At 47.2% G+C, this 576,716-nt stretch overlaps 5 protein-coding genes and 1 long non-coding RNA gene across 10 annotated transcripts in view; 2 read left to right on the plus strand and 4 right to left on the minus strand.

Moving 5' to 3' along the window:
* Positions 1-47,419: 47,419 nt before the first annotated feature.
* On the minus strand, positions 47,420-70,948 carry FECH (ferrochelatase). Its single transcript, XM_088476527.1, has 11 exons — positions 70,779-70,948; positions 66,893-67,004; positions 65,196-65,315; positions 63,651-63,799; positions 60,349-60,483; positions 58,872-58,978; positions 58,646-58,744; positions 51,874-51,981; positions 49,526-49,690; positions 48,171-48,230; positions 47,420-47,753 (listed from the first exon to the last, which is right to left on the minus strand). The coding sequence occupies exons 1-11, from the start codon at positions 70,846-70,848 to the stop codon at positions 47,619-47,621; spliced, it is 1,260 nt and encodes a 419-aa protein (XP_088332653.1). The 5' UTR covers positions 70,849-70,948; the 3' UTR covers positions 47,420-47,618.
* A 7,678-nt stretch (positions 70,949-78,626) lies between these two features.
* On the minus strand, positions 78,627-107,462 carry NARS1 (asparaginyl-tRNA synthetase 1). Its single transcript, XM_088476454.1, has 15 exons — positions 107,025-107,462; positions 95,701-95,783; positions 93,687-93,752; positions 92,697-92,789; positions 92,513-92,602; positions 91,584-91,662; positions 89,427-89,497; positions 89,208-89,294; positions 88,366-88,587; positions 87,581-87,780; positions 85,743-85,878; positions 84,939-85,052; positions 82,947-83,078; positions 81,524-81,655; positions 78,627-79,315 (listed from the first exon to the last, which is right to left on the minus strand). The coding sequence occupies exons 1-15, from the start codon at positions 107,236-107,238 to the stop codon at positions 79,184-79,186; spliced, it is 1,851 nt and encodes a 616-aa protein (XP_088332580.1). The 5' UTR covers positions 107,239-107,462; the 3' UTR covers positions 78,627-79,183.
* A 6,838-nt stretch (positions 107,463-114,300) lies between these two features.
* LOC148519499 (phospholipid-transporting ATPase IC-like) lies at positions 114,301-194,708 on the minus strand. Its single transcript, XM_088476456.1, has 28 exons — positions 194,689-194,708; positions 184,423-184,590; positions 183,512-183,609; positions 179,738-179,851; positions 179,543-179,641; positions 177,876-177,937; positions 176,258-176,330; positions 173,783-173,853; positions 172,376-172,458; positions 170,379-170,537; positions 168,278-168,366; positions 166,394-166,590; positions 157,949-158,157; positions 154,857-154,894; positions 153,361-153,517; positions 153,086-153,277; positions 152,359-152,471; positions 150,029-150,193; positions 148,031-148,142; positions 143,832-143,907; positions 138,052-138,160; positions 136,565-136,853; positions 134,850-135,073; positions 132,040-132,123; positions 129,156-129,401; positions 125,711-125,849; positions 122,474-122,604; positions 114,301-117,155 (listed from the first exon to the last, which is right to left on the minus strand). Exons 1-28 carry the CDS (start codon positions 194,705-194,707, stop codon positions 116,925-116,927), a joined length of 3,747 nt encoding a protein of 1,248 aa, XP_088332582.1. The 5' UTR covers position 194,708; the 3' UTR covers positions 114,301-116,924.
* A 128-nt stretch (positions 194,709-194,836) lies between these two features.
* On the plus strand, positions 194,837-318,459 carry LOC148519500 (uncharacterized). Its single transcript, XR_015878928.1, has 4 exons — positions 194,837-194,874; positions 231,798-231,866; positions 240,976-241,075; positions 317,600-318,459. It is a non-coding gene; the product is annotated as an uncharacterized LOC148519500 (long non-coding RNA).
* On the minus strand, positions 215,935-315,284 carry LOC148519501 (phospholipid-transporting ATPase IC-like). 2 transcript variants are annotated; one of them, XM_088476458.1, is made up of 29 exons: positions 314,908-315,284; positions 310,713-310,851; positions 276,815-277,004; positions 254,789-254,886; positions 253,816-253,929; positions 252,138-252,236; positions 246,127-246,188; positions 245,845-245,917; positions 243,898-243,968; positions 243,492-243,574; positions 240,275-240,433; positions 240,053-240,141; positions 238,665-238,861; positions 235,509-235,717; positions 233,366-233,409; positions 232,844-233,000; positions 232,511-232,702; positions 229,553-229,665; positions 228,331-228,495; positions 228,122-228,233; positions 227,742-227,817; positions 226,691-226,823; positions 225,464-225,752; positions 224,899-225,122; positions 222,615-222,698; positions 220,989-221,234; positions 219,616-219,754; positions 218,990-219,120; positions 215,935-216,868 (listed from the first exon to the last, which is right to left on the minus strand). In XM_088476458.1, the coding sequence occupies exons 3-29, from the start codon at positions 276,987-276,989 to the stop codon at positions 216,638-216,640; spliced, it is 3,765 nt and encodes a 1,254-aa protein (XP_088332584.1). In that variant the 5' UTR covers positions 276,990-277,004; positions 310,713-310,851; positions 314,908-315,284; the 3' UTR covers positions 215,935-216,637. The 2 variants fall into 2 exon arrangements, with proteins under 2 accessions (XP_088332584.1, XP_088332583.1); XM_088476457.1 differs by lacking the exon at positions 310,713-310,851 and having other exon boundaries at positions 215,936-216,868; positions 314,908-315,283.
* Positions 318,460-567,744: 249,285 nt separating the features above from the next.
* The window catches only part of NEDD4L (NEDD4 like E3 ubiquitin protein ligase), a 438,826-nt gene continuing 429,854 nt past the window's right edge, over positions 567,745-576,716 (plus strand). For all 4 annotated transcript variants that reach the window (XM_088476471.1, XM_088476472.1, XM_088476473.1 and 1 more), the window contains exon 1: positions 567,745-568,478. In XM_088476471.1, the coding sequence (XP_088332597.1) occupies positions 568,434-568,478 (45 nt within the window). In that variant the 5' untranslated portion in view covers positions 567,745-568,433. The remainder of the gene's footprint in view (positions 568,479-576,716) is intronic.

Consider the following 576,716-nt stretch of genomic DNA (forward strand, 5'->3'; position numbering starts at 1 on the left):
GAGCGGGGTTACAGGTAATTTTTTTTTAATGTGTGTATGGGGGCCTGCTAATGGTAGGCCTGCTAATGGAGGGGCCTGCTAATGGGGGACCTACTACTGGGGGGGCCTACTACTGGGGGCCCTGCTAATGGGGGCATACTACTGGGGGCATACTACTACTGGGGGCACTGCATAGGGGGCCCTGCTACTAAGGGGACTGCATAGGGGGCACCACTACTGGGGGCATTGTGTAAGGGACACCACTACTGGGGGCATTGTGTAAGGGACACTATTGCTGTGGGCATTGTATAAGTGACACTACTACTGTGGGCATTGTATAAGGGGCATTACTACTGTGGGCTTTGTGTATAAGGGTCACTACTGTGGGCATTGTGTAAAAGGGGCACTACTGTGTGTCGTAACATAAATAAGAGACACTACTTTATGGTGTAATGTGAATCAGGGACACTATGGGCGTTTGTTTGTTTTTTTGGTGCGTCCTTCTGGACGCTCGCATAGCTGTGGGTTACCACCCACAGCTTATGCGAGCGTCCATGATGATGGTGGGCTTGCGAAGAGACCCTGCGGTAGGGTCTCGCTGCCGCAAGCCCTGGAGTGATTTTGGCTTCCCCGTCGCTCGCCGGCTCTCGCGCATGCGCATGACGGAGCAGCCTCCGTCGTGCGCATGCGCATTTGGGTACCATTGACCCGCTTGCGAGCGTCCTGCGCGCGCGAGCGGGTCTGAATGAGACCCTATGTGCGGTGTAATGTGAATAAGATTGTGCACTGTGACTCCTTGGGCCGTAGCCCACTTTGTAAATAAGTACTGTGATTCTGCTGGCCGTACCCCACTGGGTGGGTGCACTACTTTTCATTTCGCCACTGCTATGTGGCAATGTGTCATAGATGTGCTTTATACTGTGGTGTCTGTGTCGTTGTACTGCTGCTCTGTCGCTTAGTAACCAGACAGCGCACTGCAATCTTTGGCCAATAATGTTGAAAACAATATTATAAGCTGTGAGGTGTTCTAAATTGACTGGAAATTAATGTTTTTAAGGCAAATAATACTCTATGAAGAAAAATGACCAATTTATGTGAAAAAAATCCAAATCCAAAGCCAGTCACCGCAGTTTGGCAAATCCAAATCCAAAGGCGGACGACGAATTAGAACCAAATCCAAATCCGGCAAAAATGGACGCACATCCCTAGTATATATATATATATATATATATATATATATATATGGGCCCCCAAACGTTTGTTGCCCAGGAGCCCCCACAGACCTTAATCCGGCCCTGGTTCTGACACACAATGTTGCTCAAAACCCCTTTTGATATTGCCGATGTGTTCTCTGACTCTTACTTTTAGACTCTTAGTTGTGCGCCCTACATACTGTAGGGGACATGGACATTCAAGAACATATATTACATTCTTGCTGTCACAAGTTGGTGTATGGCGTACTCTGTATTCTTGTTGAGTTTTGTTACTAATTATGCTCTCTACTGGGGTGGTGCTTCGGTAACCCTGGTCTCTACATTGTTGACAGCGGCCACAATAGTAGAAACCTGTCTTTATTGTTTTACCATCTATTGTGGATTGTCTCACAGATTGGTTATTTTTCAAATGATTTCTAACTAACTTTTGTTTGAGGTCTGGCGCCTTCCTGTATACTACATCAGGGTTTATCAGGTAAGATAGTTGTTCATTTGTTGTCCAAATGTAAAATAGGCCAATGTTTTTTCAATATGTTTTTGACTTTGCGGGCTGAGTTGGTGTAGTTGGTAATAAAGTATATTTTGTTTATATTATATTTTGTTATTTGCCACGTCTCCCTGGTTATTTTTCTCTTTATAAGTCACTAGTTGTTCCCTAGGTCTTTTCTTTATGTTCTCATACGCTTCGGGTTTCATCATAATGTTTGTCTTTGAATTAATCTATTAATTATTGTCCCTGTCTTTCATAGTCTTTAATATTGGAGCAGTTCCTGCGAATGCGTGTAAATTGGCTTAGTGGAATACTGCGGATCCAACTGGGATGATGGTTACTCTCTGCGAGGATATAGCTATTTACATCTACTTTTTTGTAGTGTGTAGAATGGATGATGGTGCTGACAGACTGAAATGCTGGTATTTGCAACATAAAACAAGTGAGAGCCAGATAGCCAATAAGATGCCATATTTTAGATCCAAACGGAACCGAGTAGAGCCAAACCGCTCATCTCTAATATATAGTGACAAAAACACTGAAGAGTTTGTCAAGGGGAAATATATATGCCCCAGGTTTTTAGCTTCTGTCGGGTGGACCATCTGTGAGAGGCTGATAAGGGGTGTGTCAGTTTCTATAGTTAGTCTCTGCCTGCCTGGGGAACAGGTCAGAGGCCTGTTGAGAGACAATGTGATTACTGAATGCAAGTGCTGTGCTAAAGACTTCTGTTTTGAGGGAAGCATGTTAGGCCCCGCTACTCTGAGAGAGGGGATCATTTTGTTTTAATTAGAGCCAGGTAGGACAGGATTTACTTTTATGTTATGTTTAATTTTGCTAATAAAACTAGGGGGTCTATTTACTAAAAGTCCACTTAACGTGGAGTTATAGCTGCTCCGGCTTCGCCTGCTGGCACTGCGAAGCAGGAGCTGGCTACCGCCAGTATTACTAAAAATAGACCCGCCGTGGAGGCTGATCGTTAAGTCACCCCCTCGGCGGTGTAAGCAGCACAGTAATCACACAGTGGACTCACCATCACCAGGTCTCCGTAGTCCCGAGCAGCAGAAAGCAGAGAGGAGGTTTTTTTTTGTTTTGTTGTTTTTCAACAAACTTTATTTAAAAACGGCCAACCTGACACAGCTCAAGTCCTGCTTCTCCAGTGTGGAGAAGCAGATACCGGCAGCTCCAGGAGGTGGTGTCAGCGCTGGAGATGTCAGCAGACGGTAAGTGACCTCTCCTCTTAGTAATACCTGGGACACTTAGCGCTGCCATAGGTGTTTATGGCAGCGCTAAGTGCCCCAGGTGCAATGAGATGTTGTAGCCGGCACTTAGTGCTGGCAGGCTGCAGGCAGAGAAAATCCCTTTAGTACATACTGAGAAGCGCTATGTACAGGGATTTTCTCTGCCTTTAGCGTTTTTCCCCCTTTTCTCCCCTTAGTAAATAGACCCCTAGGTTTGGGTACTTGTACAAAGGCCCTGTATATAAACACACACACACACACACGTACAATGCACTGGGACATTAGACAATGAATCAAGATTGTGCCTATGTTCATTTGGGGCAGTATTCTCATCTCACCATGTTCTTCACAGAAACCATTCTCTATTTCTGATTAGTGATGACCATCGACGGCTCTGCTATGGATGGTTAATAGTTTTTCACCATCAACTATGCGCATGCACAGACGGAGCCCCACACATACATATAGCGGGGCCATCGATGTTGAAAACACTCACTATCGCCATCAGACCATCGATGGTTGCTAACCATCAATGATCTATATTTCTGATTCATTTTTATACATTCAAATTCAAATTTGAGCTCTACATAATGGCTTTTTCTTTGCCCAGAAATGTACTATGCACACACTGGAATATGCCTAACAACAATTTGTATTAGTTCTACATACAACAAGAAAATAGTATCAACAACAAACAGTGCTGCATACTAATATTCCCATTTTCAATTCCCCGCAATGTGTGGCTGTGATGTTTGGCTGTACAGACCATGATAGAACACCATACCCCAACATCATCATCTTTCCTGCACATCTCTATGGGGTGCAATGGGAAATTGGTAATGTTTGTGGTTGGGAAGTGCCAGGCACCTTGTGCATACCTCCTCGCTTTGGGTGGGACGGTCCTGCTTTCAGAGACTGCACTGCCATCCCACCAGGGTGAGGAGAATTGGGGGCGGTGCGCCAGAGCCTCCTCTTCCATGCACGCCTGTGTCCTCCTCCCAGCTCTGCCTCCCCTTCCTCCAGCCTACACAGGATGATTGGTCATCAATTACCCTTCTTTTCAACTGATCAGTGAGTTGCTTTTCCCCCAGCTGGTGCCCACTCCCTTCATAACCCAGGGCACATGCCACTGCAGCCAGCCCCTAGGTCCCCTTTGGAGCTAGTGCGCACTAGGGAAGTGCCTAGGTCACCTATGCCTAGGGCCCGTAATTATAGCGGTTAGCCTCCCTTAACTGGCCACACTTGTCACCTCTTAAAGAAGTTCCCCCCTGAAAAGTAGGGCACCTCAACTCACTTCTAAGGGGTGGTGCCCCACAAGCTCCTCCCACGTCAACTGTGGCTGCTGAGAAGAAATTGCTTTCCCATCAACTCATCCATAATAGAAACAAGGGGCGTGATTCAGCAAGGACCGCAATTGCAAAGCTGCACGCAGGCTATAGATATATGATGTATGCACGCAGGCTATAGATATGATGTATGCATGCAGGCTATAGATATATGATGTATGCACGCAGGCTATAGATATATGATGTATGCACTCAGGCTATAGATATGATGTATGCATGCAGGCTATAGATATATGATGTATGCACGCAGGCTATAGATATATGATGTATGCATGCAGGCTATAGATATAGCATGCAGGCTATATGATGTATGCACTCAGGCTATAGATATGATGTATGCACTCAGGCAATAGATATGATGTATGCATGCAGGCTATAGATATGATGTATGCATGCAGGCTATAGATATGATGTATGCATGCAGGCTATAGATATATGATGTATGCACGCAGGCTATAGATATGATGTATGCATGCAGGCTATAGATATATGATGTATGCACTCAGGCAATAGATATGATGTATGCATGCAGGCTATAGATATATGATGTATGCACTCAGGCAATAGATATGATGTATGCATGCAGGCTATAGATATATGATGTATGCACGCAGGCTATAGATATATGATGTATGCACGCAGGCTATAGATATATGATGTATGCACTCAGGTTATAGATATGATGTATGCATGCAGGCTATAGATATAGCATGCAGGCTATATGATGTATGCACTCAGGCTATAGATATGATGTATGCACGCAGGCTATAGATATATGATGTATGCACGCAGGCTATAGATATGATGTATGCACGCAGGCTATAGATATATGATGTATGCACGCAGGCTATAGATATATGATGTATGCACGCAGGCTATAGATATGATGTATGCACGCAGGCTATAGATATATGATGTATGCACGCAGGCTATAGATATATGATGTATGCACGCAGGCAGCTTTGCAATTGCGATCATTGCAATTGTGGTAATGCAGTAGGAGGCATCACGCCTCCTCCTCAGGAAACTGAGGGCATCGCTGCCCCCTCCCGCCCACAAACGGCAGCAGACTGTCAATCACTGTTTGCACAGTTTGCGTGTGGCCTCGCAGACCCGTTCTGCACATGCGCAGAACGGATCTGGTGCCTGCTCAGATTCCTCCCAAACATTGGGAATCTGCGTTCAGTAGTGCACTGCTGAATCAGGCCCAAGGTCAGCAGGACAATGAATGAAAAACATAACATAGCAATGCAGAAAAACAACAATAGCCCACACAGAAAATAACCAAAACTGGGGCAGGTGGGCGGGCTCTCCAAACAGGAAAAGAGAGAGAGCCCCTAGCTTATTTATCATCCACTCAGGCTCTGATTAAGGGTGCCGGCCACCCTAGGATTGTACCCATACATGCCTACCCTCCCGGTTTTGCGGGAGGCTCCCGATTTTTTGGGTAACCCCCCGCACCCCCGGAAGGGTAGGCATTTCTCCCGCATTCTGCCCACTTCCTAGTGAAGTGGGCAGAATTAGGAGAATACCCGCGGCAATCGCGGGTCTCCGTGAAGGGGGCGGGGCTTAAGCTGTGATTCTGCATGAATCACAGCATTTGGCCCCGCCCCCTATGTAAATTGTGCCCAATCGCGGCAATTTTACGGCGACGGGGCGGGGCTTAATGACGCGAATCGTCAAGCCCCGCCCCCGTCGGCCCCCTGCTGCATCTCTTACCCGGGCATCTCCCGGGAAGAGAATGTTAAAGGTAGGCAACCCTGCTTGTACCCCCGCAGCACTCCCTCTCCCTCCAAAGTTTACTTTTGTATTCAATACCCAATCAGGGCCTTATCCATGCAGAGTTTGTGTTAATCCTGTGTTTACAAGGGTTTCCTCCAGGTGCTCCGATTTCCTCCCACACCCCAAACAAAAATACTGGTAGGTTCATTGGTTGCTGAATAAAAAGTTAGGGAAATTAGACTGTAACCTCCAATTGAGCAGGGGCTGATGCTTCATTGTAACTAACAACCCCATATAAAATAATTCATATAATTAACACCTTTACAACATAGTTACCAACATTCTGGCAGACCCCTCCGAAATGCGATCGCAGCCTAACATAAGGGCGCCCACTTCCCCTTACTCACATCTGTGTATTTTGTCAAAATCGCAAAACAATCGGTAATAACTAGTAACATCGGACGTAGACGCACTCTTGCACAAGCCCTGACCTTACTCAGGAATTGCTAACAGCCACACACGCTATGAGACCTCAGTCTGCGTATGGTATCGCAGTGGATAATTTATGCACGCCCCTGCAACATCGTTGAAATGCACTGGCACGCCTGCATTCGCCCAGCCACCCCGCCCATCACCACCCACAAATGGTACTTCCTGTCAATCACTCTGCCATGGGTCTGCGTACACACTGCGATCTCCTCGATCGCAGTGTCTGGTTCGCACACTGCGATGCATATGCAGTAGGCAACAATTGGCCGATTGTGTGCGTCTTAGCACTTGCGATACGTAATGAATCAGGTCCTATATGCTGACTGTTCTACCCGTGGACCCACGCGCCATGGGATCGCAGCTACCTACATCTCCGGTTTCCTCGCTAGAGGTATCATTTAAAGACCTCTACCACCCACAGATAATATGCTGCCATTTTGAACTACTTCAGGTGATTCTGACGACAGCCATTTTGTGGCCAGTGACATCTCACTCATATTATGCCATTTAGGAAAGGGGCATAGAGGCCAGAGCGGCAGCTCCTTTACTCCTAGTTGTGCAAATAGGGCCTGATTCAGCAAGGATCGCAACTGCAACTACGCACGGAATCGGGCGATTGTTGCATTCTGCGCATGCATCGCAGTGCGCGAACCAGCCACTGTGATCACAGTGGCTACGCAGACCCATGCAGAGTGATTGACAGGAAGTGCCATTTGTGGCAGGTGACGGGGTTGGCAAAATGCAGGCGTGCCAGTTTGAACGCCGTTGCAGGGGCGTGCATAAATTATCCACTGCGATGCCTTACGCAGCCTGAGTACTCACAGTGGGCTCTATTTACTACAATCCGCATATTGCGGATTGTAGTGTGATATTACCGAGTGAATTCGCATTGCGAATTCAGGTAATATCACAGGGATTTACTATAAATCCCTTGCAGGGACAGAGCTTGCGATAAAGCTCTGTCCCTGAGGATCCCATCCGCACTCTAGTCGCGGTATTTTCGGAAAAAATACCGCGACTAAGAGCACGCGCATGCGCCGACCGACCACCGCTACTACCCCCCACCGACGCTAAGCCCCGCCCCCGCGATCGCGGACCCCCGCGACCCCCCCTCCCTTCATTACACTTACCTGCATCCTCCTGGCCTCCGGTGGTCTTCTCCGGGCTTCCCGATCAGGTGATCTCCCATACTGCACTGGGGCCCGATCACCTGATGACCGGGCCCCAGTGCACTGTGGGAGACCAGCTGACCGGAGAGGAGCCATCTCCGGAGGCCCGATCACCGGTCCCTGGATTCAGGTAAGTGAAAAAAAAAATGTTTAATTTTTTTTTTCTTTTTTTTACAGCAATCAGCTTGCGGTCTGCTTAGACCACATAGCTGATTACTGGTACCGGCTCCCGGCTCTGCTCTCCCCGTTAGAGCAGAGTGGGAGCCCGGTAACCAGGGGAGACCCTGTATAACGCCACCTCCAGGTGGCGTTATTATCACAGGGCTTCCCCCGGTATTTTTTTACAATTTATTTTTAGTAACTTGCACACAGATCACATTTCCCATTACAATTATGGGAAATGCGATCTGCTTTACTAAAAATAAGTGATACTGGGGGTTGGAGTAGAATTTTACTAATTCTACTCCAATTGCCCTGTAATAAATACAGGTGAAACTAAAATAATGTGAAAAGGGTGTGAAAACACCCTTTTTCACTTTATTTTAGTAAAAATAATGTTAATAAATAGAGCCCAGTATGAGCTGAAATGAGCAATTTCTTAGTAAGGTCAGAGCTTGTGCAAGTGTGCGTGAGGATGCGATGGTACTCCATGGTATTGATCAGTGGCGGCTCCAGAGGTGGGGCTACAGCACAGTAACTGACACCCCAAATATTGCCAAACATCACAGGCCGGGACTCCTGGCAGTTGGTGTGGTTCCCCTATTTGAATATTTGGACTGTGCTGCCGCCCCGCCTCTGGAGCCACCACTGGTACTGATGGTTTTGCAGTCTTGCTAAACATTACGGATATGTGTAAGATAAGGCGGGCGTCCTTATGTTGTGCTGCGACGGCATAGCGATTGCAATAGATTAGCATACTATCGCAGTGAGACCAGTGGTGTAAGTTCATCCCAGATGCCCGGAGGCAAGTTATAATTTGGTGCCCCCCGTCACACTTGCTGACACTGTAATGTAGCAATTTACATGCAGACAGGCTATAGATAGACAAAGGCAGCAGCTGATTGTGTGACATGGAGATCTCCACTAGTGTATGGTGGCTTCTCAGGTGCCGGGAAGGGATGCAATGTATTGGGTGTCTATGACGGTACACTCCGGGTACATAGTTACAACCCAAAGTGGTGTGAACATGTTGTGGACAATGGAGGAGGTGCCCCCTTCAGAGCTGGAGCCCGGCGGCAGGCGCTTCCATTGTCTCCCATAGTTCTGCCCCTGAGTGAGACTGCGTGCGTAATCACTACTGAAATCTCAGTTGCGATCCTTGCTGAATCAGGCCCATAGTTTAAGGGCCCCAAAGTGCACACGACGGCTCAGATGTGACCCGGATAATGAGTATTCAAATCATTTAGGGGGTCTATGTACTAAGCCTTGGAGAGAGATACCAACCAATCAGCTCCTAACTGTCACTTTACAGGCTGTGTTTGAAAAATGACAGTCAGGAGCTGATTGGTTGGTCAGGGCCGAAACTAGGATATCTGTCATCCGGTGCAAGGCAGTAATTTTGCGCCCCCTCCCTTCCCACCTGGATTTTGCCCTTGCTCCTCCATAAGGCAGTGCACTAGTTAGACGTCCCTGGTATAGTGACTTACGTCATTCCACACACCATAATGCCCATTACACATTATGGGGCCTATTCATGATGTTAATTATCAGGGTCCGAACCTACAGGTCACGCATTCACACAAGAGCCCCTACGTCCAGGGGTACCGAGAGGGGGGGGAGCGGGTACAGATTACCCGGGCCTGGGCTTCCTGAGGGGCCCGGCGGGGCCCGGGTCCGACGCCGCCCCCCCTCCCTCACAGCAGCCCAGCACACGTGCTGAGCAGCAGCCACAGCAGTCTCCTATGCCTGTGCGGGGGAGCGATCACACTGATCGCGCCCCCCCTGGCTTTGCGCCGGGCTGAGGGGGCTCAGAGTGCCCCCTGCAAATCTTTTTTATTTATTTTTTCGGCAAGGGGGCGTGGCCATGCCGCCGAGATTAGGCCACGCCCCCTATTACCGGGGCCCGCCTTGGCTCTTGGCGGCCCTGCCTACGTCTGGCAGAAGGAGCCGGATAGGGGTGGAGGGATCCGAAAGGATCCCTTCTCGCAAGCCGGACCCTCTTCCCATAGGGAAGAGCGGGCGGCGAAGAACAAGCGGGGGTATTCGCCATCTGAAGATGGCGAATGCCCCCACTGTCAAGCTCCGAAAATATAATATTTTCGGAGCTTGATGAATTCTGTCCATATACTAGTGTATGGGGACAGCGGGCCATTCCAGGAGAGAGAGGTAAGCAGGAGATATCTGTGATACTAGTGTATGGGGACAGCGGGCCATTCCGGGAGAGGAAGGTAAGTAGGAGATATCTGTGATACTAGTTTATGGGGACAGCGGGCCATTCCGGGAGAGGAAGGTAAGCAGGAGATATCTGTGATATTAGTTTATGGGGACAGCGGGCCATTCCGGGAGAGGAAGGTAAGTATGAGATATCTGTGATACTAGTTTATGGGGACAGCGGGACATTCCAGGAGAGGAAGGGAAGCAGGAGATATCTGTGATACTAGTGTATGGGGACAGCGGGACATTCCGGGAGAGGAAGGTAAGCAGGAGATATCTGTGATACTAGTGTATGAGGACAGCGGGCCATTCCGGGAGAGGAAGGTAAGTAGGAGATATCTGTGATACTAGTTTATGGGGACAGCGGGACATTCCAGGAGAGGAAGGGAAGTAGGAGATATCTGTGATACTAGAGTATGAGGACATCAGGCCATTCCGGGAGAGGAAGGTAAGTAGGAGATATCTGTGATACTAGTGTTTGAGGAATGCGGGCCATTCCGGGAGAGAGAGGTAAGCAGGAGATATCTGTGATACTAGTGTATGCGGACAGCAGGCCATTCCGGGAGAGGAAGGTAAGTATGAGATATCTGTGATACTAGTTTATGGGGACAGTGGGCCATTCCGGGAGAGGAAGGTAAGCAGGAGATATCTGTGATATTAGTTTATGGGGACAGCGGGCCATTCCGGGAGAGGAAGGTAAGTATGAGATATCTGTGATACTAGTTTATGGGGACAGCGGGACATTCCAGGAGAGGAAGGGAAGTAGGAGATATCTGTGATACTAGTGTATGGGGACAGCGGGACATTCCGGGAGAGGAAAGTAAGCAGGAGATATCTGTGATACTAGTGTATGTGGACAGCGGGCCATTCCGGGAGAGGAAGGTAAGTAGGAGATATCTGTGATACTAGAGTATGAGGACAGCAGGCCATTCCGGGAGAGGAAGGTAAGCAGGAGATATCTGTGATACTAGTGTATGGGGACAGCGGGCCATTCCGGGAGAGAGAGGTAAGCAGGAGATATCTGTGATACTAGTGTATGCGGACAGCGGGCCATTCCGGGAGAGGAAGGTAAGCAGGAGATATCTGTGATATTAGTTTATGGGGACAGCGGGCCATTCCGGGAGAGGAAGGTAAGTATGAGATATCTGTGATACTAGTTTATGGGGACAGCGGGACATTCCAGGAGAGGAAGGGAAGTAGGAGACATCTGTGATACTAGAGTATGAGGACAGCAGGCCATTCCGGGAGAGGAAGGTAAGCAGGAGATATCGGTGATACTAGTGTATGGGGACAGCGGGCCATTCCGGGAGAGAGAGGTAAGCAGGAGATATCTGTGATACTAGTGTATGCGGACAGCGGGCCATTCCGGGAGAGGAAGGTAAGTATGAGATATCTGTGATACTAGTTTATGGGGACAGTGGGCCATTCCGGGAGAGAGAGGTAAGCAGGAGATATCTGTGATACTAGTGTATGGGGACAGCGGGCCATTCCGGGAGAGAGAGGTAAGCAGGAGATATCTGTGATACTAGTGTATGCGGACAGCGGGCCATTCCGGGAGAGGAAGGTAAGCAGGAGATATCTGTGATATTAGTTTATGGGGACAGCAGGCCATTCCGGGAGAGGAAGGTAAGTATGAGATATCTGTGATACTAGTTTATGGGGACAGCGGGACATTCCAGGAGAGGAAGGGAAGTAGGAGACATCTGTGATACTAGAGTATGAGGACAGCAGGCTATTCCGGGAGAGGAAGGTAAGCAGGAGATATCTGTGATACTAGTGTATGGGGACAGCGGGCCATTCCGGGAGAGAGAGGTAAGCAGGAGATATCTGTGATACTAGTGTATGCGGACAGCGGGCCATTCCGGGAGAGGAAGGTAAGTATGAGATATCTGTGATACTAGTTTATGGGGACAGTGGGCCATTCCGGGAGAGGAAGGTAAGCAAGAGATATCTGTGATATTAGTTTATGGGGACAGCGGGCCATTCCGGGAGAGGAAGGTAAGTATGAGATATCTGTGATACTAGTTTATGGGGACAGCGGGACATTCCGGGAGAGGAAGGTAAGCAGGAGATATCTGTGATACTAGTGTATGGGGACAGCGGGACATTCCGGGAGAGGAAGGTAAGCAGGAGATATCTGTGATACTAGTGTATGTGAACAGCGGGCCATTCCTCTAGAGGAAGGTAAGTAGGAGATATCTGTGATACTAGTTTATGGGGACAGCGGGACATTCCAGGAGAGGAAGGGAAGTAGGAGATATCTGTGATACTAGTGTATGGGGACAGCGGGACATTCCGGGAGAGGAAGGTAAGCAGGAGATATCTGTGATACTAGTGTATGGGGACAGCGGGCCATTCCGCCAGAGGAAGGTAAGTAGGAGATATCTGTGATACTAGTGTATGGGAACAGCGAGCCATTCCTCCAGAGGAAGGTAAGTAGGAGATATCTGTGATACTAGTGTATGGGAACAGCGGGAGAGGAAGGTAAGTATGAGATATCTGTGATACTAGTTTATGGGGACAGCGGGACATTCCTCTAGAGGAAGGTAAGTAGGAGATATCTGTGATACTAGTTTATGGGGACAGCGGGACATTCCAGGAGAGGAAGGGAAGTAGGAGATATCTGTGATACTAGTGTATGGGGACAGCGGGACATTCCGGGAGAGGAAGGTAAGCAGGAGATATCTGTGATACTAGTGTATGGGGACAGCGGGCCATTCCGCCAGAGGAAGGTAAGTAGGAGATATCTGTGATACTAGTGTATGGGAACAGCGAGCCATTCCTCCAGAGGAAGGTAAGTAGGAGATATCTGTGATACTAGTGTATGGGAACAGCGGGCCATTCCGCCAGAGGAAGGTAAGTAGGAGATATCTGTCATACTAGTGTATGGGGACAGCGGGCCATTCCACAAACAGAAGGTAAGTAGGAGATATCTGTGATATCTCCTGCTTCACCTTCTTAATGAATGGCCCGAATACTTAAATGTCACAATTGCAGGTGAAAATGTGCTTTTTCACCTGCTTTTGTGACAATTAAGTGATGATGAATAGGCCCCGCAGCCATACACTGTAATGACTATTACCAAAGTGCCACTTACATATTTGCCCCTGACACCATTTCATGCCCTACAAGGCTTCTAATTACTTTTAAATTACCTGCTCGTTGTCAGGGGTTTTATGCTCATTACCAGGGGTTTCACGCTCGTTGCCAGGGGTTTCACGCTCGTTGCCAGGGGTTTCATGCTAGTTGCCACGGGTCTCCTGCTCGTTGCCAAAAGTCTCATGCTCGTTGCCAGGGGTTTCATGCTCGTTGCCAGCGGTTTCATGCTTGTTGTCAGGTGTTCCATGCTCTTTGCCAGGGGTTTCATGCTCATTGTCAGGGGTTTCACGCTTGTTGCCAGGGGTTTTATGCTCGTTGCCAGGGGTTTCACGCTCATTGCCAGGGGTTTCACGCTCATTGCCAGGGGTTTCACGGGAAAAGATGCAGCTTTCTGCATCTTCTCCCAGCAGCACCAGCGTTCCTGGCACTCCCGGGAACGCTATGTGCTGTGCTCTGGCCTAACAGACACTAGTGGTCCAGTAGGACCTCTACATACCTCCCAATATGACCCTCTCCAGCAGTGGCGGATCTAGACTTTACTTTTAGGGGGGGCGGTTTAAGAATGAATACTGACTCCTTCCCTCTCTACTCATTACTTCTCCCACTACAGTCCTGCTCTCTCCCATTATCAGTCCCAACTCTTTTGGGCCCTGTACCTCCCTTCTGTTGTAAGGTAGTTTTAAACTGGCGCTTTTCACTCCCTGCTTAAAGTACAGTGTGCAGATGCTCCTTAATCAAACTAATTATTGCAGTATAATATTGAGGACGTCACACTGGCACTTTAATCAATTAAGTGGTTTGCAAAACGCAGATGGCAATATTTTTTGGGGAAAAAAACGCTCAAAACAAACGGTTCTTAAAATGAAATATATTATAGTTGAGCAGCCCTGCCACTTAGATTCATGTTAGGAGGCATGTGCCGATGGGGTCAACTGCAGCAGTATTATTATAATTAGCATTACCTGCAGCATGGTGCCCACATGTTAGGGTGTCAGCAGGGAGACTTGTAGGTGGTGCGTCATCATCTGCAGCATGGTGCCCACATGGCAGGGTGTCAGGAGGAAATGTGTGGGTGCATCATTATCTGCAAGCTGTCCCCACACATCTCATTGTAAATTACTGCTTACCCCCGGACATGTGGGCACCATGCTGCAGATAAGGATTCACCCACACGTCTCCCTGCTGACACCCTGACATGTAATATGCAGTATGGTGCCCACATGTCAGGGGGTAAGCAGTAAATTACAGGGAGATGTGAGGGGACAGTATTATTATTACTACCTGTAGCATGGTGACTTGTCAGGGATTCCCACGCTGGCTTCCTCCAGCAGCAGCCATCTTTATAAAGGGTGCAAATCCCTCATGGGATTTGTAGTTTATCTTTTACTACTCGGAGTCTAAGCAGTAAAAGATAGACTTCAAATCCCATGCTACTTCTCTTCCTCTGGCCGGTCGGGTGCCTGGGTTGACATCTGACTTGTCTCAGCTGCCCTGACAGTATGAGGCCGGCGCGGCCAGGTCCTGGCTAACGCCAGCAGCGCAGTGCTTCTCACCCTGGTCTCTGCTGCCTGGATAAGTAAGTAAGTGGGCGGGCTAGGGCTGTGTGTTACGGGGGTAATCGCCCTGATCACCCCCCCCCCTCTCCCCAGATCCACCACTGCTCTCCAGGAGGGACACAATGCTCTGGTCCTGGGTTTCCCTGGTAATTTATGATTGGTGGAGGCTCCAGGGGTGGGGCTGCAGCACAGTCCAAAATTCAAATAGGGGAGTCACACCAACTGCCAGTGAGTCCCAGCCAGTGATGTTTGGCAGCGTGTGACATGACAGTTGGTGTGTCTCCCCTACTTGAATTTTTAACTGCGCTGCAGCCCCACCTCTTACCAGGGAAGTCCAGGACCAGAGCATTGTGTCCCTCCTGGAGAGGGTTATGTTGGGAGGTATGATCTAGCATCTGTCTCCTCCTAAGCGCTGGCCATTTTTTGAGTGCGGTTTTCAGCAGATTCCATGCGGCCTCCTGGTCGCTAGCTAAGCTGTGGGTTACCATCGGGGCTTGCGACGAGACCCTAAGGTTGGGTCTTGGCAACCGCATGCCCCAGGGAGCTTCCTGCTCAGATCGAGCAGGAAGCTCCCCACTGACATCACTGATGATGTCAGTGCGTCCGCCCACAAAACGGCAGACGTTCCTCCATTTGTGAAACCACCCCCCAGCCTCGCCTACAAAACGGGGCGAGCTGTCGATCAACATCGACAGCCGCCCCTTGTGTAGACAGCTCCGGAGCGAGAGAGTTTCTTGCTCCGAGGCTTGCGCACGCGCAGTGCGGCTGCTGCGCGTGCGCAGGGCTAACCATCGAGCCGGTTGCGAGCGCATCGGTGCTTGCGACAGGGTCTGAATGAGACCTTTTATCTCCATCCACTTTATCTCTCTCCAAGGCTTAGTACATAGAGCCTGATTCAGATCTGAACGCTATGCCGATTTTCACACAGTTGAGCAATTATCGGTGGTCTGCGCATGCGTTACACCCGCATTGCGCATGTGCGGCAAGCTAATTGCGATCAAGATTGCTGTGAGGATTCACTTACAATTGATTGACAGGATGAGACCGTTTTGTGGGTGTTAAGGGGAGTTCCGGCCAAAATGCGGGCATATCGGGACCATTTCCTGGGCATGTACTAGCCAGCGTCTGCGATAGCGCACGCAAAGAACAAAGCTCCCATGTCTCAGTTACCGCGCCCATTCTGAGGGACCATAGAGTCACTTAAAGACTCCATTACTAAAGGGACAAGCAGAATGCATATTGCAGTATGTTTGGTTTTTGTCAGTATCCAGTTTTTGTGTAGGTTTATAGATTTTGTCTTACAGAAACATTCGGTATTTTATAGTAATATTTTGTGAGATATTTAAAAGGTTTATAGGTTCGTACTACCTTGTATTGGTACTAGAAAGCACATAATTATTTAATTTTTTTTTTTAAAATAAAATTCATTGGTCTGTTTGTTTGTTGGTTTGTTTGTCTGTCTGTCTGTCCATTTATGCATTCGGACAACCCTGCACTGATTGGGATGAAACCAACGCGAGGTGGTCCAGTTGGATCCTGGGTTAGGGCCCAGGTCGGACCTCCTGTTGGTGTACGCCTGGCAGAACTTTGACCCAGGGAAGCTGGGAAGAACTTTGACCCAGGGAAGCTGGGAAGAACTTTGACCCAGGGAGCCTATTCGGGGCCTTCCAGTGGATGGATTTATATGACATTGCATAATTTGGGTGAAATTTTCACAGAGTGGTAACATTTGATCACAGAAGACATACTAGGGAGTTGAGATCCCAGTCGGACCTCACCTTGGTTATGCTGGGCAGAACTTTGACCCAGGGAGCCTGTTCTGGGCCTTCCACTAGATGGATTTGGATGAAAATTTCACAGAGGGTGGGAATTGGTCTGGGAAGCCTAATGGCGTGGTTGGGGTCCCGGTCGGACTTCACTACAGAGTGCGCCAGGCAGAACATTTACCCAGGGAGCCTGTTCTGGGCCTTCCACTGGATGTATTTGGATGACATCACATAATAAATATGTAATAACTTGAAGATTTAAACCTGGGCAACTCCAGGTACTTTAGCTAGTTAGTGATAAAGCCACCAGCAAGTCTAAAACCGTATTTAGTGTATAGTGAACTGTCTGTGGGAGATGGAGAGAGTCGAGTTTGATGTTGTAAAAGAACTGGTCCTGATGGGGTGCTAATGTGATTGGTCCTGATGGGGTGCTAATGGTACTGGTCCTGATGGGGTGCTAATGGTACTGGTCCTGATGGGGTGCTAATGGTACTGGTCCTGATGGGGTGCTAATGTGACTGGTCCTGATGGAGTGCAAGTTCAAGGCAGCAAATATGTAACAGATAGTAACCAACATTGGCGCTACCCAACTCGCAGAAGTTACTATGGCAAGGGTTCTCATCAACAGTGGCCTTACAGAAGACATTACTATCCCTTGTACCTTTGGAGTAAGCTACATAGACACAGATCACAGATCTCAGGTTGTCAGTAGTTAGAGATCAAGAACTTGACGTACCTGTAGTTGATGTTATTGATGCTAATGTTCATAGGAGTACCAGAGGTAAACCACCTGCCTGATACAGCCAGTAGTGCAAAGCCGATATTCATGTTTATTGTTCTTCATGATGCAAAGACACAGCTAAGCTTAGCTAGAGACTTTGACGGACTATTTCCACAAAACACTTTTGTGATTTTTCCTTGGGTGACGACTTGCATCTTTTGGAAGGGACTACTCATTGTAAAGATACCAGTTGTACTAATGCTGGGCACACATCAGGTGATGTGTACCCAGCTCGACATCGTGGGCAACTGGACCCAGCATTTGGCAAGTGCATACACACTTGCCTATGCCAGGTCCGACGGGGGGAGGCATAGTTAGCGCCATCCCTCCTCGACCCCGCAGTAGGAACAATGGGCGATGTCGCTAGCGACCCGCGGGAGTACACACAAGACAATGTACCCGATATTTTGCTCCAATCCACGGGATTGGACGACGTTTCGTCTTGTGTGTACCCAGCTCAATACTGGCTCAATAAGCGGTCAGACGCCAGGCGCGCGGGTGAGTAGTGGACTGAGTATTCTTCCCAGGGTCTGCTAGGGACCTTGTCGCTATCGCATTCATAAGCGCAGCCATGTTGGTCTGGGTCATCTGATCGGGCCCCTTCAATGGTAGTCTTGTGGTCACTCAGCTGATCTCTGCATCCAATGACCAGCTACCTAAGGGTATTTAAGTCCGGCTTCGTGAACAGGAAATTGCCTGTGCAACTTTTCTTCTCTAGTGACTATTTGCTGAGGCTGCGTCCTAGGCTCCACACTATACTTTAGTGTTCTCTATCAGAAATCGTTCATTGTGTTACCCATCGCTATTCAGCGTATGGATACCCAGTCACCTATCCTTTGCTATACAGCATCAGGATCACCAGAGCTGTTACCCATCGCTATTCAGTGTCTGGATACCAAGTTAGCTATCCTTTGCTATACAGCATCAAGATCAACAGAGCTGTTACCCATCGCTATTCAGCGTCTGGATACCCAGTCACCTATCCTTTGCTATAAAGCGTCAGGAACACCGGAGCTGTTACCCATTGCTTTTCAGCAACTGGCTACCCAGTTACCTATCCTTAGCTATGCGGCGTCAGGATCACCGCAGCTGTTACCCATCGCTTTTCAGCGCCTGGATACCTAGTTACCTATCCTTAGCTTTACAGCGTCAGGATCATTGGAGCTGTTACCCATCACTATTCAGCAACTGGCTACCCAGTTACCTATCCTTAGCTATGCGGCGTCAGGATCACCGCAGCTGTTACCCATCGCTTTTCAGCGCCTGGATACCTAGTTACCTATCCTTAGCTTTACAGCGTCAGGATCATTGGAGCTGTTACCCATCACTATTCAGCGCCTGGTTACCCAGTTACCTATCCTTAGCTATACAGCGTCAGTATCATTGGAGCTGTTACCCATCACTATTCAGCGTCTGGTTACCCAGTTACCTATCCTTAGCTATACAGCGTCAGTATCATTGGAGCTGTTACCCATCACTATTCAGCGCCTGGATACCTAGTTACCTATCCTTAGCTATACAGCGTCAGGATCATTGAAGCTGTTACCCATCACTACTCAGCGTCTGGTTACCCAGTTACCTATCCTTAGCTATACAGCGTCAGTATCATTGGAGCTGTTACCCATCACTATTCAGCGTCTGGTTACCCAGTTACCTATCCTTAGCTATACAGCGTCAGGATCATTGGAGCTGTTACCCATCACTATTCAGCGTCTGGTTACCCAGTTACCTATCCTTAGCTATACAGCGTCAGTATCATTGGAGCTGTTACCCATCACTATTTAGCATCTAGATTCACAGTACAGCTACTCGTGACAAACAGTATATGGATCTCCGCAGTTGTCCCCATCGCTAATCAGTGTCTGATTCATCATAGCAGATACTCCTCCAGTACTCTCCTAATTCTGTCCCTTGTTTTCTCGCTTCTCTCAGATAACTACTCTGGGGGCCGTGACCTGTTCACTTGGTACAGCGAAACCCATATCCTGCTTGGAGGGGTCACTGGTGAATACCATCAAGTGGATTAGACTACGCGCCTCAGAGTAGGTCTCATCAACATCTGAGAGTAGCCTATGAGGAAGACTTACAAATTGCCTCCTCGTCTATTACCATCAACTCACCCAAGCCCACCGGCCACTGCACCCGCAACCGAGGTCAATGAACACTGGCAACAATATTCCGCATTATCCTGACATCCCGATGCAGTGTTACCACCTCACTCTATTAAAGGCAGCTGAGGACCCTCTCACATCTTTAGGACAGAGGACCCGATTCAGACCCGCTCGCTAGATGCGTTCGCACGCACCCAGCGTTTGCAAATCTGGCAAAGGCAGGCGATCGCACAGCAAGGCATTAGCACGCCCACTATGTCTTGGCGTGCGATCGCTTTGTGTATGCAGACACCCACCAGCCTGTCCTAAGACGCCCACTTGCGCACGTCATCTCCAGGAAGTGTATGCAACCATCGGTACATAGAGTACCATCGGATGTGATCGCAGCGCTTGTGGCTGACTATACCATACCGCAAGAACTGCGAGCGCTTCAGTGTAAAAACCAGCCAGGTGATGTGTACTATGACGCTGCCTCTTAATTATGCACGCCTCTGAAACGGCGTTAAGGCAGCTCAGGCACGCCTGCGTTCGCACCTCCACTCCCCCGTTTCTAGTGGCCAGCCCTTGTCACCACCCACAAACGGCTTCTCCTGTCACTCACTCTGCTGGGCAGTCTATGCGCAGCGAGCGAACGCTTCCCGATCTCTTGCACTGGTTCAAGAATGCGAAAATCATCCGGCTACGAGCAAACGCATCCTAGCGAGCTGGTCTGAATCAGGTCCAGATGCAGAGCAAATAGCTTATACTACAGTCAGTTGAGCCAGCCGGGAGACTTGCCCTCTTTTCCGGGTGGTCGGGAACGACACTCGTATTTCGGGAGGGTAGGCAAGTATGCCGAAGATCAATTCTCCTGCATTCTGCTTTTAAGACTGCTGTACGTTGTACTGAATCAGCCATCTGCAGAGTAGCGGTCTGGAGGCAGGCTAAGTAGTCCAAACTCAATATATGTAAGAAAGAAACAGACTGGGATATATATTATATGCATGGTACAAAGAGTCACACACCCAGGAGGTCTGTATACTTACCAGCAGTAATAACAAACAACTTCACAGTTAGTCATCATGGAAGGGTCTGGGACAAAAAAATCCAAATACTGAAAACAAATAATCAAAATCTATATGAAAGAAACACTCCAGGCAGGGCGAAACTTAATACAGAGCCAAACTTTTATTAAAGTAACTCTGAAATGTAATAAAATATCCTTTTCCAGAGTTCTTAGTGAAAATGTTCTACCGCTGAGCTCATCTCGGTTAAATGAGTTAGGTGATAACATACGTTTCGACAAACCTAACTTAACTTTTTGCGACTTTTGAATTCAACTGCAACATGCGAGCTAATTAAACTTTATCACCTCGAACATCGGGCCGCCACCAACAAATGGTAAAAAAACCATTCCATCGGAACAAAAATATTGATGGCTAGTAACCATCAGATTCCGATGTCCATCCGTATGCAGTACCCGCAGGCGGACTCCGGTCACCACTCCTCCACCGTGATGTGCTTCCTCTCCAGCGTGATGTTCCCGCTCAGCCACGCGCCTTCGGTGAACAGGAGGCACCTCCCATGGAAGTCAGTGCTGTTCTTGGACAGGGGCATAATAGCGAAGAAACTCAACAGGAAGCCCAGGAAGTCCAGGGTACATTGTGCAAAGAGGAGATTGCTCATCACCATGTTCAGCAGCCGGGGAGGGGTGTACATGGGGCCTGCGAAAATATGCACAAGTGCCCCAGCCCCGGGGACATGCTGCTGATAAGGTATGCAGTCGGGAAGCCAGCGGACCTAATCCCGACAGCCGGCTTCACGACTGCTTAATCCCGGCGAGGGTCTAAATCTAGACGCCTGTCATTTTACCGACGCCGGGAGACCGGCGTCCAGCATCCCGATCGAAGTGATGACGGGCGCTGAGCGTGGACAGGCGTGGGGGTGGGGAGGGTTAGGCACCCCCCCTGGGAGGTTAGGGTTAGGCTAGGGGGAGGGAGGGTTAGGCACCCCCGGGTGGGACTTAGGGTTAGGCACCCCCCTGGGGGACTTAGGTATAGGCAGCGGAGAAGGGGGGGTTAGGTTTAGGCACTTAGAGGGAGATTAGGGTTAGGCACTGGGGGAGGAAGGTTAGGGGGTAGAATAGGTTAGTGAATACTTACCTTTAGGACGATCGGATTTTCATCCTTGTCGGGCTGCCGCTGTCGGGATTTGAACCACCGGCCAGGGTTCCGGCGGTAAATCATACCGATTCCGCTGATACTGCTTATGGTACCTGCAATACAAATCTCTCATCCATGATCCTCCTGCCATTCCCAGCACATCCCAGTGGTCGTGCCCCAGCCAGCTGCAGGGCAGCAGCAGTTGGGGTTGTGGTGACAATGGTGATATACAGGGGGCAGAAGTGAGATGCAGGGGACTGTGGTGACATGGTGTAGGTTGTTATGAGATGCAGGGGCTGTGGTGACATGGTGTAGGTTGTTATGAGATGCAGGGGCTGTGGTGACATGGTGTAGGTTGTTATGAGATATAGGGGACTGTGGTGACATATGGTGTAGGTTGTTATGAGATGCAGGGGACTGTGGTGACATGGTGTAGGTTGTTATGAGATGCAGGGGACTGTGGTGACATGGTGTAGGATGTTATGAGATGCAGGGGGCTGTGGTGACATGGTGTAGGTTGGTATGAGATGCAGGGGGCTGTGGTGACATGGTGTAGGTTGGTATGAGATGTAAGGGGCTGTGGTATCATGGTGTAGGTTGTTATGAGATGCAGGGGGCTGTGGTGACATGGCGTAGGTTGTTATGAGATGCAGGGGGCTGTGGTGACATGGTGTAGGTTGTTATGAGATGCAGGGGGCTGTGGTGACATGGTGTAGGATGTTATGAGATGCAGGGGGCTGTGGTGACATGGTGTAGGTTGGTATGAGATGCAGGGGGCTGTGGTGACATGGTGTAGGTTGGTATGAGATGCAAGGGGCTGTGGTAACATGGAGTAGGTTGTTATGAGATGCAGGGGGCTGTGGTGACATGGTGTAGGTTGTTATGAGATGCAGGGGGCTGTGGTGACATGGTGTAGGTTGTTATGAGATGCAGGGGACTGTGGTGACATGGTGTAGGATGTTATGAGATGCAGGGGGCTGTGGTGACATGGTGTAGGTTGGTATGAGATGCAGGGGGCTGTGGTGACATGGTGTAGGTTGGTATGAGATGTAAGGGGCTGTGGTAACATGGTGTAGGTTGTTATGAGATGCAGGGGGCTGTGGTGACATGGTGTAGGTTGTTATGAGATGCAGGGGGCTGTGGTGACATGGTGTAGGATGTTATGAGATGCAGGGGGCTGTGGTGACATGGTGTAGGTTGGTATGAGATGCAGGGGGCTGTGGTGACATGGTGTAGGTTGGTATGAGATGTAAGGGGCTGTGGTAACATGGTGTAGGTTGTTATGAGATGCAGGGGGCTGTGGTGACATGGTGTAGGTTGTTATGAGATGCAGGGGGCTGTGGTGACATGGTGTAGGTTGTTATGAGATGCAGGGGACTGTGGTGACATGGTGTAGGATGTTATGAGATGCAGGGGGCTGTGGTGACATGGTGTAGGTTGTTATGAGATGCAGGGGGCTGTGGTGACATGGTGTAGGTTGGTATGAGATGCAGGGGGCTGTGGTGACATGGTGTAGGTTGGTATGAGATGTAAGGGGCTGTGGTAACATGGTGTAGGTTGTTATGAGATGCAGGGGGCTGTGGTGACATGGTGTAGGTTGTTATGAGATGCAGGGGGCTGTGGTGACATGGTGTAGGTTGTTATGAGATGCAGGGGACTGTGGTGACATGGTGTAGGATGTTATGAGATGCAGGGGGCTGTGGTGACATGGTGTAGGTTGGTATGAGATGCAGGGGGCTGTGGTGACATGGTGTAGGTTGGTATGAGATGTAAGGGGCTGTGGTAACATGGTGTAGGTTGTTATGAGATGCAGGGGGCTGTGGTGACATGGTGTAGGTTGTTATGAGATGCAGGGGGCTGTGGTGACATGGTGTAGGATGTTATGAGATGCAGGGGGCTGTGGTGACATGGTGTAGGTTGGTATGAGATGCAGGGGGCTGTGGTGACATGGTGTAGGTTGGTATGAGATGTAAGGGGCTGTGGTAACATGGTGTAGGTTGTTATGAGATGCAGGGGGCTGTGGTGACATGGTGTAGGTTGTTATGAGATGCAGGGGGCTGTGGTGACATGGTGTAGGTTGTTATGAGATGCAGGGGACTGTGGTGACATGGTGTAGGATGTTATGAGATGCAGGGGGCTGTGGTGACATGGTGTAGGTTGGTATGAGATGCAGGGGGCTGTGGTGACATGGTGTAGGTTGGTATGAGATGTAAGGGGCTGTGGTAACATGGTGTAGGTTGTTATGAGATGCAGGGGGCTGTGGTGACATGGTGTAGGTTGTTATGAGATGCAGGGGGCTGTGGTGACATGGTGTAGGTTGGTATGAGATGCAGGGGGCTGTGGTGACATGGTGTAGGTTGGTATGAGATGTAAGGGGCTGTGGTAACATGGTGTAGGTTGTTATGAGATGCAGGGGGCTGTGGTGACATGGTGTAGGTTGTTATGAGATGCAGGGGGCTGTGGTGACATGGTGTAGGTTGTTATGAGATGCAGGGGACTGTGGTGACATGGTGTAGGATGTTATGAGATGCAGGGGGCTGTGGTGACATGGTGTAGGTTGGTATGAGATGCAGGGGGCTGTGGTGACATGGTGTAGGTTGGTATGAGATGTAAGGGGCTGTGGTAACATGGTGTAGGTTGTTATGAGATGCAGGGGGCTGTGGTGACATGGTGTAGGTTGTTATGAGATGCAGGGGGCTGTGGTGACATGGTGTAGGTTGTTATGAGATGCAGGGGGCTGTGGTGACATGGTGTAGGTTGTTATGAGATGCAGGGGACTGTGGTGACATGGTGTAGGTTGTTATGAGATGCAGGGGACTGTGGTGACATGGTGTAGGATGTTATGAGATGCAGGGGGCTGTGGTGACATGGTGTAGGTTGTTATGAGATGCAGGGGGCTGTGGTGACATATGGCGTAGGTTGTTATGAGATGCAGGAGGCTGTGGTGACATATGGCGTAGGTTGTTATGAAATACAGGATGCTGTGGTGACATGGTGTAGGTTGTTATGAGATGCAGGGGGCTGTGGTGACATGATGTAGGTTGTTATGAGATTCAGGGGGCTGTGGTGACATGGTGTAGGTTGTTATGAGATGCAGGGGACTGTGGTGACATGGTGTAGGATGTTATGAGATGCAGGGGGCTGTGGTGACATGGTGTAGGTTGTTATGAGATGCAGGGGGCTGTGGTGACATGGTGTAGGTTGTTATGAGATGCAGGGGGCTGTGGTGACATGGTGTAGGTTGTTATGAGATGCAGGGGACTGTGGTGACATGGTGTAGGTTGTTATGAGATGCAGGGGACTGTGGTGACATGGTGTAGGATGTTATGAGATGCAGGGGGCTGTGGTGACATGGTGTAGGTTGTTATGAGATGCAGGGGGCTGTGGTGACATATGGTGTAGGTTGTTATGAGATGCAGGAGGCTGTGGTGACATATGGCGTAGGTTGTTATGAAATACAGGGTGCTGTGGTGACATGGTGTAGGTTGTTATGAGATGCAGGGGGCTGTGGTGACATGACGTAGGTTGTTATGAGATGCAGGGGGCTGTGGTGACATGGTGTAGGTTGTTATGAGATGCAGGGGGCTGTGGTGACATGGTGTAGGTTGTTATGAGATGCAGGGGGCTGTGGTGACATGGTGTAGGTTGTTATGAGATGCAGGGGACTGTGGTGACATGGTGTAGGTTGTTATGAGATGCAGGGGACTGTGGTGACATGGTGTAGGATGTTATGAGATGCAGGGGGCTGTGGTGACATGGTGTAGGTTGTTATGAGATGCAGGGGGCTGTGGTGACATATGGCGTAGGTTGTTATGAGATGCAGGAGGCTGTGGTGACATATGGCGTAGGTTGTTATGAAATACAGGATGCTGTGGTGACATGGTGTAGGTTGTTATGAGATGCAGGGGGCTGTGGTGACATGATGTAGGTTGTTATGAGATTCAGGGGGCTGTGGTGACATGGTGTAGGTTGTTATGAGATGCAGGGGACTGTGGTGACATGGTGTAGGATGTTATGAGATGCAGGGGGCTGTGGTGACATTGTGTAGGTTGTTATGAGATGCAGGGGGCTGTGGTGACATGGTGTAGGTTGTTATGAGATGCAGGGGGCTGTGGTGACATGGTGTAGGTTGTTATGAGATGCAGGGGACTGTGGTGACATGGTGTAGGTTGTTATGAGATGCAGGGGACTGTGGTGACATGGTGTAGGATGTTATGAGATGCAGGGGGCTGTGGTGACATGGTGTAGGTTGTTATGAGATGCAGGGGGCTGTGGTGACATATGGTGTAGGTTGTTATGAGATGCAGGAGGCTGTGGTGACATATGGCGTAGGTTGTTATGAAATACAGGGTGCTGTGGTGACATGGTGTAGGTTGTTATGAGATGCAGGGGGCTGTGGTGACATGACGTAGGTTGTTATGAGATGCAGGGGGCTGTGGTGACATGGTGTAGGTTGTTATGAGATGCAGGGGGCTGTGGTGACATATGGCGTAGGTTGTTATGAGATGCAGGGGACTGTGGTGACATGGTGTAGGATGTTATGAGATGCAGGGGGCTATGGTGACATGGTGTAGGTTGTTATGAGATGCAGGGGGCTGTGGTGACATGGTGTAGGTTGTTATGAGATGCAGGGGGCTGTGGTGACATGGTGTAGGTTGTTATGAGATGCAGGGGACTGTGGTGACATGGTGTAGGTTGTTATGAGATGCAGGGGACTGTGGTGACATGGTGTAGGATGTTATGAGATGCAGGGGGCTGTGGTGACATGGTGTAGGTTGTTATGAGATGCAGGGGACTGTGGTGACATGGTGTAGGATGTTATGAGATGCAGGGGGCTGTGGTGACATGGTGTAGGTTGTTATGAGATGCAGGGGGCTGTGGTGACATGGTGTAGGTTGTTATGAGATGCAGGAGGCTGTGGTGACATATGGCGTAGGTTGTTATGAAATACAGGGTGCTGTGGTGAGATATGGCGTAGGTTGTTATGAGGTGCTGGGGGTTGTGGTAAGATCCAGGGGACTGTGGTGACATATGGCGTAGGTTGTTATGAGATGCAGGGGGCTGTGGTGACATGACGTAGGTTGTTATGAGATGCAGGGGGCTGTGGTGACATGGTGTAGGTTGTTATGAGATGCAGGAGGCTGTGGTGACATATGGCGTAGGTTGTTATGAAATACAGGGTGCTGTGGTGACATGGTGTAGGTTGTTATGAGATGCAGGGGACTGTGGTGACATGGTGTAGGATGTTATGAGATGCAGGGGGCTGTGGTGACATGGTGTAGGTTGTTATGAGATGCAGGGGGCTGTGGTGACATGGTGTAGGTTGTTATGAGATGCAGGAGGCTGTGGTGACATATGGCGTAGGTTGTTATGAAATACAGGGTGCTGTGGTGAGATATGGCGTAGGTTGTTATGAGGTGCTGGGGGTTGTGGTAAGATTCAGGGGACTGTGGTGACATATGGCGTAGGTTGTTATGAGATGCAGGGGGCTGTGGTGACATGACGTAGGTTGTTATGAGATGCAGGGGGCTGTGGTGACATGGTGTAGGTTGTTATGAGATGCAGGAGGCTGTGGTGACATATGGCGTAGGTTGTTATGAAATACAGGGTGCTGTGGTGAGATATGGCGTAGGTTGTTATGAGATGCTGGGGGTTGTGGTAAGATCCAGGGGACTGTGGTGACATATGGCGTAGGTTGTTATGAGATGCAGGGGGCTGTGGTGACATGACGTAGGTTGTTATGAGATGCAGGGGGCTGTGGTGACATGGTGTAGGTTGTTATGAGATGCAGGAGGCTGTGGTGACATATGGCGTAGGTTGTTATGAAATACAGGGTGCTGTGGTGACATGGTGTAGGTTGTTATGAGATGCAGGGGACTGTGGTGACATGGTGTAGGATGTTATGAGATGCAGGGGGCTGTGGTGACATGGTGTAGGTTGTTATGAGATGCAGGGGGCTGTGGTGACATGGTGTAGGTTGTTATGAGATGCAGGAGGCTGTGGTGACATATGGCGTAGGTTGTTATGAAATACAGGGTGCTGTGGTGAGATATGGCGTAGGTTGTTATGAGGTGCTGGGGGTTGTGGTAAGATCCAGGGGACTGTGGTGACATATGGCGTAGGTTGTTATGAGATGCAGGGGGCTGTGGTGACATGACGTAGGTTGTTATGAGATGCAGGGGGCTGTGGTGACATGGTGTAGGTTGTTATGAGATGCAGGAGGCTGTGGTGACATATGGCGTAGGTTGTTATGAAATACAGGGTGCTGTGGTGAGATATGGCGTAGGTTGTTATGAGGTGCTGGGGGTTGTGGTAAGATCCAGGGGACTGTGGTGACATATGGCGTAGGTTGTTATGAGATGCAGGGGGCTGTGGTGACATATGGCGTAGGTTGTTATGAGATGCAGGGGGCTGTGGTGACATGGTGTAAGTTGTTATGAGATGCAGGGGACTGTGGTGACATATGGCGTAGGTTGTTATGAGATGCAGGGGGCTGTGGTGACATGGTGAAGGTTGTTATGAGATGCAGGAGGCTGTGGTGACATATGGCGTAGGTTGTTATGAAATACAGGGTGCTGTGGTGACATGGTGTAGGTTGTTATGAGATGCAGGGGACTGTGGTGACATGGTGTAGGATGTTATGAGATGCAGGGGGCTGTGGTGACATGGTGTAGGTTGTTATGAGATGCAGGGGGCTGTGGTGACATGGTGTAGGTTGTTATGAGATGCAGGAGGCTGTGGTGACATATGGCGTAGGTTGTTATGAGATGCAGGGGGCTGTGGTGACATGGTGTAGGTTGTTATGAGATGCAGGAGGCTGTGGTGACATATGGCGTAGGTTGTTATGAAATACAGGGTGCTGTGGTGAGATATGGCGTAGGTTGTTATGAGGTGCTGGGGGTTGTGGTAAGATCCAGGGGACTGTGGTGACATATGGCGTAGGTTGTTATGAGATTCAGGGGGCTGTGGTGACATGACGTAGGTTGTTATGAGATACAGGGTGCTGTGGTGACATGGTGTAGGTTGTTATGAGATGCAGGGGACTGTGGTGACATGGTGTAGGATGTTATGAGATGCAGGGGGCTGTGGTGACATGGTGTAGGTTGTTATGAGATGCAGGGGGCTGTGGTGACATGGTGTAGGTTGTTATGAGATGCAGGAGGCTGTGGTGACATATGGCGTAGGTTGTTATGAAATACAGGGTGCTGTGGTGAGATATGGCGTAGGTTGTTATGAGGTGCTGGGGGTTGTGGTAAGATCCAGGGGACTGTGGTGACATATGGCGTAGGTTGTTATGAGATGCAGGGGGCTGTGGTGACATGACGTAGGTTGTTATGAGATGCAGGGGGCTGTGGTGACATGGTGTAGGTTGTTATGAGATGCAGGAGGCTGTGGTGACATATGGCGTAGGTTGTTATGAAATACAGGGTGCTGTGGTGAGATATGGCGTAGGTTGTTATGAGGTGCTGGGGGTTGTGGTAAGATCCAGGGGACTGTGGTGACATATGGCGTAGGTTGTTATGAGATGCAGGGGGCTGTGGTGACATGACGTAGGTTGTTATGAGATGCAGGGGGCTGTGGTGACATGGTGTAGGTTGTTATGAGATGCAGGAGGCTGTGGTGACATATGGCGTAGGTTGTTATGAAATACAGGGTGCTGTGGTGACATGGTGTAGGTTGTTATGAGATGCAGGGGACTGTGGTGACATGGTGTAGGATGTTATGAGATGCAGGGGGCTGTGGTGACATGGTGTAGGTTGTTATGAGATGCAGGGGGCTGTGGTGACATGGTGTAGGTTGTTATGAGATGCAGGAGGCTGTGGTGACATATGGCGTAGGTTGTTATGAAATACAGGGTGCTGTGGTGAGATATGGCGTAGGTTGTTATGAGGTGCTGGGGGTTGTGGTAAGATCCAGGGGACTGTGGTGACATATGGCGTAGGTTGTTATGAGATGCAGGGGGCTGTGGTGACATGACGTAGGTTGTTATGAGATGCAGGGGGCTGTGGTGACATGGTGTAGGTTGTTATGAGATGCAGGAGGCTGTGGTGACATATGGCGTAGGTTGTTATGAAATACAGGGTGCTGTGGTGAGATATGGCGTAGGTTGTTATGAGGTGCTGGGGGTTGTGGTAAGATCCAGGGGACTGTGGTGACATATGGCGTAGGTTGTTATGAGATGCAGGGGGCTGTGGTGACATATGGCGTAGGTTGTTATGAGATGCAGGGGGCTGTGGTGACATGGTGTAAGTTGTTATGAGATGCAGGGGACTGTGGTGACATATGGCGTAGGTTGTTATGAGATGCAGGGGGCTGTGGTGACATGGTGTAGGTTGTTATGAGATGCAGGAGGCTGTGGTGACATATGGCGTAGGTTGTTATGAAATACAGGGTGCTGTGGTGACATGGTGTAGGTTGTTATGAGATGCAGGGGACTGTGGTGACATGGTGTAGGATGTTATGAGATGCAGGGGGCTGTGGTGACATGGTGTAGGTTGTTATGAGATGCAGGGGGCTGTGGTGACATGGTGTAGGTTGTTATGAGATGCAGGAGGCTGTGCTGACATATGGCGTAGGTTGTTATGAAATACAGGGTGCTGTGGTGAGATATGGCGTAGGTTGTTATGAGGTGCTGGGGGTTGTGGTAAGATCCAGGGGACTGTGGTGACATATGGCGTAGGTTGTTATGAGATGCAGGGGGCTGTGGTGACATGACGTAGGTTGTTATGAGATGCAGGGGGCTGTGGTGACATGGTGTAGGTTGTTATGAGATGCAGGAGGCTGTGGTGACATATGGCGTAGGTTGTTATGAAATACAGGGTGCTGTGGTGAGATATGGCGTAGGTTTTTATGAGGTGCTGGGGGTTGTGGTAAGATCCAGGGGACTGTGGTGACATATGGCGTAGGTTGTTATGAGATGCAGGGGGCTGTGGTGACATATGGCGTAGGTTGTTATGAGATGCAGGGGGCTGTGGTGACATGGTGTAAGTTGTTATGAGATGCAGGGGACTGTGGTGACATATGGCGTAGGTTGTTATGAGATGCAGGGGGCTGTGGTGACATGGTGTAGGATGTTATGAGATGCAGGGGGCTGTGGTGACATGGTGTAGGTTGTTATGAGATGCAGGGGGCTGTGGTGACATGGTGTAGGTTGTTATGAGATGCAGGGGGCTGTGGTGACATATGGCGTAGGTTATGAAATACAGGGGGCTGTGGTGAGATATGGCGTAGGTTGCTATGAGGTGCTGGGGGTTGTGGTAAGATCCAGGGGACTGTGGTGACATATGGCGTAGGTTGTTATGAGATGCAGGGGACTGCGGTGACATATGGCGTAGGTTGTTATGAGATGCAGGGGACTGTGGTGACATATGGCGTAGGTTGTTATGAGATGCAGGGGGCTGTGGTGACATATGGCGTAGGTTGTTATGAGATGCAGGGGACTGTGGTGACATATGGCGTAGGTTGTTATGAGGTGCTGGGGGTTGTGGTAAGATCCAGGGGACTGTGGTGATATATGGCGTAAGTTGTTATGAGATGCTAGGGGCTGTGGTGAGATGACATATCTCCCGTGTGAAGGCGGGGTGGGTCGCTAGTTTAATATATATGCAATTTTTTTTTAAGTTTTAGCAAGTTGTAGAGTCTGTACAACAGTATTACCGAGCACCCCATAGTGTAGAACACACATCAACCATTTAATGGTGTGCAACAAAAAGTTTTACAAAGGTAATGACCAAAGTAACATTTCAGTTCTGGTCTGAGAAATAATCAATCAAGTACTTGATTTTACACATAACAATTAATACGCTTAGCAGCAGATAATAGATAGCCAAGCTAATTAAAAGCCATAGTTTGAACAAAAAAAGTCAGGTTGCCGAAATAGTATTTTAGACGGAGCATTTTGAATCCCCGGCGTCCTTCCACCGAGACGTAAGCGCATCCCCTAGACTGTTGTTATTTATTTTCTAGAGTAGATAATCTTTTGTAATTCATAATTGATCACCTGGAAAACAACTTCATAGTTATGTCAATAGTCAGCAGAATTCTCCAATGCGTATAATTGTTTAGCACAATAGATAATCCATGCAATTCATAACTTAGCTAATTAAATACAGCTGTGTATTCAATGAACACTGCTTAGGAATTCAGACGGTTAGTCAGTCTACTTCAGGCCTCTAATACTTTTAATGCACTGCGACCGGCTAGACAGACTAATTCATTGCTGGACTGAGGAACCCACAGAGTGGTCGGCGGCAACAGTCCCCAGGGAATGCCAGCAGTACTCTGGCAAGTCATGATACCTTTCAGCGAACTAGTGTAGGCTCTGAAGTATAGAATTTTCTGAATCTAATCTGGCTGTGTAAGGGTTAAAGCTTGTTTATTTGCAGGTGTGCTTGTTGTATTGCTTTTCTGCTCATATCAAGCAAGAAAACAAACGAAAAAAGATGGAAGGAAAGATGTAGGGAACCCTTCGCACCTGCAGAACTCTTCACCTCATCCAGCAACAGTCCCAACTTTTCACAGGTAGGTCCTGCTGACTCGGGTGGGGGAAGTACAAAAACGATGGCTGATGTCTGTATGGAGGATACGTGTATATGTTTTGGCATATGTGAGCTTTGCTAACACGATTAATAAAAAGAAACATATTTTATAATATATATATATATGTGGCACCCCACCAACACCCTGTGTTCCTACCCACACTGATGTGCCTCTATGAAAATGTAAAATATTAATGTGACTCCTGCCATTGTCTAATATAGGGCATGATTTAACTGGTTTCATTAAGGTTCAGGGACTGTTTGCACTGCCCCCTCAGTGGTGGTGGATGTTATTGGACCAGTGAGTACTGTAGCAGGCTCAAGGATTTGAACTAGAGGAAAATGGCAGTTGGTGTGTGCAGTTGGTGTGAGCAGTTGGTGTGTGCAGTTGGTGTGAGCAGTTGGTGTGAGCAGTTGGTGTGGGCAGTTGGTGTGAGCAGTTGGTGTGGGCAGTTGGTGAGGTAGCTGGACAGGAGAAGGGGCTGTGCTGCCTTGATGCTTACCTGAGGGCTGCAGCAGTACTCCGGGACGAGCAGCGGAGGTCTTTGAGGCGGGGAACATCCAATGGGACTAAGCTGTGTCATCCGGGGAGGCTCCTGAGAACAATCAGCCTAAGAGGGGTGTGTCGGATGACCCCTAAGGGAGTGCCTCAGCGGAGCTGCGGAAATATAGAGAGACTGAGCTTGTAAAGGAGCCGGAGGTTGAGAGCTGATACTGGAGGGGTTAAGAAAAGATGCTGCAACCTCCCAAATAGACAGTCAGTGACATTAGCAGTGGCGCCGAGAGGGGGGGGGGGGAGCGGGTACAGATTACCCGGGCCCGGGCTTCCTGAGGGGCCCGGCGGGGGCCCGGGTCCGGCTCCGCTCCCCCCCTCACAGCAGTCCAGCACACTGTAGCTGGAGCAGTTTTAAGAACTGTTCTTCATATCCCGGGCAACAAAGGGTGCACCCTATTACTATTTCAGCGCTGAACTAGCAGTATATGAGACATGTAAAGTGCAGTAGTGTGAGGAAAATTTTTTCCTAAAAAGGTGTATAGAAAAGTAACACAAGTTTGCAATAGTATTCTTGTTGTAACCTTATCCGTTTATCATACTCACGTGAGGTTTTTTGTATATATTTTAGAGACGTTAAGGGAATTGCAAAATTAGTCATTTGTTAATTGCCACTAGAGCATACTTACCCATTTATAGTTTGCAGGTTCGAAGTCCAGAGTTCGCTAGTGATCTGCAGGTTCCTGAAAAATAAAATAAACAAGAGTGTTAATGTATGTGTTACTGTCTATTGAAATGCATTGTTGATATATGAATATTGCCAAGTGTTTCTTTGTTCTTGCAAAGTATAATAAACATAAGAAAGGAATCACTATTGCCAGCTTTACTGTTATACTATGTTGTATGATTACATTGTGAATAAACTCATAGTATACGGTATCACATATATATATTTTCCATAGACAAAAAACCTTACGGTTTCACATGTCCCAGGGCTTCTTGGACATGATCTGAAATTTCACAAAACCAATGAATTTCTGCCCCTCAAACTTAAAAGAGCAATGACATTATGATCATTAAGGCTGGCACCTTAATGGACGTTTTCCTTGCACAATACAGATATGGTATACCATCACACCCTGTTGTTAACTGCAGATTCAGCACTCTCACAGAGTGAGATTGATGTCACTCACAAAATGGTGGAGGTGTTAATTCACAGAATTGTGTGATCATTGGAATACACACATGCAGTCTATGCAACTGAGGTCTGAGCAGTTATGTGGCACACACATCCCACTCAGTGCCCACTCTTTTCCTATTCTTTCACCACAACAATCCCACTGGGTTCCAATATCCTTCTTACCTGTGGCGTAACTAGGGCAGGGCCCTCGGGGCTCATGCCCTGGGTGTCGTGGGACTGGCGGTGCAGAGGGGGGGCGCCGCCGGCCACGGTACAGGCCCGTCCTAGTTAGCCAGTGTAGTGCAGACCGCAGTGATATGGTCTCACTACACATTTACACACACACTGGCTTCAATGTGTGTATTTCAGCAGCTAATGAGAGTCAGACGGACTCTCATTGGCTGCTGCACCCACTGCCAGAGCCAGGCTGGAGCTCACCCATGAGCTCCGCCATCCAGCTCCTGCAGTGGGTGATGGGAGAGACATCATGATGTCTCTCCCATAGGACCAAGCGGGAGGACAGAGACAGAGGAGCCAAACAGGAGGACAGGAGGGGATTCTGGGGGCCTGCATAAGGGGGACCACTACTAAGGGGACACTGAGTAAGGGGCACTAATTGGGGCCTGTATAAGGGGGTTAACTACTGGGGGCACTGGGCACTAATGGGGGCCTACATAAGGGGTACAACTACTGGTGGGGCACTGTGTAAGGGTCACTAATGGAGGCCTGCATAGAGGGGATCACTACTGGGGGCACTAATGGGGGCCTGTATGAGGGTGACCACTACTGGGGGGGCACTGTGTAAGGGGCAATAAGAGGGACCTGCATAAAGGGGATCACTACTGGGGGCACTGGGCACTAATGGGGGCCTGCATAAGGGTGACCACTACTGGGGGCATTGCATACTGGGAGTACGCTATAAGGGGCACTAATGGGTGCCTGCATAAGGGGAACCACTACTTGGGGCACTGCATAAAGGTCTGTATAAGGGGCACTGCATTAAGGTGCATATAGAATGGAAAGGAATGTTCCCAGAGTGCAGAGAAAGGGGTGTGTGTCATGTTGACATGCCCCATTTTTCAATGCGTACGCCCCTTGTGGCATGTGGTTACGCCCATTTTTCAGAACGCGCGTCGAAGGTGTGTGCTTATGGAGGGGGCTCCTCTTTTCAACTTGCCCTGGGCTCCAAATACCCTAGTTACGCCATTGCTTCTTACTCCATACATCCATCTCATTCAAAATACACATTCAGGGGGCCATTCAGACCCGCTCGCGAGCGCAGGATGCTCGCAAGCGGGTCGATGTTACCCCAATGCGCATGCGCGAGACCCGGACAGCGACAGCCAAGCTGTCGCTCCGGGTCTCGCACCAAAGGGGACGTGCTGTCGATGGTGACTGACAGCACACCCCCTTTGGTGGGCGTGCCGGGGGCGTGGCTGCCAGACGGAGGCGTTCCCATGGGAACGCCTACCGTCTGGGTCCGGCCCCACTGACATCACTAGTGATGTCAGTGGGAGTGATTTTGGCTCTGATAGAGCCAAGATCACTCCAGGGCTTGCGGTCACCGAGATCCTACCGCAGGGTCTCGTCGCAAGCCCGATGGTCGCGATGGTCTTGACCATCGCAACCATCTTTTTGGCCGCTCACATATGCTGTGGGTGGTCAGGAGGCCGCTCCATTTTTAGGTAGGAGGGCACTGATTCAGAGCGAGCGCTCTGGTCAGAGCGTCCGGCTCTGAATCAGGCCCTCAGCTCCCTAATTCTAAAACTATCATACTCTGTCTATGCATGTACACTATCTGCTCCTCCATTGTGCTCTATCTTCCCCAATCCCTAAATCTGTGCGGTCTCCTATCTGTGATAGTTCTTTATTCCCTCATCCGCACCAATCTGTCTTTCCCATCTGCATCCGTCTTTCTGCATCCGTACCACTCTGTTTCCTTCCATCTGCACCACTACCTTCCCCCCAGCCACACCACTCTGTCTTCCCCTCATCTGTGCCAGTCTTTCTTCCTCCATCTGCTCCACTCTGTCATCCCCCCCTCCGCACCAATCTGTCTTCACCAATCCCTACTGATGTGTGTTCTCCCATTGTGCTAGTCTGTATTCCCTCATCTGTAACAATCTGTCTTTACCCATCTGCATTGCTCTGTCTTCCCGCGTCCATGCCACACTGTACCCCCCATCCACGTCGCTGTTTTCCCAAACCATGCCACTCTATCTCCCCCGCATCTGCACCACTGTTTTCCACCCATCTGCATCACTTTGTCTCCCCCCCCCAACTGCACCACTGTTTTCCACCATCTGCATCACTTTGGCTCCCCCTCATTTGTGCTGCTTAATCTTCCACCCCTCTCCATATTTTCTGTATCCCCATCCACACCGCTCTGTCTCTTCCCCATCCACCCCACTCTTATCCCATCTGTGCAGCTCTATCTTCTGCTCAGACCTCAGTTGCATAGACTGCATGTGTGTATTCCAATGAGCACACAATTCTGTGAATTATCAGCTCCACCATTTTGTGAGTGACAGCAATCTCACTCTGTGAGAGTGCTGAATCTGCAGGGTCCCCTGTATGAGGCACAACCAGCACTGGGCTTTTCAGAACCAGTCCTGGTTGCCAAAATACAGAGGACAAATGATGTAGGGGTCTCTTGTATTAAGCGCAACCAGCACTGGGCTCTGAGCCGGTCCTGGAAATACAGGGGAAAAATGTGTAGGGTTCCCCTGTAAATTCCAGTACCAGCACCAAACTTTTTCTAGCGGGGGCACAATGCAACAGCCAGGGGAGCCCATTCACTGGGTCCCCCAGCTGAAGCATCACTCCTAAACGCTAGTCAGCCCAGGTCATAAAGGGGTCCCCCTCTCCAGGGCATCTCAGTCCTGATAGCCGGAGCTATCCTCGGCACCTCTGGCCAGTGGGTGCCGGGTTGATAGTGTAGTGTGGTGTATATAAAAGTTAAAATATTGTCTTTTGCAGTAGGACTACAGGTCCCAGAAAGCTTCCCCCGCATGCTGGTACTTGTAGAACCACAAGTACAAGCAAGTGGGAGATTAAGGGCCCACTGGTACCTAAAGTACCCCTGTATAAGCAATATTAAAATAAAACAAGAACACCGATTGTTTTAATATTTTATTTTCCTGCACCTTCACCTGGAGGGTGGCAGTCTTTAAGCTCTTTTACATGGCTGCCACCTCCCCCAGGACTTCCATGGCGTCTTCACCTGAAGGGCGCCGCCCAACCAGGACTTCCCCGGCATCTTCTTTCTTCGGCAGCTCTTCTTTGCTGCCTCCCCATGGTCAGACTGCCATATAGTTGCCTCGCGCTGGCTTATATAAGCCAGCCAAGGGGGTGGGCGATGACGTCGCGAGCTGTGATTGGCTCGCAGTGGCCATCTTTACATTTAAAAAATGGCGCTGAGGCGCCATTTTTGGAATTGGCATGGAAGTAACCTTAAGTTACTTTTGCGTTTCTCACTATTGAAGTCAATGGTGAGAATAACTCATTGGCTGAGAGGCGAAAGGCTCACCTCTCTCAGCCAATGAGTGCTCCGCACTGGGATTTTTGTAGTGAAATCCTGCTGCAAAGCCGTCTTTCGGGTAGTACTGTCCAGAGAGGACAGTACTAAGTTCGTAGGTCCGGGTATTTGCGGACTTTTTTTTTTGCCAAGCCCAGGGATGCCCACATGGAACAAAGCGGACGTGATCCACGCATATGAGGAGGTGAGTTTGGATTTTTTATTACAGGTACCCTATGGATTCCTACTGGAGAAGTGGACATGATCATTTCAGAGATACTAGGTGAGTATGGGAGATAGTGTGTGTATGTTTTAATAAAATGTTACTTTCTACGGTGTATGTGTCTTGTGTTTATTTTAATATTTCTTTTGCTGTGGAACTACAGGTACTAGCATGCCTGTAATACCCCGCATGCTGGTACTTGTTGTGGTTCTCCAAGTACCAGCATGTGGGGGAGGCTTGCTGGGTCCTGCAGTTCCACAGCAAAAGACAATATTTTTACTATCAACAAATGCACCACACTACACAATAAACCCACAACACACCACCCATGGGTGCTGGGGATAGCCTCGGGCTATCAGCCTGGGGTGCCCTGGAGGGGGACCCCTTTATTTGGGGGGTCCCCAGGGATACCGGCCTGGGCTGACTAGCGGTCAGGGGTGATGCTTCGTCTGGGGGACCCGGTGGTTGTGCTTTATATGGGGGTCCCCTACATCATTTGTCTCCTGTATTTATCACAACCAGTACTGGGTCTCCAAAGCCCGAGCTGGTTGTCCTTTTGGGGGGCGGACACGCATATTTTTTTTCACACAGGTTTTAATTTTTATCAAACACCGAAGCAAAGACGGATCTCACTGATCGTGTCCATGCTTCTGTGTTTTATTTATACACAGATGCAGGCATCACGGATCTTCGTGATCTAAACGTGCATCTGTGTGCCGCTAACTCCCGCTACCTCCCCCGGGTCCTGCAGCCCACACCACCACCAGCCGCACCGCTGCTAACGCCCACACCGCTGCCGCTAACGCCCGCTACCACCCCCGGGTCCTGCAACCCGCGCTGCCACAGCTAACGCCCTCTACTTCCCCGGGTCCCAGCCGCATCTAATACCAGCTTCCTTCCCCGAGTCCCACCGCCGCTACCGCCTGCAAAGGACAGCCGTCTTGGTGCACCCACATGAAGCCACTTTGAGTACACCCCCCTGCTCGAGGAACCTACTGAGGCTACGCAACAAGTTGAAGCTTTGTATCTGTATAATGGTGCAATTGTGAGGTTATAGTTTAAAAAGTGTAACTTTCTCAAATACCTGAACCCCAAAAGCACCTACCCTGGCACAATAGCTACCTAATAAAACACACCCCAAGTCTCAATTCGCCCTGTACCCTGACTTATGCCTTCCCAAAAATCCCCCATAGAGAACAGCACAAAAGTGGTCCTAACTGAGAGTGTCAGAAATAGCTAAGTTAGAACTTTAGATTTACTCCCAAATCCTCATTTTTTATTTTTTTGCCCTCAAATTTGGCATGCAGTACCGAGCAACAGTTCAACCCGTCCATGACAAATTTCAGCTTGGTAACTCCAATAGCTTTTTAGGTGTAGCCCCTTAAACACCACCCCCCCCCCCTCCCTCGGGAGTTCTCTATGGGAGAATGGAGGTTTTTTTTTATATTCAGCCTTAATATAGGGGCACGGTCATGCGGTGGTGCGCGCCAGGCAAAGACGATGGAAGCCCTGGCGGGATGGTGCCCACCAGGCGAAGATGATGGAAGCCCTGGCGGGTTGGTGCCCACCAGACAAAGACGCTGGAAGCCCTGGCAGGTTGGCGTCCACAAGGCGAAGACGAAGGAAGCCCTGGGATGGAGGCGGCCCTGTAAAAGAGTTTAAAGGTCGCCGCCCCCCAGGTGAAGGTGCAACATAACAAATTATTAAAACATTTGGTGCAATGTTTTTATTTTAATATTTATTTTACAGGTGTACTATACGTACCAGAGGGCACTTAATGCCCCGCTTGCTGGTACTTGTGGTTCTCCAAGTACCAGCATGCGGGAGAGGCTTGCTGGGACCTGTAGTTAACCTGCAAAAGACAATACTTGAATTCTTTATTTACACTACACTATACACAATCTACCTGGCACCCTCCGCCCAGTGGTGCTGGAGATAGCCCCGGGCTATCAGCCTGGGGTGCCCTAGAGAAGGGAACCCTTTTATTGGGGGGTTCCCCAGCTCCCCAGGGATCCTCGGCCTGGGCTGACTAGCGGTCAGGGGTAATGCTTTGGCCGGGGGACCCAGTGAAAGGGTTCCCCTGGCTGTGGCATTACTCTCCAGCTAGAAAAAGTTTGGTGCCGGTTCTGGAGAATACAGGGGAACCCTATGCATTTTTTTTCCCCTGTATTTCCAGGACCAGGACCGGCTTAGAGCTCAGTGCTGGTTGTGCTCAATGCAGGGGACCCTCTATGTCATTTGTCCCCTGTATTTTCACAACCACAACCGTCAGTGAAAATACTGGGGCTGGTTGTGCTTTGGGGGGGGGGGGGAGGGGCATGTCATTTTTTTACATTTATTTTACACATATTCAAATTTTATTTATTTTTTTAAATACATTTTTGTTGAATTTTTGTAAACAGTTACAACCAAATATTACAGTGCTGTAGCAATTTTACAGTCACTACTTTGGCATTAATTATTGTGCAATAAAATATATATTTTCAAGGAAGGCAAAGACGTGGTCTCTCATTAGGTTGACATTTAGATCAGAATTTTAAGTTGTACTGTATATACGAAAATAGTTTCTGAAGTAGTTGAACGCGATCACTTTGTATTTGATTTTCATCAGAACATGTCACAAAGAGCACATATTCAATTTTTAACAGAGATGCATGGATGGATATCACTGATACATTGTCTTATTGATTTTAGTTTCTCAGATGCATGCCCAGTCCTTGTGTTGCCCGCTGATGCCTGCAGCCTGGCCCCGCATCTGTCTCTTCCTCTGCACCCCCAAAACACCTGCTGTGTGCTGGCCCTCCTCCACCCGCACTAGTGTACCATTTTGTTGCCCTTCTCCCCTGGAGGTGGCCCGGTTTGCTTCTCCACACCCTGAGAAATTCCATAGACATTACAGTTTCACATATAAATCATTAATGCTTCTTAGACATGATCTGAAATTTTACAAAACCTATATATACTGTATATATTCATAGTCCAAGGAATAGATGGCACGGGAGATTGCAATATTCATATTAGTTGTTTTAGTTGCAGCAGCAACGTTTTGGATCTAGTTTGATCCTTTCTCAAACTACACACCATACTTGCCGACATACTAAATCCCCTCACCGGGAGAAGCCTCGGCAGGAGATTCTGTGACATCTTCGGGGGGCGGGGCTGGACTGCATACATCATTAGGCACCGCCCCACAGCCGAGAAAAGGCTGCGATTCTCGGGTCTGCAAGCAGGGGGCGGGAATAAATGACGCGCCCCGCCCCCTACTCACGGACCCGAAAATTTCCCGTAAAATCTCCCCATCCTGCCCACTTCACTAGTAAGTGGGCGGGATGCGGGAGATATGCCTACTCTTCCGGGGGTGCGGGGAGTTACCTGAGCCTCCCGCAACTTCCAGGAGAATATATACATATGCCAGTGCTGGTCCCTACCTCTGGAGCTCTCTCCCTCTCTCTATCAGACTATCCGCCTCTCTACAAATCTTCAAAAAGGCTTTCAAAACCCATTACTTCATCAAAACCTTCCAGCTCTCATCCTACCCCAGTTACATGCTTCTTCTTCATTGGCTACCCCTTCTGCGTCACCCGTCAGTATGCCCCTCCCCTTTAGAATGTAAGGTCTGACTAGCAGGGCCCTCTTCCCTCATGTGATTCTATTTCCCTTACTCATATGATCGTCTACTAACTCCCAATAAGGGCACCTAACACTTGGTTGCTGATGCCCTGTTGCTTATTTGGGTATTATGATCGCTAATGTAGCAATGTTTAGAAACTTTGTCCTTGTCCTGCATTGTATTGTACTGTAAGTCGCTATTTTTTGTTCACTTATTTGTTTATGTACTTGGTGAGGTGCTGTGGAACACTTCTGGTACCAAATAAATAAAGGATTTTATACATATTATATATAGCACATACACAATGACAATGTTTATTAACGTTCCATAATAACATCAAAGACTGTTTGCACGATAACAGGGCTTTCTATAATAAGAACAATTGATTTATTGAAAACGTCAACACACTGTGGTCCTGCTGACCATTAGATAAATGAATTGTTCTGTATATAGAAAGTCCTACTTGTGCAAACTGTCTCTGCTAGAAATCTATTTAAGAAAAAAAAAAAATGTTTCCCGGATTCTCCATCTTTCCCAGGAGAAGCATTTTTACACTGTGCACCCCTTCCTCGCTGGTGAAATATGGTCCCTGGTATAAGGGAAGAGAGAGAGACGATCACTATGCCCGTCCTCACGTGATTTGTGTTAAGGCCAATAGCTGGTCACCTAACCATGGATGAGTCCTCAATGTAAGGGGAGACTCCTGTGAAAATGTTTTCTTGGAGCCTTTATAATTTGGTCAGTGGAAAAGTTGATGATTCTTCTACTTTAATAAAAGAAAATAATTTCAATTAATATAATGAAGAGAGACCTCTATGTGTAATGTGCTAGGAATGGGATTGAAATCCTGACAGCATCAGGTAAATCACTCAACCCTCCCCTCTCCTCCCCCCCCACCCCCTAACCCTCCCTTAGGGGTACCTAACCCTAACCTCCCCCAGTGCCTAACCCTAACCTGCCCCCAGGGGTGCCTAAACCTAACCCTCCCACCGGTGGCGCCCAACTCTAACCCCCCCTTCCCCTAGACTAACCCTACGCAGGGGGTACCTAACCCTATGTTTTAAAACCCTTAATAAAAGGTATTTCACTATATGTGATATTCTCTCCTCTTTTTCATATTGATGAACATGGTACAATGAGGACAAATTGAGGAAGAGTTTAAAGTTGGATTCACAGCGGGGATGATACACTGATTATTGACTGCATGACTATTTGATTACTGTTTAATCTGGAGAAAGCGCCTGGACTTTATTTATAATTTGTCATTTGTTGGTGTTGAAGAGGTGGTAACCTCTTCTATAAGTCTGGTGGGCCGCATTCATATTAGAGCGGGGAGTTTCATTTTTCCTTTTTAAATCAGCTCCGGTGATTTTTCTAACAGAGTCTGTACAATGACAGTTAGGTGCTGATTGGTTAGTCCTTTATCTCTTTTAAAGCTTTGAGAAACCCACCCCAGTTTGTTAACCATAATGTACTGTATACATAGTCAACCACTATTACCCTACATATGTATTTAGTGCCAACTTTCATAGTCCATAAACAACTTCTGCGCTGCTTCTGGTTGTAGTATTGTGGTGGCAGGAGAGTTTCTTGTTTTACTTAACGATTTCTTTACTGACGGACACATGCAAATGTGACTTTATACCATGCTTACTGATCCATACTTGCCATCCATGCTCACACACACATACTATTATAAGCTAGCCACATATGTACAGTACTTATCTATACTTCATTGTGGAACTAAGGGCTCTATTTATCAACGAACCTAAAGACCAGCGGCATATTTTGTTTAGTATCGCAGTGATACTAACGAATATATGCAACTTGTAATCAACAATACTTACCTCTCCCGCGAGGTCCGGTAAGGTCCAGCCAACTATCTCCCTTCTCAGCGGCGTCTTCACTACTGCTGCTGGTAGCCTAATCGCTGCCAGAAACGGGTTCCCGGCGAGGACTCAGCCGTACCTGGAAGACTCCGCTGACACCGTAAAAGGCTGCTGCACGGTCCTCATTGCTGGCAATAGGGACAGCATCGCTCTCGCCATCTAAAGATGGCGTAAGCGATACAGTGACAAACAGAGGTAATCTTAGATGCCGAAATGTTGGACCAGTCTGCGTGCGAGATCGCCCTCCGTGTATAGTACATTCACAAAGGGGCCTTAATAAATGCAAACAAACTTGTATTGTACACAAAGGTACTTACATAAAAGTAGCCATAGCCGACATTTCTGTCTACATCCACAGTGGTCTGATTCTGAGTCGCACGAAATTCCAAATGCAGCATTGCGGCATGCATACGCAGCTCAGAGCATTTACAGGCGGTTCCATGTCAGCCACATCTTGCCCGTTTCTGGCATAGGACTGAATAGGGGTTACTGTGTGGCAACTGGGCACATGTTGTGGACGTGTATAGAGAGTTGTCGGCTATCCCGAGTTGAAGGTATGAAGAGATCGGTCCTATTTCTGTCGAATCTCTTGCGTCAGGATGGGGCTGGTGTGAATGTGGTTAGAGAGGACGGCTGCTCTTGTAAGAGGAGGGCTGGGGGCAGCACGATTGCATAGAAGTGTCCCACTGAGAATACAGGCGGATGCTGGAAGCAGACAGAGCTGTGACCGCAGTACATGCCAGTCAGAACTTATACCAAAGTATTTCTGAGTTTGAAGAGTCTTGCACAACAGTCAGTCTCACAACAAGCATTGAGACTGTAGGGGGGAAATGTACTAAGCTATGGAGAGTGATAAAGTACCAAACATAGTTTGTAAAGTGACAGGAGCTGATTGGTTGGTACTTTATCTCTCTCCAAGGCTTAGTACATCTCCCTTAGGGGCCCATTTATTAATGATGACATTTTGCAATTCGATCAGGGCATGCAGTACCGCCCCTGATCGCATTGCAAAATGCGATCCTATCTGCCGGATGTATTATCCGGGACATGCAGGGAGACGGGTTCCGAAAAGAGCCCGTCCCTGCGATGTCTCCGGAGGGCAGTCGGGGCTTCTGCGCATGCGCAGTCCCGCGGACTGCACATGAGCGGCGCCCATTGCCGGCGGAGGGATCGGGCAGATCCCTCCGCCGGCTGATATGCGGTAAGTCCCCATAGGCTACAGCGGCTCACGCTATCTTCAGATAGCGTTAGCTGCTGGGGCCAATATCGGGAATGCTTCGCCTTCGCCAATATCGGGAATCAGGGCCTTAATCCCATAAACAACATTTCCACTGCAATTCAGCCCTGCCACAAAAGGACCAGCTGACATCCTGTCAGTGATTCTCTCGTTAACACAGGTGAGAGTGTTGATGACGACAAGACTGGGGATCACTCTGTCATGCTGATTGAGTTAGAATATCAGAGTGGAAGCTTTAAAAAGGAGGGTGGAGCTTGAAATCATTGCTCTTCCTGTTAACCATGGTTACCTGCAAGGAAACACGTGCAGTCATCATTGCTTTGCACAAAAAGGGCTTCATAGGCAAGGATATTGCTGCTAGTAAGATTGAACCTATATCAACCATTTTTATCGGATCATCAACAACTTCAAGGAGAGAGGTTCAATAGTGAAGAAGGCTTCAGGGCGCCCATGAACATCCAGCAAGAGCCAGGACTGTTTCCTAAAGTTGATTCAGCTGCGGGATCGGGGCACCACCAGTGCAGAGCTTGCTCAGGAATGGCAGCAGGCAGGTGTGAGTGCATCTTCACGCACAGTGAGGCGAAGACTTTTTGAGGATGGCTTGGTGTCAAGAAGGGCAGCAAAGAAGCCACTTCTCTCCAGGAAAAACATCAGGGACAGACTGATATTCTGCAAAAGGTACAGGGATTGGACTGCTGAGGATTGGGGTAAAGTTATTTTTTTCCCTGATGAATTCCCTTTCATATTGTTTGGGGCATCTGGGAAAAAGTTTGTCCGGAGAAGGAAAGGCGAGCGCTACCATCAGTCCTGTGTCATGCCATCAGTAAAGCATCCCGAGACCATTCATGTGTGGGGTTGCTTCCTAGCCATGGGAGTGGTTTCACTCACAATTTTGCCTAAGAACATAGCCATGAATAAAGAGTGATACCAAAACATCCTCCAAGAGCAACTTCTCCCAACCATCCAAGAACAGTTTGGTTATGAACAATGCCTTTTCCAGCATGATGGAGCACCTTGCCATAAGGCAAAAGTGATAACTAAGTTGCTCGGGGAAAACAACATCAAAATTTTGGGTCCATGGCCAGGAAACTCACCCAGACCTTAATCCCATTGAGAACTTGTGGTCAATCCACAAGAGGCGGGTGGACAAACAAAAACCCACTAATTCTGACAAACTCCAAGCATTGATTAGGTAAGAATGGGCGGCCATCAGTCAGTATGTGGCCCAGAAGTTGAATGACAGCATGCTAGGGCGAATTGCAGAGGTCTTGAAAAAGAAGGGTCAACACTGCAAATATTGACTCTTTGCATAAACTTAATGTAATTGTCAATAAAAGCCTTTGACACTTATGAAATGCTTGTAATTATACTTCAGTATACCATAGTAACATCTGACAAAAAGGTCTAAAAACACTGATGCAGCAAACTTTGTGAAAACCAATATTTGTGTCATTCTCAAAACTTTTGGCCATGGCTGTATAGTTCTTAAAATCTATGTTTAAAGAAATCTAAAATTATGGATAACCAGGGGGATAGTACCCATTTAAATAATTGTAGGATAAAATTTAATTGTCTCAGCTTACCCGGCGACTACGCCAACATAGAAAAAGGCAGCCTGGATGTCCATAATGCTTTTGCTGGGTGTGCTCTATGGAAAACGGCAGCATCTTGACAGATTATATACTGTTACTTTAACATTTAAAAATTGTTTCACAACACCTGAACATCCCATGAAAACATCTGTGAGACTGAAATAAGTAAGTACCAAATATTTCACAGCCAGGAGGTTCAATCCGATTGTATTTAATAAATGTATCAATATACAGTGCAGCAATAAGTCACATATGATATATTGTTCTGTGTAACAGATTACACTGCTTCCGCTGGCCTGTTTTGCATATGATGTGATTGGCTTAAAATGAATCCATTCTGTTTCTAACTTATTTATGTGTCAAAGCACCGTTTGACTTCACATCTGTGATAAAGTGGCTGTTGGACTACAACTCCCAGCAATGCTTCATGCTGCCTGAGCTAGACTAAAAGTACATTATATGGCTTGATCCAGAAGAGTTATTGAAGGGGGAAGTATATACGTTTTTTATTGTAGGCTGATTACAGACGTTTTTGACCGTATAACAGTTTCATCAGGGGGTGACTGCCAGCAGAAGCAGGAAGGCAACTGTTGGGGCAGCACTAAGAAAGTGTGGGGTGTTTAAATCACAATATAAAGTAATATTCTGGAGGAAGACTTAGTTGCCTCTTAGTTACCTCTCCATTCTTTCCCATAACTTCCTTGGCTAAAGCGTAGACGTACTATCAGTCAGATTACTAAAGATCAGCGGTTTTGACCAATGAATTTCAAAGGTCAATTGTAAATAATGCTAAACAAGCCTGGTTCAGAATGAATTACTATTGAACTTTGAAATCCATCAGTCAAAACTGCCAATCAACCAACGGATAGTAAATCTACCCCTAAATTTGTAACACATGACGTAAACATCAAAGTCATTTAGGCACATTTCCAGCCCTCCTCTAGAGTGTAACCAAATGTAAAAACCTCTTTTCCTAAAGCGCCATTATCCTTTCCCACAATGAGGAAGAACAAAATAGGTGAAGTTACGGTCGGTAACACCAACACTTATGGCCGCATAGCAATTTCCAGATGAAATGTATAAAAGCAACCACAACATTATTCAGTTACACAATGAAAAAAAAATAAAGGAGATTTTATATATATATATTATATTTTTACACATATACGAGGTCTGTATAAAAACTTTGATGAATGGTCTGATATATCTATATGCAACGCTTGCAACAAGGTCGCTGATGCGCGCTGATACGCATGGACATGTCTTTGCCCGAGGCCGCCACCACACTGCCATTGCATTCATTTCAACAGAGTGTCCAGAGCTGTGTGCGTCCAACAGCAATGGAGCGACAAAGTTCTGCTTCAAATTGGGTAAATCAGCGACAGAGACGCACAAAACGTTTGAGAAAGTGTACGGGCAGGATGCGGGGAGTAGAAAATGTGTGTACGATTGGTTTGCACACTTTCACAGTGGCAAGGAATCGGTGGAAGACGAGCTCCATTGCTGTTTGACGCACACTGCTCGGGACACACTGTTGAAATGAATGCAATGGCAGGGCGGTGGTGGCTGCGGGCAAACCCCGACTGGGGACAGGTCCAGACATGTCCATGCATGCCAGCGAGCATGAGCGACCTTGTTGCAAGTATTGCATACAGATATATCAGACCATTCACCAAACTTTTTAGACAGATCTCGTATGTATGTATGTATGTATATAATTTTTAATAAAAAGAACAATGCATGAATTATGTAGATTGGAGATAAAAACAAAAAACTGTATAAAAGAAAAAACAAAACAAAACAAAACAAAAAAACAGCATTTGAAAATAACAGATCTTCTCCGTAGAGCTTCCGATACATCTCGCTCACAACTGCTGACTCGTAAAGAACGCTTTGGCCTCTCCACAGACAGGATTAACGCACATCGGGCACCGTAGAGTTAACTGTTTAGAACAGATCTCATTGGACTTCATATGGGACAGGACTAAGTCGGCAAGAGCCTGGAGAACGTAGAGAAGGGGGTGGGAGGAATAAAAAGGCTGAATTGAACAAAAGAAATCCAATAAAAACAACCAGACATTGTTGCACATGAAAAAGATATTGGCGACGACCAAACACAGCAAAACTAAGGCAACATTCTAACTTTTCCCTCATTGATTCCACCGTGCTGTTCTCCATTCCAAACACCGCTGGGAAGCGAATGTACAAAAAGGAAACCTTGTGACTCTGATACACCGGCTGCCTCTTCTAATTCTTCAAGGTGGATACAGCCTCCATGCAAATCTGTGTTTATCCTAGCTAGCCTTCTCCCCACTTAAAAAGAATGGATTTTTGCATTGTAGTAGCAGCAGCCAGAAGAACCGATAATCACCAGCCTGCAGTCAATAACATTAAACCTAGTTTAACAATACTTATACCTTGGAGAACAATGGATTTCCGTTAAGCGACTCAGATCTTCTGATGTTCTCAACACCGCACTGGAAGAGAAAGAGAGAGGAATGACTCTTCCAGCAATCGTTTCATATACCGCTGAGCACTTATTAAATGGATTATTTATTTACGTAAAATGTTACAACAATGCAAGCAAATGTATATCTAATTGTCAAACGCAATCAATGTCCCCGGCTGATTCTGGGGAGTTTACTTTCTATTCACAAAACAGAACTTGTCAGAAACTTCAGGAGGAGTGTGGGGGGGGGTGGGGGGGTGGGGGGGGGTGGGGGGGTGATGAAATCCGGCCTTGGTTCTACAGTCGTGCTATGCAATTAGGAGGTCTATTCATGAAAGCTTGAAGAGAGATAAAGTGCTAACCAATCAGCTCCTAACTTCCATTTTTCAAACACAGCCTGCAAACTGACAGTTAGGAGTAGAATGGTTGGTACTTTATCTCTCCAAATTTTACCCCTCTCCAAGCATTCATGAATAGCCCCTTCAGATGGACAGGGGCACTAGGTGACAACCAAATAGGAAAAATAGAGACCAATTTGCAGTAGAACATTCATACTGCGACACAAACAGGTCACTTCTGCCATGAGACATTGTTTCGGTAACGTTTCAAGGATTATTAATTCACCCTATTATTCCTGCCAGTTACAAAGCCGAAGAACCTCTATGGAGCTGCTGAAGACATCATTACACCTTCACAGAAATCAATGCGGCAGGTTCCAGCTATTGGAGGAGCTTTACCAGCGAGTATCTGTGGAGCTCTTGGACTAGAGCTTTTTAGAACGGATCTAGACATAGACGCCGGTCATTTATCCCACGCCGTGATAAAGCAGCCGGGAGGCCGGCTGTCGATATTAAGGCAGCCGGTTTCCCGACTGCATAGCTTTAGAACCACTCAGATTGCTATATAAAGGATGTGAACCCCTCTTTTACCCCATGGGTCCAGATCTGAAGCTCATGCAGATAGACAAAAGGTGCCGCATACAGAGATACAACACTGCTTGGTCATCCGTATAAAAGCAGTGCGATACATATCGGATATTTACTAGTAGAGGAGAGAACTCTGCCCCAGCACTTAAGATGCAAACTGGAGATCAGTAAATTAATGCAATTCATGAAATCAACAAGATTGACCTGCACTCAGCGTTAGAAGAGCACATCGCTGGGCCACTTAGCTAAACGGCAGATGTCTGATAATGCCCTGGAGCATCCTAGCCCCCTGCCCCCTAGCTCTGCTCTAAAGAGATGGGGGTGGGCCTTGGAGGGGCAACGGTAGTTCTGCCACTGCCGTGCACTACACACATTGCATCGGCTCAGCTGACGTTACCTCATTGGCAAGATGCTGGGCGTATTCTATATCCAACTCGTAGAGGGTCTCGATATGATCACTGGTGAAGGCAATGGGAACCAGCAGAATATTCTTCTTCCCTCTCTCGCAAAGACCTTTAATCGTTTCGTCAGTATGAGGACCCAACCATGGCATAGGTCCCACCTGAAATGAAGCAGCGAAAAAAGCTGTATGATGTCACAAGAGGCAAAGTGAGAACGGACTGGAGCAACACGGACCCCTGGCTGCGATAATGATGCTGCGTTGAGTAGATGTAGATAAAACTCATCCGGGATCAATCACGAATGCGGACAGAGCGCAGATGCCGTTTTGGAGACATCAAGCACCTATTCTTGTGTAAATGCTCCCGGTTTTATGGTAAGTGCACGGATTGCACGTCATGGTGGCAAACATCTCTACCATCTGATGGACGGGGCGGAGTGCGCTCATGATTATGTCCTGAGTCTGAGTTGGGAGCAAAGCATAAAGAGCAAGAAAGTTTGCACTTTGGTAAAACCATGATGCACTGCAGCTGGGGCAGATGTAAGATGTGCAGAGAGATTTAGGTGTGAGAGACAGGGGCGTATCTATAATGGATGCAGGTTGCGTGGGGCACACGGGCCCCGGTAGCCCACACCGCACACCCATTTATTCAATACTTACCTCTCCGGAGTCCCGCGTCGTCAGTAGCAGCACTATACAAAACGCTTGGAAAATGGCCACCTCCCATTTTCCCAGCGTTTGGCACTTGCGCAGTAGGGAAAACCGCCGGGAAAATGGCTGCAATGCCATTTCCCCGGTGACCGCCCCCGGCACGCCCACCAAAGGGGGCGTGCTGTCAATCAACATCGACAGCACGCCCCCTTTGATCAGACACAACGAGCGAAGGAAAGTCCTTCGCTCGTCGCGTCTGGCGCATGCGCACGACGGAGCTCCCGCCGTCGTGCGCATGCTCAGTGCACACCATCGACCCACTTGCGAGCGGACAGCCGCTTGCGAGTGGGTCTGAATCAGGCCCTAAATGCACTGTGAGCTCACATACTTCAAATTAAGGGTGGAGATGTATCAAAGTTTCAAAAGAGTGGTGAAGTTGCCCATAGCAACCAATCAGCTACTAGCTGTGCCATTTTATGGTGGATTTCTTGTTACTAGGAATACGCCCCATCACCATTTACCCTTCTTTGCTTCCCCAGTACTATTCGGTCATATGCACAGATAGTTTTCAGTTCATACAATTACACCAGTAGAATAGTAAAATCTGCAGAGGTAGAATGGAAGGGCGCCTGCTGGTCACATGCGGTATTGCAGGAGCATAGTCAAAACTGCTTATTTTGATGTGAATCCAGAGACATCCCTTACATTCAGAGGGCTTAATTTACTAAGCGGAGAATTCTAAACCCCAGCAGTTTGATGGCGGTTTTGCTATCCACAGATTTACTAAGGCCAAAACCGCTGCAAAACCGCCGTCAAAACTAAATTTTAGAATAGAATAAAACAGGGCTGTCATTTAGAAACCGCAGCCAAAACACCACAAAACCCCCCGGGGTTTAGAACCCGCCGCTTAGTAAATTTTGGCCAGAGTATCAATCTGTTAATACCTTCCATGTAATAGCAGCAAATGCAATGAATGAAACTTGCGGATAAGATTTTTCCAGCACATTATCAGGGGCAGAGGTTACATCATGGATCAAAAACCATTCTTTACTAGATGTATGTATGGCTGGTGAGTAATAATTAGTGTAGGGTCTTAGTGATAATTGCGATAAGCCACTCCGGATGAATAAGACCCTCTGTGAAAGTATTCAGCTTTGTAGATTAGAATCTCGTGACTCAAATGCAGGAAACCACAGGAGTAACGGTAATGTACAAAGAGCCTATTTTTCAGGGTATCCAGGTGGTGGCAAGTTCCACGGTTATAATGTCGACAGTCGGAACAGGGACACTGGGCCGATTCAGAAGTGGACGCATTGTTAATGTTGGACGCAGGGAAGCGATTTTTGGCCACTGCAAATGCGTCACAGCAGCACTGGTCACGTGCGGTGACTGATTAGACAGGTGGTTGCAGTGAGGATTTATTTGCAGCGTGAGTGACAGGTAGTGACCATTTGGGGGAGGTAACAGGGTTGTCTGCAAAAGTACAGTTTTCCAGGTGTTTCCTAGCCAGCCACTGTGAATTCGTTCGCAGTTGGACTGGCCCCGGCATCTTTTTATTGTGTTCCTATATGTTCCCAGTTGAAGTGTGTACTTTTAAACAGTCTTAATTAATACCTCCTTTATATTGCAAGTAACCATAATGAAGCAAAGTGGAGCTGCAGCTGACAGTCACTTGTGTCGGACGGGCCACGTACCTTGGATTGCCATACAAGTCTGTAAGGGTTTGAGAAATTCAGTTTCTCCATGACTTTCTGTACCGTGGCTCCGACTTCCTGTGGGTACGGATCTCCTCGGTTTACCACCTATAAAGACACAAATAAAAGTAACAGAGCGGTAGGAGGTGAAGTGACCCGTTCTCGCTGATAATAGGGTGGTTCTGCTTTCTGCCAGTGACCACAATGGCGTCCAACCCAAAGGAAATGACGGAGCAGGGGACACCACACTGTAAGTGGCTGCACAGAGAGGCCAGTCAACAATGGCTACTTTATTGTTGGAGGCAAATATTGCTTCTGTTTTACAGTAACACAGTGATGTCATCATCCCAAAGTGCAGTCACTTTCCCCACTGACAGTGATGTCATCATCCCAAAGCGCAGGCACTTTCCCAACTAACACAGTAATGTCACATCCCAAAGCGCAGTCACTTTCCCAACTAACACAGTAATGTCACATCCCAAAGCAAAATCACTTTCCCAACTAACACAGTAATGTCACATGCCAAAGCACAGTCACTTTCCCCACTAACACAGTAATGTCATCATCCCAAAGTGCAGTCACTTTCCCCACTAACACAGTAATGTCACATCCCAAAGCGCAGTCACTTTCCCAACTAACACAGTAATGTCACATCCCAAAGCAGTCACTTTCCCCACTAACACAGTAATGTCACATCCCAAAGCGCAGGCACTTTCCCCACTAACACAGTAATGTCACATCCCAAACCGCAGTCACTTTCCCCACTAACACAGTAATGTCACATCACAAACCACAGTCACTTTCCCCACTAACACAGTAATGTCACATCCCAAAGCGCAGTCAGTGGGGAAAGTGACTGTGGTTTGTGATGTGACATTACTGTGTTAGTGGGGAAAGTGACTGCGCTTTGGGATGTGACATTACTGTGTTAGTGGGGAAAGTGCCTGTGCTTTGGGATGTGACATTACTGTGTTAGTGGGGAAAGTGACTGTGGTTTGGGATGTGACATTACTGTGTTAGTGGGGAAAGTGACTACGCTTTGGGATGTGACATTACTGTGTTAGTGGGGAAAGTGATTTTGCTTTGGGATGTGACATTACAGTGTTAGTGGGGAAAGTGACTGTGATTTGGGATGTGACATTACAGTGTTAGTGGGGAAAGTGACTGTGGTTTGTGATGTGACATTACTGAGTTAGTGGGGAAAGTGACTGCGCTTTGGGATGTGACATTACTGTGTTACTTTCCCCACTAACACAGTAATGTCACATCCCAAAGCGCAGTCACTTTCCCCACTAACACAGTAATGTCACATCCCAAAGCGCAGTCACTTTCCCCACTAACACAGTAATGTCACATCCCAAAGCACAGGCACTTTCTCCACTAACACAGTAATGTCACATCCCAAAGCGCAGTCACTTTCCCCACTAACACAGTAATGTCACATCCCAAAGCACAGTCACTTTCCCCACTAACACAGTAATGTCACATCCCAAAGCGCAGTCACTTTCCCCACTAACACAGTAATGTCACATCCCAAAGCACAGTCACTTTCCCCACTAACACAGTAATGTCACATCCCAAAGCGCAGTCACTTTCCCCACTAACACAGTAATGTCACATCCCAAAGCACAGGCACTTTCCCCACTAACACAGTAATGTCACAAAGCGCAGTCACTTTCCCAACTAACACAGTAATGTCACATCCCAAAGCAGTCACTTTCCCCACTAACACAGTAATGTCACATCCCAAAGCGCAGGCACTTTCCCCACTAACACAGTAATGTCACATCCCAAACCGCAGTCACTTTCCCCACTAACACAGTAATGTCACATCACAAACCACAGTCACTTTCCCCACTAGCACAGTAATGTCACATCCCAAAGTGCAGGCACTTTCCCCACTAACACAGTAATGTCACATCCCAAAGCGCAGTCAGTGGGGAAAGTGACTGTGGTTTGTGATGTGACATTACTGTGTTAGTGGGGAAAGTGACTGCGCTTTGGGATGTGACATTACTGTGTTAGTGGGGAAAGTGCCTGTGCTTTGGGATGTGACATTACTGTGTTAGTGGGGAAAGTGACTGTGGTTTGGGATGTGACATTACTGTGTTAGTGGGGAAAGTGACTACGCTTTGGGATGTGACATTACTATGTTAGTGGGGAAAGTGACTGCGATTTGGGATGTGACATTACTGTGTTAGTGGGGAAAGTACCTGCACTTTGGGATGATGACATTACTGTGTTAGTGGGGAAAGTGACTGTGCTTTGGGAAGTGACAATACTGTTCGTGGGGAAAGTGACTGCGCTTTGGGATGATGACATTACAGTGTTAGTGGGGAAAGTGACTGTGATTTGGGATGTGACATTACAGCGTTAGTGGGGAAAGTGACTGTGGTTTGTGATGTGACATTACTGAGTTAGTGGGGAAAGTGACTGCGCTTTGGGATGTGACATTACTGTGTTACTTTCCCCACTAACACAGTAATGTCACATCCCAAATCGCAGTCACTTTCCCCACTAACACAGTAATGTCACATCCCAAAGCGCAGTCACTTTCCCCACTAACACAGTAATGTCACATCCAAAGGGAAAGGCACTTTCCCCACTAACACAGTAATGTCACATCCCAAAGCGCAGTCACTTTCCCCACTAACACAGTAATGTCACATCCCAAAGCACAGTCACTTTCCCCACTAACACAGTAATGTCACATCCCAAAGCGCAGTCACTTTCCCCACTAACACAGTAATATCATCATCCCAAAGCGCAGTCACTTTCCCCACTAACACAGTAATGTCACATCCCAAAACGCAGTCACTTTCCCCACTAACACAGTAATGTCACATCCCAAAGCGCAGTCACTTTCCCCACTAACACAGTAATGTCACATCCCAAAGCGCAGTCACTTTCCCCACTAACACAGTAATGTCACATCCCAAAGCACAGTCACTTTCCCCACTAACACAGTAATGTCACATCCCAAAGCAGTCACTTTCCCCACTAACACAGTAATGTCATCATCCCAAAGCACAGTCACTTTCCCCACTAACACAGTAATGTCACATCCCAAAGCGCAGTCACTTTCCCCACTAACACAGTAATGTCACATCCCAAAGCGCAGTCACTTTCCCCACTAACACAGTAATGTCACATCCCAAAGCGCAGTCACTTTCCCCACTAACACAGTAATGTCACATCCCAAAGCACAGTCACTTTCCCCACTAACACAGTAATGTCACATCCCAAAATGCAGGCACTTTCCCCACTAACACAATAATGTCATCATCCCAAACCACAGGCACTTTCCCCACTAACACAGTAATGTCACATCACAAAGCGCAGTCACTTTCCCCACTAACACAGTAATGTCACATCACAAAGCGCGGGTACTTGCTCCCCAGACCTCATATATTGTAAACGCATTTGTGCAGGGCCATCTTTACCTTCTGTTTCACGTCATTGAATTGAATTTGCTTGTAACATGATCCTTTTAATGTACATCACAGCTTAAAAGTTCAGCATATTAAATAATAATAAACCCAGAAATGTAAAAAATTTACCAACTCCTCCTCATACAGACATATGGCAGCCAAACTTCCAAAAACTGCAATTTACGGATTTTTACCGCAATACACATGACTCGTCTGCAGCCGATACTTATATCTGTTGCTGACCGCCGCCACAGCAGTCCCGATAGAATTTATGGAAAGCTATGTGTCGGTATGCAGCAAGCAAAACTATCCAAAGCTTTTGCACGATAGGCAACACCGTCTATAGAGGATGCTGCCTATAGAAGCCTATGGGTTTCTTTTTTACGAAGAAATCGCAACCCCCTGACTACTGTGCTTTCCAATGGATGCTCATGCCCAGAAAGACTCTCGGGTCCTAAACCCAGAACTCAGAATTTCATCAGGACAGCTCTATATCTATATTAATGAGCTGTGCCGGGAGGAGGGTTAAATGCCGGCATGCATGCGATAGGGGGCGGGATGCATCGCAGAGTGGGCCTGATTCTGCAAGGATTGTGATTGCAAAGCTGCACGCAGGCTATAGATATATGATGTATGCACGCAGGCTATAGATATATGATGTATGCACGCAGACTATAGATACAGTATATGACGTATGCACGCAGGCTATAGATATATGATGTATGCACACAGGCTATAGATATATGATGTATGCACGCAGACTATAGATACAGTATATGACGTATGCATGCAGGCTATAGATATATGATGTATGCACACAGGCTATAGATATATGATGTATGCACGCAGGCTATAGATATATGATGTATGCACGCAGACTATAGATACAGTATATGACGTATGCACGCAGGCTATAGATATATGATGTATGCACACAGGCTATAGATATATGATGTATGCACGCAGGCAGCTTTGCAATTGTGATCCTGGTAGATATGTTAATGCAGCAGGAGGCATCACGTCCCCAGTGCATTACTTATCCGAGCTGCGTTGTCCAACAAAGCATCGGATAATCTGCGTAACATTGTCCGGCTGCGGTGACCCGTGGGGTCCCGCAGCCAGCCGCCACAGTTTAGAGGAAGAGGCCAGGAAATCTCAGTCAGCCGACGGAGATTCTGGCTTCTTCCCTCCCCCGCAACGGTGGCGAAACGCCTCAGTTTCGGGAAACAGAGGGCATCGCCGCCCTCTCCCCGCACACAAACGGCAGCAGACTGTCAATCACTGACAGTCTCCGAGCGAGTTAGCAGGACTTATTCTGCACACTCGCAGAATGGTTCCTGCGCCGATTCCCAAACATCGGGAATCTGCGTTCAGCGGTGCACTAGCGTACAATGCTGAATCAGGCCCAGTATATGCAATACTTGATACATCCCGTCCATAGACAAAGAGCACAGAATGAAACTATAAAGCAATTTAGTAACAGCAGCGGGAAGGCATGCGCACGCCAATACATTCTAGTGATCTGAAGAAATCCCACTTCAGTTTGATTAGACAAACACTAGGATCTCGCCGCTATTGTAAACATATAGAGGCAATTTATTTTAAAAGGTCCACAGATAACATTTTAGAAGTTACATATTTAAAATACAGTCTAAACCAGTACAATAAACAAAAACTCCACATTTGCCTTGTGACAGGTTCAAATAAAAATACAAAAATAAATATGTGACACAGCCACAAGGTGGCGATAGGATTACTTCATATATAAAACCTAAAAGTTTATGGTTAGCTGCTCATGTTTAGTTTCTAAGGGACCCATTTATTAGGGCGTTATATTAGCGCCCATGATCGCATTGCAGGATGTGATCATACTGCCCGGATCCGATGTAACAAAAAGCACCCGCAGGCACAGGCAGGGCCGTAGAGAGGCAGCCCGGGCCCCATTATGGGGGAGCGTGAGCTAATCGCTGTGAGCCCCTCAGCCCTGTGCAGATCCAGGGGAAGGGGGGCGCGATCAGTGTGATTGTTCTCCCCACAGGCAGAGGAGACTCAGCGGCAGTGAGCAGTCTTGCTGATCTCCCAATGCAGCCCAGCACACAGCAGCGTGTGCTAGCCTGCTGACAGGTAAGAAGGAAGGGGGTTGACGTCGGACCCAGGCCCCTTCAACAAGCCCGGGCAATTAGTAAACAACCCCCACCCCTCTCTCTCAGCGCCCCTGGGGAGCCCATCCATGCGATGTGCTGGGAGTTTCAAGCTGTTGTCTTTTAAAATGTACGTAAGTATATTATATGGGATGCTGTCAGAATGCTGACCGCTGGGATTCCGACGGTCACAATTCCAACGCCGGAATCCCGAAGGCAAGTACTGGGGTTAGGGTAAGGGGTTAGGGTTAGGCAATAAGGGGAGTGTTACAGGGACGTGCAGTCAGGGTAGGCAGAGCCTCCCCCATCATAATCCAGATTTTTGATATAAAGACGATTAGAATAATACAAAGAAGGTATTTAGAACTTATAAACATCTTGCGTATTGTAATAATTTTTTAGTTAAAACTGGGCAAAATCTGCAGAGCTCACAAAAATTGCAGGGAGAGACGAGAGGTGAGGCAACAAGAGCTCAGCCTCCCCTCTCAGATATTGCTTGCAGAGCTGGGGGCGGGGCCACACCACTGACAGTAATACTGCACAGACAGCCAAAAGAAGCATGCCTCATAGATAACCCTTTTGATTATTTTTTCAGTGACTATGTGGGAAGCCAAGACACTTGGGTAATATATATATATATATACACACACACACACACTTTGGGCCTGATGCAAATATGGACGCAATGCCAATTTTAATGCAGATCGAGCGATTGTTGGCTAATGCGCATGTGCGAACGCCGCACACACAGCGGTTGCATTGCGAATATGCATGCACAGTGCACCCACTCTCAAAATGAGTGACAGGCAGTCAGCGTTTGGGGGAGAGGGGCGGGGGGGGGGTGGCTAGGGAAACGCAGGCGTCTGACCGTTTAAAAGCCATTCCATGGGCATGCATCTCTTTAGCAGCACGAGAAATCTCTGCGTGTCAGGAGAGCTGCAGTGTTTGCGCCCTGTGACCTATCGCATATGAAACATGGCTGCCTGCTGTGCGTCGATGTTACCGATGTTTACGCTGCTGCACGTTGTCGTACGGATGAGAAGGCAGCAGCGGGCGCCCCTATGCTGGGATGTGCTTTGGGAGGCGTAAGCAACTGCGATCCGTGAGAGCGTGCAGCTGCGTTTGCATTACCGTCCGTCTCTGAATTAGGCCCTTTCTGCCTAGTCCTAGTAAACAGTGCCAGTAAATGTTACTACTTACCGCCATGGGCAGGGAATGTGCAGAGAACAGGATGACAACATCGCCCCTCTTCTCTTCCGGAAACATATTCAGTTCTTTCTGGATGTGGTCGGCAAAACACTGAAATCCAACAAAATCGCCAGGTATAAAATTAATATATCAACTGAGCGGATTGCTGGGTGATCAGATACCAATAACAGGAGCCAATAAGATAAATAGCGGGAACTGCGATCAGGGTCCTTATTACCTGGACAAGGAGAGGGTGCGTCGGCCATCGGTCAATAACGCTCCACTTCATATTGGATTTAACGCCTTTGGATTTATAGTATCGGTAAATCGCGTTCAAGCTGCTTCCTGACCAGAGACAGACAGGAGCGTTCATTTAGGAATGAGGACAGCAAAGACACAGCCTACAGTGAGGCATGAAAACAGGGACAAACTTTTTTTATTTTAATGCTGCCACTTCCACACAGTAGCCCCCTGCTGGGGGTCCCACCTCTGAATACCAGGATGATCTGATACACTAGCTGTAAACAGAATACAGTACAAAGAATCCACTGACCAATTGTAAGACATCTTCCCTTCTTAAGCCTAGACTCCCTCACCCCCGCCCCTCTATTGCACTAAGGGCCTCATTCACTACAGATCGCTATAGCGATGGCGGCTGCGATTACGCACACAGGTCTGCCGCAAAAATATGCTAATGAATGTAATCGCAAAGCCGTCGCACAGCCAGCATAGAGACGCCCACTACCGCTATTTCACATCCGTAATACCTTGCAGTCCTGAGTATACATCGGTAACATCGGCCCCTCATGCACAATTACAACAGATCTGACCTTACTCAGAAATTGCTAACCTCGTCGCACGCAGTGAGTACACAAGCTGCGTATGCTGTCGCAGTGGCCAATTTTTGCACGCCCAAGTAACAGCGTTCAAACGGACAGGCACACCTGCGTTTATAGGAAAATATCCCCCATCACCACCCCAAAACACTGCCGCCCCATCCCTCAGTCTGCGATGGCTTTGTATCTGCGTAGTTGATCGCAATGCGAACTCACGCAATGTGATGCCTACGCATGCGCAGTACGCACCATCGGCCGATTTGCGTGCGCAGTCACGATCCGTAATAAATCAGGCCCTAAGACCATAGTTTAACAGCAGACGTCCCAGCAGGTTGCAAGCAATGGGATCCCGTTGAACAGAGGAAATGGCCAACAAGACCCATTTGGTCAAAGGTTCGATTTCAATCTGGGCCACATTGCTGTGGAGTTTGTATGTTCTCCCCATGTTTGCATGTGTGTACAAGTGGTAGGAAACAGAGTGTAAGCTTGGCAGGGACAGGCACCGATATGAATGATTAAATAATCTTTATAAAGTTCTGCCTAATATGTGTGCACTATATAATTATTAATTTTTTATTTATTTATTCATTTATTTTTTAAATAAATGAGGGTTTACTATAGCCAGACACCATTCCTACACTTCCTCCGGGTGTAACAACGAACAATAGTTAATTATTTCAGTCTTAAATTGGAGATGTATCAAATCTTGGAGAGAGATAAAGTTGCCCAAATCAACCAATCAGCTGCTAGCCATCATTTATCTATCCCAGGCTATAAAATGACAGTTAGAAGCTGATTGGTTGCTATGGGCTCCACTTTCTCTCTCTCTCTCTAAGGTGCGATATATCTCCCCCCATAGACTTCGCGTCCAGTACTCACCGGTGGTAGAACAGCTATACTGAGGGTACTGCGTGAAGGCGATGGCTCTCTCTACGCCGTCTCTTTCCATTTCATCGATTGCCGCCTCTGTAAGCGGATGGACGTACCGGAAACCGATGTAATATTTATGAGGCGCTGTTGGAAGATGGGATGGGTTATGTAAATCATCTTTTAAAAAAACTGCTCCATAGAAGTATTAGAATAAAATAAAAAACACAAAAAGTTTTTGCTGGAGAACGTCTTTAATGGCAAATGGATTATAGTTTTACTATAAAAAGATATAAACTATTGGTACGGTTATTGATTTTAGAGGCAATGGCAATACTGATCATACAGGACAGCAGAACGCACATTTACCAGCTACTGCGATTTATATAAAGCAAGTAACGGGCTAGAGAGGGCCTTTAATGATGTACAGTGACCTATGCAGCCAAAACAAACTTGTGATCGGAACACATACAGACCTAGATCAAACCACGGGCAGTAACGGATACTCACAATGTCCTGTATCAGCCGAGATAGAAGGAACTACGGGACTATTTCAGGTTACACAGTCCCTGGTCTCTTATCTAATCTTCACAGTGGTATCTGCAGCGGTTCCTCCCTATTACTGCACACAACCCTCCCTAACCTACGGTATCTCACCCGGCAGCTTCTCGTACTGGTGACAGTCAGAGGGGGGGAAACGGTTTCTACTGACTACAGACAGTTACTTCTGTGCTAAGAGTCCTGTAATTGTGCACAAAATTACAAACTAATCAAAATAATACACAAGTTTTACTATGCACCAACGTTACAGCAGACTGTATGCAGACGTGGGGGAACCCATCCTGCATTCTGGACTTAGGGCCCGATTCATTACCGATCGCAACTGCGATTACGCACACGATCGGATGATTGTTGCGTGTACGAACACACCACTGCGATCGCAATGACGACGCAGACCCATCGCAGAGTGATTGACAGGAAGTACCGATTGAGGGTGGTGACAGAAAAGGGGGGGGGGTCGGCGAAACGCAGGCGGTTTGAACGCAGGGGCGTGCATATATTAGCCACTGCAATGCCCTACACACTCGATGTTACCGATGGTTTTGCAGACTTGCTAAGTATTACGGATGTGTGTAAGGTGGGCCTCCTTATGTTAGGCTGCATATGGCATTGCGATTGCAATCATTAGCATATCTTCGCAGTCAGACTGCGTGCTTAATAGCTATTGCGATCCTTACTGAGGGCGGGATGTACTAACACTGTGCGATCAGTACCGCAAAGGTAGCTCTTCCAATAAGAGCTGTCCTTTGCGATCAGCGCTGCGCCCTGGACTTCCGGGTTTATGACCCGGGAGTCCACCTGCGCATGCGCAGAGTGACGCGGCGGCCGCGGGGCATGCTGGGAGGGATCCGATTGGATGCCTCATACCAGCGCGATGCAGTAGAAGCCCATAGGCTTCTATAGGGTAACACCAGCAAAAAGCTCCACGTCGGAGCCCTGGCAGCCACCCAATAGTACATATGGAAAACGGGGGTTTTATCGCATTTTCCATTTATTACATCCCGACCTGAATCAGGCCCTTCGTTTCTCTGGGGCACAGCTCTTAGCGTCCCGTTTTTGAAGCCGGGATCTGGCATGTAAGTTGCGGCATACAGGAGTCATGTATAGGAAGTACAGTGTAGATGGCAGGACAACGCTCAGGTGGAATCTCTGCATTTGCCATTCAGCACATAGGAGTATATTTACCAAATTATAGTCAATAACAATTAAAAAACAAAAAAAACAAAACAAACATTAATGTGTTTTGGGGGGTAAATCACACATTTACTAACACACAATTTTTTATTTATTTATTTTCTAAGTATTAGTAAATATGCCCCAGAAACACAACTTGTAAATCGATCAAAATCAATTCAAATAGACCCTTAGTAAATATACCCCTTAGGGTGGGTACACATTAGGATGATATCTGCACGATTTGTCATTTCCAGGCAATTTGCAACAACAAATCATTCAGCGTGTATGCACAATTGCTCGCTCCCGCGGGTCGTACACGATACCTTTGGATTGGCCGTACTGCAAGGCCGATCAGAAGTTATCCTGTATGAGGAGGTGCAGTTTCATGAAGGACGGAACGAGATTTCGTTCCGTCATTCATTAAATTGCACAGTGGGTACAGGAAATCACGGATGGTCCTGGACGAAGGGAATTCCCCATCGTTCTGATGTGCACCAACCCCTTAGTGTTATTCTATGTTGTATCCTGTGCAGAAGGAGCCTGGGATGGCTAGGATAAAAAATAAACACTTACACATCGGGTTCTAGGCGCTATTTAAAATTACTGAAATGGAAACTCTTTAATATAAACCAAAAATAAAGTTATTTTTTTAATGAAAATTGTATTTAATATTCAAATATATATATATATATATATATATATATATATATATATATATATATATATATATATATATATATATATATATATATATATATATATATAGACATATATATATATATATATATCATTTTTTTCCCCAACATTTATTTTGGAACCGAATTGAGAGCTACTTATTGTAAACAGAAAGTGAAGTCATGAAACCAAAATACTTGTTCGGCTTACAGGAAGTTTCCACGTTCAGATAACTTTAGGGCGCGATGCGCTAGTAGTATGGCTTCCTCCAGGGCCGTAACTAGGGTAGAGTGACCAGTGCCATGGCACAGGGCACCGCAGGGCAGGGGGCGCTGTTTGGGCCTGTCAATTTTCCCGTTTATCGCCATTCTCACTTGGAGCTTCCTCTTCTTTTATCCCCAGCATCTCCTGGCTGCCCAAGGAGTACCCCTATCTCTTCCCTGGCCCTTCCCCATGAGGCCATGGCCCTTTTTCAGATGCACGAACTTATATCCCAATTTAAACATGAGAGGGGGGGGGGGGGGGCGCGCCAATGCGCTTTTGCACAGGGCACCAAAAAGTTTAGTTATGGCTCTGGCACCTTTCTCCTTTGTATAGATTAATGTTTCTATTGGTGAAAACCACATACTCTAATCAAAGGGCAACTATGTACTATGGGCCTCATTTACAGCATAGCAGTGCAAGGAGGAGGGGGGGTTACGCCTCCCCTGTACTCGCGAGTCCCTACAGATCATTTGTACCAGATCCCCACCTTCTGTGCCCCTGGGTGTGTACTCCTTGTATCTATATGGTTTGTCAAGGTAAAAATGTTCTCCCAATGACAATTTGTGCAATAATCCATAGCACCACGTAATGAAAATATATGAAGGAAGCAGTGTACAGAATAGATCTACACATTGTACCTGTGGCCGGGGAGAGTTCATCCAGAGCTTTCACCATGCCTTCACCTTGCTGGGCTGTCCACTTCTTTATGGGGGATCCTCCCCCAATTTTCCTGTATTGTTCTTGAATTTTTGGGGTGCGACGTTTGGCAATAAAAGGCCCAAGTTTACTATGGGTAAAACAAATATTTAATTATACACAAAACAGTCATTGTATTTCCAAATAGGTGACAAATATATAACAAAACGTTACAATGTGCATATTTGTGGCTTACAGTACAATACACGTGCATTTCTACAGGATGCGGCCATCAGGTCGGCAGTGACATGGTCACCGTCGGCAGCAGTATGCCGGCTCCACGTTGCCGACAAGGTTAAAATGCTACTTAGAGCATCTTTACAGTGTCGCCAGTAGAACTTGAAAACTGCCGCTAAAGCGATCTTGCTGAAGTCGCTGCCCTCTGATAAACTCAACCGATTACCTTTGGCCCGAGAGATCCCAGTGTCAGGGAAAGAGCATTATGGAAGAGGCAATAAACAGTTCTTGGTAGTAAATGAGTCTAAATAGCCCTTATTCCTGTTTATTCAGCCAGAAGCGTAGGGAGAAAGCACAAGAGATAATATATTCTGTCATCCGGGGTATCCAGTCAACATTCAGAAGGTCCACATGGTCATTAGGGAATCGGTATTTAATGCCGGCAGCTGAATAGCCGCCGGATGAAATACCGACAGCGGAACCCCGACGGACCCAATTCCCGACTGGGGCAGGTAAGTAACCTAACCCTCCACTCTCCACCCTAACCCTCCCCTCTCCACCCTAACCCTCCCTTAGTTTTGCCTAATCCTAACCTCCCCCCAGTTAGTGCCTAAACCTAACCCTCCCCGTACCAAAAACCTAACCCTCCCAGGGGGGTGCCTAACCCTAACCCACCCCTAGAGGTGCCTAACCCTAACCACCCCTTTCCCTATCCTAACCCTCCTGGGAGTCCCTAAACCTAACACCCTCCCCCGCAGCTAGACGCCAAGTTGCCCGGCTTACCTTCGTTCGGTATGTCCGGTATCAGTATTTTGTAGTGGGGCTAATGATAGGCGTAGGGATTTTGACACCTATCTTTAGTCTCCTGTCGAGCGGTTAGTGATGGGATATCGGCAGGCGGAATAGCGCCCGCCGGTATCCTGACTGCATCCCTGTCATTAGGTTGTCCACCATATGTAGACATGTATTTAGGTCAACCTGGTTAAATGGTCGACACATTCAATATATGAACACAAAAATGTTGACATATGGTTTTCTTGATGATTTTTTAGGGTGAGGTTCAGAGTTAGGGTTAGGCTAATATATCCAAAAGACCAGATGGTACTTCCAGCGATCGTCATATTAGGCAAGTTATGTCCTGGCATGACAGTGGCAAGTCGTCGTGGCATTAAGTGTATGCCAGTCGCTTTCTCAACCCCCAGATTGGAAGTGGGGATAATAGGTGCGTCCTAATATGGATTCAAACCTTACAGATGACATTTCCCGTAAAAAAACCGTAGGAACGCCCGCAAATTATCAGCACTTTATACCTTTGTGCCGGAAGAGTCATGAGATCTTTGTCCAAAAATAGCCGGAGGAGAAAATCGTGGACGTCATCTACAGTCTCAGGACCCCCCATGTTCAGCATAAGGATCCCAGTTTTGGGTTTCCTGGATAAGAGGAAGGGTCCAGCATTTAGAGGACGTTACAAGCATTGTGCAAATAATCAACTCGGACACGTATGTAATCACTTACTGCGCAGTTATGCTTCTGTAAAAGAAACATACTGTGTTTTGATTATATTCTGAATACGGCGTGTAGCATACAGTATTTTCCCTTATGACCTATGTACAGTATGAACGAATGCATAGTGACTTTTCTGTTTTCATGGTGTAGTAATTAAATGTGCCCATACATCTGCGACGGATTGTCACGATGAAGCAACGGAATCGGTAAAATCCAACTTGTTGGATTTCTGTGATCCTGCGATGCCGGGTTGCAGCATCGCGGCAATCCGTCGCTGATGTATAAGGCCCTTTACCAAGTAGCACTTTTTTTTTATCACCAGCTGTTGTCAGCTCCAAACTCTGGGAGTTACTGCCCTGTGATTTGAAAAACATAAAAAAAAAAAACCTTCATTTTAGGCTAAACCAGACGGCAAACCTTTAGTTTTATCACTTACATTACCTACCAACTTCACCTACCCAGCAATTCTCTGGGGAAGGGGCACAAATAAACTATTTTGGTCCCCGCACCAAGGGACGCCTGGTCCAATTTGAAAAAGCACTGGACCCCTGCTGGTACCTTTATCTGTTGGGTACAAAGAGTAAAATTTTAAAATATAGTGGCTGATCTTGTAGTCAGTATGCACTGCTGCATACTTGCAGTGGTAGCGCCACAAAAGCGGCCACTACTTGTTGGAACCCTTAAATTAAATATAAAAAAGTGCCCCAACAGGAACATAAAAAATACATGATGCCCTCATTAGCAATATCATTCACTGTAGAGACCCCTTAAGAGGTTAAATTAAATGCAGCGCCCCCTTGTAAACATAAACAATAATTGCTGAATTTATAATTAAAATGTTTCCCTAATATTTACTTACCTGCAATCTTCAGGTTTTATTGATCCCATGTAATCCATATGTCAAATCGAATAAATAAAAACAGAATTGAAACAACAAACCACACACGAGCTCTCACTGCTCAGCCAGTCATGGATAAGAGGCAGCTCCTGATTAGCTGCCCGGCTAGTAAGTACAGGAGGCGGGCTCATTGGAGATTAACTCATTTTCCGCCGGGAGGAGCTCACATGTGGTTTGTTGTTCAAATAGGGTTTTACTTTATTCCACATATGGTTTACATATGAGTAAGTACCGAAGACTGCAGGTAAGTATTTATTAAGAAACAGCTTTAATTAGAAATTATGAGGGCCCTTTGGGTTTTATTTTTTAATGACGGCAGCAAGAATAGTTGATATATTTATACCAGAGAGGGCATTACAATGAATGCTATAATTAATAGAGGCACTATGTATTATTTATGTCACTTCTGGGGGAATGTTATTTATTTATTTTTTTAACATGGGGGCCAACCCTTACAGGTCATTGGTACCAGGGGCGCCCCAATTCATCACTCCAGGCATCCCAATATTGTAGGTGTCCCTGATAACATTATGGCAGGGGATGCCGAGCTCCTCCTGGTACAGACAGGCTCCCCGCCCATGATACATGCGTGTAGATAAGTACCTCTTATCAGGGTGGGCACGAGCTTTCACTTCACTGCGCGGAGTTGCGGCACTTGCCGCAGTCGAGTGCCGACAAAGCTTCATGGAAGACGCCGCTGTCTCAGTCTTCAGAGCTGCACAAATAAAACTCATTATCATCAAAGGATAAATCAGAGAATGTCTTATGTATTCCATGTGTAGGGCACTAAAAGAACGGAGCCCATTATTACAGGTTTGTTCCAGTCTTATAATGTTTTTCCCTATTAGCAATTATTTGTAATCCTTGCTGGAAATGCCTTCTATATACAGCCTTATATTATATATATGCCTTCTATATACACTGTATACGGGACATAAAATGGGGATTATGAACAAATCAGTGCAACCGCCCACTGTGCCCCATAGACCAGTAAGGGTGCCACAATTTACCCAAATAAAGGTGAAATGATATAAAAAAAATTAAGTGACTTAGATGATGTCGGGACTCCATAACATAATATATACAACAGTGGAAAATATATATTTTTTTTTAAATCTGTGAATATATACCAGTTCCATACAATTTATTCTAAGCCCACAACTTGCTGCCCTCCTGAGAACGTATTATAGGAAAATAAAACATATATAGGGGGAGAATCAGAAACTAGTGTGCGAATACATCACGCATAATCCCATTAAAATATATTCACAGATTGTTCTGGTTTACCCCATTTTAAAAATATGGCCTAGTAGTGGAATCACAGCAAAAACTAATTCACTTAACTTTTTATTGTACATAGCCCTTTCCTGTCCTTCCGCTAAATCACCTTGTAGATGTTATCAGATATGATCAGGGGAAATCAAACCTTTAAAATAGATTTTTCGCGTGTGAACTATTTTACATTTGCACTAGTTAAAAACTGCCTGCCTCCTCGGGGACTGCCTGCCTCCTCGGGGACTGCCTGCCTCCTCGGGGCTATTTAAGAAGCGGTGAATTTGGTTCCATGAAAAAAAAAAAGTGTACAAAAAAAAAAAAATCACCACCAGTGGTCCAAGAAATCAGACTGTAAAGGCCCCCATACACATGTGAGGTGACAGGGGATCCGTCGTCCCACATATCGGGCGGTCCGCACACACGGTGCGGTCGGGTGGCCGACCTCCCTATATGCCGGGCTCCCTCACCTGCATAGCAATCCACTGGATCGCACATCGCATCCCCTGATTGATTGGTCCTACAGAAAGATCAGGGGGTGTGATGTATGACCCCACGGGAGCGTGCTCGGCCCGACATCAGGGCCATACACTGTGCGATATAGCAGGCAAATTGCACCAATCAGTCGGATCGCCTGCTTTATCGCCCCGTGTATGGGGGCCTTTAGATCAGTTTCCAATACAGACAAAGGGAAAACGTCAAAAAAGGAAAAATGAGGAGAGGCCAGAGCAATGATGGGCAGCAGCTCCGCAAGTGGACCCTGCGTAGGTGCGAGCAGAAATGAGCGTTAACTGCTGCCTCAGAGCTGCTCGCGGTTGATCACAGTTTTGTAATTTAATAGTTCTGGGCACTAAACCCACTACAACAGACTGGGCTACACAAGGGTAACTGAGTCTGCCCCGATGAGAAAAGTGCGCCCGGTGGGGTGTATTGGGTTGCCCAAATACAAAAAAAAATTATTACTAAATACATTTTTTTTTTTTAAAGTACATTTACAAGCAAAATAAATATATTGAAACAAAATTAAATAATATTATTATTAAAACCACAACACACACCTCTTGGAAGTTGTACTGCATCTTATGCTGGGCATACACAGCCAGATAAAATGTCTGTCAGACCAACAGACACTTTATCTGGCCGGCTGCCAGCCGCAGATGTCGCCAGCATACACTGTGAGGGAAATCTCACAGTGTATCAGCCCGACATCCGCGCTCCGCCCCCGGGGGAGGAGACATTTCCCTGTTCCTTCCTTAGGAAGGAACACAGCAAATGTCTGTCTGTCGGCCGCGCTGGGCATACACTGCCCGATGCGGCCGACAGTTACCGGGTAAATATCGCATCGGACGGGCATGCTGGACAATCCTGCATGCCCGACCAAGCAATATTTAGCCCTGGGTCGCCCGCACACACGCTACAATTATCGGGGCGATCCGCCGATATCAGGCGGATCGCCCCGATAATTGTAGCGTGTATGGCCAGCATTACAATTATACATGCCTACTCTTTCAAAATGTCCGGGAGACTTATGAATTGCTGGAAGCCTCTGGGGCTCCTGAGAAAGCAGGCTACCCTCTTGTGAAGTGGGCGGCGTAGAGCCAAGGTGACTGGGCAGGGGATTCGCATCCCTAAGCAGTGCCTAATGATCATGTGAATGACCACCCCCGCGCTGCAAGATGATGCGAGTGGTGTCACTGAGCAGCAGGGGGCGGAGCCAGTAAGATGCAGATCGCACCACCAATTCTCCACAAATACGGCTCTGAAAAGCTCTGCGGAATATGTGTGCACCATATAAATAACTGGTAACAAATAAATAACAATGGCTAAGTTATGATCTATTTACTATGTAACCAATCTCCACATCTTCTAGGGTCCCAGATGCCTCCTCCCTCCCCCTCCCAGCAGATGTTTTGCACACCTGTCTATACTCGACTTCTCCCCGGCAGGATATCACTGGGGGTGGGGTGCCGTTGCCCTGGGAATCTCGTGTCCTGGGTTTCCGCTGCTCAATGCCACAGTTTGGAGCCATTGAGAGGTGGGGCACCACTACATATTTTAAAGACCCTTTAAAGACCCTTGACTGCCCACTACTGGGGAACTGGGTGGGAAGCGGGAGGCTGGACTACGCTCCTGGGAGAGCTCCCCGATATACTGCAGTCTCCCAGACATTCCGGGGACAGTAGGCAAATATGATCCATTGTAACATGGAACAATTTTCTTCATGTAATTTCAACCAAACTAAAGTTTCTTTATTTTAGAGGAGTTCATTTTATTCAACAGGCGTTAACCGCCGAATGCTACCAGATGTACTGCGAACACCCGCCCATATCTCTAGTCACACATGTGCAAAATACAAACAGTCAGCGGCACCCAGAACAAGATAAGTGACAGTGAGCAGCTGGCCACACAATGGCATTTTATTCCCCAACTAAATAAGAATATAATTAAACAGCATTAGGCAAATAAGCCCTAAACCAGTCTGGATGTAGTAGGCTCCTTTCTACCTTTACAGGCACCAGGCTGCAGCTGACAGTCACATGATGTGACCATTATGTAAGGTCTCTGTGTGCACATTGTGTAACAGGCAGCACCTCTCTCCTATACCCAGCTATCCATACACAGGGTGGCAGCTGGTAATGCCACCACCCTGAGGATAGGGTAAAGGGCATAGCATACCCGTTACACAAGACAACAGCAGCAGCAGAGTGGTGACAAGTGCCAGACAGCGCCCCCTGCAGGCTCTATCAGTACTCAGAAGATCACATGTGCTGTTACAGTAACACAGTTTACTACTTTACACAGCTACACTCTGCAGCCTGACGTGATCCCACCTGTCCCCTACAAAGATTGTAGCAATATGCAAATATGGAGGTTTGCAGGGGAGAAGATGACATCATTCTGCAAATGACTGACGTGTGCATGCAGGGTAGGGGTATGATAAAATATATGCAGCAGGGGAATGATCATATATATGCAGCAGGGGTATGATCATATATACATGCAGCTGGGTGCAGGATTTGCAGGTTCCCAGAGCTGCTGATGAGGGGTGAGATTGATTATCAGCTCTCAGGGTCAGGGAGAGAGGATGCGGAGTGTATACAGGCAGCACGCACATAAGGACACATCTTGGCCCCAGCCCACCCACTCATCACATGCCTGCCCCCTCCTCACAGAGTAAACACGCCCGGTGTGACCAGGAAGCAGACAATCCACTTACTGTGACCCAGCAGCAGCAGCCGGTGTGCAGATCTCAGGGCAGCCATGTTGGGGAGATGCAGCAGCTGCATTCCCTTAGTCCCTGAGCCTGGGTATAGTGTAACACACAAGCCCAGCACACACACCCATCTGTGGGAAGGTCACATACATATATGTACATGGTGGGCTGGCTGAGAGCTGGGAGCCTCCCACTCAGGACACATCCACCCCACTCACTGGCTGCTTCCTCTGACACTGGCTGCTACTGAGGCTTAGTACAGAAAAGTTACATGTTGTGTTTGTTGGGGATCAGTGGTTTCCCACCACCAGGATACCCTCTGGCAGCCCATTTGCGTTATATGTACCCTCAGTATTTGCAAAGCAGCACACTTCTAACGAATGTAATTACATGTTTTGGTGCAGCTATATATTAAGGCAATAGATGTGCTGGAAGTTTTTATTTTAGTCCTTTATGCATGGGCAGAGTTTTGTACCTAGCTCCACCAAATTTGGCATGGTGATATAGTTTGACCAGGATTAGGTCTTTGGCTATGTTTGAAGTTCGTCAGGGCCATGGAGGTCTACATAGTGCCCACCAAGTTTTGAGCAAGTTCGCTCAGGATGTCTTCCAGTGCCTAAAATTGCTCTGACTGAAGGCACAGGCTGATATGTACCAGTATGGGGCAGGCAGAGCTCCAACAGAAGAGCAGTGAGTCAGAGGATCAACTGTCACACTGCACCTGCACTGACAGTTACCAATTTCCTCCAAGCACATTTTCATATGCCATGGTCTCCAATGTTGGTCTGCATTGTAAAAAATGAAGGCTGCCAATGTACTTTAAGGCCCATTCTTCAACCTGGGCAAGGCCAGGTATCCCACCTAGTATAATATAAAAATGTACAAAAATAAACTATAGTCCACCTATAGTATAAACCTTTCTGTTTTATCGGTGTCCTTACCGTGATGCCTAGGATGCAGTGCCGATGAAAGGTTTCTCGGCACCCTAGGCAAAACTGCAGCCTACTGAACCCCCCACCACCACCAATAACCACTTTCCAGCCTATCAGGTGAAAGTGAGGAGGCGTCATCTGAGTTCCACAGTCGCCACCTGCATTTAGTACACCAAGAATGTTTCTCTCAGAGACATCCTTAATATTATGACGGGCAACTCTGTGGCGTTCCCCAGATCCCGGCGACCATAGGCAGCTGCCTAAAGGTACTGGGTGCTAGCATACCTTCCAACCGTCTCGATCAGTGGGACAGTCCCGCTTTTCAGGAACCGAAACGATGTCCGACCTGAGGTAAATGCAGATGCGTCTTTATGCTAATGCCACCACGGCAATTTCCGAGATATCCACTTGCAGCGGTGCACCATCGGTTGCATCATCCAAACTAGCACAAGCCCTTTGGCGGCATCAGGATTTTGACCGCCAGGATCCCGTGCCCATCCTGTTTTTAACAAGCTTCATGCAACATATTATCTGCACTTTCCGACCACTTGCTATATTGTGTACGAGCTATGTGCTGAAGCCAAGCCCCCTGTGGCACTCCTGGCGTATCTGCCTCTGTCACTTGCATGAGGAAGGAGGCACATTTGCTACCTCTGCAGTTACTTGCGTTTAGCCCTTAAAAGCTTTGGTCTGGTTATCATTTGTGGGTGACCCAGCACCATTTTTATTTTGCAATCTTGCAATTTTTAACACAAAATCCTGCACAGACCACAAAGATCTATGCAGTGCTTTCTACAAACATGCCTGCCTGAAGCAGGTCATTTATTTAGGTGGGCACTTGGTTTTCTGTTCTTCTAGGGCTTGATTCAGAGGTGATGCTGCTGCGTTCGCTGTTGCTTTTGTTGCCGGAGTCGCAGCTGCGATAATATGCAAATATTATTTTCAGGCTTCCCTGGTGTACAAGCGTGCGTCTGACAGTGCAAGTACTGAGATGCCCACTTTCAGCGTCACTGCACGCTGTAATACCCCCAGAGATTCTTTAGACGCCACTATCGTGCGCACAGCAACACTTGCATCAGCCGAATGACAGGGGCGGTGTCTACATCTGACCATGTCCTCTGTGGCTGTTCCTTTTGGAACATAGCCACTTTAAATGACACACCAGCGACACTCCCATAACCATCTGGTTGGTAATCTGCTGGGTAACTACTAAATTGCAAAACCACTTCTTATTAACCTTACCCCCAGGAACCCAAATTCACAACAGGTTCTGCACAAAATCTCTAATACAGATCTATTATGTACAGTATCTTGAAGATGCAGAAATTAAGTGGGATCGCGACAGGGTTAGGGTACAGACACCTGTCGGTCGGTATCCTAACTCTCCCCCTCCCCGCATCCTAAACCTAACCCTCCGCTAGTGCCTAACCCTATCCCCCTACTTACCTTCGAGATGCCAGGATTCTGACAGGTATCAGGATTCCAGCGCCGGTATTCTAAGTACCGACATCACCACTGTCAGGATACTGAATATATCCTAAAAACTAAATGACAATTCATCAAGTTCTAAAGCTCCTTACATAAATAATTCCGTACATGCATTTACATAAAACTACCACCAGGTACATGAGTTTGGAGCAAGCAGTCCTGAGGCAAATCCATCAGCATTACATTATGATTGCAGGCCGATAAATGTACTGGACCTGTATGTTGTCTGTAAGTCACGTGAAGTAATCGTCCTGATTCAGAAGTGGACGCAGCGCAGATGTGTGCACGTTTGAGTGATTATTTGCTACTGCACATAGGCAGAGTATTCTGAAAACGCCTACAGCGCTTACTATACCCTGTGTACGCACACATGCGCTGTTTCGTACAGGACCGATGGCATTAGAAATGGCGTGGCAAAAACCATGATCGTGTTATGAGTGTCACAGGTGGGTCAGTAAAAGCTTCTGCGTTCTCAGACAAAGAGGCCATGTTTATACGGATTTCAGAAGGAGATGTTGCGTCTGCCATAGGCTGGTGCCAGTGTCAATGGTGAACACAATGCTGTACAGATGGTGGAGTGTTTAGAACCGCCAGCAGAGTTGCAGCATCGATGGGCATTGAAAGTGGGCAGTACAGGGCTTGCACATTCCGGCGGACGATAGTACACAAGCGGAGCGCTGAAACTAGAATTTGCATATTATCGCCGCTGTGATTCCGCAAATATATTTAGCTGTATTGGCATTAGCGCCCACCTCTGAACCATGCCCATTGTGTCCTGTAAGAGACTACCAGATTCTGCAACAATTCTCCTGTTCTCACCCATCAGCTCTGCGTAGGATGGCGTTTTCTGAAAGCCACACTTCAGCTTGCCCTGGATGTAACGCCAGCACACAGTAGTCAGTCATATGCGTTTTATAAAACATTGGGCCTGATTCAGACCCACTCGCGAGCGGCTGTCCGCTCGCAAGTGGGTCGATGTTATGCACTGAGCATGCGCACGACGGAGGGAGCTCCGTCGTGCGCATGCGCCAGACGCGACGAGCGAAGGAAAGTCCTTCGCTCGTTGTGTCTGATCAAAGGGGGCGTGCTGTCGATGTTGATTGACAGCACGCCCCCTTTGGTGGGCGTGCCGGGGGCGTGCCTCCCTGACGGGGGCGTTCCCACGGGAACGCCTCTCGTCAGAAGCCGGCCCACTGACATCACTAGTGATGTCAGTGGGAGTGATTTTGGCTCTGATAGAGCCAAAATCACTCCGGAACTTGCGGTTGAAAACCTCAACCGCAGGCTCCGGCTCGCAGTTTCGATGGTCACGACCATCGCGGCCATCACAATGCACGCTCGTATAGGCTGTGGGTGGTGACCCACAGCTATACGAGCGTCCAGGAGGACGCTCCATTTTCATGGAGGGCGGCCCTCATTCAGAGCGTGCGCTCTGCTCAGAGCGTACGGCTCTGAATGAGGGCCATTGTTTGCTACTAAGTATTTTAAATACATTTGTGGAACTGAATTATTAACAGATTATACCTGACTTCCTATCTGTAATCCTATGAACGGACCCTGTGGGAGCAGTGGCGTAAATTCATCCCAGACGCTCGGAGGCAAGTAATAATTTGGTGCCCCTCCCCCCATCACAGCCACTGACACTGTAATGTAGCAATGCACATGCAGACAGGCTATAGCTAGACAAAGGCAGCAGCTGATGGTCTGACATGGAGCTCTCCACTAGTGTATGGTGGCTTCTCAGGTGACGGGAAGGGTTGCCTTGTATTGGGCGGCCGTGATGGTACACTACGGGTGCATAGTATCAGCCCTGAGTAGGATGAATATGTTGTGGACAATGGAGGAGGTGCCCCATCAGAGCTGGAGCCCAGCGGCAGGCGCCTCCATTGTCTCCCATAGTTCTGCCCGAGTGGGAGGCTGTTCTCACTACTGGCCAGAAGAATGTATGGACTCAATGTGACGACTGATCATACTCAATATATGACCAGGATGGATCACATGATGAGTGGGACTGGCAGAAAATGCTGATATATAACGATGACCTATATCTGTGTGTGGTCATAATTGTGCACTATGGATCCGCCTGTGTATGGACCTTACTAAGGACAGGACAATATATTGTATTCCATCTACGATCTAACGATTCTGAACTATGTAGCAGTTTCAGGCAGCATGTAGCCCCTGTAGCCCCCCAGCGGTTATGGAACTACATGTTACCGAAATCCATTCTCGCATCACCTTCCCCTCTATTACTGTAACATCTGTCCCACCCTCACACCCACCTATATTGCTCACACCTACCCTACATAGGCTAACACACCCACCCTTACTCCCGGAATGGGATTGAAATACCGACGGCTGAAAACCGGTGGTAAGTATCCTAACCCTCCCCTCCACCCCCCCCCCCCCCATAATTTCCTTTAGGGGTGCCTAACTCCCCCTCCACACACGCTAAACCTAACCCTCCCGGGGGGCATTAGTATATGCAGACAGGTGTCTTGCAGGGGGCAGGGCTGGTGCACATGCCCGCTGACAGGGATGCTGGCTTCGTTCTGCAGTGGATGGATGGGGGCGTACTATAATGTACTTACTTCTGAGCACGCAATGCAGCCCACTAAGGTGCACATCCACATCCGGACCCGTTACCTGGGAGAGACCAATCATGTACGGCTCAACACCACCATAGGACCTGGCGATGGAGTGACTTTAATAATGATTTCATTAGTAGTGAATAGGTTCTGTAGTTTCTTATCAAACAGCAACAACTGACCGCTAAGAGGCTGCCCAACGTTTTCGCTGCCGTGAAGCAGATAGATTAGCAGTCAGATTGTTTCTGAAAAACTCAGCTTAAAATAATCGCTGAAAAAGCTAAAAACATAACACCGTACAGTGAGGGAATCTCCGAAAAGCTGTCACACCCAGCTCAGCTTTGAAGATCGCACACACTGCACAACTAATGATTAGACAACGCTGACTATTTCATAGAACACAGCGACCCGGCACCCTAGCAGACACAGGCGTCCCAGCAGATGTCCACCCAAGATGTTTCGTTTTACCGATGAGCTGCCCCCACCTCTCACAACATCAAATATACACTGCAAGCAAAATGGGAGCAGTCTGCATCAGGCCCTAATGGAGAACGATGTGGTCTCCCATTCAGTGTTTTAGGTGACCTATTAAAGTTTGGAACTCTGGGCCATTACTCAGACCCGGACGCTATGGTGCGCTTGCTCGCTTTGAGCGATTTTTCACAATATGCGCATGAGTCGCAATGCGCGTGCGCGAACCAGTCATTGCGATGGGAAAGTACTCACCCGTAGCCGGGCCACTATTTTGATTGACAGATAGTGGCGTTTGTGGGTGGTAACAGGGGAAGGTGCTTGTAAACGGGGGTGTGGCTGTGCGAACGCAGGCGGGCCCGACCGTCAGAACGGCGTTTAATGGGCGTGCATCATTAGCAAAGTAGTGTCATTACACACGTGACTGGGTTGTATCTTAGCCTGAATTGCTCACAATGTTGTGGTGGGAAAAGGCTACCACAAGCGCTGCGAGCAGCTCTGATGGCTCTCGATGTTCCCGATTAATCCTACAACTGCCGGAGATGACGTGTGTTGCGAGCGGCAAAGAGGCGTCTTTATACAGGTGCGAGCGCATAGTGCGGCCGCTCGCTATTACTTAGTGGGCGGCTTTACGCGACGCAGTGCGAGCACATGATTTAAATAGCCGGCTCCTTTTAGCCAGCGAGCGGCCGCAAATAGCATCCGGGTCTGAATCAGGCCCTCTGTCTATTGTCAGCGCCAACCCTGAATAAGCCCTGGACTACTGCAGCAGTGTGCCCTGTGTAAGATGTCAGCTTCTAGCTTGTACCATACATACATTGGGCATAAAGAAAGTACTGGAGGTTTTTTAAAGGGTGTAAAATGGCTGTTTGCACAATCACTGAGAGACAGATTGCTCATTTTTATATATATTGTTCGATTCGTGAATAATGGAGCATACACACGGTCAGATTTGTCAGATGAACGACTGAACGATTTTACCAAAGTTTTGAATGATTTGAACGATTTTTGACTGCATTAAAATGAATGGAATCGTCCAAGTCTGACTGCAAACCCATCAGATGTCAGATATCGTTATCTGACAAACGGGAACGCGCATCGTTCATCGTCCAGGTATGTCAGATATGAACGATTTTCCTTCAGATATGAACGACTGAACGATTTTTAAATCGTTATCTTTCATATCTGAAGGAAAAATCTGATCGTGTGTATGCACCATAAGGCGTCTTTTCTTTTAATCGGGGTGTACTTTGACTTTCTATATATTCTAATTTCCATCACATATATTTATGCTTTATTTCACATACTGTAACTCATACTGTTAGATTACTCTGGCATTTAGAGAATCATTTTGATTGTACAACAGGGCAGGCAGCCCAGGGTTGTACTGAGATTACGGTCACTATCTGGATTAATTGATGTTACTCAGTGTGATAGCCCACTTGGACTTACTTTGTCTTTTTTCTCTATGTTTGTGTGTTATAAGTGTACTGTAGGTCAAAACCGGATGTAGTTGGCATCCCGATGGCGGAATCCCGGCTCCAGCGTACCGACCGCCGGGCATGTAGACGGTACGCGCTGGGGTTAGGGCTAGGCACTAGGGGGAGGGTTAGGTTTAGGCTGCGGGGGAGGGGAGGGAGGGTTAGGTTTACGGATAAGGGTACTTACCGGCCGGTGTTTGTATTTTAACCCACTTGGGATTCTCAGACCCCGGCATCCCGTACTCAACCCGGTAAAACAACTACAGGTTGAGTCTCCCATATCCAAATATTCCGAAATACGGAATATTTTTAGCATGACTGAGAAAGTGAAACCTTTTGCTTTTTGATGGTTCAATGTACACAAACTTTATTTAAAGCACAGATTAAAAATATAGTATAAAATTACCTTCAGGCTGTGTGTATAAGGTGTAAATGAAACACAAATTAATTTCATGTATGTACACAAACTTTTTCTGATGCACAACATTTTTAAAAATATAGTATAAAATTACTTGTGTATAAGGTGTATATAAAACATAAATGCATTCTGGGTTTAGATATGTGTCCCATTCCAAAGATATTTCATTATTTTATGCAAATATTCCAAAATACGGAATATTCCGTTATCCAAAATACCCCTGGTCCCAAGCATTTTGGATATGGGAGACTCAACCTGTAGTACATTAAATGTAATGTCATACACCTTGTATTATGCTGTGATGTACTGTGTGCTTTAGATGCATTGGTCACACCTGTGTATGTATCCGTTTAGCTTCTGGGAGCATCCCGCCTGTTTATATACTCTCTGATATCTTCATTAGTCTGGACACATAATACCCGATACCAGTGCCATGAGAACATATCCCCCTGTACATAAACCAAGAAATAAAGTCCAGTTTCACAAGTTTATTATGATCAGTCCCAGGCATTTTACAGATACAGTAAGTAATGGGCACGTGCCCCATTGGAAGGTCTCCGTGTTGCTCTGTGGGACAGACAAAGATGAGGATTGTGTAATAATTATAAAATGGCGAATTAGCCCCTTTAATCGTGTTCAGATTGTTCATACAATTAGCTGTGTTTACTGGCTGCCCCGCCATGTACAGATGTAAGAGGCAAACAAGCCTTGTGGTCCGTTAGGAACATCCATAGTAACCGGAATATTGTCACAGAGAGTACGGAATTATTATGGAATACAGGTATGTGTCACATGTATGAATGGGTTCAGAGAACAAATCACCTTTCTAGATAACCTGTTCTATCTTAGAAGAATGAATGTTAGACAGAATCACTTGAAACTGGTGACGTTACAAATTACGAACACATCAATAGAGAAAGTGTCCGGATAAAAGCAGCAGCAGCAGCAGGCAAGTCGGTGACTATGTCTCCTCAACCACGTCATTCTTACCGATTGGTGGCGGAGGACTGTGGCATTGGGTGGGGAGAGGTTAGGGTTTACAGCGCTGGACGAATCGCGGATACAGACATACGTCTCGGATGTGGTGCCTGTTCAGGATCCAGGTAAGGAATCTCTCCAAACCTAAACCGTAGCCCCCATGCGGACAGGTGCCGAATTTACGCTGGAGCAAGAGAGAAAAATAAGGTTATTATAATTCTACCCATAGAGCTGGAAAATATAACTATGTTGGAGAATAAAAAAAAAATAATATAGAATATGCAAATTGCCCAGCACTCTGCAAACCCTAATCAGGGTATATACCTTGCTCTAGGTGCCTTCAAAAGGTAGAGATCACTCCCCTTAATGCAGTCAACAATGGATCAGCGGAACTCAAGAGTCTTTACAAGTTAGTGAAAAACAGGTGGCTTTATTTCGAACTAAATAACGAAATAAAGACACCTGTTACTCATTAACTTTTAAAGACTCCTGAGTGCCGCTGATCAATTCTTGATATATATATATATATATATATTTATTTATTTATTAGGGATGTGCAGGCTCGGTACTACTCGGTTCCATTCGGTTTTTTTTCCCGAATCTTATTGGCTATCCAAAACTCGTGACAGCTGAAACCCAATAAGATTCGGGAAAAAAAACTGAATGGAACCGAGTAGTACCGAGCCTGCACATCCCTAATAAATAAATAATATATATATATATATATATATATATATATATAAAACAGAAAAACTTTTGCTATCGGCGCTAACAATAATATACTGCAAATTTATGTGTGTGCAGCAAATAAAACAAAGGGGATTTTGTCATGATTTGATCACAGCATTTAAGCCTGCAGCCCAGCATCAAGGGACCCCATTTTTCTGCAGGTCCCTAACACTAGCATATATGCCTAGCACATCATTACATTGCAGTTAAATGTACTCACCTCCTAGATACAGAGGGACACATCTATACAGGGCTGGCTGTTAGCCACACCCAACTAGGCTTTTTATAGCCTTAATTGAAAGCTGCCATGATAGCACAAGGCAAAATTTTGAAACAAAACAGAAAAGAAATATGCCCGCGTTCTGTTTTATAGATGTGTCCCTCTGTATCTAGGAGGTGAGTACATTTAACTGCAATGTAATGATGTGCTAGGCATATATGCTAGTGTTAGGGACCTGCAGAACAATGGGGTCCCTTGATGCTGGGCTGCAGGCTTAAATGCTTTGATCAAATCTTGACAAAATCCCCTTTGCTTTATTGGCTGCACACACAGAAATTTGCAGTATATTATTGTTAGTGCCGATAGCAAAAGTCTTTCTGTTTTGTACACATATATGGCATTAATATTGCCATGCTGCTGGTACTGTTTATGATATGGGTAAAATATATATATATATATATATATATATATATATATATATATATATATATATATATATATATATATACATACATACACATATATACATACACACACATACATACACACACATACATACACACACACACACAGAAGCTGTTGGCCGCAAATCCTCTGCAATGACTGGAAATTCCACGCATTCAGGCAGCACTAATCACGAGCTGGGAAGGATTAATGTCTGATAATAGGACAGCACTTGTTTTGTGCGAGGACCCAATTTCTTATTCATTTGTATGGTATCAGCTAAACAATACAATTTTATGTCAACAATAAAATAATTATTCATTTACAACTAAACCCACAATTACATGTAGAAAACACTCTTAGGGGTTAATCCAATTAGGTACGAATTGCGAGTTGCCGTTTTCCCTGTGAATTTGCATAGTGAATTAATTTTGCAATCTAATTAGCAACTCGCACTGAACCAGTCAAACTAAATTCGCATTTTTCCATTCGCACCTCCCTGACGGTGAGAGATCGAAAGGAAAATCTTTATTTTAAAGGTCAAAATGTGGGGACACTGTGCTGAACCCCTTGGACACCCCCTAATGACTAATTAGGGATTTGGAAGTTTCCAATTAGCTTAATTAGTCCAATAATTGCATGTAATTTTTTGGTGTAAAAAATGGCCTCAAATTACCCCAAAATCAACTTTCATTTACATACTTATATAGCGCACACATATTCCGCAGCGCTTTACAGAGAATGTTTCAGTCATTCACATCAATCCCTGCAGCACGGGAGCTTACACTCTATATTCCCTATCACATGCACACAAACACACACGCTAGGGTTATTTTTTTCTCAGAAGCCATTTAACCTATCAGTATATATTTTTGGGATTGTAGGAGGAAACCAGAGCACCCGGAGGAAACCCATACAAGCACATACAAACTCCACACAGCTATGGCCTTGGGAATGGAACTCACAACCTCAGCTCTGTGAGACAGACAGTTGTCATACCTGATCTGTATACCAGTAATAGGGTGTAGAATCTATGCCCTCTCTCTTGTATCCTTCCAGCAGCTCCTCGCTGTCCCAGATACGCATGGAGCCTCCGACTATCTCGCCCACGTTAGGCATGAGCACGTCCACCTGCCAAAGTGACCAGACAATGTGAGAAAGACCTATCTAGAAGAAACAGGAGGTAAGATGAGGGAATCATCACATTGTAGGGGGAACTGGCTGAGGGGAAGGAGATGGGCGCCTATTGCTGGGACATCAGCTCTATACAGCACTGATTAGCCCTTTCACACAAGGTGATGAATATAAGCTTCTCTGGTGGCGCCATTCTGCAGATCTTGGTTTCTAAAGGTCTCCAGATAGACTGTAGAGGGAAGGGGTGAGGGATCCTACTCATCGAAGAGCCCCCTCCCTTTCTCCTGATTGTGGCTTAGACGTATTGGAGCACTTCCGTACAGTCAGGGTAAATCTCAGGTGATGTCACTACGGTTTTCCTCCTGGTAGCAGAGACTGAAGGTGTAGCTGGAAATCGCTCCAGTTGTTTATTTTATAAGATAAAGGGACGTATGCAAGTCCCCGATGACTTGTAGAAAATCTCTCGTGATAATTCAGGATATTTACTAATCATATTTGCCTCCCTTGATATAAAGTATTACAGGTGAATAATTTACACAGAAAGAAATAAAAACAACACTACATATTTTTTGGTACTCCTATATGAGTGTGTGTCTGGTACGCTTTGTGCGATCTCTCTGCAAAATGAAAGAAAAAAAAAAATCTGCAAAAATGTATTTTCTTTTCTTTTCCCTATGTTAGTCTGGCTTTATATAGCTAATGGGTGTAAAATAAAAAGCTATGTCGACATCTTATGAAAGACTATGTCTATAAGTCCCCAAAACACAATACAAATGTTTGGCTCTCGTCCCTCATTCAAGGCTAGAGGTCTACACACCTCTGTGGCCAATTTCATGGATTCGCTCTGTGTCAGTGTCCCCGGGAACCTATATAATGACCTGGTAAGGTCGGTCCCTTCTCCTACATGTATGCTCAGTGGGAGCCGGGGGTGCGAGCCGCTCCAACTGCAGCTTGACGGGACAGACCTTAGCGCCAGGATGTGCTCTGTGCCGGGATGGGTAAGTATATTGTGGCGATGGGGTGGCACAGAACTAATGAGTGGAACAGCAAGTGGTCTGAGGCGACCCGGCATATGCCACCACCTTTTACTAGTTACTTTACAATCTTTTTAATGTAACACCTCTCCCACCCCCAATTTAATGGGGCCCTCTGCTGGCCAGTATCCGCATCTCTCCCAGGGCTAGAAAATGTTCCCTGCTGTAAATTAGCGGGCCCTGCTGAAATGAAAAAAAACAGGACAATTTATGTAAGGTGGATAATCCGTGTAAGCAGCGTAGGCTGGACTCACGGATTCGGTGAGACGTCTGTCCTCGGCACAGCGCTGCATGTAGAAAGACTTAATCTCGGCTGGGAAGCGGCAGAGCAAGATCGGTTCATTGATGGCGTCTGTCATCAGTCTCTCCGGGGCTTCTGGGATATCCTGGTGAAAAAAAAGGAGAACAGAAATCCCATCAGTATCGTCATACCCATCTCAGGTGTCCGCAACCCGCAGTCACAACAAGCAGCTGTAGTTACGCGTTTCACGTATGAAAGCCGAAGGTCACATCAGGGCAGAATTGTTTATGTTTAATACCACGACAGAATAGCTCACGTACACATGTCCTCACTAGCTTGTCCCAAATACAAAGTATTTTGGGGTGCGGCTGCAGTGCAAAAAACAGAGAAGCTATGCGGTGCCAAAGATGTTAAAATGCAAACTACAAAGCTCGCGATCTGTAGCACGACATCTAGGAAGCGCCAAGCATCTCGCGCAACAACGCTAGGTGTTTAAAAACACATCTGTATGTGCACTAGGCACAAAGATAACCGTATGGCTGATCTGCCTGGACTATAAATTCTCCGGCTTTGCCATTAACAGCCTCTGTCATTCACAAGGTCATAAACGTCTACATGGACGTCTGTGAGACTTCTCACATAATTCTGACATTTATTTGTAGTGGTGTGTACAGAAAAGGTTAAATGCATGGTAACCACTGATAGCTGTATTATTATAACTTATTTCTAAAAACCCAAATAGTCTGACATTGAGAAATTGCTTGTTGTGACTCCATCTTGTGGGAAGAAATGAGAACTGCAACTGCCATTGAGTCAATGGTCTGACCTTGACCACCAACTATTACTCAATAAGAGTCATTAATGGAAAGGCAAAAATGATGCTGTGTGAGGCCATGGTCATTTTGTTTTTTGCATGTGTGCACCCAATTATACAAGGAAGGGCACAGATTTGCTATGCCAAGGTGGCTATTATCAGTGACAGACAGGATTTTGTACCTTCGACGGGGAGAGTCTGAATAGTGTTTGACACCCGTTTGCAGATTAGGTGCATTAATGTGCGTCAATCTGCACCCACATGCCAATATAATATCTTCTTACTGGGACAAGATTATGTAAATGACATTGAAAGGACAGGAAGAGGGAGCAAAGCATGTAGTATCTTAGGAGACAAGCTAAACCATGTTAGGGCACTAAGAAGAGATCAAGGTTTAAGCCAGTGGTTCCCAAACTCTGTCCTCAAGGCACCCTAACAGTCCAGGTTTTCAGGATATCCATACTTAAGCACAGGTGACTTAAATAGTACCTCAGTCAGTTTGAGTATACCATCTATGCACAAGCATGGATATCCCAAAAACCTGGACTGCTAGGATGCCTTGAGGATCGAGCTCAGGAACCCCTGGTTTAAAGCTGTTCCCCTTCCTCATACACCCTCATTATTGATGGTGCCCTCTGCAGCCCAATTCCCCCCCCCACCCCGTTGTTGCTCATTATGGACCGGATTAGATGGTCCTCTCTATACAGACGCAAACAATGCGTTTTACCCAACAGCCCATGCGCAGAAGAGAATTTAGGATGCATTGCCAACATTCGGCCGATTCGGAGTCAGATGGATATTTGCCGGATCTCGCTTTATGTGAAATGGGCGTTACTGTGTCCATGTGAATGGGCGCGTGAGATCCACCCCGTGGAAGTGTAGCTAGAGCTCAGCGCTATTCTGGGCCACGCATACAGGGAAGGGAAGCCGGTCTCTGACGGATCCCTTACACCCAGCATGGGACTGGCGAACATGCCGATACTAATGTGGGCAATTGCAGCTGTGGACGTGAAAAGCAGCAGCTTCCCTGATTGTAGCCGTATGTAAACTCACACCAGCAGTACGGAATCTAACATTAGCGTAAAGTAATACATCGGACTTCACGCAAACACAGCCACATTGCATCCTACTCAGAATCCGGAACCCTGACGTGACACTACCTATACTCCCACGGCATGCAGAACATCTCACCTCCCCAAACTCATAGTAAGTCCCGTCATCCTTCTTCACGTCATGTTCCTTTAGCCAGGCGATGGCCTCGGAGTAGTTCATTCTTCTGAAGGGACGTTTAGGTGGCTGGAACTCCTGCAGCAAAACGTTGGGAGGTTTAACATTGCAGGAGAAGAGACAATTGTGTATTACAGATCACTGCAGCTCCCCTCTATCGTCACACTGGGGGTTTATTACACAGCAAGACTGGGAGGATGCAGCCGCTGCCAGCACCAGGCCAAACAATAGAACATAAAGAATTAAAAGTCAAATAAATAAGCCAGGCTATTACTATGCTATAATGCTAATAACAGATCTTCGTATCTTCACAGGACATCAGAAACGTAACAGGAATTAGAAGCCAACTATAAGGAACAATAACTTTGTAGTGTTCATAGTACTATAGTACATAGTATAATAATACTAGGGACAGAAATAGTTCAGAGGCTCAAGTCAGATAAACAGACACAGATCAGAAACGTGGAGGTTTGGGGCACACACATGACTGATCCTAGTCAGCTGTTGGGTAAGGAAGCAACAGGGTCTACGGACTTCTACGGACACAAGACATTGAGCGAATAGAAGTCTTGGATGGTGCGTGTTCCACAGGTATATGTGTACATACCAAGAGGTAAAGAGAAAACGAAATGAAAAGCAGAGAATAATTACTATACATGAGAGAAATAAATAAAAGATATCGACTGCAACCCATCAGGGATGGCAAATCGGTTGTGTAATTTGGGGAAAGGACTTTATCAGACAACCTCGTGAAGCCACAGAACATACCGGGTGCAGTTCCTTGACCAGTGCGGCCACCGGTGACTTTAGCACTCTGTCCACCACATCGCAGACCAATTCTTCCAGGCGGTTCAGCAAATCCTCGAAGGTGATAAAGGGACATTCTGCCTCTATGTGAGTATATCTAAAGCGCAAGAGCGCAACAAAAAACACAGAGCCAGATCAGCAGGAAATCTACAAAAAAGTCCACTCTCTATGCCATTATATAGGAAGCGGTATGAAAAAATCCTAATCCCGACGCTGGAAGACCGGCGGTTCTAATCCCGACAGGTAACTATTTTAGTATTAACTAACCTAACTCCCCCCCCAGCCCTACCTTAGGGGTGCCTAACCCTAACCCCCACTGTATGTGCCTAAACATAAGTCTCCCGGGGGGTGTATAACCCTAACCTCCCCACGGGGGTGCCTAACCCTAACCCCCCCTTCCCCTAGCCTAACGCTGTGGGCCTGATTCAGAGCTGAACGCTCTGACCAGAGCACTCACTCTGAATCAGGGCCCTCCTCCATGAAAATGGAGCGGCCTCCTGGCCGCTCGCATAGCTGTTGGTGACCACCCACAGCATATGCGAGCGGTTGCGACGGAGACCCTGCGCTAGAGTCTCCCTGCCACAAGCCCTGGAGTGATTTTGGCTCTATCAGAGCCAAAATCACTCCCAGGCTTCAGACGGTAGGCGTTCCCAAGGGAACGCCTCCGTCTGGCAGGCACGCCCACCAAAGGGGGCGTGCTGTCAATCAACATCGACAGCACGCCCCCTTTGGTGCGAGACCCGGAGCGATGGAAAACCCGTTGCTCGCCGGGTCTCGCGCATGCGCACGACGGAGCTCCCTCCGTCGTGCGCATGTGCAGTGGGGAACATCGACGCGCTTGCGAGCGTACTGCCGCTCACGAGCGGGTCTGAATGACCCCCTAAGTCCCCCTGGGAGCCCCTAACCCTCCTCCCCAAAGGCTGTCTGCGCCCGGCTTACCTTCGATCGGGATGCCGGGCGTCGGGCTCCCGAAGTAAGTACAAAGACAGGCGTCGGGATTTCGCCGCCTGTCATTAGACCCTTGCCGGAATTAGACAGTCGGCATCCCGACTGCATACCATCTTATAACCGTACTGTGGGCCTGATTCAGAGCCGGACGCTATTTGCGGTCGTTCGTTCTAAAAAAAAAGGGGTGGCTATTCAAATGAACCGTTCGCTCATTGCGGTCTGTTCACGCCTATAAATCTGAACGAGCGAACAAAACTTGCGGTCGAAATTTTGAAAAATACGCCCCCTGGCCGCTCGCATCATACCTCATGTCCGCTATTTATTAGATTAATCGAGAACATCGAACAGCGTATGAACTGCTCGCTATTCTTGTGGTTGGTTTTTCCTACCACAATCTTGCGAGTTCTGACTATAAAACCACCAAGTGACGTGGTCAATGACGCTGCTGTTTTAATTATGCACACCCATAAAATGCCCGTTTTGACCTTTAAGCACGCCTGCGTTCTGAATTCCACTCCCCGTTTACAAGCACCTTCCCGTTACCACCCACATACGCCTCCTCCTGTCACTCAAAATAGCAGGCATTCGCTATATAGCGAACTAACGATTTTCGGCCGCACTGACTGGTTCGCGCATGCGTACTAAAAACCGTACGCATGCGCAGATGGGCGAACATCGCTCGGAAAGAGCGTACTGCCGCTTACGAGTGGCTCTGAATCAGCCCCTGTGTTCGTTATATACTAAATATATTTCATCTGCAGAAACTAGACGCTGCTGGGTCATACAGTAAAACAGCTAAAGGAACAGAAAGCCACATTAGTTCTACTGACATCTCTATGCAGTGTCCTTACTCTGCCAAATGCCGCCGTGTTCTCGACTGCTCGGCCCGATAGGACTGTGCGATGGAGAACGTGTCTCCCAGGGCCGGGATGCAGGTCTCCAGGTAGAGCTGGGAGGACTGCGTGAGATACGCCTCCTCCCCAAAGTAGTCCAGCTTGAAGAGAGTGGATCCACCTTCCACTTGTGTTTGAACCAAGGTCGGAGGAGTCACCTGTGAAACAGGATATTGGTTTTGTTATATCGGACGCAAGGACACAAAAGGTGGACAACACAATATATTACAATGATCTTCCCAAGATTAAAGAGGGCAAGTTCACAAAAGAGCAGAACATGATTAATCCAAGAGCAGACGAATGTATTGTCAGTAGAGTAGCGACTGTGTACTGGTTCCATAGATATGAAGCCGCCTTTGTGTTTGTATCATGACTCAGAGACGTCACTATTTCATAGCGAACATGATTGATAGGTTAAAATTGGTGCCTCCACAGTGTCGATGGCAGATACATTAGCCAGAATGTCGACATATGAATGTTGACAGTCGGTGTGTCGACAGTTAGTGTTGACATACCAGTTTTATTATAATTAGGCCTAACCCTAAATAGAACACTAAAATGTACTGTTGACATTCTAGCTGTGTAGAGTGTCACCAGTTGTGGATGTCGACATTCTGGTGCCGACATTCTGACCCAATACCCTAGGCGGCACTAGTATCTTTCATTGCAATCTAATTCAATGCTTGAGACCCGCAGAGGCTCTTGTACCAGAGACAGGCTCGTGGGCGAATCATGGCGCCTACCTCATAGTATCCGCAGTCAAAGAAATGGTTTCGGAAGCAGTTGACGACCGTGGAGCGGACTTTGAAGATCTTGGACATGTTCTCCCCCCTGATCATCATGTGACGGTTGTTCAGCTGAACGTCCACATCCGACTCTTCATTTATCACGTTATCGGCGCCGCCAGCGGGGGCCAGGCCGACAAGCTCCCAGTAATCGCAGCACAGCTCGTGCCCACCCGGGGCCTGTGACAATTACAGATCATATGGCAGGAGCGGTAAATGCAGAACTACAGAGCAAGATCAGCGACATTCTATTGCTGCAGTCACTGCATCTGATCGCATAGGTTCAATAAAAAGTTTTTAAATTAAAAAATAAATCAAATAAAAAAAGCATTTTTTTTAAAGTGCATCGGTTACTAGAGGGACACTGGGTTCTTATTTATAAAAAAGAAGGTGACAACATCCCAGTATGTTAAAATGGTGGAAACAATTGTGTCCTCGAGCATTCAGTCATTCTGAGTTAACCATCTGTGCTCAAGCATGGATATCCTTAAAACCTGGACCTTTCGTGTGTCCTAAGGACCGAGTTTAAGAAGCACCGCTCTATAAAACGATTTCTTCCTGTGCCTCTGTATAACCCTTATTACATTTGGAAGTTCCCCTCACATCCTCCCTCTCTCCGGCAAAGCTTACATACTGCAGTCCATCACATACTCCTGGTACCATGCACCAGATTAGCAGCCCTTCTACGCACTGCGTAATTTATTCAGGAGATCTGGCCTCCGGAACTGAACACTGTCCAATTTTGAAAACGCCATTTATGCCCCCACGCTAGCAGATTATACCCAGATTTAAATCGGTACCTGTTTCCCTTCTGGCACCAGGTTCAGGGTTCCGTATACAGCGACGGTGCTTTCTGTAGAGAGGACGAGCCCATTGTAACACTGGCACTGTCAATGCAAACAGAAGAATCACTGTCACAATGACATACACTGAGCTTTGCTGCTGTAACACTTTATGATCAGGCCGGCTCAATGTATAGCACAGAACCTATTTTGGCCATTCTACGCCAGGAAACTCACCAGGTTATCGTTCAGGACACACTGGAGGTATCCAGTCCCATCTCTTAGCACTATAAACATTAAGGTTTTTCCTGAAAAATATAAATAAATATACAGCATCACTAGAGCATATATATATATATATATATATATATATATATATATATATATTAGGGGTGAGCGGGTTCGGTTTTACTCTGATCTTTTTATTGGCTATCGCCGAACACGTGTTTTGGATAGCGAATGAAATCGAGCCAAAATTGCGGTAAAGTGGCGATAAGAACCGAGTAAAACCGAACCCGCTCACCCCTAATATATATACCCTGCTTTCTATTATCACATGAAGTTCCCGACTTCCCTTTAGCTTCTTCTTCTGTGCAGGTAACGCACATTCCCCTGTTACCCACCCGGCTGACCATGATGTGTGATATCAGATGCATAAACTGCATGGAGCACAGAGTTTGTGTCACTTTATATTATCTAGGCAATTTACTCAGCAAAATTCTTATTAATATGTTGATTACATAAAGATTTACGCGCTATTGTGGTTTAAATCCAGACCTATGTTTTCATCGGCTTATTTATTAGCGCAGGATCTCACTGGGTATAAACCACACTAAGCTACGCTCTGCAATTACAGATCCCTAAATGAAGACCTGTCATGACTGAGACTTGTCCAGTCAGAGACCTGTGATTACCAAGACCTGTCCAGAGACCTGTGATTACCGAGACCTGTGATTACTAAAGGCTCATACACACTGGACGATTTTTATGAACGTTAACGTTATTGTCCAGTGTGTATGCGATGAATGATGTACGCTCCTGCGAGTCGTTAACGATATCCCCAGTTGTCTGTACATGTAGCCCAATCTAGGGATATCGTTAACGATGCCATGCTGCCGAATGCAGCATGGCCCCACTCCACCCTCACCACGCTCGTTGCCAGCACTGGCAAGTGTGTATGCACTTGCCGATGCCGGCACCCCCGACAGATCCGTCACTGACGAGGTCGCTCTGTACACACATCATCTAGTGTGTACGGGGCTTAAGACCTGTCCAGAGACCTGTGATTACTAAGACCGGTACAGAGACCTGTGATTACTAAGACCGGTACAGAGACCTGTCCAGAGACCTGTGATTACTAAGACCTGTCCAGATACCTGTGATTACTAAGACCGGTACAGAGACCTGTCCAGAGACCTGTGATTACTAAGAGCGGTACAGAGACCTGTGATTACTAAGAGCGGTACAGAGACCTGTCCAGAGACCTGTGATTACTAAGAGCGGTACAGAGACCTGTGATTACTAAGAGCGGTACAGAGACCTGTCCAGTGACCTGTGATTACTAAGAGCGGTACAGAGACCTGTGATTACTAAGAGCGGTACAGAGACCTGTGATTACTAAGAGCGGTACAGAGACCTGTCCAGAGACCTGTGATTACTAAGAGCGGTACAGAGACCTGTGATTACTAAGAGCGGTACAGAGACCTGTCCAGAGACCTGTGATTACTAAGAGCGGTACAGAGACCTGTCCAGAGACCTGTGATTACTAAGAGCATATTAATGCGAGTAATAACCTACCAGCTGTCAGCGAGAATAATGGAAATTTTTGGCCAAAGAGCAGAGGTGCAACTACTGCTGGAGCAGCCTTTGTGACCCTATAACACGCCACCTCCCCTCCGAAGGACCTCGCACTACTTACCTGGGCACACTGAAGAACACTTTGGGCTTTCCTTGTGCATGTTCACAAGAGCAAACCTGGGAATTGCGGAGCGGGTGGTTACATACCATGGGCCACTCTGAGGACCAGCAAGTGCATGTTACACCCCTGCTAATGGCGTCTGATTTCTGAGGCAAGGAGCAGGGGTAAAGCTTTACTGCTCCCTCCACGAGACCGGCTACTGTGATATACTGGGAGTAAGCTGCCTAAATCAATAGGCCCGCACGAAATGTATAAAAATAAACGTTATAAAATAGAATACACATTATATTACTTTGATTAAAGTAAAACGAAGTGAGGCTAACCATTTTAATTTAACAAGCGATGTCGTGCTAGTGAGCTGTAAATGGAGTTAAACCCTCCTGACACAATAATGATACTGAAATAATAACAGCAGCCCTCGGTATAAGTGAGACCTAAACCTTTCCTGAAGGGCATCAATTAAATAGACGTCTTACCTTGTCTACGCAGCCTATGAACCCAGCCAAACACTTTGACTCGCTGGCCGCGGTGAGCTTCCAACGCCCGAATCTTGGCCTTTACAAGAAGAAACAAAATATTATCAGACAAACTCTGCTTTCACATGTATAATTATAATAACATTATCACGTGTATAATAAAACTATGTTTGCAGTGCTCGCTCTCCAGAGATATACTGATATAATAAGTGACTTCTGACAATGTGAACCCTAGTGATTGTGTGGTAGTGAATATAGATTGTAAGCTCCTCTGGGACAGGAACGGATGTGAATGATTATATATTCTTTACAAAACGCTGTATAATACATTAGTGATATGTGAAATGTTGTACTCCTGATAAGGCGTACCTGCCTTATTCTGATTTACGAATAGGACAATATCCTTCTCTGTAGGATTCAAAAGTTATTCGTTATTATTATTAGCATTTAATGTATTTATTAGACGCCTCAAATATCCGCAGCACTGTACAGAGCAAAGGTACAAAACAGGGAAGACAAGTTCTCAAAAAATTTAACAAGCAGGTAGCTAAGTGCAGATAAGAATTGTGGGTAAAAGTACACAAACATAAAAATAATGCAAACCAATTAGGGGCGTAGGGGGCAAATTGCTGTTGGAACGGCATTGAACGGCTGGCAACGGCACAGCAATTCTCACCCCCTGCTGCCTAAATTCATCCCGGGACTCGACAAATTTTGCTCCAAGCCCAATGGGGCTACGAACAGACACTTATGAGCCTGGAGATACCGTAAGTGCGGCATACAGCCACACTCACGGGTGCAAGAAACATATGAGCCTGGAGATACCGTAAGTCAGCATACAGCCACACTCACGGGTGCAAGAATCTCGCACCTAATTGGATTGACTCCCAAAGCTTACAGCTTCTAATTTATTTATATAGAAGTCTTACAGTTATTGGTTCTGGGAGATTGGGGTCATTTTGGATCACTACTTTCTTGGCCTCCTCCAGATTCTTCTCCCGTCTAAGGTTGTCCTCAGCCTGTTTGGAGAAGAATAAAATGGTCAGCGAGCAGGACACAACAGAAGACGGAAGACCTGGGCTGGAGACACTCCGAGTGATCGCTCCTTCTCACCTCTCTCTTTTCTTTGGCCTCGTTCTTCATCTGCTCCCGGTTCCAAAGCTTCTTGACGTTCTTCAGCTGGGTCTTTGAGATCACTTCCCACCTCTACAAGACAAACATGAACGATGCACAAGTTTAATAAGAGCAGCCGTACCTAAACCCGACGTACTAATTATAAGACACGAGTGGAATGGGCTTTTTATCAAGAAACAGAAGGGAGGCAGTGCCAACTTGTGTTCTACATTTACAGCTCAAAGGCAGCTTTGCAGCAATGTTTCTACCTCTGGGAACTGAATCTGCAGCATCAACAGAGTCGGGGGAACAGATTTCACTTTTTATTGCAGGAATTTGCACCAGTTCAATTCTCTCAGTGCTGCAGAAATCACCGGAGCTTCAGATTTAGGGCAGTATCCAATTAGCCCCGAAGTCCGTTCGAGGTTGCCACTTATCGGGGCTTTTTTCGGGACGTGATGTGTCCCGATAAAAATCCATGAGAAGTGCAGTATTTTCGCCCCTGAATTGGCAAAAGCTGGGTCAGGTCAGTCATTGGCGACATGGCGTCATCAGCCAGATATTGCCTGGTTTCACCGATGCCTGTTAGTGCAGTGGAAACACCCGATAGAACGTACCTTCAGACCGCACTTACCAACACGTCTGATAATAATACAATCATGTTTCAATTGATTTCTTAGCAGGTCGTGGGGTGGTTTTGTGATCTGGACAACTGGCTGATGCCGTTACCACAGGGTATGTAGCCAGACTTTGCCAAATTCTCCCTTCGGCATTGTCTCCCACTTACAGCTGTATAACGCTTTGCTCTAGGGAGCCCAAATGTAAATTCACTAGTCCGGATAAAAACTCAATGCCATAGTTTAAAGAAAAAATTCAAGTGCTTAAATTATTTGAAGTTTCAAATGATAGATATTTAGCTTTACTAAGAGTAAGCGCAGTTATTAACATTATCATCATGCAAACACAATTATTATACAGGATGCACATAACCTCATTCTCTTTCTGGGAATCCACGTAGAAGACTGGAAATGGCTCTTTTCCTACAGTCAGCATTGCCTGAAACATGGAAGAGACAACGTTTGTGATGTGTGACAATAACATCAGTACTGGGGGACCACGGTGCCAGAATGTTATAGTCACACAGCATGACCTAAACAAGACTGCTGTACAACCTTTATGCAGAGATTCAACAATTATTAAAAGTATAGATGATATAATTAGAAGTAGATATATTCTCATTTCTGTCAATAGCAACAGGCTGTGGTTCTTATGCCGGGTACACACTAGACGATATGTCGTCCAATCCGTGGATCAGGCGACATATTGGGCACACCGGCCAGTGTGTACACCCCTATGTTGCTGACGATGTGAGCTCCAGCGTGCAGGTGCGACGGGCGATATCGTCAGCGGGGGCCATGCAGCTGGCTGCAGCATGGCCTCTGCCTACGTTCCGTTGCTCCCAGCATCGGCAAGGGTGTATGCACTTGCCGGGTCCCTGCCGCTAGCAACATCGCGCTGGGCACACACTTAGGACTTCATTCAGAGTCGGTCGAAGCGTCCGCACGGTCGTACGCAGCCGATGTTCGCTAAACTGCGCATGCGTATAGTTCGCAATGCGCGTGCGCAAACTAGCGGCTACGTTCAGAAATTTCTCTCTCCTTGAACACCGCCAGGTCGGTAGTTTGAGTGACAGATTGCGGCGTTTGTGGGTGGTAACAGGGGAAGGTGCTTGAAAACGGGAGAGTGGAGATCCGAACGCAGGCGTGCCTCATTACGCGAACGGCGTTTTATGGGAGTGCATAATTAACAAAGTAGCGTCATGGCACACGTGACATGGGAGGTTTTACACTGACATGATCGTAGAGCTTAAGAGAAGGTATGGTCAACCTTAAGCTCTACGACCAGTTCCGATGGCTTTCGATGCTCGCGATTAATCCTTATGTAGCTGGAGATGACGTGCTATGCGTACGACATGTGGGCGTATTTTTAGCGATCCGACCGCATCCACCCCTTGGTCGGCCAGCTAATGATCCGACCTTAGGGACGCAACATGCGTGTGCATCATTAGCATATCCGGCCCCTTTTTCTGTACGACCGTGCGGCCGCTTCGACCGACTCTGAATGAGGTCCTTAGTGTGTACCCAGCTTTATTCCCGGACATAAAGAGCCACGGAATCTAAAGTAGCTGCGTGCACATGTGTGTGCTCCCCCTAGGATTTTGGACGCCAGGCGCACGGATGCGGGAGCAGCAGCGCCCGAAAAGGGGGGGGGTGCCCGGCCAGTGAAGCAGGCACGGCCTCGATGACGTTGCTCTGTTGGGGCGTTGCGGCTCCGCCGACATCACTAAGGGGGGTGTGCTCAGCCAGCATCTATTCACAGAGAAGGGAGAGCTTGGGGGCAGCCCGGCATGTCCGTAAGTGCTGGCTCGCCTTGAAGAGTGATGGAAAGGGGGCGTGTCTTAAAGACACGCCCCCTTTTCTTGAGACCATGCCCCCTTTTCGGACACACACACTCCGAAGTGCCCTTTCTCTAGGTCTGGCGCCCTGCCCAGCGCCGGACCTAGAGTAAACACTAAATATGTTTTCGTCTTAAGGGTGTAGTATGTAATGTTACATGCTGACATAGCATTTCGTCAGTGTTAGAGCCCCTACCATCACCTAACAACAGCCTAACATGTACTGTCGACATTTCGACATTCTAGTGCTGACATAATGACTACATACACAGATTTAGCACTTTCAATTTACAATACACAGGGTCTTGCAAAGGTGCTGGAGGGGGGAAAAAACAAAAGACAAAAACACAGCAATATCGCACAACAGACAGAAAAACTTCTATAGATCTTGGAGTTAGCCAGGAGTCAGCCAGCAGCTTCGCTATAACATATAATAAGAGAGCTTATATATATTTCATACATCAAATAGAAACAGGGAGAAATGCACAGCCAGATAAGGTTACAATAAAACTGGCCAACTGACTACAGAGCCAACAACTCGAAAATTACCTTTAGGACGGTTTTAAATGGTTTTTCCTTGGTTCCATCCCCAGTGACGTCATCACCCTCCCGATCGGAAACATACATTTCTTCTGTGGAGGAGAGAACAGTCTGCGGTTACTGGCAGGAAAGTACAATGGTGGCTGCACTGGCAGCTGTTAGGCTCTCCCTGCCACATGTGTGCCCTGTACGCAATCATACAGCACTACCTACTAGATTTCAGGGACTTCCCAATTACTTGGTAGACCTTTAATCCAAAGCCTGACGCATTGCATTGATGCAGAGTTAAATGCAAGTCCTTTTGCCATGTCTTTGCTCCGTGTAAGCGCTGGAACCAATTATACATCGCTAAAGGCTACAAGTCATACGCAAATTGAACCAATCTCTTGCAACTGAAGAGGCGTAACAGGGATTTTTCCCACAGGCAAAGTTTGCAGAGGTCATGTTAACGGGCGATGGGTACTGGATGCCGGCGCTCTGGATCCCGGCGGTGGCATCTCGACAGGGTTTGCATGCCGACACTTGTTGGTCAGTACAGTATGCTAAACTTCTCCCTCTCCCTACCCTAAGCTTCCCTGGTGCCTAACCCTAAGCTCCCCCTCCTCTATACCCAACCCTCTCCCCTTAGCGCCTAACCCTAACCCTTCCCCTAGTGTTTAAACCTAACCCTCCCCCCAACCACGCTACTTATCTTGGGTATCCTGACTGCCGGGATGCTCAGCGTATCCAGTTAACGGAATTACAGGCTATATAGGGCGGGTAATTACACCTGTATTTACACCAGGGTGGTACAAGTGTGCACTAGTAATGGTGACATATGAAACCAAGCGTAGGGAGAGCCCAGATCTGGCAGCCCAAACATGTATATCTCAGCATAAGGGAGAATATACGCATTGGGTTCCGAGCACGCAATACAGGGGCAATTAAGTCTGACTTGCGTTCAACACTGCCCCAGACCCTAGGTGGTTAGATAATGGGTTACACAGGGCAGGGCGCGCTGGGCAAATAAGCGTATGAAGTACAAGAAACGGTTTTCCTTAACCAATGAGAAGGAAACTAAAAAAAAAATAATACAATTTGTGACACTGAGGTTGATGCTGAATTTGGAGCAAAACTAAGCAAATAACAGCGCACCGGGGTAAAACCACACTGCACCGCAGATGGGGCAGATATAAAAGGTGCAGAAGGATTTATAATAGAGAGAGACGTGTCCGAACTCAAATCTAAATTGCAGTGTAATAGAGCATACACACGGTCAGATGCGCCAGATGAACGATTTGAACTACGAAGGATTTTTGACGGCATTAAAATGACTGAAATCGTCCAAAACTGACTGCAAAACACATCAGATGTCAGATATCGCCATCTGACCATCGGGAACGCGCATCATTCAAACATGTCAGATTTTCCTTCAGATATAAACAATATTTGAAATCGTTATCGTTCAGAAAAATCTGACCGTGTGTATGCACCATAAAAGTACAGCTGCTCAGCATGAGTGGGCTACATGCAAAAGCAGCCAGTATTTACCCTGCATGCAAACAGAATGTATTTTCCCCCCTTGCTTTGCAGCATGGTTTGGTCCAGGTGCAGAGTTACCTGCTTTATTCGCTTTGCCTCCAACTCAGAATCAGCCCCTCTGTGGCCGGGCAGGGCCGCAACTAGGGGGGGGGGGGGGGGGGCTGGAGGTGCACGTGCGCCGCTACACCCGGAGTCAGTGACCTCCAGCCCGGCGCCGCTGGGAAACTCTAAGGTGGGCGCCCGCTGAGATGTTATTACCAGCAGGCGCCCGGCTCCTTCTCTGCAGCACCGTGCTAGCCGGAGGCTGGAGTTCTCTCCTGAACTCCAGCTTCCGGTTCTCCCCACAGGCACTATAGGAGATACGTAATGACATCTCTCCCATAAGGTAAGGTAAGTATTTCTTTTTTTTGTGTGTGTGTAAGCGGCACTACGGGGGCATTACCAGGGGGACTACAGAAGCATTAGCAGGGAGCACTACGGGGGCATTACCAGGGGGCACTACGGGGGCATTACCAGGGGGCACTACGGGGGCATTACTAAATGGGCACTACAGGGGCATAACTAGGGGTATTACTACATGGGCACTACAGGGGCATTACTATATAGGGACTACAGGGGCATTACTATGGGGGCATTACCATATGGGCACTACAGGGGCATTACTATAGGAACATTACCATATGGCCACTAGTCCAGGGGCATTACCTCAGCGGGCATTACTATAGGTGCACTACTGAAGGGGCATTACTATGGGGGCACTGCAGCGGGGGAATTACCAGGGGGAGGGAGGCGCCAAATTACTGTCTTGACCCGGGTGACAAAAACGCTAGTTTCGGCCCTGGCGGCCGGTGTCACTCTCTAGTACCCTGGACAAAGTGGATAAAGCATTGATTCCACAAGATGTGAAGTTTGCTCTAAGTTTGAGGGGTTTAATTACATATTGTTACTAGGTAGTGTAGCTTGATCTCCCTAACGTAATTAGTTCCGGCAAGGTTGGAAACAGGTTCATCCAGAGGTTCCCAAACTCGGTCCTCGTTAAAACCCGGTCCTAACGGTCCGGGTTTTAATGGCAAAAATAAAGATAGCGTGCCGCGCTTGAAATTTGTATGCAGCAGCTCAGTAATAAATGTTAAATTAAAAAGCACTACAGCCTTGCGGCTGTGGACTGAGCGCTAGACTAAAGCCACCAAAAAAAAAAAATGAATAGTACAAAAAAAACATAAAAATAAATAAAAAAGTTTTTTTAAAAGCAGGGGTGGGGGAAAGGGAAATCATGCAGGGCAAGACATTGCCCTGCAGAGGAAAAAAGCTGCTGTCGAAACTGGATTATTGGCTGAGACAAGATCAGTTTAAAATTGAAGCGTGCACAACGCCATCTTGCGAATGGCAGCTAGACTCCATTTTAGAACCAAGAATCTGCAAGACGCCATTTTGCGACCAGCGTCACTTTAAGTTACAACTCAGGAGCTAAGAACAGATGACAATGTTTTTGATAATCTACCAAGGGCAACTAGAATAACAGCCTCTTGAGAAAAAGTAAATAGAATAGACAATGAGTGTTTTTACATACAAATTGGGAATCCCTGTATGCAGACAAAGTATAGTTGTGGCAATTGTAATATAATCCAGGCATTGATCTACACAATTGGATTTGTCTGAATCCTAAACAGGTTTTAGCCCCACACCCAGACAGGATGGCCCCAACTTCACAGCTTGGGGTGGTAACACAGTTGCATTCACACAAGAGTCTGGGAGAACAAAAGAGCTTTTCCTTTGAACACAGGAAAGGTGGGGGCCTGCTGACAGAGAGGGCATGTGGAACTATCATGCTCAGCAATCCACACTGCTAGATGTTCACTTTGTGTATGAGAAATTATGCACTTAAATCTCACTCATTAATAACTAGCGTCCTTATATCAAACCCCGAATACTCACACATTACATATTCACACATAAGGTTTAATAAGCTTTAAAGTATATGATTTAAGTTGGTTCAGTTAGTTTAAATGCTGAGAAATAAAGATATATGATAACTAAGGTTTTATATATACTAGGAAAGTCATGTTTGGTTTCGTACTGATGCGTACTCTTTCAACAGAATTCCGGTACTATCGGTGTGAAGATCGCATCATGCATTCTCAACTTATGGACCGCAGAGACTACAAGCAACAAAATGTATATTTCATGAACAACTGTTAGGATGCAGCATGAGGGCGGGGGGGGGGGGGAAAGACCCCCAGCTGTTAGAAGCAGGGAGAGTCTATTTGAACCAGCCTGTTAAATGCTCTGTAACAGATGCTTCTCCCCTGGGAACCAATGACATCAGCAACAAACTTCTCTATTGTCCTGTCTATTCTGGGGGGGTATAAATATCTGTGCTCAAACGCTGGGCTTTTAGACTTCTTGCTGAATGCTGACTGAGGGGTTTCTTGCTGATGCCTAACATCTAGTACCGGAAGCGCTGCGTATGTATACTGTACTTGGGTCTGTATAATTCCTTTGCGCCTAAATTGTGTCTGGATCAATTGCGTGTAACTGACTGTACTTTTACTTGAATAATACTTGTGCCTTGGAACCACAGATTCCAGGTCTAAATCTTTATTTACTGTATGACTGCGTACGCAAATTAGCGTCATCCTTAGAAGGTATAGGCAGGATATTAGAAGGTATAGGAAGGTGTGTATAGAGGTTCATTTTAATATTGTCACTGTCCTTGCCCAGTATAGGATAAGTTAGGGATAGCACTTCCACAACACCGGACCATACCGGTAATTGGCCCCCCCAACCAGTCCCTAAGAGGCTATAACCATTGTGATCATATGACCCATTGTTTTTAATTCTCTGGCTTCTCACTTTTTCTATTCTCATCCCCAGTCGTAACTCTTCCCCGTCCTTATATCTACCTTTTGTTACTTCAATTCTTTTTACTTGATTTCCCTTTCCCCCAGCCCCGTTTTTAAAAACATTTTTTTTTTTCTTGGTGGCTTTAGTTTAGCGCTCAGTCCACATCCGCAAGGCTGTGGTCCAGGTTTTAAGGATATCCATGGTTGAGCAAAGATGGTTAAATCAAAAGACTGAGGTACCAATTAAGTCACCTGCGTCCAAGCATGGTTATCCTTAAAACCTGGACTGTTATGACGCGTTTCCACTAGCCGATAAAATGAACGATTGAACGATAACGATATCGTTAACTATATCGGCCAGTGGATATGCCGTCAACGACCACTGCCGACGTTGCTCATCGCCAGTACTTGCAGGGCAACCTGACGATATTGTCAAGTTCGGGGATGACGTCCCTGAACAATATATCGTTCAGTGTGGGTGCTCAATGTCGTACATTATTACATGATCGATACATTATTACACTTAAGAAGCTGAAAGAAGCCATCTGCAAACAAAGGTCAACAATTCCACTGTCAAATGTCATCTTACACCACGACAATGTCAGACCTCACACTTCGATGGCAACATCTGCACCCATTGCCAAAACGGGGTGGGAATAATGCCACATCCACCATGCAGTCCTGATTTGGCCCCTTCTGACTTTCATCTGTTTGGCCCTCTCAAATACTGTCTCCGGGGTCAACATTGTTGAAGACATAGAGGTTGTTAAAAACGCCCTACGTTCCTGGGTCAAACACCAAACACTGGAATTTTTCCAAAGTGGATTCACAGCTTGGGTTGAAAGGTGGAGAAAATGTTTGAGGGCAGATGGTGAATTTTTTGAGCAGAGTCATTCTGTTACTAAGACTTCAAAGTATTTTACTGCAAATTTTCAAATCTGTATCTATAACAAAATTTGAGTTGTGAGCATGTAGGCCAGTGATTCCCAACCTCGGTCCTCAAGGCACACTAACAGTCCTCGTTTTAGTGATATCCATGCTTTAGCACAGATGGTTACATCAAAATAACTAAAGGTACTAATTAAGTCACCTGTGCTTAACTATGGCTATCCTTAAAACCTCGACTGTTAGTGTGCCTTGAGGACCGTGGTTGGGAACCCCTGATTTAGGTATTACTTTTTGAACAACCCTTGTATTATAAGATACATTGTATAGTGTGTACACAGCTTTACTGCGCTAGTCACAGAGTTCCCTCCACCCGTCTTTGGGAGGCAGGCCGTGGTTTGGATGGCGGGAACATTGCAGAAAGTTTAGACGGGCCGTGTAGCTGTGCACTCAGCGCGCGTTGCCGACACAATTATATCTGTGTCTAGCCAGCAAGCGGGCAATAACCCGCAGTCTTCAAAATGTATCAGGGTCCAACCAGCAAGTGGGCAATATCTGCAAGAGTCTTCAAACTATATCAACATTTTTCATTACTGCAAAGTATTACACTGCCCCCTCTCTTAAAACTACCCAGATCTCAGCATTTTCTGGATGGAGAACACTGAGTCCGTACATTGGGGTAATGACAAACAGCACACAATAATCTCATCATCTTATATTAGGTAGGGAGTACAGAAAAAAGAAGATTGCCCTCCAGCACACTGCAGATAATCAAAAATACTTGAATCCTACATGATAATAGAAATTCAGAGATATTGGTTTACATACATTTGCAAATATATGAATAAGCGCTGGGCCGTCGGCAAGGCTCTTCTATACCAGCGTCCCTAAAATTAAGGGGTTCACGTCCGAGAAGCAAGGCACCCCAAAAAATTCCAGCCAAGGACCACCCCCAGGGCATCACACGAAAAGGGGAAAAAAGGTGATAGTGAAGTGTACAAGCACCTGTAGTATATTAAGCTGATTGAGCAACTACCATATTTTTTGCTTGCAGTTTGGAGGCATGAAAGGAGTCAGCATTAGGAGGAGGTGCTGATCCTTTTAGTGCCATGTGGAGGTTTTTTGGGGTACCTCCAAGGTAAGTTAGCTCTCAGTTCATACATGTACTGTTATCATGCAGTACATCAATTTGTTATTATATGATCCAGAGTGGGTGCTGCTATTATGTAGCAATAATTATTTTGGGGTGAGCGTTTGGGAGTGGGGCTCCCGGGATTGTTCTGGCTGGACCTTGCTCATGGCATCACCACTTAATTCACATAGAATATTTTTTCACTTTTCTATGTGTTTGTGTATTATTTATGTCATTTTAATTCTTTTACATCTCATTAACACTTATTGATTTATCTTTACACACCTATCCTTTAACACTTCACTATCACCTTTTTTCCCCTTTTCGTGTGATGCCCTGGGGGTGGTCCTTGGCTGGAATTTTTTGGGGTGCCTTGCTTCTCGGACGTGAACCCCTTAATTTTAGGGACGCTGGTATAGAGGAGCCTTGACGACGGCCCAGCGCTTATTCATATATTTGCAAATGTATGTAAACCAATACCTCTGAACTTCTATTATCATGTAGGATTCAAGTATTTTTGATTTATCTGCAGTGTGCTGGAGGGCAATTTTCTTTTTTCTGTGTTCAGTGTAAACCCCGCCCTTTACAAGCACCTGTAGTATATTAAGCTGATTGAGCAACTACCATATTTTTTGCTATTAGGTAGGGAGTGTTAGGAGGAGGGGTGGGTTTTGAGGGGTAAGGTTTGAAATCCAGGGGGCTGGATGCCAGTCTGATGGAGCATGGGGGAATTCCAGTAGCTGGTAGCAGTGAGGGAAAAATCCTGAAAGCAGGAGTGGGACTATGTGATGAGGAGAGGCAAAGTGGGTGGGAGGGAGTGTGAGTGGAGAGGAGGCTGGAGATGTAGGTGAGGGAGAGGAGGCTGGAGATGTAGGTGAGGGAGAGGAGGCTGGAGATGTAGGTGAGGGAGAGGAGGCTGGAGATGTAGACAAGAGGAGAGGAGGCTGGAGATGTAGGTGAGGGAGAGGAGGCTGGAGATGTAGACAAGAGGAGAGGAGTTGGATTCTGTAGTGGACAGGAAGCCAGTGTAGAGACTGGCAGAGGAGGGGAGTACAGTAAGTGACGAGAGAGGAAAATTAGGCATTTGTTACTTTATGAACCAATATTTCTAGTTCTTCCCATTACAGAAAGGGCTCATATACAAACAGGGTTAGGATATTAATGACACACCTCAGGTGTCTGTGACTCGGACAGGTATACGGAGGCTTCGCTATCTCATTCAGGGGATATCTGACAAATTTACTGGAGGCAGATAAAAATGATATTGTTCAGTGTGTGAACCAATGTGAAGTTTACGCTCTTTGCCACACTCTGGCATGGGTGAGGTATGTCCTGACAAGCCTCCCACAGAGATGTACTAACTTTGATTAATAGTGATGTAAGAAGGTGCAATAGAAGATAACTTTTATACAGCCGATTATACAGGTATTAGCACCACCCGTGTTTTCTATAATTATATCGGTGCATTATACAGATTTGTCACAGACTATTGCTGAGTTACAATCATGCACGGTGCAGAAACGCTCCATGTCCATCACACCCCCTTACCTGGCTTTTATTCTTTCTGCTCTTCTAACTTATTACCTTCTGGGTGTGACGGCTGGGAGCTGTAATTCTAGGGGAGGCAGTCAGGAAGCCCACAGTCGCAATGACGGCCGTCGGCTTCCCGACTGTCAAATCCCGGCAAGTGTCTAATGACAGGCATCGAAATCTCGACACCAGTCATTAGACCTACGCCGGGAGCCCGACACCCAGCTTACCGATCGAGGGGGGAGATTACGGGCTCCCGTGGGGGGACTTAGGGTTAGGCACCCTCCCGGGAGGTTGGGGTTAGGCACTTGGGGGGAGGTTAGGGTTAGGCATCCCTAAGGGAGGGTTAGGGGGTAAAATTAGGTTAGTTAGTACTTACCTTTTTAGCTTCGGGATCTTGACCGCTGCCGGGTTCCGCTGTCGGGATTTGAACCGCCAGTCAAGCGGCCGGCGGTAAATCATACTGATTCCAATTCTAGCAAGTCTATCTCGTTAAAGAGGAACAGAAACTAAAACACACTGTGATTATGTAGTAGAACAGGCTGAATCGCACTCTCTGACTTCCTTTGTACATCAGGAAAACGGCAATTATTTAGAAAATCATTTACAGATTACATAGAGAATACTTCTATGTTGCTGTTAATCTGTCCTACATCCCTGGGCACAAATTAGGAAATCAAACTATAAAGTCAGGCTTTTATATACCTGTCTTGTGAAAAAGGTGGAAAAAAAAGTTTGCTTAATATCATCATAATCATGTATATTTTCTTTATTTCAAATATATACAGCACAATGAAGGCCACATTCAGCTTGACTATGCAAAGATGGTAGAACGGAGCTTTCAAAGAAATTGACTTTCTTACATTTAGGTACAGATTAAACTATGGGCCTCATTCAGCCAGGATCGCTATGTACTCGAGGCTGCAATCGTGCACTCGGTTCTGCTGGGAAAGTATGCGATCGCAAATTACTCGCCTGGACAACATGCAGGCGCCCACTTCCCCTCTCGCACATCCGTAATACCTTGCAATCCAGCCAAAACATCGGTAACATCGGAGCCACTTGCACATTTAAGGCAGGTCTGACCCTACCACAAAATTGCTAACTGTCCTGCATGCAGTGATAGTTCAGGCTGCGTAGTCCATCGCAGTGGCTAATCTATGCAAGCCCCTGCAACGGCGTCCAAACGCACTGGCACGCCTGTGTTTCTCTGACCACCCCCTCGTCACCTCCCCCAAACAGTACTTCCAGTCAGTACTCACTGTGATCGCAGTCCCGATCGCAGTGAGGCATTCGCACATGCGCAGAACGCAACAATCACCCGTCTGCGTACGCTTTAGCAGTTGCAATCCTTGCTGAATCAGGCTCCAAGCCCCTTACATTTCCGGTTAGATCGGTAGAGAAAACTTCATTCATTTTTGTAGTTTCAGCAAAATAAGTGACGTTTCATAGCAGAAATACACTGTGGAGATGCTTCTCGTGTGGCTCCTGCACAACCCGACGACGTATTGAATCTCCATCTTAGGAGCGTATTCAATTTTCTGCAATGTGCGTCTGCACTCGCGACAGTAGAATACGGTACCCCCAACATTGCTTAATTTCCTAAGCACCTCTATGGAATGTGAAAGTGGGATTGTTGGTGGTTGCACAAACCGCTAGAGAAGTCGGCTTTTGGACTTTCCTGCAGCTCAGAGTTGTAGTGGAAAGCACCTATGACACAGCACTGGGTACAGTGGACCTCATTCAGAGTCGGTCGTTGCGGCCGCACGGTCGTACGGGAAAAGGGTCCGGATATGCAAATGATTCCCTCGCAAGTTGCGTCCCTAAGATCGGATCGGTAGCTGGCCGACCAAGGGGAGGAAGCGGCCGGAAGACAAAAAAATACGCCCCCTTCTCGTACGCATTACACGTCATCTCCGGGCATATAAGGATTAATCGAGACCATCGAGAACCATCGGAACTGGTCGTAGAGCTTAAGGCTGACCGTACCCTCTCTTAAGCTCTACGATCATGTCAGTGTAAAAACCTCCCATGTCACATGTGCCATGACGCTACTTTGTTAATTATGCACTCCCATAAAACGCCGTTCGCATAATTAGGCACGCCTGCGTTCGGATCTCCACTCCCCCGTTTTCAAGCACCTTCCCCTGTTACCACCCACAAACGCCTCATTCTGTCACTCAAACTACCGACCTGGCTGTGTTCAAGGAGAGAGAAATTTGTGATCGTAGCAGCTAGTTTGCGCACGCGCATTGCGAACTTTACGCATGCGCAGTTTAGCGAACATCGGTGGCGTACGACCGTGCGCCCGCTACGACCGAATCTGAATGAGGTCCAGTATCTCTTTGCCTATTTGTACTTACCAATAGATAACCAATATTGTTGTAATCTGACACAAAGTGTATTGAAAAGGGAAGTGTGAAACCTACATTTTTATTTTACAAAGCTTTATTTATAGATCACCACCCGATCACTACATAAGTGTAACCTCGGTCAATACGGCCAATTATCAGAAAACATGGTAGTGCACAGAGCAAGGTTATCACTGGGAAATACAATCCATATAGCTGCAACTACCACGATTCTCCCAATGACTTTATACTGTACTAATCAGTTGTTGATAATATCGAAACGCTGGGTACAAGAGCAAAGCTAAAGCTACACGCAACAGCTTGGCAATTCACTAATAGTTTTGCCCTAAGCTTACATTATGATTAATTGCAGAAAAAAAAAAAAGTACATAAAAGTAACATATGCACAAAAAACAACAACACAAACAATACACAATGGGTGACTCCCAGTATTTTGAAGTGGCAAAAACATAGCAGACTAACAATGAACTCGCAGCGCGCCGGTGTCACACGCGTTTCGTCCTTTATATGACCTATACTGCTCAGGGAAAATCTACCCTAGAAGCTACAGCCAGGTCAATGCGGGAGAAAAAAGGCTGATTGCCAAATTGCAATAGCCCCAGAGGACGGAGGACAGAGTGGCGAGATGATCTGCAGGCCATATAGAGGGACGGAGATGGAACAAGGGTGGGGGCATCGTGCAATTAGTCGGGTTGAAGTCTGTAAACATTGGAAGAACCCATTAGGCGCATGTATGGTTATACTAGGGCTAGGTGACCCAACACATGGCTTACAGTCAGAGATACACTGAGACACTGCAATGGCCTAATACATATATAACAATTGTGCTTATGGATGTGTGGCATAGCTATCAGGCTGCAGGACAGGCAGAGACACGGTACATACACGTTATGTGTTACACAGTACACATGTTAGACATCATACAGTGTATGTAATGGCAGCCCTGCAGGCACTGACTATTTCCAACCAGCGATATAAATGCTGTTTATGCCCCTGACACATGCATACAGGCCCATTGTGCACAGAGCAGCCCCCAGTCCCATCTCTCACCGATCCTGAGCTGCGCTGTCCCTGCACTGATCTCCTCCATGTCAGTCACACACACTGCTGTCTGCTGCTGCTGATGGCAGCCGGTTGCATCAGATCGGCTTCCTGCCGCCGAGTGCGCAGGCGCAGCAGGCTGGACCCGCACCTCTGACGTCACGGCACGGCCGGCGCTGTCTCCAGCAAATAGTGTCGCCTTTGTAGAGATGTTGTCGGCCATTTTGTCGGATGGCTTATATGAGTTATGATCCGTAAACTGTGCAATAGAAGCCGGGATGACTGTGTGGGCCGGCAGATATAGAGACGAGAACACACACTCACATTGCTAGGGACACCCGGACAGAGGATTCCAGCAAGATGCAAAACACAGGACAAAAGTGCGGGTTTTTACAAGTGGAGATTTTGCCCATAGCAACCAATCAGATTCTAGGGTGTAAATTTACTAAGATGTCAGACCCTCCAACATGACCTGTTCCATTAGGTACAAAATGCTCTGCTCCTGGACTTCCCACTTAATGTATGATTGCAGTCACCTGTGCTGAAACACCTGTCTCATCAATTACCTAGTTCAACACAGGTGACTGCAATCATACATTAGGTGGGAAGTCCAGGAGCAGAGTGTTTTGTACCTAATGGAACGGGTCATGTTGGAGGGTCTGTGATGTGAGTTCTATTAAGAAGTGATGTTGCCCATAGCAACCAATCAGATTCCAGGTATCATCGTCTAGAACAGGGGTCAGGGAACTTTTTTACCTTTTACCCCAAAATATATTTAGATACGCCGACGTTATCCCCTTGATTTGAAAGGAAGGAAATCATATAGTAGTGCCCCCATATAATGCCCCTGTAGTAGTGCCCCCATATAATGCACCTGTAGTAGTGCCCCCATAGTTATGCACCTGCAGTAGTGCCCCCATATAATGCTCCTGTAGTGCCGCTTGTACAAAAAAAAAACTCCTTAATCCCTGCATCCGCCGCTGTCCTGTCCGCCCGGCTGCTTCTCGGAACTATGGGAGAGACGTCATGACGTCTCTCCCATAGTGCGCATGGAGAGAGGCGGAAGCTGGAGTTCAGAAGAGAACGCGGCGCTGCAGGGAAGGAGCTGGCGCCCGCTGGTAATATCTCAGTGGGCGTCCGGCTTAGAGCCTCCCTGCGGCACAGCCGGGCATGCATATGAATCATACTATATTATAGATGATTCATATGCATGCCCGGCTGTCCGTCCATTGCCCCCAGCAATTAAATTTTTACCCCATGTGGGCTAATTTACCCCTGTTCCCTGACCACTGTTCTAGAAGGTGCTAGATAAGTGAGAAGTAAAATCTGATTGGTTGCTATGGGCAGCCTGGTTGGCGAAGTAGGGGGGGGGGGGGTGTTGCACGGGCCAATTGAGTGGCGCTGTGGTGTCATTGTGGCCCTGTCCCTTCTATGCAATGGCGTGATTACCAGCATTGTAAAGCAGGCAAAGTACTTATGATGATGGGATCCCGTGCGAATCGCGTCATCAAGCTGCTCTGACAGCCCTGGGGCAGCCTCCGGGAGATTTTACTACTTGTCTGGGTGTCCGGGAGAGCCATTCCAGATTCAGGAACCTCCCGGGTGTTTTGGGAGAGTAGGCAAGTATGGGGGTAAAGGTGCCTACACTCTTGGCGATGTGCTCACGATCCGACATTGTGTCAGATTTCCCCTTGAACTCTCCCCAGCAGCTCCCCGGCAGTCGTGGGCACAATTTGGTGTTAAAAACTGTCCAATGTGACAAACGATCTATCGTGCCTCCTAACTATTCCAGCGCATCGTGACTGAGATTGTCAGATCTGCCCTACAGCACGGCAGATCTGAAGATGCGATGTACGACCTGCAGGGGACGCGCATCGTGATCGTGAGTGGACACTCACGATTTGGGCATATTTTACACGATTTGTTGTCATGATGCGTCCGAATTGGGCAAATCGTGTAAATTATCGCTAAGTGTGTAGGCACCTTAACTCTGACTACACTCCCACGAAACTGTTCTCTTCCACGCATAAGCCCGGTTGCCTCTACAAAACGCCCACTTCACAGACGACTGAAACGTCCAAGATTCATCCGACTTTTCCGAAGAGATGCAAAAATGCATTTGTTTGCAGTGGCGCACGCGCAGTTTGCTGAAATCCACTAGAAGCGACCGCATTTGGACTTGTGTGTCTCAGAATCAGGCACGTAGGGCACATCTTAGTGGAGACTTGACAATATGAAGGGTTTTTACAGTAAGAAAGCTTCTGATGCTCTCAGCATTTTACTTTCTTACATCAGGGAATCAAAATGGATTTTTTTCCACTGCACAACAAAAAAAATACTTTATAATGTAGATAAATAATACAAAAAACCTCTAATGCTTTTTCCTTCTTAGGCTGGGTACACCCCAGGGCGACTTGTCAGCCTATCCAGCGATCTGCATACCGAGTGGCCAGCGCTTATTTTACAACTGGTCAGGCAATTATATTGACCGCCCTGTTGAGATATCTGTGTCGGCTGGTCCCTGCAGCAAGTGTACAGGCATTTGGTGGGTCGCCCGATGTGGACAGATGCTATACGTCTGTGAACGATGTAGTTCACAGACATATCGTCTGTACACACCAGCCAATGCACTATGCAATATATCGTTAGTGGGCAGATTGTACAACATTTAAAGCCGTATTCAACTTGAGCCGAGCCGCGATACTTTTTCGCGGCCCAGACTTTTCGCTTACTTCGCTTGTTTTGTAGGCGGAAAAGTATCGTTTTACCCCGTATTCAATTTGAAACTACGCAAAAACAGGACCTGGCAAAACTTGACCAGGCGGAAAGTATTGCCAGATTTGGGGAAATCAGACTGTCACCCCCCAAAAGATGCTCTGACATGGGGGTTCACTATGGTACCTCCCGATTTGGCTTGCTGAAGGTATTTGGTGTTTTTAAACGGGCTCAATAGCTGCTAAATAGCGTTTTTGTACAAGTGGTGAAGAATAGTATTCTGGAGTATTTTTTCCAGAAAATAACTTATCCCAGCAAATTTGGGGTACTTGAAAATGGGGGTCAGCATATTTAAAAGTTGCTAAAGTGAAGTTGAAAAAATCGTGTAAAATCCACCTGCCGCAAGCACCTGCAATGATGAAAACACTTGGGGACCCCACCAGAGTCAAGTTCGCTAGTTTTTAACTTTGTCCCCCAACATTTTTTTTATTCGCCCCCTTTTTCAAAGTCATTTTTTGGGGTGTCCTTAAGTGTTTTTAAAATTTCTTTTGACACAGTTTACCTTTGGGGGACTGTCTGAAGGCTGCACGGGAGTTCCTGCAACGTTGCACTCCAAAACCCCAATTCTGCACTTTTTTCCGCCTGCTATTCATAGGCGAAACTTTTTTGCCTAGTACATTTCATTGACTTTCTGCCTAGGTGGAAAGTCCTTCAAATTGAATACGGTGTAAAAGCAAAACAGGTGAAAATGACGTCATCGGTGAAAAAGTATCGCGGATCCGAACTTTTCGCCTCAAATTGAATACGGGCCATAGTGTGTACACAGCAGTACTTTATTACAAATTAAAAATAAATAATTGATACATCAGAATTTTCCCATTTTGATAAGGTACCCCCCTAAGCAAACTCCACTGGAATCAGTTGTCTTCGAAGGCATATAATTCATTGGAACAGTTTATTTTGACAAAGGTTTTCTGATCGAGACGCGTTGGTGGTTTAACTGTGAACACTGCTGTGTTTTCCACTGGACATAGCTGCAGCTAATGTGAAAAGGCCTGCATACACCCTGGGGATTGCATCTATATCTGCCTGGTTGGCGTAATGGCTAGCATCGCTGCTTCCCAGCACTGAGATCATGAGTCCAATACCTGGAGTTTGTATGTTTTCCTTGTGTTTGCGTTGGTTTCCTCTGGGTATTCTGGTTTCTTTCCACACTCTAAAAAACATACTGGTAGTTTAAATGGCTTCTGACAAAAAACAATCCTAGTGTTCATGTGATAGGTTATATAGATTGTAAGCTCAGCTGGGGCAGAGACTCATGTGAATGACTAAAATATTCTCTGCAAAGCGCTGTGGAATATAAGAGCGCTATATAAATAACATACATAAATAAAAATATCTGTATATGAAATGTTAATTCCCATAAATGTCTTGTAGGTATATATGCAGCGCCCCAGAAACGTATGGATATGGGGTTTGGGTACGTGATCCCGGCGCTGATAATGCCGGCGGTCAGAATCACCTGCAGCCGGTTTGCGTCTCGGTAAGCACCGCATCGGCTGCGGCGGTCAGAATCCCAGTAGTGTAATCCCGACAGTGGAAATCCCGACGCATACAGGTAAGTATTCTAACCCTAACCCACATTTCTCGCAGCGTTACCCTAACCCCCCCTCCCGTCCAATCCTTAACCCTAATACCGTAGGGATCGCAGACGTTGGGATTCTGGAGCCAGGACTCTGATTACTGTCGGGTTTCCGGCGCCGGGATTGTGAACGCCGGTATTGTGTGCGCCGGGATGCCGGCTACATCCTGTTTATGGTTTAATGTTTTATATCATTTTCACTTATTTAAAAAATTTTTTTCTTTATATAAGCAAATATTAAGTAAGAAATCATCAGGAGAACCCTGAACCTCTGTGAGCTGGGTCTGGCAGAGAAGGGTTGGCAATATATTCCCGAATCCTACCTGTGAGGGGGAGAAAGTACAAATCCTGAAAGCGCCTCCATCATCTCTGACTGGTGAGCACAATACAAAAGGGGGGACAAACACGATTGGTCCTTATATAATGACTTTGATGCCTAATGAACCGTTAATTCTTGCATTAGTGTATGTGTGTGATTATAATATAGCGTGTAAATCTTTTTTGGTAGAATATCAAACATAACTAACTCATTTATAGTATTCAGGAGAAGTGTCTGACTTAAGGTGCATACACACGAGACAATATCTTTGAACGATAACGATATCGTTCAACAATATATCGTTCCGTGTGTATGCAACTACCAAGGATGCGCGCTCCCGCTGGACGATAACAATATCGTCCATCGCCCATGCATGCAGGCCAACCTGGACGATAACGTTCATTTTCCATATGGGAGAACGATCGTTGGTCATTGATGATATATTTAGTGTGTGGATAAACAATATCGTTCATCCAGCACACCCTGAATTTCAAGGGAGATCGTTCAGCGGTATCATTCGCTGAACTGATTGTCCCGTGTGTACCCAGCATTAGATACAATAACAATAGCCTCAGTGTTATAACGAGTCCTCTCACTTAGGGTGTGATTCAGAGGCGGGCGCTATTACAGCCACGGTTTTGTCTTTTTAAGCAACTGCATCTTTATGCTAACGCCGCAGCCGATGCGGTGCTTACCGAGACGCAAACCAGCTGCAGTGCTAATCCGTCGATATGTGTTTAAAAACGCACCATCAGACGCATCGGTTGCACCATCGAATTCACCATCGGATATAACACCTACCCTATGGCAGATGTCTGAACATGGTCGCCGCGGTAACTGACTAACTTCCTGACATCTCGAGAGACACAAATATGGTTCACCTCAGCGGTATATGTCCCAGAGTTGGTAGAGGGCAAGTGTGAGTTGAAAGCACAATGGCATTCAGTGAGCCTGTACCCACTGAGTGGGTGAGCAGACAGGATCAGAGTCGCCAGTGGGGAAAAGGGAGATGGGAACAAGGAGCACTGGTGTCAGAGTTATTTGCCAGGAGGAGAAAAGAATGGAAGAGGAAGCTGTCCACAAGAGCTTACAGTCTATGAGGGAGGAATGTAACGAGGGTGACCTGGGAGCAGTGGCGTAACTAGGGGGGGTATCAGGCAGGCTGCGTGCCCTGGGCGCCGTGGGACTGGCGGTGCAGGGGGGCGCCGCCGGCCATGGTCCGGCCCGCCCTAGTTAGCCACCAGTGTAGCGCCGACCGCAGTGATTTCGGTTAGCACTACACATTTACACAAGACCTGCGCTAGGCTTCCAGCGCCGGTCCTGTGCTGCACAGCTAAGCCCGTTCCCTCCCCCTGAGCGCTTGCCCAATAGCGCTAGGAGGCGGGCTCAGGCTGTGCATAACACACGCATCGCCGCCAGCGCTGGCGGCGATGCGTGTGTTAAACAGGAGCCAATGAGAGTCAGATAGACTCATTGACTGCTGCAGCACCCACTGCAAGAGCCGGGCTTCCGTCCGGCTCCTGCAGTGGGTAATGGGACAGACGTCATGACATCATGACGTCTCTCCCATAATGCTGAGCGCGCCAGCCCGGGAGGACTGGCGAGTGGCGGCGGGAGCGGTGTCGCGGTCTGGAGCAGCAGCGTGGATTCAGGTAAGTATATTTTTATATATATATTTTTTAAACCTGTCTGCACTACTGGGGGCACAACGGGGGAGGGGGGTGTCTACTACTGGGGGGACCTCTACTGGGGGTGGGGGCACAACGGGGGAAGGGTGGCTACTACTGGGGGCACCATTATTGGGAGGACCTCTACTGGGGGGGGCTACTACTGGGGGCACTTAATTGGGAGGGGGAACCTCTACTGGGGACTACTACTTGGGGGGGGGAACTACCACTGGGGGCATTACAAAAGGGGCCTACTACTAGAGGCACTGCATGGGGGGGACTACTGCTGGGGGCACTATATAAAGGGCACTGCGAAGGGGGGGACTAGCATTGTGGGGACTGCTACTGGGGGCACTGCATAAGGGGGAACACTACATGGGGCACTGCATTTGGGGGGGCACTACTGGGGGTACTGAGTAAGGGGAACTAATTGGGGGCTGTATAAGAGGGACCACTACTGGGGATACTGTATAAGGGGCACTACTATGGGCCTGCATAAGAGGGACCACAACTGCATACTGGGGGTACTGTATAAGGGGTACTACTGGGATTAAGGTGCATATGAGTAGGAATGTTCAGCGTGAAAATAAAGGGGTGTGTCATGTTGACACGCCCCATTTTTAAGTGACCACGCCCATTTTTTGCCGGGGTGGGGCTCCCTCTTCAAATTTGCCCTGGGCTCCAAATACCCTAGTTACACCACTGCCTGGGAGAGAGGGTAGGTGGGTGGTCACAGGAGCGGAGCAGCGAGTTATGGGCACTGGTGTGGAGGCTGGCAGAAAGTTTCATAGTTCCAGAATAGAGGTGCTGTTTCTGATTGGCCGATTGCAGATCCACTGATCCAGCTGATATTGCTGAAAACATTAGTGGTTGTTGTATTGTATCCACTTTACTACGTATTTGTTTTCTCTATACAAACGGCTGCAGTAAAGACAACTCCCATTTAGAGCTAAACAATGTATATGAAATGATTTTAATTATTTGTTACTAATATGGTAGATGAATCTTTTGCTTTTATTAATAAAACATTACAGTGTATCTGACTGCGTTATACAGCACTTTCACTCGCGTGAGTCTTTTCCTATGTACAACGACGGGAAATGTGCATTCACCTCTGAATGAGCCCCTTACTAGGCTCACGAGCAGCCCCCAACTGTCCCCTTCCCCATACTGCAAACAATGCATCCTAAAACAATAATAAAAAAAACTTTTAAAAAATGTCTAAAAAAATATGGCATCTTAGAAAGCACAAAGTTCAAACAATCACAGTCCTGTACATGGACGTTAGTTACTGGGGTGATACTTGTGGTGGATACAGCAGTTTGGTTGCATTGGAGGTAGGACACACAAAGTAATCCCATCTTCTGTCAATATAGGCCCTCATTCAGAGCCGCTCGCTAGCGGCCGTACGCTCGTTCCGAGCGATGTTCGCACATCGCGCATGCGTACGGTTTTTAGTACGCATGCGCGAACCAGTCAGTGCGGCCGAAAATCGTTTGTACGCTATATAGCGAGTGCCTGCTATTTTGAGTGACAGAATGAGGCGTATGTGGGTGGTAACAGGGGAAGGTGCTTGTAAACGGGGGAGTGGAATTCGAACGCAGGCGTGCTTAAAGGTCAAAACGGGCGTTTTAAGGGAGTGCATAATTAATACAGCAGCGTCATTGACCACGTCACTTGGTTTTTTTAAACTCAGAACTGCTCGCAAAATAGCGGTTGAAAAAACCAACCACAAGAATAGCGAGCAGTTCATACGCTGTTCGATGTACTCGATTAATCTAATAAATAGCGGACATGACGTATGGTGCGAGCGGCCAGGGGGCGTTTTTAACAAATAAACGAGCGTATGTTTTGCACGCTCGTTCAGACTTAGAGGTGTGAACAGACTGCAATTTGCGAACGGATCATTTGAATAGCCACCCCTTGTTTTTGAACGAACGACCGCAAATAGCGAACGGCTCTGAATCAGGCCCATAGTCTGGTTGTAACAGGTCCTCTGCATGCAACTGGGTGGTGGAAAATCTGGACTGGCTATCCAGCAGGGATTGCAGCCTGGCCGGGTATAGCATGGAGCATGGAAGCTGAAGTACGCGGAGCCACATTTTCTCTTGGATGGCTTTTGCATGTTACATCCGCAGACACATTATTAATCTCATTGTTCTGTCATTTTTATCCACCAATGGACATCTCTACCACACTAGGGGCCCGATTCAGAGCCGCTCGCAAGTGGCCCGATGTTAATGAACTGCGCATGCGCGAGCCCCGCTGAGCGACTGAAGTTCAGTCGCTACGGGGCTCACAACAAGACGGGGCCGCTGTTGATGGTGATTGACAACTTGCCCCGTTTTGTGGGCGGGTAGGGGGGGTGGCTGCACAAACGCAGGCGTTCCTAAGGGCGGCGTTTCTAGGGCGGACTAACTGACATCACTAGTGATGTCAGTAGTGGATTTGCTGCACTATTAGAACAGGAAGTCCACTCGGCCTTGCGGCAGCTAGACCCTACCCCAGGGTCTTGTCGCGAGCCAGATGGTCGCGAGTATCGCGACGGTCTCCTGGCCGCTCGCACAAGCTATGGGTGGACTCCCACAGCTTTGCGAGTGGCCGGAGAAAGCAAAAATATATAAACGCCCACATTCCCTGCGAGCGGCCACCAACAGCGAGCGGTTCTGAATCAGAGCCAAGGCCCAACAGGATGAGCCTGTTCCAAACAGTTCCGTGAGTGACACTTTTCCAAAGCGTTGTACCAGTCATTTCTGCAGGAAGTCCTCAGTGACTTTTTTCTCTGCCCACACAGGAAGAACCAACTAGCGTATATAAAATTGTGCCATTGTCCCTATGATTGGATCAATAGTGTCCTCCATTGTAGGGATTCTTTGCTCTGCCTCGCCCACACTCTCTCCCCGGCTTCTCTGCCTCTGCATTAGGTTGATTAGTGGGAGTGAGGAATTCAGGGCTTCACCAGAGCCATCTTTGCTGTAAGCCCCGGGCATATTTCCCAAGCCTGGCTGCGGCAGAGTTGGCCCCCGCTTTGCCCATCTCACAGCCAGCAGGGCTCCCGGGACCCTTAGCAGGGACAGGGTGACGGTTACCGCACTGTAGTGTTTTCAGGATAATGGTGACACAAGCTCTCAGCGCGTGCGCCCGCTCGCCCACTCCGCCAGGCGTCACCCCATTGCCATGATTTATTCATTTCATTATTGATTGATGCTACATTCATTTATTTCTCTCCTTTGGTAATATGATTCCACATACATTTCTACAGCTCTGTTCATTTGTCATTCACATCAGTCTGATTGTACGTCAGTATTGTTGGCTCAGGGTGCAGTAATAACGGAATAATGTAAATAGGAGCCTTCGGGAAATAGAAAGTTTTGACCTAGATGTGATGTCACGCTCCAAAGCGTAATATACCCGTTATTTATCTTTTAGGATCATTTAGTAATGAAAGGCTAATAGGTCTACTTAAATATTGTGGTCGCCGAAGACCATGTAAACACAAGGACTTGTCCTCCTTTCTTTCGCCCATTTCTGCGAATAGTCTTTCACAATCTTTCTTATTCTCCTGATCAGCGGTTCCTACCACCTCCATTATTCCCTGTAATATTCCGGTCTAAAGAACCGTTCATTGGTGCCTTCCTGTTACGTATGCTGCGTCCGCTGGAGATGAGATCACCGTATCCCCTCTGGTGGGAGAATGCATACGCTGAGCGTCGGAGAGACGTGCCGCGTTGGAGAGCGCCGACCGCTTCTTGTGCTGCAGGTTCTTTGTATTTGTATTTTTCGGGATTTTTCAGTACCTTAAGAGAAGAAAAAAAAAGGTGTCATATTAGCGCCCAAGCAAAAGTCTTGTTTGATGGCTGTTCACCATTTTACAGTGGGCCTGATTCAGTACGGATCACAAGAGCCATCGCGTCTGGGGTTACGCACGCAGTCTCACTGCGACGATATGCTAAACCATTGCGATCGCTATTCTGTCGCAGCGCAACATAAGGACTCCCACCTTACCTTACACACATCCGTAATACTTAGCAAGACTGCGAAACCATCGGTAACATGGAGTACCATCGTAGCCTCACGCTCACTTCCACAAGCTCTGACCTTACTCAGGAATTGCTAACCTCATTGCACGTAGTGAAAGCCTGAGCTGCGTATGGCATCGCAGTGGATAATTTATGCATGCCCCTGTAACGGCGTTCAAATGCACTGGTATGCCTGCGTTTCGCAGACCCCCCCCCCCCGGTCACCTCCCACAAACGCTCCTGTCAATCAGTCTGCGATGGGTCTGCATAGTAGCTGCGAACGCAGTCCCGATTGCAGTGGCTGGTTTGCGCAAGCACACTGTGATGCATACGCATGTACAATCGGCCGATAGGGTGCGTAATCACAGCTGTGATCCTTTCTGAGTCAGGCCCTGTGTTAGAAACAGATTCAACGACTGGGAATAAACATTTTGTGGTACAGGAAGAAAAAATGTAAACTGCGCAGTCAACGTGGAAAAGAGTTTACCGTGTGTGCGTGTAGCATGTAGAGAATAGAGTACTTGCCATACATGTTACAAATGTTGCATGTAGGAAATACTTAGACCTACCTCCCTTTCGTAGTGAGCTGTAGGACACAAGGCCTTATATTATAGTACACAGTGCCGTATCTACATGGGCCCCTGGGTCCAGGGGGGCTCCGCACCGAACACCCTGCACCCATATTATTTTAAACTCACCTGTCCGTGTGGTCGGGTGGCGACGCTGCTCAGAACACCGGAAAAATGGCCGCCGCGGCCATGTTTCCGGTGTTCTGCGCATGCGCAGTAGACTCCAGGCACACTTTATTGCCCGGAGTCTACTAATGCTCCGGTGGCTGGCCACTGGGGAGAGAGGAGGGGGCCCCGCACGGGGAGTGCACACAGGCCCCCTCCTCTCTTAAGACGCCCCTGAGAGTACATGTGTTACTAATAAGAGCATGGAGTATTTAAGGACCCCGATTAGCTAAATGTTTTGCTTGTACATCTATAGTTTGTCTTTTTGGGTAATTCCCTGTTGCCGACTTGGCTTGTCTTGGACTTCCCTGTTCCCTGGTTGCCACTGCAGCTATGGGGGCACTGTGGTGCTCCAAGGTGAGAGATACCTGGCACTGCTGGGCCAACTAAGTCCCCCATTATGGCCCCAACTCTGCTCACAAAAGCCTACCCCTGTCCCACAACCCCAGATCTGTGCATGCTCACAAGAGGCCTACACAAAAGGGCAGAACAAAAGTCCAGGAGGCTATCACTGCACCATCATTAGACCATTATACAAAATTTGACATGAGACCCAGCAATGCAATGACCCAGGGCAGTTTGTACGGAGTACTGGACTTGCCAAAGAGGTGCAGCCATGTCCCAAACATGATGTGCCGATGTTGCCTTCAGCTCTGCGCCGCCATGAGCATCTATGAATGGGTTTCACAATGTGGTTTGCCCCCCCTCCTCACAAACACATACATACACACACACACACTCACCGCCTCCCCCATACCATGGCCATACCCCCTTCTCACACAGTGGAAAACGCAGGATTTCTAATGCCTGATTTTAGAACAAGTGTGGCCAGTCCTTGAAGAGGGCATAATTAGCACTTATCCAGCTTTAATAAGCATCATTCAAAGTGTATTTCATAATTCCAGCATATGCAGGACCAGCAATCACAGTAAGCCATTAGATGCGGCAGTAGGGCCATCCTGTCTGAGCTGAATGTTTTTATTTCAGATGTGGGCACCATTCCAGAGCATTGCAGCAAGTCCGGGAGTCTGGGGGAGCAGCAAAAGAACCTAGCACTGCCCTGAACTTACAGTCAGGTGCATAAATATTGGGACATTGACAGAATTTTCATATTTTGGCCTCTATTCACCACCACAATGGCTTTGAAATGAAACAAACAAGATGTGCTTTAACTGCAGACTTTCAGATTTAATTTGAGGGTAATTACATCCAAATCGGGTGAACGGTGTAGGAATTACAACGGTTTCTATATGTGCCTCCCACTTTTTAAGGGGCCAAAAGTAATGGGACAACCAACTCAAAAGTTATTTCATGGACAGGTGTGGGCTATTCCCTTGTTATTTCATTATCAATTAAGCAGGTAAAAGGTCTGGAGTTGATTCTAGATATGAAATTTGCATTTGGAATCAGTTGCTGTCGACTCTCAATATGAGATCCAAAGAGCTGTCACTATCAGTGAAGCAAGCCATCATTAGGCTGAAAAATCAAAACAAACCCATCAGAGAGATAGCAAAAACATTAGGTGTGGCCAAATCAACTGTTTGGAACATTCTTGAAAAGAAAGAACGCACTGGAGAGCTCAGCAACACCAAAAGACCCGGAAGACCACGGAAAACAAATGTGGTGGAGACAGAAGAATTATTTCCCTGGTGAAGAAAAACCCCTTCACAACAGTTTGCCAAATCAAGAACACTCTCCAGGATGTAGGTGTATATGTGTCAAAGTCAACAATCAAGAGAAGACTTCCCAAGAGTGAATATAGAGGGTTCACTTCAAGATGTAAACCATTGGTGAGCCACAAAAACAGGAAGACCAGATTAGAGTTTGCCAAACAACATCTAAAAAAGCCATTACATTTCTAGAAAAACATCCTATGGACAGATGAGACAAAGATCAACTTGTACCAGAGTGATGGGAAGAGAAGAGTATGGAGAAGGAAAGGAACTGCTCATAATCCAAAACATACCACCTCATCAGTGAAGCATGGTGGTGGTAGTGTCATGGCGTGGGCATGTATGGCTGCCAATGGAACTGGTTCCCTTGTATTTATTGATGATGTGACTGCTGACAAAAGCAGCAGAATGAATTCTGAAGTGTTTCAGGCAATATTATATGCTCATATTCAGTCAAATGCTTCAGAACTCATTGGACAGCACTTCACAGTGCAGATGGACAATGACCCAAAGCATACTGTAAAAGCAACCAAAGAGTTTTTTAAGGCTAAAAAGTGGAATGTTATGCAATGGCCAAGTCAATCCCCTGACCTGAATCCGATTGAGCATGCATTTCACTTGATGAAGACAAAACTGAAGGGAAAATGCCCCAAGAACAAGCAGGAACTGAAGACATTTGCAGTAGAGGCCTGGCAGAGCATCACCAGGGATGAAACCCAGCGTCTGGTGATGTCTATGCGTTCCAGACTTCAGGCTGTAATTGCCTGCAAAGGATTTGCAACAAAGTATTAAAAAGTGAAAGTTAGATTTAGGATTGTTTAGTTTGTCCCATTACTTTTGGCCCCTTAAAAAGTGGGAGGCACATATAGAAACCGTTGTAATTCCTACACCGTTCACCTGATTTGGATGTAATTACCCTCAAATTAAATCTGAAAGTCTGCAGTTAAAGCACATCTTGTTTGTTTCATGTCAAAGCCATTGTGGTGGTGAATAGAGGCCAAAATATGAAAATTCTGTCAATGTCCCATTAATTATGCACCTGACTGTATATGTACATATTGGTCTTATCATTCACTCGATACTATATTATATGGTATTAATAATTAATCCTATTGATTGTCTGTAGCAGTGCACCCCTAACAGTGCGTGTTTTCCAGATCTCCTAGTTAGTGCACAGGTTTATTTATTACTGGCTGACACATGATAAAAGATCCACAGGTGGTGCTAATTATAAAATGTTTGATACTGAGTAGCACTAGTAAAATTATATATTTCTATTTCTATTGTCATGGTGTGGGCTAGGGGGGGCAACCAGGCACAGAACCCCCAGGCAACCAGAACCCCCCCCCCTCCCACTGCGTTTGCCTATGTCACTAGAGCCTAATAAGCATCATGGCTGCCCGGGAGGAGTATATGGAACTTGAAGTGCATTTCCTTAGAAAAAAAATAACTACGATTTTGCTGACCTTTATCGGATGGCGCCCTCTATGGCACCGAATACCCTCCCCCCACCTATATCACGAACATTGGGCCTGATTCGGCATAGATCGCAATTGCAACTGCGTACGCAGCTCTGCCAATGGTTGCGTACTGTGCATGCAGCGCTGTTCGCGTGTGCTGCTATCGCACTGCGATTACGGACGCACATTGGAATCCATCACTGTAGAGTGACAGGCCGTTAGCGTTTGGGGGTGGTGACGGGGGAGTGGTCGGAGAAACGCAGGCGTGCCTGTCCGTTGGAACGCCATTGCATGGGCATGCATAAATTAGCCACTGCAATTGCCTACGCAGCCTGTGTATTCACTGCGTGCAACGAGACTAGCAATTTCTGAGATAGGTCAGAGCTGCTGTCATTGTGCGTGAGGGGCCGATGTACTTCGATGTTACTGATGTATACGCAGGAGTGCGAGGTATTACGGATGTGAGAAAGTGGTAGTGGGCGTCTCTATGCTGGCTGAGCGGTGGCAGACATTAGCATATTTTCGCAGCTGCATTGCGTGCAATTACAGAGCTGCAATCACAATTGTGTTCTGTGCTGAGCGCCTGATTCAGAGCCGGACGCTCTGACCAGAGCGCTCGCTCTGAATCAGGGCCCTCCTACCTGAAAATGGAGCGGCCTCATGGACGCTCGCATAGTTGTGGGTTACCACCCACAGCTATAGCGAGCGTCCATGATGATGGTCGCGATGGTCAAGACCATCGCGACCATCGGGCTTGCGACGAGACCCTGCGGTAGTCTCGGTGACCGCAAGCCCTGGAGTGATTTTGGCTCTATCAGAGGCAAAATCACTCCCACTGACATCACTACCGATGTCAGTGGGGCCGGACTCAGACGGTAGGCGTTCCCATGGGAACGCCTCCGTCTGGCAGCCACGCCCCCGGCACGCCCACCAAAGGGGGCGTGCTGTCAGTCACCATCGACAGCACGCCCCCTTTGGTGCGAGACCCATAACGACGGCTTGGCCGTCGTTATTCGGGTCTCGCGCATGCGCACGACGGAGCTCCCTCCGTCGTGCGCATGAGCAATTCGGCACCATCGACCCGCTTACGAGCCTCCTGCGCTCGCGAGCGGGTCTGAATCAGCCCCTGAATCAGGCCCTTTGTTCTCTTTATTAGAGAAGATAGAAAATAGTGTTGATTCCGTAAATATATTTACAGTCATATATGTAAACCATTAATGGGCACTTACTTTGTCACTTTCGGACGGAGAAATTATCTTCATCAGAAACTTCAGTGCCAAGTCAGGAAGCAGACAAATACCAGCGGTTAAAATGATGGTTAACCAGATATACGGTTGTCTTAAGGCATTTGTAATAGTTCCTGGTGCAGAATACAGGAAAGTGTGTTATTATTACGCCAGTATAAAAGTCCTTTTATCCAACTTCAGCTAAGAAAATAAAAGGAAAATAAACATTTTGTGCGTGATTTATAGTTGAACGCAAAACTATTTCCATAAACTTACTGTCATTGTGCATGTGGACAACGTGCGCCCATAATTTCAGCATATCCTATATTTGTACCTAATTGCACTTGGAGAGTTGGGTCGGGTCATACCTTAAGATAAGTGCAGTATAAAATACAGCTACAGAAATATAAGGGTGTGCATTTTGCATATTAGTTTTACAATGATGACATTGAAATAACAAAGGAGTAGGTATAGGACAAGGTAAACTACAGTAAGTGCAACACCAAGGGTTGGTTGGTGGATGAAAGATCGTCAGTAAAGAGCTCAAAATGCAATAGGTCGTAATGTACAAAAGGTCGACACACACAAAAGGTTGACATGGATGTAGGTCGATATGAGAATGGTCAACGCTTTAAAGAAAACATTGTTAGTATTAGGGGAGGGACACTTAGGGTTAGGCACACACTTAGGGTTAGGCACTTGGAGGGACAGTTAGGGTTAGGCACTTGGAGGGACACTTCTGGTTAGGCACTTGGAGGGACACTTAGGGTTAGGCACTTGGAGGGACACTTAGGGTTAGGCACTTGGAGGGACACTTAGGGTTAGGCACTTGGAGGGACACTTAGGGTTAGGCACACACTTAGGGTTAGGCACTTGGAGGGACACTTCGGGTTAGGCACTTGGAGGGACACTTCGGGTTAGGCACTTGGAGGGACACTTCGGGTTAGGCACTTGGAGGGACACCTCGGGTTAGGCACTTATACTGACGATTAGGCACTAGGAGGGACGGTTAGGATTAGGCATTTACCACAGGGTTATGGTTAGGATAGTTAAGGTTAGGCACTTACCCCGACAGTTAGGGTCAGGCATTGGAATGGGTGGTTAGGGTTAGACACTTACCAGAGGGTTATGGTTAAGCACTAGGAGGGATAGTTAGAGTTCGGCACTTACCAGAGGGTTATGGTTAAGCACTAGGAGGGATGGTTAGGGTTAGGCAATTACCCTGATAGTTAGGGTTAGGCACTAGGAGGGATGGTTAGATAATTACCCCGACAGGGTTAGGCACTAGGGGGGACAGTTAGGGTTAGGCTCTAGGAGGTATAGTTAGGGTTAAGCACTGGGAGGGGCAGTTAGGGTTATGCACTTACCAGAGGATTATGGTTAGGCACTAGGAGGGATGGTTAGGGTTAGGCAATTACCCCGACAGTTAGGGTTAGGCACTAGGAGGGATGGTTAGGGTTAGGCAATTTACCCCGATAGGGTTAGGCACTAGGAGGGATTGTAAGGGTTAGTCAATTACTCCGACAGTTAGGGTTAGGCATTAGGAAGACAGTTTAGGTTTAGGCACCAAGGGGAGGATTAGGGTGAAGATTAGGGTTAGAAAACCAAAAAAAAATGTTGACCATTCACATATTGACCTTTTGTACCTGTCGACCTACATCCAAGTCATCCTTTTTTTGCCCCTGTTGACCTATTCATTGTGGACCATCTGGGGTCGACCTACTGCTTGTCGACCTTTTTACTGTCGATAAAATAATCCACACCTCAAGGGTTACGCTATTCTTTGTACTGTAGAGTTCTCCTGGGCTCTGCCGGGCAGAGGGGTGATATGCCATCCTTTTCTTGTCCTTGTGAGAGCCTTCAGATGGTGGGCTTAGAGGGGAGATTGTCGCAGCAGTGCGTCTCTCCCTACACAAGTCTAGTACGTTTGTCCACTTCTTATTTTATTTATGGTCTGTACAAACTGTCTATATAGGTTTTCTTCCTATTATAAATCTTATTTATTTCACTCAATCTGTAACTTTCTGTCGTATAAAGCCCTGTCTATGTTCATGTTGAGTTTTCTACCACTGTGACTGTCAGGTAGGAAACCCGGCTGACTTACTAAACTCCAGAACGGTTTTCAAAACTAAGAGAAGTGGAGTCTGCTTTGTCGAGACTGCTGCAAGAGTTTTCCCCAATAAGTGGTTCCTTGGGTGTGATTATTATTATTATTATTATAAATATGGCAGTATACATAGAATGATCTTCTGACTAACGTTCCGACATTCATGGTAGCACAAAGGGTACTTTCTCCAATGACCTCTATCCCAGACCTTACATTGAACTGTTTGGATGTGTACTTGCTGGAGACTCATGGCTGGCAGGGCCAAGTATCTCCTGTGGTTTTAGACATGGGCCTCCCAACGTTCCACTAAATGGGGCGAATGATTCAGTTAGAAGAAACTATTTTGGGTTTGGTCATTTTCCTTAAAGCACATAAAAAGCGACTTTAAACCAAACTGCTGCTGTTTAGTTGCTTGTTAGACCTTGATAAATAAAGGGATGTATCATAAATGTTCAACCTTACCATTAGGGCCCAATTCATTACGGATCGCTATTGCGATCGCAGCTGCGATGGCGCACGAAGACCCACTGCGAAAGTATGCTAACGTTTGCAATCGCAATGCAGTCGCAGCTCAACATAAGGACGCCCCCTTACTCACATCCGTCATACATTGCAAGTCTGCAAAACCATCGGTAACATCGAGTACCATCGGAGCCTCACGCACAATTACACCAGGTCTGACCTTACTCAGGAATTGCTAACCTCATCGCACGCAGTGAAAGCCCAAGCTGCGTATACCATCACAGTGGATAATTTAGGCATGCCCCTGGAACAGCGTTTAAACGCACTGACACACCTGCGCTTCGTCGACCCCCCCCCCGTCACCACCCCCAAAGGGTCACTACCTGTCAGTCACTCCGCGATGGGTCTACGTGGACACTGTGATCTCTATGTTACCGATTATTTCGCTATGTACCCCAAGTATACGGATGTGAGTAAGGGGAAGTGGGCGTCCTTATGTCAGGCTGCGATCGCAATGCGAATGCAAACATTTACATATCACCGCGTGTATTAGCAGAATAGCGATCCTGCTGACTCAGGCCCTCTGTTGTGTGTCCACTTCTTGTCCAATCAAATCACTTCCCCCTTCTGTTGTCCAGACTGCCCCCTATGTATGAGAGTACCATACATACCTGATATATTTAACAAGGAAGTAAAGAGGAAATGTATTCCGCTACTTTGCAAGTCATATGTAATTGAAAAGTAAAGTACAATGGTTCCAAACACTGCAAAGGTGTATAAGAATGTCCAGTAGGACATATTTATCCCAATCTGCATAGAGAGATAGAGGAGAAAATATAACAGTTAACCTGAACTTTTTTTTTCAAAGCAATATCACAAATACAGGATACAAGACACTAATGAGCTCTTAAGTTGGGCACACACTGGCCCTGATTCAGACCAAGTCGCTCTGACAGAGCGCTCGCTCTGAATCAGGGCTGGGCTTTTTTTTTTTTAGAACGGCCTCCTGGCCGCTGGCATAGCTGTGGGTAGTCACCCACAGCTACAGCGAGCAGCCATGATGATGGTCGCGATGGTCAAGACCATCGCGACCATCGGGCTTGCGACGAGACCCTTGTGGTAGGGTCTCGTGGCCGCAAGCCCTAGAGAGCTTTCGGCTTTAACAGAGCCGGAAGCTCTCCACTGACATCACTTGTGATGTCAGTGGGGCCGCCCCCAAACGACAGGCGTTCTCATGGGAACGACTCCGTTTGGGCAGCCACCCCCCCCGGCCCGCCCACCAAAGGGGTTGCGAGTCCCGGAGCAACGGATTGCCCGTCGCTATCTGGGTCTCGCGCATGCGCACGACGTAGCCGGCTCCGTCGTGCGCATGTGCTCTGCGCCACCATCGACCCGGTTGCGAGCGCTCAGCGCTTGCGACCGGGTCTGAATCAGGCCCACTATACGAAATATCGTCCGATATCTTGTCCGCGACAGATTGGAACCACCATCGTATAGTGTGCAAGCTGAAAAGCCATCCAATTCATGGTACAATGAATTGGGTGGCCACATAATCCCATAGGATGTGCTGAACATTAGATGGGACGATGCGGAATATATGTAAGGATATAGGTGTGTGACAACAAAACTAAGTCATGAAAGTTCATTCTAACACTTATCACCTATGCTGATGAACATTCATGACTTACTTTTGTTGTCACACACAGTGGCGTAACTAAGGGGGGGTCGAGCAGGGCGTGTGCCCTGGGCGCCGTAGGACCGGCGGTGCGGTTGCGCCACCGGCCACGGTACCGGCCCGCCCTAGTTAGGCAGTGTAGCGCCGACCACAGTGTGTGCGGTCAGCTCTATACATTTACACAGGACCAGCGCCGGTCCTGTGCTGCACAGCCGAGCCCCTTCCCTCCCCCATGGCACTTACCCAATAGCACCAGGAGGAGGGTGGGAGGCGGGCTCAGGCTGTGCAGTTTACACACACATCGCCACCGGCGCTGCGGCGATGTATGTGTTAACCAGCAGCCGACGAGAGTCAGACAGACTCTCATTGACTGCTGCAGCGCCCACTGCAAGAGCCGGCTCCCTTCCGGCTCCGGCCGTGGGTAATGGGAGAGACGTCATGACGTATCTCCTACAATGCAGAGTGCGCCTTCCCGGGAGGACTGACGTGCGGCGGCGGGAGCAGTGGCCGGAGCCGGAGCGTGGATTCAGGTGAGTGTATTTTTTTCTCTTTTTATTACTCGTGTGTCTGCACATCGGGGGGGCTACTACTGGGGGCACCATTACTGGGGGGGACCTCTACTGGGGACAACAACTGGGGGGGCTACTACTGGGGGCACTGCATCGGGAGGGGGAACCTCTACTGGGGACTACTACTGGGGAGGGGGGGAACTACTACTGGGGGCGCTATATAAGGGGCTTATTACTAGGGGACCACTACTGGGGGCACTAAATAGGGAGGACCACTACAGGGGGCACTGTATAAGGGCACTGGATAGGGGGGAATCACTGCTGAGGGCCTGCATATGGGGGACCACTACTGGGGGCACTGCATGGGAGGGGGGACTACTGCTGGGGGCACTATATAAGGGGCTTACTACTAGGGACACTGCACTGGGGGACCACTACTGGGGGCACTAAATAGGGAGGACCACTACAGGAGGCACTGGATAGGGGGATCACTGCTGGATGCCTGCATAAGGGGGACCACTACTGGGGACGCTGCATGCGGGGGGGGGGGGACAACTGCTGGGGGCACTATATAAGGGGCACTGCATAAGGGGGACCACTACTGGGGGCACTTCATAGGGGGGGCACTACATGAGGCACTGCATAAGGGGAACTAATGAGGGGCTGCATAAGGGGGACCACTACTGGGGACACTGAATAAGGGGAACTAATGAGGGGCTGCATAAGGGGGACCACTACTGGGGGTACTGTATAAGGGGAACTAATTGGGGGCTGCATAAGGGGGTCCACTACTGGGGGTACTGTATAAGGAGAACTAATTGGGGGCTGCATAAGGGGGTCCACTACTGGGGGTACTGTTTAAGGGGCACTACTGGGGTTAAGGTGCATATGGAAAGGAATGTTCAGAGTGACGATAAAGGGGTGTGTGTCATGTTGACGCCCCATTTTTAAGTGACAACGCCCATTTTTCGCTGCGCGCGCACATAGGGGGGGGGCTCCATTTTTACATTTGCCCTGGGCTCCAAATACCCTAGTTACGCCACTGGTCACACACCTACTGCAAATAGCCTGATTGAATACATATAACCCAGACTCTTTTGGGTATCAGAAGGGAATTTATTTGATACTTTGCATAACCCTCGATATTTAATACTTGTTTTAATGATATTTTCTTTAATATACCCACATGTTGAACACGTTGGGAATATTTTAAAGAGGTGGTATCCAATAAAATTTGTGTTTTAATAAATATACTCATCATATTGTTTGAATTACTATGTTTAAGTGTGCCCCAAAAAGCTATTTTTTGTCTTCTCCTTGCTATCTGGCAAGAATAGAAAAAATAAAAAGTTTACATACTTAAAATTTGGGAGCACCACCAACCAAGAGCTGTACCATATGTATTGTGTCAGAACAGCTAAAATGTTGGGATCTATTATATAAATTATGTCCTATTTGATCTTGTGCGGAATCAAGTTGTATATACAGTTAAGAGATAATCAGCTGTCTTGTCGATTCGTTCCAGGGTGATAAGGGATTTAAGTTACCGCTTTGCCGGACAGTCACTGCTGATTTGCGCATTCACAGTAGAACGGACAGGCCAGACTTTTATAACTAAAAACCTTTGGAAAAAAAATGCTTTATTGAATCAATAAAGACATTTTTCATTCATTTTCTTCTGTTATCACCATCCTGAGAATTGATGTGCTACAAGTATCACCACAAATGCTTGTAAAATAGACTTTCCCGTGCAAAGCCAGCGAATCTTTACACCCACAGGGGTTACCACTGGCGGTCAAGCTGTGTTCTTGCCATTTAATATAAAATTTGTTTTATTGATACTTAGTAAACATATTCCACCAATACATTTATATGTACAAATTTTGTTCTAATAATCAGGAAAAAATATAAATATCTTTGGAATGGACTTACCTGCAAATTAACAATAATAACGAGCGCAGTCGCCGTTATGAAAGCAAAGGTCTGATAGTCGGAATTCACCAAGCCATCCTGCGTCGTCATTTTATAGAAAGCTCCGTACGGGATGAAGAAAATGACGAGGGATGTCAGCGTGCCGTGCAACAGGCTTAGGAAGAATTTGGTGAAGTTGAACAATTGGCCTTTCTGGCCGGGAATGTAGAGGCAGGGACACTGCATGCTCAGCTTGTCACTGACGTCCTATTGTACAAAGAGTAGACACATTGATCACCTGCAGAAATATATATGCCCTAAACATCTGCATGTGACTTCATGTGGTCAGCGCTGTTGAGATGGAATCGGTACGACATAAGCCCGGCGGATGAAATACCAACGCCAGAAGTCTGGCAGATGAAGATCCCCATGGCGCCTGGTAAGTATCCTAGCCCCCCCCCCCCTCTATCCCTAACCCCTTAGGAGTGCCTAACCCAAACCCTCCCCCTAGTGCCTAACCCTAACCTCCCCCCGGGGTGCCTAAACCTAACACCCGCTCCCTAAACCTAACCCTCCCAGGGGGGGGTGCCTAGCCCTAACTTCCCCCCGGGGGGGTCCTGACCCTAACCCCCTCCCCCCCTCTTCCCTTAGCCTAATCCTAACCCTCCCGGGGGGGTGACTAACCCTAAGTCCCCCTGGGAATCCCTAAACCTAACCACCCCCCACGGCTAATAGGTCACGATTCCCAGCTTACCTACGTTCGGTGTGCCGGGCGTCGGGATTTTGACGTGGGGCTGATGATAGGCGTCGGTATTTAGACGCATATCATTAGTCCCATGCCGGGATTTCATAGTCGGGAAGCCGGCGGTGAACATTTCCACCGCCGGCTTCCTGATTCAAATCGGTATGACATACCGCCAGACCTAAGCCCGGCGGACAGCGGCGGGCTGGGCCGGGGGGCAGGGTGCAGTCTGTGTCACTGTGACACAGACTGCACCGCCGGACGGAGTTCGGTCACCGTTACACTGACAAACACACAGCCGCCGGCTCCGGCAGCTGTGTGTTTGTTGTAAGCAGCAGCCAATGAGAGTCTGTCAGACTCTCATTAGCTGCTGCTGCTGCGCCCACTGCAGGAGCCGCTCTATCTTCCGGCTCCCGCAGTGGGTAATGGGAGAGGCGTCATGATGTCATAAGACGTCTCTCCCATAATGCAGAGCGGCCCGGCCCGGGAGGACAGACGGAGGAGCAGATGGCGGCGTCCGGAGCGGGGATTCAGGTAAGTGGTTTTTTTTTATTTAGTTTTTTTATATTATGTGTCGGGGGGGGGGGGGGGGTCTACAATGAGGTCTGGCACTACAATGAGGAGACCGCTACTGGGGGGCACTACAAAGGGGGGGACTACTACTACTGGGGGCACTACAAGGGGGGTGGGGGACTACTACTACTGGGGACACTACAAGGGGGGGGACTACTACTACAGGGGACACTACAAGGGGGGGGACTACTACTGAGGGCACTACAAGGGGGGGGACTACTACTACTGAGGGCACTACAAGGGGGGGACTACTACTACTGGGGGCACTACAAGGGGGGGACTACTACTACTGGGGGCACTACAAGGGGGGGCTACTACTGGGGGCACTACAAGGGGGTACTACTACTGGGGGCACTACAGGGGGGGGGACTACTACTAGGGGCACTGCATAGGGGGGAGGAGACTACTACTAGGGGCACTACATAGGGGGAGGGGACTACCACTGGGGGCACTGCATCGAGGGACCACTGCTGGGGGCTCTGTATAAAGGGCAATACTGGGGGTACTGCATAGGGGGGAGACTACAACTCGGGCCACTATTTAAGGGGCATTGCATAAGGGTTACCACTATTGGGGGCACTGCATGGGGGGTGGACTGCTACTGGGGGCACTATATTAGGGCACTGCATAGGGGGTACCACTATTGGGGGCACTATATAAGGGGCTTACTACTGGGGGCACAAGGGGCACTGCACAGAGGGGACCACTACTGGGAGCACTATATAAGGGGCTTACTACTGGGGGCACAAGGGGCACTGCATAGGGGGGATCACAACTGGGGGCACTACTGGAGGCCTGCATAAGGGTGTTCTCTCCTGTGGCACACGGGGGCACTGCATATGGGCACTACAACAGGGGGCTGCCCCTAATCTTTTACCTTACATTAATCCCATATGGACCCGCCTCCTCCCTGAAACACTTGAGGGGGGCGGCGCCGTAGCATGCACGTTCTTCGGGCACCCTGGCTACACGCTACTCCTCTGCCAGGGCCGCCTGCATGCATTTGCTCCCCAGGCTAAAAGTTGCCAGCCAGCCCCTGCCGGCGGATGAAAAACTGACGCCGGAAGTCTTGCAGATGAAGATCCCAACGGCGCCTGGTAAGTATCCTAACCCACCCCTCTCCCCCCCTAACCCTAACCCTCCCTTAGGAGTGCCTAATCCTAACCTCCACCCCTAGTGCCTAACCTCCCCCGGGGGTGCCTAAACCTAACCTCCCTTCCCACGGCTAACAGGTCCCGACGCCCGGCTTACCTACGTTCGGTAAGCCGGGCGTCGGGATTTCGGCGTGGGGCTGACGATAGGCGTCAGTATTTAGATGCATATCATTAGTCCCATGCCGGTATTTCATAGTCGGGAAATGCCGACCGCCGGCTTCCTGACTACATACCGTTGAGATGCGTGGTTGCTATGTAAACTGCTGGTCAGAAGGATATTTGCATTATCCCACTTGGAGTATGCAATCTACAATATAATTCTACATTCACACAAATGCAATACACCGCTAATATCCGGAGGGGGAGGGGGGGGGATGTTACAGTTATGATCTGCATTATAAAGTCTATGGATGTATGTTTTTTTTGTATACTATACCTGATCCATCAGTCCAACCACAATTACAGGAAGACTGGAGTATAGAAGGTTGTAGAGGGTCATGAATGTCGTGTCATATACCGTCTGAAATTGAAGTTGGAAAAGAAAAAATCGAAACAGATTGAAATGTATGTATTTTTTTTTTTAAAATAAGAATGTTTTAAACATCACGTGTTCACATATAGGGCTGATTCAGAGGTGAATGCAGTTGCAGCCGCTAACGTGTATGTTTGCAAAGTCGCGACGGCGATCATATGTAAATGCTATTTTCAGCCTTCGCCTCGTGTACTAGCATTCACCTAAATGTGCAAGCACTGAAACGCCCAATTTCACGCTGCAGGTGATGCAAGACACTCCACCATCGGTGCATCGTCACGTACACTATGGACACTTGCATCTGACCTATGGCGGGTGCCAGGTCTCTGTCTGACCATGGCCTCTGTGGCTGCGGCTCTGCGTCTGAGAAGCCAGCTGCTTTCATTGACACGCCCACAACACTACCATAACATGCCCACAACACTACCATAACACGCCCACGCAACAGATTGTCTTGCATTCACTTCAGGCCACCTTCCAATCACCAGCCGTGTACGTCCATGGTTTTTGACCGTCATCTCTGATACCAGCGGCCCCTGTATGCAGCAGCGCATTAGTGTGTACACTCGGCTGCGCCATTGGGATTTTCTGAATATTTTGTGCACGTGAACATCGCAGTTAGCGTGCACTTAATCAGTGGCCCATGGCGGGTGCAAATATTTTGTGGTTTCAGCCAGGACTGCCATGAAAAAAAACTTTAGACAAAAGGGGGTGTGGCCATGACATGTTGGGCTTTTCCGGCCCGTCCATAGATGATGCGCTGCTGAAGGGGGTGTGGCCACATCACATCGGGGAATGGCTGATGTGCTTTGGCATTTCCGGGACTGGGGTTTTTAACCCATCCCCCCTGGATTCAGCTAATATTCATGGGAACCTGTGACATCACTGAAGAATGACCAATAATCACGAGGCATGATAATAGTAATAAAACTTATGAGGTGCAAATTCCGAGTCAATATACTTGAACTTTCGTAACAAAAAATATAGTTTTTAGGTCCCAGACAAATAATGAGCAATTAAAGAGCCAGGAAATATGTAAATCTGTCGATCTCAATAAAAACGACTGCTACGGGTTATGCGCCATCATTAGTTTCTTGGCTTTAGGGTTTTGTCTAAGGCTGAAGTAAAGTTGTTGCCACTGAAGTAAAGTTGTTAAAAATTGTTTATAGCAACTTTGTTTTATACAGTGGTGCTTTATTATCTTCTGTTTGACGGGAGCCTCTCATCACTACTATAGGGGACCCTGCTACTTCCGCTGTTTACATTCAGTTAGCGCAGTGGTCGGGGAACAGGGGTAAATTACCCCACATGGGGTAAAAATGAAATTCCTGGGGGTAATGGACGGACAGCCAGGCATGCATATGAATCATTCTATAATTCATATGCATGCCCGGCTGTGCCGCAGGGAGGCTCTAAGCCGGACGCCCGCTGAGATGTCATTACCAGCGGGCGCCTGGCTCCTTCTCTGCAGCGCCGCGTTAGCCGGAGGCTGGAGTTCTCTTTTGAACTCCAGCTTCCGCCTCTCTCCATGCGCACTATGGGAGAGATGTCATGACGTTTCTCCCTTAGCTCCGAGGAGCAGCTGGGTGGACAGGACGGTGGCGGATGCAGGAGCGGAGATTAAGGTAAGTGGGATTTTTTTTTTGTACAAGCGGCACTACAGGGGCATTATATGGGGGCACTACAGGGGCACTACTACAGGGGCATTATATGGGGGCACTACTACAGGGGCACTATATGGGGGTACTACTACAGGGGCACTACTACAGGGGCATTATATGGGGGCACTACTTCAGGGGCATAACTATGGGGGCACTACTACAGGGGCATTATATGGGGGCACTACTACAGGGGCATAACTATGGGGGCACTACTACAGGGGCATTATATGGGGGCACTACTACAGGGGCACTATATGGGGGTACTACTACAGGGGCACTACTACAGGGGCATTATATGGGGGCACTACTTCAGGGGCATAACTATGGGGGCACTACTACAGGGGCATTATATGGGGGCACTACTTCAGGGGCATAACTATGGGGGCACTACTACAGGGGCATTATATGGGGGCACTACTACAGGGGCATAACTATGGGGGCACTACTACAGGGGCATAACTATGGGGGCACTACTGCAGGGGCATTATATGGGGGCACTACTATATGATTTCCTTTCAAATCAAGGGGGTAACATCGGTGTATCTAAAAATATTTTGGGGTAAAAGGTAAAAAAGTTCCCTGAGTTAGTGGCTTCCTGACACCCTCCGTGTACAAGGGGGCAGGTTACTGCCTCCCATAGGAGATACTTATTTCCTGCCCCAGAGACCATCCCGAAGATCTGATTGGCTAATACATAAATAGGCAAAATACGGACAAGCAGGAGATGAAATTGGAATGGACAACTACACCTTAAAAATAGGTATTTCAATTATTTTCATAGACTGAAGCTACTGACAAGGCAAGTAAGATCCAGCCAGCTCAAATCAATAGAAGTGATCGCCTTTATCATCGAAGACACTTGAGAGGAAAACTAGTTATTAGAGGCCGTATTATTAAATCTCATGTGACTTCTTTGTAGTGAAGGAAACCACCACTTCCTCTATAACTGGATAACACATATTTGGATTACATATTATATATCGTCATTTTAAACTTATTTTTTACATCGTCGATCATCAGAATGGCTTAGTAGAAATCCCTTCTCCAACCTACCTGGCCTGAATAGCCGTTGAAGAAGGCGTACCAGAAGTGCACCAGTGTATAGGCAAAGTTCTTGTAGAAGAAGTAACTGAGGAACTTGCACATGCGGATGTACGACCAGCGGCCATGGACCAGAATGAGCCTTTGGAGGAAGCGGAATTGGGCGAAGGAGTAGTCGCTGGACATGACCGCTTGCATCCCTTCCTGTCCACTTATACCAACACCTATATGGGCAGCTGAAAAAAATACACAAAGACAATCTCACTACTGTGCAAAGCAACCATGGCAGGACCGAGGATCGAATCCATCACCTTAATAAGTTCCTCATTTATCATAAAGGCAATAAGTCTAATGTTTAAATGGAGTAATGCCTCTCACCAAGGGCGCCTGACCCATGCACAGAGGACAGCGCAGTGCCAGAATATTTGGCATATTTTGCGCACGCGCTATGTTTCTGCAGATTTCTTTTGATATATACAGTATATGGTGCCGGCTTCGTATTTCTATTGATTTCGTTAGGATGTGGTGTCGTATTTGAGAAAAAATTAACAGTAGTACAGTACCGGCAGCCAACTGGTCAAATTGGTGTTGGGGCTCCTCTCCACATGCTCTAAGCATCAAAGTGTTCATCAATAGTTGCGGCATCTCCTCCTGGACTGTTTGGCCGCAGTCCGGCATGGTATATGGATGTAAGCACAAGTCATCCCCACTTCTGTTAAACTTACATTAGTTGTTTTTTTTTCTCATTCCCTGAGTTCATTTTTCTTCACAGATGACAGATAATGACTTGACATACATGCTGTATAGGGAAAGAGCCCCCTCTCGAACGCTACTGCCCCTATGCTCAGGCCTTCTGTGCCTAACCCTAAACCTTGCCAACACTATGGTGAGATCTGCAATTTGCAGCAAGTTGCATAGATGCCGTACTACTGTATACTTAGACAATTCTGCATACAATTGTGTAAAAATTTAAGTAGCTACGAGCTATCATATTTTGGTTGGTGTATGCAGTTCCCGGTGTTCGATACTTAATGTTGCAGTTTGATATATGTAAAATATGCATATTTCAAATTCAACAGTTCTGTATCATGACCTTGTCCAACTAGGTTCTGGTGATGCACCTCTAGCCTTCCTGGCCTCCTATTTGCTCAGAGGAGGCCTCATATCTGTTCTCAGAAGACCACCTTCAGGAGGCTGACTCAGAATTGCCTGGGTCGGGCATGTTCTTTAAGACAGTGGATGGGCAGAACAATTTGATTAGGGATGTCCATCGGTAGGCTACCCATCAATAGTCACCATCAATGGTACCATTGGTGGATGACATTGATGGTATGAAACCATCAACTGAACCATCGATTGTTTCATCCACCAAGGGTCAACCCCGTTTTAATACTGGCCGGGCAGCAGGACAATCAGGGAGTGGAGGAGGGGCTTCCCAGGTGTGTCGGGGGCAGAGCTAAGCTACGTGTCCTGGCACATGGAGGGGGGGAAAAAAAACATGATTTGGCGCTGTCCATCCATGGCGGTGACCCATTGGATAACCGCCATCGATGGCAAAACCGTCAGCTATCAGTGGTTAATAATCAATGTTTGTTAATCATCGATGGTCGATGGCCATTCCTAAATTGGATTGTGGAACGTTTCCTGACTTTGATGCCCATTTCCATGCCAGGACTAAACTTGAAATAACAATGAACATTTTGCAGGTAATCCAGTAACTTTCTTACTTTTTATCATGCTGACATCATTAGCGCCATCTCCGATGGACAAGGTGACAGCCTTCTTGTATTTCTTCACCAAGTCTACGACCATGGCCTTCTGCTTGGGAGTCACTCTGCAGCAGATGACGGAATTGCACTCGCACGCCAGGTCTACGAATGTCCTCTGCTGCTGTTCTTTCAAGACATGGATTTTGTTCTTCTCCTGCTGGTCCTGCTGCCTCTGTTCTGCCGTCTTGGGGAATTTCAGCTTCAGGCGTCGTCTTTTCTTTTTTTTCTTTTCAAGCAAGATTTCATTCTGTTTGGTAAACCGTTCAGATATAGTAAAACAGATACAATAGTTGCTGAATAAACAGGAATGATATAAGATACAGTGTATGGAAAAGTGATGCTAATTATAGGTGATCATGGTCCCACTAACACACATAGTGGTACACACTAACTCTCCTTCTCGATTCACAACTTCACCGCTGCTGCCTGCCGGGACCAGTGCACATATATATATATAGGACTCTATTTAGCAATAATTGCAATACTGGCTCAAATATTTTCGGACAATATTGTTGTGATAATCATCAATTTTAACTCTTTCCCAACTATGCAGCAAGAAACTTATCGGGGACAGCGGTTGCGTTAAAACACTATCTCTGCGAAGTCTTGTATCTGAAAAGACTGTGGACCTCATTCATAGCCGCTCGCAAAATGCAAGCGCTCGCTCTGAATGAGGGCGGCCGCTTCTAACTTCAGAGCCGGCCTCCTGGCCGCTCGCTAGGCTGTGGGTGACCACCCACACGGTGACTTTGATAATTGTAATAAGTGCTACTAATATATACACTAACCTGCTAAATCTCTCCAAGGCTGACGATCTAATGCAGTAGGAGACTACCCTAGGCTATTAACCACTCCAAACGTCACATAAAGTTCTTATGTACACAGTTGAGAACAAATAATAATTTCTAATTGCAGGCTTTTGGTTTATCATGTTTTTTGTCTGTGGCCACAGATTTAGGGGTCTATTTAATATTCATCGTGGTACTGCCACGATTATTATGAATCCAACTTGCAGGAGATATTTAAATTTTTTTATGAAAATATCCTCACTATGTACAAAGGGGAACTCACAGGGACAGTGGTTGTGGTAACCAATGTCCTTGCGAGTTACTGTATATCCCCGGCATTTAGGAGAAAACTTTCACAGAATTGAAAGACTTCTCCGGGGGAAGCAGTGTCAACTTCTGGGGTCGGCAGGGGGCTGCGGAGGATAGATCAAAACATCTCTCTCCTGCTTACACCATCGGAGCCTGTGTCCCTGCATGTCCCCGATAATACATCCGGACTAAATTATCGCATCTCACAATGCGATCATGGGCGGTACTGACATGCCCTGCTCGCATTACAAATGCGAATATTAATAAACACTGACAATCGCGCATTAGTAGATCTCCTCTTTATTGTGCGCAGTTTTGTTTTCATTTACACTCGCCGCGTTTACTCACCAGCCATGAACCGGTTATGATTAGTGTTCGGTTTTTGTTAGACTGAGAGTTCGCGTCATTGCGCAGCTGCTCGCGGTTCCGGAGATCTTGTCTCCTCTGTATTAAGGTGCTGTAAGAGGAAACACAGGTCGGAACAGGTTTGGGTCAGCGATGAGGCGCGAGTGAGTATGTCGGGATTTATTTGCTTGCAGACGTAATTCTCTCTCACCGAGAGAACATTATACATAATATTGAGAAAAACATCCTGGAACTAGCCTGGAATACCATTGGTATACACCTAGGAACATTGCTATTGCTCATAATAAATAATATTAATAAGTATATATAAGTGTGCAGGTATTGCCAAGTCTCTTTATAAGTTCTACACAGGAGCGTATCTATAATGGATGCAGGGTGTGAGGGAAACACGGGCCCATGGGTCCAGGGGGGCCCCGCACCGCACACCCTGCACCCATAATATTACTTACCTCTCCGGAGTCCCACGTCGGCGCGGGGGTCCGGCGCTGTAAAACAACTGGAAAATGGCTGCCGCGGTCATTTTTCTGCCATTTGCGCATGCGTAGTACAGGGAAAATGGCCGCCGTGGCCATTTTCCTGGTGACCTGTGCATACATTGTAGACTCTGGGCACACTCTCAGCTCAGTGCGCTGCCGGGCAGAGAGGAGGGGACCCGTGTCGGAGACTGTACACGGGCCCCCTCCTCTCTAGAAACGCCCCTGGTTCTACAAGCTGAAATTGACTGCATGGGCCGTATGGTGACCCAGTGGTTAGCATTGTTGCTGCACAGTACTGGGGCCATGTGTGTAATGCAGACCAGGGCCCTGTCTGAGTGGGTTTGTTTCCCCTGGTTACACTTGAAGTGTTCAATTATGTATTTATTACCAGTTAAGTACATACGGCCTGATTCTGCAGGGTTCGCACTCACCCGCTAGCTGTCAATATATGCTAATGAATGCAATCGCACGGCAACCGCAGCGCTATACCAAGGCGCCGATCACTGTATAAAGCCGCCCACTTCCCATGATATGCATCCGCAAGTCAGTGAAAACATCGGTAACATCGGAACCATTCACACAGTTGTGGTTGATCTGACCCTACCTCGCAAACTGCTAAACTTCCTGTCGCCATCCAGACCTCTGCCAGTGTATTTAATCGCAGCGGATTAATTATGCATGCCCCTGTAACGGCGTTCAAACGCACAGGTATGCCTGTGTTCCTTCGACCACCCCAAAACGGTCACTTCCTGTCAAACACTATGAGATGGGACTGCGTACTCGCTGCGATCGCTTCCTGATCGAGGCAGCCTGTTTGCGCACCGCAATGCATGCGCAGAAAGCAGCCTTGCGAACCAACCTGAATAAGGCCCATAGTGCACACATATTATGTAGTTACCTTCCAGAATGTCTCTGGCGTGCGGGAGGAAACCCGTGCAAGCGCGTGGAGCACTTACAACTCCACACATATAGGCCCTCATTCAGAGGCGGTCGCAAGAAGCGACCGCTCGCTCTGAATGAGGGCGGCCTCTTGGATTTTCTAGTGCGGCCTCCTGGTCGTTAGCTAAGCTGTGGGTTAACACCCACAGCTTTAGCGACCGACCAGGGTGATGGTCGCGATGGTCAAGACCATCGCGACCATCAGGGCTTGCGACCAGACCCTAAGGTTGGGTCTCGGCAACCGCAAGCCCCAGGGAGCTCCCTGCTCTGATCGAGCAGGAAGCTCCCCACTGACATCACTGCTGATGTCAGTGCGGCCGCCCACAAAATGGCGTTGGGAACGCCTCAGTTTGTGTAGCCACCCCCCCCCGCCCCACCTACAAAACAGGGCGAGCTGTCGATCGCCATCGACAGCCGCCCCTTTTGTAGAGAGCTCCGGAGCGAGAGAATTTCTCTCTCGCACCGGGGCTTGCGCACGCGCAGTGCGGCCTCTGCGCATGCGCAGGGCAAAAACATTGACCCGGTTGCGAGCGCTCAGCGCTTGCGACCGGGTCTGAATGAGGGCCATAGTTTCTTGGGCAGGAATTGATCTCAGGGCTGAGGCAGTAATGCTAAACTCTACACCTGCTGTGCTGTTATATTGTGTTAGGCTAACACAACTCTAATGCCAGTGTGCCATATTAATTATATAAGCACAGAGAAGTGTACACCTGGGACCTGAATCAGACCCGGTCGCTAAGTTGCGCTCGCTCGCTCTCAGTGATTTTCGCCCGTCTGCGCATGCGTATAATTCGCAGTGTGCAAGCCAGACTTTGCAATCTGTTTTTGGTTGCTCGTAAGCCACTATCAGGTCGCTACTTGAAGTGACAGATAGCGCCGTTTGTGGGTGGTAAGAAGGGAAGGTGCTTGTAAACGGGGGAGTGGTGCTGCGGACGCAGGTGTGCGAGGATGCCAAAACGCCGTTTAAAGGGCGTGCATAATTAGCAAAGTAGCGTCATTGGGCATGTCACCTGCATGTATTTCAGGCCGCACTGATCGCAGTGCTTGCGGCGGGTTAAGGCAATCTCAAGGGCTGCGAGCAGCTCCGATGGCTCTCGATGGTCCCGATTAATCCTACATTTCCCGGAGATGACGAGTGTTGCGAGTGGCAAGGGGGCGTTTTTAGACACTTGCGAGCGCACTTGGCCGTAGCTCGCTAAAACATAGTGGGCGTCCTTACACGACGCAGTGTGAGCACTTCATTTAAATTTCCGGCATCTTTTTGCTAGCGAGCGGCTGCAACTTGTGAGCGGGTCTGAATGAGCTCCCTAGGGTGGAAGTTGTGTGCCTAGGGAGACCCACTTTTGGTTGACCACTGGTGACTTAGGGCCTGATTCAGACCCACTCGTGAGCGGCTGTCCGCTCGCAAGTGGGTCGATGGTCTGCACTGAGCATGCGCACGACGGAGGGAGCTCCGTCGTGCGCATGTGCCAGACGCGACGAGCGAAGGACTTTCCTTCGCTCGTTGTGTCTGATCAAAGGGGGCGTGCTGTCGATGTTGATTGACAGCACGCCCCCTTTGGTGGGCGTGCCAGGGGCGTGCCTCCCTGACGGGGGCGTTCCCAAGGGAACGCCTACCGTCAGAAGCCGGCCCACTGACATCACTAGTGATGAAAGTGGGAGTGATTTTGGCTCTGATAGAGCCAAAATCACTCCGGGCCTTGCGGTTGAAAACCTCAACCGCAGGCTCCGGCTCGCAGTGGCGATGGTCGCGATGGTCACGACCATCGCGGCCATCAAACTGCACGCTCGTATAGGCTGTGGGTGGTGACCCACAGCTATAGGAGCGTCCAGGAGGACGCTCCATAATTATGGAGGGCGGCCCTCATTCAGAGCGTGCGCTCTGCTCAGAGCGTACGGCTCTGAATGAGGGCCTTAATTAGTACCTTAGTCAATTTGATTTAACCACCTGTGCTCAACCATGGATATCTCTAAAACCTGAACTGTTGGGGTCCTTGAGGACCGCGTTTGGGAACCTCTGGTGTAGGAGTTGGAGTTGAAAGTTTATAACATCTATTTTTAGAGTTACGTTACATCTGATGTGTGCTTTTGTTGCCGCACTCCTTAGGGTGCAGGTACTCGGTGTTCAGCAGTTTTGCTCAGTGATGCTTTTACAGGTGTTACCTGGAACACTGGGTCTCATTCAGACGGGTCGATGCAAGCGGGTCGATGTTACCCAAATGCGCATGCGCACGACGGAGGCGCCTCGGGGTAGCCGTCGTTATGGGTCCCGCACCAAAGGGGGCGTGCTGTCGATGGTGATTGACAGCACGCCCCCTTTGGTGGGCGTGCCAGGGGCGTGGCTGCCCAGCCGGAGGCGTTCCCATGGGAACGCCTACCGTCTGGGGCCGGCCCCACTGACATCACTAGTGATATCAGTGGGAGTGATTTTGGCTCTGATAGAGCCAAAATCACTCCAGGGCTTGCGGCAACGAGACCCTACCGCAAGCCCGATGGTCGCGATGGTCTTGACCATCATCATGGACGCTCGCATAAGCTGTGGGTGGTAACCCACAGCTATGCGAGCGTCCAAGAGGCCGCCTCGCAAACAAAACAACCATGCCCTGATTCAGAGAGGGCGCTCGTTCAGAGCGTCCGGCTCTGAATCAAGCCCACTTTTTCTTATTTTCCTTTTTAATTAATGTAGCAAATAAAAATGTAACAGCAGCTATAATATATTATACCCCTGCAATGCGGAAACATTTCACACTAGACAGGAGTTTCTTAAGGGTGTAAAGCAGTCATTTAGCCTTCAGGAGGTACCAAGCTTACTAACAAGCCTAACAATGACACATATTTAAGACGATGCATAGTTAAGGCCCGGTTCAGACACGCTCGCTAGGCTGCGTTCGTATGCAGCCTGCCAATGTCTGCAATGTACGCATGCATCACAGGGCGCACATGCGCGAACTAGTGAATCTGATCGGGAAGCGTCCGCTCGCTTGCGCATAGCCAGCTCGCTAGCTAGACAAGACGTTTGTGGGTGGTGATGGGATGGTCCATGAAAACGAGGGAGTGGTGGTGCGAACGCAGGCGTGTCTGAGCTCCTTAATGCCGTTTTAGAGGCGTGCATAATTAAGACGCAGCATCATAGTACATGTCACATGGTTGATTTACACACTGAAGCACTCGCAGTGCTTGTGGTAGGGCATGGTCAACCACAAGTGCTGCGTTCGTTTCCGATGGTACTCAATGTTACCGATGGCTGCATACACATCCTGGAGATGACATGCATAAGTGGGCGTCTTAAGACCCCGCGATGGCACGCCAAGACATAGTGGGCGTGCTAATGCCTTGTCGTGCGATCGCGGATTTGCATACATTCTCTGCATGCGAACGCATCTAGCGAGCAGGTCTGAATAGAGCTCTGAGTATGGTGGAAGTAGAGTCAGAATCAACTCGGTCGCACCTCACTTGCAGCTCACAGGGCAGAAGTGGGTCGCAGCTATGCAAAGTTGGTTGAGGACATGTTGACGGAATTGAGGGTTATGCTGAGTTGGACGTAATTTCAGATGGATCTTTGTGCCAAAGATAAGGCTGGAGCGAGTAATGATGTCGGTTATACACCCAAGTGTAGGGAAAGCAGCAGGTCTGCGCCCGGAATGGCTGCCTTGCGTTCAGCTCAGCCCCGCATTGTGCCTAGGTCAGGTTCTACATCTAACAAAAAAAAAACAAATGGCAGCTGCTCAATCAATCTGGCAGTATTATCCAGGTGCATGAAAGGAAGGGGTCATACCAAGTAGAAAAGGGGGGAGGGTTAACCACCTCTTGTTCCTCAGCACACTGAATTATACTAGTTCTACACCTCTCAGCACCAGTTATGTGTACAACACATGCTAATACTCAGTGTTGGGGGTAACAGCACAGACAGTGTAATGGTTAGCATTACTGCCTCACAGCACTGGGGTTACGGTTTCAATTCCCACCATGGCCCTAACTGTGTGGAGTTTGTATATTCTCCCTGTGCTTGCGTGGGTTTCCCTCTGGGTACTCCGGTTTCCTCCCACACTCCAAAAATATACTGGTAGGTTAATTGGCTCCCAACACAAATTAGCCCTAGTGTGTATGTGTGTGAGCATGTGATAGGGAATATAGAGTGTAAGCTCCACTGGGGCAGGGACTGATGTGAATGGACAAATACTCTCTGTAAAGCGCTACGGAATATGTGTGCGCTATATAAATAACTGATAATAATAAGGTGCATTGCTATATGCTGTATAGAATCTGTGAAGCCAGGACAGAGGCCAATTGTCTGCTTCAGCCAGCTGCATAGTGTTACTGATTTACAGAACACATTTAGGTACTTACTTGATTTCCTCTCCGTAGGTGATAATTGATTCGTTTGTTAAGAGCTTACAAGCGAAGCCGATGTTTTCAGCGGTCTCTAAAATGCAGACAAATATTTTCATGATTTCTTATCAGGCATTAGTCAGGAGATATAACATTTCATTTCATACGGATTCCAGTAATCCAGTATAACATGAGCACGTATCACTATCACATGCCTAAATAATGCTTGTTCTGAGGATTACTAATATAAGTGTTTTTTTTAGTGTCCAAAAACCATAACTGAATGGAAGTTATGTCAGCCTAACCCTAACCTCACCCCGGGGGTGCCTAACCCTAACCCCCCCTTCCCCTAGCCTGAACCTAACCTTCCCTGGGGGTGCCTAACCCTAACCTCACCACAGGGGTACCTAACCCTAACCTCACCCTGGGGGTGCCTAACCCTAACCTCCCCCCGGGGGTGCCTAACCCTAACCTCACCCCAGGGGTGCCTAACCCTAACCCCCCCTTCCCCTAGCCTAAACCTAACTCTCCTGGGGGGGTGCCTAATTCCCCCCCGGGAGCCCCTAACCTAACCCTCCCCCCCCCCCCCCGCCCAGCGGCCGATTTACCTTCGTTCAGTATGCTGGGCATCGGTCTTCCAGCGTACGGATAATGACAGGCGTCGAGTTTTCGACGCCTGTCATTAGTACCACGCCGGGATTAGAGAGTCAGGAAGCCGGCGGTCGGGATTTAGACCGTCGGCTTCCTGGATACATCCCACCTGACGATGCGGCTGACGACCCTACGAGAGTGCGCACTGCATGACATAGTGGGTACACACATCGATTTTAACGATTTGCCGTTCCGATCCGTCAAAATTGGGCAAATCGTTTAAAAAAAAAAATTGTTAACTGTGTACCCAGCTTATAGGTGGCTTTGAGACTTTTGTATATGTATATACATAGAAATCTTATGGTGCTTACACACGGGACGATCGTCAGCGATAACAATATCGCTGAACAATCGTCCCCTTAAAAATCCTGGTGTGCTGGATGAACGCTATCGTTCATCCAAACACCAAATGCATGCATGGCCGATGGCCGATATCGCTATCATCCATGTGGGAACGCGCATCGTTGGTCGGGACTTAAAAATTAAGGATAAAACTATGAACGTTATCGTAGCTTGTGTACGCGCCATTACTGTCTTGTTTAGTAAATATTGGCATTATACCATTTATGCAGATTCAGTTTTTTGTTATATTTGCAATTTCTACATGTACAGTTTATCTAAATAACATGTCATTTATATGTAATTGAGTTTTGTTTTCACCGCTCCCAGAGCGCCCTTTTAATTTTAGTACTGTTACATTACATTTTAAAATTTTAACATACTGGTCATACAAATTTTATTTTTATTCTCATTATTACCATTCAACTATTGTTTTATTACATTTTATTTATACACTCTACAGTATATAACTATACCTAGCGCCATGACACATATACACGTTGCTTTTCTGGTGTATTAATGGTAACTACTTAATATATGTCATGAAGGCATTAAAGCCCAGTTCTAAAGGCACATGTACTGTAACGCAGATAATTATGAAGTTCCCCAGTTGTTAGTGCATATTTCCTGCTTTCTATGGCTAGTATTGTCTATGGGTCTGATTCAGCTTGGAACGCAGTTGCTAATATGCTCACAATTGGCCGATTGTTGTGTTCTGTGATCCGTAGTGAATCAGGTCTAATCTCCACCCAAAGGCCATATATAAGGCGTGATTCACAACGGATCGCAATACAGCGCATGCACGCAGTTTTACTATGAATATATGCTAATCCATAGCGATCGCAATGCCTCCGCACCACTACATAAGGACGCCCGCTTCACCTACTACACGCACATCCGTAATGTTTAGCAAGACTGCGAAAATATTGGTACAGTTGAGTACCATCGCACCCATACACACAGGGCCTGATTCAGACCCGCTCGCGAGCGCTATGCGCTCACAAGCGGGTCGATGGTGGCCCAGTGCGCAAACCGTCGCTCCGGGTCTCGTACCAAAGGGGGCGTGCTGTCGATGTTGATTGACAGCACGCCCCCTTTGGTGGGCGGGCCGGGGGCGTGGCTGCCTAGACGGAGGCGTTCCCATGGGAACGCCTACCGTCCGGGGCCGGCCCCACTGACATCACAAGTGATGTCAGTGGGAGTGCTTTCGGCTCTGTTAGAGCCAAAAGCACTCTGGGGCTTGCAGCATCGAGACCCTACCGCAAGGGTCTCGTCACAAGCCCGATGGTCGCAATGGTCTTGACCATTGCGACCATCATCATGGCAGTTTGCACAGCTATGCGAGCGGCCAAGAGGCTGCAACGAAAAAAAAAAAATGCCCTGATTCAGAGCGAGCGCTCGTTCAGAGCGTCCGGCTCTGAATCAGGCCCACAGTTCAGGCAGGTCAGACCTCACTCAGGAATTGCTTACCTCAGCGCACGCTATGAGGCCTCAGGCTGCGTATGGTATCGCAGTGGATAATTTATGCACGCCCCTGCAACGGCGTTGAAACGCACTGACACGCCACCCGCAAATGGCACTTGTCAATCATTCTGAGATGAGTCTGCGCAGTCACCGCAATCGCAGTCCTGATCGCAGTGGCTAGTTGGCGAACGCGCACTGCGATGCATACGCAGAACGCAACTATCGTCCGATCGCGTGCGTATTAGTAACTACGATCCATGCTGAATCTTGCCCTTAATCAACAATGACTTCCTGCTAATAGGAGTACTGTACGTTTTGTGAGAACACTCCTGCCAGTGTAAGGGTGGGTACACTACACACTATACGCCAGGGCTTGACAAATTTTTCTAAAACTTAGGAGCCAGGATGAAAGTGTAGGAGCCAGACCCCCCCCTTCCCCCGGGAAGCATTAATGAGCAGCTACGCCACTGACAACCAAACCCCATGGCCACACCACTAACGGGGTGCCCCAGTAGTAATCCCCCCTCTGCAGTGCCCCCAGTAGTGGTTCCCTTATGTAGTGCCCCTTTAATCAGTGCCCCCCCATATGCATTGCCCCCAGTAGTAGTCCCCCCTATGCAGTGACCCCCCCATAGTGTCCCCTGTAGCGGCCACCCCAATATGCAGTGCCCCCACAGTAGCAGGGGTTGCTGAAAACCTGGTCGCCAGGCAGCCAAAGCTGGTAGCCACGGTGACCTGGCTCCTGGGATTTGTCAAGCCCTGCTATACGCAGATAACAATATATCATACACATCATATAGTGTGTACGTCCGATCTATCCGTAACGACGGTCGTTCATTGCAACATCCCATTTGCTGTTCTGCACGGCAGATGGGACAATGCAATGTACAACACGGTGCTATCACATGCAGCACGTAATGCAGGAGATCCCAACTATGGTCTTCAAGGCACACTAACAGTGCAGGTTTTACGGATAGCCATAATTAAGCACAGGTGTCTTACTTAGTACCTCAGTTATTCTGATTTAACAATCTGTGCTGAAGCATGGATATTACTAAAACCTGGACTGTTAGTGTGCCTGGAGGTCAGAGGTTGGGAAACGCCGATTGTAATGACACATTGCGCTGCCGTACATCGGATCGTGCAGTGTGTTCGGTGAGAGCAATGTATTGTTACATCGCATCGCACCGTCGCTAGGTAACACATCGTATAGTGTGTACCCAGCTTTACAGCTTTACACCAATCTTCTGTACACACTGATAAAAAGGGGAGGTGCAAACAGCGATCATTGGGCCTGATTCAGCAAGGATCGCTGCTGCAATCGCGCACGCAGGTCTGCTGCGAAAGTATGCTAATGCTTACAATGGCAAAGCACTCGCACAGACAACATGCAGACGCCGGCTTACCCTCTCTCACATCCGTAATACCTTGCAAAGCTCCTCAAACATCGGAAACATCGAGTACCATCGACCCCTCACGCAGAATTACAGCAGCCTTGACTTTACCTCTAAATTACCAAACTTGTTGCACGCAGTGAGTACTCAAGCTGCGTATGCGATCGCAGAGGCTAATATATGCACGACCACGCAACGGCGTTCAAACGGACAGGCACGGCTGCGTTTCAGTTATTTGTTACAAATGACTCCTGTGAAGCGGCTGGGAATTGGCTGTGTAATGTACAGGGTGATGCATAGTATTCCGCACAACAAAGTCCTCTCCATCTGTATCCTACATTATGGCATACACATCTGCGACACTCTTACCTTTTTTGTCACCGGTTAGGACCCAGATCTTTATGTCTGCTTTAGCCAGCGTGGAGATTGTCTGGGGCACTCCGTCCTGTAACTTGTCTTCTATAGCTGTGGCTCCCAGTAACTATCAATGCATAAAATAAATGCATAAATCCATGCAAAACCAGGACTCCAAGTGATTCCAAAAGCGGGGACCATTATAGAATAGGCGGGGGGTTTTACCAAGGCCTGTTGGTATACATGTATACAGCTGCAGAGATGTCAGCAAATTGGTTGCGAATAGCAAGCAAATATTGGATGCAATTCTGTATTTCCCTACATAGCAGATCAGTGCACATCCCAATGTCCATACTGACCTGCATTTACTACAGGTCCTGTTGGTAGTACTCTATCAGATGGGCAGGGGGAGTGGTGTTGTGTTCATGTCATTGTGGCCCCGCCCCTCATGCTATTTTACAGCGGAGGGCGGGGCTTCACATGGTCATGGTCCCACCTCCTGCTGTTCAAAGCTGCAACTGGCTGAATTTTACAGCAAGGGGCCGGGGTGCGTTTCATATCATCACCCCCCCGGCCAACTGGAGTGGGCGGCAGAGGGAGATGGGCCATCTCTGTTTTGAGGAGCCCCCCTAAGTTCAGGGAGAGTTGGCATGCATGCTACAAGTCATCTGTATCAGCGTGTATGTGCATGGAGCAGGTGGAAAAGTACACCTCCAAATCGGCATAATTACTAGTACGAATGTGATCACGCGCTCCTTCACACCACCGTTCTCACACGCTCCTTCACGCCGCCGTTCTCACGCGGTCCTTCACGCCGCCGTTCTTACGCGCTCCTTTACGCCCCCGTTTTCACGCGCTCCTTCACGCCCCCGTTCTCACGCGCTCCTTCACGCCCCCGTTCTCACGCGCTCCTTCACGCCCCCGTTCTCGCGCGCTCCTTCACGCCCCCGTTCTCGCGCGCTCCTTCACGCCGCCGTTCTCGCGCGCTCCTTCACGCCGCCGTTCTCACGCGCTCCTTCACGCCGCCGTTCTCACGCGCTCCTTCACGCCGCCGTTCTCACGCGCTCCTTCACGCCGCCGTTCTCACGAGCTCCTTCACGCCGCTGTTCTCACGAGCTCCTTCACGCCGCCGTTCTCACGCGCTCCTTCACGCCACCATCCTCACGCGCTCCTTCACGCCACCATCCTCACGCGCTCCTTCACGCCACCGTTCTCACACGCTCCTTCACGCCGCCGTTCTCACACGCTCCTTCACACCGCCGTTCTCACGCGCTCCTTCACGCCGCCGTTCTCACGAGCTCCTTCACGCCACCGTTCTCACGCGCTCCTTCACGCCAACGTTCTCACACGCTCCTTCACCTTGCCGTTCTCACACGCTCCTTCACGCCGCCGTTCTCACGCGCTCCTTCACGCCGCCGTTCTCACGAGCTCCTTCACGCCACTGTTCTCACGCGCTCCTTCACGCCACCGTTCTCACGCGCTCCTTCACGCCACCATCCTCACGCGCTCCTTCACGCCACCGTTCTCACGCGCTCCTTCACGCCGCCGTTCTCACGCGCTCCTTCACGCCGCCGTTCTCACAAGCTCCTTCACGCCGCCGTTCTCACGCGCTCCTTCATGCCACCGTTCTCACGCGCTCCTTCACACCGCCGTTCTCACGCGCTCCTTCACGCCGCCGTTCTCACGCGCTCCTTCATGCCACCGTTCTCACGCGCTCCTTCACGCCACCGTTCTCACGCGCTCCTTCACGCCGCCGTTCTCACACGCTCCTTCACGCCGCCGTTCTCACACGCTCCTTCACACCGCCGTTCTCACGTGCTCCTTCACGCCACCGTTCTTCCCCACCGGGCAATAGGTTCGTTGTCTTCTTACTCTACACATCCCACTCTACATTCAGGCATGGCTCTTTTTGCCTTGCTCCCAACTCAGTATCAGCCCCATAAAATATATATTCCATAGAAGATGTGGTGACGGAGGGAGAGTATTACATAACGTTGTCCTTATGTCACCTACCACTAGGTTGGTCTCAATCTCTTCGTATACTGTGTCCAGGGCTTCATCCCGGTCGGCGATTGCTATGCTGGCTGCCTTGTACTTCTTGTTCCACTTCTCATACTCCTCCTGGCTGATGTCCTTGTAGCAGAGGCAGAGGGTCCTCAGGGTCTCATTGGCAAACACCTGGTATGAAGACATGGTTGTGATGCAGAACAGGTGCAGGTCATTTGATCATCGCGGTCCTGAGTAAGCCTATGTCCCCGCAGAATGGCCACAGGAAGTGAGACGCCGGAAACCATATTCCTTGCGTACGGGATCGCACTCGCAGGGTGTGACCTCTCCCCCCCGAAACGCCTGCGTTTTTTTGCCGCCACTCCCCGTTACCTCCCTGACAGTCAATCACACTGCAAGTAAATAGTCGCTGCAAGTGACTATGGTGAGGGTCCTTGACGCATGAGCAATTTACTGATAATCGCTCAACTAGCCTATGTGGGGCCCATGCGTGTCAGTCTCCCTCTTATTATTTATAAATCACATATTTTAGGGCAGTGGTGGCCAAACTGGTCCTCAAGGACCCCTAACAGTTCGTGTTTTCCAGACCACCTGTGGATCTGTAGAACGTGTCAGTTAGAAATGGTTGCACAACGTGTTTTAAAATGTGACAGTGAGTAATGACTACACCTGTGCACCAGCTAGGTGGGCTGGAAAACGTGAACTGTTAGTAGCTCTCGAGGACTGGGGTCCTGATTCAGAGCCGGACGCTCTGAACGAGCGCCCGCTCTGAATCAGGGCGGTTCTTTTTTTGCTGTCTCTTGGCCGCTCGCATAGCTGTGGGTTACCACCCACAGCTTATGCGAGCGGCCATGATGATGGTCGCGATGGTCAAGACCATCGCGACCATCGGGCTTGCGACGAGACCCTTTGCGGTAGGGTCTCGTTGCCGCAAGCCCCAGAGTGCTTTTGGCTCTAACAGAGCCAAAAGCACTCCCTCTGACATCACTTGTGATGTCAGTGGGGCCGGCCCCAGACGATAGGCGTTCCCATGGGAACGCCTCCGACTGGGCAGCCATGCCCCCGGCCCGCCCACCAACATCGACAGCACGCCCCCTTTGGTACGAGACCCAGAGCGACGGCTTGCCTGTCGCTATCCAGATCTCACGCATGCGCACGACGTTGCCTGCTCCGTCGTGCGCATGCGCACTGGGCCACCATCGACCCGCTTGCGAGCGCATAGCGCTCGCGAGTGGGTCTGAATCAGGCCCTGGGTTGGCCGCCCTTGTTTTTAGGGCAATTGTTTTATTATTTAGCAAGTTGAATATTGGTTTTTGGTAGATTTATTTTAAATCAATAAATTGAAGTCATTAAAAAGGCACTTATTTATTTATTTTTAAATATACTGGGCCGAATTCAATTCAGTGCGATGTTGAATAGCCGCGGGAGGGAGCTCCCGCATCTATTCAACTCAGTGCGCTGTTTGCCTTTGTCGGGAATGGGTTAAGTCCGAGAATGCCGGTTGTCGTGACTTAACCTGGGTGTTAAGGCATTCTCTGACTAAAGCGCCCAGCAAACAGCTGCGCGCCCGGCACTTTTGGCGGATTTCTCCTTGCATCCCCAAGGGGGTGCGAGAAGAAATCCTTTAGTCGCCCAAACAGCGCGGTGTATTGAATAGCTGCGGGACCTCCATCCCGCGGCTATTCAACATCGAACTGAATTGAATTCGGCCCATTGTCTCATATTCCTAATACAGAGCTTAACTTACCTCCCATGAAGGTGTGTTTAGCTCTGGCTACAGGGCTGGCTATGCACTAGAGCAAAGGTTCTCGGTCCTCAGGGCCCCACACAGGTCACGTGTTCCTGGTCACCCAGCAGGAGCACAGGTGTATTCATTACTCACTGACACATTTTAAAAGATCCACAGGTGGAGCTATTATTTCACCTGTGATTCTGTGAGGAGACCTGGAAAACATGTGCTGTTTGGGGTCCCGAGGACCGAATTTGAGAACCTGTGCACGAGAGAGCCATTCATTAATGTGCATCCCATAATCCTCATGGGCCGACAAGATAGTAAGTAGCCGTAAAGCAGAAATTAGTTTAAAAGCCAAATCAGTCAGGTTGTGCCTTTAAACTAATTGCTATCTCGCTAGAATCGCGACGGCTCCCGCAAATGGCGCCCTATTACTTTTGGCTTCATGTGTTCTAAAACAACCACTTATCCATTGTGTTCAAGTGTTTTTTACCTTTATAATGTAATGTAACTTGTCCTCGATGCATCATTGGGTGTGCGGTAACCAGTCAGTGTGAGCATTGAAGCATCTAGCATTTTATATATAAGAGAAAGACATGCTTACATCTAATGCCTCCTGCGTCTCCTCTTTGATTGGGTTGTTTGGATGCAGACGAGCGTAGATGACCGTGTCCGCTCCCTTGCAGTAAAGTCTTATTTTCCCGTCTGGTCCTCGGACTGTAATTGAATATATACATTCTTCGCATTATAGATGCCACACAAATTTTTGAATTAGCACTTTCATTTCTATTTAGGAACAAGTTCCAATCTTTCTGCCACTTTCCATCAGAAAAGCCGTTTCTTCTCTTATTGTGACGTCACCTACTGTACTTGTGCAAAGATGACATCATCACTTTGGGATGAGGGGAGGTTGTTAAGCTCCTGCTGATAGGAGACAAGGGGGCCTTAAGGTATTTCATGCTGAGTGGCGGCTTATTGCTGCAATCGGTCAGACTTGTGCAAGATGAGAATTTTACAAATGTAGAATTGCGGGTGACTTGCTCTATGCTCTGATTCTGCCCCTCTAAGAGCAGATCCTTGTTGTTCTCGATGACAAGCGCATATGTAGGCCCTGCACATAACAAAATGGCAGCTGAGGTGCGGGTCCATAATTGTACACTTTCTGACCTAGAGCTTACCTCTGTACGATACCGAAGCACGTTCACGGTGAGCGAATGGACCTATTCCGCTTATATTACCTCATACATTCTTGTTATATAAAATAAAAGGAAGCCATTTTATTTATTTTAGCAAACACATTGCTATGCGCTAATGTACAAGACGTGGCTCACCTATTACAGACATGCGTTTCCGATCGCTGTTAAAGTCCAGAATAGCAAGACGTTCGTAAGTCACTTCTTCACCGAGCTCGCTAATGGTGATTGTACTCTGGGTTCTGGAAAGGAAAACGAAGCCAAAATTCCTGGCGGCGGTGATCAGCGCACCTTCATCTGGAGACGCCGCTTCGTAGCGTATGTTACCTTCTATAAAGGGGTCAGAGACAGACTGGTTTCAGCAGTTTGTAACTTGATATTTTGCATACAAACACCCCGGAAGCGGAACTTACCTTCTGTCTTGTCCACCATTACCGTGTGGCACAGGGCGATCAGCTTAAAAAACTCTCGAACGTCCGAGTCATTTCCATACTGGATTTGCTGAATCAAGTTCTTGTCGTTGTATGTAAAGTTAGGGTCAGCTAGCAGGTTCCAGCTGAAGTCCACTTGCTGGAAACAAAATAAATGTTGTAAGACACATCCGGAATGAAAAACAAACCCTCATCTGTTGCCTCACAATGAGGAGAGAGATTATTCAGCTGTAATTTTCCAGGTTTGTTTCCTCTTTACGTTACATAAAAGGGGTTGGGTACAGAAGGTCACCAGTGACCATGGGCCATTATTCATGGTTGGACGCTATTAGCATGGCTGCTGTGTCTTTGGGTGGGCATAGCAGAGGTATTATTGAAAACTTGGCTAGCCAGACGTGGGCGTGTCGCGATCAGCTATTGCAGCTAAACGCGTAGTTGCACTGACACAGGCGGACATGTTAAGAGGGGACCTATGTCCGGCGGTTCAAATCCCGATGCCGGAAGACCAGCAGCAGTGAAGATCCTGACAGCCCCAGAGGTAAGTATTTACTAACCCTACTCCCCCCCCCTCTAACCTTAACCCTCCTTTAGGGGTGCCTAACCCTAACCTCCCTCCCTAGAGCCTAACCCTAACCCCCCTCTAAGTGCCTAAGCCTAACCCTACCCTTCCCCGCAGCCTAAACCTAAGTCTCCCGGGGGGTCCCCAACCCTAACCTCCCCTTCCCGTAGCCTAAACCTAACCCGCCCAGGTGGGTGCCTAACCCCAAGTCCCCCTGGGAGCCCTAAAACCTAACCCTCCCCGCGGCTGTCCATGCCCGGCTTACCTTCATTCGGTATGCCAAGGTTGGGCTCCCGACGTAGGTCTAATGACAGGCATCGGTATTTCAACACCTGTCATTAGTACGTTGCCGGGATTTGACAGTCGGGAAGCCGGTGGTCGGCATTTCAACCGTCGGCTTCCCGACTGCATCCTGTTAAGAGGGAGATATTGCACCTCCATAGGGATGGTGCCTTTTAGGAGAAAATCCCGAAGGTTTTAAGCTATGCTTGGCGATTTTCTGGCTGCCCCCTCCCGGCACTACAGGGGGCGAGGCGGCGGTAATAGTTGGCAGTGCAGGGATATGGGTGGCATTGCGATTGCGTCACTATGGCCTCGTCCCACGCTATACAAGGACGAGATTTCCGGCATTGTAAAATAGGGGGCAGGGCTACTATGACACTATTCAGTGCCAATCACGTCATCGGACCCTTCCGGACTGCCCACTGCAGGAGGGGGAGATTATATTGTAGTTTCCTGTTTATTTTTAGACTGTTTAATCACCAGTCATCATGATCAAGAAATGTGCAGCACAAAACACACACATTAGGGCGTATTGTTACGATTATGCAATATTGGAGCCTACTTTAAATGTATTATTTATTAATTACGGCACATTATTGTACCACTCACTTCAGCCTTACGGCAGCGGTATACTGACCTCACTGACTTGCTTTCCTTTCAGTTTCTTTTGGTCCCCTGGAAGAGACATTTCAGCATTTAATCTCTTATACAACGGAGCATACTGTAAACGTGAGCGGTAAACAATGGAAGTCACGGGAGGGCATAGAGCAGTGTCTGGCTAAATGTACTGATTTATGAAAGCTGCTTTTCAACAATAAAACAAAGTCACATTTAAAAACAGACAATCTGACTTTCAGCGCTTTAATAAATAAAATATCACAAAGAGCAGGATGGCACAGTAAGGTGAGTTTGTTATAGGTATGAATTTATTAATAGTTTGCTATAGGTATGAAACACACACACACACACACACACACACACACACACACACACACACACACACACACACACACACACACACACACACACACACACACACACACACACACACACACACACACACACACACACACACACACACACACACACACACACACTCACACACACCCCTTCTCTTTATACATGGGTGTTTAACAAAAGACAGGAATGTTCATGTTTGAATGTTCTTTAATATGTGTAAAGCTGGGTACACACGTAAAGATTTTCTGTCCAACCATCCAACTAGTTGATTGGTTGGAATGAAAATCTGGTAACGTATGGGAGTAACTGATAATCAGCAATTTGCTCCCAAATGCTGGAAAATGGACAAAAACTGTTGTTTGAACAAATTGTTTAGATCAAACATTTAACAAACTTGTCTGACCGACCATTGTCACCTGTTTTCTGGCATTTAGGAGCAAATTGCTGATCATCAGTTACTCCCATACGTTACCAGATTTTCATTCCAACCAATCAACTAGTTGGATGGTTGGACAGAAAATCTTTACGTGTGTATGCAGCTTTAAGGTGCGTACACACGTAACGATTTTTTGAACGATTTAACTATAACGATGTCGTTATCGTTCAAAAAATCGATCAGTTTCTGAGTTATAACAATGAACGAAAATCGTTCAAGCGCGCCCCTGTTTGTAGTTTGTAGTTCATTTCAGACTGTCCAACATAACGATTTTCATTAAGGGAAGGAACATTCTTCGTTCATCGTTGTAAAAATCGTTCATTACACTTCCAAAAAATCGTTCACTTTTCAAGGGAAAATCTGACAGAAAATCTGACAGTTAATCGTTGGTTACAAAACCGTTGCTTTAGCCTTTGACGCGTGTTTCGGCAGCACGTTGCTCATTGTGAGAGTGCTCCACAATTTCATGTATATGTCGGCGACCAGGATGTGAAGAGCACCTAGTGCCAACAACCTTTGTACTTTGCAGCTTTTTTCAGCTTTGTGTTTCTGTAGCTAAGAACATATGGGGGCACCAAACATTCTTTTGCAGTTACTTAAAATCCATGTATGGCTGAAAGCAGTAGCACTCTGGGCCTGATTAAGACCCGGCCGCAAGCGCTGAGCGCTCGCAACCGAGTCGATGGTGGCCCAGAGCGCATGCGCACGACAGAGCCGGCTCCATCGTGCGCATGCCCGAGACCCGGATTGTGACGGGCAAACCGTCGCTCCGCGTCTCGCACCAAAGGGGGCGTGCTGTCGATGTTGAGTGACAGCACGCCCCCTTTGGTGGGCGGGCCGGGGGGGGTGGCTGCCCAAACGGAGGCGTTCCCATGTGAACGCCTCCGTTTGGGGCCGGCCCCACTGACATCACAAGTGATGTCAGTGGAGAGATTCCGGATCTGTTAGAGCCGAAATCTCTCTGGGGCTTGCGGCAACGAGACCCTACCAGAAGGGTCTCGTCACAAGCCCAATGGTCGCGATGGTCTTGACCGTCGCGACCATCTTCCTGGCCACTCGCTATAGCTGTGGGTGGTCACCCACAGCTATGCGAGCGGCCAGGAGGCCGTTGTAAAAACAAAAAAGACCGGCCCTGATTCAGAGCGAGCACTCTGTTAGAGCGTCCGGCTTTGAATCAGGGCCTCTGTTCTTTATACACATCATAGATTTCAGTTTCCTATATTTTTATATAATAATCATTCATTTTTTACATATTATAAGCATGTCATAATGGCCTGAATAAATTAGGAATTATTGCCACTTATTAATTCTATGATGTCGCTTGGGACCATTGAGAACTTGGGAGTTTGTGTTACATACATGACCACGCAGAGGATAGTGCAAACAGTGCCACCTAGGGTGCAAGATAGAGAGTGCACTACAGCTGTTCAATATTTGACCCAGTCATACATGGCTGCCCGTTGCTGCGTCATTGAACTCCTAGCTATCTGAAGGAGACTGTCAGCCCTTGTCTCCATTAAGCACTAGAATTTTGTGAGCCACATAGCAAAAGTTGGCCCCAGTACCAATACTTCTAGAGAGGCACATCTCTCCCCTCAGCAGTTGTTCATTTTTTGCCCCATAGTAGTGCCCAAGTTCAATAGATGCCATAGTTCGCATTCTGTACAGTGCCCTCACTTCACATTATGCCAAATTGCAGTGCCACCAGTTCACATCATGCCACACGGTGCCACCAACTCACATTATGCCACACAGCGCTTCAGTACATATTATGCCAGATTGCAGTGCTCCCAGTTCATACAATGCCACATTGTAGCACCCTGCTCCCCATTAAACTCTACAGGTACAGTCCTGGCTGCATAGCAAATAATTTGCTACACTTTCATCATTGCCACTAGTATATGATATTAAATTAGAGATCTAGCTTTCCTGCTTGCTGTCTGATAACATCATCATGAATGAATTGACTGCACTGAACCGCTGTGAATATGAATGTGTGTCCTGTCCTATTAAACTGCACTATTGAGCATAAAGTATAGTTGAAAAAAATGGGGATCTTTTACAAATTTCATTAGAGGACTCACAGTACTACTATTCTGATGCTATTCTATTCTCGTACTTCCCTAGGGAAGAAAGGGTACAAAAAAAAGACAGGTCAAAGGTAGCATGTACGTATACTGTATATATATATGTTCCTCAAACTAAACTCACTTTACCTTTTTGCACCACAAAGGCCCTTTCGTAGAGCATTGGGCACCAAATTGTGGGCACATGTGTGGTTCTTGGAAGGGTAATATTACTATTAATAACAGCAGCAGTGCCACTGTACCTACCGTAAGTCTGCGCATTTATAGTACACTTCTTAAACGTCATTATGTTCTGTGTCAGAGTCCCGGTCTTGTCAGTGAAGATATACTCGATCTGACCCAGCTGTTCGTTCAGCGATGTTGTTCTGGCTTTGGCTGGGGTGTCTTTCTTTGGGTAGTACATGTGTAAATCCCAGTCTATGAGGAAACTTTGTCCCAAGCGAATCATTTCAACACTAAAAATAAAAGATTTCCTTCATTACTAAGTATATTTTGTGCACTCATAATAATCAAATGCGTTTAATGTATATTTCAAATATGGCCACAAAATTCTCAATATAGTTCCTGTAACAGGCATCTATTCATATACAGTATATGGGGAAAGTGTTAAAAGAGTATGAATTTGAAGTACTAGCACCTGCAGGGACCTGTAGACCTTGCTTCTTAGTCATCCATGTACCATCCCTGAGTCTGAATGCAGTAAGGAATAGCACCATGATAAGTACGGAAATATACACTTTTCCAGCATACAAATTAATTAACGTCCAAGCCATCATCTCATGTCTGAGCTGGTTTGTTGATGACAACAATTCAACGTATCACCGAGGTCTGAGGTCTCATACTTCGGGAGATCCCTCCCTATAGTAATATGGGAACAGTTCTTGACTTTACTGACCAGTATGTGGCAGGGGAAGAACATGGTTTGGAAGGCCAAAATTGGGCACAGGGTCGAACCAAGAGTAGCCCAACTGATGCCACCACCAGGGTGAAGGACCAAGCTGACACCAGGGCTTTTGCCCCTACACATTCTCGGAAGAGAAGAGTTGGGACTTCAGGAGGGGTGGCCTTCCGGGCCCTCCTAAGCCTTGGGTTGCAACCACTGCAGGGATGGTGTATCCATCACTGGTGTGTGGCCAGGTTACAGCCTGGACCACTTACGGAACATAGAGTCTTTCTACAGTTCTCATCTAGTGGCTCATTTCAGCATTCAGCTGTGGTCACTTCTGTGAGAGAGAGAAAATACCTGATAGGGCCCGATGAATTGCCATGCAGAAAGCAAGATCTGTCTAAAGTCCAGCCATGGTTGACCTTAAGGTTGTACGATTTCTGGCTGAACTGAAGTAAGTCCTCTTTTGTGTCATGGTGATTCATTCAAGACTCCTGCAATAAATATAAATTCTCTACCTGATCAGTAATACCCCTTTTACACCAGAGCAAAAACCTGGGTTTTTGCTGGGTCTACCTGGGTCGCAGCTCAGTGTAAAAGGGTCCCTGATAAATAACCCGGGTCAAGTGACCCGGCAATCCAAGCCAGGTAGCTACCATGGTCGGACCCAGGATGGACCTGGGTAATGGTGCAGTGTAAACGGTGCAACTCAGGTTATCCGACCTGGGTATTGCCTAAAATGAGCTGATTGGTGGTTGTGGAGCAGTCACCTCCCACTTTTTATGACCTCACAAGTTTAGCAGGGCAGACACAGGTTCAGTGTGAACGGGGCTGACCTGGGAATAACCCAGATCGATGATGCTGTGTAAATGGTGTCTGACCTGGGTTTTTGGTGTAAAAGAGGTATAAGTGTATGATGAGGTTCTGTTGCAACAGAATAAAAATGGTTTTATTCTGATAGTTGCAAACAACTCATTGGTGGGAAGGCTGCATGGAATAAGGTGGCCGCAAAGAGGAGAGTTAGTGAATGCATTGCTTGGAGATTTAGGTTTTTGTACTAAGCTAGGGGTGGGCAATAAGCAGCCCCCAGCTGTTGTAGAACTACACATTCCAGCATGCCCTGCCACAGTTTTGCTATTTGGCCATGCTAAAATATTTGCAGTGCATGCTGGGATTCGTAGTTTAACAACAACACTTATTGCCCCATCCCTATACTAAGCCTTGGAGAGAGATAAAGCGGACGGAAATAAAGTACCAACCAATCAGCTCCTAACTGTCACTTTACAGACTGTGTTTGAAAAATTTCAGGAGCAGGTTTGTTGGCACTTTTATCTCTGTCCACTTTATCGCTCTCCAAGACTTAGTACATAGATACCCCTGAGGGAGGCGGGTGGTAGGTTTCTATTAAGAGAGGAGTTTTAAGGGTTCAAGTGATTGTTTGAGGTCAATCTAGAGGTAGGGGGCAACACTGGAATAATTCTGGGGGCATGTGTGGGACGAGGTGATCAAGGAGACAGTAAGGCTGCAGTCATTGGCGTAGCAGAGAGGGTGAGAGGGAGTGTGGGCGAATGATGCTGGGGGTGTAGGGGGAGAGGAAAGCTGGGTGAGGCTTTTGTTGGTGGCGTCGATAAGGATATCTGCAAACATGCAGCTCAATACACAAAGACCAATAGCACCTAAAAGCGCTGAATATGATGCAAGTCACCAGTAAGGAGCATATTACAAATTATAGACCTACGTATAAGAATAGACTTCAGCAATAGATCAAACATGATAAAAGATAGATATACTGTAGCGAGCAGCAGCTAAACCATCCCAGGTGCTCTTCACATTCAGGTGCTGCTCGTAGATTTCAGCTGAGCTTCTTTGAATATAGGGCCTGATTCAGAGCCGTTCGCTATTTGTGGTCGTTCGTTCAAAAACAAGGGGTGGCTATTCAAATGATCCGTTCGCAAATTGCAGTCTGTTCCCACCTCTAAGTCTGAACGAGCGAGCAAAACATACGCTCGTTTATTTGATAAAAACGCCCCCTGGCCGCACGCACCATACGTCATGTCCGCTATTTATTAGATTAATCGAGTACATCGTACAGCGTATGAACTGCTCGCTATTCTTGTGGTTGGTGTTTTCAACCGCTATTTTGCGAGCAGTTCTGAGTTAAAAAAAACCAAGTGACGTGGTCAATGACGCTGCTGTATTAAATATGCACTCCCTTAAAACGCCCGTTTTGACCTTTAAGCACGCCTGCGTTCGGATCTCCACTCCCCGTTTTCAAGCACCTTCCCCTGTTACCACCCACATACGCCTCATTCTGTCACTCAAAATAGCAGGCCCTCGCTATATTGCGTACCAACGATTTTCGGCCGCACTGACTGGTTCGCGCATGCGTACTAAAAACCGTACGCATGCGCAGATGTGCGAACATCGCTCGGAACGAGCGTACTGCCGCTTGCGAGTGGCTCTGAATGAGGGCCATAATCAGTAGCCCAGAAAGAGGAAGCCTGCTGGAATAACTGGCTTGTACTATATGACAACTCTCTCTATTAGCTGCTAGTTTGAGGTAGTCTTCCTTGAACTGGTCCAAAAGATATTTTAGAACTACTGATGCTACATAGAATAAGTTAAAATTCAGAAGACTCCACCAGGAGGTGGCGCTGTAAGGTTTAAAACTATTGCTCCTTATGAGATGAGATTTAATTTAGCCTTCACGCCCTGACAGCTTACCTGATAACCAGGGCTATTTTTTCAGCAGGTACTCAGGACCTGATTCAGACCCGGACGCTAAGAAGTGTTCGCTCGTAGCTGGCCGATTTTCGCATTCTGCGCCTGCATATGCATCGTAGTGCGCGAACCAGTGCTAGAGATCGAGAAGTGTTCGCTCGTTGCGCATAGACTGCCCAGCAGAGTGAGTGACAGGAGAAGCCGTTTGTGGTGGTAACAGGGGCTGTCCATTAAAAACGGGGGAGTGGAGGTGCGAACGCAGGCGTGCCTGAGCGTCTCAACGCTGTTTCAGAGGCGTTCATAATTAAGAGGCAGCGTCATAGTACACGTCACCTGGTTGTATTTCACACTAAAGTGATCACAGAGATTGAGGCAGGGTATACAGTAGTCAACCTCAAGCGCTGCGTTCGCTTCCAATGGTAACCGATGTACTGATGGCTGCATACACTTCGTGGAGATGATGTGCGCAAGTGGGTGTCTCAAGACAGGCTGGTGAGCGTCTGCATACACAAAGTGATCGCACGCCAAGACATAGTGGGTGTGCTTATGCCTTGCCGTGCGATGGCCTGCCGTGGCGCCACGTAGCCGAATTTGCATACACTGGGTGCGAGCGTATGCATCTAGCGAGCGGGTCTGAATCATGCCCTCAGTTCCTGAACCTCTCATTATCTATGATGTAATGTCCTGGGGAAAAATGTATTTTCCATAAGATAAGTTTTATTTTAAAGGCCCTTTTGAGTGCCTTCTTTTCTAAACACTCTACATATGGGGATGTAGTCGGCATCCCGGCTTGGAGGTATGCCGACGGTCTGAATACCGCCACCGAAATCCCGACAGGTCAGAATCCCGGCACCAGTATCCCGACCGCCGGCATCCCAAAGGTAAGTATTGGGGTGTTAGGGGTTAGGTAGCGGGGTTAGCATTCGCCATTAACAGGAGGGTTAGGTCTAGGCACCGGGTAGCGAGTGTTAGGATTAGAGTGCGGGGAGGGGGAGGATAGGTTTAGGCACTGGGTAGCGAGTGTTAGGATTAGAGTGCGGGGAGGGGGAGGTAAGGTTTAGGCACTAGGGGGGAGGCTAGGTTTAGGCTATGGGGAGGGGGTGTTAGGTTTAGGGTACAGGGAGGGGGGTGTTAGGTTTAGTGTATGGGGTGGGGAGGTTAGGCTTAGGCACTAGGGGGGAGGTTAGGGTTAGGCACCGGGGAGAGAGGTGTTAGTATTAGGGTGCGGGGAGGGGGAGGTTAGGTTTAGGCACTAGGGGGGAGGTTAGGGTTAGGCACCGAGAAGGGTAGGTTAGCGTAGGGAGCACAAAAGTACTCACCGTCACTTGCTATGGGTGTCGGGATTCTGACTGTTGGAATGCCGAACAGCGGCATCCCGACGGCCGGGATGCCATACGCAACCCTATATCAGACTTGCCGTTTATTTAATATTCCTCCCCAGGAGATGCCCCGGGTGGTGAAGAAGGTAGGCATGGTTGGGGACGGTCGGATCGCTCCGTTAAGCCCCGGCCCTCACGGGAATTCACCGCGATTATGCATATTTCAACTAGGGGGCTCTAAACCGTCGATCCCCGCTAACATTCTCCCCATTCTGCCCACGAAAACCGGGAGGGTAGGCATGTATGCCCTATATATGTATATATAATGTGTATATAATATATATACACAACTGCTTTTCTATAGCTCACCCCCCAGTAGCCCCACCCACAGTTCTTGAACCTATTTTTCCAGAAGAATAGCCCAGCCTGACACAATGGGCCTAATGTAGCAGTCAGCGATATGTGGCAAGTGCCAAGATGTAGCCGAGAGATTTAAAGCTACAATTGTTTTTAAAGACAAAACCATGTATGTGCTTAACAGTGATGCAGCTCACACAGCTGATCTGAAGGGTATAAATTGCCTAATAGAAACACAGGATAACGTGAATGAATGAATGAGGAAATGTAATGAACAGCGATGACAGCTTCTTTATGGATCTGTGTATAGCTGCTTCCAGTAGCTGTTATGGTCCTGTTTAATGAGGAACAGGTGACTAGTTCCCTTGCGCTCGGATGACTCAGGGCCTGATTCAGCAAGGATCGCAGTCTGACTGCGAAGATATGCTAATGATTGCAAACGCAATGCCATACGCAGCCTAACATAAGGACACACACTTTACCTTACACACATCCGTAATATTTAGCCAGACTGCGAAACCATCGGTAACATGGAGCACCATCGCAGCCTCAAGCACACTTGCACAAGCTCTGACCTTACTCAGGAATCGCTAACCTCATCGCACGCAGTGAAAGCCCGAGCTGCGTACGGCACGCCCCTGCAACGGCGTTCAAATGCACTGGCACACCTGAACTTTGCTGATTGCCTCCTCCCCCCACCACATCACCACCCCCAAACGGTACTTCCTGTCAATCACTCTGCAATGGGGCTACGTAGTCACTGCGACCGCAGTCCAGATCGCAGTGGAGTGTTCGCACACGCGCACTGCGATGAATACGCATGCGCGGAACGCAACAATCAGCCGATTGCGTGCGTAATCGCAATAGCGATCCTTGCTGAATCAGGACAGCATAAACCCCACAAGGTGACGCGTGACATGTCATCAGCAATGGTCAGCCTTCATCATAGCACAGAATCGGATATAAGCAATCACATGACATTCCTAGAAGACTACGGTATGATGGTGAGGAACACCGGCCTCTGACACTTTTATGCTATGGAGACGTTCTGCCACAATCGACCTGTGAATAATGAATCTGTGATAGCAATATAAAAACTTAAGGAATGTTTGGAATCCCTATTTCGGTGATTCCTAAACTCTAACAGTTCAGGATATCAGGATATCCATACTTAAGCACACATAACTTAACTAGTATCTCAGTCAGTTTGATTATACGATCTATGCCCAAGCATGAATATCCTTAAAACCTGAACTGTTAGGGTGCCTTGAGGACCGAGTTTTGGAAACCCCTGCCCTATTTTGTTTTTGGCTTAGGAGAGTAATGGACAGCTTTCACCTTGTCCTCTTTTGGGTGGATACAAAGTAACACTGGTAGCCGCTAACTCACTCATGTCCTTTATCAGCCCTATGCCTGTCCAATATACTCTCTGAAGTTCTCATGGTCAGAACATCATCAAACTATGGTGCAACATCTGGGATTCCAACAGCAGGATTTCCATGACATGCTGGGAGATTCCTGCAGCAGCAGATATTCCAAATTTAATATGAAAAGTGTCACCATGTGTCATTAAGGGTTGTGGACCAGTAGCTCCATCATCCAGGAGGAGCAGGTGCCTGTTGCTTTAGAATGTCAGATTAGTAAAACTGTTAACACTGGTAAGAGCACATACAACAGCACCCCCTGCTGGATACAACAAACAGTCAAAGAAAAACTTTGGGCTAAGGGCCTGATTCAGAGCCGTACGCTATTTGCGTAAAAAGGGGCTGGCTATTTAAATGAAGTGCTCGCTGTTTGTGGTCTGTTGACGCCTCTAAGTCTGAACGAGCGAACAAAACCTGCGGCCGCTATTTTGAGAAAAACGCCCCCTGGCCGCTCGCATCATACGTCATCTCCGGTATTTATTAGATTAATCGAGTACATCGAAGGGCGTATGAACTGCTCGCTATTCTTGTGGTAGTGACGTGGCCGATGACGCTGCTTTGTTAATTATGCACTCCCATTAAACGCCCGTTTTGACCGTTTGGCCTGCGTTCGGATTTCCACTCCCCCGTTTTCAAGCACCTTCCCCTGTTACCACCCACAAACGCCTCATCCTGTCACTCAAATTAGCAGGCATTCGCTATTTTGCGAGCACATGAATTTCGACCGCACTGACTGGTTCGCGCATGCTTATTACGACCCGTACGCATGCGCAGTTGTGCGAACATCGCACGGAACGAACGAGCGGCCGCTTACGAGCGGCTTTGAATCAGGCCCTAAGGCAGAAGTTCCCAAACGCTGTCCTCAACAGTTCAGGTTTTAGAGATGTCCATGGTTGAGAAAAGGTGGTTAAACCAAATTGACTGAGGGCCTGATTCAGAGCCGGACGCTTTGAATGAGCGCCCGCTCTGAATCAGGGCGTTTTTTTTTTTGTATGTTGCGGCCTCTTGGCCACTCGCATAGCTGTGGGTTACCACCCACAGCTTATGCGAGCGGCCATGATTATGGTCGCGATGGTCAAGACCATCGCGACCATCAGGCTTGCGACGAGACCCTTGCGGTAGGGTCTCGTTGCCGCAAGCCCCAGAGTGCTTTTGGCTCTAACAGAGCCGAAAGCACTCCCACTGACATCACTTGTGATGTCAGTGGGGCCGGCCCCAGACGGTAGGCGTTCCCATGGGAATGCCTCCGTCTGGGCAGCCATGCCCCCAGCACGCCCACCAAAGGGGGCGTGCTGTCACTCACCATCGACAGCACGCCCCCTTTGTAGCGAGACCCATAGCGACGGTGTGCCCGTTGCTATCCGGGTCTCGCGCATGCGCACGACTGAGCCAGGTCCGTCGTGCGCATGCGCACTGGCCCAACATCGACCCGCTTGCGAGCACTCATCGCTCGCGAGCGGGTCTGAATCAGGCCCTGAGTTACTAATTAAGTCACCTTTGCTCAAGTATGGATATCTCTAAAACCTGAACTGTTGGGGAGCCTTGAGGACCGCGTTTGGGAACCTCTGGGCTAAGATGACTGATATCTACCAAACTATAGTAGTGCCCCCTTACTAGATACTTATCATGCCTCTCTCCTAGATAAAGTTCACATCCATCAAAGAATTAGCCACTTTCCACGATGCGCTCGCTTCTAGCTAGCCACCCCCATTACCGCTTTCGAACGAAATCTACACTGCGTCCACCTCTGAATCAGACCCAGAGAGGAGTGAGAAGGACCTGAGCAAAAAAAGAGCAGATAAGTTTGTACCTTGGCAAAACTAAAGTCTACTTAGGGCTCCATGCACGTAAACAAATAAAGGTGCCCTCAATCAGTGTCTAACAGGGCAAAATGCTTTTAGAGTGGGTTAATAAAAAAAATGACACTACAAAAAAAAAAAATAGAGTATAATATTTCTAACAATATAGCACAAATGTACGTTACCTTACATAGAGGGATATGGGCACCATAGTGTTCAGAACAATGATATATCCCCAAAACCCGAGGAATCCTCGATAGTTTGGCGAATAGTCCTTCCCATCATTAAGATACCAAGACATATTCCCGTTGTTAATGCTACTCTCCCAGAACGTCTCTCCGATGGCGAGACCAGCAGCGGCCAGAATCAGCAGCACAAAGATCTGTTGGGCATAAATGTATAAGCTGAATTTGTGTTCTATTTCTGACAGATAAATTACATTCAGTCCAAGAGTAAAGCTAGGTACAAGCCTGACAAATGTGCCAACGACTAGACAGATTCAGACAACCAAAATATCACCGGATGTGAAGCGGACACACTACACCAGAAGTCGCCATCACAGTCCAGGTTTAACCAGGCTTGAGTCCAGATGGTTACATCAAATTGAGGTACTAATTTAGTCACCGGTGCTTAAGCATGGATATCCTTAAAACCTGGACTGCAATGAGGAAGTTTGGAAAAGCACTATACGATAATTGCTTCCGTTCAAACGATCATCTGGACTTAGTTGAGTTGATTTTTTTTATATGCAGGATTGGGCTGATCTCCGTACACGCTATAAATTCCGATTAATGCCTTTCCGACGGGACCGATATTGCATGTGCTATATATCGGGAGCCAATCCGATGGGTTATAGACCGATTGTTGGTCTTTGGTGCTGCATACACACTACACAATTATCGTCCCTATCGAGGAGATATAGACACGTCGGGCCGAGAATCGCATAGTGCAGAGGTTTCCAAACACGGTCTTCAAGGCCTCCTAACAGTTCATGTTTTAGAGATATCCATGGTTGAGCACAGGTGGTTATATCAAATGAACTGAGGTACTAATTAAGGGCCTGACTCACTACGGATCGCTATATTGCGTACATATGCAGTTCAACTGTAATAGCAATTACTAACTGCAGCGCACGCTATGAGACCTCAGGCTGCGGATGGCCACGCAGTGGATAATTTATGCACACCCCTGAAACGGCGTACAAAGGCACTGGCACGCCTGCGTTCAGCCGACCCCCCCCCCCCCCTCCACTGTCACCAGCCACAAACGGCACTTCCTGTCAATCACTCTGCGATGGGTCTGTGTAGCCTCTGCAGTACGCAACAATCGACCGGTTGCGTGCGTATTAGCAACTGCGTTCCTTGCTGAATCAGGCCCTAAGTCACCTGCGGTCAAGCATGGATATCCTTAAATCCTGGACTGTTAGGGAGCCTTAAGGACCTATGGGGTCATTCAGACCCGCTCGTGAGCGGCAGGACGCTCGCAAGCGGGTTGATGTTCCCCCACTGCGCATGCGCACGACGGAGGGAGCTCCGTCGTGCGCATGCGCGAGACCCGGCGAGCAGCGGGCTCTCCATCGCTCCGGGTCTTGCACCAAAGGGGGCGTGCTGTCGATGTTGATTGACAGCACGCCCCCTTTGGTGGGCATGCCGGGGGCGTGCCTGCCAGACAGAGGCGTTCCCATGGGAACGCCTACCGTCTGAAGCCGGCCCCACTGACATCACTAGTGATGTCAGTGGGAGTGATTTTGGCTCTGATAGAGCCAAAATCACTCCAGGGTTTGCGGCAACGAGACCCTACCGCAGGGTCTCCGTCGCAAGCCCGATGGTCAAGACCATCGCGACCATCATCATGGACGCTCGCATATGCTGTGGGTGGTCACCCACAGCTATGCGAGCGGCCAGGAGGCTGCTCCATTTTCAGGGAGGAGGGCCCTGATTCAGAGCGAGCGCTCTGGTCAGAGCTTTCAGCTCTGAATCAGGCCCCTAGTTTGGGAACCTTTGGCATAGTGTGTACCCAGCTTTAGATAGACATTATAACTAGTTCTCTATTACTGTATCTCTATTTACCAGGTACACCATGTTGTTCATGAGATAATCAATTTTTGTTCTTTTCAAAGTCGTCTTCCCACTATTTCTCATAATCTTACTGTCCGAACCTAGGAAATACAATACCACCACAATTTAGAGCACCATATGTAGACTGTAGGATATTTAAGGTCCCAGTACTAAAAGTTTCCTTGCACAGAAGCGCAAATCTCTGGAATGAATTATATTGAAAGTATTTCAAACTAAGCCACGGGGTCTTATTGGGGGTGCGCTCGCTACAACCACCTCATGACTGACAAATGCTATGCACCACTTTGGCTGTGGGCGACACAATTACTGGGGTTGCTAAAGCACCCAACAGAGATGAACTGAGCCTAAAGATCAGAGCTAGCATTAGGACTGGTGTTACCAGTAGCAGACCTAGGGGGTTAGGGGGTACCTCAAACACTTAAGGTCTGATTTCCCAATCGGATGCTGCAGCATCTGTGTGTGCGCCTTTTGCCGCAGTCCCGTCTGTGACTTTATGCTAATGCCGCTACAAAGCCCCTCCCTGGTGCACAACCGTGTGTCCGAATGTGCAAGGACTGAGACGGCCACTGTCAGTGTCCTGAGACATCATTAGATGCACCATCGGTTAGATTATCCGTCTGAATGTGGCCTCCAATGAGAACGATTCTGCGTCTCCGAAAATTACCGTTATCAGCGACACGCCAGTGGCATTCCCATAAGACGCAACATCTCCGTGCATCGGATTAGTCACCGCCCAGGAACTCTGGGCCTGATTCAGAGGCACTCGCAAAAAGCGAGTGCTCGCTCTGAATCAGGGTGGATGCTTGTTTTTTTAGTTGCGGCCTCCTGGCCTCTCGCATAGCTGTGGGTTACCACCCACAGCTTATGCGAGCGGCCAGGTGATGGTCGCGATGGTCAAGACCATCGGACTTGCGACGAGACTCTTGCGGTAGGGTCTCGTTGCCGCAAGCCCCCAGTGGACTTCCTGCTTCCATGTCAGTAGGGCCGCCCACAAACGGCAGGCGTTCCTGCAGGAAAGCCTCCGTTTGCCCAGCCACCCCCCCGCCTCGCCTTCCAAACGGGGCGAGCTGTCAATCAACATCGACAGCCGCCCCTTTTGGATGTGAGTGCTTTTTGTGCTCGCTCCAGGGCTCACGCATGCGCACTGCCTGACAATCGACCCGCTTGCGAGCATATATCATTTGCGAGTGGGTCTGAATCAGGCCCTCTGTACGTACAAAATCGGGATATATGCGCCGTGCGACTCAGAGGCAAACGAGGATGAAAAACATTGCTCCGGCATTGCCGCTGCGTCCGACTCAGAAAGTCCTTAATGAGCGGTCACATATACAGTGGGCAGGATGCATGACGCATGGCCTTCGGTATGTGGTCCATCCCGTCACTCTTCGCATGCATAACAGCGTTAATTACGCCGGTACGCATGAACAAAATCACATAGGACAGCTTTCACGGTAAGAGCTGTCCGTTGCGAGTGCGGGGTTTCTGGGTCTGTGACCCAGAAGTCCCTCTGATATCCTTCTGCGCATCCGCAGAAAGACACACGCCGTGAGGGTTGCTGGGAGGGATGCGATTGGACCCCTCCCAGCGGGGGCGTCGCGAATAGAAGCTCGTGAGCTTCTATTGTGCAACGCCATCTGAAGACAGCTTCCTGTATCACATTCCAGGCCTTGATGCATATGAAAAATACAGTCAGACCCCCGAAAACACCATTCTCTGGGGCTTGACCGCATTTCTTTGCCGCATCCCGCCCAATGTATTAAATACCCGTCTAGCACAACCACATGGGTGCGTCGCCCACTGATATGGAGGAGAAGCAGCCGTCAGCTTTTTTGCCTGTGAAGTTGTCGCCTGCTCTGCAAGAAATTCAGCGATGGGGTGGGAGAGCGGCGCTAGGCTATGATGAACCCTAAATCATTAATAGCAGCCTGAAGAAACAAACCGAGGACATGGTAAATACTAAACATCAATACTGATTTATGCTAAAAAAGCAAACCCTAGTTTTTTTTCCTACTTTACCTTATTAAACATTAATAAACCTATTCAAGTAGTTTAAATGATCTGATTTGCTTTTATAAGCGAATGGGACAGTTACCTGCGTACACGATGAGCCCGTGGCAGTAGAGCGTGTTGCGGATTATGCAGCCGCGGAGCAAGATCTTATCGTTATCCAGCCCAGAACTGGATCCCCTCCAGAATAATGTGCCCACAAATTTATCCAAGCGGTTATTAGGCCCCTCGCACTCCATCAGTCCTGGAAGAGTGAAGTCAGGAATAAAAGCGATAAGAGACGGAAACATAATTTGCAGGTTTTCATCCATTTATACTCTAAAGAATGATCAATTGAAGTTGTAAAGGAAAAAATAAATGTATACTCCCCTCAAGTTGGAGATCATTATGAATTATTTATGAGGTAAGGGTAGGTCATATAGGAAACGCAAAATGGCTTCTCTGCAGTGCTTTTAATTTGGACCCACTATGCGTCTTATTCTGGCATACCTCTCTAAGGGTATTTAGAAGTGTTTAGAAGTGGAGATGTTGCCCATAGCAACCAATCAGATTCTACTTAACATTTATCTAGCACCTTCTAGAAGATAATAGCTAGAATCTGATTGGTTGCTATGGGCAGGAATCAGTATGTTAGGTTCAAATCCCGGCAGCGCCAGCCCGATGTGGAAGGAAATCCCGATCGTCCGAAAGGTAAGTATTTCCTAACCTAATCTACCCCCTAAACCCTCCTCTAGGGTGCCTAACCCTAACCTCCCCCCCCTGTCCCTAACCCTAATCCCCCCTCTAAGTGCCTAAACCTAGTCCTCCGGGGGGTGCCTATCCCTAACCTCCCCCCGGGGATGCCTAACTCTAACCCTCCCTCCCCCTAGCCTAAACCTAACCTCCCGCGGGGGTGCCTAACCCTAAGTCCCCCCCCGGGAACCCTAAACCTAACCTCCCCCCCCCCATGGCAGTCCGCGCTCGGCGCCCGGCATCCCTTCGATCGGGATGCCGGGCGCCGGTCTCCCAGCGTAGGTTAATTATCCCTCGCCGGGATTCTGTAGTGGAGATGCCGACGGTCGGCATAGCGACCGCCGGCCTCATAGACGCATACCCTATGGGCAACATCTCCACTTCTAAAAACTCTCAACTTTAGTAAATATACCCCTAAATATATGTGTATTTTTCAAACACAGCCTGTGAAGTGACAGTTAGGAGCTGTCGACATTATGAATGTAAACATCTTGATAGTCGGAGACATACTGGGGGCGATTGAATTGTTAATGATAATGTGTGCCCAGTGTTACAATTCAATTGTTCTGGACGCCCATTAATGATTATGCTCGTTGTGTCCAATTAGACCAGGTTTAGCCCAGTAAAATGGCTAAACCCGTCTTGGTTGGGGCGACCAAACCATGAGTTTATTGCACATTTTTGCTCGCACCCTCCTGAGGGTGAAAACATAAATAGCGGCGCCAATGGCAATCGCGCTTGAATGGAGCAACAATTGAATTGCTCCGTCGGGTGCCTTAAACAAATAGCCCCCCCAAAAAACAATTAGGTGCTGCTTGCAGATTGCTTGTTTACCACTTGCTGTGATCAGTGGGCTCGCTCTGAATCAGGGCGGCATTTTTTTTTTTTTTTTAGAGCCGGCCTCCTGGCCGCTCACTAAGCTGTGGGTGAGCTTTTGCGAGCGGCCAGGTTATGGTCGCGACGGTCGCGACCATCGGGCTTGCGACGAGACCCTTGTGGTAGGGTCTCGTCCATCGCAAGCCCCAGTGAGCTTCCGGCTCTAATAGAGCCGGAAGCTCACTACTGAGGCCGCTCCCAAACGGCAGGCGTTCCCAAACGCCTCCGTTTGGCCAGCCACCCCCACTGCCTGCCTCCAAAACGGGGCGAGCTGTCAGTCACTATCGACAGCCGCCCCATTTTGGTGCGAAACCCATAGCAACGGAGCGCCCATTGCTGGCCGGGTCTCGCGCATGCGCACGCCGGCATGCGCAGTGGGGGACCATCGACCCGCTTGCGAGCGCGGTAGGTGGGGACCTGCGAGGTGCAGCAAGGAACAAATGAAAATTGTTTATGAAATGGCAACAAACTCACCATCGAATTCCGCCAGCTCGTTTTCGTTTTTCAGACATTGGTCCGTTATTTCAAGGGACATTTTGAACTTCAAGTTTGTTTCACTGATACAAAAAAGACACAAACATCAATCAGCTTGCTTGGAATTTAACAATATGCTGGAATACACGTAGTCACATTAGGCCTGCAGCAGAAGGCTTGTCTTACTACAGGGCTTAGGTCTCCCATGAAGGGTAATGGAGAGGTGAGGGCTACAGGTGATGCATCTGCTCGCTTGCACCAAAGAGCTGGGGAAGGCTCACAAGCTGGTTAGTGGAGAGCGGAGGATTCTGTTGTCGGACAAAATGCTGGGCCATGTCGAGCCCATAGCTTGTGGCACTTTCCTGCATAATACAAGTGATCACCTAATTGCCATAAAGGCGTTACTGCACTGTATAGTGTTCATTCTAGCACCCTGCACTGGTCACAACCCATGCAGTTCCTCTCTCTGCTCTGGTGCTTCTATCACACTCAGTTGATGCAACAGACTGCTGAGATACAGATCAGAGTGTGCTAGGAGCAGGATAGAGGAACTGCGCAGATTGTGACAGGTGCAGGTGCTAGAATGAACACTATAATATGATTTTTACTCTCACCCAGGATATATATATAATGGATTAGTTTTAGCCAGGATTCATTAGTGCAGATACAGAATTGTAAACTTAATAGGGAGAGGAAAATCTCATGTTGTGCAATAGCGGGCTATTTGTACAAAGGGTGGTATATATTTGAAATGCAGGCGATTACTTTGTGCAATGCAGCTTCAGCTGCCCCTTATATATTACAGCCTCACGCTAAAGGCTGCATTATACAAATGGGAAATGGAGACCATGCTGGCAGGTCAGAGGGATTTAGATTTTGTACCATGGCCAAGAGGCCTAAGGCAACAACCATTTCATTATTCAGATTTACAGTACCTCTAAAAAATTAGGGGTTAGGTATGATATGTCGCTATTCATCAGGTAGGCACTGATGAAATGTCGACATAATAGAATGTTAACATCATCCCTGATGCCCCAGCACTGACTGACCTGCTCACATTAGCAGCAGTGTCTCCTACAACGGCTCCTGGGTCCGGTTGGTCATGTGACCATCAGTACTAGTGGAGTCATCAGATGCGTCAGTCCTCCTATCCCTAATCTCTGCCCATCAACATTACCTGTCATAATTGCCGACATTATGGTGTCGACATTGTTGATGTCAACCTAATATCTATAGATGATCAATTGGGGAACAACTTAAATTTGATTGTCAACACTTCGGAGTGTTTGTTATTTAACAGAAGGTTACATTAGCTCTAGTTTACCCCTTTTGTTTCCTTTCTGACAGACAATGGAACGTGTTTCCATGGTTAATAATAATTTCACATTACAATCAAGTGTTACCTACCCATCCAGTTCTGCCGTCTCCACGTAGCACAGGCTGTTTGGTTCAGAGCTGGACAGCAACAGAACATCAGCCTGTAATATGGAAGGACAGAAATCCCATCAGACGGCTGCTACTTAGCATGAAATATACAGTATCTCGATAATTGAGCGGTAACGGGACCTAAGAGCGCTATTTGGAGCTCATTCAGACCCGCTCGCAAGATGCGATTGGTCACTGGCAAAAAGGGGCCGGATATTTAAATTGAGCGTTCGCACTGCGTCACGTAAGGACGCCCTCTATGTCTTAGTGAGCTACGGCAATGAGCGCTCGCTAGTGTATAAACACGTCCGCTTGCCACTCGCAACACACTTCATCTCCGGGAATTGTAGGATTTATCGGTAACATCGAGAGCCATCGGATATGCTCGCAGCCCTTGAGGTTGCCTTTCACTGCGATCAGTGCGGCTGAAATACATGCAGATGACGTGTACAATGACGCTACTTTGCTAATTATGCACGCCCTTAAAACTGCGTTTTGGCGGCCTGACACTCCTGCGTTCGCACCTTCCTTACAAGCACCTTCCCCAGTTACCGCCCACAAACGGCGCTATCTGTCACTCCAAGCAGCGACCTGATAGTGGCTTACGAGCAACCAAAATCAGATCACAAATACTGGCTTGCGCACTGCGAATTATACGCATGCGCAGATGGGCAAAAATAGCTCAGAACGAGCGATCGCGCCTTAGCGACCGGGTCTGAATCAGGTCCATACTTCTATAAGTAGGAACCAGGGGGTAAATTTACTAAAGTGAGAGTTTTAAGAAGTGGAGACGTTGCCCATATCAACCAGTCAGATTCTACTTTCAACTAGCACCTTCTAGAAGATAATAGCTAAAATGTGATTGGTTGCTACAGGCAACACCTCCACTTCAAAAAACTCTCACTGTAGTAAATTTACCCCCTGGAATCATCATAATAGTTGGAAAAGTACAGCAGTCAGTCTCTTATACTGTAATTGTGCTGGAGGTGATCTGCCAGATCGGTCCTCAAAATAGTGACCTATAGCCCAATACAAGGGCCGCACTGTCAGTACTGATGGTACCGCCTTAAATTTTAAAAAGGCCCAAAAAAAGCCCTACTATATGCATGGTTTATCTAGCATTTAAAGTTGATATTATGACAATTTGGTCAATAACAATACACTGCGGGCTGCAGCCTCCTGGTGAAAGCAGAGCAGACATCAGGACCGGGAGTATGGACCGTTGGGCGTTGCCAACATGGATCTTTTTCTGTAATGTGTTGTCTGCGCTGCAGCGACATTGTCTCATAGATATTTTATTGTGACTCATAATGAGGCTGACGCAGAACTGAACAGAAGTTGTCTGTAATTGTTTCAGAATAGCTGCCACGGAACTAAATTGTGTATCTGCAGCCAGAACCGGCCCTAGGCAAACTAAGCAAATGCCTAGGGCATGTGGAATGCCCATGGGCATCCAAGCTCGCCTAGGGCCGGCGGAGGTTTGGGGCAAGCACGGCCAGGGCCCTGCCTGCTGTGCAGAGACTCTGGCAGTTGCTACTGCCGCTGTGCAGCGTCTACGATCGGAGCTCAGCTGACAGCTCAGATTGCGCACAGTAGCAGCTAAACAGTGAGCGGGCAGCCGCAGAGAAGCCGATGGCGGCTTGCGGGGGCAGGGCGCCTATACGGCAGCTAGTGCATAGCGCTGGAGCGGCATGCACCGGGACGCGGCCTGCCAACCTGAGCCAAGAAAAGCGAGTCCGCCGCCCCTGGCTTGCTGTTCCTTGAGCCGGGCAGCTCTGCAGGTTGCCCTCAAGTAAATTAAGTCTGGAAGTGGGAGAGGGAAGGGTTGCTGTGGTGTTCACTGCTGGGAGAGGAGTGCTCTGCTGAGATTAGGGTGCTGTGATCTGTGCTAAGAGAGGGGTACTGGGATCACAACACAATGGGGGAAGAGGCCACAACACAGTGAGACCACGCCCCTTCCGTGAGGTAACAACCCTTTTCAGGATCCCACGAGGTGAGGTGTGGGGAACCACCCAAACTCTTGCCTGGGGCACTAATTTGACTAGGGCCGGGTCTGTCTGCAGCTTGGCCACCCCTTAAGCTTCTGTACAACTCTACGTGGCCCGCAGTTCCATCGAAACGTGTTCAGTGAGCATTCCCTATGTCCTGCTAAGACCAAGTTACATCTATTAAGTAGGGATGTTAGATGCGTACAAAGCTACAAATCCTGCATCGACCGTTGTTTCGTACATTTGATTCCAGAGGATGCGCCGTGCGAAAGCACGCAGGATACGCTCCGCAAGTGGACTTACGTTCAGCTCTGCATAAGGCCCAATCTGTTTGAATTGTTTTCCCTGATTGTACATCATCATGGTGTTTGTAGGTGATATATGAATAATAGTGAAAGTCAGAATTGTTCACAACAATGGAACGGCTTTTGCAAAATGTCTGTTATAATAATTATTATAGGATACTAACCGGAACAAACTCATCCCTGTTAATTCGTATAATGTCCCCGACACAAAGGTTTTTCCATTTGCTTTTTTGAAGCCTTGATATAAGAGAAAATGATGGGTATCACTCAGTGTTCTGACTGTACATGGAAACAACGTATCATCTCTACTCTTTAGCAATAACCAAGAGGATGGTAGGACAGGAAACACGGATAATTTAATATAATTATTGTACAATAAGCTGTTCTATAATGTTTGTGTGTGAATACACTCAGCCAATACAAGATGACAATTTGGCTGAACTTTGCAAACGAACTTCAATTTCCGATTCAATGTTTCAATAAGTAATAGGAATACGATTATTCCAGAAACTTATATTGTAGACGAGGGTAGGACGTGTGGTATGGAGCTTAGTTGAGTTTGTTATGTTTTAAAATCTGGTTAACTACCAATGTCAGCTATTAATCCAATGAAAACCACATTGTCATTTTCTTAGACAAGGAAATTAGGTGAATTAACTGTTTGGACATGGACAGTAGGATCCAGTAACATCAAAGAATGGCCTTAGACTTTTATTTAACCTCAATATTTAATTATTTGACTTAATTAACCAATACATGACCAGCATGTTTACCCACCTTCATATCCAGCAGGTTTATTGACCATTTAGACCAACAGGTTTACCGACCATCATGACCAACAGGTTTACTGACAACCATGACAAGCAGATTTAACCAACCTTCAAGGCCAGCTGGTTTGCTGATCTACATGATCAACAACCTTAACTAGCAGTTTATCTGACCATCAGTACAGTTAGATTTACCAACCTTCATAACCAGCAAGTTTACCGACCATCATGACCAGCAGATTTATCGACCATCATGACCAGCAGGTTTACCGACCATCATGACCAGCAGGTTTACCGACCATTATGACCAGCAGATTTACCGACCATCATGACCAGCAGGTTTACCGACCATCATGACCAGCAGATTTACCGACCATCATGACCAGCAGGTTTACCCACCAAAATGATCAGCCTCAACCAATTTTCAGGTTTTCTCCATGTGTTTGTTAGACCTTCACTTGCTTTATTATTTCTTTGTTTAAACAACTGGACTTGATATTGTTTCCCTGTGTATATGTTTATAAGCTGTTTTTTCCCTCATTGTCACTGAACTTTTTGCATTACTGCTGCATTCTACTACCAGTCCCACCTACATCTATACGGTATCTGTATGCTTCCCTTGTGTGCAAGTTAGTTGCGACTTATTGGCTACTTTCAGGTATATATGTATATTTAAGCAATATACCATAATAATATGGTAAGGGTCCTAGTATATGTAATGCTTTGGATTTAGGGTTTTCTGAATGATCCCCCCTGAAATCAGAGTACCCTAAAATATAGTAAATAACTTACAATGAACCGATCACTTTCCCCACACTACCCCCTCTGCTATTTCCCCCCAGCAGCGCTCCTCGTAGTGACACTTGCAGGAGATGCCGAGTAATCATCACGTCTGGTGTATGACGCTATCACTGAGTAGCAACCATTATTTCCTTATTAGTTTCTTATAAATATATGCAATATCCATACGTGTATTAGCTGTAGAAAAATCAATAAAAATGTGTCATTGTTTTACCTTCCATCTTTTATAACCTCACAAGATCGGTTATTTATCTCATTGTCCATTCTGTGGCGGGCCTAGAAAAATAAGAGGCATCATTATGGATTATAAATACAGAGGGGCCTATTTACTAAGCAGTGTTAGGCGACAGAGTGAAAAGTGATAAGGTACCAGCCAATCAGCTCCTAACTGCCATCTCACAGGCTGTGTTTGAAAAATGACAGTTGGGAGCTGATTGGCTGGCACCTTATCACTTTCTTATCACTTTTCACTCTGTCTTCTAACACTGCTTAGTAAATAGACCTCAGAGTCAGGGGGTGAATCGGGTGAGCGCCAAGTCGGTGATGTGCACCAGCAGGCGATGTTTTCAGTCTAGGGCACTGCGCATACAACCCAGTGGCTCCCGCCGAAAGCCACAGAACAAATTTAGAAAGAGGCAATTTCGGTGGGTGTTACTATGGAGCAGCAGCAAGGTGGCCAACAAGACGTGGGCATGTCGCAGGCAGCGACTGCCTCTTTAGCCGCTGTTCCACAGTTTCAACAGTCATGGGGCTGGTGCACTGTTCGATGGGGAGACCGATGTGCATCCAATCGTGTGAATTCATGAGCGCAGTGGTGGAATAGCGCAGCAGCTGGTGGACGTCTCTGTACCGGTACCATCGGCTGCGGCACTAGCATAAAGACTCAGTCGCACTACGGCAAAAGAAGTAGTCACAGCTGCATTAACGTGCACCTTTAAATCAGGCCCTCAAAATTTAATTTTAGATATTTTTAAATTAGTATTTTTTACGTTAGATTCTATGGTTACATCTTGTCTTTTTTTTTTTTGTTACATTGTATATTTGATACTTTGTTATTGTAACAGATTATATTAACATTAGCGTGTAGAAATAGGCACTGGCAAATCAAAGGGCCTCATTTGTAAAGCATCATTTATTTTCAAACCTTCGGAATGCGTCGTTTGCAACATCTAGATTTGACCGGGTTGGGTATGAAATACCGGCAGTCGGGATGCCTGCTGTCAAAATGCTGACAGTGCGTTTCCAATGCTAGGTAAGTATACTAACCCTCCCCCCTTCTCCCCCTAACCCTAACCCTCCCCACACCGCTCCCTAACCCTTCACATTAGTGCCTAAACCTAACCCTCCCTCCTTGGTGCCTAAACCTAACCGCCCCCCCTTAGTGCCTAACCGCCCCCAGTGGTGTCTAACCCTAACCCCCCTGTGGTGCCTAAACCTAACACCCCCCTCCCACGCGTGGCTAACAGCTAAGATGCCCCGGTGTACCTTCATTCAGGATGGAGGCTGTTGAGATTCCAGCATCGGGATATAGACTGGCGTCAGGATTTCGACGCCTGTCTTTAGTCCCGGGTCGGACTTCCGACGGCCAGCATCCCGTCCGCCGACATACTAACTACATCCCGATTTGATCTGACCAACTGGTCCTGTGCATTACCCTAATTATAGGAGGCAGCATATAAAACCCGTTAAAACTTGCTCCATCTGTTGCTCAGGGGAAGATGTTAGTTATTTTTAAGGTTTTTAAATGGTAAAAGCTGGTAAGTAACATTCTGACGTTTGCAATATACAACACATATTACACATAATACATGAATAAAGCACATTGAACTTCAGCCAAGATCATTTCTAGAATACAAAATTGCCATCAGATAAAATTCTTACAATGTCATCTGCCAGATCTTTGACGGCAGTGATTCCCAGAACGACCACCAGCGGCACTAAGGTAGTGTACCAGGAGACAGTGGATATTTCAGGGATTGTCTGGAGTGACAAAATAGAAAACAGATACAGTATTGTTACTATTTTGTGCACCCAAATTGTTTCGGGACAATGGAGCACCAACATCGCGTCTCTTACCTGAATAATCAGCAGGAAGAGGAAATAGACGTTTGCAATTCTCCTGAACTGCTCCCACAAGTTTAGCGGGAGGAAAGTGATTACGTTATACTTAGACGTCTTGATTTCATTTATCTGCATAAAGTGGAAATAGCAGATAAAAAGTTTCTGTAATAAAAGTGATGATTGCTATAATATTACAACTCCCATTACTTTTTAGGTTGATGAACAGAATGTATTTGCTATCCCCAAATCTGTATGTATTTGTTTTTAATGTATTAAACATAATTAAAGACTTGACATATACTGTAACTGCTTTGGCCAATGGTAACAGCGTAAAAACCACCATTTGTGGCTCAATTATGAAATCAAACAATAAAGTTAATTGGCAAATGTGCAAAATCAGCCCCAACATTTCATAAATACAAATTCAAAAATACAAACTGTCCTCGGAAAATCAGTCTCCTGCCTACTACCATATATAGACACCCCCATAAAGCAGTAATCCAAGTTTTATTTTCTTTAGACAGTTAGTCAAGTATCTTTTTAGGCATGCATCATTTTTCTTAGCAGTCTTCCCTTAAATCATTACCTCCTTTTCAAAATCTCTCCGGTGGTCAGACAAGTATGGCTGCCAGTCACAGTCACAGACAGGGCAGCTGGGAGGTCATGTAAGCCCAAAATTCCTGGGGAGGAACATGGTGCTTTCTGTAGAAGGTTGTTTTGAGGGGAGTCATGCACAGAGGGGAAGTGGTTGCCCCATCTTGGGGACTTACTAAAACATCCAAACCAGGCCCTGGACCCCAGAAAAGAATGGGCCTGTATCCCTGCTTACAGATTCTTAGGCCCGTATTCAATTTGAGCTGAGCCGCGATACTTTTTCGCCTCCCAGGACTTTTTGCCTACTTCGCCTGTTTTGCAGGCAGAAAAGTATTGCGCGCGTGCCCGCGAATCGCCGTATTCAATTTGAAAGTAGGCGAATACGGGACCCGGCGAAACTTAAACAAGCGGAAAGTCATGTCAGATTTGGGGAAATCAGCCTGACACCCCCAAAAGTTGCTCTGACATGGGGGTTAGCTATGGTGCCCCCCGATTTGGCTTGCTGAAGGTATTTGGTGTTTTTAAACGGGCTCAATAGCTGCTAAATAGTGTTTTTGTATAAGTGGTGCAGAATAGTATTCAGGAGGTTTTTTTGCAGAAAATAAATTATCCCAGCAAATTTGGGGTACCTGAAAATGGGGGTCAGCATATTCTAAAGTTGCTAAAGTTAAGTTGAAAAAAATTGTGAAAAATCCACCTGCCGCAAGTCCCTCAATGATAATAACACCTGGGGCATTCTTGGGGACCCCCAGAGTCAAGTTCACTAGTTTTTTTCTTTGTCCCCCAACTTTTTTTTTTTCTCCCCCAAAAGCAAAGTGATTTTTTTGGGGGTGTCCTTAAGTGTTTTTTTTTTTTATTTTGATACCGTTTACCTTTGGGGGACAGTCTGAAGGCTGCATGGGGGTTCCCGCAATGTTGTACCCCAAAACCCCAATTCTGCACTTTTTTTCCGCCTGGTATTCATAGGCGAAACCTTTTCACCTATTACATTGTATTGACTTTCTGCCTAGGCGGAAAGTCTTTCAAATTGAATACAGAGTAAAATCAAAACAGGTGAAAATGATGTCATCAGCAAAAAAGTTTTCGCCAAAAACACGCGAAAACAGCTTTTCGCTTCAGATTGAATACGGGCCTTAGTTGGAACACATTTTTGACTTCTCAGTGCTGTGTGAAGGAAGCCTCTGTGGTCATGTAGTGACTGACAGGGAAGGAGAGCAATGTCACTGTGGTTGCCATGGTAGTCACATGACACTTATAAAAAGCAGCCCAAAGAAACATACAAATGAAAAATTATAAGAAGGATTCTTCTTATAACCTGCCAGGGACATCACATTTTTTCATGGGATTACCGTTTTATTTTAAAACACTGCTAGTTGCTGCCTCATTTATGACTAAAGCAAGGACACTTCCCTGTGTTGTCATTTTTTGTTTCTTGGCTATTTAAGTGCATATTATTGTGCTCATCCATGTCACATCTGGATTATATTGTAGCTGTGCCACCTAAGGACATTTATCCTGTGCACAGTTGGCCGGGGCCATACTGGGCCCTTTAAACAATCCCAGTGTAATTAGTATGAATCCTCCCAAACACTCGTCACCCCTGGGCACACTTACACTTATACTATGGTGCAATACAGGTGTATTCATGCTTATGTCCAACCCTGCATAACCTACAGTTCCGTCAAGACACGTCCTCGGTGAACATTGCCTATGGGGCAGATGTACTAAGCCTTGGAGAGCGATAAAGTACCAACCAATCAGCTCCTAACTGTCATTTTTCAAACACAGCCTGTAAAGTGACAATTAGGAGCTGATTGGTTGGTACTTTATCTCTCTCCACGGCTTAGTACATCTCTCGCTATGTGAGAACGCCCGTTACAGCCCAGAAATGCCTCCTCAGTTGCAATAGAGTAGCGACTCAGTTGCACCGGATTCTGTGTCGCCCATACTTGCGCACACTCTGTTTCAGACACAATATAAAAGTACACAAGATACGTTCCGTGAACCGTTGTATATTCAGCTCTGGATCAGCCCCATGGTGTCACAAAACGGCAAATGTGCGCATGTTAGAAATAAATTTTAAAAAACGGAAATCACAAGAGTAACATTAGCCTTACACGCGTGCATTAGGCGATTCTAACACTTCCTCGCTGAAGTAGGAAGCCACAAGCAGTTATCACTTTGTTCTCACATATCACACGTTATGTAACATCTTTATTGCTCTTCCATATTGCACGTACACGTCTGTGGCATCGGATCATATGCAGATCCAACTTCTCGTTTATAAAGCATTTATTGTCCTGATCACACGCAATGCCAGCATCTGTTGTGGGGAAGCAACTCTGACCTACTGCTATACATGTGCGCTCTACAACAGGGTCTAGAAAAGAAAGTCTATTGCTTATGCCACGGAAGAACAAACAACAGTAAATGGGTGTGGTTCATTAGAACAACAGTACAGAGGTAGACAATGTCTAGATAGACACCAAATGGTAGAAAGTCAGTAGACCGACAGGGACACAAGGTAGACAGACAAAAAAGGTCGACACGCAATATGTCGATATGGATGTATGTCAACAGGTGCAAAAGGTCGACACAAACATGGTCAACACATGCTTTGTTTTTTTTTTTCTAACCCTAATCTTCACTATAACCCTCCCCTTGGTGCCTAACTCTCCCTCCTTGTGCCTAACCTTAAACGCCCCTCCTAGTGCCTCACTCTATCCCTCCAGTAAGTGCCTAACCCTAACTGTCTTCCCTAGTGCCTAACCCTTACCATCAGGGTAAGTGCCTTACCCCGACAGTCCCTTCTAGTGCCTAACCCTAACTGTCTTCCCTAGTGCCTAACCCTTACCATCAGGGTAAGTGCCTTACCCTGACAGTCCCTTCTAGTGCCTAACCCTAACTGTCTTCCCTAGTGCCTAACCCTTACCATCGGGGTAAGTGCCTTACCCCGACAGTCCCTTCTAGTGCCTAACCGTCCGGTAAGTGCCTTACCCTAAAAAAAAAAAAATATGTCGATCATTCCCATGTAGGCCATTTTACCCTGTTGACCTTTTGTACCCATCGACATACATCCACGCCGACCTTTAGTACTTGATGACATTTTGTCCCTGTCGACCTATTGACTGTCGACCATCTGGTGTCGACCTATTGCTCGTCGATCTTTCAACCGGAACCCAACAAAATACATACGGCATATTTGCTTTTCTGAAGGCAGAAATATGACGTCTTCATGAATTGCGGCTGTTTGTAGAAGTTCGGATCATTGGCTTTCACCTGCCAGTTACATTCTGAAATGGAATACAAAAATAATGTATAGACATTTTAGTCTTTCTGGGCGTCCATAAATTAGCCACTGCATTCTTGCTTGCATCTTTCTCTGCCTGCCTCTAAAGCTGGGTACACGCTAGATGATATGTCGTCCGATCCGGCAGGTCGGACGACATAACGTCCACATCGGGCATTGTGTACCCGCTATGTCGCTTAAGATGTGCACTCCCACGCGTCGTCAGCGACATCGCCCGTCAGAGGTGCATGTCCCCGTTGTCGCGACGTCGCTCCTGGCATCGGCAAGTGTGTACTTACTTGCCGATGACGTCACCCCGCCGGGATCCGACGCACGAGACATCGCGCTGGGTACACATCGTTTAGTGTTTACCCAGCTGCCTTATGCACCAAGCAAGAGCCCGCACACTCCATGTAGATGCCCCCCCGACTCAGGCTACCCCTACTCAAAGGCCCCTAGAATCATGGGGCCCTGGACAGCTGCCCAGTGTGCCCATTCATTCAGATGGCTATGCTCTGTGTGCCTGGAGACCCGCTATGTCTGCAGCAGCTTAGACTTACTTAGAAGGCTGATGGCCACCTGATCTGCGTTCGATGCTGTCAGTGGACGTCTCTAAGCTCTGGACGGCGAATGAGGCATTAGCATATTTTCGCAATTGTGATCTGTGAGAGATCGTAGCTTAGATGGCATTTGCGCCCATCTCTGAATGAGGCCCAGAGTAAGCTGCGATTTTCATTGCCAGGGCATCTATACATTTAGCTTTCTTAATGCTCAATGTTTAATTTAAAATGATTTGCAAATATTGTTTGACATTCACCTTTAGGTCTCTGCTGTTCTGCGCTGGTGTCAATGATATTTTCTGGATCAGCACATTGGGGACTGTCCAGCTCATCGTCCGTCTCGTCATCGCTGTATGGAAGCTCCTCGTCGTTGGGGCTCTCATCGTCCTCGCCTGATGTCTGCCAGTTATCAGCCATACAGCGGACTGGAAAAATAAAATGATATAAATGGGTATCAAGATCCTTTTTTTATACTTATATTAACTAAAGAAAAAGAAAGAAAATATGACTTGCAATATGTCTACTTAAACGTGTGCGGGGTTAGTGGCGTAACTATAAATGTAGATCACCCCGGCCAAAAATTTTTGTGGAGTACCGCCCCCCCCTCACCTACAGACCCATCGCCTCTTCTAGAGACCACGCTCCATCTGCCCTACTACAAAGCTGGCATCTAGATGCCCATCACCGAACGGATCCCGACCTCATCAGTTACTATCCGCGCGAGCAAAGCGAGCCTGCAATGGTATACAAATTTCTACTATTGGGAGGCGGATACTCCATGTGAGACGAGATAACAGCGATGTGAGGGCGTGCATCCGTACCCCCAGTAGTGCTCCCTACACACAAAACACACAGAACACAAAACTATACTTACCCGAAACAAAGTCCTGCGCCCGCCGCTGTCCACTTCTCCTGCTCGGCACTATGGGAGAGACGTCATGAAGTCTCTCCCTTCACCCACTGCGGGAGCCGGAGCTCATGAGTGAGCGGACTGCCCACGGGGACCAGTGTATTTGCAGTGCCGGCTCCCTCACTGTGTCAGGAGCCGAGTGCTGCACATAATGCTACAGTGCAGCACCCGGCTCCTGCCACAGAAGGGGAGCCGGCACTCTGCGGGCCTCGGCGGGTGATACCCGGGTGCGGCCCACCCCCCCCCCCCCCCCTTGTGACGCCGATGGTTACAGCACGGTTTCGTCCTTCCCCCAGTTCTGGAGCATGCACAGTGCGAAAAGGCATAAGACGTGCTCCGCGGACAGCCCCTTTGTATATAAAAGCTGAGATGACCAGAACTTTGGGGTTCCAGCTCCGGGCTTCTTGCCCAGTTCGGAACTCGGATCTAAAAACCAGATCTCGCATATTTTGGATTGCATTTAAGTCTCTCGTGATGATTTCAGGTGCTGTCAGGTGGTCAAAACTGACTGGAAATGAATTTTATTGTTTATAATGTTATAGGAACAAAAACAGGTGCAAGTTACATGATTTTAGCTGTTAGTCTAAAAAAAAAAAAGAAAGAAATTCAAAACCATATCTCTAATAAAAACACCTCACACAGTGGCGTAGCAATGGTCCCCGCAGAATCCGCGGTGGCTTGGGGGCGCAACGCTGGGTGAGGAGGGAAGGTGTTGGGAGGGCACCAAATCAGTCCACTGGAGCCACTGCATCAGGGCCGGCTCCAGGGGTAGGAGCACCTTGTGCCGGCCCCCTCCAGAGCGCCCTATCTAATTACCATAGGCCACGCCCCCTACGTGATGTTATTAGGAGGCGCGTCCGCCTCCACATAACGTCGGCTGGGGGGAGCCTCACTAGCTGGGCTTCCCCCAGCCCTCTCCCGCCACTGAATGGATGCCGCGCGCAGCATCCATTCAGAGTCTCCGGGGTCCGGCATCGCCGCACAGCTGCGGCGGTGGGGGTCCCCAACTCCCGATTTAACCACCCATGGGCCACTTCGACCCACGGGTGGAACAGCGGGACAGTAATGTCCCGCTGAAATCGGGATGTTGGGGAGGGGTGCGCCCTCTATGGGTGGCGCCCCTGTTCGCGCACTCAGGTCGAACACCCTTAGAGCCGGCCCTGCACTGCATTATTCCATCAATGCCACTTCTCTTGGAAATCTACTAAGCTACTTTTATGTTTCAATATCACCTGCATGTGGATGACACCCCAATTTATCTATCTCGTCTGCATTGTCCATCATCTGTGTTGGCTCAGGCAACTCGAATGTCTTTTTGACGGGATGCAGTCACAATGTTGACTGGTGTTATGTCAACACCACAATGTCGACAGTTATGGTGTTGAATGTCAACAACTTCAAAATGCCGACATCTGAAATGTCAATCCGACAATCTGAAGAAAGACGACACTAGGGATAGGGCGGAGGGAGAGGATTAGGCGCTAGGTTGAGGGTTAGGGGTGTTACTCACCATTGGATGCCAGGAGCCATCATTACATCACCACTGGACCCAGAAGAAACTGCTGGAGCCGCCGGACCAGCCGTACAAGGTAAGCCACCGCTGGAACACCTGGACTGTTATGTTGAAATTCTAATCATGCCGACATTTCATCAGTGTCATCATGATGAATATCAACATGCTGCAACAAAACATACCCAACCCCTTTTTAACTTATAGGGGGAGATGTACAAATCTTGAAAAGTGATAAAGTGGAGAGGGATAAAGTACCAACCAATCGGCTCCTAACTGCCATTTTTTAAACACATCCTACAAAGTGACAAGAGCTTATTGGTGGGTACTTTATCACTTTTCAAGGCTTAGTGCAGCTAATCTTTACACCAGTCCACAGAAGCTTCTTACCAGCCATCTCTGTTTCTTTTGACAGCACATACTGTACGCCCCAACTTCAGAACTGCTCTTAGGACCTCATTCAGAGCCGCTCGCAAAATGCGAGCGCTCGCTCTGAATGAGGGCGGCCGCTTCTATGTTCAGAGCCGGCCCCCTGGCCGCTCGCTAGGCTGTGGGTGACCACCCACAGCTTTAGCGAGCGGCCAGGTTGATGGTCGCGATGGTCAAGACCATTGCGACCATCGGGGCTTGCGACGAGACCCTTGTGGTAGGGTCTCGTCTACAGCAAGCCCCAGTGAGTTTTCGGCTCTAATAAAGCCAGAAGCTCACCACTGACATCACTCGTGATATCAGTGGGGCCGCCCCCATACGGCAGGCATTCCGTTGGGAATGCCTCTGTTTAGCCAGCCTCCCCCCCCCCCCCACCTACAAAACGGGACGAGCTGTCGATCACCATCGACAGCCGCCCCTTTTGTAGTGAGCCCCGGAGCGAGAGCATTTCTCTCTCGCCCCGGAGCTTGTGCACGCGCAGTGTGGCCGCTACACGTGCGCACAGCCTCAACATCAACCCGCTTGCGAGCGGGTCTGAATGAGGCCCTTCCCTGTTTTCCAGCTGTCGCTTTCACTGCTACAATTTATTTATTTTGAATGCATCAAATAGACTGATTTCCCTCCTAAAACGTTCTTCTACTGCGTCTCTACTGTCATTCCCTAGATTGCCTGCTTGTATTTAATCAAATCTAATATAACATTCTTCTACTAATATACTGTACAAGGCACCATATCTCTGGTGGACTTGCAATGCAAACCCCCAACGTCACTAGGGGCTTCATACACATGAACAGAACAAGAACAGTCATCGACAGTCTGAACAAACCTTTCTTGGTCATGACATTAAAGAGTGCACCTCTATTCTTAGCATGGAGGTGCCGACAGCCTACTCAACACCAGGCAATGGCAACTTGGTTAGTGTGCTATCATGCTGAATGCTCAATCAACAATCTCACGTCTTTCTGCATTCAGTGCTAGTCACTTATTCCGTAATGTCTATAGGTATCCATAATATACCACAATGCCATGACAAATCCTGTGCTCAGTGCAGTGGCGTAAGTTCATCCCAGACGCCCGGAGGCGAGTTATAATTTGGTGCTGTGGTGGCTTTAAGGACTGCGTTATAGTCAAGATACTGTAAGATTTTCACTGTGGTGGGACTACAAATCACAAAATGCCCAGTCTACTGCCAACTGCATCACATGCCGGGAAGTTGCTCCACCAAAAAATCTGCCCCCCCCAGACTCAGTTGCTGGTGCTCCAGGCCCAGCCTCCCATGTCCTCTTACCCGCAGCTCCGTCCGGTGCATCCTTTTTGGCATCCAGCTCCTGGAAGAAGATCTGCAGCCGTGCTTATGCATGGCCAGCCAATCAGGACTCTGCTGCACGGCTACGTGGTTAGAGCTGCCGCCAGGGAGCAGTGGGATGGGGAGTTGTGGGTGAGGGGGAGCACCGGGACTGCTGCACGGGTCTGAGGCTAGGGCTGCCACCAGGGAGGGGTGAAACAGAGTTGTGGGTGAGGGGGCACCGGACGTGTCACACTGACATAAGAAGCTGGTGAGGAGCAGCGACACCAGTGAGTAGGGACAGGCTATAGATAGACGGAGGCGGCAGCTGATGGTCTAACACGGAGCTCTCCACTAGTGTATGGTGGCTTCTCAGGTGCTGGGAAGAGGTGCCATGGTACTGGGCGACCAGGACGGTACACTCCGGGTACATAGTTACAGCCCTAAGTGGGGTGAATATATTGTGGTCAATGCAGGAGGTGCCTCTTCAGTGATGGCGCCCGGCACCACCATAGTGCTGCCCCTGACTCGGTGTCCGGTATGGATGCTTTATTAAATGTTTCAGTAGAGGCATACGCTCATGCTCTCCCACCATTTCTGTGAGGCTCCCAAATTTTGGGGAGTTCTCCAGGGCCTCCCGAAGAGTTGACAACCCTGTGAATTGCATCATCATGCCTCACCCCACCATGGCCCAATGATGCAAATTGCTACAATAAGAATTAAGGGCTGGACTACAATAATGCCATGGACAGCACCATACTTCTGTACCTTCCACCTGCACCCTCCCCTTCTGAAGGGCACAATTACAAATTAGGTATGTATAAAAAGTGGTCTATATTTTATCTAGTGTTGGAATTACCCTACTATTGCGTAAGAGGACAACAACATCACATTATGCAGCAGAGGGATTTTGAGTTAAACATATTAGTACATTGCGGTCATGTATGAGCCTCGGAGGCGAAGTCTGCAGACATCCTGGGGAAGGAGGGGCACTAGTATGTAATATTCCTACAGCCCACAATGGAAACAAGTTAGCGACAGCTGAACTGACATTGTCTCCATGCATTCAGAGCCTCAATTTGTCATATTATTTGCCTTTGAGGTTAAAGTAGTTGTTATTTTTACACAAGAACTATAAAAAATGAACTTTGGTCGCAACCTACACAGGCAGAACAAGAAATACTGGTTACTAAAATTGACTCAAGGCTCTTGTACGCGTTTCATTATTTTACATCATAGAGTGATAAGATGGGACAAACGGCAATAAACATTTAACATACAATGATTTATTTATAGAGAGATAATTTTACTTTTTATATTCTTTTACATGTTTATATAGCAGAAACATTTCCTTTTATTTAATTTTCTTTCACTCAGAAAATAAAACACCTTCAGATATAACTTTCACATGTGTGGATAAATGTCTCTTACATTGGGTTTTATCAAAGGGGTGTGGATTAACAGACAGTAAAAAGGTCGACTGTGTCTAGCTAGACACCAGATGTTAGACAGTTAATAGGGCGACTGGTACAAAAGGTCGACGGACAAATGTCGACACACTAAAGCATGTAAGAAGGTCGACAGGTACAAATGGTTGACAGGGTCACAATGTCTATAGGTTTAAACAGTCGACATATGCTTTTTTTTTATAGCCCTAATCTTCACCCTAACCCTCCCTCCTCGTGCCTAACACTAAGGGTTGGGGTAGGTGCCTGACCCCAACTGTCCCTTCTAGTGCCTAACCGTCGGGGTAAGTGCCTAACCCTGAACCCTCCGGTAAGTGCCTAACCCTAACCGTCGGGGTAAGTGCCTAACCCTGAACCCTCCGGTAAGTGCCTAACCCTAACCGTCGGGGTAAGTGCCTAACCCTAACCGTCGGTATAAGTGCCTAACCCTAACTGTCGGGATAAGTGCCTAACCCTAACCGTCGGGGTAAGTGCCTAACCCTAACCGTCGGGGTAAGTGCCTAAACCTGAACCCTCCGGTAAGTGCCTAACCGTTGGGGTAAGTGCCTAAACCTGAACCCTCTGGTAAGTGCCTAACCCTAAAGCTAACCAACAAAAAAAAAACACGTCGACCATTTTTTTTGTCATCCATTTTCTTGTCAACCTTCTTACCATGTCGACCATTTGTACCTGTCAACCTTCTTACGTGCCGACTTTTAGTGTGTCGACCTATTGTCCCAGTCGACCTACTGACTGTCTAACATCTGTCTAATATAAACATATTATTCATTCACTGGAATGCGTGAGACCTTAGGTGTTGTCTATTAATGTATCGCCCTTGATTTGGAGCAGTGCTCCTCACGGTGACTAAAGATAAAATGTACAGCAACAATGAGCTAGATTCATTACGGATCACAGCTGCGATTAGCATATTTTCGCAATGAGACTGCGTGCGTAATGTTTGCGATCGCTATGCCGTCGCAGCACAACATAAGGACGCCCACTTCCCCCTATTCACATCCGTAATACTTTGCAAGTCTGCAAAACCATCGGTAAAGTCGAGTAACATCGGAGCCTCATGCTCAATTGCACTAAAACTTCCCGTACGCGGTGAGAACCTAAGCTGTGTATACGCCATCGCAGTGGCTAATTTATGCACGCCCCTGTAGCAGCTTTGAAACACACTGACACGCCTGTGTATCGCTGACCACCCCCCGTCAACACCCCCAAACGCTCACTTACGGTCAATCACTCTGTGATGGGTCTGCGTGATCGCAGTGGTGCCTTCGCACACAAGCACTGAGATGCATGCGCAGAACGCACATTGGCCATCTGCGTGCGTAATCGCAGTTGCGATTGGTAATGAATCAGGCCCAATATCTGTATGTGTATGGTTATAGATATAACCAACCGTATAAATGTATTATAGCATGTTTAGATCCAGCAAATAATTGTATATAAAAGTCAAGTTTAAGCAACATGGAAAAGAAAATAAATTCAGACAAATTTAATATAATAATAATAATAATAATAATAATAATAATAATAATAATAATATTCCCAATGTTAACAGTTTTCTTAACTTTTTTTAGGGTGTAAAACGCATTGGTATTATGAAGTAAATCAAATGTATACCACACTACTAATAGTAATAAAGCATCAATAAATTATTATAATTTTTTTTTCAGATCAATATTTTTATATTGAAACACCGTATGTAATATACATTAAAATAAAAAAAAAATATTTGTTACATTTCACATCAATAATTGAAGACAGAATCATGAACAAAATAAATTCAAATCATTACAGTAATAATAAATACTTATAGTATTTAGCTGAATATAACTAATGAAATGATTGTACCTTACTGAGATAGTGGTCCCAGTAATATTCCTATTTTTAATCTTGTCGTGAATGAGAAATAAAAGTTGTGAGAAGAGACCGAGAACCCAGCCCACCCCCCCAATTCCGATATTTATATATCCATGAACATATATTATACAGAAAAATGTATAGATATTGCTTACTATAGATTGCTATGGAGATTGCAAATTGATTGGAGGATCATTAGATATTTCACGGAGATTGTACCTAAATGATGCATGTATATGCTTCCCAATTACGATAGGCAGAGTTGAGATGTAACTCTCCCATGTGTCGAAGAATTTCGAGACTCGGAATTCTCTCTCTAATGTGGTGTCTATCCATTCCATATTAAACACATGGAAGAGCTTCTCCTTAAATAATGTTAAGGTAGGGAGGGGAATACTTATCCAGGCTTGCAAAATAGCTTTACGTGCTACCGCACTAATTATCAGTAATAATTTTATGCAGCCTTTAGTGACTCTTTGACCCTCAGGTAATATCCCAAACAATGCCCACTCATTGGTAAAAGGCAGATAATTCACCAAATGGTCTAAAGCGTATTACGCACTTGTAACCAGAATATTCTGAGAAGAGGACATTTCCAAAAATAATTATATGACTCAGCTAATGGATATTCATATAATGAGGGCAATGTCACATAAATGGATTTTTTAATGACATATATAACAGATAACTTGCCTCCCTGAATGCGCTACGTTGCTTTGGACAAAAGTAAAGTCAAAGGACAAGCAGCAACACAATGTTTGTCCCTGATATTTTAAATAGACAGATTTTTTAAATTTATTTCAAACTGATCCAAAATGATTACCCGTGCAGTCAAATTTTCCACAACATTACAACATGGCCCAAATTTGATAACGTCCTTTCTGCAATTTTGCAGCAGGATTTAAAGTGCCAATTTTTTTAAAGGCAAAACCAGCCTGGGATAATCACAGAAATATCAGGGCTTTATCAAACTCCTATTTTAATTGGCCCCAACTCACTTTTCTACTGTGAGTAACAACATAGTTTTTATCATGACAGTTATTACTCAGACAGTAATGTTTCATGTTCTGGAATGTGGTTTGGTCCACCTAACTTTCCCCAAATACAATTATTATTATTATTATTACACTTTATTTATAGGGCGCCACAAGTGGTCCGCAGCGCCGTACATACAGTAAAGGGTACACAGAACATTACATTACAATACAGTAACCAAAATATAAACAGAGCACAAGTAACAATTAGCAACACAGTTCTCCATACACGGTACAGCTGGGAAGGTGAAGGCTGTCATAGAAGTGCTAGAGAAGAGGGTGTAAGACAGTGGGGAGGAGGACCCTGCTCCTAGGAGCTTACAATCTATGATCGGTTGGTCAGGCATAAGGCCCATTATATACAAACATTTCTGCATTCTGAGCCTGGTACCTTTATCCAAACAACAGATTGCTTACTTGATCTGTCTCTTTACTACAGCTGTATGATACAGACAGTATTTGCCTACTGTCCCAGGGATGTCTGGGAGACTTCCAATTTTGGAAAGCTCTCGAGCTCTTGAGAGAGTGAGCCAGGTTCTCGGATCTACTCAACTCCCCAGTGAAGTGGGTAGACCGGAGGCAATGAGTGATGCCGGGGTCGCTATCCACCTCACCATTCCCCCCCCTTCCCCCCAACACAACCAGTTTTCAGGAAAATACAGACTATCAATTCACAAGAAATCAGTCCCTCTTAGATTTAAGTCATGAAGATCCTCAGCAACGTACATGCACTTTGCAGACTGGGTGGAGACAGGTTCAGCAAGAATTCTTGTAGTTTAAAATACAATGATCGTAGCTTTAGGGCAATGAGTGAAAGAGAGAATCACAACATTTTCTCATTGAACACATTTCGTATTAGATGCTGGCTGTCTCTGTGGCCTAAGGGATAACTAGTACACCTATGAATCCGAAATGATCATGATACAAGAAAAGTGGGATAAAGGTTCTGAGCAGATCTGTGTGTACTGACTGCATAGAGTAAAACAAATAGTCAGGAGTATACAGTTAACTGATTGCTTTATAATCTAGAACTGAAACTAAATCTAAACGCAGCAGTAAAATGCATCCGGTATAATGATTGACCAGGGACTGGTGTCTTCCCACAGTGAGCGAGAAACACAAGCCCAACCTTTAGAAAAAAATCAGGACTTTACAGGAACACAGTCCCCACACTTATTTTTGTCCAAGCCTTTAATCTCTCGTTTTTTCCATTTTTGTGTCTACAGTTAAGCATTGAGGAATAATACCAGTGACGTGTGGTGAGGTCAATGGCTGGGGAGGTACACATGTATAAAACAAAAAACATTTTTATATCAAACTCTGGAGCATGACAGGTAGTATGATAGGGGAGGGAGTATGACAGGGGAGGCTCTGCTTACCCTGACCGCACGTCCCTGAATAATACACAGAGGTCTCATGATCCATTTATATTAGTTTATCTGTCATTTCATGGCACAGAATCTGTCCCAGTCCCTTGCAGATAAGCAGCAGATGCTATTTTAATGGTATAATCCAAGATCCAGGTCTATATTTTTGTATATTTTAAGTCAGCCGCTCTCTTTTCCTGGCTCATTAAGATGACAAGCTGACTCCTAAATAAGCCAGACTGCCTTACAGAGCAGGAGACCGGTTATATGAACATTAGACACGATTATAATCTCTCCTGGGCTTCCATTGACTGCTAGTTATCACATATTGTGTCTGTGCTTATATTCTCTAATGAGACATTATTATCTATTTATAAAGTGCTGACTTGTTACACAGTACTGTACATTGAGGGGATGATAACGGGGACAAATTACATACAAGGACATGAAACAAAAATGGCCCTTGACCACATGAGCTTACAATCAAGAGGTTTGGGGAACATGAGATACAGTAGGTAGGGGAATAACAATTTTATCTGCCGAGTAGAATGCTAATATTTGCCCTCTCCAATAAAACACAGCACACGTATATATAGGTAATAGCCACTCTTTCCGTATAATAAATGTCTAACAACTCATCATATAGATTTCATTCCCTCATCTCTTACCTTGTGTGTCTTCAGGCATCAACAGCCAGAGATAAATAACGTATAGTCATATCTACAGTGAAAGGTGTGTCCATAAAGTGTGACCTGACTGTATCAGTGATTGGCTGGGCGTGGGTGACTACACTGACACAAACAAGTTCTACCGAGTCATTCTCAGCTACAGAAGATGTGATTCCACTTCAACAGGTAAGGGAGTATTCTTCTGAGACAGTAATGCCATCCCTACAATGTCTGTATAGCCAACAGTGTGAGCTAGGCAGCGATTCTAAAGTGCCTAGTGTAGTGGTTCCCAAACTCGGTCCTCAAGGCACCCTAACAGTCCAGGTTTTAAGGCTATCTATGCTTGAGTACAGATGGTTAATTCAAACTGACTGAGGTACTAATCACGCCAGCTGTGCTCAAGCATGGATAGCCTGAAAATCTGGACTGTTAGGGTGCCTTGAGGACCATGTTTGGGAACTACTGGCCTAGTGTGTATTCATGATATACTACAGTATAGCGCAGTGTTTTCCAACACCGGTCCTCAGGGACCCCTAACAGTGCATGTTTTACAGATCTCCACATTATCACTAGTCAAATAATTAGCATATTGCATGGTCCCAGATATTTGCTAGAAAGTACAGATACAGTACAGTACTTGGTTACACGAGAGCAGAGGTGAATTAGATGGTGTATATAATTGCTATTAGGGTGGTAGTTATTAGGATGGCACATTGCTGCTTTATAGCACTGCAGTTATGATGTTGATTTCCACCAATGCCCCATCTGTGTGCAGTGCAGCTTGCATGTCTTCTCCGTGTTTGTGTGGGTATTAATGTGCTTTGGCCTCCCGCCCCCCCACAAAGTCCCGAAAAAATACTGGTAGATTTATTGGATTCTGGCAAAACTGAAGCTTACATCAGCAATCAAATGGGGAGATTCCACATTTTGCAGATGACTGTGTAAAAATATCTGCAAAGTATGGGGATCACCAATTGCCGATTCCAACCAAAAAGGGAACGAGATCGGTAAATCAGGTTGTAAAATCGAGCAATCGGGGCTGCAGATTACTGGTGTATGGTAACGATCAGCCGGTTTGACGAACGTTACTAAGTAAAATAATGAGTCGTTTACGATTTGCAGATCTGTTATTTGCTGAAAGTAGTCTGCAAATCACTGGAAACTATCTGTAATGTATGGGCGCAGATTGGTGGATTAAAGTATTGTGAAATCGGGGAAAGAAGCAGAATTGTTTAATTGTTTTTTTTGCTGATGCTTGGGCCCCATTAGGGTGTTGTGTAAGTGACCCAGAATTTACACTGTAAGATCCAATGGGGCAGGATCAGAGATGAATGATGAGCAAGAATAACAACTGAGTGCGCCCAAAACACCCTCTGTTATAATTGTAATGTATTATTATTATTATTACTATTATATATCACATTTACATTGAATTCTGCAAAGTGTTTCTATTTATTACGTTATGTTGTGGTTGATGTAATATTGATGTATGTCCTTTTTACCGGATAAATACAGCGACCCAAAAAATGCAAAATAATGGTAGCGACAGTAATGGCTTGCTCAAACAGGAGGCACACTTCATGGCATTCCCAAAAACATAGTATATAAATGTATAATTAACAAGAGTTAAAAGATGTGCCTGTATAGTATAAGTCCTGTGAGTGACTGCCTCTGTTTAACAAGAATATACACTGAAGTGCCCAAAGTCAGGGGATAGATGCATAGTATGGTGTAGCCCAGTGAAGTGCAGCAAATCGCCGCGGCATCGATTCCACAAGTGGACAGAAGACCTCTGGAGAGATGCTGACCCATGCCGTCTTTATAGCTTCTCACAGCTCCCTGATATTTGTAGGTGCTGGGTCTTGGGTGCGAATGGACCTCTCCACCACGTCTGTTCGATTGGGTTCGTGTCGGGCGAATCAATTCTGGACAACATTGGACCGATAACACAATGCATCATCCTGCTGGAATATTACATTGTTGTGAAGGGCTGCAAATGGCCCTCAAGCAATGCAACATAGTCGTTACTGGTCAGTTATATGTTCAGGCGAACCAGCAGATGCAACCCATGCCACATGAACACACCCACCACCATTATGGAACCACCACCAGTCTGCACGGAGTCTTGTTGACAACTGGGGTCCTTCGCATCATGGGGTCTGTGCCACACTTGAACCCTACTATGACCATCAGCCCAAAACAACTGGTACCGTAACTCATTGGACCACACCACATGTTGCTAGTCCTCCAGGGTCCAATAGTAACATCACAGTCCCAGGTGAGGTGCTGTGTCTGGTGTCGTAGTGTTAACAGGGGCACTCTGGTGGGTCATCTGCTCCCATATCCCATGGAAGCTAAAGAACGCTGCTATGCGTCTGGTACCTCCTGCACAACTTCGGAAATTAAATGTCCCATCCGTCGGGCACCCACTATCATGCCCCATTCCAACTCCGATAAATCACCTCGCCTTACCATGAGCAGCCTAGCCAGTGTCCAAACTGACTCACGAGATGTCAGATAACAACTGATGCAGGTCTGGGCATTTCCAAGATAGATGTCACAGCCCGGTGACGCCACCTACCATTACCTTTACATACTGCTATCCTATGACTTTTGGCACATCAGTGTACATTGAAATGATGTAACCAGGCTGGACTGCATCTTATCTGCTTTTTCTGTTTGCATATAACATGTCGTTTCTATGCTGTAGCTAGCATGCTAGTATGTCTGCTCATCCTTTAAGACCGTTCCATTATTTCTGTTCTGCTCACAATAATTAATTATATTGTCCCTGAGCTCTCCTGACAATCTAAATGAGGTATACAGTAATATATAGGAATTATTATTAGAATTTATTTATAAGGCACTACAAGGGTTTCCATAGCAACGTACAATGGGAAAAACTGAAGTTTTTCTTGAGTTGAAAATAGTCTTAATTCAAAATGGCTGCTGCGAAGTGCAAGTGCTCAGTGCGTCTTGTCATGCCGCTAGTCAAATCAGCGCCTTATGGTGAGATATCATTAGTTAAAGATTTTGTAAAAGAACCATGTATTTTATAGCTTCTGAAGGTGATCTTTATTCACTGTTACCAAGAATACAAAGTGCCAGGGGTGCAGAGGGCCCCAACAAGGTGTGCGCCCTTCAGGTACTGTACCTTTACGAATGGAGCGCAAAATTCAAAATCTGGCCTAACCACACCTTCCACATGGCATGGCCACACCCCTGCGCTCCGGCGGCCCTAACTATACTATATAGTGTGTAACTCATAATCTTTCATTGCCATCAATCTAATTTTCTTAATACTTTCTTACTGTTTCTCTATTGGATTAAAGCCCCCATTTGTTCGTTTCTTGAAGTTTGTCCTGTCCCTGTTGTGGATTAACGGGACATGTTTTATGGTGGTGTAACATGGCTATGCTAGAAAAGTGCAACATTCCTATGTGCTGAACAGCAGCCACGGTAAAGGTGCATACACACGGTCAGATTTGTCAGATGAACGATTGAACGATCTGAACGTCACCACCCACAAACGGCACTTCCTGTCAATTAACATCGGAATGGTCTGCGTACACACTGCGTGTAGTCTGCATACCCTTACCCGATTGCAATGGCTAGTTCACGCACGCGCAGTGAGATACGTGCGCAGTGCGAAAACATCGGACAAGTGCGTGCGCTCTCTCACTTGCATTCCTTGCTGAATCAGGCCCGGAGTTCCTGCTTGTTCCTAGTATTCCTACTGAAAAATCGCCCTGGCCCCACTCATCTTATAATGTTCCAGCCTGGAATTTTATTTTTTAAATACATTTATTTTTAGTCTATTCTGCTATTGTGATGCATTAACAGAATAGTCCTATGTGTAAAGATCATTTATAAAACAGAATAGGTCCCTGAGAATAGGGGAGACCCAAGGAGTGCTCACGTGCATGTAATAGTCAGTATTTATAGGGATCAGCCCTCTTTTTAACTGCATCCTGATTTTGGTCCCATGCAGCAGACCACAAAGCAACAGAAGACAGTTGTATAAAAGGCAGAGAAGCACTGGCAGGAACTTCGAGGCCATGGGCGTCTCTGGGGAGTGACTGGGAGGCGGCCTGAAGTGTGTGCAAAAAAAAAAAAAGTGCCAGTCTCGGGGGCGTGTTATGGGAGTGTTAGGGGCGTGTCTATGCAACCATCTGCGTTCTCAGAGCTACAGCAACAGAGGCCATGTTTATACAGAGTTGAGAAGGAGACACTGTGTCTGCCATTGGCTAGTGCAAGGGTCTATGGTGCACCAATGGTGGAGTGTTTGGAAACACTGGCAAAGTTTCAATGTCCACAGGCACAGAGTGGACTTCTTAGGGTATGTACTCTCTGGTACTTGCAAGTGCACAAAGGGAAGGCAGAAACTAGCATTTGCATATTAAAGCCACCGCCATTCCGACTACTTGAGTGGCAACCATGTCTGCGTAGTGAGGTGTGGGGGATCTCATCCTCGTATCGCTGCTCCCCACATGGCATTTTATAGCTGCAATTCAATGCGAATCGTATCATCAAACCTCTAGGCTGCTCACGTCCCGAGTGAATCAAGTAAACTGGCCCACTCTATTGGCAGCCCGTGAGAGCTCCCAAAAATGTGCGATTCTCCTTTACATTCCAGGAGAGATGGCAAGCATACTGTAAATGATGTGAATATTACAGATCACCAATGAGTACTGTGAACTCTCTGGGTCTCCAGCAATTATGACATTCTCCCTGATGCGGGAAACACGGGTCTTTATAGAGTCCAGAGCCAGATTAAGGGCCACATTGGCCTGGGGCTGAAAAACTTCAAGGGCCTATACTGAGAAAGGGAGCATCGGTGACCAGTGCTGTGTGGGTGTGACCAGTGCTGTGGGTGTGACCAGTGCTGTGGGTGTGGCCAGAGCCGTGAACAACCTCCTACACTATCAGCCTCACTGTCTCACTATATACATAATAATAGAACAATTGCACCATTTTGTGAGAAAACTAGAAAAACTATTTTAATAATGACTATTCAGCTGGGCAGCTGGTTACCATCATGCAGCCATGATGATGGGCCTATTTTTATGTGGAGGCCTGGAGCTCCATCTGCCCCATTGTTAATCTGGCCCTTTACGTAAAAAAAAATCTGGCGCTGCACCCTCCGAGTGAAAAAAATAGGGGGATACCAAGGTGGGGAATATATCAACCCACCGTCCAAACTAAAGCAAAAAAAAAAATTTAAGTAATTCAAGAAGCTGTCAGATCAAATACATTTAATCACAAAATAGATAATTAAGATACTAAAAGACAAAAATACCATACAATAAATCCAATTGATCACTAGACCATTTCCCCGATAAAATCTCTGGATCCAAATTCAAGACATACAGTATGTCTATAAGAGTGAATAGCGAATGCTCTGCATTTCAGCTGTGATTCACAATGATTGTATCCGAAGGAAATAGCAACACAGTTATTAATCTGTTCCCACCTGCGAGAAATTGTATCCAATATAAAATCTGTGTTTCTTCGCTTTTGAGATGAGACATATTTGCAGGGTAAGTAGATATTTCACACACAACTCATTCCAGGAAACAACATAGGATGTTAAAAAAGTTCACTCAATTGGTCTGTTCAAAGTGCAAAGGAAATCAGTCTCCACTTAATGAGAATCGCTGACAAAGAAAAAAAAAAACACTCGTTGATATAACTCATATAGGGGCCCATTTATCAAAATGTATTTGAGGTAAAATCCGTAAAAACACACGTTTTCGGGGGTTTACCTCATATGCTAAGTATCCCCCGGATGTATTAAGGAGGGACCACAGCAGGTATCTCCGATAACAGCTGTGATCCCTCCAATGCTGCTGGCAGCCGCCTCCCCCATAGGTTTCAAGCTGCGTAGGGCATCGCAGTGGATAATTTATGCACGCCCATGCAACAGCATTCAAACACACTGGCACGCTTGCGTTTTACCGACCACCCCCCCATCACCTCCCCCAAATGGCACTTCCTGTCAATCACTCTGCGATGGGTCTGCGTAGTCACTGAGCTCGCAGTCCCGATCGCAGTGGCCGGTTCGCGCACTGCCATGCATACGTATGCGCAGAACAAAACAATCGACCCATTGCGTGTGTAATCGCAGTTGCGATCGGTAATGAATCAGGCCCTCATGAGTTCTGCGCCTTGGCCTTCGTCTGTTGGGTGACATCTGCCTCCAGTTGCTAAGTCTAGAGTTGTCCTAACACCGCAGGAAGCATTACATTTATTATTATTATTATTATTATTATTATTATTATTATTATTATTATTATTATTATTATTATGGAAGCTACGCATGTTTTAACATGTGAGACTATTTGCCATTACGTGCTATTACAGTGACACTGCAGGAAGTCTTTACCTGTAAGTATGTATAATATTTAAGAAATGTTGTACAACTAGTTTGTGACCTTAGGTTGTTTGAGATAAATATGTTGCAGGGCAACTCTGCCCGCTGGCAAATGACATGTAAGCTATTGCAGAGCATGCCTATATGTAGTGTAAGCAATGAATGCATGTGTTTATTACAATATCATACATGTTTATATAGGAAATGTAATACATTTTCATGGACAGCATAGATGTAGGGATGCCTTATTTACATGGCAACAGTTACACTTGTAAGTAGAGCCATACATGCCTACTCTCCTGAAACGGCCAGGAGCCTCCCGAAAATCAGGTGGTGTTCCTGGCACGCCGGAAGGGTGGGCAAGTCTCCCAGCGCCACCCGCCACCCCCCCCCATGTCTGCTCCCCTCTTTTGGTTTGGGGGGAGCCGATGATGCGATTCACGCTGAATCGAGTCATCGTAGCCTGCACCCCAGGTTCCACAAGGGTGGTAATCTCGGCATTGAATAGCGGGGGCGAGGCCGCGATTTATAGTGCGCTCAATTAACATCCTCATAGGTTACTGTCTAGTTATGTTGTATAACCACTTCATAGCTGCTGACTACAACTATGGTTATTAATGTTATATAGCTCTCATTAATCGGTATCGTTCTCCATAAACAATATCAGTGGATAATTCGGGCAATGAAAATGCAGAGATTTTGTGTCAACAATACGCTCATTAACCTACAATACACAAATATATTATCGGTTTTGCGTTCAAGGCTGAATCGGATCCAAAGCATCTCAGGCAGAGTTGCGTCTATGTCCCTTTGCTTATCTTATAGTACGCAAATTTGAGCTGCGTATGCCCAGAAAGAGAGTCTCTGAGTCTCTTTAACAGTGGTGGTTTAACAGCACAGCCCAAAACTAAAAGAGGGGGCGCTACACAAACTGCACCCCTAAACGTTGCCAGGTCACCCCAATATCGCCGACCGGGAGTCAGCGGGATGCCACCGGGGACCAGTCGGGTACAGCATACACAGAACAGCAATAAACCACTCGCCGGGGACCGGGACAGTGAGCAGATAATGCGATTGTAAGCTCTTGAGCTTACTACTGATGTACATGTAATGCCTCCGCTGCTCACTGTCACGGTCCCGCAATATAAGCCTCCAATTGCCGGCACTTGTATCCAAGCTGCGGCCGTGGCTCCGGCAGTGTAGTCCCGCTGTCAGCTTCTTGGGGAGGTCAGCCCGTGTATACGTCTGTGCATTCTGAGAGTGGGTCAGTGGGTTCTGTGAAGGAGTTAGTGAGGGCTGGAAAGGGGTCAGTATGTGCAGTGTGGGGGGCTTTGTGAGTTCTGGGAGGAGGTCGTTGGTCATTGCATGCTGGGAAGGGGTGTGTGTGTGCTGGGAGGGGGTCGGTGAGAGCTGGGAGTGGGTCGGAAGGTGTATAAAGGGGTCAGCGTGTGTTTGGACTTGGGAGGGAGTCAGTAAATGCTGGAAGGGGGACGTTGAGTTAGTCAGGGGTCTCTTTATCAAGCAGTGAGAAGTGTGGAGAAGTGGACCAGTGGAGAAGTTGCCCATAGCAACCAATCAGCTCCTATTATTTTATAGACTGTACTTGATAAATGCTACTTCAAAGCTGATTGGTTGCTATGGGCAACCTCTCCACACTTTTCACTGCTTGATAAATAGACCCCTCTATCCCTTGGGGTATAATAAGCTATATGTTCAACTAATTAGGTTCACTTTCAAGTAGGTCTGGTTTAATGCTTGTATTAAAAATGATGGGCGGCAGTAAGCAACCCCCCTGGGTAGCACTATGTATGCCCACTAAGGGGAGCACTGCTGAGAGGTGTCTCTCTAGAAACTTTAGGGGGCCCCTTCAAAAGTTTGCCATAGGGTCCACAAGGTTCTAGTTACACCCCTGGCCCTGACCATTCAATAGAGAACGGTCAGTTATCAACTGTATCTGCTGATATTACATGTCACAATGTAAGGTGTGCTTACTTTATCCTAAATGATAAATAGATTGATAGATTATAAGTAGATAGAAAGCCATGGCAAATGCATGCAGAAGGGGATTTTTTCACCTCCAGTATACTGATCATGTGACTTGTTACATCATAAACAGCCTTTGTGATGTCACTGAGCTTTGGTAGAAAGGTCACCATTTTGTAAAGAACTGTCATTTTTCAACTTTATCTGCTGATATGACATCTCACAGTGTAAGGTATGTTTATTTTAACCTAAATTTTATATTTGAAAATAATGATAGATAAATAGACAGATATAAATTGTGAATTGCTGACAGGATGTGAATTCTAATTTAAATAGACTGATCATGTGACTTGCTATAGAACTGACAGTTGTCAACTGTATCTGTTAATATGTCTACTGACCTTGTACTATAAGCTTATTTTAACCTAAATGATACATATATAGATTATGAATAGATAGATAGCAATGGCAAAATGCATACAGGAGATGACTTTTCACCTCAGTATACTGACCATGTGACTTGCTACATCTTAAACGGCCTTTGTGATGTCACTGAGCTTTGGTAGAAAGGTCACCATTTTGTAAAGAACTGTCATTTATCAACTTTATCTGCTGATATGACATATCACAGTGTAAGGTATGTTTACTTTAACCTAAATGTTATATATGAAAAGAAAGATCAATAGATCGATCGATCTGCAGGTCAGGTGTGATTTATAACCGTAATAGGCTGATCACATGATTTGCAATAGAACTATCAGTTATCAACTATATCTGTTAATATGTCTACTGACCTTATAGTGTAAGCTTATTCTAATCTAAATGATACATATATAGATTATAAATAGATATATACCAAAGGCAAAATGCATACAGGAGGTAATTTTTCACCTCAGTATACTGACCATGTGACTCGTTGCATCATAAACAGCCTTTGTGATGTCACTTAGCTTTGCTAGAAAGGTCACCATTTTGTAAAGAGCTGTCAGTTATCAACTGTATCTGCTGATATGACATCTCACAATGTAAGATATGTGTACTTTAACCTAAATGTTATATAGGAAAATAAAGATAGATAGATAGATAGATAGATAGATAGATAGATAGATAGATATGATAAAATGCATGCAGGGGACAATTTTTTACCTCAGTATACGGACTATGTGACTTGTTGCATCATAAACAGCTTTTGTGATGTCACTCATCTTTGGTAGAAAAGCCACTATTTTGAGGGCCAGATAAAGAACTAGAGGGGTCTGGGACTGAAAATTTTAAAGAGCCTATACCATACCTCCCAACTGTCCCGCATTTAGCGGGACAGTCCCGTTTTTCTGGGACTGTCCCGCTGTCCTGCCCGCGGGCCGCAGTGTCCCGCGGTGGGGGAGAAGTTGGGGGAAGCATACATGCTGCTCTGCCATGCAGAGCAGCGTTTATGCAGAGCTAGAATAGACGCTGTGCGCATGCGCACAGCATCTATTCAGAGTACGGGGGGGAAGCCCTGGGGCTGCCCAGCATCTCGTAGATGCTGTCCACGCCCCGTTAGTGATGTAAACGGGGGGTGTCATCAGACCACGCCCCCTTTATGATTAGGCCACACCCCCTTACGGACGCAAGCGCCACAGGCGCGCAGGTCCCGACTCCCTCCCAACAAATGTTGGGAGGTATGCTATACTGAGAAGGGGAGGAGCTGTGACCAGTGCTGTGTGGGTGTGACCAATGATGTGTGGGTGTGGCCAGAGCCATGTGGGTATATACACCCCCCCCCACACACTATCAGCCCCACTGTTTCCCTAAATACATAAAAATAGAAAAAAAAATTATAATTTTGTGAGTAAACTACAAAAAAAAACAAAAAAACTATTTTAATACTTATAATTGACTGTGTGAGCAGCTAGTCATCATCATGCTGATGATGGGCCTATTTTTATGTTGAGTCCTGTAGGTGTAGCTCCATCTACCCCATTGCTAATGTAGCCCTGTAAATGTGAATACTATTTATTTTATGATTGGGCTGATTGCCTGGGGTTCAAGGGGGGGGGGGGGGGTGTGGAAGCTGGGGGAGGTTGTTGATTTTAAAGTGCGTATGGTATTGATTTCACTGTGGGCGTTGTTGGGATGAGTGAGGCTTATTCACTGCTGGGGTTTCCATATTCTTTTACCTATCTTTTGCCTTTTGTTGGGCAAATACAAGATTTGTAAACCCTCAGGCCCTATGTACAGCAGCACCCCTTGAACCCACTACAGTTACTCCTCTGCTTTAGAATCATCTTATTAGAATTCCCCTTTTGAATACACATCTGTATCCTCTACAGGTGATGAAAGAACGCTCTTTTCTCCTTGTGCAGGCTGATTGGTTATATTCTAAGGGACCTATAATATAAATATCTGCGCTAGCATCCATATGTCATATAGCCTTGATACTAAATAATGTGGTTGATCGCAATTAGTACATTAATAAATAGGCCCTTAAGTTTTACAGAAGAAGTTCTTTACTTCCTCTAATGTTTGCACCATCACCATCTTTAAACCTTGCAAATAATCTCTCTGTCTACGGATTTTTTTTTAAATTTATTACCAGTTATTTATATAGCGCGCACATATTCTGCAGCGCTTTACAGAGAGAGTATTTGGACATTCACATCAGTCCCTGCCCCAGTGGAGCTTACAATCTATGTTCCCTATCACATGCGCACACACATACACACAATAGGGGTAATTTTGTTGGGAACCAATTAACCTACCAGTATATTTTTGGAGTGTGGGAGGAAACCGGAGTACCCGGAGGAAACCCACGCAAGCACAGGGAGAATATACAAACTCCACACAGCTAGGGCCATGGTGGGAATTGAACCCATGACCTTATTGCTGTGAGGCAGTAACACTAACCATTACACAGTCTGTGCTGAATACGGATTCATATTGGCTGACGTCTGGTAAGCATTTCATTGGCCAGTATCCAGCATTTTGTAATCAGCTGATCACATTTAACTAACCATCTATACTTAGATTGTATCTTCCTTTTCCCACCATCTCTATTAGGGGTGTAGGTAGATTGACCAGACATCTGCAATCATAGTACACTTAAAAAAGAAATAACTAAAACATTTGGATAGAAAATCTGAACAAATTATTTACCCTTAATTGCGTGTCAACAGATAAAAATGGCTACTACCAAAACAGTTATGTCATCGGGTGGGCACATACTTAACATACAGAAAAGAGTAAGAACAAGCATTAGCATTATTTTGGTTATTTTTCTGGAATGACATATGAACATTAATAAGACAGTATAAAGCAGTTTAAGAAAATAGAGGTCTTATGGTGCATACACACGGTCAGATTTGTCAGATGAATGATTTGAACGATTTTACCAAAGATTTGAACGATTTTAACGATTTTTGACTGCTTTAAAATGAATGGAATCGTCCAAGTCTGACTGCAATCACATCAGATATCGTTATCTGACCATCGGGAACGCGCATCGTTCATCGTTCATGCATGTCAGATTTTCCTTCAAATATGAACGATTTTTTAAATCGTTATCGATCAGATCTGAAGAAAAATCTGACCGTGTGTATGCACCAATAGCCATTGTTAGACACTGAAGCGTGATGGAGAAATACATGGACACGGATATATATATATATAGTCACCACTCCAAGTGCTGCTCCAGAGAAGCTCCAAAAGCATATCGGTTAATAATCCATCACAAAGCTACTGCTCCCCGAGTCTCTGCTGTATGTACAGACTGTTGGTAACTATATATACTGTAGCTGATTGTCATAGCAGTAATTTATTTCATTTTGTTCCTTGACGAGTTTGACTTTAATCAGAAGAGTACATTGATAGCCATGTAGACCTTGTGTGCTCCAGTCATGGCTCAATTCTCCAATGTCTACTAGACTTCAATTAGGCAACACATGGGGAACCATTAAACTGAGATATGAGTATCAACGAGGTAAATTATCTGTTTTATTTAGAATGGATCTGCTTTACTTCTCGCTGGGCATACACTACACAATTATCTGCCAGACATATGTCCAATCTGGCTGGTTGGAGTGAAAATCTGATAGTGTATGGGAGCAAATGACAATCGACCATATGGTCCCAAACACTGGAAAAACAGACAGAAATGGTCGTTCAGACAATTTTGGTTAAATCAAACAAATTTATCCAAATTGAACAATCGTTTTGGTCAGTTTCCCTGTGTTCGGGACCACTTGGTCAAAAGTCATTTGCTCCCCATACTTTACCAGGCTTTCATTCCAACCAGCCAGATTGGACAGATGTCTGACAGATAAATGTATGCCCAGTATTAGTAATTGTAAATAATTTAAATATAGATGATCAGCACATTTATTACACTCCTCAGTCATATTATAAACCTATATACATCTATCATAAGTGTGACCGTTCCTAAGGAAACTTTATATCCCTGGGTTCACTGATCTCTATGGTATAATTGCAAAAAAAGTCTTCATCTTTAACATTTGAGTAACAGCTCCCTCTAGTGGAGTGTGTGTATATCCTCTACAATGCCATGCTTGCTTAGTCCTTATTATAGTGTAAACCAGCCCAAACTGTCTAGCGCTGTGGATTTGTTGGGAATTCTGCCTGTTTCTCTATGGCAACTGTTCAAACGGGATAGTGAGGGAGGAGTGGAACTTGAACATCAGTAGACTGTCACTCTCACTCCTCTATGATATGGCTTTTGCAAACATTTTGCTCATGTTTAGTTATAGCAATCCATTTACAGTCAATGAGGCTTACATATATTCTGTTTTCTCAACCATGGTGTCCTCTAGTGGTAAATATATGACAAAAAAAAAAAGACTGCAAGACACCTTAAAACCAGATTACCACTGACATTACATTAGCATTGGACATATTTGTCACTTTTTGTTTCTGGGGTCCAGGGCTGTGCCAACCCTAATTATTTTGGTATACAAATACAGATTTTGGCACCCCATGGTGAAAAACTAGGTCATAGTTTTGAAAATATGTTGTTACATTTAATAAAAATGCAATTGGATTCCTCCACATGCCCTTTGTATGCCATCAGACACCTCCACATGTTCCTTGTATGCCATCAGACCCCCCCTCCACATGTTCCTTGTATGCCATCAGACCTCCCTACACATGTTCTTTGTATGCCATCAGACCCCCCTACACATGTTCTTTGTATGCCATCAGACACCTCCATATGTTCCTGCTAAGGGGAGCATACTACTACTGGGGGCCTGCTAAGGGGGGGCATACTACTACTGGGGGCCTGCTAAGGGGGGGCATACTACTGGGGGTCTGCTAAGGGGGGGCATACTACAGGGGGCCTGCTAAGGGGGGGCACTACTACTACAGGGGGCCTGCTAAGGGGGAGCATACTACTACTGGAGGCCTGCTAAGGGGGGGGGCACTACTACTACTGGGGGCCTGCTAAGGGGGGGGGCACTACTACTACTGGGGGCCTGCTAATGGGGGCACTGCTACTGGGGGACATACTACTACTGGGGGTACTGCATAGGGGCACCACTACTGGGGCCATTGTGTAAGGGACACCACTGCTGGGGGCATTGTATAAGTGGCACTACTACTGTGGGCATTGTATAAGGGGCATTACTACTGAGGGCTTTGTGTATAAGGGTCACTACTGTGGGCATTGTGTAAAAGGGTCACTACTGTGGGCATTGTGTAAAAGGGTCACTACTGTGGGCATTGTGTAAAAGAGGCACTACTGTGTGTCGTAACATAAATAAGAGATACTATTTTATGGTGTAATGTGAATCAGGGGCACTATGTGCGGTTTAATGTGAATAAGATTGTGCACTGTGACTCCTTGGGCCGTAGCCCACTATGTAAACAAGTACTATGACTCTGCTGGCCGTACCCCACTGGGTGGGTGCACTACTTTTCATTTCTGCCACTGCTGTGTGGCAATGTGTCATAGATGTGCTTTATACTGTGGTGTCTGTGTCGCTAGGGATTAGAACTAGGGATGTGCGGCGGACCATTTTTGCAGCATTTGGATTTGGTTCTAATTCATCGTCCGGCTTTGGATTTGCCAAATTGCGGTGACTGGCTTTGGATTTGGATTTTTTTCAAAAATTGGCAAAAAAAGCTAAAATCACATAAATTGGGCTTTTTTTTCTTCCTAGAGTGTTATTAACCTCAATAACATTCATTTCCAGTCATTTACAATCAATTTAGACCACCTCACAGCTTAAATTATAGTTTTCACCATTATTGGCCAAAGGTTGCAGTGAGCTGACTGGTTACCAAGCGTCAGAGCAGCGGCACAGACGCCCAGTAAGGTCACGGAGCTTGTATACACACAGTGGGCTATGCGCTGTCACGGAGGCTGTATAATACACACAGTGGGCCTATTCCCTTTCACAGAGCTCGTATAATACACACAGTGGGCCTATTCCCTTTCACAGAGCTCGTATAATACACACAGTGGGCTATGCCCTTTCACGGAGCTTGTATACACTATACACTCAGTGGGCTTGTTATGCCCAGTCACGGAGCACTCACAGTGGGCTTAAGTCACAGCCAGCGGCAAGAAGAACACTGCCTACTCTCCCTAGTCTCACTTTCTCTACTTAACACTGTCACTACACTAACACTAACTACGGTCCGTGACCGCCCAGCCTCCTCAGTAAAGCGAAATGCCGCCGACTGACGGGCGCCGCGCCTTTAATAGAGGCCAAACGTCACCCGGGTCTCGCAAGAATCCGACGCCGGCCGGGTGACGTTCGGCCTCGAGGTAGAATCCGAGTCATGCGGGAACACCCGAACTTGTGTTCGGGTGGACTCGGATTCCACCAGTTCGGAGCGGTTCGGATTCCTCAGCATCCGAACCGCTCATCTCTAATTAGAACCAAATCCGGCAAAAATGGTCCGGCGCACATTCCTACTATCAATAGTGTAAAGCCACAGTATGTATACATAAATCCCAAATATATATAAACCGTATATATCAACAAGCATTATCCAAAACAGTGGAGACTCATTTAACCCTTGAGGTGCCAAGGTATATATTGGGTGAAAGCTATTACAGTGTAATATAGTATTACGGTCAGTAGACTTACTGTATACAGAAGTATGGAGCTTACCATTCTCCAGTGTGACCTGCACATCCAAAAATCTAAGTGCTTTTATCAAAGCATGATGTAAATTTAACAGGACTGACAGAATAATTATGTCTGTCAATAAATGTAGTGAACTGTTCACTAGTCCCAGTTCAAATCAAAAAGACATCATCTATGTACCTGGCATAGAATAGACTCCTGCCAGATACATAGGGGTCCCGAAAGAAAATGTCCTGCTCTACCATAATCATATACGCGTTGGCGTATGATGGGGCCACATTGGACCCAATCACACAACCAACGAGCTGTAGCTATAGCTTGCTGTCAAAACGAAAAAAATGACGGGTCAAAATAGTTTCCAAAAGGTCACAAACTAGATCAATGTTAGGTCCTTTGTAAGCATCTTTCCCCATCACCAACCTTCTAACAGCCTCCAATCCCTCAGCATTAGGAATAATATTATAAAGACTATTGATATCAATACTGCACAACAAGCTGTTCTCTGGGATATTACACAAGTCACCAATCAAATGTAAAAATTATGTTGTGTCAAAAAACAAAGGGTGTTGCCTAATACATGGTTGAAGCACTGCATCAAGATACACTGATGTAGGTTGGAACGGCCCCCTGGCCGATATAATCGGACGACCAGCGGGTTGTTCAAGCATTTATGCATCGTAGGTCACGTATACATCAGTGGAGTGATGGGAAATTCAGGAATTAACACATCACCCAAATCCTTAAGAGATTTCACCAGCATCAACCGCTAAAGTAATTCTCTCACGTAAATGTTTTTTGTACATACAGTAGTAGGATCATTCTCCAATAGTTTATAAATAGACATATCAGATAACTGTCTATCAATTTCCTGTTCATAAGCGGAGAGATCCCGAATGACTATAGCGCCACCCTTATCCACAGGGCGGATCACTATGCTTTTGCCAAAGGTATGAAATCAGACACAGTAACGTGAACTACAAGATTCATAGTGTACTTAATGAGTTGTCCTTGTGGATTGGCTTACATCGTTAAAACCGACAGAAGACTCAGAGAACGCATGGCCCTTCATAGGTCCGCCATTAGGGCCGCGCTCAGTAGTGGGAACAGTGATCAACCGATCACACGCCATTTTGTACAAGCGGGTCATAATATTTCGGCGATTAAATATATTATAATTGATCATATCCCTAAATCTAACAGAGGGAGTGATAGATCTTTAAAACTCCTCCAGTGTGAAGCACGCTGGATCTATAGGCTAAATACCTTGGCACCTCGAGGGTTAAATGAGACCTTATGTCTCCACTGTTTTGGATAATGCTTGTTGATATATACGGTTTATATATAGGGGATTTATGTATACATACTGTGGCTTTACACTATTGATAGAATAATGAGGACATCTTTTTTACATTCGATTTTAGGTATATGTAATCTGCTAAATATCATCTGTATGTATATTATGCTATTTATAATGTGGTGCTTTATTGATTGAATATGCTGGTCTCTATTTGTGCTATGTAGTGCTTTGGTATAAGTAAATTGAAGTTGAGACATAGGCCCCGATTCAGACCCACTCGCAAGCGGCTGTCCGCTCACAAGTGGGTCGATGGTCTGCACTGAGCATGCGCACGACGGAGGGAGCTCCGTCGTGCGCATGCGCCAGACGCGACGAGCGAAGGAAAGTCCTTCGCTCATTGTGTCTGATCAAAGGGGGCGTTCTGTCGATGTTGATTGACAGCACGCCCCCTTTGGTGGGCGTGCCGGGGGCGTGCCTCCCTGACGGGGGCGTTTCCAAGGGAACGCCTCCCGTCAGAAGCCGGCCCACTGACATCACTAGTGATGTCAGTGGGAGTGATTTTGGCTCTGATAGAGCCAAAATCACTCCGGGCCTTGCGGTTGAAAACCTCAACCGCAGGCTCCGGTTCGCAGTTTCGATGGTCGCGATGGTCACGACCATCGTAGCCATCAAACTGCACGCTCGTATAGGCTGTGGGTGGTGACCCACAACTATACGTGTCCAGGAGGACGCTCCATTTTTATGGAGGGCGGCCCTCATTCAGAGCGTACGGCTCTGAATGAGGGCCATTGTCTTATTTAAATATTCTCTAATCCAGTACGCTTACGTTTAGGTGCTGTATGTTTGTATTGTTGTGGTTACCCCGGCAACGGGAGCACGGTGATGTCATGATTGGGCGCCACAATTTCACCTGATGTGTGGAGGTGATAAATATAAGTACACTTATGTTATTTTATACGCTGATGAAGGAGCAATAAAATTGGGCTCCGAAACGTTGGTGACTATAAACTGTGTTAATGTGCAATTACTTACCAGAGTGCCGCTGTCTCTGGAGTATTATATATATGTATATATTTTCAGTCTTTTCCGCCATAAATGCTAGTTCAGCAAGTTCCGTCTCCAGTCTCACTGCATTCAGCTCGTTAAGCAGCGCTGCATTTGATTCGACGGGGCCGTGCAATTGATATGGATGGAGTGCACTATGTAGTGTGCCCTTCCTTTGTTGGCACTCTACGAAACTGTGCTACTAGGAGTTCCAATAGGATCAGCCCAGCCTGTGCCCCCAGCGAAATGTACCCCATGCGGTACAATGCTGCATCACTGTGCAGCAGAGGACGGGACCATGGTGATGTGAGGATCCGCTGGCCTACTCTCTCTGGTGCGCTCCCCAAAACCTATGAGTCTCCCAGCCTTTTCGGGTGATTACGCCGGTATGGCGTTTGATTTACTTTACAGCTCACTGTCGCCTTCACAGCTTCAGTAACAGTGCAGTTACCCATGGTAAACCAATGTGGATAGAACCGTGTGTATTCTGAAAAGTGGGGAGCGGATATCATGATAGCGCTAGATGGTATGGCAACAGTAGAAACGATAGTAAACATATGTTTCTATTGCCAGCGTCTGCAAAGACCTATGAGACCTCTGACCTGAGACCGTGTTACACGTTAGTTGGGCATCGGCAAGTCTACAGAGATGAAGCCTCCGGCATATGGGATGACTCGTCCTACGCCATCGCAAGTTTTCGCAGACATTTCCCATTGCTATAAGATATATTTTTATGGATGCTATTAATAGTTTATATATGTCCTCCTTGTAGACGACAGTATAAGAAGTGTGATAGAAGCACTGGAGAAGTGTGGAATGGCTTCTATATTTGTCCCAGATTCCTGTTTTATGTCTATTAAAACCCCCAGGAGAAGTCTGTTAGGAAAGCAGACTAGTAATGTCGGCTTCTGTGAAAAGCCAAAATGGGTCCTGGGAGTGTGGATGTGAGGTGAGGGAGGGCTCCATCCACAGGCCACTCCAGGTATTGGGCCTTTCAGCTTGGTAGCAGGCTCATCATGGCTTTCACCTGGAAGTGGCTAATATATGCTGGGTCTAGTTAGGACTGAGCGTCTCACACCTGGGTGAGCAGGCCGACTAGCCTGTTCAGAGACACTTGGTTATATACTCCTGTAAGTACTATGCACGTGTTTTGTTGATGGTGAGGGCAATAGGCCCTGCCATTATTATATAGATGAATCTACTGTGTATTGAGTACCCAGACGGGCTAGGACTTAAGTTTATGTTTTATTTATGTTTACATGTTTGGCACATTAAAGACTGGCTCTGACCAACTTGCACGAGAACCCCAGACTGGTGTATTGTTTCCCGGCTGCTGTGTGTGTGAAAGAGGGAGTCCATCTACCCCAGGAGAGGGACCCCTATCCCGACCTGATCACAGAAGCTATGATCTAAAACCACAGAACAGGCGTCACAGCAAGTTCTTCATAAGGGGCTGGGGATCTGCAGGCTTGGTCATTCAGCATGTGTTTAACATTCCGTTTTTAGAGGAGTTCCTTAGAGCAGAGGTTCCCAAACTCCGCCATTACAGTCCAGGTTTTAAGAATATTCATGCTTGAGTCCATGCGGGTAAATCAAACTGACTAAGGTACTAATTAAGTCACCTGTGCTCAAGCATGGATAGCCTTGAAACCTGGACTGTAATGGTGGAATTTGGGAACCTCTGCTCTAAAAACTGAAAGTTAAACCATTTTGAAAACATGATGAATGACCAAGCCTGCAGACGCCCAGCCCCCTTATGAAGAACTTGCTGCGACACCTGTTCTGTGGTTTTAGATCATAGCTTCTTATACTGTCGTCTCCAAGGAGGACATATATAAACTATTAATGGCAACCATAAAAATAAAGCTTATTACAATGGGAAATGTCTGCAAAGAACGTGCGATGGCGTAAGATGAGTCTTCCCATACGCCGGAGGCTTCCACCCTGAAGACTTGCCAATGCCCAACTGAGGTTAACACTGTCTCAGGTCAGAGGTCTCATAGGTCTTTGCAGAAGCTGGCAACCCCTGCCGAGGAGGACTACAGGCAGAAAGGAAAAATAGATTAATGGCTCTATTTGGCGCTATGTACCTCTTCTCTGCATTGATGTCTTATCCCAGTGGTTCACTAACGTTCTTGTATCACGGTGCCCTAGAGTATCAGAATGGTTTTCATGGCACCTCTACGTTTAAGTTTGTTATTGAGAAATTCCAATTTTTTTTTTTAGTAAAGTGAAGTAAATTGCGCTGACCTGTCATCCTTAGGGTCAGTTATGTGGTGGGGGACAGGTTTGCGCTTCTGTTTGCTTATATATTTACATTACATTGACCATAAATAATTTAATTTGTTGCTGGACCACCATCCTGAGGCACCCCTGCAAGTGTCACGAGGCACCCCAGGGTGCCACGGCGCACAGTTTGGGAACCGCTGTCTTATCCACTCAATGCACAGTACATGCAAGAAATACAAAACCACATATAGGGCTGTATTCAATTAGGTGTGAAAAGTTGCATTCGCCAGTTCAAAGTTTTCGCGCATATGTGCGTGTCACACTTTTCAATTGTGTTTGCATGTGCAAAATCGGCAAAGGCAGAAACCGGTTAAAAGTTTTCACTATGACTAATTTGCTTAATTGCTCCTAATAATAACATTTCATGTTTTACTAGTACCCATTTAATGTGCTCCCAATTTAACTACAATTATTTTTTCCAAAAGAAATTGCTTTACATCATTTTTCCACACTTATGGAAATATCCATATAACAGCCATTTGACTCAATTTAAGAACCCAAAACAACTTTTATTAGGGCTATTAATACACAATATAATTTTTATGGGGCACAGACTGATTTCTCCAAATTGTGCTGTACTTTTCGCTAGTATCGACATGCACAGTTTTTGTATGCAACGCAATTGGATAGGACAAAAAGCAGGAGCGCGCATTGAGAAAGTACCCAAAACAGATCGCATTAAAACTGGCAAATGCGACGATAACTTCGCCATGCAATCGCTTTTCGCCGACCGCGACTTTTCACCCCTAATTAAATACGGCCCATAGTGTGAGAGTTTTTATAATACACCACTCGTGCGGCGGACAGAGAAAGAGGGTGGTAGCCCTTTAAGCATCCATTCGGTAATGCATAGAAATATGGCGCTGTACAATGTGAAAACAGCATGTAAATGGACAAACGAATGACAAGACTAAATTGTAATGAACAATTACCTGTATTATGTTACACTAATGATAACACATCAATAAAACATTTGTCTGCCCATGTCCACGCTCTTCCCATTGTACACCACCATATTCCGCCTATCGGCGACTTTTAGCACTCATTCCCCTCCCCCCGCAGAATTCTGCTCCCTATGTACTAATCGGTCTCCCTACCAATCTGGTAACAATTTGTTTGTTTGACCAAGCTAAAGACGGGTCTGAATTGGGGAAGTTTAATTATGGCCACCCTGTGCTTGGGAAACTATATAAAAATATAGCTGCTACATTCCATTGATCAAATAAAAAAAAAAAGCCATCACATATCGCTCCCTCCACCAAGACTACAAGCGTACATTTCCACCCAATGTGAATCCTACTGTAAAGCAGACCATTTATTAAGGAAAGACAAAAGTAAACCTTTACTACAGTTTATTAACAACATTAAATAATGCAAAGGCTAAAACGTAAACAACAGTTTCACAGGTCGCTGTGCTCCAAATAAAAAGCATCTTCGATAAGAAAAAAGAAAAAAAAAATATCCAGAACATAATTTTGTTTAAGATACTTGACCATGAGTAAATGAGGTCTAAACTGTATAAATAAGTCTGACAGCCACTAATCGCTTAATGTCTCTTCTTCTAAAGATCAAGTCTTCATTATCGGGTAAAACTTGTATTTCCACAGCTCTGCGATTGGTTCTCTCTAACAACCCCCCCAAAAAATCAAAAAGTCTGCAAACATCATAGTAGAACAATGGATACTGAAAAAATAAATTAGCCCCCTATAAGCTGTCTTCACAAAGGGTGTTTGTAAATCTCCAGATTACATTTACATATGTATAAAAACAATCCTGAGAGGGAAATGATTTAAAAAAAATATATATATCTCTATACACAACTTCCATGTGCAAGACTTTGAGTTAAAAAAAAACAACAACGAAAATGACCGCAAATCAGTCGTTTGCTGCGGATTGGATAATTTCTGCTGCATTGGGGCCCAGTACAGCGTCCAGCGGAGCCCGTTTCTTAGCAATATTGCGTCCAGTGGAGATGAGGTCAGCATACCCTCGCTGGTGGGAGAAGGCATAGGCCGAGCGTCTCTTGGACGCACCACGTCGCATTGTGCTGGCCCGCGGCTTCCACTGAGCTTCTTCCGATTTGAATTTCTTCAGGTTCTTTAGAATCTTAAGAGAAGAGAAGACTGGTTATATTTGGCATCACTGGTCATGAGTAATACAGATGTGTCCTTACACATCTTTACTGCAGTTGCGCCAAAAAGCCCCTCTAGGTGCGTCAGATCCCGTGAGACGGTGCTAGCGCCGGGCGTCTCTTACGCATTTTTCTTTGGCGAAAATGCGTCTAAGTCGCAAAGCAGGGTGACTAAAATGTGCAGTGCGACTAAAATGCACCAGGGGACTGTGGGCCTGATTCGGCTAGAAACGCAGTTGCTAATACGCACGCAATGGGCCAATTGTTGCATTCTCTCATGCATCGCAGTGTGCGAACTAGCAATTGCGATGGGAACTGTGATTGCAGAGGTTACGCAGCCCCAGAGCAGAGTGATTGACAGGAAATGCCGTTTGTGGGTGGTGACGGGGAAAGGGGAGGGCGAACTTAGGCATGCCGTTGCTAAGGGCGCGCATAAATTATCCACTGCGTGGATGTTAACAATTTCTGAGTAGGGTCAGGGCTTGTGCGAGTGTGCATATGGGTCCAATGTTACTCGATGTTACCGATGGTTTCGCTATGTTGCCCTAGTATACGGATGTGAGTTAGGGGAAGTGGGCGTCCTTCTGTCTGGCTGCGATCGCAATGTGAATGCAAACATCTACATATCACCGCTGATATTAGCAACTGCGCTGCGTGCGTAGAAGCAGAGTTGCGATCCGTAGTGAATCAGACCCTGTGCTGACTCACTACTGTGATATACAGGTGTCACATTTGATAATGTGACACCTGTATATCAGTTGGGTGCGACTGAGCCCCTGAATCTGTATACAAAGTGCTACAATGTAGCGGCCGCAGCTTTTTTCATTCCAAGTTCCGTTATGGTTCATATACAGACCCAGGTGCACACAGATATACAAGTGTCGCATATCATATGAATCAGCGCAGTCTGCTGGCGCGTCCTAGTAGCATCACATTGCTCCTTAGATGTATTTTCAGCTAAAAAAAAAAATATTCTAAACAGACGCCAGACGCTAGCATAGTCTCACGGGACAGCTTCACCCAAACCCCCGAAGGTTACACAGATGACACATTCAAACGGGTGAACCAATGCTAGATCTTCGGAAGTAGCAGCGAATCAGAGAAGCCGGCTAGAGGAGTCTATTTACACAAGACGCCTCCTCCGGCATTAGCATATTACACACAACCGCTGCGCACAAGTGTGCAACGGCAGTGTGATTGGCGTACATCTCTGAATGAGGCCCAAAGTCTCAAAGACATTACTAACCACACAGGGACGTAATTACCGAAACACTGGACCCCCATAGCAATGTCCTAAAGCACCCTCGTAGACTAATGTTACGGACACCTTCCCCTGATGCTGTCTAACATTACACCAAATTCCTGTTAAAAAAATTATTAATCTAAAGAAGATGTAATGGGTTAAGGCAACCTGTGGTTCTTCATCTCTTGTGTGATCTACAGACAGGCTGATCTGATGGGACTTTTAAGTTTCAAAAGAGCAGGCATTTACCAGAACGCTAGTCCGGTCGTGCATGCAGCCCTGTCCTCGCTAACATATTGCTCATCTCCTGATATACTCTGTGCTGCTGGGGGACACTGCTCCTTACACTATACAACCCCCAGTCGCCCCCATTACATGCAGCCCGGTCTTCACTGACTTTTTTTCTGTGATAAACGAACTCCTGCTTCATCGCTTCTCGTTGCGAAGAATGAATAATTAGCGCCAGAATGTGGTGAGTAAAAATCACCCTCTGTATCGCATCAGGATCGTGCCTGTAAAGCGCAAGCTCTTCATCAGGGCTACATAGGCTAAAGAGGGCTATGGAAGTGGCGAATTCTTACAATACGCCGGCCACCATTGGGGAAATCCCAGATTTCTTCACGTCGATCGCTTTGATACATCTGACTAGAAGAAAAATTTGCCTCTTATTAGTGAAAATTAAGTTTTTGGTGCTCATCACCATTTCATGCGCTCGCCCCATAGTCGCATGAGTGCAAAAGGTCACTGCCACCTACAAAATCGGGACATCAATCTCCTACTGCTGTGACCATTCTGGCGATTTGGTTGGCTAACGTTTGTCCATGACCATTGTTTCAAAATATTGGGCACTTACTTTATCACTCTCTGAAGGCTGCATCATCTTGCTCAAGAACCTTAGTGCAACTACAGGCAGCAAACAAATAGCGACCGTTAGGATTATGGTGAGCCAGAGGTAGGGCTGCCTTAGAGCGTTTGGAGCGGCACCTACAATGTGAAAACAAGAGTAACATACCACAATCACTGATAATATACAACAGCAGGCTCATCCATGCTTGCCAGCATTCCAGATTAGAATATAAAAACTGTTTAAGGGAGAGATGTATTAACGGCAATATCATGGGAGGGATCCGAGTGTCGCGCTAAGAAGCCCATAGGCTTCAATTGGGTAACGGCAACTGAAGGTGGCGTTACCTAGCAACGCGAAGCAGCCGAATGCGCTGCTTAATACATACGGGGAATGCGGTAAAACCCCCCAAAACTGCATTTTCGGGGGTTTTACCGCATTTTCGCCGATGATACATCTCCCCCATAGTCGCACTCCAAATCTTTATCACTCAGACCATGCCCATTCCATGGGAGGCCACACACCCTTTATGCCGGTACAGTAATCCTTTGGGAAGTTTGTATGATGCAGGGATAGAACTGTAAAGAGAATACTGTACATGTAACCAAGTGTCTGGCACAAGAGGGGATATTTACCGGTGAATATAAACTTGGAAGGGAATAGAACATGAATCCCAGCACTGTGGAGGTCAAACATTATCCCAAAGTAGATGGCAATGCTTCCGAAAACCGAGAACGCATTCACGAACGTCCAGTACGATGTATCCAGCCCAATCTGTCAACAATTAAATCAAATTTTGGTGAGTACAAAGAAAAGAAAATACTGAAACCTAAAAACAGAACACAAAATGAGAAAGCTCTTCTCCAGAAATCGTAATATGGAATTATAGAGGCGCTCCACAAACAAGTTGGGCTGAACCAAGGGTGATGCGACCAGTGCCATCGCCCAGGGTGCAGGGGCAAAGGAACGGTTCCTGTGTTTAACATGTGGGAAGCCTGGAGAGGTGCTGTGATGTCACAATATCACTTGCCCTAATTAGAAGGGAAGCATTTACAAAAAAAAAAAAACAAACGTGTAGATCTCAGGGACGTATGATGAGGTCAATGGCTGGGGAGGCACTGGCAAGTATTAGAGACAGATTTACCCACACATATATAGCACAGATTTCCCCGTGTCACAGATCCCACCTCACACATCTCCCACTAGCACAGAAGATCCCCCCCTAGCACAAAAGATATCCCCCACAAACACAACCAGATCTCCCCCTAGGAGAGGTCTCCCACCCCTTACACAGAAGGTGCCAGTCCCTCATTGTGTTTCCTGCTAATTTATTTCCTTCCCTCCTCAGTGCTGCTGCTGAGCTCCGTTGTCTGAGTACTTCCTGGACGAGCCCACTTAATTTTAGACCTAAACCTTTCCTGGACTGGTCACCTGATCGTCAGTAGTGTCCATCAGAGCTCAAGGCATGCCCCTCCACAGTGAGGCATGCCTCAATTAGCTCTTTTTCTCTGTTTTATTGGCTGCTTCGTAGCCCAGCCCCCAGCTCTAGGCAGTGTCTGGCTACCTGAGCTCTTGCTGCCTCATCTCTCCCTGTATTTCTTCTAGATCTTTATGTGTGTAGAGCTATAATATAGGTATAGTTTCTAGCTTCTGCGAAGGGCACGTCCACCCATCAGCGGGACCGTCCGATCTCTCTGCAGCTCTGCCCAAATCCTGTTCCACAGCTCCTGCCTTTAATAAGCCACACTGCAAAACTATTTAATCGTGAGAGAGTTATCAAACTTCTGTGCAACTGACCAAGGTTTCTGGGAGAAAAATGAAGGATTATGGGGAAGAGACTGCAAATAGGGCAACCCTACTGAAAGGTAAGCTCTGCATGGAGATCTACTAGCCCCATCATATAAACGAAGTAAAGTCTTCAAACAAGAACCTTTTTATAAATTCATCTCTTAACAAACACGAAGTAAAAGAAATAGGGTTTGAATCTCTTTAATGCGGCTCCTCTTACCTGGAAATTGACCGTTATTATGAGCGCGGTGGCCGTTGTGACTGCGAAAGACTGGTAATCGGAAGGGGCCTCTCCATCCTGCCCCATTGTTAATAAGAACGCTCCGTAGGGTATGAAGAAAACCACTAGTGACGTCACTATGCCGTGAAACAAGCTCAGGAAAAATTTCTTGTAGTTGAACAGTAGATCTTTTTGCCCGGGAATGTACAAGCGCGGAAACCGCAGACTCAGCTTGTCACTGACATCCTGGAACGGAGAGGAGTCAGCAGCTCAGCTACAGTTTTAGATCAGAAAGATAAACTTCTTTAACTGGAAGACTCAATGGGGCAGATGTATTCAGCTCTGGGAAGTGATAAAGTGAAGAGTGATAAACGACCAACCAATCAGCTCCTAACTGTCATGTTACAGGCTGTGTTTGAAAAATGACAGTTAAGGGCTGATTGGCTGGTCGTTTATCACTCTCCACTTTATCACTTTCCAAAGCTTAATACATCTGCCCCAATATATTGCGGGGACTCTTGTAAAATGTAACAAGCTGCAAAGTGTGAAGGCAAAATTCCATCACATCTGGGATAAATACTATAAGCAAGAATGTTTGCCAAATTTAAGGCTTCATTTATCAACAAGTTTTAATCACTCACGAGTGATCAAACTCGTTGCGTATGATAAATGGTGCTCCAGCCAATCAGCTCCCAACTGTCATCTGTTTGAAAAGTGACAGTTGGGAGCCGATTGTCTGGGACACAATTTATCATACGCAACAAGTTTTATCACTCTTTGGGGCAGATGTACTAAGCTCTGGAAAGGGATAAATTAGAGAGTGATAAACTACCAGCCACTCAGTTCCTAACTGTCATGTTACAAGCTGTGTTTGAAAAATGACAGTTAGGAGCTGAGTGGCTGGTGGTTTATCACTCTCCAATTTATCACTTTCCAGAGCTTAGTACATCCGTGAGTGATAAAACTCGTTGATAGAAGAGGCCCTTAGTTTGCTAGGGAAATATAACCAGTATTAGCAAATATAAATCCGTAAATGTGAATGCATTAACAGCAATGTAAAACCAGACTTATAGGATGGTGTGGTAAAGAATAGCGACATGCTCTGAATGTTGGCATTCAGACCATGTCGATATGGATCTTATGTCAACTTTCTGCATGGTGACTGTCGCCTTGTCGACATACTGTCTTCAGCTGACTGTTGTCATAACCCTAATTCCAACCGCAGCCTAACCCTAAAATGGACTGTCTACATTTTATACATGTGGAAAGTCTGCATGTCAGCATAATTACTACATATCATATAGGATGCTTAAATATCATTACAGTGGGTTTAGTAAATCACAATGCATGTTCTACTGCAATAGTAAGTTTGTATAATGAAAAACAAATTTGCTATAATTTACACCGTGTCAGACATTTGTGTTATTTAAGTAAGATAAGTCTTAGTGTCTGCGCTATAAGTGACACTGCTTTTGTGCTATTTTGCATTACTTAATGATTACAATTTAGAATACAGTTTATATTATTGAGCCATCACAAAGTACTGAATATTGTAATAAGTTATTGTGTTCTCCTGCTGTTTATATACACGCGCTCATTACTAGCGATCACGCATGTGCGACGTACCTGATCCAACAAACCAACGAGCAGGACAGGAAGACTGGTGTACAGGACGTTGTATAGTGCAATGAACCAGTCTTCATACACGGTCTGAAATTCAAAAAGGACAAGACACAAAAAATAAATTGTTAAAAAAGACACTTTCAATCTAAGAATTAATGAACTTTATGACAATTACTATAGTCATGAATCATTAAAAAAAAAAAAAATCACTATGGAGGGCTCAACATGATGTCATTGGGGGCTTCTCTTATGTGTATGTGTGCTTGAACACTGTGGGTTAGCCCAATTTTCAAAGTGCCTTAGTGACTTTACTGGTTTCCAGTGTATGGATAGGCTGCGTTGTTGTTTCAGCACAAAAATACCTGCTTCCACTGGGGTGGGGTCAACGGTGGCATTTTAATGGCCTACTTAAGGGCAAAACCAACGAGACCATTCTAGAGAAACAAGTTTTTCAAAATCAAAAATGTAGCTTTTATAATTTACTCCATAAACATAAAATACATTGTAGGATGGCTTGCTACAATGTTCTACTTTGTTCTTAATGAACTTTCAAAAATTATTTTTTTGCAATGTACGACTAAACCTTGCCGCAGGTATTCAATTTTTTTTTTTTTTTTTTTTTGTAAATCTTGTAAGGATTATGTAGTTTGCCAAAACCGCAACGGATCCAACAATAACAGTACACGTTCTACAGCAATACGCCGATGAGCACCTCGCTGCCACCCATTTTATTAATAGAGACTCTTAAATGCTTGTTTCATCATGAATCAGCTGCCATTAATTACACTACACCACCGAATGTCTATTATCAGGAATAATTATAAATCTTAAGTGACTAAAGTTCCTCATATCATAATCAGTAACTTGAAGCAAGCCAGTTAGCTCAGTTAAAAGGATTCAAACTTACATTTATATATTATTTTTCCAATAACAAATATCTCACATTCTTTTAAATACAAGGTCCTTAGTCTGTGGTCATTTTATTATTCACTGTTGGTACTTTAATTAAGATATACACAATATATAGTAAAACAAAAGGAGGAGCAGAATAACGCAGTAGCATAGGCGAATTTATAACTGGTGCAGGGTATGCGGTCCAGTAGGTCCTTGCACCACGGTATACTTACATTGTGCCGGCAAGCTGGTGCCTCCTTTTCCGCGACGTCATCTTCCCAGTGATATTCGGGAAGATGGCGTCGTGCAGTGAAAGCGAGCCTTTGCGCTCTTATGCACATGTGCCATCTTCCTGAATATCACTGGGAACATAGCGCTGCCAAGGAGGAGGGACCAGCTTGCTGGCACAAGATAAGGTGGCGAGCAGGGGCGCCGAGAGGGGGGGGCGCCGAGGTCAGGGTGGGAGTAGCGGGTACAAAATACCCGGGCTTGCTGCAGGGGCCCAGCGGGGGCCGGGTCCGGCACCGCTCCCCCTCCCTCTTACATCACAGCAGCCCAGCACACGCTGCTGTGTGCTGGGCTGCACAGGGAGACTGCGCGTGGCTGCTAAAGCAGCCGCCGGAGCAGTCTCCTATGCCTATGAGGGAGCGATCACGCTGGTCGCGCCCTCCATTAGCTGTGCGCCGGGCTGAGGGGCACACAGCGCCCCCCTCCCCAGCGCGCAGTGGCGCTGAAAAAAATATTCATTTTTTCTAAGGAGGCATCGTGATGCGATTAGGCCACGCCCCGTCACAGCTCTCTTCGGCCCTTGTGGCGAGCTTGGGGGGCTCCTCGCTGCACAGAGAAGAGGGCCAGTCTCTGTACATGGGCCCCCTCGGGCGCTGATACACCCCTGCGCAGTAGAAAAATGGGATCATGCAAATAAAATGTGTTCCATAATCAAGTTTTATGTTTATTATAGAATCATTTTTTTTTAGCATTAGAACATTATTTAGTCAGCCTCATAAATGCCCATACACAACATCCGCCTCAGCAAATTTATATGGCCACATAAACAAGTGGCAAAATTAGACAGATCCATATACTGTATGGTTGCTCATGATGAACGGCTAGATCCTAAGGGATCCCATTAATGTTCACTGGCCTAATGTGGTCATCAGCCAACTCAATTGTCTACCACTCCCGGATGATACCATGACCATGTATGGTGGGTACTTTACCCCTCTCCCACTCAGTAACATTATAGCAGCAATTCTAATAGGGAGCCTTTTTGAGAGTGGAGAAGTTGCCTATACAACCAATCAGCTTTGAAATAGCATTTATCAAGTACATTCTATAAAATGATGATAGGTAGAAGTGACATAACCTGTCAACAGTACAGCACTGTGCTTACCTGGGCTGAAAAGCCGTTGAAGAACGAGTACCAGAAGTGAACTAACGTAAACGCAAAGTTTTTGTAGAAGAAAAAGCCTAGAAACTTGCACATGCGGATGTACGACCAGCGGCCATGGACCAGAATGAGTCTTTGGAGAAACCTGAACTGGGCAAAGGAGTAGTCGCTGGACATGACCGCTTGCATCCCTTCCTGTCCACTTATACCAACACCTATATGGGCAGCTGCAAGGAAGAAAAGAGATGTGTCATGTGCAGCTAACCCGGAATAACATTCGTAGGGAAAACATCTGTAGAACATCAGTCTATATTATCTTCTGACAATTGTCTCTATGGTAAACTTAACGGATCTATACCCTTTAATACTGCTGTACAATTAACTTTGCCAGCCATAAACTATTTCAAATTAGTCAGAATTTACAGATGTAAATGGTACTATTGTCTGCACCACAGAGATCATTCTCCAAGCCTATTGTTTTGCCGGAAGGGAGAAAGCCCTACAAGCTCGGAGAACATCAACTGTCCCCAAACATGGACAATCCACTCCACTTCTATTCCCAACTTACTCTTTATCATGTTGACATCATTGGCACCATCTCCGATAGCTAAGGTGATGGCCTTCTTGTATTTCTTCACCAAGTCAACAACCATGGCCTTCTGTTTCGGGGTCACTCTACAGCAGATGACGGAACTGCACTCGCACGCCAGGTCTACAAAGTTCTTCTGCCGCTGTTCCTTTATGGCGTAAGCTTTCCTCTTCTCCAGCAGGTCCTGCTCCTTCTCTTCTGCCGTCTTCGGGAATTTCAGCTTTAGACGTTTCTTCTTCTTTTTCTTCTTTTCCAGAAGGATTTCATTCTGTTTGGTAAAGATCATCGGCAACATATTTAATAAAAGATCATCAGGATTTAAAAGAAAACAAATGGTCAGATGGCTATACGAAGGTTGACCAAAGTTCTGCTGAATACAGAGACTGTTTTATTCTCATCTATGGATGATCGACAGAATGTCGACAAAAAATATTGAGCGTACATTTGTGTGTTATTTATAGGGTTAGGGTAAAATATGCAGAAAAACGGAATGTCAACATCCTGGTGTTGACGTTTAGAGCCTGTCGACATTTTGAATTTTGACTTTTCATACCACTGCCCATGGATAGGTTCATGCTGTGTAACTTCCCGTGTGAGCCAGTTCAACTTCTGTACTCTTGACCAACGGCTGTACGTGCTACATAGGGTGGGCAGCCTCCTCTGGCAAAACTTGTTTGGTCAATTTAAAAATAAACAACTATTCTAACACAATGTTGAACTTTGCTTCCTAAATGCAATTCCTGTTATGTTCAGGTCGCCAAGAATAAATTAATAGTACATTAAAGAGTCATATAAATCAAAACTCATTCCCATTGTAGATCTTCAATGAAAAAGGGTGAATGCAAAAATATTCGGCAAATATTATGTGCAAACTGGACTTTAAGCAAGGATGTTATTTATGTAATTTAAACAGTTTAAAACATACAAAAAAATGTATTACTGTGCAAAAGTCATAGCAAGAAGTTACCTCACTTGGGGGGGGGGGGGGGGGGGGGAAAGATGCAATCGGCTGTGTTTGAAAAATGACAGTTAGAAGCCGATTGGTTGGTACTTTATCTCTCCCGAAGGCTTAGTACACAGACCCCCTAACATAACTGAGGCATTAGGCACTTTGTTCAACTTTTTAGAACACGAGACAGTTTGTGCCGTGGTGATGTCAGCCCGTCTATTCTAAATTTTTCTTTTAAGAGAAAATAGTTCACATACCAGCCAGGATCCAGTTATGATCAAAGAACGCTTTTGGTCAACCTGGAAGTAGGGTTCCGGCATGGCCCGAGAAGATCCAGAACTGCCGGCCGTTTGGTTTCTCTGATTTTCCATCCGTGTCTGCAGTAGGGCACTGGGGAAAAGAAAAACAGATTAGACATGTACAGATATGTATAATGAGAGTCACTGAGGAGTCTTGTGAATATATAAAAACATAAAGCTATAGCACTTTATATCTTAAGAGTACACAATTCTTACTAAGAAATTAGACAAATGGGAGCTTTGTACATTTCTTTTTATGTTTTTACTTATTAATAGATTCCCTAGTATTGTTCAGTTTGCTCAAATGACACTTGGTGTGAAATTGTACAGACACTGAACACTGTGGGGCTTATTCAGAGTTGGGAGCAAAACAGAGTAAGTTACTTTAAACCTTGGTAAAACCATGTTGCACTGCAGGTGGGGCAGATGTAAGATGTGCAGAGAGATTTAGGGGGTACATTTACTAAAATGCGGGTTTTTTGAAGTGGAGGTGTTGCCCATAGCAACTAATCAGACTCTACTTAACATTTATCTACCCACCTCCTAGAAGATCTAGCTAGAATCTGCTTGGTTACTATCGGAAACATATCCACGTCTAAAAACCTGCACTTAAATATACCCCTTAGATATAGGAGGGGCGTGCTCAAACTCAGATCTAAATTGCAGCGTAAAACTAGAGCTGCCCTGTATTTGTGGGGCTACATGCAAAAGCAGCCAGTATTTACCCTGCATGCAAACATAATACATTCATGTACACGCCTTACATTGCAACATATGTGTTCAATGTTCAATATGTGTACAATGTTCAACATATGTGTACTGCATTTTTTTTTTTTTTTTTTTGCTTTGCTCCTAACTCAGTATCGTTCAGAATAATGGATTTTGTGTAGCGTCGAAAACGTTTTTAATGGGGCAACTTCACATCACAGGCTTCCCAGGTGAAAAACCCCCAAGCCCCTCCAAAAACCTGAATAGTGTAACTTTCACTTATCTTATTGCGGTCACTTACTTAATGTCTTCTCCATAGTAAATGTTTGTTTCGTCTGTTAGAAGCTCACAGGCAAAACCAATATTTTCTGCAGTTTCTGAAACAAATGTGAGATTACAGTTTTATTATTTACAAAATTTAAAATTTGCCCTGAACTTGCTGCATAGCTAAAATGCGCAGCAGACTATATAAGTACTTCCACTGGGCGATCGGAATGTTGTCGCACAAATAAATTTCTATGTTTCCTATGCATTCTAAGACCACTACGCGGTAGGTATGGAAAGTAATTATTTTCTTCAGGCTTGTGTTATTATTATATGTGCTATTATTACTATTACTTTATATCGCGTTGGTCAAAACCACATGGATGAAGGGTGTTTCTGTATGCGCAGTGCACTTACCTTTTTTATCACCTGTAAGTACCCAAATCTTTATGTCTGCTTTGGCTAGTTTAGAGATTGTGTATGGCACACCGTCCTGCAATTTGTCTTCAATAGCCGTGGCTCCCAACAGCTGTTAAGGAACATTCATAATGGGTAAGCATATAGGACACAGGTACACCGACCACAACATAGCAGACGATCATTAAGTCATGGCTACGAGTACTTACCAACAGGTTGGTCTCAATCTCTTCATATACTTTATCCAGAGCCTCGTCACGGTCGGCCATGGACAGGCTGGCCGCCGTGTACTTCTTGTTCCACTGCTCGTACTCCTCCTGACTGATGTCCTTGTAGCAGAGACAGAGGGTCCTCAGGGTCTCATTGGCAAACACCTGATAGGATAAATATATAATAGACTGTAGCCAAAACTGAACAGTGATACAAGAAAAGACTGTAAAAATATGACACCATTACCATCAAACTTCATAAAATCACTGAGAACTTGAGTTCCATTGTAAGATTGATGGTTAATTTATAAAAAAGTTTTTATAGTGAAATTCAAAAATCTTTTAAAGAGGGGAAATATCTGACCACGTACCATATTGGTTGCATGGCTTAATTCCCAAAGTAGGCGGTCAGTTTTGGTGGAAAAGATAGCATGCCATGCTGGGTTTCAAAGTTGAAGCAAAGGTGGTAATTCAGGTAGCACTGGATTGATTTGAATTAGCCATTAGAGGACCTTAAGGCTCGTGAGGAGATAATTTTTGAAAGTATTAAACAAATACCTTCTATACTTAGCCTGGGCTTCTCCTCTCCTCTGTTGCTGTGGTGGGTGCCATTGAGGTACAGATGCGTCCTTACACACCTAGGGGTAAATTTACTAAGATGGGAATTCTATTAAGAAGTGATGTTGCCCATAGCAACCAGCCAGATTCCAGGTATTATCTTCTAGAAGGTGCTAGATACATGAGAAGTAGAATCTGATTGGTTGCTCTGGGCAACATCACTTCTTAATAGAACTCCCATCTTAGTAAATTTACCCCCTAGCCTCAATACGCCATGCGACGCGAAACGACGGATGCGAATGAGCCAAGCCATGCAGTGTAGTGTTTTTTTTCCCCCTAAAATGCATCTCAGTTTTAGCCGCAATCCGATGCAACAAACCACCTCACGAGAATGCACGGATTCATTTAACATCCAACACTTGTATATTTGTTTGCGACTGGTCATGTGGCGTGATGCCGCAATAGTGTATAAGGACACATCTGAAGACCCTCCTGGGGCATGTGCCCCCACTCACACTGTGAATGATGGGAGATGGGACCCGTCTCCCTTGATTATTATGTAGATTACCATTTGACACCTTCTTATGGTCAAACTTATTCTCAACTCAAGCCGAGTTTTAGATTTAACTTTTGAAACTGCGAACATAAGAACACGTAAACTCACATCCAACGCCTCCTGAGTCTCTTCTTTGATGGGGTTTTCTGGATGTAAACGTTCATATATAACGGTATCGGCTCCTTTACAGTACAATTTGATGTTGCCACTGGGTTCTCTTACTGAGTGAGAAATAGTCATTAGTATCACAGTCAATACGCACCAGAAGTTGCACCAAAAATATTTTAACACACCACAATAATTATCTGAAACACGGTAACAACCTGAGGAAAACCAACTTCCCATTTCAGAAGCAAGTTCTGCATACTACGCTATTATAATCACGCTGCCCATAAAGCTATAGTACGAAACGCGTCATACATAGGCTGGGTCTTTAAGCATCGCTGTACACCACACATTGCACTTAGGAAACCTCTGCCCCTGGCTGAACATTTACTACAATGATTGGTTTGTTGAAGCGACTGTTTGTCCTACTGGCCAGAGAGGTGCACAAGGAGCTATAAACGCTGTTACTCGCATGGACGTCACATCTATGTTGGTGGTGAGTTACGGTCCTCTCCACACATGAGAAAAAGGAGGCACTGGCCATTCTCATCAGCTTATGGGATTGTATTAGAAAGTCCTCATTTCTAATTCATCTAAATGTAGCAGAGGGCCGGGCAGCTGTACATCACCCTTGTGAGACGCCATCCAGGACGTGGCGGTTTAATAACCGTGCACAGGGTTTAATGCAGAGTTTCCCAAACTTCGCCAAGACTGTCCACTTTTTAAGGATAACCATGCTTGAGCACAGGTGACTTAATTAGTACCTCAGTCAATTTGATTTAACCACCTGGGTTCAAGCATAGATATCCTGAAAACCTGGATTATTAAAGGCAGAGTTTGGGAACCTCTGGTTTAATGGGGTTGGGTACGAGATGGGCACTCGGGATCCCGGCAGTCAGAATCCCGACAGGGTTAGGATACCTCCTCCTAACCCCACTATTTACCGTCGGGATGCCGGCAGCCAGGATGCCTGTGTTGGGATTCCAGCGCCGGCATCCTGAGCGTTGGCATTCCAAAAGTCGGGATTTAAACCACATGATGACTTACAGAGGATATATAACTTTGGAAGTGGATTTGCATGTCTCCTCTGACCTAGTTAGGACTTGTTTGTGGACTCGCTACGATTTTCATCTTCTTCATTTTTGCTTTTTTTTTTGAGAGAGATCTTTTATTGTAGCCATTTTTTTTATCCCGTTTTGGTCGCTCTATGCAATATTTATCAGAGTGTCCTTCTGGGAAATTTTATATATAATCTAAATTTATCTGTTTTTAAATAAGTCTTTTTAAAACGGACTCAGTGATGTAGAAGTATTTAATTTATCCAACTTGTTATTACAGAAGTGATTTTTTTTTTCCATATGATTATGGTGTTCCGGACTATAGATAGACAGTAATTAGTTAGACAATGTCTAGATAGACCCCAGATGTTAGACAGTTAATACTTAGACAAGGATAAAAGTTCGACACAGACAAAAGTCAGACACACTAAAGTTAGACATGTAAAAAGTTCGACAGGTACAAAAGGTCGACAGGGTCAAAAGTTCGACATGAAAATTATCAACACAAAAATGGTCAACACTTTTTTTTAGTATTAGGTTTAGTGTTAGGCACTTACTGAAGGGTTAGGGTTAGGCACCAGGAGGGAGGGTTAGGGTAAAGATTAGGGCTAAAAAACGAAAACAAAAATTGTCGACATTTTTTTCTCTTTAAGATTAGGGTTAGGATTAGGGTTAGGCACTTACTGCATGGTTAGGGTTAAGCACTTACCCAGACGGTTAGGCACTAGGAGGGAGGGTTAGGGTTATGAACCAAGGGGAGGGTTAGGGTGAAGATTAGAGCTAAAAAAAAAATTTAAAAAAAATTGTCGACCATTTTCGTATCGAACTTTTGACCGTCTACCTTTTTTACCTGTCAAACTTTTTACATGTCTAACTTTAGTGTGTCTGACTTTTGTCTGTGTCAAACTTTTATCCTAGTCTATTAACTGTAACATCTGGTGTCTAACTAATTACTGTCTGTCTCTTATACCACACCCTTGTTTATGTATGAATGGTCCTAATATTGATGGATAGCAGAGTTGTCATTTGGTTATCGGTTAAACTGATATTTCCTTGTTATGCTTACGGCTTTTATTAAAAACAAACACTGGTTTTAAAACAAATATATATCTAGTAATTGAAACAAATTGAGTCATACTGAAATGTAAACAGATATTTAACTTAATGTTCGGTTCTAACCACCAATTCAGGGCATAAACTGGTCTTCAAAGCCTCCGGTTGGTGAAAGAAGTTTGAAAGTTGAAGTCTATCTGGCCATGGTAAGAATTATATAGATATAGCAACATAATATTCAATTTACTTTGTTGATCTTTTTTGCACATATAAATCAGTTAATAAAATAAAATATAATAAAGAAGAGCAGAGTTGCACACCTGTTTTTGGTGTTCCACAAGTGTAAGCAATGCAACATAATCTATTGTAATCTCCTTTGTTGTGGGCCAAAACAATGGCAGAGTTTATGAACATTATTATAATATATATTATATACATATATATATATTTATTCATACACACACACACACATATATATATATATATATATATATATATATATATATTCATACACACATATATATATTTTTTATTTTTTTCCAGTGTAGCGGGCGGCACTCAGATAATAAATGACAATGTCACGAAATAGAAAATATAAATCAACGTTTCAGAACTTTCATTTGTTCTTTCGTCAGGATTCTAAAGTTCTGAAATGTTGATTTCTATTTCGGGACCCCATTGTCATTTATTGAAGTCAGTCTGAGTGCCACCCGCTACACTGAATCATTTTGCCTTGTTCCCTATCTGGACAAGGTAATTGGAGGACACCGAAAGTATAATATCGCTGCAACAGAGTGCCGGCTATACATCATTACATATAATAAAAATGTAAGCAGCAAAAACAACTCACCAATTACAGACATACGTTTTCGGTCACTGTTAAAATCAAGAAGAGCAAGGACCTCATAAGTGACCTCTTTTTCCAGCTCACTAATAGTGATCGTGCTTTGGGTTCTCGTTAAAAACACAAAGCCGAAGTTCCTGGCAGCTGTTACCAGGGCACCTTCATCCGGCGATGCCGCTTGGTAGATGATCTCACCATCTGGAAGCAAGTTCAATTTTAGTTTCACTTGTAATACAAATTATGGCATTTTAAAAATATTTCCTAAAACTGGGTTTAGTATGAATTTTATTGTGAACTTTGAATCCCATTAACTGAACGCCATGAAGCGCAGAAACTCACTGTCAGTCTTCTCCACCATCACCGTATGGCACAAAGCTAGTATCTTGAAAAACAGACGGACGTCGGGATCTTTCCCCGATTGGATTTGGTCAATCAGATAGTGGTCGGTAAATGTAAACTTCGTATCCGCTAAAGGATTCCAGCCAAAATCCACTTGCTGCAGGTGAAGAAGAGAGAGTCCATGACATAGGCACGAAGCAACCCAGCTTAAAAAGGTCCTACTTGTGCAAATTAGGGGCCAAATTATCAGATGGCGAAAAAGCCCTGGCACCCACACCGGCTCAGGAAAGCCGATTGGGGTCTTCCAGAGTGATCACTAACGGCTATCACTCCGGACATCTATTGCTGGGGCAACCAAGTATCGCTCGGTGACTAAATATTAATTAATCACGGTGATCATATTTAACGCGATAAGAAAGCAATTACTATACTTTTAATAAATAGGCTGAGAACTGTTAACTGCACTTGCAGTGAATGTAAATAGTTGTATTTGATAGTAGTCGGATGTTCAGGATAACATACCTCACTGTAATTAGACTTGTGTCCAGCGACTTCTCTTTCTTCACCTAAAAATGAATGTGTGTTAATATTTAGAGGCGTAAAATGGATCCCCAACAATTTTTAATTTATACCCACCCGCTGAGAAAAAGGTGGTTTGCAAAATGTTCTTATTTTTTTGTCTTGCCTAAAACACAAAAAGTCATTTCATACACGGAATTTAGAACGATGCATGTTTTCGGATAAGGAAAGTGTGACATTTTAAGGTGTGGATATGCGGTCAGTGTAACATCAAAGTGAAGATTAAACTGGCACACTAACGATTCATCTGCCAAGATTCCGCTTGCAGCCCTTCAATAACAGAACAGTATCTGTATGGAATAATCCGTGTTCCCCTAGGTGATGCGCCACTGGATGAAACGCGTTCCACATGACTTTCAACCAGACGACTCAGATAATTTTTGTTTCATATCCTGATAGCTGTCTACAGAAACATAGGCTACAGTATTTAGACCCGGGAATGCGGATAAAGTACTAAACAATCAGCTCCTGTCACTTTACAGGCGGTGTTTGAAAAATGACAGTTAGTAGCTGATTGGTTGGCAAATTACCGGTCTCCTAAGGCTTAGTACATAGGGCCTGATTCAGAGCCGGATGTTCTTTCAGAGCGCTCGCTCTGAATCAGTGCCCGCCTATTGTTTTTTTAGAGCAGCCTCCTGGCCACTCGCATAGCTGTGGGTGACCACCCACAGCTAGTGCGAGCGGCCAGGATGAGGGAAACTTCGGAGGGAACCAGCTACTAGATGGTTCGATTAGTCTTTCGCCCCTATAACCAGGTCGGACGACCGATTTGCACGTCAGGACCGCTGCGGACCTCCACCAGAGTTTCCTCTGGCTTTGCCCTGCCCAGGCATAGCTCACCATCTTTCGGGTCAAGACCATCGCGACCATCGGACTTGCGATGAGACCCTTGTGGTAGGGTCTCGTTGCCGCAAGTCCCAGTGGACTTCATGCTCTTACAGAGCAAGAAGTCCACCCACTGACATCACTTGTGATGTCAGTGGGGCCGGCCCCAGATGGTAGGCGTTCTCATGGGAACGCCTCTGTCTGGGCAGACATGCCCCCGGCCCGCCCACCAAAGGGGGCGTGCTGTCACTCAATATCGACAGCACGCCCCCTTTGTAGCGAGACCTGGAGCGACGGCTTGCCCGTCGCTATCCGGGTCTCGCGCATGTGCACGACGGAGCCGCCTCCGTCGTGCGCATGCGCACTGGGCCAACAACGGCCCGCTTGCGAGCGCTCAGCGCTCGCGAGCGGGTCTGAATCCGGCCCATAGACCACTAAGTCTTCATATAGTGTCATCTTCTCAAATCAGAAACGCTTTACTAACTTATTGTTGTACGTGTTTTAATAGCTTGTTAAAATGAGATATAGCACTTGGTTTGGGGTTTACACAATTTCTATATTACCCCCCCCATAAATTATGCCTCTGTCAGTGACCCAATCTGTGACTTACAGTTCTTTCATACTGATCTACCACCTAAAAACATAGACGGCAACCGCCTTGCTATAAAGGGAGTGAGCTTACATCCACAACATCTGTAAAGCCCGGCTGCAGTGCATTGCACTACCATCACTGGCACCATACAATCCTTGTTCATTTATTCACTAAATTTACACAAGCACACACACAAAAGTCATGTTGCAAAAATAATAACTCGTACAAAGATGTAGGAAACAGATTACTTTTTTATTTTTTTTATTTAGAATTACTTACTATCTTGTAGATGTTTTGGTACAAATAAATAAACGGTGATTGTAACTTAGTACTATTATCGGAATCGGTATGAATTATCGCCGGATCGGCAGATAATATACTGACGCCGGAAGCCCGTCACATGATTATCCCGACTGAGGTGAGCTAGACCCCAAACCCGGCTTCCTGACTACATCCCCCATTATCAGTACCCTTTTTTTCTTCTGTAGGTTTACACAATTGAATAAGACCAGTTTCGTTAGAGGGTCACTGTCCGAGACATGTTCTGTTTTTACTTAGCTGTTAGATATTGGGTATCTGAAGTGATCTTTATTTATTGAGGTCCTTGAGGAGATTCTGCTTTTTAGCAGCTGGGTGCAGACTGAACCCCTAGGCACCCCAATAACTCACCGTAGGTCTCCGCATTGATGGTGCACTTTTTGAAGGTCATGATATTCTGTGTCAGGGTCCCAGTCTTGTCGGAGAAGATGTACTGGATTTGTCCCAGCTGCTCGTTCAGTGTGGTAGTTCTGGCCTTGGCCGGCGTGTCCTTCTCGGAATGGAACATTTGCAGATCCCAGTTGATGAAGTAACTCTGACCCAATCGAATCACTTCCACACTGTGAGCAAACACCACAAACAGTACAATGAAAAAACTTACTCAACGGTCGCCTGATATTTATCAACAAAAAACACATCATCATAAAGTACAGTTCCATTATTTGTTTTCTCCTAGCCATAATATTTCCTCCATATCATAATACAAATGATTGGTGGTATCGTCTAATGATGACTGAATGGCGGCGTGCGTCATAATGAAAGACATAGCTAGTCCCAAATCAGTCACAGATACAGTCCCCCAAAAAGTGCAGAGTGAATATGAACCATATAGGTTATGGGATACATTTATTAAAGATAAAGGGTCTAACGCTCCTCTAGGGCCCTGCTCCCATCTGCCTCCTCTACTGCGACCTGTAGTAGGACATTGGAACATCCGTGGTCAGTAGAGAGCTCCTGTTTTGTGATCACCAATACTGCACCAGAGTGCCATGCACACAAGCTGTCATTCTAGGCATTCAAATTTAGGGTCCTTAAGCTGGGTACACACCCGAAAGATATCTGCAGATGATGGCTGTTCATACACACTGAACAACTGTCACTGCCATCTAAAGATATATTTGTCTGTGGGTCTCTGCAGCAAGTGTACGGGTGGTTGGCTGACCGCTCGTACACACAGCACAATGCACTAATATATCTGACAGGGTGTGCCCAGAATTAGGGGGGTATTTATCAAAGCTTGGCGAGAGATAAATGGTCAAAGAAAGTACCAAACAATCAGCTCCTGTCATTCCTTTGTCATCCATCTGGGGGATGCCATTACCTCTGGGTTATGTATAGTGATTAATAATCTAATTAAGACTGGCTCCCACCCCCTATATAACCCCTCCACTTCCACTAGAACAGTCTTGTTTTTAGTGCCTTGGAGTAAGGCACTAGCTAGGTCCTAGTTTTTTCGTTAGGTTTAAACTTTTTGTATTTTTATGTTCGCACTGCGTCTTTGGAGGTGTACAGATTCTTTGTCGGTATTGATTAATGCACCAAAAAGGAGGCTGGCCAACCTCGAAAGGATCCATCGCTAGATGGGTCACTTCCACCATACAGCAGGCATAATTTGCCTTCAAATGTGACGGTCCCGGCTTCAATTCGGGCCCACTCGACGTGCTGCTGGGGCTTATTGGGCTGTGCGGCATGGTGCCTCGGTTGAGCAGCTACCTGGTCGTCCGTACACACCATTACAAAATTCTACCGCTTCCACACTTTTGGAGCGAGGGAGACGCCAGTTTTTGGGCGAAAAATTCTTTGAGCGGCCGGTTCAGACGCTCACCCCCTTAAATGGTCTTGCGTTGGTAGATCCCAGAGGTAATGGCATCCCCCAGATGGATGAAATAGGAAATACAATTTTTACTCACCGTAAAAACCTTGGAGTCCATCTGGGGGAGGCCGGGATCTCTCCCTTCATAGTAGTTACCTGTTGGGTTTCTGGTTTCTCAGTTCTTCCGTGGCTCCTTCTTCGGCTTTGTTAAACATAGAGCTGTATTCAATTTGAGTCGAGCCGCATTAACGCGGACCAGACTTAACGCCGACTTCGCCTGTTTTGTAGGCGTTAAAGTATCGCGCGCGTGCCCGCTTTACCCATATTCAATTTCAAAGTACGGCACACGGCGATACTGTAACAAGCGGAAAGTACTGTAATTTTTGGGGAAATCAGCCTGTCACCCCCCCCAAATGATGCTCTGACATGGGGGTTCACTATGGTACCCCCCGATTTGGCTTGCTGAAGGTATTTGGTGTTTTTAAATGGGCTCAATAGCTGCTAAATAGCTTTTTCTATGCGTGGTGCAGAATAGTATTTAGGAGTATATTTTACAGAAAATAACTTATGCCAGCAAATTTGGGGTACTTGAAAATGGGGGTCAGCATATTTTAAAGTTGAAAAAGTGAACTTGAAAAAATCGTGAAAAATCCACCTGCCGCAAACACCTGTGTACCCCAATATTTTTTTTTTTGCCCCCTTTTTCAAGTACATTTTTGGGGTGTCCTTAAGGTTTTTTTTACATTTTTGTGACACAGATTACCTTTGTGGGACTGTCTGAAGGCTGCAAGGGGGGTTCCCAAAATGTTGCACCCCAAAACCCCAATTCTGCACTTTTTTCCACCTCCTATTCATAGGCGATACTTTACCGCCTATTACATTGCATTGACTTTCCGCCTAGGTGGAAAGTCCTTCAAATTGAATACGGGGTAAAACCAAAGCAGGCGATAATGACGTCATCGGCGGTAACTTAACGCTTCAAATTTAATACGGGCCTTAGACTGAGGTTCTAGTGGAAGGGGAGGGGTTATATAGTGGGTGGGAGCCAGTCTTAGTTAGTGCCCAGAGGTAATGACATCCCCCAGAGGGGACTCCAGGGTAGAGATTTTAAGGTGAGTAAAAATCGTATTTTTTCCAAATATAGCCTGTGAAGTGTTTAAGTTTTAAGCTGCCTGGTTTTTACTTTCTCTCTCACAATTTATCTCTCTCCAAACTTTGATAAATAGCCCCACTTTAGAGTTTAAGAAAACTCTTAGTGCAAAATGCACAGAGTGGGAGCATGGTGGGCAGCCAGGAGGGGTAGTGAGGGAATCCCCTCCTAAGAAAATTGTGGACCCTTTAAATATTTTACCATGAGGCCAATAAATTACCAGTTATGCCCCTGGTTATAGCTACAGCTATTAATAATAGACGTCTGACCATCTTGCCGTTTTGCCATCACCATGCAATTAAGATGCTCAATCTGAATCATGTCCAAAACACTACGCAAGTAAATCGCTAATAAAAAGGAATTAATACTGGTCCGCATGTGTGCGTTCAGGTGTCCGTGACCTTTATACAATTACTCGACCTTTAAAATATTCATGGAACTCTCGTGATTTCCAACATGCATGTAATGGACTGCAGGGGAGCCATTATCCCATATATTATTTTTAGCATTGTGTAACATTTGAATGAAAGGCTATTTATGTCACCTGACGTAGAGAGAAATAGGCACCATGGTATTGAGAACAATAATATATCCCCAAAAGGCCAAAAAGCCTCGGTAAGAAGGCGGGTAGTTGTTCCCATCATTGAGATACCAGGACACGTTAGCTTGGCCTAATTTGGCTTCCCAGAAAGTTTGGCCAATAGCAAGTCCAGCCGACGCCAGAATCAGGAGAATGAAAATCTAGAGGGGGAAAAAAAAAAAAATGTAGAATTAAATAGATTTGAACTAGATAAGTATCCAACAGTCCCTAAACAAATTCAGCTGGCTCCTTTCCGTAACGGCACCTATTTCTCAGGCGCTAGACGTATAATGCAAATTACGGCAGCCTCCAAACGTTATGGAAGAAATGTGCGCTGAAAGCGAAAATAACTGTTCTTTATCATAAGAAACATGTTAAAGATAAGCTCATCTCTAATGGCTCACGGAATGTGATACAGTGTACTGTGGGCCTGATTCAGACCCGCTCGCAAGCGGGTCGATGGTGCCCTAGTGCGCAAGCGCACGACAGAGGGAGCTCCGTCGTGCGCATGCGCGAGACCCGAATGACGGGGTAGCAGTCGTTAAGGGTCTCGCACCAAAGGGGGTGTGCTGTCGATGGTGATTGACAGCACGCCCCCTTTGGTGGGCGTGTCGGGGGCGTGGCTGCCAGACGCAGGTGTACCCTACCGCAGGGTCTCGTCGCAAGCCCGAAGGTCGCGATGGTCTTGACCATCACGACCATCTTTTTGGCCGCTCGCATATGCTGTGGGTGGTCACCCACAGCTATGCGAGCGGCCAGGAGGCCGCTCCATGTTTAGGTAGGAGGGCCCTGATTCAGAGCGAGCGCGTGCGTGCGTCATGAAGTCTTGCAGATGTAAGCAAAACACATAGTATAGAATAAAGTACATACTGTCTGTAAGGTCTGATACTGTGAGTTAATATGTAAATGTTGCAGCTGCTGATATACGTATTGAGACGCCCGCAGGCGGCTTTGCAAACCCAATCGGCTGCATAAAAAGTTGCAGCATCTGCTTACAAAGCAGCAATCGTTAGCAGATCAGGCGATCATCAGCCTCCTGAGTAACCCTACCCCTACTCAGAATGGGTGACGGAACGAAGACGCTGGCACCAGTGAAACCGTGCAAAGACGCAGTCGCTGAACCAGACACGCCTATAAAACTGTTGCAACACGCCCACCTTTTTCTAACCACCCCTCTGTTACCGCCCACAAATGGTCCATACCTGTCACTCACTCTGCTTCTAAATCCTCTCTGCAGATGTTTTATTAATGCAGCAAAGCAAAAATATTTCATGATTAATGTTTATGCAACAAATATAACAAATAAAAGTTTATAGTTTGATTATTATTATCTTTTTTTTTTTTCCCCTTACCGTATAGACCATGTAATTCATCAGATAATCAATTTTTGTTCTTTTTAGCCTGGTTTTGCCACTGTTTCTCATGATTTTTGTGTCAGAACCTAAAATAAAGAAAATAAAATGGATTACTATAAAATTTTATATTAAAAAATGTCATACAAGATACCCTTTGGCAAAGTTAGAAAATAACGTGTATATACAATAAGTATATACCAGTTTCAACAAATTATTTACCTGCGAATAAGACAAGGCCGTGGCAGTAGAGTGTATTACGGATGGTACAGCCCCGAAGTAATATTTTATCTGCGTCCAGCGGGTAGCTCATCCCTCGCCAGCTTAGGGTCCCCACAAACTTATCCAGGCGATTATTAGGCTCTTCGCATATAACTAGCCCTGGGCAAAAGCAACAAACACGAGCATTACAAGATGTGGAGCATGGAATCAAAACCTGTTGCGACAGTTATTTTTAATATTATTATCACCAGCTATTTATATAGCGCACACATATTACGCAGCGCTTTACAGAGAATATTTGCCATTTCAAATCAGCCCCTGTGGAGCTTACAATCTTTGGGGTCTATTTACTAACCAGTGTTAGGAGAAGGGAAGGGAAGAGTGAAAAGTGATAAGGTACCAGCCAATCAGCTCCCAACTGTCATTTTTCAAACACAGCCTGTGAGATGGCAGTTAGGAGCTGATTGGCTGGTACCTTATCACTTTTCACTTCTAACACAGCTCGTAAATAGACCCTTAAATTCCTTATCGTATGTAAACACACATACACTAGGGTTAATTTTTGTTGGGAGCCAATTGACCTACCAGTATTGGAGTGTGGGAGGAAACCCACGCTAGCACAGGCAGAATAACTAAATTTTTTCAATATAATATTTTTTGCCATTAGGTGCAGTTAATTAAGATATTTTATTTCTTTTCAGAACTCAAAAAGCTCAGAATAAGGGAGTACAGGCCGTGTACAATGAGTGGGACCCACACACTCACTTTGAACTTTCTCCAGGCTTGGATATGGCACTGAAGGTGAGAGAACAGGGTGCTGGGATCAATTCAGCCACTAGATGGCACTAGCCAGTTTACAGAGAATAGAACTATCCTGCTCTCCTGGAACAATAACAGGTAGTCGGAGACAGGCCCTCATTCGGTCGCAAGAAGCGATCGCTCTCTCTGAATGAGAGCAGCCGCTTCATTTTTGAAGTGCGGCCTCCTGGTCGTTAGTTAAGCTGTGGGTTCCCACCCACAGAGTTTCTCTCTCCCTTCAGGGGCTTGCGCACGCGCAGTGCGGCCGCTGCGTGTGCGCAGTGTGCGCGGGGCAAACTATCGACCCGGTTGCGACCACATCAGTGCTTGCGACCGGGTCTGAATGAGACCCACAGAGCCTGGCGTGATTCTCCAAGTGATTACATCAAGCTGCAGTAAGCCAATGTCAGTATCTTTTTGTTAATACCAATTTATTGATTAGTTTTATGAAACTTGTAGGATTCTGAGCCAATAAACATTATTAGCATCTAAATTTCCAAATACAACTCAATCTGCAGAAACACGGGTTATGCCCGGCTGGTGGCTTTTCTTGCAGAGGGGACAGCTGTCACGGGTTGTGCGTGCCATTCTTCAGTCATATGGGGGAAGAGGCATAGGGGAACGGGTACTGGGTTCCTCAAATCATTAAAAAAAAAAATTATTATTGGCTCCTATATTTCCAGGTGATAACACACACAGCAAGCTGATCACCACATAACTTACGTTTAAGTTTTTGGCCTTGTTTTGTTTGTCACCACGCTGCTTAGTGGTCAATGAGTTAGGCTTGTTCCCAGGGTCATTTAGAAACAGAATGTGGAAAAGCCCCTCACCCATAACTAGGACAGTAAGGAAGGAAACCGGACTCCCCATCACCCATTACTAGGACAGTCAGGAAGGAAACCGGACTCCCCATCACCCATTACTAGGGCAGTCAGGAAGAAAACCGGACTCCCCATCACCTATTACTATGGCAGTCAGGAACAAAACCGGACTCCGCATCACTCAAATACCGGATTCCCCATCACCTATTACTAGGGCAGTCAGGAAGGTAACCGGACTCCCCACCGCCCATTACTAGGACAGTCAGGAAGGTAACCGGACTCCGCATCAACCATTACTAGGACAGTCAGGACGGTAACCGGACTCCCCACCACCCATTACTAGGGCAGTCAGGACGGTAACCGGACTCCCCACCACCCATTACTAGGGCAGTCAGGAAGGTAACCGGACTCCCCACCACCCATTACTAGGGCAGTCAGGAAGGTAACCGGACTCCGCATCAACCATTAATAAGACAGTCAGGAAGGAAACCGGACTCCCCATCACCCATTACTAGGGCAGTCAGGAAGGTAACCGGACTCCCCATCACCCATTACTATGACAGTCAGGACGGAAACCGGACTCCCCATCACCCATTACTATGACAGTCAGGAAGGAAAGCGGACTCCCCATCACCTATTATTAGGGCAGTCAGGAACAAAACCGGACTCCGCATCACTCAAATACCGGATTCCCCATCACCTATTACTAGGGCAGTCAGGAAGGTAACCGGACTCCCCACCACCCATTGCTATGACAGTCAGGAAGGAAAGCGGACTCCCCATCACCCATTACTATGACAGTCAGGAAGGAAAGCGGACTCCCCATCACCCATTACTAGGACAGTCAGGAAGGAAACCGGACTCCCCATCACCCATTACTATGACAGTCAGGAAGGAAAGCGGACTCCCCATCACCCATTACTAGGACAGTCAGGAAGGAAAGCGCACTCACCATCACCTATTACTAGGGCAGTCAGGAAGGTAACCGGACTCCCCATCACCCATTGCTATGACAGTCAGGAAGGAAAGCGGACTCCCCATCACTATGACAGTCAGGAAGGAAAGCGGACCCCCCATCACCCATTACTAGGGCAGTCAGGAAGAAAACCGGACTCCCCATCACCTATTACTAGGGCAGTCAGGAACAAAACCGGACTCCGCATCACTCAAATACCGGATTCCGCATCACCTATTACTAGGGCAGTCAGGAAGGTAACCGGACTCCCCACCACCCATTGCTATGACAGTCAGGAAGGAAAGCGGACTCCCCATCACCCATTACTATGACAGTCAGGAAGGAAAGCGGACCCCCCATCACCAGGGCAGTCAGGAAGGTAACCGGACTCCCCATCACCCATTACTAGGACAGTCAGGAAGGAAAGCGCACTCACCATCACCCATTGCTATGACAGTCAGGAAGGTAACCGGACCCCATCACCCATTACTAGGACAGTCAGGAAGGTAACCGGACCCCATCACCCATTACTAGGGCAGTCAGGAAGGAAAGCGGACCCCATCACCCATTACTAGGACAGTCAGGAAGGTAACCGGACCCCATCACCCATTACTAGGGCAGTCAGGAAGGAAAGCGCACTCACCATCAAAGTCAGCCAGCGCCTCCTCCTCCTGCAGGAGCTTGTCTGTCGCTTCCAGAGACATCTTGAACTTCAAGTTTGTTTCTCTAAAAATAAATATAGGATATAATTACTGTATTTAGTTATATTTTTTTTAAACTCAAATATTCCTGAAACCCGGACAATGTAGCCAGTAAAAGTGTACGTCATACTGTAACACTATGGCAACTAACAAGCACACACACACATATATACACACACACACACACACACACACACACTAATACGATTACAGTATACCTATTTGACGACAATCAGATTTCTTTGCATCACACATTTCACTGTGGTGGGGTAAATCTATACGGAGTGAGGTCAGGGATAATTTAGGAGGGTCCCGTTACTATATCATTAGCAAATAACAGAATCGTACCCATCAAGTTCAGCTGTTTCAACATAGCACAAGCTGTTCGGCTCAGAGCTGGATAATAGCAGCACGTCCGCCTGTGAAATGACAAAACAATGTACGTTATAGCAACTTTTTTTTCCGTGGTGGCTCAGTGGCTAAGAGCACAGACAAGCACAGGCCTTTACACATATCCCCACTTCCAGTATCAGCTTGTATTTTTCAGTAAACCAATTAACAGGTAGTCAGTAAGCTGACCTGAGAGCAGGAATGAGGAGATCCAATTAGATCATGGACACCACAATTGGGTAAACATGTAAGGGACTAAATTACCACCAGAGCCAGCCTTCGGTTTTATATAGGGCCTACTCTATGTATTTCCGAAGCCCAAACCAATACTAAAAAAATAAAATAAAATTACAAGTAGCTTCAGTATTAAAAAGGGACCCAAAGACTGATGCAGACTTCAACACAAGCCCACTAGCAGAGCGCATCTTGCCTGCTTTTGCTCTGCACATGAGCATCCCGATCAAAGTGACGCCGAGCGTGGACAGCCGCTTTAGGGGCTCCCGGGGGGGGGGGGGGGGGGGACGACGACGACTTACCTACCCCCCTCCCCCCCCCCCGGGAGGTTATGGTTAGGCACCCCCCAGGGGACTTAGGTTTAGGCGGTGGGGAAGGGGGGTTAGGTTTAGGTACTTAGGGGGTGGGATTATGGTTAGGCACTGGGGGAAGGTTAGGGTTAGGCACCCCTAGGGTTAGGGGGGGTAGAATTAGGTTAGACAATACTTACTTTAGGACGATCGGGATTTCCTCCTCTGCCGGGATGCCGCTGTCAGGATTCCAACCGCCGGGCATGGGTCCGGCGGTAAATCATACCGATTCAGAACTAATCATATGCAACTCTGGGTAAACGCAAACTAAACACAAAAATCCACTGGCGACTGAAGGGCTGTAAATAGTGTCGTAACGGATCGTTCTCAAGCAGGTTATATTTAAATGAGGGTGCGACGATAGAATTGCAGCTATGCAGAGTTCTGCGTACATGTGATTCTACCTATATCAGGTGGCTTTTCTTTGCGCCAGGTATAGAGCAGATGCATGGACGCAATGAGAATGAGACAGACACACAGACCTATCCCCGTCTCACCCTTTCTATAGATTCTATTACTATATGGATTAACTCCGGCGCTGTCTGCATTTTAGCCCTATTGGATCTTTAGTATCAGCTCAGGTTTATGCGCTTAGGTTTCCGAATCTCACCCCTAGCATCAAAGGCGACTATATCACCATGTTATTGGTACCTCTTTGCCCCACAAATATACCAGCGTGCCTGGGCATGATCCACTCAAAATGAAGTCAAATCAATTTCAGCCATGCCCGATAGACAGACACAAGCCAACAGCGGGCAGTGGACCCTCTGCCCATCACAATGACATATAATCTATTCCTTCCACCCAACCACTGACTGGCAGGATGAAGTACCATACAGTGTGCCGCGATTGTAAATGGAGCTGGTACTGGGGCCAGGCAGTCAATCTATGAACATAAACTAGTGGATGTCAGGTTCAGCTTCCACTTTTTTTTTTTTAGCAAGGAAACCTGTATTCTAGTTTTAGTGGTCCCTAAAAGGTGACAGAGCCGTAACTAGACTTTTTGGTGCCCTGTGCTAGAGACAGCATTGGCGCCCTCCAACCATTTTTTTTAAATAGGGACATAAGATAGAGCACCTGAAAAAGGGCCATGGCCTCATGGGGAAGGGCCAGGGAAGAGATGGGGGAGGCCAGGAGATGCTGGGGATAAAAGAAGAGGAAGCTACAAGTGAGAATGATAATGAACAGGAAAACTGACAGGCGCCCCCTGCCATGGCATAGGTCTCACCACCCTAGTTATGGCCCTGGCACGCGATTCTCTTGAAACTCTCTAAAACGACATGCTAGTCTGCCATTCAGAACGTGTGCAATAAACACTGACCGGAATGAACTCGTTCTTGTTGATTCGTATAACGTCCCCGACACAAATGTTTTGCCACTTTGTTTTCTTAAACCTAAATGGAGGCAGCAATTATGTCCTTGTTAAAACACTCAAACGTTATCCATTTATTAGCAGTTCTATAGAGAAGCGAATAAGAGAAGAGAATAATAGAGAGAATATAGAGAGAATATAGAGAAGAGAATAATCCATCAACGCAATGGATTATTCCGAGAACAAACGGACAAAGCGTTACAGCGCTAAACACTCCCACTTACTGCGTACCTTCCATCCTCTATAACCTCCGATGGTCGGTTGTTAATCTCGTTATCCATTTGGTGACGGGCCTTTGAAAATAAAGAGAGAGACATTATTTATATTAAAATAGTCTATTATATTCTCGGGCATCATATCTATCAGAGGATTGTCTGACACTAAGGAAAATGAGGCGCCTTGTAAAGAAAATATGATAATCCCACTTGGAACTATGTACATAACCACTCGCATGCCACCAATTTGGGTGGTCAACCCAGTGACCAAACTGCAGGACTGTCAAGAGTCTGGCCACCCACATACAGGTGTATAATGGGTGAGTGCGTGTTGCTCATTACTCGCATCAATTATAAAGAGCACATGAAACATTCTCAATCGTTAAGTTAATTTAACTAACTTTATGTTAACTTAAAGTGCCGGTCCTGCGCGGTTCTCACAGGCCACTGCTCATTGGCGCGTAAAACGATCCCTGAACTAATTTGCCAGCAGCAAATCTTTGACATGAGCCCAAATTTCAAAACTGGCCTAAAGCAGAAATTAAACTTTGCATGGGGAATGTTTGTCGGGGTCTCTTTCATCAACCGTGGCAGACTTCGCTAGCTATAGAAGTAAAACTCCGACATTCTACAGAGCTTTGCTTACACAATATTCCCCTTTTCTCATTTGGGAGATTTAGCAGTACACAGGAAACTTTCAGGTCTATTTACTATTCAAACCAGATTGTGGTCATAAATCAGATTTGCTTTTGTCCATGGAATATTTGTCCAGAACTGTAAGAGTCCATTTAATACTTCTCCAGGGCAGCCTCAGTCATTGTGCACACAGGAGTGTAGGGAAGAACTCTAAAAACGTTCAATATTAGTCGTGGCAGCGTATTCATTCAAGAATAGAGGAAAGTATGGGATTAAACACCAACTACAGACACCTCCCCAGTCGTTGTCTTGTACCCTTTATTCCGAAGCAGGCATTTATTCTCATCTCCAGTGGGCTAGAGCTGTTCGCGATACTAATCGCGATATTTTGGATAGCCGCGCGCATGCAGATTCCCATCCTGGTTTCAAACCCGGAAATTATCACGTATGCCCTAGTCTCGGTGCACAAGAATGGGACATTCCTCCGATAAAAGAATCCTTTTTGCCACAATACTGTATGCAGCGAAAAATGGGATTTGGTACCTACCGGTAAATCCTTTTCTCTGATTCCAGAGGGGACACTGGAGGTGCTTACGCTGGGGTATAGAGGCGTGGATAACTGGAGCTGGCACTTTAAAATAATCTAGAAGTGTGAAGCTCCTCCCCCTCTATGCCCCATCAGCCCTCAGTTTAGAAAATGAAGACCGAGAGGAGATGGAGAACAAGCGGAGTAAAAGGGAGAGAAGAACACACAATCAAAACATACAACATACGGAACAAACCGAACAGGCAGGCGAAAATCGCAGAGGTGGGCGTCCAGTGTCCCCTGTGGAATCGGAAAAGGATTTACCGGTAGGTACCAAAATCCCATTTTCTCTTTCATCCACTAGGGTACACTGGAGGTGCTTACGCTGGGGACGTCCCAAAGTTTTCCCCACAGGCGGGAGCGCTCTGCGGCACCTGCAGAACTAGGCGGGCAAAACGGTATGCCGAAACAGCGAACGTATCAAATTTGTAAAACTTTACAAACGTGGAACTGAAAACCAAGTTGCCGCACGGCACAATTGTGACATGGAGGCTCCCCTACCGGCCGCCCATGACGCACCCACAGAACGTGTGGGATGAGCCGAAATGGACGAAGGAGGCCGGCGGTCGGCATCAACATAAGCCTGACGAATGGTCAGCCGAATCCAACGTGCCAAAGTCTGCTTAGACGCTGGCCAACCCCTCCGAACCGTATCATAGAGGACATAAAGCGACTCAGACTTACGGAGGGAAGCAGTCCTGTCAACATAGATGCGGAGAGCTTCAACCACATCCAAGGTAGAAGAACCACCAGAGTCCTCCACCAAAGATGGTACAATAGGCTGATTAATATGAAAAGCCGACACTACCTTGGGAAGGAAGGCGGCTACCGTCCGTAGTTCCGCCCTATCAGCATGACACACAAGGTAAGGTGGCTTATAGGACAGAGCACTAAATTCTGAAACTCTACAAGCCGATGCTAGAGCCAGGAGGAGGACCGTCTTCCAAGATAAGTACTTAATATCAACCTCTTCCAAAAGGTTCAAACATGGACGACTGAACAAACAGAAGCACCAAGTTCAAGTCCCAGGGAGCTATCGGAGGTACAAAAGGAGGCTGCAAACGCAAGACTCCCTGAAGAAACGTCTGCACCTCAGGAATGAGGGCCAATTTCCGTTGAAAGAAAATGGAAAGGGCAGAAACCTGCATCTTTAAGGTTCCAAGACGAAGGCCAAAATCCAGACCAGTCGGAAAAAAAAAGCAGAAACCGGGACACCGAAAAGTCCAACACATTTATGGGCCACTTTTGTTCTAGAGGGGACCATCGACCCTGAAAGTGATAATCGAGGACTACTGCTCCCCATCCTCGAAGGCTGGCATCCGTTGTTACTATGACCAAGTCCCGCACTCTGAATCTCCGGCCCGCTAAAAGATTGTTGGATTGTGTCCACCAGAGAAGGGTCACTCTGGTAGCTGGGCTCAGACAGATCTGTCGATGTAGAAGCAGATGAGACCCTGACCACTGTGTTAGTAGGTCCAGCTGAAACACCCTGGAGTGGAATCACCCGAACTGTAGTGCCTCGAAGGCCGCTACCATCTTCCCCAGGAGACGCAGACAAAGAAGGAGGAACACCTTCTTTGGTCTGAGGAGCAGCTGAACCAACCACCGGATATCCCGGGCTTTGTCTATTGGAAGGAAGATCCTCTGTGATGCCGTATCTAAGATTATGCCCAGAAACAGGAGCTTCTGGGATGGATTGAGATTTGATTTCTTGAAGTTTATTATCCAACCGTGTTGGAATGTGGTTCCCAGATGGGAACGTGGAGATAGGCATCCGTGATATCCAGGGATAATAGGAACTCTCCTGGTTCCAAGCCCGCAATAACTGACTGCAGAGACTCCATTTGGAACCGATACATCTTCAGATACAGGTTCAATGACTTGAGGTTCAAGATGGGCCTGACCGATCCATCCGGTTTAGGTACTACAAACAGGTTAGAGTAAAACCCCATACCTCGTTGATGTTCTGGAACCGGAACTAGCACAGATGATAGTACTAGAAACTGGATAGCCTCCCGTAGAACCCTGGCCTTGTCTGCAGGTATTGGCAGACTTGTAGTGAAGAACCGAGGTGGAGGGGGGACCTCAAAGTCTATTCGGTACCCCAGGGAAATTAGTCTGCGGATCCACGGTCCTGGAGATGCCTGGTTCCAAACTTGTTGAAATCTTTGCAGGCGGGCTCCCACTGTAGGTGGTCCCAGGTGGGACGGAAGAACGTCATGCCACCTGTTTCTCAGCTGGCTTAGGCTCCTGTCTACGTGCAACGTGTGTGGGCGGCCTCTACCTCTGTCGCCTCTTGCTTGGGAGGGAGCCCCTCTGGCTCTCCCACGAAAGGAATGTGGCGCACGAAAGGAATGAAACGAAGGTCCAGCGTAAGCTCTTCTGGGAGCCGATGCAGTTGACGGGAGGAAGGAAGACCCCCCGTGGCCTGGGATATCCATTTGTCTAATTCCGGGCCAAACAGCATGTCGCCATTGAATGGTAAACCCTCCACCGCACGCTTGGATTCTGCGTCCGCATGCCAGGCACGCGCAAGCAGAGGGCTCTGCGGCCCGAAATAGCAGAAGCAGATATGCGAGCACTAATCTGACTAATATCTTTTGACGCTTCTCCCAGGAAAACTGCAGACTCACGGATGTGTTCTGCTAGTAGGTGTAACTCTGCTCTGGAAGTACCAGAGTCCAAACCTGTAATCAACTGGTCAGCCCAGCAAACCACCGCCTTGTTAACCCAAGCAGTAACAAGGGTGGGCCTAAGCTGAGCACCCGCTGAGGTATAAATAGATCTTAGCGTTGTCTCCAATTTACGATCCGAAGGATCTTTTAGAACTGTAGCTCCCGGTACTGGGAGTGCTGTTTTCTTAGACGGGAGACGGACGCATCTACTGGAGGGGGTGTTTCCCACTTCTCCATCATGGATGATGGAAAAGGGTAGCAAGAAGGAAACCGGCGCGGAATTTGGAACAGTTTATCCGGTTGTTTCCAGGCCACTATAACATCCTCAGGTAATTTAAGGATTTTTCTGACCGCCAAAATTAGAGATTCCACCCCAGGAGAGGTGGACTCTAACTCTAGAGGGGTCTCGTCCTGTAATGCTTCCTCCAATTCCCCTTCCTCCATAGCGAGTAATTCCTTGTCAGACTCTTCTGGCTGGAGAACAGTCGATAAAGGACGCTTTTGTGTCGGTCCTTGTAAGGAAGTGGAGGGTGCGGACACAGCTGTACCCATAACCTGTACCAGGGTGTCAAGAGACTTGGTTAGCCCAGCAACCCATGGAGGCTGAGACTTACGTGCCTAAGCTAACTCTGTCATTACTCCTACCATGTCAGCGGCCCATGTAGGCGCAGGTGAGGCAATAATAGCCACAGGTGGATCAATTGCTATACAAGCATCACATAATGTGGACCCAGTAGCATGCGGCTTGGATAGTTTATTGTTACACCTAGAACAGACAAACATCTTTTGAGACGCCTTTGTTCTGTTTGACATGGATACACACAGTCACCACACACAGAGGGACAGAGTATACACAGAAGTAAAGAAAAACAGAAGGCTGGCTTGGGACACAGGGGAGGAGATACACCCCACTCCCTTCCCACAGATCAGATTCCCTGCACCCCCAGTGTATTATGCACAGCCTCTGTACCGGAGCCTTCTGTGCTTAACTTGTAGCCAGGAATGGGGAGCAAGAGAATCCAGCCTACGGTTCTGCTGCACTCTTCCTGTATAAGGGAGAGACGCAGGCATTTAACAGTTAACAAACGGCAGCCACGCTGTTACTACAGCCGCTTGCCGCGTATAGTGGAGAGAGAGCCCGCGCTGATTAGGCTCCGCCCCCTCTTCATGCCCTAAGGGCTCCATTATGGCTGCTATGTGGCCCATCCCCCCCTCCCCTCCATGCTTCAGCGGGGAGAGGGAAGAAGCAGGGAGCCGCGTGTAGCGCTGTGTACACACAGCTTCCCTTACACAGCGCAGACAGCGGGCTTCCCTTACACAGCGCACAGGTGTAGCGCTGTTTAACTGTGCTATGCACACACACAGCGCAGCATGCTGTGCCAGCGCCGGGCAGCAGGGGCAGGAGCCGGGGGATGCGCATCTTGTTACTCACTGCGTGTCCCCTGTAGTCTCTCTGCAGGTCTGCACAGTCTTCTCTTCTTGTGTGAAGGCTTAGCTATGGCGGAAAGGAGCTGTCAGAAGCTCTTGTAATGAGCCCTGTGCACTCCTTCCTGGTGTTTGCTAAAACACCAGGGCGCCAGGTACCCGGACCCCACCTTTTAGACAGGTGGCGAAGGGTACCCAACTGGACTGTAAAAGATGCTCTTAAATAAATAAAATAAATGTGTTGCTGGAGCACAGCATAATGTGACCAGCTCCATGAGGCACATTTTCTAAACTGAGGGCTGATGGGGCATAGAGGGGGAGGAGCTTCACACTTGTAGATTATTTTAAAGTGCCAGCTCCAGTTATCCACGCCTCTATACCCCAGCGTAAGCACCTCCAGTGTCCACTAGTGGATGAAAGAGAAATAATTCTTCATTTATGGGGCTGCCCACAAATGTTTAATAAATATGCCCTTTAATCACTTATATTAATCATGACAAAAGAAAATCTGTTCCAATAACTGGATTTAGCCTATGCAGCATCTAAAATAAATTATGCAGCAGAATTAGTGGCCTAAACAACTTCCAGGGGACATCGGTGTTATGGTTCTTCCATTTAAAAACTATGAAAACCTCATCATTGATACAGGGATTTTAAATGAGAAGCTCCTTGCCCACCCTAGTGTGTATTCAGCACATTACTTACAATATCATCCACAAGGTCTTTGATGGCGGTGATGCCCAAAACAAGCAACAGGGGTATCAGAGTGGTCGACCAAGAGACCGTGGATATCTGAGGAATAGTCTGCAATAAAACAAAAATGAAGAAAGCCAGGGCTTAATCTGATGCCATACAGTTAACAAAGCGGGTAAGTTATGGAGGAGAATACAGGTTATGCATTGGTTTCATGAACGACAGGGAAGAGTTAAGGATCCTTTAGATCAAGAACCAACTAGACCCAGAACCCTAGTTTGGCAGAGCACCATCTAATATGGCCGCCCAGAAACATTTGAGGCATGATAAACGTAGCGTTCTACATTGGGTTTACAAAACGGTAAAACTTAAAAAAAAAAACTTTAATATCTTCTAAAATGGATTTGCCTTTATCTGGCTACTTGTCAGCACTGTGGTGTCTGGTGCGAGCTTGTAGACTTAACTATGGGGTTGATTCAGAGCTGTACCCGGTGCCGATATTTTCGCAGTTTAGAGAGAATATGCAATCTGCGCATGCGTCAAGGACCATTACGTAGTTGCTCGCAGCGACTATTTTCACGCAGTGCGATTGACAGGCAGGGAATGGGAAGTGTCAGCAGAGAATGCAGGTACGTCGCAATTGTTTTGGGGGCGGATCACATCCTGTGTCTGCGATCCCGTACGTAAAAAATATGGCTCTGGCATCTCCGTTACCTCGGCCATTCTGCAGGACCATAGGCTTACTCAGGACTCCGATAACTGAATGATCTGAGACCGATGCAGCGTCTTTGTACGCAGATGTTTTGATTTGCAAAGCTGCCGTAGCGCGTCTTGATACATCTCCTGGCATCTGCGACATTTGCCTATTTTCGCATCGCAGCTGCGTACACAGAGGAAATAGTGTACAACTCTGAATAGTATATACAGTATACTCTGCGTGTTGTCACAGATGAATAGTGTTAATCAGCATCTGACAAATGGTAACGGAAGGCAGGAGAAAAACCACGGTCTGGTCCTATAATAGTGCCCACACTCCTAGACGTTGAGCGCGTCCTACACCGGCCCCTGGACACGGCTAGGCCGTATGATAAACTGACGCTATTTTGGCTTCTTATGTGCAGTTGACAAGCAGAACACCATCAATACCAGTAGTTAATTGAACTGGATGCATTGGAACAAGATCTGTAAATAACAGAGGAATACACATAACAAATACGAAGGTGATCCCTGTGTAGCCGAAAACACCACCGATTGTGTAGCCAATGTATCATTTCCATCTGAGATCAGGATACAATGGGTGCTCGAAATACTCTATTATTTTTTACTTATTATTTTCTACATTAGTAACGGTCATGCAATCGCGCAAGACAAGAACACAGGCGTGTAACCAATAATACTATATTGTTCATAACCAACAAAGAGGACTTAGTCTTCTAGATATCTATCCTCCCTATTGTTTTACACCGGCCCATCCCATTGTAAGAGCTGCCATACAATGGTGAAGAGGGAAATTAATCTTGGAGCGTGTCATGTGCGGAGAATATGCATCATTCCCCTTCCTGTATTATTCATAGGTCCTGATGACGACACTTTATTAAGTGGGAAGTTCCACGCACTCTGCATTCCTAAACCCAGGTCATCATGCATGCAAATCACCACCACCACCAGGACCTGAAGGTCCTGTCCTTACCTGTAGGATGAGGAGGACCAGGAAGTAAGCATTGGCGGCTCTTTTAAATTGTTCAAACAGGTTCAGTGGCAGGAAGGTGAGCGGGTTATACTTGTAAGTCTTGATGGCATTGCCCTGGTGAAAGAGCAGGTTTGTATTGGAGTTATACTGTAGTTAAGTATGGAGGAAAAAGTAAGCTTATGTTACGTGTTTCGGGGGTAGATAAAATTCTCCAAAGAAAAAAAATGGAAGTGTTGCCCATAGCAACCAATGAGATGCAAGCTATGATTTATCTAGTAGAGTCTCGAACAGTGATGATGGGCAACAGGTAGCCCTAAGCCACATGCGGCACAGTACAACGCAGGTAACACCTGGATGAGAGTTTAAGGGGTCTATTTATCAAGCAGTGAAAAGTGTGGAGAGGTGGACCAGTGGAGAAGTTGCCCATAGCAACCAATCAGCTCCTACCTATTATTTTATAGACTGTACTTGATAAATGCTACTTTAAAAGCGGTTTGGTTGCTATGGGCAACTTCTCCACTGGTTCACTTCTCCACACTTCTCACTGCTTGATAAATAGACCCCAAAATCTTGAGCGTTTTTTTGAGTCTGAAAAACCTGCAAGTTTGCCTGTTCTGTGACTTTATTACATTGGCTGAGTTTAAAAATGTGACCGTTTTCTCTGACATTCTCTTAAACTCTCACCCTATTACATTTGGCCCTAGAAGTCTACCATGGCTAAATAATGACAACAATAACAAAATAAGGAAAGCTTAGAAAAAAGGATGAAGAAAAAAAAAAAAAAAGTGTAAAAATAAATAAATCTATTTATTAAGATACATTGCAACTGTCAAGGCAAAGTGACGAGTTAAATAATATAGAACGCCATAATATGGAAATGAATAACAAATAGGCCCCCAATATTGAAGTACTGTAAATAAAAATAGGTATTTTGAAAAATCAGAACTATATACCTAGCATAATAAATACATACCGCGTATTTGTTTTTCTTTAAGCAAAGAAATGACTTTTTCTGGAATTCTGGTTGGTCGTAGAAGTTCCGATCGTTTGCTTTCACTTGCCAGTTACATTCTGAAAAGAAGACAGGAATCCTACATTCAACCGTTGTCATAAGATACAGGGAGAGATTCATCGAGCCTTGGAGAGAGAGAGAGTGGAGAAGTTGGCCAAAGCAACCAATCAGCTTCTAGCTGTCATTTATCCAACACAGGCTGTAAAATGACATTTAGAAGCTGATTGGTCGCTTTGGGCTACTTCTCCAGTTTCTCTCTCACCAATATTTAATAAATCCTCCCCATAGTCTATCAATTCCTCGTGCCCTGTATGATATAAACAGAAGTTTAGGACAAGCTGAGTTACTGACAGCCACTTGAGGTTCTTTATGCTCATCCAGTTTTTTTTGATTTTGAAAAAGTCTCTTATCTTTAATATACATGTTGTTTTATGCACTAAGGGGTCAATTCTGAGCCGCGATGATGGTGCGAGTCATCGCGGCAATGGCCGCATTTACGGCAGCCTGGATTTGCTGAATTTTGCTAGCAGCCCCATATGGCTCCGAGCAAAATTGAGCGAATCCTGGCTCCGAGCGGGCCGCAGGAGGGTGTGAGGTGCCGATCCGTTGCCGGCATTTTAACGCCAACTGGCACCCATCGCACTAAATAGGATAGACCCCTAAGTGTATAGTAGTAGTACTGCCCTTCTGTATGCTGGATTTAAAGGAAAGCTTCAGTCAAGTGTAACATCCGTCCCACCATTCCCATCACTGTGCGCCCCCGTTCCCCCCCCACACACACAGTTACAGACACAATTATAAAGCAATGGAAACATCCTCCCAAAAGAGGGGGGAGGGGGGCTCAAGAACATCACTAAATAATGACTAATAAACCCCGAAACTCCTGTAACCCATGTAAAGGAAAATAAGAATTTTATACACTAAAACGGGCAAGTTACCTAAACCAATTGGCATGTAAATAGCACCTCGCCACCTGACCAAGCATAATTTCAGAAGAAATAACAAATAGTGGGGTTGCAGAAGAGGAGGGACCCCCCCCCCATTTGACCACTACCTGGACGATTGTTTACAGTCATTAAAACGATAAATAAGTAAGGAACCGCAAGGTCATATATAAAACAAAATAAATACATTGGGTGAAGCCGACAAGGGACAATGATAATTGACAAAGTCTGTGTCAGTCTTAAGTGTGATGCAACTAATATTCGACAATGTACCCAGGAGGATACTCCCACTGAGGTGTTAGCACAGTGCAGAGGAAGCCTGACAGCCGGAACAGGAGCTTAAACTTTACGAAACTGTAAAGCAGCTTCTAGGCAGGCTTACTATACCTCTCCTGGTTAACAGAGAGATACAGAGATGTCTACCTCCTGTCCCCCACCTCTCCCTGGCTTAATACGAGTCCCTATGTCGTCTGACAGAGACCCTGCACGTTGCTTATTTACGGACTTCTAGACCAGTATCTGTTCCTACACATCGACACTCATCACAGTCTCCCAGTAACATTACACATCGACACTCATCACAGTCTCCCAGTAATCACACCATACAATGAATCACTGGAGGCTCTGACACACCCTGCAGCTAAAAGTAACAAAGATTTAACCATTTTCTTGCAGGTAACCACATACTCTGACACTAATATTAACTTATTAAAATTTAGACATACTAGCTCTACATCAGCCTTTGTTAGTTGGTAACTTGGTATGCAAGGCTAATGGCACAGTACAACTGATCTTGTTCTGTAAAGAATTTTACTTATTTTCTATGTTGTGAAAACTAAAAAAAAATTAATAAAAATAAAAAAAACTTACTGTACTGAAAGCAAAGAGCAAAGCATACAAATTAATTGATGATCAATTATCATTTTATTAAGAATTACCTGGACACTTAATTGCAACTAGGTTTGTGAAACATCACAATAGTCTGGTAAAAAAAAAAAGAAAAAAAAAAAGAAAAAAAAGGGTCCTTGAAAAATAACCTGGGTCAAGTGACCCTGCAATCCAACCCAGGTAGCTACCAGGATGGACCCAGGTAATGGTGCAGTGTAAACGGCGCAACCCGGGTTATCTGACCTGCATCATGCCTAAAATGAGCGGATTGGTGGTAGTAGAGCAGTCACCTCCCACTTTTTATGACCTCACAGGTTTAGCAGGGCAGACCTGAGTTCAGTGTGAATAGGGCTGACCTGGGAGTAACCCAGATCAAAGGTGCAGTGTAAATGGGTCTGACCAGGGTTGGAACCATGTCCAAAAACCCAGGTCGGACCTGGGTTTTTGGTGGGAAAGAGGTATAACATACAGTTATACCACTTTCAGACATACAACCCAGGAATTTCCCTGCTCAGACCCGGGTTTTTCACCTCAGCAAAAACCCAGGTTTTTGCTTGAGACCCCCTTTCACACTACACCTGAGACCCGGGAAATTCCAGGGTTGGATACGTTCACACTAAACATGGGTCTGCCCTGGAATTTGGTGTGGATTTAAAGGGGATACATATTTTGTTTTGTTCACAGTAATGACATAATATAAAAATTAGCATGTTTAGAGTAAATACCACAAAGTTTGTTTATTTCCAATTTTTTTTAATTGAAAATCAATAAATGTTTACATTACAATATAAGAATATTATGAATATGGCCTCTAGAAAGGTGCGGTCTATACAAAGACAAAATTTTCACATAAAAAAGTTAAGCAAAAAATAATACACACTTAAATTTGTTTGCTCCCCAGTCATGTGGTCTGGGTGACTGCAGTTGATGTCATCAGCAGGTGCATGGAACAGCCAATGAGAAAGTTTTCTAAAAACCCAGGTCTAAAAACCTGGGTTGGATGCATTCACACTAAAGGCTACCTGGGTTGCACCAGGGAAAAACCCTGGTATAAAGCAGGGTCATAGACCCGGGACTTCGACCTGGGTCATTTCTGTTCACACATAGCAAAAACCCGGGTTGATGCACGTTCACGACCAAAAACCCAGGTTTTTGCTGTATGTCTGAAAGGGGTATAAGTCACTGGTGACCCATCTTAACTTCTGTTTAAGAGTGGCGGGTACACACTTTGACGATGGTTCAGTCAGCAGACAGATTGTTAAGATATACACACTTATCAATCAGGCACTCGATGTGTCTGGACTGACATCTCAACTGAGCGGGCAAATTAAAACGCCCGCCGAGTTGAGATGTCAGTGTCGTACACGCAGCTGGATGCACAGATATATCTTTCGGATAAATCAACTGTGCTGCAGGATTGACTCGATATGTCTGAACAGCTTCCTTCAGACGTTTCTGGTGTACATATTTCTGCCGATGGACTCACGATACACCACTCATCGATAGAACAAGCGATATATATCGCCAAGTGTGTGCCCGGCATAAGCAACGTATGAGATGAGCAGAAAAGCACCTAAAGCTAGGTACACACCGAAAATGTATCTAAGTCGCATTGTGGCTAGGACGCACCAGGAGACTGTGCCGATTAATATGAATGCGTGACACTTGTATATCTCATCAGCATGCAAAGTACTACAATACAGCGGCCGCTGCTTTTTCCCTCACCGAGACTCGAGTTCCGTTTACAGTTTCCGTGGCACACAGATATACAAGTGTCACATATCAAATGAATCCGCACACAGGGCCTGATTCAGACCCACTCGCGAGCGGCTGTCCGCTCGCAAGTGGGTCGATGTTCTGGACTGAGCATGCGCACGACGGAGGGAGCTCCGTCGTGCGCATGCGCCAGACGCGACGAGCGAAGGAAAGTTCTTCGCTCGTTGTGTCCGATCAAAGGGGGCGTGCTGTCAATGTTGATTGACTGCACGCCCCCTTTGGTAGGCGTGCCTCCCTGACGGGGGCGTTCCCACGGGGACGCCTCCCGTCAAAAGCCGGCCCACTGACATCACTAGTGATGTCAGTGGGAGTGATTTTGGCTCTGATAGAGCCAAAATCACTCCGGAGCTTGCGGTTGAAAACCTCAACCGCAGGCTCCGGCTCGCAATTTCGATGGTCGCGATGGTCTCGACCATCGCGGCCATCAAAATGCACGCTCGTATAGCCTGTGGGTGGTGACCCACAGCTATACGAGCGTCCAGAAGGACGCTCCATTTTCATGGAGGCCGGCCCTCATTCAGAGCGTGCGCTCTGCTCAGAGCGTACGGCTCTGAATGAGGGCCACAGTCTCTTGGTGTGTCCGTGTCGCATCACATTGCGACTAATGGCGGACATACACTATACAATTATCGGGGCGATCTGCCCGATATCAGCAGATCCTGCCGATAATTGCACTGTGTGTGCGGGCGACCGAGGCTAAAAAAAAAAACAAAAAAACATCGGTCGGGCATGTGGGATTGTCCAATATGCCATCCGATATTTTTTATGTTCAATGTCGGCAGCATCGGGCAGTGTATGCCCAGCCGCGGCCGACAGACCGACATTTCCCCTGTTCTTTTGCCATAGAAGAAACGGGGAAATGTCTCCTCCCCGGGGCCAGAGCGCAGATATCGGGGCCAATACACTGTGCATGCCCGCTATATCTATTGGGTGACAGGCTGCCAGATAAAATGTCTGTCGGTCTGACAGGCATTTTATCTGGCAGTGTATGCCCAGCATAAGATGGACACATCTCTATACTAATCTAAGTACAGATAAGGTCTACTTAAATACACATCAATTGGTGTGTACAACTAATATGCAAATGTCAGATTTGAAAGTAAAAAAGTCAAATATATTCCATACTTCGCAGTATATGGGCCTGATTCAGACCCACTCGCGAGCGGTGTCCGCTCGCAAGTGGGTCGATGGTGTGCACTGCGCATGCGCACGACGGAGGGAGCTCCGTCGTGCGCATGCGCGAGACGCGACGAGCGAAGGACTTTCCTTCGCTCGTTGTGTCTGATCAAAGGGGGCGTGCTGTCGATGTTGATTGACAGCACGCCCCCTTTGGTGGGCGTGCCGGGGGCGTGCCTGTGAGACGGAGGCGTTCCCAAGGGAACGCCTACCGTCTGAAGCCGGCCCAACTGACATCACTAGTGATGTCAGTGGGAGTGATTTTGGCTCTGATAGAGCCAAAATCACTCCTGGCCTTGTGGTTGAGAAACTCAACCGCAGGCTTCGGCTCGCACTGGCGATGGTCGCGATGGTCAAGACCATCGCGACCATCATCCTGCACGCTCGTATAGGCTGTGGGTGGTGACCCACAGCTATACGAGCGTCCAGGAGGACGCTCCATAGTTAAGGAGGTGGGCCCTGATTCAGAGCGAGCGCTCTGGTCAGAGCGTCCGGTTCTGAATCAGGGCCTATGTTCTAAAGTGAGAGTTTTTAGAAATGGAGAGTTGCCCATAGCAACCAATCAGATTCTAGCCATTATCTTCTAGAAGGTGCTAGTTAAATGTTAAGTAGAATCTGAGCTATGGGCAACATCTCCGCTTCTAAAAACTCTCACTTTAGGAAATATACCCCTTAGAGTTTCCCACCTTTACTGCGGCTCTATCGTCTGTGACTATTGGTTATTTTTGGAATCAGATACACAGATTTGCATACAGTTAGTTTTCAAAGGAAATAATGTATTGCCACACTGATTGCACATATTTGGATCTCAAGAAATAGTTCCAGCTAATCTTATTTAAAACAGCAGCTAAATGCGATCAGCCAGTCTGAAGGCATTTGTGTGAATTATTCAGACGGGCCTGTCGGTTTTGTCAAGCTGTCATCGTACAGTTTAGAGATAAAGGCTGGCACATGTAAGCCCTTGTATCTTTTAACTAAACAATGGGACACTGTAAATTAGCAAAAGGCAAAGTCACATGATACATTTATCAGGATTTGGCCAACAATTCGGGATGCTAAGAAAAGTACTCTCTCTACTAGGCACCGACACGTCTTGACAAAGTAAAAATATGAAATATGGTAAGAACTTACCCTTGTTATCTCTATTTCTACGAAGTCCATAGGGTTCCACAGGATACCTTGGGGTATAGGTGTGACGTCAGTCATCGGGCACCATAGAGTTAAGCTTTCAGCCTCCCAGGATGCACTAGGGTCCCCCTCCTATACCCCGCCCCCGAGCCAAGGCACCTCAGTTAGTTACCAAGCCATAGGCCGGAGGAGGAGAAGGAAGAGAGAGAAAAAAAGATCTGGACACACACAAGAATCACATTCTCACCAGAGGGAGACGGAAAAACCGGTGACCAGAGCAAAGCCCATCTGCAGCACAGGTGCGACAGGGCGGGAGTCCTGTGGAACCCTATGGACTTCGTAGAAATAGAGATAACAAGGGTAAGTTCTTACCATTTCTCATATTTTCTACTTCAGGGTCCATAGGGTATCCACAGGATACCTTGGGGATGTCCCAAAGCAGTATCCTTTAAGGGTGGGGACGCTCCTGTGCAGAAAGGAGAATCCGCCGCCCGAAGGAAGCATCCTGAGAGGCGAAGGTGTCAAACCTGTAATACCTCACGAAGGTATGGACAGAGGACCACGTAGCAGCCTTGCAGATCTGGACTGCAGAGGCACCACGTCGAGCTGCCCACGAAGGACCCACAGACCTAGTAGAATGAGCCTTCACAGAAGGAGGAACCGGCAGGCCTTCATGAAGATAAGCTTCAGAAATAGCCATACGGATCCAGGCCGCCAAAGTTTGCTTTGAAGCAGGCCAACCCTTTTTACGGAAGCCATAGAGGACAAACAAGGCGTCCGACTTCCTAAACGAAGAAGTGCGGTCAACATAAGTCCTTAAGGCCCGCACGACATCCTAAGAGGCCTCACCCACTGAAAGACCAGGTGAGTTAAAGGCCGGAACAACGATTTCCTCGTTAACATGAAACTGGGAAACAACTTTGGGAAGAAACTCGGGCCGAGTGCGGAGCACTGCCCTGTTCCCATGAAAAACCAAGAAAGGGGGTTTACAAGAAAGAGCCCCTAAATCAGAAACACGTCTGGCCGAAGCAATAGCCAGAAGGAAAACAGTCTTAGCTGTTAGCCATTTAAGATCCACTGAGCCCAGTGGTTCAAACGGCGGTCCCTGGAGAGCCCTCAGGACCACAGTCAAATCCCAAGGCGCCACAGGTGGAACAAAGGGCGGCTGAATGCGGAGAACACCTTGCATAAAGGTGCGCACATCCGGGATTGTAGCAATCCTACGGTGAAACCAGACAGACAGGGCCGAAACCTGTACCTTCGAAGAAGCAAGGTGAAGCCCATGATCTAGTCCCGCTTGTAGGAAGGCGAGTATCCGAGACAGACTAAATTCCCGCGGTGCATAACCTCTCGGTCGACACCACTGGAAGAACGTATGCCACACGCGATGGTATATCCTCGCGGAAGACTGCTTCCGAGCTCATAACATGGTACGCACCACAGAGCTGGAAAACCCCCTGGACCTCAGCATGGCTGTTTCAACAGCCACGCCGTCAAAGACAGCCGAGTCAGGTCCGGGTGAAGACAAGGACCCTGTGACAGAAGGTCAGGTCGTAGTGGCAACCGCAGAGGACTGTCCACGGACAGATCCTGAAGTTCTGAGAACCAGTGCCGCCAGGGCCACGCGGGAGCTACCAACAGGAGCGTCCCTCCTTCCTGTTTGAATTTCCAGATTACCCGTGGAAGAAGGGAGACCGGAGGAAAGAGGTATGCGGACCGGAACGTCCACCGGACGGACAGAACATCCACCAGAGACGCCCCTTCGTCTCTTGTGCGAGACCCGTACACCGGCAACTACTTGTTGTGCCGGGACGCCATGAGGTCGATCTCTGGAAGACCCCATCTGTCCACCAGCAGTTGAAAAACGTCCGGATGCAGGGACCATTCCCCCGGATGAACGTCCTGGCGACTTAGAAAGTCCGCCTCCCAATTTAGCACTCCCGGGATGAAGACCGCTGATATGACCGGAAGATTGCGCTCCGCCCATACCAGGAACCCGAGAGACCTCCACGAGAGCCGCCCGACTTCGGGTTCCTCCTTGCCTGTTTATGTAGGCCACGGTGGTAGCGTTGTCCGACTGGACCTGTACCCTGGAGAACCCGATGTGCCTGCTGGAGAGCATTGAAGACCGCACGGAGTTCCAAGATATTTATTGGAAGCTCCGCTTCTGTCGGCGTCCACCTGCCCTGGAACAAGTGTGGACCCGAAACTGCTCCCCTGCCCCGAAGACTGGCGTCCGTTGTCAACAGGACCCAATTTGGAACCCAGAACGGACGTCCCTTGCTGAGATGGGTCGTCTGTAACCACCAGGCAAGGGACAAGCGAACCTCCGGGGTGAGCACAATCGTCTGGGACTTCAGAGACTGAGGCAGCCCGTTCCACTTGGACAGAATCAGGTGCTGCAGAGGTCTGGAGAGAAACTGGGCATATTCCACCATGTCGAACACCGACACCATGGAGCCCAGTAACCTCATCGCCGAGTGTAGAGACACCTGGCGGCTGTGCAGACAACTGCGCACCCTCGACTGTAAAGCAGAGATCTTTTCCCCCTTCACGAAGATCCTTTGCTGTGCCGAGTCCAATAAGGCTCCGAGGTGCAGAATCTGCCGAGACGGCATTAGAGTGGACTTCTGCCAGTTGATTAGCCAGCCGTGCCGTTGCAGTAGCGCAATGGTCAGGTCCAAGTGGCGTAGAAGGAGCTCTGGAGATCCTGCCACCAATAAAAGGTTGTCCAAGTACGGCAACATGCGGACTCCCTGCAGCCGCAGAGAAGCCGCCATGACCGCCATCACCTTGGTGAACACACGTGGTGCTGTCGCCAGGCCAAAAGGTAACGCCCGAAACTGGAAGTGGTCGCTGCGGATTGCAAACCTGAGGAACTGTTGATGCCGCAAAAGAATAGGGACATGCAGGTAAGCGTCCTGTATGTCCAATGACACCATGTAGTCCCCAGGTTCCAGCGCCAGAATGATGGACCGTAGGGTCTCCATCCGAAACTTCGGTACCCGCAAAGACTTGTTGAGAGCCTTGAGGTTGAGAATCGGACGATACGACCCATTGGGTTTCTGTACCAAAAAAAGATTTGAATAGAAACCCTGGCCTCTCTGGGAGAATGGAACAGGCACTATAACTCCAGCCTGGAGCATAGGGCCTGATTCAGACCCACTCGCGAGCGGCTGTCCGCTCGCAAGTGGGTCGATGTTCTGGACTGAGCATGCGCACGACGGAGGGAGCTCCGTCGTGCGCATGCGCCAGACGCGACGAGCGAAGGAAAGTCCTTCGCTCGTTGTGTCTGATGAAAGGGGGCGTGCTGTCGATGTTGATTGACAGCACGCCCCCTTTGGTAGGCGTGCCACCCTGACGGGGGCGTTCCCACAGGAACGCCTCCCGTCAGAAGCCGGCCCACTGACATCACTAGTGATGTCAGTGGGAGTGATTTTGGCTCTGATAGAGCCAAAATCACTCCGGAGCTTGCGGTTGAAAACCTCAACCGCAGGCTCCGGCTCGCAGTTTCGATGGTCGCGATGGTCACGACCCACAGCTATACGAGCGTCCAGGAGGACGCTCCATTTTCATGGAGGCCGGCCCTCATTCAGAGCGTGCGCTCTGCTCAGAGCGTACGGCTCTGAATGAGGGCCATAGTGTGCAATACCTTCTGCAGCTCCGTAGCCTTGTTCCGGTCTGATGGTAGACCCGTGGTGAAGAATCGAGCCGGGGGTCTGTGCCGGAAAGAGAGGGCGTACCCATGGGAGACCACCTCGAGAACCCAAGTGTCTGTCGTAGTGACCGACCAACACTGGGCGAACTGCAGCAGGCGGCCTCCCACTTTGGGATCCCCCAAAGGGAGGCCCGGACTGTCAGGCCGCAGGCTTGTCATCTGGCTTAGGGGCCGGATGTCTGGTACTCCATGCCTGCTTCCGGGGCTTGGCCGATTTCTTAGGGCCAGCCTGTCGAGGAAAAGACTGTGGTTTGGGCCTGCCCTGGGCCCTATAAGACCGAAAGGACGATGGTCCAGAACCAGAAGGAGCAGCGGCCGACGGGAGACAAGCCGATTTGGCTGCCGCCAGCGTGGCCACAATCTTGTCCAGATCCGGACCGAAGAGAACTTCTCCGGTAAATGGCAACGCCTCCAAACCCTTTTTGGAATCTGCGTCCGCCTTCCAGGATCGCAGCCACAAGGTGCGACGAGCAGCCACCGTTGCTGAAGAAATTCTAGACACCAGAGTACTAATGTCTAAGGCCGCCTCGTTGATATAAGTGGCCGAATCACGGAGATTACCAATCAACTCCACCTGTTCGGCCGGACAGTCGGAATCAAAAGACGCCTCTAATGAATCCGCCCAGCGCTCCATCGCTCTGGCAACCCAGCAAATGGCCATAGCCGGCCGTGCTGCCCCCCCCCCGCAAGGGAATAAGCGGACTTCAGGCAGATCTCCACCTTGCGGTCCGTAGCATCCTTAAGGGAGGACATGGATGGCATCGGCAATGTGGCACTACGGACAAGACGGGTCACGTGAGAATCCACCTGTGGAGGGGATTCCCACTTTGCAAAATGATTATCCGCGAACGGATAAGCCACTGCCAGGCGCCTCTGCGGCTGGTATCTTTTGCCAGGCTGTTTCCACGCCTCCTCTAAATGGTCCACTAACTGACCCGAAAGAGGAAAGACTGTGGCATCGCCCTTCACATCTTTAAAAAAGGCATACTTGGATTTAGCCACTGGGGGAACTTCGTCCTCAATCACCAAGGCTGTGCGGACCGCCCGAATAAGTCCAGGAATATATACTTTGGACTTAGCATCAGCGTCCTTAGTATGGAGAGGTTCCTGATCGTAAGGATCCAGAATCTCCCCATCATCAGACGTCCCCTCGTCATCCTCATAAGGAGCCGACAGAGACGCCACCGGACGTTTATGTGGCCGCATCACAGACTCCCCTTGCAACACATCCGACAAGTGCTGTACAGAACTCGTCAGGGAGTTAACTCACGCTGGCTCCTGAGAAACCGGGAGCGGGGAAATAGGGAGACTGTGGGGTACCACCAATTGTCGTGGGAAACCCTGCATGGGTGACGACACCACTGACTGCTGGGACAAACCCATTGGCGTAAACGTGGGCTGCGGAGCTAACTGGCCCACTAAGGTTGTAAGCGCCTGAGCGAAACAAGCCCAGGGCGGCTCCTGTACCGGTGCTGTAACCGTAATAGGCCGCGCCAAAGACAAACACTGCCGGCAGAGGCCCTCCGCGCTACCCTCCCCCTCCGCTAACGGTACTTTACACGTAGCACACTGTAGTCGGAGAGAAAAATCACTTTCAGACATGATGGTACCAAATATGTGACCCCTCTCACCAATTATATATTAAATAGGCGAGAGACCACCCTGCAGCACCGCACCGCAAGGGCTTAGCAGAAAGGACAGGGACAGTAATAACGCTGACAGTTAGAAGAAAAGTTACAGGCAGCAGCGCTAGTACAGTCACATACAATGCAAAGAAAATCAATTCCTGCACTAACCAGCGCCGATCACTCAACTACGCAGACACATGGTCTGGTAGGACACAGCGCTGCATACACAGACCTGACCACAGCGGAGGAGAGGTATGCGGGGGGACCCAGACCACGATGCTTCCGTCCAGCACTTCCAGCAGCGTTCACCATGCGTTGGAAATATGGCCGCCGAGGAGCAGAGAGGAGGCTGGCCTGGGGGAGGAGCGCTGCTACAGGACCAGTCGGCAGTGTGCAGAGAGGGCTGTGTGCAGCGGGGGAGTCGCCGGCTGTGAGACAGGGAAGGCGCGCTCCCCTGGCATGCATTTAACCCCCGGGACGCCGCAGCGCTACTGCTCTGCTGCGGTCCTCTGTCCCAGGGGGTAGTGGAAGTGCAGGTTCAATACCTGGCTCCACGCTGCAGCCAGTCCCCAGGGAGCCCCCTGCCTGGGGACTCTGGACCATGTGACAGCGGGGACCCACCGCGGGACCCCGCTGCTTACCTGCTGTCCCCCTTGAATCCGGCCATGGTCCGGAACATCTGGGGTCACCGCTAGCTGTGACCCCAGATGCTCACCAGCATCCCCGGATCGGTACCGGCGTTCTGGTACCGGCGGGGGTGTAGGGAAGACAGCATGGACGTCAGGACTGACTGTCCATGCTGTTCATCCAGATGTGCAGCCACAGCTGCATGAAGAAAAGCTTCAGGGGCTCTTCTAGCCCCCACTCCAACAGGTGCACCCGACTCCGGCCGGGCACCAAACTAAACTGAGGTGCCTTGGCTCGGGGGCGGGGTATAGGAGGGGGACCCTAGTGCATCCTGGGAGGCTGAAAGCTTAACTCTATGGTGCCCGATGACTGACGTCACACCTATACCCCAAAGTATCCTGTGGATACCCTATGGACCCTGAAGTAGAAACATTATACTGTAATTGCATTAAGGAACACAGTCATGATGTGATGTGAAATATACAGGGTTATTGGAACGTAATCATAGGAAAAGAAAAAACTTGCAGGAAATGAATGGTTATGCCACTTGTAATTTGCATACAGCATAGTGTACTAAATAACGAATGTTAATGGTTGTGAATACTGTAGCATAGACACACAACATTTATCCAGCCAAACAACGGCTGGGCCGCCATAAAAAAAAAAAAAAAAAAAGTTCAGGCCCTGGTACTTGGGGAAGGAAGGTCATATTATGCCCAGTGCAGAGCAGCATGCCACTGAAAAGTTCATGGTCACACCAACTTGGCAGGTGCCCCTGTACGCTGGGACAAAACAAGCCGAACAACTGCACACGAAAACCACTTTCCCAATACACCCAAAACACAATGCCAATTTTCTGTAGCCGCCCCGCGCACTGCTCTAAGTTTTAGACCTCCCAGGACATGCATCAAAAACCAGTACAATTATGAGGTATCTTGTCAGTATTAAAGGTCATTCAGTAGCCCTCTGTGTACTGAACATAGAGATGCTGGTTTGGAATTTGGCGCACAATCGTCTACAGAACATAATAAAAAATGCTCAACTTTCTAGTTTCTTTTTAAACAATTCCAAAAGTGAGAATTTTTCCACATGTTTTTGACTTGGCGAGACACTTCCACAATCACCCCAGTTTGAGCATCTCTGAGTGAATACGTGATGTCAACGTCTTTGTGGCAGAGGCCAAGTCGGGGTCTGTGGACCTGTGGCCTGCGAGCCAGCAAAGCCGGGTCAACACAGACACAAGTGCATTACCGCTAGCAAAGTGGGAAAGCTTTGTTTTATCATTGCGAGTTGTCTGTCAGTTTAAGCAAATGCATATTTGACTAACAGGGTTAAGCACAAGAGAAATATTTAAAAATAACCCCTTCCAATTTGTAGATGGCTATTATCTAGTTAGAGGTAATACAACTCTAAAACATACTCTACAGGAAAGAAAAAAAAAAAAAAAAAAAAAAAAGATGGCGGCTTTATCAGTTCTACGATTCAATATAAATATCTAAAACTTATACACAATTCTAATGATAATTTACCATTAATAGGATTTTTGGGTACTTACCATTGAATTCTTTTCTCCGAGTCAGGCTGGGGGACACTGAACCATGGGTTGTAGGTGGGAAGGCGTGGATTTGGCACTAACACTGAAATCTATGACTCCTCCCTTCAGCAACCCCTGACATCAGTAAAACGTCAAAAGTGCCTGGTAAGAAGGAGCAATACTCAGTGACACTGTCACTCCGAAAAATAAAAATGAAATTGACGGTCAATATGACCCAAAATCATAACTCATACTCAATACCGCTGACCGTGAGGGAGGGAACGCAGTGTCCCCCAGCCGACTCAAAGAAAAGGATTCAACGGTAAGTACCCAAAAATCCTATCTTCTCTTTCATCTGGGCTGGGGGACACTGGACCATTGGATGTTGAAAAGCCTCCCCATGGGAGGGAACGCTCAGATTGCCCGACCGGAGAGCTGTACACTCAAAATGGGCGTCCCCGGAGGCAAAAACATGAAACCTGTAGAACCGCACAAACGTGTGGACAGAGAACCAGGTAGCTGCGAGACAAACCTGTTCAGCCGAGGCCACGTGACGCGCTGCTCAGGAGGCCGCCACGGCCCTAGTGGAATGAGCCAATACCCTAGCTGGTGCCGGGCACTCCGTGTCTGAGTAAGCCCTTGAAATCACTGAGCGGAGGCATTTTGCAATGGTCTGCTTTGTGGCTGGCCAGCCCCATGTGGGCGTTGTAGAGAACCAATAGAGAGTCCGACTTACATAAGATCAAAGTTCTGTCTAAACAAATGCTTAGGGCCCGGACAACATCCAACAGTGATAGATCATCCTGGTCCCGTGAGGACTCTGAAGATGAGAAAACAGGAAAAACAATCTCCTGGTTTAAGTGGAAAGATGAAACCACTTTCGGTTGAAAAGAAGGAACCGTCCTGAGCACAGCCCTATCGTCATGGAAAACAAGAAAAGGTGGTTTGCAGGACAAGGCCCCCAAACTCAGAGACCCGCCGAGCCGAGGCAATGGCCATCAGAAAAAACACTTTCCACATTACGAACCGAAGGTCCATGGATTCCAAAAGGTTCAAACGGAGTCTGCTTAAGAGCCGACAGAACCAGGGGCAAATCCCATGGCGCTACTGGTGGTTGAACCAGAGGCTGTATTCGCAAGACCCCCTGTAAAAAAAAGTTTGCACTTCTTGGAGGGGAGCCAGACACTGCTGAAAGTAAATGGAAAGAGCTGAAATCTGTACCTTCAAAGATTGAAGCGGTAAGCCGGCCTCCAGACCGCCCTGCAGAACTGCTAAAAACCTTGGCAGGCGGAACTGGGCAGTATGTACTCCCCGCTGCTCACACCACACAATATAGGTTTTCCAAACTCTGTGGTAGTTCTGCGCGGAAACCTGCTTCCGCACCCGAAGCATGGTCCTGATGACTGAAGGGGAAAAACCCCTGGCCTTCAAGAGCCTGGTCTCAACAACCAGGCCATTAAAGCCAACTGAGGTAGGCCCTCGTGACAGAATGGCCCCTGTAGCAGAAGATCTGGATGCAGAGGCAGACTCCAACCAGGCCCTGCGGCTAGCCTGAGAACCGTGACGAACCACGACCGGCGTGGCCAGTTTGGTGACACTAGGATGACAAACCAGCTGCTCCCTCACTCAACGGACTACTCTTGGTAACATGGAAATTGGAGGAAAAATGTAGGCCAGATGGAAGTTCCAGGGAACGGTCATGGCATCTACTGCACATTCCAAAGGATCTCTGGACCTTGCACAAAATCAAGGGACCTTGAAATTGTGGCCATCAAGTCCACCTCTGGCAGCCCCCATCTCTGGACCAGCTGCTGGAAAGCCTCCGAGTGGAGAGACCACTCCCCTGGCAGGAACGTAGTCCAGCTGAGGTAGTCTGCCTCCCAATTCTCCATCCCCGGTATGAAGACTGTTGAAATTGCCGGGAGGAACGTCTCCACCCAAGAGAGAAAGAGACTTGCCTTTGCCATGGCAAGTGCGCTTTTGGTTCCATCCTGTTGGTTTAGATATGCCACTGCGGTGGCGTTGTCCGATTGGATCCTCACTGGATGGCCCGGATAAATGGCCCGGAGCTCCAGCATATTTATTGGGAAACCTATCTCTGATGACGACCAGGTCCCCTGGAGACAGAGGTTCTCCGTCACCGCTCCCCAACCTCTGAGACTTGCGTCTGTGGTGACAATAATCCAGTTGGGAGTCACCAGGGACCGACCCTGAAGAAGGTGATCGGTAATCAGCCACCAGCGAAGTGACTGACGAGTGCTGTCTGACAGAACCAGCAACTGAGAAGAAAGGTCGTCTGAGCAGCACGTCCAATTCTGGAGAATCTCCCACTGGAGAATCAGTGACTGGAGGCGGCCGTACTGGATGGTCTCGAAGGTAGAAACAATCATGTCTAGTAACCTCATGCCCAACCAAACGGATGGCCGAGGGGCAGACAGCACTTTTCTGACTAAGGGGGTCATTCAGACCCACTCGCAAGCGGCAGTATGCTCGCAAGTGGGTCGATGTTCCCCACTGCGCATGCGCACGATGGAGGGAGCTCCGTCGTGCGCATGCTCGAGACCCGGACTGCGACAGCCAAGCTGTCGCTCCGGGTCTCGCACCAAAGGGGGCGTGCTGTCGATGGTGACTGACAGCACGCCCCCTCTGGTGGGCGTGCCGGGGGCGTGTCTGCCAGACGGAGGCGTTCCCATGGGAACGCCTACCGTCTGAAGCCGGCCCCACTGACATCACTAGTGATGTCAGTGGGAGTGATTTTGGCTCTGATAGAGCCAAAATCACTCCAGGGCTTGTGGCTAGGAAACCCTACCGCAGGGTTTCCGTCGCAAGTCCGATGGTCGCGATGGTCAAGACCATCGCGACCATCTTTTTGGACGCTCGTATATGCTGTGGGTGGTCACCCACAGCTATACGAGTGTCCAGGAGGACGCTCCATTTTAATGGAGGAGGGCCCTGATTCAGAGCGAGCGCTCTGGTCAGAGCGTCCGGCTCTGAATCAGGCCCCAAGTCCTGAAGGGCCCAGCTTTGGGCTCGGGCAAGAAAACCCTTTCCAGTGCTGTATCAAAGATCACCCCCAAAAACGTCAGACGTTGGTATGACTCTTCTCGAGATTCAGTATCCACCCATGATGCTGTAACACCTGCACCGTGTGATCCAGGTGGAGCTGAAGTTGAGCAGCGGAATCCGCCTTTCACTATCAAATTGTCCAAATAGGGAATCACCGTTATTCCATCGGGATGCAGTAAGTTTGCCATTGCTGACATGATCTTTGTGAAGACCCGCTGAGCTGTAGCCAAACCGAATGGCAGAGCCTGGAACTGGTAATGGGCTCTTCCGACTGCGAACCTGAGTAGAGACTGATGCCCCGTCCAAATCGGTTATGTGGATATATGCATCTCTGATGTCGATAGACGCCAGGAACTTGTTTGCCGACATACCCTGGATCACTGATTGAAGCAACTCCATGCGAAACTGATCCGTTGGCTTTCTGGACTAGGAACAAGTTGGAGTAAAACCCCTGTTCCTGTTGAGACTATGGAACAGGAACTATAACCCCTTCTGCACAGAGGTAAATGATAGCCTGGTTTAAGGCCAGTCTCTTCTCCGGCACCCTGGGTAATGCTGTAGCGAAGAAATGTTGTGGCGGCTGCCCCCTTAGGTCGATCACATAACCTCGGGAGACAATGCCCCTTACCCAGGCATCTACTCACGAAGCTACCCACCTGTCTCGGAAAAGAAGGAGACGGCCCCCTACCTTCCCTGAGATCCTGTCAGGTACTCTGCTTCTCAGATGCCTTAGCACCCGGGTGCCTGAATGTGCCGGAGAATCTACCCCGGGGGGGCAGAACCCCTACTGGGAATAGAGTGTCCACGGGTCCCCTGGCCTCTAATCGTTCCCCTTCCTCGAAAAGAAGAATGGAAGACTCGGAAACGTGAGCCCTTTAGCTTCTGAGGCACCACAGGCAGTGAAGTGCTCTTTCCACCCGTCGCCTCAGATATAATCATATCAAGCTCAGAACCGAACAGGATGCCTCCACAAAAAGGCAGACACTCTAAAGCGCATTCTGCGAGCCACGGCTGAGACTCTAGGGGAAATCTGCGCTCCATCTTGTGCGGCCTCACACACATAGTCTGCACCCGCCCGTATCTGTTCCACCAGTACCAGTAAGCCCTCTCTGGACGAGTCACCGGCAAGGCCTGCCACTAATTTGTCACCTCACTTCTCCATTTTTCGAGAGACCCATGCAGATGCCAATAATGGGCGAATAACCACTCCGGCGCCCATAAAAATACTCCTAAGGCATCCCTCCAATTTTTTATCCAGCGGATCCTTAAAGGAGGCCACCCCTTGGACCGGCAGAGCCGTGTGCTTTGCTAAACGAGCCACAGCCGCATCCACTCTTGGAGGCAGCTCCCACTTAGCGACCTGCTCCTGTGGAAAGGGATAAAGAGCTGCACATTTACGAGGAGTAGCATACATTTTATCTGGGGTCTTCCAGGCTTCCTCTACCAGATCTGAAAGATTCTGAGACACTAGGAAACAAATGACTCTCTTATGCAGGCCTGGCCAAACTGTGGCTCTCCAGCTGTTGTGAAACTACAAGTCCCAGCATGCCCTGCAACAGTTTTAGCATTCCCCAATAGCAAAACTGTAGCAGGACATGCTGGGACCTGTAGTTTCACAACAGCTGGAGAGCCACAGGTTGGCCAGGCCTGCTCTTATGCCTCCGCTTAAACGGCCCTTCCGTCCTAGCTGAGGCGTCAAGGTCCAGACAGTCCAAAGACTGTCGTACTGCCATAATAAGGTCCTCTACACCCTGACTTGATGCAGAGTCTGAACCTTCCTCGTCAGGCAGAACCTCCTCTTGGAGCTCCCCCTCTTCTTCTTCTTCCTCCCCCTCGGGATCTGACTCCAACAAGACACTGGATGGAGGAGGACGTTTATGCGTAGTTTAGACTCCTCAAAGAAGCGTTCCATAAAGGACGATACTTTCTTGACCCCTACCGCTCCATGGTATGGATCCAAGGAGGATCAGGACCCTGGTAACCAGTGGCAGGCTGGGCCGGGGGGCAGGGTGCCATGTGCCCCCCGGGCCGCAGCATCATGCAGGCTGCGGGCAGCAGGCAGTCTGTGTCATTGTAACACAGACTGCACCACGTGTGTAGCGCTGACCGGACGGCACTGGCAGCTGTGCGTTTGTTTTGATCAGCAGCCAATGAGAGTCTGTCAGACTCTCATTAGCTGCTGCTGCGCCCACTGCAGGAGCCGCTCCATCTTCCGGCTCCCGCAGTGGGCAATGGGAGAGGCGTCATGATGTCTTTTTTTTTTTTTTTTTAATCACGTGTGTCTACTGGGGGAGGGGCGGGCACTACAAGGGGGAGACCGCTACTGAGGGCACTACAAAGGGGGGGGGAACTACTACTACTGTGGGCAATACAAGGGGGGGGGGGGAGACTACTACTACTGGGGGCAATATAAGAGGGAGGGACTACTACTGGGGGCACTACAAGAGGGAGACCACTACTGGGGACACTACAAGGGGGGGGCACTACAAGGGTGTGGTCACTACTGGCGGCACTGCAAGGTGGAGACCACTACTGGGGGCACTTCAAAGGGGGGACTACTACTACTAGGGGCACTACAAGGGGAGGGGTCAACTACTAGGGGCACTGCATAGGGGGGAGGGGACTACTACTAGGGCCACTACATAGGGGGGAGGGGACTACCACTGGGGGCACTGCATCGAGGGACCACTGCTGGGGGCTCTATAAAAAGGGCAATAGTGGGGGTACTGCATAGGGGGGAGACTACAACTGGGGCCACTATTTAAGGGGCACTGCATAAGGGTTACCACTATTGGGGGCACAGCATGGGGGGTGGACTGTTACTGGGGGCACTGCATAAGGGGCACTGCATAGGGGTACCACTACTGGGGGAACAAGGGGCACTGCACAGGGGGGATCACTACTGGAGGCCTGCATAAGGGGGTCCTCTCCTGGGGCACAGGAGGGCACTGCATATGGGCACCACGACGGGGCTGCCCCTAATCTTTATTTTTACTTTACATTAATCCCATATGGACCAGTCTCCTCCCTGGAACACTTGAGGGGGGGGTGGGGGATCACCGTAGCACGCACGTTCTTCAGGCACCCTGGCTACACGCTACTCCTCTGCCAGGGCCGTCTGCATGCATTTGCCCCCCAGGCTAAAAGTTGCCAGCCATCCCCTGCTGGTAACCACCCCCTGCAACAGCAGGCGGTGAGGGCAAAACAGGCGCTGGCGCTGCTTGGGCTAATTCCTCTCTACGGCGGAGCAACGTCACCAGGTCAGAGAGTGAACGGCTCATAGCCTGAGCCCATGCCGGCTCCTCCGTAAGCGGAGTGGCTCCCCCAGCTGGCTGCGCACACGTGGGCCCCAGCTGACAGTCCATACACAAAGCCCCTGCATCCAGTTATCCACACGGCAATTTAGCCTGACACTGGGCACATGTAAAAAATATAGCCATGCTGGGGTTCTGGCCCTTTGTGGACTTTTTGTCAGTCATTAGAGCACCCCCCTTCCTGAGCTGTCCTGCCGCAGCAGTCAGCCCACCAAACATAAAAAAAATATATATAACAAGTGGCAATGAATATGCAAACACTCCAAGCAGGCACAAGAACAGATTACAGTAATACTGAAACCTACTTAGCTGTACGCTGCAGAGGGAAAGGAGCTTGCTCTGTCCTCCCTCCTTGCTGTTCAGGCTTCTGTCCTTTAAAAAGTGGTGATCAGACTTCTTGGGAGCCTGCATTTTGCCACTGGAGAGCAGCCATGGCTCCTCCCCCGTCTTACTGAAGCGAACCTCACTGCTCCTTAGTGTTACTCCCCTCAGTGGGGAAAGCACTTGGACTGACCGGCATTTACCTACAGCACCTGGTATCCCAGGTGGTTTTCCATCCAAGCACTAATCAGGCCCAACACTGCATAGCTTCCAAGATCAGCTTGTCCAGTGTGGTGTTGCTGTAGGTCTCACCTGCGGTCGGTCTGTAGTCGGCGCTCGCCCCACAGGAGCCGCCGACAAACCCGGCAAGATGGCGGGACCATGCTGACCTGCACCTCTACCAGGTAACAGCAGCGTGCTATCCCCGGGCCCAGATGGCCTCTTCAGAGACCGGAGTGTGTGGAATGGGGGGGGAAGCGCTTAGCGCCATCCCCCCTTTTAGATGCTGCTCTCCCCGCCGCTTTACACTCCAGCCGTGTGCTGCTATAAGCCCAGAAACAACGTGCCCCTCTCCACAGGCACTAAACTTACACTGACGTCAGGGGTTGCAGAGGGGAGGAGTTATAGATTTCAGTGTTAGTGCCACATCCACGCCTTCCCACCTACAACCCATGGTCCAGTGTCCCCCAGCCCAGACGAAAGAGAAATTCTTTTCTCTGGCACTATAGAGATTGCATATTGTTTGCAATTTCTAATTAATCTATACAATATTTCTCTTTGGAAAAAAACAAAACAATAATCTGTCATCCACATGGACTTTTGGAATTAGCAGCACGGCGTGCAGCTGCCAACCTAAATGCCATGAGGAAAAATACAGAAAAGTGTGAGGCACATTAGGCTGCTTTTAAAACCTATTTAAACAAACAAAAAAAACCACCTTCTAAAAACAAAAATAAATTCTGTACCATGCCACAATAGTATCCAGGGACTGTTATAACTACTATATGAGAAATTTATATTTTATCTGATGAAGTTGCCATGAGACTAATGAAATGTATAAGGGCTGGCTTTATTGGACAAACAGTGCACTGCGAATTTTTGGAACACATCTGAAATCTTTGAGGACAATTATGTTTACCTCACTTGACTCCTCAAGCAAGTTGTTTCTTACAAGGTTACCTGACTGGACCATCATCCCATTTGCAGGTCATCCCGCCATCAGACAGTCCTTGCTGCCAATCACAATGCCCTCTTGGAGGACATATTGGATCTAATTTCCATTTGCACAATACACGAGGTACAATTGACTGTATATAACATAAATGAATATGGGTGGGAAGGGTGAGAGACTTGATTACAGGTAAAAGGGAAGGAGGAGCCAAAAAAAAAAAAAAATCCCGGCCAATGACAGCTAGTAGTTAAACTCGCAGTGTGTATTTTAGGTTTACTACTTCACCTTGGTGCCTTTTTCATTTATATTTCTGATCACCCAACTAGAACTAAGACATGGAAGCAGATCATACGGCAAAAAGAAATGTTGAAACAAGACTTCTTGTGCACGATAGGAATTTTTCCATTTAGCCCCATACATGTAACGGGTGACTGTGGCGACATAATTTCATGGAGACGCAGAATTATCAAAAATATTTGTTGGGATAATGCAGTCTTAGAATGGAAATAATAGAATGGACAGATGGATGCAATCATTTTAAACATTCTCTGGAGAGGGTCAAAAAAGGGAGATGTAATGTATACATTATATCTATGGTATATTTTATAAGGTTCTGTATTAATATTCTTAAAAAGTCTCAATAGACATATTTAAGAAGCTTAAACTGGTCTATCATTTCCCGTGATGCATTTTTACCTTTAGGGACCTGCTCCCGAATTTGTTCTGCTTTTTTATTGATTTTGTTTTGTTCCGGCTCGAGAGATACGGGAGTGTCCAGCTCATCATCTGTTTCGTCGTCACTGTAGGGAACCTCGTCGTCGTTTGGCATCTGTGAGTCCTCCTCAAATGTGGTGTCGTAATCTGTATCCATGGTGACGGTAAAATTCTAAAACAGGATGGAGGGAGAGCAGATGTTAGTGATAATTTTTACTAAAATTGAAGTCGTTAAGAAAAGTAGACTAGTACATGGCCAAATCACTCGGCTCGTAGGACTCCCCAATAATCATAGCAAATCCCTCTTAGTTCTTCCTCAGAGTTGCCTATATTAGGTTAGTTCAAGAGTGGATGATGAGCTCTTCCCTAAAGACTGACCTGATCAACCTACTGCTGATACTGCATCAACATTTTGTGCAGGTGCTTTAATTACAGCGCCATGCTTGGTCCGGAATCGGTGGTTGGAATCCCAACACCAGCATCCCAGCAGCAGTGGAAATCCCGATCGTCCTCAGGTAAGTATTAGCTAACCTATTCTACCCCCTAACCCTCCCTTAGGGGTGCCTAACCCTAATCCCCCCTCTAAGTGCCTAAACCTAACCCATCCTTCCCCGCTGCCTAAACCTAAGTCCCCCCGGGGGTGCCTAACCCTAGCCTCCCCTTCCCCTAGCCTAACCCTAACCTCCCCCCGGGGTGCCTAACCCTAAGACCCCCCAGGAACCCTTAAGCCTCCCCCCGGCGGCTATCGGTGCCCCTTCGATCGGGATGCCGGGCGTTGGGCTAACGGCGTATGTCTAATGACAGGCGTCGGCATATCGACTCCTGTCTTTAGACCCTTGCCAGGATATGACAGTTGGGAAGCCGGCTGTCAGGATTAGGTCCGCCGATTAGGTTCCAATCGATTGTGTATAAAAATCTTCCCCTTTTTCAATCGATTGTGGCAATTCTGCAATCAATCTCTGATGTATGGGGGCCTTTATTTTTTTAGATGAACATAAAATAATGTGTAAGAAAAAAACAGCTGGCTGTCCAAATGCTAAACACCACCCGTACAAGATACATGGTATGCTGTACGCTTAATTCCACGCATTTGTATTCTAAAATGTTGTTTAATAAGAATTGTTGTAGCCAATTTGCCATGCAGTGATTAATATAAATATATAGCAGATGTAGCACTGAAGTACAGATAGGTCCACATTCATCTTTGCTGCAGTCGTACCAAACAGCCCCTTTCCCAGCCTGGTCCCATGAGACTCTGATAGCGCCGAGCGTCTTTTTTGCGTCTTTTCTCCAAAATGTGTCTAAGTCACAATGCGATGCGACTAGGACGCACCAGGAAACTGCGCTGATTAATTTGATACTTGTCTGTGTGCGAATGAGACTCTCAATCAGCACGCAAAGTGCTAGGAAGCAGCGATCGCATTTATTCTCCAAGTCAAGTTTCGTGTAGCGGCTCAAGGGCACATAGATATACAAGCGACTCATATCTCCTGGTGCGTCCTAGTCGCGTCACATTTTAGACGTCCGTTGATAGCAGAGTCTCGCTGGACCTGGCAGCTCGCCCACACCAGGCATATTGCGCTGCATGGTGTATCAACGTTAAATGAGCATGGACAATCTGTATTTTACAATATTTATCCGCATACTGGCACGGCCACGATGATGCAATTTACCACGAAAAAGCTTAATTGAGCCTACAGAGAGCCTACTTAGGGCCGTATTCAATTAGCTTTGCACCCGCAATACTTTTTCGCATGCCGCACTTTTCGCCGACTTCGAGTGTTGTAGCCGTGGAAACCTATCGTGCGTACCCCACTATTCGCCATATTCAATTCCATAGGACTCGAAGACGCGTCCCGGCGTAACTCAAACAGGCGAAAAGTCCTGTTAGAAATGGGGAGATCAGCCTGACACCCCCCAAAAATGCACTAACATTGGGGATCACTATAGATGTCCCCGATTAGCCCCCCTGGAACTATTTGGGGTACTTAAGTGCTTTCAATTGCCTCTATATAGTGTCTTTGCACAAGTGGTGAAGAATAGCATTAAGTAGGTTTTTTTGGAGAAAATTAGTAGTCCTATCAAATTTGGGGTACTTGAAAATGGGTGCAAGCATGGTTAAAATTGCTAAAGTGAAGTTTTAAGTGCCACCAAAAACGCACCTTCAGCAAGCACCTACAATCAAATAAACACCACCCCCCCACTTGCAGACCCCCCTAAAGTCTATTTTGCTAGTTTTTAAGTTTGTACCCCCACTTTGCACTTTTTTCGCCCCCTTTTCTATGTCATTTTTAGGTGGGTTCATGTTTTTTTTTTACACAGTTATCCTTTGGAGGGCTGTCCCAAGGGTGCTGAGTGGTTACCCCACCTTTGCACCCCAAAATAGCGATTTTTTCACTTTTTTTTTCCCAACACCTATTCATAGGCAAATCTTTTTTGCCTATTCCATTGCATTTTCATGTACGCGAAGAGTGTCTGCAATTGAATACAGCAATACTTTTTCTCAGATTCTGACTTGCGCTGGCAATTGAATACGGCCCTTAATTGGGGAAGTTGGTGGGATACGGGAGGTTGGTTCAGTTTCCCAGAGTGTGGAAGAAAAGGCAAATATGCTTTATTTCCTGTCAACTAATAAACCAGCTTATACCCCTTTTACACCAGAGCAAAAACCTGGGTTTTTGCTGGGTTTACCCAGGTTGCAGCCCAGTGTAAAAGGGTCCCTGAAAAATAACCTGGGTCAAGTGACCCGGCAATCCAACCGAGGTAGCTACCAGGGTTGGACCCAGGATGGACATGGGTAATGGTGCAGTGTAAACGGTGCAACCCGGGTTATCTGACCTGGGTCATGCCTAAAATGAGCTGATTGGTGGTTGTGGAGCATTCACCTCCCACTTTTATATCCTTATTTATCCAAGCCCTCAGACATCACGGGTGCTCGAATGCAAAACATATTTAACAGCAAGAGCAGCAATGGTACCTGGCCTCCTATGCTACGCCGATATTGCATGGATAGCCATAACAGATGCTGTACATACTGTATAAAAATGTTTAATATTCAAATAAAAAATGTTTCTTGTTTATTAAAGTAGATTGGAGCACTTTTCTCCATTTGATTCAATGTGAATATACTATTTATCACACTTTTGTTTTCATCTATAGATTACTGGACATCAGTCGCCGACCATTTGTGGGATTATGTTATTGGTATTTTTTTATTCTTTGTTTTCTTTAATTGCATTTTTATATTCTGTTCTTTTTGCAGTGCCTAAGTAAAATATTATTTCAAAAATATATAGTCAGGCGCATAAATATTGCGACATTGACAAAATTTTCATATTTTGGCCTCTATTCACCACCACAATGGCTTTGAAATGAAACAAACAAGATGTACTTTAACTGCAGACTTTCAGATTTAATTTGAGGGTAATTACATCCAAATCAGGTGAACGGTGTAGGAATTATAACGGTTTCTATATGTGCCTCCCACTTTTTAAAGGGCCAAAAGTAATGGGACTATCAACTCAAAAGCTATTTCATGGACAGGTGTGGGTTATTCCCTCGTAATTTCATTATCAATTAAGCAGGTAAAAGGTCTGGAGTTGATTCTAGGTGTGACATTTGCATTTGGAATCAGTTGCTATCAACTCTCAATATGAGATCCAAAGAGCTGTCACTATCAGAGAAGCAAGCCATCATTAGGCTGAAAAATCAAAACAAACCCATCAGAGAGATAGCAAAAACATTAAGGGCTTTATTCAGAGGGGGCCGTACAGGTCTACAACTGCACGGCCGCCTCGATGTTTGTCTAGTGCGCATGAGGGAGCCGGCTCCTTCGTGCGCAAGCGTGAGACCCGCTACGACCAACAGCGCCGGTCGTAGCGGGTCTCTTTCCAAAAAGGGCGAGCTGTCGATGTTGATTGTCAGCTCAGCCCGTTTGGAAGGCGGGCCGGGGGGGTGGCAGCCCAAACTGAGGCGTTCCCATGGGAACGCCTGCCATTTGGGGGAGGCCCCACTGACATCACTAGTGATGTCAGTGGAGAGCTTCCGGCTCTTACAGAGCCAGAAGCTCTCCGGGGCTTACAACAAGTGAGACCCTACCCTAGGGTCTCGTCGTAAGCCCCGATGGTCACGATGGTCAATGACCATCGCGACCATCACCCTAGCGGTCATTAGAGCTGTGGGTGTTAACCCACAGCCTAACGACCGAAACAGGCGGGCGGTCAAGATGCAAGCGGCCGCCCAGTTTCTGAGCGACAGCTTGCATCCTCCGACCGCCTCTGAATGAGGGCCTAAGTGTGGCCAAATCAACTGTTTCGAACATTCTCAAAAAGAAAGAACGCACCGGAGAGCTCAGCAACACCAAAAGACCCGGAAGACCACGGAAAACAACTGTGGTGGATGACAGAAGAATTATTTCCCTGGTGAAGAAAAATCCCTTCACAACAGTTGGCCAAATCAAGAACACTCTCCAGGAGGTAGGTGTATATGTGTCAAAGTCAACAATCAAGAGAAGACTTCACAAGAGTGAATATAGAGGGTTCACCACAAGATGTAAACCATTGCTGAGCCACAAAAACAGGAAGACCAGATTAGAGTTTGCCAAACAACATCTAAAAAAGCCATTACAGTTCTGCTTCAGAACTCATTGGACGGCGCTTCACAGTGCAGATGGACAATGACCTGAAGCAACCAAAGAGTTTTTTTAAGGCTAAAAAGTGGAATGTTATGCAATGGCCAAGTCAATCCCCTGACCTGAATCCGATTGAGCATGCATTTCACTTGAAGAAGACAAAACTGAAGGGAAAATGCCCCAAGAACAAGCAGGAACTGAAGACATTTGCAGTAGAGACCTGGCAGAGCATCACCAGGGATGAAACCCAGCGTCTGGTGATGTGTATGCGTTCCAGACTTCAGGCTGTAATTGCCTGCAAAGGATTTGCAACAAAGTATTAAAAAGTGAAAGTTAGATTTAGGATTGTTTAGTTTGTCCCATTACTTTTGGACCCCTTAAAAAGTGGGAGGCACATATAGAAACCGTTGTAATTCCTACACCGTTCCCCTGATTTGTATATAATTACCCTCAAATGAAATCTGAAAGTCTGCAGTTAAAGCACATCTTGTTTGTTTCATTTCAAAGCCATTGTGGTGGTGAATAGAGGCCAAAATATGAAAATTCTGTCAATGTCCCAATATTTATGCACCTGACTGTATACACTTTTTTTATTGTTTTCAAATGTATATATCATTTTTTCCAGAATCTGCACCTAGGAGCTCAATACGATGCTCCAGGTATAGTGGCGCACCTGATACAAAGTTTAGGTAATTTTTTAAAAATTTTTTATTATTATTATGTAACAAAAAAAAAACCTAGCTCCGGAAAATAATTTTCTTGCGGTAATGGAAAATAGAACAGTCCCCCTAACAACTGTAGTAATTAATGGAAATAGGCTTTAAAAAGGTAACACACAAATATGAGACTAAAATGCTTCGCTTTATAGCCTTTTTTGTATGCTGAAACAAAAACAAAACAAACTTGGTTTAGGCAGAACAATGGGCACTCGCCTGTTCCTCGGCCATTGTTGAAGACGACTATTCATAAGATGAAAAGGCTGGAGTCTTATGTAAATAATTTAGCAGATTAAATATTAACTTCAGAGCCTCATAATCTATTGTACATGTCCCTTCAAACTGGCAATCTAGAAACACTTTGAGAAGGTTATCAGTGCAGAATGAAATAATAATAAGGCTTTCGGACACTCTGCCAAAACAAGAGCCGCGCCATAATAGGCCGCATACAAAGGGCTGAGACTCCCAGCATTCAAAGTCATTTTCTATGGCAAAAAGGGAGGAGCGGAAAAAAAATAAAAACATTTTCAGGAGAGATGTCAGATCGCCAATGACGTTTCCACTCCTAAAGAAATCCAACTGAGATCCAACTATCACAATACAGATATCAAAACAGGACCGGTTAGAAATCTGCACGGATCACGTTGCAACCTTTAATCTCAGTCATACTGACCACCTGCTTCAGGGGAGGATAAACAGACCTCATTAACAAAGCACAATGCAAATAACTTGGTACTAGGGATGGACATCGGTGTCTTCAGCCAGATAGTAATGGCTTTGCGAGTCGATAGGATGGTTGCCATCATCAGTTGCATCGTTTCGAAATACACCACGAGGAGAAACGCTGACTCAGCCGCAGTGGCTCCTCGACACGTGAGCGAACCAGGTGTCTCATGTGCGCGACTGTAACATCAATGGTTCAAACCAGCGATGGTTGTATTCCATCATTAGGTATGCAACGGTTGGCGGCACAAACGTACTCTTTCGATGACGCTCTTCTAATGGCCACCCCTATACATTGTATAGGTGAGCAGATATCAGGACCGGGACTACAGATTTACTAGACACACCGACAGATGATTTGCAGACATCTCTGATGGCGGAGGGACTGCGCATGACTGGTCCAGGCATTGTGCAGAATGTGTCCTGCGTGATTGCCCCATGATGGGCACGCTCTGGCGGCAGCGGTGGGCAGCGTTTTCTAAAACTAGAGTGTGTCGCCCCCATATTGCGGGCATGCTGTGGCCTGGAACTGCGTCTTCCAACGCAGATTTCCTGGCCCTGGGCTGAGCAGTACCGTTGCCTATTCAGAGTATGCTGAAGCCGTCATGACCGATGGTAATCAGATACTGCGTCTTTGGAAGTAGCACTCAGATCTGCGATGCTGGAAGGAGGAGTCTTTTGTCATCAGACGCCTTCCCTGCTGTGTTACCATATCTTAGCATCACTGCTGTATCTTAACAGCGTCCATTTCTTAATCAGGATCAATGATTTTTTATTTTTTTCCCGGTCAGCGGCGCTTAGTCCAACACCCTTTTGTATTGCTTAGACACCGCCCACTTCCCAGAATGGTATGCTGCATTCCTGTGACAGTCAGCGGGGATGCTAATCGATTGTTTAAGCCATCAATGGTTTCCAGTCAATGGTTTACTGCCATCGATATCAAACACTTGATGGCACCAATAATGGAGACCAATAATGGCACGCCAGTCGATGGCCATCCCTAAAATAGGTGCCCTACTTCTCAAATAGGCTAAAAAAGACAGGATTAGCAATCTGTGCTTGTTACAGTGATAAAGAACCCTAAAATAAATAGTAATACAGGAACAGAGGGTTAGGGGGAGAAGGGGGGAGGGTTAGCATGCTCGCGGAGCCCTGGTCGGGATACTGTTTTGACAACTGGCATCCCGGCTTTCATACCCAACCCTATCCACTCCGTGTCTACGCTCAGAAACACCCAATATATTTTCAGAACATTTTCTGAGACCGCGTGTCCCCCATGTACCTCAATCGCAACTGTGATTCTGGGCCCGATTCAGAGATGGCCGGAACTGCAGAGCCGCACACAAGCTGCTGCGCAATTCCGTCCATCTAAAATGCAAATGCAGCATGAAGCGTCTATAGGTAACAGACACCTCCTTGCTGCATCTGCGTGACCCAAGGCTGGGATCACCCCTTTGACCAGATTGTGGTAGCTGAAGCTTACGACAACCTGACCGCGTCCTGGCAGCTTGCGAAGGCCAGGAGAGACGAGACCCCCCCCCCCATTTCTGGGAACGCTGCCCAGGAACGTCCCCCGCTCATAAACCTGTTAGTTAATCAGGCTGTGGATGGGAAGCAGAGAGAGCAGACTCGCAGATGGAAGGATGTACATTCACAGTCCTCTAACAATAGGACATGTGCGCATCGGGTTAGCGCACATAACTGAGGAAGGCGTACGGAATGTGGACGAACCCCCCCCCGCTCCACTGCATTTGACAAGGACGCTGCATCCAACGCAGTATGAGGCACTGTGTGCGTGTCCACGTCTAATCAGTCTATTCACAAAAGGAAAAGTAAGAACGTAAGATCAGTCTCTACCCACCGAGATGAACAGCGGGAAAGCTGCAAAGAGGCCAAAGCAAGCAACACTTACATGTTCCAACACATATATACATCTCCGCAGCTACATAGCCAGAAAAGGGAACCCGCATACTGTCATCTCCTTTGGGGTGCTATGAATCTCAGTCATGGCCTTACCCAGCCATGTTTTTTCGTGATCCACAGCACTGTGCCCACCAGCCATTTTACCGGAGAAGCAGCGGGATGCGGGGAGCGATGCTTACTACTGTCTCAGGGGGCGAGAGGACTCCCTCAAAATCCGGAGTCTCACAGAAATTGCAGGAGAGTGGGCAGCTACTATAAAGTGCAATCATTCAGGAGATATGCGGGCATGGAACCGGCTTTGGGGCTGGGGTCCCAGGATAGCCTGCAATTAAGTGCAGCGCTTCTCCTTTTTTTGATAAAGAAAAAGGATTATTTATAGACGAGGCAGAGGTGATGTGATGCTGTTACTATACAATATAGCAGGTTTAAATTGTTAATGACACTTATTAGTCTGGTGCTTCAGACCCCGCTATACCTGGATGCAGACCTGCATTGCCTGGGTCCGTTTCCCATGTAAGTGGCCTTATGCTGGCCACAAACTAGACCAACTTTCATCCAGCCATCCAACTAGTTGATTAGGTGGAATGAAAATCTGGTAACGTATGGGAGTAACTGATGATCAGCAATTTGCTCCTAAATGCCAGAGAACAGATGAAAATGGTCGTCAGACAATTTTATTAAATGTTTGATCTAAATAATTTGTTCAAACAACAGTTTTTGTCAATTTTCCAGCGTTTGGGGGCAAATTGCTGATTGTCATTTGCTTTCATACATTACCAGATTTTCATTCCAACCAATCAACTAGTTGGCTGGTTGGATGTAAGTTGGTCTAGTGTGTGGCCAGCTTTAGACTGCATGAGCTCCTATACGACGGCTTCCCAACCACAACTGTGCCTTGTAACTGTATACGTAGGTCTGGTCTTCTCTTGTGATCACTGAAAGGTTGATTTCTCTGTAACAGTTTACAAACATTAACCTGAATGGATATACAGTCAGGAGGTCACTGTTCACAATTTGAAGATTCACAGTGTCGACAACAGAAGGTCGACATTGATGAGATTGACACGGACAGAATTTCATTATTTCCATGATCGTTGGCGACAGATTGAAAGGAAAAAAAAAATTATGTCAATATTCTAACCATTTCGTCATAACTTTGGTGCCAACATTGTTAATGTAAAACAAATATCCCGAAACTACTATAAACGCATATTATTTTGACCAATTTTCTTTTTCAATGCAAACTTTCATGTTACTCCTTGATGTACTTGTTTCCTGACAAAAATGTATATAATATATAGTAACCTTACACCTCTATCACTGTGTAGTGCCTGGCTGTAATTATTTATTTATATAGTTAATATCACTTTTAAATTTATTTATTTTTACCAGTACTTGCCCTAGTTACATGAGTTTAGGATGATCTAATATAAAGTCATAATTTACCAGTTATGATGCCATGCAGTAATGTTTTATTGTAGAAGAGGTATATTTAAATCCATTATTCAAGCTCTACACCAGGGGTAGCCAACCTCGGTCCCCAAGTGCTACCAACAGTTCGCATTTTCCAGACCACCTAGCTGGTGCACAGGTGTATTCATTACTCCCTAACACATTTGAAAAGATCCACAGGTGAAGCTAATTATTACACCTGTAAATCTGTGAGGAGACCTGGAAAACATGCACTGCTGTTAGCTCTCGAGGACCAGGGTTGACTACCCTGCTAGTCTACACCAACCAATAATATATGACCTCTTCATACATAGGAGGGGATTCGATTGTTTAAGAGAACACCACCCCCCCCGCAATGACTAGTAAAGCAAAATAAATAAAAAATAAACCTTAAACACACCCTAAAAATATTTTGGGGGGCTATAAGGCTGAGACAGGTGCTTTTAGGATTGAAGGATGCTGCAGCAGGTGTATTTAGATTTTTAAAAAAAATCTTCACTTTAGAGACCCCAAAATATACTAGTACCCATTGACATGTACCCCAAATTTAACTACAGTACTTATTTTTCTCAAAAAAAACATTGCTTTATATCATTTTTCCACACTTAATCAAACATGCATATAGCAGCCCTTTGACTCAATATAAAGTCACTAAATACTTTTTATTAGGGCTATTAATACACTTATCTTGATTCCCAGGGTCAGTGAGGCTTTTTATGGGGTACAGACTGATTTCCCCAAAATATGCTGTACTTTTCGCTATTCACTGTGCGGCAGCAATGACCACACTGCTGCCTGAACAGGCAAAATCACTTCATCAATGTTGGACATAGCAGGTGCGCAGCAGGCACGATTTTCTAGCGCCCATGGTCCACCCAACATTCAGTAAGAATTCCTTGTGTGTGCTATTGGCTTGTTCTACATAGGGATATCAATAGGCCTCATTCAGAGTTGTGCGCTAATCGCATTGCAGCTGCGTAGAGTGAGGAGCCTTGTGTAAATAGACTCCTCCTGCCGGCTTCTGTGATCCGCCGCTGCGTGTGAGGACACAGCATCGCATCACTTGCATGAACATCGGCCATCTGAGTGTTACTCAGGATGGCTGTGAACTTCATGCTGCCGGGTCCGGTGAAGCTGCAGCCACTGGCCTCGGCACACCCAGAAAACTGGGCCGAGGCGCTCCTAGTTTCTGTGAAAATGTCCTTGGGGGGGGGATTACAAATCCTGCGCATGTGCCGGCCACCATCTGAGTTGTGTGCAAACCATCAGTACAATGGGCTGTTTATGCTGTTATCACCATGCAGTAAACAGACTTCTGGTTAGGGATGGCCGTTGACCATCGATGGTTTATGGCCGATGTCTAATACTATTACCATCAATGTCAGAGAGCCAATACTTTGCCATCGATGGAAGAGTAGGAAGACTTATGTTATTCAGGATGGAGCTTAACCCGGCCCCCCAGGTGGCGGCTAAGCCCCACCCCTGTCTGATTGGCAAGCAGCCAGCCATTCCCCACCGCAGCGGTGGCCATCGAGGGGTTCAAACCATCTATGGTTTTTGTGCCATCGATGGTAACCACCGATGGACCCCTCGGATGGCCATCCCTACTTCAGCTATATAGGTAGAAGAGAAGGATTTTCTCCTGCCAGCGGGCAGCCCCTTACGATATTCTTTACCTTCCTTCCTAAGACATGCACACCTGACTGCCGCACTAATTTGGATAATCCCCTCTATTTTTAGACAAATCCATCCAATTATCCCGCAAATCATGCATCTCGCAACAACAGTGCAAAGAGTGAGCTGAAATGAGTTCAGAGTAAGTACAATGGCAACGTTCATAAGGAAATAATAGGTTATTATACTGAGTTTCACAGCAAATATCGATCGTCATTCGAGTAGTAAAATAAAAACTAAAAAAAGACGAAAAAAAGGGTTTCAGGCCCTTGAATTGGCAGAACTGCGAGAGAAGCAGCTTTATACTGACAACTAGGAGCAAAGCTAAACCTGGTCCAAGGAACCTGTTTAGTATGAATCCTATCATTGAGATTAGAAATATACATATATTTTGCTACAACATCCCTTATTGTAGGCAAATGTGAAAAAAAAAAAAAAAAATAATGAATAAAATAAAATGCTATCATCACTCCGCTTTCCCAGCGATATGCCTGAAGCAGCAAGAGTTTACTTATTGCTTTACTAAGCCAGGAAGCGGTGATGAGCCAAACTGAAAGCCAAAGACAATTACCGGTAACCCCTTCATATCTTACATGAATAGACCTGATAGACAGACAGACAGACAGACAGATCACAGGTTCTCAAACTCGGTCCTCAGGACCCCAAACAGTGCATGTTTTCCAAGTCTCCTCACAGAATCGTAAGTGAAATAATTAGCTCCAGCAGTGGAACTTTTAAAATGTGTCAGTGCATAATGAATACACCTGTGCACCTGTTGGGGTCCCGAGTTCAGTGTTTGAGGACCTCTGCTTTATTGGTATGGCAAATGTAGTCAATTTGTGAAGCTTCAAGAAGTTTAGTTTATGCCATCTCAAGATGGCGTCTTTTATACATGGCGGTGGGAAACAGAGGGCGGAGAGGCTTTGCTGTATCTCAAACAGGTTAACTAAGCGAGCGCATGAGGGAACCGTAGTCGCACGTGCACATATTACTCGAAACTTTCACCATCAGCATTAGACTGCCAGAGAAAAAGGCCAAGGAAGGCTTTTCACTGATAAATATAATAGTAAATAATGGCGGTACAACATTCTGGGGTCTATTTACTAACAGGGGTATTCAAGATGGGAGAGAAAACTCAGTTTTTTGCGTTAATATCGCACCTATGACGTTATTATCGCAGGTTTTAGTTTTACACCGCATTCAATTTCAAAGACTTTTCGCAGGTTCGAAAAGTCTGATAAAAAACGGGGATAACTTTTCACCATTGAATAGGTGTCGAAAAAAAGTGCAGAATTGGGGTTTAGGGGTGCAGGCTTAAAAAAAAAAAATAGCCTGCACCCCTGGGAATGACATTTAAAAAAGAACTGTGTCAAAAAAAGTTGTTTTTAAAAAAAAAAAAAAAAATAGGGACACCCCAAAAAATTAATTGAAAAAATGGGGTGAAAAAAAAAAAATGGGAAAAAATTGTTTAAAAATAGGGAAATAGGTTCAGGACTGTTCTGCAAGTATGCGGCAGGTGTTTTCTAGAATAGATTTATAGCGGCAGGTGCACAAATGCAGAATTTTTAAAAACTTACTTTAGAGACATCAAAATATGCTAGTACCCATTTTCATATACCCCAAATTTGATGGGACCACTTAAAAAAACAAAATAAATAACCTAAGTGCTCTTCTGCATCACTTCTTCAATGTCGGGAAAAAACACCTGCTGCGGCTATTTAAATCCCAGACTTTCATTTACAGGCTAAAATGGGGGTACCCATAGTGATCCCCCATGTTTTTACAACTTTAGGGGGGTCCTACAATTTTTTTAAGGAAAATTTTGTAACTTTCCGCAAATCCCACTTCGCAGGCTCCCGTTTTCGTTAGTTTCATATTGAATACGGGGATAAGCGGGCGCGCGCCCAATACTTTATCCCAGGTAAAAGCTCCGATATGAAACGTAAACTTCGACAGCGAAGTTTACGTTTCATATTGAATTCCACTCTAAGAGTGTTAGGAGACAGGGTGAAAAGTGATAAGGTGCCAGCCAATCAGCTCCTAACTACCATCTCACATGCTGTGTTTGAAAAATGACAGTTGGGAGCTGATTGGCTGGCACCTTATCACTTTTCACTCTGTCTCCTAACACTGCTTAGTAAATAGACCACTCTATATTGCCACGGTAAGTCCTGCAGGTCTGCCATAAATAACCCCCACGTGGTTTTTTTCGTAGGCAAAAGGCTCTTCCCATCTGATTAAAATACCCCAAGTCGATCTGGCTCAAGGCCACCGACTACAGCAGGTCTCTGGGAAAAAGCTTTGGCCTAAAATGTAACCTGTGAATACAACCTGTGCAACAAAGTTATTTTCCTCGTAGTAATTATCAATATCTTCAAAGGACAGTTAGATTTAGGAGGTCTTTTTATTAACAAATTGCACTAATTACAAATGTAAACATCATCGCTTACCGCAACACAGATTTGCGCCGGTAAAAGGTCACGGTGAGATGCTTAGTGTGTTACCAGCAGTGATGAATCAAAGCCATCGCAGGGCTAAAGTCGCACATCCACTAGGCGACTTTTACAACATCGTAATCATACAGTCGTTCCCCATCCCCTGCAGTGCCTTAACTGAACGATTAGTCGTTCAGTGTAGGCACCCTCCCTCATCCCCGAACATGGTCAATCTGTCGTTATCGGCAGATTGACCGGCATGTTCGGGCGATGATTGATGTTGGAAACGACCAGCAGGAGAGCGCATCGCTGGTCGTTTCCGACATTGTAGTGCACGATTAATGACGATTGCGCGATTACAATGTCGTAATCGTGCAAACGCTCATTAATATCACATAGTGGATGTGCTCCATTAGCGTACGGCCATCTCCAGGTGGAAAGAACAGAGAAAAGGCTTTTCTCAGTTTCATAAATAGACCCTTTAGTGGCAAAGATTCCTCATGTTGACAAAACCAACACGTTATACCCAATCCCGCCTCCACAGACCTAGGAGGTGCACTCAGAGCCGTAACTAGACTTTTTGGAGCCCTGTGCCAGAAAGAGCATTCGTGCCCCCCCCAATAATTTTGAAATAGGCGTATAAAGCACCTGAAAAAGGGCCATGGCCTCCTTGGCGGAGGGCCAGGGAAAAGATAGGGGAGGCCAGGAGATGTTGGGGATAAAATAAGAGGAAGCTATAAGTGAGAATGATAATAAATAGGAAACTGACAGGCCCAAACAGCGCCCCCCGGTACTGTGGTGCCCTGTGCCAGGGCACTGGTTGCACTACCCTAGTTACGGCCCTGGGTGCACTATAATCCCCAGCAGGTCATGTTCATTTAATTATATTATAAAACGCATATTAGCAAATTTAAATACTCCTACTCAATAAATATCAACCTATAGCGCCATGAAAAGAAAGACATGGTGGATAGAATCGCACCTAACATGCAGAAAATGAGGGATTTCATTGAGCATTAGGGACATTCAGGGACAGATCCTTGGACTTTACAGACAGCTGTCCCCTCTCCCCATAACATTACTAATAATTCCCACTCGTGTCCAAAACTCTATGGGAAATGCTACAGTCAGGACGTTTAGGGGAATTAAACGGTTTTGAACCAAACGTAAATAATTTAGGAATCCAGCACACAACCACTGCGGCTAAATTATTGATGAGCACAGGAGAACCCAGAGGGTAACACGTCGCTACACAGATCTAATAAAACATTCACACAGGCAGCGAGAGACCGAGTTAATATTTTATCATCCTGTACACCTATAAACAGACCACAGTACACCGGCACTTCCAGACAGAACCATCAGGTCAGAATTTGTTTTATAGCACTGTTTCTGCCCTTCGTTAGACAAGGTTTTCGTTTTAATACATATGTATTTTTTAGCATCTAATTATATAACGCGCACATATTATGCAGCGGTTTACAGAGAATATTTGGTCATTCACATGGGCCCCTGCCGCAGTAGAGCTCACCATCTAAATTCCCTATCACATGGACGCACATGCGCACTAGGGTTTATCCTGTTAGAAGCATATTAACCCACCAATGTGGTTTTGCATTGTGGCAGGAAACCCACGCAGAGACGGGGAGAACATACAAACTCCACACATATGATTCATAGGTCAGAAAGTGAACTCATGACCTCCGGGCTGTGGTGCCATAATTAAAGGTGTAGTGGGGGAAGAATTAAACACTCTTCCCATAAAATAAGTAATTTAATTAACACAAGAGACCATTGCTCAGCCATTCATAAAGACCATTCATTCACCAAACATTATTTTCACATTGTTATTTCTATAGTACCTCAGGCAAAATCAGGAGCGCCTCTCCCCTCTGCAAAGCTTTACTGGAACCACCATTATACAAGTGGCCATGAGTAATTATGCTTGTGCTATTGCAGACGCCAGTTTTACACATTCACTGTATTACCATCAATGTTCTTCTCGTTTAAACCATTCCACTCAGCAACGTCACCCTTCAGATCATCATCTCCATCTGCCTACAGCCATGGCCAAAAGTTTTGAGAAGTATTGGTTTTCACAAAGTTTGCGGCTTCAGTGTTTGTCAGATGTTACTATGGTATACTGAAGTAACATTACAGGCATTTCATAAGTGTCAAAGGCTTTTAGTGACAATTACATTACATTTATGCAAAGAGTCAATATTTGTAGTGTTGATCCTTCTTTTTAAGACCTCTGCAATTCGCCCTGGCATGCTGTCAATCAACTTCTAGGCTACATACTGACTGATGACCGCCCATTCTTGCCTAATCAATGCTTGCAGTTTGTCAGAATTGGTGGGTTTTTGTTTGTCCATCCGCCTCTTGAGGATTGACCGCAAGTTCTCAATGGGATTAAGGTCTGGGGAGTTTCCTGGTCATGGACCCAAAATGTCGATGTTTTGTTCCCCGAGCCACTTAGTTATCACTTTTGCCTTTATAGCAGGGTGCTCCATCATGCTGAAGACATTGTTCGTCATCAAACTGTTCTTGGATGGTTGGGAGAAGTTGATCTTGGAGGATGTTTTGGTACCATTCTTTCAGTTTTGGGGCTCCAACCTTATGGAACTCACTTCCCCGCACAGTTCGAGAGGCCTCCACTCTAGAATCCTTCAAAAATAGACTCAAGACTCACCTCTTCACCCAAGCATTTCACTAATGTCCCTTGTTTAAGCTTATTTTGTGTTTTGTACTGTAAAGGCAAATGTAAAGCACTTTGAGTCCTTTAGGAGAAAAGCGCTATATAAATAAAATTATTATTATTATTTATTCATGGCTGTGTTCTTGGGCAAAATTTTGATTGAGCCCACTCCCTTGGCTGAGAAACAACCCCACACATGAATGGTCTGGATGCTTTACTGTTGGCATGACACAGGACTGATTGTAGCGCTCACCTTACCTTCTCCAGACAAGCGTTTTTCCAGATGCCCCAAACAATCTGAAAGGGAATTCATCAGAGAAAATAACTTTACCCCAGTCCTCAGCAGTCAAATCCCTGTACCTTTTCCAGAATATCAGTCGGTCCCTGATGTTTTTCCTGGAGAGAAGTGGCTTCTTTGCTGCCCTTCTTGACACCAGGCCATCCTCCAAAAGTCTTCACCTCACTGTGCGTGAGGATGCACTCACACTTGCTTGCTGCCATTCCTGAGAAAGCTCTGCACTGGTGGTGCCCCGATCCAGCAGCTGAATCAACTTTAGGAGATGGTCCTGGCGCTTGCTGGACGTTCTTGGGCATCCTGAAGCCTTCTTCACAACTATTGAACCTCTCTCCTTGAAGTTCTTGATGATCAGATAAATGGTTGATTTAGGTGCAATCTTACTAGCAGCAATATCCTTGCCTGTGATGCCCTTTTTGTGCATATCAATGATGACTGCACGTGTTTCCATTCAGGTAACCATAGTTAACAGAGGAAGAACAATGATTTCAAGCTCCACCGTCCTTTTAAAGCTTCCAGTTTGTTATTCTAAATCAATCAGCATGATCTTAAGCCTTGTCCTTGTCAACATTCTCATCTGTGTTAACTAAAGAATCACTGACATGATGTCAGCTGGTCATTTTGTGGCAGAGCTGAAATGCAGTGGAAATGTTTTTGGGATTAAGTTGAGGGACTTTGCAATTAATTGCAATTCATCTGATCACTCTTCATGACATTCTAGAGTATATGCAAACTGCCATCATAAAAACTGAAGCAGCAGACTTTGTGAAAACCAATACTTGTGTCATTCTCAAGACTTTTGGCCATAGTTGTACATATCTAGCCTTACAGAACACTTCCTGCTCTACGTCCTTAAACCATGTCCTGACTCTCCCCTTTCCTTCAAATAAAATAACCATTATCAGCACTAAGTACCCCTAAGGTGTTGTTTATTATTTTTATGTTTTTTTTTTTTTTTTTACTAAAGAATAAAACAAGAAACTAGTGTTTTTGCTTCAAATGGAATATCCCACCACTTATTTGCCTATTCAAACAGTAACACAATGGCTGACACAGGTGTTTGATCTGTAATAGAGAACAAGAGAAAAACAAATCTGCAATTGAACTGGCTGAGCCACGGGAGTAGCTGTAGCAGGTGCCTTTGTTATGGGGCACAGAGGCTTACAGGAATCCAGACCCGAAATTAACTGCAAAGCAATTGGCCTGAAAAGGGAGACTCATCAGTTCACCAATAGGTGGTGGTCTCTGTCTCGCCGGCTCATTAAAGCTCCACAGTTATATGGTCCATATTTGCCTACTTTAAAAGGATGCAGGTGACAGCTGTGGAGGCGGGGCTAGAGTATTGGCGCCACTAGGCCCCACCCGGGGGCGTATTTATTATGGGTGCAGTGCACATGAGGCCCACACCGCACAGCCTGTACCAATACTTTTTTTTTTTTCATACTTACCTCTCCGAAGTCCCAAGGAGTAGGGCTACAGAAAAACACCTAGAAAATGGCCACCGCTGAAATTTTCCCGGTGACCTGAACATGCGCAGTAGGAAGTCACCGGGAAAATGGCTGCCACGCCATTTTACCGGTGACCTGCACATGCACAGTAGACTCCGGGCACTAGTCTGTTGAAAGTTCGCTGACGGCAGCCAGGGAGTGAGCACAGGCCCCCTCCTCTCTTGATACGACCCTGGCCCCACCCCATTGCAGGACTGAGTTATGAGATTAGGACGATCCCACAAAGACACAGTGTGCTAGAATGAAGATCTCAATTCAAAGTGGAATTCCCTGCATTGCATTAGGAAGTATTCCCCTCAGGTAGGATCTGGTTGGTCCCCACTTCCTTATCCTCCTCTGTCTTTACCATGCTTCCCTACTTTCCAGGAAGGTGCGGGAGAAGAGAAGGTGCGTGATTTTTCGGGTAGTCCGGCAGACGAGTGTTTATGGAGGGGCGGGGGTAAAATTACGCAAATCACGTCCGATGACATGAGAGTCTGGCCCCCAAAGTGGTCGTCAGCATCTCCTGGAGAGGAAACCCAAAAGTTGGCAAGTATGGTCTTTACACTGGCTGTAAACTGCAATCTTCTCAACCCTGAAGACCCTGCAGACGTGGGCCTGCCATGCAAGTTGCAAAAGATTCTGTCACTTTACAGGGCTGTGCTAGAAAAATAACAGAAGCTAACTAGTTAGTATGTTATTGCTTTCCAAGATTTGATCAATCTCCCCCCTCCCCAAGTCCCACAGGATGCCATCTCCACCAGGCACTGTTGGCAGGAGCAGATCAGTCCCTGCACCACATAGCCAGGTCACAGGACTCATTGATAGGAAGTGCAGGAGAGTGCACCACAAGCCCCAGCGATAATGGTAAGGGGAGAGGCCTTTCAGGAAGGTGTGAAAGGATTTACTGGAAGGTCTAATAGTAATGTGGAAGAAGTTTGTTGGGCATGTAAGATAAATGTAAAGAGTACATGGGGAGGTCTGAGAGCATGTGAGGAGAACAGACAGGTATATTAGGTACATGAGGATGACTGATGAGCATGTGAAAGGCAAATCGGGTGGTCCGATGGCATGTGGGAAGGTCTGAGGGGCATGTGGAGAGGTTTGATGGGAGCCAGAAACAGTGACCCCAATTTGATTGGTCCTTCAGACTCACATAATTAAGGACTTGGGGCTTGATTCAGAGATGTATGTAAACCCAATGGGAGATATATATATATATATATACACACTATTTTTTGTGGGTCTGCATTTCAGCATGCAGCGCCCCCTAGCTACAGCACGACAATTGGAGGAAGGAAGAGGGTGTCTCCAGTCTGTGTTCCTGCACACGGGTGCGTCACCCCAGTTTTCTGGGAGTGAAAAGGCCAGGGTCTGTGGCAGAAGGCGGCCAGTCTGAGTAAGCTTCCGTTTACTCAGAAGACCTAAGGTCACGATATTGATCTGATGCTGCTCGTTTGGACGCAGCACTTGGATCTGCGATGCCGGCAGGAGTCTTTAACCTTCAGACGCCTCTTGCAGCCTTACCATATTTTAGGACAGTAGTTGCGTCCAAAGACCACTGAGGCTACTGAGCTACTGCATCCATCTCTGAATCAGGATGTGTGAAAGTCAACCATGAGTGTCAAGGGGTTAGAAAATCTGGTAGCGCTGGCCAGATGTGCCCCGGCTATATGTTCCCCTATGACCAGCCTTGTGTATTGGTCCATACAGGTCATAGTACAGATTTGTGTACTCGATGCAATTCTAGTAGATTTGTCCATCACACCAAGAAAGGCATTAGGCAAACAAGTCATGCGATACTACACATTCGACTATGCAAAATAGAACAACTGCTGTACTTCTCTATTCGTGTACATCGGCTTATGCCCTCACACTAAACATCTAATAATCATATGTTTTACATAAAGTATAAAACAGCCCAAAGTCACATGCAACAAATTACTGTATCATGTATTGTAAAGTGTTACATTCAAGGTGCACTACTATTCAGGGAGGGAGCAGAGCACTGTCTGTAGCTACACTACTAACCAGGGAGGGAGCAGAGCACGGTAATTACACTACTAACCAGGGAGGGAGCAGAGCACTGTAGCTGCACTACCAACCAGGGAGGGAGCAGAGCACTGTAGCTGCACTACTAACCAGGGAGGGAGCAGAGCACTGTAGCTGCATTACTAACCAGGGAGGGAGCAGAGCACTGTAACTACACTACTAACCAGGGAGGGAGCAGAGCACTGTAGCTGCACTACTCACCCAGGGAGGGAGCAGAGCACTGTAGCTGCACTACTAACCAGGGAGGTAGCAGAGCACTGTAACTACACTACTAACCAGGGAGGGAGCAGAGCACTGTAACTACACTACTAACCAGGGAGGGAGCAGAGTACTGTAGCTGCACTACTAACCAGGGAGGGAGCAGAGCACTATCTGTAGCTACACTACTACCAGGGAGGGAGCAGAGCACTATCTGTAGCTACACTACTAACCAGGGAGGGAGCAGAGCACTATCTGTAGCTACACTACTAACCAGGGAGGGAGCAGAGCACTGTAGCTACACTATTAACCAGGGAGGGAGCAGAGCACTATCTGTAGCTACACTACTAACCAGGGAGGGAGCAGAGCACTGTAACTACACTACAACCTAGCTCAATACAACATAATGGAGTTCTATGGGATCTCTCATTCATGGGTCTATTTACTACTAGATGGGATACCCGACATTGCCCGGGTTGAAGACTGGACCCTGAAGTACACCTGCAGCCTTTATTTGTTTACATTATCCTCAACTATAATCTCTTTCCATTCATCCTGAAAAGGACCCCACTGTTTGCGGGATGCAGTCGGTATGACGACGGTCTAAACGCCGACCGTCAGCATCAAGACTGTCTAATCCATGCAAGTGTCTAATGACCAGCGTCAAAATCCCGGGTTAGGCTGCGGGGAAGGGGGTAGTTAGGTTTATGCGGCCGGCGTTAAATCATAAGTGGCATATCTATAAATTTTGCTCCCCCATGCCAAAAAAGTTTCAGGCACCCAGAAAAAAAAAAAAAAAAAAAATCAAACACACCCAAAGATGACGTTTAAGGTGTGTGGTTAGATGATCCAGTAATGTGCCTTACACATTATGACACACTTATACCCCTTTTACACCGGAGCTAAAACCTGGGTTTTTGAAGGGTTCACCCGGGTAGCTCCCTGGTGTAAAAGGGGAGAGAGTTGGATCGCCGGGTCGAGTGACCCGGCAATCCAACCCAGGTAACCAGCAGGGTTTAACACGGGCGTAGCCCATGAAACCCTGCTGTGAGAACAGCGCACTCCGGGTTACGATGACCTGGAGTGCGCTGCTAGCCGGCCGATTGGTCCGGCTTCAGTGGCGCTTGGAGATGACGTCATCTCCAAGCGACCACTTTCACTCCGCAAAAGCCGGTTCTATGCAGACCCGACTGCGGTGTGAGCGGCGCTGACTCGGGAATATCACGAGTTGGCGCCGGCAAAATTCCGGGTCTGATCCGGATAGGAACTTTGTTCCAACTCCGGGTCAGACCCGGAATTTAGGTGGAAAAGGGGTATAAGTAACACCACTTATAAACACAGTATGCCTCACCATAATACCCCTTACAACATTATGCCACACAGCAATGCCCTTTACACATGCCACATACAGTCAGGAGTATAAATATTGGGACATTGACAGAATTCTCATATTTTGGCCTCTATTCACCACCACAATGGCTTTGAAAGGAAAAAAACAAGATGTGCTTTAACTGCAGACTTTCAGATTTAATTTGAGGGTAATTACATCCAAATCAGGTGAACGGTGTAGGAATGACAACGGTTTCTATATGTGCCTCCCACTTTTTAAGGGGCCAAAAGTAATGGGACTATCAACTCAACAGCTATTTCATGGACAGGTGTGGGCTATTCCCTCATTATTTCATTATCAATTAAGCAGGTAAAAGGTCTGGAGTTGATTCTAGGTGTGACATTTGCATTTGGATTCAGTTGCTGTCGACTCTCAATAGGAGATCCAAAGAGCTGTCACTATCAGTGAAGCAAGCCATCATTAGGCTGAAAAATCAAAACAAACCCATCAGAGAGATAGCAAAAACATTAGGTATGGCCAAATCAACTGTTTGGAACATTCTTAAAAAGAAAGAACGCACCGGAGAGCTCAGCAACACCAAAAGACCCGGAAGACCAATGGAAACAACTGTGGTGGATGACAGAAGAATTATTTCCCTGGTGAAGAAAAACCCCTTCACAACAGTTGGCCAAATCAAGAACACTCTCCAGGAGGTAGGTGTATATGTGTCAAAGTCAACAATCAAGAGAAGACTTCACAAGAGTGAATATAGAGGGTTCACAATAAGATGTAAACCATTGGTGAGCCTCAAAAACAGGAACACCAGATTAGAGTTTGCCAAACAGCATCTAAAAAAGCCAATACAGTTCTGGAACAACATCCTATGGACAGATGAGACAAAGATCAACTTGCACCAGAGTGATGGGAAGAGAAGAGTATGGAGAAGGAAAGGAACTTCTCAAGATCCAAAACATACCACCTCATCAGTGAAGCATGGTGGTGGTAGTGTCATGGCGTGGGCATGTATGGCTGCCAATGGAACTGGTTCCCTTGTATTTATTGATGATGTGACTGCTGACAAAAGCAGCAGAATGAATTCTGAAGTGTTTCGGGCAATATTATATGCTCATATTCAGTCAAATGCTTCAGAACGCATTGGACTGCACTTCACAGTGCAGAAGGACAATGACCCGAAGCATACTGCAAAAGCAACCAAAGAGTTTTTTAAGGCTAAAAAGTGGAATGTTATGCAATGGCCAAGTCAATCCCCTGACCTGAATCCGATTGAGCATGCATTTCACTTGATGAAGAATAAACTGAAGAGAAAATGCCCCAAGAACAAGCAGGAACTGAAGACATTTGCAGTAGAGGCCTGGCAGAGCATCACCAGGAATGAAACCCAGCGTCTGGTGATGTCTATGCGTTCCAGACTTCAGGCTGTAATTGCCTGCAAAGGATTTGCAACAAAGTATTAAAAAGTGAAAGTTAGATTTAGGATTGTTTAGTTTGTCCCATTACTTTTGGCCCCTTAAAAAGTGGGAGGCACATATAGAAACCGTTGTAATTCCTACACCGTTCACCTGATTTGGATGTAATTACCCTCAAATTAAATCTGAAAGTCTGCAGTTAAAGCACATCTTGTTTATTTCATTTCAAAGCCATTGTGGTGGTGAATAGAGGCCAAAATATGAAAATTCTGTCAATGACCCAATATTTATGCACCTGACTGTACAACACATGACATACAGTATTATAACAAATTATTCCACGCCGTAATGCCCCTATTTCACATTATGCCACACCGTAATGCCACATACAACACATTATGCCACACAGTAATGCCCCTAATAGCACATTGTGCACACTGTAATGCCACATACACATTATGCCAAACAGTAATGCCCATTGCATCCCACCCTGACAGATCGACTTCACCAACCCTCCTCTCTGCTCCTGCCAGTCTGTCACCTCAGCTCATGACAGGTTGCACAGTTTCTATGTCCGTGTAGATCCAGATAATTGGGAACATAGTTTATAACTTGTAAACTGCGTGTATCAAGTTAGTGCCCCTTATACAGTGCCCCCTGTAGTTGTGCCCCATATGCAATGCCCCCATGTAGTTGTGCCCATTAAAGTAGTGCCCATTATGCAGGGCCCCCTGTAGTAGTGCCCATATGCAGTGTGCCCCTGTAGTTGTGCCCCCTGCAGTTGTGCTCCTTCAAGTAGTGTCCCCTGCAGTTGTGCTCCTTCAAGTAGCGTCCCCTGCAGTTGTGCCCCCTGCAGTTGTGCCCCCTGCAGTTGTGCCCCTTCAAGTAGTGCCCCCTGCAGTTGTGCCCCTTCAAGTAGTGCCCCCTGCAGTTGTGCCCCTTCAAGTAGTGCCCCCTGCAGTTGTGACCCTTCAAGTAGTGCCCCCTGTAGTTGTGGCCTCTCCTGTAGTCCTGCCCCCCCAAACCTCCCCCACCATACTTACAGGACTCCACGCGGCTATCATCCGGGCTGTCTCTCCAGCTGCCACACTGACTGGATCTAAATTGATCCAGCAGACGCGGCTGCTCAGGTTCCTCAGCACGCAGGTGACGTCATGACGTCACCCACGCACTACATTACTGGGAACGATGGCCTCTGAAGTGATCGGAGGCCTCCGATCACTTCAGAGGCCAGCGTTCACAGTTGTAGTGGCGAAGATACTGCCCTTGGCGCCCCCACGCCACCCGGCGCCTCCAAGCCGCTGCGGGGGCAGTAGTTACGCCACTGGAATCATACTGATTCCCTGTTTGCTAACATGCAAGCAAACAAGGGCGTAACTACCGTGAATGCAAGGAGTGCGGTTCCCCGAGTTGCCTCTGTGGCACGGCGCTCTGCACCCAGTCACGTACATAAGGTGGGCTAGTCCAGGCAGGGCCATCAGCAGTGGCGGCTCCGGCTTGGTTGCCGGTCCGCAAGCTTGGAATGGCTTGTGACTGGCGCCATATTAAAATTGCGCCAGAGTGGTCTGTGCATGTCTGTCAGTTCCTGTAGGTGTGGATTTGGGGTCGGTGCTGGCAGCTCGGCCCCAAATCCACATCTGTTGGCTGCTGATGGCACACAGGGGAAGCGAGGGCATAATGTGTAAGGGGCACTACTATTGTGGAATAATATGTAAAGGGAATTACTGTGTGGTATAATATGTGAGGGGCATTAATGTGTGGCATAATGTATGCATGGCATAATGTGTATAAGGGGTATTACTGTATGGCATAACCTGAATGGGTTCTGTGTGGCATAACATGAATGGGCTCTGTATGGGGGAAAATGTATGGGTTTTTTTACCTCTGCGGGGGGCCCTTTTAAGATCTTGCTATGTGGCCCACAAAGTTCTAGTTATGCCCCTGCATGCAAACAGGATCCGGTCTAAAGATCTACAGTAAAAATGTAGACAATGTCTAGATCAGTGGTTCCCAAACTCGGTCCCCAGGACCCCACACAGGTCACGTTTTCCATGTCACCCAGCAGGTGCTCAGGTGTATTCATTACTCACTGACACATTTTAAAAGATCCACAGGTGGAGCCAACTACTTCACTTGTGTATCTGTGAGAAGACCTGGAAAACATGCACTGTTTGGGGTCCCGAGGACAGAGTTTGAGAACCTGTGGTCTAGATAGACACCAGATATTAAACAGTCAATAGGTCAACAGGAACAAAATGGCGACACACTACAGGTCGACATGTAAGAAGGTCGACAGGTACAAACGGTCAACATGGTCAAAAAGTCAACATGAAAATGGTAGGACACAAAAATGGTCGACATTATTTATTTTAATTTTTTTTAGGGTTAAGTTTAGGGTTAGGCACTTACCCCAACGGTTAGGCACTTACCAAATGGTTAGGGACTAGAAGAGACAGTTTGGGTCAGGCACCTATCCCGACGGTTAGGGTTAGGCACCAGGAGGGAGGGTTAGGGACCAAGGGGAGGGTTAGGGTGAAGATTAGGGTTAGGAAAAAAAAAAACATGGTGGAAAATTTGTTGTGTGTGTCGACTTTTGACCATGTCGACAATTTGTACATGTCAACCTTCTTACATGTCGACATTTAGTATGCTGACCTTTTGTCCCTGTCCACCTATTGACTGTCTAACTAACATCTGGTGTCTATCTAGAGACATCGTCTAACTTTTTACTGTAGATCTTTCAATCCACACTCCATGCAAACACAGATTTAATATGAACTTGCATGAGTCATCAAATTTGCTCAGGTTAAAAGGATACTTTTGTAGCTTTCTCACAGGTTATTGGCAGACTGCCAATTTCATCTGGAGCCAGCCCCAGAACCTGTGTAATTTAAGAATGTCCCCATTTTTAAGGATTGTGGGACAGTGTGTGACCCTGACGAAGTTCAAACCTAGGCAAAAACCTAATCCTGGTGAAACTACACCATCCAGCCAAATTTGGTAGAGCTAGGTCCAAAACTCTGCAGTGCATAAAGGACATAAAGACAGACAGTCAGGCAGGCTTTCTTGTTTATTATATAGATTATCCCTTCAAGGGATACTCAGCTGCCTGACGGAACTGGCTGGCCGTGGTAAGAAAAGTCTTTATGCATCGGCTTTGCTGGTGGACTCAGATGCAGTGATGCTGGAAGCCTGTACTTGGGCTCCTTATTCCACTTTTCAAAAAAATAAATACGCTTTTAAAAAACATAAAATAATAATAATAAAACAAAAAATTCATATACCTTTAATTCAATAAACATAATATTTTTCATATATTATTCCCTGTTATTCCCATCCCAAGACAGATATAAAGTTTTCTCTTAGATACTGTTCCACGGTGGAGGCCCACATGGGTTGGTTTGTACATAGGGGTAGATCTACCAAGCCTTGGAGATAAAGTGGAAAAAATGCCCATTAGCAACCAATCAGCTTCTGTCATGTATCTAGCACAGTCTATGAAATGACAGTTAGAAGCAGATTGGTTGCTTTGGGCAATTTCTCCACTTTCTCTCTCTTAGAGGCTCGATACATCTTCCCTACATTCTGTAGTCACCCTGAAAATTCACCAGGAACTGCTAATATCAATGGGGTCTGCTAAACTGCTAATATCAATGGGGTCTGTCCCCGCATCCTGGCGAGTGGTAAAGCTTGGATTCCAATGAGAACCGCTTCAGCTCACGAAATGACTACTGCTCACACTTGACTACTCTCCTGGAGGTTCCCAAACTTTGGAAACTCCTCCCAGATCCCACTCCTCCTTGTGAAGTGGGCAGTGGGGGGCCGAGAAGATTCGCAACATCAGCCTTTGCTTCTGGCTGTGTGTGGATACCTTCTGCGTTATGGCTCAGCAAAGCCCAGGGCCAGACGATGCAAATGGGTCCTCTCTGAGTTCTCCCAGAAGCGAGGGCCAGAAAGTAGACAAGGATGCCGCCTCTGCGGTAGTACAGATCTTGGTACACGTAATGAGCGAATCACACAAACTTTTCAACCAAAATTCCAGGTTCCTTTTTTTTTTTCCGTCTTCTGCCAGGCCTATGACACAGCAGCCAGTAGGTACAAGTATAGCATCCCTGCTATGTGCTATCGCTGGCTGGCACATGTTGGGTCACGTCCTGAGTTATAACCTCTGCATAGTTATGCAGAACAGAAGAAAAAGAGAAAAAAACTGGGCGCAGGCGATAAGAAAAGAATTAGTGAGGCAAGATGTGAGCTGGGTGCAACCTGCAGAACAAGTCAGGATCAGATTGTGCTGCAATACCAAATTACTGTATAAAACAATGGTGTGCTAATACGGAAGTATAGTATGTCATACACGGCACTGCTAGGAGCACAGCTGATTTCTGAGAGTTGCCCTTAAAAAAAAATTGCCGCCTTCTACTCTATTAAGAAAAGCTTACACAACTTACTTTTTTTTGGATAGTTAATCCTCATATTTTGCACAAAAAAAAACAACTCATCAATGGGTAATGACCCGCCTGATCTGTTGGTTTTGCGGGCAGGTCAACTAATGCAATTACTACGCCCCTCCTTATATCCCACGTACTTTTCAGCCAGGCTCAAATTAAAATCAGATTATTTTAATTGGGCAGAACAATCCCCGGTGATGTCAGGACAAATATGTAGACTCTGTAAGGGATCACAGACATTTTTTTTTTTTCTACTTTTTAAAAAGTTACAAAAAGGAAATTACCAATAAGAACATTGCAGCTGCCCAGATGGTAATATAGGAAATAATATAATGAATATTCTGTAGGACAATTGGTTACATTCCCGTTTATTTCTGCTTTTATATGATTTCCATTGCCGTCTAGTGTCCCCAGCGAGGTCCTAGTTATACGATAGGCTGCGTACTGGTTCAACCAAGATTAAGGGGTCTATTTACTAAGCAGTGTTAGGAGACAGAGTGAAAAGTGATAAGGTGCCAGCCAATCAGCTCCCAACTGTCATTTTTCAAACTTAGCCTGTGAGATGACAGTTGGTAGCTGATTGGCTGGCACCTTATCACTTTTCACTCTGTCTTCTAACACTGCTTAGTAAAGAGACCCCTATATCTGCCTCCGCTGTGCACAGGCAACAGGTCACTTTTAAACATGTAGCTGACCAAGGCGAATGGAGAGGATTTGTGCTGTGAACTTTTTGATTTCATACTTTAAGGATCTAAATCAGGGGTGGGGAAACTTTCTGTGGAGGGCCATTTTGATATATATATAGAACATTATTCGGGGGCCCGGTGCAGGCTACGCCCCCTCCATGACATCACATGGGGGCAGGGCCACAATCGACGGTAATTACATTAATGCCTGGAGCATCTCGAGGATGCTCCGGGGAGCTGCAAGGGCAACGCGCTGACCCTCTGAAGTGTCCTAAGGGCGCTCCAGACGGCACTGCTGCATAGATTCTGGCTGCAGGGTGCCATTCTACGCACCCTGCTAGCCAAATGAGGCTAGCAGAAATGTTTGCAGGCAGCTGTAAATACTAAACCTGAACATCTAACACACGTGTTGAACAATATAGATGCATCTAGGCTGCTGATCGTATTGTGCATATAATATGCATAGCTAGTTTAGACTTATTAGATTGGTCTTCCATGTTGTTGGTACGCCTAACCTACTTAAACAGCATCATATGGAGACTGATTTCACGTACTGTAATTAACTTACTCACAGAAAATAACACTATGGGCCGGATTCAATCAGAGGCGAAAAGTGCCGTTTGGAGATAAGTTTTCGCGGATTCAGACTTTCTGCCTGTTTTCAAAGTATCTCCATATTCAATTCCAGGACGATTTCGCCTAAGCGGAAAATCAATGCATTGTAATAGGCGGAAAAGTATCTCCTATGAATAGCAAGTGAAAAAAAAAAAAGTGCAAAATCGTTGTTTTGGGGTGCAAACGTGGGGAAACAACTCAGAACCCTTGGAACAGCCCCCCAAAGAACAAATTAACCAAAAAATAAAAAAAATTACCTCAGAACACCCCAAAAAGTACTTTCGTTTTGGGGGAGAAAAAGTAAAAAGTGGGGGGACAATATAAAAACTAGCGAAACAGACTTCTTGGGGTGCTGTAACGAGGGGCCAAGTTTTTTTTGGGATTGCAGGTGCATGTATGAGGGTGGTTTTTCACATTTTTAAAAAGTTCACTTTAGAGACATAAAAATATGCTTGCACCCATTTTTAAATACCCCAAATTTGACTGGACTACTCAATTACAACAAAAAATACAGCTTTATGCCATTCTTTACCACTTTTCCAAGAAGCAATTTAAACTTCTTACTTTTATTAGGGCCATTAGTACACATCTTCATTGAGCCCCTATGTTAGTGCATCTTTTTGGGGGGTACAGACTGATTTCCCCACTTCTGACAGTACTTTCCGCCTGTTCTGCATTCGCCGCTTTCCATTTTCGCCTGTTTAGGAATTGAGACGAGCGCATAAAGTTTTCGCCTCTGAAACAGGCGAAGGAGGCGGAAAGTCGGACAGGCGAAACTTTTACGACTTTTCGCCTCTAATTGAATCCGGCCCAAAGAGTCATCTATGAATTCCAAATTTATAGATACTGTTGAGCTACTGATATTTCTCAGACCGGAGCTGGAATTAATGGTTTCATTATCCCGAAGCACAAGAGCTGGATCCTCTTCATCTGCTTGGGAGGACTCCATATTTGTAAAGCAACCGTTCGCCTTGGCACAGAGGAGGCGGCCATATTACGGATGGAACTTTGCAAGGGAAGATCAAACAACTTAGCCCACGAGCCAGGCGACTGGAAGTATGTCCAATTTGCCCACACATCTGCGTTGCAGGTTGACAGAGCAAGTGAATCAGTGGTCAAGCTAATGGTCAATCAAAACGGATTTGCAGCAGCAAAAACATCGGCCATTTGCGATAACATCGGCCAGGCGCCCATCTCTGAACCAGACTAAATGCTCCTTAGCAGACACATTTAAGCACACCCTGCAGGATGTCCCTTCATGAAAATTAGAGAGAGTTCCAACCACGATTAAAAATGGCACAACCTGTATAAAAACTTTTATTACAACAGATATTTTAGGGTGAGGTCAGTATGTGTAACTATTTAGTTATGATTCAGCTCATAAAATGGGAGACCTTAAAAACATCTACTGCAGGTCATGGGGCAGATGTACTAAGATCTGGAAAGTGATAAACTGCTCTAACTCATGTTACAGGCTGATGTGTTTGAAACTTGACAGTTAAGAGCTGATTAGTTGGCAGTTTATCACTTTCCAATGTATCACTTTCTAGAGCTTAGTATCTCTGCACCATATCTCTGGACCTTTCTGATTTGCAGAAGTTGGTGGAGCTTCAACAAAAGTGGACATTTGGGGCAATCCAGGGGCAGGGCCTATTTTGTATGTATACATTTTGGGAGGTGTGCCATGCATAGGGGTAGATGTACTAAGCCTTGGGGGTAAATTTACTAAGACAGGAGTTCTAGTAAGAAGTCATGTTGCCCATAGCAACCAATCAGATTCCAGGTATTATCTTCTAGAAGGTGCTAGATAAATGAGAAGTAGAATCTGATTGGTTGCTATGGGCAACATCACTTCTTAATAGAACTCCCATCTTAGTAAATTTACCCCAGTCTGTGAAATGACAGTTAAAGTACCAACCAAATCAACTCCTATCTCCACAGCTTGCTTAGTACAGTGAGGAAACATACTTGGACATACTCTCCGCTTAACGGCTATTTTTGAGATACACATTCACAAGAACATACAAGCTCTTACAATCCTGAGCATTGGAATACAGGGCAATCTGATCTCCACATATGACAGCATTCTCATACAGTGTAGAGGTGTTTGGTGAGAGCTTTGAGTCCGCTAGTATCAATCAACTTGAAGAACCAGTTTTATAAAAATTAATAGCCAACAACAAGGGACATACTGGTGTAGAGCGAAGTAACATACTGGTAAGGGAAAACTTTTCCATCTTTTAGGGAAGACATCTAAGAACTACAGGAGCAATTTGTTGTATCTTAGAAATATCATACTGGCAAGAAGACAATTTACAGGTATGTACAAACAACTACTGATAGAAAGATTGTTCAGGTTTCTTATGCTGGGTACACACTAAACGATGTGTGTACCCAGCAACGTCGCTGACTATCCCAGCGCCAACAGGTCGACATATCGGGCTGGCCATACACACTGGGCAATCTGGTGCCCGACCACCATATATGCCGCCCCCCCGCATTGCGCTGCATGGGATAGTCAGCCACATCGCCTGATCTTACATGCTGCACATAAGATCAGGCGATGAGGCAGACGACCCCACGGGACCGCGCTCTACACGATGTAGTGCGCACACGCTGCACATTTTTAACGATTTGTTGTTTTTCCGATGTGTCGGAAACGGAAAAATCTTTAAAGATATCGTGTAGTGTGTAGGGTCATTAGACCAAACGTAGAACTTGGGAGTCCCAGCAGGAGGAGTACATATTTTGGTTATCTACTTTACAGCTAATATTCGACGCAACAGCAGCTCAGGACGGCAACACACTGCGGTTTTTGCTCCATTTAAAGTTTGCTTCAATAAGCATTTCAAGCTTCTAAACTCGCACAGTAACATACCTCATCCTTTTTTACTTGAAAAATTTAAATGGCATCTGAGCTGTTCTCTACTGACTTACTGCAAGAAAAAAATTGCAACTGCGATTACGCACGCATCCGGCCGATTGTTGCGTTCTGCGCATGCATTGCAGTCCACGAAGTAGTCACTACGCAGACCCATCGCAGAGTGATTGACAGGAAGTCCCGTTTGTGGGAGGTGACAGGAGGGTGGCTGGAAAAAACGCAGGCGTGCCAGTGCGTTTGAACGCCATTGCAGTGGCGTGCATAAATTACCCACTGCGATGCCCTACGCAGTCTGGCATTTAACTGCGTGCGATGAAGTTAGGTATTGCAGAGTAAGGTCAGAGCTTGTGCAAGTGTGCATAAGGCTGCGATGGTACTCCATGTTACTGATGGTTTTGCAGTCTTACTAAACATTACGGATGTGTGTGAGGTAAGGTGGGTGTCCTTATGTAGTGCTGCGGCGGAATAGCGATCACAATGGATTAGCATGTCATCGGCGAGACTGCGTGTGTACACGCAGCCTCGATCGCAGTTGTGAATATTGCTGAATCAGGGCCTATGTTGCAAAACAAGGGGTGCAAAATTGCTAAACGCCATACCCCCCATCCTCCCACTTTTCAGTCACTGTTCCATTGCAGTGTCCCATGGGGAGGGGGTTGGCGAGGGAGTTGGGGACACCATTGGTGCTGGGATGTGTTAGGGGCATCTAAACAGTGTAGGTGCGTACATTGGGAACGCCCCTAGGGTGATGGGAACAGGGGCATACCACGAGTACACGGCCCTTACCGCCAGGCCATGCTCCTCTTCAGGTGCACACAAGGTGGTTCCTCTTCCCTACTCCCCAGTTGTTGGGAGGTATTCAAATTACATTTATATTTTGCATGTAGGGTAAATACTGGCTGCTTTTGCATGCGGTCCACAAATGCTGGGAAGCTTTATTTTTACACTGCAATTTAGATTTAAGCTATGAAATGCTTTTTGGTTTTTAAATTTGCTTCCAAATGTGAATCAGCCCCCTATAGCACTACATACTTGCTACCTTTTTAGTAAAGGTGCCTGGGAGAAGCACAAAGAGTAGGGATCATGTGGTCAAAATCCCGACGCCGGAATCCTGACAGGGTTAGGATACCGACACCTGTCAGTAGGTATCCTAACCCTCTCCTTAACCTAACCTTCCCACCCCGTAGCCTGAGCCTAACCTCCCCCCAGTGCCTAAACCTAACCTCCCCTAGTGCCTAACCCTAACCTTAACCCTCCCCCCAACCCCGCTACTTACCTTCGGGATGCTGGTGCCGGGATTCTCACAGGTATTCTAAGCGCCGCCATGCCCTGTTTTGGGATACTGAACGTATCCAGTTGCCATGTATAACGTCATTATCCGCCATCCCCCCTGGACAAATCCGCACTAGGTAGTTAGCAAACCATAGCACCACCTATTTCTGGTAGGTTGGTCTTCTCTCATGGGAGGTCCATGCAGGGGTGAGGTCATCGGCACAACCGATGGACGGTCCCAAATTTTATTATTTTTGTTGTTTGGTTAAAAGCACTAATTTGGCGATTGGTAGTTTAATATATCAGAATAATAATTATAATTTAATTATATAGGTATATATACGAAATAGGAGAGCTTACAGAGGTAGTGATGGCGTACAGTACTCAACAGTGGAATTATTTTGTTGTTACTGGTAAATTTCAGAATGACAGTAATAAAACTAGTGTCCAAGTGCCCCTCCCCCCCAGTAAGTGGCACCTTTACCTCATGTGCCTAATGGGAAATTCACTACTAGTTCCATACCTCCCAACCTAAGTGTATTAATAGAGGAGGGGGCCGGTGTTCATTCCCTGTCTGGGGCCCCCTCCTCTCTCCCTGGCGGCTGACAGCGCACTAACGAAGTAGTAGACTCTGGGCACTAGTCTGTGCTCAGAGCCTACTGCGTAGGCACAGGTCACCGGAAAAATGGCGCATGCGCAAGACGGCAGAAAAATGTCCGCCGCAGCCATTTACCAGGGGTTTTGTGCAGCGCTGCTACAGCCGACACGGAACTTCGGAGAGGCGAGTATAAAATATATGGGTGCAGGATGTGCGGCGTGGGCCCCACACACCCTGCACCCATTATAGATACGCCCCTTCTCCCAACATTCTTAATCTATAAATGGGGAATCTGCCCTTGCGGAAGATACGAGTGTCCGAAAAATGGGTGTGGTCTCACATGAAGGGGGCTTGGCACTCTTTCACTCCCCCGTTTTCATCACTCTGGGGATGTGTCCAAAACTCCCGGGAATGCTGGGCTGTCCCCTTACTGTATAGATGCGGCATCTATGCACCCGCTGCTCTGCTATGCATCAAGCCTAGGAGAGAAATAAAGTACCAACCAATCAGCTACTACGTATCATTTTATTGCATGTACTTCATAAACGCTAGCTACAAGCTGATTGGTCGCAATGGGCAAAGTCTCCACTCTTCAGAAGGTTTAATACGGTTCCCCCATAGTGAGATGTTAAACGGTTACTGTGGGTGATCTGAAGGATTTTTGCTCACTATTAGGGGTATTCAATATGGAGTGAAAACGCCGTTTCTGCAAGGTTTTCGCTCGGTTGACGTCATTTTCGCCGGTTTTACTTTTACACCGTATTCAATTTGAAAACTTTTCGCCGGTGCGAAAAGTATATTGCATTCGACCCTGCGAAAAAGTATCACCAAGGAATGGGTGGCGAAAAAAAAGTGCAGAATTGGGGTTTTGGGGTGCAACATTTTGGCAACCACCCTGCAACCTTCAGACAGTCCCCCAAAGGTAAACTGGGTCAAAAAAAAATTTATAAAAATACCTCAGAGGACCCCAAAAAAAGCACTTTCATTTTGGGGGAGAGAAAAAAAATTGGGGGGTACAAAGTTAAAAACTAGCGAACTACAATCTAGGGGGTCCCCAAGTATGCCCCAGGTGTTTTTTTCATTGCAGGTGTTTGCGGCAGGTGGATTTTTCATGTTTTTTAAAACTTCACTTTAGCAACTTTTAAATATGCTCACCCCCATTTTCAAGTACCCAAAATTTGCTGGGACTACTTATTTTCTGCAAAACAAACTTCTAAATACTATTCTTCACCACCTTCCCAAATCCCCAAAATAGCAGCTATTGAGCCCGATTAAAGACCCCAAAAACCTTCAGCAGGGTTAATCGGGGGTATCCAGAGTGATCCCCCATGTCAGAGCATCTTTTTGGGGGTGTTAGGGTGATTTCCCCAAAAATCAGCGAAGTTTTCGCTGATTTCACATTCGCTGGGTGCCGTTTTCATATTGAATACGGGTATAATAGGGGGCGAGCCCGATACTTTTTCGCCGGCAAAAGCTCCGATGTGCGGCAAAAACTTTGACCCGCATAGACGGCGAAGGTTTCATTTCATATTGAATACCCCTGTATGTGGGTTTGACCAATCCATAACTCATCATAACTCCTATTTCACCAGCATAAGTTGGCCCTAAGTGTTGTCAGTCCTATCCCACACATTCAAAAAAATTGACAATTTCTGCGTCTGCTAAAATGAAAGTGGGGAGGAAACGCAAGGGCTATCGCCGAATCACATGCAGCGTTTCAGAGCTTATTACCTCCTGCGTTATAAGGGATGAGAGGTCTTCTTTCATCATATAGAGCCATATGGAACAGACCTAGCGTTTAAAATGCAGACTCCACCCTTCGGCTAATTCCAGTCTCGTTTTCACTAATTGTTTTATGTAAACATGGTCATTTAACGTGTAAACAACATTTCTACTACACAAACATCTTGAAAAGAAAAACATACACACTCACATTAACCCTCGCCAATACCGGACCATTAGCCGTGTTATTAATCTCCAGGTATCACATTAATGAGACATGGAGCCTGAGGGCAGACTTTGTTACTTAAGCTGGGCATACACGGCCAGATAAAATGTCTGTCAGACCGACAGACATTTTATCTGGCACAATGCCAGCCGCAGATGTCCGCGGCATACACTGCGAGATTTCTCACAGTGTATTAGCCCGACATCTGCGCTCAGCCCCTGGGGGGAGGAGACATTTCCCTGTTCCTTCCATGGAAAGGAACACAGGAAATCTCTGTCTGTTGGCCGTGGCTGGGCATACACTGCCCAATGCGGCCGACAGTTGAACTCATAAATATCGCATCGGCTGGGCATGCTGGACAATCCCGCATGCCTGACCCAGCAATATTCAACCCTCGGTCGCCTGCACACAAGTTACAATTATCAGGGCGATCCGCGGCTATCGGGCGGATCGCCGAGATAATTGTTGCGCGTATGGCCAGCACTATGCTGGGCATTCACTATACAATTATCTGTCAGATATCTGGCCCTGATTCAGAGCTGAATCAGGGCGTTTGTTTTTTTTTGTGTGCGGCCTCCTGGCTGCTCGCATAGCTGTGGGTGACCACCCACAGCTAAAGCGAGCGACCAGGATGATGGTCGCGATGGTCAAGACCATCGGGCTTGCGATGAGGCCCTTGTGGTAGGGTCTCGTGGCCGCAAGCCCTAGAGAGCTTTTGGCTCTAACAGAGGCGGAAGCTCTCCCACTGACATCACTGGTGATGTCAGTGGGGCCGCCACCAAACGGCAAGCGTTCCGTTGGGAATGCCTCCGTTTGGCCGGCTACCCCCCCGGCCCGACCACCAAACGGGGCGAGCTGTCACTCACCATCGACAGCTCGCCCCCTTTGGTGCGAGACCCGGAGCGACGGAGCACCTGTCGCTAGCTGGGTCTCGCGCATGCGCACGATGGAGCCGGCTCAGTCGTTTGCATGCCCAGTGGGCAAACATCGACCCGGTTGCGAGCACTCGGCGCTTGCGACCGGGTCTGAATCCGGCCCTCTGTCCAATCTGGCTGGTTGGAATGAAAACCTGGTAATGTATGGGAGCAAATGACAGTCGATCATATGGTCTTAAACACTGGAAAACGGACAAAAAAAACAAAATGTTCAAATTGGTTAAATTCGTGTTTTAACCAATTTTTCTGAACAACCATTTTTGTCTGTTTTCCAGTGTTTGTGAGCAAATGGATGATTGTCACTGGCTCCCGTATATTACCAGGTTCTCATTCCAACCAGCCAGATAATTGTATAGTGTGTGCCCAGCCTTACTTCTAGCCATCACATGAAAATGACACCTATCATCCAAAAATATTTATTCCACATATTCAATATATTATATATATATATATTATTGTTATTTTTTGACTATTTTCAATGGCAAAGTTGCAGTTTTCAGGAATAAAAGAACTTCAGTCTGAGGTACACGTGGGCGTACAAGCTAACCTAAACAATGTACGCAACTTATAGTATGGAGCTGTATATTCACATTCAGGTTATATCATCTTATATTATTAAACAGCAACAGATGATGTATACAGTACACTGCACATGTATAAATGAGAAGCCCTGATCTACACAATTATATATTGTATAGATCAGGGCTGTGTGCCCACATTACATGGGAGGCCCTGACCTGTACAGTGTGCCCACATTACACGGGAAACCCTGGCCTGTACAGTGTGCCCACATTACACGGGAGGCCCTGACCTGTACAGTGTGCCCACATTACATGGGAAGCCCTGACCTGTACAGTGTGCCCACATTACACGGGAGGCCCTGACCTGTACAGTGTGCCCACATTACATGGGAAGCCCTGACCTGTACAGTGTGCCCACATTACACCGGAAGCCCTGACCTGTACAGTGTGCCCACATTACACGGGAAGCTCTGACCCATACAGTGTGCCCACATTACACGGGAAGCCCTGACCTGTACAGTGTGCCCACATTACACGGGAAGCCCTGACCTGTACAGTGTGCCCACATTACACGGGAAGCCCTGACCTGTACAGTGTGCCCACATTACACGGGAAGCCCTGACCTGTACAGTGTGCCCACATTACACGGGAAGCCCTGACCTGTACAGTGTGCCCACATTACACGGGAAGCCCTGACCTGTACAGTGTGCCCACATTACACGGGAAGCCCTGACCTGTACAGTGTGCCCACATTACACGGGAAGCCCTGGCCTGTATGTACCCACATTACATGGGAAACCCTAACCTGAACAATGTACCCACATTACATAACAAGTCCTGACCTGTACAACGTACACACATTACACGGGAAGCTCTTACCTGTATGTACCCACATTACACGGGAAACCCTAACCTGAACAATGTAGTCACGTTACACAGGAAACCCTGACCTGTACAATGCACCCACATTACATGCTAAGCCCTGATCTCCACCTTAAGGTATTGTCCATCACACTCGGATTTGGAGGTGGGGGCAGGAGCTTCCTACAAATTCCCCAAATGATCAGAAAAAAAAACACAGAGTCAACAGCCCCCAATGGTCACCTCCACCTAGGGAACCAGTCCACTCACCTGGGGATTGCTGCGGGATCCAGGTGTCCCCCCACTCTCTCCTGGAGCTGCCTCCTTCCCCTGAATGCAGTTTTGGGAGCTCCTATTCCAGTCCTAAATCCCAGAGCTGCTGTGTACACCTGGGGAGATCAGTCCATCCCGGTATATAGCTTCCTGCTCGTCGCCTCACACTCCTGAAAAACTAGTTTGTCAACTTTTAGTTGCCTGTTGTTCACCCCTCCAGTGCGGGGAGAGGGTCAGACCGGGACTGCAGCGTCTCACCTGTGCGGGGGTGGGGGGGGCCTGGGGGTCTCTGGGAGGGACGCGCTAGGGGTCAGGTGACTACAGGTAACTAGAAGGGCCTGGGGGGTCCTGGCGGGGCGATTATTATCTCTCCTCCTCCATCAGTGACCGCAGCCCTCCCCCTCCTGGCTGCTATTTAAATGTGATCAGGTTACAAAATTACTCAGTCAAATAAAATAAAGACAAATAGGGACTGTAAGCAAATCCTCCCCTGTCTGTGTGTAACTAGCACCTAAACAGCATGGATCACCAACACGACATGTATTACCCGCAAGGCAGCATCTCAGGCGGATGTCCACAGGGGCCACAGTAGTAACACCTTAGTGGGCTTCTCAGGAGGAGTCATGTATGGCTGCAGAATCCCAGAAATAAGCTATACAATTTGTATAGGAAACCATAACTAACTACATACACAGATGCACCTGCTCGTGTACTTGTCAAACCTTCATACAAATTGGGGCACTATACTTTGGGCCCTGGTCCTAAAAAGGACCTGTGCCAGAACAACGGATCATTGGCTTTGACCACGACCGTTTCTCTGGATTGGAGGGGTTACTTTGTGGACGCACGCAAGCGAACCGTTTCTCGGGAGTGTTGTGGGCCTTTCGCCAGAATTCCGCACCATTATGAGGCGTGTGTGCGTGCGGTGAATGGACGCCGGTTTCAGACTTAACTTTTTTCTCCAGCATGGCCCCGATTCCCTGTTCCGCCAATCCGTGATCTGATTCGCCGATCGGCGTCCGTCGATGATCAGCGATTCCTTGGCGTATCGGGGAAAAAATTTACATTAAAAAACCACACAGCCCAGCAGGCATGGTCCGTGGACAACTTATGCCCCCTTACTCCCACTATCCCACACTTTCCCATAACTGCCCCTGATTTGCCCCTCCAAGCAGTGCTACAGGTATCAGGAGGGGTTGTCATGCAATTGCTGCAGTGCTAGCTCAAGCTACAACCTCATCAGGCAGCAGCCCGGGGAGCCAGGGTACATGGGACTCCAAAATATTTGTAGTTAAGAAACATTTTGATTTCAGTGCAACTTTGCTACTTTTGCCTCTCTGTCCTTGTCCCCCCTGTCTCTACTGCGGAATGTTAGTGTAGGAACCAACATGAAGAGCTATATGGGGATATATGTTGTTCAACACTGATAGGCAGTATGGTTTGTGTAATGGTTAAGCAATCCTGCCTCACAGGACTGAGGTCTTGGGTTTGATTCCTACCACGGCCCTAACTCTGAGGAGTTTTGTATATTCTCCGCATGCTTTTGTGGGTTTCCTCCTGGAATCACGGTTTTCTCCCACACTGCAAAAAATACTGATAAGTTAGTTGGCTCCTGACAAAAAAAAAAAACTTTTGTACATGTGTGTACATGTGGTAGGGAATATAGATTGTAAGCTCCACTGGGGCAGGACACTACATCCTTTGCTCCATTGGACTCCATGACGCCGTTTTCTCCTGGTTAATTTCCTATCCACCTGCTCCTACAGCGTCCATGCCATGACCACATCCTTCCCTACGTTACTACAATCTGTTAAGCAAACCCTCCACCCCCTACGTTTCTCACTGTACTACAATTCTTTGCAGCACCAATCTGCTAATCTCTACACTGGCCACCGATATCCTACAGATTACAATGCGAGTTACCCTCCCTGGCATACAGTGCCCTCAGCAACTTCATACTTTTCAAAAACACCTTCTCCAAATACTCACCCTCTTGGACTGACCTGTCACCCGTGCCTGGTTTATGATGAGCACTTCTCTCCCACCTACAAGACTACTCCTGTGCCCGTTCCCCACTTATGGACTGCCCACCACGCCCTACCATGCTTGGTCAGACTCTTCCCCCAGCCTCCAAATGGGAAAATGCTCTCAGAGAACCCACCTCTGCACTAAGACTTACCCTCACCTGTACTCCTGCCAACGGTGCACCCTCGTTGTTGTCCAGCGCTACCTCAGCTCTGCTTCTTTAACTCTCCCCCTAACATCCTATTGACCAACTAAACACTCGGGAGACTGATGTCATTTTTGTAGCGTAAAATGCGCAAATTGATTCTGCACATGCCCATAAAACAGGGCGCACGCCTAAGCAGATTTACTGGAAAGTGACACTTGTGCCTGCTTACAACTACGAAGGCAGGGTGAGGGTGGGAAGGGATGTCACTTCTAACGTAGGCTGAGTACAGCAAGGTTGTGTTTGCGTAATTGTGAAAGATGGAGACCCCTAAAAAGATGCATACACCCCTGCACAAGCCGTATTACTCAGTAGCGCTGACAGAGGACGATGTGTTCAGACAGAGAATTTGCACCAGCGCTGGTGCGTCTGATAGTGCGTCCGATGGTGCAAGAATCAGCCCCTCTGTGATTTTGTCAGTTTCTATTTACTAAGATGTTGTATTTGTGTCTTCAACAGTTCTGGAGGGAGTTGCGGTACCAGCATCAGTTTTCCAGCAATCGGGGCGACAAAGAATGGGTTGGAGTGCGGTGGAGGAATAATCATATCCCCCTGGTATCTACAGCATGATGGGATGTAGATGCACCCACCCCTCCTCCAGTGGCCACACCCATAGTACCCGGGCCCACCCAATGTCTCAGCGGTCCAGGTGGCAACGACATCGGTGCAGCATCCAGGGGCTCCACAATGGAGTCAACAGGATCCAAAGGAGCCTGGAGAGTATCGTTCAGTCCATCGAATTCCTGGAGGAAACATTATAATTTCTATTCTAGAATCGTTTAAAAAAAATCTTTCTATCTACCTATCTTATTTGTATTAGGTGGGGGAAAGTATCATACCTTTATAGAATGTACTTGATAAATGATAACTACTGATGTGTCCAGTGGCGGGCTGGGCCGGGGGGTAGGGTGCCATGTGCCCCCCGGGCCACAGCGTCATGCGGGCCGCGGGCCAGTGCAGTCTGTGTCACTGTGACACAGACTGCACCGCGTGTGTAGCGCTGACCGGACGGAGTTCGGTCAGCACTACACTGACAAACACACAGCCGCCGGCTCCGGCAACTGTGTGTTTGTTGTAAGCAGCAGCCAATGAGAGTCTGTCAGACTCTTATTAGCTGCTGCTGCTGCGCCCACTGCAGGAGCCGCTCTATCTTCCGGCTCCCGCAGTGGGCAATGGGAGAGACGTCATGATGTCATATGACGTCTCTCCCATAATGCAGAGCGGCCCGGCCCGGGAGGACAGACGGAGGAGCAGATGGCGGGAGCGGGGATTCAGGTAAGTGTTTTTTTTTATTTTGTTTTTTATATTATGTGTGACTACTGGGGGCACTACAAAGGGGGGGGACTACTACTACTGGGGGCATTACAAGGGGGGTGGGGGACTACTACTACTGGGGGCACTACAAGGGGGAGGGGACTACTACTACTGGGGACTACTACTACTGGGGGCACTATAAGGGGACTACTACAAGGGGGAGGGGACTACTACTACTGGGGACTACTACTACTGGGGACACTATAAGGGGACTACTACTACTGGGGGCACTACAAGGGGGGTGGGGGACTACTACTACTGGGGGCACTACAAGGGGGAGGGGACTACTACTACTGGGGACTACTACTACTGGGGACACTATAAGAGGACTACTACTACTCGGGACACTACAAGGGGGGGACTACTACTACTGGGGGCACTATAAGGGGGAGGGGTCTACTACTACTGGGGGCACTACAAGGGGGAGGGGTCTATTACTACTGGGGACTACTACTACTGGGGGCACTATAAGGGGACTACTACTACTACTGGGGGTACTACAAGGGGAGTGGGGGACTACTATTACTGGGGACACTACAAGGCGGGTGGGGGACTACTACTGGGGGCACTACAAGGGGGAGGGGACTACTACTGGGGACTACTACTGGGGGCACTATAAGGGGACTACTACTACTGGGGGCACTACAAGGGGGGTGGGGGATTACTGCTACTGGGGACTACTACTACTGGTGACACTAGAAGGGGGGGACTACTACTACTGGGGACACTACAAGGGGGGCACTACTACTACTGGGGACACTACAAGGGGGGCACTACTACTACTGGGGGCACTGCAAAGGGGGGGACTACTACTACTGGGGGCACTACAAAGGGGGGGACTACTACTACTGGGGGCACTACAAGGGGGGGACTACTACTGGGGGCAATACTGGAGGCCTGCATAAGGGTGTTCTCTCCTGTGGCACACGGCTGCACTACATATTGGCACTATGGCAGGGGTCTGCCCTAATCTTTATTTTTGTGCCTTACATTAATCCCATATGGACCCGCCTCCTCCCTGGAACACTTGAGGGGGGGGGCGCCGTAGCACGCATATTCTTCGGACACCCTGGCTACACGCTACTCCTCTGCCAGGGCCGCCTGCATGCATTTGCCCCCCAGGCTAAAAGTTGCCAGCCAGCCCCTGGATGTGTCCACATACTGTACATTATTATTATTACATTTTATTTATAGGGCGCCACAAGAGGTCCGCAGCGCCGAACATTTTCTCAGTTCACTTTATCTCCATCCAAGGCTTAGTAAATAGACTCCCAGGACTGTTAGGGTGCCTTGAGAACCGAGTTTGGGAATCTCTGGTGTATGTATGGATAGATAGATAGATAGATAGATAGATAGATAGATAGATAGATAGATAGAGATACATACATACAGTGGCAGAACTAGCGGCGGTGCAGGTGCCCATAGCCGCCTGCATCCAACTGTGCCACTGCACCCACCACCAGTGTACCCCGGGCCTCACAGTATTTAAGTGTAGTGTAGACCGCAGTGAGAGTGGTCCGCACTACACAGTAACAAACACACCGCCAGACAGACTCTCATTGGCTGCTGAGTCCATGGAGGGAGCTGGCTGGAGCTCACTCATGAGCTCCGTCTTCCAGCTCCCCCCACAGCGGGTGATGGGAGAGACGTCATGAAGTCTCTCCCATAGTGCAGAGCGGGCCGGGAGGAGTAGACACTGGCAGGAGTGGGGCTTCAAGTAAGTTGTGTTTTTTTGACACTGGCACTGCATAGGGGGGCCACTACTGGGGGCACTGTATAGAGGGTGTGGCCGCTACTAGGGGCACTGCATAGAGGGACCACTACTGGGGCACTGCATAGGGGGGCCCAAAGCATATTCTAGCACCTGGACCCACCACTCTCTAGTTCTGCCACTGGATGGATAGATTGCCAAACATGGTCCTCAAGGCACCCTAAAGCTGGCCACACGCTAGACCAACTTACATCCAACCAGCCAACTAGTTGATTGGTTGGAATGAAAATCTGGTAACGTATGGGAGTAAACGATCATCTGTTTTCTGGCTCCTAAATGCCAGAAAACAGATGAAAAAGGTCGTCAGACAAGTTTGTTAAATGTTTGATCTAAACTATTTGCTCAAACAACAGTTTGGTCCATTTTCCAGCGTTTGGGAGCAAATTGCTGATTGTCATTTGCTTTCATACGTTACCAGATTTTCATTCCAACCAATCAACTAGTTGGCTGATTGGACAGATAATCTTTAGATGTGTGGCCATCTTTAAGGTCCAGGTTTTAAGACTTTCCATGCTTGCCCTCAGGTGACTTAATTAGTACCTCAGTCAATTTGATTTAACCACCTGTGCTCAACCATGGATATCTGTAAAACCTGAACTGTTGGGTGCCTTGAGGACCATGTTTGGGAACCCCTGTCATACTGTATTAGCATATGGTGAACAATCACCTGAGCATGTGATTTCCATTTTAAAAGTATTTCTCTTAGCAGAAGAGTCCTCATGTCCTTGGTTACTGAATCTCTTCAACTCAATGCAAACCACTCCATAAAGTAGCTGGCTTAGACATTAACTTGCTTGCCCTTCAGGAAATGTATGTACTATTAAAGGGCCAGGAAATTTGTGCTGTATGTAAAGAACTTGCTAATAGCACAAATGAATATGCAAATATTTTCATCCCATCAAAATGGTGTCCATTGAATGGTACTGGGCCTGGGAACCCTGCTGGTGACAGAAGCCATGTACAATCTCTAGTGGAGGCTACCAGCAGGCACACGGCAAAGCTGGTGCTGATATCGTCAGGAGCCAGAAAAGCTGATTTGACGAAGATTGATGGTTTATTGGTGGATTGTTGTGGGTACTTTATTTTATATGAGTTAGGGAAAACGTTTAATCTGTGGGGCCAACAGGAAAACAATGAATTGGGATGGGCAAACCAAAAACCCAGGGAGAATTTCATGGGAAGACACCCAGGGGGGAATGTATCATACCTTCTAACCAATCAATTTTATAGAATGTACCTATGATAGCTAGCAGCTGATTGGTTGTTAAGGACAATTTCTCCACACTTTAAAAGGTTTGATACATCTCCCCCCAGAAACAGAAATAAATTTTGGTGTACGTGTTAAACTGAGATGTTACTCAATTCATTTTGTTTGTTTTTTTTAAAGCCTTTATTTGTACGGTTATAGCCGAAGAAACAACAGGCAAGATGTAGGGCACCTACATATAGTAATACCATAACTCCCAACATTTCAACATCTCAAGGAGGGACAGGTCGAAAAGGGGCCATGTTTTATACAAAAGGGGTGGAGCATATGGAAAATGAGGCGGAGCCTCGTGGCTTCCCTCATTTTCGTCACTTTGGGGGCGTGCCCAGCACTCTCCGAGATGTTGGGCAGCCCCCAGACAGTCCGTACACATGAGAACAGATCCTCCTGCACACCCGCTGCTCTGCTGTGCTCTCCCAAACTCCCCCCCCCCACCGCTGGACACTGCGGCCCGCGGGTGGGACAGCGGGACAGTCCCAGGAAAACAGGACTTGGGAGGTATGGTAATACTCCCCTCTCTGGATCCCTACTAATGCACCTTTAGTCCTGTTATAGATGTACAGTATTGAGTCCAGCCTTACTAAGTCAGCCATATTGGCAAATTAGGTCAAGGTCTGTGTCACGGCTACAGACACTTGAGACTCCTGGGAAGAGTCAGGCTTACTAGGAAATATAAACTGAGGTGGTTTTAGGAATGATCTTTTCATGAAATATCACTAGCACAAAATAAAAGTAAATAGAATTTATTCAAGAACAAAAACCGTATGGCAAAATTCCACATTAAATCTTAATAACACACAGTTCATGACATGCAGTAACAGGTGCAGGGGTATGCCCCTGTGAGAAACAAAGTTCGAAGTACACACTGAACTGGTGTGGGGTGAAACCCCGAGGCCGACACGAGGCTAGGGCCTCAAGATAGAATGGAGGTCAATAACAGGGTTGAGCCCTGTATAGTGATGGAGGTCCAGAACAAGGTTGAGCCCTTCGATGTAACAAGATCCGGAACGAGGTTAAGCCCTGAGACGTAATGAAGATGCGGAACTGGGTTGAGCCCTGAGACGTGATGAGGGTCCGGAACTGGGTTGAGTCCTGAAACGTGATGAGGGTCCGGAACTTGGTTGAGCCCTGAAACGTGATGAGGGTCCGGAACTGGGTTGAGCCCTGAAACGTGATGAGGGTCCGGATCTGGGTTGAGCCCTGCTATGTGATGAGGGTCCGGAACAAGGTTGAGCCCTGAAACGTGATGAGGGTCCGGAACTTGGTTGAGCCCTGAAACGTGATGAGGGTCCGGAACTGGGTTGAGCCCTGAAACGTGATGAGGGTCTGGAACTGGGTTGAGCCCTGCGATGTGATGAAGGTCCGGAGCAGGGTTGAGCCCTGCGATGTGAGGAAGGTCTGGAGCAGGGTTGAGACCTGCGATGTGAGGAAGGTCCGGAGCAGGGTTGAGCCCTGCGGCATAATGGGGCTCCAGTAAAGATAGACTGTAACGGTGCAGTTGACAACTGCAGAAGAAGTAACCCCAATGTCCGTATGAGTCAATAATAACAAGTAAACCAAATATTGTAGCGTAGAATGGAATAGCAGTAATAGAGCAGGATAATAAAGGAAAAACAATGGCAATACTGAGCTCTGTAGTGCAGCTGATAACCTGTATCAGAACTTGAACCAGAACACGAGCAGGAATGTAGCGAGGTCCACAGCATACACCAGGCACAGCGGGGATCTGGCAGGAGTCCAAGGAAGACCTGAAAGTAACGTTGCACAGACAATGAGGCATAGTTAGTAACAGGCTTTATACTAGAGGTCTGTGATCCATAGGAAGTTCAGAACATGTGACCCAAATTGAATCGGGTTTGGAATAATAAGCAATCAAGGAATCCAACAACCTGACAACACCTAAGAAACAGATGATCACTTTAATTGGGGGTATCCACTTAGCGATATACAAACGAGAGCCCGATTGCGACATTGCAATCATGCTGTCGTTTGTATAGCTAGTGATGTGCCTAGACTGAACGTTCACTCGTTCAGTCCCGGCACATCCCTCATCCCCGCACATGCTGAACCTGACGAGATCGTCAGGTTGACCTGCATGTACGGGCAATGTCGGAAGCGACCCGCGGGCACACGCATCGCGGGTCGCTTCCGTCCAGAACATCCAAGATGCATGCACGATGCATGCGCGATTTGCAAGCGATTGCACGATAACAACATCGTTATCGTGCAATCGCTTGTTTAAATCGCTTAGTGGATACCCCCCATAACTCTCTGAACACTGCATGTGATGAATGCCAGCAACCAGGATAGATCTTCCAACGACCACAATGGAACTTCGGCAAGTGTAGTTTATCTTTATGTACTGAAATAGTCAAAGTCCTGACAGTCTGGATGTATGTGTTCATTTGTACAAATCCAAAAGAGGATAATAACGGTGTCTCAAGTTCAGGCAAGTGACCTCCCAAGTTTAAAACTTCTGAAGTGTCAAAGTCAAATATTAAAACTAAATGAAGTTCAATAAATACAACACTTTCTGTATGTTATTATAAATATTATTTTCATTATAAGCATAATTTCCTATTTTCTATTACATTTGTATAACTGTATATTGATGTTTAGTCTTATGTTAATCAGCATTTGATATGTATTGTTTTATAGATAAATACGGCATCTCTGCTGTAAAAATAAATGTAATATAAATGATGTAATGTTCTACATCCATTTATTTGCAGTTCAGCAATGTAATGTGCTGCCCCTGAAACCATATATTTTCCCTCACCCATGATACTGTAAAACAAATGAAATCCAGCATGGGATAGTCATCGGCGGGGCCCTCAGGCTTAATGAAGGTCCGACCACACACACAAAGGAGAAGGTCATGTCCTATCCAACGTCGAGTATACACAGATCCCTGCCTGTACCCAATGATTTTATTCCCTAAGGACTATTTGAATGTTAACCTTTAAATTGTACTGCAGTGACCTTTGGAAGTCAGCACGTTCAGAATTGAAGCCTCGTGTTGGTGCCAACCACGCATGCGCATTGTATAGGCGGTACTCTTTGTTTTCTTTCTGCGAATAAACCTTTTGGACTTTGGAACTCCAAGTAAGCTGAGCAGACTTTACAATTATTTTACTTTAATAGAAGTTTCAGCAGTTACAGTACAGATCCAGTTGGAACCACATCTTCTTCTACACCCAACGGTCCCGATCCAAGCTATGTTATGACAAGGAAACAGCCTGGAAAGGCTGACTGTATAGGGTGCCAAAATGATTGATTTAAGGACCTGATTCAGAGCCGGACGCTATTTGCGCTCGCTTGTTCAGAAAAAGGGGCTGGCTATTTAAATTAAGCGCTCGCTCTTTGCGGTCTGTTGACGCCTCTATGTCTGAACGAGCGAACGAAATATGCGCTCACTATTTTGGAAAAAACGCCCCCTGGCCACTCGCATCATACGTCATCTCCGCTATTTATTTGATTAATCGAGTACATCGAAAGGCGTCTGAACTGCTCGCAGTGCTTGTGGTTGGATTTTCCTACCGCAATCATGCGAACAGTTCAGGCTAAAAGACAAGCAAGTGACATGGTCGATGACGCTGCTTTGTTAATTATGCACACCCTTAAAATCCCCGTTTTGACCGTTTGGCACGCCTGCGTTCGGATCTCCACTCCCCGTTTTCAAGCACCTTCCCCTGTTACCACTCACAAACGCCTCATCCTGTCACTCAAATAAGCAGGCATTCGCTATTTTGCGAACACACGATTTTCGACCACAATGACTGGTTCGCGCATGCGTACTAAAACCCATACGCATGCGCAGATGTGCGAACATCGCTCGGAGCGAACAAGCGGCCGCTTACGAGCGGCTCTGAATCAGGCGCTAAGTTCCTCATATAATCAGGAGTGGATCTGTCTCTATGACTCACTCTGTGACGCAGCCATGTAGGACAGATGGGTGACTAGTTCAGAGCTGGGATGTACATCTAGCATGTAACATGATAACGTAATATTTGGCATAAACTCTTCTCTCTTTTTTTGTGACCTCAGCAAGGGGAACTACTTCATGGGAACCATCACCTGCAGAGAATAAGGTGTAGTATATCCTCCCTGTGATGTTTCACTTGAGGGCATTCCCAGATTATGTGGTAGAATGATTAAATTCTGTCCTGGCATTTGCCATAAGTTATCACTCTCCAAACTCTTGTACATAAACATAACGCAGAACATTGGGGTCTTGGCAGAGAAACAGACGGATCCAGAGTAGGTGGACAGTGACCTGGAAGCAGAAACTGGCCGCTCTGTGACATAGACACAGACGGTGTAACGGTTAGCGTTACTGCCTCACAGCACTGAGGTCATGGGTTCAATTCCCACCACGGCCCTACCTGTGTGGAGTTTGTATATTCTCCCTGTGCTTGCGTGGGTTTTCTCCGGGTGCTCCGGTTTCCTCCCACACTCCAAAAATATACTGGTAGGTTAATTGGCTCCCCTCAAAATTGACCATAGTGTGTATGTTTGTGAGCATGTGGTAGAAAATATAGAGTGTAAGCTCCACTGGGGCAGGGACAGATGTGAATGGTAAGATATTCTCTGTAAAGCGCTGCGGAATATGTGTGCGCTATATAAATAACTGGTAATAAATAAATAATTAGGGCTCCCTTGTGTGTCAATCTTTCTAGAGTATTCACATTTTTTCTGTGTGGAAATCTGGATCCTGGTGCCTGAATCTGAGACAGACTCTGCGTCCGTATGTGCGTCTGACTTTATGCAAATACCGCTATAAGCCCTTCCCTGTTGTACATCCGTGCGTCTGCATGTTCAAGGACTGAGACGTCCACTGTCACCATCGAAACTCGAACCAGCCCGATGCCAGGTGCAGACTTTCCATCAGAGTACGTCCTCCAATGTGAACGATTATGCTTCTGAGTTGCAGATACATTAAAACCTTGGCGGCCTTGGGAATGATCGAGACTTAGGGCCGTATTCAATTAGGTTGCGAAAAGCCACTCTCAGCAAAACTTTTTCGCCAATGACGTCATTTTCCCCGATTCCACTTTTCCCCGTATTCAATTTGTCCGACTTTTTGCCGTTGCGAAAAGTTTGCGCCTTTTAACCAGCGGAAATGATTCGCCATTGAATACCCGGCAGAAAAAAAGTGCAGAATTGGGGTTTTGGGGTGTAAACTAACGGCAACCACCCTAAACCCTATTTACACCCCCCTTGATGCTAACTGCGTCAAAAAACGCTAAAAAACGGTGATAAGCGGGGACGCGCGCAAGTTTTAGTAGGTAAAACCTCCGATGACGGCGAAAAGTCCAGCCTCGGAATTTTTGCTCCAAATTGATTACGGGCCTTAGGGAGAGACCCTGAATAATTAGATCTGTACAATTTAGCCAAATGGCTTTCAGATCCCGTTGTTTTAAGATCGAGCTGCCTTGTATGACCAGCATCTACATGTGCATGTCCAGGGGCAGTTCAGAAAAAAACTGGGCCCTGGCTGTGATTGGTGTGTGATTGAGATACCTGAAGGCTCGCAGTGAGATATGGTGGAGAAGTTGCACAGCCAATCCGCTTCTGTCATTATTTTAGCCCAGTATTTGAAATGACAGTTTGATACTGATTGGTTGCTTTGGGCAACTGCTCCACGTTATCGGTCTCCATTTCTTGATACATTTCCCCTTAGCTGTGCGCAATGCTTATAGGTAAAGCTTTGCAGAGAAGCTATTAATTAACTCATTGTCACATTGCTCTTAGTTAATGTACTTTCAGCAGACGATGTTGCAGTAATAACGTGAAACACAAAGGGTTTAAGTGATCTCATCACAAACCAGTATAGTGTGTTGGTGGAGGAAGACGCACCCTGTACCCTCTGGCCGCGACACATTAAACACAGAGTTGCAAAAGCTTGGTGCCAGTTTTGTGTCACGCCTTCCACATTTGCAAGATCAGCCTAGGACATGGGTGTCTATGTGTTATTTATTTTTAAACTTAAATATTTCACTTACTAACATGATAATTTTACTATGTGGCCTTTTTTTATTTAACAAATACTTATCAGGGTATTAAGTGTACATTTTTATTGTCAGTCTATAGACCCCATACATCTGTGATTGGGGTAATTCCCCGTTTTGCAGATGGTGGGGGAGGGGGGGGAATTGGCAATGTATGGGGTACACCAATCGCCGATTCCAACCAAGAAGTGATCGGAATCGGTAACTCAGTTGGTCCAACATGTTCGATATTACCGACCAATCGGGGCTGTAGATTGGTAGTGTATGGTAAAGATCAGCTGATTTGCCGACCGTTAATGAACCTGTTTGGCAGATCTGTCTTTCCTGAAAATGATCTGCAAATCACTGAAAACTATCTGTGTATAGGTGCAGTTTGGTGGATTGGGAAATCCATTAATTGGGGGAAAAAAATGCAGAATCGCTAAATCGTTGTTTTCTGATTGCTGATGTATTAGCCAGAGGAAAAGTATGGCTGAGGCAGCTATACTACCATTGGCAGATCTAATTATCTATCTATCTATCTATCTATCTATCTGTCTGTCTATCTATCTAACTATCTATCTATCTATCTATCTATCTCATATCTATCTATCTATCTATCTATCTATCTATCTATCTATCTATTATAAATCTATCCTATTTCTATCTATCTCATATCTATATATCTATCTCATATCTATCTATCTATCTCCTATCTATCTATCTATCTATCTATCTATCTATCTATCTATCTATCTATCTATCTATCTATTCTATTTCTATCTATCTCATATCTATCTATCTATCTATCTATCTATCTATCTATCTATCTATCTATCTATCTATCAAACTCTCTTTGGTTATCAAACTCGGTCCTCAGGACCCCACACAGGTCACGTTTTCCAGGTCACCCAGCAGGAGCACAGGTGTATACATTATTCACTGACACATTTTGAAAGATCCACAGGTGGAGATAATTATTTCACTTGTGATTCTGTGAGGAGACCTGGAAAACAGCACTGTTTGGGGTCCCGAGGACCGAGTTTGAGAACCTGTGATCTATCTATCTATCTATCTATCTATCTATCTATCTATCTATCTATCTATCTATCTATCTGTCTGTCTGTCTGTCTGTCTATCTATCTGTCTGTCTGTCTGTCTATCAGGTCTATTCATATAAGATATGAAGGGGTTACCGGTAATTATCACTACTGACATTGTGTACACCAGGATGGTGACTACATCCCAGCGGAAACGTGGTCAAACATTGAGGTGCGTAGTGCGATAAGATTTCTGCGCCTAAAGGGCACATCAGCAGCTAAAATTCATCGCCAACGTGTTGAGGTGTACGGTGATCACGTCACGGAAACAGGTTTGGGTTTGGTGTACAGGCTTTGATAACGGCAGGACAGACATTCAAGATGAGCAGCAATACAACCGGCCAAGCACGTCCAGCACAGATGACAAAAAGGCAGCACTTCTAATATTTTTGTTATGCTGTGAATAGCTTCTGTGTATGAGGTGTGTGTGACAGTATTATAGAGATTGCCCAACGGTCCACACTCTTATCAATGTAATCTTGTTAACATGCAAATATGGTCTCATGTTGCACATAACAGCTTATTCATAATATTTACATTTTATTATTATTAGTATGCCATCCATCATATGCATTTGGTTGCCTATAGTAATGGAAAATTACCTATGGAGTGCTCTATAAAACTCCTGTCATTCAATATAAAGTTGTTTAAAATTAGGGGTTTTAATTCCAGTCCCTTGTCCACCCACAGGTAACGTTATGAGAATTTGTGGTAATGAATGGGTTCATTCCTGAGCCTATAATATTTGACTGGCTCAGGAATTGCCCTACGGGCCTGTTTCTGTGGACGCAATGCAGAGGCTCACGTAGTTGACCGAGTGCATGCGTAACCACAAAGGCACTGCTGTGATCGGCACAAGATATCAGAAATGTATTAGAAAAGTGCTGGGAGGGGGCTTAGCGCACACAAGGAGATGGTCCATCTTATGGGCGTGTTATGGGAGTACCACTGGCGTGTTTGTGTACATAGAGGCTCATCCACTCACATTGGAGACCATACATGGATGGAGAAACTGCACCTGCCCTAGGGTGATGCGACCGATGGTGACGCTTACAGACGCACTAATCGGTATGTCAGCACCTACAGACACTAACAGTGGGCGTCTCAGTCCTTGCACAATCAGACGCACGGCTGTACACCAGGGAAGGCCTTTGTAGCGGCATTACCATAAAGTCTCAGACGGGCGTCCGCCAATATGACACGGCCATGTCCGGCTTGGAATCAAGCCTCGTATGTTCCCACTAGTTCTCAAATCATAAACTGTCAGGGTACATAGGACCTCATCTAGAGATGTACGCTATTCCGATATTTACACAATTAGCGATTTTTGGCTGAATGCGCATGCGTCACGGTCGCATTGACATGCACTAAGGTAACTTGCGATGCAGCTCTCAGTGAGTATTTGTTCGCAAAGTGATTGACAGTCACTCAGGTAGGTACCGTTTTGGGGGCGGTGGCGGCAGAAAAAACTGGCGTGCAGTGGTGGCTCCAGAGGTGGGGAGGCAGTACAGTCCAAAATTCAAATAGGGGAGTCACACCGACTGCCAGTGAGTCCCAGCCAGTGATGTTTGGCAGCGTTTGGGGTGGCAGTTGGTGCTATTTGAATTTTGGACTGAGCTGCAGCCCCACCTATGGAGCCGCTGTCGTATCCCGGCGGTTTCAGAGCATGTCGTAGCCTGCGTCTGCGATCCCGTAAGCAGATAAAGTGGTTTCGGCATCTCAGTTCAGGTGGCCATTCTCCGTGACCATGGGGCGACTCGGGTGGCCGATTATCGAATGATCTGCTACGGCGGCTGCGTATAAGTATGCACTGGCTTTGCTCTGTGAAGCCGCCGGTGGGCGCCTCAATACATTTCCAGCCGGCTACAGCATTGGCATATTTTCGTACAGCAGCTGCGAATGCATTAGCGTACATCTCTGATCAGGCACGTAGAGCGGAATGGAATGCTGAGTGCTATTTTGCTGCAATAAATGTACTTTCAAAGTGTTTCCCAGAATCCTGTTACATCCTGAAAGTCAATTATTCCTAGTATGTAATGATAACCTAAGCCCATAGACTAGAATACAGGTTGAACAAGTTCTGAGCCAAAATAACTTTGTTTGCAATAATTAGAGCTCAGGTAATTAGTACAGAGCTCACTGACAGAAACAGAAGCTTAGAATCTAAAAGCCAATCTCCTCCCTCACTTCAGCCACAGAGGCAGCTAAAACACTGTTGGATATTCAGATAAAATGCACCTTATATAAATATAGTGTTAGGAATCGGAGGTTTAGTCAGGATGGTAACACAGTACAGGAGCAGATAGACAAAAGGATATCCTTCAGAAGAAGTAAGGATCGATAAGGGTTGAGGTAACAATATGTTTACAAATGGGCAGACTAGATGGCTCTTATCTGCCGTCAAATTCTCTGTTTTTATGTTTCAGATGACTTAGGCTGATTGCGGCCTGTGGTCCGTGAGCAAGATGTGACCTCTGGGCTGTGTAGCAGCCTTGCGGGCTGGAAACCTTGGCTGGTTGCGGCCTGTGGGTCGTGAGCTAGGTGCGGCTTGTTGGCCGTGTAGCAGCCTTGCTGGCTGGAAACCTTGGCTGGTTGCGGCCTGTGGGCCATGAACAAGATGCGGCCTTTGGGCTGTGTAGCAGCCTTGCGGGCTGGAAACCTTGGCTGGTTGCGGCCTGTGGGTCGTGAGCTAGGTGCGGCTTGTTGGCCGTGTAGCAGCCTTGCTGGCTGGAAACCTTGGCTGGTTGCGGCCTGTGGGCCATGAACAAGATGCGGCCTTTGGGCTGTGTAGCAGCCTTGCGGGCTGGAAACCTTGGCTGGTTGCGGCCTGTGGGCCGTGAGCAAGATGCGGCCTGTGGACCATGTAACAGCTTTGAAGACTGGTATGCCTTGACTGGTAGCGGCCTGTGGGCCGTGAACAAGATGCGGCCTGTGGGCCGTGTAGCAGCCTTGAGGGCTGGTATGCCTTGGCTGGTAGTGGCCTGTGGGCTGTGAACAAGATGCAGCCTTCGGGCCGTGTAGCAGCCTTGATGGCTGGTAGCGATGAAGATACCTAGTGTTGCCGAGTTGACACTAGTGATGGTACAGAGGAGATGTACTTAAGACGCTGGTTTGCAACTTGTGCCGCCGGGTTGACACAAGAGTAAGTACGCTGGGTTGCATACTCAGGATGCTGAAGTGCGGCCTATGTTGCCGGGTTGACACAAGTGATCGTACGCTGGGTTGTGTACTTTGGAAGCTGTTGAGTTGGCTATGTCGCCGAGTTGACACAAACGATGGTACGCTGGGTTGCATACTTTGTACGCTGAAGTGTGACCTATGCTGCCGTGTTGACATGAGCCGCTGGACGCTGGTTTGCGCACTCGGGACTGCGAGTACACTGTATGCTGCCGGGACGACACAAGCGGCTGGGAGCTGGAATACACACCGTGCCGCCAAGATGACACAAGAGACAGGTGGCATATGTTATGCAGACCGTGCCGCCCCGGTGGTACAAATGGCAGGCAAGAAATGAGGCTGACAGGATAACTGGAACTCGACTGGAAACAACAGGAGATTGATCACAACCGTAAACACGTGAAACACTATCACCGGCATCGGAGCAGCGTTCACACCAGCAGAAAATAGAGGCAGGAGCCAATTCAGATCAATCCCTGCATGATGGACAGGAGGTAGGAGGAATTTCAGTGAACGCTCGCCTGACGTTCACCTCGCCCTGCATACGCAGTGAGGCTGCTTGTGACAGTACACCACCTTGACGAGGGGTTAAAAAACCCCTAGACCCTGGTTTGTCAGGAGAGTTCACAAAGAATTTTCTCTTCAGGGTAGGAGCATGCAACGAACTTTCAGGAATCCAGGACCGCTCCTCCGGTCCATACCCTTTTCAGTACACAAGAAACTGAAGACCTAGTCTAGAAATTCTGCAGTCCAAGATCTTTTCCATGACAAATTTCTGGCACCCTTGGACAAGCACAGGTGGAGGTCTGACTGAATGCCTAGGAGAAAATCTGGTGGAGAGGAAAACCGATTTCAGGAGAGAACAATGGAAAGTGTTATTGATCTTGAGAGTCCGGGGTAACAACAGTCAGAAAGCCACCGAATTCACTTGAGAAATAATCCTGAACGGGCCGATGAACTTGGGTCCTAACTTTTATGCTCTCTGGTGCAGATTAATGTTTCTGGCGGTACCCTGATGACAGGCTGACATTGATGCCCAGATCAGCACAAAAGCACCTCCAAAATCGAGTAACGAATTGGGTACCACGGTCAGAGACGATGTCTAAAGGAAGCCCATGAGATCTAAAAACATGTTGCACAAATAGTACTGCCAATTTTTTGGCAGAGAGGAACAAAATGTACCATCTTTGAGAATCGGTCAACAATGGTTCAGATGACCGTGCAGTGGGAAGATGATGGAAGATCCACCACGTAGTCCATCGCGATATGTACCCATGGTTTGAGAGGAGTAGGTAATGGCCATAACAGGCCAGAAGGAGTGGTACGTAGAGTCTTGTTTCTGAAACAAACACCACAACTTCACGAGACATGGACTGCCACCAGACAGAGCGGGAAAGAAGTTCAAGAGTCTTGGAAATACCTGGATGACCAACAGCCTTGGACGAGTGGAAATCCTTAAGGACTGCCTTACGGGATATCACCAGAACAAATATTAATCCTGAGGGCATCTCCGGAGGAGCTTCAGACTGGCACTGCCTAAGAGAATCCACCAAGGTTCTTGTCAAGGCCAAATTAATCCAAGAAGTCGGAATGATGTTTTTTTCTCCACCAGTAGGACAATGACCAACAGAAAAGCTACGTGAAAGGGCATCCGTCTTCACATTCTTAGACCCAGGCCGAAAGGAGATGGTAAAGTTGAAACGGGTGAAGAACAGGGCCCATCATGCTTGTCTGGCATTCAGTCTCTTGGCAGACTCGATATAAGCCAGATTTTTGTGATCCATCAACACAGAAACAACATGGTTAGTCCCCTCTAACCAGTGTTGCCAATCCTCAAATGTCCACTTAATGGCCAAAAGCTCTTGGTTGCCCACATCGTAATTTCTCTCCGCTGACTGAAATTTACAAGAGAAAAAGGTGCATGGGTGCACTTTGTCTTCCAAATCCTTCTAAGAAAGAATGGCCCTTACTCCAGTCTCAGAAGCGTCCACTTCAACCACGAAAGGAAGGTCAGGATTAGGATGTCAGAGGACAGAAGCAGACACAAACGCTGTCTTGAGAGAGTTGAACGCGTGAACAGCTCTGGGAGGCCAATTACCAACATCCGCCCTGTGAGGAAATGAGATGTGTGTTAAAAATGTATTTGCAGCATCTCAGTCCTTGCAGTAATGAACTTTTTAGCCCTTTGTGTTCCCCAACCGTCTGCTAGTGCATGTGTGAACATTCACATGACTTATACTTTTGCAGTAGCAGGGGTATATTATGTACTGTAATATTGTAAGTAAATGTAATTTTTAATACTGGATAAGCCTTGATTTTAGTCTGGTCCATATGTCTGTGTTATTCATAACCACTAGAGCAAGGTGACACCTCCCAGAACAAAGGACCCTCTAAGTTAATTCCCACCTTGGCAGGGGACGCACCAGACTTACTCCTCCTTCCATTTGCCTGCTTTTGTGCCTCACTTGAATCTGGTAGACTGAACGGAACCAACCCAGCAGGTGTACGACAGGGAAGTAATATCTGGGGGAGGTAGGAGATAAGAGACCCACACCAATCAGGGAACAATGCAACTCCCCTGGGTGGTCACAATATCGTGGGAAATTTGAAGGTTTCAAAAGAGGTCACCAAAGGCAGCTACTCATGTTAGTCGCTGACTTTGGCCAAGAGGTCTTGCTCTGCCAAGGTGCTAGTGGAACGCATCACCAGTTCTGTGTGGATTTATACTTTTGAAATTCTGCAAGGACCTATACGCCATTCACTGCTGTGTATTCTGTGATAGCTTCTACTGTATGGGATCCTGGAAACGCTTGAGGGGACTTATATGCTATACACTGCTGTGTGATTGGTTATAGTTTTTCCTGTGGGACTGTGCATCTCTAGCTACTTTGTGGAATTGTTCTGGGACTTTATACGCTGCTGAGACTGGCCCAATCTGGACTGCTACCTGCGAATTGTCTGTTCACTGTATTTACCACTTGTCCATACATATTATCTGTTGCTGTGTGCTGTAGAAAAATAAACCATCATGTTGGTTTAATTTGCTCGGTGTCTGGGTGATTGAGAGAACTCCATATCCTCACATGCCCCTTTCTTGGTCAAGTCCATGATGGGGGAGACGATTTAAGAGAAGGATTTGATAATTTGCAAATCTTAGGAACTGCTGAATGGCTTTTAGAGATGTGGGTTGTTCCCAATCCAGGACAGCCTTTACCTCATTCAAATCCATGGAGAATCCACGAGAGGAGATTATGTAACCCAAGAAGGAGATCTCTTCCACTTTGAATTCACTCTTCTCCAACTTGGCATACAAGCTATTCTCCAGGAGTCTTTGAAGTACCAGTCTCACGTGTAGTTGATGTTGTTCCACGGATTTGGAATAAATGAGAATGTCATCCAAATAGAAAACAGCAAAGACCCCCAGGAAATCCCTCAAGACCTCATTAATAAAATCATGAAAGATGGCTGCTACGTTGGAGAGACTGAAATGCATAACCAGATACTTGAAATGCCTCGAGTGGGTGTTGAAAGTTGTCTTCCATTTGTCTCCTTCCGGATACGCATAAGGTTATATGCACCTAGCAAATAAATCTTAGAAAAGATAGAGGCCTCCCGTAACTGGTCAAACAGGACTGAGATGAGAGGCAAAGGATAAGTATTTTTGATGGTGATTTTAATCAATCCTCTAAAATCGATGCAGGGTCGGAGTGATCCGTATTTTTTCTGTACAAAAAAGAAACCGGCACCAACCGGGACTTGGATGGCAGAATAAACCCTTTTTCCATAGCGTCCTGGATGTACTCCTGTATTGCCTTACTCTCAGGGACAGACAAGGAGTATAGCCTACCTTTTGGAAGTCTGGCATCTGGTATCAGATCGATGGCACAATCGAAAGGCCAATGTGGTGGTAGAACAGCGGCTTTCTTTTTAGAGAACACTTCTGATAGATTACGATAAGGAGCAGAGTTCAAAGCAGATTCTGAAGGAACAGCTGCTGCTAGACAAACAGGACGTGACAGACAATGAACAAGACAGGAGGATCCCCATTGCAGAATTTCCCCAGTTTGCCATTGGCTTACTGGGTTATGCTTCCTCAGCCATGGCAAACCCAGCACAACGGGAGCTGGGAGGAGGAGAAAGGAAAGTTATTCCAGATGTAGAGCTCCAACGGTCAATTATATCAATGGTGTCTGGCAGGAAATGGGAACTGAGGAAAGATTCCTGCCATCCAAACCAACTACTGCAAGTGGACTACACAAAGGTTCAGGAGTAAGTCCCAATGTTTCAAAGAATGCCAGATCCATGAAGTTTTCCACGGCTCCAGTATCAATGAAGGCAGAAACAGATACCTGTCCATGTGGTGTCTTGAGTATGGTGGGGAAAAGGACTGAATTTTTTGGAGAGTTGGATGCAAGGCCTATATGCAACTCTCCACTACCATCTAGACCTTGCCTTTTCCTGCCTTGATGGGGCAAAGTTGGGTCATGTGTCCTTTACCTCCACAATACATGCACAGACTCAGTGTGCATCTCCTCCGTCTCTCTTCAGCAGGGAGACGGAAAGCCCCCAGTTACATAGGTTCCTCCTGTTCCGTCAAAGGCATCCAAAGAGGTGATCAAGGAGCCTGTGATGGCAGATTCTTTTCCAACCTGCGAACCCGGAGACGTTGGTCAATGCAGATGGTCAGACTTATTAGGTCATCCAGTGTCTGCGGAGGGATATTGGACCAAAATGTCCTTAATCTTATCCGATAGACCCCATCAGAACTTACTTTGAAGAGCTGGATCATTCCAACCAGTTCCGGAACTCCGTACAATAATCCTCTGCCGCCCTGTTCTCCTGTTTAAGAGACCGAAAGCTAGCCTCCGCCATGGCTGCCTTGTCTGGGTCATCATAAAGTAACCCTAGGGCAGAGAAAAAGGAATCCATGGTCTGAAGAGCAGTTGAAGTGGAGGGAAGACCGAAAGCCCAAGTTTGAGGGTCTCCCTGTAGAAGGGAAATCACAATCCCGATTCGATGGACCTTGGAACCTGAGGACAGAGGTCTGAGCTTAAAGTACAGTTTATAACTCTCCCTAAAGTTCACAAAGTCCTTGCAGTTCCCCGTAAACCGGTCAGGCATATTCAATTTGGGCTCAAGGACAATTGGACGGGCAGGTGCAGCCCAAGTCTCTTCAACTTTGAGGGAAAATTCCTGTACTTTTTGAGTGAGCACCTGAATCTGGCCTGCCAGAATTTGCGCAGAATTTTGCCCAGGATCCATGACAAAAACTTCAATAAAATTTGGACGGTGATAATGTTAGGAATCGGAGGTTTAGTCAGGATGGTAACACAGTACAGTCTTAGGAGCAGTTGACTTAGGCTGATTGTGGCCTGAGGACCATGAGCAAGATGCGACCTTTGGGCCGTGTAGCAGCCTTGAGGGCTGGATATCTTGACTGGTTGCAGCCTGTGGGTCGTTAGCTAGATGCGGAATGTGGGCTGTGTAGCAGCCTTGAGGGCTGGAAATCTTGGCTGGTTGCGCCCTGTGGGCCGTGAACAAGATGCGGCCTTTGGGTCATGTAGCAGCCTTGAGGGCTGGCAACTTTGGCTGGTAGTGATGAAGATGCCTAGTGTTGCTGAGTTGACACTAGTGATGGTACAGAGTAGACGTTCTTAAAACGCTGGTTTGAAATTTGTGCCGCCAGGTTGAAACAAGCGTAGGTACACTGGGTTGCGTACTCTGGACACTGAGGTGTGGCCTATGTCGCCAGGTTGACACAAGCGATGGTACGCTAGGTTGCATACTTTGGACACTGAACTGTGACCTGTGCCGCCAGGTTGACACAAGCCACTGAACGCTAGTTTGCGCACTAGGGACTGAGCACTGTGTGCCGCCAAGATGACACAAGCGGCTGGGAGCTGGAATACACACCGTGCCACCTAGATGACACAAGCGACAGGTGGCAGATGTTATGCGGACTGGGCCACCCGGAAACACGTGAAACGCTATCACCAGAATTGGAGCAGCGTTCACACCAGGAGGAAATAGAAGCAGGATCCAATCCAGATCAATCCCGGCATGGAGGATTTTCAGCGAACGCTCGCCCGGCGTCCACCTCAACCTGCATACGCAGTGTGGTCGCTTGTGACATATAGTCTAAGACTGCATGAATGGGTCTATGAACCGTACGGTGTAGAAATGACCCATGGCGGGTACAGATCCATGTGACATTATCCAGTCTTGAAAAAGTTTCTGCGGCTCAGAGACGATATGCGTTGACGCTATTATCCACTGTTCTAACCTACCAGCAGTTTGATACCTGTTTTTCCTGGAGACCATCAGGAGATTTTATGCCGCTGCGTCCAGAGAATGGAGCGTGAGACGCACGTAGGTGAACTTATTCTCAGTGGCACTGCTCGTTCTGAATTACGCTGCACTATTTCTGCTACACTAGCCTTTTGACTAAATATTGAGGTCGGGATGCAAAGAGCTAAACACATCCGCAGCAGCACCACGTGCCCGGAATTTACTCCGGTAACCTATTATTCCATCAGCCACTGGACCAAGTATTGTGCCGCTGGAACTTACTTTCATTCAGATGAAATAGCAAGGGAGGTCCTGGGACCTCCTACCATGTTTCCCCGATAATAAGACCTACCCCGAAAATAAGCTCTACCCTTAATTTTGTAACCCGGTCCAAATTAAGCCCTACCCCAAAAATAAGACCTACCTGAATCTCATTTTGAGCTGGGAACGCTGCAGAGACCAGCGTTCCCAGTCATGCAGTGCGCGGGTGATGTCATGACGTCACCCGCGCGCTGAGGATCCTGTGCGGCCGTGCCTGCTGGATCATGTTAGATCCAGTCAGCGCGCAAGTGAGAGCGACATCCCGGACGGCGGCGAGTCAGGTAAGTGCACTGCAATAAGGGACACTGCTACAGGGGGCCTGCATAAGGGTCACTTCTACAAGGGGCCTGCAAGGGGGGTGCCTGCATAAGGGGCACTTCTACAAGGGGGCCTGCAAGGGGGTGGCCTGCATAAGGGGCACTTCTACAAGGGGGCCTGCAAGGGGGTGCCCTGCATAAGGGGCACTTCTACAAGGGGGCCTGCAAGGGGGTGCCCTGCATAAGGGGCACTTCTACAAGGGGGCCTGCAAAGGGGTGGCCTGCATAAGGGGCACTTCTACAAGGGGGCCTGCAAGGGGGTGCCCTGCATAAGGGGCACTTCTACAAGGGGGCCTGCAAGGGGGTGGCCTGCATAAGGGGCACTTCTACAAGGGGGCCTGCAAGGGGGTGCCCTGCATAAGGGGCACTTCTACAAGGGGACCTGCATAAGGGGCACTGCTGTCAATGATAATTAATATAAGACCTACCCCGAAAATAAGCTCTATGGTGTTTTTTTGAACAAAAAAAAAAAATAAGACAGGGGGCCTGCAAGGGGGTGCCCTGCATAAGGGGCACTTATACAAGGGGGCCTGCAAAGGGGTGGCCTGCATAAGGGGCACTTCTACAAGGGGGCCTGCAAGGGGGTGCCCTGCATAAGGGGCACTTCTACAAGGGGGCCTGCAAGGGGGTGGCCTGCATAAGGGGCACTTCTACATGGGGGCCTGCAAGGGGGTGCCCTGCATAAGGGGCACTTCTACAAGGGGACCTGCATAAGGGGCACTGCTGTCAATGATAATTAATATAAGACCTACCCCCGAAAATAAGCTCTATGGTGTTTTTTTGAACAAAAAAAAAAATAAGACAGTGTCTTATTATCGGGGAAACACGGTAAGTGCGCCTGTGTGAGAAACTTGATTCCACTGGGACGCCAGCACAGGTACCAGGCTTCATCATACATACAGGTACTATTATCCCAAATTGCTGCTGCTATTTAGAGATGAGCGGGTTCGGTTCCCCGAGAACCGAACCCACTCGAACTTAGGGGATCCGAGTCAGATCCGTGTCAACTTGGGTTTTCCTGTCTGACTTTGGATCTGAAAACGAGGCAAAACGTCATAATCTTGCTTTTGGATTCTCGCAGGTTTTGGATACTATAAAGGTCCCGCGATCGCCGCCAATTTTCGGTTGTGGAGAGTGAATAGGGGCTGGCTCAGTTGTGTTGCTTAAGAACTGGCTGTTGTCCATATAGGGGCTGGCTGGCTGTTGTTGTGACTGAGGTTGTCCTGTCCACCCATAGGGGCTGGTTGTCTGTTGTCCATATATAGGGGTTGGCTGGCTGTTGTCCTGTCCATAGGGGCTGGCTGTAGTCCATAGGGGCTGGCTGTTGTCCATAGGGGCTGACTGTTCTGCTGTTTTGTCCAGGGGGTGCTCTGTCCATAAGGGGTGCTCTTCATCCCCAGTGTGAAAAAAAACAATTTTGTCTGTGTGCGTGTTAGCCACACCTGTCAGCAACGTAGATGCAAACAAAAAAATGGCAGCTGCTCAATCAATCTGGTAGTACTTTTTTCAGGTGCATGAAAGGGAGGGGTCATACCAAGTAGAAAAGAGAGGGGGGTTTAACCCCCTATTGTTCCTCAGCACACTGAATTATACTAGCAACAATATATGAAGACTATATGGTAATAGAATTTCAGAGATTTTAGTTGCATGCATTTGCAAATACATGGGATGCTGCTAGGCCTCGTCAAGGCTTCTCTGTCACTAGCAGTCCCTACACTAAACGGTTCACGTCTGGGGCGCAGAGCACCCCAAAATAACGTCCAGCCCAGGACCCCCCCAGGGCATCACACAAAAAATGGAAAAAGAGTGACAGTGCAGTGTAAAGTATAGAAATGTGCAAGCAAATACTAAGTGTTAAGGGGTTAAAATACAGTATATGCTCTGGTTGGGCCTCCTGAGGGCATCACCACTTAATACACAGTTACTTTTCACATCACCTTTTTATGTTTGTTTATTATTTATGTAATTTTTCACATATAATTCAGTGTGCTGAGGAACAATAGGGGGTTAAACCCCCCTCTCTTTTCTACTTCGTATGACCCCTCCCTTTCATGCACCTGAAAAAAGTACTACCAGATTGATTGAGCAGCTGCCATTTTTTTGTTTGTGGTTATGAGATGCATGAATGAGCCAGCATTAGCAGGGCATGCTGGTTCTAGTAGTGCTAGTTGGAGTTCCCAGGGGTGACTCCCAGGTAAGCTGGCTCTCAATTCGGATGCATTTATGTATGTGCCTTTGTCATGAGGCCTTACATTTGCCAAAAATATATGTGCCTTTATTATGAGGCTTTAATTGGCATACATTACATTTGGGGTGAGCGTTTGGGCGTAGGGCCCCTGAGGCTGCTCTGGCTGGGCCTCCTGAGGGCATCACCACTTAATACACATAGTTACTTTTCACATCACCTTTTTATGTTTGTTTATTATTCATGTAATTTTTCACATATATTTTAACCCCTTAACAGTAATTACTTGCACACTTCTATACTTTACACTGCACTGTCACTCTTTTTCCATTTTTCGTGTGATGCCCTGGGGGGGTCCTGGGCTGGACATTATTTTGGGGTGCTCTGCGCCCCGGACGTGAACTGTTTAGTGTAGGGACTGCTAGTGACAGAGAAGCCTTGACGAGGCCTAGCAGCATCCCATGTATTTGCAAATGCATGCAACTAATATCTCTGAAATTCTATTACCATATAGTGTTCATATATTGTTGCTAGTATAATTCAGTGTGCTGAGGAACAATAGGGGGTTAAACCCCCCTCTTTTTTCAGCAACATAGATGCGCAGGGGTGCTGTGCTGCTGTCTGTCAAGGGGCTGCTGCCTCTTTCAGGGGTGCTCTTCACCCCCAGTGTGAAAAACAAACAAACAATTATTTCCGTGTGCGTGTTAGCCACACTTGTCATCAACGAAGGTGTGCAGGGGTGCTGTGCTGCTGTCTGTCAAGGGACTGCTGCCTCTTTTCAGGGGTGCTCTTCACCCCCAGTGTGAAAAAAAAACAAAAACAATTTTTTCTGTGTGCGTGTTAGCCACATCTGTCATCAACGTAGGTGAGCAGGGTTGCTGTGCTACTGTCTGTCAAGGGGCTGCTGCCTCTTTTCAGGGGTGGTCTTCACCCCCAGTGCATAGTTGCCTACCTTTTGCCTGTCCTCCCCGGGAGAAGCCTGGGGAGGACAAGCAGGTGGGCTGTGACGGGGGTGGAGCCTGATGGGTCACGTCATTCATGAAGAATCGCATTAAGCCCCGCCCCCTACACGGGGACCCGTGATCGCGGCTCAAATTCTCCCCATTCTGCCCACTTCACAAGGAAATGGGCAGAATGGGGGAGAAATGCCCACTCTTCCGGGAGTGCAGGAGGTTACCTGAAAAATCGAGAGCCTCCCGCGAAAACCGGGAGGTTAGGCATGTATGCCCCAGTGTGAAAAAACAAAAATAAAAATTTCTGTGTGCATGTTAGCCACACCTGTCATCAACGTAGGTGCGCAGGGGTGCTGTGCTGCTGTCTGTCAAGGGGCTGCTGCCTCTTTCAGGGGTGCTCTTCACCCCCAGTGTGAAAAAAAAACACATGACCAGAGAGCAGGATCCACATACCAGTCTTGCAGCTGCTGGCAGTAGTCATGATGATGATGCAAGGCAGTCAATTTCATCTATGAAGGCCGATGTACCAGGGCTTAAGTCAGGCCAAAAAGTCAGGCTAAAAAAATCAACTTTTACCCTGATAAAGCAAAAAAAATTGGCGTTTGCCTTTATTTATGACTGGTGGTTCTAGTTGTGATGATTTAAGCCCTTCTGCTTGTAGAAGAGGTACAAAAAAAAATTAAAATTGTCTCCAAAAAGTCACAGATCCCCGAGGAGAGTCCAAGTGTGTCCGTGGTTGCCATGTGCGAGCCTGACCTTTCTAATACTGCACTTAAAGAGGATGGTACTTCCACCATTTGTGTGCCCTCTGCAAATGTGGCGATGAGCAGCACAAGTCAACATGCTGATGTAGAAATCGAGGATGCTTCTGTGGAATTGCATGAGGAGGATGAGGAGGATATTTATGTACTTGGTGATAACAACAACAAGGATGATGAGGATGTTGATGATGATGAGGATACTTATGCAGAGGATGTTTGTGAAAAAACTGTAAATCAGGCAACAGTTGTTGCCCATGGTGGGAAAAATCCCATTGTTGGCATGCCTGGACAAAGGACCAAAAAATCCACCCAAATCCGGACAACCTTTGCCAAGCCATTTGTAACCATTGCCAAGTAACAGTGAGTAGAGGTAAGGACCTTAACCATCTTGGAACCTCCTCCTTGTTACATCAGTTGCAGCGCATTTATCAAATTGGAAAGGGTATTTCAAATCCCAAAACTTTGGGGACAAAAAACCGAACAACATTCAGTCCAGTGTCACCTAGCTGCTTCCTTCTATCTGGATCCAAGCACTTGCAATCTCCATCACCAACAACTGCATCATCATCAACATTCTTATTCGTGATCGGAAGTAGTCCTGCATCCAATTTCATTAGCATGACTGACTCTATCCGTGATTCCTCAGAAGGATCATTGAGTGCTATGCGTGTTGCTACTGCTGGGGGTGGATCTTCATCCCAGAAAGGGACCAAGAAGACTACTACTAGTAGTAATTTTAAAAAACAATTTACTATTACTTTGTTAGAGGAAGTAAATATAACAGCTGTCACCCAGGTTCACAGCAGATCACTGACGCCATGACGGCTGTGCTAGTATTAGATGGTGAAATAATAAAAAATGAGGATGATAGTGTGGAGGAAGTGCAAAAGGAGGATGAGGGGAAATTTGTGTCCTATCTGACGCTAATGTAGATGATGAGGATGTGGTTTGCGTAAATCAGCCACAATTTTTAGCAGTTCTTGCTCATGATAAAAAGAAAGCCAGAAAAGCCACGTCTTGGGTGTGGAATTATTTTAATCTAAATTCTGACAACAGTTGTGAAGGCATCTGTTCCATTTGTAAAGCCAAAGTTAGCCGAGGAAGGGACGTTAACCATCTAGGCACCTCCTCCCTGTTACGTCATTTGCAGGGAGTTCATGCAATTTGTTTAACAAAATTATAATAATTTGTAAAGTAATAACAAGCAGTCCAGTATCAGCTACCAGCAGTTTGGACCAGCACATGCAATCTCCACCACTAATTGAAGGTAGTCCTTCTAAGAAATGTTTTGTGAGGGCTCAAACAAACCAAGGAGTTCAACCACGAAAGTGTCAGTCCTAGTGGCTAAAGTACTTGGTTTGTTAAACTGTGCATGTCCTTTTTAATATCCCACATAAGAGCGGGTGGGAGGGACAGTTCCATCTTGCACCTCTTTTCTTTACGTTTTGCACAATTTGGGGCATTGTCGTCTGACATTATTATAGTTTATTATAGCACATCTCTACTGCTATTACTTGTTAAAAACAGACAATGATCTGGAGATATTTATATGCAGTGCAACAGGGCCGGATTATGGTTTGTGGGGGCCCAGGGCAACATACTTGTGGGGGCCCCCAGTGTGGTGAGTCTGGCTGAGGGTCTGTGTGCATGACTCAGGAGAGCTGCGGCAGGCACTGCCCGACATGTTAGTGCTGTATACTTACGGGTTAGTGGGTGGCGGCGGAGCACTGCAGAGGATCTCCATCTCCTCTTTTTCATAAGTTCGGCGAATCCATTTCCTCCGCCGGGCCCGGCACTTCACTACTGAAGTAGAGAAGCAGCAGTGGGAAATGCACTTCAGAGCCTACAGGCACTTCTGTCATCAGCCCCGAGCGGCAAGATCTGCGGCCATCCCTGAGCGCGGAGTCTGTGAAGGGGTTTGTGCTGCTGTGGCCTCTCTGCCGATATGTTCACTGACCGCTGCAGCTGAGAACCGGGGCGGGGACCAGCGCACCAAACAACTGAGCCACGGAGGTGAACTGGAGCGCAGGCAGCGGAATGCTGTTCTGCCCTCCAGTAATGTTCTCTTTGGGATCACTGTGTGGGGGCCCTCTATGTGTGGGGGCCCAGGGACGACCGGCCCTGTCGCCCCCCCTATAATCCGGCCCTGCAGTGCAAATACATCTAAAAGCACATTTGGAAATCCACACTAGAAGCTATTTAATGCTCATTTCGCTATTGGAGATCCACATGTAGTGCTTATTAGCACATATAAGAACTCATTACTTTTTTTTTTTATACCAGAAGACCGTTTTCTATTAGCAACTATATTGTATTGTATTTTATTGTATTTTAATTTTTTTAAATGTGTATTGTATTGTGAACTGCATTATAGTGGTAGTACCTAGTTTTGGTACATTTCACATATATTTCTATTTCTATCTTATCAGCAAAAGTATTTGTCTTTCCAAAAAATCACTGTTCATGGTTTTTATGTGTAGTCCTATGTTTTTCACTCATTTCATGTGTAGATATCCATCTATAGCAAGGGACTAAGGAGCTCATTCAGACCCGCTCGCTAGATGCGTTCGCTCGCACCCTGCTTATGCAAATCCAGCGCACGCCCAGCAAGGCAGCCGATCGCACGGCAAGGCATTAGCACGCCCACTATGTCTTGGCGTGCGATCACTTAGTGTATGCAGACGCCCACCAGCCATTCTTAAGACGCCCACTTGCGAAACGTCACCTCCTGGAAGTGCATGAAAACATTGCTACATTGAGCACCATCGGATGTGATCGCAGCACTTGAGGTTGACTATACCCAACCACTGTGATCACTTCAGAGTGAAATCCCACCAAGTGACATGTACTATGACGCTGCCTGTTAATTATGCACGCCTCACTCACTCTGCTGGGCTGTCTATGCGCAGCGAGTGAATGCATCCCGATCTCTTGCACTGGTTCGCGCACACACATTGCGATGCGTACGCATGCGCAGAAAGCAACTATTGGCCAGCTACGAGCGTTTGCATCATAGCGAGCGGGTCTGAATCAGCTCCTAAACACAGTGTATGTCCTTTCTGGTTGTATGATCCCGTCACTATTGTTTTTCAGACAAAAAACCCTGTTTTATCAACTGTAACCAGGATTGGCGCGTTCATCGTGTGCTTATAGCGTGTTCATCTACTGATGCTTTCCTCCCTCATTAACAAGAAGACAGAGACACAATGCAGCCAAGCGTGTCCGAATGGCGGGAGCATCTGCCATTGAAGTCCCTGTTATTCTGGGATGGTACCGGCACTCGGGATCCCGGTGGTCAGAATCCTGACGCCGGCATCCTGACCCGGTTATGGCTTTAGGTAAGCAACCCTAACCACACCTCTAACCCTATCACTAACCCTACCTTCCCAGTGCCTAAACCTAACCACCATCTCCTCGCACCATAAATCTAACCCACCTCCTAGTGCCTAACCCTAACCCCGCTACTTACCTTCGGTCGGGGCGCCGTTTCCGCTATTCTGATTATTGTCGGAATTCCAGCATCAGCATTCTGAGCGCCGGAGTCCCTACTGTCGGAATTCTGAACGTATCCCGTTATTCTGCTCTTTGTGTAAACTACTGGGATTTTGGCTAAAAATAAAGTTGAAACTGGAGTTAGCCTTTAATTCAGCATCGATTGTTATTAAAATGGGTGCTTGGAATTGGCGCAGTCGCTGTTGGAGGCCTTAGTAAGGGGCGTAACTAGGTATTGAAGGCCCTACAGAAAAAGTTTGTGAGGGCCCCTATGGTTAAAAATGTATATAAATAACACAGAGGTTCCCAAACTCGGTCCTCAAGGAACCCTAATGGTCCAGGTTTTAAGGATAACCATGCTAGGGCACAGGTGACTTAATTAGTACCTCAGTCTTTTGGTTTAACCATCTGTGCTCAACCATGGATATCCTTAAAACTTGGACCGTTAGAGTCAGGGGCATTTCTAGAGAGGAGGGGACCCGTGTGCAGTCTCTGACACGGGCCCCCTCCTCTCCGCCCGGCAGCCGGCAGCGCACTGTCACTCTTTTTCCATTTTTCGTGTGATGCCCTGGGGGGGTCCTGGGCTGGACATTATTTTGGGGTGCTCTGCGCCCCGGACGTGAACTGCTGGCAGTAGTCATGATGATGATGCAAGGCAGTCAATTTCATCTATGAAGGCCGATGTACCAGGGCTTAAGTCAGGCCAAAAAGTCAGGCTAAAAAAATCAACTTTTACCCTGATAAAGTAAAAAAAATTGGCGTTTGCCTTTATTTATGACTGGTGGTTCTAGTTGTGATGATTTAAGCCCTTCTGCTTGTAGAAGAGGTACAAAAAAAATTAAAATTGTCTCCAAAAAGTCACAGATCCCCGAGGAGAGTCCAAGTGTGTCCGCGGTTGCCATGTGCGAGCCTGACCTTTCTAATACTGCACTTAAAGAGGATGGTACTTCCACCATTTGTGTGCCCTCTGCAAATGTGGCGATGAGCAGCACAAGTCAACATGCTGATGTAGAAATCGAGGATGCTTCTGTGGAATTGCATGAGGAGGATGAGGAGGATATTTATGTACTTGGTGATAACAACAACAAGGATGATGAGGATGTTGATGATGATGAGGATACTTATGCAGAGGATGTTTGTGAAAAAACTGTAAATCAGGCAACAGTTGTTGCCCATGGTGGGAAAAATCCCATTGTTGGCATGCCTGGACAAAGGACCAAAAAATCCACCCAAATCCGGACAACCTTTGCCAAGCCATTTGTAACCATTGCCAAGTAACAGTGAGTAGAGGTAAGGACCTTAACCATCTTGGAACCTCCTCCTTGTTACATCAGTTGCAGCGCATTTATCAAATTGGAAAGGGTATTTCAAATCCCAAAACTTTGGGGACAAAAAACCGAACAACATTCAGTCCAGTGTCACCTAGCTGCTTCCTTCTATCCGGATCCAAGCACTTGCAATCTCCACCACCAACAACTGCATCATCATCAACATTCTTATTCGTGATCGGAAGTAGTCCTGCATCCAATTTCATTAGCATGACTGACTCTATCCGTGATTCCTCAGAAGGATCATTGAGTGCTATGCGTGTTGCTACTGCTGGGGGTGGATCTTCATCCCAGAAAGGGACCAAGAAGACTACTACTAGTAGTAATTTTAAAAAACAATTTACTATTACTTTGTTAGAGGAAGTAAATATAACAGCTGTCACCCAGGTTCACAGCAGATCACTGACACCATGACGGCTGTGCTAGTATTAGATGGTGAAATAATAAAAAATGAGGATGATAGTGTGGAGGAAGTGCAAAAGGAGGATGAGGGGAAATTTGTGTCCTATCTGACGCTAATGTAGATGATGAGGATGTGGTTTGCGTAAATCAGCCACAATTTTTAGCAGTTCTTGCTCATGATAAAAAGAAAGCCAGAAAAGCCACGTCTTGGGTGTGGAATTATTTTAATCTAAATTCTGACAACAGTTGTGAAGGCATCTGTTCCATTTGTAAAGCCAAAGTTAGCCGAGGAAGGGACGTTAACCATCTAGGCACCTCCTCCCTGTTACGTCATTTGCAGGGAGTTCATGCAATTTGTTTAACAAAATTATAATAATTTGTAAAGTAATAACAAGCAGTCCAGTATCAGCTACCAGCAGTTTGGACCAGCACATGCAATCTCCACCACTAATTGAAGGTAGTCCTTCTAAGAAATGTTTTGTGAGGGCTCAAACAAACCAAGGAGTTCAACCACGAAAGTGTCAGTCCTAGTGGCTAAAGTACTTGGTTTGTTAAACTGTGCATGTCCTTTTTAATATCCCACATAAGAGTGGGTGGGAGGGACAGTTCCATCTTGCACCTCTTTTCTTTACGTTTTGCACAATTTGGGGCATTGTCGTCTGACATTATTATAGTTTATTATAGCACATCTCTACTGCTATTACTTGTTAAAAACAGACAATGATCTGGAGATATTTATATGCAGTGCAACAGGGCCGGATTATGGTTTGTGGGGGCCCAGGGCAACATACTTGTGGGGGCCCCCAGTGTGGTGAGTCTGGCTGAGGGTCTGTGTGCATGACTCAGGAGAGCTGCGGCAGGCACTGCCCGACATGTTAGTGCTGTATACTTACGGGTTAGTGGGTGGCGGCGGAGCACTGCAGAGGATCTCCATCTCCTCTTTTTCATAAGTTCGGCGAATCCATTTCCTCCGCCGGGCCCGGCACTTCACTACTGAAGTAGAGAAGCAGCAGTGGGGAATGCACTTCAGAGCCTACAGGCACTTCTGTCATCAGCCCCGAGCGGCAAGATCTGCGGCCATCCCTGAGCGCGGAGTCTGTGAAGGGGTGTGTGCTGCTGTGGCCTCTCTGCCGATATGTTCACTGACCGCTGCAGCTGAGAACCGGGGCGGGGACCAGCGCACCAAACAACTGAGCCACGGAGGTGAACTGGAGCGCAGGCAGCGGAATGCTGTTCTGCCCTCCAGTAATGTTCTCTTTGGGATCACTGTGTGGGGGCCCTCTATGTGTGGGGGCCCAGGGACGACCGGCCCTGTCGCCCCCCCTATAATCCGGCCCTGCAGTGCAAATACATCTAAAAGCACATTTGGAAATCCACACTAGAAGCTATTTAATGCTCATTTCGCTATTGGAGATCCACATGTAGTGCTTATTAGCACATATAAGAACTCATTACTTTTTTTTTTTATACCAGAAGACCGTTTTCTATTAGCAACTATATTGTATTGTATTTTATTGTATTTTAATTTTTTTAAATGTGTATTGTATTGTGAACTGCATTATAGTGGTAGTACCTAGTTTTGGTACATTTCACATATATTTCTATTTCTATCTTATCAGCAAAAGTATTTGTCTTTCAAAAAAATCACTGTTCATGGTTTTTATGTGTAGTCCTATGTTTTTCACTCATTTCATGTGTAGATATCCATCTATAGCAAGGGACTAAGGAGCTCATTCAGACCCGCTCGCTAGATGCGTTCGCTCGCACCCTGCTTATGCAAATCCAGCGCACGCCCAGCAAGGCAGCCGATCGCACGGCAAGGCATTAGCACGCCCACTATGTCTTGGCGTGCGATCACTTAGTGTATGCAGACGCCCACCAGCCATTCTTAAGACGCCCACTTGCGAAACGTCACCTCCTGGAAGTGCATGAAAACATTGCTACATCGAGCACCATCGGATGTGATCGCAGCACTTGAGGTTGACTATACCCAACCACTGTGATCACTTCAGAGTGAAATCCCACCAAGTGACATGTACTATGACGCTGCCTGTTAATTATGCACGCCTCACTCACTCTGCTGGGCTGTCTATGCGCAGCGAGTGAATGCATCCCGATCTCTTGCACTGGTTCGCGCACACACATTGCGATGCGTACGCATGCGCAGAAAGCAACTATTGGCCAGCTACGAGCGTTTGCATCATAGCGAGCGGGTCTGAATCAGCTCCTAAACACAGTGTATGTCCTTTCTGGTTGTATGATCCCGTCACTATTGTTTTTCAGACAAAAAACCCTGTTTTATCAACTGTAACCAGGATTGGCGCGTTCATCGTGTGCTTATAGCGTGTTCATCTACTGATGCTTTCCTCCCTCATTAACAAGAAGACAGAGACACAATGCAGCCAAGCGTGTCCGAATGGCGGGAGCATCTGCCATTGAAGTCCCTGTTATTCTGGGATGGTACCGGCACTCGGGATCCCGGTGGTCAGAATCCTGACGCCGGCATCCTGACCCAGTTATGGCTTTAGGTAAGCAACTCTAACCACACCTCTAACCCTATCACTAACCCTCCCTTCCCAGTGCCTAAACCTAACCACCATCTCCTCGCACCATAAATCTAACCCACCTCCTAGTGCCTAACCCTAACCCCGCTACTTACCTTCGGTCGGGGCGCCGTTTCCGCTATTCTGATTATTGTCGGAATTCCAGCATCAGCATTCTGAGCGCCGGAGTCCCTACTGTTGGAATTCTGAACGTATCCCGTTATTCTGCTCTTTGTGTAAACTACTGGGATTTTGGCTAAAAATAAAGTTGAAACTGGAGTTAGCCTTTAATTCAGCATCGATTGTTATTAAAATGGGTGCTTGGAATTGGCGCAGTCGCTGTTGGAGGCCTTAGTTAGGGGCGTAACTAGGTATTTGAAGGCCCTACAGAAAAAGTTTGTGAGGGCCCCTATGGTTAAAAATGTATATAAATAACACAGAGGTTCCCAAACTCGGTCCTCAAGGAACCCTAATGGTCCAGGTTTTAAGGATAACCATGCTAGGGCACAGGTGACTTAATTAGTACCTCAGTCTTTTGGTTTAACCATCTGTGCTCAACCATGGATATCCTTAAAACTTGGACCGTTAGAGTCAGGGGCATTTCTAGAGAGGAGGGGACCCGTGTGCAGTCTCTGACACGGGCCCCCTCCTCTCCGCCCGGCAGCCGGCAGCGCACTGAGCTGTGCGCGGCCAGCGCCGGAGCTATAGACTCTGGGCACTAGGTTGTGCCCAAAGTCTATAGTGTATGCACAGGTCACCGGGAAAATGGCCGCGGCTGCCATTTTCCCTGTACTGCGCATGCGCAAACGATGGGAAAATGGCCGCCGCAGCCATTTTCCAGTCGTTTTACAGCGTCGGACGCCGGTGCTGACGTGGGACTTCGGAGAGGTAAGTAATATTATGGGTGCAGGGTGTGCGGTGCGGGGCCCCTCTGGACCCAGGGGCCCGTGTTCCCCACACACCCTGCACCCATTATAGATACGCCCCTGGTTAGCGTACCTTGAGGACCGAGTTTTGGAATCTCTGATGTAACACATGTAACTTTGAAACGGAAGATGGGACCCTCTTAGCTCCGAGCCCCATAGCAGCTGTACCCCTTGCACCTATGGTAGTTACACACATGGCCTCAATTATAGTAATCCTTAAACCTGGTATAGGCCCCATGTGTGTAGATTCCTATCATCCCATCTCTTGGCTCACAAATGATGTTAAGATTTTGCCACAGGTCCTGGAAATAAGAATGAATAATGTGATTCTTCAGCTCGTTCAACCTGACAGGCGGGCTTTCTGCCTGGCAAATCGGCCACTACTAATCTGTGCCGCCTTTTTTCTCTGGTGAGAGGAGAGTGGTGGTGTTCTTGGATGCCACAAAGGCTTTTGACTCAGTGGAGTACGAGGGTCCGGTTTTATTAGCTGAATGGCGAGGGTCTGAACAAATTGATTTACCTCTGCTCCTCTTCCCCTTGGCAGTGGTACCAAGCTGGGGAGGGGGAGGGGCATTGTTGCTTGCAATAGTTGCCCCTGCCATGTAACCAGTGTGTCTCACTCGCTCATGTCCTGAAATCACCCTGGGGAAGTGACTTATAAGATTGCTTTGTATGCTGTTGACATGCTCATGTTTTTGTCGGTAGCCTATGGTTCCTAGCGCGCCTTACTTCATGTTGTTAATGTTTTAGATCCTTTTCGGCCTCTACTTAAATTGGAATGAATTTAATATTTTCCCCCTTTCTTACTCCTTCTCCATCCGTTGTAATGAAGGTTTAAGTACTTGGACATGTGAATCACTGGTGTTGCCTTTGACTATGTGAGACTTAAGGCCTGATCCAGTAAGGATCGCAGTCGCTAATACGCACGCAATCAGCTGCTTGTTACGTACTGAGCATGCATCACAGTGCGCATGTGCAAATCGGCCACTCCGACCGGGACTGCGATCGCAGGTACTACACAGACCCATCGCAGAGTGAATGACACGTTGAAGTCAGATAATTGGATATGATCGTTTGCAATTATTATCTGATGATCTAGTCGTCTGTTGTCTGATAAAGAGTAAATCGGACGCTACTTTGCGTCGGCGCAATTCAATGCGCACAACTGCGAACCCACCACACACATACTGATTCACATAACGCACACACATAGACTTATATATACTTACACATAGACACTCGTATGTGTATCCCCATGTGCAGTGGCGGTTCTAGGGGCGGGCTAACAGGGCCGTCGCCTGGAGCGCCGGCCCCTAGAGGGCGCCACTGAGACCCCTGAAAAAAAAAAAACCAAGAAAAAGAAAAAAAAAAACAGTGCCGGACCCCCCCCTGCTAGCTGCCGCAGGGAGGCTTCATTTGCTTTACGCCCACTGATATTTGTTATTAGCGGGCACCCGGCTCCCTCCCTGCGGCGGCAGACAAAAGCCGGAGCTCACTCCTGAGCTCCGGCTTCCCGCAGACACTGCACTGGCGAAACTAGAGGGTGGTCAGAGTGTGCAGCGGACCACCCATTAGCCAGATCGAGATAGCCGCCGGTGAAGCTGCTGCCCGAGGCTTGGGAGGAGAAGCCTTCAACTAGCAGCAGCTGCTGCTGCTTCCGGACCCATCCCGAGCTCTGCCACCTTTTGTTTACATGTGCGACGTGACCTGATGGCATAATGTGTTATAAAGACCATTACTGCGTGTGGCATAATGTGTTATAAATGGCATTACTGCGTGTGGCATAATGTGTTATAAATGGCATTACTGTGTGTGGCATAATGTGTTATAAAGGGCATTACTGCGTGTGGCATAATGTGTTATAAAGGGCATTACTGTGTGTGGCATAATGTGTTATAAAGGGCATTACTGTGTAAGACATACTGTGTAAGGTGCATTACTGCACATGGCAATTATTCGCCACGAGGGGAGAGCTTGGGGAAGCCCAGCACCTTTGTAAGTGCTGGACACGCCCCACAGTGTAATGAATTAGGAGTGTTCCACAAGGACACGCCCCCTTTCCAGAAGCACGCGAGCAGAGGAACGCCATCTACAAAAAAGTAATTTCTTTTTTTTTGGGGGGGGGGGGTGTGCAACTGGGAATTTTCGCCCTGAGCTCCATAATGTCTAGAACCGGCCCTGCCCAAGTGTACACATAGACGCCCATGTGCGTCCTCACATACATACATATGAACACTTCCTACACCAATGCACAGATGCACATATGCGAACGCATATGTATGTATATAATGGTTCCTATTTACAATAAGTTATTAGAGGTCTTTTTAACAAGTAATTATGATGAAATGTGTACATAAATAAGATTTAAGGTTTAGAACATAGTAGATATGTCATGCTTGGTATTATATTAAATCCCTGTTCATTTGCAGATCTCCGGTTCTATCGGCATCATGCGTCTGCAAGTTACGAACTATAGAGAGTTATTGGTTAGCATGTTAACATTTTGTTTGTAGTGTTTGTAGCCAGTTTAACCAGTTCTTCGGCGGGAAACTACACAAAGCAACTGTTGGAGAACCAGGACATACCCCTGATGACACCGTATGAACTAACCAATGACCAGAATGACCAAGAGCAAGGACCAATGGAATCGTGCCAGCTTTTCTCTATTGTTCTATCTGTGACCTGTAAGGTATATAGGCTACTGCTCTGGACACTATAGGGAAGTCATTTGCCCTTCTTAGATGACCACAGGCTTCAGGATTGATGACTGAGAACTGGAACCAGAGCGCTACCGTACGTATCGGCTGTACCTTGTATTTTACTTGCCTTTTTTGCTAATTGTTTAGATCAAAGCGTGTTTTACTTTTTCTTGAATAATATTACTGTTTGTGCTTTGGAACCACAATTGGATTGGAAAGCAATTATTTAAATTTAGCGACTTGCAGCGCTAAATAGCGACTATTAGGTATCCATAGACAGGAAGTGCCATTTTTGGGTTGTGATGGGGAGGTGATCAGCCGAACACAGGCGTGCCAGTGCGTTTGAACACCGTTGCAGGGGCGTGCATAAATTATCCACTTTGATGCCCTATGCAGCTTGCAGCCTGATAGCGTGCGTGGAAGTTAGCAATTTTTGAATAAGGTCAGAGTGTGCGTGAGGCTGCGATGGTGCTCGATTGTACTGATGGTTTAGCAGTCCTGCTAAACATTACGGATGTGTGGTAAGTAAAGTGGGCATCCTTATGTAGTGCAGCGGTGGCATAGCGATCGCAATGGATTAGCATACTATCGCAGTTGAACTGCATGCGTAATCGCTATTGCATTCGCAGTTGCATTCCATAGTGAATCAGGCCCTTAATCTGGGTCTTATTATATCTTTGTCTGGAAGGTTAGAGTTAGGCACCCCACCCGGCAGGGTTAGGTTTAGGGTGCGGGAAGGAGGGGTTAGGGTTAGGCACCACTGGGGGTAGGTTAGGGTTAGGTACCCCCCGGGAGGGTTAGGTTTAGGGTGTGGGAAGGGGGGGTTAGGGTTAGGCACCACTGGGGGTAGGTTAGGGTTAGGTACCCACCCCGGAGGGTTAGGTTTAGGGTGCGGGAGGGGTTAGGGTTAGGCACCACTGGGGGTCTTTACCTGCGCCTGTCAGGATTCTCCACCAATTGGCATTCCAGCATCTGTATTTGAACCGGCTATTCAGCCGCCGGCAGCTCATACCGATTCCGTTATTTCACCTATTAGAACTTTGCTCACCAAGGTTGGTTCCTCCAGAATTGACTCTAATTTTTATGCTATTCTCAATCCTTTGATATCTTTTCGGGATTTGCTACCTCTTAGTGCTACGCAGGAGGTGGATTTGGGGGCCCTGTCTGATGAGGAATGGTCTTACATGTTGGGATGAATTAGAGATCCTATGGTCAGTGCCAGATTACATCAAATTAATTTCTAAATTCTTCATAGGCTTTATTGAATGTTCTGCATGGGGAATCAGAGTAACCTGGAATGTCTAACTTTGGGGATGTGCGTTGTTCCTTTTGGCACTATCGGCTCCCCCTGGAGTAAAGGGACCATATGAAGGGACAGCAGGGTGAGAGATCAGCCGAAAGATGGTGCTGTCGGGGTAAGTGTAGGAGGTGGGGTCGGGAGAGACACCAATATGCTAGAACTCAATAATTCCATATATGAGTTGTTGATTAAAGAAAGAAAAAAAAATGTCATGTATACAAGATATAAATGGCCCTAGGACCTCATTTGGACCACTAAGCCTATACCCGCTGCTCTCAGCTAATTATAGTTTTATGTTCCATCCAGTGTCGGACTGGGGCATGAACGGCCCACCGGGGGAATGCAGTGATAGGGGCCCATACTTAGGGGTGTGGCCAGACTTCAGAGGGTGTGTGGCCAGCCTCCACAGAGGCTTGGCTAACCATTAGAGAGAGCATAGTCTGGGCCCCTTTAAAAAATATATATATATAAAATACTGCTAGATCATGCATGATAATGTAGCAGATTAATAACAGCAATGCATTGTAGGAAATACACCATAGTCCTGTGCAGTATAATGTAATATATGCATAATGTATAATTCAAAAGCACAGTCTGTAACCTGTTCCCTAGAGGAGGGGTGGGCCCTCAGACAGTGGGGCCCACCAGGGGTTTCCCTTGTACCCCTGTGGGCCAGTCCGACCCTGGTTCCATCTGTGTTATTCTTTGCTTTATGTGCCCTAAGTCTCAGCTCTTATTTCCTGCTTTATTATACCATACTAAACTTCACTTGTGGTCACAGCTTTTATTTAATAAGCACTGGAGAATAGGTGAAACTACGTGGGTCTTAAAATAGAGAAAAGGAGCTAAATCCTGCTCTGGTTGTAGCCTTTATGATAAAGGTGACAAGGCAGACTCCATGCTGGCAGCAAATTTACGCTCTCGTCTAACTCGCAACAGAATACACTCCATTAAGACTTTTCTAACCCGATTGATACATAACCCAGTGTGTAAAGCACAGAGCTTTCCAAAAAATTATATGATGCTGTTCAAACTCTCTGCTAACCACCAATTGGACCCCATCCCAACTCTCCTCTCTGAACAAGTGTATTTCTCTAGAGATCATCCAGACGATCGAAACCCTCAAACTCCTCTGCTCCTGACCTCCTCCTAGTCATTTATTTAAAAAAACATCGAAAAGTTAGAATGCTGTGAAGCAAATCTAAAGCAGGTACCGATCTCTTCCTCTGAGAGAAATGTTGTACCGGCAAAGTGCTGTCAGCAGTTCCTGATTTAAACAGAGCTCTCCCTGCACTAGGTGAACATGTGACCAGAGTTTCTGGGAGCTGGTTACACAGAGTGGATCATGTGATACAGTCCAAGATGGCGGCACCCATGATACAAAACAACAGTAACCACAGGGAGTGAAATGCCACCCATATTTAAAAGATAAGTGACTAAGCGGTCTATTCATGTTTAGCTGAAATCAGGGCTCTTCTCTGCTTTGTACTTTTCATGGTGTATCACAATAAACTTGCTCCATCGTAAACAATTTTTGTGGTTGGGGAAAAATGTGATTTATTTTTAAACATGCAAAGCAGTGAGGTCTAGGGGTACCAAACCTACAAGTTTATTTTCTTGCAGCTCACCTCACACAAGGAGTTCTTTGGCACTCCAACCCAGTCGCTAGAGTGTGGGTACGGATTGAATCAGACTTGGTTCAACTTATCTCCATCTCTCCTCTCCTATAGATTTCTGTGGGATGTAGTTATAATACCGACGGCCGGGATGCTGTGTGTTTAAATCCCGGCATCAGAATCCCGACCCAGGACTAAACATAGATGGCTAAATCCCTACGCCAGCCTACATACTGATGCCGGAATCCCGACAGATGGCATCCCAATCGAAGGTAACCTGGGGCGTCTTAGCCGCTAGGGGTGGTGGTGGGTAGTTAGGCTTTGGGGGGGGAGGTTAGGGTTAGGCTTTGGGGGGGTTAGGGTTAGGCACCACTGGGGGGGTAAGGGATAGGCACCACTGGGGGGGTTAGGGTTAGGCACTAAGGGGGGACAGTTAGGTTTACGCACCAAGGAGGGAGGGTTAGGTTTAGGCACTAACAAGGAGGGTTAGGGTGCGGGGTGGGGAGGGTTAGGCACTAAGGGGGGACAGTTAGGTTTACGCACCAAGGAGGGAGGGTTAGGTTTAGGCACTAACAAGGAGGGTTAGGGTGCGGGGTGGGGAGGGTTAGGTTTAGGCACAAAGAAGTTAGGGTTAGGGGGAGAAGTTGGGAGGGTAGTATACTTGGTATGCAGTCGGAAGGCCGGCGGACCTAATCCCGACAGCCGGCTTCCCGACTGTCATATCCCGGCAAGGGTCTAAAGACAGGCGTTGATATGCTGATGCCTGTCATTAGACATACGCCGAGAGCCCGACACCCGGCATCCCGATCGAAGGGACGCCAATCGCGGATAGCCGCGGGCAGGAGGGTTAGGTTTAGGGTTCCCGGGAGCGACTTAAGGTTAGGCACTCCCCCGGGAGTTTAGGGTTAGGCTAGGGGAAGGGAGGGTTAGGGTTAGGCACCCCCGGGGGGACTTAGGTTTAGGCGGCAGGGAAGGGGGGGGTTAGGTTTAGGCACTTAGAGGGGGGTTAGGCACTGGGGGGGAAAGTTAGAGTCAGGCACCCCTAAGGGAGCGTTAGGGTTAGGGGTAGAATTAGGTTAGTTAGTACTTACCTTAGGACGATCGGGTTTTCCTCCTCTGCCCAGGATGCCGCTGTTGGGATTCTAACCGCCGGGCATGGATCCGGCGGTAAATCATACCTATTCCGCATACTTACCTGACCCCTGTCGGGATACTGAGCATCGGGATGCCGCATTTTGACAGAAGGCATCCCGACTTCCGGTATTTCATACCCAACCCGATTTCTCTGGCTCGCCGATGCCTCAGTTTTAAAAAGTTTCCCATGACTGCCCGCAGCATTAGCATATGGGGCCAAGTTATGTGCTCCTTCTCTTTTTTAACCTCCCCCAACCTCTCTTCTCGATATGGAATTCCTGCCCGGTCGGCACCAAAACACATTCCTCTCCTGGATAATAAATGGCCTCATCTGCCTCAAATAAATACTGTAGCCCCTTTCCAGAGCTTTTCCTCTTTTACCAAAGTTAGGAACAGATATCAACTCATGCCTTATTGCCATTATCAATATCTCCAAATTTGCAGCTTCTATCATTCTATCACAGACCCCCATAGCTCATGGCAACACCCCTCTACGAAAAAATATCAACTGATTTGGGAACGCAACACCGGAGAGACCTTTGAGACCGATACTTGGGAACGGATACAGGATAAACTGCAATTTTCTGTCCGTATTAGAGATAACTAATTTAGCATGTATTTACGTTGGTATCCTGTTCCACAAGTATTGTTTTTAGAGAATGTGGCCAGACAGGCCCTCTTCTCCATATATTCTGGTCCTGCCGGAAAGCTGCTCACACTTGGAGGATAGAAGTGCATTGTTTTATATATTCCTTATCACCAACATTCAAGTCCTTAGTTCTCCCTCCTACTCACTTCTTTAACGACCCATCCCTAATGTCCCAAAGCACGCTCAGGTCTCTATTTATAAAGGTTTTATAGTGGGCAGTGTTACTTATCATATCATATAGCTTTACTGTGATCATTTGTCTAGTTATCGACTAATTCAGGCACTCTCGTCCCTTATGTAAAATCAAAGGAAAAATTAAGCGAAGTGCCCATCTGCGACATATGATAAATGCTAAATAATGTGATTGAGGGCTGTATTGTCCACCCACGGTAGTATCAACTGCCCCCAGCTGGGACATGTTCAGCCAGTTACCCTATTTGCTGCCTACAACATGGCACTTGGTAATCTCTTTCAGCACCATATTCCCGGATATATAGTCTGTGCACTGTCCATGTGCAAAAGAGAAATCGCCAGGAATTTTTTCCCCAGAGATATGTACATAAGCAGTAGGCTTCGGCACAGTACTAGAGTCTATATGGTTCATTCACCAGCGCGAGGGTCGGCCCTCCTATAAGACGGTGTTGGACTGGACGGAGCAGGGTGTGCGGGGCACATGGGCCCCAGGGTCCAGGGGGGCCCGCACTGCCCACTCTGCACCCATAAAACTGACCTCTCCGGAGTCCCACGTCGGCTCTGGTGTCTCTATCTGTAAAAACGGCTGGAAAATGGCCGCCACGGCCATTTTCACTTAGTTTGCGCATGCGCAGTACAGGGAACATGGGTGCCGGTGATCTGTGCATGCGCTATAGACTCTGGGCACACTCTAGTGCCCAGGTTCTATAAGTGCAGTCCTGACTGCGCAGCACTCAGTGCGCAGCCGACCGGACGGAGAGAAGGGGGCTTGTGACGGAGACTGCATAGCGTAGGCTGAACCTCTGTATTGTTTATATAATGTAATTTGGTTAATTGACTGTTTCTCGAATCCATGATAAAAGTTGACTGTTTTGTTCCCACTTTCCAACCTCTCAATCTACCTCCATTTTGTTTTGTTGTAAAAAAAAGAAGAGAATAAGACTGAACTTGGTCTTAGTCATTGGCGAGCAAACGCCTATCAGCACATCTAAGGTCACAGGTGAAGGAATGGTCTGCACCCCGTCGTTCCCTTCCTCCCTCCATGGGAAAGAGCTGTGCGATTCATTACAGCATGGTGCGGAAATTTAAGGTAGGTGCTGTTATGTACCAGTGTGCTGCAAAGACCTATGGGGTAATTCAATTCTTGGTGATGCCCACAAAGTACCATCTTTCTACACTGTCAGGACATTCAGAAAACCATCATCCGGCTTCCAGCAATATCACCAATTATCCCTCACACCCGTACCATAGAGGTGTGTAGGAAAATAAACTGTTTGGCTATGGAAATTCTCAGATCTGTGCACAGCCAAACATCAGTGACGACATCCATCTGTCCACTCTCTGCACCTAACACACTAGAGCAGGCCTGGCCAACCTGTGGCTCTCCAGCTGTTGTGAAACTACAAGTCCCAGCATGCCCTGCCACAGTTTTAACATTTCCTAATAGCAAAACCGTAGCAGGGCATGCTGGGACTTGTAGTTTCACAACAGCTGGAGAGCCGCAGGTTGGCCAGGCCTGCACTAGAGCTAGGAGAAGAAGTCCCACTGAACTGTCAATTTTGTACTTAATAGCATGTAGCATATGTTTATCTTACATTAAAATGCTTGTTATTACATACTGGTGTGTATTTGTTTGATTAAATGACTTGGTTTAATGTATTGCTGAGATTAAGGAGTAAATTTACTAAGCTGAGAGTTTGGGAGAGTTTGGTGATTTTTTCCCACTCTCAAATTTACTAATGTCAAACTCGGGAGAGAGATCTCCTTTGCTACGGGAAAATGCTGGAGAGTTAGCAAACGCTCTTCAATTCACCATCGGCAAAACTCGAGAACCTTTTCACTAGGGAAGATAGGATTCTGGAATTTACCAAGCAGAGAGTTTCTAAACTCTCATGAGATGGGAAAACTCTCCTGTAAAAACTCTTGAAATAAATACACCTGCCTGTGATCTGAGAGTTTGGCAGAAACATGCACAGATCACTGTGATCCATGTATGTTTCTGCCTGTAAATAGGAAAGAAAAGGTTAAGGTTTTTTTTAAAAATGACATAGTGTCCCCCCCTAAAGCTTAACCAGCCCCAGACTTGCCAGCCAGTCCTGGTTTCTAAAATGGGGAACAAAATGTGTAGAGTTACACCATAATTTAGAAACCAACATCAGGCTGCATGGCCAGTCCTGATTTTAAATATAGGGGGAAAAAAATGCATAGGGTACCCCCTATATTTAAAACGAACACCAGACCCAAAACGGCCAGGCTGTAATGCCACATCCCGGAGACCCTTTCATCAGCCCAAGCCGGTCAGGCCAAGCCAGGGATCTCAAGGGAGGTGGGGACCCCCGAAAAAAGGGCTTCCCCCTCTCCCTTAACCCCAGGCTTGGTCTGAAACCCGCGGCTCGTCCCCGCACCCCTGGAGCATTGGGTACAGGGGTAATAAAGTGGGGAAAGATAAGTAAACTATTGTATTTTACAGTGGGACTACAGGTGTCAGCATGCCTGCCCTTTGGCAATTGTGGAACTACAAGTGCCAGCAAACGGCCAGCACCTGTACCCCCACTGTAAAAAAAAAAAGTTAAATAAATACAAAACACAAGCATCATGCCAAGTATAACTTTATTACATACACCTACCAAATCACACATAGTGTAGTTCCACAAGTGCCAAAGGGCAGGCATGCTGGCACCTGTAGTCCCGCTGTAAAATACAATAGTTTACTTATATTTCCCCACTTTATTACCCCCGTACCCTATGCTCCTGGGGTGCGGGGAAGAGCCACGGGCTTCAGACGGGCTTCAGACCAAGCCTCGGGTTAAGGGATGGGGTGGCGCTATGTAATTTTTTTGGTTTTTACTTTTAACTAGGGATGTGCGCTGGACCATTTTTGCCGGATTTGGATTTGGTTCTAATTCGTCGTCCGGCTTTGGATTTGGATTTGACAAACTGCGGTGACTGGCTTTGGATTTGGATTTGGATTTTTTTACAAAAATTGACAAAAAAAGCTAAAATCACATAAATTGGTCTTTTTTTTCTTCCTAAAGTATTATTAACCTCAATAACATTAATTTCCATTCAAATTTAGACCATATCACAGCTTATAATATTGTTTTCAACATTATTGGCCAAAGGTTGCAGTGAGCTGACTGGTTACTATAAGCTACAAAGCAGCGGCACAACGACACAGACACCACAGTATAAAGCACATATATGTTACATTGCCACACAGCAGTGGCAGAAATGAAAAGTAGTGCACCCGCCCAGTGGGGTACGGCCAGCAGAATCACAGTACTTGTTTACATAGTGGGCTACGGCCCTAGGAGTCATAGTGCACAATCTTATTCACATTGCACCACACATAGTGCCCCTGATTCACATTACACCATAAAGTAGTGTCTCTTATTTATGTTACGACACACAGTAGTGCCCCTTTTACACAATGCCCACAGTAGTGCCCCTTTTACACAATGCCAACAGTAGCGGTGTCCCTTACACAATGCCCCCAGCAGTGGTGCCCCCTATGCAGTCCCCTTAGTAGTAGGGTCCACTATGTAGTGCCCCCAGTAGAATGCCCCCCAGTAGTATGCCCCCCATTAGCAGGCCCCCCCAGTAGTATGCCCCCCCATTAGCATGCCACCCAGTAGTATGCCCCCCATTAGCAGGCCCCCCCAGTAGTATGCCCCCCATTAGCAGGCTCCCCCAGTAGTATGCCCCCCATTAGCATGCCACCCAGTAGTATGGCCCCCCCAGTAGTAGGCTGCCCCAGTAGCAGGCCCCCCCCAGTAGAAGGCTGCCACCAGTAGTAGCCCCCCCTGTGGTATGGGCCCTCCCTGTAATATGGCCCCCCTGTAGTAGACTGCCCCAGTAGCAGGCCCCCCCCAGTAGTAGTAAGCCCCCCCAGTAGAATGCCCCCCCCGGTAGTATGGCCCCCCCAGTAGTATGCCCCCCCAGTAGCAGGCCCCTCAGTAGTATGGCCCCCCCAGTAGCAGACTCCTCCCCGGTAGTATAGCCCCCCCAGTAGCAGGCCCCTCAGTAGTATGGCCCCCCCAGTAGTATAGCCCCCCCAGTAGCAGACCCCCCCAGTAGTGCAGACCCCCCCAGTAGTATGGCCCCCCGCACCCCCAGTAGCAGACCCCCCCAGTAGCAGACCCCCCCCAGTAGTGCCCCGTCCCTTGCACAAATAAAAACTTACCTGTATCCCCGCTCCCGCGCCGTCCGCTCTGCTGTCACACACTGAGAAGGGAGCCGGAAGACAGAGCTCATGTTTGAGCTCCAGCCGGCTCCCTCCGTGCAGCAGCCAATGACATTCTGTGTGACTCTCATTGGCTGCTGTAACAAACACACAGCTGCCGCTGGCGGCTGTGTGTTTGTGTCTGTGTAGGGCAGAGCGCTATCACAGCGCTCTGCCCTACACAATAGGAGCCCTGATGTCAGATTCTCTAGTGAGAATCCGACATCAGGCGGCCGCCGTTCGGCCCCGAACGGGGATCCGAGTCAGGCGGTGAACACCCGAACAGGGTTTGGGTGGACTCGGATCCCCAATGTTCGGAGCGGTTCGGATTCCACAGAATCCGAACCGCTCATCTCTACTTTTAACCCCTTTTTCTTACAGGCTAGAGCACAAGCAACCTTCACATATCTCACTGATATGTGCAGGCTGCTTGCTCGGGAGGGTTTTGCAGAGAGAAGACACTGCAATCATGGGTGAGTCATCTCCTGCAAAACCTGCTACTCGGGAGAGAGAGAAATCTCGTCCTGCTTCACCATCGGCCAGCTCACTCTCAGCTAAACTCACTTCTTTGTAACTTTGCGAGTCTCAGGAGCTTCAAATCACCCGAGTTTCAGTGAAGCTAATCGAGTTGAAAAAGTAAACTCTCCCAGACTCGATTCTTAGTAAATTTACCCCTAAGAGTAAAGTGAAGCCCTCTTAAAGTGTGCCAGGTTGCTCAACTCTGATGTAAAGCTGGGAACACATTACGATGATGGATCAGTCAGCAGAACGATCCACCATCTGAGCAGCCGATTGGTAAGCTATACACACTTAGCAATTGGCCGCTCAATGTCTCTGGCCTGACATTACAGCTGGGTGGGCATTTAAATTTGGATAATCAGTAGTGTAGGGAGGCTGCTGACTCAGGCATCCTCCAACAAGTCTCCTCTGTGTGTGGGGGAAGGGGGAGGGAGCAAGGTCGTGCCCCTCCCCCCTCCTGGACATGCCCCTGGCTGAGGTGCTCACAGCTCCGCCCCCTCCACGGCGCTGCAAATATTTTTTTTATTTTTATATTCTAAGGGAGGCTTTGCTGCAGAGTTGGCCCGATATGTCTGTGAATGATGTTATGCACTCACGATATAACGTTCGTTGACAAGTGTGTACCCAGCATAAGTGTAGACAATTTCTATGCCGGATTGAACGATAACGTTATCGTTCATAAATCGTTTAAAAATCGTTTGCAAATCATGCATAAAAATGTCTTAAATGACCAGCGATGCGCATGCCCGCTGATCGTTTAGACATCTTTCATCGTGCAAACATGCTGAACAACCTGACGATCTCGTCAGGCTCAGCATGCTTGCAGATGATTGATGAGCCTGCACTGAACGACTGCTTGTTCAGTGCAGCCTCATCACAGACTGACAAACGACTGCACGATTACAATGTCGTAATCGTGCAGTCGTCTTCAGATCTGCTAGTGGATGTGTGCCTTAAAGGTACCCATCCACTCGATGATTAAGTTGAGCGATCATTATCGTTCATAAATCGATTGCAAATCTTTTGCAAAAATGTCTAAAACGACCAGCGATGCGCATGCCCGCTGGTCGTTTAGACATCTATCATCGTGCAAACATGCTGGAAAACCTGATGATAACGTCAGGTTGAGCATGTTTGCAGATGATTGATGAGCCTGCACTGATTGACTGCTCGTTCAGTGCAGGCTCATCACAGACTGTCAAATGACTGCACGATTACAATGTCGTAATCGTGCAGTCGTTTTCATGTCTGCTAGTGGATGTGCAACTTTACATTGCTGCGAAGGGTCTAGTGACACCTAGTGGTGTCTCATGGTGCAAACTATTATTCATTTACCTATACACTTTCAGTTTTGCAGACCAATTTGTTCATTTTATATAGACTTGGCTCCAGATTGCAGTGTGCATGTTTCCAAATTTGCACATGCGTGTATTTTACATTTATGGTCATATTTTACACATGTCCAGCTGCTGGACATTTAGGCCTTTTTGACAGTTTTTGCAAGCTGCCTACGTTATTATGTAACAGACTTAGGGGCACATTTACTAAGAATCGTGTTTGATCGAGTTTTGCCATTTTTAAACTCAAATTGCATTGCTGAAACTCAGGTGATTTTATGCTTCTGAACACTCAAATTGCCAAGAAGCGTGTTTTGCTGAGATCAAGTTTACTGATGGTCTATTAGATCGAGATTTTTCACCCGAGTTGCAAAAGTCTGACCGCAGCCTAACACTCCCGAACAAGCAGCCTGTACGTATCAGTGATATATGTGAAGGCTGCTTGTGTTTTTACTGTAAAAAAAAGGGTTAAAAGTAAAAAAAAAAACGATCCCCCCCCCCCCAAAAAAAAAGCTTAACCAGCCCCGGGCTGCTCAGCCAGTCCTGGTTCCTAAAAATACAGGGGGAAAAATGAGTAGGGTTACCCTGTATTTTAGGAGCCAGCAGTGGATTGCTGAGCCTGTCCTGATCTTAAAAATAGGGGGGGGATTGCATAGGGGTCCCCCTATTTTTAAAACCAACACTGGGCTCAAATCCATCCGGGGTGTAATGCCACAGCCAGGGGACCCTTTCACCGGGTCTACCCGAGCAAAGCATTATCACCCCAAGCCAAATATCTCAGGGGAGGTGGGGACCAGCCCAATAAAAAGGACCCCCTCTCCCGAGCACCCCTGGCTTACACTGAAGCCCGGGGCTCTTCCCCACACCCCTGGGCTGTGGGTACGGGGGTAATAGTGGTGAAAATAGATATACACTATTGTTTTTTAACATGGAACTACAGGTGCCAGTGTGCCTGTCCTTTGGGACTTGTGGAACTACAAGTGCCAGCAGGCGGCCGGCACCCGTACACCCTCTGTAAAAAAAATTGTAAAAAAAAACACAAGACATACACACCATAGACTGTACAATATTATTGCACACACCTACCAACAGTAGTATTCCAATGGGTTACCTGTAAAAAAAATCCTATACTCACCTCCGTCATGGCATAGATTGGGTCCTCTTCTCCATGTAGCATCCAGTGAGTCTTTGCAAAACAATAAAACGACTGTCCCGTTCCAACTTGGACAAGTATAGTTGTATGTGTTATCACTTTTCTGAAATTCACACGGGCCACCAGCCAATCAAAGGCTTCTCTACATGTAGCGGCTGCTGATTGGCTGTGACTCACGTGCCTGTCACTCTACAGCATGTGGGTAGTGTTCTACTAGACTGCCATAGAGGACGGGGCCCGCAAGAGCCTCTCTTAAACGGTCCCTGGTCAGTGGCCCCACCCACACAGTGTGATGTCATGGCACCGGTACCAGACATGGGTCGGGATGCAGCAAAGCTAGAAATATGGTCAAACCCCCCAAAAATGAAGGTTTGACCGCATTTCTCATATGCTTTGATATATTTCTTCTTCAGTGTTGTGAAGCTGCCAGTGCTAACCCCTAACTAACTAGCTATAGAATCCGATATATACAGCCTGAATTACAACAGTTTAACATAGGAGATATCTGCCATGGTTCATGTGTTTAATACCCCCAGTACCTAAATGTGAGTTATTCATTCAAACTGACATTTTCACATGAATTTCATGGGGAAATAATTTAATAAATAGGCCTCTAATATCACTTATAGTGTAGTACATATGTAAGAATGCTAAATACATGGTTAAGGGATTTAAAAAAAATGGCCTTGTCCGAAATGTCCAAGTTGAGCTGTAGGAAGGATGTAATACCTTGAAACCTCAGTAGAAAATATATGATATAGTATACTGCTTGAGTCTCCCATATACAAAATGCTTGGACCAGAGGTATTTTGGATATCGGAATATTCCGTATTTTGGAATATTTGCATACCATAATGAGATATCTTGGGAATGGGACCGAAATCACAAGCACATGCAGGGGGGGTTTCTGAGTACCCAGAAACCCTCCTGACAGACTGGAGAGCAGGCTTCATCTTCTTAAGCCCTGCCCCTTTGTGGCAAAATGCATTTCGCAGATCAATTGGGAGGAGGTGGAGCCAATATGATGTGATTCCATAATTGTGTCGCTAGGGGGAGGGGTCTAATGGCATGGTGCCAGCCTGCAAGGTCCCATCTTATCGGGTCTACAACCTGCAGCTGCTGCAAGGTAAGTGTGTGTGTATAGTATGTAGGTGTGTGTGTGTAAGATATATGTGACATATGTATGTGTGTGTATGTACTATATATATATGTGTGTGTGTGTATATATATATTAGGGGTGTGCACCGGCCACTTTTCGTGTTTTGTGTTTTGGTTTTGGATCTGGATCTTTCTTCGTGTTTTGGATCTGGATTGGTTTTGCCAAAACCACCCTTCCGTGTTTTGGGTTCTGGGTTTTGTGTTTTGGATCTGTATTTTTTTTTTAAAAAGCATAAAAACAGCTAAAATCACAGAATTTGTTGGTTTCTCTGCTCCTATGCTATTATTAACCTCAATAACCTTAATTTCCACTCATTTCCAGTCTATTCTGAACACCTCACACCTCACAATAGTGTTTTCATGTCCAAAAGGTTGCACCGAGGTAGCTGGATGACCATGCTAAGCGACACGAGTGGGCGGCACAAACACGTGACCCATCTAGGAGTGACACTGCAGTGGCAGACAGGATGGCAGTTAGAAAAACTAGGCCCCAAACTGTACATAATGCAAAGAAAAAAAAGAAGTGCAAGATGGAATTGTCCTTGGGCCCTCCCACCCACCCTTATGTTGTATAAACAGGACATGCACACTTTAACAAATCAATCATTTCAGCGCCAGGGTCTGCCACACAACTGTGGCTGAAATGATTGGTTCGTTTGGGCCCCCACAAAACAAGCTGGCAATTAATGTGTCCCTGCACAAACTGGCTCTACGGAGGCAAGATGTCATCCTCATCCTCCTCATCCACCGATTCCTCACCCTCTTCAGTGTGTACATCCTCATCCTCACAAAGTTTTAACTCGTCCCCACTTGAATCCACCACCACAGGTCCCTCTGTACCTTCTGGAGGCTGGTCTCCCTGGAAGAGCTGATAATTCATTTTGATGAACATCATCTTCTCCACATTCTGTGGAAGCAACCTCCTACGCCTTTCGCTGACAAGGTTCCCGGCTGCACAAAACACTCTTTCGGAGTACACACTGGAGGGGGGGCAACTCAGGTAAAATAGAGCCAGCTTGTACAGGGGCCTCCAAATTGCCTCTTTTTCCTGCCAGTACAGGTATGGACTGTCTGACATGCCTACTTGGATGCTGTCACCGATGTAATCCTCCACCATTCTGTCAATGGTGACAGTATCATATGCAGTGACAGTAGACATGTCAGAAATTGTTGCCAGGTCCTTCAGTCCGGACCAGATGTCCAAACTTGGTCCTGCCTGCCCTGCATCACCGCCAGCGGGTTGCTTAGGATACCTAAGTTTTTTCCTGGCAGCCCCAGTTGCGGGAGAAAATGAAGAAGGAGCCGTTGACGTGTCACGTTCCGCTTCAGCTGACAGTGTGTTCACCAGCAGGTCTTTGCACCTCTGCAGGCTTGTGTCGGCCGGAAAGAGAGACACCACATAGGCTTTAAACCTAGGATCAAGCACGGTGGCCAAAATGTAGTGGTCTGATTTCAACAGATTGACCACCCTGGAATCCTGGCAAAGCGAATGAAGGGCTTCATCCACAAGTCCCACATGCCGAGCGGAATCGCTCCGTCTTAGCTCCTCCTTCACTTTCTCCAGCTGCTTCTGCAAAAGCCTGATGAGGGGAATGACCTGACTCAAGCTGGCTGTGTCTGAACTGACTTCACGTGTGGCAAGTTCGAAGGGCTGGAGAACCTTGCACAACACGGAAATCATTCTCCACTGCGCTTGAGTCAGGTGCATACCCCCTCCTTTGCCTATGTCATAGGTGGATGTATAGGCTTGTATGGCCTTTTGCTGCTCCTCCATCCTCTGAAGCATATAGAGGGTTGAGTTCCACCGCGTCACAACCTCTTGCTTCAGGTGATGGCGGGGCAGGTTCAAGAGTCGGGCCACCCAAAGCGTCTCCTGCACGCCCCTGTCGCTTTTCAGAAAATTCTGCACCACCAAGTTTATTGTGTGAGCAAAACATGGGACGTGCTGGAATTTGCCCAGATGTAATGCCCGCACAATATTGGTGGCGTTGTCAGATATCACAAATCCCCAGGAGAGTCTAAGTGGGGTAAGCCACTGGGCGATGATTTCCCTCAGTTTCTCTAAGAGGTTGTCGGCGGTGTGCCTCTTACTGAAACCGGTGATACACAGCGTAGCCTGCCTTGTAACGAGCTGGCGTTTCTGAGATGCTGCTACTGGTGACGCTGCTGCTGTTGCTGCGTAAGGTGATACATCTACCCAGTGGGCTGTCACAGTCATATAGTCCTTAGTCTGCCCTGTTCCACTTGTCCACATGTCCGTGGTTAAGTGGACATTGTGTACAACGGCATTTTTCAGGACACTGAGGACACTTTTTCTGACGTTTCTGTACAGTCTCGGTATCGCCTGCCTAGTGAAGTGGAATCTAGACGGGATTTGGAACCGGGGACACACTACCTCCATCAATTGTCTAAATCCCACTGCACTAATGGCGGATACCGGACGCACGTCTAACACCAACATAGCAGTCAAGGCCTCAGTTATACGTTTTGCTTCAGGATGACTGCTGTCGTACTTCATCCTCCTCGCTAAGGACTGTTGGAGGGTCAATTGTTTAGTAAAAGTAGTGGTGTTCCTACTTCCTCTCTGGGATGATGAACGACTCCCAGCAGCAGCAACAGCAGCAGCGGCAGCAGTAGGCGTAGCAATGCAGGATCCTCCAGAGGAATCCCGGATAGGAGAGTCAGTCATGCCAGTGACATGGCCTGCAGGACTACTTCCGATCCTGACTAAGGAGGAAATTGACGAGGAGGGAGTTGACGGTGTGGTTTGCAGGCGCTTGGATACAACAGGACAACGGGATTTAGGTGTCCCTGGACTGCTTACGGTCTTAGCCAAAGTTTCTGAACTTGACAGTAACTTTTTATGAACGCGCTGCAGGTGCCGTATAAGGGAGGATGTTCCTAGGTGGTTGACGTCCCTACCCCTACTTATTTCACCTTTACATATGGTACATATGGCAAGACAGTTGTTGTCCGGATTTGGATAGAAATATTGCCAGACCAAAGAGGTGGAATGTTTGGTCTTCTGCCCAGGCATGACCGTGATGGGCTTTTTCATCCCACGGACAACAACTGTCTCCCCCGGAGCCTGATTTAAACAAACCACATCACCATCAGAATCCTCCTCGCCAACTTCCTCCTCAGCGCCAGCTACACCAGTATCCTCATCCTGTTGTACTTCAACAGTGACATCTTCAATTTGCATATCAGCAAGTGGACTGTGGGTGCTCCTTTCAGCACTTGCAGGGGGCGTGCAAATGGTGGAAAGAGCCACCTCTTCCCGTCCAGTGCTGGGAAGGTCAGGCATCGCAACCACCACCACACTTGGACTCTCCTTGGGGATTTGTGATATCTTCTTAGAAAGCACAGTTCTTCGCTGTGCTTTTGCCAGCTTAACTCTTTTGATTTTTTTAGTGGGAGGAGGGCTTCCATCGTCATGTGAAGCTGAACCACTAGTCATGAACATACTAGGGATCGACCTTAGCCGTTCCTTGCCACTCCGTGTCGTAAATGGCATATTGGCAAGTTTACGTTTCTCTTCAGCTGATTTAAATGTCTTTTTCAAGGTCATTTTCCTGAACTTTGCCATTTGGGATTGTATGTGCCCTCTACTATGACATTGGGCATCGGCCTTGGCAGACGACGTTGATGGCATGTTATCGTCTATGTCATGACTAGTGGCAGCAGCTTCAGCACTAGGAGGAAGTGGTTCTTGATCTTTCTCTATTTTATTTTTATCGGAGAAAGTTTGGTCCTCCATTTATGTTATATCGATTTGATATATACGTGCGGCTAAACACAGAAAATAATTTTTTTTTTGGTTTGGACTGGAGTGTACTTTGTGGGTTACAGCACCCTTTAACGGTCAAGCCAGCCGGCCCTTTACTTATGACACAGGCGCACTCTTGGCACTACTTTGTTGATGCACGTGCGGCTACTGCGCACACAATTCACAAACACAGAAAATAATTTTTTTTTGGTTTGGCCTGGAGTGTACTTTCGGGGGTTACAGCACCCTTTAACGGTCAAGCCAGCCGGCCCTTTACTTATGACACAGGCGCACGCTTGGCACTACTTTGTTGATGCACGTGCGGCTACTGCGCACACAATTCACAAACACAGAAAATAATTTTTTTTTTGGTTTGGACTGGAGTGTACTTGGGGGTTACAGCACCCTTTAACGGTCAAGCCAGCCGGCCCTTTACTTATGACACAGGCGCACGCTTGGCACTACTTTGTTGATGCACGTGCGGCTACTGCGCACACAATTCACAAACACAGAAAATAATTTTTTTTTGGTTTGGACTGGAGTGTACTTTCGGGGGTTACAGCACCCTTAACGGTCAAGCCAGCCGGCCCTTTACTTATGACACAGGCGCACGCTTGGCACTACTTTGTTGATGCACGTGTGGCTACTGCGCACACAATTCACAAACACAGAAAATAATTTTTTTTTTGGTTTGGACTGGAGTGTACTTTCGGGGGTTACAGCACCCTTAACGGTCAAGCCAGCCGGCCCTTTACTTATGACACAGGCGCACGCTTGGCACTACTTTGTTGATGCACGTGCGGCTACTGCGCACACAATTCACAAACACAGAAAATAATTTTTTTTTGGTTAGGACTGGAGTGTACTTTCGGGGGTTACAGCACCCTTTAACGGTCAAGCCAGCCGGCCCTTTACTTATGACACAGGCGCACGCTTGGCACTACTTTGTTGATGCACGTGCGGCTACTGCGCACACAATTCACAAACACAGAAAATAATTTTTTTTTTGGTTTGGACTGGAGTGTACTTTCGGGGGTTACAGCACCCTTAACGGTCAAGCCAGCCGGCCCTTTACTTATGACACAGGCGCACGCTTGGCACTACTTTGTTGATGCACGTGCGGCTACTGCGCACACAATTCACAAACACAGAAAATATATTATTTTTTTAGCACTTGGGGGGAGCACCCCTGATGGACAGAGCACCCCCTGGACAACACTACAGCACTCCTTTAGGACTGGGACACTGCACAGGACTTTGGAGTGGACACAGCCCCTATGGAGAACTGACTGCACAACACAGTCCAGCCAGCCCCTATGGACTTTGAAGTAGTGGACACAGCCCCTATTAACAACAGCAGCACAGCACAACACAGCCAGCCCCTATGGACTTTGAAGTAGTGGACAACAGCAGCACTACACTACACTACACTACACAGCCCTAACTCCCACCCTCCCTCTTCACTGTCCACAGCCGAGTGAGAAAATGGCGCCGACGTGTGTACCTTATATAGGATCCAAAACCCGCGAGACTCGGAAGGCGGGAAGATGACGTTTTGCCTCGATTTCAGATCCGAGTCAGGCGGGAAAAGTCGAGCCTGACTCGGATCGGACTCGGATCGGGGGGGCTCGGGGGGGTTCGGATTTCAGAAATCCGAACCCGCTCACCCCTAATATATATATATATATATATATATATATATATATATATACACATACACACAGTATATATGAGTGTGAAAAAAAAAACCTGTAAAAATCCTGCATATTGCTCTGCAAATCTAAACACAGCGTGCATTTACGTGTTAGATACACCATATACACAAGGCCTGCAGGTCATTTTATACAATATGGAAAACAAAAAGGTGAGAACAAGCGCCTATATAGTGTAGTATTATGTGAAGTATGCAGCACACTCTATTTAGAAAATGGCATGCGTACCGTAATGACCCAGAACAACAGGCATTTGTATATGAGTCCTTATTCGGGTTTCACCAAGTTAGTCCTCTTATACACCCAAAAGCAGCTGATTAAATACTCCAAATATAGGATTTAAGGAGAGAGAAAACACTTCTCATAGTGTAGTATATTTAAAAGAGGTTTTAATCCAAAATACACACAACACACATAAAAATGGAGAATGACATTATTAATAATTCAAACAAGATTATCTGATAGTAGCTGGTCTCAGAGTTTAGGGATACACCCACAGTCCTCAACGCGTTTCGTCCTTAGTACAAATTGAGCTGGACTTCTTCAGGAGGATTCACATAGTGGCCTTAAGCATTGTCTTATATACCTTTAAACATAATTGCTAGTGTACAATACAAGTGTTTCCGGTATTTGCCGCCATTTTGTTAAGTATCGCGCATGCGTGACATTGAATCAGAACTCGCGAGTCTCCGGAAGGTGTGGGACTCCATGCGCGAGTCGCGGCGCCATCTTGTGTTTACCCGTGCATGCTCGGGACTAAGTGACACCTCGTGGGTCTCTAAGACACCACGCGCGATCTGCGGCACCATCTTGTGCTTACCCACGCATGCGTGGTACACACTGCGCCGGAGACATGTTGTTTTAATACAATATGAAAAGTTGTTTTAACATATGTTTCAATAAACGGTGCTGTTAACAAGTTCAGCCCTCATATTACTCATTTAAAGGCTAATTGTTTATGCATATTCAGCTAGAATGCTTATCCCTTAGTCTAAAAGGCATTGATGCTAATACAATGCTATTCAAAAGGTGTCCCACCTACAGTGGCCATTTTGTTGAAGTACCTCTATAGCTAAAATAGCAGCTGCCCTTTGGTACAGTATTTGGCATAATTCAAAAACATATTCAAACATAATAGCAATAATAAATATATAGCAGCAGCACATTTTTTATAAAACACTAGCAGCAAATAGAATAAAGTTAATATAGACTAAAATGAGGATGTATATAAAGGAGGATACATTAAATGTACAAAACAGATCAGTGCATTAGTATTAAAAATACGTATATATATGCAAACATCATAAAAGTAGGGTTATAAATATAACTAAAATCCAAGAAATGTACAGAATAATAAATAATAAAAACAGGATTCTAAAAATGGTGCGATCTCATATGTTTCATTAAGACCAAATGGGGCCATTGTATTTGGAGTGTAAATCCAATACATTTCACGTTGTGACAACTTCTTTTCCCTGTCCCCGCCCCTGTCCCCCAGTGAGACACATTCTATGGCTTTATACTTCAAACCGGCGGGGTCTGCATTATGATATTTGCAGAAATGTTTAGGGACGGAGTGGTTGTCAACCCTGTTTTTGATTTCTCGTATGTGTTCTTGAATTCTCAGTTTTACATTTCTTTTTGTTTTGCCTACATATTTCAAGTGACATGGGCATTCTATTATATATATGACCCAATTACTCATGCAATTCATCAGACTCTTCATTTTAAAAGAAGATACATTATCATGATTGGAGAAGTAGCTGTTATTAGTATCCACAAACTTACAGATATTACAATTATTGCATTTAAAAAAGCCTTTTGTTTGCCTAATCCATTGTAGGGGTTTAGTTTCTAATGGTTTTAAATTGCAGGGAGCAAGACAATTTTTTAGATTATTGGCTTTCCTGAAAGCCAGTCATGGTTTGTCCGGGAGTGCTTTACCAAGAATTTGATCAGTCTTTAGTACATTCCAGTGTTTATTGAATATTCTTCGTATCTCTTTCCCTTTGCTGTTATATTGAGTGACAAAGATTGGATTATTTTTGGTTGTAGTCCTAGGTCTGTAGACCAAAAGATCTTCACGTTTGATGTTAGTCGCTCTTTCAGTGGCTTGGTTTACGATCTCTTCTGGGTATTCTCTTTCCCGAAACCTGTTAGAATAAATACCCTCTTGTTCTTTAAAAGTTTCCATGGATGTGCAGTTTCTTCGTAGACGACAGAATTGGGAAAATGGTATGTTAGTTTTCCAACTATTTTTGTGTCCGCTTTTAAAATGTACATAACTGTTTGTATCCACTGATTTGATATAGTTGCGACTCTTGATTCCACAGTTATCACTACTTAAAATTAAATCCAGATACTCAATTTCATGTTCACTGAATTTATATGTAAAACATAGATTATATTCATTTGGTTTAAGATACTCCATAAAAAACATAAAATTGGCTTCTGTGCCATCCCAGATGATTAAAATATCATCTATGTATCTGGCGTACAGAATTATATGTTTTTTAAAAGAATGGTTTCCATAGATGTATTTACGCTCCCAGCTTCCCAGTATCTGGATTTAATTTTAAGTAGTGATAACTGTGGAATCAAGAGTCGCAACTATATCAAATCAGTGGATACAAACAGTTATGTACATTTTAAAAGCGGACACAAAAATAGTTGGAAAACTAACATACCATTTTCCCAATTCTGTCGTCTACGAAGAAACTGCACATCCATGGAAACTTTTAAAGAACAAGAGGGTATTTATTCTAACAGGTTTCGGGAAAGAGAATACCCAGAAGAGATCGTAAACCAAGCCACTGAAAGAGCGACTAACATCAAATGTGAAGATCTTTTGGTCTACAGACCTAGGACTACAACCAAAAATAATCCAATCTTTGTCACTCAATATAACAGGAAAGAGAAAGAGCTACGAAGAATATTCAATAAACACTGGAATGTACTAAAGACTGATCAAATTCTTGGTAAAGCACTCCCGGACAAACCATGACTGGCTTTCAGGAAAGCCAATAATCTAAAAAAATTGTCTTGCTTCCAGCAATTTAAAACCATTAGAAACTAAACCCCTACAATGGATTAGGCAAACAAAAGGCTTTTTTAAATGCAATAATTGTAATATCTGTAAGCTTGTGGATACTAATAACAGCTACTTCTCCAATCATGATAATACATCTTCTTTTAAAATGAAGAGTCTGATGAATTGCATGAGTAATTGGGTCATATATATAATAGAATGCCCATGTCACTTGAAATATGTAGGCAAAACAAAAAGAAATGTAAAACTGAGAATTCAAGAACACATACGAGGAATCAAAAACAGGGTTGACAACCACTCCGTCCCTAAACATTTCTGCAAATATCATAATGCAGACCCCGCCGGTTTGAAGTATAAAGCCATAGAATGTGTCTCACTGGGGGGACAGGGGCGGGGACAGGGAAAAGAAGTTGTCACAACGTGAAATGTATTGGATTTACACTCTAAAGGGGTCATTCAGACCCGCGAGCGAGCGGCAGTACGCTCGCAAGCGGGTCAATGTTCCCCACTGCGCATGCGCACGACAGAGGGCGCTCCGTCGTGCGCATGCGCGAGACCCGGGGAGCGACGGGCTTTCCATTGCTCCGGGTCTCGCACCAAAGGGGGCGTGCTGTCAATGTTGATTGACAGCATGCCCCCTTTGGTGGGCGTGCCTGCCAGACGGAGGCGTTCCCATGGGAACGCCTACCGTCTGAAGCCGGCCCCACTGACATCACTAGTGATGTCAGTGGGAGTGATTTTGGCTCTGATAGAGCCCAAATCACTCCAGGGCTTGTGGCAGGGAGACCCTACCGCAGGGTCTCCGTCGCAAGTCCGATGGTCGCGATGGTCAAGACCATCGCAACCATCTTTTTGGCCGCTCGCATATGCTGTGGGTGGTCACCCACAGCTATATGAGCAGCCAGGAGGCCGCTCCATTTTCATGGAGGAGGGCCCTGATTCAGAGCGAGCGCTCTGGTCAGAGCGTTCAGCTCTGAATCAGGCCCTAAATACAATGGCCCCATTTGGTCTTAATGAAACATATGAGATCGCACCATTTTTATAATCCTGTTTTTATTATTTATTATTTATTATTCTGTACATTTCTTGGATTTTAGTTATATTTATAACCCTACTTTTATGATGTTTGCATATATATACGTATTTTTAATACTAATGCACTGATCTGTTTTGTACATTTAATGTATCCTCCTTTATATACATCCTCATTTTAGTCTATATTAACTTTATTCTATTTGCTGCTAGTGTTTTATAAAAAATGTGCTGCTGCTATATATTTATTATTGCTATTATGTTTGAATATGTTTTTGAATTATGCCAAATACTGTACCAAAGGGCAGCTGCTATTTTAGCTATAGAGGTACTTCAACAAAATGGCCACTGTAGGTGGGACACCTTTTGAATAGCATTGTATTAGCAGCATCAATGCCTTTTAGACTAAGGGATAAGCATTCTAGCTGAATATGCATAAACAATTAGCCTTTAAACGAGTAATATGAGGGCTGAACTTGTTAACAGCACCGTTTATTGAAACATATGTTAAAACAACTTTTCATATTGTATTAAAACAACATGTCTCCGGCGCAGTGTGTACCACGCATGCATGGGTAAGCACAAGATGGTGCCGCAGATCGCGCGTGGTGTCTTAGAGACCCACGAGGTGTTACTTAGTCCCGAGCATGCACGGGTAAACACAAGATGGCGCCGCGACTCGCGCATGGAGTCCCACACCTTCCGGAGACTCGCGAGTTCTGATTCAATGTCGCGCATGCGCGATACTTAACAAAATGGCGGCAAATACCGGAAACACCTGTTTTGTACACTAGCAATTATGTTTAAAGGTATATAAGACAATGCTTAAGGCCACTATGTGAATCCTCCTGAAGAAGTCCAGCTCAATTTGCATTATGGACGAAACGCGTTGAGGACTGTGGGTGTATCCCTAAACTCTGAGACCAGCTACTATCAGATAAGCTTGTTTGAATTTTTACAAATGTAATTCTTCATTTTTATGTGTGTTGTGCGTATTTTGGATTAAAACCTCTTTTAAATATACTACACTATGAGAAGTGTTTTCTCTCTCCTTAAATCCTATATTTTGAGTATTTAACCAGCTGCCTTTGGGTGTATAAGAGGACTAACTTGGTGAAACCCGAATAAGGACTCATATACAAATGCCTGTTGTTCTGGGTCATTACGGTACGCTTGCCATTTTCTAAATAGAGTGTGCTGCATACTTCACATAATACTACACTATATAGGCGCTTGTTCTCACCTTTTTGTTTTCCATAATCTTCTGGGATCATACAACAACTGATTCTTCTGGAGAACATACAGCTGCCACCGCAAAAACGGGATTATAGTGGATTATAAATATTGATGTAAAGTAACTGCATTTACACAGAAACATACAGGATTGAGCGCTGTTTCGGTACCTCACTGTATCATTTTATACAATATTTTAAATAATTTTGTGGCTCAAACAAAGTTTGTGTACATACACAAAATTCATTTATGTTTCATATACACCTTATACACAAAGCCTAATTTTATACAATATTTTTAATAATTTTGTGCCTTAAACACAAAAAACACTCTCCTTCAGAATGTAAGATCTTACGAGCAGGGCCCTCTACCCTCTTGTGCTTCTCCTTACTTTCACTACTTCTTACCCCCCACCAGGGCACCTAACACTTGGTTGCTTACACACTGTTGCATATACAGGTGTTATGGTCACTAATGTAGCAATGTATATTATCCATGTCCTTGTCCTATTTTGTACTGTAAGTCACTTGTCAAATTATTTGTTTATGTACTTTGTAAGGCGCTGCGGAGCACTTGTGGCGCCATATAAATAAAGGATAACAATAACAATAATAATGATCTAATAAGTACCCAAGTGGTTTAAATGAAATGCAGGTGTTCCCTCTGTCATGTAGGAACACATAGAAGTGGCAGATTAGAGCCCACAGACTCAGAAATGTAGATAAGATCCAACTAAAAGAACACTACGCGTTTCATGCTGGAAACTTCTGCTGGAGGCACAGTCCTAAAGTTGGGTAACATGGAGAAATGGATTTCCTGTGCAGCCAAAATGATTTTGTATTTAATGCCCATTTCCATTAAAGTACAGGATTGATGCCCCTTAGTGATGTGGAATGAATGCCAGAGGTATAGCGGCTAGACTGAAGAATTTAAAAGAGCAAACCCACAAAGATAATGTGATAATCTGAAGAATAGTGTTTTTATTATACAATAGAGGAAATTGCTAAAATTGAAAATAAATGATGCAATGCAATTACAACATGCACAGATGAGATACTGCAATGCAGACATACACACATGCAGGATGCAAAGACATGAACACAGTATACAGACATTAATGAGTCACAGATCCAAGGGTATGCTGGGATACATAATCCCTGTGAACAGATCTTTGAGGGCTAATTTAGGGAAGAGAAACTCACCATCTGATGCTGGCTGAGAGGGGCACATGTGTGTGGATGTCTGGCTGACCATGGGCCGTATTCAGTTTTTCGCCAAAAAATGGCGATATTTTCGCCAAAAAACAGGCGAAAATGCGACTGGCGAATAAAAACTGGAGATAAGTTTTTTCCATCCCAGACCAGGCAAAAAAAATGCAAAATCCCTATTTTTAGCTAAAAATGTGGGGATTTCTTTCAGAACCCTTTGGACACCCCACCTAATGATAAATTGCCCCCCCAAAAAATTGTAAGTTGCGCACTTGACCTTTGACGTCACAACCACGAGACCCATGACAAAAGTGGAGGGGCAAGGTACAGAACAGGGGGGCCAAAAGTGTCCCCTCGTGGGCTCCATTTGCTCGTCATGCTTTGTGTACGGTGGCTCACTTTGCTCGCCACAGGTTTATATTCCCCCTCTATGCTCTATGCTCACATGGATAGTAATACTGCCGACCCGGTCTCCATTACTTAAATGTTTGGAGCCGGAGCAGGCCCGCTTCGGCCACTCTGGCCCAACCAAAATAACAGCCACCCACCACGGCCTGGCCACTTGTTATGACACAGCTCGCATGATGTCATGCACGCCATGTCATAACAAGGGGCAGGGCTGCCGGAAGGAGAGGATCGAGAGGAGCCGTGGAGAAGAAGCAGCCAAGGTAAGTGGCGGCTGCGCTGGTATGGGATGGGGAGGATGCAAGGCTGAGACACACTCTGGGGCAGGGGGGAAGGCTGAGACATGCACTGGGGCTGGGGGGGGCAAGGCTGAGACATGCACTGGGGCTGGGGGGGAAGGCAAGGCTGAGACACACACTGGGGCTGGGGGGGAAGGCAAGGCTGAGACACACTCTGGGACTGGGCGGGAAGACAAGGCTGAGACACACTCTGGGACTGGGGGGGAAGGCAAGGCTGAGGCACGCAGTGGGGCTGGGGGGGAGAAAGAGGCTGACACGCTGGGGGTGGGGGGAAAGAGGCTGACACACTGGGGCTGGGAAACATGCTGGAGGGGAGAATAATGCTGACACACCCTAGGGGGGAGAATGAGGATGACACAGCGGGGGAATGGTGCAGAGAGACACACTGGGTCTAAGGGAATGGGGCTGAGACACACACTAGGTCTGGGGAAATGGGGCTGAGACATACTGGAGCTGGGAGAATGAGGCTGAGAGCTACAGGTGGGCCTGGGGATGTAGAGACACAGGGAGGCCTGGAGAGACATATGGAGTCCTGGAGACAGACCAGGGGGCCTGGAGATGGAGAGACATGGAGCCTGGGAGAGAGACACAGGGAGCCTGGAGAACCACAGGGAGCATGAGGATGGGGAGATGTAAGAGGGTCTGGAGTAACACAGGGGCCTGGAGAGACACAGAAATTATTTGAAATAAGGGAAATTCACATTTTGCCCTGCACAAAAACTTCTGTTACTATAAATTATCTGGTTATGATGATGACATTGGTTATATTTTCTACGTAAATAGGCATCTTCCAGACAGTGTGATCTACATGAATAGTTTATACCAGCTGAAGACGCTGCTCAGTGAGGCTTAAAATCTCCATGGCAGAGAAACCACCATATAGGCAAGAAAAGACTTCCAAACTAACTGGCCTGCACCTAGTGCAGAGGGATGGACGGTGTATCATTCACCAAGACCTCTTTTGCCGACCCTGCTCCCCTCAGTGGCTTGCAAAAAAGGAGGGAGTATACTGCCCTCCTCAACAGACCCACCCCCTCAACAGACCTGCCCCCATAAGGGCTGCTTCTAGAATTTTCCCGGGCTGGTTTTCCATCCCAATCTGCCCCTGGCGGGGGGGGGGGGGGTTGCGTTGTAAAGTGTGATAAAAAGGCTAGCAGCACACGGGGGGGATAACGCGGTGTGAAGAGGTGGTGAAAAAACAAAAATGGGCAGCAGGAGTCAGGACAGACTGGATATAATGACTGGGGGTGGGGTGAAAAAATGGTGGGGTGCCAGGAATGGGCGGGGCATATTCTTGCACCTGGGCCCACCACTCTCTAGTTCCGCCACTGGACATACCTGTGTACTGAGATGGGGGGAGGGGACTGTCTGTGTGACATACCTATGTGGTGGGATGAGGGCACTGTCTGTGTGACATACCTGTGTGCTGGGATGAAGTGGACTGTCTGTGTGACATACCTGTGTACTGGGATGGGGGCACTGTCTGTGTGACATACCTGTGTACTGGGATGAGGGGGACTGTCTGTGTGACATACCTGTGTACTGGGATGAGGGGCACTGTCTGTGTGACATACCTGTGTACTGGGATGAGGGGGACTGTCTGTGTGACACACCTGTGTACTGGGATGGGGGCACTGTCTGTGTGACACACCTGTGTGCTGGGATAGGGGCACTGTCTGTGTGACATACCTGTATGCTGGGATGAGGGGGACTGTCTGTGTGACATACCTATGTAATGGGATGGGGGCACTGTCTGTGTGACATACCTGTGTAATGGGATGGGGGGGCTGTCTGCGTGATAAACCTGTGTACTGGGATGTGGCACTGTCTGTATGACATACCTGTGTACTGGGATGAGGGGGACTGTCTGTGTGACATACCTGTGTACTAGAATGAGGGAACTGTCTGTGTGACATACCTATGTACTGGGATGGGGGCACTGTCTGTGTGACATACCTGTGTACTGAGATGAGGCACTGTCTGTGTGACATATCTGTGTAGTGGGATGAGGGGGACTATCTGTGTGACATACCTGTGTACTGGAATGGGGGCACTGTCTGTGTGACATACCTGTGTACTGGGAAGGGGGCACTGTCTGTGTGACATACCTGTGTACTGGGATGAGGGGGACTGTCTGTGTGACATACCTGTGTACTAGGATGAGGGGACTGTCTGTGTGACATACCTGTGTACTGGGATGGGGGCACTGTCTGTGCGACATACCTGTGTGCTGGGATGAGGAGGACTATCTGTGTGACATACCTGTGTGCTGGGATGGGGGCACTGTCTGTGTGACATACCTGTGTGCTGGGATGAGGGGGACTGTCTGTGTGACATACCTGTGTACTGGGATGGGGGCCTGTCTGTGTGACAAAGTATTGTGTACTGGGATCGGGGCACTGTCTGTGTGACATACCTGTGTACTGGGATGGGGGCACTGTCTGTGTGACATACCTGTGTGCTGAGATGAGGGGGACTGTCTGTGTGACATACCTGTGTGCAGGGCCGCCATATGGGGGGGACTGCCGGTACTATAGTCCCGGGCCCCGGCAGAGAGGGGGCCCGGCCGGCAGCAGAGTGCATAAGGACTAGCGGTATTTTGAAGTTGGTGCCAGCAGCGAGTTAGCTGGTGAACCGGAAGCCAATCAGGAGTGCCCGCAGCGGCGGCTCCTGATTGGCTGCCAGTTTGCGAGTTTTATTGGCTCGCGTCTGGCACCAAATCGAAATGCCGCTAGTCCTTATGCACTCTGCTGCCGGCCGGGCCCCCTCTGTCTGGGACTTGGGGTGAGTGTAAGCAGCTACGAGGAGCAGCAGCATCATGGCAACCACCTGCCTGTGAGGAGAGGCTGGCCGGAAGAGAGCAGCTGAGGGAAGGGGGAGCAGCAGCGGCGGGGAAGAGGCTATCTACAGCCGACGCCCATGCCATATGAAGTTAAGAGAAAGTGCCCTCTCGGGCAGGAGAGGCTGCGGGGGATCCCACTTCCCATCCAGTTATTCCTGCTACAGATACCAGGTACCGAGACTCCCATTGTCACACCTTCACTTTGCTCTCAATCTCTCAGCCTGCACCCTCACCCTTCACCCTGTACCCTCAGCCTGCACTCTCACCCTGCACCCTTCACCCTGTACTCTCACCCCTCACCCTTCACCCTCAGCCTGCACTCTCACCCTGTACCCTCAGCCTGCACTCTCACCCTGCACCCTTCACCCTCACCCTGTACACTCAGCCTGCACTCTCACCCTTCACCCTCAGCCTGCACTCTCACCCTGCACCCTTCACCCTCACCCTGTACCCTTCACCCTGCACCCTCAGCCTGCACTCTCACCCTGCACCCTCACCCTCAGCCTGCACTCTCACCCTGTACCCTTCACCCTCACCCTGCACTCTCACCCTTCACCCTCAGCCTGCACTCTCACCCTGTACCCTTCACCCTCACACTGCACCCTCAGCCTGCACCCTGCACCTTCACCCTCAGCCTGCACTCTCACCCTGCACCTTCACCCTCAGCCTGCACTCTCACCCTGCACCCTCACCCTTCACCCTCAGCCTGCACTCTCACCCTTCACCCTCAGCCTGCACCCTCACCCTTCACCCTCACCCTGCACTCGCACCCTCACCCTGCACCCTCACCCTGCACCCTCACCCTTCACCCTCACCCTCAGCCTGCACTCTCACCCTGCACCCTAACCCTTCACCCTCACCCTGTACCCTCAGCCTGTACTCTCACCCTGCACCCTCACCCTGCACTCATACCCTGCACTCTCACCCTGCACTCTTCACCCTGCACTCTTCACCCTGCACCCTTCACCCTGCACTCTCACCCTCACCTTACTCCCACACCTTTCTCTAAACTGGTTTACCCACCATTGATGCCATACCTCCACTGTAGCTCCACCCACATTCACAGCAACACCCACCTCTGACAAACTGTCCCCCCACCCACCCAAAGTAAGGGGCCCTGTCTGTTTTGACAGTCTGGGGCCCCACAATTTCTGATGGCAGCCCTGCCTGTGTGCTGGGATGAGGGGGACTGTCTGTGTGACATACCTGTGTACTGGGATGGGGGCACTGTCTGTGTGACATAGTATTGTGTACTGGGATGAGGGGCACTGTCTGTGTGACATACCTATTTACTGAGATGGTGGCATTGTCTGTGTGACATACCTGTGTACTGGGATGGGGGCACTGTCTGTGTGACATAGTATTGTGTACTGGGATGAGGGACACTGTCTGTGTGACATACCTGTGTACTGGGATGTGGGCAATAACTATGTGACATACCTGTGTGCTGGGATGTGGGTCACTGTCTGTGTGACATACCTGTGTACTGGTATGAGGGGGACTGACTGTGTGACATACCTGTGTAGTGAGAGAGGGGCACTGTCTGTGTGACATACCTGTGTACTGTGATGGGGGGCACTGTCTGTGTGACATACCAGTGTACTGGGATGGGGGCACTGTCTGTGTGACATATCTGTGTGCTGGGATGAGGGGGACTGTTTGTGTGACAAACCTGTGTGCTGGGATGAGGGGGACTGTTTGTGTGACATACCTGTGTACTGGGATAGGGGCACTGTCTGACTGACATACCTGTGTGATGGGATGAGGGGGACTGTCTGTGTGACATACCTGTGTACTGGGATTGGGGCACTGTCTGTGTGACATACCTGTACGCTGGGATGAGGGGGACTGTCTCTGTGACATACCTGTGTACTGGGATCGGGGCACTGTCTGTGTGACATACCTGTGTACTGGGATGGGGGCACTGTCTGTGTGACATCTGTGTGCTGGGATGAGGGGGACTGTCTGTGTGACATACCTGTGTGCTGGGAGGAGGTGGACTGTCTGTGTGACATACCTGTGTACTGGGATGGGGGCACTTTCTGTCTGACATCTGTGTGCTGGGATGAGGGGGACTGTCTGTGTGACATGCCTGTGTAGTGGGATGAGGACTGTCTGTGACATTCCTGTGCACTGGGATGGTGGTACTGTCTGTGTACTGGGATGGGGGCACTGTCTGTGAGATATACCTGTGGACTGTTTGTGTGACATACCTGTGTACTGGGATAGGGGCACTGTCTGACTGACATACCTGTGTGATGGGATGAGGGGGACTGTCTGTGTGACATACCTGTGTACTGGGATTGGGGCACTGTCTGTGTGACATACCTGTACGCTGGGATGAGGGGGACTGTCTCTGTGACATACCTGTGTACTGGGATCGGGGCACTGTCTGTGTGACATACCTGTGTACTGGGATGGGGGCACTGTCTGTGTGACATCTGTGTGCTGGGATGAGGGGGACTGTCTGTGTGACATACCTGTGTGCTGGGAGGAGGTGGACTGTCTGTGTGACATACCTGTGTAGTGGGATGGGGGCACTTTCTGTCTGACATCTGTGTGCTGGGATGAGGGGGACTGTCTGTGTGACATGCCTGTGTAGTGGGATGAGGACTGTCTGTGACATTCCTGTGCACTGGGATGGTGGTACTATCTGTGTACTGGGATGGGGGCACTGTCTGTGAGATAAACCTGTGTACTGGGATGAGGGGGGCTGTCTGTGTGACATACCTGTGTACTGGTATGAGGGGGACTGACTGTCTGACAAACCTGTGTAGTGAGAGAGGGGCACTGTCTGTGTGACATACCTGTGTACAGGGATGGGGGCACTGTCTGTGTGACATACCTGTGTACTGGGATGGGGGCACTGTCTGTGACATATCTGTGTGCTGGGATGAGTGGGACTGTTTGTGTGACATACCTGTGTGCTGGGATGAGGGGGACTGTCTGTGTAACATACCTGTGTACTGGAATAGGGGCACTGTCTGTGTCACATACCTGTGTGCTGGGATGAGGGGGACTGTCTGTGTGACATACCTGTTTGCTGGGATGGGGGCACTGTCTGTGTGACATACCTATGTACTGGGATGAGGGGCACTGTCAGTGACATACCGGTGTACTTGGATGGCGGTACTGTCTGTGTGATATACCAGTGTACTGGGATGGGGGCACTGTCTGTGTGATATACCAGTGTACTGGGATGAGGGGTACTGTCTGTGTGACATACCTGTGTACTGGGATGAGGGGGACTGTGTGTATGACATACCTGCGTACTGGGATGAGGGGGACTGTCTATGTGACATACCTGTGTACTGGGATGGGGGCACTGTCTGTGTAATATACCAGTGTACTGGGATGAGGGGACTGTCTGTGTGACATACCTGCGTACTGGGATGAGGGGCACTGTCTGTGTGACATACCTGCGTACTGGGATGAGGGGGACTGTCTGTGTGACATACCTGCGTACTGGGATGAGGGGCACTGTCTGTGTGATATACCTGCGTACTGGGATGAGGGGCAATGTCTGTGTGACATACCTGTGTACTGGGATGGGGGCACTGTCTGTGTGACATACCTGTATACTGGGATGAGGGGGACTGTCTGTGTGACATACCTGTGTACTGGGATGAGGGGACTGTCTGTGTGACATACCTGTGTACTGGGATGGGGGCACTGTCTGTGCGACATACCTGTGTGCTGGGATGAGGAGGACTATCTGTGCGACATACCTGTGTGCTGGGATGAGGAGGACTATCTGTGTGACATACCTGTGTGTTGGGATGAGGGGGACTGTCTGTGTGACATACCTGTGTACTGGGTTGCGGGCCTGTCTGTGTGACATAGTATTGTGTACTGGGATCAGGGGACTGTCTGTGTGACATACCTGTGTGCTGAGATGGGGGGGGCAGTCTGTGTGACATACCTGTGTGCTGGGATGAGGGGGACTGTCTGTGTGACATACCTGTGTACTGGGATGGGGGCACTGTCTGTGTGACATAGTATTGTGTACTGGGATGAGGGGCACTGTCTGTGTGACATACCTGTATACTGAGATGGTGGCATTGTCTGTGTGACATACCTATGTACTGGGATGGGGGCACTGTCTGTGTGACATAGTATTGTGTACAGGGATGAGGGGCACTGTCTGTGTGACATACCTGTGTACTGGGATGGGGGGGGCTGTCTGCGTGATAAACCTGTGTACTGGGATGGGGCACTGTCTGTATGACATACCTGTGTACTGGGATGAGGGGGACTGTCTGTGTGACATACCTGTGTACTGGGATGAGGGCACTGTCTGTGTCACATACCTGTGTGCTGGGATGGGGGCATTGTCTGTGCGACTTACCTGTGTGCTGGGATGAGGAGGACTATCTGTGTGACATACCTGTGTACTGGGATGGGGGCACTGTCTGTATGACATACTTGCGTACTGGGATGAGGGGGACTGTCTGTGTGACATACCTGTGTACTGGGATGGGGGCACTGTCTGTGTAATATACCAGTGTACTGGGATGAGGGGACTGTCTATGTGACATACCTGTATACTGGGATGAGGGGGACTGTCTGTGTGACATACCTGTGTACTGGAATGAGGGGACTGTCTCTGTGACATACCTGTGTACTGGGATTGGGGCACTGTCTGTGTGACATACCTGTGTACTGGGAAGGGGGCACTTTCTGTCTGACATCTGAGTGCTGGGATGAGGGGGACTGTCTATGTGACATGCCTGTGTAGTGGGATGAGTACTGTCTGTGACATACCTGTGCACTGGGATGGTGGTACTGTCTGTGTACTGGGACGGGGGCACTGTCTGTGAGATATACCTGTGTACTGGGATGAGGGGGGCTGTCTGTGTGACATACCTGTGTACTGGGATGAGGAGCACTGTGTGTATGACATACCTGTGTACTGGTATGAGGGGGACTGACTGTCAGACAAACCTGTGTAGTGAGAGAGGGGCACTGTCTGTGTGACATACCTGTGTACTGGGATGGGGGCACTGTCTGTGTGACATACCTGTGTACTGGGATGGGGGCACTGTCTGTGTGACATACCTGTGTACTGGGAATGGGGGCACTGTCTGTGACATATCTGTGTGCTGGGATGAGTGGGACTGTTTGTGTGACATACCTGTGTGCTGGGATGAGGGGGACTGTCTGTGTAACATACCTGTGTACTGGGATGGGGGCACTGTCTGTGTGATATACCAGTATACTGGGATGAGGGGTACTGTCTGTGTGACATACCTGTGTACTGGGATGAAGGGCACTGTCAGTGTGACATACCTGCGTACTGGGATGAGGGGGACTGTCTGTGTGACAAACCTGTGTACTGGGATAGGGGCACTGTCTGTGTGACATACCTGTGTACTGGGATGGGGGCACTGTCTGTGTGACATACCTGTATACTGGGATGGGGGCTCTGTCTGTGTGACATACCTGTGTACTGGGATGAGGTGGACTGTCTGTGTGACATACCTGTGAACTGGGATGGGGGCATTGTCTATGTGACATACCTGTGTACTGGGAAGGGGGCACTGTCTGTGTGACATACCTGTGTACTGGGATTGTGTGACATACCTGTGTACTGGGATGGGGGCACTGTCTGTGTGAAATACATGTGTACTGGAATAGGGGCACTGTCTGTGTGACATAACTGTGTGCTGGGATGAGGGGCACTGTCTGTGTGACATACCTGTTTGCTGGGATGGGGGCACTGTCTGTGTGACATACCTATGTACTGGGATGAGGGGCACTGTCTGTGACATATCTGTGTACTAGGATGGCGGTACTGTCTGTGTGATATACCTGTGTACTGGGATGAGGGGGACTGTCTGTGTGACATACCTGTGTACTGGGATGAGGGGCAATGTCTGTGTGACATACCTGTGTACTGGGATGGGGGCACTGTCTGTGTGACATACCTGTATACTGGGATGAGGGGGACTGTCTGTGTGACATACCTGTGTACTGGGATGAGGGGACTGTCTCTGTGACATACCTGTGTACTGGGATTGGGGCACTGTCTGTGTGACATACCTGTGTACTGGGAAGGGGGCACTGTCAGTGTGACATCTGTGTGCTGGGATGAGGGGGACTGTCTGTGTGACATACCTGTGTACTGGGATGGGGGCACTTTCTGTCTGACATCTGAGTGCTGGGATGAGGGGGACTGTCTGTGTGACATGTCTGTGTAGTGGGATGAGGACTGTCTGTGACATACCTGTGCACTGGGATGGTGGTACTGTCTGTGTACTGGGACGGGGGCACTGTCTGTGAGATATACCTGTGTACTGGGATGAGGGGGGCTGTCTGTGTGACATACCTGTGTACTGGGATGAGGAGCACTGTGTGTATGACATACCTGTGTACTGGTATGAGGGGGACTGACTGTCAGACAAACCTGTGTAGTGAGAGAGGGGCACTGTCTGTGTGACATACCTGTGTACTGGGATGGGGGCACTGTCTGTGTGACATACCTGTGTACTGGGATGGGGGCACTGTCTGTGTGACATACCTGTGTACTGGGAATGGGGGCACTGTCTGTGACATATCTGTGTGCTGGGATGAGTGGGACTGTTTGTGTGACATACCTGTGTGCTGGGATGAGGGGGACTGTCTGTGTAACATACCTGTGTACTGGGATGGGGGCACTGTCTGTGTGATATACCAGTATACTGGGATGAGGGGTACTGTCTGTGTGACATACCTGTGTACTGGGATGAAGGGCACTGTCAGTGTGACATACCTGCGTACTGGGATGAGGGGGACTGTCTGTGTGACAAACCTGTGTACTGGGATTTGGGCACTGTCTGTGTGACATACCTGTGTACTGGGATGGGGGCACTGTCTGTGTGACATACCTGTATACTGGGATGGGGCACTGTCTGTGTGACATACCTGTGTACTGGGATGAGGTGGACTGTCTGTGTGACATACCTGTGAAGTTGAACTGGGATGGGGGCATTGTCTATGTGACATACCTGTGTACTGGGAAGGGGGCACTGTCTGTGTGACATACCTGTGTACTGGGATTGTGTGACATACCTGTGTACTGGGATGGGGGCACTGTCTGTGTGAAATACCTGTGTATTGGAATAGGGGCACTGTCTGTGTGACATAACTGTGTGCTGGGATGAGGGGCACTGTCTGTGTGACATACCTGTTTGCTGGGATGGGGGCACTGTCTGTGTGACATACCTATGTACTGGGATGAGGGGCACTGTCTGTGACATATCTGTGTACTAGGATGGCGGTACTGTCTGTGTGATATACCTGTGTACTGGGATGGGGGCACTGTCTGTGTGATATAACAGTATACTGGGATGTGGGGTACTGTCTGGGTGACATACCTGTGTACTGGGATGAAGGGCACTGTCAGTGTGACATACCTGTGTACTGGGATGAGGGGGACTGTCTGTGTTACAAACCTGTGTATTGGGATGGGGGCACTGTCTGTGTGACATACCTGTGTACTGGGATGGGGCACTGTCTGTGTGACATACCTGTATACTGGGATGGGGGCACTGTCTGTGTGACATACCTGTGTACTGGGATGAGGTGGACTGTCTGTGTGACATACCTGTGAACTGGGATGGGGGCATTGTATATGTGACATACCTGTGTACTGGGAAGGGGGCACTGCTGTGTGACATACCTGTGTACTGGGATGAGGGGCACTGTCTGTGTGACATACCTGTGTACTGGGATTATGTGACATACCTGTGTACTGGGATGGGGGCACTGTCTGTGTGAAATACCTGTGTACTGGGATGGGGGCACTGTCTGTGTGACATCTGTTTGCTGGGATGAGGGGGACTGTCTGTGTGACAAACCTGTGTGCTGGGATGAGGAGGACTGTCTGTGTGACATATCTGTGTATTGGGATGGGGGCATTGTCTGTGTGACATACCTGTGTACTGGGATGGGGGCACTATCTGTGTGACATACCTGTGTACTGGGATGAGGGGCACTGTCTGTGTGACATACCTGTGTACTGGGATGAGGGAGACTGTCTGTGTGACATACCTGTGTACTGGGATGGGGGCACTGTCTGTTTGACATCTGTGTGCTGGGACGAGGGGGACTGTCTGTGTGACCTACCTGTGTACTGGGATGGGGGCACTGTCTGTGTGACCTACCTGTGTACTGGGATGAGGGCACTGTCTGTGTCACATACCTGTGTGCTGGGATGGGGGCATTGTCTGTGTGACATACCTGTGTACTGGGGTGGGGGCACTGTCTGTGTGACATCAGTGTGCTGGGATGAGGGGGGCTGTCTGTGTGACATACCTGTGTACTGGGATGAGGGCACTGTCTGTGTGACATACCTGTGTACTGGGATGAGAGCACTGTGTGACATACCTGTGTGCTGGGATGGGTGCACTGTCTGTGTGACATACCTGTGTGCTGGGATGGGGGCATTGTCTGTGTGACATACCTGTGTACTGGGATGAGGGCACTGTCTGTGTCACATACCTGTGTGCTGGGATGGGGGCATTGTCTGTGTGACATACCTGTAAACTGAGATGGTGGCAATGTCTGTGTGACATACCTGTGTACTGGGATGGGGCACTGTCTGTGTGACATAGTATTGTGTACTGGGATGAGGGGCACTGTCTATGTGACATACCTGTGTACTGAGATGGGGCAATGTCTATGTGACATACCTGTGTTCTGGGATGGGGGCACTGTCTGTGACATACCTGTGTACTGGGATGGGGGCACTGTCTTTTTGACATATCTGTGTGCTGGGATGGGGGTACTGTCTGTGTGACATTCCTCTGAACTGTGGTGGGGGGCACTGTCTGTGTGACATAGCAGTGTACTGGGATGGGGGCACTGTCTGTGTGACATATCTGTGTGCTGGGATGAGGGGGACTGTTTGTGTGACAAACATGTGTCCTGGGATGAGGGGGACTGTCTGTGTGACATACCTGTGTACTGGGATAGGGGCACTTTCTGTGTGACATACCTGTATGCTGGGATGAGGGGGACTGTCTCTGTGACATACCTGTGTACTGGGATGGGGGCACTGTCTGTGTGACATCTGTGTGCTGGGATGAGGGGGACTGTCTGTGTTGCATACCTGTGTGCTGGGATGAGGTGGATTGTCTGTGTGACATACCTTGGTACTGGGATGGGGGCACCTTCTGTCTGACATCTGTGTGCTGGGATGAGGGGGACTGTCTGTGTGAAAAGCCTGTGTAGTGGGATGAGGACTGTCTGTGAAATAACTGTGCACTGGGATGGTGGTACTGTCTGTGTACTTGGACGGGGGCACTGTCTGTGTGATATATCTGTGTACTGGGATGAGGAGCACTGTGTGTTTCACATACCTGTATACTGGTATGAGGGGGACTGACTGTCTGACATACCTGTGTAGTGAGAGAGGGGCACTGTCTGTGTGACATACCTGTGTACTGGGATGGGGGCACTGTCTGTGTGACATCTGTGTGCTGGGATGAGGGGGACTGTCTGTGTGACAAACCTGTGTGCTGGGATGAGGGGGACTGTCTGTGTGACAAACCTGTGTGCTGGGATGAGGAGGACTGTCTGTGTGACATACCTGTGTATTGGGATGGGGGCATTGTCTGTGTGACATACCTGTGTACTGGGATGGGGGCACTATCTGTGTGACATACCTGTGTACTGGGATGAGGGGCACTGTCTGTGTGACATACCTGTGTACTGGGATGAGGGAGACTGTCTGTGTGACATACCTGTGTACTGGGATGGGGGCACTGTCTGTTTGACATCTGTGTGCTGGGACGAGGGGGACTGTCTGTGTGACCTACCTGTGTACTGGGATGGGGGCACTGTCTGTGTGACCTACCTGTGTACTGGGATGAGGGCACTGTCTGTGTCACATACCTGTGTGCTGGGATGGGGGCATTGTCTGTGTGACATACCTGTGTACTGGGATGGGGGCACTGTCTGTGTGACATCAGTGTGCTGGGATGAGGGGGGCTGTCTGTGTGACATACCTGTGTACTGGGATGAGGGCACTGTCTGTGTGACATACCTGTGTACTGGGATGAGGGCACTGTCTGTGTGACATACCTGTGTGCTGGGAAGGGTGCACTGTCTGTGTCACATACCTGTGTGCTGGGATGGGGGCATTGTCTGTGTGACATACCTGTGTACTGGGATGGGGGCACTGTCTGTGAGATATACCTGTGTACTGGGATGAGGGGGGCTGTCTGTGACATACCTGTGTACTGGGATGAGGAGCACTGTGTGTATGACATACCTGTGTACTGGTATGAGGGGGACTGACTGTCAGACAAACCTGTGTAGTGAGAGAGGGGCACTGTCTGTGTGACATACCTGTGTACTGGGATGGGGGCACTGTCTGTGTGACATACCTGTGTACTGGGATGGGGGCACTGTCTGTGTGACATACCTGTGTACTGGGAATGGGGGCACTGTCTGTGACATATCTGTGTGCTGGGATGAGTGGGACTGTTTGTGTGACATACCTGTGTGCTGGGATGAGGGGGACTGTCTGTGTAACATACCTGTGTACTGGGATGGGGGCACTGTCTGTGTGATATACCAGTATACTGGGATGAGGGGTACTGTCTGTGTGACATACCTGTGTACTGGGATGAAGGGCACTGTCAGTGTGACATACCTGCGTACTGGGATGAGGGGGACTGTCTGTGTGACAAACCTGTGTACTGGGATTTGGGCACTGTCTGTGTGACATACCTGTGTACTGGGATGGGGGCACTGTCTGTGTGACATACCTGTATACTGGGATGGGGCACTGTCTGTGTGACATACCTGTGTACTGGGATGAGGTGGACTGTCTGTGTGACATACCTGTGAACTGGGATGGGGGCATTGTCTATGTGACATACCTGTGTACTGGGAAGGGGGCACTGTCTGTGTGACATACCTGTGTACTGGGATTGTGTGACATACCTGTGTACTGGGATGGGGGCACTGTCTGTGTGAAATACCTGTGTATTGGAATAGGGGCACTGTCTGTGTGACATAACTGTGTGCTGGGATGAGGGGCACTGTCTGTGTGACATACCTGTTTGCTGGGATGGGGGCACTGTCTGTGTGACATACCTATGTACTGGGATGAGGGGCACTGTCTGTGACATATCTGTGTACTAGGATGGCGGTACTGTCTGTGTGATATACCTGTGTACTGGGATGGGGGCACTGTCTGTGTGATATAACAGTATACTGGGATGTGGGGTACTGTCTGGGTGACATACCTGTGTACTGGGATGAAGGGCACTGTCAGTGTGACATACCTGTGTACTGGGATGAGGGGGACTGTCTGTGTTACAAACCTGTGTATTGGGATGGGGGCACTGTCTGTGTGACATACCTGTGTACTGGGATGGGGCACTGTCTGTGTGACATACCTGTATACTGGGATGGGGGCACTGTCTGTGTGACATACCTGTGTACTGGGATGAGGTGGACTGTCTGTGTGACATACCTGTGAACTGGGATGGGGGCATTGTCTATGTGACATACCTGTGTACTGGGAAGGGGGCACTGCTGTGTGACATACCTGTGTACTGGGATGAGGGGCACTGTCTGTGTGACATACCTGTGTACTGGGATTATGTGACATACCTGTGTACTGGGATGGGGGCACTGTCTGTGTGAAATACCTGTGTACTGGGATGGGGGCACTGTCTGTGTGACATCTGTGTGCTGGGATGAGGGGGACTGTCTGTGTGACAAACCTGTGTGCTGGGATGAGGAGGACTGTCTGTGTGACATATCTGTGTATTGGGATGGGGGCATTGTCTGTGTGACATACCTGTGTACTGGGATGGGGGCACTATCTGTGTGACATACCTGTGTACTGGGATGAGGGGCACTGTCTGTGTGACATACCTGTGTACTGGGATGAGGGAGACTGTCTGTGTGACATACCTGTGTACTGGGATGGGGGCACTGTCTGTTTGACATCTGTGTGCTGGGACGAGGGGGACTGTCTGTGTGACCTACCTGTGTACTGGGATGGGGGCACTGTCTGTGTGACCTACCTGTGTACTGGGATGAGGGCACTGTCTGTGTCACATACCTGTGTGCTGGGATGGGGGCATTGTCTGTGTGACATACCTGTGTACTGGGGTGGGGGCACTGTCTGTGTGACATCAGTGTGCTGGGATGAGGGGGGCTGTCTGTGTGACATACCTGTGTACTGGGATGAGGGCACTGTCTGTGTGACATACCTGTGTACTGGGATGAGAGCACTGTCTGTGTGACATACCTGTGTGCTGGGATGGGTGCACTGTCTGTGTGACATACCTGTGTGCTGGGATGGGGGCATTGTCTGTGTGACATACCTGTGTACTGGGATGAGGGCACTGTCTGTGTCACATACCTGTGTGCTGGGATGGGGGCATTGTCTGTGTGACATACCTGTAAACTGAGATGGTGGCAATGTCTGTGTGACATACCTGTGTACTGGGATGGGGCACTGTCTGTGTGACATAGTATTGTGTACTGGGATGAGGGGCACTGTCTATGTGACATACCTGTGTACTGAGATGGGGCAATGTCTATGTGACATACCTGTGTTCTGGGATGGGGGCACTGTCTGTGACATACCTGTGTACTGGGATGGGGGCACTGTCTTTTTGACATATCTGTGTGCTGGGATGGGGGTACTGTCTGTGTGACATTCCTCTGAACTGTGATGGGGGGCACTGTCTGTGTGACATAGCAGTGTACTGGGATGGGGGCACTGTCTGTGTGACATATCTGTGTGCTGGGATGAGGGGGACTGTTTGTGTGACAAACATGTGTCCTGGGATGAGGGGGACTGTCTGTGTGACATACCTGTGTACTGGGATAGGGGCACTTTCTGTGTGACATACCTGTATGCTGGGATGAGGGGGACTGTCTCTGTGACATACCTGTGTACTGGGATGGGGGCACTGTCTGTGTGACATCTGTGTGCTGGGATGGGGGGGACTGTCTGTGTTGCATACCTGTGTGCTGGGATGAGGTGGATTGTCTGTGTGACATACCTTGGTACTGGGATGGGGGCACCTTCTGTCTGACATCTGTGTGCTGGGATGAGGGGGACTGTCTGTGTGAAAAGCCTGTGTAGTGGGATGAGGACTGTCTGTGAAATAACTGTGCACTGGGATGGTGGTACTGTCTGTGTACTTGGACGGGGGCACTGTCTGTGTGATATATCTGTGTACTGGGATGAGGAGCACTGTGTGTTTCACATACCTGTATACTGGTATGAGGGGGACTGACTGTCTGACATACCTGTGTAGTGAGAGAGGGGCACTGTCTGTGTGACATACCTGTGTACTGGGATGGGGGCACTGTCTGTGTGACATCTGTGTGCTGGGATGAGGGGGACTGTCTGTGTGACAAACCTGTGTGCTGGGATGAGGGGGACTGTCTGTGTGACAAACCTGTGTGCTGGGATGAGGAGGACTGTCTGTGTGACATACCTGTGTATTGGGATGGGGGCATTGTCTGTGTGACATACCTGTGTACTGGGATGGGGGCACTATCTGTGTGACATACCTGTGTACTGGGATGAGGGGCACTGTCTGTGTGACATACCTGTGTACTGGGATGAGGGAGACTGTCTGTGTGACATACCTGTGTACTGGGATGGGGGCACTGTCTGTTTGACATCTGTGTGCTGGGACGAGGGGGACTGTCTGTGTGACCTACCTGTGTACTGGGATGGGGGCACTGTCTGTGTGACCTACCTGTGTACTGGGATGAGGGCACTGTCTGTGTCACATACCTGTGTGCTGGGATGGGGGCATTGTCTGTGTGACATACCTGTGTACTGGGATGGGGGCACTGTCTGTGTGACATCAGTGTGCTGGGATGAGGGGGGCTGTCTGTGTGACATACCTGTGTACTGGGATGAGGGCACTGTCTGTGTGACATACCTGTGTACTGGGATGAGGGCACTGTCTGTGTGACATACCTGTGTGCTGGGAAGGGTGCACTGTCTGTGTGACATACCTGTGTGCTGGGATGGGGGCATTGTCTGTGTGACATACCTGTGTACTGGGATGAGGGCACTGTCTGTGTCACATACCTGTGTGCTGGGATGGGGGCATTGTCTGTGTGACATACCTGTATACTGAGATGGTGGCATTGTCTGTGTGACATACCTGTGTACTGGGATGGGGCACTGTCTGTGTGACATAGTATTGTGTACTGGGATGAGGGGCACTGTCTATGTGACATACCTGTGTACTGAGATGGGGCAATGTCTATGTGACATACCTGTGTTCTGGGATGGGGGCACTGTCTGTGACATACCTGTGTACTGGGATGGGGGCACTGTCTTTTTGACATATCTGTGTGCTGGGATGGGGGTACTGTCTGTGTGACATTCCTCTGAACTGTGATGGGGGGCACTGTCTGTGTGACATAGCAGTGTACTGGGATGGGGGCACTGTCTGTGTGACATATCTGTGTGCTGGGATGAGGGGGACTGTTTGTGTGACAAACATGTGTGCTGGGATGAGGGGGACTGTCTGTGTGACATACCTGTGTACTGGGATAGGGGCACTTTCTGTGTGACATACCTGTATGCTGGGATGAGGGGGACTGTCTCTGTGACATACCTGTGTACTGGGATGGGGGCACTGTCTGTGTGACATCTGTGTGCTGGGATGAGGGGGACTGTCTGTGTTGCATACCTGTGTGCTGGGATGAGGTGGATTGTCTGTGTGACATACCTTGGTACTGGGATGGGGGCACCTTCTGTCTGACATCTGTGTGCTGGGATGAGGGGGACTGTCTGTGTGAAAAGCCTGTGTAGTGGGATGAGGACTGTCTGTGACATAACTGTGCACTGGGATGGTGGTACTGTCTGTGTACTTGGACGGGGGCACTGTCTGTGTGATATATCTGTGTACTGGGATGAGGAGCACTGTGTGTTTCACATACCTGTATACTGGTATGAGGGGGACTGACTGTCTGACATACCTGTGTAGTGAGAGAGGGGCACTGTCTGTGTGACATACCTGTGTACTGGAATGGCGGCACTGTCTGTGTGACATACCTGTTTACTGAGATGGGGGCACTGTCTGTGTGACATACCTGTGTACTGGGATGGGGGCACTGTCTGTAACATATCTGTGTGCTGGGATGAGTGGGACTGTTTGTGTGACATACCTGTGTGCTGGGATGAGAGGGACTGTCTGTGTAACATACCTGTGTTCTGGAATAGGGGCACTGTCTGTGTCACATACCTGTGTGCTGGGATAAGGGGGACTGTCTGTGTGACATACCTGTTTTCTGGGATGGGGGCACTGTCTGTGTGACATACCTATGTACTGGGATGAGGGGCACTGTCTGTGACATACCTGTGTACTAGGATGGCGGTACTGTCTGTGTGATATACCTGTGTACTGGGAAGAGGGGGACTGTCTGTGTGACATACCTGTGTACTGGGATGAGGGGCACTGTCTGTGTGATATACCAGTGTACTGGGATGGGGGCACTGTCTGTGTGATATACCAGTGTACTGGGATGAGGGGCACTGTCTGTATGACATACCTGCATACTGGGATGAGGGGGACTGTCTGTGTGACATACCTGCATACTGGGATGAGGGGCACTGTCTGTATGACATACCTGTGCACTGGGATGAGGGGCACTGTCTGTGTGACATACCTGTGTACTGGGATGGGGGCACTGTCTGTGTGACATACCTGTGTACTGGGATGGGGGTACTGTCTGTGTGACATACCTGTGTACTGGGACGGGGGCACTATCTGTGACATATCTGTGTGCTGGGATGAGTGGGACTGTTTGTGTGACATTCCTGTGTGCTGGGATGAGGGGGACTGTCTGTGTAATGTACCTGTGTACTGGAATAGGGGCACTGTCTGTGTGACATACCTGTGTGCTGGGATGAGGGGGACTGTCTGTGTGACATACCTGTTTGCTGGGATGCGGGCACTGTCTGTGTGACATACCTATGTACTGGGATGAGTGGCACTGTCTGTGACATACCTGTGTACTAGGATGGCGGTACTGTCTGTGTGATATACCTGTGTACTGGGATGGGGGCACTGTCTGTGTGATATACCAGTGTTCTGGGATGAGGGGTACTGTCTGTGTGACATACCTGTGTACTGGGATGAGGGGCACTGTCTGTATGACATACCTGCGTACTGGGATGAGGGGCACTGTCTGTATGACATACCTGTGTACTGGGATGAGGTGGACTGTCTGTGTGACATACCTGTGAACTGGGAAGGGGGCATTGTCTATGTGACATACCTGTGTACTGGGAAGGGGGCACTGTCTGTGTGACATACCTGTGTACTGGGATGAGGGGCACTGTCTGTGTGACATACCTGTGTATTGGGATTGTGTGACATACCTGTGTACTGGGATGGGGGCACTGTCTGTGTGACATACCTGTGTACTGGGATGGGGCCACTGTCTGTGTGACATCTGTGTGCTGGGATGATGGGGACTATCTGTGTGACATACCAGTGTGCTGGGATGAGGGGAACTGTCTGTGTGACATACCTGTGTATTGGGATGGGGGCATTGTCTGTGTGACATACCTGTGTCCTGGGATGGGGGCACTGTCTGTGTGACAAACCTGTGTACTGGGATGAGGGGCACTGTCCGTGTGACATACCTGTGTACTGGGATGAGGGGCGCTGTCTGTGTGACATACCTGTGTACTGGGATTGTGTGACTCACCTGTATACTGGGATGGGGGCACTGTCGGTGTGACATACCTGTGTACTGGGATGAGAGGGACTGTTTGTGTGACATACCTGTGTACTGGGATGGGGGCACTGTCTGTGTGACATCTGTGTGCTGGGATGAGGGGGACTGTCTGTGTGACATACCTGTGTGCTGGGATGGGGGCACTGTTTGTGTGACATACCTGTGTACTGGGATGGGGGCACTGTCTGTGTGACATACCTGTGTACTGGGATGGGGGCACTGTCTGTGTGACATACCTGTGTACTGGGATGGGGGCACTGTCTTTGTGACATACCTGTGTATTGGGGTGAGGGGGACTGTCTGTGTGACATACCTGTGTGCTGGGAAGGGGGCATTGTCTGTGTGACATACCTGTATACTGGGATGGGGGCACTGTCTGTGTGACATACCTGTGTACTGGGATGAGGTGGACTGTCTGTGTGACATACCTGTGAACTGGGATGGGGGCATTGTCTATGTGACATACCTGTGTACTGGGAAGGGGGCACTGTCTGTGTGACATACCTGTGTACTGGGATGAGGGGCACTGTCTGTGTGACATACCTGTGTACTGGGATTGTGTGACATACCTGTGTACTGGGATGGGGGCACTGTCTGTGTGAAATACCTGTGTACTGGGATGGGGGCACTGTCTGTGTGACATACCTGTGTGCTGGGATGAGGGGGACTGTCTGTGTGACAAACCTGTGTGCTGGGATGAGGAGGACTGTCTGTGTGACATACCTGTGTATTGGGATGGGGGCATTGTCTGTGTGACATACCTGTGTACTGGGATGGGGGCACTATCTGTGTGACATAACTGTGTACTGGGATGAGGGGCACTGTCTGTGTGACATACCTGTGTACTGGGATGAGGGGCGCTGTCTGTGTGACATACCTGTGTACTGGGATTGTGTGACTCACCTGTATACTGGGATGGGAGCACTGTCGGTGTGACATACCTGTGTACTGGGATGAGGGAGACTGTCTGTGTGACATACCTGTGTACTGGGATGGGGGCACTGTCTGTGTGACATCTGTGTGCTGGGACGAGGGGGACTGTCTGTGTGACATACCTGTGTACTGGGATGGGGGCACTGTCTGTGTGACCTACCTGTGTACTGGGATGAGGGCACTGTCTGTGTCACATACCTGTGTGCTGGGATGGGGGCATTGTCTGTGTGACATACCTGTGTACTGGGGTGGGGGCACTGTCTGTGTGACATCAGTGTGCTGGGATGAGGGGGGCTGTCTGTGTGACATACCTGTGTACTGGGATGAGGGCACTGTCTGTGTGACATACCTGTGTACTGGGATGAGGGCACTGTCTGTGTGACATACCTGTGTGCTGGGATGGGTGCACTGTCTGTGTGACATACCTGTGTGCTGGGATGGGGGCATTGTCTGTGTGACATACCTGTGTACTGGGATGAGGGCACTGTCTGTGTCCCATATCTGTGTGCTGGGATGGGGGCATTGTCTGTGTGACATACCTGTATACTGAGATGGTGGCATTGTCTGTGTGACATACCTGTGTACTGGGAAGGGGCACTGTCTGTGTGACATAGTATTGTGTACTGGGATGAGGGGCACTGTCTATGTGACTTACCTGTGTACTGAGATGGGGCAATGTCTATGTGACATACCTGTGTCCTGGGATGGGGGCACTGTCTGTGACATACCTGTGTGCTGGGATGAGGGTCACTGTCTGTGTGACATACCTGTGTACTGGTATGAGGGGGACTGACTGTGTGACATACCTGTGTAGTGAGAGAGGGGCACTGTCTGTGTGACATACCTGTGTACTGGGATGGGGGCACTGTCTTTTTGACATATCTGTGTGCTGGGATGGGGGTACTGTCTGTGTGACATTCCTCTGAACTGTGATGGGGGGCACTGTCTGTGTGACATAGCAGTGTACTGGGATGGGGGCACTGTCTGTGTGACATATCTGTGTGCTGGGATGAGGGGGACTGTTTGTGTGACAAACGTGTGCTGGGATGAGGGGGACTGTCTGTGTGACATACCTGTGTACTGGGAAAGGGGCACTCTCTGTGTGACATGCCTGTATGCTGGGATGAGGGGGACTGTCTCTGTGACATACCTGTGTACTGGGATCGGGGCACTATCTGTGTGACATACCTGTGTACTGGGATGGGGGCACTGTCGTCTGTGTGACATCTGTGTGCTGGGATGAGGGGGACTGTCTGTGTTGCATACCTGTGTGCTGGGATGAGGTGGATTGTCTGTGTGACATACCTTGGTACTGGGATGGGGGCACCTTCTGTCTGACATCTGTGTGCTGGGATGAGGGGGACTGTCTGTGTGAAATGCCTGTGTAGTGGGATGAGGACTGTCTGTGACATACCTGTGCACTGGGATGGTGGTACTGTCTGTGTACTGGGATGGGGGCACTGTCTGTGTGATATACCTGTGTACTGGGATGAGGAGCACTGTGTGTTTCACATACCTGTTTACTGGTATGAGGGGGACTGACTGTCTGACATACCTGTGTAGTGAGAGAGGGGCACTGTCTGTGTGACATACCTGTGTACTGGAATGGCGGCACTGTCTGTGTGACATACCTGTTTACTGAGATGGGGGCACTGTCTGTGTGACATACCTGTGTACTGGGATGGGGGCACTGTCTGTGACATATCTGTGTGCTGGGATGAGTGGGACTGTTTGTGTGACATACCTGTGTGCTGGGATGAGAGGGACTGTCTGTGTAACATACCTGTGTACTGGAATAGGGGCACTGTCTGTGTCACATACCTGTGTGCTGGGATGAGGGGGACTGTCTGTGTGACATACCTGTTTGCTGGGATGGGGGCACTGTCTGTGTGACATACCTATGTACTGGGATGAGGGGCACTGTCTGTGACATACCTGTGTACTAGGATGGCGGTACTGTCTGTGTGATATACCTGTGTACTGGGAAGAGGGGGACTGTCTGTGTGACATACCTGTGTACTGGGATGAGGGGCACTGTCTGTGTGATATACCAGTGTACTGGGATGGAGGCACTGTCTGTGTGATATACCAGTGTACTGGGATGAGGGGCACTGTCTGTATGACATACCTGCATACTGGGATGAGGGGGACAGTCTGTGTGACATACCTGCATACTGGGATGAGGGGCACTGTCTGTATGACATACCTGTGTACTGGGATGAGGGGCACTGTCTGTGTGACATACCTGTGTACTGGGATGGGGGCACTGTCTGTGTGACATACCTGTGTACTGGGATGGGGGTACTGTCTGTGTGACATACCTGTGTACTGGGACGGGGGCACTATCTGTGACATATCTGTGAGCTGGGATGAGTGGGAGTGTTTGTGTGACATACCTGTGTGCTGGGATGAGGGGGACTGTCTGTGTAATGTACCTGTGTACTGGAATTGGGGCACTGTCTGTGTGACATACCTGTGTGCTGGGATGAGGGGGACTGTCTGTGTGACATACCTGTTTGCTGGGATGCGGGCACTGTCTGTGTGACATACCTATGTACTGGGATGAGTGGCACTGTCTGTGACATACCTGTGTACTAGGATGGCGGTACTGTCTGTGTGATATACCTGTGTACTGGGATGGGGGCACTGTCTGTGTGATATACCAGTGTACTGGGATGAGGGGTACTGTCTGTGTGACATACCTGTGTACTGGGATGAGGGGCACTGTCTGTATGACATACCTGCGTACTGGGATGAGGGGGACTGTCTGTGTGACAAACTGTGTACTGGGATGGGGGCACTGTCTGTGTGACATACCTGTGTACTGGGATGGGGGCACTGTCTGTGTGACATACCTGTAGACTGGGATGGGGGCACTGTCTGTGTGACATACCTGTGTACTGGGATGAGGTGGACGGTCTGTGTGACATACCTGTGAATTGGGATGGGGGCATTGTCTATGTGACATACCTGTGTACTGGGAAGGGGGCACTGTCTGTGTGACATACCTGTGTACTGGGATGAGGGGCACTGTCTGTGTGACATACCTGTGTATTGGGATTGTGTGACATACCTGTGTACTGGGATGGGGGCACTGTCTGTGTGACATACCTGTGTACAGGGATGGGGCCACTGTCTGTGTGACATCTGTGTGCTGGGATGATGGGGACTATCTGTGTGACATACCAGTGTGCTGGGATGAGGGGGACTGTCTGTGTGACATACCTGTGTATTGGGATGGGGGCATTGTCTGTGTGACATACCTGTGTACTGGGATGGGGGCACTGTCTGTGTGACAAACCTGTGTACTGGGATGAGGGGCACTGTCTGTGGGACATACCTGTGTACTGGGATGTGGGGCGCTGTCTGTGTGACATACCTGTGTACTGGGATTGTGTGACTCACCTGTATACTGGGATTGGGGCACTGTCGGTGTGACATACCTGTGTACTGGGATGAGAGGGACTGTTTGTGTGACATACCTGTGTACTGGGATGGGGGCACTGTCTGTTTGACATCTGTGTGCTGGGATGAGGGGGACTGTCTGTGTGACATACCTGTGTGCTGGGATGGGGGCACTGTTTGTGTGACATACCTGTGTACTGGGATGGGGGCACTGTCTGTGTGACATACCTGTGTACTGGGATGGGGGCACTGTCTTTGTGACATACCTGTGTACTGGGGTGAGGGGGACTGTCTGTGTGACATACCTGTGTGCTGGGATGGGGGCATTGTCTGTGTGACATACCTGTGTACTGGGATGGGGGCACTGGGCCTGATTCAGAGCTGAACGCTCTGACCAGAGCACTCGCTCTGAATCAGGGCCCTCCTCCCTGAAAATGGAGCGTCCCCTTGACCATCGCTACCATCGGGCTTGCGACGGAGACCCTGCGGTAGGGTCTCACTGCCGCAAGCCCTGGAGTGATTTTGGCTCTATCAGAGCCAAAATCTCTCCCACTGACATCACTAGTGATGTCAGTGGGGCCGGCTCCAGATGGTAGGCGTTCCCATGGGAACGCCTCCGTCTGGCAGGCACGCCCCCGGCATGCCCACCAAAGGGGGCGTGCTGTCAATCAACATCGACAGCACGCCCCCTTTGGTGCGAGTCCCGGAGCGACAGCTTGGCTGTCGCAGTCCGGGTCTCACGCATGCACACGACGGAGCTCCCTCCGTCGTGCGCATGCGCAGTGGGGGAACATCGACCCGTTTGCGAGCGTCCTTTGCTTGCGAATGGGTCTGAATGACCCCCTCTGTCTGTGTGACATACCTGTGTACTGGGATGAGGGGGACTGTCTGTGTGACATACCTGTGTACTGGGATGAGGGCACTGTCTGTGTCACATACCTGTGTAGTTGGATCGGGGCACTGTCTGTGTCACATACCTGTGTACTGGGATGAGGGCACTGTCTGTGTCACATACCTGTGTACTGGGATGAGGGCACTGTCTGTGTGACATACCTGTGTGCTGGAATGGGGGCATTGTCTGTGTGACATACCTGTGTACTGGGTTGGGGGCACTATCTGTGTGACATACCTGTGTACTGGGATGGGGGCACTGTCTGTGTGACATACCTGTGTACTGGGTTGAGGGCAGTGGCGGGCTGGGCCGGGGGGCAGGATGCTATGTGCCCCCCGGGCCGCAGCGTCATGCGGGCTGTGTGCCGCGGGCAGTCTGTGTCACTGTGACACAGACTGCACCGCGTGTGTAGCGCTGACCGGACAGAGTCCGGTCAGCGCTGCACAGCACAAACACACAGCCGCCGGAGCTGGCAGCTGTGTGTTTGCTGTAATCAGCAGCCGCTGAGAGTCTGTTAGACTCTCCTCGGCTGCTGCTGCTCCCACTGTGGGAGCCATCTTCCGGATCCTACAGTGGGTAATGGGAGAGACGTCGTCATGATGACATCTCTCCCATAATGCAAAGCGGGTGGAGGAGCAGGTAGAAGCGTCGGGACCAGGAGCGGGAGTTTCAGGTAAGTGTTTTTTTTTATTTTTATTAAGTCTCTCTCTACTGGGGGGCCACTACTGGGGGAACTACCAGGGGGGGATTACTATGGGGGCACTACCAGGGGGTGGATTACTACTGGGGGCACTACAAGTGGGGGGGACTACTACTACTGGGGGCACTACTACTACTGGGTGCACTACAAGGGGGGGCAACTACTGGGGGCACTACAAAGGGGGGGACTACTACTACTGGGGGCACTACAAAAGGGGGGACTACTACTACTGGAGGCACCACAAGGGGGGCTTTTACTGGGGGCACTACAAAGGGGGTGACTACTGCTACTAGGGGCACTACAAGGGGCGGGACTACTACTGGGGGCACTCCAAAGGGGGGGACTACTACTGGGGGCACTACAAGGGGGTAGTACTACTACTGGGGGCACTACAAGGGGGGACTACTACTAGGGGGGCACTACAAGGGGGTACTACTACTACTGGGGGCACTACAAGGGGGGGACTACTACTAGGGGCACTACAAGGGGAGGGTACAACTACTAGGGGCACTGCATAGGGGAGAGGGTACTACTACTAGGGGCACTACATAGGGGGAGGGGACTACCACTGGGGGCAGTGCATCAAGGGACCACTGGGGGCTCTATATAAAGGGCAATACTCGGGGTACTGCAAAGGGGGGAGACTTCAACTGGGGCCACTATTTAATGGGCATTGCATAAGGGTTACCACTATTGGGGGCACTGCATGGGGGGCGGACTGCTACTGGGGGCACTATATAAGGGGCACTGCATAGGGGGTACCACTATTGGGGGCACTATATAAGGGGCTTACTACTGGGGGCACTGCATAGGGTGGATCACTACTGGGGGCACTACTGGAGGCCTGCATAAGGGTGTTCTCTCCTGTGGCACACGGGGGCACTGCATATGGGCACTACGACAGGGGGCATCCCCTAATCTTTATTTTTACCTTACATTAATCCCATATGAACCCGCCTCCTCCCTGAAACACTTGAGGGGGGGGCGGCGCCTTAGCACGCACGTTCTTCGGGAACCCTGGCTACACGCTACTCCTCTGCCAGGGCCGCCTGCATGCATTTGCCCCCCAGGCTAAAAGTTGCCAACCAGCCCCTGGATGAGGGGGACTGTCTGTGTGACATACCTGTGTACTGGGATGGGGGCACTGTCTATGTGACATACCTGTGTACTGGGATGGGGGCTCTGTCTGTGTGACATACCTGTGTACTGGGATGAGGGGCACTGTCTGTGTGACATACCTGTGTACTGGGATGAGGGGCACTGTCCGTGTGACATACCTGTGTACTGGGATGAGGGGGACTGTCCGTGTGACATACCTGTGTGCTGGGATGAGGGGGACTATCTGTATGACATACCTGTGTGCTGGGATGAGGGGGACTGTCTGTGTGACATACCTGTGTGCTGGGATGAGGGGGACTGTCTGTGTGACATACCTGTGTACTGGGATGAGGGGCACTGTCTGTGTGTCATACCTGTGTACTGGGATGTGGGGCACTGTCTGTGTGACATACCTGTGTACTGGGATGAGGGGGACTGTCTGTGTGACATACCTGTGTGCTGGGATGAGGGGGACTGTCTGTGTGACATATCTGTGTGCTGGGATGAGGGGGACTGTCTGTGTGACATACCTGTGTACTGGGATGGGGGCACTGTCTGTGTGACATCTGTGTGCTGGGACTAGGGGGACTGTCTGTGTGACATACCTGTGTGCTGGGATGGGGGCACTGTCTGTGTGACATACCTGTGTACTGGGATGAGGGCACTGTCTGTGTCACATACCTGTGTACTGGGATGGGGGCATTGTCTGTGTGACATACCTGTGTACTGGGGTGGGGGCACTATCTGTGTGACATCAGTGTGCTGGGATGAGGGGGGCTGTCTGTGTGACATACCTGTGTACTGGGATGAGGGCACTGTCTGTGTGACATACCTGTGTACTGGGATGAGGGCATTGTCTGTGTAACATACCTGTGTACTGGGATGAGGGCACTGTCTGTGTGACATACCTGTGTGCTGGGATGGGTGCACTGTCTGTGTGACATACCTGTGTGCTGGGATAAGGGCATTGTCTGTGTAACATACCTGTGTACTGGGATGAGGGCACTGTCTGTGTGACATAGTATTGTGTACTGGGATGAGTGGCACTGTCTATGTGACATACCTGTGTACTGAGATGGGGCAATGTCTATGTGACATACCTGTGTAATGGGATGGGGGCACTGTCTGTGACATACCTGTGTGCTGGGATGAGGGTCACTGTCTGTGTGACATACCTGTGTACTGGTATGAGGGGGACAGACTGTGTGACATACCTGTGTAGTGAGAGAGGGGCACTGTCTGTGTGACATACCTGTGTACTGGGATGGGGGCACTGTCTTTGTGACATACTTGTGTACTGGGATAGGGGCACTGTCTGTGTGACATATCTGTGTGCAGGGATGGGGGTACTATCTGTGTGACATTCCTCTGTACTGTGAAGGGGGGCACTGTCTGTGTGACATATCTGTGTGCTAGGATGAGGGGGACTGTTTGTGTGACAAACATGTATGCTGGGATGAGGGGGACTGTCTGTGTGACATATCTGTGTACTGGGATAGGGGCACTCTCTGTGTGACATACCTGTGTGATGGGATGAGGGGGACTGTCTGTGTGATATACCTGTGTACTGGGATTGGGGCACTGTCTGTGTGACATACCTGTATGCTGGGATGAGGGGGACTGTCTCTGTGACATACCTGTGTACTGGGATCGGGGCACTATCTGTGTGACATACCTGTGTACTGGGATGGGTGCACTGTCTGTGTGACATCTGTGTGCTGGGATGAGGGGGACTGTCTGTGTGACATACCTGTGTGCTGGGATGAGGTGGACTGTCTGTGTGACATACCTGTGTACTGGGATGGGGGCACTTTCTGTCTGACATCTGTGTGCTGGGATGAGGGGGACTGTCTGTGTGACATGCCTGTGTAGTGGGATGAGGACAGTCTGTGACATACCTGTGCACTGGGATGGTGGTACTGTCTGTGTTCTGGGACGGGGGCACTGTCTGTGTGATATACCTGTGTACTGGGATGAGGAGCACTGTGTGTTTCACATACCTGTGTACTGGTATGAGGGGGACTGACTGTCTGACATACCTGTGTAGTGAGAGAGGGGCACTGTCTGTGTGACATACCTGTGTACTGGAATGGGGGCACTGTCTGTGTGACATACCTGTTTACTGGGATGGGGGCACTGTCTGTGTGACATACCTGTGTACTGGGATGGGGGCACTGTCTGTGACAAATCTGTGTGCTGGGATGAGTGGGACTGTTTGTGTGACACACCTGTGTGCTGGGATGAGAGGGACTGTCTGTGTAACATACCTGTGTACTGGAATAGGGGCACTGTCTGTGTCACATACCTGTGTGCTGAGATGAGGGGGACTGTCTGTGTGACATACCTGTTTGCTGGGATGGGGGCACTGTCTGTGTGACATACCTATGTACTGGGATGTGGGGCACTGTCTGTGACATACCTGTGTACTAGGATGGCGGTACTGTCTGTGTGATATACCTGTGTACTGGGATGAGGGGGACTGTCTGTGTGACATACCTGTGTACTGGGATGAGGGGCACTGTCTGTGTGATATACCAGTGTACTGGGAAGGGGGCACTGTCTGTGTGATATACCAGTGTACTGGGATGAGGAGCACTGTCTGTATGACATACCTGCATACTGGGATGAGGGGGACTGTCTGTGTGACATACCTGCATACTGGGATGAGGGGCACTGTCTGTATGACATACCTGTGTACTGGGATGAGGGGCACTGTCTGTGTGACATACCTGTGTACTGGGATGGGGGCACTGTCTGTGTGACATACCTGTGTACTGGGATGGGGGTACTGTCTGTGTGACATACCTGTGTACTGGGACGGGGGCACTATCTGTGACATATCTGTGTGTTGGGATGAGTGGGACTGTTTGTGTGACATACCTGTGTGCTGGGATGAGGGGGACTGTCTGTGTAATGTACCTGTGTACTGGAATAGGGGCACTGTCTGTGTGACATACCTGTGTGCTGTGATGAGGGGGACTGTCTGTGTGACATACCTGTTTGCTGGGATGCGGGCACTGTCTGTGTGACATACCTATGTACTGTGATGAGTGGCACTGTCTGTGACATACCTGTGTACTAGGATGGCGGTACTGTCTGTGTGATATACCTGTGTACTGGGATGGGGGCACTGTCTGTGTGATATACCAGTGTACTGGGATGAGGGGTACTGTCTGTGTGACATACCTGTGTACTGGGATGAGGGACACTGTCTGTATGACATACCAGCGTACTGGGATGAGGGGGACTGTCTGTGTGACAAACCTTTGTACTGGGATGGGGGCACTGTCTGTGTGACATACCTGTGTACTGGGATGGGGGCACTGTCTGTGTGACATACCAGTATACTGGGATGGGGGCACTGTCTGTGTGACATACCTGTGTACTGGATGAGGTGGACTGTCTGTGTGACATACCTGTGAACTGGGATGGGGGCATTGTCTATGTGACATACCTGTGTACTGGGTAGGGGGCACTGTCTGTGTGACATACCTGTGTACTGGGATGAGGGGCACTGTCTGTGTGACATACCTGTGTACTGGGATTGTGTGACATACCTGTGTACTGGGATGGGGGCACTGTCTTTGTGACATACCTGTGTACTGGGATGGGGCCACTGTCTGTGTGACATCTGTGTGCTGGGATGATGGGGACTATCTGTGTGACATACCTGTGTGCTGGGATGAGGGGGATTGTCTGTGTGACATACCTGTGTATTGGGATGGGGGCATTGTCTGTGTGACATACCTGTGTACTGGGATGGGGGCACTGTCTGTGTGACAAACCTGTGTACTGGGATGAGGGGCACTGTCTGTGTGACATACCTGTGTACTGGGATGAGGGGCGCTGTCTGTGTGACATACCTGTGTACTGGGATTGTGTGACTCACCTGTATACTGGGAGGGGGGCACTGTCGGTGTGAAATACCTGTGTACTGGGATGAGGGGGACTGTTTGTGTGACATACCTGTGTACTGGGATGGGGGCACTGTCTGTGTGACATCTGTGTGCTGGGATGAGGGGGACTGTCTGTGTGACATACCTGTGTGCTGGGATGGGGGCACTGTCTGTGTGACATACCTGTGTACTGGGATCGGGGCACTGTCTGTGTGACATACCTGTGTACTGGGATGGGGGCACTGTCTTTGTGACATACCTGTGTACTGGGGTGAGGGGGACTGTCTGTGTGACATACCTGTGTGCTGGGACGGGGGCATTGTCTGTGTGACATACCTGTGTACTGGGATGGGGGCACTGGGCCTGATTCAGAGCTGAACGCTCTGACCAGAGCGCTCGCTCTGAATCAGGGCCCTCCTCCCTGAAAATGGAGCGTCCCCTTGACCATCGCGACCATCGGGCTTGCGACGGAGATCCTGCGGTAGGGTCTCGCTGCCACAAGCCCAGGAGTGATTTTGGCTCTATCAGAGCCAAAATCACTCCCACTGACATCACTAGTGATGTCAGTGCGGCCGGCTCCAGATGGTAGGCGTTCCCTTGGGAACGCCTCCGTCTGGCAGTCACGCCCCCGGCATGCCCACCAAAGGGGGCGTGCTGTCAATCAACATCAACAGCAGGCCCCCTTTGGTGCGAGACCCGGTGCGACAGCTTGGCTGTCGCAGTCCGGGTTTCACGCATGCACACGACGGAGCTCCCTCCGTCGTGCGCATGCGCAGTGGGGGAACATCGACCCGTTTGCGAGCGTCCTTTGCTTGCGAACGGGTCTGAATGACCCCCTCTGTCTGTGTGACATACCTGTGTACTGGGATGAGGGGGACTGTCTTGTGACATACCTGTGTAGTTGGATGGGGGCACTGTCTGTGTCACATACCTGTGTACTGGGATGAGGGCACTGTCTGTGTCACATACCTGTGTACTGGGATGAGGGCACTGTCTGTGTGACATACCTGTGTGCTGGAATGGGGGCATTGTCTGTGTGAGATACCTGTGTCCTGGGTTGGGGGCACTATCTGTGTGACATACCTGTGTACTGGGATGGGGGCACTGTCTGTGTGACATACCTGTGTACTGGGTTGAGGGTAGTGGCGGGCTGGGCCGGGGGGCAGGGTGCCATGTGCCCCCCGGGCCGCAGCATCATGCGGGCTGTGTGCCACGGGCAGTCTGTGTCACTGTGACACAGACTGCACCGCGTGTGTAGCGCTGACCGGACAGAGTTCGGTCAGCGCTGCACAGCACAAACACACAGCCGCTGGAGCTGGCAGCTGTGTGTTTGCTGTAATCAGCAGCCGCTGAGAGTCTGTCAGACTCTCATCGGCTGCTGCTGCTCCCACTGTGGGAGCCATCTTCCGGATCCTACAGTGGGTAATGGGAGAGACGTCGTCATGACGACATCTCTCCCATAATGCAAAGCGGCTGGAGGAGCAGGTAGAAGCGTCGGGACCAGGAGCGGGAGTTTCAGGTAAGTGTTTTTTTTTATTTTTATTAAGTCTCTCTCTACTGGGGGGGCACTACTGGGGGAACTACCAGGGGGGGATTACTATGGGGGCACTACCAGAGGGTGGATTACTACTGGGGGCACTACAAGTGGGGGGGACTACTACTACTGGGGGCACTACTACTACTGGGAGCACTACAAGGGGGGGCAACTACTGGGGGCACTACAAAGGGGGGGACTACTACTACTGGGGGCACTACAAAGGGGGGGACTACTACTACTGGGGGCACTACAAAGGGGGGGACTACTACTACTGGAGGCACCACAAGGGGGGCTTTTACTGGGGGCACTACAAAGGGGGTGACTACTGCTACTGGGGGCACTACAAGGGGCGGGACTACTACTGGGGGCACTACAAAGGGGGGGACTACTACTGGGGGCACTACAAGGGGGTACTACTACTACTGGGGGCACTACAAGGGGGGGGACTACTACTAGGGGGGCACTACAAGGGGGTACTACTACTACTGGGGGCACTACATGGGGGGGACTACTACTAGGGGCACTACAAGGGGAGGGTACAACTACTAGGGGCACTGCATAGGGGGGAGGGTACTACTACTAGGGGCACTACATAGGGGGAGGGGACTACCACTGGGGGCACTGCATCAAGAGACCACTGGGGGCTCTATATAAAGGGCAATACTCGGGGTACTGCATAGGGGGGAGACTTCAACTGGGGCCACTATTTAATGGGCATTGCATAAGGGTTACCAATATTGGGGGCACTGCATGGGGGGCGGACTGCTACTGGGGGCATTATATAAGGGGCACTGCATAGGGGGTACCACTATTGGGGGCACTATATAAGGGGCTTCCTACTGGGGGCACTGCATAGGGGGGATCACTACTGGGGGCACTACTGGAGGCCTGCATAAGGGTGTTCTCTCCTGTGGGACACGGGGGCACTGCATATGGGCACTACGACAGGGGGCTTCCCCTAATCTTTATTTTTACCTTACATTAATCCCATATGGACCCGCTTCCTCCCTGAAACCCTTGAGGGGGGAGGCGCCTTAGCACGCACGTTCTTCGGGCACCCTGGCTACACGCTACTCCTCTGCCAGGGCCGCCTGCATGCATTTGCCCCCCAGGCTAAAAGTTGCCAACCAGCCCCTGGATGAGGGGGACTGTCTGTGTGACATACCTGTGTACTGGGATGGGGGCACTGTCTATGTGACATACCTGTGTACTGGGATGGGGGCACTCTCTGTGTGACATACCTGTGTACTGGGATGAGGGGCACTGTCTGTGTGACATACCTGTGTACTGGGATGGGGGCACTCTCTGTGTGACATACCTGTGTACTGGGATGAGGGGCACTGTCTGTGTGACATACCTGTGTACTGGGATGAGGGGCACTGTCTGTGTGACATACCTGTGTACTGGGATGAGGGGGACTGTCTGTGTGACATACCTGTGTGCTGGGATGAGGGGGACTGTCTGTATGACATACCTGTGTGCTGGGATGAGAGGGACTGTCTGTGTGACATACCTGTGTGCTGGGATGAGGGGGACTGTCTGTGTGACATACCTGTGTACTGGGATGAGGGGCACTGTCTGTGTGACATACCTGTGTACTGGGATGAGGGGGACTGTCTGTGTGACATACCTGCATACTGGGATGAGGGGCACTGTCTGTATGACATACCTGTGTACTGGGATGAGGGGCACTGTCTGTGTGACATACCTGTGTACTGGGATGGGGGCACTGTCTGTATGACATACCTGTGTGCTGGGATGAGGGGGACTGTCTGTGTGACATACCTGTGTGCTGGGATGAGGGGGACTGTCTGTGTGACATACCTGTGTACTGGGATGAGGGGCACTGTCTGTGTGACATACCTGTGTACTGGGATGAGGGGCACTGTCTGTGTGACATACCTGTGTACTGGGATGAGGGGGACTGTCTGTGTGATATACCTGTGTGCTGGGATGAGGGGGACTGTCTGTGTGACATATCTGTGTGCTGGGATGAGGGGGACTGTCTGTGTGACATACCTGTGTGCTGGGATGAGGGGGGACTGTCTGTGTGACATACCTGTGTGCTGGGATGAGGGGCACTGTCTGTGTGACATACCTGTGTACTGGGATGACGGGGACTGTCTGTGTGACATACCTGTGTGCTGGGATGAGGGGCACTGTCTGTGTGACATACCTGTGTACTGGGATGACGGGGACTGTCTGTGTGACATACCTGTGTGCTGGGATGAGGGGGACTGTCTGTGTGACATACCTGTGTGCTGGGATGAGGGGGACTGTCTGTGTGACATACCTGTGTGCTGGGATGAGGGGGACTGTCTGTGTGACATACCTGTGTGCTGGGATGAGGGGGGACTGTCTGTGTGACATACCTGTGTGCTGGGATGAGGGGGACTGTCTGTGTGACATACCTGTCACACCCCCGCACACTGGGTATGCTTTAAGGTGTTGTAGATTTTTTCTTTGTACAGAGAGGTGAAGAGGCAAGTATGAAATGAGTTGGGAGAAAAGTAATGGGAATTTTATTGTAACAGAGGTTATATCTTATTACGCTGCATTCATAAAGCATAAAATACAAGTTCACTTTAAATGGCAATTACAATAACAATTGCTTTTACAATGTCAACTCAGACCAAACGAAACAATGGCACAGGTTTTTATTATACAGGAACTTAGGGCCTGATTCAGAGCCGCTCGTAAGCGGCCACTCATTCGCTCCAAGCGATGTTCGCACATCTGCGCATGCATATGGGTCATAATGCGCATGCGCCAACCAGTCAGTGCAGTCGGAAAATGTGTGTTCGCAAAATTGTGAGTGCCTGCTAATTTGAGTGACAGGATGAGGCGTTTGTGGGTAGTAACAGGGGAAGGTGCTTGAAAACGGGGAGTGGAGATCCGAACGCAGGCGTGCCAAACGGTCAAAACGGGCGTTTTAAGGGTGTGCATAATTAACAAAGCAGCGTCATTGACCACGTCACTTGGTTGTCTCTTAGCCTGAACTGTTCGCATGATTGCGGTTGGAAAATCCAACCACAAGCACTGCGAGCAGTTCAGATGCCTTTCGATGTACTCGATTAATCTAATAAATAGCGGAGATGACGTATGATGCGAGCGGCCAGGGGGAGTCTTTACAAAATAGCGAGCGCATGTTTCGTTTGCTCGCTCAGACATAGAGGCGTCAACAGACCGCAAAGAGCGAGCGCTCAATTTAAATAGCCGGGCCCTTTTCCTGAATGAGCGAGCGCAAATAGCGTCCGGCTCTGAATCAGGCCCTTAGCCTCCTGGCTACGAACAGTCTAACGCTGCCCCTAGAAATTTAAAGATTATTGCATGCAATATGACAAAACGCAGTGGATTTTATTAACTCCAAGTAAACAGCAACAACAATGGATAACAGTCTATAAATGAATCCTTGTATATGCTAACTATCCCAACGCTTACTGGCCAGAAGCTACCCGTTAATAGGTTAATAAAATATCAAGTCCTCCTAAGTGTACACTGCATTGCCCGGGGTTGTTCTGTAGTATCAACTCAACTATCCTCACGAAGATCTATTTTGCAGAGTTTACCCATACAAGCTAAGCTTCCTCCTGGTATAAATGTTTCTCCCTTGTTTTTACCAGTCCTGGCTAACAGTTTTGTTACTTTATGATCTCCACAGAGTAGAGGTACTCAAAGCTGTCTTGCTACTGTTACTAATGTTGCCAATCGGGTGCTAGGGCTAGGCTCCTTAATCAATCCTGCTGTTGCGGTTTTTCACTACAGTTAAGTTTATAGCTGGCACTTTCTCTGAATAACTCTCCAGGTATACTGACCCTATTTATTAACACAGCTGAGTCCTGTGGCTCCTAATTTGTCTCTTCTTTTAGAGTAAATCAGAGTGACCAAGATACTGGGTGCATGTAGATAGCAAATCTTCTTTATAGTGTGTTCCCTTTAGATAAGAACTCCCTGAACCAAAGGCTCTATGGCCCTCATTCAGAGCCGTACGCTCTGAGCAGAGCGCACGCTCTGAATGAGGGCCGGGCTCCATGAAAATGGAGCGCCCTCCTGGACGCTCGTATAGCTGTGGGTCACCACCCACAGGCTATACGAGCGTGCATTGTGATGGCCGCGATGGTCGTGACCATCGCGACCATCGAAATTGCGAGCCGGAGCCTGCGGTTGAGGTTTTCAACCGCAAGCTCTGGAGTGATTTTGGCTCTATCAGAGCCAAAATCACTCCCACTGACATCACTAGTGATGTCAGTGGGCCGGCTTTTGACGGGAGGCGTTCCCGTGGGAACGCCCCCGTCAGGGAGGCACGCCCCCGGCACGCCCACCAAAGGGGGCGTGCTGTCAATCAACATTGACAGCACGCCTCCTTTGATCGGACACAACGAGCGAAGGACTTTCCTTCGCTCGTCGCGTCTGACGCATGCGCACGACGGAGCTCCCTCCGTCGTGCGCATGCTCAGTCCATAACATCGACCCACTTGCGAGCGGACAGCCACTAGCGAGTGGGTCTGAATCAGGCCCTATATCCTGTGGAGGGGCTGTCACCCTTAACTAACTGTCCACACCTGTCTGCAGGTAACGGTATGGGGCGTAATGCAGAGTGGAAGTTATTTATAACTGTATTCGGTGCCGGTGGCTGCTAGGCTCAAATTACCTTTAGGTGGTTATCGGTGCTATAGTGAGGGTTGAGTGGCAGAGTCTCTTACCACCAGGTCTAATTAACATCACTCATCTTGTCACCCCCTTTTGCAGAGTTAAGCGCAGCTTACACTTGCCTGAGCCAGCCATACCTCCACTCTGACGTCCGTCACGACATCCCGCCTCAGCCGCGCCTCCTCCTGACAGCTTTCCGCTTCCGGACGCGATGTCCCTTCACTGCACCCGGACCATCTCTGAGGTGCTGACCGCTGACTCCAGGAACTGCTTCCAGCGTCACTTCTCGACTCCGGACCGCTTGCTGGAGCCACCCGACTTCCACAGGTAAGCTTCGTACAGCAGCGCGCCACTTAACTCCGTCACTCCTGGGAACAACTGCGCACTTGCCGTGCGTACCGGGTCCCTTTTAAGGCAGAACTCTCTCCCTCGTGCTCCTCTCAACGGGCCCTTTACTGCTCACGCGCTGTCTCTCCACACTCCCCATTGTCCAGACAGGGCATTTTTCCTCCCTATTATTCGCCCTTGGTCACATCCTGCCCTCGTGTCCCCCCACAGTTTAACAGGTGTACCACTGGACAGAACCAAGCTCTGTCCCCATTAAAGGGGGCAGTCCTCCAACCTATTCTCCTTACACTAGTCCAGCATATATATCCATGCATAGGTTAAGGACATTTAAACTAAATATATTAACAGCATTTTTATGTCCCTCTGGTTGGTTCCCCTATTTTCAGGGTACCAAATACCTGTGTACTTGGATGGGGGCACTGTCTGTGTGACACACCTGTGTACTGGGATGGGGACACTGTCTGTGTGACATACCTGTGTACTGGGATGAGGGGGACTGTCTGTGTGACATACCTGTGTGCTGGGATGAGGGGCACTGTCTGTGTGACATACCTGTGTACTGGGATGAGGGGGACTGTCTGTGTGACATACCTGTGTACTGGGATGAGGGGCACTGTCTGTGTGACATACCTGTGTGCTGGGATGAAGGGGACTGTCTGTGTGACATACCTGTGTGCTGGGATGAGGGGGACTGTCTGTGTGACATACCTGTGTACTGGGATGAGGGGCACTGTCTGTGTGACATACCTGTGTGCTGGGATGAAGGGGACTGTCTGTGTGACATACCTGTGTGCTGGGATGAGGGGGACTGTCTGTGTGACATACCTGTGTGCTGGGATGAGGGGGACTGTCTGTGTGACATACCTGTCACCCCCCCGCACACTGGGTATGCTTTAAGGTGTTGTAGATTCTTTCTTTGTACAGAGAGGTGAAGAGGCAAGTATGAAATGGGTTGGGAGAAAAGTAATGGGAATTTTATTGTAACAGAGGTTATATCTTGTTATGCTGCATTCATAAAGCATAAAATACAAGTTCACTTTAAATGGCAATTACAATAACAATTGCTTTTACAATGTCAACTCAGACCAAACGAAACAATGGCACAGGTTTTTATTATACAGGAACTTAGGGCCTGATTCAGAGCCGCTCGTAAGCGGCCACTCATTCGCTCCAAGCGATGTTCGCACATCTGCGCATGCATATGGGTCATAATGCGCATGCGCCAACCAGTCAGTGCAGTCGGAAAATGTGTGTTCGCAAAATTGTGAGTGCCTGCTAATTTGAGTGACAGGATGAGGCGTTTGTGGGTGGTAACAGGGGAAGGTGCTTGAAAACGGGGAGTGGAGATTCGAACGCAGGCGTGCCAAACGGTCAAAACGGGCGTTTTAAGGGTGTGCATAATTAACAAAGCAGCGTCATTGACCACGTCACTTGGTTGTCTCTTAGCCTGAACTGTTCGCATGATTGCGGTTGGAAAATCCAACCACAAGCACTGCGAGCAGTTCAGATGCCTTTCGATGTACTCGATTAATCTAATAAATAGCGGAGATGACGTATGATGCGAGCGGCCAGGGGGAGTCTTTACAAAATAGCGAGCGCATGTTTCGTTTGCTCGCTCAGACATAGAGGCGTCAACAGACCGCAAAGAGCGAGCGCTCAATTTAAATAGCCGGGCCCTTTTCCTGAATGAGCGAGCGCAAATAGCGTCCGGCTCTGAATCAGGCCCTTAGCCTCCTGGCTACGAACAGTCTAACGCTGCCCCTAGAAATTTAAAGATTATTGCATGCAATATGACAAAACGCAGTGGATTTTATTAACTCCAAGTAAACAGCAACAACAATGGATAACAGTCTATAAATGAATCCTTGTATATGCTAACTATCCCAACGCTTACTGGCCAGAAGCTACCCGTTAATAGGTTAATAAAATATCAAGTCCTCCTAAGTGTACACTGCATTGCCCGGGGTTGTTCTGTAGTATCAACTCAACTATCCTCACGAAGATCTATTTTGCAGAGTTTACCCATACAAGCTAAGCTTCCTCCTGGTATAAATGTTTCTCCCTTGTTTTTACCAGTCCTGGCTAACAGTTTTGTTACTTTATGATCTCCACAGAGTAGAGGTACTCAAAGCTGTCTTGCTACTGTTACTAATGTTGCCAATCGGGTGCTAGGGCTAGGCTCCTTAATCAATCCTGCTGTTGCGGTTTTTCACTACAGTTAAGTTTATAGCTGGCACTTTCTCTGAATAACTCTCCAGGTATACTGACCCTATTTATTAACACAGCTGAGTCCTGTGGCTCCTAATTTGTCTCTTCTTTTAGAGTAAATCAGAGTGACCAAGATACTGGGTGCATGTAGATAGCAAATCTTCTTTATAGTGTGTTCCCTTTAGATAAGAACTCCCTGAACCAAAGGCTCTATGGCCCTCATTCAGAGCCGTACGCTCTGAGCAGAGCGCACGCTCTGAATGAGGGCCGGGCTCCATGAAAATGGAGCGTCCTCCTGGACGCTCGTATAGCTGTGGGTCACCACCCACAGGCTATACGAGCGTGCATTGTGATGGCCGCGATGGTCGTGACCATCGCGACCATCGAAATTGCGAGCCGGAGCCTGCGGTTGAGGTTTTCAACCGCAAGCTCCGGAGTGATTTTGGCTCTATCAGAGCCAAAATCACTCCCACTGACATCACTAGTGATGTCAGTGGGCCGGCTTTTGACGGGAGGCGTTCCCGTGGGAATGCCCCCGTCAGGGAGGCACGCCTGCCAAAGGGGGCGTGCTGTCAATCAACATTGACAGCACGCCCCCTTTGATCGGACACAACGAGCGAAGGACTTTCCTTCGCTCGTCGCGTCTGACGCATGCGCACGACGGAGCTCCCTCCGTCGTGCGCATGCTCAGTCCATAACATCGACCCACTTGCGAGCGGACAGCCGCTCGCGAGTGGGTCTGAATCAGGCCCTATATCCTGTGGAGGGGCTGTCACCCTTAACTAACTGTCCACACCTGTCTGCAGGTAACGGTATGGGGCGTAATGCAGAGTGGAAGTTATTTATAACTGTATTCGGTGCCGGTGGCTGCTAGGCTCAAATTACCTTTAGGTGGTTATCGGTGCTATAGTGAGGGTTGAGTGGCAGAGTCTCTTACCACCAGGTCTAATTAACGTCACTCATCTTGTCTCCCCCTTTTGCAGAGTTAAGCGCAGCTTACACTTGCCTGAGCCAGCCACACCTCCACTCTGACGTCCGTCACGACATCCCGCCTCAGCCGCGCCTCCTCCTGACAGCTTTCCGCTTCCGGACGCGATGTCCCTTCACTGCACCCGGACCATCTCTGAGGTGCTGACCGCTGACTCCAGGAACTGCTTCCAGCGTCACTTCTCGACTCCGGACCGCTTGCTGGAGCCACCCGACTTCCACAGGTAAGCTTCGTACAGCAGCGCGCCACTTAACTCCGTGACTCCTGGGAACAACTGCGCACTTGCCGTGCGTACCGGGTCCCTTTTAAGGCAGAACTCTCTCCCTCGTGCTCCTCTCAATGGGCCCTTTACTGCTCACGCGCTGTCTCTCCACACTCCCCATTGTCCAGACAGGGCATTTTTCCTCCCTATTATTCGCCCTTGGTCACATCCTGCCCTCGTGTCCCCCCACAGTTTAACAGGTGTACCACTGGACAGAACCAAGCTCTGTCCCCATTAAAGGGGACAGTCCTCCAACCTATTCTCCTTACACTAGTCCAGCATATATATCCATGCATAGGTTAAGGACATTTAAACTAAATATATTAACAGCATTTTTATGTCCCACTGGTTGGTTCCCCTATTTTCAGGGTACCAAATACCTGTGTACTTGGGTGGGGGCACTGTCTGTGTGACACACCTGTGTACTGGGATGGGGGCACTGTCTGTGTGACATACCTGTGTACTGGGGTGGGGGCACTGTCTGTGTGACATTGTGGTACCCCGGTTCTGGGAGTACCACATCTGAGTCACAAGGTTGAAAATCTCTGTTCATAAGAAATGTATATATATATATATATATATATATATATATATATTGTATATATTGTATATGTATTTATGGTGTTATCAGACTGTACTGTTGATGGTATTTATGTCCAGGAATGGCATGTGTATGTCTTATTGTGTATTAGAGACTGTGCCCTAAATTCCCCCCTGGGATTGTGGACTTACCCCCTGCCTTGAACTACTAAGAATAGCGGGGCACGAGGGGAGGACTTCCTCAATTGACTTGAGAGGGGAGCCCTGCTTACCTTTAGTTCTAACTGACAGCCCCTAGTAACTGTCCTGTACCACATGATCCAGAGGGAGCTTATAAGTAGAGGACTGCCTAAGTGACAGTTGCTGAGTCCTGAGGTAATGCCAGACAGCGCAGGGTCTGCGCACTAACTTGGGAGCCCACCGGAGACCGTGAGCGGGAGCCGTGGCAAGGAGAGAGCTGTCTGCTGTTCCGGGCACTTCCCCTTGTGTGCTGTAGGGGTCCGGAGGCTGCTGGGAAGGCGGGCCCGAGTGAGTCATAGGCAGGCTGTGGGAGTCGGCAGGTGTCGGAGACTGGTCCGGAGGCAGGAGGCAGGTGTCTGAGGCGGTGATCTCCTGAGGATACCTCCCATCATGACTAAAGCTGCCAGTAGAGGTCTGTAAACACAAAATAAATCACCTCACACTATAGCAATACTGCCTTAGTTCCAGCACACAAGTGGACACTTAGTTAAAACAGAGACTGAAACTGTGCCTTTAATTCTAATAAAGCAGACCCTAACCAGCATTAAGGCAGGCAGTGGAAGCACCAGGTGCTGAGCAAGGGCAGTGACAGCAACCCTCCTTCTTTTAACTTGTCAGCTGTTAGAGTCAGCGCTCAGCATAAAACCTTGCCAGAACTATTTGTCCTTCACAGTAATTAATAGGTGGAACCCAGAGTTCATTAGGCCTAAGAGCAGAGACTCATTATTAGGAGCAATTACTGATTCAAGAAGGAGGGCTTAAGTACAGTCACAAGTATAAGCCTATCATCTTGCACTATAATCCATCAGCAGGGTCAGTCGTTATATACCTCCGCAGTGACAGCTAGAGACAATCTCATTGCAAGTTGTTTGTTACTGCACCAAGTTATAACACCGGGATTGCAGCAAGTGTTAGCAGAGCCTATGTAAGCTGCCTCAGAGACTATCTCCACACCAGCAACACCTATTGAACACTAGAAAAGGACTCCTATATCTAGCCAGCAACATCAGTGCCCTTCAGCAGGAGTACAATTAATAACAGTGTATTAAGTGTTGAACAGTTTTGACTTTTGCCTGGATAGCTCAGGACCTCCCTTAATAAGAAACTGGAAAAGTGAGGAAAGGAAGTGACAGGATTTGATCAGTCTGCTTAAGTGACTGCCATTTACACCTATCAGTAAAGGCATGCTCAGTAAAAGCAAGTCATCTAAAGTGCACCATCATACAGGTATAGCTGGCCAGCCATTCATAGACTGTATTGGGTTAAATAGACTTATAGCAAGAGCAGCTGCATAGGAAATGTTCATGGTTAAAGGATAGGTATAGCAGTTGTGAGCATAAATGTGTTTATTTGTGCTTTAATCCTTCCTTCATAGCGGAACAGCGTTGACGTCAGGCGGTTCCAGCACAATAAAATACACACCTGGATTCGTGTAATTCTTTGTGTGACAATTGCTATGAAATGTGTTACATGTAATGAACAACTATTGATGTCTTGTACTTGCTTTAGTTAACATTGATGCTAGAAGTTTGTGAATAAATATAAACTTTCTTCACACCAACTACTCAGATGTGTTAAGTGTTAAACAAATAATCTTCTGAGGAAAACTGGAAAGAGTAGTGAATGAATAAGTGTAGTAGGTAAGATTACCTTACGCTCCACCCTCACTATACACTCACATACTCTTAGTGTGGGTTTTACAACATACCTGTGTACTGGGATGAGGGGCACTGTCTGTGTGACATACCTGTTTACTGGGCTGAGGGGCACTGTCTGTGTGACATACCTGTGTACTGGGATGAGGGGCACTGTCTGTGTGACATACCTGTGTACTGGGATGAGGGGCACTGTCTATGTGACATCTGTGTATTGGGATGTGGGCACTGTCTATGTGACTACCTGTGTACTTGGTTGAGGGGGACTGTCTATGTGACATACCTGTGTAGTTGGATGGGGGAGTGCCTTGATGACAGAACCCACCATGCTCACCCACCATCGCAAGCCGATGCCCACTGCTGCATTCAGTCGGCTCCTTCTGTCTACTCTGGCGGATGCCCATCCGGCTCCGTGCCCGCTGGGATCCCACACCATTCCCACCCCTCCTTTTCAGCAGCTGCAGCAGGACCTCACCCCACCTGCTGCCTTCTCTTGTCCCCAGCTGCAGATCCTCATCCCTGGCATACCCAGGACAGCAACCCGAGAAGCCGCCCTTATCTGGACTGTAGGATGTGTGCCAAGCCAGCTAGAATGCAATGAGGCTGCATTTATAGTAGGTAACTGGTGTCCAGCATATCTGGTTACTGGTGCCTTATGGAGGGAACTTAGAGGTATATTTATCAAGCAGTGAGAAGTGTGGAGAAGTGAACCAGTGGAGAAGTTGCCCATAGCAACCAATCAGTTTTGAAGTAGCATATAACAAATACGGGCCTGATTCAGACCCAGTCGCAAGTGCTGAGCGCTCGCAACCGGGTCGATGGTGGCCCACAGCGCATGCGCACGACGGAGCCGGCTCCATTCGCACGCGCGAGACCTGGCTAGCGACAGGCAATCCGTCACTCTGGGTCTTGCACCAAAGAGGGCGAGCTGTCAATGTTGAGTTACAGCTCGCCCCCTGTGGTGGGCGGGCCGGGGAGGTGGCTGCCCTAATGGAGGCGTTCCCAGGAGAACGCCTGCCGTTTGAGGGCGGCCCCACTGACATCACGAGTGATGTCAGTGGAGAGATTCCGGCTCTGTTAGAGCCTAAATCTCTCTGGGGCTTGCGGCCACGAGACCCAACCACAAGGGTCTCGTCGCAAGCCTGATGGTCGCGATGGTCTTGACCATCGCGACCATCATCATGGCTGCTCGCTATAGCTGTGGGTGGTTACCCACATCTATGTGAGCGACCAAGAGCCGCTCCCAAAAAGAAAAAGCCCGGCCCTGATTCAGAGCGAGCGCTCTGTCAGAGTGAGCGGCTCTGAATCAGGCCCACAGTCTATAAAATAATAGATAGGAGCTGATTGGTTGCTATGGGCAACTTCTCCACACTTTTCACTGCTTGATAAATAGACCCCTTGGAGATCTGCAGGCTTGGGCTCATTACTAGACACATTAGCGATGTGCAGACCTCTAATTACCCCAACTCCAATGCAGGGGTCTGCATTAGGGGTAGGGGTCATTAGACTATGGTTTGCATTAGGAAACTGGGTGTCATTAGACAGGGGTCTGCATTAGGGGTTGGAGGTCATAATGCTACAATATGCATTAGGGGAGGGGAGTCAAGAGGCAGGGGACTGCATTAGTACTGTAGAGTCATTAGACTATGTTCTGCATTATGGGTGGGTTATCATTAGACAAGTATCTGCATTATGGGTGGGAGGGTTATACTATGGTCTGCATTAGGGGAGGGGGGGTCATTAGATAGGGGTCTGCATTAGGGGTGGGGGTTATTAGAGTATGGTCTGCATTAAGGGTAGAGGTCATAAGTCAAGGGTAAGCATTAGGAGTGGGGGTAATAAGATTAGGGTCTGTATAAGGGATTGGCAGACCCATTATATAATTATGGGTGGGAGTCATTAGACATGCATCAGACCCTCCAACTGTACCATTTTGGCCTGTACAGTACCTTTTTTTAACGGTCTGTACCACCAGCGCAAGTGATGCTGGGCTGGTCCCAAGCTCTCCCCGCATCTACATAGTGCCTGGGGACAGCACAGCATCTCCTGGAGTGCTGGGCACACCTCCAGAGTCATTAGAATGAGGGTGTGTGAAGAGGCTACACCCTTTCAGATGAGGTCACAACCCTTTTTAGGCATAATTTCTGTATTTCAAAAGTGCAGGGGGGAGGGGACGCCAGTGCTTAATCAGGCACAGGGCACCAAAATGTCTAGTTACGGCTTTGATTGCACCAGCAGTGGGCGGTACAATAAAGTTTAATTTCTTTGTGGCAGCGCAGTGCATGTGAAGTCATAGTGTAACGCGGACCGCATCACTGATAGACCCAGCAGAGAAGCCACAGTAGGCAGCCAGACACCATATAATAAGGTAAGTAATGGTTTGGGTTGGAGGGATACTGTGGGGGCTGTAGGGACACTGTGGGGGCTGGAGGGACAGAAGGGGTCATGGAATGGAGAGACAAAAGGGGGCTAGGACTGGTGAGATGCGGGGGAACTGGATAGACACAAGGGGGATGAGGCTTGGGGACCTGTACATGCCAGGGACCCAGAGATGAGGAACCCTAAAAAAATGGGTGTACAGGGTCCCATGATTTCTGTTGCCAGGGTGGCATACTACCCCTCCCCCCAATTAGGTAACACACCCCTGTAGTACATTTATTAGCACCAGAGAGTCTGAGTATGAGGGAAAATACATACAATAACATTTTGATTTTAATAGAAAAAAAAAAAAGGCCATTAACTGGCAAAGCCTCCCCTGTCATACTCCTGAGATTTTATATAAAAATTATTAGAATAATACAAAGAAGATATTTCTAACTTCTAAACATCTTCTTTTTATAGTTAACACTCACCAGCTTTGTGGAGCTCCCTGGGACTGCAGAGAGAGGAGAGATGAGGCAGCAACAGCTCAGCCTCACTTCTGTATAGTCAGACACTGCTTCACTGCTTGCAGAGCTGGGGGCGGGGTCACACCATGGGCAGTAAGCTGTACAGAAAGAGCAAGTAGAGGCATGCCTCTGTGTATGTGGGCGTCCCTTGAGCACTGATGGACACCTTGGATGTGTCCGGTGACCAGGAAGTGCACGGCGGTGTTTAGAGATCGGAGCTCAGTAAGCAACAGCACAAGAAGACACAGTGATGCAGGTAGGAGAATCAATGTACACTGAACCTTAGTTTAGTGAGTAGGGGATGAGACAGGCTCCCAGCATGTAGACCCATCTCCATGTGTGCCTCCCCAGCCATTGTCCTCACCGCACGTCAATGATATGTACGTGAAAATGCACTGGGGTACAGCACACAGACGTAGTACACACAATAATAGAAGAAATTATTTTTTTCCACTTTTTTAAATGCGCTGCTCAGCTAACACTGCGTGCAGTCACAGCGCTTATATGTACACAAACAAAACACACTGGGGGACACTGCACAGATGTAGTACAAAGGACAATAAAATAAATTATTCTTTTCAACTTTTTTAAATTCACAGCTCAGGTGTCACAGCGTTTATATGTACTTGAACAAAAACGCATTGGGGGTCAGTGGACACAGGTTGTATAAACAATTTATTTATTTATTGTTTTTTTTTTTTACTTTTTTCCCACAAATGACAACTTATATCGCAGTGGGGTATGGACTGCAGAGTCACACTGCTTATATCGTAGTGGGGTATGGACTGCAGAGTCACACTGCTTATATCATAGTGGGGTATGGACTGCAGAGTCACACTGCTTATATCATAGTGGGGTATGGACTGCAGAGTCACACTGCTTATATCGCAGTGGGGTATGGACTGCAGAGTCACACTGCTTATATCACAGTGGGGTATGGACTGCAGAGTCACTTCTTATATTGCAGTGGGGTATGGACTGCAGAGTCACACTGCTTATATCGCAGTGGGATATGGACTGCAGAGTCACACTGCTTATATCATAGTGGGGTATGGACTGCAGAGTCACACTGCTTATATCGTAGTAGGGTATTGACTGCAGAGTCACACTGCTTATATCGTAGTGGGGTATGGACTGCAGAGTCACACTGCTTATATTGCAGTGGGGTATAGACTGCAGAGTCACACTGCTTATAATGCAGTGGGGTATGGACTGCAGAGTCACACTGCTTATATCGCAGTGGGGTATGGACTGCAAGGTCACACTGCTTATATCGCAGTGTGGTATGGACTGCAGAGTCACACTGCTTATATCGTAGTGGGGTATGGACTGCGGAGGCACACTGCTTATATCGCAGTGGGATATGGACTGCAGAGTCACACTGCTTATATCATAGTGGGGTATACAGAGTCACACTGCTTATAATGCAGTGGGGTATGGACTGCAGAGTCACACTGCTTATATCGCAGTGGGGTATGGACTGCAGAGTCACACTGCTTATATCGCAGTGTGGTATGGACTGCAGAGTCACACTGCTTATATCGTAGTGGGGTATGGACTGCGGAGGCACACTGCTTATATCGCAGTGGGATATGGACTGCAGAGTCACACTGCTTATATCATAGTGGGGTATACAGAGTCACATTGCTTATATCGCAGTGGGGTATGGACTGCAGAGTCACACTGCTTATATCATAGTGGGGCATGGACAGCAGAGTCACACTGCTTATATCGTAGTGGGTATGGACTGCAGAGTCACACTGCTTATATCGTAGTGGGGTATGGACTGCAGAGTCACAGTGCAGCACCACTGTGTGACAGTTAGACTACTATAATAATTCCTGCACTGTAAATAAAATAAACAATGATTGCTATCTGCCTGTACTGTAAATCTAGCTTGGCCAATATTATTATTATTATTATTATTAACAGTGTTTAACATTATGGGGACTGGACTGGACACAGCAGCACAGAAGACACTGGACGCAGGGAGAGGATGGACATAGCAGCAGCCTCTGGACACAGGGACTGGAGTGGACACAGCACAGCAGCAGCTACTGGAGGTGGAGAGGATGGACACAGCAGAAGCCACTGGAAACAGGGACTGGAGTGGACACAGCAGCACCCACTGGAGGTGGAGAAGAAGGGCACAGCAGCAGCCACTGTAGGTGGAGAGGAAGGACACAGCACAGCAGCCACTGGAGGTGGAGAGGAAGGACACAGCACAGCAACCACTGGAGGTGGAGAGGAAGGACACAGCACAGCAGCAGCCACTGGAGGTGGAAAGGAAGGACACAGCAGCAGCCACTGGATGTGGAGAGGATGGACACACACAGCAGCAGCCACTGGAGGTGGAGAGGATGGACACAGCACAGCAACCACTGGAGGTGGAGAGGATGGACCCAGCACAGCAGCAGCCACTGGAGGGGGAGAGGAAGGACACAGCACAGCAACCACTGGAGGTGGAGAGGATGGACACAGCACAGCAGCAGCCACTGGAGGTGGAGAGGATGGACACAGCACAGCAACCACTGGAGGTGGAGAAGATGGACACAGCACAGCAGCCACTGGAGGTGGAGAGGAAGGACCCAGCACAGCAGCCACTGGACACATCAACCTAACTGGAGTCAGTGTGAAATGGCGCCCGAATCACCGCGGGGAGGGACTTATATAGAATCCACAACCTGCAAGAATCCGACTCTGCGATGATGGTGTTTTGTCTAGATTTGGAGTCCGGGCAAGGCGGGGACACCCAAACCGCCACTCAGATTCACTTGGATCGGGGAAGTTCGGGTGGGCTTGGTTTTCAGAAAACTGAGCCCACACATCTCTATTCTAAACCTAGAAGGAGTTGGAGCTGCAGACAAATACTCACTTGTTGATCATCCATCTCTTAATGATAATTTCTGCTTTACGAATAGACACAATGTTTTGTTGTCTGTCAGTAGAGGGCGATGTAACCATGAGAAACAAGATAGTGCACAACTTTAGATTCAGAACAGATTTGCAAAAACTCTTAAGTAATTACAATACTAAATCATCTGAATTAACGATCTGTCAGATAAGAAAACAACAGTATTGATTTGCATTACTCCATTTCCAAATGCCACATTATTTATCATTCATACACAAGTGCAGAATGAATAAAATATACTCGGCCATTTACAGAATTAACAGTCTTCTGTTTCCTTGCTCACTAATGTAAACTTTATCCAATCAGCCCAATACAAGATACTATAGCTTATGGCATGTTAAATAGCAGTCTGTATAAAATCAGTCCCCCATAAAGGAATACCTGATTTTCAGAGCAGACTACAACAGGGAAAATGTCAGGATAATACGTAGGTTTCCCCATTGCAGGAAGCATTGCAGAAGTCCCACGATGGAGACTCCTATTAACAGTTAAATAATGCACAGAAGAAACTAACACATGGCTACTTAACAGCATCAGCCCAGGTGATCTGTGGGCCTGATTCAGACCCGCTCGCTAGATCCGTTCGCACGCAGCCGTCAGCTGCCAAAGTATGCAATTCCTGTGATCGCACGGCAAGACATTAGCACGCCCACTATGTCTTGCCGCGCAATCACAATATGTATTTAGACGCCTACGAGCCTGTCACAAGATGCCCACTTTCCCTTAGTAACACACGTCATCTCCAGGAAGTGGTAACATCGAGTAACATCGGAGCCATACGCAGCACTTGTGGCTGACCGGTATGCAGTCGGGAAGCCAGCGACCTAATCCCGACAACCGGCGTCCCGACTGCTTATTCCCGGTGAGGGTTAAATGACAGGCTTCTATATCTAGATACCTGTCATTTTACCGATCGAAGGGATGCCAAGCGCGGATAGCCGCGGGGGGGAGGGTTAGGTGTAGGGTTCCCGGGGGGCACTTAGGGGTAGGCACCCCCCGGGAGGTTAGGCTTAGGCTAGGGGAAGGAGGGTTAATGTTAGGTACCCCCGGGGGGTACTTAGGGTTAGGCACCCCCCGGGGGACTTAGGTTTAGGTGGCGCGGAAAGGGGGGTTAGGTTTAGGCACTTAGAGGGGGATTAGGATTAGGCACTGGGGGAAGGATAGGGTTAGGCACCCCTAAGGGAGGGTTAGGGTTAGGGGGTAGAATTAGGTTAGAGAATACTTACCTTGGACGATCGGAATTTCCTCCTCTGCCGGGATGCCGCTGTCGGGATTCCAACCGCCGGGCATGGGTCCGGCGGTAAACCATACAGATTCCGGCTGACCATACCCTACCACAAGCACTGCGAGTGCTGCAGTGTGTAATTCAGTCATGTGATGTGTATGCTGACACTGCAACTTAATTATGCACGCCCCTGAAATGGCGTTAAGACGCACAGACACGCCTACGTTCGCACCACCACACCCCCATTTCCATCGACCACCCCGTCACCACCCACAAACGGCTCGTCCTGTCACTCATTCTAGCGAGGCATCTATGTGCAAAGTGCCAACGCTTCGTGATCGCATGGACTAGTTCGCGCATGCGCACTGCGTTTTATGTGCACGCGCAGATTGCAAACATTGGCAGGCTACGTGCGAACACATTGCCTATCGAACGGGTCTGAATCAGGCCCTGTGTTCTAATCCCTTAAAAGCACACATTGATTTTGAGGTGTGGTGCTTCTCTACCTTGCATCACTCAGGCCAATGCAATAACCTGTAGCACTGGTTGCACTGGGCTGACTGGATTAAGGTTACACAAGATTCAGCAAATCTACTGCTTCAAAGTATCTGTGAATTTATATTTCAATCTTAGGGGGTCAAATCTAATCAGTGCAATGAATGGGCTGCCGGATATCACCGCGATGTTCAGCTGCCCCCAAATTACAGTTTAGTATGGAAGCCAATCTCCGCTCACCTTGAGGGGCGGGGATAAATGAGCAAAGATATTAGCACTGGAATGAATTGCCTCCTGCACAGGCTTATTTACCAATGAGCGTTTTCAGCAGCGATTCATCATTTGGGTATGTTTTCACCTATACTTATATTTATTGCTTAAATTGCAGCGATAACTGTTTATAACCGCAATCATTTATCAAAATCGGAAAATTCGGACAATATGGGATATTATTCTAGTTTAGTTATTTTAGTTCCTGCATTGCTTGTCAGGGTCCGCTGGAGGGTGGAGAGTCGGGCCTTGCAGTCCTGGTCATGCTATGATGTTCTGAGCATGTGTGGATGCCAGCACAGTGAAGTTTGGGGTGGGGAACTCTACTGATCAGCGTGGGGGTCCCGGGAGAGGGGGGTGGACCACAATGCCACGTTCTGCCCCTGCTACTAAGCTTGTCCCTTTCCAGTCAGGCAGTATGTTATTATCTCCAGGGATTCTGAGAGGGAGGGTGGAGCGGGTACTAATTCCCTGGGTGTGGGCTCATTGGAGATGCCCAGTCCGGGCCCGATTCAGCTGCTAAGGAGAATATTGTTTGCAGTGCTCTTGTGTGGCTGCCTGCGCCCCCCCTCTGTTCGGCCATTGACGTCCTCTTTGTTCCCCTTTTCTTTTTAGAGGGCATGGCCACCCCTCCTTGGAATTTGGTCACGTACCCCTCTGTACCCGTACCTGGACGCAGCTCTCGACACCCCCTGGTTATCAGCATGTTATGCTGCTAGCAAAAATGTGCTGGGGCTATCAGAGAGCAAGTTAACAATTTGGGTCGAGAGACAATTCTGTGGTTAAGAAATTTTTTTTCTAAATTAAACGCAAACTGCTACTAAGTTTCATTTACCTGCCCAAGAGGCCTCAGGGCTATGGAACGTTGCATTGTAATATATTCTGCTTAGCCATTAAACTGATCACTATTATATTAGTTTTGAGTCTGGTATTTATTAGAAACTATTCACATTCACTTATATTTTTATCACTGGATAACGTGCCGATAGGAAATGATTTTTCATCATGATTTATCAAAATCCTCCCGTTGTCACACTGTACTGCCGGGAATAGACCCAGCTGCCCATGCCTGGCCATAGAGGGATCTTAAGGTCCTACTCCGGTGAAGAATTAGTACAATAAGGATTTGGACACAAAACTAGAGATGTGTGGTTCGGTTCGGTTCTCCAGAAATCCTAATCCACACGAATTTCGTGAATTCTGGTAAATCCTGGTCGCGGTTCTGATTTTTTTTGCAGTTCGGAATTCGGATTTTAAATTTCGGGTTTTGGATTGCATAAATGACATGATCTTAGCTGTTTTTACAACTTTTAATCTATTTTTTATTTAAACACTTGAGGGTGGTTTGCAAAACCAAATCCAGATCCAAAACCTTGAAGGAGATACAGATCCCAAACCAAAACATGGAGGTCGGCGCACACCCCTACTCTAGACTACTATGGCTGATGGCATCTAAATATGGAGTAACCTATCAGGGCCAAGCTCTGAAAAGTTGGTCGCAGATCCTTTGCTAATCAACCTTCTGAGTAGAGCTGGGTACACATTAGACGATATGTCGCCCTGTCAGGCGGATAGGACCAACATATCGACCACATCGGCCAGTGAGTACCCACTATGAGTGACCATGCGTGCTCCTGTGGGGTCGTTCATCGCATTGACAGATTAAGAATAAATGTGTAATACCCCGCTAGAAGATGTTTGAGTGTGTTAGGGTGTTCTTGAACCTTACTGAGTACGGATGGATTGTTACATTCTGTGTAGATTCTTTTTATCCTCTTGAATTACCAGGGAGGTTAGGAGGATTGCTTCAGACAGACACAAAGAATTATTCCTGTTGTTACCAAATAAATTTCAGATTATTTTAAAATATGATTCCTCAGTAAAGTTTGTGTAACCACAGTTACAACAACTTCTTCAAGCGTTTACTGTATATATTTATAATACATTCCCACAACAAATAAACCTGTTTATTGTGCTGGAACTCCAGATCTGGAGCTATTGGAATTGAAAAGTTAGAATTTTACAAATGCAGCAATCCGAATAAAATTCCTTTTCCTCCACTGTAACATGTAACATAAACACATTGCAACATTACAGTCTTATCTCTCGTTACACTTTCTTGAAATAATTCAGTTTTCCCTGACCAATCTCAATGCATAACAGTGTATACACATAAATCAGTACGCTACGCCACTTTACTTCAGTACTTTTAGGCCCCCATACATCAGAGATTGATTGCAGCAATCGTGCAATTTGTAATCGATTGTGTATAAAAATCTTTCCCTTTTTCAATCGATAGCAAATTGCACGATTGCTGCAATCAATATCTGATGTATGGGGTCCTTTAGTCCTGACTAGGTTTATTCCCCCTAATTGAGTCTACCCTCATTGGCCAAGATGCTTTCGTCGGTGCACATATAATTCACTGATCCCTATCTCTCTCAGGTTTAAAATTAAATGAGATAAATAACTATCTATGGCTCAGTTAGTAAAGAGAGAATTGCTGAGCCTGAGTCATTAATGATGATTGCTTTGCTACAGGCTGAATTCCTGTTACGGGTATGTTAACTTGTCTAAAAACCTTGAGGTCAGATACCTCCTTTACTGGCATTTGGAGGGTCCTTAGTGCACTGTCTGTAATGCCTTTCTGCTCAGTTACCATCTGTTTCAGTCTTTACCAGCTGACGTTGGGTAAGGCTAACAGGGCTCTGACCATCAACAGTGAATGGATGCCCCCAGTAATGCTGGTGCGTTGAGGTAATGCTCCCTGATGTAGATATTACAGTCTAGCTTGCCCTCAGTAATGCTGGTGCAGTGAGCTAATGCTCCCTGATGTAGATATTACAGTCTAGCTTGCCCTCAGTAATGCTGGTGCAGTGAGGTAATGCTCCCTGATGTAGATATTGCAGTCTAGCTTGGCCCCAGTAATGCTGGTGCAGTGAGGTAATGCTCCCTGATGTAGGTATTACAGTCTAGCTTGCCCTCAGTAATGCTGGTGCAGTGAGGTAATGCTCCCTGATGTAGGTATTACAGTCTAGCTTTCCCTCAGTAATGCTGGTGCGGTGAGGTAATGCTCCCTGATGTAGATATTACAGTCTAGCTTGCCCTCAGTAATGCTGGTGCGGTGAGGTAATGCTCCCTGATGTAGGTATTACAGTCTAGCTTGCCCTCAGTAATGATGGTACGGTGAGGTAATGCTCACTGATGTAGTTATTACAATCTAGCTTGCCCTCAGTCATGCTGGTGTGGTGCGGTAATGCTCCCTGATGTAGATATTACAGTCTAGCTTCCCCTCTGTAATGCTGGTGCGGTGAGGTAATGCTCCCTGTTGTAGATATTACAGTCTAGCTTGCCCTCAGTAATGCTGGTGCGGTAATGCTCCCTGATGTAGATATTACAGTCTAGCTTCCCCTCTGTAATGCTGGTGCAGTGAGGTAATGCTCCCTGATGTAGGTATTACAATCTAGCTTGCCCTCAGTAATGCTGGTGCGGTAATGCTCCTTGATGTAGATATTACAGTCTAGCTTCCCCTCCTCACTTCCCACATGGCCACCACCAGCAGCACTTCGTCAGTGCAGACCCCTACTCTCTCTTCCTGTAACACACCTAGCTGTCCCCCTCGCCCACCTGCTTCCACCCAGTTCTATGTCATATGACCGCCTTCTGGCTAACCTCTCCATTGCCCAATCTTCCTCTCTTCTGTAAGGGGGAAGGTGGCTGGGGTCAACTATATGTGAACTAGAAAATACTTTTAAGATTAACATGCAGACAGACACAAAGACTATATAATAGACATGTATATACATATATTTGACATAGGTACTAGCATGGGTAGGGACAACCAGGGTCTGGGGTAGCACACATGCTGCTCAATCTGTCAATTTAAACAACCCCATGTTTGTGGATGCTGCTTGTGGACGACATATTGTGCGTTTGTTCACCAGACGATTGTACGATATGTCATTCATCGCATCGTGCGTCGGCCCGGGTACACACATTGTGTAATGTGTACCTAGTATAACCATAAGGTCACGCAGAATGGCCGCGTGTACTGAAGGCCTGATTCAGAGGCGCTCGGAAAAAGCGAGCGCTCGCTCTGAATCAGGGAGGCCACTTTTTTTTTTATTACCCGGCCTCCTGGCCGCTCGCTAAACTGTGGGTGACCACCCACAGCTTTTGCGAGTGGCCAGATGATGGTTATGGTGGTCACGACCATCGTAACCATCTGGCTTGCGACAAGAACCTTGTGGTAGGGTCTCGTTCCCACAAGCCCCAGTGAGCTTCCTGCTCTAATAGAGCAGGAAGCTCACTACTGACATCAGAAGTGATGTCAGTATGGCCACCCACAAACGGCAGGCGTTCCTTCGGGAACGCCTCCGTTTGCCCAGCCACCCCCCCTCCCTGCCTACAAAACGGGGCGAGCTGTCAATCAACATCGACAGCCGCCCCATTTGTAGCGAGCCCTGGAGCGAGTGAAATTGTGCATGAGAAGGGGGCGTGGCAATGCAACATGTGGGCGGGCCCATGTCATATTGAGCTGTGCCATGTTTTACCACAGCGCTTTCTCAATTCAGGTCCGTCCCACCTCAATGGTGACAGCTGAGAATATACTGGGTCTGAGAAATTGGGCCTAAAGCACCTGTGGCCAAATTGCAGATACATTTCCCCAATATCTGTCAGTTGGATTAATGACCAGATTGCACAATGCATTGGTAGGAGAAGTCTGCTATAATTCTCTTGTTTGTCAAAGACATTGCAACAGGTTACTGATTAAATTGTGTCTCCGTAACGTCCACTGGTTCTCGTCACGCCGGACAGTAATAAAAGCAGCACACCCTGCGCAAGGTGTGGAGATTTATTGCCCTTCTGACAAAAAGATATATATGTTTTTCCATCTTTATCTACATCTCATATGTTTTCCACATTTGAACGTTAGGGGAAGTGATAGGTCTCAGCTGGCGCAGACTTTCGTCAAGCATTAAATCATCTTCTGATGTACAGTACTGTAAGCGCGGCTCAGATTATTACATCTGACATATGCACTAAGCATGTGGAAATAAAGTGCGTGGCTGGACCTTGAATCCAATTACAGCAATTCTTATTGTGCAAATATTTTTCAATGTGACACCGAATTAATTGATTTCTGTCTAGTAATGAATGATAAACGGCCTGGCGGTTAGACCTCCCATGTGTCCTGTTTTTCTCTCTGGGAATTTGTCTCTTTCTTCTAACGTTTATTCATTTCAGCATTCTCCAGATGTTTTCAGTTTAATGGGATTTAGTGGAAATATTATTTCGTAACACTTTTACTGTTTGGCGCCAGAGGAAGAGGAGTACGGAGGAAATTGAACGCCAAATCAAGGCTCACGTCACTAGGCAGCTCTGATGTTTGTTTCTGAGTTATGGGAGCCGAGGCCAAATCGACCCAGTGTAAAATGAGACTATCAAGAGATATATTATATTATGTATATGTAAGATTGTCCTCTGGTGATGTAGCAGCAGACGTACTGTATAGCTCTGATGCCACCATAGTCTGCTATCTGCTAAGTTGTGACAGGTTGGTACTATCTCCCCTCACCCGTCCTCCTTATGAGCTCTAAATCACCAAACTTTTTCAAAACACATGTAACTCACTCAGGGCCGTAACTAGGGTAGTGCGACCAGTGTCATGGCACAGGGCACCGCAGGGCAGGGGGCGCTGTTTGGGCCTGACACTTTTCCTGTTTATTATCATTCCCACTTGTAGATTCCTCTTATTTCATCCCCAGCATCTCCTGGCCTCCCCTATCTCTTCCCTGGCCCTTCCCCTTGAGGCCATGGCTCCTTTTTCAGGTCCGGTATCTTATGTCCCTATTTAAAAAAATGTGTGTGGGGGGGGCGCCAATGCTCGCTCTGGCACAGGGCACCAAAAAGTCTAGTTACGGGTCTGAACCCACTGCTGCTCCTCTCACAACCATGATTTAACTGATGTCAGGATATCGGTCCTCTTACAGAGGTGAAGGCATTGCCCGTCCCCCTGCAATCCCATTCGCAGCGGACTTGAGAAAATATGGTGATGACTCAACTGCTGTATCAGCGACGACCACCATCGACATATCAGATCCGCCGTTTACATGCAAAAAACGCAACAATAGGAGCATCGGTCGCACCATGGAACTTCTGAGCAAGCCTATGGTGTCTCAGAATGTCTCAACTAAGACGCCAGGGCCAGACTAACTGCAAATGAATAAGCACTTTTTGGCTAGGAGATGCCCAGTAAACGGTGGTGGCACTACTGCGTTTTTGTAACCACCACCCATTACCTCCCCAAACGGTCACTACCTGCCACTCACTTTGCAATAAATCCTCACTGCATCCGCCGTCACTAATTAACAGCCATGTGTGCGCAGTGGTAAATAAAAATCGCTCTACTGCGTTCACCCCTGAAGCAGACCCATTGAGTGCTGAATCAGGGTCTTAGGACCTCATTCAGAGGCGGTCGCACGGAGCGATTGGTCGTAGCGAGCAATGTTTTTTCAACTGCGCATGCATGTACATGGCAGTGCGCATGCGCAAGCCTGTCTTTCCGACCGCAATCCTCTTTCTCGCTAGTCACTACAAGGTCGTAGCTGTGATTGACATTTCCTGCCGTTTGTGGGTGGTTACAGGGGAAGGTGCTTGTGAACGGGGGTGTGGTGGTGCGGACGCAGGCGTGGTTGACCTTAAAAAGGGCGTTTTAAGGGCGTGCATATATTACTGTAGTGAGTCATCATTACACACGTCATTTCGTTGCAATAACGAAGCTACTGCTCGCAGAGCTAAGGGTAGCCCAGGGTCTAACTTAAGCATTGCGAGTGCAGGCAATGGTTTCTGCCTCAACCGATGTTTGTAGGCAATTAACAATGTAACAGGTGTTAATCGTGCTGACGTAGGTTGCCGCCTGCGACCGACTCTGAATTAGACTGTAGAGATAGGAGGTGTGCTTTCATTGTTGTGGGTGTTTCCGCGCTTACGATGTGCGTTGCGACTGAGCGCTCGTTTTGCATATTCTCGATCGCTTTGGGTGCGACCTATCGCTCCCGTGCGACCGCCTCTGAATGAGGTCCTGAGTCTCAGTGGTTAGCTCCCGAAACCTCCACATAACCGATGACTTAGGGTAAAGGCCTTGTTGTAAATTTCAATTAGCCTAGAAAGGGGTCATTGTCATCTATTGCAATAACTTGGACTTATTAGTGTTAAAGTACCATGGTCTATGGTATTTTTGATTTGCCACTGGTGCTGCAGTTAGGCGCCCTGCAGTCCACGTCTGGTATAACAGATAAGCAGCTTGGTCTGCCGAGCGGGCTCACTCATATGTTGGGCTGGCCAGTAGAAGATGGTCTGCCTGTTAGGAAACTATCACATGAGAACGGGTGTGGTATATTTTGTCAACATCATGTTGACCATCATAATGTCGACATTGAGGTGTTGACATGGTTGTAATATTGACACGCAGCATTTCAACTTGCTTGGCATGTCAACTTTAATCACATTGACTTTCATGTCAACAACACTGATAAAATGTCAACATGATTGGAATGTTGTGTCGACAATATGTCCCTGGTGGTCTAGTGGTGACTTATCTGGTCCAGCAATGATGATTACTTCCAGCGGACCCTGTGGCGCTTCTGTCGGCGAGTATATAGCTAATCCTAGCATCTATCCCTCCCCCTAGTGCTTAACCTCCCCTCCTGTAGCCTAACCCATCCTCTAGTCAGGGGCGTCTAAAGAGAGGAGGGGGCCCGTGTGCACTCCCCGTGCGGGAGCCCCTCCTCTCTCCCCGGTGGCCGGCAGCCATCTGACGTGGCTTGCCAGCCACCAGAGCATTAGTAGACTCGGAGTCTACTACGCATGCACAGAACACCGGAAAAATGGTCGCGACAGCCATTTTCTGGTGTTCTGAGCAGCGCTGACACCCGACGTGGGACCACGGACAGGTAAGTTTAAAATAATATGGGTGCAGGTTTCACGGCGCGGGGCCCCCACTGCACCCATTATAGATATGCCACTGCCTCTAGTGCACGGTTGGTGACTTTCTTGCAAGAAAGCAGGGGGGGGGTGGCTGTATGGCAGCAGAACGGTGACACGTAGCCCATTTAAAAAATTTCGCTACAAGGTGAAGATAGAATGTAGAAGACCCTGGAAGTCCTGTGGGGGTGGCAGCATGCTAAAGAGATTAAAGGCCACCGCCTACCAGGTGAAGATGCTGAATAATAAATTATTAAAACATTCTGTGTCTCTTTTCTGTCTTTGTTGTAATATTTTCTCTACAGGCAGACTACAGGTGCCAGCGGCCCTTAATGTCTGGGCATGCTGGCACTTGTTGATCCACAAGTGTTGACATGCCGTGGCAGTTTGGCTGGGACCTGTAGGCCACCTGTAAAACATAATATTAACTATTGCCATTAACCCCACACCCACCGCCCTGGGCTGGTAGTTGCTCGGCATGGGGACCCTATTTCATTTTTTGGGGGTCACCACTGCATAACGGTGGGTTTTGTTCTGATCGAAATGAATAGTACACACACGTGACCATTTGAGTGAGTACAAATTGACACTTTATTTACAAGTAACAAACAAACAATAAACAAACAAAGTATACAGTATACTCAACTTTTGTCTAGATATTCAGATGACACCGGTAGTTCATCATCTTCAACATAAGATGTACTTCATCTTCATCTTCTGGGGAGCTCTTGTTTCAACAACACCCAGGTAGTTAAATTTACATTGCAGGCACCATATACTGCAGTCTCAGGTCCATGCACAAGCCAAAGAGTCTTTGTCTAGCTCTTGATTTATATACCCTAGTATATGGGGTGTTGGCGTTCCGGATATTAAGCCCATATTAGTTACATACTGGGTATCAAGCACTGATTGGTACAGCATAGCATCGACCGTACTTATCTCTCTTGCACATGCTCTGTAAGCACTAACATATACTCATATAAAGAAATACAGTAATGACGTGTCCTAATGTCTGGAGATAAACTCTATTAAAGCTCCTTTGTCTGTGGAATATGGACATTACTATCAGTTACCCATAATGCATAGCATCTCTACACATCTTACAATGGAATGTGGCTAACTGTCTGCTGATAACGCCATGTAAGCTATGAATGGCTCATTATACATCTCTAATAGTAATGACAGGTACAAGCTAGGCCTCTCAATTTATGTCTTGTTTGACCTCAAGGTGAATCTGACAACTCTGTTTTTAGACTGCAACTACAATCTCTTTTCAAACCTCAATGGGGCCTAGCAAGGGTATAGGTATTACAACTTAAATGCCTATGTAGAAATTAATTATTTAACCCACTGGTTACACCCACATTCAGAGGAATTCCAGCCCTGGACTTACCAGTTTGGGACTGGGTAATGTGATGGTAGGGGGATCCAATGCAATATTAGCACTGCCGAGTCAAACTGGGCAGTGCTAAGTTTCACTGCTACAAAAGCGATAGGGGACGTGGGGACTTCGGATCAGCTGTCTCCTTACCAAAGCAATGTTTTAGTAGCCACTGCTACTCGTAGAGAGTTGGTTACTAAATTAGCACTGCCGAATGCAGAGCCGTAACTAGACTTTTAGGTGCCCTGTGCCAGAAAGAGCATTGGCGCCCCCCCTATATTTCAAATAGGTACAGTATATAACACACCCGAAAAAGGGCCATGGCCCCAGGGGAAGGGCCAGAGAAGAGATAGGAGAAGCCAGAAGATGCTGGGGATAAAATAAGAGGAAGCTACAAAGGAGAATTATAATCAACAGAAAATTGACCGGCCCAAACAGCGCCCCCTGCTTTGCGGTGCCCTGTGCCATGGCACAGGCCGCGCTACCCTAGTTAAGGCCCTGCGAATAGACCCCTAAAACTTGTAATCATTCATTTTTGTTACTAGCAGCTTAACCCCCACGTGAATTATGTACACAAGTGTCTTGTTTTACCCTGGGTAGTCCAAAAAAATATACAGTATATTTTAGTCCCAATGGAAATCTTTAACTAAAATACAGATTGTGTTAGTGGGACCAGACACCTACAATTCTACTTCATTGATTTTGGCACATAAACCGGAGCGCAGAGAGGGGGGGCAATGGTTACAAATACAAATTACCCAGGATTCTACAGGGGCCCAGGAATGCAAGTGTGGCATAATCATGTTCCCCCACGCTATGCCACGATCACAGTCCTCGTATGCACAATAGTAATGTATATCGCTGGATACAGTCAATATCCTGGCACTCTGGATGCCAGTGCTTAGAATACCAGCACCGGAATCCCAACACCTGTCAAAATCCTGGCACCAGCATCCCGAAAGTAAGTATCGTGGGTTAGGTGGAGGGTTAGGGTTAGGCGCTAGGGGGAGGGTTAGGGTTAGGCACTAAGAGGGGAGGTTTGGTATAGGTCCCGGGGATGGAAGGTTAGGGGTAGGGAGAAGGGGATTGTTAGGATACCGACTGACAGGTGTCGGTATCCTAACCCTGTCGGGATGCCAGCTTCGTGATTCTAATTGCCAGGATCCCGAGCGCCGGCATCCCATACCATCACCACCAGCAGGTACATGCAGTCAGGGTAGGTAGGGGAGGCAGAGCCTCCCCTGGCATACTCCCTCCCATATCATACTTCCTGTCATGCTCCAGAGTATACTTGCCTACTTTTTTTTCTCTTCCCGGGAGAGGTCCGTAAATAGAAGCAAGAGGGTGGCAACGGAGGGCGGGACCTTCCGATTTGCATCATTAAGCCCATCCCCCTCGCTGTAATTGACCGCGATTGGCTCGAATTTTAATAGGGGACAGAGCCAAATGACACGATTCATGAAGAGTCACGTCATTACGCCACCTACATGGAGACCCGCGATCGCTGCGGAAATGCTCCCCCACTAGGAAGCGGGCAGAAATGCAGGAGAAATGCATACCCTTCCGAGGATGTGGGGGGGTTACCCGAAAAATCGTGAGCCTCCCGCAAACTCCGGGAGAGTCGGCATGTATGCTCCAGAGTTTTGATATACAAACTGTGTTTTTATACATGTGTGCCTCCCCAGCCAATGACCTCACTGCATGTCACTGACCACCAGTATCCAGGCCCGTCCAATGTATTCGCGGCCTTGAACATAATCAGAGAACAAGGTTCCTAAACTTTAATGAGTGGAACAAACAGCCGGTCTCCCAACATCATGTCGAAAATTGGAGCCCTAGAAACAAACCATAATGGTTTCTCTCTTTTATAGCTGTGGGATGGCAACTGAAGAGTTAAACACTTTTTTTTTCAAAAGAATACCAAAGATTTCACTAATAATAAAAAAAAATTGAATTATTGTTAGTTTACAGTTGGCCCTGGGTGGAATGTTACAGAGATGGAGGAAACCACGGGAAAATGTTCTGCAGAAAACCTCAGGGAGTAAGATTGTCATGAAAACTGAAACTATAACTCAATGAGTTTGACAACGTTATCAAATGAACCTTGCTAAGGTAACAAGGATGCCTTTCATATGGCTATGATCTGTATTACCGGCTGCGAGGTAATAAATATTGTCTGATGGATGGGGAGAGGCTGCAAGCGAGACGCATTCAAGACAAGGGCCGATAAATGTAAAATACATGATATATTTCTGGCTTATTAATGAGGTTATAAGCACAGATTTCTGTTAAACTGAGCACATAAACACAGCTACTCAATAGGGGAGACGTTGCCCGGAGCAACCAATCAGCTTCTAGCTCTCATTTCAAAGATTGTGGAGGAGATTTATTAAAGCTTGGAGAAAGATAAAGGGCCTGATTCAGACCCGCTCGCGAGCGCATTGCGCTCACAAGCGGGTCGATGGTGGGCCAATGTTCAGGCGGGGAGGGGAGCTGGCTGTACAAATGGAGGCGTTCCCGAAGGAATGCCTGCCATTTGTGGGCGGCCCTACTGACATCACGAGTGATGTCAGTAGTGGACTTCCTACTCTATTAGAGCAGGAAGTCCACTTGGCATTGCGAGTGCTGAGACCCTACCACAAGGGTCTCCTCGCAATGCCGATGGTCTTGATAATCGCAACCATCGCCAGGCCGCTCGCACAAGCTGTGGGTGGTCACCCACAGCTGTGCGAGCGTCCTGGAAGCCGTAATTTTTTAAAAAAAGGGACGCCCTGATTGAGAGCGAATGCACGCAAATAATGTGCGCCTCTGAATCAGGCCCAAAGTGGAGAGAGAGAGGGTACCAACCAATCAGCTTCTAAAGGTGCATACACACGGGACAATGTGCTGAAAGATACTGTATTGGTGAAAGATTTCCCTTGAACTTTCTGTAAGGGATCGGTATGATTTACCGCTGGCCGCATGGTTCAAATCCCGACAGCGACAGAGGTGGGAATCCCAAACATATATTAAGGTAAGTATGCTAACCTAATTCCCCCCCCAACCCTAACCCTCCCTTAGGGGTACCTAACCCTAACCTCCCCCCCAAGTGCCTAACCCTAACCCCACCCTAAGTGCCTAAACCTAACCGCCCCTTCAGCCGCAGCCTAACCCTAAGTCTCACGGAGGGGTGCCTAACCCTAACCTATCCCTGGGGGTGACTTCCCCTAGGTTAACCCTAACCACCCTGGTGGGTGCCTAACCCTAAGTCCCCCCCGGGAGCCCCTAACCCTCCCCCTCGCAGCTGCCCGCCCCCGGCATTCGGCTTACCTTCGATCGGTAATCCGGGTGTCGGGCTCCCAGCGTAGGTCTAATGACAGGCGTCGGGATTTCGATGCCTGTCATTAGACACTTGCTGGGATTAGACAGTCAGGAAGCCGGCGGTCAGGATTCCGTCCGTCGGCTTCCCTTCTGTCATGCAGGACAAACGATATTGGGTGTACACACTGATAGATCTCTTTCAGTGAAGTCATCCTGCTACATGAAAGACCGCCGGACGTCAGCCCGGCGGTTCAAATCCTGATGGTGGCAGCCATATGGGTGAAGATCCCGAAGTAGGGAAGTATGAAGCCTAACCCTCTCCTCCCTAACCCTCCCTTCAGGGTGACTAACCCTAACCTCCCCCTGTTAGTGCTTAACCTAACCCCCCTCCCCACACCTAAACCTAACCCTCCCAGGGAGTGGCTAACCCTAACCTCCCCCCTAGTGCCTAAACCTAATCCCCCCTTCCCCTAGCCTAACACTAACCTTCCCCGGGGGAGTGCCTAACCCTAAGTCCCCCCAGGGGTCCCTGAACCTAACCCCTCTATCCCCGGCTACGTGTGTACTTACCCCCGGCAGAGGACAATCATTCTGGTGTCCTCTTGGCGTTCCGGCATCGGGAATAACATGGGCATCGGTATTTCAATGCCTATGTTAAATCCCTTGCTGGGATTTCAGTGTCGGGATTGAGACCGGCAGCCATGCGGCCGCCGGTCTCATAACCACATCCCATTTTTCACGATATTGTCAGATTGACCTGTATATACGGGCGACAGAAGATATGGTTATCGCCCAGTGGGAGCACGCATCGTTGGTCGTTTACTGCATACACACTGAACGATATGAACGATATATCGTTGAACGATATCGTTATCGTCCATATCATTCAGAAAAATTGTCCCGTGTGTATGCCGCTTAACTGTCTTATTTCAAACACATTTTGTAAAATGACAGTTAGAAGCTGATTGGTTGCTCTGGGCAACTTCTCCACTCTAGCACTCCCCAAGACTTCATATATCTCCCCCTTAGTGTGGTCAAAAGAGGCCGGAACGCATAGGCGGATATGTATTAAACCGTTGAGAGAGATAAAGCGGAGAAGTTACCCAAAGCAACAAATCAACTTATAAATGTCATTTTCTAGACTGACCTTGGTTGCTAAGGGCAACTTCCCTGCTCATCTCTCTTAGGCCGGGATGTACTAAGGTTGCGGTGACCATTCCGCCTTGCACCGCAATCTTACTAATCGCATATGTACTAACATATGCGATTAGTATTGCAAAGGACAGCTCTTGCGATAAGAGCTGCCCTTTGCGAAGCAGCCAACGAGGGGTGAGGGGATTTCCATGGGACCCCGCCCCCTCCGAGCCCCGGGAGCTTCCTGCTGGCCCCGGGCTCCTCCTCCTCCTCCCTGCACCAGGAAGAAGATTAGGAGGAGGAGGTGGAGGACCCAGCAGGAGCACAGGACAGCAACATGGAGAGCAGATGAGTGGGGTCCAGTGCTGGGCGGCGGCGAAGCGTCGGGTGCGGGGTGCGGTAAGAAGCCCCTAGGCTTCTATAGAGTAATGCCAGGTTTTTCTGGCGCTACCCTCTGCACCGATAAAAGGGTGGCCGGGGCTTAGTACATATGGAAATGCTGTAAAAAACCTGAAAACTGGGTTTTACCACATTTTTCCCTTAGTACATCCCGGCCTTAAAGGTTTGTTACAACCTCCCCACAGACTGCTATCAGTCACCTTCTGAATGCATTTATCAAGTAACAGTTAAATCAGGGCCATAGGGAGCGGTGCGCGAGTGGTGCCCTCGCCCAGGGAGCCGCCCCATGGCCCCTGCATCTTTCTAGATTGGTGTCTGAAGCAGAACCCTAGCACCACTGCAGTGACTCTCTTATGGGCCCATTTATCAACGAGTTTTATCATACGCAGCGAGTTTTAAAACTCATTGCATATGATAAATCGTGCTCCAGCCAATCAGCTCCTAACTGTCATGTTTCAAACAGAGGAGCAACATTATCAAATACAACAGGTTTTAAGACTTGAAGGCCTATTCATCATACCTAAACTTTCTATGGAGGTAATTAGGTTTAGAACTCACTTGGAGTCCTACCTAATTACCGGAGGAATCCATCATTCCTCCTCTCCATAACTATCTATTCTGAAATGCTGTCATTTTTGCGATGACAGTTTTTCGGGAAATAGATACTTTTCCCTCTCTACACTACCTTACTGCAGCTGGAATCAGGGCTGCGCAGGCGCTGTTACATCTGTAAAACCAGCGCATGTTCAGCACTGCCTACAGATGCGGTACGTTTGTGTCCCCCAATCCCCCCCTCCCCCCTCCGCTCACCTGCCCCCCCTCCCCCCTGTCCAGCACTTACCTGCCCGCGCAGCAGCCTCCAGCTCCGTCAGCTATGTTGTCATGTGTTCTCCCAGCAGAGCACAGTACTGTTTAGAAAAAAAAAGTTTTTTTTTTTTTTCAAAACTTTATTGTGTTCTGCTGGGGAGAACACATGACAACATAGCAGACGGAGCCAGAGGAGAGACCAGAGCACCGAAGGGAGACGCCGGGGACATGCCCAGCTGAAAATAGGTCTCCTCATAATGGCGTATGGTAACACCATCAAATTCCGAAAATACATAATTTTCGGAATTTGATGAATACCATAATTTCCATATCCCCATACTAATGTATGGGGAGTGTGGAAATTAACGCAGGGGGACTTAGCATGGCAGATATCAGTGATATCTCCTGTGCTAAGGGCCTGATTCAGAGCTGGTCGCTATTTGCGCTCGCTCGTCCAGAAAATAGGGGTGGCTATTCAAATGAACCGTTCGCTGTTTGCGGTCTGTTCACGCCTCTAGGTCTGAACGAGCGAACAAAACTTGTGGTCATTTTTTTGGGAAACTACGCCCCCTGTCTGCTCGCATCCTACGTCATGTCCGCTATTTATTAGATTAATCGAGTACATCGAACAGTGTATGAGCTGCTCGCTATTCTTGTGGTTGGTTTTTGCTACCACAATTTTGCGAGCAGTTCTGGCTATAAAATAACCCAGTGACGTGGTCAATGACGCTGCTGTTTTAAATATGCACACCCATAAAACGCCCGTTTTGACCTTTAAGCACGCCTGCGATCGGATCTCCACTCCCCGTTTTCAAGCACCTTCCCCTGTTACCACCCACATACGCCTCATCCTGTCACTCAAATTAGCAGGCATTCGCTATTTTGCGAGCACATGAATTTCGGCCGCACTGACTGGTTCGCGCATGCGTATAACGATCCGTACGCATGCGCAGTTGGGCAAACATCGCTCGGAGCGAACGAGCTGCCACTTACGAGTGGCTCTGAATCAGGCCCTAAGTGTGTTCATGAATACTAAAATACTGTTAATTAAGGAAAATGTCCTTAAAAACATTATTTTAGTGTTGATGAATAGGCCCCTTGGTATGTTGATCAATCTAAATCTTACCCTTACCACAGCCTTAACCTAACCCTAAATCTATCCCTAACCCTAACCACAGTCTAACCGTAACCACAACCTATCCCTAACCACAGCATGACCCTAACACTAAATCTAACCCTAACCACAGCCTGACCCTAACACTAAATCTATCCCTAACCCTAACCACAGCCTAACCGTAACCACAGCCTAACCCTAACCGCAGCATGACCCTAACACTAAATCTAACCCTAACCACAGCCTATCCCTAACCACAGCCTTACCCTAACCCTAAATCTAACCACAGCCTGACCCTAACACTAAATCTATCCCTAACCCTAACCACAGCCTAACCGTAACCACAGCCTAACCGTAACCACAGCCTAACCCTAACCCTAAATCTAACCACAGCCTGACCCTAACACTAAATCTAACCCTAACCCTAACCACAGCCTAACCGTAACCACAGCCTAACCCTAACCGCAGCATGACCCTAACACTAAATCTAACCCTAACCACAGCCTAACCCTAACCACAGCTTCACCCTAACAACAGCCTGACACTAACCCTAACCGCAGCCAATCCCTAACCACAGCCTAACCCTAAAATCGTAAAAACAAAAACATCTACTGTCTATATTCTCTTGTAGACAGGGTGGTATGTACTGAGCATCGCATCTGCGGTGCCCAGGGACGGATTGGGACAGAAAACCAGCCCAGGAAATTTATGGAAGCAGCCCTAATGGGGGCGTGGTCTGTTGAGGAGGTGGGGGTCCTTCGAGGGGGCAGGAAAAATGACAGTTTGGAGCTGATTGGCTGGGACATCTTTCTCTATTTTAGATCTCTCCAAGGATTAGTGAGTAGACACCACAACAGCCGCACCATTGGAACGTTCAACAGCCCTATGCTAGGCGCAGATCATCCATCTAAGTATGGCCTTCAATGTGAGCAATTCAGCGTCTCTATAGCCAACCCCCTGTAACCGCCCAGAATCACCCAACACATTTCTAATACACTTCTTGGTGCATGCATCTGAACCTGCACTGCCACTCGGAAATATGTGCAGATCAAAAACAAGGCTTCTCCAGGGGAGGAGAATTTAAGAGTCGGCATGTATGCTATATATATATATATATATTATTTATTTATTTATTTATTAACAGTTTCTTATATAGCGCAGCATATTCCGTTGCGCTTTACAATTGTAAACATTAATAGAACAGAACTGGGTAATAACAGACAGATATATAGGTAGGAAGGCCCTGCTCGCAAGCTTACAATCTACAGGGAAATAGGCATTGATACACAAGGATAGGTGCTATATATTGCATTTTGGTCCAGCCAGAATGCACAGTTGCATGACCCATTTACACCAGAATGTCGGCCAAATGTCATGAGGATGTGAGAGAAAGACGATGTGTGAGGTTGTGTGTGGACTGTGAAAGGGGATGTAATTACTTATGGAGACTATGAAGGTTATGTGGGTGGTTCTGGCATCTGATAAGCTTGCCTAAAGAGGTGAGTTTTCAGGGATCGCTTGAAGGATTGGAGACTAGAGGAAAGTCGTATTGTGCGTGGTAAGGCATTCCATAGAGTGGGTGCAGCTCGAAGAAAGTCCTGTAACCGTGAATGGGAGCAAGTAATGCGTGGGGATGAGAGACGCAGATCTTGTGCTGAGCAGAGAGGTCGGGTAGGGAGATATTTAGAAATGAGTGAAGAGATGTATGTTGGTGTGGTTTGGTTAATAGCCTTATGTGTATGTAAGAGTATTTTGTATTGCATACGGTAGAAAACCGGCAACCAGTGGAGCGACTGACAGAGCGGGGCAGCAGACAATGAACTTTTGGCAAGGAAGATAAGCCTTGCAACTGCATTCATAATTGATTGTAATGGAGATAGCCTATTTTTGGGAAGACCAGTAAGGAGGCTATTGCAATAGTCAATACGGGAAATAATAAGTGCATGGATTAGAGTTTTTGCAGTGTCTTGTGTGAGATATGGTCGAATATTGGATATGTTTTTTAGATGTATGTAACATGATTTTGAGATAGATTGAATGTGGGGAACAAAGGACAGTTCAGAGTCAAGGATGACACCAAGGCAGCGAGCTTGTGGGGCAGGGTGGATTGTCGAGTTGTCAACAGTGATAGAGAGATCAGTTTGGTAACTGTTATTGGCTGGTGGAAATATAATTAATTCTGTTTTAGAAATATTAAGTTTCAGGTGGCGAGATGACATCCAAGATGAAATTGCAGAATTCAGTGACACGGACCAGTACAGATGGTGATAAATCTGGGGAAGATAGGTAGATTTGAGTATCATCCACGTACAGATGATACTGAAATCCAAAAGAGCTGATTAGTTTGCCAAGAGAGGAGGTATAGATTGAGAATAACAGAGGCCCTAAGACAGAGCCTTGCGGTACTCCAACTGATAGAGGTAGTGAAGAGGAGGCAGAATCAGAAAAACGAACAGTAAAAGAGCGATCAGATAGGTAGGAAGAGAACCAAGAGCTGTGCCCTTAAGACCTAGGGATTGTAGTGTTTGTATGAGAAGAGAGTGGTCAACAGTGTCAAAAGCAGCAGAGAGATCTAGAAGAATTAGTAGTGAGTAATGGCCTTTAGCCTTGGCAGTGACCAGATCATTTACTACCTTAGTCAGTGCTGTCTCTGTGGAGTGTTGGGAACGGAAGCCGGACTGAAGTGGGTCCAATAAGTTATGTGAGTTAAGAAAGTGTGTGAAGCGTGTGTAGACAAGTCTCTCAAGTAGCTTGGAGGGGCATGGGAGCTGGGAGATAATGTGGTAATTTGAGAGAGTGGTAGGGTCAGAGTTTTGTTTTTTCAGAATAGGAGTAATCACTGCATGCTTGAACAGTGATGGAAAGTTGCCAGCAGAGAGAGAGAGATTACAGATTTTAGTTAGGGTTGGGATAAGCACAGGAGACAGAGCTTTACTGATTTGTGAGGGTAAAGGATCTAGAGTAGAGGTAATACAGTAGGAGGAAGAGAAGAGAGAAGATACTTCATCTTCGTTTGTGAGATCAAATGAAGAGAATGTGCCAGAGAATTCAGGTAGGGAATTGACCTGGGTTCAGTGTGAACAGGGCTGGCCTGGGAGTAACCCAGATGAAAGGTGCAGTGTATATGGGGTCTGACCTGAGTCTGACCTGGGTTGGAAGGAACCACGGACCTCATTCAGACCCGCTCGCAAGCGCCTATGCGATCGCAAGCGGTTCGATGGTGGGGCACTGCACAAGTGCCGCATGCACACGGCGCGTGCGCAAGCCCCGGAATGAGAGAGAAATTCTCTCCGGGGCTTGCTACAAAAGGGGCGGCTGTCGATGTTGATCGACAGCTCGCCACGTTTTGTAGGCGTGGTGGGGGGTGGCCAGACAAATGGAGGTGTTCTTGCAGGAATGCCTGCCATTTGTAGGCGGCCCTACTGACATCACCAGTGATGTCAGTAGGGTGCTTCCTGCTCTGTTAGAGCAGGAAGCTGCCTGGGGCTTGCGGTAGACGAGACCCTACCGCAAGGGTCTCGTCGCAAGCCTAGATGGTCGCGATGGTCTCGACCATCGCGACCATCACCTAGACACTTGCTAAAGCTGTGGGTGGAAAACAGGGGCGCAGAGAGGGGGGGGAGTGGGTACAGCTTACTTGGGCCCAGGCTTCCAGAGGGGGCCCGGGTCTGGCACCGCCCCCCCTCACTTCATCCCTCCTCCCTCCCTCTGCAGCAGCCCAGCACAGCACAGTGGGAGATTGTTAGCGGCTGCTAAACAGCAGCCACAGCAATCTCCTATGCTTAAAGGGGGGAGCGATCACACTGATCACGCCCCCCTCTGGCTTTGTGCCAGGCTGAGGGGCTCACAGCGCCCCCTACCCGGCGCTTTGCTGCGTTGTAAAACAATGTTTTTGTTTTTCAAGGGGGTGTGGCCATGCCTCCTGTGATTGGGCCACGCCCCCTCTTTACCGGGGCCCCGCGTGGCTCTCTACGCCCCTGGGTGGTAACCCACAGCTTAGCGAGTGGCCAGGGGGCCGCCTTTCAAAAGAAAAGCGGCCGCCTTCATTCGGGGCGAGCGCTCGCATTTTACGAGCGGCTCTGAATGAGGTCCCATGTCCAAAAACCCAAGTCGGATCCAGGTTTTTGGTGGAATACAGTTATAAGTTTTCATGAAAATCAGTTCAGTAGTTTTTGTGCCAAATTGGATCAAACAGACAGACACAAAGGCCCTCATTCAGAGCCGTACGCTCTGAGCAGAGCGCACGCTCTGAATGAGGGCCGCCCTCCATAATTATGGAGCGTCCTCCTGGACGCTCGTATAGCTGTGGGTCACAGCCTATACGAGCGTGCATTTTGATGGCCGCGATGGTCGTGACCATAGCGACCATCGAAACTGCGAGCCGGAGCCTGCGGTTGAGGTTTTCAACCGCAAGGCCCGGAGTGATTTTGGCTCTATCAGAGCCAAAATCACTCCCACTGACATCACTAGTGATGTCAGTGGGCCGGCTTCTGACGGTAGGCGTTCCCTTGGGAACGCCCCTGTCAGGGAGGCATGCCCACCAAAGGGGGCGTGCTGTCAATCAACATCGACAGCACGCCCCCTTTGATCAGACACAACGAGCGAAGGAAAGTCCTTCGCTCGTCGCGTCTGGCGCATGCGCATGACGCATGCTCAGTGCAGACCATCGACCCACTTGCGAGCGTACAGCCGCTCGCAAGTGGGTCTGAATCAGGCCCAATGTTCTTATTATATTAGTATATATATAGTGATATATGAAAATATATGAAAATGAATGAGGGCCATGAACCCTCATATTTACAAATAGGCTGATGGAAGCCAAGCTGCTGATTAGTTCGTCTGATTGCCGGGAAGCTGAATATCGGAATCATTCGTTAGACCTCTGAATTAATATTAATTGTTACATGAGCTTGGCATGTTCACCTTAATATAAATTTCTACAATGACCTCTGCAAAGCAGGAAAACTTGAAAATTTAGATTTTGGAAGATTTTAGGGTTATGCAAGTTCGGAAATGAGATCACATGTATGAAATATTAATTATCTTCCTCGTTAACTAGCAGTGAATCATCAGATGTGATTTCATCATGCTATTACTGATAACAACTGCCCACACACCGATGTCCTCACGATATGATTTTATGGCCAATTTCCTCATGAACTTTCACGGGAGCTCCCTTGCCGTCGTGATCACGATTTGGAGTTAAAAATGTCCAATCTGACTAAAGATCCATCTTGCAGCCAATGCATTGTATCCCAGATTGGCTAATCTGCCCTACAGCACGGCAGATCAGAAGATGCGATGTACGACGAGCGGGGACGCGCATCGGCATCGTGCTCGTGAGTATAAACTAGGGATGTGCGCCGGACCATTTTTGCCGGATTTGGATTTGGTTCTAATTCGTCGTCCGGCTTTGGATTTGGATTTGCCAAACTGCGGTGACTGGTTTTGGATTTGGATTTGGATTTTTTTACAAAAATTGACAAAAAAAGCTAAAATCACATAAATTGGTCTTTTTTTTCTTCCTAGAGTATTATTAACCTCAATAACATTAATTTCCAGTCAATTTAGACCATATCACAGCTCATAATATTGTTTTCAACATTATTGGCCAAAGGTTGCAGTGAGCTGACTGGTTCCTAAGCGACAGAGCAGCGGCACAACGACACAGAAACCACAGTATAAAGTACATCTATGACACATTGCCACACAGCAGTGGCAGAAATGAAAAGTAGTGCACCCACCCAGTGGGGTACGGCCAGCAGAGTCACAGTACTTGTTTACATAGTGGGCTACGGCCCAAGGAGTCACAGTGCACAATCTTATTCACATTACACCGCAAGTAGGGCCTTATTCACATTACACCATAAAGTAGTGACTCTTATTTATGTTACGACACACAGTAGTGCCCCTTTTACACAATGCCCACAGTAGTGACCCTTTTACACAATGCCCACAGTAGTGCCCCTTTTACACAATGTCCACAGTAGCGGTGTTCTTTACACAATGCCCCCAGCAGTGGTGCCCCCTATGCAGTCCCCTTAGTAGTAGGGTCCCCTATGCAGTGCCCCCAGTAGAATGCCCCCCAGTAGTATGCCACCCATTAGCAGGCCCCCCCAGTAGTATGCCCACCATTAGCAGCCCCCCCAGTAGTATGGCCCCCCAGTAGTATGGCCCCCCAGTAGTATGCCCCCCCCAGTAGTAGGCTGCCCCCAGTAGCAGGCCCCCCTCAGTAGTAGGCTGCCCCAGTAGTAGCCCCCCTGTAGTATGGCCCCCCCAGTAGTAGTAAGCCCCCCCCAGTAGCAGGCCCCTCAATAGTATGGACCCCCAGTAGCAGACCCCCCAGTAGTATAGCCCCCCCAGTAGCAGACCCTCCCAGTAGTATAGCCTCCCCAGTAGCAGGCCCCCCCAGTAGCAGACCCCCCCAGTAGCGCCCCCGGACCTTTGACAAGTATAAAAAAAAATAAACTTACCTGTTTCCCCGCTCCCGCGCCGTCCGCTCTGCTGTCACACGCTGCGGAGGGAGCCGGAAGACGGAGCTCATGTGTGAGCTCCAGCCGGCTCCCTCCGTGCAGCAGCCAATGACAGTCTGTGTGACTCTCATTGGCTGCTGTAACAAACACACAGCTGCCGCTGGCGGCTGTGTGTTTGTATCTGTGTAGGGCAGAGCGCTATCACAGCGCTCTGCCCTACACAATAGGAGCCCTGATGTCGGATTCTCTAGTGAGAATCCGACATCAGGCGGCCGCCGTTCGGCCCCGAACGGGGATCCGAGTCAGGCGGTGAACACCCGAACAGGGTTCGGGTGGACTCGGATCCCCAATGTTCGGAGCGGTTCAGATTCCACAGAATCCGAACCGCTCATCTCTAGTATAAACTCACGATTTGTACTTTTTTTACCCGATTCGTCGTCACGATTCGTCGAAATCTGCCAAATCGTTTAAAATGTTGCTATGTGTGTGGGTTAGGCTGGTAGTAGCACAAAGATCATCTAATTGCAACATCCATCTAATTTCCATGCTTCTGACTGTGGAACCATTGGCGGCTGTTTAATGGGTACAGGGAGTGCGGCACATACAGGCTGCTGAGAGTCCGAGGAGGGGGCTTATACTGCATACCCTGCACCCATTGAATATTCTTACGTTAACTTGTGTCCAGTAAATTGGCCTGCCCCTGTCCTTGCATGTGTTTTTGATATACCTGGGTGAGCCTTCATTTCTTATTGCTGTGATAAACGGCGATAAGAAATTGCAATTATCGAGTCTAAATGTGCCCCTTTATGTTACTCAGCTTTTTACCAAGTGCGGGTGATATGTGTTATGTTATTAGAGTCCGGGACACCGTACCTAGGACCTCATTCAGAGCCGGACGCTATTTGCGCTCACTCGTTCAGAAAAAAGAGGTGGTAAATTCAAATGAACCGTTCGCTCTTTGCGGTCTGTTCCCGCCTCTAGGTCTGAACGAGCGAACAAAACATGCGGCCGTTTTTTGGAAAACTACGCCCCCTGGCCGCTCTCATCCTACGTCATGTCCGCTATTTATTAGATTAATCGAGTACATCGACCAGCGTATGAACTGCTCGCTATTCTTGTGGTTGATTTTTCCTACCGCAATCTTGCGAGTAGTTCTGGCTATAAAATAACCCAGTGACGTGGTCAATGTCGCTGCTGTATTAATTATGCACACCCATAAAACGCCAGTTTTGACCTTTAAGCACGCCTGCGTTCTGATCTCCACTCCCCGTTTTCAAGCACCTTCCCCTGTTACCACCCACATACGCCTCCTCCTGTCACTCAAAATAGCAGGCATTCGCTATTTAGCGAACAAACGATTTTCGGCTGCACTGACTGGTTCGCGCATGCGTATTACGATCCGTACGCATGCGCAGTTGTGCAAACATCGCTCGGAGCGAACGAGCGGCCGCTTACAAGCGGCTCTGAATCAGGCCCCTAAGACGGTGGTGTGCTGACATCACAGAGTGACCGCCGATCCCATGGTGCTACTGCACATGTGTGGTCTATCCGTGCGTCTTCTCTCTCCGTCCACCGCTGAGACAGGATGTGTCCCTGACCATCTCACTGCTCCGGAGACTGGATCATACAGCGGAGGTACCATAAGTACCATTATGTCACCACCGCTTACTCTTAAAGGGCTCCTGGCACCAGTGAATGTATAATACTGGTGTGTGCTACCCTACAATGCACACCACCTGCATTAACCCCATAAGCTCATGGTTGGATCTGTTTGTACCAGTTATACCTGCATTAATGTTACTCTGCATCCTGTTATCTGCTTGTTGAAAAACCAATAAGTCTAGTTAAGTTACCTGCCGTGTGGCCTGGCCTCCATCGCACGCCGCTGACACCTATCAACACTTTAGTTACAGAAGTTTACTTCTCTAAACAATTAGTAGGTAGGTTTAGAGCGTTTGAGACCCCAAAAAGAATATAATCAACCAAAATGTCAGCCCGGCGGTTCAAATCCCGACGCCGGCAGCCCGATGCACAAGATCCCGACAGCAGAAGTATGTTAAGTATTCCTAACCCTCTCCCCCCAACCATCCTTTAGGGGTGCCTACCCCTATCCTCCCCCCTAGTGCTTAACCCTAACCCTTCCTCGTAAGTGCCTAAACCTAACCCCCCCCCTCACACCCTATACCTAACCCTCCCAGGGGGGGTGCCTAACCCTAACCTCCCCCCCACTTGCTGATAACTGCTAAAAAAAAACTTACCTGAGTCCAGGGCCGGTGATCGGTGCTCCAGTGATGTCCTCCGTGGTTTCGGTCAGCTGGTCGCCCATCCTGCAATGTGACCCGAGTCACAGTTCAGGATGTAAGACCAGCTGACTGGAGCCACAGAGGACATCACCGGAGCACCGTTCACCGGAAGTAAGTGAAATTAAGAGGTGGGGGTCGCGGGGGGTGGGGGGTTGGGGGGAGGATTGTGCAATCCCGCAGGGGGGAAGCGGCAGCCGGTCGGTGCATACACGGGCACCTTGTCGCTGTATTTTTTCCCAAAAATACAGTGATATGGCTGCAGAGGGGATTCGCATGGACTGAGCTTTATCACAAACTCTGTCCCTGCAAGGGATTTTTAATAAATCCCTGTGATATTGCCCGAATTCGCAATGCGAATTCAGTCGGTAATATCACACTACAATCTGCATTTTAATGTGGTTTGTAGTAAATAGAGCACTATAACCTTTACATATATAACATGTACAAAATACTTTCCTTAAAAATACAGATGAACAGTACATGAAGTAAAATAAACAATAAGTCACATTTTCATAGTCTCTCACCCTTTAGCGATGGCGCGGTGGGCTTTAGCAAAAGCAACATAAAGGTCCCGGGTACAATACCTCAGCACCACCGCAGTAGGTCTATGGTGAGTAGTACATACTTGCCAACTCTCCCTCGTTGTCAGGGAGACTCCCTGAAATAGTAGCAATCTCCCTGTCTCCCTGAAGAGTCTGGCAATCTCCCTCATTTCATCCTTACCCCCATTATGAAGCTGTTATATTAAAAAACAGAGATAAATACATCCAAATGGGATCATTAGTGTCATTTCCTTGCATTGATTATTATAAGGCACAATGATCCCTATGAATTTCTGAAAAGTATTAGTGTGTTTTCATCAACAAACAGATCTTACTAACTGCCTTTGGGCTGGTTTACATTTGGATGTAAGTCAGGTTTAGGACACGCCCCTCAGATTTATCAGTACACGCCCACTGTAACACGCGCTCATAGGTGCTGCTTTCACAATCTCCCTGAAATGCTTTTTCAAAAGTAGGCAAGCATGGAGTAGTAAACTCGGGGCATGCAAAGATATGTTTTCAAATCAAGACCATGCCGTCCAAACTACGTGTTTCGGAGCTGATACTCTTCCTCGGGCTTGGACGTTTACTCCTCTCATGATGGTCGGAGAATATATTTGCTAGCAGTGGTGGCTCTAGAGGTGGGGCTGCAGCACAGACCAAAATATAAATAGGAGAACCACGCCAACTGCCATTGAGTCCCGGCTGGCGATGTTTGTCAACATTTGAAAGGACAGTTGGTGTGAGCCCCTATTTGAAGTTTGAACTGCGCTACAGCCACGCCTCTGGAGCCACCACTGCTTGCTAACACACAATACCACAGGGGGTAAGACTGCCCTAGGTCATTTAATCAATCAAGTGCATGTGCTGAACATGCACGGTGCATGCTTACGTTTAACATCCCTAATGGCACTCCTCTGTGCCTGAGGCCACCTGGGCAGGTAACCGCTCTCCAGGTGCCGGCAAGTTTGGAGCAGAGGATGGTTCCCTCCAAAACTTACATTCTGCTGGGTACCTTATCACCTTCTCTGGGCGATTTTGGGTCCCAGAAGCAGGGAGATAAGATCCCCAGGCAACAATCTCCTGGCCACCGAGTGGGAGCTCTTTGGAGCACCAGTAAAACAATTATCTGACTATGCTGGCCAGCCCTCTCTGTACCTCCTGATCTTACTTTGAGTAATGAGGCTGCAGGGGAAAACATTCCAGTTCCCTAGGATAGGGGACTAAGGGAACCAGAAGCCCATAGAGGGCTCCAGATTCCCCTAAACCACCAAGGAAAATCCATTTGGCCAACTTTTCACTTTACATAAAAACATTTAAAACATGGAAACACATTGTAAAGCAAATATACTCTGTGCCTAGCTCCATTAGTTCATTTGAATATGGCACCGCAACACGAGGTTTAAACACTTCAGTGTCACAGCCGCCATCTTCACCACTTGGGCCACACTCCTTCCTTCCTGTTCATATGGGCCACCAGCAGGCCATTTCCCAATACTTTGGCTCCTGGTCCTGTAGTCTTTTGGGGTTAAAGGAAACAACCTGTGGGGCTTTGGCAATGGCCTAGACAGGTCATCCAATTGCAGGTGGCCCTTAATTGTTGGCAAACAATGTCCAAATAATAAACCTGAAGTCCAAGGCTCCACCACAAAAGTCCCGCAGTCGCACCCATGGTTTGTTGCAGCCATTCAAAAGAATTTTGGTCAGTTATCACTGTGGTGGGCCAGTTGCCCAAACAGGGCTGAGGTTGATCCAATACACACACAATTGCCAACCACTTGTGGCATACCCAACCTCCCACCATAGCAGTATCCTCCTCAAAGAGGCTACATGGTGCTCCTGTCTATATTACCCCTCTTGGCTCAGTACTGCTCTTAGTCCATGCAGTCACGCATTAGTTTGTACCACAATGTCTTGGTCATGAATTTGCACCAGCATTGGAGCTGATAGCCTCTGTCAGGGCTCTGCCGGGGATCAGCGCGGCCTTACCTCCTCGCCAGCTTCCTTTGATCTCCCGGGCGGTCGGGCAGCTGGCGCGGCGGCTGAGAGGACGCTGAGCATTCTCCCCTTGCGTAGGGGACTGCGGGCGATCCGGTGTCTGGAATCGGGGTTGCTGGCATGGGCGCCGCCTTGTCAGTCGGCCCATGTGACTGTACTTCCGGCCTGGGATAGGTGAGCGTCAGCTGATCGCTGTGCACCTATCAAAGGGTTCTGTGGGGGTATATAGCCTGCTTCCACCTTTCTGCAAACTGTCTCAACAACGGTTGTCTCCTAGTCCCTAGTTGAGTTCCGGTCCAGGTTCCTGGCGTTCTATTTCCTCTACAGTGTGTTCCATCTCTGCCTGTGTGCCTAGACATTACTGTGATCCCTGTGCAACAGTGAGTTACCATCTGCCTGTGTGCTAAACGTGTCTCTAGTGAACTTCTTGCAACGGTGTATTACCATCTGCCTGTGTGCTAAACGTGTCTCTAGTGAACCTTGTGCAACAGTGAATTACCATCTGACTGTGTGCTAAATGTGTCTCTAGTGAACTTCATGCAACAGTGTATTACCATCTGCCTGTGTGCTAAACAAGTCTCTAGTGAACCAGGTGCAACAGTTAATTACCATCTGCCTGTGTGCTAAACGAGCCTCTAGTGAACTTCATACAACAGTGAATTACCATATTTGCCTGTGTGCTAAACGTGTCACTAGTGAACTTTGTGCTACAGTATTGCCAGACTCCTTTACGTTGTTTGTGGATCACTCCATCTCTTATTAGGGCCACGGTTATTTGTGTCTCCAATTCCCACTGAGCTCGGGTACCTGGTCAAAGAAACGCGACCTGCTCACAGGGTGCAGCTAAGCCCAAATCCCGATTGGAGGGGTCACTGGCGAACACCATCCTGTGGGTTAGACTCCGCACCATTGCCCAGGTCTCGTCAACACTCGAGAGCTGTGGATGAGGAGAACATATATCCAGGCCCCTCACCTTCGTTTCCTCCTGCAACCCGGACCCAGAGTTTCTACTTCCCCAGCGCCAAGCGTGACAGCCTCCTTCCATGACTGGAATGCCAACACACAAACAGGTGTCCAGTCTACTTACTTGGAAAGACCCTTCCTAGTCAAATCTGCAAGGGATGTCACTACAAAACTAAAGTCAGTGACATTTCATCCATAGGGCCCTACATTTTGTAAAGTCAGTGCCTGTCTCAAGGATGTAGCCCGGGACCAGTCTCTGGTTGCATCTACCTCTCCTGGTTTGGGCCTACCCCTGCCTCCTCCCACTCTGTGACCCATGCAGTGTGCTTCTGTCATTTCTATCTGTCATCCATCTGCCCTGTCAGACCTGCCCTCCATTTCTCCTCTAACAACTAATGATGCAGGAAGCCTACCTTGCCACCTTGGTCTTCTCTTACCACCTTGTGCACTATATGGTCCACAGTGATGGTGGACAGAGCACCAACCTCTGGATTCCATGTGACATATACCATGGGAAGGCTGTGTGTCTTCCCTGAACTTATGGGCTCAGACTGGAGACCTACTATGTCCACAGCCACTTGCTGTAAAGGTTCCCCAACTATTGGCAAGGAACCAAGGTAAGCTTGAGCACTGAGGTGTCCAAGCCTCTGGCACAGGTCACATGACTTACAGTAGAGCAGGACGTCATTCTGGGCCAGAAAACTTTTGGTGTCAGGCACTTCAGTGTTCGATTCTGCCCCTGGTTAACAGCCAAAGGGACTGTGTATGCAATTGACATCAACTCCCTAACTGGGCTATCCCTTCTACCTTGGCTACCTGGTACAGTAACCCGTTCAACCAGGTCACACTCCCTCCACATCACAGAAAAGCCGCTGCCAGCTTGGTGCCTCATGCCTTACATATGTCAGAGAACTCAGGTTCCCTAAACTCCTGCCTGCAGCCCTCACTTTTTCCTAACATGGGACAATCTACAGGGGGATCTAGGTTGGAATTGCTAGGGTCAGTCCGGTTGGAGTCACTCATAGGGAGGTCAGTGTATTCACTCATACTCACTGCCGGCATTGGCAAACACTGAGCATCCCCCACTGGATCCAACAAGTTGGAACTAGCAACATTAGGCTACATAGCAGAGACAAGAGGTAGCAGTGCTGATATTGCCACTGCGGTCTTTCCTCTGGGCTGGTGAATGCAGAGGTGTTTGGTGCTGGCAGTTGTCTACCTGTTGTGGTCTTTTCCTCAGGGCAGGGCTATGCTGGTGCAAATTATGCAAATTACAGTTGGGCCACTTGACTCCTGGTGATTGCATCAGCAAACGTGGTAGCAATTCCTTCCATAGTGCCCCCGGCCAGTAGTGCATAACAGACAGACAGAAAACACTAACTTACCTGAATCCCTGCTCCTGCCGCACCCCACGCTGTCTGCTCCTCCATCCTCCCGCTCGGTCCCACTCGCCGTGCTTGGTACTATGGGAGAGAAGTCATGACGTCTCTCCCATTGCCCACTGCAGGAGCCGGAAAGCACGAGCTCATGAGTGAGCTCCAGCCCGGCTCTGGCAGTGAGCGCAGCAGCCAATGTGAGTCTGTCTGTCTGTCATTGGCTGCTGTAGCACACACATAGCCGCCGGGTAGTACGAGTGTACAACCCAGCGCCGGCGGCGATGCGTGTGGAACTGTGTAGTGCGGACCGCACTCACTGCAGTCTGCACTACACTGAGTGACTAGGGTGGGGGGGTGCCACCGGTCCCACAGTGCCCAGAACACGAGCCCCGGTTGCCCTAGTTACGCCACTGCCTCCAATACCTCTCCATGCAAAGTGGGCACTGGGTATCTGGCCCAATCCTGCATAGGCACAGGGGCATATTAAGAGAGAAGGGGGCCAGTGTTCACTCACCATCCAGGGTTCTCTACTCTCTCTTTTTCCACTGACCGTGGCGCACTGACAGGTTCAGTAGACTAGTCTGTGCCCGTAGTCTTCTGAACACGCGCAGAACGCCAATTTCCAGGAGTTTTGTGTAGCGCCTCTCCAGCCGACATGGGACTTTGGAGAGGTAAGTATTAGAAAGTATCGGTGCAGGGTGTGCGGTGTGGGCCCCCTGGAACCCAGGGGCCCATGTGCACCGCACACCCTGCACCCTTCTTAGGCAACTCATGGAGTTTGCATGTCCTTTCGAACACTTGTAGATGTCCATCAATTTTCCCAACATTGGGCCTGATTCACTACGGATCGCTATTGCGATCGCAGCTGCGATTACACACGAAGGTCTGCTGCGAAAATATGCTAATGAATGCAATCGCAAAGCTGTCGCACAGCCAGCATAGAGACGCCCACTACCGCTATCTCACATCCGTAGTACCTTGCAGTCCTGCATATACATCGGTAACATCGAGTAACATCGGCCCCTCGTGCACAATTACAGGAGATCTGACCTTACTCAGAAATCACTAACCTCATTGCACGCAGTGAGTACACAAGCTACGTATGCCGGCGCAGTGGCTAATTTATGCACGCCCATGCAACGGCATCCAAATGGACAGGCACACCTGCATTTCTCCTACCACTCCCCCGTCACCACCCCCAAACGCTGACCTCCCGTCACTCACTCTGCGATGGCGTTCTTTCTGCTTGAGTGATCGTACACGCGCTGTGATGCATACGTATGCGCAGTACGCACCATCAACCGATCTGCCAAAGGAATAGCATTTTGTACTTTTCTGGTGGTCACAGGATATATTTTTAACACACAATACTACAGGCGGCATTGCTGCCCCACGGCCCCTGCATCTGGCTAGATCGCTGCAGTGCTGTACCAACCAATCAGCTTCTGTCTTTTTATAGACACGGGGTAGTAAACCCAGTGGCACTCCAGCTGCTTTATACTAAATATCCCAGCATGCCTTGTCACAGTTTTAGCATTCCTTAACAGTAAAACTTAGCCAGGGCTTGCTGGGATGTGTAGTTCCACAGCAGCTGGAGTGCCATAGGTTGCCTACCATTGTTACAGACTGTGCTAGATAAATGATAGAGGGGCCTATTCATCATCAAAGGCCGTATGGCCTCCGATGATGAAGTATTGAACTCACTGCGAGGGAAACGTGACACCGGAGCAATTCATCATTGATCTGGTGAGGAACCAGCTGCTCCGAAAAGCAGTTGTCCTCGTGGTTAGTATTATTATTATTATTATTATTATTGTATATTTATTCCGCAGCGCCTTACAAAGTACAAAACCAAAAAAGTGACTTATAGTACAATACAGTACAATACAATGCAGGACAAGGACATGGATAATATACATTGATACATTGGTGGCCATAACACCCAAATAAACCGTGTTAGGTGTCCTAGTTGGGGGGTAAGAAGTAGATGAAAATAAAGTAAGGAGAAGTACAAGAGGGTAGAGGGCCCTGCTCGCAGGAGCTTACATTCTCAAGGGGAGGGGCAGACATACAGGCATGATACAGATGGGGAGGAAGGAGCAAGTAGCAGCAAGTTAGGATGAGAGCTGGAAAGCATTGATGAAGTAGTGGGTCTTGAGAGCCCGTTTGAAGGGTTGTAGAGAGGTGGAGAAGTAGCTGCGTTACTTACCTGCTCCCCGTCGTCCCGGCTACGCATGCGCAAAGCCGCCGGGGAGGTAGTGAGGAGGCAGCGGGGGGAACCGCTCGGAACCCTCTTCACATCCCCGGAACACCTTCCCATAGGAAGGAGCGGGGATCAGAGAACAAGCGCTGTCTGAAGATGGTGCTTGTTCTCGGAAGCAAACTCCGAAAACTTTCAGTTTTCGGAAGTTTGCTGAATATCTGATGATGCGTTTCCGTTTGGTTACCGGGCCATTTATCGTATGATGAATAGGCCCCAGAATCTGATTGGTTACCAAAGGGAACTTCTCCACCTTATCTCTCTCTAAGGGGAGGTAGTGAGGAGGCGGCGGGGGGATCCCTCTCTAAGGGGAGGTAGTGAGGAGGCGGCGGGGGGATCCGCTCGGAACCCTCTTCACATCCCCGGAACACCTTCCCATAGGAAGGAGCGGGGATCTGAGAACGAGCGCTGTCTGAAGATGGTGCTTGTTCTCGGAAGCAAACTCCGAAAACTTTCAGTTTTCGGAAGTTTGCTGAATATCTGATGATGCGTTTCCGCGTGGTTACCGGGCCATTTATCGTATGATGAATAGGCCCCAGAATCTGATTGGTTACCAAAGGGAACTTCTCCACCTTATCTCTCTCTAAGGTTTGATACATCTCCCCTACGTCCTCTATAAATCAATGTCCCATGTATCATGTATATTCAAATTAATTTATGTTTTGCGCACAGGTTGTTCTGACAGCAATTACAGTGATTGATGTATGAAACTGTTTCCCATCTAGAATTCTTCCCTTGATAACTTTATATGGCCACTCCGGCTGAAAGTGTCAGCGGCTCCCTAGAACATGCCATTCATTAACACACGACGTGCTGCAACAGGACCATCCACAGCTACAAACTCTTCCCCATTAGGAGTGCTTTAATTGCTCCCTCTGGCATTGCTAATTAAAATATAAAAGGGAGTATATGCACATGATACCGGGAAACCATAGTAATTACTAGATTCATGACAGTACATTATGTTGCTGGGGTTAAAGTAATTAGAAGCATACTTTCCCTTAATTTGTGCTAGTGTAGAAACCTGGGAAGCTGGAAAAAGGCGGTGGCAGCCATTTTGTGCTTTTCCATAATCTATGATATTGCATCTATCGATTGATTAAAAACTTGGTAATGTAGTCATTTAACTCACTAGGAAACCGTGTCATCACTCTGTGACATCAGTGGTTCCTAGTGAATAGCTGCATTTCCAGGAATATTAGTGAATCCCACAAACTGGCTTCCTGGACACTATTTGGAAATCAGTAGTCGTCTTTAGTACGTATATTGCAATACCACTAGTGGCCTAGAGGTGGCAATACCGTGCCAACACTTTCCGCCAGTGATTTTTTTGTTAGATAGCATCACTGTCTCCTATCTGTGCCACATACATGCTGGGCACTGGTACCCAGAGTCTGCAGGGAGGTGCGACCTTCGACCTGATATGTTACCACACTTGAGCAGATTGCAGCCATTTTTACTATGTAAGAGTATCACAGTAGTCACAGTGTAGAAACACAGTACTTAGCTCTTGGGGTGAGATACCCATAAACCTCTGTATCTGCAATACCGCTATTCTAGCCACCACTGTTATCCTGCATCGCCACTGTATATATTCTGCTATATTACCGCTGTTACTCTGTTACCTACTGTTGACCAAAATACCCAGCATCCTGGTTAAGGACTCTGTGTTGGCTAACAGTAACTTTCACAATTGCTGCCCCCCTGTTGGGAACACCCCTAAGTTCCACCACTCCAAAAGGCTATATCAATGGGATGCAGTCAGGATGCTGACGGATGACATGCCGACCGCCAGCTTTGCGACGTCAAAATCGCAATGCCTGTCATTTTACCTACACCGGGAGCCTGACACCCGGTATACCGAACGCAGGTAAGCCGGGCGGCGGGCACAGACAGCCGAAGGGGGGGAGAGTTAGGTTAGGGGCTCTTGGGGGGGACTTAGGGTTAGGCACCCCCCCGGGAGGGTTAGGGTCAGGCTAGGGAAGGGGGATTAGGGTTAGGCATCCCCGGGGGAGGTTAGGGTTAGGCACCCCCCAGGAGACTTAGGTTTAGGCTTTGGGTACGGGGGGGTTAGGTTTAGGCACTTAGAGGGGGGTTAGGGTTAGTCACAGGGGGGGTTAGGGTTAGGCACCCCTAAGGGAGGGTTGGGGGGGGAAGATTAGTGTTAGATAGTCTACTTACCGATCGGGATTTGGATGCCTGCCGGTCTTCTGCTGTCGGGATTTGAACCACCGGGCATACGTCTGGCGGTCATTCATACCAATCCCATATCAATACCTCTTTGCCAGACTTTTCTAAGATAAATACGCTCTACATTTCGGGACAGCAGACAAGTATGATTAAATGTAACCTCTGTGTAGGGAACTAAAAGTTTAACTTGTCAGCCTTTATTTAAAGTACAGTAGAATAAATATACAGTATATGCCGCGCTCAGGTCTGAGATAAAGATAATGTGCAGCTGTTACGATCCGAAGCTTAGTAATTCCTCTGTGGAGTACAGGGAGCCGGGGGGGTTAGGATGGCTAGGAGGCAGCGTGGGGAGTGACAGTGCTAGTATCTTCAATAAAGGTCAGTCCCAGGTGTTGGCTAGACCTAATCAGAGGCACGGAGTCTAACCCACTCGTTGGTCTTCACCAGTGACCCCTCCTGTTGGGATATGGGTTTCGCCTCACGAGTGAGCAGGTCGTGGCCCTCTGGTTAGGTACCTGGGAGTGACGAGGACACTAGGAAATGTCACTGCAATAATGAGTGTAAATGATGCACTGGTATGTACGATGAGACGTTGCTGCTGGATACACAAAGAAGTGACACAGGAGGACAGGCGCAGACTAGGTGGGAGTGACGATGAATAATGGAAGGTCAGGTACTGGGAGCTCTGGGTAACTCGGAAGATCTGGGCGCAGGGTAGTGCAAAGGAAGCTCGGGAATCCAGACACAGAGAGTCACTGGGTGTATAGGGGACCCAGACGCAGGGTAGTGCACTTGGGGCACTGTAGATCCAGACATGGAACACAATTAACTGTGCAGGGAACTCAGACGCAGGTGAGAGAACTTGATACACTGTAGAATCAATCACGGAGTACAAGTAACTGAGCAGGGAACTCAGGTGCAGGTAGTGAACTTGATACACTGAAGATTCAGGGGCCTATTCATCATTACTAAAAAAAAATCGATGGAGGTAATTAGGTTTATAACTCGCATGGAGTTCTACCTAATTACCGGAGGAATTCATCATTCATCCTCTCCATAACTATCTATTCCGAAAAGCTGTCATTTTTGCGATGACAGCTTTTCAGAAAATAGATACTATTCCCTGCCTGCTCTACCTTACCACAGCTGTAATCAGTGCCGCGCATGCGCCATTACTTTCGCAAAAGCCTTGAATGTGCAGCAGTGATTACAGCTGCGGTAATGCTATGTCCGTCTGGCATCGTAGTCACAGGGAAAGCGAAGCTGAACAGCAACTTCCTGCTCCTGGAGTCATGCTAAATACCCTTTGGTAGCTAGTCATTGGATAAGAGGATCAGCTGAGTGACCGTAGTACTACCATTGAGAGAGACTAGTCAGGTGATATGGACCAGAGGTGAGTAGCGGCCAATCCCAGGCCGCATCCTGACAGCAGCTTTGCCTGGAGGGGTCCAGTCTCCTGAAGTCTATAGGGTGTATATGGCACAGCGCTGCATATATGTATAATTTAAGTTAGGTATGACAAGTGTGGTATGATAGAATGATTATTTGCTGTGTGTCACCTATATCATTCAGCGCCTGATTCTGACACAGGTGACACACAGCAAATAACCATTTGATTATACCACACCTGTCATACCTAACTTAAAATATACATACTGTATAGTGTATATACAGCGCTGTGCCATATACCCTCTATTTATTTAAAATACATCAGCGCACGTGAATAGTCCTGTTACAGGATATTGGGAAGGTGGGAGTTATGGATGATGTGCTGATTTCTGCACAATGGTGCCTCAATTCACTCAGAAGAGTAACCAAATGCATTTAATATGCATGTAGGTAATTAAACCTCTAGTATGAAAATGGCTGCTCCTGGTGAGGCAAGGTTTACAGTTTTGTATGAGGTTAAGGGTGGGTGGTCCGGTATCCGGTCTTTAGATCTAAAATAAAAATGTAGGCAATGTTTAGGTAGACACTACAAGTTAGGCAATAGGTTGACAGGGACACAAGATCGACAGGGTCAATAGGTCAACACACTGAAGGTCGACATGTAAGATGGTCGACATGTACAAATGGTCGACATGGTCAAAGTCAACACAAAAATGGTCAACATGTTTTTTTTAGGATTAGGCACTTACCAGAGAGTTAGGCACTTACTCTGATGGTTAGGGTGAGGCACTTACCCCTATGGTTAGGGTTAGGCACCAGGAGGGAGGGTTAGGGTCTGGCACCTACCCCGATGGTTAGGGTTATGCACCAGGAGGGAGGGTTAGGGACCAAGGGAAGGGTTAGGGTGAAGATTAGGGCTAGAGAAAAAAAATGTGTCGACCATTAGCTTGTCGACCTTTTGACCCTGTCGACCATTTTGCACATGTCGACCTTCTTACATGTTGACCTATAGTGTGTCGACCTATTGACCCTGTCGACCTATTGCCTGTCTAACTTGTGGAGTCTACCTAAACATTGTCTACCTTTTTACTGTAGACACCGACTGCAGAGTGCCGTTACAGCCAAAAACAAGGGCAATGGGGCATCGGTGGTGCCACCCACAGAGCCCCGCACTCTGTCTAGTGACACCAGCTGCACACACCTAGTTAAGGCCCTGCTGGGCGGTGACATGGCGGTTGTTAGGTGGACGCATGGAGATGGTCCATCTCATGGGCATGCCTTGGGCTTGTCACAAATATTTGTTGCACACAAGATACAGAATTGTTTATGTAGGAGGCCATACACTGACTGAGGAACTGCACCTGTCATAGGACAGGTGCAAGTTTCGATGGTGCGACCGATGATGGGGTCTAAAGATGCACCAATCATTTTTTCAGCGTCTACAGACACTGACGGTGGGTGCCTCAGTTCTTGCACATTCGAACGCACAGATGTGCACCAGGGAGTAGCTTTGTAGAAGCATTTGCATAAAATTGCAAGACGTCCGACTGGCAAAAGATGCAGACACGGGCGCAGAATCCGGTCCTCACATAGTATTGTTTGTTTGTTTTTAGGAGATTGCATGACCATGCCCCCAGGAATTGCATAAAGTTATTCAACTCGTACATATATAGGTACAGGTTGAGTCTCCCATATCCGTTATTCCAAAAACCGAAATATTCCAAAAACCAGAATATTTCGGTGCATATGTGACGTCACGACATCACCTGACGTCATGACGTCACTAGTATCAGCGGCCAATAACTAGCGGCGTGGGCGTGGTCCACACGTCAGGCCACCCCCCGCATCACCCGCCGGACCCCCAGCGGCAGCCGCCGGACCACTCGTGACAGCCGCAGCATCCACCGGACCCCTCGTGACAGCCGCAGCACCCGCCGGACCCTTCCGTCTTACCTGCCGGACCCTTCCGCCTCAGTCGCCGGACCCCTCATGACACCCGCCGGATCCCTGTAGCACCCGCCGGACCACCGCAACACCCGCGCGACACACCCGCCGGACACCTGTATCACCCGCCGGACCACCGCAACACATTCCAGACCCACCCGCAGCACACGCCGGGGCCTCCCGTGACACCCGCCGGGCCCCCCCCCCAGGTATTCCGAAAACCGGAATAGTCCAAAATCCGAAATGCTCGTGGTCCCGAGCATTTCGGATATGGGAGACTCAACCTGTATAATCAATAGTATGGCCTTGGTACAGATTATTTTTTCACATAGTCCCCACACTTGTCTAAGCATTTGTTTCAACAGTACACCAAGGCATCTATCCCGGCATAGAAGAAATCAGTGTCAAGCACCTGAAGCCAGAACATGACGGCTTGATGAACGTCGGTTGAAAATTACCTTCCACCCAGGTGTTTCTTCAATGGCTGTGCACGGCCAGCGCCGAAGTTATAAACTCTGGACTCTGGGCACTAGAGTGCGCCCAGAGTCTGTAGAGTATGCACAGGTCACCGGGAAAATGGCTGCGGTGGCCATTTTCCCTGTACTGCACATGCGCAAATGACGGGAAAATGGCTGCAGCGGCCATTTTCCTCTCGTCTCTACAGTGCCGGACCCCCGCGCCGATGTGGGACTCCGGAGAGGTAAGTAATACTATAGGTGCAGGGTGTGCGGTGCGGGGCCCCCCTGGACCCATTATAGATAGGCCCCTGGATGTAAGTCACTCTGTGCTAGGTCAGGGCTGTTGTGAGGATAGTCCAGTACCTCCCAATGGTATCGTCGTAGCAACTCACGTGCAGACCCACCAAGAGCCGCGCGGGGCCGGGATAAAAGGGGGCGTGGCCTAATAGCAGAGGCGTGGCCACGGCCCCTTAGGTAAAAAAAAAAAAGAAAAGTTGGCGTGGGGGGCGCTGTTACCCCCTCAGCCCGGCACATAACCTAACCATTGGGGGTGTGATCAGCTTGATCGTTCCCCCCACAGGCATAGGAGACTGATGTGGCTGCTTCTTAGCAACCGCAAGCAGTCTCCCAGTGCAGCCCAGCACACAGCAGAATGTGCTGGGCTGCTGTGATGTAAGAGGGGGGGTAGCGGAGCCGGACCCGGGCCCCTGCCGGGCCCCTCCAGCAAGCCCGGGCCCGAGTAATTAGTACCCCGCTCCCCCCCTCTCGGAACCCCTGCTCACGCGTGTAGTTGGCTGAGTGTGGCCTGTGCTATCATGCAGCAATATGACGCCTGTTTGCAGCAACCCAGAATTGCCCTCTGCAACCGGCTCAACCTGTCAGGATAGCAGACATAATTCACAGTATGTCCGTTGGTGAGGAAAATAACAGGGAGCACATTCTTGTGGTCTCGTAACACGGTCACCGCGACCTTCTTTGCTGATGGAGTTGTTTTGAATTTCTTTGAAGGTGGGCACGATGTGTGTTGCCATGTTATGGATACTTGCTTCGCCTGTGGTGTCACATGATGCATCTACGTTTCAGCACCTGTAACAATACGCTGCAGGAACTGCGCTCCCTCCTCATGGTACCGTGTTAAGTGCACAATCCCATCCTCATGGTTTTATGAACTTCTGTGAGTAACCAGAGTGAACACTTTTTCCTGTTCCCCAGCTGCTCATGAACGACGTTGTGCACAGGACCCACTGAGATATTCAGTTCCTCAGCAATATCGCTAACTCGAATGCGTCTGTTCTCCTGAATCAGACTTTCAGTGCGCACAAATTGCCATCTGAGGTGGACTTGGCCAGCCAGATAGCTGCTCATCTTGAACGTCTGTCCTGGCGTTATCAAAGGCAGTGCACCAAACCCGCGCCTGTTTCCATGACATGACGCTTATCACCGTACACCTTGATAAGTTGGTGATGAATTTTAGCCGCTGATGTGCCCTTTAGAGGCAGAAATGTGATCACACTACACACCTAAATGTCTGACCATGTTTCCGCCAGCCCGCCATCTTACACCCGATGTTGGGACAATATGACTTATATAAGGCGCTGTCTAATGGCCGTGAGGGGAAGCAGTGGTCTTACCTGCTCTGGCCTGGTGGGAGATTAGAATGAAACATTACACACGTGTGAGGTCCTGTTACCTTACTTATTGAACCACCCTCATATAGCATATGTAAAGATTCCAAATGCATGCACTCTTTCACTGCATCATGTATCTCTTGTATCTCAATGGGCTCTATTTATTAACATTATTTTTACTAAAATAAAGTGAAAAAGGGTGTTTTCACACCCTTTTCACATTATTTTAGTTTCACCTGTAGTTATTACAGGGCAATTGGAGTAGAATTAGTAAAATTCTACTCCAACCCCCAGTATCACTTATTTTTAGTAAAGCAGATCGCATTTCCCATAATTGTAATGGGAAATGTGATCCGGCCACAGTTCCTAAAAATAAATTGTAAAAAAATACCGGCGGAAGCCCTGTGATAATAACGTCACCTGGAGGTGGCGTTATCCAGTGTCTCCCCTGGTTACCAGGCTCCCACTCTGCTCTAACGGGGAGAGCAGAGGCGGGAGCCGGTACCAGTAATCAGCTATGTGGTCTAAGCATACCGCAAGCTGATTGCTGTAAAAAAAAGAAAAAAAAAATTAAACATTTTTTTTTTTACTTACCTGAATCCAGGGACCAGTGATCGGGCCTCCGGTGATGGCTCCTCTCCAGTCAGCTGGTCTCCCACAGTGCACTGCTGCCCGGTCATCAGGTGATCGGGTCCCAGTGCAGTATGGGAGATCACCTGATTGGGAAGCCCGGAGAAGATCACCGGAGGCCAGGAGGATGCAGGTAAGTGTGATGAAGAGAGGGGGGGTCGCGGGGGTCCGCGATCGTGGGGGGAGGGGCTTAGCACCAGGGGTGGGGCTTAGCATCGGTGGGGGGGTAGTAGCGGTGGTCGGTCGGCGCATGCGCGGGCTTAGTCGCAGTATTTTTTCCGAAAATACCGCGACTAGAGTGCGGATGGGATCCGCAGGGACAGAGCTTTATCGCAAGCTCTGTCCCTGCAAGGGATTAATAGTAAATCCCTGTGATATTGCCTGAATTCGTAATGCGAATTCACTCGGTAATATCACACTACAATCCGCATTCAATATGCGGATTGTAGTAAATAGAGCCCATAGTGTGTTACAATTTAACTCTATGGGCTCTATTTACTACAATCCACATATTCAATGCAGATTGTAGTGTGATATTATCGACTGAATTCGCATTGCGAATTCAAGCAATATCACAGGGATTTACTACAAATCCCTTGCAGGGACAGAGCTTGCGATAAAGCTCTGTCCCTGCGACTCCCATCCGCACACTAGTCACGGTATTTTCGCAAAAAACACTGTGACAAAGTGCCCGCACATGTGCCGACCGGCCGCCGCTGCTACCCCTCCCGGCGCTAAGCCCCGCCCCCCGCGGATTTGGCCACGCCTCCTGGACTTTACCACTCTCCTCCAGTACCAGAGCCCCATTCATCTCTCAACAGCCCTGAACGGCAGTTCTGTCCCTTGTCCCAAAGGGAGAAGTTGTGCCGTGAGACTGGATGTTTGCAGAGTAAATTAAGCATACAAAATAGTTTATTTAATCTGAAAAAAAATCCTTAAATCATCTCTAGTTATATATTTATAAACTTAGCATATTCTTAAATTGAGTCTTAGAAGGATCTCATTAAATTTTTAAATAGATGCCCCACTGAAACGACGAGAAAATTTGTCATTTTGCAAGAAATAAGAAAGATCATTAATAGAAAAGCGAGACCTAATCACAGGCGACGATACAGAAATTAGAGTTTGCAGAAAGGTTAATTTTGGATGACACAGCAAAAACTGCGAGGGGAATTGGTTGTTGAGCTCGGTTGCAATCAATTTAATATAAAACAGTATAAATATGATCCAGTATCACATAAAATAATAATCAGCAAATGCCAGTATCTCAGCAAAATGACATTGTGCTCATTAAGTTTGGAGATGGGGACAATCCAATTACTGCAATGCAGATTTGTGTTTTCACCAGTTCCACAATTCCGACAGACAATTTATGTGTATAGAAGCAGCTTCTCTTCCTATTAGTGCCAGATTGTAGGAGCCTATCGCCTGTCCATTGCACAGTCCATTAAATCAGAATTTACCTGCTTGTATTTCCTGGCTTAAACAGAGAGACTTGGCACTTTGTTATAAAGACATCAACTAATTGGCACAACATAAGAATGGCTGGATAATATCTTACCTGAGGGGTGCTGCCGCTGCTGCTGGCGTGGGTCCCGGCAACTGCTCAAGGGCAGGGCCGTAGAGAGCTCTGCCGGGCCCAGGTACAGAGGGGGCGTGGCCTAATCGTGGGAGGTGTGGCCACATCCCCTTAAAAAAAAAAAAAAACAAGTACAGGTAACAGGTACAGGTTACAGAGATAACAAAGGGACAAGTTGGCAGGTTTTCACTGGTTCTTGCTTCTGGTCAATCTGGTTATTGGTCAGTTCATACGGTATCATCAGGGGTATGGCTCAGTCTTCCAACGGTCACACTGTGTAGCTTCCCACCGAAGAACTGGTTAAAACTGGCTACAACACTGCATATAAGTAATAACATTCTACTCAATAAATCCCTATCATCCATAACTAGCGGACGCATGATGTGACTTCTTTGCCGATAGAAACGGATATCTGCAAATAAACAGGGATTTAGTATGATACCAAACATGACATGTCCACTGCATTCTGAACCCTAGATCTCTTTTAAGTACATCTCACATCATAATTATTAGCTAACAATACCTTTAATAACTCTGATTATTATCTATAATGTGTGGGAACCATTTTATATGTATGCGTTCGCATATGTGCGACTGTGTGTGGCATTTGCATATGTGCGTCTGTGTATGTGTGTATGTGTGTGTTCGCATTTGTGTGCATTGGATTGCACCGACGCAAAGTAGCGTCCAGTAACTCGTCATCAGACTATAGACTATATCGCCAGATAATTGTAAAGCGATCATATCCAATTATTTGACTTTGACAATAGCTATGAATGCAAATATACAGAGAGGCTACTAGGTACTTCCTGTACTACTGCAGATATATATTCAGTGTTTTCTATGTATTAAGGGCCTGATTCAGCAAGGATCGCTATTCTGCTAATACACGCGCAATACACGCAGTTGCTAATATCAGCGGTGATATGTAAATGACGCAGCATAACATAAGTACGCCCACTTCCTCTTACTCACAACCGTTCACTTTAGCAACATAGCGAAATAATCAGTAACATCAAGTAACATCAGACCCATACATACACTTGCACAAGCCCAGACCTTATTCAGAAATTGCTAACTTCCACACATGCTATGAGACCTCACACTGCGTAGGGCATCGCAGTGGCTAATTTATCCGCACCCCTACACCGGCGTGCAAATGCACTGGCATTCCTGCGTTTCCCATCACCACCCACAAACAATGTTTCCTGTCAATCACTCTGCAACGGGTCTGCGTAGCCTCTGCGATCGCAATAGCTAGTTTGCGCACGTGCACTGCGATGCATGCACAGAATGCAACAATCATTCGATTGCGTGCGTATTAGAAACTGTGATCCTCGCTGAATCAGGACCTAAGTATGACTTTGGTGCATTTTCCTTTAATAAATAAAAAGGTGCATAGTTGCATTCCACCTTTCAGGAAAGAACATATTAATATCTGATCTGTATCTCCCCCACTGTAACAAATAGACTGCTGCGAGACATCATCTGGTTTGAAAAGAAATTCATTTAGTACAATTGTTATGGCCTAAGGGGGATGTGAGAATTGTATAAGTGATGTATAATTTAGAGGCAAGCAGAGGGAATTAATGATATTGCTGTGATGGGAAACATAGGTGCCAACATTACGTAAGAGAGAGACTGAAGATAAAAAGACTATTTAATTGTTTTGACAGGGTACAGGGATGCGCTTTCAGAACAGGACCACACTAGGGACCAGTAAGAAGCAGATCCTCTGTATTGTTACTAAAATATTTAGATTGTGTGGTTATTATTACTGTTCCTATGCTCTTCATCAATGGCGCAGTTGGCTACTGCTGTTGCTCAGTTGCGGCGCTCTGCTGCGCTGCTATAGCCCACAGCGGGAGTGGATAGGGTGGAAGTGTCAGGGGAGAGGAGTTGATGGATCCACCAACTGCTCTGCATGCGCTTTGTACACACGGTGTATTTATTTATGTTTGCGTTTTTGACATGACAATTACAATTTCTTATTGCAACTTTAAAATTTCATTATCAGGCCAATATACCAAAAACTTACGCAGGGTCAAAGGTTTCAATAGGAGCCCCTCCCTGTGAAGTGTAACAAGTAAAGTGAACACTTAAGTTCTGGGTTCGGACACAGCAAAGCACCTGCTCATATGCAAGCAGCCATGACCGGAAAGGGAATGCAAAGTTGTAGCCTATAGCTACAATGGCTAATCCCATCAAAAGATGGCCTTAGCTATCGAGGGGGCAAACTCTAAAGAGCTAAGCTTTTTGGAGGTCGGAGCTTGAAGAATTTGACCAGGGGTATTTTAACACCCAGTGGGACCTGAGAGTCCCCAGGGAACAGTGAGCACAGCACACTCTGCACCCATTATAAATACTCCTACAAATTCGGGCAGGTCACAGTCCCCATAGATGGAAGGCTCCACTGATCATGATGGTGTATGTTCACGTGGTATGGATTGGGTCCGCTGGTCTGCCCAAACACGTCATTGACCGGTAACCACTACACTGCATTTCTTTATGACCATTTGCAGACCTTCATGGACTTCATGTACCCCCACAACGATGGAATATTCCAGCAGGATAATACACCATATCATTAGTACCAAGTTATCCAGAATTGGTTTGAGGAGCATTCTGGAGATTTCAGATGAATGGTGTGACCACCATGTTCAACTGACGTGAACCCAATCGAGCATTTATGCAACATGGTGGAGAGGTCCAGTCACACCTAAGATTCTGCAGCTACAAATATCAGGGAAACTATCCAGACAGCATGGGTCAACTTCTCTCCAGAGGTCTTCCATCCACTTGTGGAATCGATGCCACGTCGAGTTGCTGCACTTCGCCAGGTCATCCAGATGTTCCACCTCAATCATAACAACGTAGCCTGTATGACCTCTTCAAAACTCAGCTTGAGCCCGACACTGCACGATCATGTGCTGTATCAGGTCTGCACAAGCTGCTGGCTGTTCTGCACTTTTTTGCCACTGTGAACATTCAGTCAGTGACAGCTTGTGTGGTTGGAATTTCACAACCACCTTTTCAAGATGGGAAGGTAATACTATGGTGGGGGGTTGGGGAGGGAAAGGGGAGTAGGGGGGGGGGCGTGGAAGAGAAGCTGGGGGGGTGGAGTGGTGGGGTCTGGAAGAAAAAAGAATGGGGGTGGGGGGGTAGATATATGTGTGTGTGGGGGGGGGAGGGAAGGCAGAGTACTGCACCATCTATAGGAGTACCTGATCCTGTATGGAGAGAGAATCAAATATGGGGGTCGAGTGCGCTCTCTTATGGGTGTAGGGCAAGGTGTTGTGGTATGTCATTTCAGCAAATTGAGTTGGGGATTTGGCCAGGATTAATGGTGTCCTCAATGCTGAGAAATACAGTCAGGTACTTATCCATCATACAATACCATAAGGGAGGCTTCTGATTGGCTCCAAATGTATTCTGTAGCAGGACAATAGCCCCAAACATACAGCCAATGTCATTAAGAACTATCTTCAGCATAAAGAAGAACAAGGAGTCCTGTAAGTGATGATAAGGACCCCACAGAGCCCTGATCTCAACATAATCGAGACTGTCTGGGATTACATGAAGAGACAGAAGTATTTGAGCAAGTCTACATCCACAGATGATCTGTGGTTAGTTCTACAAGATGTTTGGAATCACCTCACTGCCGAGTTCCTTCAAAAACTGTGTTAAAGTGTACCTAGGTGAATTGATGCTGTTTTGAAGGCAAAGGGTTGACTTGATTTACATTTCTCTTCTGCTCATTCACTTTGCATTTTGTTAATTGATAAAAAAAACTATTAACACTTCTATTTTTTAAATCATTCTTTTTTTCACACCTGCCTAAAACCTTTGCATAGTACTGTATGTGTAAAAAATATTGTTTTAACAACAACTGCTATAGTTGTTTGGCCTCACAGGTGATTCTAGTTATGGATGTTGCTCCTGGCTTATGACTCCATTGTTGCTTCTGGATACTCCTACTGTGCATAAACATAATGATGCACATAAGACCACAGGATCAATAATAGAACACACTTTTGAGCTATTAAAATGTGGACTCAGGTGCCTTGACAAATCAGGTGGGATTTTGCTTTGTTCACCATCAAAAGTATCTGACATTGTGCTCTGCTGCTGTCTATTGCATAATCTGGCCTTGCAACAACCTCCCCCACTAGATTATGCAATAGACAGTGAGCAGGCAGGGGTAGTCTTAACATCAGGTGACTCTGAGAGCGTAGACAGTTGGAGGCAGGTCAGGTAATCACTAATACACAGCATTTGTACCTGTAAGTATATTTCACACTATTGTACGTTCTCCCTACAGTTTATTATGTGTTTGTGTGTTACTACACTTTAACCAGTTTATCTACAGTGTTACAAGCATTGTCCCTTTCATAATGTTTTATTGGTTTATTTTTATTATAGTATAAAATATTACAAAACTGTTACACATAATTATGTTCTGTGTGTTAGTATTAGGGCTGCCAATCAGACATGAGAAACGCCATTACCCTACTATTGACCCTGTTGGTCAATATTTTAGCATGGTACTATAGTTATATATCCTGCTGTCCCCGAGAAATAAAACAAACAAACAATTGATTAACATTATGTAAAAAGAGTCCTAATTTTTCTATTATATTTATTTTACAACTTCATTACGCACTTTATGGCAAAAGGTACATAATGCAAATATCATTGTGAAATTATGTTAGAAATTAACTTTTAGTAACTCTGTTAACAAACAGTACATTAGTAACATTTGTTTTACTTTTATGCCTTGTAGGAGGCGGAGTAGGAGGTGTGCATGATGGTCTGTGACTTGTGTAGCCTCCTCTGGTGCACGGTCCCACGTCTGGGTGGTGTGGTCCTTTTAAATTCTGTGTGAAGAATGCTAGTTGTTGAGGTGCTATCATGTCTTTCAGGTAAGCAACATAGTAATTGGTTCCCCGAAGATAGGACATTAGTATTTAAGTCACGTACTGCACTAGTTTGTGACTCGTACATTCGGAAGAATGATTCCCGGATGCATGTGTGTTACTTTATCATACGTTGTAGAGTTAGATTAATGATATCAACACTTGCACAGAGTAGATTAACTCTTGCATTGACCTCAGATCAAATGTCTGAGTTGGGTGGCCATTAGTCCAACGTGCCTGTCCTCAAATGCAGCCATACCTTGCATGAAGCCAGTTGTAGGATCTGCTGCAGGAGTGGGAGCTAGGTCTTCCATTTGAGGCCTAGGTGGTGTTTGACTTGGGGACATTGGTGGACTTAGCTCAAAAAAATCTAGAGTAATCCTCTGCTGCACCAGGTCCTGCGATTGTCTTCGTTGTTGTTGACTGACGATCAACATTTTGGCAATATAGATGAACAGATTGGGTAAGTATTTTTGTCAAATACAAAGTTATGATTAAACACAGCATCCTGCAATTGCTTTCCTTAACTAAAACATTAACACCAACCCGTTTCAGTTAAAAATTACAAAAAACCATGACTAACTAAGCCATTTCAAAAACTCAGTTACCAGTGTTTAAAAAAAATAAAATAAAAAAATATATGAAGGGGAAGGACATACTAATGGGTTTATATTTTAACAGCTGGCAGCAAGAGATTCAAACATTGGCCTCTAACATGTCTGAAGCATTTAAATAAGGGACATTTCTACTTCAGGGTCCATAGGGGGTCCACAGGGTTGACCTTGTGGGTATAGCTGGATCTGGATCCACGGGCACCACACAGTTAAAGCTTTTGCTGCTTGGGTCCATCCTCCTCTATACCCCGCCCCCGAGCCACCTCTCCCCTGCAAAAGGATTGTGTTCGCAGCGCTATAGCCCTCCCAGATACTGAATCTGGGAGGTTGATTGTAGCGAAAGGTGCAGTGAGTATTATCTTCCTGCATGGTATGTGACTTTTGCTAGTACTGCCTGTCTGTGCTAATTTTCTGCTGACTGTCATCTTATACTTATCCCTTTCCTTCTCCTATGGCCCGGCAGGTGTGTGGGGAAGGGCTTTTTTTTGTAACCTCACTTATATAAATCAAAGTATGTGTGAGGTCAGTCACATACAGCGGTGTGCTACTCAGTACCATTTTGTGGGCTGTTTGTGTTGCATACTTGGGAGTGTGCAGGTGTTATACGCCTCACCTTTTCTCGGTGATACATATTTATTACACATTTATTGTGTCATGTCTGATGAGGAGATTGAGGTCTCCGTGGCTCCTGTGTTGTTTTCCTGCAGACGCTGTTCGTCAGGGGTTGATAGGGAGGATTTATCACAGGATGGTCTGTGCGGGCGGTGCCAGCTAGTGCCTGGCCCCTCTAAACCCCCTACGTCGCAGGATACTCCTTGGGCGATGTTTTTGCAGGTGCTGGCGTCAATCGCGGACCGTTTAGTGGTCCTAACTGCAGTCCCTACTAGGGCGTTGCCCCAGCCTACCATCTCCCATTCCCCGGGTGTTCCGCATTTATTGCAGTCTCCCCCCGGGTCTCAGACTGTGGGTCCTTATACGGGGTTGCCTGTGTTTGTTCAGTCTCCCCCAGTGATGCAGCAGTCCATAATGCCCTTTCAGGGGTATCCTCAGGCGGTTCCTCCACCCTGGGTGGATGTACTCTCCAGCTCTGTTCAGAGTCTGGCGGCCTCGTCTTCGGGTTTTCAGTCGATGTTACAAAGTGACATGCCCCCAAAGGCCTCCAAGCGCCCCGTTACGGCTTCACTGGCTGCGCAGTTAATGGACCTGGACGTGTCTTCAGATGACGGAGAAGTGCATGAGGACACTGACTTGGATGCCATGGCCCAAGAAGTGAAGACTAAGGGCCTGATTCTGACCTGCACGCGAGCGCTGAGCGCTCGCAAGCGGGTCGATGGTGCCCAAGTGCGCATGAGCACGACGGAGGCGCCTCCGTTGTGTGCATGCGCGAGACCAGAATAACGACGGGGGCGTGCTGTTGATGGTCATTGACAGCACGCCCCCTTTGGTGGGAACGCCTACCGTCGGGGTCCGGCTCCACTGACATCACTAGTGATGTTAGTGAGAGTGCTTTTGGCTCTGATAGAGCCAAAAGCACTCTTGGGCTTGCGGCAGCGAGACCCTACCGCAGGGTCTCGTTGCAAGTCCGATGGTCTCGATTGGCTTGACCATCGCGACCATCATTTTGGCCGCTCGCTATAGCTGTGGGTGGTAACCCACAGCTATGCGAGCGGCCAGGAGGTCGCTCCAAAAAGGAGCAGGGACGGCCCTGATTCAGAGCGAGCGCTCTGTCAGAGCGTCCAGCTCTGAATCAGGGCCTAAGTCCTCCATTAATGTGCCGGCATTGGTTAGGGCTGTGCGGGCCATCCTTCACATAGAGGAGGATGCACCAGCTCCTAGGTCGAAGTATCCTAATTTTAAAAAGGCTAAGGTAACTTCGAATGTTTTTCCCCTGTCTGACCAATTGACGGATCATATGGCGGGAGCCTGGCAATCGCCCAGTAAGAGATTCCAACCACAGAAACGGTTGCCATTCAACTATCCTTTTCCTGAGGCTCATTGTAGGAAATGGGAAACCCAACCTGCGGTGGATTCCCATGTCACCCGCTTAATTAAAAGCGCTACATTGCCATTACCGTCTACCTCTTCTCTGAAGGATCCCACGGATAGGAAAGTGGAGACTTGTTTAAAGTCTATCTACTCTCTCACTGGGGCAGTGGCCCGTCAGTCCATGGCCATCTCTTGGGTGGCTAAAGCTGTTGAAAACTGGGCCAACGCTTTAGAAGATACTTTTCCAGATGATGCTCCAGATATCCAGAGAGCGTTAATAGGACAGATGAGAGATGAGGCTTCCTATATTTGGGAAGCATCGTTAGATGCCAGCCTGCTGACCTCTAGGGTTTCGGCTGCAGCTGTGTCTGCTCGTCGGTCCTTTTGGCTGCGGTCCTGGAGAGCTGACGCAGACTCTAAAAAGGGCCTGGAGGCCTTAACTTTTAATGGGGAGTTGCTATTTGGCCCAGACTTGGACAAAATAGTGGATACTCTGGCTAAATCCAAGTCAGCCTTCCTCCCTTCGGCTTCAGCACCTGCTAAGGTGAGGAGCTCCGCTTTTCGGTCCTTCTGTCTGATGGGATGGGCCTCCCTCTGGGGGACCCCAAAGTGGGAGGCCAACTTCTTCAATTTGCCCAGTACTGGCACAATACCACCACGGATGCCTGGGTTCAAGAAGTAGTCTCCCAGGGGTACGCCCTGTCTTTTCGGCACAGACTGCCGCACCAGTTTTTCTGCACGAGTCCTTCTCAGGACAAAACCAAAGATTTGCAGATTCAGGAAGCTATAGAGTCCTTGCTTGAAAGCAGGGATCATTGGCCCTCATTCAGACCCACTCACAAACAGCAGTACGCTCGTTGCGTTCCGATGTTGACTAACCACGCATGCGTCGGTGTTACACTGCGCATGTGCGTACGGCAGATTGCGAGCTTTTTTTCTCTCGTTCCTAAAATAGCGTACAGGAAGTGACATGTCAAATGTGATTGACAGAACAGGGCGTTTTGGGGTGTTGACAGGGGTGGAGATGGAAAAACGCAGGCGTGGCGAGGCGTTTTTGGGGCGTACATACATTAGCACATGCGAACGTCAAATGTGTTCGGACCGTCACATACGTCACTGGAACATCCTCTTTCCCTTCAAAATGCTTGCACAGTTTAGGGTCTGGATTACTCGACCACATTGGCGATGGCCTTCTCCTCCGTCCCGGGACTCCATGATGTTGCAGCGATTAATCGCGGGTGGTCACAAAAGCAATTAGTGTTGTATTGAAAACCGGCTTGGTATGTGTTTGGAAAGCAGTTTATTGGGATAGCACAAAACCGTACGCAGGTGGAAATCATACCTGCTAATGTCAGGATTACACAATCAATTGGCGTACATTTTTTGGGGTTTTTTTTGGCCTCAATTTGTTGTTTATGGCCTATTGTGACAATAATGTCATCATGTTTTAATTAGCTCCCCTTTTTTTTTTTAATGTGCAATTTGCATCGTTATGTGATTTTTTAAACGTTCCTTCAAGAGGCCTTTTTTTTATACAAATGAAATGGTTTTTTGTGTCCTTTTTTGCCTTTAGGGCCAGGATTAAATGTAACCCATTTGTACAATAATGTCACAATACAATGTCAGATTTTTTTCATAAATTTATTGTTTAAACACAAACCAATTGGCATAATATATATATATTTTTTTTTTTTTTCTGCCAAAGATACTTTTTATCAAAAATAAATAATCAATAACTGATAACATAAACGTACAAAAATAACTTAAAAACATTTCACAAGAAAGGAGAGGGAAGTTTTGACCAGAAAGGAATATGAGCCAAGCACAGAAGGAGTGTGGGAAAAGTCGCCATTGCTGTCACCGTTTTTTCGCCCGTTTGGATGGGGGAGGGTGGGCGCCAGACCGGGTCCGGGATGCCATCGGGCTGGCCTGTCCAGAGGCAGATGTTGTGGCCTCTGGACTAGGCACAGGGCTAGGCACATTTGGAGGATTGGCTGATGTTGTGGCAGAGGTGGAGGATCCTGATGTTCCGGCAGGAAGGGAGGTCGGCTCCACCATGTGCTGGCGAACGAGCTGCTCCAGGGCATCGGCGATGCGGATGTTGGCCCTGGTATTTTCCGCCAGGGCCTGACCAATGGTCACGTTGGCCGCAGCATTTTGCTCCAGGGCCTCAGCCACCCGTATCAGACTGGCGTCCATCCTCTGCAGAATCTCCGTATGGAAATCCGATTTGAAATTGAGTTCTGTGAGGAGGCCCACTGCCTGCGAGGGGGCACGCCCTGGACTGGCTTCTGCAGGGTCCTCAGCCGGATGTACTGGTTCCTCCCCTGCAGAGCCAGCAGAAATTCTGCGGCCAAGGCTTCCCTCTGGAGCAGACTCATCCGCCTGTGTCTCTGTTGGAAAAATGAGAAAAGAGTCACATTAGAATCTACATATTGGCACAATAGCATTTCAGAGTTGGTGACATCACAATACTTACCTGGGCCAACATGAGGAGCCGCAAAGTCTGGCATGTCCGTATCCATGTTGGACACGCCAAACACCTCCACAGGCTGCACACACCCCTGTGCCAGCTCTTCTAAATCCGTCAACTCCAATGACACAGGGGTGGGACCCCCACCTGTCCCCCTTGCATGCCTAGCCCTGTCCGCGAGTTTTTGCTTTAGGCGATATTTGAAGTCGGCCCATCTGTGGGGAAAAATGGAAGCCATTATCCTTTGGTTTAAAATGGGGTTTGTTTTTAGGGGGGGCAAGGGTTTACTTACCGCCGTTTGACATCCCGGGCTAGACGGACATAATCACCCACTCTATTGACAGCAACGGCTACCTCTTCCCACATTCTCCACTTCTGGCTTAGACTCATATTCCTGTCTGCCTGTGGCAGGATGTCCACACACTTCTGGATCAAAACCTCCATCTCCTTTCTTGTGAAATGTGGCTGCCTTTTTTTTTTGCCCGCTTTGGCCGGAATACTGGGCCCAGCAGCCTCTTCCATGTCATCCTCCTCACCTATTTGTGTAAATTTACAGAATTCACAAAATCACAACTTGCCTAATCTTATGTTTCAAATTAATCGTTGATAGAAAATGCATGAAAGACTTACCGCCTGACTCTTGTGCATTTTTTCCCTGGTCTGTCGCCATGTCTGAGGTCCAAACAAGAAATACACCAGAATTTGAATGTGTTTTCGTGACGTATTTAATTTATACATGCGTCCTTATTTTGCGGCCGCATCATTGATTGTGCGGCCCTATGATTCCTCCTTAATTTGTGCGGGAAACGAAACACTATTTATGGCTTGGTGTGTCTCAAGTCGAGGTGGCGTTTTTGGATTGTTGGAGGTTATCTTGGCTGGAGTTTATTGATTGCGTAGAAAGGAGTTGGAGGTTGGAGATTCGTTTGTTGGTTAGATTTGGGTTTTTTTTTGCCGTTATCTTTGTTGGTTTATATTTTTGGGACCTCGTTTGTTGATTTGGTAAGTTTTGTGAAGTCTAACTTTTGTTCAATTGTTGTTTCATTGTGTTTCGTATATTTTGTAATTTTTGGATACCTAATTTATTCTATTTTAGATTTTGTTTATTTTCGACCCCAAAGACCTTTTGATTTTGCATCTTAGATATTTGCTCTTGGTAAGTCCATTTTTTATCTTGTATTAGCGAACTAATTAGCGCATTTTTAGTAGTTACTCTTGTGACTTGTATTAGCGAACTAATTAGCGCATTTTTAGTAGTTACTCTTGTGACTTGTATTAGCGAACTAATTAGCGCATTTTTAGTAGTTACTCTTGTGACTTGTATTAGCGAACTAATTAGCGCATTTTTAGTAGTTACTCTTGTGACTTGTATTAGCGAACTAATTAGCACATTTTTAGTAGTTACTCTTGTGACTTGTATTAGCGAACTAATTAGCGCATTTTAAACAGCTTAATAATCATTCTAACTTTTTGATGGTTTAGCTTTCGCTTTTTGAGCCAACATTTCGACCCGTTTTGATGTACTGTGTTAAATGTCGCTTTGCGGTTTTGCTAAATGGGTGTTTGGCATATTTGAACTTTGGTCTAGCACAAAATGTATCAACAAAAATGCACAGAGTGAAATGTGTCAAGTAATTTTGTTGTTTATTTTCAGTTTGGACGTATCATGACAATACCCCGGCATGTAAGCAGCAATGGATGGTATCATCAAGCTAAGTTGTTTTAATATAGTTTTGGGGTGGGTCAAAAGCCTTACTTTGAAATTTTTGAATTTCAGGTTGATCTGGGGCGGATTGTTCTGGCCATGCTCCCGGAAGCCGACCAACCTCAATCTCATCCCAGGCGTAGGCATCGTAGGCATGCAAGGCCCCAGATATTTCGAACACGTGTCACCCTTTTTGGAATGCCCGATGATGAGGTTTTAAGACGCTACCGTCTACCTCCCAAAATCATCATAGACACTCTCTCATTAATAGAAAGTGATCTTGAGCGGCAAATTGACAGTCCAACAGCAATACCACCACTGACGCAATTTATGGCGGTGTTACATTTCTGTGCCTCAGGATTGTTTCAAACAACGGTGGGAATAGTGGCGGGCATCTCCCAATCCTCCTTTTCCCGGATCCTGAGGGCAGTGATGGAGGCACTTTTCAAGCACCTCCATCATTTTATTCAAATGCCTTTGGATATGGGTGCCCTTAGTGTGGCCAAGGCCAATTTTTACCAAATAGCTGGCTTCCCACACATCATAGGGGTTGTGGATGGTACTCACATACCACTTCAACCTCCAGCACGGCTGGAGGCAATATTTAGAAACAGGAAACACTATCACTCCCTGAATGTAATGGTGGTATGTGATGCCTCCCTCCAGATCCTGTCCCTGAATGCTAAGTTACCAGGAAGTGCACATGACTCCTTCGTCATCCGGCAATCAGGGATATGGCAGAAATTAACCAACCTACAAGCTGGTGATGCGTGGCTTCTGGGTAAGTGGAGACCTTTAGTACATAACAATGTTAAGCTTGATACACAGTGTTCCTGATGTTGTCTCTTATTTTTCACAGGAGACAGTGGATACCCTTGCATGTCCTGGCTGCTCACTCCTTATTTGGCTCCCACACCAGGCCCACAAAGTGAGCATAATTCCGCACTTACAGCCACCAGGCAAGTGGTGGAGCGCTGTATCGGCCTTTTAAAAGGCCGATTCAGATGCCTCCACCGCTCTGGTGGCGAGCTCATGTATTTGCCGGATATGGTGTCGAAAATTGTGGTCCTGTGTGGGATATTTCACAACATCGCCATAAGGAGTGGTGTCCCAATGCAGCCAGAGGATGCCTTACCTGAGGATGGCCCCCCCGAGGTTGGTCGGAGGTCAGTATGTGGGGGGGCCATACGCGATGATGTGGTGGCCAGATTTTTTAGGTAAGTTTGACCCAAACTACAGTGTTTATACCTAATGTGTTTGTGTTTGTTTGCGAACATCTAATTTATTTATTTTTTTTCACCATCTTCTGTTTGTTCACATAATCTTTGCCACTCCAACGCTCACTACTTCCTGCTACCCTTACCAAACCTGGATCTGGTGATTTTGTCCATATATTCTGGAACCCATATCGCAACGCCATGTTTGTGGAATCATGTTGGCATGGTCCTTCGTCAACCAGTTCTTGATTGTTTTTTTTAATTAAATATTTTATTTGTATGTGTTGTATTTGAGATTATCACTGTTTTTTTTTTTTGGGACTGACCACTTTGATTTCTCATTTATGTTGTGAATAAATGTTTGGAGAGTGAAATGGTCTTCCTTTTTTTGGACGTTAACAGCAAGTGTAACCAGGTTAACACACCTTACATTTGACTAAGGGGTAATCCAGTACTGACACCAGTTGATGTAAACTGAAATATGTTTGCAGGTTCCCAACCCACACCAAAAGGAAGCCTGTCCAAACCTTTGGATTTTGAAGATTGGCCTAAGCAGCTTGCACACCAACTAGGAACCTGTAAAATGGCGAAATATCTAATTGACACTACACCCAAAAAGGGAAATGACATTGTTACTGTTATGTGTTTCTTGTGGCTGTTTAACATACAAATACAAAATACAATCTAACTTTTAAAAAAGGGAAATCCTTGCAGGAACAGTCTACTTATGTCAGGGAAAACTATTTTTGTTTTTGAAAAAAAGAATGAGCCAGAACGTATATTAGAACTACAAAATTTATTTACAAAACGAAAATAAACAAAAAAAACTACTGGCGAAGGATGCCAGACAGCCGGTCAAGGGCCACAAGAATGCCAATGACATGTTGGCGCATCTGGCCAACACAATCGTCCACCTCTTGTCGACGCCTCTGTTCCTCTGTGGGTGAGAAAAGTGTGTGGATTAATAAAACAATAGGGAATCCACATTAAAAAAACAAAAACACAACGAAATCACTCCTAAACCGAAAAAAGAAAAACCAAAACAAAAAGGGGGTGCTGGCAAAAATACAAGGCCTATGTACAAATTCACACAGGTGTGATATGTGTATGTTGAAATCAGCAGGAAGAGGTAAAGGCAAACTGCTAAATCACCAAAAGTAAACCAAACAAGCACGAATAAAGGCACGACACATGATTACATACAAACAGTTTGTGGTTAAAAAAAATGAGAAAGAAAAACATACCGGCAGCCAAAACGGGAGCTCCGGAAGTCCCTCCATATTCCTCCTCGGAGGAGCCTTCATTCCCCAAAGAACGGGGAGGGGTAATGATGGACCCTGGGGAGGGGGTAATTGGAAGAGGGGTGGGTGGAGGAGAGGGGGAAGTTGGACGGAGGGGAAGGAGGCCCGACAGTTCCGGGAGAGGGTCTGGGAAGGCTGGGGAGGAGTGGGGTATAGGGGAAATATTTGGGGTGGAGTGTTGGCTGGGGGTTGGGGATAGTGGCCGGGAATGCCGTCTGGCCGGACGGTGACGGCGTAGTCTTGGCTGTCCTCCTAAAATATGTCAAACAAATTGAGGTTAGTTTCTGGGCAAATCCGGGGCCCAAATAAAAAAAAAAAAAACCAGCAACAAAAAACATGCAAAAAGGAGTAGAATGAAAAAAACAGAAATAGAGGGAAAACAAGCACACGCTGATATGAGGACAAATAATTAATAGGACAGACAGGAAAACATGCACACGCAGATATGAGGACAAATAATTAATAGGACAGACAGGAAAACATGCACACGCAGATATGAGGACAAATAATTAATAGGACAGACAGGAAAACATGCACACGCAGATATGAGGACAAATAATTAATAGGACAGACAGGAAAACATGCACACGCAGATATGAGGACAAATAATTAATAGGACAGACAGGAAAACATGCACACGCAGATATGAGGACAAATAATTAATAGGACAGACAGGAAAACATGCACACGCAGATATGAGGACAAATAATTAATAGGACAGACAGGAAAACATGCACACGCAGATATGAGGACAAATAATTAATAGGACAGACAGGAAAACATGCACACGCAGATATGAGGACAAATAATTAATAGGACAGACAGGAAAACATGCACACGCAGTTTGCCCCACAAACACAAACATGAAAACCACAATACATAACACTTACTTTCAAGGATCTGCATGCGAAAGCATGCCAGCAAGCGGGGCGTTCGCCGTTGCAGGTCTGACCACCTGCGCTCAAGCTGCCCGATGTTGCGGCGTGAACCCAAGGACCGCAGGCGCGACCGTGCCTCCGCATACGCGGAGCGCTTCTGCCGGTTGGTGATGGGTGGAGGCTGGCTGGTGATCCGCCTATCCATCACCTCCGTAAGCACCAGCAGCTCGCGCCTGGTGAATGCGGAGGCTCTCATGATGGCAATGGAGTTTTTCATACAAAACATTTTTGATAAAGTGTGGCAAAAATTTCTGATTGGCTAATGTATTTTTGAAATTAACAGGAGCAATTTTATTGGTTAGTGTATGAGTCATGTGTTCAACAGGGCCAGAAATCTCTGGAGAGTTATGATAGGCTTGATGCAGTGACATGCGTTTGCAAATTTAAATAAAGAAATGAACCCCGGAAAATATGCGGGGATCCACAGCAATAGAACAATTGTTTAATTGTGGTTCACATGTTTTTTGAACAATAAAAGCGAATGTTCCATCCGTACATATTCTGCGGGTAAACACAAACACGGACAAGAGTAAAGTTTCTTGCATTGTGTTGAAAAAAAAAAAAAATTAAGCTAATTGATACATTGATTGGCATGATACGATTGAGGGAGGTAGGCAGAATAAAGGAGCAGGTAATCGACATCTGACAAGGCCACTTCCGGTTTCACTTGTGCGTGCGTTCCCTTCAAGCCATTTCGGGGATGTACGCTCGCTATTTCGCACGCTCGTTAGTTAGAGGAGGGGTCGCCTGAGTTTAGGGAGGAATTTTAGATGCGAACGAAAATACGAGCGAGCCATTGAATTTAAATAATTTTGTACGTACGCCTAACGTACGTGCGCCCGCTTGCGAGTGGGTCTGAATGAGGGCCATTGTTCCCATTCCTCAATCACAACGAGGGACGGGCTACTACTCTACTCTGTTTCTGGTGCAGAAACCAAATGGTTCTCATCGCCCTATCCTCAATTTGAAGTCTCTGAACAAATTCCTCAGAGTTCCCAAATTCAGGATGGAAATGTTACATTCAATCATTCTGGCGATGGACCCTGGGGATTACATGGTCTCCCTGGATATCCAGGACGCCCACCTCCATGTTCCGATAGCACCTTCGCACCAGCGGTATCTGAGGTTCACTATCCTACAGCATCACTATCAGTTTCAGGTGCTACCCTTTGGTGAATACCCTTGGTGCCTTGGAGAAGCCAAAGTGATGGCGATCATGGCTGCACATCTTCGGAGCCAGAATGTACAGCTGCTGCCATATCTAGATGACCTCCTTTTGCTGGCGAGCTCTCCGGAGGTACTGCTTCAACATCTCCACCTGACGATCGCTTGTCTGCAAGCGTACGGGTAATTGATAAATTGGAGAAAGTCCTCCCTGATTCCATCACAGCGGATGGTTCATTTGGGAGCCCTGCTAGATTCTCGTCAGCAAAGGATCTTCCTGACTCCGGAAAAGGTCTCCTCCCTACAGCTGCGGAGACACAGTTGCCTGAGCAGTTGCCGCCTGTCGGTCCATTCGGCAATGAGAGTTCTGGGGTCCATGGTGTCGGCATTCAACATGGTGAAATTTGTCCAGTTCCATTCCAGGCCCCTGCAGGGGCTGAATCTATCAGAATGGAATGGGTTACCTCACCGGATCCGCTCTCAGATGCTGGTGTTGTCCCTGGAGGTTCGGCAGTCTTTGGCTTGGTGGCTTCAGACAGCTCATCTGGTCGAGGGGCGCCCCTTTTGGATCCCGGACTGGGTCCTGCTCACAACAGATGCCGGTCTCCGGGGTTGGGGGGCAGTGACAGGTTCGTTGTCACTTCAGAGACGTTGGACTGCAGAAGAAGCACTTCTCCCCATCAACATCCTGGAACTGCGGGCTGTGTACAGGGCCCTGCAGTCGTCCGGCACCACTCTTCAAGGAAGGGCAGTTCAAGTTCAATCCGACAACGCCACCACGATGGCGTACATCAAACACCAGGGAGGAACTCGCAGTCAGGCTGCGATGTCGGAGGTGTCTCGCATCCTTGCTTGGGCGGAGTGCCACATTCCAGGAATCTCGGCAGTCTTCATCCCAGGAGTCCTCAACTGGGAGGCGGACTTCCTCAGCCATCATGACGTGCATCTTGGGGAATGGTCGCTTCACCCAGAGGTGTTTTAGCTACTCATGGACAGATGGGGGCTGCCGGAGCTGGACTTGATGGCCTCCCGTCACAATCACAAGTTGCCTGTGTACGGGTCAAGGATAAGAGAAGCAGGCGCATGTCTGGTAGACGAGCTGTCTGTGAAATGGACGTTTCACCTGGCGTATCTGTTTCCTCCGATATCCCTGCTACCTCGGGTTCTGCGGAAATTCAAGCAGGACAGCGGCACGCTTGTGCTAGTGGCTCCGGTGTGGCCCAGACGTCCTTGGTACTCCGATCTGAGGAGCCTCTCCATCGACGCTCCGTACCTACTTCCTCAGTGTCAGGACCTATTGTCTCAAGGGCCCTGCCTTTACCCAGATCTGGGTCGGCTGTCTTTGACAGCGTGGCTCTCAAGGTCTCGGGGCTTCTCGGGTTTGGTTATTAGTACCATGCTCAGGGCACGCAAGCCTGCTTCCGCACGGATTTACCACAGGGTGTAGCGCACTTACTTTCAGTGGTGTGAGTCCAGAAACTATGATCCTCAGGTGTTCTGAGGCCCTAATTCAGAGCCGGATGCTCTGACAGAGCGCTCGCTCTGAATCAATGTCGTCCTTCCTGATTTTAGAGCTGCCTCCTGGCCGCTCGCATAGCTGTGGGTGACCACCCAAAGCTATAGCGAGCAGCCAGGAAGATGGTCGCGATGGTCAAGACCATCACGACCATTGGGCTTGTGACGAGACCCTTGTGGTAGGGTCTCATCTGCCGCAAGCCCTGGAGTGCTTTCGGCTCTATCAGAGCCGAGAGCGCTACCACTGACATCACTTGTGATGTCAGTGGGGCAGGCCCCAGACGGTAGGCGTTCCCATGGGAATGCATCCGTCTGGCCAGCCATGCCCCCTGCACGCCCACCAAAGGGGGCGTGCTGCCACTCACCATCGACACCACGCCCCCTTTGTAGCGAGTCCCATAGTGATGGCTCCGTCGTGCGCATGCGCACTGGGCTAACATCGACACGCTTGCGAGGGCTCAGCGCTCGCGAGCAGGTCTGAATTAGACCCTGAATTTCTAGGATCTTGGAATTTCTTAAATCAGTTTGGACCTAGGCTTACGCCTTGCCTCCCTGAAGGTTCATGTGTCCGCGCTGTCCGTGTGGTTCCAACGAAGGATCGCTACTCTGCCAGATGTTCACACTTTTTTCCAAGGTGTTCTCCGAATCCTTCGTGCCTCCTGTGGCTTGTTGGGACTTGGCGGTGATTCTTTGGTTCCTGCAGGGTCCTCCTTTTGAGCCTCTTGAGTAGGTGGAACTCAAGTGGTTAACGTTTAAAACTGTTGTTCTCCTGGCAATCGCTTCTGCCAGGAGGGTGTCAGATTTGGATGCGCTTTCATGTCGTCCCCCTTTTCTGATTTTTCACCAGGACAGAGCGGTGCTTCGCACTCGTCCTGAGTTTTTGCCTAAATTGGTTTCGAAGTTCCACATCAATCAGGAACTTGTTGTGCCAGCTTTTCAGTCAGCTGATCTTTCAGCTGGTGAGGCTTCCTTGGATGTAGTCCATGCTCTCAGAATTTATGTGGACCGGACTGCTTCCGTTAAGAAGTCTGATTCATTGTTTGTCCTCTTTGGTTTTCACAGGAGGGGTTGGCCTGCCAACAAACAAACATTAGCCTATTGACTTTGTTCTGTTAGTTGTGAGGCTTATGCACAGGAGGGTTTACCTGTTCCACCTCTGTTTAAGGCTCGTTCCACTCGTTCTGTGGGTCCTTCTTGGGCTGCTAGACGTGGCGCCTCTGCTGTTCAGCTATGTAAGGCGGCCACCTGGTCTTCCATTCAGACATTTTTGAGGTTCTATGCGTTTGACACCTTTGCCTCTCAGGATGCATCCTTCGGGCGCTGGGTTCTCCTTTCTGCACAGGAGCGTCCCTGCCCTTAGTTGAACTGCTTTGGGACATCCTCAAGGTCAACCCTGTGGACCCCCAATGGACCCTAAAATAGAAAACAAGAGATATGGTAAGAACTTACCTTTGTTATCTCTGTTTCTACGAAGTCCATAGGGTCCACAGGGCACCCGCCCTGACGTACCTGGCTTCATATGGGCTGTGTGACTGGTCACCGGTTTTCCGTCTCCCATTTCTGTGAGTATGGTTTCTTGTGTGTTCCAGTCTTCCTTTTCTCTGTTTAGTCTCCTCCAGCCTTTGCTGCTTACCAACTGAGGTGCCTGTGGCTCGGGGGCGGGGTATAGAGGAGGAGTATCCAGCTGCAGTGGACCCAAGTGCATCCTGGGAGTAGCAAAATCTTTATCTGCGTGGTTCCCGTGGATCCAGTTCCAGCTATACCCCCAAGGTCAACCCTGTGGACCCTATGGACTTCGTAGAAACAGAGATAACAAAGGTAAGTTCTTACCGTATCTCTTGTTTTCTTTTTTTCCACTTCAGGAGGGAGCGAGCTGATATTATGGGTGCCCACGGCACTCCCGCTAATTGGAGCATCAATTGAATAGCTCCATCCCCCATAGGTGGTCCACCACGAGTGGTTGAAGATTTTTACAGTATACACTACAAGCCAGTATAACGCTAAAGGTACAACACAAGGGCATATTTATAATGGGTGCAGGTGTGCGGGTCGCACGGGCCCCTGGGTCCAGGAGGGGCCCGCACCGCACACCCTGCACCCATATTACACTTACCTCTCCGGAGTCCCACATTGGCGCAGGTGTCTGTGCTGTAAAAAAACAGCTTGAAAATGGGAGCCGCTAATTTATGCACGCTCATGTAACGGCGTTTAAACGGTCAGACACGCCTGCCTTTTTCTAACCACCCCCCTGTTACCTCCCCCAAGCGCTGACTACCTGTCACTCACTTTGGGAATGGGTTCTCTGTGCATGTGACATCACAAGGCAATCGCTGAGAGTGCTCAGTGCGATTTTGATACATGCACAATAGCAAAAAATTGCTCGTGCTATGTAAAAATTGGCATGGCGCCCATCCCTGAATCAGGCTCCCTATCGTTAAGGTGCTGTCCGACAGAATTTGAACACGGGAGAAGCTGATGGGTTTCACCAGAGCCGTAATTAGACTTTTTGGTGCCCTGTGCCAGAAAGAGCATTGGCGCCCCCCTCATTTTTCAAAGGGACATAATGCACCCAAAAAAGGGCCATGGCCTTATGGGGAAGGGCCAGGGAAGAGATAGGAGAGGCCAGGAGATGCTGCGGATGAAATAAGAGGAAGCTACAAGCAATAATGATAATAAACAGAAATTTGACAGGCCCAAACAGCGCCCCCTGACCTGTGGTGCCCTGTGCGATGGCACTGGTCGCACTACCCTAGCTATGGCCCTGGGTTTCACTATCGAAAAGACACTCAAAAACAAGGCTTAGTATATTTAGAGCAACTAAACTCCTGGTGATGTCCATCGATTTAATCTAGAAGTCAAACACGATTCTTCGTAAATTTACCTCTCATTCTAGTAGGGAGTATAAGCAGGGCAGTGGGGCCCGGGACTGACAAAATAGGCAGGTGTCCCCCCCCAGCCCACCCCTTTCTCCGCTGCTTTTTTCCGAGGAAAAAAAAATGTCGGCAAAAAACTATAAAGCCTGCCACCACTTCAAGGTGGCACCTACCTTGCCCTGCCCAGCCTGTTCCCTTTTCCCCCTGGTTTATTAGATCACTGGCAGTGATACTCTGCACCAGACCAGTACTCTGCCATCTGCTCTGTTCCTTTTACACCTGCCCTGGTTTATTAGATCACTGGCAGTCTGCACCAGACCAGTGCTCTGCCGTCGCCCGTCTGCCCTACCCAGCTTGTTCCCACCTACTTACTCCTTCCCTGAACAGTCCACTCGTTTCTTCTGACTTCTTCTCTTCCTCTCCGGTAGCTCCTCACGTGCTGCGGCTCCTAGGCTCCGATCTCACCATTTAACAGCGTGCCCTGTAGATTAGTGGGACGGGCCCTCCTCCTTTATTGGGGAGCGGGTAGCAGGCAGTGTGGGTCGGCGGCGGGCGGTAGCAGCAGCCAGCAGGCCCCCCTCTTTAATTCAAGGAGGCAGTGCTGGTTGTGGGCTGTTCAGCGGCGGTAGGAGCTGGTTTCCCAGCGCCCCCCCGGTTCTGACAATGTCCTGGCCGGGACTCCAGTCGCCCCCTATGGCGGTCCTGAGTATAAGTAGCAGTGAACATGATTACTGTTATATAATTGTACACACATCAGTCAGAGACGTCATATGGAGCTCCGTACGGATGTCCTTTCAGAGGGCCTTATTCAGATGTGGGCGCTTATGCAATTACAGCTTTGATCCTGTATTCAGCTGCTGTGCAAAAATATGCTAATTACTGCTGTCGCCCAGAAATGTATGGAAACGCCCACCAGCGGCTTCGCAGATCCAAGGAAGTGCGTACAAACACGGAGCATAGCTCATAGATCCTTCCATAATCGACCACCTGAGGGACCCTATGGTCACGCAAAATGCCCGCGGAAATAGACACTGGCGTCATGTTTTCTGCGTACAGGATCGCAGTACTATGCTGGGACATTCTCCAAAAAAAACCGACTGCAAAATGGCAACATTTTTGCCACCACACCCTGTAACCGCCCGCACACGCTCCCTGAATGTCAATCAGTTTGCAATGAAATCTTCCCCGTGATCGGCACCGTTAAGGTACCAGTGCGATCATGACGTACGTGCAGTCGGCCAATAATCGCTCAACTGTGTCAATGTCCATATCGGTATCCAGGCCACAGTCCAGGACTGGGACTATTGCAAAAAGAAAAAAGAGAAAGGACTGTGGGCCTGATTCAGACCCGCTCGCAAGCTGGTCGATGGTGGGGCACTGCGCATGAGCGGCGTGCGCAATGCGCGTGCGGGGCTCGCTACACACGGGGCGGCTGTCGATGTTGATTGACAGCTCGCCCCGTTTTGTAGGTGGTGAGGGGCTTGGGGGGGTGACTGGCTAAACGGAGGCGTTCCCAAAGGAACGCCTGCCGTTTGAGGGCGGCCCTACTCTATTGGAGCCAGGGAAGCTCACTGAGTCTTGCGGCAGACGAGACCCTACCACAAGGGTCTCGTCGCAAGCGCGATGGTCGCGATGGTCACCCACAGCTTAGCGAGCAGCTAGGAGGAAAGTTTTTTTTTAAAAAGCGGCCGCCCTGATTCAGAGCGAGCGCTCGCTTTTTGCAAGCGGCTCTGAATCAGGGCCTGTGGTCACATGACCATTCGTGCAGTCATCCTGTACAACTGTGCTCTATAAATGAAATGACTTCTCCAAGCCATGAATGCTACAATATCTAGGAACCAGTACAAAAATGTGCAATTACTGTAAGAACGGGTTTCATATTACACTTATTATAGCTTTAAGCCGAAAGTAAAACAGTGTGTGCATTGATGAGTTCTTTGGAAAAACGAGATTCTCTAGTGTGGTACAGTAATTATTATCTGGAACATGTCCAGAATATCTCCTTGGCTATCATTTTACAGATAAAACTTCAGGGTAATTGAGTTTATGTAATGGGAAAGTGGCTTCTCTTCGTAATGTTCTGTCAGACTTAAGCATCAGAACATAAGATGTAGCATTTCCTCACGAGCCATCTATAAAATACTGTATTTCATACATTATTTATATTTGGCTCCTCTTTTCATTGCTCACAAGCTGCATAATTCTCCCAAAAAAAATATATCACTGCGGCCAAATTTTCCCAAAAGTTTAATCTAGCAAATATATATTTCTAGCATTGTGAAATATCTACCAGGAAGACTTTTCCAACTTGCAGGTACACCTATGCAAGTTGGTGCACTACAATACCCATCAAGCTTGTTTACTAAACTGATTGCAACTTATGATTGGTCCTTTCTATAATGAGTGCCCCTTAATTATGTGTAGCCAGGTTGCCCACGTCATCCACTGTGCTGAGGGAGTCAATGGTGAGAGCCGCAAGGTTACTAAAGGTTAGCCTGCGGTTCTCACCAATGACTTTTTCAATGGTGGGAGCCGTTCATTGGCTGAGAGAGGCGGAGGCTGACTTCTCTCAGCCAAAGAACGCTCAGCCACGGAAATTCAAAGGGAAATGCAGCGTCTGAGCCCCCTCATTCGGGAGGTACCATCCTTTGAGGATGGTACTGAGTTTGTGAGTCAGTATTTTTTATTTTTTTATTTTAAGAAGACCAAGGATGCCTACATGAAGAAGAGGACTTGTCCCGGTATTGTAGGTGAGTATGTGTGTGTATGTCTGTATTAAACGTACATTGTCACCATGTGTGTGTCTTGTCTTTCTTTTAACATTTCTTTACAGGTGAACTACAGGTACCAGCATGCTGGTAATTGTGGTTCTCCAAGTACCAGCATGCGGGGGAGGCTTGCTGGGACCTGCAGTTCTACTGGTAAAGACAATGTTTACACTTCTATTTTTAGACTACACTTTTACACTATCAACCCGACACCCACCACCACGGGTGCCAGGCATAGCCCCGGGCTATCAGCATAGTCCTAGGGCGCCCTGGAGAGGGTGACCCCTTATTGGGGTGGTCCCCAACTTCTCAAGGATCCTCGGCCTGGGCAGTCAGGGGTAATGTTTCGGCCAGGGAACTCGGTTATAGGGTTTCTCTGGCTGTGGCATTACCCCCCCCCCCCACCAGAAAGGGTCCGGTGCTGGTTCTGGAAATTACAGGGGAACCCTACACTTTTTTTCCCCTGTAATTCCAGAACCAGTACCGGCTCAGAGCCAGGTGCTGGTTGCACTAAGTACAGGGGAACCCTGCACATTTTTCCCCCTGTATTTAAACAACCAGAAATGGCATGAAAAGTCTGGGGCTGGTTGTGCTTAGAGGGGGACCACACATCATTTTTTATTTTTAATTAACACTTGACAAGCTTTTTACACTATGATACATACATGCATCTGTGTTAAAGAGAACTGCTCATGCTCAAATTGAAAGCATGAAGGTCTTCTATGAATTTGGGGATTTGCCTTTTCGATTTTGAGTTCATTCAATTTCAAAATCGAATGTTAGTAAATGAAGGGATCCTACATTCTTCTATGGGAAAACATCGATGTTTTTCAGAAATTTGATTTTGAATTAAATTAATTTTTCTGTTCGATTTGACATTCGATTTGGCCTTTAGTAAATCCCCTCTAAGAAAATCGAACCAAAAACGAACGGCAAATCGAACAGAAAACAAAATTGAACCTTTGTAAATATACCCCCAGGATTCTGATGTTAAGTGACGCTCACTGGTGTAGCCTGTTATATATATAATCATAGATGATGTGTGGACGTCACTGCTGTGAATCTCCATATGTTTGATGTGTGTCTCAAACATAAAAACAATCTTTGATTACCAGTCTGGATATAGAAAACTGGAATAAATGAATAATGAATAAACACCAGCGCTAACCAAATACCTAAGCAGGCAAAGTAACTACAAGTTAAATCTCCTGTTATATGCAGAGCAACAATAGCCCTATTATTATGGCATATACTAACTAGGGGTGTGCACCGGCCACTTTTCGTGTTTTGTGTTTTGGTTTTGGATCTGGATCTTTCTTCGTGTTTTGGATCTGGATTGGTTTTGCCAAAACCACCCTTGCGTGTTTTGGGTTCTGGGTTTTGTGTTTTGGATCTGTATTTTTTTGAAAAAAAGCATAAAAACAGCTAAAATCACAGAATTTGTAGGTTTTTCTGCTCCTATGCTATTATTAACCTCAATAACCTTAATTTCCACTCATTTCCAGTCTATTCTGAATACCTCACACCTCACAATAGTGTTTTTATGTCCAAAAGGTTGCACCGAGGTAGCTGGATGACTATGCTAAGCGACACAAGTGGGCGGCACAAACACGTGACCCATCTAGGCGTGAAACTGCAGTGGCAGACAGGATGGCATTGAAAAACTAGGCCCCAAACTGTACATAATGCAAAGAAAAAAAAGAGGTGCAAGATGGAATTGTCCTTGGGCCCTCCCACCCACCCTTATGTTGTATAAACAGGACATGCACATTTTAACAAACCAATCATTTCAGCGCCAGGGTCTGCCACACAACTGTGGCTGAAATGATTGGTTCGTTTGGGCCCCCACAAAACAAGCTGGCAATTTATCTGTCCCTGCACAAACTGGCTCTACGGAGGCAAGATGTCATCCTCATCCTCCTCATCCACCGATTCCTCACCCTCTTCAGTGTGTACATCCTCATCCTCACAGAGTATTAATTCGTCCCTGCTGGAACCACAGGTCCCTCTGTACGTTCTGGAGGCTGGTCTCCCTGGAAGAGTTGATAATTCATTTTATGAACATCATCTTCTCCACATTTTGTGGAAGCAACCTCCTACGCCTTTCGCTGACAAGGTTCCCGGCTGCACTAAACACTCTTTCGGAGTACACACTGGAGGGGGGGCAACTCAGGTAAAATAGAGCCAGTTTGTACAGGGACCTCCAAATTGCTTCTTTTTCCTGCCAGTACAGGTACGGACTGTCTGACATGCCTACTTGGATGCTGTCACCGATGTAATCCTTTAACAGACAGACGCACGCTTGTCGCTGCTGCTTTGAGGATTCAAGTGCGGCTACAGCCCACACAATTCACAAAGACAGAAAAAAAAAAGAATATTTTTATTGTTTGTGGAGCACACTTTGAGGGTTACACCACCCTTTAACAGACAGACGCACGCTTGTCGCTGCTGCTTTGAGGATGCAAGTGCGGCTACAGCCCACACAATTCACAAAGACAGAAAAAAGAAGAAGAATATTTTAATTGTTTGTGTAGAACACTTTGAGGTGTCACCACCCTTTAACAGACAGACGCACGCTTGTCGCTGCTGCTTTAAGGATGCAGGTGCGGCTACAGCCCACACATTTCACAAAGACCGAAAAAAAAAGAACAATATTTTAATTGTTTGTGTAGAACACTTTGAGGGTGTCACCACCCTTTAACAGACAGACGCACGCTTGTCGCTGCTGCTTTAAGGATGCAGGTGCGGCTACAGCCCACACATTTCACAAAGACCGAAAAAAAAAGAACAATATTTTAATTGTTTGTGTAGAACACTTTGAGGGTGTCACCACCCTTTAACAGACAGACGCACGCTTGTCGCTGCTGCTTTAAGGATGCAGGTGCGGCTACAGCCCACACATTTCACAAAGACCAAAAAAAAAAGAACAATATTTTAATTGTTTGTGTAGCACACTTTGAGGGTGTCACCACCCTTTAACAGACAGACGCACGCTTGTCGCTGCTGCTTTAAGGATGCAGGTGCGGCTACAGCTCACACAATTCACAAAGACAGAAAAAAAAAGAACAATATTTTAATTGTTTGTGTAGCACACTTTGAGGGTGTCACCACCCTTTAACAGACAGACGCACGCTTGTCGCTGCTGCTTTAAGGATGCAGGTGCGGCTACAGCCCACACATTTCACAAAGACCAAAAAAAAAGAACAATATTTTAATTGTTTGTGTAGCACACTTTGAGGGTGTCACCACCCTTTAACAGACAGACGCACGCTTGTCGCTGCTGCTTTAAGGATGCAGGTGCGGCTACAGCCCACACAATTCACAAAGACAGAAAAAAAAAGAACAATATTTTAATTGTTTGTGTAGCACACTTTGAGGGTGTCACCACCCTTTAACAGACAGACGCACGCTTGTCGCTGCTGCTTTGAGGATGCAGGTGGAATCTAGATGGGATTTGGAACCGAGGACACACTACCTCCATCAATTGTCTAAATCCCACTGCACTAATGTCGGATACCGGACGCACGTCTAACACCAACATAGCAGTCAAGGCCTCAGTTATACGTTTTGCTTCAGGATGACTGCTGTCGTACTTCATCCTCATCGCTAGGGACTGTTGGAGGGTCAATTGTTTAGTAAAAGTAGTGATGTTCCTACTTCCTCTCTGGGATGATGAACAACTCCCAGCAGCAGCAACAGCACTAGGAGGAAGTGGTTCTTGATCTTTCCCTATTTTATTTTTATCGGAGAAAGTTTGGTCCTCCATTTATGTTATATTGATATATATACGTGCGGCTAAAGCGCACACAAACACAGAAAATATTATTTTATTTTTGCTGGAGAGTAGTGCACTTTGTGGGTTACACCACCCTTTAAGAAATGAGCCAGCCGGCTCTTTACTTATGGGACACAGGCGCACGCTTGGCGCTGCTCCTTTGTTGATGCACGTGCAGCCACAGTGCACACAATTCACAAACACAGAAAATAATTTTTTTTTTGGTTTGGACTGGAGTGTACTTTCGGGGGTTACAGCACCCTTAACGGTCAAGCCAGCCGGCCCTTTACTTATGACACAGGCGCACGCTTGGCACTACTTTGTTGATGCACGTGCGGCTACTGCGCACACAATTCACAAACACAGAAAATTATTTTTTTTTTGGTTTGGACTGGAGTGTACTTTCGGGGGTTACAGCACCCTTAACGGTCAAGCCAGCCGGCCCTTTACTTATGACACAGGCGCACGCTTGGCACTACTTTGTTGATGCACGTGCGGCTACTGCGCACACAATTCACAAACACAGAAAATTATTTTTTTTTTGGTTTGGACTGGAGTGTACTTTCGGGGGTTACAGCACCCTTAACGGTCAAGCCAGCCGGCCCTTTACTTATGACACAGGCGCACGCTTGGCACTACTTTGTTGATGCACGTGCGGCTACTGCGCACACAATTCACAAACACAGAAAATTATTTTTTTTTTGGTTTGGACTGGAGTGTACTTTCGGGGGTTACAGCACCCTTAATGGTCAAGCCAGCCGGCCCTTTACTTATGACACAGGCGCACGCTTGGCACTACTTTGTTGATGCACGTGCGGCTACTGCGCACACAATTCACAAACACAGAAAATAATTTTTTTTTTGGTTTGGACTGGAGTGTACTTTCGGGGGTTACAGCACCCTTTAACGGTCAAGCCAGCCGGCCCTTTACTTATGACACAGGCGCACGCTTGGCACTACTTTGTTGATGCACGTGCGGCTACTGCGCACACAATTCACAAACACAGAAAATATATTATTTTTTTAGCACTTGGGGGGAGCACCCCTGATGGACAGAGCACCCCCTGGACAACACTGCAGCACTCCTTTAGGACTGGGACACTGCACAGGACTTTGGAGTGGACACAGCCCCTATGGAGAACTGACTGCACAACACAGTCCAGCCAGCCCCTATGGACTTTGAAGTAGTGGACACAGCCCCTATTAACAACAGCAGCACAGCACAACACAGCCAGCCCCTATGGACTTTGAAGTAGTGGACAACAGCAGCACTACACTACACTACACTACACAGCCCTAACTCCCACCCTCCCTCTTCACTGTCCACAGCCGAGTGAGAAAATGGCGCCGACGTGGGTACCTTATATAGGATCCAAAACCCGCGAGACTCGGAAGGCGGGATGATGACGTTTTGCCTCGATTTCAGATCCGAGTCAGGCGGGAAAAGTCGAGCCTGATTCGGATCGGACTCGGATCGGGGGGGCTCGGGGGGGTTCGGATTTCAGAAATCCGAACCCGCTCACCCCTAATACTAACGTATCTTAATTATTCTTTTAGCATACGGACACATGTGACAGTAAATTAGTATCTCCAATGTCACTAAAAAGGAGAATAAAGAGTAAGTAAAGTGACCTTTACTGAGGATTGTTATAACCACATACCCGCATGATCCCCAAAGACATAAAATAGTGAGATGTATCTCCAAAGTCTCTGGAGGATTGGATAATATAGTAATTTAGAGTAATTGTATAGTCCTATTCATACCACTAAGTGGGAAATAGAGGGGATTCTCTAGTATACTAGATACGGTATAATGATAAGAGGTATATATATATATATATATATATATATATATATATTTGCAGAACATTCCAAACTAAAGTCCTCTCGGTATCCCTGCAAAACAAACGGGATCCGATCAGTATCTTGGCACAGGGGATGCTCAGAATACCGGTGCCGGAATCCCGACCACCAACGTCCCGAAGGTAAGTTGCGGGGTTGGATGGATAGTTAGGGTTAGGCACTAGGGGGATGGTAAGGGGCTAGGGTTGGGCACTAGGGGGAGGGTTGGGGTTAGACACTAGGGAAGAGGGCTAGGTAAATGGTGCAGGGAGGGGGAGAATTAGGGTTAGGCACAGGGGCGTTTCTAGAGAGGAGGGGGCCCGTGTGCAGTCTCCGACACGGGCCCCCTCCTCTCTGTCCGGCGGCCGGCAGCGCACAGAGATGTACGCGGCCAGCACCGGAGTTATAGACTCTGGGCACTAGAGTGCGCCCAGAGTCTATAGAGGAAGCGCTGGTCACTGGGAAAGTGGCCGTGGCGGCCATTCTCCCTGTACTGCGCATGCGCAAACAATGGGAAAATGGCCGCAGCAGCCATTTTCCAGTCATTTTTACAGCGCCGGACCCCAGCGCCGACGTGGGACTCCGGAGAGGTAAGTAATTGTATGGGTGTAGGGTGTGCAGTGCGGGGCCCCCCTGGACCCAGGAGCCCATGTTCCCCACACACCCTGCACCCATTATAGATACGCCCCTGGTTAGGCACTAGGAAGGGATAGTTAGATTTAGAGCGCGGGGAGGAGTGAGGTGTATTACGTTACGAGGGGCCCGTGTGCATTCCCCATCTGGGGCCCACTCCTCTCTCTTCGGCTGCCGTCAGTGAACAGACAGCAGCAGTAAACTCCGGGCACCGTTTCATTTTCCCGATGATTTCCTACCACGCATGGGCAAAATGCCAGGAAAATGGCTGCAGTTGCCATTTTCTTGGTGTTTTGTGTCGCGCTACTCCATGGGACTTCTGAGAGGTAAGTATAAAAAGAAAGTATGGGTGCAGGGTGTGCGTTGTGGGTCCCCCTTTACTCGGGGGCCCGTGTGCACCGCACAGCCTGCACCCATTATAAGGTTAGGTTTAGGCACTAAGGGGGGAGGTTAGGGTCAGGCACCGTGGAAGAAGGGTACGGGCTAGGGAGAGTGGGAGGGTTGGGATACCTATCAATAGGTGTCGGTATTCTAACCCTGTTGGGATGACGGCATTGGGATTTTGAACGCCTGGATCCCGAGTGCTGACATCCCGTACCCATTGTCCAGCATGCCCATCCGATGCGATATTTACCCGGTAAACTGTCGGCCGCATTGGGCAGTGTATGCCTAGCGCGGCCGACAGACAGACATTTCCTGTGTTCCTTCCTACGGAAGGAACAGGGAAATGTCTCCTCCCCTGGGGGCGGAGCGCGGATGTCTGCCGAATACACTGTGAGAGAAATCTCACAGTGTATTCCGGCGACATCTGCGGCTGGCAGCCGGACAGATAAAATGTCTGTTGGTCTGACAGACATTTTGTCTGGCCGTGTATGCCCAGCATTATACACACACATTCCGCAGCACATATCCTAACCCACTGCTCCATGCTCCTTCCTCACTATCTACTCCATCTGTGTCGCCCCTGTCTATCTGCCGCTCCCCTTTAGAATGTAAGCTCTCACGAGCAGGGCCCTCATCCCTCATGTGCTTCTCATCCCCCTACTTATAGTATCATTTACTCCTAACTCCCCACAATGGCACCTAACACCTGGTTGCTCATGTCCTGCTGCTTGTGTTATGCAGCTATGTGTATAAACCATGTCCTTGTCCTGCATTGTTTTATATTACTACTATTAACTGTTTTTGTTGTGTGCTCATTTATGTACTGTGCAATGCGCTGCGGAACCTTTGTGGCGCCATATAAATAAAGGATAATAATAATAATAATAATAATCCCCAATAAACATTATTACAATTACAATACAATATGTGGAATACAAGTATTACCTTGGTGTCATAAAGAATCCTAAGAGACCTGCCGGCTAATTAGCCCAATTTCTCACTTATATTGATGTGGTAATCAATTTCAATTATTGACAGACATATGTATTCAGCCTTGTAAGAGATGATATCCTTCCTCAAGACAAGATTATTGATACCTGTGTGAATAATTGCAGCCATCTCAGGATCAGTTATTAGTTATTACATTATATTAAAAGATTTTAGAAGACCTGTAGGGACATACCGTTGGTAATAATTTAAATGATCACCTTTATTTATCTTCTTGTGCACAAAGTATCCTACTTCTAACCTATGTTTCGCTACTTGTTCTTAAATTGAAAAATTCAATTATGTCCACTTTTTAAGGAATTAAATAAAAGTTACATTTTAATTATATATTAGTGCACCAATTACAGACATCTCCTTTCTTTGTATTCACATTGCTTTGAAATCAGTCTGTGGTAGCACCCCCTCTGTTTAGGAGTCACATTGGATATGGGATGCCGGGCAGTCGGGATCCCGGCGGTCAGAATCCTGACACCGGGATCCCGATAATGTTAACAAAATGACCCTTGTTGTTCGGTTTGCTAACCCTCCCCCTTTCCCTACCATAACCCTCCCTTTTTGGTGCCTAACCCTAACCTCCCCCTCGAGTAACTGAACCTAACCTCCACTCCCCGCATCCTAATCCTAACCCTACCCCCTTAGTACATAACCCTAAACCTCTCCCTAGTGCCTACCCCTAATTCTAAACCTGACCCTCCCCTATCCCCAGATACTTACCTTTGGGATGCTAGCAGTCGGGATTCCTGCGCCGGTATTTCGACCGTCTGCATCCCGCACACCGGAATGCTGACTATATCTCTTATAAGGCATATAGGGATAAAATCAGATTTGATAAACAATCTGAAATTATTTCCGTTGCAATTGATCCGTTTTTCTTACAGGAGGAGAGAAGGCCCTGCTTGCAAGGGCTTACTCTCTAAAAGGGAGGGGTGAGCATTGCCCCATCCCCTTCCATATTGGGGTAAAGGGGGAAGGTGGAGGGAAGACCCAAACCGGCCAAGATCCAGTAGAGAAGGGGGAATATGTGTTTTGAAGGAGCGCCTGAAGCAATGGATGTTGAGTGAGAGTCTAATAGAACTAGGGAGAGCATCCCACAGACATTGGGCAGTGCGGATAATAGGGGCATATGGAAATGGACATTGGGGGGGGCGGGACTAGAAACCCACTAGACATTGTTATTATTTTTCTTTAATGAATTAAAAAAAAATATATATATATATATATATATATTATCCAAATAATGTAATCAATTCACATTTAAATACAAATATCCATTGCTTTCCAGTTTAAAAAATCAGACAGGAATCTGCCTTCCTGTCACGGATCAATTGCAAGTATCGAATGAATAATGTCACTAGAATGAGGCAGCCACACTTGTAACAGTAATAGTCCATGGGCCTGAATTTGAGTCGCGTGCAGCATGTATTGGCGGTCGGCCATCTGCGAGCTTATGCAATTGGCCTACAAACCCCTTCCCTTGTGTACATCTGTTTGGCCGAATGGGCAAGGACTGAGACGACCACTGTTAGCGCCCGTGCACGCTATAATACATATTGGTGCATGAAGAAAATATCAAGGAAACCGCACTGAGAAATATTCTGCCACTGTAGCATAAATGATATATCTCTGCAATAAACCTGTAACGGACTACACAGAGGACCACAACCTAAGTAATCAAAAAAGTATTCCCAAAAAGATCATGAGACCTTAGTCTATCAGATCTGTTTATTGGTAAGTCCGTGGTGCTCCCCAGGGTCTGTTTACAACATATAAACCAGAAAAGAAAAGAAAAAGGACTCTTTTTAGGGGCACACAATAGGTGTAGAGAATTTAAAAATTAACTTTTATTAAATATTTATGAAAAAGAATGAGCAACTATAAACAAACAGACAAACAAACAAACTTGTTATACACAAATCTAGGAAGATGTATTTCTCCCATCAAGGATGTAAAAGCCAGGCGAGATAAATCAATTGCTATTAGATATTGGGTAATAATAGTCAAAATTAATATATCGCCGATTGTTCACAGTATATGTATGTTTGGTGTCCAAAAATTAATTCACAACATAACTATGTGTTTGTCTCATTACATGTATAGGAAACAAATCCTTCCAAAAAGAAGGGAGAGATAAACAGCATATACTGTGCCTGCATGCACCATAATCTGTACACATTCAATTGGAATGGGTTATACCTAATAAATCATCTCAATAGTATGTATACTAGATTCCTCTTGAACAACTGTGTGTTCCAATACACATTGAATATAATTATTGCTGCTCATTGACACCACATAACATAAGGGAAGGGATTCAAAACAATCAATTGTCCCTCTCAATGATGATTGATCTGCCCACATTAGCAGTAATCTAACGATGTATGTTATACAATAAGTAGCGGTTAGGGTGTTCTAATACACATTGGATATGATTAATACTGCTCATTAACACCATACAGCTTATAAAGAAGGAAAATCGAGGTAATCAATTGTCCCTCTTAATAACAGATGATCTGCTGGAATATATCAGAAATCCTGCAATGTATGTTGTGTAAGTTGCTGTCAGAGTTAGTGGCCGTCTGCCCTGATGCGCTAGGCAGTGCAGGGGGTGTACACCACTTACCTGAACAGCGTGCAGTCCAAAAGTGTGGTCAGCGGTGATAGTGAGTGCAGCTGGTGCATGCCTCTGTCTGTGGTCGGAGAACCGGAGTCACGTGTGCACATCACGTGACCCAGACATGTCTGACGCGCGTTTCACTGGTAATGGCTTGTTCACAATCCCAACCCTGCGTCCATATTGGTGAGCCCAATGGCAGGAGAAGTGTCCCTGCTTGACCACGGCCTCTGATGTGTATGTCTGTATATACAGCCGCTTGCATTGACACGCCCACCGCACTCCCATAACAGGCTGACTGAACCGACCATCTTTGCGTGCACTGCTAGCCACCTCCCAGTCACCACCTAGGAATGCCCATCATTTTTCCGCCACCTTTCTGTTACCGTCTGTCCTGATCGCACCAGCTCCTTTGTGCATAAACTCTGTGTAACTTAGGCGCCGTAGGGGATTTCTGAAATTTTCACGCATGCGCAGTTCCAAATACTCCCTCTACTACGTGAACACTGGCAGTGCTTGTGGATCGCGTGTGGCTTCGAAATCAGGCCCTATAGTTCTAGACATTTAAAGTCGATAAATTGACTTAGCTTAACTTACTGTTCAATAAGATTGGATCTACTTTCTCTGGGATTTTATTGGTTTGGTGATAAAACTGTAAGTGATGTCAAAGACAACCCATGCAGAAGAAGTATAACATTACCAAACAAAACACGTATATAACATAACAAGAGTGAGTGACTACAGGGGAGAGAGCTAGAAGGATAAGCAGGAAAAGATGGCTGGGCGCTGAGCCATATAATGGGAAATGCTATTCTCAGCGTTGTGTTTGGCTGTGCACATCCCGGAGAATCGGTGTAGCTTTCTCTGCACACTGCTGGCAAGGATGCAAAGAGAAAACTGGGGATGCCGGTGACTGCGAGGTGCTGGCATCCTGATCGTCCCAGACTTTCTGATGGCACTTTCCTGAGAATTTGCTGTATAGACTCCATTGTTGGCAAATGGCAAGGCTTATGTATTGCTGAATAGTCTGAGAATCAACAATGCATAAAGATTGATCCATAGATCCCAGATCTCTCCTTTTACTGTATTTAGAATAACATTCAGGGGGCGATTTAGAGGTGGACGCAGGGAAGTCATCGGACATAGTGTCCCATGGTATGGCCAATGGCAGAGCTGTAACTTTGGCTTGAGCAGCCTGATGCAGTCTACGCCCCTTCTGTATGATGTCACGCGGAGGGGGTGGGGCTACAAACGCTGGGAATTACAGCAATGCCCAGATGTTCTGGGAAGCTGTAAGGGCAGTGGTGTGTGCACGTCTGAAGCATTCTAAGGACACTCCAGGAAACACTGCTGCAGAGAGTCTGCTTGCAAGGTGCCGTTCCAGGCACCCTGCCAGCCAGACACAGGAGCCGTGGGTGAGCGGCGGTGCTGCCAGGAAGGCTCTGCGCGGCCGCATTGCCTGCACACTCCTAATTAAGGCCTTGGCCAATGTCGTGCCAGTCATGCGTCTTTGTTCGCGCTTCGGCGGACTGACATCGAAGCCAGTGGGCATCTCAATAGGATGCCCATCGGCCACGTCATTAGAATAAAGGTGCAGTAGCGGCTGCGACAAAAGACGCATCCACCTCTGAATCACCACCTTAACTTTTAACTCACCATTTTGTCTTATACACATAATATTATTGTTGAGCACAGTGAGGAGGCAGATTTCTCTCTTGCTGCATGTGGATAAGTAATGCATCGAAAATGAACTGTATTAACCTCTGAACCAGGTTCTTAGAGCATCGTGGCTTATCGCCAAGTAGTAGTACAGAAGATTCCTTTGAATTGTAATTCTATATATCCTTGCAGTGCTAGAAGCTACTTGGTCCCAGAGGCGGCACACAATTACATGGCATGCCAAATGTACTGTGTAGTGCCCTGGGCTTGGCAGACCCCAAAAACAAAGAGATGAGTTATTTGGGAAAGTATGATGTAGCTTTAAGATCAATTGGAATGGGATTGAAATACCGACGGCTCATATCCCGACTGTGGAAGCCCAACCGGAGGAGATCCCAACTGGGGCTGGTAAGGATCCTAACCCCGCCCTCTCCCTCCCCTAGCCCTCCCTTGGTTGTGACTAACCCTAAAACTCTCGGGGTGGAGCCTAAACCTAACCCTCCCGGGGGAGCTGCCTAACCCTAACCATCCCCCAGTGGTGCCTAACCCTAACCCCCCCCCTTCGCCTAGCCCTAACCCTCCTTGTTGGCTGCCTAACCCTGTCCTCCCAGGGGTGCCTAAATCTAACCCCCCCCCCACTCCCCTGCAGCTAACTGCCAAGACGCCCTGGACTTACCTTGTTCTGGTCGGCGTCCTTCTGCATTCTGGCGTCGGGATTAAGATAGGCATCGATTTTTCTAAAGTCCGGTGTTTGGCTTTAGCCATCAGGATTTAGACCGCCAGCATCCTGGCCCCCGGTCTAATAACTACATCCCCATCAATTAGTGGGAGATTTATTAAAGCTTCTGAAGAGGACAAGAGGAGATGTTTCCCATAGCAACCAATCATCTTTTAACTATCATTTTATAGACTGTACTAGAAAATGAAAGCTAGAAGCTGTTTGGTTGCTATGGGACATTTCCCCACTTGTCCTGTTTAATAGGTTTGACGCATCTCCCCATTAAACTTTCCACCAATACTGAGCTTCCTTCAGCTATCATAACACAGCGACGGTTTCATCTGGCCAGAGACACCATCACTTTTTTGTCACGAATGGATGTTTGGATCCTGGGCAAGGTTGGTGAAGATAAGGATAAGATGGCGCCTTAATGGAAAGAGAGGCCCTGATTCAGAGCCGCTCGCTCTGACAGAGCACTCGCTCTGAATCAGGGCCGCGCTTTTTTCTTTTTTGAACGGCCTCCTGGCCACTCGCATAGCTGTGGGTGACCACCCACAGCTATAGCGAGCGGCCAGGAAGATGGTCGCGATGGTCAAGACCATCGCGACCATCGGGCTTGCGACGAGACCTTTGTGGTAGGGTCTCATTGCCACAAGCCCCAGAGAGATTTCGGCTCTAACAGAGCCGAAATCTCTCCCACTGACATCACTCGTGATGTTAGTGGGGCCGGCCCCAGACGGTAGGCGTTCACATGGGAACACCTCCGTTTGGGCAGCCACTCCGCCAGCCAGCCCACCAAAGGGGGCGTGCTGTCACAACATCGACAGCACGCCCCCTTTGTTGCGAGACCCGGAGCGACGGAGTGCCCGTTGCTATCCGGGTCTCGTACATGCGCATGACGGAGCCGGCTCCGTCATGCACATGCACACTGGCCCACCATCGACCCGGTTGTGAGCGCACAGCGCTTGCGACCGGGTCTGAATCAGGCCCAGAGAGTGCTCACAAAGGTTCACAAATAGTATATCTGACAGAGCTATCTCTATTGGTAACAATGCATCTGAATATCTCATTGAAAGGGTTACCAAGTGAAGTTCCTCACCTCATAATGTGGTTGCAGTTTCAAAAATCTACTGTGGAATATTAGCACATCCCCCCAGCTCACACAGACTCAGTGAGGTATATCAGTGGTGTGCGGTGAGGTCAATGGCTGGGGAGGCACACATGGAGATGGGTCTGTGCTGGGAGCCTGTCTCATCCCCCTACTCACTGTAACTCTGCCCTCACTGCACTAAGCTTCGGTGTCCATTGATTCTCCTGCCTGCATCACTGTGTCTACTCTTGCTGCTGCTGACTGAGCTCCAAACTTTAAACACTGCGGTGCATTTCCTGGTCACATGACACATCCAAGCTGTCCATCAATGTTCAAGGCATGACCCCTATACTCAGAGGCTTGCCTCTATCAGTTCTCTTTCTGTGCAGCTTACTGCCCGTGGGGTGGCCAAGCCCCCAGTTCGGCAAGCAAAGTCTGAGTATCCAGAAGCGAAGCTGAGCTGTTGCTGCCTCATTACTCGTCTCTTTGCAGTTAAAGGGAGCTCCACAAAGCTGGTGAGTGTTACTATAATAATAATTACAATAAACAAAGAAGATGTTTAAAGATCATTAAATTGTTGTGGATGATTGGCATCTATGCTGCATTGTCAGATTTAAGCATATTTGCCTGCACAAGGATGACAAGGAAATATCGGGCCTCACAGACGCGCACGCAGGGGGTTTCCGATTACCTGGAAACCCCCCTGGCTCAGTGGTGGGCTTGGCCGGGGGGCAGGGTGCCTTGTGCTCCCGGGGGCTGCCGCTTCCTCCGACAGATAAGGGACCCTGGGCTACAGATTCCATGCAGACTAGCCTTCCGCATGGAATCTTCTGAAAATTACCTCCAAAAATGGCCGCCACCTAGGAGGAGAAAGACGCTAGAGGTGCTACTTGACCTCTAGTGTCTGTCAGGGAACACAGCTCTGTTACCCGGAAGTGCCTGGAATGCTGAAGCCGCTGGGAGAAGATGCAGAAAGCTGCATCTTCTCCTGTATAACCCCTGACAACGAGCATTAAACCCCTGGCAACGAGCATGAGACTCCTAACAACGAGCATGAAACCCCTAACAACGAGCATGAGACCCCTGGCAACGAGCATGTAAACCCATAGCATAAAACCCCCTGACAATGAGCATGAAACCCCTGATAATGAGTGTGAGACCCCTGACAATGAGAGTGAAACACCTGGCAATGAGCATGAGACCCCTGTCAACAAGCATGAGACCCCTGGCAACAAGCATGTAAACCCATAGCATAAAACCCTTGACAATGAGCATGAAACCCCTGACAAAGAGAATGAGACCCCTGGCAATGAGCATGAGACCCCTGGCAACAAGCATGTAGACACATAGCATAAAACCCTTGGCAATGAGCATGAAACACTTGACAACGAGCATGAGACCCCTGGCAACGAGCATGAAACCCCTGGCAACGAGCATGAAACCCCTGGCAACGAGCATGAGACCCCTGGCAGCGAGCATGAGACCCCTGGCAACAATCATGAGACCCCTGGCAACAAGCATGTAAACCCATAGCAGCGCCGTAGTTAGACGGCAGTGCGCCCAGTGCAGCACTGCCACCCCTCTCACTCCCTCTCCGCCCCCCCTTGAGCGCTTACCCTACCTTCCGGCTGCAGGAGGGCAGGCGGGATCTTCCGGCAATTTTTCAATGTCTGGTGCGCTCCAGCCGGAGGTCTCTATCTGCAGACCTCCGGCACAGAAAAGTGTGTGGCCGGTGCCGCTGCAGGATGGCGCCCGGTGCACATGACCTCTCAGCCCCCCCCTAGTTGCGGCCCTGCCCATAGCATAAAACCCTTGGCAACGAGCATGAAACATTTGACAATGAGCATGAGACGCCTGGCAACAATCATGAGACCCCTGGCCACGAGCATGAAACCCCTGGCAACGAGCAAGTAATTGAAAACTAATTTGAAGCCTTACTATGGGGCATAAAATGGTGTTAGGGGCATAACTGTATGTGGCATAATGTGTAATGGGCATTACAGTGTGTAGCATAATGTGTACTGGGCATTACTATAAGGAGGGAGAATTATAATGTAAACTGTCTATGGGGGGTGGTGGCGCATTTTTTAACTGTCCGCACTGGGAGCCAAATTGCCTAGAAACAGGCCTGCATTAGTATTAGCAAAATGCCATGGGGGGGGGGGAGGGCGCCAGAAACTGGCAGGGGGCGAGCAAAATGTTAAGTGCACAGTTTCTCCATCTAAACACGTGACCTCTGTAGCTGCAGCTCTAAATCTGAGAACACAGCAGCTCTCACCGATGACCCCACCACACGCCCATAACATGCCCATGAGACACTCTTTTTGCGTTCACTTCAGGTCACCGCCCATCACTCCAACGCTTCATTTGCAATACCATCTGATCCGATCGCACCGGCATCATAGTGTGTACACTCAGGGTAACACATTCGCCGTACTGGCTTTCTGAGGTTCCAGCACAGGTGCAGTTGCTACAAATCACATTGTGCAAGTTTTATGCCCAGATGCCTTGTTATTTATATCATTTATATTAAAACACTTGAAGTACACAATAAAGTGTACATTGCAGGCTTATTCTGGTTAGACTTTTTTGTCAGTGACTCTGTAATTAATTATTTGGAAACCCCCCTTTCAAAATCCTGCGTTTGCCACTGCCTCAGCACTTAGTGGGGTATGGTTGGGTCGTGACCACACCCCATGGTGAATATGAAGTACCCAAGAAGGAGGCACATCGCTCAAGGGGGCATAGCCACAATAAGTTGAGAGGCATAGCTGCTTCTCCCTGGCAGGGCAATAGAGAGCCCGGGTAAAGGAGTGGACGTGGCCTAATCGCAGGAGGCGTGACCACGCCCCCTTGGAAAAAAAAGAAAAGAAAAATGATCACTTTTGCAACGCCCTAAGGTTGGGTCTCGGCAACTGCAAGCCCCAGGGAGCTTCCTGCTATGATCGAGCAGGAAGCTCCCCACTGACATCACTGCTGATGTCAGTGCGGCCGCCCACAAAACGGCAAGCGTTCCATTAGGAACGCTTCCATTTGTGTAACCACCCCCCGCCCCGCCTACAAAACGGGGCGAGCTGTCGATCAACATCGACAGCCGCCCCCTTTGTAGCGAGCTCCGGAGCAATAGAGTTGCGCAGGACCAAAACATCGACCCGCTTGCGAGCGCTCAGCGCTTGCGAGCGGGTCTGAATGAGGTCCAATATGCTGAGTTTTTGTAAACATGCCTTTACAACACCAATGTTTGCACGCCCCTACATTTTATGTTCCCCTTCTCCTCGTGTAAGAAGGCATAAGCACCAAGTGTGCCTGAATCCATAAGAATTTTTTGTGCATATGCATGTTAAAAAAAATAATCCATGTTCCGGCAGTCCTGACGATGTTTCAACTACACTTTGCGTACATCTCTGAGAATGAAATTCCCCCCCATAGTGTCCATTGTCGGTACATAACAAGGCTTACGTAATACTAAATGGCACAGAGGCTTGTGCGGCATTGTGGAATTGATCCATAGGTGCCAGTTTTTTCAGCGATCTCTCTCGTCTTTTAGAATTCAACATTATCTCTTGTATACATAATATTGTTGTGGAGCACAGTGAGTAGGCAGATTTCTCCCCTGCTGCATTGTGGATGAGTAATGCACTAAAATGAACTGTATTAACCTCCGAGCCAGGTTCTTAGAGCATTGTGGCTTATCGCCAAGTAGAAGTGCAGAAGATTCCTTTGAAATGTAATTCCATATATCCTTGCAGTGCTAGAAGCTACTTGGTCCCAGAGGTGGCAAATGTGTAATGTAGTGCCCTGGGATTGGCAAACCCAAGAAACACAGAGATGAGTTATTTCGGAAAATATCAGAATATTAAGGGGGAAATATAATAGAGCGCAACAAACTCCTGGCGAAAAGCAGGCCTCCAAATCACCAGATGCAATTCCCAGCAATTTGGAAAGTTAAATGGCAACTCGCCGGTGATGTGCCGCTATTTGCGGAGCGTTTGCAACCATTAAATTGCTAATGCTTTAACCTAAATTGCAGAAGGTTTCGCGAAAGCCATCAATATTATGGAGATGGCAGGGCCAATGCTATTTATTTTTAGCATTCCTGGTACATCTGTCTGGTGGGTACCAAAGAAAAAAAAAAAAAAAAAAACCTCTGTGTACCTTATTAAATTACGTTTTATATGCCCCTTTGTTAATAAAAATAATTTCCTGTGCCTCCTCTATAAGTTACATAATTTAGCCCCTTTAATTTTTGAATTTATTGATTTGTTGGAACCTGTATTCTTTACTAGTAATATTTGTGGCTTAATAATACTAATTATTTTTGGCCCCAAATTTCTCCTGTAGTGTAGTGACACTTATAGTGACCTTTCTTGATCTTCTTTCCAGCAGGGGTACAGTTACAGGCTAATTACACCCCTTTGGTGACAAGTGGAGGTGCGAAACATGTAACACTGCATTACCCAGAGGGTACGGGACTCAAAAACATTTATAAGATGGTGCCCTCCAGTGTGATGATGTCACTGTGGGCCCATTCCCAGATATAACACCTAAAACATCTTATCTGAAATTAATATGGTTCTCTTGGGTTCCAACCGGTGTCAACCTCGGGGAAAGCAAAATCACCAGAAATGTCACAAAAGGCCGTATTTTAATAGATGAAAATTCTTGAATTAACTAAATAAGTTATGCCTGTACCAAAACATGAATAAAACTGGTTTATCGTTATTTATTTCCATGACGTTCTTCCCATCCAGGTACCATGAAGACAACAGGGTAAAGTTCTAGAATGGTATTTGTTTTGGCCACACACAGGGCCACCAAGACATCGGGTGGGCCAAAGTACTGGTGGCAAGGCCACAGGACTGGATGCAGTTGTACCACTTTGGAGCCTATTCATCATCACTTAGTTTTTACAAAAGCAGGTGAAAATGAACATTAAGTTATCGGGCCATTCATCATGAATGTAAAGCAGGAGATATCACAGATATCTTCTGCTTACCTTCCTGTTGCGGAATGGCCACTGTCCCCATACACTAGTATCACAGATATATCCTACTTACCTTCCTCTCCCAGAATGGCCTGCTGTCCCCATACACTAGTATCACAGATATCTCCTACTTACCTAACTCTGGCAGAATGGCCCGCTGTCCCCATACACTAGTATCACAGATATCTCCTACTTACCTTCCTTTTGCGGAATGGCCCGCTGTCCCCATACACTAGTATCACAGATATCTCCTGTTTACTTTCCTTTCCCGGAATGTCCCGCTGTCCCCATACACTAGTATCACAGATATCTCCTATTTACCTTCCTCTCCCGGAATGGCCCGCTGTACCCATACACTAGTATCACAGATATCTCCTGCTTACCTTCCTCTCCCGGAATGGCCCGCTGTCCCCATACACTAGTATCACAGATATCTCCTGCTTACCTTCCTTTTGCGGAATGGCCTGCTGTACCCATACACTAGTATCACAGATATCTCCTGCTTACCTTCCTTTTGCGGAATGGCCCGCTGTCCCCATACACTAGTATCACAGATATCTCCTGCTTACCTTCCCTTTGCGGAATGGCCCGCTGTCCCCATACACTAGTATCACAGAGATCTCCTACTTACCTTCCTCTCCCGGAATGGCCCGCTGTCCCCATACACTAGTATCACAGATATCTCCTGCTTACCTTCCTCTCCCGGAATGGCCCGCTGTCCCCATACACTAGTATCACAGATATCTCCTGCTTACCTTCCTCTCCCGGAATGGCCCGCTGTCCCCATACACTAGTATCACAGATATCTCCTGCTTACCTTCCTTTTGCGGAATGGCCGGCTGTCCCCATACCCTAGTATCACAGATATCTCCTGCTTACCTTCCTCTCCCGGAATGGCCCGCTGTCCCCATACACTAGTATCACAGATATCTCCTGCTTACCTTCCTCTCCCGGAATGGCCCGCTGTCCCCATACACTAGTGTCACAGATATCTCCTGCTTACCTTCCTTTTGCGGAATGGCCGGCTGTCCCCATACACTAGTATGGGGACAAATTCATCAAGCTCCGAAAATACAATTTTTTCGGAGCTTGAGTGCGGGAGTATTCGCCATCTTCACATGGTGAATGCCCTGCCCCGGGCTCGCATCCCGCTCCTTCCCTATGGAAAGGAGGTCCGGGTTGCAAAGAGGGATCCTTTTGGATCCCTCCGCCCCTGTCTGGCTCCTTCCGCCGGACGTCAGGGCTCTTGTGCGTACACGTGACCTGTACGTCACGTATGTGCACTCCCGTCACAGAAAAGGAGCAGTGATGCCGCTCGTGGGGAAAGCTGATTTCGCATCAGCTGTCAGTGCACCGGAGCAATGATGAATGATGAATGTTAATTACTGATAATTAACATCATGAATAGGCCCCTTTATGGTGTACTTTCCTTTGGGGAATGCTGTTGCTAATTGGTGGCACACCCACCAGGGGGAGTGGCCTTGGCATCGCAGGAGGGTGTGGTTGCGCCTCCTCTGCACTCTAGGGCACCTCTCTAAGCCCCTGGTTACGCAATCGAAACATTTTTAAACATGACAATAATTAAATCCATAGAGATGTTGTCTCCGGTCATGGGTCACTAGGTGACAAGTTTCCAATGCAGATATATGAAAACAATCCTTTTAAATAAGCAGAATTCAATCATTAAAATTGTTTTATATACAAAATCTGTGCCCCTGCTCAATCGCTTATTACCAACTGTAATGTCTATCAAGTAAAAAACATTTTATAAACATTACCGTGTATAAGGTCAGGAACAGGAACATAAGTTCAGTTAACTTTCACCTAAATACAGTTCTCTTGTGTTTAGGTTTCAGGTTTTTTTTAGACTGAGGCTGATTGTTACTGTGGGTGTGGATTAAAAGAACTACAGTAATTAGATAGTCAAAAGATTTACTGGTAGACAGGCAGTAGGTCAACCGGTACAAAAGGACGACATGGTCAACAGGTCGCCACACAAAAGGTTGACATGGACAAAGATCGACAGGTACAAAATGTTGACATTGTGAAAAGGTCGACATTGGAATGGTCGACATAAAATGGTTAACACTTTTTATTTCATAACCTTAATCTTCACCCTTACTCTCCCCTTGGTGCCTAACCCTATCCCCCCCACCCCCACCCTCCTACTGCCTAACCTAACCGTCACTTCTCCAGCCTAACCCTTCAGTAAGTGCCTAACCCTAACCCTAAAAAAAAACAGTATTGCCCATTTTTGTGTTGTCCATTCCATGTCGATCTTTTGACCATGTCGACCTTTTGTACCTGTTGACCTATTGCTTGTCTACCAGTTGGTGTCTACCTAGATACCTAAATTCAGAGGTTTTGGCTGCCAGGAAGCAGAATAATCGTCTACAATTTGAAGCTATTCGGCAGCTCATTATATTATAAGACTGTGAGAGTTTGCAAATCTAAACAAGCTGAGATGGGGAAAAAAATAAACAAAAAAGGCAGCAATATACAAAAAGTGTTGTTATATATTTTTAGCAATTAGTTCAGTGATGAAGTTTGAAACTTGCAAAAAAGAATACAATAAATATGTGAAACATTTAAAAAAAAGAGATGTTTATATATATATATATATATATATATATAAAAAAATAAGAGCATTCCTCAGTAGGTTTTACTAATTGTATCAAAAATAATAAATGAACGATCAATTCAGCTGCATTAAACATTTTGTGTATGGTTCATATCTCCCAGATCTACATCTGTACACAAATCTCTTGTTAAGTACCGCAGGGTAGATCTGCAAGGCAGAAAGTCATACCCTTCAGTATTGTAAAGGAACAGGAGATTGGAATGTATTATAAACAAAACAAAATAGAAAAAGAACATCGAAACAAGGGGGATAAGAACAGTCATTGCTACATTGCTCTTCTTTGTAAAATATATCACAGTTACTGTCTATTTGCTCCTGTCTGTAGTAATTAGAGATTAAAAATGTGCACATGTCTAAAATATATTTAACCATTCATTGCCTGCAAAACAATGCTTATTTGCCAACACTGATAGACTTATTCCAAAAATCTAAATATTCTTTTTTTTTTCCAATGAAATAGTTATGAAACATTGCCTTTTTTTATTTGGCAAAATCATGACAACACAGCTGTTGTTTTGCCTGTATTACTTTACTAAAATTTCTGCATTTCTTCCACAGTTGGGGAAATGTATCAAGTGGAGAAGTTGCCCATAGCAACCAATAATTATTATAGAGAATATACCTGATATGCTAGCTAGAAGCTGATTGGGTTGTTATATGAAACTTCTCCACTTGACTTTACATGGTTTGATACATTTCCCAGAGATTGCCCTTGGCAATCCTTGTGCCTGCTATCTGCTTGTCTCACTAAATCTCCATAACTGACCATGACTGAACTTCTATTTGTCCACCTTAAACTTCGGCACAAGTAAACTTGCATCTGTTTGCCAAGGGCCCTAAGTTGTAGCCTGCCAAAGACGATATCTGTGTATCTTTCTATAGGTCTGTAGATAATAAGCTGCTTCATGCTTTGGATGACTTAGAGACCACAACCTGAGTCTGGACTTTGAGTCTCTCGACCCAAGGCTAGCCAGTGTTTAGGTATCGTCTCAATTTTCTATCTGCAAACCCAACATTTTGCAAATTAAGAAAAAAAGCCAGAAAGTATATAACTGTTGTTGGTGTTCTATTTTTGGTCAATATCATTGCTACAGAATTCAATAACTAGGTAAAGCCCGGAGGAGTGTAAATAAATAAATATATATATATATTTATATATATGTATATATATATATATATATATACAGTATATAAGTAATGTACGTTGACCAGTGGCAAACGCAGGATTTCCAGAGGGGCGTTTCCTGAAGGATTAATTTTAGAGCCAATGTGGCTTGTCAATGAAGAGGGCAGAATTAGTACTTAACCAGCTTTAATAAGCATCATACAAAGTGATTCCAGCATATACAGGACCAGTGGTCACAGTAAGCCACTAGATGCGCCAGTAGGCCATCCTGCCTGAGCTGAAAGTATTTATTTTAGATGTGGGCACCATTCCAGACTATTGGAGCAAGTCCAGGAGCCTGGAGGAGCAGCAGAAGAAAGTAGCACTGCCCTGGACATACTGTATATGTACATATTGGGCTGTATAGCAGTGCATCTCTAACAGTGCATGTTTTCCAGATCTTCTAGTTGGTGCACAGGTTATTTATTACTGGCTGATACATGTTAAAAGATCCACAGGTGGTGCTAAGTATTTAATTTGCGATACTGCGAAGAACATGCAGCACTACTAACAATCTATTTATATTGTGGTCATGGTGTGGGCTGAGGAGGGGGGTGTCCAGGCAGACAGAAGCCCCCTTGCGTTTGCCTATGACGTTGACCCTTGTGTTTTGGTTTTGAATTTGGTTCTAATTCATTGTCTTGTTTTGGTTTTGCCAAAACCACCCTCAAGTGTTTTAGTTTTGGATTTGGATTTTTTTTTATATTGATGAAAACAGCTAAAATCATATAATTTGGGCCTATTTTTGTTCCTACAGTATTATTAACCTCAATAACTTTAAGTAAATGTTGACCACATCACAGCTTACAAAATTGTTTTCACCCATATTGGCCAAAGGCTGCAGCGAGCTGACTGGCTTAATTAAGCGACAGAGCAGCGGCTGAAACACGTGGCAGTTTAAAAAATGAATATAGCACATCTAGGAAACTGAGTGGCAGTGCAGTGGCAGACAGGATGGCAGTTTAATATAAACTATATAAAAAATATTAGCCACTGGCGCTGAACAGAGTCAAAATAGGGTTAATTAACCTCACTCAGCTGTCTAACATGGTAGCAAGCCAGAAGAAAACAATAAACTAAAAAATGTAGACAGGACTGTTGAGGTAAAAACATAGATAATAAAAAATGTGCCCATAAATTAGAAAAAATAAATAAACAATATTTATTTGACATTGCATAGTAATATGACACTAGTGGTCCTAAAAAACATATAAACAGACAACACATGTAGAGATGAGCATAAAATATACAAATAATATGCAGATATTTAAAAGTAAAAATATGAGATATATAAAATGCGATATCCACAGCAGAAAAAAATTAGAATATTATGGTTTTAGAAAGTTCCTTTGGATAATTGCACTAAGATCTTATTCCAATAAAAAATGTCAATTTGCAGAGCCGGCCCTAGGCATAGACAAGCTAAGCAAATACCTAGGGGCACCCAAGCCCGCCTAGGGCTGGCAGAGGTTTGGGGCTGGCACGGCCGGGGCACCTGCTGCTGGCTGGGCAGAGACTATGGCAGCTGCTATTGTCATTGTGCAGCATCCATGATCGGAGCTCAGCTGATAGCTCTGATCGGGCCTGACAGCTGCAAACAGTGAGCGAGCAGCGGCAGTTTGCTGGGACGAGGCACCTGGACGACGGCTAGTGGTTAGCGTGGGTGCTGTGCTGGGAGAGGGGTGTTGTGCTGGGTGAGGGGTGCTGTGCTGGGACAGAGGTGCTGGGTGAGGGATACTGTACTGGTAGAAGGGTGCTGTTCTGGGTGATGCGTGCTGTGATCTGTGCTGGGTGAGGGGTTTTGGGAGAGCAGCACAATGAGGAAGGGGCCACACCACAATGAGGGCCTGATTCAGACCTGCTCACGAGCGCTGAGTGCTCGCAAGCGGGTCGATGGTGCCCTAGTGGGAGGGAGCTCCGTCGTGCGCATGCGCGAGACCCGGAGAGCGACGTGGAAGCCGTCGCTCCAGGTCTCACACCAAAGGGGGCGTGCTGTCGTTGGTGAGTGACAACACGCCCCCTTTGGTGGGCGTGCCGGGGGCGTGGCTGCATAGATGGAGGCGTTCCCATGGGAACGCCTACCGTCTGGGTCCGGCCCCACTGACATCACTAGTGATGTCAGTGGGAGTGATTTTGGCTCTGATAGAGCCAAAAACACTCAAGGGCTTGCGGCCACGAGACCCTACCGCAAGGGTCTCGTCGCAAGCCCGATGGTCGCGATGGTCTTGACCATCGCGACCATCATCATGGACGCTCGCATTAGCTGTGGGTGGTCACCCACAGCTATGTGAGCGGCCAGGGGGCCGCTCCAATTTGAGCTAGGACGGCCCTGATTCAGAGCGAGCGCTCTGGTCAGAGCATCCGGCTCTGAATCAGGCTCTGAGACCACGCTCCTTCTGTGAGGCCACACACTTTTTCAGGATCCTATGGGGGGGTGCACCACCCAAATTCTTGCCTAGGGCACTCATTTGGCTAGGGCCGGCTCTGTCAATTTGAATAAACAAATCCACAGTGTAGGTGAGTTGAAAACACTGTTGTGATTGAGATATAGGTAGCTCCGTTTAAAAAATACAGACACATTGTTCCATATAAATGTAGCAATGAGAGAGAAAATGTTGCTAAAGTGGTTATGTTATTCCAGCCTCAAATAATTGACCATTATTAAAAAAAAAAAAAATCAGAAATTGACAATATTGTTTAATAACTTAATTAGCATAAAAACATCTTCCCCAGCCCCTCCCCCTCTGCTATATGCAGAGCATTAAACAACTGCGTGCAGCTCACAGGGAACCTATCATTCCGCTCTGAGCAGGAAATAGCAAAGGAACTGTGGACCACCCATCAGCCAACTCTGCAGATCATTGGTTATATAGTGCTGCTCAGAAGATAGCTTCAGTTCCCCTCCAAGCACTTTTAGAGGGGAATACAATTAGGAGTGGGGTTACCGTTAGCTAGCTGAATAATTGAATAGCTCCAGGCATGAACCCTGGAGCTTTTCCCTGCGAGGAAAATCCTGCACCTAATTGAATTCCCCCTTAGTCTTGTGTAGGGATGGCCATCGGCCATCGATGTTTTCAAAACATCGATGATGACCAGCCAATGTTAGCTAGTTTTCCCATCGATGGCAGAGAACCAACGGTTCTCCACCACCAATGGATGAGTGGGAGCCAATGTTTTTTTTTTCTTGACAGGATGGCGCTTAGCCCTGCCCCCCAGTGACCACCAAGCCCTGTCCTCATTTTTTATTGCCCTGCGGCCTGGCGTGCCCCCAGCAGCGTTGGCCATTAAGGGGGAGCAAACCATCGATGGTACACCATAGATGGTTTTTGTGCCATCTAGGGTAATCACCGATGGGCCCATAAATGGAAACCATCAATGAACACCCGACTGATGGCCATCCCTAGTCTTGTGGCTGGGGCAGCAACCCCAGAATGCTGAGCACAAGGCATTCTGGGACACAGAAAGAGCATGTGATGTCAGCAGTCATAGACAGCTGACATCACTGCCCCTTTTATATGGGAGCAGAAGAGGAGAATATTCCTGCGGCATACCCGAGGGACGGAGTACAGTCTGCATTAGAGAAAGCCCACCTGCTTGTGGTCACATCCCATGCATCTACACCAGGCAATTGTCTAATTAGTAACAGCATTTTAATATTGGGTCTAACTCTCATGCTTCAAATACTGATGTCTTTATTAGGGTTATCTAACCACCCTCATGCCTCTTTCTATGCCTGAGCCCCATCAATGCTTTATATGCCTCAGTGCCTCCTTGTACCTCTGTACATGCATCAGAGCCCCACCATGCCCCTTTATATATATATGCCTGAGACCATAATGTCCCTTTATATGCCTTAGCCCCATCATACCCCTAAATATGCCTTACAGTCTTTACATGCCCCTTTATATGCCCGAATCTCCTCCTGCCTCTATATATGCCTCAGAACCTTACAGTACCTTACATTAGACATCTCTTCTCTGGCTTCTCCGCAGTGCTTGCCACACACTTATGGACAACTCAAGCTGACTCCAGTCTGTTATGACCACTTGCGGATACTAAGAAGAGGAGGCAGGCTGCACGGTGGGTTGGGGCAGAAGATTGGGATGGCCGGTGATACACTCATAGTGATGTCACCAGTGCTGAATCCCGGCATGGGATTCCTGGGCACCACCCATCCAGGATTAGGCAGCCTCCAGGCTATGGACAGCGCTGCTGATTCCCAGACTGTCCAGAGGTAGCCCAGACAGATGACATCCCTGGTCTTCAAAAATGTGTATAAATATGTTCCTAATCATGTATATGTGTCTGTGAGAGAGAAGGGGACCATGGACAGAGCTTTGGGGAACACTAACAAGAAGAAAGTGGGAGGAGGCAGAGATAGGGAAGAAACAGCTACGAAGCCAGGAGGACTGCCAGGAGAGGGCAGTGTCATAGAGTCACACTTGATAGGACAGGGAAGTTCTGATGGAGCTCTGGTGCTCAGGGGGAAGAACAAATAGTCACCAGCTCTAGTGGACCACTTGTGATTAGTTGTTTGTGAATGCTCCCCTAATACTGATTGCTGCTGTCTTCATAGCTTGGGTATAGAATATGCCATAGAGAATGTTTACGTTGCTTTACAGAGTCTTCAGCAGTTTAAATGAAGCCTAATAAAGTATTTGCCAAAAGGTCTTTACCATGGTTGCAAGTAGGGGGAACTCTGCATATGGGTGAAATTACATCATCCCTGTGAAACTGACCTATGTTAACCTGCCCAATAATTCTGCAGGTTCTTTTTCCAGTTTAGAGACAGCGGCAGTTTCGGAAGCATTGAATTCCCAGGTATCCTAGAGCAACAGCAGCGGAATGAATAATGTAGTCTTTCCTCAGGCTGTGCTATATTTACTCGTCTGGTCTAGATTGTAATTCTAGCAGTATTCATTCAAGGAAGTGTAAGTGAATTAGCCAAGTGCTGCTTCTCACAATCTCACTGGTAAGAGGGTCAATGAACTACAGTACATGTGGCTTTATCACTTTCTCTGTGACTTATGGGGCCTATTCATAACTAAAAAATCAATGGAGGTAATTAGGTTTAGAACTCGCATGGGGGTCTACCTAATTACTGGAGGAATTCTCCATAAGTAACTATTCCAAAAAGCTGTCATTTTTGCGATGACAGTTTTTAAGTAAATAGATACTTTTCCCTATCTATACCTTACCGCAGCTGTAATCAGAGCTGCGCATGCGCCGTTATGTTAAAAAAATTCCACTGCTCCCCTCTCCCACCTACCTGGCCACCTGGTACACAATTTTTTTTATTTTTTTTTTAAACTTTATTGTGTTTACAAAAATAAAACTTTATTGTTTTTGTTTTTTTTAAACTTTACTGCATTCTGCAAACGCAGGTAAGTATATCCCGCTGTACGCCACCTGAGAGTGGCGTATAGTAACACCATCAAATTCTGAAAATACATCATTTTCAGAATTTGATGAATAGCCTAATTTCTACATTCCCATACTAATGTACTAATATATGGGGAGTGTGGAAATTAACGCAGACGGACTTAACCAGGAGATATCAGTGATATCTCCTGTGTTAAGTGTGTTAATGAATATTAAGATAACGGTAATTAAGGAAAACCGTTATTTTAGTGTTGATGAATAGGCCCCTTTGTCTCATTCGCAACACTTACTGCAAAGCTGGAGCTATTTTTTGTATACAAAATCTTTTCAAACAATTTGACATTCTGACCAATGAATATAGCAACCTGCAGCCTAAATCATAGGCACATCTGCAGTCAGTGCTAAGTAAATTCAAGTAGCCAGGCAGTTATGAAGCCTGCAAAAATAATTGTCCCTAACTTTTTGGCGCTATTCGTATAATATGCACCCTTGACTCCTCTATAAGTAGGTAATTGTACAGCTCTCCCTAATTACTCGTCAGCTAGAAATCTTGTTTAAAATAAACTCCATCAATTTATTATATTTCCCAGAACCCTAATTTACAGGCATATTTATCAATCATTTTTTTATTAAAATAATGTGACACCCTTTTCACATTATTTTAGTTTAACTTAAATGCATGAAATGGCTTTTGGAGGAGTTTTCATTAAAAACTCCTCCAAGCCCTTAAATTTGCATATTTTTTGTAAGCAGATCGCATTTACCATACTTGCACCGTAGGGCAGGGGGCGCTGCTCAGGCCTGTCAAATTTCTGTTTATAATCATTCCCACTTTTCTGTTATCCTCTATCTCTACCTCCCCAAGCACCTTGAGTCACATCCTCTTTATTTAAAACACACATTTGAAAATACTGTTATACCAGGGACTCAAACCTATCACCTCTCACATGGCAGTCAGACACCTTACACATGGAGCTATCTGCCCCACAATTTCTGGTGGCGGCACCGAACTGGCCCAGGTGTTATCACCACACCTCAAGAATCTTTGGCAGTGAGTGTACCATACACGGAGCTCCCTGCTGCTCATATTTGCTGCATGTATACTACAAGTAGCGCTCTTTCTATACCTTCAGTTGGTGATCTATACTGTCGGCACCATTCTTGTGCACGGCTGTTCTGATGGACAAATCCTGCTGCAGGTGCAGCTTTGCCAGCGCTCTCCTACATCTAGAGCTGGTGAGTTATACTGTATAATTAATTATTTGGTATCATCTCTGCAGCCACTGGATTCATACTCTATTTGGTAGTGACACCTGGATAACAGTGGTGCAACGGGGATGTAGTGAAAATGCCAGCACCGCTATCTCAAAGATGATCAGGATACCTGTGTCAGCATCCCGATTGAAGGATCCAGGGTATATATATATATATATATATATATACATACATGTTAGCCCGGGGGAAGGGGGGGTTAGGTTTAGGGACCCCGGGGGAGGATTAGGGTTATGCTGTGGGGAGGGGGGTTAGGGTTAGGCACCACCGGGGGGGAGGTTAAGGTTAGGCACTCCCACAGAAAGTTTAGGTTTAGGGTGTGGGAAAGGGAGGTTAGGGTAAGGCACCACTGGGGGGAGGTTAGGGTTAGGCAACCCCCCCAGGGTGGTTAGGGTTAGGCTCCACTAAAGGAGGGTTAGGGAGGGGAGAGGTAGAGGGTTAGGCTACTTTCTGCTGCTGTCGGGATTCTGCACCTTCGGGCTTCTAGCGTTGGGATTTGAAATGGTGGCTAGTCAGCCGCCGGTATTTCATACCCAACCCGTACATAGGGATTGGTAGGTACCAATTAATTATTGTTCGTGACAAATCACAAATGTCCCCAAGAGGCCACACCACTTTTTTGGGAATGCATCTTATGTTCCTATTTGAAAAATAGGTGAGAAGGGGGGGGGGGGTGGCAATGCTCTTTCTGGCACAGGGCACCGAAAAGTCTATTTACGGCACTGCCTATAATACACCCCAGAGGACGGATTATGTGTGTTCATTTCAGGTCACTTCCCAGTCATCACCCAGGAACGCCCATCATTTTCCCTTACCAGTGTAAATACCAGCAGTCCCATTCACAACACCACATTTGTACGTAAACCAGGGCCGCAACTTGGGGGGGCTAGAGGTTCACGTGCACCGGGTGCTGGATTTGACTCAGCCCCCGCAGACCCCGCAGTGGCTTGGGGGCTGCAGATTCCATGCGGACTAGCTGTCCGCATGGAATCTGCTGAAAACAGACCTCCAAAAATGTCCGCCGCCTAGGACGAGACAGATGCTAGAGGTCCTACTAGACCTCTAGTGTCTGTTAGGCCAGCGCATAGCACATAGCTTTGCCAGAAGAGTGGGAACGCTGGCGCTGCCGGGAGAAGATGCAGAAAGCTGCATCTTCCCCCGTGAAACCCTGGCAATGAGCGTAAAACCCCTGGCAATGAACGTGAAACCCCTGGCAACAAGCGTGAAATCCCTGACAACAAGCATGAAACCCCTGGCAACGAGCATGGAACACCTGACAGCAGGTATGAAACCCCTGGCAATGAGCATGAAACCCAGAGCATGAGACCCCTGGCAACAAGCATGAGACCCCTGGCAACTAGCATGAAACCCGTGGCAACTAGTATGAAACCCCTGGCAACTAGCATGAGACCCCTGGCAACAAGCATGAGACCCCTGGCAACAAGCATGAGACCCCTGGCAATGAGCATGAAACCCCTGGCAACGAGCATGAAACCCCTGGATACTAACATGAAACCCGTGGCAACTAGCATGAAACCCCTGGTAATGAGCATAAAACCTCTATGGGGCACAAAATGGTGTCAGGGGCAAATATGTAAGAGGCACTTTGGTAATAGGCATTACAGTGTGTGGCGTAATGTGTAATGGGCATTATGGTGTGTGGAATAATGTAAGTCACTATGGGGGCGATTCAATTCAATGCGAATTGAATATTGCCGGGAGCGAGCTCCCGGAGCTATTCAATTCAGTGCGCTCTGCGGTCGGAGAATGCCAGTTATCGCGCCTATTACGCCTTAACAAGGGTGTTAAGGCACGTTAACCGGCATTCTCTGAGCAAAGTGCCGCGCTATGTAGAAACACAGCCCAAACAGCGCGGTGTATTGAATAGCTGCGGGAGCTCCCTCTTGCGGCCATTCAACATCGCGTTTAATTGTATTACCCCTATACCAGAGACGTCTGACTAGTGCAGTGCGTTATGGAGGAGCAAGGACAAAATCCAGATACGGGAAGGGAGGGGGCGCAAATTACTGCCTTGCCACGGGTGACAGATATCCTAGTTTCAGCCCTCCGTAAACACAGGGTAACGCATGCATTATAGGGGTTCCATAAAGTTTTGTCCATGTGCTGTAGCAATTAATCGATCAGCTATGTGAACATCGGCGTTGCATGAAGTTAGCGCGCACCTGTGAATCATGCCCTATATGACATGCAAAAATCTGCTCTGATTTACTTCCAGCCGAGGATTGTCCATAGCGCAGTGCAATCACTCTGCTGCTTATAGGGCAGGGAGTCCTGGGTTTCACTGCTGGTTATAGTAGAGTTGTACGCTAATGCTGCCGCAACTGAGTTTTTCGCAGCTGTGGACGTGCGAAGATATGCTAATGCAGCAGCAGTCGGGTCTTGTACCGAGGCGCCCACCTGAGCCATCGCAGCTGTCTGCAACTGCGTACACACACGCAGCATCGGACGTAGATCATGCAAACACAGACTTCCTGAGTGAGTCTATGGTCACTCGGAATGGGCGCTGTTAGAAATTAGCAGTTCGGTTTTGGCTCGGATATTCCCGCCAAGTTCGGATCTCGGAATGATGCAGAACGAGCCAGATTGAGGCAAAACATCATTTTATGCAGACAAAACCTCATCTGTCTCTGACATCGGTGCTGAGATGTCCGTGAAAGATGACGTATTGCCTCGTTCAGAGATCCGAACTTGGCGGGAAGATCCGAGCCAAAACCGGACCGCTCATCTCTAGCCACCATAACTGAGACACCAGAACCATGTTTCCTGCGTGCGGGATCTCATATGCAGGATGTGACACATCCCCAATACAGTCGAGACACGTCTGCGTTTTTAGCTGACACCCCCATTGCCTCCCCCAAATGCTCCCTTACTGCCAATCACACTGTGAATAAAGCATCGCAGCGTGCGACTCTGGTAATGCGCAGTGTGACTCAGATGTATGTGCAGCGGTAAAAAAAATGGCGTACGACTCTGAATTAGGTCCTGTGTTTCTTGGATGCCAGTCTGCCACTGCTCGGAGCTGTTATTTCTTATTGACCTTACTTGTAGATCCTGAAGTTGATTTCTTGACTCCTGCCCTGACCCTTACTTTGGATACTGATCAGCTCTAGACCACTGCCTGCCCTGGCCTTTATTTTTGAATACTAACCTTCAATGGACCATTCCATTCATAAATTTGGATCTCTCCTACACCACAATCCTGCAGGACCTAGTTACTAAGCAACGCTTACTTTTGCCTGCCTTTGATTACACATCTGTTTTCAATTTGCTCTCTCCAATACTTTTTTGTGATAGTGGGGGAGAGGTATGAAGCATCGACGTCGTATCCGCGCACGTTATGTGCACTGATACCGCATGATCGGGGGGGTTTAGCGGTAAGCACCCCTGTCATTATCGGTGCTGCTATAGCCTGGGCAATGTATGAATGGTCAGTTCGCCTGACCGTTCCGCCCGCTGCAGCTGTCGCTATCGACAGCTACAGCCTGGTGATGCCCTATCCCACAGCAGGGACAGCGCTGTCCCTGCTGCGGGTGCTGCTGGCTCCAGAGCTGCACACGGGATCTCGCGATACTTGCGAGATCCCGCGTATGCTTAGTGGAGCTGGCCGGGACAGAGACACAGAGCATCAGCACACGGTTGATGCTCTGTGTACTCAGGCAGGGATCGCCGGAGGGGGGAGTTAACACTCCCCTGCTCCGGCCGATGAGATGTTAGTACATCTCATCGTTAGTGCTTCCTGCGTCGCCTCGGTGAAGAGGAAGCGTTATAGCGGCACGTTAAGTGTCTTTTAGTTTGTATATAATTGCCGACTACTACGTGTAAAGTCCTGCGGGCAACTGAGTACCAACTGAGCGTATCTCACAACTGTCAGCCTGGGGGAGATGTACTAAGATCTGGAAAGTGATAAATGTTAAAGTGATAAACTACCAACCACTCAGCTCCTAACTTTTATGCCACAGGCTGTGTTTGAAAAATGACAAGTAGGAGCTGATTGGTTGGTAGTTTATCACTTCCCAATTTATCACTTTCTAGAGCTTAGTACTCTAAGCCAGTTCTAGTAGTTTCATCCTAACTTTGCTGAAGTCTGGCCTCACGCTTTTATTTTCAAGAGCATTTAATCCTTAAACTGGGTACACACTAGATATGTCGCCCGATCCGGCGGGTCGGGCCGACATATCGTCCACATCGGCCAGTGTGTACCCACTGTGTCGCTGATGATGTGCGCTCCCGCGCGTCATCAGCTGCATTCTCTGTCCCATTGTTCCGGCGCTGCTGGCATTGGCAAGTGTGTATGCACTTGTTGATGCAGGCACCCCCGCAGGGTCCCGCCGCTGCCGAACACACTAGACATGGCCCCCGCTAGCACCCTCCCCACCCCCCCATCGTCGCTCCGTCGCTGCCATACACACTACCCGGCATAAGAAACCAGAATTGGCCTCAGGGCCTGATTCAGAGCTGAACGCTCTGACCAGAGCGCTCGCTCTGAATCAGGGCCCTCCTACCTTTTTTTGGAGCATCCTCATGGACGCTCGCATAGCTGTGGGTTACCACCCACAGCTATAGCGAGCGTCCATGATGATGGTCGCGATGGTCTTGACCATCGCGACCATCGGGCTTGCGACGGAGACCCTGCGGTAGGGTCTCGCTGCCGCAAGCCCTGGAGTGATTTTGGCTCTATCAGAGCCAAAATCACTCCCACTGAAATCACTAGTGATGTCAGTGCGGCCGGCTTGAGACGGTAGGCATTCCCATGGGAACGCCTCCGTCTGGCAGGCACGCCCACCAAAGGGGGCGTGCTGTCAATCAACATCGACAGCACGCCCCTTTTGGTGCGAGACCCGGAGCGACGGAGAACCCGTCGCTATCCGGGTCTCGCGCATGCGCACGACGGAGCTCCCTCCGTCGTGCGCATGCGCAGTGGGGAACATCGACCCGCTTGCGAGCGTCCTGCCGCTCGCAAGCGGGTCTGAATGACCCCCTCAGACACTTATTCTGAGTCTTTTAAACAACTGTAGTTTATTGGGGGGAATTTATTCCCTACAGGACTCCTTTCTCATCGACATGCATTATATTATTGTGTATCAGCAGTTAGTAATTTACTGTCTGGCGCTGGACTTCTTCATCTACAGTTGCAATTGTGTACCCGAACAGTAATATTCACATGTTGCCCCTATATGAATGCCTTGTTAATTAATCACAAAATGATCCACTGCATAGAAAATGAATAAAGACCTTTTTTTTTCACACTTTAAAAGTCGGGTTCTCTTCATCTTTAGATTACAATTATCTGCCTCCCTTCCTACATTATTACGAAAAATGTATTTTATGGCATTTAACACAATAAAAGAACATTATGTTACAGAAATATTAGTTTTCTTTGCAATGAGTTTAAGAATAAAAAATGCAAATTAAGTGGAAGAATATGATAATAATAACTGACTGAATATTAATTACATACAGCCTGGGAGCCCACGGAGACATTACTGTACTTTAACTTCATACGTGATGACTAAAATGATTGATGGCAAATGATTGGCTTGTCAAAGAGCAGCAAGACACCTATATCGCTGTACACCGCATAATACTTGCCCTTTGTTTGTGCACGCCATGCATGAGAACATGCCCCTGCTCTCTGTCCAACTTGGCCACACTTGTCTAGCAATCTCCCTGAGGCTGGGCTAGGGATAGCCATCGGCCATCAATAGTTTGCAACCATTGATGGTCTATGGCCTATGCAAGTGTTTTTGCCATTGATGGTATGGCTCCGATGCTGCACCAATGATGACAGTGGCCGATGTCTAGAAAAGCATTGGTGGTGCAGACCCGATGGCTGTGGTCTGCGCATGCGCAGCACTCAGCTATCAGTGGCTAGACGATCAATGGTTTTCTACCAATGGCTTAAAACCATCGACCATCGATGGTACAACCTTTGATGGCATTGATAGGCTGGTGTAAGCAACACAATGATGACATCATCACTCGCTGCCTACCATGGGGGAAACAATGGGGAGACGAGTCAGAAGGATGTGTGCCACTGCCCTGCAGCACCCTGATGGCTACATGAGTAACCGTGGGCCTGATTTTGTGACCATGTTTGCGCATGGTCACAAAATCGCCTCCTCCCTGCATCTCTGCCACACCATCGCCTCCTCCCTGCATCTCTCTGCAACACCATCACCTCCTCCCTGCATCTCTCTGCCACACCATCACCTCCTACCTGCATCTCTCTGCTACTCCATCACCTCCTCCCTGCATCTCTCTGCTACTCCATCACCTCCTCCCTGCATCTCTCTGCTACACCATCACATTCCTCCTGCGTTTTTCACTATGCCCCCTCACTCTGTGTCTCTCAGCCTCTCCCTCCCTACACTCTAAGTCAAACAGCCTCCCCCTTTCATTCTGTGTCTCTCTGTGCCCCCCCCCTAACCCCATCAGGTATGGAGGTGCAGGGTGTACAGGAGTCATGGATGAAGGTGCAGTGTGCCCCTCACAGCACCCCTCATCACAGTCTCCTCCATCACAACCCCTCATATCTTCCTCATCACAGCCCCTCACAGCACCCCTCATCACAGCCCCTCATATCCCCCTCATCACAGACCCTCACCCCCTTCATCACAGCGCCTCTCATCCCCCTCATCACAGCCCCTCCATCGCAGCCCCTCAACCCCCTCATCACAGTCCCCTCCATTACACTCTCCTCCATCACACCCTCCTCCATCACAGCCTCCTCCATCAAAGCCCCCTCCATTACAGCCCCGACCCTCAGACTTACGTGTTGGCTCTAGGCTGTCCTTAACAGCGGCAGTATAGGACTGTTGGCGGGGGACTGGTCTGGCATCGGCGGGCACCCTCCTGTGCGCTGTGTACTGCCTGCGCAGGCAGCTGTGTCACAGTCTGCTCGGAGGCATGTCACTGGCCACGGCTGGGCAAGGCTCCCTCCTGTATGTGGCGCCCTACTTGGCCGCGTAACCAGCGTATATGTAGAGCAGGCCCTGCCTGTCTCCGGTCCTAGACAGCAGGCAGTGCCAACCCCCCCCACCGGGTCCAACACAGCGCCCAGGGCATGTGTGCCACTCAACACCCCCCCTAGTTGCGCCACTGGTCACAGGTATATCAGTGAATGCAGATACGTTCCCAAACACAGAGCTACAGCCACAGAGGCCATGTTTAAAGAAAGTTCTGAAGGAAACTCTTAAAAATAATGGCGTAAACGGCAACAAGCTGTGCGACTTGGCTGGCACCTATTGTCTCCCTCGTGTATGTGGTTTTCTCCTTCATTTCTCCTTAGCACACTACCGGCCAGCATGCCCTGAATGCCAAGGCATGCAGGCACTTGTGATTACACAAGTGCCACCATGCCCTGACAGCAGTAGTTTTGCTGGAGGTTGTAGTGCATCAGGAATGATTGATATTTTAATTATTTAATTTTAATATTAACCCACAGCCACCGCCCAGGAATGTGGGAATAGCCCTTGTGCTGTCAGCACGGGAATGGTTTTCCTAGTGGGTAGGGGCCGCAGTTTTATTGTGGGGCCAACCTTCCATAATAATACAGCCCCATGGTTGACCAGCCTAGGCTATGTGCACTACAGCTGGTGGCACTTTCAAGAGGTATTAACACGAGCTTCCTGTAATCGGGCTACACCAGCCTGCCCCTTCTATCTCCCATTCCCCCTCGCTAAGCATATTACGCTTCTGAGTCCAACTCTCTCTATTAAGGGCCAGATACACAGTGCGATGTTCACCCAGCGATGTGATGCACGATCCGGGGGCCGACATATTGGGCTGGCCCCACACACGGACCGATCCGCTGGCAGACCACCCGATATGCCGGCCCCCCCGCATAGACTAGCATGAGATCGTTTGTCGATTCTCCAGATCTCTTGTGCGGACAGAAAGATCTGGAGGAGCGACGGATGACCTCACGAGAACGTGCGGTGGGCGATATCGTTCCAATCCATCGTATCGGCCACTACATCGCTCCTTGTGTGGCGGCCTTTAGCCTTATACCCTAACTTCTGCACATACTTGTGATATTAGTAATAGGTTTTCTGCAACATTTTAATTTATCGTACTAAGCAAAAAGTATCCAATACAGTCACCTAAATGAATGGTAATAATTAAGAAGCCATCATTTATGTCAGTGTTTCAACATTACCTCTCTCAGATGCAATGTCACATCCCTGTAATGCCAGTTAAATATTAATAACCTCTGTGAAAAACATTTCTATGATGTAATTGACTGAATTTGATAGATAAGTTAGGAGTTGACAGAAATGTGCAAGGGTGCGGACGTAAAGTGCTTTCTAGTTAATTATTTCCCATCAGGGCTACTGATAGACCTCGGTGAAAGTCATTAGTCTCTAATGCATGCGGTTTTAGGAAAATGGCTTATTTTTCCCCACTTTTTCTTGAATTTACAAACACAATTCCAATATTCACATGAGGGCTTGTAGTGTAGGGAATTATTCTGCAGCACTGTACATTAGGTTTTATGGAAATCTCCAGTTGTAGGATTTATAACCGGGAGACTCGGCAGCAGCAGGCAGGGCCGGACTAAGGGCCACTTGGGTCTGGGGCTGAAAATGTTCAAGGGCCTATACTGAGAAAGGGAGGAAGTGTAACCAGCGCTGTGTGTGTGTGGCCAGAGCCATGTGGGTGTGTACAATCCCATACACTCTCAGCCCCACTATGTGATCGGCTAGGCAACTGGTCATAATCATGCTGATGATGGGCCTATTTTTATGTGCAGGCCTGGAGCTGTAGCTTCATCTGCCCCATTGTTAATCTGGCCCTGACCATTTTGTAGAGAACTGTGCGTTATCAACTGTATCTGTCTCAATGTAAGGTATTCAGGGCCTCATTCAGAGGCGGTCGGAGGATGCAAGCGGTCACTCAGAAACTGGGCGGCCGCCTGCATCCTGACCGCCCGCCTCTGTTTCGGTCGTTAGGCTGTGGGTTTACCCCTAGGGTAGGGTCTCACTTGTCGTAAGACCCGGAGAGCTTCTGGCTCTGTCAGAGCCGGAAGCTCTCCACTGACATCACTAGTGATGTCAGTGGGGCCTCCCCCAAACGGTTGGCGTTCCCTCCGTTTGGGCTTCAACGCCCCCGGCCCGCCTTCCAAACGGGGCGAGCTGTCAATCAACATCGACAGATCGCCCCCTTTGGAAAGAGACCCGCTACGACCGGCGCTGTCTGTCGTAGCGGGTCTCACGCACGTGCACGAAGGAGCCGGCTCCCTCGTGCGCATGCGCACTTGACAAACATCGAGGCGGCCGTGCGGTCGTAGACCGTACGGCCGCCTCTGAATGAAGGCCTCTATCTTTATAATAGACAGATAGAAAAATTATAAATCGATAGATAGCAATGGCAAAATACATAGAAATTGTGAATTTGCACCTCAGTATACTGACCGTGTGACTTGCTTACATCATAAACCACCTTTGTGATGTCACCCAGCATTGGTAGAAAGGTCACCATTTTCTAGAGACCTGTCAGTTATCAACTGTATCTGCTGATTGGACATGTCACAATGTAAGGTATGCTTATTTTAACCTAAATGTTATATGAAAATAATGTTAGATAGCATTTGTGAAATGCTGTTAGGATGTGATTTATAACTTCAATAGGCTGATCATGTGAACTGCTATAGAACTGTCAGTTATGAACTGTATCTGGTTAATGTCTGCTAATCTTGTAATGTAAGCTTATTTTAAAATAAATGATTGATTCTAAAAATAGACAGCAATGGGAAAATACATGCAAGAGGTAATTATCTCACTCAGGTGCCTATTCATCAACGATAAATGGCCTGGTAACCATGTGGAAACACTAGTTTCTGCATGTTTTACTTACCGGGCCATTCATCATCAGGGGTCCCTTGATATTCAGCAAACTCCGAAAACGGAAAGTTTTCGGAGTTTGCTCATGAGAACAAGCGCCATCTTCAGATGGCGCCTATTCATCTATCATAGCCCCGCTCCTTCCTATGGTAAGGAGTTCCGGGGATGCGAAGAGGGATCCGAGCTGATCCCTCTGCCGCCTTCTCACGGACTCCCCGGCAGCTATGCGGATGCTTGACCTCGCGCCGACGGGGAGGAGATAAGTATTGCAGCTACAGAAGTAGCTGTGATACTAACCAAGGGGACAGCTGCTTTTTGGAGCAGCTGTCCCCACACCGGAGCAATGATGAATTGCTCCAGTGTAAACTATCTTCCGCTGCGAGTTGGGTACTTAAGTATCCCTCGCAGCGAGTTCAATATTTAATCATCGGAGGCCATATGGCCTCCGATGATGAATAGGCCCCGTAATATACCGACCATATGACTTGTTTTTTATCCACGAGAAATTTTGTATGTGTGTTATTTATTGGCAATATTAAGCCTATTATATGTGGGCTATTTGAAACCTAATTAATAATTAGCATTTTACCTACCGTATTACACTATATATTGTCTTTCTGTCCACATATACGAAATTTTATTGAAATTGAGAACTACTTTATTTGGGTTTAAGGTGACCCACGTGTTTTACCTTGGTTGCTCTACCAGTTGTATTGATTTTTTACTTAGTTGACCAACTGACTTGTTACATTATAAACAGCCTTTATGATGTCACTCAGCTTTGGTAGAAAGGTCACCATTTTGTAGAGAACAGTCAGTTATCAACTGTATCTGCTGGTATGATATAAATCATAATGTAAGGAATGCTTATTTTATCTAAATGTTATATGAATATGTTAGATTGAAATGGTGAAATGCAAGTAGGATGTGATTTATAGGCCAGTATTCAATTAGAAGTGAAGAGTCCGTTACCGGACTTTTCAACGTCATCGCGGGATTTGGGTGCGAAAAAGTATCGCGCTCGTCTCCGCTTATTCCCATATTCAATTACAAATTGTCGAAAACGGAACCCGGCGAAACTAAAATAGGCGAAAAGTTCTGTCAGTTTTGTGGAAATCAGCCTGACAGCCCCCAAAACATGCACTGACATGGGGAATAACTATGGATACCTCCGAATAGTCCTGCTGAAGGTATTTGGCCACTTTAAATGGCCTTAATAGGTGCTATTTTGCATGTTTTAAAAAGTGGTGAAGAATAGCATTTTGGCATTTTTTGGGGTGAAAATAACTAGTCCCATCAAATTTGAGGTACATGAAAATGGGTACTAGCATATTTTAAAGTTGTTAATGTGACGTTTTAAAAAACATGAAAAATCCACCTGCCGCAACCACCTGCAATCATAAAAACACCTGGGGCATACTTGGGGACCCCCCTTGACCCTGGAGTCTATTTTGCTAGTTTTTTACTTTGTACCCCAACTTTGGTTTTTTTTTCACCCCCAAAATGAAAGTACTTTTTTGGGGTGTCCGAAGGTACTTTTTTAAAATGTTTTGACACAGATTACCTTTAGGGACCTGTCCAAAGCTGTAGGGTGGTTTTTGGAAGTCTGCACCCCAAAACCCCAATTCTGCACTTTTTCTCGCCACCTATTCATAGGCGATACTTTTTCGCCAGGTCTGATGCATTGACTTTACGCAACGGCAAAAAGTTGGGCTAATTGAATACGGGGTTACCATATATACTCGAGTATAAGCCGAGTTTTTCAGCACAAAAAATGTGCTGAAAAAGTACCCCCTCGGCTTATACTCGAGTCAAGTGTAGCGCTGACCGGACGGAGTTCGGTCAGCGCTACACACTGCCAAACACACAGCCGCCGGAGCCGGCAGCTGCGTGTTTGGTGTAATCAGCAGCCGATGAGAGTCTGTCAGACTCTCAGCGGCTGCTGCTGCTCCCACTGCGGGAGCCATCTTCCGGCTCCCGCAGTGGGTGATGGGAGACACGTCGTCATGACGACGTCTCTCCCATGCAAAGAGGCCGGAGGAGCGGACAGCGGCGGGACCAGGAGCGGGAGTTTCAGGTAAGTGATTTTTTTTTTTTATTCTTGTCACGTCTCTCTCTACTGGGGGGGGGGGGGAACTACAGGGGGCACTACCAGGGGCGATTACTACAGGGGGCATTATCAGGGGGCGATTACTACAGGGGGCACTAAAAGGGGGGATTACCACTTGGGGAACTACCAGGGGGGGGATTACTACAGGGGGCACTACCAGGGGGGGATTACTACAGGGGGGGATTATTACAGGGGGCACTAAAAGGGGGGATTACCACTGGGGGAACTACCAGGGGAGGATTACTACAGGGGGCACTACCAGTGGGGGATTACTACAGGGGGCACTAAAAGGGGGGATTACCACTGGGGGTACTACCAGGGAGGGATTACTACTGGAGGCACTGAAAGGGGAGATTACCACTGGGGGCACTACCAGGAGGGATTACTACTGGGGGCACAACCAGGGGGAATTACTACTGGGGGCACTACCAGCTGCTGCCATTTCCCACACTAGGCTTATACTCGAGTCAATAAGTTTTCCCAGTTTTTTGGGGTAAAAGTAGGTACCTCGGCTTATATTCGGGTCGGCTTATACTCGAGTATATACGGTAAATGAAATCGACGAAAATGATGTCATCGGCGAAAAAGTGTCGCAGAAACTGACTTTTTGCTTCTAATTGAATACGGACCATATTCTCAATAGACCGTACTTGCCTACTTTTGAAAACTAGTTTCAGGAAGACTGTAGATGGCAGTAGAATGTGCTGCGCGCCGTCGAGGGGACGTGGTCAGCTCCGCACAAAGGGCGACTAGCTCCACCTATGGGTGTATATATTGCCACTCGGGTGTGTCGTGGACCAAATTAAATTATTTATGGCCAATGTTATAGGCAAAACCGGTGGTGGTAGCTGCCAGTCATAAAATATGCTGACAAACAAAAGCGCAGCCCTGTCCGCCACCACATAATTGAACCTAAGAATGATATATAATTATATTTGGGCACAACTTACTTCATTTAATAATTTTTGCTACATTTCTCAATAAGAACCTTTTGGCCAAGGGCTGCCGTGAAAAAATTGCTGATACTCTAGGGCGTTGTGATTCAAGCAAGTCTGGGAACCACTGAGTTAATGTAAACACTTGGCATGTAACACAGGGCCTGATTCAGACCCGGTCGCAAGCGCTGTGCGCTTGCAACCGGTTGACGGTGGGCCAGCGCGCATGCGCACGATGGAGCCGGCTCCGTCATGCGCATGCGCGAGACCCGGATAGCGACGGGCACTCTGTCGCTCCAGGTCTTGCAACAAAGGGGGCGTGCTGTCGATGTTGAGTGACAGCACGCCCCCTTTGGTTGGCGGGCCGGGGGGAGTGGCTGCCCAAATGGAGGCATTCCCTTCGTTCGGTGTCCCGGGCATCGGTCTTCCGGCATATGGTTAATGACAGGCGTCGAGTTTTCGACGCCTGTCATTAGTACCAAGCCGGGATTACAAAGTTTGGAAGCCGGTGGTCGGCTCATGGCGGCCACCTTTGCCGCAGATGCCGCCAAGCACACTGACTGGGCCAACATCAACGTGCATTGTGACCTAGGCCGGCCACAGCTACCCACAACCCGCGGTGGCCGGCCTTTAACTAACATCACGTCGTGACGTCATAACGTCCCCGTCCAGGCCCTGGCATTTAAAAAAACGGGAGTTGAAGTATAATTTGCGGGAGGGTTGGCAAGCCTGCAATAGCATGATCATGTGACTTGCAATAGAACTGTCAGTTATCAACTGTATCTTTTTATACGTCTACTGACCTTGTAGTGTAAGATTATTTGAAGATAATGATTGATAGACTGTAAATATATTGCAATGGCAAAATCCATGCAAGATGAGATTTTTCACCTTAGTATACGGACCATGTGACTTGCTTACATCATAAACAGTGATGTCACTCAGCTTTGGTAGAAAGGTCACAGTTTTCAGGGCTGGATTAAGGTCCACATGGGCCTGTGGCTAAAAATGTTCAAGGGCCTATACTGAGAAGGGGAGGAGCTGTGTGGGTGTGTCTAGAGCCAAGTGCATGACTACACCCCATACACTATCAGCCTTACTGTCTCTCTAAATACATTAAAACTAGAAAAAGTGCATAATTTAGTGAGAAAACCAGAAAAACTATTTTAATACTTATAATTTATGGCTGACTGTGTGATCGGCTAGGCAGCTGGTCATCATCATGCTAATGATGGGCCTATTTTTATGTGGAGGCCTGGAGCTGTAGCTCCATCCACCCCATTGTTAATCTGGCCCTGGCAGCAGAGTACATCTGAGAGCGACGCCTCTTTGGACAGGAGCTAGTACCAATTTTATTATACATTGTACATACATGTCTGGGATTACTCCGGATTGGCTTCTGCATGTATATCCTGCTGGTGCGAATATTGCTCCGATGCCGGTGATAGTGTTTTCGTGTTTCCGGTTCTGGCTTTGTCTCCTGTCACCCAGTCGAACTCCAGTGTTCCTGCCTTCTATATTGTTATTCTGCCGTTAGTGTTATCCAGGCGGCATGGTCCGCAAATCTGTCCTCTGCTGTTCGTGTCATCCTGGCGGCACGGACAGTACTCTGTGGGCCTGATTCAGAGCCGGACGCATGCGCAGTTGTGCGAACATCGGTAGGAACGAACGAGCGTCCGCTTACGAGGGGCTCTGAATCAGGCCCTGTGTCCGGAGTACGCACTACCGCGTCAGCTGCTTGTGTCACCCCGGCGGCACAGGCCGCACTACAGCGTCAGCTGCTTGTGTCAACTCGGCGGCACAGGCCGCACTCCAGCGACTTCAGTGCGCAATCCTGCGTACCAACAGGAGTGACTTCATTACAGCACTGCCCATATTGGCAAGTTACTCCAGCCCTCAAGGCTGCTACATGGCCCAAAAACCGCTTCATATTCTACAGCCCACTGGCCACACACAGCTAGCCAAGGCATACCAGCCCTCTAGGCTGCAGCACGGCCCAAAGGCCACTTCATATTCTACGGCCCACCTGCCACAGCTAGCGAAGACATATCCCTCGAGGTTGCTGCCGGCCCAAAGGCCGCTTCATATTCTACGGCCCACCGGCCTCAGCTAGTCAAGGCATACCAGCCCTCAAGGCTGCTGCACGGCCCAAAGCCGCTATAAAACCCCACAAAGGACACCCCAAAAAAGCACTTTGAAAAAGTGGACAAAAAAATTTCAAAGTGGGGGTACAACTTCAAAAACTAGCCTTTGGGGGGGTCTGCAAGTATGGGGGAGGTTTTTTTTTTATTGCAGGTGCTTGCTGAAGGTGCGTTTTTTTGGTGCACTTTAAATCTTGATTTTAGTGATTTTGAACTATGCTTGCACCCATTTTCATGTACCCCAAATTTGATGAGAATACTTATTTTGGCCAAACAAAGTTGCTAAATGCTATTCTTCACCACTTCACCACACAAGACGCAAAATTGCTCCTATTGAGACCATTTAAAGAACCCAAATACCTTTAGCAGGGTTAATCGGGGGTACCCATAGTGAACCCCCATGTCAGAGCATCTTTAGGGGGTGTCAGGATGATTTCCCCAAAAATGACAGGACCTTTCGCCGATTTAGGTTTCGCCGGGTCCCATTTTCGCCAATTTGGAATTGAATATGGGGATACGCGGGAATGCGCGCGATAAGTTTTCGACAACAAAACCTCCACTGAAGGTGAAAAGTCCGGCAATGAACTTTTCGCTACAAATTAAATAACAAATTAAAATTAAAACACAAAGGACACCCCAGAAAAGCACTTTGAAAATGTGGGCGAAAAAATTCAAAGTGGGGGTACAAATTCAAAAAACTAGAGAAATAACCTTTGGGGGGTCTGCAAGTATGGGGGAGGTGTTTTTTTATTGCAGGTGCTTGCTGAAGGTGCGTTTTTTTGGTGCACTTTAAAGCTTGAGTTTAGTGATTTTGTACTATGCTTGCACCCATTGTCATGTACCCCAAATTTGATGGGACTACTTATTTTTTCCAAAAAAAGTTTCAAAATGCTATTCTTCACAACTTTCTCAAAGACGCTAAATAGCTCCTATTGAGACCAATTATGGACAAGGCCTGCAAGGTGTACGTTGTGGCTAGCATTGCCAGGAGCGCTTGCATGGATAAAAGGCTGCCTGGGACCTGTAGTTCCATGGTTGAAAGTAGCGTCGGGGGATGCTCTAATAGCGGGCAGCGTGTAGGATATGTATACCTTTTTGTATTGTCTAAAAGTAACGTGTCGCTCTTTTATCTGTCGATCTATTAGCTGTCGATCTATTTGATTTTGATTCTGTTATTATGTCTATTTGTGTGGTGTTGATCTATTAACTGTCAATCTATTATTTGTCTACCTATTTGGTTTCGAACTTGGAACACTGTATAACTATTAGTTGTCGATCTACGTTGTGTCGCCCTTATATACCTTTCAATCTTACATATTCGATATATTACATATCGATCTAATGTCCGTTTGACTATATTACTGTCTGACTATTGTTACTGTCGATCTATACGTTGTCTATCTAAACTACATGTCGAACTAACGTGGTCGAACAAGTTGTGTCCGATCTAATAATCCACACCCGTGTTCATTAGAGGAGATGTACTAAGCCTTGGAAACAGATAAAGTGGACGGAGATAAAGTACCAACTAATCTGCTCCTAACTGTCACTTTACAGGCTGTGCTTGAAAAATGACAGTTAGTAGCTGATTGGATGGTAATTTATCGCTCTCTCCAAGGCTTAGTTCATCTACCCCTATGCGGAAGAAAAACAATATTAGGTGTGAACCTTGCAAAATCATCAGAACCATGCATTGTTCATTCTACACAATAGATTACCAGGTGAAGCAGCTATGTTGGGCTCACTACATTGGTTACAAATGTGTGATAAGCAATACATGGAAACAAGACTTACATAGGTAAAATGAAAAGTGGCTAGCAGGATACCCACTGCATGGATAGTTCAATGGGTTGGTCATCCTGTCACTGAACGTACCAGTGACGTGCAGTGAGGTCAATTGCTAGGAAGGTACACATGGAGTTGGGTCTGAGTGCTGGGAGCCTGTCTCACCCCCTACTCACTGTAACTCTCCCCTCACTACACTAAGCTTCAGTGTCCATTGATTCTCCTACCTGCATCACTGTGTCTTCTCTTGCTTCTGCTGACTGAGCTCTGATCTCTAAACACTGCAGAGGCATGCCTCTATTAGCTCTCTTTCTGTGCAGCTTACTGCCCATAGTGTGGCCCTGCCCCCAGCTCTGCAAGCAGTGTCTGACTATACAGAAGCGAGGATGAGCTGTTACTGCCTCTTCTCTCATCTCCCTGCAGTCTCAGTGAGCACCACAAAGTTGGTGAGTGTTAACTATAAATGACTACAATAAACAAAGAAGATGTTTATAAGTTATAAATATCTTCTTTGTATTATTGTAATAATTTTATATTAAATCTCAGGAGTATGACAGGTAAGGCTCCGGAACGTACCAGATGAGGCAGCCACCTAGGGCGCACTACATAGGTTAGCGTGGACAGTATACATATGTAACCGCTCTTCTCATCGTATCCCTTATGGTTACTACCACCAAGGGACGACAGTGCCTCTACACAAACCTCTTACCTATTACCTGTGTTCCACCAGGGGTTGGCCTGGGATAACTCCTAGTCCTCCTTAGTCAAGATTACATGTGACATTTATTATCACAATAAATAGTGAGACACAAATACTTAATAATGACCCATTGTTAGTAATATTTTATTTATTGGCCACAGGATGCAAGATGAATCCAGGATCCTCACAGGTAAGAATGAGTTATGTAGCATACACTGTATACATATTTAAACTTGTATTGCATGAATACAACATAAGAGTAACACCGATAATAATATAGCCTCCCGATTATCTTTGAGATTTTAGCACATACTCTTCCTATAAATCGTTTTTTATAAACCTACTGTAATTAGTTGGATGCTAACAGACCTCAACAATCCTTTATCCCACACTTACAGCTTATAATTACAGGTAAGTATAATCACAGCCAACGGATGATATTGCTAACTCTGCTTAGACGACTATATAAATAAAATAAATATATACAGGAGCAGGCATTTCACTGTACAGATAACAAATGCTCATGATCCTGACTATTCTTGGTTTATATCGTTGGTGCACATTAATGGCGTTGCAAACCTGGGCTTGAGGTTGGCAATGGTTTGGATATAATAAAAGTTTGATTCCTATTATTATTATTAATCCTACAATAAAACTGCACTGGGGAGTTTCTTTTAAATAAAATGTTTTAGCTAGTCCGATATCCTTGAAAGCAGATGGCAGTGGATCTTTTATGAATGCACTATGAATATACTGTCTACAACACACTTTATTAAACCACTAATGTATAACCTGGTGGTAATGAAGATATTGAAGAGCTGTTTCTGGAGTTTGACAGCTATCTTCTTCCCTGAGAACTATTACAGAGGATGCTACTTGTTATCCTCCTAAATTCAGATGATATGAGAGCTAACTTTGTATCCATGTCTAGTAGCAGCTGTACGGAGCCAAAGGTTTATTTGTATTTTATATATACACTATGTAAACAAAAGATTGGACACTGACAGCAAATAGATCAATGAGATGTTATTGACATTAGTACTTGGTAGGTCCACCACGTTCAGTGATTACTGCAGACGCCCTCCTTGGCAAACTGTCCACAAGTTCCTGGACAACAGCAGGGGGTATGTTTTGCCATTTCGCCTTAAGTACAGAGACCTACGGTGACACTGAAGAAGGTCGAGTCGGCCTAGAATGCACCCGCTGCTCCAATTCATCCCAGTGGTTCTCAATGGGGTTAAGATCTGGACTCTGAGCTGGCCAGTCCATCCGGGTTATCAAATTTTCTGTATACCAGTCCAGCTTCGCCCTGGTAACATGACAGGTGGCATTGTCGTTCTGATAAAAAAACATTTGTTGTTTCCTTAGAACTGCAAGTGCACGGGCCTCCCTACCATGTGCATGGGCCTCCCTACCAAGTGCATGGGCCTCCCTACCAAGTGCATGGGCCTCCCTACCAAGTGTTCTTCACATTAGTGGCCATTTGGAACTCGTGTGCAATGGTATGCATTTCGCTTGCGCAGCAGTGTCCAATCACTTTTGTCTACGTAGTGTAGTTCCATATAATAGTACTTTGGAAGCTGCTGTATCTGCAACAGTATGTGCCAGCAATGTACATGTATCTGCTTGACTAAGTTTCAATTGTGCCAAAGGTATGGTGTCATTCATCAAGACTTTACTACCTTGGGGGCAGATGTACTAAGCCCTAGAAAGTCATAAATTGGAGAGAGTACCAACCAATCAGCTCCTGTCATTTTTCAAACTGAGGGGCCTATTCATTAAACGTAAAACTTCTCTGGAGATAATTAGCTTTAGAACTCTCATGGAGTTCTACCTAATTATAGGTGGAATTCATCATTCCACCTCTCCATAAGTATCTATTCCGAAAAGCTGTCATTTTTGCGATGACAGCTTTTCGGGAAATAGATACTTTTCCCTGCCTACACTACCTTATCGCATCTGGAAACAGTGCTGCGCATGCGCTGTTACATCTGTAAAACCAGCGCATGCGCAGCACTGCCTACAGTTGCGTTAAGTTTCGTACCTCCCCCCCCGATCCCCTCTGCTCACCTCCCCCCCCCCGACTTACCTGTCCGCGCAGCAGCCTCCGGCTCCGTCCTGCTGGTCTGTCATGTGGTTTCCCAGCAGACCACATGACAGATTAGAAAAAAAAAAAACTTTTTTATTTTTGGCTAAACTTTCTTGTGCTCTGCTGGGGAGCACACATGTCCGACCAGCCTCCGGAGCCTGAGGACGGAGCAGAACGCCGGAGGGACTCGTCAGGGGACCTGCACACGTGGATACAGGTAAGTTTCACCTGCTATTCGCCACCTCACAGTGGCGAATAGTAACTGCATCAAATTCCGAAAATTTATAATTTTCGGAATTTGATGAATACCACAATTTCCACATCCCCATACTAATGTACTAATGTACGTGGAGTGTGGAAATTAACGCAGGGGAACTTAGCAAGGAGATATCTGTGATATCTCCTGTGCTAAGTGGCTACATGAATACCAAAATAACGTTATTTAAGGAAAATGTCCTTAAAAACGTTATTTTAGTGTTGATGAATAGGCCCCACAGCCTGTAACATGAGGTAGGAGCTATTGGATGGTAGTTTATCACTCTCCAATTTATCACTTTCCAGAGCTTAGTACATCTCCCCCCAAAGTCAGAGTTACTTATTACTACACTTGTAAATACTCGGGCTGGATTCAAATAGAGTCGAAATCGGGCGATTTTATCGCTGACGGCAAAATCGGCCAATTTTCGCCAATAAAAAGGCAAAAACGGGAGGGGGGAAAAAATAGGCAAAATAGTTATGAATTTGCATTTGTACCCCATAAAAATGGTTGGCGTACATCGGAAATAATTTTAGAAGTGTACGATTGGCCATTATATAAGTATTTTGGGGACTTATATTGCATCGGTTGGCGGTAATTTGCGTTTACGGAAAAACTTATAGAATGCTATTTTTTTTCCAGAAAATTACTGTTCCATGTAAATTGGCGGTACGTTAAAATGGGTGCAAGTACATTTTCGTGTCGTAAAAGCACAATTTCAGAAACCGTTAAAGAGCCTGCTTTGGCCACGTGCGATGTGTAAAACATTTGACGCAGCCATACCGCCCCCCCGAAAAACCAGACCCAATATGTTAAACCCATTTTCAACTATTTTTTATTTTTATTTTCTCCAAAAATTTGACTAGTTGTTTTTCACCAAATTATGTAACTTTCAAAAAAAAACTTTGGGGTAATTTATCATTTGGGGGGTGGCCAAAGGGTTTTAGTAAAAAAAATAAAAAAATAGGGATTTAGCATTTTTGTTCTCCTGGTCTTAGGTGGAGAAAACTTTTCGCCTGTTTTTTGCCACCGGCGAAAACGGTCGATTTCACAGCTAATTCAATCTGGCCCTTAGGGCGATTCACAACTTTCACCGGCCGGCAAAAATCAAGGCGTGTTTTTCCAGTGGATATTTTCCTTTCACACACAACGGTTTAGTGCCGTGTGTGTTGCTTCTGCCGTATGTTTTTTTCCCTCCTATCTTTGACATTGAAACCGTGGATGGCAGCCGTCTATTTCAGTGGATATTTCCGCCTGTAACACGGCGACTGCTTCGTGTCCGTGCCGTCTGAAAGGACCCATTCGTTCCCATACTTGATAAAAATTTTACACAAGGCAAAAAAACTCCCGGATTTTTGCTGTCTGGTGAAAACCGGCAGGTGTGAAATAACCCTTAGTCTTATTCCCATCATACGGGTAATTAGTATAATAACAACATGTGGCTCTGTGGAAGTGGCTTCCGAAAATGAGGGTACCTTATATGTATAGTAGCAGGTCCCAATCTATAATGCTCCACCGTCTTATGGGGGGGTCTGTCTTTTTGTCTTACCAGAACTGTAAGGGCGAGATGCATCAAGGGTTAAAATGCGGTTAAACCCAGAAAATGCGTGTTTGACCGCATTTTTCATATGCACCAAGCCCCGGAGGGCATCTGGCTGCGGTGGGTAATGCCATCTTTTTGATGGCGTTACCCATAGAATATGTTTTAGAAGAATGGCGGAAGCCAGTAGCCCCATCCCACTGATAAATATCTGTCTGCTCTCACAATGAATGGATCCTCTATGATAAGGAATAAAATACATTTTTGAACAACCAAACCCCAACTCTTCTTCTGTATGATATATTCACGCCAATATAGGATAATATATTTTACCTTCATGCGTCATATCTGATCATCACTGCAATTCGGGAGTTTTTTTAAGCTTATTTGACCTGGACTATATCAGAGCTGGCCTTCATTAATGATCACACTACAGTATTTCGTGCTGTGTTTGCTTGACGGGTCTACCTATGACTGGAGCAAAATTAAATTGTCTTCAGTTGTCAATCTGTGTAAATCTGTGGTTGACATTATAGATAAACTATAATATTCCTTTCATCCCAGTCTTCCTCTTGTGCAGAATTAAAATGAGTTCTATAAAATAACTCCTCCACATATTGTATAAAGAAAGATTAAAGATGAAATGCTCAGCGACGTACAGATGGTTTTGATGCGATGCTAGATGGATTTGATACGTTGGCTAGCTGCATGATGGTAAAGCAACAGGCAACATTTATGCAAATAATTTTACCACTTATGCAGTGTGATGGTAAATTATCTATGTATGCACTAACTGCCTGCTTAGATGACATACAGCATTAAATGAATGGTGGTTAGCATATAGTAAGTATTATAAATGGAAAAAAACATATACATAAAAAAATGTGTGTATATATATATATATACACACATATATATATATATATATAAAATATATATATAGTCTCCTTAATCCTAATTGTGTAAGATATACCGTGGTATTTAAGAAGGCTATGATTCACTAATAAAACAATCTAGTAGTATGCTCCTTGTAGAAGACATGGGTGAGTGGGTGAACTTATAGGCACAGAGTAAGGGTACTTACCTGTAGGCATCAGGATTCTGACTGTCGGGATGCCGCTGTCGGTATTTTGACTGCCGGGATCCCGTACCCAACCCCTTCGGCCTATATAATGACAATTTTCTCATTTTCTCCAGCCCCAATCTGCAAGGATTTCCCAGTTTGGTAACTCAGTTTACTGGTGTTACGTTGTGCTTCCCACAAAAATATCTTTGCATACCTTCTGGTTTGAGTACCAGTTACATCCCATTGACTGCAGACTCACATGCTCCTGATTTTTAATATATATTTTTTTAATTATGGTAAAACATATAACACTGCTCTTATCAGACAGGAGAAAGATCCGACCGGGACAGGTAGGGACTAAAGTCACCAACCTAGACCTGGGACCTGTGTTACCTCTGAAGGTCTGCACAGCAGAACAGATGAGCAGGGACTGGAGTAGATGGGATAATCAAGGTCACAAGCCGAGGTCAGGATTGGAGAGAGCTGGATGGCTGAGGTCACTAGCTGGGTCAATGGCTAGAGAAAATAGACTCTCCAGGTAGACAAAAGTTCAGCAACAAATCAGCAACAGGCACTGGAGTGCTCACAGCATGTGGTCAGATCTATTACCCTGCTCGGGCAATACTGCTTGCAACAGGTGACTTATGTACAAAGGATGCAGGTCCAAATACTAAAGAGATGTGATGTCATCATAATCATCTGCAGAATACAGGAAAATCCCAGGGCAGCAGATGCAGCGATAAACATACATGACATCACAGCGAAATGATGTCACGTGCACTGACTTATCACAAAGATTCCATGTAAATTTATATTGTCAATGCATCCGTTCCAGGATACTAAGGGCCTGATTGAGAGACGGGCGCAATATTGATATATTCCCAGGACGGGGGATTATTTGCTAATGCACATTTGCAAAAAATTGCACTGCAATTACTCTCGTACACAGGAATCAAAGTGAGTGACAGGTAGTCAGTGTTTGGGAGTGGTTCTAAAAACGTAGGCATGTCCGACTGTTTAAACGCTGTTTCATAGGCGTGCATAAATTAACCGTTGCGATTGCCTTCGGAGTATGAGAGACTTGGCATACAAGCTGCCTGACTGACCCATGTGAATCGATAGTACCAATGTTTACGCTGTTCCACATCGTCAGACGGATATGAGAAGGCAGCAGTGTGCGTCCCTATGCCGGGCTGTGCTTTGGGAGGCGTTAGCATATTTTAGCAGCTGCGACCCGTGAGAGAATGCAGCTGCGATTGCATTAGTGTAAATCTCTAAATAACTAAGGGCCTGATTCAGACCCGCTCGTAAGCGGCCGCTCGTTCCCTTCCGAGCGATGTTCGCACAACTGCGCATGCGTATGGGTTGTAATACGCATGCGCGAACCAGTCATTGCGGTCAGAAATTGTGTGTTCGCAAAATAGCGAATGCCTGCTAATTTGAGTGACAGAAGGAGGCGTTTGTGGGTGGTAACAGGGGAAGGTGCTTGAAAACGGGGGAGTGGAGATCAGAACGCAGGCGTGCCAAACGGTCAAAACGGGCGTTTTAAGGGTGTGCATAATTAACAAAGCAGCGTCATCGACCACGTCACTTGGTTGTCTTTTAGCCTGAACTGCTCACATTATTGCGGTAGGAAAATGCTACCACAAGCACTGCGAGCAGTTCAGACGCCTTTCGATGTACTCAATTAATCTAATAAATAGCGGAGATGACGTAGGATGCGAGCGGCCAGGGGGCGTTTTTTAAAAAATAGCGAGCGCATGTTTCGTTCGCTCGATCAGACATAGAGGCGTCAACAGACCGCAAAGAGCGAGCGCTCTATTTAAATATCCGGCCCCTTTTTCTGAACGAGCGAGCGCAAATAGCGTCCGGCTCTGAATCAGGCCCTAAGTTCACCCACAATTCATAGTCACATTAAATGTCATTATTCACATGAGTCAATGTGAGAAGTTAAACAGTAACTCACTAAATATTCATCTCACTTATTCCATCAGCAAATATATCTGTGAATCTTTTGGATCTCACTGAATATATTCACAGAGATAAATTTCTGACTAGAACTCTCCTCAAACCTATATCTTGCAATTCATATATTGAAGTCAGTAGTAATCATCATAACCGGTGGTCAAATAGTATTCCAGATAGTCAGTTTAATAGGATGAAAATGTATAGCGGTAATTAAAGGGCTTTCAAAGAACAAAGCAGATGAGTTATGTAGCCAGTTTTTGAAAAACGAGTATGGATTAGGAATGGCCATCGGAGGGCTGCCCATCGATGGTTCCATTGGTTATTACTGTCGAGGGCACAAAACCATATAGGGTAAACCATTGATGGTTTGCACCCCTCGATGGCGACTGCTCCTGGGGGGCTGGGTTAAGCTGGCCACCAGGTGGTGGTGCTAAGGACCTGTTTCAGATCCGCTCACTAAGGAAGCGTTCGCTCATATTTGCAGACGGTTTGCATTGTGCGCATATATATGCATGGCAGTGCATGTGCGCGAACTAGTCCGAGCGATTGGGAAGTGTGCGCTTGCCGAGCATAGACAGCCCAGATGAATGAGTGACAGGAGAGGCCGTTTGTGGGTGGTAACAGGGGCAGGCCACTAGAAACGGGGGAGTGGAGGTGAGAACGCAGGCGTGCCTGAGCGTCTTAACGCTGTTTCAGAGGCGTGCATAACTAACAGGCAGCGTCATAGTACACATCACCTAGTTGAATTTTACACTGAAGTGCTCGCAGTGCTTGCGGAAGGGTATAGTCAACCTCAAGCTCTACGAATGCATCTGATAGCCCCCGATGTACCGATGGTTGCATACACTTCCTGGAGATGACGTGCACAAGTGGGCGTCTTAAGACAGTCTGGTGGGCATCTGCCTACACAAAGCGATCACACGCCAAGACATAGTGGGCATACTTATGCCTTGCCGTGCGATCGCCTGCCTTGCTGGGTGCGTCCCAGATTTGCATACACTGGGTGCGAGCGTACGCATCTAGCGAGCGGGTATGAATCGATCCCTCAGCTCTGCGCTGTCAGGAATTAGAAAAAAATAAATAAATTCCCAGTCAGCCGTCGACGGCGTAGAACCAATGTATCTCTGCCATCGATGGCAGTCAGTAGTTAATCATCGATGGTTCATAACTATTAATGGCCAATGGCCTTCCCTAGTGTGGATGGGGGTGGGGCTTACCCTACATTTTCCTACCAGGTTCCATGGTGATATTGTGGCTGATTCTGAGGTGGATGCAGAAGTTCCCACAGCTGCATCTATTGGGGGTCCCCCTGTCTATGATCCCCGTCTATTGCGAATGCTGCTACAAAGTCCTTTACTGGATGTATCTGAATGTGCAAGGACTGAGACATCCACTGCAGCGTTCCTAGATGCTGTAATATCGATTGCTGTGTCTTTAGGCATCACCATCGGTCGCATCATTGAAACTTCCACCAGCCCTAACAGGTGCAGTTTCTCATCATTACGTTGCGCAGAAGGGCGCATGACCGGCTGCTCAGGTAAGAGCAGCGCTGCATGTACTTTTTAGGGTACCAATCTGGAGCATCCACAGGACGCTCCTTGGGTGCTTTAGCAGCAATCTTGGCTGCAGGTTTGGTTTGCCATACCCCGCACCCTGCTATCCAGGAGCAAGCACCAGGGGGGGTGCTCTGTGCAATGCCACTGGTCGCCCATAGCAAGTTACGGCCCTAGCAAGCAGACCATATGATTTAAGTATATTTTTAAAATTTGCAACCAAATAACAGTGAATGCATTATAACGCTTGGCATTCTGAGTGCTAGGGAAACTGTGCACTTTAATATACATGTGAGCTTTTTGGAGGTTTCAAATAAATCATGGAACAAATATTTTACCCCTGATAACAATGGGAGAATATATAATACGTCAAATGATGTAGCCTCCACTGCCTTGCAAAAGACCATAAGGGATGAAACGCGTAGGGTGTATTGATCTAAGCTGGTCTGGTTCTCTTACAAAGTAACATCTGATACAGTAAATACAATCACAAACCTCAGGAAAAATTATTATTGTGTCTGAAACACATCTCTCTAAGCAAAAGTGGTAAGGAGAACTGGCAGCACCCTAGAAGGGGACATGGCGGAATGTTTTTAACACTCCAAGGTATTTACATTTATTCTTTCCTTCATATCCTATTGGAGATGACCGGGGGGGAGATGTACTAAGCTCTGAAAAGAGATAACCTACCAGCCACTCAGCTCCTGTCATGTTACAGGCTGTGTTTGAAAAATGACAGTTGGGAGCTGATTGGCTGGTGGTTTATCACTCTCCAGTTTATCACTTTTCAGAGCTTCGTACATCTGGCTCCTGGTCTGCTGGAGGAACTGACTTATAAACAATATTTTAGAATGTGACTATTGCCCACCACTGTCTATTTGAACATACAGTATATGCAATACATATTATGTACATGACACACGATATACATACATAAATACATACAACATAAAATTCAGAAAACTCACTAGTGTAAATGATATTAAGGTGTGGTGATACTTATGTGCACATGTAAAGTGCCCACATAGCAGGTGACCATTCTCCCAATTCCCCGATCCGACCGGAACTGCCGGTCAGAAACACCAATCGACGGGCATCGATGATCGCTGATCGGTCGGGGAATAGAGAAAATTCTTCATGTTAAAAATACCCGATTTGCTGATCACGATCATATTTTGGTTGGGATCTGCAAATCAGGGATGTATTTCTCCGTTCCCCCCCCCCCCCCCAGCGTCAGGGGATTGGGGAATTGGTACAATCCGTCGCTGATGTATGGAGCCCAATACGTTCAGTATTCTAGGCACCCCCTAAGCTTTTGCGCTCTAGGCTGCCACCTATGTTTGGCTAGTGGTAGCGCTGGACCTGGTCCTATGAGAAACTAGACATGGCTTTCTGGGTGAGACTTGGATAAGACAGTGCCATGTTTTCTGTTGATCAAAGATGCAGCGATTCCAACTACATTCAGGAACTAGGTCATATGTAATCTGCTTTACCCACTGCAAACTGGCGCATGTCTCATTCCACATCAGCCACTGTGTGTTGCAGGCAATTGGTGCACTTAAAGGAACTGAACTCCAGCAAATAATATCTTTAGTGCAAATTGTATTTATTGTAGAAAAGTCAATAAAATAACAATATAACTACATACATACAGTATCCGGGTCGTTGCCGTGAGAGACACTATAGCAGAAATACGACACTGGAGAACGGCAAACCTCAATCACAAAAAGTGCCAGTGGCATCATGAAATATCACAACATAAGACCCATTTATATAGAAAAAAGAAACACAAAAAAGACATAACACAAATAGACAGACATAACAAGACAACAAGGGAAGAGGGGGGAGGAAAGGAGGGCAATCAATATAGTAAAACAGAAAATAGCAGTCACCTCATATCACATAATATAGTCTCAAATTTATCAGTACTTAATGGGAGGGGATTAAGAGAAATGTAATGAGAGGTATAGCTGTTAATTAATGTCTAAACCATGTGAAGATACCCAAGAATAATCAGTATATGTTATCAATTAATATTTGGTACTAATCTAGGACACTTGAGGGCGGGAAGCGGAAAGGATACTTTTGAAGAACACTGAGTCCTTGAAATCTATCCAGCGACACCAAGTATCTCTAAAAGACTCATAATCACCATCAACAGAGGACATTATGTCATCCATATCCATATATAGATCCAGCCTAGTAAACCAGTCCATGACTGTTGGAGGAGAGGAGGAGCGACATTTCACCGGAATAACTGCTTTAGCAGCATTATTCAAATGACATAATAAAGTTTTCTTGTACTGTGAAAGAGGCCTTGATGATAGGTGAAACAATCAAAATGTTGGCTCTGTAGGGACCGGTTCATCTAAAATTTTTGCGGAGAGGCTGAGAACTTCAGTCCAGAAAGGCTGAAGGATAGGGCACTGCCACCATATATGGTATGGATTACCTGGAGCCCCAGAGCAGTGCCAGCACATATTCGGGACCCCAATTCCCATCTTAGAGAGAGTATCTGGGCATCTATACCAACGTGATAACAGCTTATATTGAGTCTCCTTAACACCAACACTAGGAGAGCACGCGTGAGCCAACTTAAATATTTTCTCCCACTCATCGTCAGTTAGGTCAACTCCGAGCTCTCATTCCCATACCTTGGTAAAATTGGGGAAGGAGCGGCTAGCATCTGCTAAAAGAAAATTATAAATCAGCGAGATAGTGTGAATTGGAGGGACAGGGCTAATATACAAATGCTCAAATGGCGTACAGGGTAAGCATAAAGATTTGAGGGGACCAAGAGACTGCAAAAAATGCCGTACCTGGAGATAGCGCCAATATTCCCGAGAGGATAAATTCCACTTCCCACAGACCTCATCAAAAGGTACAAAGCTACCACCACTCACCAGCTGTCCGAACCTAAAGAGTCCTACCGCTAACCATGGATGAAAAATCCTAATGTCAAGGCCCGGGAGGAATTGTTCATTAAATAGAAATGAGGCGAGGGGGGAGTGAGGCGATGATATCGAGGGGGATTTACACAGTGTTTTCCAAGAGCTCAACGTAGGGCCAATGGTCGGGTGAGAGATTTTGGGAAGGACAGGGAGCCAAGGGGCTATTGAAAGAGGGATCTTCAGCATCTGATTCTCAATGTGCACCCATTGTTTAGAAGTATCTGTTCTGGACCAGGACAAAATTCTTTGTAGGATACAGGCCTGATAATAACCTTTAATATTTGGGAGGCGTAGGCCACCCCGTTCTTTATGGCGGGACATAACATCTAATTTCAATCGCGGCGTGCCGCCACCCCATACAAAATCTCTAATAAGAGCCTGGACTTCCAGGAACCAACGCGGAGGTAATTTAATTGGGAGAGTTTGTAATAGGTAAAGGATCTTGGGGAGAGAATTCATTTTGAGAATGCCCAGCCTCCCAAACCATGAGAAGGGGAGTGAAATTGACCTCAAATAGGCGAGAAAGATCTCTAGTAATATTAACTCCTAGATATGTAAGTTGGGAAGGGTGCCAGGTGAAAGGGAACGCTGATTTAAGGCCTGAAACCATCTGTGGGGGAGCCGTAATATTCAAGGCCACCAATTTAGAATAGTTGACTTTAAAGTTGGAGAGATCACCAAATATCCTAAATTCCTCCACCAAATTTGGTAGAGAAATAACAGGATTAGTAATCGTGGCCAATAAATCATCATCAAATAGAGCTAATTTATATTCATCGTTATGTAATCTAAAGCCCGATACATTCGGATTCAGTCTGATCGACCTTGCCAGAGCCTCCATACACACAACAAAAATCAGGGGGGACAAAGGACAGCCCTGCCGAGTACCATTATTTATGAAAAAGGAGTTAGAGAGGGAGCCGTTAACCCTAATGCGGGCAGAGGGAGAACGATAAAGAGCAAGAACACGTTGAAGGCAAATAGGACCGAGTCCCAAGTGTCTTAAAATTCCAGACATAAAACTCCAATCAATTCTATCGAATGCCTTCTCGGCATCAGTAGACAGTAGGATTGCTGGAGTGCCAGAAGACGAGATATAATGAATAAGGGCTATAATTTTGGATGTATTGTCCTTAGCTTCCCGACCCGGTACAAACCCCACCTGGTCATTGTGAATGAGAGAAGGCAAAAAGTGTTTTAATCTGTTTGATAAAAGTTTCGCATATAGTTTAATATCTATGTTAAGGAGGGAGATTGGATGGTAACTAGGACAGAGGGAGGGGTCCTTGCCTTCCTTAGGGATGACCGTAATGTGGGATTCTAGGGATTTGCCTGAAAAGGGGGTCTTATCGGAAACCGAGTTGAAAGCCTCCAACAATGGGGGAGCAAGTTTGTCCTTAAAGGCTTTGTAGTAATTGATAGAAAAACCATCAGGGCCAGGACTTTTCCCGGAAGGGGTGGATTTAATAGCTTCCAACAACTCAGTTAAAGTAAAAGGTCTCTCTAAGTCTCCACTGGCAAGGTCGTCCAGCCTGGGGAATCCAATTCTATTGAGGTAGGCCTCTATGGCCTGTTGTTTCCCAAGGACATCAGGAAATGCAGAAGGGGCAGGCAAATTATACAACGCAGAATAATATGAGCAGAAAGCTTCTGCAATCTTATGGGTATCATGGAAAACTAATCCCCTCCCATCTTTGATAGAAGGGATAAAGGAACGAGTTCTCCGAGCTCGCAAAGCTCTAGCCAACATCTTTCCGGGTTTATTACCCCAGCGATAGTATCGATTACGGCATTTTCGGAAAGAATGTTTGACCTTTTCGAGTAGAAGTTTATTTAGGGCTGAACGAGCTCGGACTAAGTCCACATAAACATCAGAGGAAAGTGAAGTTTTATGAGTAGATTCAAAAACCTGTATTCTCTGCAATAAATGATCTATCTGCCCCAACCTTTGTTTCTTTAAATAGGAACCAAGTTGGATGCATTTTCCTCTAAGGACACATTTGTGGGCTTCCCATATAGTGAGGCCAGATACATCTGGGGTGGTGTTACAATCTAGATATCTAGATATGTATCAATGGCCTCTTCTAACTGAGATCTACAGTAAGGGTCAGACAAAAGGGACTCATTGAAACGCCAAGATCTAGTGATTGGATCAGAAAATCCAAGGGAGATGTCTACCCCTACCGGAGCATGGTCAGACCAAGTTGTCACTCCTATAAAAGTGTCTTGAATCAAGTGTAAAAATCTATGGCCAACTAATATGTAATCTATCCTGGAATAGGATTGGTGGGAACTAGAATAATATGAGTAGTCTCTATCTAAAGGATGTGAGATGCGCCAAACGTCGGACAGCTGATGAGTGTAAAGCAACCGTCTAACCTTCCTTAATGTTCGGCAAGGGACTGATGAGGAACCCGATGAGGTGTCTAGTAGATGATCCAGAACCCAATTAAAGTCTCCACCTACCATCAAGATCCCCTGTTGGAGTGAATCAATTTTATCCAGAATCCTCTCAAGAAAGGTTGGCTGGCCCTGGTTTGGTGTGTAAATATTAACAAATGTAAAAGGTTGATTAAAAATAGAGCACTTAACTAGTAGGCATCTCCCCTCCTCCAAATCATGCACTTCAGCATTGGTAACAGGTAAATGTTTAGCGAAAAGAATAGCAACACCCTTAGATTTTGATTGGGAATAATTACTATAATATGTTATGGGGTAAAATTGATTATTAAGTCGAGGAGCAGAGGAGGATTGACGGAAGTGGGTCTCCTGTACAAAAACGATATCTGCTTTATCTGCATGAAAAGAACGAAGGGCTTGGGTTCTCTTCTCTGGGATATTCAGTCCCCTGGCATTAATAGAGACTATACGTAGTGAAGCAGCCATATATGGAGAATAGGGCTAAGGCAACATAACCGAGAGGAAGACATCAGATAAAACAAAACATTTAGTAGAGGGACTAAATAAGAGAGGAGGGAGAGAGAGGGAAGAAGGGAAAAAACATGAAGGAATGAAGGGGAGACACAAAAAAAGAAAATTGCGTTAGTATAGCAATACATTTATGAGATGAAAAAGAAAAAAAAAAAACGCTGCCGGACTATAAGGGGACCGCCAGGGAACCCTCGTCGCGGGAAAAAATTAGCGGTAGGGGGCACACAGGGGCGGAGTGCCCACGCCATCCAATAAAAAAGCAAAACTCACAATCAAATAGACACACACAACATTATCAGTATAAATTAAATAAACATACTCATAAAACTCCTCATAAAAAAGAAAAAAAAAGAAAAAAAGAATTAAATGTAGTCAGAATATATATTTTTTCCTGTTTTCCTTCTCTTCTCCCTCCCTCCTTTTCCAAAACAGGTATGAAGAGAAAAGGCATATACTAACATTTTAAATTGAAAAAAGGTATATCACTCAGTTACTCTGACCTATCTGACTATAAACAAACCTTGGGAAAAAGGAGAAAGAAACAGACAAATGAAAGAGCTCTATTAAGCCTCTAATAACAAAAGAGGCCCGGACGGCCCAACTCTAAACATTTCTGTAATAATACTTCTTCAAAAAATAATTAAAAGGAAGAGCCGAGAATGAATATCGTCTCAATGAAGGGGAACCCTCTAATAAGCTAAACATAGATCAGGTGGGATCCGATGCTGGAGGGGAGTCAGGACCTTTAGGTTTCTTTTTATGATGCTGTACTTGTTGCCAACGGTCTCTTCTCGGACGTCCAGGAGGAGCAAGTAGAGGAAGTGAAAAAGCCTGCCAATCGGGAAGTGCAATAATCTCCACGCCTAAAGCAGAACAGAAATCAGGTAAATCCTCAGGAGACTGGAGAACTAGGTGTTTACCGGCATGAGTGACCTGTAGAGAAAATGGAAATCCCCATCTATATTTAATTTCTTGTTTACGCAGGGATTCTGTAAGAGGTTTCAATAACCGCCGTTGTTGGAGAGTCCTCCATGAGAGATCTTGAAAAATTTGTAGACGTGTACCATTAAATTCCACACCTTCCAGATTACGCACTTTACGTAGAATCTCTTCTTTTTGTGAGAAGTAGTGGACACGGCAGATAACGTCTCTCGGACGATCAGTTGCAAGACCCTTCGGGCGCAGGGCTCTGTGAGCACGATCAAATTCCACAGGATCATTAGGGTCAAGTTCCAGTATTTCTCCAAAAATTTTATTTAGGACATCAATCAGACCAGATGGAGGGACATCCTCAGGAAGCCCCCAGACACGAATATTATTTCTGCGACCTCTGTTGTCCAGGTCATCTAATCTGTTTTGCATTGTCCTCATGTCTGAGGCTTGTTGGGAGACTAAATCGTGAAGATGAGATAACTGGTTGTCAACTGACTCTTTCTCCTCTTCAAGAGTGACCATGCGGGAACCAAGATGTTTAACATCAGCTTGTACTAACGAGATCTGAGTTTGCATTGAGTCCTGGATTCGAGACTCCAACGCCTGCATGTCTTGTTTAGAGGGTAGAGAACGGACATGTGTTAATACTTCTGTGATTTCCCCTCGCAGTTGAGACAATTGAGCATGGAGGTCACTGGATGCGGGAGAACGAGCCATGGTAGGGGAGGAAATCTGCACAGGTATGAAGTCGGCAACAGGTGAATCCGCAATATGTGAAATGGATAGATATGAGCGAAGGTTAGGTTGAGAAGAATCGACCTTTGGTGTCCGAGGATCTTTTTTCTGCGAAACTCTCTTGGTCCTGCCCATCAGGAAAAGACTTGAGGAGGAATCATAAGGTCATGTAGTGTGTTAGATAGATGGATGGCGGGTAGCACATTCCCCTGTTAGTAAGACCACATAGCAAGCCGGGAACGATCACATAGAGCCACCTGGCTCACACTATAGCTCCACTGAAAAAGGGGATAAAATACCTAGGAAGCGTTTGGTGAGCAGGTGAAGGCTAGCCAAGATGGTAGTATAACAGCCCATAGGCAGAATGGGGAAGAGGATGCTATACAAGCTCCCAAGGCATATACAATAAAAGCAGTGCTAAGGGGACTGAGCTGGTGAAGGAGAGAAATGAGCTACCCCCATCCGGAATATTGCCTCTGAAGCAAACACCTCGGCACTACTGATGGCACAGCAAAATTCTGCAGGATACAACAGGTATCAGGATTCCACAGGGCCTCAGGAAGGCCACACCAGGCACAGCAGGGTAAGGAGCGTAGGACAGGGTCCCCAGCAGGTGTCAAAGGGAAAACCAGCCTCAGTAATCCCCGAATGCAGTGGTGAAATCAGGTGACACCTCCGTTACCTGCTCGTAAATATAGTATCCGGCTTCAGGGGGAAGAGAAGGCCAAGATCCACATCCGGCTCCAGGGAGGTCGCGCCGAATGCGTCAGAGCGGGAGCGCAGTACGGGCTTCCCGGCGGGCGTCTGCAGCGGTTCAGGCCAGCGGAGGTAAGGAGGAGACCACCCGATACCACTCACACGGAGGGAGGGTCAGCCGGTCACCAATGTAGCGGCAGGGTCAGGCGCCGCGGACGTAGAGGCACCGCCGCACCAGGAAATCCAGTCCCGGCTTCAGGAGGGCGGGAAGGCCGCAACCCGCAAAAGCATTTAAAAATGCCTTCCGATTCCGCGGACCTTCCCCCTCAGTACGGGCAAGTTCAGAGCCGGTGTGGGAGCAATTAGGGGTGTCAGTGACCACAGGAACGGAACTTTTAAAGAAGGCCAGGAAGGAGCTCAGAACACGTCTCCTCTTAGTGCTTGCTAGGCCACACCCCCAGCAAATAATATCTTAAAGGAAGAATATTACTAATACCCCTTTCCCACTAAGGCAAGAACCCAGGAACAACCTGGGTTGGCTGCAATAAGGGGTATCCGGTTTAATTCACCCAAGTTATAATCATGGAATCTCGCTGGTCAGTTGAAGGCGCCGTATGACAGTGCAATGATGTAGCAATGGGATTGATGCAGAGGTGGATGCAGGCGCGACTACAATCCCGTATGCAGCGGTTGTATAAAAATATGCAAATGTGCGCAGGTGCAATGAGTGTAATGCCTATGATTGGTATGTAATTAGGAAGCCGGCGGTCAAAATGCCGGCCGCCGGCTTCCCGACTGTGAAATCCTGGCATGGGACTAATGATAGGCGTCTAAATACTGATGCCTATCATCAGCCCCACGCCGAAATCCCGACGCCCGGCATACTGATCGTAGGTAAGCCGGGCGTCGGGAGCGCTTAGTCGCGCGGGGGGAAGGTTGGGATTAGAGACTCCTGGGGGGATTTAGGGTTAGGCACCCACCCGGGAGGATTGGGTCAGGTACCAAAAGAGGGAGGTTAGGTTTAGGCGCCCCCTGGGAGGGTTACGTTTAGGGTGCGGGAAGGGGGGGTTAGGTTTAGGCACTAGGGGGGAGATTAGGGTTAGGCATCCCTAAGGGAGGGTTAGGGGGGGTTTAGGGGTGTTACTTACCGCAGTTGGGATCTTCAGCTGCCGGCTTTCGGTATTTCATCTGACGGGCTTGGTCCACGGTGATTCATACCGATTCCCCTGTGATCAATATCCCCCATGTCAATCCCGGGATTTGTATGGGAAAGGGGCATAACTGTATTCTTGTAATTACTAGGCAGTTGTGCATTAACTACCGGAAGAATAGGCCCCTCAGTATTTTAGGTTCTAATAATCCAGAAATAGCAGCGCAACAGGACATGTTTACTTGGAAACCATATTTTAGCAAATGCAACAAAGACCTAAATTTGCCCACATACCTTTAGATTCAGTTGTCCAACTAGTAATTTTTTATCAAATAGCCCTGACATTGTAGCACGTGTGGACTAATGTGATCTCCTAGGGGTGAAATTACTAAAGTGAGAGTTTTTATCAGATTCTACTTAACATTGATCTAGAACATTCTAGAAGATAACAGCTAGAATCTGATTGGTTGCTATAGGCAACTTCTCCACTTCTAAAAACTCTCACTTTATTAAATTTACCCCCTAGTCTGATGAAAACCTGACAGGATGGGACTTTATCCAACAAGTTGCGCAGATGACCTCATCCACATGTGTTATGGAGTAATCAGGGACCCTTCCAGATCAGGGGCGGATGCATCAATGGGAAAATTGCGGTCAAACCCAGAAAATGCAGGTTTGACCGCATTTCTCATATGCACCAAGCCCCGGAGTGCCATGCACTCCGGGACGTAGTTGTGGTGGGTAACGCCATCTTCCTGACGCCGTTACCCATAGAAGCCTATTGGCTTCTTTCCGCAGAGTGCTGATAGAGAAATCCAATCGAATCCCTCCCAGCACCCACCGCGGCATGCGCATAAGGACGCCGGAATGGCTTCTGGGTCAATGACTCAGATGTCCCTCCACCGCAAAGGGCCGCTCTTACCGAGAGAGCAGTCCTTTTACGGTGATCATCGTGCATACCGGCGTTGCCAACACCGGTATGCATGCGATGACAGGCGGAATGCATCGCATCGCGCCACAGATCTCCAGCCTGACTGCCACATCACCATGGGTCTGATGTGGATTCAAATGTCATCGCAGCTGCGATCTCTAATGTATTCACAATTGCAAAAATATGCTAATGAGCCAAACACCCTCGGCGCTGCTAATCTTTATGCAAATAGTTCTAATTTACAAATGAAACAATAAGAACCAGAGTTTTCTGATATTGTCCCATTGGAGGTGACTTTTCTTTGTGAAGGGAGCCAGCGTACAGAAACTTCCAATTCTCCACGAAGAGTGAACACCTGGGGGTAGATTTACTAACGCTTCTAAACATGAAGCTTTTCATTTACTAAAGTGAGAATTTTTATAAGTGAGTTTTAGAAGAGATGTTGCCCATAGCAACCAATCAGATTCTAGCTGTTATCTTCTAGAAGGTGCTAGTCAGAGCCGTAACTAGACTTTTTGGTGCCCTGTGCCAAAAAGAGCTTTGGCGCCCCCCTCATTCTTCAAAGGGACATAATGCACCCAAAAAAGGGCCATGGCTTCATGGGGAAGAGATAGGAGAGGTCATGATATGCTGGGGATGAATAAGAGGAAGCTACAAGCAAGAATAATAAACAGAAATGTGACAGGCCCAAACAGCGCCCCCTGACCTGTGGTGCCCTGTGCGATGGCACCGGCCACACAACCCTAGCTACGGCCCTGGTGCTAGTTACATGTTAAGTAGAATGTGATTGGTTGCTAATGGGCAACATCTCTTCTAAATCTCACTTCTAAAAACTCTCACTTTAGTAAATTTACCCCGAAGAGTGGTGGAGTTGACCATAGCAACCAATTAGATTATGTCTATCATTCTGTTAATTATAAATAGAATCTGACTGGTTGCTATGGGCAACACCACCACTTTTAATTTTTAGAAACTTTAGTAAATCTACCCCCGGGCAGTTTTTCTGTGAGGGAGAGAGGAGGAATCTGGAAAATCCCTATTTAAACTAGGGATGTGCAGGCTCGGATAGGTTCGAGTTTGCACGTGGAGTTCGGATTTTTCCCTCCAAAAAAACGGAACTCAGAACGAGGCAAAACGTCATCTTACATGGACGAACATCATCATTCCTGGTCTTTTGTCCAGGAATGATGATGTTCGTCCATGTAAGATGACGTTTTGCCTCGTTCTGAGTTCCGTTTTTTTGGAGGGAAAAATCCGAACTCCACGTGCAAACTCGAACCTATCCGAGCCTGCACATCCCTAATTTAAACTCATTGTTAGCACCTATTTGGGTGCTCCATATGGTGTGGTTCCAGCTATTATTTATAAGAAAACCTGGGAATACTTTGTTTTTTACTTAATGCACCTTTCTGTGATGGCAACGTTGTGAGCCTACTATATGCATTTTGTTTTACTAATAAACACCATTTATACCCCTTTTCCACCTAAATTCCGGGTCTGACCCGGAGTTTATTTATTTTATTTATTACCAGTTATTTATATAGCGCACACATATTCTGCAGCGCTTTACAGAGAATATTTGGCCATTCACATCAGTCCCTGCCCCAGTGGAGCTTACAATCTATGGCCCTGATTCAGAGCTGGACGCAAGTGGCTGCTCGTTCGCTCCGAGCGATGTTTGCCCAACTGTGCATGCATACGGATCGAAATACGCATGCGCGAACCACTCAGTGCGGCCGAAAATCGTGTGCTCGCAAAATAGCGAATGCCTGCTATTTTGAGTGACAGAATGAGGCGTATGTGGGTGGTAACAGGGGAAGGTGCTTGAAAACGGGGAGTGGAGATCCGATCGCAGGCGTGCTTAAAGGTCAAAACGGGCGTTTTATGGGTGTGCATATTTAAAACAGCAGCGTCATTGACCACGTCACTGGGTTATTTTATAGCCAGAACTGCTCGCAAAATTGTGGTAGCAAAAACCAACCACAAGAATAGCGAGCAACTCTTACCCTGTTCGATGTACTCGATTAATCTAATAAATAGCGGACATGACGTAGGATGCGAGCGGCCAGGGGGCGTATTTTTCCAAAAAACGAACGCAAGTTTTGTTAGCTCGTTAAGACCTAGAGGCGTGAACAGACCGCAAACAGCGAACGGTTCATTTGAATAGCCACCCCTTGTTTTAGAACGAACGACCGCAAATAGCGAGTGGCTCTGAATGAGGGCCTATGTTCCCTATCACTTGCGCACACACATACACACTAGGGTTAATTTGTGTTGGGAGCCAATTAACCTACCAGTATATTTTTGGAGTGTGGGAGGAAACCGGAGCACCCGGAGGAAACCCACGCAAGCACAGGGAGAATATACAAACTCCGCACAGGTAGGGCCGTGGTGGAAATCGAACCTCAGTGCTGTGAGGCAGTAACGCTAACCATTACACCGTCTGTGCTTCCCAAAGTTCCTATCCGGATCAGACCCGGAATTTTGCCGGCGCCGACTCGGGATATTCCCGAGACAGCGCCGCTCACACCGCAGTTGGGTCTGCATAGAACCGGCTTTTGTGGAGTGAAAGTGGTCGCTTGGAGATGACGTCAGCTCCAAGCGCCACTGAAGCCGGACCAATCAGCCGGCTAGCAGCGCACTCCAGGTCATCGTGACCCGGAGTGCGCTGTTCTCACAGCAGGGTTTCACGGGCTACGCCCGTGTTAAACCCTGCTAGTTACCTGGGTTGGATTGCCGGGTCACTCGACCCAGCGATCCAACTCTCTCCCCTTTTACACCAGGGAGCTGCCCGGTTTTTAGCTCCGGTGTAAAAGGGGTATGACTTAAAAAACACTACACTATTCTTTGCCTCCGTATCTCTTTTGAGTGCGGCTAGGTTAAGGATTATGGGCCTGATTCAGAGCCGAACGTTCTGACCAGAGCGCTCGCTCTGAATCAGGGCCCTCCTCCATGAAAATGGAGCGGCCTCCTGGCCGCTCGCATAGCTGTGGGTGACCACCCACAGCATATGCGAGCGTCTATGATGATGGTTGCGATGGTCTTGACCATCGTGACCATTGGGCTTGCGACGGAGACCCTGCGGTAGGGTCTCGCTGCCGCAAGCCCTGGAGTGATTTTGGCTCTATCAGAGCGTCGTTCGCCGGGTCTCGCGCATGCGCATGACGGAGCTCCCTCCATCGTGCGCATGCGCAGTGGGGGAACATCGACCCGCTTGCAAGCGTCCTGCGCTCGCGAGTGGGTCTGAATGACCCCCTATGTCCACTGCTGATCGCAGATTCCCGATTATCGGGAATCTGCGCATACGTAGGACCTATTTGTGCAGAATGGGTCCTGCATAGTAGCACACAACCCCTTCTGTGCCTTTGCCTGATTGACAGACAGAGGCATTTAAGGGATGGGGTGGGGGCGGCCGGCGTTCCTGGAAACGGGGGCATGCCCGCCCCAGTTTCCAGGAGGGGCAAGCCAAGGGACTGCGCAGTGTCCTGGGCTCACTAGCCGGCAAACTGAGGCTTTCTCAGCTGGCTGGCGGCCCGGCGCCATCCACCATTGTGACGATCGACCACTGATGGTCGCGATGGTGATCCCAGCCTGTGACCTCCGTGCCTGTGAGCAGCTTTGCAATTGCGGTCGTTGCTGAATCATCCTATATGCAGCTTCATGAACCTTCCTAAAGAAAAGACTTACCTCCAATATCGGGACAATATCAGAAAACTCTGGAACTTATTATTTCATTTGAAAATTGGAACTATTTGCATAAATAAGAGAAGATTAGTAGCACCGAGGGTGTTAGAACATTTTGTTTCTTGTTTGTCCAATTTCTGGCTGCTGGTGGGCATCATTGTCCGATGCTGGGTACACACAGATGTGTGTGTGTCAGCCAGTGTGTACAGACGACGTCGTTCACAGACATATCACGACAGATGTGCTGCACAACTGATGGCAGATATACAGTCAGGTGCATAAATATTGGGACATTGACAGAATTTTCATATTTTGGCCTCTATTCACCACCACAATGGATTTGAAATGAAACAAACAAGATGTGATTTAACTGCGGACTTTCAGATTTAATTTGAGGGTAATTACATCCAAATCAGGTGAACGGTGTAGGAATTACAACGGTTTCTATATGTGCCTCCCACTTTTTAAGGGGCCAAAAGTAATGGGACAAACTAAACAATCCTAAATCTAACTTTCACTTTTTAATACTTTGTGGAAAATCCTTTGCAGGTAATTACAGCCTGAAGTCTGGAACGCATAGACATCACCAGACGCTGGGTTTCATCCCTGGTGATGCTCTGCCAGGCCTCTACTGCAAATGTCTTCAGTTCCTGCTTGTTCTTGGGGCATTTTCCCTTCAGTTTTGTCTTCATCAAGTGAAATGCATGCTCAATCGGATTCAGGTCAGGGGATTGACTTGGCCATTGCATAACATTGCACTTTTATCCTTAAAAAACTCTTTGGTTGCTTTTGCAGTATGCTTCGGGTCATTGTCCATCTGCGTCTTTTAAGATATGAACGATAACGATTGTAAAAATTGTTACATCGTTCATATCATTGACATGTTTGGCATGCATGTCAGATAACGATATCTGATATCGAGTGTGTTTGCAGTCAGATTTGGACGCTACCAATCATTTAAATACTGTCAGAAATCGTTCATCGTTCATGAAATCGTTGGTAAATCATTCAAATTGTTCATCGTTGATCTAGAAAGTCTGACCGTGTGTATGCACCATAAGATGTTGCAGATGCAGTGGGTCCCCAGACACGCAGAGGGCTCTCCTACTGCCAGCAAGAATTTATGGATGCCCAGAAAACAGTGGCCCTGATTCAGAGCCGGACGCTCTGACAGAGCGCTCACTCTGAATCAGGGCTGTCCTTCTTGTTTTTTAGAGCGGCCTCCTGGCCGCTCGCATAGCTGTGGCTGACCACCCACAGCTATAGTGAGCGGCCATGATGATGGTCGCGATGGTCAAGACCATTGCGACCATCGGGCTTGCGATGAGACCCTTGTGGTAGGGTCTCGTTGCCGCAAGCCCCAGAGAGATTTCGGCTCTTATGGGAACGCCTCCATCTGGACAGCTACGCCCCCGGCCCGCCCACCAAAGGGCGCATGCTGTCACTCATCATCGACAGCACACCCCCTTTTGTACGAGACCCAGAGCGACGGTTTGCCCTCCGCTATCCGGGTCTCGCGCATGCGCACTGGGCCACCATCGACCTGCTTGCAAGTGCATAGCGCTCGCGAGTGGGTCTGAATCAGGCCCAGTGATTAAACAGCACGACACCTGCATTTCTCTAGCCACCCCCGTAACCTCCCCCAAACACTGACTGCCAGTCACTTACTTTGCAAGTGAATCCTCTGTGTGAGCATAAATGTACAGCTTAAATTAATGCGCCCTGGCTTACTATCGCTCAATCTGCGTAAATATATGCATTGCATGCGGATATGAATCGGGCCCCAATCAGTCTGTACTATATGGTCGCCCTCTCATTGGTTCACCAGCTGCGTCTGTTATCTGCCAACAAGGTACGGTTTATCTAATGTGTATGAACTGATTTAAAATTCCACATTTGTCTACGGCTAAGCCAGTTTTCCTGAGTGTGCATAAAATGGAAACTGAGTTTCCGTAACCGACCCCCAGAAACAGCCATCAGCGAATATTGAATTGGGCGCAATCTACATAAAATATTATTGCAGGGGTCGAATCCTGAAAAAGGTTTTTGGGGAAGTGCTAAGAGATGCCGTCATTTATTAAGGCTGCTAGATTCCCCAGCCATTTGACCATACCTCCCCCCTCCCACCACAACAATGAATGTTATCTCAGGAATGAATTATAAACGTGGACTTTGGAACCTTAATTGTGCCAGGATCCTTGCGTGCCTTATTTTTCCTTTTAATAACAACTCAGGTCATCAGGTCAAACATTATCAATCACACGTTATACAATCCCTTTCTTTTGAAAAAAAAACAATGGTCTGTTGTTTCCATTTTATTAGGACTCAGTGTCTCAGTGCTCCAAAATAAAAATATATATATTTTTGACTTAGTACAATAAATATCCCACTCTCATAGGCGTCTGGTTTGTGCAGAAGAAAATGCCTACGTTTTCAAAAGCTCCAGACTATGGTAATGACAGGCTACATTATGTCAATGTCTTGTTCTCACACCTTTTCCTTCTGCCGCTAGGGGGCGCTGTTGTCCTGGATAAAGTGATTCTCTGCCGCCAGATCAGAGGATGGGAGGAAGTGGGTTTATTTGTGATCTGTAGGATGTTTACAAAACAACTGGATACAAAATTGCAGAGCTGCAGAGTTCCCTGAGACCAGCGCCCGGGGATGGACACAGTATATCAGCAAGAGCATTGCATGTCTGCCAGGGACAGGGCAGCCAGCTCCCTGCATATGAGCAGTGGAACTGGTTTGCATTATTATAAGTTGCAATAATAATTGTACCGACGATTGCAAAGTGCTTGGACAACCGAACCTCGCTGCAGCTTGTCCCCTGCTCATTGGGTGCCTCAGTGCCTCATCTCCACGCCTCTGTGGGCTGGCGCTGGCCTCCTCCTGTTTGCAATAAGCCGGATAGTGTAGGGCAGGAAGGGCTTTCCAGATCCTCCTCCTTCCATGAGTCTGTGGGATTGTGTGAGAGCTTCTACAGTACAAGCAAGGAGAGATTAGCCCAGGCAGCAGCAGCACAGGGGCTCTGCAAATATCCATCAGTTTTGGGGTGTGCACCCGCAGACACCCCCCCCCCCCCCACAAGGATTACCCATTTGTTGGAGACCCTAGGAGACAGCCCGATTGACCTTTGCTTCTGGGAGGACTCACCTGTCTTATTGTCACCCCTCTCTCTGGACATATCCAAGGGGACCCCCCCTAATTTTATTCCTATGAACAAGGGTTTGTAACCCACCTCTGCGATCCCATGGCGACTGTGGTTGAGCCCATTTTCGGGCTTTCTGAGGATGAGGTGAGTCCTGGTTCCCCCATCTGCTTGTGTACTGTGGAAGACCCATTATTGTGTACCCTGGTTAGTAATAGCTACTAAAGTGTGCTTGGTAAACTTCAGGTGTCATTATGTATTTGACATCCTGCCCAGTGGAGTGTGTGAGATTGAGAGGGACTGTAATAAGATTGTATCAGTGGCCTGTCCAGGTCCAGCCAGCCATCCACTCTGTAATTATTCATTATAAGTTCTTTTGATCTGTTGGGGATTTGCAGTGATTGTGTGAACGCTGGCTACTGTGTCTGATTAAACAATGGTGTTTTATTAAAAGTCACTGGGCTGTGTAGAGGTTTCATTAGATGCAGGTCAATAAGTTCCTTGATCTATTGTCCTGTGGAGGTGTGATGGGTGTAATTTGGACTGTAGCCCACATGTTTATAGCCCACATTGCACTTTATCCAAGCGGATTTGGGTAACAAAGCCAGGCCAGGTTTACCTGAATGAACCGAACTCTGTAAACAGAGGTGGCATTCACCAGATCTGAGGAATTATTCTCCACCAAGAGGGGCAATTGTGTTGATCTCAGTTTAGCATCTCATAGGTGTGTGTGTGTGTGTGTTGATCTCAGTTTAGCATCTCATAGGTGTGTGTGTGTGTGTGTTGATCTCAGTTTAGCATCTCATAGGTGTGTGTGTTGATCTCAGTTTAGCATCTCATAGGTGTGTGTGTGTTGATCTCAGTTTAGCATCTCATAGGTGTGTGTGTGTGTGTGTTGATCTCAGTTTAGCATCTCATAGGTGTGTGTGTGTGTGTGTGTTGATCTCAGTTTAGCATCTCATAGGTGTGTGTGTGTGTTGATCTCAGTTTAGCATCTCATAGGTGTGTGTGTGTGTGTGTGTTGATCTCAGTTTAGCATCTCATAGGTGTGTGTGTGTGTGTGTTGATCTCAGTTTAGCATCTCATAGGTGTGTGTGTGTGTGTGTTGATCTCAGTTTAGCATCTCATAGGTGTGTGTGTGTGTGTGTTGATCTCAGTTTAGCATCTCATAGGTGTGTGTGTGTGTGTTGATCTCAGTTTAGCATCTCATAGGTGTGTGTGTGTGTGTTGATCTCAGTTTAGCATCTCATAGGTGTGTGTGTGTGTGTGTGTGTGTGTGTGTGTTGATCTCAGTTTAGCATCTCATAGGTGTGTGTTGATCTCAGTTTAGCATCTCATAGGTGTGTGTGTGTGTGTGTGTGTGTGTTGATCTCAGTTTAGCATCTCATAGGTGTGTGTGTGTGTGTGTGTGTTGATCTCAGTTTAGCATCTCATAGGTGTGTGTGTGTGTGTGTGTGTTGATCTCAGTTTAGCATCTCATAGGTGTGTGTGTGTGTGTGTGTGTGTGTGTGTGTGTGTGTGTGTGTGTGTGTGTGTGTGTGTGTGTGTTGATCTCAGTTTAGCATCTCATAGGTGTGTGAGATTGTCCCTGTCTGGAGAACCCTGCAGTATTATTCAGCTAAACTGGTGTTTCAACATGACACATCTCACCAGGGGAGTGTCAGTGTCACTCCCCCAGCATGCAGGGTGGATCACCTGGGAATTACACATCCATGAGCTCCGCAGCAGCCCAGAGATAATGCAATTTTGCAATCATGTTACAGTAGTTGCTAACAGACTGTAGATCAGGGGTGTTAGCCTATGTAAGTGAGGTCCTTGGGCTTTACCAGGTGGCATATACAAGATACACAGGTGTGGAGAAGATTGGTACATTCCTTCCATCTTTCTGTTTAACTTTGCAGTAACAACGTGACAAAACACCTCCTCCCTCTATACCTGTGTATATACAATGTTTATTAGTGCTATATAGAGGTTTACAGTTAGTAGACAGTGCTCAGATCTGTGTATGGATTGTACTAATTTTAGGAAGAATGTAACAAGCAGTTGTGGGTGTGTTTGGGGTAGACAGTACTCCCAGACATGCTGGGATTTGTAGTTCCACCACAGCTGTGTCGCCCCCAATGGCTTACCTTACCTGTAAATTAGAGGTACACATTAAAGACAGAACAGGTGCTAGCAGTATGGTCTGTGGTTATGCGTCTCTCTATATGTATAAATAGAGTAGGAGCATTGCTCTGTATAGTACTTATAAATACTTCAAAATGTGCTATCTGGATTAAATAATCAATAATCTGATCTCTGTGGAAAGGAATGACCTCCCATTCTTTGTGACTTGCATTATTCCCATTCTTGTCACTTAGACCAGGCACTGGTTGGCAGGGCGAGGAATGCAGGCTTTCTGCAGCAAAACAAGGCTGGATTCAGGGAGAATAATGATCCAGACAATTCCACGATTTCATGAATATACGTTACCCAGAGCTGAACACTGGATAATTCATGGTAGAAGTGGGACTAGGTTAAGCTGCCTTCATGTTGGTTTCCTGCTTGTAACACTTGCTACACAAGTCCTCCTGACAAATAGGAAATGCTTTCTGCAGTAATCACCCTGGGGGATGCGATAAGAAATTCCACAATGGCAGTTTTCTAAGGAGGACCACAAGTAAGGTCCATTGGTGGCACATATTATTTCAATGCTGTACATTTGCTTTAATTTTATTTTTTTCATAAAAGCATTTGTGTATTAAAAAAAAAATAAAAAATAAAAAATAAATATATATATATATATAATCTATCCATCTATCCAAAGACAATTATGTGTGTTCTGGTTTATGGTTATGACTGCTGTCCGTATTATAAACTAGGCTTATATAAATTTTCACTCCTTTTATTGCTGCTGACTTCAAATCTTAATTTTTTTTAATCAGTTTTATTTTATTTTTTCATTATTTTTTTTATTCGGCTTGTATGAAGATTGTCAGTGTTTAGTTGCTGGGGGGTACAGTACAGTAAGTGATATATACTGCAGATTTATAGGTGTATGCCGCTCCACCAGCCAGACCTCAAAGTGCCTCGGAAAATTGCATTAACCTTTTGGCAAGGATGTCTAATTATTGTGTCATAGAGGCTCTTGGTTAATACATCTCTATCTGGCAGGTGTAAGTGTCCTGTTGCAAAATAATGATACAATGTTCCACCAACTTCAAACCTTGTTGTATAGAATGCAGAGATTACTTGCTAAATATTCTGTGTGAGTGTATTTCTAGATCTGTTTCCTGAAAATGTTAATTAGATATATTGCTGCATTGCTGTGGCGAGTAAATATGTTTAATCTTCCAGTATAATGAGTCTTACAGTGGGTCTGTTCTCACCCTGCCACCGACTATTATTATTAATAATATTGTCATTTATTATTGTTATTTTAACAGTCCTTTCTTTAAAGATGTACTCCTATATTCTATTCTTCTCTTTAAATAAGTTTGCTGTGTGGAAAATGTTTGGTTATGCAATCACTAAACTGAAATGTACTTGCATTTCGGCACTCAAGCTTGTTCATTAGGAGAGGTCTCTGAGGGGACCAAGATGAGCATACTGAAAAGTTTCCAAAGCCTCTCTGCTCAGCACGTCATATGTTACAGTATGTGACTGTGGTTGCCATGGTAGCAAATTTTTTGGTCAAGGTAAAGCTGAAGAATTTATAGTAAAAGAATATAAACCTAATACCCACCCCTTTCGGTATCTGACAATCGGGCAGTCCCAGCAAAATCTCTTCTGTCCGTTATGATTGAACAATACAATTATTGACGGTGCCTTGGACAATTTTTCATGGATAATGAAAATCGAACATTGTTGTTCCATACTCGAAAACCAGTGTTTACTTCGTATAACAGTGTCATAATAGCCAAAAGAAAATAAGGAAAATTAAAGGGGCACCACAGCCCCCGAGCATCAGCCATCCCACAAGGTGTGTCCGGTCTGTCTGTTATGATTGAATGTCCTATAGGCCCGGTTACCTACACTCCAGGATTTTATGAGACTTCTGATTTTGGGAGAGTGCTCACAGGCTCCTGGGAGAGTAGACACCTGTGATGTCGTTGCGTCACTAAGGCCTCACCCACGTAACGTAATAGTGTGAATTGCAGATTTATGGGGACTCCTGTATTTTCCAACGGTGTAGCTGTTAGCATCACTCCCTCCATACTGTTATGTAACTGTAGTTGGATGCTGACAACCAAAGCAGTAAGGAGGAGTTTGAGGTGACAGTTGTCAAGAAATCGTCAGCTGGGTGGCTGGTTCTTTTACTGCTGGAACCATAACAGTTATCCAAAAAGTTAAAAACCTATTTAATTACAAAATATTTGGAAAGCCCTTATCATTTGACGGGATATGAATGAACAAATATATTTAGAACTCCCTTTTATTAAGTCAGTATTGCTGTATGGGCAAGGTTAAATTAAGTGTGAGGTACATCCACGCTTCTGTGTATTACAGATGTGTCCACATACATCTATCCTCCGTGCGCTACAAGTCACGCCACACATAACGCGGGAGCTCCCTTTGACTCTGTAGCGCCGAGCGTCTTTTGTGCGACTTTTAACATTCAAATGTGTCTTATTCGCACAGCGCTGCAAACATATATCACAAACAGCGTATGCTGATTAAAATGATATGCAGCATGCCTGTGTTCTGTGTGTGACTGCGGGTGTATCTGCTGACACTGTAACGTAGCATTTTGCACGCAGATACACCCGCAGACGCACAGAGAACATCGCATCACTGTGCGACTAAGACGCATTTGAAGTTAAAAAGTCGCACAAAAGATGCTTTCCCAAGCAGTATACTACTTAGACGCATGGCGCAAGTCTCCTGCGGGAACTCTCGGTAAAACTTTATCAATGAAAGCAAAACGCATTCTGCATCTCGCCATCACGCATCAACAACTAATATTGTCAGCACTTTATTTAAATCTGTCGTGAGAATCTGCCGCTTTTGTTTTAAAATAATAATTTTAAAGTTCAGCCTGTGAATAAAGGCAAGACCCTTATTTTCTTGCGTGGCCCCCCGGGGCAGTTGTATGGTGTAAATGTGGAATGCCGTCTTCATGGAAAGAGGAAAGAATATTTTGGAATACAGGTTGTGTGGAAGAAGGGAATGTGCTGTTGTCATTGTATATCTCTGCATTGTGAGAATTCTTCCAATAAAAACCGGCGTTACTGCTTTCAGTCGGAGAATCACTTGTCGTTCTTGTCATGAAGTGCTGTCTGTGTTGGGTTTTTGTTTTTTCTTAAGTTTGAGAAACATACAGGAAAATTACTGACCTTTGTCTGCTTTGCTGAGCGAAGGCTGAAGAAACAGGTAATTCAGAGACCGGCATTTCTCAAACACCTGGCAGGGAAATTGTTTGAACTTATCAGGTTGAATCGGTGGCATCACAGAGCGTTCAGTCTGCATCAAGTCAAATGGATCGATTTATTGCCTCGAATGCCAGCGTTCTCCAAGATGGGGAAAAGAAAATGCCTTTAATTATACTGCTAACAGTAATACCCCTTCTAATTGGAGTTAAAGACACACATCTTATGTTATACGCAATCGTTAATTTGCAAAAGAGGGGCGCTCTGTGATAGCTGAGGGTCATTGCCATGCAGGGCCATTGAGACATCCATGGGGCTCGGGCACTGATGGGGAGGTTACAGGGCCCGATTCTGATTTGCACGCAGGTCTGTTTGTGGCCACATTCGGAATGTGGATGGCAGCGCCTGTAATTTAGAGTTACGGCGCCCAGTGCCGGCCACGCCTCCTAAGCGCATGATGTCATGCCACTGGGGCGCAGCTGCCAGAAACCGCAGCAATGGCACTGCCCGGAGCATCCTCGGGATGCTCCGGTGACTGTTATGGCTGCAGGCTGCTGTTTGGAACGTCCGGGCGGCACTGCAGCTGCGATTCTGGCTGCAGGTTGTTGCTGTTTAAACGTTTGGGGAATTTTTTTTTTTTTTTTTACACCTTATCGGTCCAAGATGAGTTTGTTTTAAACTGTGTAGACAACAAAAAAGAAAGAAATCTCATAAACATGACAGCTAAACCTTCTAATTATGAATTTGCCACAGCACAGCCACTCCGTGTACCAAATGTATTGCTTGGTCTCTTCCTTGGAGCCCCTATTTATGAGGACCCCTGTACTGGTAAACTGATAATGATGCCCAGGAGAGTATTCTCCGTGCAGCCAATGGCTGGCTGGCAGGGGATCTTTATCTGCAGTATGTATTTGGCAGTGGACTAAGCGGTATACAGTATATGCAGCATATGGCTGTTAGCTGTTGTGCATTTTTCCAATGTGTTGGTGGGTATCTGTACTGGCTATAGCTGTCAATGTGGTTAAAGGTGCGTATCCACTACATGAGAGTGGAACGACTGTACGTTTACTACATCGTACTCGTTCATCATCCTGTGCAGTGGATAATGTGCCCACACTGAACGATATATCGTTCCGTGCAGGCAACCTCCCTCATCCCCGAACATGCACAACCTGTCTATCGACAGGTTGGCCTGCATGTTCAGGCGATGACAAGTGCCGGCAATGAACAGCGGGAGCGTGCATCGCTGGTCGTTGGCGGCATATTCACTGCACGCTTAATGAACGATAACGTTGTCATAATCGTTCAATTGCTCATTTTTCTTGTGTAGTGGATACGCGCCTTAAGACTTTGCAATGTATCCTTGGAGATTACAGTGGGGGTGATTACAGTGGGGAGTGAACCGAGCCGGACTAACAACAGGGTAGCCAGTGCCCCCATGGGCCCCAACGCTTTATCATTGAGAGGGCACGCCACTGTGGCATAATGTGAACTGGGGGTTTTGGTTGGCATAATGTTAATTGAGGACACTACAGTGTCTCTAACACAGTGGTGTCAAACTTGGGCCCTTCAGCTTTTGTGGGACTATATATCCCAGCATGCCCTGCCACAGTTTTAGCATGCCCTAATAGCAAAACTGTGGCACTGCATGCTGGGATGTGTAGTTCCACTGCAGTTGGAGGGCTCGAGTTTGACACCACTGCTCTAACACATCTGTGATGCTGGGAGTATTTAGACATTATGATTTTTAATAACCTCACCAGTGTATCATATTGACAGTTTTATTGACAGGGATCCCCCACAAACCTTAATCCGGCACTGGGAGTGATGAGCGTTTGCTAGGAATGATCTAGGCCTCTTTATGAAAGGATACTTTCTGAAGTAAAGCACACTCACTATTTTGCATAACAACAACACCCATTAAATTTTATGTCTCCCAAGGCTAATGTTTCCCGCTAGGCTGTTTCAGCCGGCCCCACCCACGGGCTGCAGTGTCCTGCGATTGGGAAAAGTTGCGATTTTGTGCTCACGGCCGGTGATTAGTTAGGGAGTTACGTTATGGATATCAAATGGAGATCAAACGGAGATTAGTTACGTTATGGAGATCAAACATTTTTGAAGAAGTATTTTTTTCAACATAAGGGTGATGTGATGGTCAGGAGTCTTCTAAAAAACAGAAATCTGAAGAAGCGTTTTGTTTTGTTTTGTTTGTTTTCCTTTTCTCTTTTTTTTTTTTTATATGCAAGTTATAAGATCTTGGTTAGTTGTACCTTGGTTTGTGTCTTCAGACTATTTATTTAATTTATAATTCTGTACAGTAATGGACTACCATAGCAAGCACTGACACAAAGCACATGATTTATTGAGCAGTGAAGCTTTGGAATGCTTCTCTGAGCTCTGTACTGTAACATTCTCCCCCCTCCACCTCCACATGGCATGTTCAGAGAAAATAGCTGACGTGCGTGTGTATGACATGCAGCCACACTTTATGCCAGGGGTATTTAACATTCAGCCCTCCAGCTGTTGTGGAACTAGACATCCCAGCATGTCCTGCCACAGTTTTGCCATTAGGGCATGCTAAAACTCTGTCAGAGCATTCCCGGGTCGTTTAGCTCCACAACAAATGGAGGGATGCATGTTGAATATCCCTGCTTTATGCCATCCAGAGAGAGTTTCACATTTTTAGGAAGACGACAGAGAAAAATGACTCCAGATATTTGCTGAAAGGTATATTAACTTGATATTTTAAAATAAATAGCTCGATGTGTTGGAAATACTGTTTTCAGTGGTTGCTGGGCAACGATTTCCTAAAAATGTCTAATACGTAGGTATTTATAGAATTTGATATGGTGAACGAAAACGTTATCTTTGATGAGGGACTTCGGCGGGGAATGATGGGGGTGTGCCATATGGGTGTCAGTGATGAATGTTGGGGAGTGATATAATACAAATTCCCATATGAGGGTGAGAACACTATAGTGCTTGCTCAGCTGAGTAATCAGGGGATACCCTGTCTGATTCTATGCCATCCCGAGAC

Source organism: Taudactylus pleione, unplaced genomic scaffold, assembly GCF_031769625.1.
Source record: "Taudactylus pleione unplaced genomic scaffold, aTauple2 ptg000189l, whole genome shotgun sequence".
NCBI lineage: Eukaryota > Metazoa > Chordata > Amphibia > Anura > Myobatrachidae > Taudactylus > Taudactylus pleione.

What these genes read in the sequence shown, in the direction of transcription:
- FECH (XM_088476527.1), bottom strand. Translation starts at nt 70,848, where the DNA reads ATGCAGCTGCTGCATCTCCCCAACATGGCTGCCCTGAGATCTGCACAC. An exon ending in TGAACTCTCCCCGGCCACAG is followed by an intron (nt 60,484 to 63,650) that starts GTACAATGTGTA and finishes ATCTTCCAACAG; the next exon opens with CGCCTCATAAATATTACATC. An exon ending in CACATTCCCTGCCCATGGCG is followed by an intron (nt 51,982 to 58,645) that starts GTAAGTAGTAAC and finishes GTGTCTTTATAG; the next exon opens with GTGGTAAACCGAGGAGATCC.
- NARS1 (XM_088476454.1), bottom strand. Translation starts at nt 107,238, where the DNA reads ATGGCCGACAACATCTCTACAAAGGCGACACTATTTGCTGGAGACAGC. An exon ending in GTGTCCTGAACGATAACCTG is followed by an intron (nt 89,295 to 89,426) that starts GTGAGTTTCCTG and finishes TTGCATTGACAG; the next exon opens with TGCCAGTGTTACAATGGGCT. An exon ending in TTGACTGCGGATACTATGAG is followed by an intron (nt 87,781 to 88,365) that starts GTAGGCGCCATG and finishes CCTGTTTCACAG; the next exon opens with GTGACTCCTCCGACCTTGGT.
- LOC148519499 (XM_088476456.1), bottom strand. An exon ending in CCTAACCGGTGACAAAAAAG is followed by an intron (nt 143,908 to 148,030) that starts GTAAGAGTGTCG and finishes TCTGCATTTTAG; the next exon opens with AGACCGCTGAAAACATCGGC. An exon ending in ACCTACGGAGAGGAAATCAA is followed by an intron (nt 138,161 to 143,831) that starts GTAAGTACCTAA and finishes TTCCTCTTACAG; the next exon opens with CACCTTAATACAGAGGAGAC.
- LOC148519501 (XM_088476458.1), bottom strand. Translation starts at nt 276,989, where the DNA reads ATGGATACAGATTACGACACCACATTTGAGGAGGACTCACAGATGCCA. An exon ending in TGAATTACATGGTCTATACG is followed by an intron (nt 238,862 to 240,052) that starts GTAAGGGGAAAA and finishes TTCCCCCTCTAG; the next exon opens with ATTTTCATTCTCCTGATTCT. An exon ending in TCGTTGGTTTGTTGGATCAG is followed by an intron (nt 221,235 to 222,614) that starts GTACGTCGCACA and finishes TCTCCGTTCCAG; the next exon opens with GATGTCAGTGACAAGCTGAG.